Genomic DNA, 515,705 nt, shown 5'->3' with positions numbered 1-515,705 from the left:
AGAAAAAGAGATCAGATTTATGGTTACCGGAGGTGGGGGGATGGAGGAAGAGGGAATTGGATGAAGGCGGTCAAAAGGTACAAGATTTGGGCTTCCCTGGTGGTGCAGTGGTTGAGCGTCTGCCTGCCAATGCAGGGGACACGGGTTCGTGCCCCGGTCCAGGAAGATCCCGCATGCCGTGGCGCGGCTGGGCCTGTGAGCCATGGCCGCTGAGCCTGCGCGTCTGGAGCCTGTGCTCCGCAACGGGGTAGGCCGCAGCAGTGAGAGGCCCGCGTACCACACACACAAAAAAAGGTACAAGTTTCTAGTTATAAGATAAATAAGTACTAGGGATGTGATGTACAGCATAATAAGTATAATTGACACCGCTGTGTGTTACATTCTATGAAAGTAGTTAAGAGAGTAATAAATCCTTAGAGTGCTCATCACAAGGAAAAATATTTTTTTCCTTTCTCTTTCATTTTCTATCTATATGAGATGATAGATGTTCACTAAACTTATTGTGGTAATTATTTCATGATGTAAGTCAGTCAAATCTTTATAATGTACACCTTAAACTTATACAGTGCTGTATGTCAATTATACCTCAATAAAACTAGAAGGAAAAAAAATTCAATGGAATTTCTAAAGTTCCTTTAGATGGGAAAAATGCCTGGAAATAGCCAAAATGGTTTTTTTTGGGGTGAGGAGAGACAATGAGGGAAGCCAATCCATATGGCATATTTAACCATATTATGAAGTAACAGTATTAATACAAGAACAGATAGATAAATAAAAGAAAATGTAGGATCTATAATCAAATGCAAATATATATACTTTTAAAGTTAGTATATAATAAAGCTTACATTCAGATCGTCAGGGAAAGAATGGATTTATTAAATGGGATTAGGACAAATGACTAATCATTTGGGGAAAAAATGATGCTTCCTATCATGTAAATCATATACACATAAATTCCAGAAGAATTAGATATTTATAAATGAACCATAAGATAGCTATAAGAAAATAATGTCAATATTTATCTCCTGAGCTCGATAGAGCCATAACATGTGCAAAAGTAAAAGAAGAAAGTCACAGATTTGGCTACATTTAAATTTAAAACTTACATTTTGCAAACGATACCACAAATTTTAAAATAAGCAAAAATTTTGGGAAAACATTTGCAACCTGACAAAAAATTAATATTCCTAATATACAAAGACTTCTTATAAACCAAAAAGAAAAACACAAATCCTCTAACAGAAAAAATATGAGAATTGAGAAAAGACACAAATTAGAAACAGAGCTAGTCAATAAATAAATCAAAAAGATGTCCAAATTTACTAGGATTCAAAGAATTGTAAAATTAAATAATGTGATACCATTATTCAGAGGTCAGATTGGTGAAGGCTAAAAAAGGTAATAATGTGTAATGTTACTGAATATGTGAGGAAATGGGCACTTTTACAGGTTCCAGAAGGCACAGTAAATTCTGGAAGGCAATTAGTAACATATTAACCCAGATATTCATAGAGGGGTTTATTAGTTTTTTAGTGCTGCCGTAACAAAGTACCACCAACTAGGTGGCTTAAACAACAGAAATTTATTTTCTTGATTCTGGAGGCTAGAGGTCCAAGATCAAGGTATTAGAAGTGTTGCTTTCATTCTGAGGCCTCTCTCTCCTTGGCTTACAGATAACTGTCTGTAGGTCAGCAAGTGGGATAGGTAGCCTTCTAAAATAGCTTCCGATGAACCCTGCCCCCTGGGAGTCACACCCTTATGTAATCCCCTCCCCTTGAGTGTCCCCTGGACCTTGGGACTTGAGCCTAAAGAACAGGATACTGCTAAAGTGATGGATGTCACTTCTGAGATCATGGTACAAAAGACTGTGGCTTCTGTCTTGCTGGCCCTTCTTGTTCGCTTGCTCTGGGGAAGAAGAGCATCGAGTAAGGAACAGAGGGTAGCCTCGGGTCAACAGTGAGGAAGGAACTGAAGCCATCAGTCCAACAGCTCTCCAGGAACTGGATCCTGTCAACAACCACTGAGGAAGCTGAGAAACGGATCTGCCCAGTTGAACCCTGAGATGACTTTGGCTCCAGCCGATACCCTGACTGCAGCCACTTAAGAGACCCTTAAATAGAGGACCCAGCTAAGCCATGCTTGGATTCAAGACCTACGAAACTGTGAGATGATAAATGTGCGTTGTTTTGAGCCACTGAGTTTTGTGGTAAGCAACAAATAGACTAAGAAAGTAAAATAAGATTTCTGTAGAGAGACAACTAGTATAATATATCAAGTTTCACACACACACAAACACACACACACACCATGCAATACTTAATTTTAAATGGTGATATGAGGTCTATATTTACATGGCAAATTTACATGATATAGTATGTTTAAAAAAAAGTAATTACAAGACACCCTGCCTAGTAAAATCCCATTTATATATAAATACATTTGTATGCTTTAGGGCATGAGTAAAGAAGATACAACTCAAGAGATCTTAAATAATAAAGAAATGTATTGTGCAGCAGGAAGGCTAGAGGAAGGGTGGTTCAATCAATATCATGAAGGCTCTAGCTGTTTCCATGCTGTTCCTCTCCCTTAAAAGTGTGGTCTTCTGGGCTTCCCTGGTGGCACAGTGGTTGAGAATCTGCCTGCTAATGCAGGGGACACGGGTTCGAACCCTGGTCTGGGAGGATCCCACATGCCGCAGAGCAACTAGGCCCGTGAGCCACAACTACTGAGCCTGTGCGTCTGGAGCCTGTGTTCCGCAACAAGAAAGACCGCGATAGTGAGAGGCCCGTGCACCGCGATGAAGAGTGGCCCCTGCTCGCCGCAACTAGAGAAAGCCCACGCACAGAAACGAAGACCCAATACAGCAAAAATAAATAAATAAATAAAATTTTAGAAAACTGTGGTCTTCTTCCTAATATTAATCTCCTTTGGATCTGTAGTGGCTACTACTGGCAATCATGGGTACATGCATCCTCTTCATGTTTATCTCCCATTTGGGAGGGAAAGAGAGAAGGAGCTGCTTTCAGAAACTCTACCAGAAGAACGAGGAAGCCTTTTCTAGCTATCTCCAGCACACTGTTTCTAGAGACTCATTAGTGCAAGTCTTATCACATGTCCCTTCCTAACTCAAATGTTATCAAGAGGCCGGGATTACCCTTAGATCTATCAGGCTTCTCCTTACATTGGGAGGTGGGACCCTGCAATACATGGGTTTCTTGTAGGAGGAGAGGCTGCCTGCACTTTTGTTAGGGATCTTCTGGAAAGAAGAGAAGTAGGGATAGATGTGGGCAACAAATAATGAGCACTACATCATATCTGTGTGTATCTGTTGTGTATTTACTCTTACTATCTCTGGGTAGATGAGATTAAGAATGATCTCTTTTTCTTTGTATTTTTCCTTATTGAATGAATTTTTTTTTTTTTTTTTTTTTTTGGCAATTAGGTTCAGGGCCAATGAAGCCCAATGTATTTAAACAATAATCTCCTTTTTGTGAGCTGTTTATACGGGTTCTGTCTTAAACTTACATGCTTATACATTATTGGGGGTGCAGTCTCAGGAAAGCACGAGTGAAGGGAAAAGCTGAGTGAGGAAACAAAGCGGGGACAGCTAACGTAAGGGGTGTGCAAGCAAGTTGGCCACAGCTCTGCAGCACATGTAGCTGGTTGTCTGGTCTTACACAGGCCAAAGGAAACTACTGCATTCAGGACAGGTCCTCAGTGGGGAGGAAGGAGGAGCAGCCTCACAGCTGGTTCCCTCCTGTTTCCTGTCTCTCTCTGGTTGCTGCTCCACAGGGTGTGACCTCCACAACAGCTCAGGGTTGTGCACCTGACAAGTCCAGGCAGTTGCTGAGGAAGCCAGGGCCTCTGCAGGGCAGTCTCTCCTTGTCATCAGGGCTGCCCTTGGCTCCTTTGTCTGTGGGAGGGTGCAGGGCAGCAGGGAAGCCATCGCTAGAGCCACTCTGGCTGAAGTAAAGACAGAGGCCATGATCTATGATGGGAGGTGAAGCGAAGGACCATTCTGGGCCAGTTTCCTTGCAACAAACTTACTAAAACAATATCCTCCTATATCCTCCTATAAAGCCCAGTTGTTTTCCTCCCTTCCCCTGAACCTTCCTAGATGCTTTGCACTTTTCCTTGTTTCTGGTCATGTGTGTACTTATTGCATAAGACCAAATACTCCTTAAAGGAAGATGTTGTAACACACCCATCTTTGAATTCCTCTGTGCATACAGTGGGCATTCAATAAACATTTAAAAATTCTTAAATTTGCTCTGGTATGACAGCAGATGCTATAGGGACTGAAGATTGAGAAGGAATCTATAAAGTAAAAAGCCACTATGGTATAGCAAGTTATTCCTTTAAGGGAAACTTTATTTTATATTACCAAAAATAGGGGACTTCAACAAACTAATTTACAATAGTCTGTGTTTTCCTTGTTCCATGTTATTTTACTGATGGTAAATCTGGAAGCATGTAAGCATACAGTTAGAGATAGGTTAACACTGACACAGGAGTTTTTCTCTATTTTAGGAATGAGAAAAATCAAAATCCTACCTTGCAAGTGTAGAAGTAGCAACATAATTTTGTCTTAAGGTAGTATTAATCCATCACTTCATTCATTCAACACTGATTTAACATCTATGTACACAGCATTTATGTACAAGGAATAGTGTCAGGTGGTGTGAGATATAAAAGGCATGGTTGTTACATTCATGAAGTTTATAATCTGGTAGGTGACAGAAAGTGAATAGAAGTTACTGTAACACAAGTTTGGGTTAAATAAATTCCCTTAATTCTATTATTAGTTTTTTATTCTGTGTTAAGTTTAAAATGTTTGTTCACTGTGAATACCCAGTAACCAGAAAGGAAGAGCCTAAGAAAAGTAGACTATAAATATTAATTTGAAAATATTTTTCAAAGCATATATATACCCTGAAAGAGTCAGGATAGAACCATGTGGTCAACTGCCAAACAACTTTTTAATAACAACTGGAATACACAATTAAGAGTAGTTTGTTTTTTTTTTTCATTTACTTCATCTTATAATCTTTACTCAGGAACTGACACAAAACCTAACCAACAGTTCAATGCTTTTGAAAATACTACTAACTAGATGGTATTGAAGCCTATTGGATGATAACAGCTACTAATACAGAGAAACTATGGATTTATCACAGTTAGTTCACAAGCAAACACCAACAGTTGCCCAACGGGACTAATTTAAATAGTATGCTTTTCCAAAAAAATATGCTACCAAAAAAATCCTAGTACCTACAGTCCATAAAATAAAACTTTTTCAGTCCTGAAAAAGATGTTAAAATGACTTTATAGAAGAAGACTCATTGGAGAGGTTTGTGTGACTTGCCTAAAGTCACATGACTAGTTAGTTGAAGGGGTACAGATTCCCCATCACTCTAATATTCTAGATTGGGTAAAATGCACATGATACGTATTTTCAAATATAAATTTCTCAGCTTCTTTTTTATTGAAGTATAGTTGATTTACAATGTTGTGTTAGCTTCTGGTGTACAGCAAAGTGATTCACTTATATATATATTCTTTTTCATATTATTCTCCACTATGGTTTGTTACAGGATATTGAATATAGTTCTCTGTGCTATAAAGTAGGACCTTGTTATTTATCTGTTTTATATATAGTAGTTTGTATCTGCTAATCCCAAACTCCTAATTTATCCCTCCCCTACCCCCTTTCCCCTTGGTAACCATAAGTTTGTTTTCTTTGTAAGTCTGTTTTGTAAATAAGTTCATTTGTATCATATTTTAGATTCCACATGTAAGTAGTATCATATGGTATTCGTCTTCCTCTTTCTGATTTACTTCACTTAGTATGATAATCTCTAGTTGCATCCACGTTGCTGCAAATGGCATTATTTCATTCTTTTTTATATATATGTTTTATATATTATATATTATATTACATATATTATATATTTTATATATTGTATATATGTACCACATCTTTATCCACTCATCTGTCGACAGCCATTTAGGTTCTCAGCTTCTTCTAAGTTGGACAAAGCCTGATAAATCTTTTTCTAAGTATTCTAAAGTGTTTGAAATTACCATTACACATGAACAATTTTATTTGATCAATATTTAATACATTTCTATTATGTGTTGGGCACTGAGTTTATGAAGACAAAAGACAAAAGAAGTATAGTCTCTGCCTTGAGTGTGGGAAGCAAGGAAATGGAAACAGTGAGAATATCAAAGGTGAGCTGTGCTGGCCTAGGAGTGTGTATAACGTCCTGAGGCATGAGGGAAAGTCTCCAGAGAGAAAGAGCTGCATGAGAACTTAGTCTAGGAAAACTGAGAAGGTGCTTACCAGACAACAAGGGGAAAGAAAGGCACTTACAGAGGAGCTGCATGTGCAAAGCACTGAAGTTTGGAACAGCTGGGCTTACCAGAGGAGGGAGTGTGAAAGATAATGCTAGAGGGGATACAATCACTGTGCCAGATGGCCAGGCGCTTCAAATCAAGCGGCCCTAGGAGGAGTCTGAAATTAGCTGTAAGAAACAGGCAACTAACTGTTGAAGGACTTTACGAGGAGCTGCCTGCTCAGCTTTATTTTATAGAAAAATGACTTTAATGTCCATGTAAAGTGGCCTGGAGGAGCCGAGCCTGCATATTTCGACACTAGGAGAATACTTCTGGTCAGAGATGAAGGAACTTAGGAAACCAAGAAGGGGGAGGGAGATGAGCAGCACTGATTTCACCCTTTGCTTACAATAAATATAAAACTGCCAACATATTTTTAGAAGAGTAAAAACTTCCCCAACAATATTCTCTCAATGATTTCCACCCTGTTTATCATGAAGTACACTCAGGTTAAGACTCTACAGTACATACAATGGTTAAAGTAAAACTCTTGCCTACAAGCATTAACTTCTAATGTGGAATATTCTGTTAAGGTTGTTATTCTCAGAAAGAAGTTCTGATTTTTTTGTAAATAAGTGAAAAATTCTGACATTTAAATGCAATGCAGTCACACTTTTACATAAATGCCCTCCTTCATCCTATCTGTTTTTACTTCCTTCATCTGTATCACAAATGTGTACATGAGAACTTTTAAACAATAGACAACAGGTGTCTTAATCTATGGCACTTGCCACAATGTTGAATAGATGCCCAATTGATACCAACATCAAGTCTAAGATGTATTTTCAACTATCTTCTACATTGTGATGTGAATATTTAAAAAATTAAACAAAGAGCTCATCTATCTAGAATTTTCCAAGCCAAAGTTTCACAACTAAACATTCAACTGAGGGCTACACTTAAACTCAACTAACAACTATCACATTTAATGCTTATTGGGTCAACCTAGCAATTTGTTCCATTTATATTTTCACTTTGCTAAGGGACAGGGATCCAAATATTTGAACAATGAATAGGTCCAGAGAGTCCTTCTGCCCACCCAACTCTTTTTCTCCCATCAGAGTCATCAATAATCAATTGCACGGATTTAGTAATTACTCATTTACATATTTAAACTGACATTTTGAAATGACAATGAGAAGCTGACAATTAACTGTTCTCTAAGGAAATGCCCTTTCTCTCCATATGGTTTCTACTCTGGGACTAACACTTAAAGAGATTTTCAATTTACTGAACAACAGAGTCTCCCCAGCTGAGACCCCAATGGAAACTCATTTAGAATGCAAATGCCTCACCTTCTGTACCAAGAATTTAAATGCCATTCCCACTGATGCTAAGAAGCCAGTTTTAAAATGAAAATCCATCTGCACCATACACCTTAGGTAAATTAAACAGGAAATAACTTTAAGGCTTTAGGGGTTTTAATAGGTTTTCTTGTGTTAGCTGCACAGCATTTATGGTAAAACAGGCTCTCAAGTAAGGGCCACAGGTTCATTCTTTTTCCTTAGAGGCTATGTTATCTTGGCTCCCTGTCTTAAAACAGAGATATTAATTCCTGTTGCAAGAATTAAATGAGATAATATATGGACCAATTGATTGTAAACTATAAAAGCTTCCATACACATTTGCTATTATTACTTCAGATGTTCACTAACCTGCTGACTCCAAATTAAAAGACTGTAAAATAAAGGGCTGGTGGAAAAAAAAACAAAACTATCTTGAAAAATATACTTACTAAAAATGCATGTGAACAAATTGGTCTATAGATTCAACACAATCCCAATCAAATATTCCAGCTGCCTGATTTGAAGAAATTGACAAGCTGATCCTAAAATGTGTATGGGAACTCAGAGGACTAAGAATAACCAATCTTAAAAAGAGAAGAACCAAACTGGAGGATTCACACTTCTCAATTTTAAAACTTACAACAAAGCAACAGTAATCAAAATAGTGTGGTACTGGTATAAGGATAGGCATATGTACCAATGGAAAAGAACTGAGAGTCCAGAAATAAACTCTTATGTTTATGGTCAATTGATTGTTGACAAGAGTGTCATGAAAATAGGAAAGAACAGTCTTTTCAACAAATGGTGCTGGAACAAGTTGATAGCCACACGCAGAAGAATGAACTTGGACCCCTTCTTCACATCATACACAAAAATAAACTCTAAATGGATCACAAACCTAAATGTAAGAACTATATCTATGAAACTCTCAGAAGAAAACATAGGAGTGAATCTTTGTGACCTTGGATTAGGCAAAACCTTCTTGGATATGACACCAAAACACAAGCAACTAAAGGTCACATAATGCATGATTCCATTTACATGATATATCCATAATAGGCAAATAAATAGAGATAGAACGTAGATTAATGGTTACCTAGGGCTGGGGAGGTTGGGACAAAATGGGGGAGTATTGTCATCATACCAATATTAAAACTTACTAACCATGAACATGAGATGCCTTTCCTTTTATCGAATCATTTTAAACGTACTAGAGGAATGATATGGTATAGATATGTCACCAGGAAAACAGAAATAACACACCTTAATTATGGGATAATGGGTAATTTTGATTTTATTTTTATATATTTCTGTATTTTGCAAATTTTCATCAACAAAATTACCTTTTATACAACCAAAAAGAAGTTATTTTAAAGGAAAATATTATATAATAAAATATACTTACATTTAAGTATCTCATAAACATGGAAAATGCTTGAAAGATTTTTCAATCTATATGAACATACCACTGCTTATTCTTGGTCATTTATTCATCAGAATTTACTGATTGAGTGCTATATGGCAAATACTGTGCTAGATCCTGAGTGTACTGTTTTCATAAAACAGACATGATTCTGGCCCTCATGAAGGCCAATGGGAGAATGACAATAAATGGGCAAAGTAATAAATAGAAATGCAATTACAAGTTGTAAAGAGTGCTTTGGAAGAAAGCCAATGGTGGGATCTTAGTTCCGCGAACAAGGAATTGAACCCATGCTCTCAGCAGTGAAAGCGCTGAGTCCTAACCACTGGACCGCCAGGGAATTCCCTAACACTTTGATACAGTGGTCATGGAAGTCCTCTCTAAGGCAACAGCGTTTAAGCTGAGGCTTGGGGACTAGATATAAATATTAAGTGTTGGTTTTAGATATTTGTCAAAATGTTCAACAGTTTCTTAAACTGAAGGATAAAAACAAGAAGCTTTAAAATTCCAAAGGGAAATTAATTTCAACAAATAGAGTAAAACCACCATCTCCTACAACATGATATATAGGGCTCCCAAAACTCATTGTAAGGTTAATAAATGCACCAGAAGAGCCTACTGTGGTCACACTGTGCAGCCCAAATCCTGCCCTGTCCAAGCTATGGCTTGGCTCCACCTGATGGTAGTTGTCTGCTCCACCTTAAGTATCCATGGCAATGATTCTGGGTCCCTCTGGCAGGCTGGAAGTTCCAGGGCAGAAGTAGCAACTCCAGGAACCTCCAGCTAGCTAATACCCTTTTTGTCAGTTTGATGGGGAAGGCTGAGCCAAGGGGATATTTAAGACACAAAGCCCTAACTTTTACTTCCCTGTTTCCTAAAATGACATACCCTGATATTTCCCCAATGGCCTCAGTCTCTCTTCCACTCATCCTTCCTCCAAATATAACATCTCCAGCTCACTCCTGTTTGAGGATAATGGCTAGGTAAAAGGACTGGAGCCAATATAGTTGAACTTAGGTTAACATGGGGAGTTTTATTATACATATTGGTTGCTACTTGCCTACCCAATATCCATTTCCCGCTCTTAATAACAGAACTCAGCTTTTGTATAGGAGGCGATGTACCCAGTTGGATGATATACTTCCTAAAACTCTACTGAAAGTAGGTATGGTACAGTGATGTAGTCTGACCAACATGATATCAACTTAGGGATCTGGGAAAGCTGCGCTTTGATGATACAGGCAGCATTCATTTCAGCTTCCTCTTACACCTTCCCTCCCTAGAACTTGGAGATGAAGTTGGAGACAGAGCAATCATTTAGGACTGCGAGATAACCATGAGGACGAATGCTCCACGTGAAGAATGCAATGCAGAAAGACACAAGGAAGGTGGACATTGATACCATTCTGGAGCTGCTGCCTCAGCGTGGATGGCCCACCCCAAGACTTCTCGGTGTGACAGTAAACACTTATTTGACTGTGATTCTATTATATATAGACAAACTGAAATCCTAAAGGATCCAGCTATTTCTGATTACCATAAACTTGGCATCTTCAGACGAATTCAAGATTTTCAAGGTTTTAAAGCAGAAAGCCCAACTCTCATGTTTAATAAAAGAGAAAATTCACAGCATTCCACACCTTATCTCCCACTGTACAGTGGTCAGTAAAGTCATTAAATAGGGGCAGCACAAAGGAGTGACATTGGAAAGGGAGTCATTATTTTCATTAACCCCATTCCTCAAGCATACCAAATAAACATATATTCCAATAAAACTGTGCTTGCTATGTAAACACACTTCTAGACAAGTTCTCTGGTGCTTGCTCTCAATGAGATTGCCACCCCTGAACTCCTCCTATATGGAAATTCTGTCACAGCCTAAAAATAACTTCCAGGGCAACTCTGCCCACAGCTAAAGTTTTGGTTTTGGGTCCACCACTGCACATGCCTTCCAACTTTCAAGCAGATATATTAAAGTGATGTGGCTCAAGGAAGGATAACATTTTTTCCCACTTTTGCCCCAGCAGGTTTTTACCTTCATCTAAAATTCCTTCTTTAACATCATGCCCTCACAATGCTTCACCCTCCAAAACAAAGTTCTCAAACTGTGCTTAAAGAATTCATTATCCTTCAGTGCTCATATAGCCCCCATTCAAAACACTATGAGCATGTACACAGAAAGTGTAGTTCAGGGAAAGCAACATATTAATAGGATTAGTGGGAGGAAAGGGGAGAATTTTGCTAGTTTTCTATATGCACTCTTGCCCATGTGAAATTAAATTCTTTTTGCATTCTAATATGAAGAATGTAGATAATTTTTTTTATTGCAAATGAGGTAACGGCTTTTCAAGTAGGAAAACAACAACAAAAAAACCCTAAACGGGACTTCCCTGGTGACGCAGTGGCTAAGAATCCGCCTGCCAATGCAGGGGACAGGGGTTCAAGCCCTGGTCCGGGAAGATCCCACATGCCGCGGAGCAACTAAGCCCGTGAGCCACAACACTGAGCCCGAGAGCCACAACTAACGAAGCCCGTACGCCTAGAGCCCGTGCTCCGCAACAAGAGAAGCCACGGCAATGAGAAGCCCGCGCACCGCAACGAAGAGTAACCCCCGCTCTCAGCAACTAGAAACAGCCGCGCGCAGCAATGAAGACCCAACGCAGCCAAAAATAAATAAATAGTTAAAGAAACAAAACCCTATAGGATGAAATTTTTTTAACCCAGAACCAAAACAGGGAAAGACTTCCAGATAAAAATCTGTATGAGGTCAACTAGAGTTACCTGTTTTTTTCCATTTCATAACATAATTACTCCATAGTTTTCTGATATTTTTCTAATGTTTCCCAATGAAACTTCAGAAGAGTAATAAAGTTCAGCTAAGAATTATCATGATTGAGTGAAGTCCCAAATAAATAATTTTTTAACTGTCAAATTCTTTTACATGTCAAACCACCTGTTTCAGAGATTTTTTTTTTTAATTTGGGGGTGGGGAGGGATTCCCCACTCTTTTTTTCTCTAGGTAGGCAAGGACAATCAGCAGGAGGCATCCTGGAATTTTCAGAGATCTTCGGCATCACCAAGACAAAGGCTAAAGAAAGATGCAGTACACAATTCAGGCTGCCTACGCCTTTGAAGGCAATTCACATTTCGGCGCGTACAGGCTTCAGCGCCCGGTGTCGACCTTTCATATAAGCATAGGAGAAAACATTACTATTACCTTCTTCACCATCAGTGTCTGATAAGTGATAAAAATTTGGGTAGAAGTAATTATTTTGCCAAGCCCTGCCGCTTGACGTTGCAACACCACCCCTGTAGGGGAGCTGGAAGCAAGCACACCGAGGGTTAGGAGTGGTCGCGCAGAGGCACCCCGAGACCCCTCCGGAGGCTCACCTGGTTAGAGCGCGGAGCCGGGCTAGGGCGTAGGGTCTATTTCCAGCCTCACCTCTAAACCCCCAGTTTGCACCTGAGCGCTTCGTGCCCCTCAGGCTAACAGGTTTATTAAATCAGTACTGAGCGGCAAACTATGCCCATTCTTTGGACTCCGAAGTTGGGAACGCAGGGTCTCTGTGCCACACGGAAGTTTTTCACAGCTTGTTTTCATGGTCAACTCTGTCACTGAGAGCGCATCCCTATCCTGGTCCGGCCCCGGGTCTGTCCACCGAGCAACCGGACAAGATCGCTGCCCGGTGGCCCAGCATCTTGACACCCACATCTGCAGGACAGCCTCTTCTATCGGGAACAAGTGGCCATAACTCGTCTCCCCACAGGCAGCAGCGCTCCGGGCCCCGGGGGAGAACTCGCATCCGAAAGAGATGTCTCCCAATGCCCAGACAAAGACGGCGCTGGGAAAAGTTGGACCAACTGGCACCTCCAGAAGACAAGCAGAGCAGCCCCTCGGCCTCAGTGGCCGAGCTGGCGACGCGCTCTCAGAGTCGCAGGCAACTTTTCGCGTGAGCTTCTGAGCAACTTGCTGGAAGTTGGGGACGAGGGGGCAGAGGAGAGGTCAAGGGCAGCGCCGAGAGGCTGATCGCGCCCCAGCCCGTTTCGCGGACCTCCCCGAGTACCTGCTAATGTAGCCGTCGCCGTCGCCGTCGCACGTCTGGAAGAGGCGCCGCATCCTCTCCTCCTCGCCGGTGCTGGACGTGTCGCTGCTGCTGCTGCTGCTGCCGCCGCCGCCGCCGCCGCCGCTGCTGGCGCTGCTGGCGCTCCCCGCCGCCGCCGCCATCATGCGCCCGCTCCCGGCTCGGGAGGCGGAGGACGCGCGGCCGCAGGAGGAATCTGCGAGGCGCACACGCGCTCGCGGCGCCGAACCTGCCTGACGACGGAGCATGCCCAGTGGCCGCCCGGGCGCTCCAGGAGAGGGATTCCAGCTCTCCGGGTTTTGCCCGGCCTGGGGAGATGGGCGCTCTGCAATCGCGGGAGTAAGCACCTTAGGGGTGAGGGAGGAGGGGGAGGAGGCTCGTGGAGTCTGGGAACTGAGGGTGGCGACGGGGACGCGAGGGGAGGACGCCCGGGTAGGTTGTCAGCGTCGTGCATCCGGCTAAGAAGCGGGCTCTCGACACCTGCGGACGCTCCAGGCTGAGGGAGCGTGTTCTCCGGACAGAACTCTTTCCACTGCCCCAAGTCATGGATTTCTTTTTCAGGAAAAAGATAAACGCTTCCGTTTTTGCAAACTCAAAGCGGGGCTCGTGGTCCTACTCTGCTGGACTGCGCTGGATTCTGTACCCGTAACCCCAAGTAAGACCCGGAATGACTGATCTTTTATGCATTTTTAACTCCTATCAAGAAATCTAATCCTCCTTGGGCCTTCCGCACTAGACTGGGAACAGTCTGCGCGCCTACGTGGCATTGTGCACATTTGGTCCATTTCTGGAAATGGTTCACCCTCCTGACCTGGCATCACTAGAATTTGCCCCATCAGGTTTAATAACGTCAAGAGGGAACGTAATAAGTCTCATTTAATCCACACCACAGACACACCTGAAAGATGTCTCTATTATTGTCAACCCTATGATTTAGGAGGTAAAGTAACTACCTCATGGAGTTATCTTGCTGATAAAATAAGGTAGTATATAATGCACTTATGACAATGCCTGCCACCTACTAAGTGCTCAATAAACGTTAGCTCTCATTATCTCCAACTTATAAGAAAACTGAGGCACCGGAACTTGTTTAAGGTTTCAAGCTTAGTAAGTGTAAGGGCAGAGGCAAGCCCAGGCAGGCATTCTAACTCCAGAGCAGGAGCCCTTAAACATGGCAGTATCCATCTACCACAGCAGAAAAGGAACCACAATGAACCAATTTGTGGTTTAGTGAATGACTCACTATTCTGTCCCAGACTTTCTTCCAGAGGTCTATGAAATCCTGTGGAAGTTTAAAAACACATCTGTAGATTCTTTGGCACACCTCTCAACAAGAGGTGGAGTCTGTCTCCTCCCCTCCAACCTGAGTGGACCTTTGTGACTGTCTTGATTTCTGAGGCCAGATTAGAAAAGAAAATACAGATTCCATTTGGCTGTCTCACTTGGGACACGGATCTTTGAAGCCTTGAACTACCTTGAAAAATGTTTGGCTATGCTGAAGCTACCATGCTGGAGAAACCATGCGGAGAGACCATGTAAAGACAGAAAGAGATGCCCAAGGAGCCTTAGGTGTTTGAGGCTTCCCAGCCCAGGTGCTATACCTGAGTGAGTCAGTGAGTGAGGATGCTAGCCCTAGAAGCTGCAAATGCATGAGAGACCCTGAGCAATAATTGTCTAACTGAGCCCAGCCAACCCCCAGAGATATTAAAAGGATTATTGTTTTAAGTCATAAGTTTTGAGGTGATTTGTCACGTGACAAAAGATAACTAGGATACATTCATATGTTTTGAGACTGTCTGCCAAGTCATGAGGAAGGTGTCTCTGCCCTCTTCTCTCGTCTCTACCCCATCCACCTATTCCTACTTTAGTTCTTTTTAATTTTGTAAGTTCCCAGTATTTCAGAGCACTTAAAATCTTATGATGAATAGTATGCCATCTTAGAAAAGTCTTATCAATATACCCAATAATATTTGCTTAAAAGATGCTGTTAGGGCTTCCCTGGTGGCGCAGTGGTTGAGAGGCTGCCTGCCGATGCAAGGGACGCATGTTCATGCCCCGGTCCGGGAGGATCCCGCATGCCGCTGAGCGGCTGGGCCCGTGAGCCGCGGCCGCTGAGCCTGCGCGTCCGGAGCCTGTGCTCCGCGGCGGGAGGGGCCACAGCAGTGAGAGGCCCGCATACCGGGAAAAAAAAAAAAAGATGCTGTTAGCAATACAGATATTGCTGTCTACAACTGAACAAGGACTAATGCCCAAGTTTCAATAAATAAATAAATATTTTAAATCTTTATTTTTCCAATTTTTCATAAATAAGACTTTATTATTTTCTGACAATAAACAGCCAGACAGGAGTTGTTACCTTCAAGTTCTCCTAGAAAGTTGATAATTTGGGGGAAAAAAAAGAAAAAAGGCATTCTTATAAATATGCATGGAGGGTCTGGAAACCCAAAAGGTTTTCCAGGATCTGAGTAGATCTCTTCATAACCAAACTCCATTTACACAGAAAGTGGAGTGTAAACCTCAACCAATTACATCTCAAAGCAAAGAATGTTTTTCTCCTGAGAGAATATGTGCATGACAGCTCTGGGGATTTAAGTTTAAACCATCTTGAATTAAATCTGAACACATAAAAAGTGGATCTTGACAAATTTCCTAAACAACATTTGTTCATGCTTGAGTAACTCAGAAATGGCTGAACAGATAGGTTCAACCTACCAGAAAAAAAATTTGCTTCTGGGGCTTCCCTGGTGGCGCAATGGTTGGGAGTCTGCCTGACAGTGCAGGGGACACGGGTTCGAGCCCTGGTCTGGGAAGATCCCACATGCCGCGGAGCAACTGGGCCCGTGAGCCACAACTACTGAGCCTGCATGTCTGGAGCCTGTGCTCCGCAATGGGAAAGGCCACGAAAGTGAGCGGCCCGCGCACCGCGATGAAGAGTGGCCCCCGCTCGCCGCAACTAAAGAAAGCCCACACACAGAAAGGAAGACCCAACACAGCCAAATTTTTAAATAAATAAATAAATAAAAATTTCCTTCTGAGCTAATATGAAGCATATGAAATTTCAGCTGAAAAGGTTACTAGGAGAGGGAGAAATTTCTAAGACTTTGAAAATAGAGATGCCATATGATATAAGGTTGATAAATGTAAAGTAGGAGCTTGGAATGAGAGCAATACACATAACCATAAATCTAACAGTACTGGTTATGTCATAAATTCAAAGGTTTTATGCATTTATTTGCAATGTCCTTCTCAGATTCCTCTTGGTTAGAATACATATTTATGTAAAACACCAAAATACACTGTATACATTACAAGATATACTGTCTTCCATGTCTAACGTTGCCAGTTAAAACCACTAAAACAAGAGCAGCACTGTGCAAACTTGATTATCTGGTACTTGTGCTTCCAAATTCTGTTTACCTGAACTAGAACTACATGCTAGAGTTGGACTGAGGACCCCTATGGTGTCTTCTCCCGGCCCTTCTCTCTTTCAGGTGTTTTTATGAGCCCAGCTAAGTTCCCATATCCCTCAAGAAGCCTTCCTTCACCTCCCCAGGTCACACTGATCTCCCAGACCCCTCCTAGCTTGAAGCACACATTTTGACAGCAGAATTATGTAGTTTAGTGGTGACTTGCCTCCGCCACCTGGAGTATCAATTATAACAGTGAGGTAAAGTTGAGGGGGCTTGACTATCTTTCATTGAGACCTTGTCATAGATCAGTAATGGTGTTTAAATACACTAATGCTACCTAGTGGGGGAAAGTGTTTATCATTCCTATTTATGGGGCAGGGGATGGCAAGTGAGGGGAATTAAATCCAAAAAGTTTAAGTAATGTGACCAAGTAAAGGAGCTGGAATTGAACTCATATCTTCCTGTCAAGCTCATGTTCTTCATATTTACTTCACATTGTCTTAATATGAGGGCCAGTGCAATTCATGTTAGGCATTATACTTTTTTTTTTTTTTTCTTTTTTGCGGTATGCGGGCCTCTCACTGTTGTGGCCTCTCCCGTTGCGGAGCACAGGCTCCGGATGCGCAGGCCCAGCGGCCACGGCTCACGGGCCCAGCCGCTCCGCGGCACATGGGATCCTCCCAGACCGGGGCACGAACCCGTATCCCCTGCATCGGCAGGCGGACTCTCAACCACTGCGCCACCAGGGAGGCCCAGGCATTATACTTTTTGAGTGACACTGAAAAGGGATAACAATGATAAACTTTGCTATATTTGTTAGTCATATATTTATAATCATAGGAAGTTAACATGAGCTTTTACAATCTGTCCCAGGTTGGTTTTCTGGGAAGCAGACTCCAAGACAGAGTTTCACGTGCAGGATGCTTACTTGGGAGTGCCCTTGGTGCCCCAACATGTGTGGAAAGGAGGTGAAGGGAGCAGCATGGAAAGAGGGAGAAGTCACGCTATGATGTAGGCCCCAGAGCAGCCTTGTTTGACCTCACAGAAAGCTCTGGAGCTAAAATGGCCTATATTGGTTCCCTATTACTATTGTAACAGATGATCGCAAACTGACTGGCTTAAAACAGCACTAATATATTATCTTACAGTTCTGAAGGTCAGAAATTTGAAATGAGGGACTTTCCTCGTGGTCCAGCTGTTACGCCTCTGCGCTCCCAATGCAGGGGGCCTGGGTTCGATCCCTGGTGAGGGAACTAGATCCCACATGCCGCAACTAAGAGCCTGCGTGCCGTGCTGCAACTAAAAGATCCCACATGCCGCAACTAAGACCCAGCACAGCCAAATAAATAAATAAATAAATATTTTTTAAAAACAAAGAAAGAAATCTGAGGTGAGTCTCACTGAGCTAAACTCGGAGTGGCAGCAGGGCCATGTTCCTTCTGCAGGCTCTAGCAGAGAGCCCATTTGCTTGCCTTTTCCACCTTATTCTCTTTCTTCACAGCCGGCTCCTCTTATTATGTCCATCATCCACTTAGTCTTCCAAGCCAGAAACCCCAGAGGCCTTGCCTCCCTCTGCCCCTCACTTCCCACCTCCTGGGAGCCACCACATCCTGGTGAATCTACCTCCTTAATATCTCCTCATATTGGTCTCTTTTCTCCATCCCCATTACCACAGCTTTTAAAGAGGCTCCTATTATGTCTTTCAGATAATCTGGCCTTCCAACCCATTCTCAATGCTATAGCCCAAGTCCTCAGTATAAAATGAAAATGTGTTCAGGTCCCTCCAGGCTTAAACTGTAGCTCATTGACTCACCTTTGCCCTCAGGATAAAATCCTGCCTGCCAGCGAAACCTTCCAGGCCTTCCATGATCTGACCCCTTCTCTCCTGCTTCTTCCCTTGCCCCTGTGCTCCAGTGCAAGCCATGTTGACTTTTATTTTTCCTACATAAGCTATCCTCCCTTATGCTTATATGCCACTGCGGGAGTCTCATACTTTCCAACCAGAAATGAATGAAGGAGGTGGGGAGTTCATACCCCAACTCTAGCATCTTGGAAGGAACAAGACATCCAGGGACAACATGGGTAGTGGCAGTTATGAAGAGAAGAAAGCAGGCTGAGGCCTAGAGATCTGTGATTAATAAGGAAATAAGAGTAGGATTTAGAAGTTTGAGCACCTTTGTGGGTTTTTCCAAGAGGAAAAGCAAGGGAAATGTCTGGAGGAGAAAGAGAAATGTCACGACTGACAGAGCTGAGGGAACCATGAACCCCTGGGACTTCCTGATCCCCAGTAGGCATTGGGCTATGACATTTTACCTATCTTCTCAGGCCCTTTCCTCTCTAATTAACAATGAAATTAATAATGGCTAGTATTTACTGAGAATTTAATACATACCAATCATTTTTCTTAAGTGCTTTAAACAATGTCTTATTTAATTCTTACATCAACCTTAAGAGGCAGGTGGTTTTATTCCCATTTTACAGATGAGGGCACCGAAAAACATATGTCAAATGGCATGAAATAACTTTCCACAGTAGCACAGCTAGAAAAAGGAATAATTTGCTCATATATCCGCCTAGACTCAGATTTAGAGAAAGTTGACATCTCTTAGCCAGCCTATCTCTTTTATCTGTGGGTCAGGACTTTGTTTTCATGGTAGTTTTTTTTATTGTAAGATAATTATCTTATGATTTATCATAAATGTATTAAATTTTATCTCCTTTGTTTAATGATTGCCGTGTGCATACAATGAACTTTCTCCTTGAGAAAAAGTGGAGTGTGATGATTATCTTTGTTAGATTACTGTTTTCTCCTTTAAGCAGATACACAGAGTGAGAAATGGTTAATCGTGGCAGTTTGGGCTTTCTTAACTGAATTGAATCTAACGCAAGGTTAATTCAATCAACTGATTCAGTGGCCTTGTAGAGGCATGACCTTTTCCATGAGAGAACTAGAGATACAATTTATTAATGACATCACTCCAAAGCTCTATGTGTATAAATAAAAATCTTAAACGTGGAGGATACTCAAAAATGTGAGACACCATGAACCAGACTTAGTAGCATGTATTCATGCCAACGCTTTACTGGCATCAGAGCCCAATGTCACATCAAATTAATAAGATGTCATAAAAACAGAGGAGGTTTTTAGCATCTAAATGTGTACCTTTCTTCCCCCATACCAAAGATATTTAGGAGGAAATATTTTAAAAACCAATATAAATAACAAGCCTCTAACAAACACAGCACCAATCAAGAGTGTCAGATTTAAAAGTGCTGAAAAAACATCTTACATATTCTTCCCTTGAGAGTCCATCTTCTCATATGTATTTCTCATGCAACTGTTTTTCATTCCAGCATATATATTGCATCAATCTCCATGTGAACAAATCAGATAATTATATTAAAAATACACTGTAATTGATATAAATGAAGCAGAAGAATGGAAGCTGTGAGGAAGAGATATTTGAAAACAGAAGCTCATATTTTAAGAAATATGGTTTGTCTCAAAAGACCTCATTCTCTTTGTAGTTAGAAAAAATCCTTATGTTCTAGCCTGAGCAAAATTAATTTGGATGCACTTTATCGTGAGACTTGTATGTGATGTTATTTCCTTGTCATCTGGTGGTCTGGACATAACCAACTTTCTGAGACCTGGCAACTAATAATTTTTAGAAACACGTTAACTCTTTCATGTGATGGGACCCATTTTGTAACCTACTGGTGCTGTGGACAAAATGCTACTCTAGTGGCCAACAGGAACTGTTGGTCCACAATTGCCTAAATTAAGTCTCAGGAGTAGAATAATGCCCTTGCTTGATAAAAAAAACAACAACCATATAATATTTCATATTTTTTGTGTGTGAGCCTATTGAAACCCAAGGTAATAATCAGGCTGTGTCTGGTAGACAACATACTAAGAAAAAGGATGTTGGCATGGCATCTTCAGCCATCTGGGTGGCTCAATAGGGTTACTGCTCAGAGCTGACTAGAAATTGTCTGGTGGATTTAATCAAAATAGACACCAGTTCTGGATAATTCAGACCAAAAGAATAATGTGTCCTCTTACCAGAGAGTCCTGAAGAGGGAATTTGAGATCAATGTGAACCATGTCTTCAATGCTTCCCTTTGCTGTGTGAAGGTGAAGTCTTGGCCTGAGTAGGATCACTGATGGGACCATGTGAGGGGCAGTGTTTTCGCTGATGGACAATTGGGAGCCATTTGGATACTCAAATTCCTTTCCCAAAAGTAACCAGCATTAACACCCATGAAGGTTCTTTTTGGTGTTACCATCCCTGAGTGTCGCTAACAGAGAAAGTGGAAAACTTAGTGACAAAACTGAGAATTTGGATAAAATTATCCAGTCTTTGAGCTGGACTCAAATTGAGTGGTAGTGTGTCTGTCCTGTTAGAATTCTGGTCACTCAACCTAAGGGCACAAACTATTCAAATTAACAAGAAACAAAACAAAACAAAAAAACAAGTCATATGTGGTAAATAGGTGAGGGAAAGTAAGTGCATTTATTGATGTAATTAGTCAGTTTGATGGAAAGGTCAGTCAGTGAAAACAGTCGGAATAGCCTGTATGAATTGGTAAGACTTAGTTTAGCAAATATTTATTCTGCATTTCCAACCATGAGATCATGACAGTACTGATGGAATAAGATACCGTCCCTGCTTCAAATACCTCAAATATATAAATCAATACTTGCAGTTCAGTTCCATATACTGGTGATGGATGCATGAACAAGAATCAGAATTTCTATAGATTTTGAAGTAAAAAATTAGGGATGGGGAAAGAAAGAGAAGCAGGAGACGTGTTATATTTTCAGTGACAAAAAAGTGTAATTTAAAAATAAGTGACCGGGAATTCCCTGGTGGTCCAGTGGTTAGGACTCCCGGGTTCAATCCCTGTTTGGGGAACTAAGATACTGCAAAGCCATGTGGCGTGGCCAAAAATAAAAAAAAATTTTTTTAATTAAAAAAATAGGGACTTCCCTGGTGGCTCAGTGGTTAAGAATCCGTCTGCCAATGCAGGGGACACGGGTTTGATCCCTGGTCTGGGAAGATCCCACATGCCGCAGAGCAACTAAGCCCGTGTGCCACAACTTCTGAGCCTGTGCTCTAGAGCCCACGCGCCACAACTACTGAAGCCCGTGTGCCTAGAGCCCGTGCTCCGCAACAAAAGAAGCCACTGCAATGAGAAGCCTGCGCATCGCAACAAAGAGTAGCCCCCGCTCGCCACAACTAGAGAAAGCCTGCGCACACAGCAACGAAGACCCAACACAGCCAAAATATAAATAAAATAAATTAATTAATTTAAATAAAAACAAAAATAAGTGACCAAATGGCCTTAAGTTTCCCCTCAGCTTGGCAACTTTAGAAAGGCTTGCTTCTGACTCTAGGCCTTGACCTCCCTTTTCTTAGGGCAATTCTTTAGAAAACTTGTAATTGTAAATTTTTTCTCTGCCCTTTGAGATGTAAATCTTCTTAAAAGCGGCTTGCCAGTTTTACAACCCAAGACTGTAATTTCTCAAGGACCTGGGAACCATTCCTTTGAAATGTAATCATCAAGGAATATGGCACCCCCATACCCACTCTCTGTGGGAGAAGCCTAACTTCTATGGCACCAATTGGCAAACACGTGGCCTAATCACAGAGAAAACCATTTACATAATCAGGAATTACTCAATGTGCTGGACACACATGATTAGCCTCCTTCTAAAGTCCCCAAGTACTCTTCCACTAGCTCATTTTGCTCTTAAAAACCCTCCTGCCCTTTGTTTCAGTGGAGTTGAGTTAAGATTTGGTTCTGGATCCTCTCCTCAATTGCAATAGCTTTGGATTAGGTCTTCCTTGCCTGTTTAACTTTGCTGCAATTTTGCTCCGACAACACAAAGTCAACAAGTAGACAAGAAAGGAGGACCTCTCCAGGCAGAGAGCAAAGCATTGGTCAAGGCCTGGAAGCATTATATTCTGCTTCGTATATGGGGAGATCTACCCGTATTTGCTACATAAGTGAGGCTACAGTCCCTTCTGCCCACACTCCACTTTATATACACTTGTATCTGAGAATTTTCCATCTCCACCCCATCAGCAGTGCCAGGACACAGTTAGGTGCATTTCTGAGAATCCTCCTAGTATCTTCTCTCCCTCCCAGCCTGGAGGAATCTCATCCAAGACCTACATCTTCAGTCCTCTCCTATTACTATTTCCCTCTGCTCCCTCCATTCAATCCCCTAGCTGAGTGGGTTTGAATACAAACCACCCTGCCTTAGTCCTCTCCTGGGGCAAGGGGGGAGTTTGGCTAACTGTCTGAATACGGCATAAAGAAAATGGAAAACTGAGACAGAAAACATAAATTAATAACTCAACAAAATTTACCAGACCAAGTCCAACCTCCTCTGTTAAGCAGTCTTGAGTCCCAAACTGATTTAAAAGCCATACTTCTGTGGTCCCAAAGCCTCATCTACCCAGCTAATGGGGTCTCAGCTCTGGGGCACTCCTGCATTGAGTCCAGAGGTACAGAATTCTCTTCAGTCTGTTTCCTCTTCAGATCTGCGACTAGAACTCTCCAGTATTCACTCAGTCTTTTTCATCTTTCGATGAAAAGGTCCTAAGAGGTCTACTAGTGTAGTTCTGCCATTTTATACAAAGGAAACTAAGGCCCAGGGAACTGTGAGCACAAACCTACATGCATGAAGCTGGTCAATCACACAGTCTGGATTGGCACCCAGAACTCCTAACTGTCTGTTTAGGGCTTGCTGAGCCCTGTAGCCTCTACTGCACCCTGAGCTACTGAGCTCCTGTAGGCAAATTGCTAGATCCTTCTAGATTTCAGATTCCTTATCTGCAAAATGGGGTAACAGTAACTACTTTACAGGGTTATTATGAAGAGAAATGAAATGCCTAAGCACTTTGGTGCAGTCTGACAGTTTGTGTTCCATACACACTAGATCTCTAGCCAGTTCTCTTCTTTCCTTTCTCATAGCGTTTATCACACTGCGCTGATATCATTGATCTCTGTCTCTATATCAGTTCATTACAAGCTCCTTTGCTACAGGTTCCTTCAGGTATTTATTTGATTTCACCCAGTATGGTTGCCTAGTAAATGTCTGTTAAAGAAATGAGATAACAAAGTCCTTTAAAAGAGGTGTAAAAACAGCTGCAGGTTTTGTGGGCACCAAAACTGTTTATAAGTAACCCCCTGAGGGAGGAGGTAATGAGAAGGTTTAGTCCAATGTGCACTGATTTTCTGTTTGCGATGATGAAAAACTTCTGGAAATGGGTAGTGGTGATGGTTGCACAATTTGTGAATATACTTAATGCCACTGAATTGTGTATTTAAAAATGGTAAATTTTATGTTTTTTGATGTTTTTACCACAGTAACAATAACGAATCCTCCTGAGAAGTGGCATCCGTAAAGAACATTTAGAGTATTGCAGGAGAATGGAGTCTATGTTTAGACCAATTGGAGACTTGACCTGGATCTGGAAGTTACTCCCCAGCAAAAGGAGGATGGGATGTGATTCTTTCTGAGCTCTACACCTGTGGCAGGCACAGGCAGCAGCCAGAGCCATACAGACATTCCTCCTGTTGGTGTAGAGAGGAGCTGTTCCTTGGCAAGAAGTGACTGGTGGGGCATTCCCTGGCAGTCCAGTGTTTAGGACTTGGCGCTTTCACTTCCGTGGGCCTGGGTTCGATCCCTGGTCGGGGAACTAAGATCCTGTAAGCTGCGTGGCACGGCAAAAAAAGAAGAAGAAAAGAAAAAAACGAAAAAGAAAGACTGGTGGCAGCCATCTTGGGGAGAATATATTCAAGAACTTTAAATACAGTGGACAATCCCGTATTTTAAATCTGAATGTTTAGGACCTGCAGATACAGAGACTAAGAGAATTTTGTATTTTCATATTATTACAGCACTGACTCCTAGGGACTTAGACCTTCCCTTGAACCTGGACAGGTTGCTCATATGAGTCACCGGCAACCTCCCCAACATTAAACCTCATTTCTGTCTCCATCTTCTTGCTGGATGCCCGTGCCCTATCATGTCAGACCACAGCATTGTTCTCGCCTATGGAACAGTTAAGCCAGAGGGAGCTTGCAGGTAAAGAAGCCTTCCCCTATTATTAGGCAGCAAGTGATGGAAAAATCAAGATTCCTCATGTCCAGAGTGCACAGGTTAGGCAAGCAGTGCTTCTGATAGAACACGACCTTTGCCAGGCTTCTCGTCAGGGTGTGCAGCCAAGCTAGGGAGGTCCCTAAAATACTAACTCCTCTGAACAAGCCCCCTGGTCTCAAAGAGGAAGAGTTCTGACTCCTGGTTCCCTTTCTCTCCTTCTTCCCTATTTGAGGGGGGAGCAATTAGAAATCATGCAAGTAAATGTGAAATATGGAACATTTCTTTAAATTATGAATGTTTTTTGTAGTTGATTTAAAAAATCATGACTAGTCTTTTGTCGCCACCTCGTGGCAAAAATTGGGCTTTGCAATGGACATTTAATTTTCAATCCGCTCTAAATTCTAGCTTTATTTGCTGCCTACATACTGCTTGGAGACAGATAGCATATGAGAAATCTTAAATTAACTAAGGAGACTAAATATTAGAAATGCAAATATAGGGGCTATTTCAGAATGCTTTCTAAGCCCTTAAATTTCCAGGTTTACCAAAAGGACACATATGACTGAGACTTGGTTCTAAGGTTGTGATGATAATAAAAACAATCATTGTAATAATATAGCTAACATCTATTGAGTGCTTACTATGTTCCAAAAAACATTCTAATACTTTTCAGTACTACTCATTTACCCCACAGCAACTCTATGAGGTAAGTTCTCTTTTATACAATTTTTAAAAGAGAAAACCGAGATAAAGCGAGTTAAAAATTTCCCCCAAGATCAACCACCTATTAACAAGGTAAAGCCAAGATTTAAAACCCAACAGTCTAGTTCCAGAACCTTAAGTCTCCGTAGCATAGGGTCAACATGTACATTAGTACTGTGGAATCAAAATTCTCCCCACTAATCTAACGCTTGCTTATCCTTTAACTAGAACGTGGTTAAGTGTCAAATGTATGGGAAAGACAGAAGTGCCATAGGAATTCACAGATAGAACTTGACAAAAGCATTTCTCAGAGAAATTTCAGAGACAGCGGGAACTTGACTTCAAACTTTGGGGTGAAGTAGAAATGTACAGAGCAGGAAGCATGGCCCAAGTAAGAAGGGACAGCAATGGAGGAAGGGAGGGAGGGTGGGTGCCGGGAACAGAACCAGGTAAATGAAGCAGAGAACAGGAGGACTTGCAGGGGAAGAGAGGAAAGTCAGAAAGGTCAGTCTGGGCCATATTGTTCATGGAGGATCTTAACATCAGATTAAGAAGTTAGATCTTTAGCCGGGTAGTTATAGAGAATTATTGCGAGTATGGATAATATGGATTACCTTGCCTTTGTAATATTTTAAAAGCTAGATATGCCCAATGTAGAAAACTTGGAAACCAGTAAAGAGAAAGCTAAAAGACCATCTGTAACTCCATCTCTCTTTGTATTACTTGGAATATATTTCCATTCTTTATATTACACACAACCCCCTTTTTTTCCCCAATAATACTGTATTGCACTTTATGTAATAATTATACAGCATTTCAATGTTTTGGTTTTGTCTTTTATTACAGTGTATATCTATTATAAATAAACAAAATAGAAGCATAAACATTAAAAGCAAAACTAAAATTATAAGCAATTCCAAGCTCCTACTATTAACAATCACTATTATATGTGTATGCATGTATTTATCTGTGTGTGTATCCTTTTGAAAGAATATAGATCCTACTCAAAAATAGAATAATAATTCATAAACGGTTTTAGACCCTACAGTTTTCTCTTAATGTATTATGAACATGTTACTATGTTGACATATGTATTTTTACAGCAAAATTTAATGGCTGCATCCTATACAAAATAATTTACTCAATTAACCTCATACTTTTAATTGCCTCTGCATCTTTGTTGAAAATCAATTAAGCATATGTATGTGGGTCTATTGCTAGATTCTGTATTCTGTTCTACTGATGTATTTGTCTTCTTAATTCTAATATCACAACCTTGATCAGTGTAACTTTATACTAAAACTTGAAGTCAGAGAGTATAAATTAGCCAACTTTGTTCTTCTTTTTCAAAGTTGTTTTGGCTATTCTACATCCTTTGCATTTCAACATGAATTTTAGAATTAGCTGTCAACATCTACAAAGGAGGCTGCTGAGATTTTAATTGGGATTGTGTTATACCTATATATCAAATTGGGGAGAATTGATATTTTATCCATGTTTATCCATAAACATGGCATTTCTTCCCTATTCATTTAGGAGTTCTTTATTTTCTTTTTTTTAAAGATTTATTTATTTATTTATTTATTTTTGGTTGTGTCAGGTCTTAGTTGCGGCACACGGGATCTTTCGTTGTGGCACGTGGGCTCTTCATTGTGGTGCACGGGCTTCTCTCTAGTTGTGGCGTGCAGGTTTTATCTTCTCTAGTCGTGGCACACAGGCTTCAGGGCACATGGGCTCTGTAGTTGTGGTGCGTGGGTTCCAGAGCGTGTGGGCTCACTATTTATGGCACTTGGGCTTAGTTGCCCTGCACCATGTGGGATCTTAGTTCCCTGAGCAGGGATCGAACCTGTGTCCCCTGAATTGTAAGGCAGATTCTTTACCACTAGACCACCAGGGAAGTCCCAGGAGTTCTTTAATTTCTCTCATTATATTTGTAGTACACAGGTCTTCCACATTTTTTTTCTTATATTTATATCTAAATAGTTCATGTTTTATGTGATCATAAATGGTATTGTTATTTTAATTTCAATTTCCAATTGTTTGTTGCTAGTATATTGATCACACATCTTCCAACCTTGCTAAACTTACTTATTGGCTCTAGTAAATATATAGATATATAGATTCCGTAGGATTTTCTATATAGATGATCAAGTCATCTGTGATTAAAGACAATTTTACTTCTTCGTCTCCAATCACGATGTCTTTTATTTCTCTTTCTTGCCTGGTGGACTGGTGAAAACCTCCAGTACGATGTTGAATAGAAGTGGTGAGAGTAGACATCCTTGCCTGTTTCCTCATCTTAGCAGGAAGAAGTTCGCCTTTCATCATTATGTTAGCAGTACAGAGATGTCCTTTGTCAGGTTGAGGCTATTACTTCTGTTCCTAGTTTGCAGTGTTTTTATCAGGATTGAAGTTGGGTATTTGTCAAATGCTTTTTCTTCATTATTGAGATGATGATATTGTTTTCCTTTTTTAGTCTGTTAACATGGTAAGTTATATTGATTGGCTTTTCGAATGCTAAACTTACTTTGCACCCCTGAGATGAACCCCTCTTGGTAACGATGTATTATCCTTTTAATATGGTGTTAGATTTGATTTGATTCAATGTCTTCAACAGATATCTAGTCCCTGACTAATTTTCCTAAATCACTGCTTTCATGAGGTCAATATTTTCCCAGAAACTAATGATCCACAATATAATTTATTATGCTTTTAATATGGTGTTAGATTTGATTTGATCCAATGTCCAATGTCTTCAACAGATATCTAGTCCCTCACTAATTTTCCCAAATCACTGATTTTATGAGGTCAATATTTTCCCAGAAACTAATGATCCACAATATAATTTATTAAAGCATTATGGAAATTTGTCCCAAATTAGAAAGAGCCAAGATGTCCAACAAGAGAGAATTATTAAATACAATTTGGTGTATCAATAAAGTATTATGCAATCAGAAAGAACATGTTATCAAAAAAATTGATCTGAAGAAAGTATTTGCACATTATTGAATATGAAGGAAAGCATGAAACAAGCCACCTAACAGTATGTACAAATTCTATAAAAAGTAAACACTCTGACTCAGAATTTTTGCTTCTTGAAATTTACCTAAGAAAATACTAAAGAATGGGTGCAACGATTCCAAGTTCATCTTTGTCCAAGAATCGTTTTTAATAGCACAAAAATTAGAAACAACCTACAAGTCCAAAAATATGGGATTGAATTTCTGTTTGTAATCAAGATAGAGTAACAAAAGACATGCAAAGTATGTTCTCTGACCACAATGGAATTAAATTAGAAATCAATAACAGAAAGTTATCTGGACAAAACCCTACTTGGAAATTAAGTGACACACTTTTGAATAACCCATGAGTCAAAAAAGAAATCTAAAGTGAAATTAGGAAAAATTTTAACTGAATAAAAATGAAAACATAGCATAAGAAATTTTATGGTATACAGCTAAAGAAGTAATATTACCTAAAGCAGTAATATAGGGGGAATATTCTTCCTGTATATACCTATATTAAAAAAGGAGAAAGACCTTGAGTCAATGGCATCAGCTTCCACCTTAAGAAACAAGAAAAATGTCAAATTCCTTAAAAGATACAAACCACAAGCCTTATTCAAGAAGAAGTAGATAACCTGAGGAGCCCGATATCTACTGAAAATATTGAATTTGAAACTTTAAACCTTCCTGTAAAGAAAATTCCATTCTCAGATTTGGGCTGAGAGGGACTGGAAGTAGGGAGATGTATTCCATACCATTAAGATTCTAATATAATACTATAAACATGAAGTTGTGGTGGTGACAGAGGAATGAAGACGTCAGGATGGGTGGAAGAAATATTAAAACAAAAGATTCAAAAGACTTATTGACTGATGTAGGAATTCAAATTAGTTTATCTTTAAAGCAGTGGCATTTTTAGGTAAAATTGGGTCTTCACTTTTATCTTTAAAACATCTATTTTCTTAGCATTTATTCTCACTTGTCAGGCAGTAATATTTTCTAATTACTCAATAAGGGTTTCTTCATAGAAGGAAACCAGGGCAAGTGTTTCTAAAGCAATTATATCTGAGAAAGAACAGGATTCATATAACTCCACATTACCTTCGAAGAAATTCTCTTAGTCCCTTTTGAATTATATCCTTTCCACATAAAGAAATAGCAAATTTGAGAACTATCTCTATCTTATTATAACTTTATTTGTTACCCGGCAATGTGTAGAAGCAAAACCTGTTTGGTCACTTGACTAGAGAAGGAGAACTCATCCTGTCTTCCTGTCAATAAATCCCTGAGAGGACACAGCCCACCCCTGGTTCCTGCAGTGCCTCCATAGTGCCTGGAGCTGGGCAGCGGCTTGTTGGGCTTGTTCAATGGGTGGAGAAAGCCCATGTCTAAGCCTTCCACTCACATCTTTCTTTACCCACCTCCTTTCCTTTGTACTTCTCTTTCCTACCTCTCTCACCTTATAATGTTTTTTAAATTTATTTTTTATTGAAGTATAGGTGAATTACAATGTTATGCTAATTATTGCTGTACAGCAGTGACTCAGTTATATATATGTATACATTCTTTTTTTCATATTCTTTTCCATTATGGTTTATCACAGGATATTGAATATAGTTCCCTGTGCTATACAGTAGGACCTTATAATTTTTGAATGCTAAGACCTAAGAAATGTTCATTATTGTGTGCCTTGCACAATTTATCTCTTATTTTAGCAGATTATTTAGCTCTTTGCTCAAAATTTTAAAAATAAGATCTGTCATCTCATTTTAAGTTTTCTTCTGAGAACTTACCTAAAACCGTTTGCCCTGGCCGGGTTGTCACAGTCACAGCGAGGTTAAAAAATAGATGCTTGGTGTCATTGCTTTTAGGAGGCTCGATCAATGGCCAGGTACAACTCATTAGACTAAGCAACACATTTCTTCACAAACCCCCCAGAAAAATAGGAAGTACACTCTATGTTTCTCTATTGCTCATTTAATGTCGAAAAGCAATACTATGATGATCTAAACATGCTTGAAGAAAGCCCAGTTTCTGTTTACCTTTTGGTCTTCGGGAATTTTCTATTAGGTCAGTTGCATAACTACCTCAACCACAAACTCAGTTTCACAGCAGTCAAGAAGCACCAACTTTAAATTTTTCAATTTATGAATCATTTCCCTCATTCCTTAAGCTCCACTTGCAACTTTGATGGTCTTAAGCTGTTTAAATACCCTTTATGTCATGTGCATGTAATAACATCGGTAATGACTACTCACCCCAATCCTACCCAAAGCTTTAAAAACACTCTGAACTTCTCCACTACTGTCTCAACGTTCATTAATGAAATCTCTGAAGTGAACACATTGGAAGCATTTATACCATGTGATGTAAATTTCTGTTTAGTGTAAATGCTGGCAGCCCAAAACTCTCCTGATAATGTTTTTTTTTTTTCACTTTGAAATAGTTCAGTGTGTTATCTTTAAAAAAGATAGACGCGGGCTTCCCTGGTGGCACAGTGGTTGAGAGTCCGCCTGGTGATGCAGGGGACGCGGGTTCATGCCCTGGTCCGGGAAGATCCCACGTGCCGCAGAGCGGCTGGGCCCGTGAGCCATGGCCGCTGAGCCTGCACATCGGAGCCTGTGCTCTGCAACGGGAGAGGCCACAACAGTGAGAGGCCCGCGTACCGCAAAAAAAAAAAAGAAAAGAAAAAAAAGATAGATGCTTTCTTATATAAATGTAGTTCCATTATTGCTTTTAACAACATTCTTTAGAATTCCTTAATATTTCTAATTAACGTTCTGTAGTATAATGGTTTTTTAGGCATAATAAATATCATTCTATTTTCAATCTTTTTGTTAAATACTTACTGACTTGGTACCTTGGGAAAGTTACTTAAATTTTGTAAGCAGGGGTGTGTTAGAACAGGAGCCAGCTTGCAAGAGCCAATTGTTAAACTTTCAGGAATTTTGCCTAAAAGTTTTTAAACCTTTGGAGACTTGAAATCAGCCATGGTAGGAGTATTTACCACAGATGGTGTCAAATGCTACAAATGGGGGCATTTTTTTCCCCATAGAAAGCTGGTTTACCTCTAAGCCTTAGTTTCTTCATCCATAAAATGAAAAAAAAATTCCAATCTGTATTGGACACATTCAGTTGCAGTAAACAGAATCTCTCTGCTAGTTTTGTTTTGTTTTTAATTTGGCTGTGCTGCATGGCTTTCAGGATCTTAGTTCCCTGACCAGGGATTGAACCCATGCCCTTGGCAGTGAAAGCGTGGAGTCCTAACCACTGGACTGCCACGGAATTCCCTCTGCTAGTTTAAATAGAAAAGGAATTTTCCAGAGAGCACTATTGAACTGTAGGGAAGACTGATAAAATCAGTTATAGTTTGAGGTCTCAAAAATAAATCTGAGAGTCATAGCATAAAACTAGGCCACCAAGGGACCTATAGCCTCTTTCTATGTTCGGGAAGCCACCTGTCCATTTGGGAAGCTGCTGCTATGGTTACCGGTTATTTATTTATTTATTTATTTATTTATGGCTACACTGGGTCTTCATTGCTGTGCACAGGCTTTCTCTAGTTGTGGCGAGCGGGGGCTACTCTTTGTTTCAGTGCATGGTCTTCTCATTGCAGTGGCTTCTCTTGCTGCGGAGCACGGGCTCTAGGCACACAGGCTTCAGTAGTTGTGGCTCGCTGGCTCTAGAGCATAGGCTCATTAGTTTTGGTGCACGGGCTTAGTTGCTCCGTGGCATGTGGGATCTTCCGGGACCAGGGCTCGAACCTGTGTCCCCTGCATTGGCAGGATTCTTAACCACTGCGCCACCAGGGAAGCCCTGGTTACCAGTTTTAAAACTACTTTGCTTCTACCATGACCAGGAAAGCCTCTCTGATCAAGAAGCCACTGCAGGCAAAGCAGAGACTTCCACATTGCCTTTCCTGGCTCTTGCCTTCTACATGTTTCAAGAGAGCATCTGATTGGCAGAAACTAATTCATAACCACAGCTGTAGCTGCATGGGAGACTCAGATATATAGTCTTTATTTGGAGTGATCTTTTTTTTTTTTTTTTGCGGTACGTGGGCCACTCACTGTTGTGGCCTCTCCCGTTGTGGAGCACAGGCTCCGGACGCACAGGCTCAGCGGCCATGGCTCACAGGCCCAGCCGCTCCGCGGCATGTGGGATCTTCCCGGACCGGGGCACGAACCCGTGTCCCCTGTATCGGCAGGCGGACCCTCAACCACTGTGCCACCAGGGAAGCCCTGGAGTGATCTTATGTCCAAATAAAACATTGGAGGTTCTATCACCATAGATTAACAGAAAGGGGAAGAACAGCTATTGGAGAACATCTAGCAGTCTGCCATAGACCACCACTTCCATCCCTGAGATCTGTGAGCACCCTTTTTCCCAAATAGGGAAAATTCATACCTTACCTAAGAGGTATGACCTCAAAGTTCCATCTTCCAGAGACTAAACCCAGCTCAACGACCAGGATATCTGAGTGACACAAAGTTCACTCCATTAGGTCCAGATGTGGCTACCTGTGGACAGGTGATCCAGGAAGTGACTGGTGAGTTATTCCCCCATGCCCAACACACACACACACACACACACACACACACACACACACACACACCACTTCTATAGTGGAATAGGAACAGGATAACTATAACAAAAAGTTCCTTTCCAAAAAAAAAATATTGTAATGGGCAGAAATTTCAGAGATGTCTGCCCTGGCAATACACTATTATAATTTTCTGGGTTAGCCCATCCAAACCCTCTGGTTCCTCTGTCATCTCCATGACTACTGGCTTTGTTTTCTTGGAGGTCCTTCTTTGTCCATTAGCCTCCTCGATCACAGCTTCATTGGGCATTGGAGAGTCTGCCCTTCTTGGGGCTGAAAAACTTTCACATCCTGCTTTTTGCTAGTGTAGGTTTGGGTACTTAAGTTTGCATTGTACTCAGTCAGGCTTTGGCAGGCCAGGTTTATGGTTTCTCTGGTAAAGAATTTCCTCTTAACTTAATAGGCATCCGGTCTTTCTTCTGCTCAGTTGCAGCGTAAAAACTGTACCCAAAGAAATCATCTAGACATTATATATGTGTGTGTGTGTATACACACACACACATGTATATATGTATATACACATATGTGTATATACACATGTGTGTGTACATGTGTATATACACACATGCACATATATATGTATTATATATATTTATCAATCAAATACATATATATATAAAAGTCTGAGACCTTGTTTTAATTATTACCTGCTATGATCTGCACAGCCTCTTTTCAACCTAATTATGGTGTTTATGGGTTGAATTGTGTCCCCCCAAAAAAGATATGTTTGATTCTTAACTCCCAGTACCTCAGAATGTGACCTTATTTGAAGACAAGATCTTTACAGTGGTAATCAAGTTGAAATGAGATCATTAGGGTGAGCCCTAACCCAGTATGGCTGGTGTCCTTATAAAAAAAGGGGAAATTTGGATGCAGTCATGCACACAGGTACAATGTCATGTGAAGATAAAGGCAGAGATCAAGGTGATGCAGCCACAAGCCAAGGAACACCAGAGGTTGTCAGTAAACCACCAGAAGCCAGGGGAGAGCCATGGAACAGATTTTCCCTCTCAGCTCTCAGAAGAAACCACCCTCTGGACACCTTGATCTCAAACTTCTAGCCTCTAGAACTGTAAGACAATAAATTTCCATTGTTTAAGTCACCCAGTTTGCAGTGTTTTTTTATAGCAGCCCTAGCAACGAATAGAGGCAGCTTCCATAACACCCTAAAATAAGGGTCTTGAGTGGTAGGGCAACACCCTTAATCTGATCTGTTCTGCTGTACTGATTCTTCTTGCCCAGCCCAGAAGGCTTTCTAGAGATTCTTATAAATAGTTGGGGCCACTGTACTCCTTCACAGCTAACTCTTATTATCACTTCAGTGTGGAGGTACAGACACAGTGGACATTTTTTAACGCTGTGAAGCACCAAATCGTCAGGCTTACAAATATTTTAGATTCTCTGACACAGGTTGAGATTCTCTGCTACAGCTTTAGGTTCTCTATCCTTTCCTTAGGAGAGATACAGCTTGCCCTCAGTATCCTCAGGGTCTGCAGTTGAACTGGTGAATGCAGAACTCGTGGATAAGGAGGACCTACTGCTACCTGTCCTCGTCATCTGCTTCTTGGATTGCTAAGTCAAGAAAACGTACATTAATATCCTTTAGGGCATCACCCCATTTCTAAATTCCAATTTTTGTATTGGTCAACGTTCACTTGCAAAGAACAGAAGCCATTTTAACTAGTCTAATCAGAAAAAGATTTAGTACAGGTTTTATTATTGCTTAGAGAATCAGTTGGAGGGTTGAAGAAATCCTTTCTGAACAGTACAACAGTGTGGAGCCAACAATGCAGATGTCCCTACAGCTGTTGGGAAACCATCAGGATCATAAGGCAACCTTAAACTGGGGCAGGGTATTGGGAGACAGGAGCCTGCCTAGAATTGCAGAAGCAGTAAAGCATGATTTTGACATCTTTTCAGATCTCTCACGGGTACATCTTATTGGCAGGACCCAAGTCCATTCAGAGCTCTAGCTATCAGAGTGCCTGGGAAATGTCTGTTTTTCTGGACTCTGATGTGCCCAGCTAAAAATTAACAGCTCTAATTCTGTGAGAGAAAAGGAAGAGAAAAGGGGGAAGGAGATAAATAAGAAGTAGTCAGGACTTCCCTGGTGGCGCAGTGGTTGAGAGTCCGCCTGCCGATGCAGAGGACATGGGTTTGTGCCCCGGTCCGGGAAGATCCCACACGCTGCGGAGCGGCTGGGCCCGTGAGCCATGGCTGCTGAGCCTGCGCGTCTGGAGTCTGTGCCCCGCAATGGGAGAGGCCACAACAGTGAGAGGCCCGTGTACCACAAAAACAAACAAACAAAAATAATAATAATAATTCTATCAGAGTTACCTTGCTGATCATATCAGTCCACAGGTATGGACTATAGTTGGTCCTTTCTCTTCTCTCTCTGCGTGTAGAGTCCTTTCTTTTACACAAACACTCAACCTAACTTCTGGTGTTTGAGACCGGCACTTCCCTCTGCTTGGTTTCACTTTACAGTCATGTATCAATGTTCTGACCATTTGTGAACCTAAACACAACAGGAAATTTCTTTAACTTCAATAACCATCTTTACAGTGGAGATAGCAAGTTGCTACCAACTGTGCTCAGCCACACGTGAAGCAACCAGTGTGCTTTTCTGTCGGCCTCAGCTGTGGGCTGGCTTTGCCTACAGGCTCCTGATCTTCAGGTACCGTGAGTACACATGAGCTGGCATGGCCTCCCACACCCAGACAAATCCTACTGCTGTCCCTGATGGGGCATCAGCTTTCCTACTGACATCTGACCTCTGTCACTCATTAGCTATGTGATTTTAGGATAATTACGTAAACTTCCTAAGCTTCAGTTTCCTAGTAAGCAAGATGGAGATCATGATAATATCTACCTAGAGCAGTGCCTGGACTATATTAAACAGTCCATAGATTTTATCTACAAGGGTGAATTTGGTATCAGCCAGTTATATAATTTATGATGATTATAATATTGCTGGTTGGCCTTCATTTTCATCTGAATATTTTGATATATGAACAACAAGTAAAATTTGAGTTTTGTTTGCTTTTGTTCATTTTAATCATGGTCTAACATGAATATTTTCTATACACTGGTAGAGCATGTTTTACTATTCAGTTGCCCTAAATTTTCTTAAAAGTGCACTTAAAAAAAAAAAATTAGCTGGGTTTCCCTGGTGGCGCAGTGGTTGAGAGTCCGCCTGCCGATGCAGGGGACATGGGTTCGTGCCCCGGTCCGGGAAGATCCCACATGCCGCAGAGCAGCTAGGCCCGTGAGCCATGGCCGCTGAGCCTGTGCGTCCGGAGCCTGTGCTCCGCAACAGGAGAGGCCACAACAGTGAGAGGCCCGCGAACCTCCCCCACCAAAAAAAAATTAGCATAAGCTTTAAACAATAGAGCAGACAGCACAAAAGAGTAAAGCACAAAATTAAGTAACAGAAATAAATACTAAGGACAATTCAGTATTTTACCCACTGAATCTTAACATTTGCCTGTGCCTCTGGCCCACTCTCTTCTCACACAAACCTTGCTTCCTTTTCTTTTCTGGTAGTGCTTAAACACTAGTCAGACTGGTTTTATTTTATTTTATTTATTTATTTTGTAAATATTTATTTATTTATTTGGCTGCACTGGGTCTTAGTTGCAGCACATGGGCTCCTTAGTTGCAGCATGCAAACTCTGTTGTGGCATGCATGTGGGATCTTGTTCCCTGACCAATCCCCTGCATTGGGAGCGCGGAGTCTTATCCACTGTGCCACCAGGGAAGTCCCCAGACTGGTTTTAGATTTGCTATGGGACATCATCCAGAAGTCACATTCCTAGATCCCCACCTCCAAAGATTCTGATTTAGTAGTTTCAGGATAGGGCTTGAACTCTGTATTTTTAAATGCTTCCCATCCATGAGGCAGATGTATGGGAGATTTGGGGACCTCTGCTCCACACTCTAACTCGTGTTCTCTTCCAAGGACTTCCCCCCAACCCCCGCTACCATTTCTCTGTGCCCACCAGTGCCAAATCTGTGCCAGCCTCCAGCCTCTGCAGCCAGTCTTGAACACTTACAACGCTGCAAAGAAGATATTCTTCTTTTAAAGTTTTTTTTATTGAAGTATAGTTAATTTACAATGTTGTGTTTCAAGTGTACAGCAAAGTGATTCAGTTGTACATATACACATATATATATATATGTACACATTCTTTTTCAGATATTTTTCCTTATAGGTTATTACAAGATATTGAGTATAGTTCCCTGTGCTATACAGTATGTCCTTGTTGTTTACCTATTTCATCTACAGTAGTGTGTATGTCTTGTTTTCTATGTCTATGAGTCTAATTTCTGTTTTGTAAATAAGTTCATTTGTATCATTTTTTTTAGATTCCACATATAAGTGATATCATATGATATTTGTCTTTGTCTGACTTAACTTCACTTAATATGATAATCTCTAGGTCTATCCATGTTGCTGCAAATGGCATTATTTCATTCTTTCTTATGGCTGAGTAGTATTCCATTGTATATATGTACTACATCTTCTCTATCGATTCATCTGTCTATGGACATTTAGGTTGTTTCCATGTCTTGGCTATTGTGAATAGTGCCACCAGAACATTGAGTGCATGTATCTTTTCAAATTAGAGTTTTCTCCAGGTATGTACCCAGTAGTGGGACTGCAGGATCATATGCTAGCTCTATTTTTGGTTTTTTAAGGAGGCTCCATACTGTTTTCTATAGTGGCTGCACCAATTTACATTCTCAACAACAGTGTACGAGGGTTCATTTTTATCCACACCCTCTCTAGCATTTATTATTTGTAGACTTCTTAATGATGGCCATTTTTACTGGTGTGAGGTGATACCTCACAGTGGTTTTGATATGCATTTCTCTAATAATTAGTGACGTTAAGCATCTTTTCACATGCCTGTTGCCCGTCTGTATGTCTTCTTTGGAGAAATGTCTATTTAGGTCTTCTGCCCATTTTTTCATTGAGTTGGTATTTTTGTTTTTGATATTAAGCCTCATGGGCTGTTTGTATATTTTGAAAATTAATCCCTTGTCAGTAGCATCATTTGCAACTATTTTCTCCCAGTTCATAGGCTTTTTCATTTTGTTTACGGTTTCCTTTGCTGTGCAAAAGCTTTTAAGTTTAATTAAGTCCAATTTGTTTATTTTTGTTTTTATTTCCATTACTCTAGGAGACGGATCCAAAAAAATATTGCTGCTATTTATGTCAAGGAGTATTCTGCCTATGTTTTCCTTTAGGAGTTTTATAGTATCCTGTCTTACATTTAGATCCTTAATCCATTTTGAGTTTATTTTTGTGTGTGGTGTTAGAGAATGTTCTAATTTCATTCCTTTACATGTAGCTGTCCAGTTTTCCCAGCACCACTTATTGAAGAGACTGTCTTTTCTCCATTGTATATTCTTGCTTCCTTTGTCATAGATTAATTGACCAAAGGAAGAAAGTGCCGCAAGAGAAAAGGGGTCCTCTATTCCCTAAAAGCTCTTTTCATCCTAAACAAGGGAAAGTCAGCTCAAACTGATGTTAAAAAAAATTATTGGATTATATAAATAAAAGGTTCAGGATTCAATCCAGCTCTGGAATTGGTTGGGGGTCACTTTATAAACTGCCCCAGCTTCAACAGGTTTCCTACAGCAGGGATTTAATAAATACTTGTTGACTTGAATTAAGGCTATGAATTTTTCTAAGGGGTTATTATTTATTAATGTTTAATTTATTATTATTAATGTTTGCAACATGTTATTAACATTCTTCAGTATGTAATATTTGATTTTCTTTTTGATCAAAGTTTGGGGGACAGATTATTTTTTTTAATTTCAAGTAGTTGGGGATTTTTTCCATGTTTTTATTTTGCTTTTTAGTTCTAGATTTATTGCCTCCTGGCAGAAATAGTAGATATATTATTTCTGTGTTTTGGAATTTTTTCTGTTTTTCTTCTTGACAATTCCTTTTTTAGATTTGTTAATATATTCAGTCTGATTACAGTCAGGGATTGGCAGCGAAGCTATTTTTCCTCTCTAGGGTGACTTTCTATAGCTGGTCAAATACATTATATATCTCTTTTATACTTGAACTTTAGATGGAAAGCTAATTTCCATCTACTCCACCTATTCCAAACTATTTGGATAGGGGACCGGTCTGTTGCCCTATATATTACTGTTCTCTTGTGAGTATAATAATAATAATGCATACCTTATGAGGTTATCAGGATTAAATAAGTTAATACATGTAAAATGCTTAGCACTGTGCCTGGTCCATGGTCCTCAACAATAGCTTCAGATAATATTATTTAATTTTTTCTGAACCTGCAGTTTTGCTTTCAGTAGCATTCCACTTTGATAGACACAGAGGGGTTTTGAATTAGCCCAACTTCTTTCTAACCAAGAAAAACAAGGCAAAAGATGAAGAGCAAAGGGCAAAGAAACAAAACCTCCCTACAGGAGTAAGTGTGATGTATGACTTTACGCAGCAACCCCTTTCAAAAAAAAAGTCAAGTTGATTTTCTTTTAAACATATTCTACCAGGTTCTGTAAGAGAATATGCAAAGCTACTGAGCAATGTACCCAGCTCAATTCTAATAATGAGAGATACTAATCTTCTACTTTTCTGAAATGGTTAAGTGGACTTGTTCCTCTCCACCATTTAACTGTGTAAACCTTCCCGGCAGGGATTAGGGCTTTCATTTCTGGTCTCGCCCGCTGTGCACAGGTATGTGCCTGACAACCTGTGAAACACATTATGAGTTTCATGGGGGGTAAGAGCCGCAGTTTCAGAATCCAGCAGACCTGGACCAAATTCCAGTTCAGCTACTCAGAAATTACATAATCTGCCTTAACCATCTATGCCTGGGGCTCCATTCACTTGCTAGTTATTATTGGCCAATTATTGTGGTTCTTGTTGCATGTATGTACGGATAATACCTTGAGATAGTCATGGAAAAGTGCTTTGGTTAAAGTTTTACATACTTTATATCTCATTAACTCCACACAGCCCCCCAAGGTAGGTGTGTTTTACAGATGAATACATGTAAGATGATAACGGAAAAGTAATCACCAAATTATTATTCCTTTTATATGTAAACAATGAGGTAAGATTTTTAAAATCTGCCAATAATAACTAGCAAGTGGTGTTTGGTGATTCTTTTAGTGATGCTAATTAAAATTTTTATGAAGTATTGCTTATTCTCAGTGCAAGTCTATCAAAAGTGACTAATGGTGTAGCCTTGCATTCCTTCCTATTCTTGGTTCTCAAACTACATATCCTGGTATATGTAATTTGCAAACACCTGATTTTTACTATTCAGATTTGCCAAGCATCCTATCAGATGGGTGACTTCAGAGACACTGGTATAAATGTTACTCACCTTCAAACAGATGAAAACCAGAACACTTTGTGAGGCTGCTAAAGCCACCTGCGCACCCCAACTCTTCCCTACTTAAATGGTTGTCCTCTGAACTCCCATATCTGAGGGTAAACATTTGGCGAAAGATCAATTCACACTGTGGCAGTGACTTTGTTTACATGTTTTCTCTTATAGTACTCTCAGCTTTGAGTCACGGGAGGCCGCAGGAAGCCGAAGAGTCGGTCATCCTCGCACGGGTGCATTTTTTTTTTTCTCATTTCTTATTTGACTTCTGGCCTTGGGAGGGGCAATGCAGCCGCGGGATGCTAATCTTCACGGCGAATTTAAGCCAGCCTAATCCCTCACCGTCGTCATTCACTCCCTCTTCGCGTTCATATTCTCCCAGCTGGATTTACTGCCACGCGAAATTCTTTCAGAATTAATTGGCCACAGGGAACCCTTCCAGAGCCAAACCCACAGGCGACTCCACACACGCAGGTGGCCCGGAGACCGTCAACTCTCACCCGACGCGGAATCAGTCCATCTCTCGGCGACCAATCAGCGCTCCGCACGCTGCCGCGCCAGCCAATCCCTGCAAACACACGTTGCTTCTGCCAACTTTTGCCGCTACCCACCCCCGGAGGCCAGTGTTCGAGCCGGGGGAGTGGTTGCGGGGTTCGGCCCGCCTTCCCCGGAAGGCTTGATGCCTTCCAATTGGCTGCAACTGGCAGTGGCTTGGCGACCATTGGCTGCTGCCACCGGTGGCCTCGGCGGGCGGGGAAGCCGAGAGAGCTGTAGAGTTAGTATTGCAGAAAGCGTGAGTTTCCTGTCTACCTGGCACGCCTGATCTCGGTCGCACTCCTTGCTCCACCTCAAGTAGCCTTGAGTAGAAGCACGGAGGTGAGGCCGCCTGGAGGCGGGGCGACAGGGTCGTCTTCCTGGAGCTGCTCCGGGCAGTGGGCGAGGGAAGCCGTCGTGGAGGTCCAGGATGGCGGAACCGGCGTCCGGACGCGTGTGGACCTCACAGGTGAGAGAAAACTGAGGGCAAGGGTCATGCTGGTTGGATCCCAGGGCTTGCCCCTCTCCTCCTCCACCCAGTTCACCAGCGTTAGGACGCCGATTAGGCCTAAGTTACTTCATCTGTTAAATGGGGAAAGGGCGGTAATAACCTGGCTTCGGGGGGCCTGGGTGAAGATTCACTGAGATACCGTTCTGTGATGGGCACAGTGCTCCCTGGTTCTTAGTGGGTGCATAGACAACAGAAGGTCCATTCCCTCACACCAGGCTTTCACGGAGCTGTGTTGTTAAGAGGCAGTGTTTTCTGAGTGCTTACTATCTTCCAAGTTCGGTACTGAATATATTAACTCTTGTAATTCCTCAATAAATTAATGTTGCTGTTATCCCTAATTTACAATTAAGAAAGATTACCTGAGATTTTTTAGGTTCAGCAGCCAAGACAAAATACGGCAAATTCAACATGATGTCAGATTTTTAGAGTCTCTTGCAGCCTTTGATCAGCATCCAGTGTTTTACAGAATAGACCTTTAGTCTCTGGCGGCAGAGGTCCTGGGTTGGAATTCTGGCTCCATCACTTATGGGCTGTGTGATCTTGGACAAGTGACTTAACCTCCGTGTTGATACTTTTTCCCTTTCTGTAAAATAGAGACAATAATAGGATGGGCTCTTAAGGTTATTTATGAGGATTAAATGAAATAACACAATTTGAAGTGGCCAGAAAGGCTGATCACATAGTAAATGATCAATAAATGTTAGCTATTATTATTTTTTCAATAAAGGATTAGAGCATTAGGAGCTTGAACATTAACTTGGACTCAAACTTAAAGCTGTGACATTATTAGAAATTAATATTGTCTTAAGTGTTGTAAAAGTCTCATTGGTGTTGTAAAGCTTGTCCTGAAATAAGCCAAAGTGAGCACTGAATCGGAGTATCATCAGTCACATTGCAGATGAAGACTTACCCTGTTGCATTCCTGCTACAGCCAGTCTCAAAAATGAGAAACTACCATACTTGACTAATTGGAAAAGCTAAATTACTAATTCAAAATTGATTGGCAATTAAGCCTATGCTGAAATTTTTATGTTAGGTAGAAAATATAATTTAATTTACAAGACCTTGGTTTGCACATCTTGGGGAAGATCTATGGCATGTTAAATTGAAGCTCTTCACAAACATGAAACATATCAATCAGGTAATGGAAGGTAAAATGATTCTGATATGAGTTTCTTTAATACGTGAATTCTGACTCAATCATACTACATAAGTACAAACGGATTTTTATGGCATTCACATTTTATTAGAGGTTAAAATGTTTATTATATTCCATAGTTAATTAAAACCTATGGCCATTTCACTGACATTTGACAAAAATTAAAATTGTATCGGTCAAAGACTGTGGTGCTGATAGATGGCCTCAAGAAAATTTTTTAACCTGTGAAGGCTGCCCACTCAATGGTGGCAGCAACTGCCTACACTAGTAGTCACTTCAAAAACAAACATAGAAAACGTGACCAAAAAGGTTAGAGTAAGAAAGAAAAAAGGTGGACATTACTCAGCACCTGGCTATAGAATTGTCAAGAGTATATAACCCATTTATGGAGCTGTTAGATTCTGATACACTTAACTGGTACCTGTTTTCTCTGACATGTAAGTGTTGGAGAGTTTCCTGCTATAAGGTTCAGAATGGTATTTAAAACATTTCCTGACATTCTCCACAGATAGAGATTGCAATAGGGCATATTGCATGCTTTCTTTTCAATTAATGTGAGTGCCCTATTATATTAAGAGAGCACCAAGACCTTGATAACCCCAATATTGTTCCCCTATCACCACCCCACCTTGGTTCTTGAGAGAGTCTCTGTCTTGCCTGTCTAAACACAGATGATCAGTTTAGAAAGTAACTGTTATCCCCTTTTGGACTTAACCCTTGCATGGATTTTTTTCATCAAGATTAACTGCCTGGTTAAATACTTCATTGGCTAAAAGAGAGATTTCCAAGTTTATACTTACTTTATTTTCTTCCTTTCCTACCTCCTACTCCACCACCACTAGAGAGGCTCATTAATAGGAGTTTTTAACATTGGCAGGGGAGCTAACATAGTCTTAAGAGGGGTCCAGGAAAGAAGAGTAGAAATTAGGCAATGAGCTTGGCCAAAATATAAAAAGGCCCATAAGCCATACTAGGGAGTTTGGATTTTATACTAACCAGTAGGAGTGAATGATAACTAAGGTAAACACCTTAAAGTTTCAGATTCTCATCTTTATAGGTAGTTTTAATTGCTTACTTTTTGTATGCTAGATTTACCTAAAGGTAATGTTGTCTATGCTAACAGTAGCTTTCCACTTCATCTTTGATTTCTATCAAAGAGTTTTGAAAATACTCTTATCTGCTAGCCACAGGAACCTGGCATGTGACCTTTGGATTTAAAGAATGTTGTTTAATCATAATGATCCTTAGTAATGGATAAATTAAATTTCTTTTTCAAGTCCTCTCTAAGAACTTGTGTTTGTTTATAACATACCCTTAAATAAGGTCATTGTACTGGCTATCAAGTTGGCAGTCTCTTGAGTGGAAATGGGATCTATTCCTGACTGGCAGACTTTTTAAATGAGCTAATCCACTTCTTATGGGTAGGATCTATAATTATTAAATATTTCACATCACTTTCATAGATCCAAAATTCTATATTACTGACTTTTCTATATATACTTTCCCATGTTTCTGAAGGGATATGCCACCCCAAAACATGCCACTTCAGAATGAAGGTTACTTTGAGCTGAAGGCAATTAAGAAGCAGCAGACACAGAAAGAACTATTTTTCCTTCCACTATCTGCCTAAAAATGGGACATAAATATCCTTTGGTGAAGGTCTTCCCTCTTCTCTCTCCTATACCAGGAGAATAACTGCTATCACTGGAGATAGAAAGTTGACACTGAGATGGTCTACACAAACAAACTTCATTAAAATAGCCTTTACCTTTTTTTTTTTTTGCCTTTACCTTTTATTAGTGTCTTCCCATATATTTATCTTGCCATAATTTACCACCCCTAGAAGCTCAAATCCCTTTTCCCTTGTCTTGTCATTTCTCCAGAGTTTATCACCCTTTAAGATGGTGCATAAGCTCCGGGTATATAAGCTTCTCTGGGTCTCCAGTTATTTTCTATGAAAGCCTCTCTGCATAAAAAAATTAAATATTGACATCAAGTAAACTTTGCCTTTTTTTCTGTTTATCTTTTGTCAATTTAATTGAGGTCTCAGGGACAGGGCATAAGAGAATAGAGGAAAAGTGTTTTTTTTTTTCTTCCCTGAACTTCTGTATCATTTTATTTTATTTTTTTCCATTTCATATCTTTTTTCTTTATTTTTTCAGCCTTATTTGTTTGCAGTATTTACTCTTTTTTTTAACATCTTTATTGGAGTATAATTGCTTTACAATCGTGTGTTAGTTTCTGCTATAACAAAGTGAATCAGCTATACATATACATATATCCCCATATCTCTTCCCTCTTGCGTCTCCCTCCCTCCCACCCTCCCTATCCCACCCCTCTAGGTGGTCACAAAGCACCGAGCTCATCTTCCTGTGCTATGCGGCTGCTTCGCACTAGCTATCTATTTTACATTTGGTAGTGTATATATGTCCATGCCACTCTCTCACTTTGTCCCAGCTTACCCTTCCCCTCCACATGTCCTCAAGTCCATTCTCTACTACGTCTGCGTCTTTATTCCCATCTTGCCCCTAGGTTCTTCATGACCTTTTTTTTTTTTTTTTTAGATTCCATATATATGTGTTAGCATACAGTATTTGTTTTTCTCTTTCTGACTTACTTCACTCTGTATGACAGACTCTAGGTCCATCCACCTCACTACAAATAACTCAGTTTCGTTTCTTTTTATGACTGAGTGATATTCCATTGTATATATGTGCCACATCTTCTTTATCCATTCATCTGTCGATGGACACTTAGGTTGCTTCCATGTCCTGGCTATTGTAAATAGACCTGCAATGAACATTGTGGTAATGACTCTTTTAATTATGGTTTTCTCAGGGTATATGCCCAGTAGTGGGATTGCTGGGTCATATGGTAGTTCTATTTTTAGTTTTTTAAGGAACCTCCATACTGTTCTCCATAGTGGCTGTATCAATTTACCTTCCCACCAACAGTGCAAGAGGGTTCCCTTTTCTCCACACCCTCTCCAGTATTTATTGTTTGTAGATTTTTTGATGATGGCCATTCTGACCAGTATGAGATGATACCTCATTGTACTTTTGATTTGCATTTCTCTAATGATTAATGATGTTGAGCATTCATTCATGTGTTTGCTGGAAATCTGTATATCTTCTTTGGAGAAATGTCTATTTAGGTCTCTGCCCATTTTTGGATTGGGTTGTTTGTTTTTTTCATATTGAGCTGAATGAGCTGCTTGTAAATTTTGGAGATAAGTCCTTTGTCAGTTGCTTCATTTGCAAATATTTTCTCCCATTCTGAGGGTTGTCTTTTTGTCTTGTTTATGGTTTCCTTTGCTGTGCAAAAGCTTTGAAGTTTCATTAGGTCCCATTTGTTTATTTTTTTTAAATTTTTTTTAATTTTTTATTTTTTTGCTGTACGCAGGCCTCTCACTGCTGTGGCCTCTCCCGTTGCAGAGCACAGGCTCCGGACACACAGGCTCCGCGGCCATGGCTCGCGGGCCCAGCCGCTCCGCGGCATGTGGGATCTTCCGGGATCGGGGCACGAACCCGTGTCCCCTGCATCGGCAGGCGGACTCTCAACCACTGCGCCACCAGGGAAGCCCCTATTTTTGTTTTTATTTCCATTTCTCTAGGAGGTGGGTCTAAAAGGATCTTGCTGTCATTTACATCACAGAGTGTTCTGTGTATGTTTTCCTCTAAGAGTTTTATAGTGTCTGGCCTTACATTTAGGTCTTTAATTCATTTTCAGTTTATTTTTGTGTATGGTGTTAGTGAGTGTTCTAATTTCATTCTATTACATGTAGCTGTCCAGTTTTCCCAGCACCATTTATTGAAGAGGCTGTCTTTTCTCCATTGTATATTCTTGCCTCCTTTATCAAAGATAAGGTGACCATATGTGCGTGAGTTTATCTCTGGGCTTTCTATCCTGTTCCATTGATCTATCTTTCTGTTTTTGTGCCAGTACGATACTGTCTTGATTATTGTAGCTTTGTAGTATAGTCTGAAGTCAGGGAGCCTGATTCCTTCAGCTCTGTTTTTCTTTCTCAAGATTGCTTTTGCTATTCGGGGTCTTTTGTGTTTCCATACAAATTGTGAAATTTTTTGTTCTAGTTCTGTGAAAAATGCCAGTGGTAGTTTGATAGGGACAGCATTGAATCTGTAGATTGCTTTGGGTAGTAGAAAGATCCCCATAAGGTTAACAGCTGATCTTTCAGCAGAAACTGTGCTAGCCAGAAGGGAGTGGCAGGACATATTTAAAGTGATGAAAGGGAAAAACCTACAACCAAGATTACTCTACCCAGCAAGGATCTCATTCAGAGAGACAGATAGAAATAGAAAATAGAAATTTTCTATTTCTTCCTGGTTCAGTCTTGGAAGGTTGTGCATTCCTAATCACAATGTTGATTCTTCCAATCCAAGAACATGGCATATCTCTCTATCTGTTTGTATCATCTTTAATTTCTTTCATCAGTGTCTTATAATTTTTTGCATACAGGTCTTTTGTCTCCTTAGGTAGGTTTATTCCTAGGTATTTTATTCTTTTTGTTGCAGTGTAAATGGGAGTGTTTTCTTAATTTCACTTTCAGATTTTTCATCATTAGTGTATAGGAATGCAAGAGATTTCTGTGTGTTAATTTTGTATCCTGCTATTTACCAAATTCATTGATTAGCTCTCGTATTTTTCTGGTAGCATCTTTAGGATTCTCTATGTATAGTATCATGTCATCTGCAAACAGTGACAGCTTTACTTCTTTTCCGATTTGGATTCCTTTTATTTATTTTTCTTCTCTGATTGCTGTGGCTAAAACTTCCAAAACTATTTTGAATAATAGTGGTGAGAGTGGGCAACCTAGTCTTGCTCCTCATCTTAGTGGAAATACTTTCAGTTTTTCACCATTGAGGATGATGTTGGCTGTGGGTTTGTCATATATGGCCTTTATTATGTTGAGGTAAGTTCCCTCTATGCCTACTTTCTGGAGGGTTTTTATCATAAATGGGTGTTGAATTTTGTCGAAAGCTTTTTCTGCATCTATTGAGATGATCATATGGTTTTTCTCCTTCAATTTGTTAATATGGTGTATCACATTGATTGATTTGCATATATTGAAGAATCCTTGCATTCCTGGGATAAAACCCACTTGATCATGGTGTATGATCCTTTTAATGTGCTGTTGGATTCTGTTTGCTAGTATTTTGTTGAGGATTTTTGCATCTATGTTCATCAGTGATATTGGCCTGTAGTTTTCTTTCTTTGTGACATCTTTGGCTGGTTTTGGTATCAGGGTGATGGTGGCCTCGTAGAATGAATTTGTGAGTGTTCCTCCCTCTGCTATATTTTGGAAGAGTTTGAGAAGGATAGGTGTTAACTCTTCTCTAAATGTTTGATAGAATTCTCCTCTGAAGCCATCTGGTCCTGGGCTTTTGTTTATTGGAAGATGTTTAATCACAGTTTCAATTTCAGTGCTTGTGATTGGTCTGTTCATATTTTCTATTTCTTCCTGGTTCAGTCTTGGAAGGTTGTGCATTTCTAAGAATTTGTCCATTTCTTCCAGGTTGTCTATTTTATTGGCATACAGTTGCTTGTAGTAATCTCTCATGATCCTTTCTATTTCTGCAGTGTCAGTTGTTACTTCTCCTTTTTCATTCCTAATTCTATTGATTTGAGTCTTCTCCCTTTTTTTCTTGATGAGTCTGGCTAATGGTTTATCAATTTTGTTTATCTTCTCAAAGAACCAGCTTTTAGTTTTATTGATCTCTGCTATTGTTTCCTTCATTTCATTTTCATTTATTTCTGATCTGATCTTTATGATTTCTTTCCTTCAGCTAACTTTGGGTTTTCTTTGTTCTTTCTCTAATTGCTTTAACTGTAAGGTTAGGTTTTTTATTTGAGATGTTTCTTATTTCTTAAGGTAGCATTGTATTGCTATAAACTTCCCTCTTAGAACTGCTTTTGCTGCATCCCATAGGTTTTGGGTCATCGTGTTTTCATTGTTATTTGTTTCTAGGTATTTTTTGATTTCCTCTTTGATTTCTTCATTGATCTCTTGGTTATTAAGTAGTGTATTGTTTAGTCTCCATGTATTTGTATTTTTTACAGATTTTTTTCCTGTAATTGATATCTAGTCTCATAGTGTTGTGGTCAGAAAAGATTGATAAGATTTCAATTTTCTTAAATTTACCAAGGCTTGATTTGTGACCCAAGATATGATCTATAATGGAGAATGTTCCATCAGCCCTTGAGAAGAAAGTGTATTCTGTTGATTTTGGATGGAGTATCCTATAAATATCAGTTAAGTACATCTTGTTTAATGTATCATTTAAAGCTTGTGTTTACTTATTTATTTTCATTTTGGATGTCCATTGGTGAAAGTGGGGTGTTAAAGTCCCCTAATATGATTGTGTTACTGTTGATTTCCCATTTTATGGCTGTTAGTATTTGCCTTATGTATTGAGGTGCTCCCTTGTTGGGTGCATAAATATTTACAATTGTTATATCTTCTTGGATTGACCCCTTAATCATTATGTAGTGTCTTTCCTTGTCTCTTGTAATAGTCTTTGTTTTAAAGTCTATTTTGTCTGATACGAGAATTGCTACTCCAGCTTTCTTTTGATTTCTATTTGCATGGAATATCTTTTTTCATCCCCTCACTTTCAGTCTGTATGTGTCCCTAGGTCTGAAGTGGGTCTCTTGTAGACAGCATATATATGGGTCTTGTTTTTGTATCCATTCAGCCAGTCTATGTCTTTTGGTGGGAGCATTTAATCCATTTACATTTAAGGTAATTATCGATATGTATGTTCCTATTGCCATTTCCTTAATTGTTTTGGGTTTGTTATTGTAGGTCGTTTCCTTTTCTTGTGTTTCCTGCCTAGAGAAGTTCCTTTAGCATTTGTTGTAAAGCTGGCTTGGTGGTGGTGAATTCTCTTAGCTTTTGCTTGTCTGTAAAGGTTTTCATTTCTCTGTCCAATCTGAATGAGATCCTTGATGGGTAGAGTAATCTTGGTTGTAGGTTTTTCCCTTTCATCACTTTAAATATGTCCTGCCACTCCCTTCTGGCTAGCAGAGTTTCTGCTGAAAGATCAGCTGTTAACCTTATGGGGATTCTCTTGTGTGTTATTTGTTGTTTTTCCCTTGCTGCTTTTAATATTTTTTCTTTGTATTTAATTTTTGATAGTTTGATTAATATGTGTCTTGGCATGTTTCTCCTTGGATTTATCCTGTATGGGACTCTGTGTGCTTCCTGGACTTGATTCACTATTTCCTTCCGCATATTAGAGAAGTTTTGAACTATAATCTCTTCAAATATTTTCTCAGTCCCTTTCTTTTTCTCTTCTTCTTCTGGGACCCCTGTAATTCGAATGTTGGTGTGTTTAATGTTGTCCCAGAGGTCTCTGGGACTGTCCTCAATTCTTTTCTTTTTTTTTTCTTTATTCTGCTCTGCAGTAGTTATTTCCACTATTTTATATTCCAGGTCACTTATCCGTTCTTCTGCCTTGTTATTCTGCTATTGATCCCTTCTAGAGAATTTTTTTTTTTTTTTTTTTTTTTTTGCGGTACGCGGGCCTCTCACTCTTGTGGCCTCTCCCGCTGCAGAGCACAGGCTCTGGACGTGCAGGCTCAGCGGCCATGGCTCACGGGCCCAGCCGCTCTGCGGCATGTGGGATATTCCTGGACCGGGGCACGAACCCGTGTCCCCTGCATCGGCAGGCGGACTCTCAACCACTGCGCCACCAGGGGAGCCCCCTTCTAGAGAATTTTTAATTTCATTTATTGTGTTGTTCATCATTGTTTGTTTTCTCTTTAGTTCTTCTAGGTCCTTGTTAAACGTTTCTTGTAATTTCACCATTCTATCGCCAAGATTTTCGATCATCTTTACTATCATTATTCTGAATTTTTTTTCAGGTAGACTGCCTATTTCCTCTTCATTTGTTAGGTCTGTTGGGTTTTTACCTTGGTCCTTCATCTGCTGTGTTTCTCTGTCTTCTCATTTTGCTTAACTTACTGTGTTTGGGGTCTCCTTTTCGCAGGCTGCAGGTTTATAGTTCCCGTTGTTTTTGTTTTAAAATGATCACATTATAGAATCCCTCATTATATTAAGTTTATTATCTTTAAAGATTAATAATCATTTCCCTTTTAAAGTATTGTTGAACAATAACATACCTTTGGAATTATTAATGATATAGTACTTTCCTCTCTGTATAGTTAAAATTATTGCCTTAAAATTATAAACCACTTATTTATGCTGTACTGATGGTTCTAAGGTCTTCATATCACCTCCTATGTTACACAGATACCTCATTGAATCCTATGACACTTCATCAAATGAAATAAAACATTGAAGACAATAGAGTTCTTCAAACTTTTGAAATTCTTCAGAGGTCTCTAGTCCTATCCTTAAAGGATGTAAGAGGAGGTTTCCAATTGTGGTTGTCATTTGTTTGCTAGAATGAGTCCTATATCTGTTGGCTGGTAAAATGAAAATTTTCAGTGGCTGAATCTCTAAGGAATTTTAAAAGAGTTTATGCCTTGTGTGTTATTTTTGTATTTTTGAAAAAGCACTATTTTTTTTCTTTAAGTTATCTGGAATTTTATAATTTATTCTTTTGGGTTAGATTCTATTAGAAAGGGAAATAGGATTGTATTTTATTTTTTATATGAGTGATTTTAATAACTCAGCATACATGATTCTTATCCCTATGTGTTCCACACCTTGGAAGCTTTTAGAAAAAAAAATCTAGGCCAGGTCTTACCCTCAGGGATCCTGATTAGTTGATTTGGGATGGGGTCCAGGTATAGGTATCTTTTACAATTCCCCAGGTGATTCTTTTATGAAGCCATATTTGAGACCCATTGGTCTACTGCATCTAACTCTGGTGTTTGCTGATGATAATCTTAGTCTCTGTAACAGGGAAAACAAATGGAAGACCTGTCTGATGCAGCTGTTTTGGCGACTAGACTTAAAAACACTCTCATCCAATACCACAGCCTTGAAGATGAAAAGTGGCGAGTTGCTAAGAAAATGGTAAATTAATTAAATTACTTATGTATGAGGGTGTATCTTCTGTCTAATGAGCTGGTGGATGACTTTCAAAATGGTATGGAAAAATATGGACCATACTTTAGATGAATGTGTGGGATAGATAAACGTGCTAATAAAGTTGATGGTTTACTGTCTCATAAAGGAAGGAACATAGTAATCCTGCGCTGCTTTCATTAGTTCTTCAGATATTGGACACAAGAATAGACTCATGGCAACAAGATTGTAAAGAGCAGCCTCTCAAGTCAGTAAATAAAATGTGTCATTGTCAGTTTAAGGAAGTATAGTAATTGATAATTTGAAATTGTTTCAGATATTTTAACAAGTCTTTGAGAATGGCCAGTTAGTATTCTTTTTTTACCAATATGACGTACCTGAGTGTTGACAGAGCCAATCCTCGAACCCAGGACTCTTCCAGTTAAGTCCTCTGGCTATTCTGCTGTTCAGAATTTCTTGGGAAATGATCTGGAAAAAAATGTAGGGACTAATTCAAGGTAGCACTGTCATAATAGATTTGAATTGTTTAATTTTAAAAAGATGTGAGCAAGTTCAGAATGAAGTATTTAACATTTCTTTTATCTCAGTCTAAATGTGTCAGTAATGGTAAATAGATGAGATTGGAATGAGGCAAATAATAATGGCCAGTGAGATAGTGCCATCACCGAATCTTAACAGTGTTTTGGTGTCATTAGCTATTGAAAAACCTTTTGTAGGGGTTTGTAATTTAAGTAAGATGTGTACTACTTTCAGATACAGAAGAAATTCAGATATGGATTATTTTATGGTATAAATTACTTTTGCATATTTCTTTGAATATTTACTTATGTTTTATTTTCATGCAAAAGCTAATGCTGTAGAGTTTATGAAATTGTCAGTTTTATATCCAGGTTTATATCCAGATATTATACGTAATTATCAGTATACACTGTTTTTATTTTTCTAGAAAGATGTAACAATTTGGAGGAAACCTTCAGAAGAATTTAATGGATATCTGTAAGTAAATTCCTGTAGTGTTACGTAGCTCTTAGAACATTGCTAAACTTCAGATATATACACACCTACACACATGATCACTGAAAGATCATTGCCAACAAAATTTGGCTTTTGCTTTAAGATGTTAAACTTTCTGAGAAGCAAATCCTGTTATGAATTCAAAGCCTTTAAAATGTCCATATCCCTGGTGGACAGAGTTGGTGGTGAGGGGATTATAATGATATTATAATGATATCAGATAGCTGATAAAATCTTAATTTCTTACTATGGTGTATAAGACCCTTCTAATATTCTTTCTGCATTTATTCAGTGCTGTAGCATATTTTATTCTAAGAAATTTATCTTGAAGAAATCATGGGAAAATTAATAGTTATTTAAACTTGTCTCTTCCATCACAGTATTACTTAAAATATTAAAAATTACAAACAACCTGAATAATCAATTGTTTGGGAATGATTAAATTATAAAATGTGCTATTTTACAGTCTTTAAAAACATAATAAAATGCTCAAGATACAATGAAAAGTGAATAAAGCAGAATACTAAACTGTATGTAGCACAATCATGGGTTGACTTTAAATATATATTTTTTATATATTAAAATGTTTTATTTAACACAAAATATATACCTCTAGATGTCAGTTTTATGTGTGATTTTTATTTCTGTTTTTTGCATATAGTTGAACACGAATTATGCCTTTAACCAGTAAAAAAATACTGTTTTTTAAAGCCAGAGGAGATAGTTGCCATGTGAAATTGGAGCAGAATAGTCACATCCTTGGGACTCAGCACTTTTTAAAATGAAACTGTTGACTGAACTTACTATATACAGAGTATTTTGAAGTGTATTACCAAAGATAGCATTTCCAGGAAGATAAGTTGTACAGTATTTATGAGAAGGACAGGGAAACTGGAGTTGGATTAAACATTGTAAGCAAGTGTAGAAGTTAATCCTTTAGATTATCCCTGCTGGGGCTGAAAAAGTGTAAAAAGTGCCAAAGAAGCACTATGCTTGGTGATATGGAAAAACTTCATAGGGGAACTAATATTGGAGCGGAGTCTTAAAGAACGAATAGGTATTTCTTAGGGATGAAGGATAAATTCATATTCTAGGCAGAGAGAATTTCATTTACTACGTTCACACAGGTGGGAAACACTTTAAGGAGTTTATTTAGGGAAGTTGAAGTTGTGTTTGTATAGCTGGAGCATTAAGTATGGGGGTGGGGAGAGGATGTCTGAAGGATTTTTTTTTTTTTTTTTTTTTTTGCCATACGCGGACCTCTCACTGTTGTGGCCTCTCCCGCTGCGGAGCAGAGGCTGCGGATGCGCAGGCTCAGCGGCCATGGCTCACGGGCCCAGCCGCTCCGCGGCATGTGGGATCATCCCGGACCGGGGCACGAACCCGTGTCCCCTGCGTCGGCAGGCGGACTCTCAACCACTGCGCCACCAGGGAAGCCCTGAAGGATTTTTGAATTCTAAACTAAGGCATTCAGTTTTGCATTACCTACTGCTCAACCCTACCCATACATCCCAAGTCCTCAGAGGATTTTACATTTATTCTAATAACAATTGTGAAAGACAGAAATGAGCATGGAAAATTTAGAGAAGAGCTTGTATCCTGGGGGTCCATGGCTAGCTTCTTGAAATGTCCCTAAGATTGTATACAAAGTTTTGTGACAATGTGTATATTCCTGGGAAGAGATCTGTGGCTTTTTTCAGATTCTTAAAGAGTTATATGATCAGAAGAGCTAGAAACTGATGCAGTGTTGAGTTGGACACACAGTTCCCAAACTAAGTACATAGCATGGGAGTTGAAAAGGACAAATGAACTTGAAAGAGATTTATGATAGTGATGGTGGTGGTGATGATGATGATGGCGATGATAACTAACATTTATTGAAAACCAGATATTGTTCTAAGCAGTTTACGTTTGGAAAATCATCTTGATGAAACATGGTGACTTATTAGTTCTGACTATTGGAATGGGGTTAAGAGAGAAAGAAGAGTCCAAATTGAATCCTAGATTTCTAATTTGTGCCTGAAGTAATTTGTATTACCCACCTCCTACCCCCACCCTCACCCCAAGTTAGAGAACACAGGCAGAAGAGCCGACTTAGGATGGAACATAATATAAGCTTGAGCTTGAGAGATTTACAAAATGACAAAAAGGCTTCAGATATTTAAAAAGAGAAAAGAGACCCCTGAAAACAATGATGGAGTTAAAGCCCATCTATCTCTCTTTTCTTTCCTCCCCAGAGATAACTACTCTCTTGAAGTTGTGTGTATTATTCCTATTTCACACTTTGACCGTGTGTGTGTGTGTGTGTGTGTGTGTGTGTGTGTTTGTTTTAGTAATGCGCTTTAATTTTTTCTGTTCAATACTGTGTTTTCAAGAGTTACCCATGTTGTTACATGTTGATCTAGTCTTTCACTTCTGTATTCATATACCACAATGTGTTTATCTGTGTTTGCAAGTTTGCCTACTGATGAATTTTCAGGTTGTTGTGAATTCTTCTCTACAGTAAGCTTTTTGGTACATGTCTCCTTCTACACACATGTATCATTTTCTTGGGATGTGCCTGTGTCTTAGGGACATACATCATCCCACTTTACTGCATGTTGCCAAATTGCTCTCTAAAGTGGTGGTAGCACTTTGAGAGTTCTAATTCCCTTCCATTCAACACTTGTTATTAAGTTTTTAATCTCTGCCGGTTTTTCAGGGGTATGAGATGGTATCTTGCTAGTTGATTATGAGTGAAATTGAGCATCTTCTCTAAGTTTATTGACATTTCAGGTCAACCTTGTCCTTTGCTCATCTTTTGTTTGGATTGTCCTCTTCTCATTGTTTCATAGGAATTAATCATGTATCCTCTATAATAAGTATATATCTGTATATATGTGTTGCACTTATCTTCTTCTACTCTGTGGCTAGTTTTTAAAGAAATTACTTATTTTGTCATTTGTGGTATGTAAGTTTTAAATTTTAACCATCTTGTGTAATTTGTGTTTTTGTGTGTTTTATGTATTCAAGTAATCCCCCTGTATCCTGAGGTCACAAAGATGGTCACTTGTATATTTTTCTCTAAATTAAAAATTTTTACCTTTTACATAGTGGTATTTAGTCTATCTGGATTTATTTTGAATGATGTGAAGTAAGAATCCAGTTTTTATTCTCTCTGTTAGGATAACTATTGAATCCAAACAATATTTTTGAACTAGTATATCTTTTTCCTACTGGTATGTAATGCCACCTTTGAAATATGTCAAGTTCTGATATTATTCATGAGTCAATCCTGGGCATTCTATTCTTGGGTGACCTATATTTCTATTCCTAATAAAAAGGTTTCAAAAGTTAGGGTAAGAATATGCTTATACTAATAACATGTTAGAGCATAGCTGGGAAAAGAACAGCATACGAAATAAATAGAAGCATTACAGTGTTCTACAGACTGCTCTTGGCTACACCATAACATGAAGGTATTTTACTATAAGGCATAAGATAGCCTTCAGATCTCTTATTAGATTTAAGGACGTTTTAGAGTACATTCTGATGAAATAATTGACAGAACCTAATTTATCAGAAAAGTCGGGATTTACTCTTTTTAAAAAATCTTCATTAAATTTTATTTTTTTTTGATGTGAGCTCTGAACTGTGAGAGCATGCTGAAAATTTTCATTCTAATAGCATTTGACTTTAATATGTTTTCTCCAGCTTCAAAGCCCAAGGTGTTATAGACGATGTCATCAATAGTGTAATAGACCATATACGCCCAGGTCCCTGTCGCTTGGATTGGGACAGCTTAATGACCTCATTGGATATTTTGGAGTACTTTGAAGAGGTATTTGTTTAGAAATGTTGCTTCAAATTGTGTGTGTGTGTGTGTGTGTGAGTGTTTGGGTGAGTGTGTGTGTGGGGGGGTGTATGTATGCGCATGTGCACGTGAACACGTGTGTATACTTGCATTCATTATATTCATTGCTTTGAGAATAAGTAGTCATGGCAAAGATCTCACAGGGGAATCTTTGCTGCCTTTTAAAAAGCTTGAGTTTCCTCATATTAACTAAGGAGTGTTAGTCAGAACTGAGTTTGTTTTCTGCAATAGCTTTACCCTTGCTGCTTAAGAAAATCATCAGTGTCTTTAATTGTAAAACTTTAGCTGAGGTTCTGAAATCTAAAATTCTGAAAATACCACCATCATATTCAGGTTTCTAGGTAATAGTATGTAGGTTTTCCATTACTATTTAGCCAAAATCAAAGATAAAAATGCCACCTTAGGCATTAGAGAATTATGTAACCTAAGTGGCTTTCTTTCTTTGTCTGTTTTTATTAATTCATTCCTTGCCATGTTTGAATTCCTTTATTGACATATTTGGTGTCTTAGTCAAAGTACTTGTGGATTTTATCTTATACACCTACAGTCTATACTACCTGCTTCCACTTTTATCATATAGGATAAGAGGTGACTCTACTGAAACAGAGATTAGGATACTGGGTAACTTACCTCTGTGTTTTGATTGTATATCCTCTTCAAGTCCATACAGTCACCGTGAGATATAGAATAGAGATCTAAACCTGTCAGAATCACTGTAAGAAATCTTATTAATATTTATTATAACACATTTCAAGTGAGTGTTAATTTTTTACTAAAGATTAACTTATGATATATGAGTCTATGTATGTGTTTCCTATAGTACTAACAGCTGTTACCTGTTCTTTTTCAGAATTGCTGTGTGATGCGTTATACTACTGCTGGTCAGCTTTGGAATATAATTTCCCCAAGAGAGTTTGTTGACTTCTCCTATACTGTGGACTATAAAGAAGGGCTTTTATCCTGTGGTAATTGTCTTAAAACCTTTTACTTTCTCTCGGCTTGTTTTAAACTTTGTTTTCTAGGCTGGATGTTTCTTTCTACACAAGATATATTTGCAACTTTCATAGTTATTTTAAAAATTTTTATTTTATTTAATTAATTTATTTTTGGCTGCATTGGGTCTTCGTTGCTGCGCATGCACGGGCTTTCTCTAGTTGTGGCGAGCGGGGGCTGCTCTTTGCTGCGGTGCGTGGGCTTCTCATTACGGTAGCTTCTCTTATTACGGAGCTCGGGCTCTAGGCACGTGGGCTTCAGTAGTTGTGGCATGCGGGCTCAGTAGTTGTGGCTTGTGGGCTCTAGAGTACAGGCTCAGTAGTTGTGGCACATGGGCTCAGTTGCTCCGCGGCATGTGGGATCCTCCCGGACCAGGGATCGAACCTGTGTCCCTTGCATTGGCAGGCAGATTCTTAACGACTGCTGCGCCACCAGGGAAGTCCCCATAGTTATTTTATAATCACTAAGCTCTGTTTGCAAATGCTAAACCCTAGGGATTAAAATAACAATATCGAGAAGGTTTTTGCAATCTTTCTGATGAGTTTTTGTTCCCCGTTACACAGTATCCTTCAGGTCACAGCTAACAAATATGGAACGCATGACTGCCTCTAAGAAAGGGATCTAGTCGTTGGGTTTCCTTCTAAGTCACTCTCAAGAAACAGCTTCTTAGTCATATACTTAGAAAAAATAGGCTTGGTATGTGTTAGAGTACTTTTCCTTCCTTGATCTGTGTAATATTTTTCTTTTCAAAATTAAAGATACTATTAGAAGGCTCCTGCTTTCTAAAATATATCTATAGGTAAATTAATATTTTTGTATGTACGATATATTTGAGTTGGCAGTTGTAGGTACACATCTACCTGTTTAATCTGAACCAGCCAGAACCAAAATTTGATATGGTAGTGCCTGTGGGGAGCAGTGGTTGTACATAGGTTTGATTATTAGTACCTTGAGGCCTGGCTGCTACAGAGAAGATTTGTAGTTTCCAAGGAGTTACCAAGATGACATGATGCCATTTATTCTGAAGGGATTAGAACTTTCCCCATTACATATCTACCAGCCTCTGTCAGAATTCCATTTAGTAATTATCTTTTTCATTCTTCCACGGTCACTCTTGGGGCTTAATTTTCATCTACATGGATGAGAAGAAAAATATGTAAATAAGAAATCTGATAATATTTTTTAGTGAGAGTTTTAGATTAATGTCAGTCATTGCTATTAATAGTGTCATTTTAAATTGCCTTGTAGGGGTAAGTCTTGACTGGAGTGAAAAGAGATCAGAATTTGTTCGTGGATACAACCATCCCTGTGGTTGGTTTTGTGTTCCTCTTAAAGACAGTCCAAACCGGAGTCTTTTGACAGGCTATATTCAGACGGATCTGCGTGGAATGATTCCCCAGTCTGCAGTAGATACAGCCATGGCAAGCACTTTAATCAACTTCTATGGTGATTTACAAAAAGCCTTACAAAAGGCATAATATGTTTAAATTTATAGTATTATATTCCCTGAATCAACTCTCTCTCTTAGCTGCATGGCCTGTAAAAATCATCCTTTCCTGTCTTCTGCATAGCCTGTAGAAAATTTTGAGATGTTTTTGGTTTATTTTATTCCTAAAGTAAATAGCTATCTAGTGTGGGCATTTCAGTTTTCCTAAACAGTTATTTGCACATTGTTTGGTATGGTGATATGTCTAGGAATGGAGAGTATGACAGAAATCCACCAAGAAGTAGATATAGTTCTTTGACACAAATTCCTAAGAAATTGAATAGTGCCTCAGTATGAATATTTTGGCTACTTAGAAATTAGAGAAAGCCACGCTTCATGCTGGTAGGTTAAAATCACCTATTTTAGAGCTTTATGAACATTCTGTAAAAGTTTTAATTTTGGGAGGAGTTAAATATTAATGCGTCTCGTATGCTCTGAGTTCAACAATATCTTGGACTAAAGAAGAAAAGCTCTTCTCTATACTTGATAAAGATGAACTTCATTGTCAGTTGACTTGTACTACTTTACCTATTGAAAATATCAGAAATAAGAAAAGAATAGGTATCATAGTAAAATGTAACTCAGTTTTGATACCTGGATAGCATTATTTTATAGATATCTTTAAAAATATATTCATATCTTTATGGGCTTTTATTTGGGGAGTCTTAAAAGCATTTATGAATGATTAAGACAGTGTGAAAAACTGCCAGATATGTGCTGGGACACCACATTGATTGGACAGTATTCTGGGTTATGTGAAATGGGTGGTGTTATCCAATACTGACCAATAGAGAATCATCTCTCTAGAAAGTCAAATTCAGTGAATGTTTTATACATGTTTGAGTTTTAAATGTGTCACTCAACTCATAAAGTATAACTACGTCATAAGCATTCACAATTGTGATGTAACTTCAGTCTGGAACTAGAACAGATGCATTCATAGATTTATCTAAATGCCAGGATGAGTCATTTTATAACTAGAATGGACTATAATATGTCCCTCGATTCTGTGGCTGCATTAAATGAACATTCCTAAATGATTTTAACATTCCACATGGTCTTTGGCTTTTGAACTATCCACCTAGTTTACATCTAAGATGAGAACTTGAGGGAACTCAGGGTCCGTGCAAATTTTTGTCTGTATTTATATTTGTGTACATGCACACATCTTGAAATCTGTTCCAGTGTTCAATGTGAGTTATTCATGTGTTATTATTACTGTTCCCACTGTTTCATTTTCTCTTCTTTTTTTTTTTGGTTAATATGGGGTAAAGAGAGCTCTGGAAATAGTATTTATTAGATAGGCCACAAAAAGCACAAAACTGTATAGTGGTTCAATTGCATGAAGGTGTGATCTGTGTTTTACTTTCCTGTGTTTTCCTGAGTGTAAAGAAAGCATAAGTCATAGTTCTTCAGACACATTTTGCTAAAGTAGAAAAAGTAGAGCTGACTTATTTTTATTTTTTTGGTATGGAGATGATGTTCAAAAAAAGCAAAAGGTGGCAGCACCATAATATCCATAGTGAATAATCTCACAAATTTTAGATTGAAAATAGTTTGTTTCAAGGTATGATAGAAGCAATGCACAAACGATCCTATGTTCTTAACTTGAAATTTATTAATCACCAATATGTTTTTCCAAATTGACTATAATTTTTGAGCTGCTGGATTTCTCTGCTACTTTTTTTTTTTTTTTTTTTTTTTGTGGTACGAGGGCCTCTCACTGCTGTGGCCTCTCCCGTTGCGGAGCACAGGCTCTGGACGCGCAGGCTCAGCGGCCATGGCTCACGGGCCATGTGTCCTCTGCATCGGCAGGCGGACTCTCAACCACTGCGCCACCAGGGAAGCCCTCTCTGCTACTTTTTTTTTTCTTGCAATAGGGAAAGAGAAATGAGCAGTTTAGCTTTCAGTTTTGCAGGGAAATTGTTAAATGTTAATTTTGACTCAATCTATTGTCTTTTATTTGGTTTTATTAGTGTAGAGCAGGAGGTTTCTTACATTCCAGTATTCAGTCTAGCATGGCAAAATACCAGCAGATGTCCAATTATAGGGTGCCGAGATTGGGTAAGTTTGCAACAAGATGTACATTATTATAAGGGCTATTATTGCCTGAGCTGGGTGCCACTAATAAACTGTCCACTTTCAGCTACTCTGTGTTCCCTTTGTTTTTTGTAACTTATACCTCCAACTAGTGATGACATAATCCACTGTTGAATGAGGACCCATTGCAGGTAACAAGACCCTCATGGAAAAATTTTCATTGCAATGTTGAGCCATATGATGGATTGAAGAATTATATTTGAATTACCTGAAATGTATATGCAGCTTCTAGATGGCACTTTAAATCTGCTGGGCTCTAGCTGCGTACTTAAAAAAAAAAAACAACACAGCTTTATTGAGGTATAATTTCCAATGCTATACAATTTACCAGTTGTAAGTATACAATCCATTGATTTTTGAATACATTTATAGTTGTGCAGCCATCACAACAGTCCAATTTTAGAATAGTTCTATCACCCAAAAGATCCCTTTTGCGTGTTTGCTGAGTCATACATAACCAAAGTTTAGCACAGTTGCTAGTATACAGAAGATGATGGAAAAGATTAGAGCACGTTTTGTTTGGTTTTGTTTTCAAGAGTAGAGGTGTATTTGATTCTAAGCTCAGGAATCTTGTGATAATGTATTAAATATGTTATGTCAAATATCATAATGCTATGAAATTTAACAATGTGGATTGGGATTAATATTAACATGTAATAGAGTCTGCTGTTTATATAGCAGTGCTGTAGAATAGAAAAATAATGTGAGCCATATATGTAATTTAAAATTTTCTAGCAGCAGCATTAAAAAAATTAAAAGAAACAGCTGAAGTTAATTTTAATAATACAGTACATTTCACTCAGTATATCCAAAATACTATCATTTCAACATGTAATCACTGTAAAAATCTTTAAGATAGCTTACATTCTTCTTTTATACTAATTTTTTGATTTCTGGTGTATAGTTTACTAATTTGGGCTAAACACATTTCAAGTTAATTTTAATAACTTTTAATAACACACAGTTCTATATTAATCTGTATATTAATTTGTCTTTCTATAATATGAAGTAGAGAATTTCATAGAATCACTCTCTTAAATACAAAATCTTTTCTGTTCTCTGAAGCCTTCAGTGCTTGCTAAACGTGGACTCCTTAACATTAGAAATAAATCAGTTGTAATTGTCAGTAAAATAAAAATTACAGCCCCAAAAGATCTTCCTTTGAAGATAATTAACTTTTCATAGGGCAGCTGATGAAATGAAAGAATAGAATCTGCCTTGTAGTTATGTGGTTGATTATTTTCTCTGGCTTATAGCTAGTTTGTATTAGAAACACGTGTATGCAGGAAACACTTGGCATAGTAGTGTTTTCAGTACATATACCTATTTTTTTAAGGAAATTAGTTTCATACAAGAAAAAAATAATTTATCATAAGTGATACTTCTGCATGAAATATTAGTTTATATTGATAATCCTTGATTAATCCTTGAAGTTTAACACAATACTCAGCAAAAATAATTATGAGAATTTAGTGTTCTGCAGTTATGTATAATATAAACTGCCAGAGTATTAAAGACAGATTGTTAATGTTAAAAATCTCTTCATTTCACTGTTCATTGAGGTTGGATATATTTGAAACTGTAGATTTCTATATGTAAAATTATCTCCCAATAAAAAAGTCCTTTCTTACTCTCCTCCCTCTTTCTTTCCTAACTGAAGGACATTTTATCAACACTCAAGTTGAATTAAATTAACCTCTCAAGCTAAAAACTCTGTAATGGAGGTTGCCTCTGGAGAAGATAGGAAAACATTGCACAATTTAAACTCCTAATGTCTATTGAGCTTTTAGGTATGAGTAATTCCCTTTGATGTAGATAAAAGCTTTACCTGTTTATTTAAGAGCACGCTAGCATCCTTAGAATCAGTTGTTAAAATCCAGTTTCTTTTAATTAAGTGGATACTGTAGCTATCCCAAACCTATGCATAAATTAACAGAACCCAGAAAAGCTAGGGGACTTGACCAGGTGTCCATTAGACCCTGTGTTGTATAATTACTTGTCCAGTCTATCTCCCATGCCTTTCTTATTCAAATTCCAGAAGTAGGGGATGGTGGGATCTGAGCTTAGGAGAAACATTAGATTAATCCCAGAGCACAGGAAATTGGAATTATAATTTCTGTATTATTTTGTTGTTTCCGAAGATTTACATGTATGGTTAAATAAAAATTCATCTCTTGCAATTCAATAAAAGCTATACTATATATAGATTTTATTTTTAAGAAGTTTATATTTCTTTTATGGGCCAATGTGTAAAGCTGGAACCTTCATTAAACTAATAAGAGCATGCATTAATATAATAAAATGTGTATTTATTTTAAAATTTCTATGAAATATATCAGAATAAAATTTCTAGACGCTTGTGTATTGACCATTTATACTATCTAAGTTGCTTTAACCTTATCTGAATTTAAAGTATGTAGTTTAGCTTCCTGAACTCTTACAAAAGAAAAATATAAGCTGGAAAATTAAGATTAACAATGCATATGCTAATCCCTTGCCAATGTCTCATATAATATTAGCCACAATACTGCTGAATTTTGATTTGCTGTTATATAGCAAGGATGATGACATATTCTGCTCTTACCACTGTAACATATAGGTAAGGTTTATTGCATACATTTTTAAATGATTGTACTAACTTGATTAGCAATTGTAGTGATGATTTCCTTTGGAGTTAAAAAAGGTGGAAGTAATTACAAAGGAACTGTTGATCTATATTATAAGAAAGCAGTTATGGATGCTGTGGGAGATATGCAGTAGAAAATATGACTATTAAGTGGTTTAAACAAAGAGAGTCGGGGATTCCCTGGTGGTCCAGTGGTTAGGACTGATTGAACCTGCTGAGGGTTCAATCCCTGTTCGGGGCACTAAGATCCCATAAGCTGTGCAGTGTGGCCAAACAAACAAAAAACAAAAACAAAAAAACACACAAAAAACAAACCAAATAGGGAGTTATTTTCCTCATTTAATGAAAAATCTGGATGTCGGTAATTATTAGTATTAGGATGTCAGGGCCAGTGTTTCTTCAGTTCTCATATTTTCCTCAGATATGATAGGTGACCAACTAGCCCTGGAAATTACATGTGCATTCAAGTAAAGAAGAAGCAGGGGAAGGCATGGTACTACTCATCCGTCTCTTTTATCAGGAAAGTAAAAGCTTTTCCAGAGCCTCCAATAGCTTTTCTTTCTAGTAGTCTGGGTCACGTGACTACCACTAGCTGGGAAGGCAAGTATTTCCAGCCTCTTGGAGAAAGGGTTGTTAATGACTCTGGCTAACCAATCGTAGCATCTCTCAGTGGGTCACCTCTGGAAAGTGTGTATAGAGCTCCTTTCAATGTCAATAGGAAAACGACAGACTCACAAAACAGAAATGAAAATAGCAAAGTAGTCCTTCACTCCTCCATGAAACATTAGGCCCCTTCCATATGGCAGATTCTACATAGCTGTCCATCACTGAGGTAATGAGGTGATGGAGCTTCCTCGGAAGGTTGTTAATTAATGGTTGGTGTCACATGGCATCCAATGTGAATGACTTATGTCTATAGTACACCATTTCTACTCCTCTGGAGCAAAGGGTCCACTATGGATGAAGACTTCTAGACCAGGAGATGACAGAAAATTGCTGGAAAACATGAAATGCAAATGTATCCCAGGAGATAGAGGGTGGATCCATGTTACTTGTGTTAGCTGTACAGGTGATTAGTGGGGTGTAGTATTCTGCCAATAAAAATTATGGAGGAAGCATAGTGTACAAATACCAAAACTGGCTTTTTACTCATTATTTGGATGGTACCGTTCTTTTTCAGGAGCTTTACCTTCCTTCTTAGGTTTTGCTTTAGTGACATTCCTCAAGTACAAGCAGCTGGTTTTTTATTAAAGGAAGTAGTCCAGAGATTGTGCAAAACCAGGTTGAAATAAAAAGATGTTTCATATAGTCAAAAATGGACTTGCAGGAGAGGTTTTTGTTTTCCTCTAGCATTTCCCTCAATTCAGAAGTCATTGTTTAGGTGAGGATTTTGGACCTAATAGTAGTTAGTAGCAAGCTGCAATTCTGAGAGTGAAGCTCACTGACATATTATGCCTTCCCCCCAATATTTCACACAAATGTTTGCTAACTGATTGGGTGGCCAAGCTCAAGAAAGACTTTTAGTTCCTTTTACAACAATTGTTGCTAACAATCAGCTTCTTAGGAGGGAACATAAAGGTTTTTCCCTTTCATTCTCAGGTGCTGCAGGTTTGAAAGCATCATAATGAAGGGACCACTGAATATCATTTGGCCCGACAATTCCACATTAGGATTCTTTCCTTAGGATAGATTTCCCCAAACTCAGAAAAAAAGCTTTATGTACTGTTAACTGAGAAAAGAAAAAGAATTGAGAATGGATTATTATGCAGCTATCAAAATTGTTTCTGAAGATTATACAGAAAATGCCTGCTGTAGTGGTAGGTTGACATAAAAAAGTTACAATATGATTAAAGTCTGTAAGAAAAAAATAATGCTAGATTTAAAAAAAGACAATGCTTGTCTTTGGAAGGCATTCTTATGGTAATCTACTTTTCTGTATTTTCATATTTTTATAATGAAAATCAATTTTTATATGAATCACTGGATTGACTTTGTATCCAGTGAATTGACTTCTCAGTCGTGAGAGCACTGGACTAGGAGATGGGCAACCCAGATCTCTTCTCAGCCACTAACTGCGATCTTAGATAAGTCATTACCTCTCTGGGTGTTACTTCTCTTTAATAAAATGAGCTTGTTGGGTTAAATGATTACTAAGATCCCCTTTTAACTTTGTGATTTTATGACATCACTGTATAATATTAAAAATGCTATGAAACTCAAAGTATAATGTTGCCTGAGAGAATGGAAAAACAATCAAGAATGCTTCAACTTCATATTTCAGATATAAGGAAAATGTCCATTGTGTCACTCTTGAATTGTGCTAACATTTCAAATCACGGAATGCAAAGTATTGGTGGGCTATTAGATGATTTATTATCATACCATACATGCAAATTGCTTTACAAGTTTCCCAGCAGTAAGGTGTATGCTTCTTTTGGCATGCTCTGACAAATCTGAATGAACTTACACAAAGCAACATTGGCCCTCACTAAGGTCAATTTCAACAGTCTCCCAACATCCATTTTGCCTCATGTCACATATTATTCCGTTATGTTCCTGGGAAACACCAATAAATGAGCATGTTTACTCATTTACTTGGGTTGTCTAACCTGAGTCCAAGAAGAAGCCAGTTGTCTGTGGCTGTCATGTTGTCTGCCCCAGGCTTTGGGCAGCTGAGAGCCAGTGACTCTGATGTGTCCCATATGCTGGAAGCAGGGACTGTCAGTCACTGCCATTGAACAAAACGGTAGCTCAGTCAAAAGCAAATGGGCATGATTTTGATGAATTCTCTGTAAACATTCTCTATATTTACATTTATGGCCAGGTCAGACTTACATGTTTACCTAAAAAATATTGTAATATATCTTTGTATTAAGGAGTCAATAGCACCATTTCGACAGGTTTTAAAAATGAAATGTTCACAGCTCCTTTTCCAGTACTTTTCAATCAGAAATTGGGAAGGCAGCCTATAATCTTGGCAGTGTAAACTGCAATATTTACACTTTTTCTTTGTCCTCCAAATCCTACATGCAGTTGTTTTTGGCTAATGATTTGCAGTCTAAACTACTGGAGATGTAGGTTTCCTGTATAGAGTGGTATTCCATTATCTAATTCCCCAAGCTGCTGTTGAGCTGCTTATGTCCTTTTAGTCCAGAAAACTTTCGACAACGCATCAGTACAGATTTCTCCTCTAGGAAAAACTAGAAAAGACATACCAGATACTGTCACCTAAGTGTGAAAACCCTAGTAAGAAGTATTCCTTTCTCAACGCCTGCTAAGTTGTGTTTTCTGTACTCCTACAGTATCTCCACGTCTTAACTCCTCTTCCATCACTCAGATGATGGTCAACCTTTGTCCCTTCCTTCGTTTCATTTGCCCGAATAATATAGCCAGTTACTAATCACAGACATTATCTGAAACACACAAAGTGGCAACACAACTAGAGGTATATATACTGTAATGATTATGTTTTTAAAAGTTTATTGAAGATGGATGTAAAATACTGCCTGCAATGAGTGATATAAAAAGGAAATTATAGAAAGGTGTATAAAGGTGCAAAAGGGAGAGATGGGGACGAAAGGACTTCACAGGATCGGCTTGAAGTTTGGGGAAAGCAGCTCCGAAGATTTTAAATTTCATTGTCTGAGGCTTAGCACAGGTTGTCTTTTGAAGTCTAAACTTTCAGGTATAATTCTTTCTTAGATCCTGTGGGAACTGCCCTTTCAGGTCAGATAATTTAAAAGGTTAAAATAACTGTGAAAGAAGTAACCTTGACGTAGCCTCCACTGGCAAAGCTTTAGCAAGTAGTGAGGTGATTTTCTAGTCACTGGGAGTTATTCAGATACTGGAGTTTTGCCAAACTTCCTCAAATAATCACTATCTTCTCTTACTCTGCTTTGTCAGTGGAGATCTTGCCAGTGCAGTTTTTGCTTTTAGTGACTGAAACTTTATTTCAACTGGTGACTTGCAAAAATGTCTTTGATGTGTTGGGTGATTTTTATTCTGCTTGGGGACACACCAAATTAGCCACATATGTAGGAGATCACAGAGGGCTACATGCTCTGAGGAAATGCTGCACAAATGTCTACCCAGAGTAAGAAAGGGGTGAAGAAGTCTAATTCAGCTTTGCACAAGATCTGATACTCTTATGCAGACTTAGCAACACTTCCCTGCAGATTTCAGTCTTTCACACCCAGCATTGTTCCTTCAACACATTCCTCCACTCTGCAAATTTCTCAGCCAAATGTTCTGCCTTCCTCCTCCCTACCTGCAAAGGTTCTCCCCATCCTTTATATTTAGCTAATGTTCCCAGGAAGCTTCCCTTGATCATTCCAAGCAAAGGAGAGCTTTTCCTGCTTTCCATCCCTGGAGGGCTTACTGCCTGCCTAGATTTAGCACAGGCTATATATACACTTGTTTTTTCTCTCCAGCGACAAAGCTCAATCCTAGAGGGTAGCATGGGTTTAATTCAACTCTGACTCTTTCATTGTTTTTTAGTGAAAGTTTACTGAGAAAATGGGTCCCTGGCATGCGCTGCTCCTAGAAAGCTTCAGAATCACCGAATCATCTCCTTAAAGCGTGCTTGCGATGTAGACCTAATATTCCCTAAACCACAGTTTCGTTTCTTATTCTGGGAGGAAAATTAGCTACTGGCTTTGGTTTACTCATTTCTAAGGGAAGCTGGTGCCCCAGATATTGAGAGAAATTTTAAAAATAAGTTTAGTCCATTAACAACTGCCTTCAAACTCTGAGCAATCAAGAAAAATGGGTAGGTGGGAATGTGGAATCCTAATCTACATTTTACCTTTTCCCTCTTCCATTCCGGTAAAGTCTCCCTCCTACTCACATCAATGAGAAGCAGGCAGACGATTCATCTCTTTTTTTCCTGAGTTCTATAGTGTATCCAGTGGCTACATCATATTGATTGCTGCAACAGTTTAAAGAAAACAATATATTATTTAATTAGAGTCATGATATAATTTTAGGTATTCCTAATAATAAGCTGATAATAGGTTTTCTACTCAATATCTCATTTGTAACCTTTTGGCTATAGATATTCAAAGTCAAACACAAAGGTCATGAATGCCTACATTCTCAATATCTGGGCCACCTGCTTCCCTTAAGGCAAATATTGTGGAATGAATAATTTCTCTGTGACAGAAATAGTCTAAGAAAAGGGCCCCTCTTGGATTTCTAAATATGCAAGAAAAGGAAAGCATTTGCTCGAGGCCTTCTCTTTCCGAAGAAATGAAATATATAACACTCAGAAAAACACAGGGATTGGAAAGTAGCTTTCTTACATTAAAAAGTTGGCTATTTGCCTATTTCCTGAGCAATTGATAAGCAAGTCATTGTCATAGAATGCCACATAATAAAGCATGTTATTTCCTAAAAATGATTAAATGAAAATCCAATTGGTATAAATTACTTGAAAATATTCTGAAGGATTCAGAACCAAAGGGGGCTCTCATTTCTTGGCTTACTAAGTAACAGCTGCAGATTGACTTAAATGTGGGCAATATAAAATGTCATTTACATGATTTTAAATAAAAGGATCAAATTTCTAAAACATGCTTGATGTGCTAGAAATCTTTCTAATTCCTCTCTCTTAAACAAGTCAATTCATACTCTAAACTTTTCTTTTCAGGAATGATGCAATTTTGAATTTTTAGTTCTGTAGGGAAATTTTACTGTTAAGTTGTACTTCCAGCAAAATTATCGTTGAGACCATCTGCACAGAAACAAACCTCTCCTAACTTCCTAAGAAGCAAATGGGATAAGAACCCTAAGCTAAGGAGAAGAAATCTGGAGTATGGGAATCTGTATTCCTAGATGTTACCAAAAAGGCAGGGTGCCATGAAAAACCAGGGTCATCAATTTTTTTCTGTAAAAGGCTAGATAAACATTTTAGGCTTTTCTGGGCCATACAGTCTCTGTTGAAACTACTCCACTCTGTCCTAGTAGCATGAAAGCAGCCATAGCCAATGTATAAATAAATGAGCATGGTTGTATTCTGATAAAACTTTATAAAACAGGGTTCTGGTGGATTTGGTCCATGACCCATAGTTTGCCTGACTCTTGAAAACTGATCTTTGGAGATTTAACTTTATTTCCTTGGGTAGTTATATGGAAATTACTTTTTAAAAATGCACTTGTAAATTTTATGTGTATATCACAAAGACCATAGATAAAAGAATGATTGGCATTCAAATAAGAAAGAGTATAAACATTAGCCCCAACTTGTTTACTAATAATCCCTTTTGTCACCTGTCTGCTGTTCCCACTCAGTAAACTCAGAGGACATTTTAACATGTCAAAGGAAACACACAGCAACATCAGTCGGACATGGAATGCACTACTACTATTATGTTGTTTGGACCTAACTACTTAAAAATGGGCATGTTAGGTAATTCTTTTGGCTTGGTAGGTAGGGGGTCATGAAAATATTACTGAAATTAAGGGTGCATGAATATAAACATTTTGGGAACTTCTGAAATAATAATCTTGAAAATAAAAATCATACTCATGAATATGCTATTTGTATGCTACTGTATATTAGCTGCATGATAGGCTATAAAAATAGGTCAAGTTAAAAGGAGGCAGTTATGAGATGACAGTTGTCACTTTATAGTCAGTCTTACTTATATCCTTTACAAACCAGATTAACTACCATACATGTATCAAGGACTACCATACATGTATCAAGGAAAGGACAAAGAAAGGACAAACTTAGTAAATTTTTATCATCCACAACTGATTGTCAGAGTGAGGGAGTGCTTAGGGAAAACAACAGCTTTCAAAAATTCTAATATGAAGCCTGTTATATTTGAGTAGCCCAAAATAATCTTTTAAATGGAAAATAAATATTATATAATCTGACTGAAGATTAAGTATCTGTCATTTTTAACACAGTGAATCACAGAAAAGACTACACAGATATAAATATTCCATATCCATGGGTATTCCAGGTCAGTTTTCAAAATGTGCTGAAAACAACTAGTTAAGAAGAACAGTATGATTTTGCTGACTTAGCATTGCTGTTTAGAGTTTCAAACTAAATTCTGGGCCACCAAGGACTCCATATTTCTTAGACCAGTCTGGGATACTCTTTCCAGGATCTTAGAGGACTTCAAAATTCGAGAGGGCAGCTTGATGGCCATAGGGATGGAAGAAAACATTGATCTGGGATAAGTGGTAGCAAACCAAGTCATGGGAAGAGCAAATGATTTTTGAAATCTCATTTTCCATTACTGACTAATGGCACTGTACCAATATTCAAACAGTATCCTGGAAGAGGTGTTTCCCATTTGGCTCATTTGAGCTCAACCAATGTCTGATTCCTGTCAAGGACTCACATGGTCCACTCTCATGGCAAGGCTTCCTCCTTGTCCTATGTAGACCTCTGGGCCAGGTGACAGAGAAAAGACAGAATCTTGAAGGAAGTTAAAATCACACAATCAAAGCCTCTAGAGTACACCACAGAGAGTGTCTGAAAATTAGAATTTTAAACAAGCAAACATAAATTAGTCAAGTTTGTTATTGCTCTCCAAGAAAAGTATATAAATGGTTGGGCTATGTGAGCTGAGACTATATTATCTGATCTCAGGTGATATTTGAAAGTAATGATGACAAAAACTGGCCCTTAACAGATCAGGATATAGAAAGAAGAAATGCTGAGCTTGGTTACTATGGGTGGATAGCTGATATCTCTCCAGTGATCTTTTAGGTTCTTTTTCTATTTGTCAAGGAGCCAGAAACTCACCCTGAGTTGTGCCAGGGGAAGAAAAGAACTTTGAAAAAGTTTTATAGAAAATTATTGGTTACATTTCTGCTTAACATGTGGTTATGAATATTATACCAATATTGAGATTATATGTGCATAAATGTTTAAAAAAAAGTGAAGACACACACAGAGTCTAACCAGCAAGCAGTATTTAACCAGTAAATGCTCAAATGTTAGCAACGACCTTGATCAGAGACATATCTATGCTGAACATTAAGGAAATTTAAGTATGACCTAATAGGCAGTAATTACAAGGATATTACAAATCCTATTATGTAAGTAGATGTCGGAAAATTTTGCACCAGCTAAAGTAGACCTAGATAACCAGACTGAATACTCTGCAATGACAAGTAAATTACATAATGGCACTGTAATTATGTAATTGACTCTTCCCAGTATATTTATGTCAATTTATGTGGAGTCAGCCTCATCAAGAAAAACCTAGTGCTGATTCACTTTTTTGACTTGTTTTTGCATTTGCTTTGCAAAGACAATCTTAAAACAGAATAAATGATTTACTGATTTTATCCTTTGCCTTTTTTGGCATTTACTTCTTTTATTTTCTGATTTGAAATGCAACCAGATGCTTCTGTGAAACAACTGAATTATGAAACAAAATGACTTTCTCTAAATTTTCAGTCTACAGGCAATCTTCAAGCAGTTACCTTTCATGTGAAACTGGAAATAGGGATTGCTAAACATTCTAAATTACAAAACATGTTTAAAATACTATGTAATTGAGGTCACAGTAAAAGGCAAACTGTTCTTTTCTTTTAAAGTCTGCACTAAAAATGGCTATAGAACCTTGAGGATTATTCTAAAATAGCAATATGTAAGAAAATTCCAAAAAGTCTTTTGAATCCATGTAATGGCAAAGTTGATTAAACTCTTCTAAGGAAATATAAAAAATGCCAGCGGATGGTCATATTCTCATTTTAGGGATAACTGGGGTGATATCATCCTCATCATACAGTCTTTATCCTGCAAATTTGGTATATTTCAGGAGATTTCTATAAAGAAATATTGCCTGCAATACAAGGATGGTGTCCAGCCTTGTTGGTGGCCAGGCCTACAAAATCCCACTAAGATTCTGTGTGCAGTCCTTCCTGAATGAGGACACATGGTTCGCCCACAGAAGATTTTGGTATGTGAGAACATGATTGACTTCATGGCAGTACTCAGGAGATGCTAGCCTGTAGTCAAGATTCCAGGGCCCAAAGAGATGAACTGTAGCCAACAGACAACTTGCCAATGCCCAGGAAAGTTCTCTAACAGTCATGCTGGGAAACACTTCTCTTCTGAAGCACATGAATAAGTAGACGTGGCCAACAGAGTTTTTACTCATTTCAGTCTATGACATTTCTGAAACATTTTCTTTTTGGCCTCCTACCAACTCATCAGTGTGGAAAACTGAGGCAGCTCAAATCTAAGCATAGAAATTTGTGTGTCATTTTGCTTTGAAAGTGCTCTAGACCAGCGCTCTTCTAGTACCACTGTAGCCACCAGTCACATGTGGCTATTGAGCACTTGATGTACTAAAGGTGTAACATAATCCTTCTTTTGAAAACTTAGTACAAAAATAAAAAATTTAAAAGGTCTTGTTAATTTTTCATATTGATTATGTATTGGAATAATAGTATGGATATAATGGATTAAAATATAGTTAATTTTACCAGCTTTTTTTTCTTTTTAAAATGTGGCTAGGAGAAAATTTAAAATTACATATGTGGTTTGTATCATCTATATTAGGCAGCACTTGTTCTAGACAATAACTTCTACAACCATATTATTCTAATTTCTACCTTATTTATTTGTTCATGGGACAAATGAGCTCTTACGGTTTGAGAAAAACCACTGGGATTCCAATTAGACTTTTTAAATGGGAGAAATAATTCAAGATTGTCCTTCTCTATGGCAAAACAGTCTGGTTTATGCTATGTACCTGAACTTATCTAAGAACAAAAATCAATAATGTAATAACTGTCATCTCTAAAATGCAAAATGTATTGTTTGCTGAAATTCCCTTAATTATTTGCTTTGTGACTATATTGTCAATTAAAGGAAACATTATGAAATAGTTCATCAAATTAAGGTTCTATCTGCATTAGTCTACTGTTATAAATAAGTAATCTTTGGGATAGATAATATATCCCATTTTAACAAGCAATATAAATGTTTACTGTTTTTTCAAAAATGTTTATTTAACTATCCTAACTTAAATAGCATCTCTGTGAAATCTTAAGTTGAATCATTTGGCTGAAATGCCAGATTTTTGTGAAGCTTTGACTTGTTTTCCACTGAAATAACTAACTCAGTCACTTAGGCATTATCAGGACTTAATCTTTAACATACAAGTCAAAATTTAAAACTCCTGCTGATTTTTAGAGTGCAATTTATGGGTTAAAAAAGAGGAAATTACGCTCACACCCTCACAGGGAATAGGCATGTGTACTCATTTAAATGGGTAAATTCTTAAACACACACTGGCCTTGGCATTTGCAGTGCTCTTCACACTACACAGTCTGCGGGTCCAACCACTGCAGTCAGCCCTGAGTGTTGGGATTATATAACCACTGCCCTTGGAACAATATGGAGGTGGGCTGGGAGGGACAGCCTATTAGTTTTGCCACTTTCCATTAAGATTCCTTTCCCTCTCTTCTTCCCTTTTCCAATATATGGGACACTTAACATATATGCCTCACCATATACACCTGTTAAGTCTTTTTGGGAAAAGTATACCAGGCAGTTGGTCTTTTAAAATAGAAATCTTAATGCTTAGGGAAGAAGGCATTCTTAAAGGTTGAAACTAGTGAGCCCCTTATAATAGCTAAAATGGAAATTCTGAGAGAATAAAGAAGGAAGGAAACAGTAGAGAAGAAGATAAGTACTCTCTACTAATTAATAAAGATAAAATGAAACAAAAAATCTTTCTCTGAGTCCAGATGATGTGCCCTTAAGGGCTTTTTTCTCCACGTCAGTGATCTGTCAGGCCCCTATATTATGGAAGACAAGAAGTTCTACCTTATTTTCTTCTCATGAGAACAGTAGTAAAGGAAGTTTGCACTTGGAAAGCAGAATGTCTCCAAGGTCCGACAGTCCCCAGAAACCAGAGGTTTAATTTAATTTTCTAATTTAATAGTTCTGAGGAAGAGCCAAAAGAATTTAAGATCTCTATTTTTGAGGAGGATTTTTATGTGACAGTCATTTTTATCCATAATTTTGGCCTGAAAATAATCCTTTTTTAAAATTAAGGAAACCTACTAAAATATGCTGCATAATTAATTTGATAAAATGTTCATTTAAGCTCAAGCTAGAAATAAATCTGAGGTATTTGGAATTTAACTGTGATTTTTTTTTTTTTTTTTGCGGTACGCGGGCCTCTTACTGTTGTGGCCTCTCCCGTTGCGGAGCGCAGGCTCCGGATGCGCAGGCTCAGCGGCCATGGCTCACGGGCCCAGCCGCTCCGCGGCATGTGGGATCTTCCCAGACCGGGGCACGAACCCGTGTCCCCTGCATCGGCAGGCGGACTCTCAACCACTGCGCCACCAGGGAAGCCCTTAACTGTGATTTTTATAAGGGAAAAGTGTTTACATGAAAACCAAAGAAAAATATTTTGAAAAAAATCATGGTAATGTATTAGGTCTAATGTTACAGCTTCTCAAGAGTCTGATTTGAAATCAGTGTTTTTTTTCATTGTTTCTTTTTGTTTTTGTTTACTAAAGTAAATTAAAAGCTGCATTGTCCTACATTTCTGGACATGGAAACTTTCAAAAATACATTGTAAATTATGGGTGCTTCCATTCCAAGTATGAGAAAAAGATATACTAGCTTTTCATAAATATCTTTAGTCCATAAGCCGTATATCTAAATAACCATCAGTTAAAGGAAAAAAAGGACTTTTATAAAAACAAAGGTTTCCTTACTATACTAAAGTCAGTAATGGATGATCTTACAATGGGATATTATTCCCACTCTATTCAGACATTTTGGCACCAGCCTTTGGTGTAGACTTTTCTAAATATCTGAACCTTGGTAAGTATAGAGTTTATCCATAAAAGTGTTCCTATCTTTAAAATTATACAAGCTTGTGAATAAATTCAATTTTATCTGAAAAATGACAAGGAGTCAGTTTTTATTAGACTAAGTCCCAGTCTAATCTCCTTTTCTTCACTAAATTTCTTTATTCCACCCCTAAGTGTTGTCCATAAGAAGGACTTCTTGTTAGAGAGTAGGTGAAGGAAAGAATAAATTCCTCAGCGTGAGTTTGTAAAATAATTTTTTTAGGACTGTAAAATGGAAGAAATTTGTAATAGAATGTTTTTGGTTATTAGTAATATGGTGTGTATAAATAAAGACAAGATAAAAAAAACATTCTGCACAAAAGCTTTAGGGGCATATGGTTTCATAGCCCTTAAAGCATGCCTCAGTTTCTTACCATTATAAGTGGATTTTTTTTGTACATACCATACAACTATAACCTAACCATCTCCTTGTAAACAGTTTGAACACATTACTGAAAAGACTGTGAATGTCATGGGAATACATCTTGTAGCTCTACCTAGCATTAGCTGAGTAACAGTCCTTGTAAAGAAATCCAAAGGGTGTAGGCTGGCTAGGTTTTCAAAGCAAAAACAATTTGTTACTATTTACTTCAAATGTGTGCTACTGGTCCCTGAAAATGTATGTTTTTAAATGTTATGTTGTGTTTACTTGCAATTTCAAATTTAATTCATCAGTAGGTATTTGGTATCCATTACATACCATAGAAGACACTATTTTTTCATAAAGCAGTCACATGCATTGAAGTTAGGATTACCAACTGATATATATGTATTTTTTTGCACCTTAAAAACAGAATCACTATAGTGCATATCATGCTTCCACACCTTCCTTGCTGAAGGACAAAATGCATAAAGTGCCAGGGTTTGGCTCCCAGGTGGAAGGAAGCCATTTAGTACTCTGGCAGGATCACATCATTCTGCTGAGCTCCAAATTCCAGAGCAGGGTTTTCTTGCCCTTCTTTGGGGGCTGCTGCTTCCTCAACAGTCTTCAGCTTTTCCTCCACTAGGCCCTCCTCTATTTCTGGGTCAGCCTCCTTTATCCCATCCTCTAATGCCTCGGGCACCATCTTGGTGGCCTCAGCAGCATTTATTTCAGCATCTTTAACTTTCTCTATGGCCTGCACCTTCATCAGCTCAGTCTCTGCCCCCTCAACTGCCACTTGGGCCCCATCTCCTTGAATTTTCACTCCTTCTGGAATAGCTTTAACATCTTCATTGTCATCTTGTGTTGGAGATGGCTCTCGGCTGGCCTTCTGGCTCTCCTGGATGCTGCCATGGCTGCTGCTGGCGCTTCCCAACCGGGAAGAGGCCACCACGGCCTTCACTGCTGCCTGATTGGAAACAGAAAAGTGTCAGGTGTTACTTTCACTTAAAATCCCAAATCAGAGCTCAATTTCAATTTTGCATTTAAGGAGTTGGTTATTATATGTTAGTGTTTGATCTTTGAAAGTATATTATTCCAAGATTGTCTAATGAAAACTTGTTTGGAGAATGAACAGCAAAATATGTGTAATCTCAAATGAGCATATTTAATCATCTGGACAACCAAAAACCTGAGTAAATGCATTTTCCCATGGATTACCAATATTCAAAAATTGTAGATTGTGTTTCCCAAAGTATTTGTTTCATGGGACACTAGTTCCATGGATGTTAGTAGGCACTATCTAGATAAAAGAGTTCCACAGTCAACTTTGTTTGAGAAATCCTGGGTTAAGTCAAGGTTGTTTAATCTAGTGTATTTCAAATTAATATGACCATGGAACCCTTCAGGTTTATTTAGTCCATATCAGCCTGTAAGCGATTGCTGAATAGAACACTATTTTTGACCCCCCAGCTGTTCTCTGAGATCCCCTGTATGTATAGCTAGTCCTAAATTCCATTAAGTAAGAGAAAAGCACCTAATTTCTATTCCATATACATTCTATAAAAAGAGATATGTTTTGGTAGATAATTTTCCCTATCACTTGGATTATTTTAATTTTTACCAAGTATAATTATTTGCCTATGTAATAAAACATAGTTTTAAAATTTTTTTCCCAATTTTTGCATATTCAGAAAGTAGACAACTTTCTGAGTAAATGTTTCCTGAACAATGCTGTTCAAGCAGTTCAGGCTTAATTAAATGAGAAGCAATGATAATGGATTTGTTTGGTGAGAAAAGCTCAACATAACACATTTCCCTTTATTAACAATGAATTCTGGGAATTCCCTGGCGGTCCAGTGGTTAAGACTCGGCACTTTCACTAAGATCCCACAAGCCGAGTGGTGCAGTGCCCCCCACTCCAAAAAAAACCCCAAAACAAAAAACCCTACAATGAATTCTTATGAGAGGATAACAGAACTACAATTGACTTTATACCAGCACTGTTGGGATTTCAAAGCAGGATTTTTCCTGGTACCACAGGAGATGAATAATAGTATTAGATAAATAATAGTGGAATTATCTTTGATCATCAAGATATGAGAGAAATCTTTTTTTAAAAAAAATAAAACAAATAAATGCCATCTAACCTTGAGCTTGCGCCGGGCATTGAATTCTTGGAGCTTCTTTTGAGCTGTATCCATGTGTACAAAATTGGCTGCTTTACCTGTGACCCACGGGTGCTGGAGAGCTTGGAAGGTAGTCAGCCTTTTCTTAGGATCCAACACAATTAATTTTCTGACCTGAAATGATAAAGAACCATAGTCTTCTTAGGGAGATTTTTATGGTGACCTGGGCTTGCCCCTCAGCTCGTGAACTTCTAGGTCTTATTTAATTTCCTTGTCAGTACACTAAATATACATTAAACAATTTTTTTAAGTCCCCAGAGGTCACTGGAGAGATGGCTTCAGGTAGCAGTAGCTGAGGAATCTGAGAGTGGTGTGCATAGGCTACCTGAGAGCCCAAACTGGTGGACAGCTTGCCCACAGAGGTCAAAGAAACAAGTCCTGCCTTGCCTGTAGACTGGAAGTTCTTTGAATGAGAACCAGCATCTGAATAATTCTCGGCTGCACTTCACATCACTTAGAACTCAGAGCTTAAAATACACACCAATGGAGACGGAATCGTTCATGCATCCATCATTCTTTCTATGGGAATTGAATGGCAAACAATAGGGGCAGTATCATAGCCCTTATGATTATACCATAAGTCTATCATGAAGTTAATAGCTCTCTCTAATCCCTTGAGGGTACTTGAAGGAATAAGCCAAGAGCTGGGGTAAAAGCCTATTTAGAGTCAAAGAAAGGGTGTCAGTAGCTTGGGGGTATGATTTGTTTAAAGGACTGAATTCAAACCAATGGTAGCCCATTCTGGGAGGTTTACCCCTGCTTGTGAGGATGAGCAGACAATAAATTGCCAGGAAGATCAACAACCAAAATAATCCCCAGCCCTAGGCTCAGAAGGGGTGACCTGGAATGAGGCAGACTATTTGGAGTCAGGAAGCATGTTCAAGTCCTAACTTATTCAAAGTCTGTAACTACTTTTGTGACCTTAGACAAAGACCACATGTGAGTTGGGTGACTATGGACACTCTCCTGGGCCCTTTCTTACATGACCTCATTTCCACCCTAATTCCTTTGTATCAATAAATACATTCTTATAGACATATAACATTAAAAAAACCCCCAAAACTCATGTAACCCTGTCCATAACCTTATCAATTAGTAACTATTAGCTCCAATTCATAAATGAGGGATGGAAGGAAGCTCAGAAAGATTTAGTGACTTGTGTAAGGTCAGACAACTCGTAACTGGTGGGGGCTATACTCAAACTCTGGTCTTAGAGTTTGTCTCATGGCCAGTACACCATAGTGCCTCCAAGGTAGTCAGCCTCTCTGGGTTTCAGTCTGCCAATATGTAAAATGAGGGGCTTTGGATGATTTAAGGCATAAGATCTTTTCTAACTCTAATAACCTAAGAACTGAACACAGGCTAACAAAATCAGGCAGCTAGTCAAATGAAGAATGAATATCTGGTTCTCCTTTCACTTCCTTTTTGTAGCATTTGCAAAGAAATGTGTGTGGTGGGTAGAGACACTGAATTTGTAAAGGGCAGAGATGTGAGACTGCTTAGTCTTAAAATCAGAGAGGAGGTGGAGGGAGATAAAGATAATTAAGAAAAAGAATGCACAGTAGTAATACAAATTTGATAGTAGAGCTATCATCTGTTGAACACATATACTAATAATTTTATGTAAATGATGCCTAATCCTTACACCATCCCTGACAGTTAGATATTTCCCTCTCATTTTCTAATCATCTGTTTCCTCTTATCATTACCATCCTCCTCCTCATGAAAAGAATTTACTGAAAGCCAGTATGTACCAAAATTTTATATGTCATCATTAATCTTTACATTTGAAGATACTGATGCACCGAATTATTAAGAAACTTGCTGAAGATTAGAGAGATCCAGTGACCTTGCCAGGATTCAAACCCAAAGCCTTGCCATTATCCTATGGTTCCTCTTAATAGCCCAACTCCCCACTCATTGGCACCATAGCCTCTGCTCATGACAGAACAGATGCAGGTTTTGCCAATAAGTACACATTATGAGGCTCAATGATTGCTTTAGTTCTGAAGTTTTATAAATTTATTAACCAACAGGAGGTCTAGCTGAATGAAGGAACGTCACAGCTAACCCTCTTATCCATTTAATTTTTATGAGGGATAAAAAGAAATGGAAGGAGGACTAAATAATGGGGTTATTATTGAGTTAGTTGGTGGTGATTACTTATTATGTACTATATCCCTTAATTCTTCTAAAGACCTAGAGATAGGTACTGGTATCATCCCAGAGAAGAAAACTAAAGCACAGAGACGTTAGGCTAGCCCAAGGTCATACCTATAAATTATAAGAGGGGGGGTCACTTGAATCCAGGCATGTCAGACTTTAAGAATCCTTGGTCTGTTTCCTGATTCATGGTTTCATTCAACAAATATTTATTGAGCCTGTACTTTATGTCCATATGGTACTAAGATCTGGGCACACATGCTTCACCCTCTCCCCGAGCTTACAATCTAATTAAGGAACACCTTTGAGCAAGTATATAGACATGATGACCATCATGAGAAGGGAAGTCTAGGGGGCAGAGGAACAAGTGGCAGAACGAATGAACCAATTGTGAGAAGAATGGCCTGCTGAAGACGAAATCTCCCAGAGAATGCCAAATGGCAGCCACGGCTTGAAGATAAGAGTTACCCATGTAAAGACGTGTGTATGTGTATGCAGTGGTGGGGAGGAAGGAGGAAAGAATATCACAAAGCAGAAGAAAGAGCAATGGCCCATACCCAGAGCTACATTGATGAGGGACTGGAAGTCTAGTGCTCTGGAGGAAAGAGAGATCAAGGGAGAGTGATGTGAAATGAGTGGCACAAGAGAGGGTGACACTTATTTATAAAACCATTCCTCTGGATCCTGTGTGGAGAGTGTACTTGAGAAGAGCACAAGAAGAGGCAAGGAGACCAGGTAGGAGGTTGTGACCGTGAACCAGGAGAGGATGGGGCTTGGACTAGGCAGTTGTAGTGGAGGTGGAGAGAAGTGGACGGATTCAAGAGATGTTTAGGAGTGTGGGCCCTGACATGAGGGAGGAGTTGGGATGACACATTCCCATATCACACACACGGCCTCTCTTTCACAATCATGTTGGAAAATCCGTGACCTGTAGGAAATCTGTTTTCATGAAAGAACACAGATGGACAGGAGGGAAAAGAGCACTGGATAAGGGGTCTGGAAATCTGGATCCTTAGTTCCTAACAATGCCTTTCTGCTGAGAAGCTGTGTGAACTTGGACAGTCATTTCACTTCTCTGGGCCTTATCAAACTCATCTTTAAAATGCAGGGAAGATTAGATGACTCCTAAGATCCCTTGGAGATCTAACTTATGATTCAGAAGTCAGCTTTTAGTTATTTCTGCACGATTTCTCTCCAGAGGATTGATGGTAAATGTTTCAATTACACCCTAGTATCCTCTTTATTTTAGAACAGGTGGGTCATCTCCCTAGAGGGTATGTGTTTCCTGAATGCAAACAAACTTCAATGTTACCTGAAGTGAGAAGCCAAGTAAAACAAACAAAAAACCCAACAAAACGTACAGTGTAACTTGTGTAATGATAATCATGCACGATGGGATTTGTGTTACTATCAGGATATTTTAATAAGTTTGAACATTTCAAGAAGCAATGTTGTTTTATTCAAAGTAAAACTAATCTAGGTGATAGCAAGCCATTTTAAAACAGAATTCTTCTGTGTAAATTATGTTTGGATTCACTCAGCATAGCTGTCTTCATAAGCAAGGTTCTGCATTGACTAGATGGTAAAAACTCATTAATTAATATGCCATAATTTGTGATAATTCAGCTAGAGATGAATCAAACATATCTTTTTCATTATCTATAAGGAAAATGCATTCGTGTGCATTGTTTCATTAAAAATACTTTATAATTAAAAAGAAATAAGCTATTAAGAGGGGTTGATTTAAAAAATGGCACTGCCCATTAATTAGATAAAAATGAATGCAAGGGATTTTATTTCATTTTGCTTCATTTTGTTTTGGTCACACTTACCAAATCCTTGGCATTTAGAGATACTTCATCCCACCAGGGGGAGATAAAGTAATATTCACAGTTCAGAATTCTCCTAAACATGAACTGATCGCCTCTTTCATCATAGAATGGTTCAAATCCACAAAGTCTAGACGGACAAAAGATAGAGAATAAAATGTCTTTAAAAAGCCTAAGCATATTTCACCAATTTTTTGCAGAAATTCAAGACTGTCCTTTTTCACAGCTTTCTGTTATGAATGTAATCGCTCAGTTTAAGTAAGTAATCACCTTCTTACAATTCACTTTTGATTATATAAACACACAGTCATGTCTTCAGGAAGTAAGAATAGATACAAAACCAATTTAAGATTTCTACAAAAAGTTATAATCATATTAATAATTATGACACAAAACAACAATAATAGCTAACACTATTATAGGCATTATGCTATAGTGCTATTTCCATGGATTTTTTTTTTTTTTGCGATACATGGGCCTCTCACTGTTGTGGCCTCTCCCGCTGAGGAGCACAGGCTCCGGACGCGCAGGCTTAGCGGCCATGGCTCATGGGCCTAGCCGCTCCATGGCATGTGGGATCTTCCCGGACCGGGGCACGAACCCGTGTCCCCTGAATCGGCAGGCGGACTCTCAACCCCTGTGCCACCAGGGAAGCCCTCCATGGATATTTTTCCACCAGGAATTGAGAAGATAGATTGACTAGAATTCCAATTGATTACAAAACAGAAAAGTTAGGATTTTGAGAATAAAAAGGTTAAAAGGTGTTTTTTTTGTTTTTGTTTTTGTTTTTGCGGTATGTGGGCCTCTCACTGCTGTGGCCTCTCCCATTGTGGAGCACAGGCTCCGGATGCGCAGGCTCAGCGGCCATGGCTCATGGGCCCAGCCGCTCCGCGGCATGTGGGATCTTCCCGGACCGGGGCATGAACCCGTGTCCCCTGCATCGGCAGGCGGACTCTCAACCACTGCGCCACCTGGGAAGCCCGAGAAAAGTTTTTAGTTGTTTTTATTCAGCCCTTTTCACTTGAATTCTTCCATAGAGATGAATAAAATATTCGATTTCCATCCCATTCCAGTTTGGATTTCAGAGTGAACAAACACAAGAGCTAACACTATTGTCAGGGAATGGCCTTTTAAAACTTACTACAGTGAGCAGCTGCAGCCAGCAGAGGTGAGCAGCCTAGCGTTAGCTCAACCTGGTAAGTGACCCTCACTTTTGCACATCTTAAAGACATCTCACTATGTTCACCTTCATCTTCCGTCACGGGTCAGCATAAAATGTATGAGAAAAGTGGGAGAAAAGAAACAGAGAACCATCTCTGGCATCCTAAAGAGAGAGAGGAAAAGTGAGTTGCTGGTCTGGGACCACCAAGCCTCTACTTTTTATAAGTGGGTGGAGGTACTGAAATCACTAAAGACCAAAAGGGAACTATTTTTTTAAAAGTCCCTGCTAGGGCATGTGTTGCATCTGACAAGGAATGAAGGAAAAAGAATGAAAAACATTTCCCCAAATTCTTCCTTCAAACTGGCCAGGTTGCTGCTGAGAATGAAACATTCCAGTGCATCCTAATGTAGTGAGTTTCTAGGAAGAAGCAATTTCTCATGTTCTTTTGCTCAGGGAACATCCTGTTGGGAGAGTCTTTGTTTCTTTCAAATATTGTGGAGCCAGCCAGGAAAAGGCAAGGCTCAGGGAGTGCTGAGGCCTGGGCTGTGCATCCTCCCTCTCCCACTGCAGCAGTCCACGCAGAGAATACTGCTCCAGCAAAAGGAGAGAAGGGAACACAGGTCCACACGTTGCCAAGGAGGCAGTTCAGCCTCACCTGGCCCTCCTCTGCCCTCCAAAACACTAGAAAAACATAGCCTGTTGTTGGCTAGTCATGGAGAAATTGGTCAACTTTCCAGGCTTAGTTTAGGGAACTCTTAATGTTTCCCCTTCTGGAAATCTAGAGAGAAAAATGATAGTTCAGAAGGTACAGTACTCAAATGCCTTTCTTTCCTCTCAGTCATGTCAGCAAGTCTGTGCATTGGTAACATAGGTAAAAAGTTTATCTCATCAGCCTGAAATGTCAAAAATGGAAGAAATGTGACAGAGAGCAGCACGCATGTGTGCACGAGCACATAGACACACACACAGAGTAAGAAAACCCTTTAGAAATGGAAATATTTGAATGCTGACAATGACAATTTAGGAGGATATTAGGATTATAAGGCCTGAAGTGTGACTGTATTACACAGGGTAGCTCCAAGCCATTGAGCAGAACTATATTGTTGAAAGCTGAAGGAGAGAATTTGAATCTCTGATGTTATCTGATTCTGATTTTGACCTGAGAACTGTAGTAGTTAGTTGCTTTTGTCTGTGGGGACAAAGGGTTTTAGTTTAACGCTTTAAACCAAAGAGAGGGACCAGAATTCTTGTAAGAAACAAAATGGCTTTTATTTCCAGGCTTTATTTCTGTCATCCTTAGAAATAGCAAGGTCATAGCACAAAATAGCCTGGTGGAACTCTTAATAATAATAAAGGAGGTACATAAGCCCAATGGCACAATCCACTAGAGAGAATGTTCCAATGAATCTTGCGTAGTGGACTTCATCAATTTTTAATGAACTACAGATTAAATAAAAAGTCCCTAGGCTTAGGGGCTGACATAAGTTGGATCAGAACTAAAGGATATTAGGGGCTTCCCTGGTGGCACAGTGGTTAAGAATCCGCCTGCCAATGCAGGGGACACAGATTCGAGCCCTGGTCCGGGAAGATCCCACATGCCATGGAGCAACTAAGCCCGTGCGCCACAACTACTGAGCCTGTGCGCAAGAGCCTGAGAGCCACAACTACTGAGCCTGCGCTCAAGAGCCTGAGAGCCACAACTACTGAAGCCCATGTGCCTAGAGCCTGTGCTCTGCAATAAGAGAAGCCACCTCAATGAGAAGCCTGGGCACTGGAACGAAGAGTAGCCCCCGTTCGCCACAACTAGAGAAAGCCTGCGTGCAGCAACGAAGACCCAACGCAGCCAAAAATAAATAACTTTATTTTTTTAAAAAAAAGAACTAAAGGATATTAGTTGTGAGCAGCACTGTTATTTTAATTTTGGGGGCTGCTACCACTTATTCAACCAACACCTATAATTAATGGCCTTAAGTGAACTAGGGGAAAGAAACTTGAGAGATTTAAAAAATTATTTTCAGGGTTACAATAAGACGTTTCTCAAATGGCCACAATTTTTTCTCTTCATTTTCCCATGTTAGTGACCATATCATGGAGTTTTACTCATCCCATATTTCAGTTTTTCAAGGCAAATGTTACTAAATTTCCTACCTCCATCTCTGAGTTCTTACACATCCTCAATGCTTCAACCCCTCCCATCACATTTCAACACGAAACTCTAATTGGGTGGGCACATTTACATTTTAGGGGCAAATCTGGAGCATTATTTGTAGTTCGTTTTTCACTTAACATCACTAAGTATGATATGTCACCCACATAATTCAGGAGACAACATTCTTTCACAGCATAAAAGTGATCTTAAATGTAAGCTGAAGGGATTCTATGATGTGGCCTTAGGAATTCATTTTAATGAACTAATAAGCACTTGGTGGGGCAAACAAATTACCGAAAAGTTTTCACTTTCCTAAGAAAAAACATGGTTCCCTAGCTCTCCAAATTCTTCTCAAGCTTTAATACATCCTGGAAACACAGGGAATTGATCACTGAAAATATCTTTTGACATTACATAATAGCAGATGGCTATTTTATGGGCTGCTTTTAAAGATTTTTATGGTTCTTACTGACAAATATATCAATATAAACCCAGGTGAACTTAGAGTTTGCTAACTTGCTTGTGGGTTCTACCCTAGTTACCTTCTTCCTAGTCCATATTACCTAGACACTGCACTTTCTAAGATCACTATTAAATTAACCAAACCAAACCAAACCTCTTCCTACTATGGACTGAATTGTGTTCCCCCCAAATCAATATGTCGAAGCCCTAACCCCCAATGTGATGGTATTTGGAGATGGCGCCTTTGGCAGGTAACAGGGTTAGATGAGGTCATGAGGGTAGGACCTCATGATGGGACCAGTGCCCTTATAAGAAGAGACACCAGAGAGCTTGCTTCCTCTTTCTGCCTTGCGAGGATACAGTGAAAAGGCAGCTGTCTGCAAGCCAGAAGACAGCTCTCACCAGAACCTGACCTACTGGCACCCTGACCTCAGGCTTTCAACCTCCAGAACTACATTTCTGTTGTTTAAGCCACCGAGTCTATGGTATTTTTTTATAAGCGGCCTGAGCTAATTTGCTTTCTTCCCCACCCTTCAAAATCTCTTTACAGATTTGAATATTACAGGTTCCAACAATTAACTCTGCAGTATCCTCTAATTGAAAACCAAATCTACTTGGTTTGAATTAAACTTTGGAACTCACTGATATCTTGCTTTTGTAGTTGTTCTACAACAGCCTTCCTCCCCAGATACTCTTCCACTGTTCTTGATTATTTCCCTTGTATTTGTCTGCAATTCCATCATCTCTTTGGCAAACTGAAACCCCATGTTTATTAGTGGACAGGAGCTCAGGAATGGAGTTGGGGATACCAGAGAGTGAGAGATTTAGCCCATTTTTTTTTCTACCAAAGAACAGGTTTCTCTGAGTTTAGGGTATTAAACTAAAGGTCCTTGAGAACTTAACAGATATAGGAACCAAAACTGATAGCCCAAATGCATTTAAAACATTCCTGATAAGAAACATACCAGTTTGGGATTGCTTCAGAGATTAAACAGCCATTTTCCCCTTAAAAAGGAATAATTAATCATTTGGACAAGATGCACATAAATAAAATAAGTGCAAGTTTAATAGGTGGATTTGTTTCAGGCTCATTACTATCATCAAACAATGAATTGTTCCCCAAATCTGCTATACACTGCATAGCAGAATGAGACACAGCAAAGCCCTAGACAGAAGTTCTGGCCCCAAGAAAATTACAAAATAAAAAGCAATGCTCATTTTCCGAAAATTCCATCAGTAACTACACTTAGTATGTCATAGAAAACCACAAAAAGTCAAAAAGGAATCTTGTTTTTTATGAGGACTATGAGTGACTAGAAAATATTACAGCAAAGGCAAACAGTATGCTTAGAGATTGCTTTTCTTCGCTTACAAGATGTAGGTGATTATTCCTACAGACCACATGTCCACTTCAGGTCCATAGGCACAGCCTCTAAGAATTTCAGGTGCTGCAGAAAGAGTGAAAACTGTATTAAATTACAGTTTAAATTCAATATTCAAATTTTAATAACAAGCAATAGGGAAGAAATGAATTTGTCAACAGAAGCTTCAGAACAGTTTTATAACCAATCTTCTCTCCCCAAACCAAAGTATGAGTCTACAAATTCTTACGTCTATTTTAGTGGGAGACATTATAGTCTCTTCTGTGTTTGGGGTGCATAAAAATAAAGTTATTAAATGTAATATTCTACATCAGAACATCATGATACTGCTCAAATCAGATAGAGCTATATTTCTGCTACAAAGGGAGCTGTGTACATAGAAGAGAAATGAAAGTTTAGCATAGTAAGGGGAAAAAGGCACAATCATGCCGCCTGGGGTGTCCATGAATGTGTGTGTTTGACAACGTGCAGGGCAGGGACTAGGGCAGACAGTGAGGGGACTGGAAAGTCTCTAGTACTGGAAGGTTGGAACAGGAGCTAGGAGGGGCCCTGGCACATGTCTCGGTGCTGAGAACTACACATAGGTCCTCAGAGAGCAGCTGTCCCCAGTCAGTTTGGGATTATGAACTGAGAAAGGGGGCTTCCCTGTGCACAAGGAGGCTGCTCCTATCAGCCCTGCCCACCATTGTGAAAATGGAAGGTCTTCTCAGCCATTAAATGGCCTGGCCCGGTAGTATAGAATAGTGAGATCTTCCATGATTTTATTACCTTAGAGCCGTGAAAATGGAGAGTTAACTGGGTCTAACTGTTTGCACTGAGGATTAGAGGTGTTGTTTGTTTGCCTAACTAACAAAGGAAGAAAAGAAGTAAGAGCTCTACCCTCTACGTAGAAATAGGGCTCAGGTTTAGAGCCCAGAGTAGCCCCTTTCTATTTTGAACAAAAGTGCTGTCTGTAGGTGTCAGCAGGGCCCCTGAGGAAGGAGCTGATAGATGAATGCTGAGGGCTCCTTGAGGGAGGCCTTGGGGACAGGGGCACCACACTCCTCCTCCCCTCAGGGGGGCAGGAGAGCAGGATCCCTTGTCTATGCAGCCTGGGAATGTCAATATTGGTGGAGATTGTCAAAGTGAGCTCCTAAAGGAAGCTGTTCTCATGGGACTCTGAATTTAATTTACAGGAAGGAACACAGCAGATTTTCCACTGATGTCTTCCCATTCTATCCCCTTCTCTCCATTCTTTTCCAACCAGAATATTCTCTTCATATTTTATGTAGAAACTGTGTTACATAAAATATAGGAGATGAAGAGCCCGTGTAATGATTATGTGCATTCTAGCACTCTGAGAAGCAATTCAGCAAGATGCACCCATTGAGGAACTGGATCTGGGGCCAAGAAGTTTTTCTCATCTATGAGCAAATTATTCCTAGAATATTTTCCTTTTAAGAGTTAATTAACATAATTAAGAAAAATGCACGCTCAAAGCCAACACCATTCTTTCTGTCAGGTTGGCTTCCGTTTCTAGAGCCATCTGTACCCACAGACAGTTCCTTTGGGCCACAGCAGCCCCCGCACTGAACTCCTACTCGAAAATGCTTTGCTCATCATAGTGCAAAGGGAACTGAGGTTCAGCTGCCACTTTCAGAAGGGCTGCTACTGTCAGGGAGCTGAACACATGCATATTTGGCATGCACAGTTAGTACCATATGCCCTTCCCCACTCCAGGTATCCACATCCATGAAGCGTTACCAAGTCTCATACTGACATTTCAACATAAACACAGAGATATGTTGGGGACAGTCTTACATTTCCTGGGTCTTGGTTTTTACCTCTAGTAAATGAATTGAACTAGCTAACTTCCAAGTTTACTTTGAGTTTTAGCCGCTGTGATGTACATAAAGGGATAGTTATTAGAGTTTAAGCAAGAAGAGAGGACAAGCACTCCTGCTACAGAACCTGCTGAAATCCCATCCCTCCCACTGGAGTGCCTACTGTGTCTGCCGCCCTGCAGGCACCTATCCTGTCAGCTCCAGTGAAATGAAACCTCCCGTCCTGTACTGTGCAGAGGTCAGCACGCTGTCTGGAAGGTCAGGTGCTCTCTCAGGCCATCCTCCATAGCTCCCAGGCCAAGGGCCCCAAACGAAGTGAATACTATGGAACAAAAGCCTTTCTGAATCCACTTTAGAGGGCATCTGGGTTTCTTACCTGATATGGCAATATCTGATCTCCCTTCACAGCACTAGGTGCAACCTGACTCTCCAAAGGCAATTTATTTCCTTGTAAGACCTTATGCTGCAATGTGAGTAAACTGGTGGTGTGAAAAGCTAGACTTTCCATAGTGAGGTTAACTGAGACGAAGGGAATATAGAACATTTTTCCCCTCCGTAATAAATTCCTCTTAAAAAGAAATTTTTTAATGAATTTATCCTATTGAATATTTACTAATCCTAATATAAAATTTGGGTGAAACACGCCTAAATTCCTAGACACAATTAGATACCAATTCACAGTAACCTTTAAAAATTTTCACTCATTAGTTAATAAGACCTTGACTTCAGAACCAGCAGAACACACCCTTGTAATCTATCTGAACCCTTTCCAAGAGCCAAAAGCTTTTCTAGAATACATTTCAGATGCTGGCACGCCAGCGCTTCAAGTCTCCTAGGTATCAAATGTCCTTGAAGGTAATTCTACAGATTTGTGATTTTCTTAGAGTGAGAAATAGTTGACTACTTCCAATTCAGTTCAAGAAAAGGCATCAACTAGTGCAACTATTAATGCTATAAGCACTTCTGGATGTCCTTCATATATTTCCTTACCTCATTGCCAAAACAAACAAACAAACAAATGCAAAATGGGGGGATAAAACAATTCAAGGTGTAATACAGTTTTTAAAAATGTATTTTAAGTGATTTAGAATCATCTTTTCAGAAATAGTCAATAATCATTTATTGATTTTCCTGGCTGTCTTCTAAGTAGATCCAAGTTTTCTGCCACTTCCTAAAGTTATCTTATCATTTATGTTATTGCTCATTAAACACTAAATGCTACAGAACTCCCAGGACACTTCACACTCCAATATCTAACAATTGAAGGTACATATAAAGATTGGAATGAATTATGTTTTATTAAATAAAATCACTGTAACTGAAAATGGTTCTAAGATAAGAAGTATCAGGTATAGCCTGTGACACACTGATTGGTGCTAGGTTTTCCCTCTTTTCCTAAAGTCCTAGGAGAAGAACAGAGGGATAATTTAGGTCACTTTATTTTGTCAATGCCCTAGATGAGCTTTATGATCCCTTCCTACCTATGGAGTTAAAACTACAGAGTGGCATTCGTTATCAGAAGACTTTTTCAAACTACTGTTAACTGTTTTGAGACAAATCCAAGGGAGACTAAGGTGAATGAAATCAACAGGTTCACTCACTCACTCATTTAATAATTTAATTTATAATAAATTTAATAAATTAATATATCATGAACTATTTGTTAAGCACATGCTGTATGACAGATACTGTTGGGTGGTGCTGGGGAATAATGGGGAGTTACAGAGAACAAGTCTCCATCATCACGGAGCTTACAGTTTGGTGGGGGAGGTAGATGCTGATCAAGAAAACCATACGGGGACTTCCCTGGTGGTCTAGTGGTTAAGACTCGGCATTCCCAATGCAGGGGGCTGGAGTTCCACCCCTGGTCAGGGAACTAGATTCTGCAAGCTGCAACAAAGATGCCTGCGTGCCAAAACTAAGACCTGGCACAGCCAAGTAACTAACTAAATAGTTTTTTTTTAAGTATCCTTAAAAAAGAAGAAGAAGAAGAAAGAAAACCATATGAAGAAACGTAAAGTGGTAACCGGAAGTGCTTGGAGGAAGAGTGTCTCTAATAGAGGGCTGACCTGGTCAGAAAGATGGAGAAATGTGATCAGAGAAAGCAAAGTTTAAACAGATGTAAAAGATCTAGAGAAGTTAACTAGGCAAAGGGGGAGAGGTAGTGGTTGAAAGAGACAGAAGAGGGTTCCAATGGAGAAAGCACACGTAAAGAGACCTTGCGGCAAGAAGGAACAAGGGGCCCTTAGGGAACCGGGGCAGTCAGTGTGGGTGGAGCGTAGCCAGTGTGCGAGGCCCGGGTGCATCCAGCGCCTGGGAGGCAGGTCCAGGCCAGACTGCAGATTCCACTAGGTCAGGGGTTTTTTTTTGTTTGTTTGTTTTTAAATTCTCTCCTACACTTTCATTTTAACCATTCAAAACATATGGGAAATATAGCCAATATTTTATAATAACTATAAATGGAGTATAATCTGTAAAAATTTTGAATCACTATTTTGTACACCTGAAACTAATATAATATTGTCAATCAACTCTATCTCAATTGCAAAATGGAAAAAAAATCTATTTTCATCTTAAAGCCTGAATCTGACTTTACAAAACTACTCTCCCGCCCACCACAGCTGAGGGAAAAACACTGTGGAGCTTACACTGTAGAGGCTTATCTTAAATTCATAGTTTTCTGGGGGCCACAAAAATCCATGGCATCTTTAGCACAGCGTCTAGAAGTCTCTCTAAGCTTTGCCTCTGGGGAGTGAGCAGTTTGGAAGGAGGAAGGAGAGGGATTTATCTGCTAGAAGCAGAAGAGCAGTGTTTGGAAATTCTCTGCTTCTTCCTGGTTCCTAACTTGGCCTAGGAACCTGGAGGAGAATGCCTTCAGGGTAGCGTCCTATAGGTGGTAGCAAGTGCACACAGCCAGGCAGACTCCAAACTTGTGCTTTTCTTAGCATATGTACCATGTGTGGTCCTTTGTGACGGTGTCACATACACTTGGCAAGAATGAGGCACAACCTTTTTAACATTGTCAAGTGCAATTTTTGCTTTGACAACAGAGAAGACAGGCGATGTCCCAGTGCTACATGTTATAACAAAGGTATGCAATGGATCAGACTGTGATACAGTTGAGATGCTTCCAGAGGGGGTTGCCTCTGGCTAGGAGCAGCCTTGTCACTTTACTACAGTGAATCTCAGAATACTGTCAATTCTTGCATGCCATGCTGTGGAAGCTTGAGAATGACAGAGGAGGCATTTGAAGCCCCTGTCACATTAGTTATTTATAACTTGCTCGTGTAGAGCAAGAAAAAAGTTTGAAGGATGTTTTGAAACACAAGTGATAGGCTCTTTATGTTCCAATATGCACCTTTTCTATTTTCCTTGGCTCTTGATCTTTTACACAGCAAATATCAGGCAATCCAACTCTCACCTGATGTTTTTCATTTTAGCTGTTAAAAAAGTCTTCCTTGCCACATGAATTGTATGACATTTCTCTTTGTATAAATCTTATAAATGGGTGAAGAAAGAGCCTGTTTATTTTCCTCACTTTACTTTTTAATTTTTTAAAATAATACCCTGAAGAGAAAATCAAATATGTGAGAACACCTAGTGCTTTCAGAAGAGGAAAAAAGAAACACGACTTATTTTAATTACCCTGTGAAAGTTTCATTTCTATGGAATTCACTTTTCTATGATTCCATTGAGCTCTCCCATCTTGGAGTAATCACTGTTTGTTCCAAATCTTAATCATACCAAGTCTCCTGGTCACTTTAAAGCTGTGATGGATGCTGGCTGAGGGACAGCAAAGGAGTGTTAACTGTTGAAAAGCTGCCTTTCCATTTTTTGTGGGATAAGGTAGAGTATAAATAAATAAACCATATAAATAAATTAACCCAACTCATCCTAATATTAACATTATGTAAGAATCTTTTTATATGATGCAGATATAAAGATATAATATGCAGATATAAAGTAACGGACTTAGCATTCAAACTCTGTCTCATGTGTTAAGTATGGCAAATACAGTGTTTTTCTCCAAAGACGCTATACACATTACTGATAATTATCAATAATAATTCTTTTGAAACTTTTAATGTTTATTTTATGCATATCCTTCCTGTAGCAAACATTCTAAAATGGAACATTTTGTGGGTGTTCAGGGCCCAAATAATATGTTTTAAGCAAGTCTTCTACCCACTTGCTATCAATCACCTCTCCCTTTAGACCTCTTTTCCTCCCATCATTCCACCCTCACATATGTAATAATAGAGCTGAATCCTCACGGCATGTGAACTCTCCGGCACAGTTGGTTCTGTTCTTGAAGTAGTCTCTTACAATTATAAGGAAGTGGGCACAGAAAATGATTTGTGATATTGAGACCCAGAAGTTAAGGATTAACAGTACATTAAAAGATTGCCTCTCCACTAAAATGAGCAAGAGAAGTGAGGGGATGATGTTGGTGACAATCTCTTTAGACTCAATTTTATCAGCCATCTCAGGCCAAAATATACTTGGTTAACTTTGATTTAACTGAGTGGTTGTCCTAAACTTACTTTATACATATAGAATGTATACACAGATTTTGTGGTAATATTATTTAATACCATATGGGTGATGAAGAAATTTGTAGGACTCTTCCTCCCCTCTCCTTGTTGATAACCCTAAATCCCGAGAGATGAGTCAATCAGCTTTTATGACCATTTCCCAAGCTAGGGAGGCAGCCCCTTATATTGGTGACAGCTTTAGATGTTAGAACATTGTTTTGTGTGTATTGAGCCTCAAATCTGTGCTTTACAACATATATTCATGATTTCTTCTTTTTTTTTTTTTTTTTTTTTTGGCGGTACGCAGGCCTCTCAGTGTTGTGGCCTCTCCCGTTGCGGAGCACAGGCTCCGGACACGCAGGCTCAGCGGCCATGGCTCACAGGCCCAGCCGCTCCGTGGCATGTGAGATCCTCCCAGACCGGGGCACGAACCCATGTCCCCTGCATCGGCAGGCGGACTCTCAACCACTGCTCCACCAGGGAAGCCCCTATTCATGATTTCTAATTCTGTCTTGTGGAGCTTCTACTATTTGACAGTCTCAGTGATAATGTGGTTTCTTCTCTTCTCTCTGGCCTCCTAATGGTGATGTTGCCCAGGGATCAGTGGGGGTCATTTCCTTTTCTGCTTTGGTGAGGCTAGATAGTTTCATGACTTTAAATAGCATTTATATGTTGATAATGCCCACATTTATATCAACAGCCATGCCCTTGCTCCTGAATTTCAGACATATACACCCCTCTGCCCACATGTCACCTCCACTTGGATGTCTAACAGGCATCTCAAAATCAACAAGCCCCAAACCTGTTGCTTCAGAAGTCTTCTTCATCTCACTTAATGTTAGCTATATCTTTCTAGCTGGAGCTCTCTGATCCCTTCTCCGGTCGACTCTTTCCCGCCTACTGTTTCTTGCCTCTGTCCCCTCTACCTGGAATGTTCTTTCCCTAGATATCCATGTTGCTTGCTCTCTCCCTTACCTCTTTCAAGTCTTTGCTCTTATGTTCCCTTCTCAGGTGAAGCCTTCACTGATCACACCTGTTTAAATATTAACTCAGGCTCCCAGCACTTCCTATCTCCTTTCCCAACTCTATATTCTTCCATAGAAATTATAACCTCTTTTTATATAATTTACACATTTACTTTGTTTATTATTTGTCTTCTCCCACTAAAATGTACCTTTCTTTTTTTGTCTTTTTTTTATTAGTTTCTGCTTTATAACAAAGTTAATCAGTCATACATATACATCCGTTCCCACATCCCTTCCCTCATGCATCTCCCTCCCTCCCACCCTCCCCATCCCACCCCTCCAGGCGGTCACAAAGCACCGAGCTGATCTCCCCATGCTCTGCGGCTGCTTCCCACTATCTATCTACCTCACGTTTGGTAGTGTATACATGTCCATGCCTCTCTTTCGCTTTGTCACAGCTTACACTTCCCCCTCCCCATATCCTCAAGTCCATTCTCAAGTAGGTCTGTGTCTTTATTCCTGTTTTACCCCTAGGTTCTTCTGACATTTTTTTTAAATTCCATATATATGTGTTAGCATACGGTATTTGTCTTTCTCTTTCTGACTTACTTCACTCTGTATGACAGACTCCAGGTCTATCCACCTCATTACAAATAGCTCAGTTTCGTTTCTTTTTATGGCTGAGTAATATTCCATTCTATATATGTGCCACATCTTCTTTATCCATTCATCCGATGATGGACATTTAGGTTGTTTCCAGCTCCGGGCTATTGTGAATAGAGCTGCAATGCACATTTTGGTACATGTCTCTTTTTTTTTTTTTTGCGGTATGCGGGCCTCTCACTGTTGTGGCCTCCCCCGTTGCGGAGCACAGGCTCCGGACGCGCAGGCTCCGGACGCGCAGGCTCAGCGGCCATGGCTCACGGGCCCAGCCGCTCCGCGGCATATGGGATCCTCCCAGACCGGGGCACGAACCCATATCCCCTGCATCGGCAGGTGGACTCTCAACCACTTGCGCCACCAGGGAGGCCCTACATGTCTCTTTTTGAATTATGGTTTTCTCAGGGTATATGCCTAGTAGTGGGATTGCTGGGTCATATGGTAGTTCTATTTTTAGTTTTTTAAGGAACCTCCATACTGTTCTCCATAGTGGCTGTACCAATTCACATTCCCACCAGCAGTGCAAGAGTGTTCCCTTTTCTCCACACCCTCTCCAGCATTTATTGTTTCTAGATTTCTTGATGATGGCCATTCTGACTGGTGTGAGATGATATCTCATTGTAGTTTTGATTTGCATTTCTCTAATGATTAATGATGTTGAGCATTCTTTCATGTGTTTGTTGGCAGTCTGTATATCTTCTTTGGAGAAATGCCTATTTAAGTCTTCTGCCCATTTTTGGATTGGGTTGTTTGTTTTTTTGCTATTGAGCTGCATGAGCTGTTTATAAATTTTGGAGGTTAATCCTTTGTCAGTTGCTTCATTTGCAAATATTTTCTCCCATTCTGAGGGTTGTCTTTTGGTCTTGTTTATGGTTTCCTTTGCTGTGCAAAAGCTTTGAAGTTTCATTAGGTCCCATCTGTTTATCTTTGTTTTTATTTCCATTTCTCTAGGAGGTGGGTCCAAAAGGATCTTGCTGTGATTTATGTCATAGAGTGTTCTGCCTATGTTTCCCTCTAAGAGTTTGATAGTTTCTGGCCTTACATTTAGGTCTTTAATCCATTTTGAGCTTATTTTTGTGTATGGTGTTAGGAAATGATCTAATCTCATACTTTTACATGTCCCTGTCCAGTTTTCCCAGCACCACTTATTGAAGAGGCTGTCCTTTCTCCACTGTACATTCCTGCCTCCTTTATCAAAGATAAGTTGACCATATGTGCGTGGGTTTATCTCTGGGCTTCCTATCCTGTTCCATTGATCTATCTTTCTGTTTTTATGCCAGTACCACACTGTCTTGATTACTGTAGCTTTGTAGTATAGTCTGAAGTCAGGGAGCCTGATTCCTCCAGCTCCGTTTTTTGTTCTCAAGACTGCTTTGGCTATTCGGGGTCTTTGGTTTTTCCAAACAAATTTTGAAATTTTTTGTTCTAGTTCTGTGAAAAATGCCAGTGGTAGTTTGATAGGGATTGCATTGAATCTGTAGATTGCTTTGGGTAGTAGAGTCATTTTCACAATATTGATTCTTCCAATCCAGGAGCATGGTATATCTCTCCCTCTATTTGTATCATCTTTAATTTCTTTCATCAGTGTCTTATAATTTTCTGCATACAGGCCTTTTGTCTCCTTAGGTAGGTTTATTCCTAGATATTTTATTCTTTTTGTTGCAATGGTAAATGGGAGTGTTTTCTTGATTTCACTTTCAGATTTTTCATCATTAGTGTACAGGAATGCCAGAGATTTCTCTGCATTAATTTTGTATCCTGCTACTTTACCAAATTCATTGATTCGCTCTAGTAGTTTTCTGGTAGCATCTTTAGGATTCTCTATGTATAGTATCATGTCATCTGCAAACAGTGACAGCTTTACTTCTTCTTTTCCAACCTGGATTCCTTTTATTTCCTTTTCTTCTCTGATTGCTGTGGCTAGAACTTCCAAAACTAGGTTGAATAAGAGTGGTGAGAGTGGGCAGCCTTGTCTTGTTCCTGATCTTAGTGGAAATGTTTTCAGTTTTTCACCATTGAGGACAATGTTGGCTGTGGGTTTTAAAATGTACCTTTCTTAAAGAAGAAATTGTTTCACTGCTATATCGCTGCTATATCACCTAGAACAGTGCCTGGTGCATAATAGGAGTTTAATAAATATTTATTAAACGAAAAAAGAATAAAGTTCCACAGAATACCCTTTGTTTAGGTCAGTATCAGACCAATACAAAGGCCCCAAGAGACTCATTTTCCTCTAAGTTTAAAATTTCCAAGACAGCTTAAAATAAGCCTGCACTCAACCTGCAGAGTCCCTGTCCTTTGCAAGGTCAAGAACAAGATGAGCTACAACCTTTCCTCATCACTCCTGTGTCTGTCTTCAGTCCCACTTTTTCCTTTACCTGGCACTTGTTCATTTGGATCAGGCACTGCTAGCACGCCGGGGACAATCCTATGATGGCCTGGGGACATAGCATATCTCAGGGAAAACGAAGGGCTGTGCTCAGGAAGGGGAGATGGATCTGAGACCAATCTGCTTATCGTTCTTTGCTTTCTTCCTCGAGCCTTCCCTACTCCCTTCCTATTGTCAACAAGCCCCATGGGAACCCTAGTGTACACACACCAACCTGTCAAGGGGAAACTTACACATGGTGCAGATGACATTTTACTATACGTTTATTTCTTCTAGTGTTTGTTTTTTTTTAAGTTCATTGCAAAAATGAAGGCATCATTGTGGGTATTTAATTAGTTCTCAGGTGAGATAATCCCCTACTTGATTATATTATCAATGTAATTGGATACTCATTATTTCACCTTAACTATTTAGTGTTCTAGAAAGGAACGAAAACATGAAAATATTCTGAAAGCTTGTATTTTTTTTTTTTTTTTTTTTTTTTTTTTTTTCTTTTTGCGGTATGTGGGCCTCTCACTGTTGTGGCCTCTCCCGTTGCGGAGCACAGGCTCCGGATGCGCAGGCCCAGCGGCCATGGCTCACGGGCCCAGCCGCTCCGCGGCATATGGGATCCTCCCAGACCGGGGCACGAACCCGTATCCCCTGCATCGGCAGGCGGACTCTTAACCACTGCGCCACCAGGGAGGCCCTGAAAGCTTGTATTTTAGACTATTAAATTTACTTCTTTTATCTCATTTAAATTTTCTAATATTTTTCATGGTAATGTGTGTGCATGTAGATACAAATCTCTTCTGACTGTAGACTGTTGAAAAATTATAATTTTCATAGAGTGAATGTAATAGGTTATTTATTTAGAACATAGCAGTGTGGTAACAAGGAAGGATTATCCCTATAATAATGAGACCTGGCAAATGCCAAGAGGAAATAAATTCTTAACAGCTTCTGGACCCTGAAAATAGAATTTGGATAAACAGACAAGTAGGAGTATAAAATATGAACACATATAGTTTAATTAACTAAGCCTATGAATAAATTAGATAATTGGTATTAGAGAAACATTCTTTTATCTAACAACTTCCACACTGGTTTCTTTTTTACTCTAACAGCTTGTATTTCTTTTCTGTGATGGGCATGGGTAGGTCTGAACACCCACAAAATTCAAGCCTCAAATATCTGAACCAGTTAAGATATTTTGGAAGTAATATTGCATAGTTACATTGTAGCACATTTATCAGGAGCCATGGCCCAATGGATTTTTTTTATCTTGAGACCTGTTTCTTTTCCCAACAACAAGATTTTGAGAACTTCTTCAATGTTGACCCCCTCATGGACTATGTCAGAGCACTAGTCATTGATTCCATTTATCTGGATCACAAATTTTAGTTTTCTGGCTTGGAGTTTAGTTTTGACTGGGCAGATTTCCCAGGAAATAATGAGTATTTGCTTAAACACACAGCATCTGTGATATTTTTTCTTTTGAGATTCACTTATAGGAGAACTCTCTGTTATTAATAGCCTGGGGCAAAGGTTCTGTAAGTGAGACTGATTGGGTAACTTTCCTTTTTAAATTTCCTGACAAATGACAGATGGTATAACATAAATACCCACTCTCTCCAAAGATGTAATTGAAAAAACCCTTCTATTCAAAAAACTAGACAGTGTACATAAGGATAATTGACCTAGGATGTAATCGTCCTTACATCAAGCAAGGAAACACGGTCAGCACCCCCTTCTCTGTCACTGTTCCAAGTTAAATGTAAAGTCTCTGTGTAAAGTAATGCTTTCCACAGCATGACAGTGATTCTCGCCAGTTTTGCTCTTGAGTTGCATTTCCAGATCATTCTATAAATGAACAGTTTCCTCCTCACCTAAATATTCTCAGAAGGCTACATGGCAAACTGATGACAGTACTTATATGTGGTGAGGGGAGAAAGGGCTAGAATTGAGGGTGATCCTCAAAGAGGGCTTCAGCCTTGTCTATAAATGGTCTAATTGTTTATAAAACAGATGAATATAAATATTACTATATTACATTAAAAAAAATTCAAACCCTGCATCTTTCCTCCACTCTAGGTCACCTACTTCCTGTGCCCTGGTGTTACTAGGACTTCTGTTTTTCCCTAACTCAGCTTTTTCAATGCTTTCAGTGTATCCTTAAAATCCTGCCCCCTCCTTTGCTCCCACTTGGAGGTAATATTCTAGTGTATTTCCTTTGGACCAAGAGTATGTAGAATATATGTCTCTTTATATATATTATTATTTTTTTAAGTTTATTTATTTATTTTTTGGTTGCGCTGGATCTTCGGTGCTGTGTGCGGGCTTTCTCTAGTTGCATTGTTGCAGTATGTGGGCTTCTCATTGCAGTGGCTTCTCTTGCTTCAGAGCACAGGCTCTAGGTGCACGGGCTTCAGTAGTTGTGGCATGTGGGCTCAGTAGTTGTGGTGCACAGGCTCAGTAGTTGTGGCGCATGGATTTAGTTGCTCCATGGCACATGGGATCTTCCCAGACCAGGGCTCGAACCTGTGTCCCCTGCATTGGCAGGCGGATTCCTAACCACTGCACCAACAGGGAAGTCCTCCCTCTTTATATATATTATGAACTTTGCTTTTTAAATTAAATACATTGAACTTTCTTGTTTTTGATTTCTAAGCCTGCCTCAGCCTATATAATAGTAATCCACACATACGTTTAGCACTTCAGAGTCCACAAAGCACTTATATTTTCTCTCTCAATCTCCACCCCTGCCCCAGCTTCCTTGCTGCTTCCTCCTTTTTGTATAATATAGCAAATTACTACTTCCTGATGAGTCTCTACCTATAGCAGAGTGGAAGGATTATCTTGATCTTGTTCAACCACTCAATTCCCTTTTTCCCCATTACACAGCCTCAAGGGTGATATGGATATCTGCAGGGAAAAAAATAGCAAATGGAAAATAAGCCTCCATTATGAGATGGCATTATCTGTAAGATGGGCCTGTCTTATAAGATGGCAAAGACAAGAGTCTGAAATAGTATTTTTACAATAATTTTATATTAAAAAAATTAACGATTGGATTTAGGAGTAGATTGAATACATTATTCACTGAGAAGCTGTTTATGGAGTGACAGGAAAGAGCATTTACAATAGCTTTCTAATTTGTCTTCTTTTGATCTCTTTTCTCTCTCAAATCCATCTGTCATAATGTCATTATCAAGGTATTTATAAAATACAGATTTGATTTAAAAATGTAATTGCCCTGATTAAGAACCTTTGCTGGATCACTATTATCTACCAAAGCAAGTCTGAATTCCTTAGCCTAACGTACAGATTCTTTTAAAATTTGGTCCATCCTACTTTTCCAAGTCCATCTGTATTCTCTGTACCAAAGACTCTATGTTCCAGTCATGCAAAGTGACAAAGTAACAAACAGTCCCTGAACTTTTCAGATGCTACCACTCCTCTGACTTTTCTCTTCCTGTGCTTGCTGACAAACAATGCCTTGTGGCCACCTCTTCACTTGTTGAACTCCTATTAATCCTTTAGTACCCCTTCTCTGTAAAGGCCCATCTAAGAAGGATTAATTGTTCCCTCCCCTCTGCATGCTTGAGCCTTTGGCTCAGATAAATATCTAACTTATTACAACAAATTTTGATTTATGTGTACAGGTCTTTCTTCTTTTATAGCCTATGAAATCATTGAAGGGCAAGATCATACTGTGTTCACTCTTATAATCTCAATGACTAACATGGAGTCTATTAGACATTCAATGTTCATTTTATCAGTGAATGAATCATTCATTCATAGAATGACCATTCTGTACTGTTGCAAGAAAGATTTGCTCTTATCACTATTATTATTATTATTAATTTATTTATATTTTGGCTGCACGTGGGATCTTCGTTGCAGCATGAGGGCTTCTCCCTAGTTGTGGCATGCAGGTTTTCTCTCTCTAGTTGTGGTGTGCAGGTTTTCTCTCTCTAGTTGTGGTGCGCAGGCTCCAGAGTGCATGGGCTCTGTAGTTTGTGGTACACAGGCTCTCTAGTTGAGGTGCAAGGGCTCAGTAGTTGTGGCGCGGGGCTTAATTGCCCCTCGGCATGTGGGATCTTAGTTCCCCAACCAGGGATTGAACCCACATCCCCTGCATTGGAAGGCGGATTCTTTACCACTGGACCATTGGGGAAGTCCCTCTTATCACTATTATTAAAGCCACTGAAAGGACTGCTATCTCTTAGTCACAGCAGGGACCCTGAGAGATCACTAGGGTAAGTTCTCCCTGATCCTTCAATTTCAGGGCTGCTCAAGTCTCAGAGAATTTCTCCAACCTACCTACCTCCCTGGAATACTTATTGTTCAGTATTAGATAACGATTACTAAATTGTCCACCAGCTTTATTCTTGTGGGAAATCCTTAATTTGTTGTCTCATTCTTTTCTCAATCCTCTTTCAATGCTTCTGTCAATTGGTCAGCAATTAGTGGTCACAAACAGGCAACCCCATTTGACATATAGTACTAAATTCAAGGTTCTTATTTTTCTCCATACTGTTGGTGAACTGGGGGCAGGAAAGAAATTCAGGATGAGGACAAATAAGGACATATGAATTAGAGAAAGGAAAAGTTCACACGGCATCATTAGAAGGGAAGGGTGATAGGCTCTCCTCTAACAGTTCTAAGGAAAATGAAAAACAGCATGCCTATAGGGAACATACTGCAATGGTTTCCACATTAAAAAATATTTATTTACTTATTAATTTATTTGGCTGCATCAGGTCTTAGTGGCAGCACGCGGGCTCCTTTCTAGTTGTGGCGCATGGGCTCTAGAGCATGCGGGCTTAGTCGCCCTGCAGCTTGTGGGATCTTGGTTCTCAGACCAGGGAAAGTCCTCTGCATTGGAAGGCGGATTCTTAACCACTGGACTACCAGGGAAGTCCTCACATTTTTTTCTGAGAATGAAAATCTTACTCATAAGCCTGTGGTAGAGATAGTGAGTCATCTAATGCAATATTCATTCTTTGTAACAGAACTCTGGATTCATTTGGGACAGCAGCACATGCAGCCAAGGGACATATTGCCAGTTTCCCTGGCAGTGTGGAGGCTATAACTGAGTACTGGCTAATAAGATATAAGTGGAAGTGACATGTGGGGCTTCAGCAAGCCTGTTTAACAGTGAAAATGTGCACTCTTTTTAAGATTTTTTTCCTTCTGGTTGTGTAGAATGCAGATATAATGACTGATTTCAAGCAGCCATTTTGGACTGTGAGGAAACAAACATACTCAGGAATGGTAGAGTAAGACAGGAAAAGTCTGAATCCCTGACACTGAGATCCACCACACCTGCAGAGCCATAGCTGTGGAACCCATCAGGATTGCCTATCTCTAGACCTCTAGCATCAGAGAAATTAACTTCTGTCTTGTTTAAGCCATAGTTATTTTTAGTTTTCTGAATTTACTCCTAATTGATAAATTACTCCTGTCCTCAAGGATCTTAAGATCCAGAAGAAGAATATTTGGCACAATGTAAAGATTTGACAGAAAGACAGGTACACAATTCTGTGTACTTACTGGATTTATGAACAATTCAGCTGCAAGAAAGTAATCTAAAATATTATTATTTTAGACCAGGGAAACTAGTTAAAATCAAAATTATAAAATGTTTATGTGAACATGGAAACATGGAGACTGGTGTGGAAGAATGAGGCTGTTAATATTGATTACACGTTTGGATTTCACTTCTTACAATGACCAAGTAATACTTCTGAGGCTTCAAAAATTAAAATAGAGGGCTTGGGCCTCCCTGGTGGCGCAGTGGTTGGGAGTCCGCCTGCCGATGCGGGGGATGCGGGTTCGTGCCCCGGTCTGGGAGGATCCCATATGCCGCGGAGCGGCTGGGCCCGTGAGCCATGGCCGCTGGGCCTGCGCATCCGGAGCCTGTGCTCCGCGACGGGGGAGGCCGCAACAGTGAGAGGCCCGCATACCGCAAAAAGAAAAAAATAAAAAATAAAATAAAATAAAATAAAATAAAATAGAGGGCTTCCCTGGTGGTGCAGTGGTTGAGAGTCCGCCTGCCGATGCAGGGGACACGGGTTCGCGTCCCAGTCTGGGAAGATCCCACATGCCGTGGAGCGGCTGGGCCCGTGAGCCATGGCCACTGAGCCTGCGCGTCTGAAGCCTGTGCTCCGCAACGGGGGAGGCCACAGCGGTGAGAGGCCCGCGTACCGCAAAAAAAAAAAAAAAAAAAAAAAAATTAAAATAGAGAACATTTTAAACTAAAAGCAATAAATGATAAATATTTCTATGAGGGAAAACTATGTTGATTTATCTATGTTGCTTTTCTGAATAGGGAATTCTATAAATCTGTTTTTAGGACCTTGTATACCTGGATTCCCATCCCTGATCCACTACTAACTAGATGTGGAATCTTGGGGAAGTCATACTCTTTTGACCTTAGTAAAATGAGAATGTTAGTAAAGGAATATTAAAGTTTCTTTCAGCACTAAAATTCTGTGAATTTAATCATACATTTGCTTCAGTGACTATCTTACTGCAGCTCTCCAGTCTGATTTCTATGAATTCAAAAGTTGTTACAATGAGTTAGTAATGTAGTTCTTATGTGCCTATTTCTGAGGTGGGGTGACTAACAAATATAAATGCCATAGAAGAATAAGACAGATAACTCCAAATACCACCCTTCTCCTGTGTCTCCATAAAGGCCTTTCCATACGCATAACTTGGTATTTCCTAAGGTGCGATACTTTTTTGGTTTCATGTCTGTTCCCCTATAGATTGTGAACCCCTGGGGATGGGGGTGGAGGCAAGAAATGCATCTTCCTGGTGCCAAGCACTGGCCTGAAATACAGCAGGTGATTTTGCTGAAGAGATGAGTGAGTGAAGGAAGATTTGTATAAAAAGATGATGATCCTAAGAGAAAATGATAGCTAATCTTATGACTGGTAACTTGAAGTCTTGTCTCATTTCTTTGTAATCCAGATTTTCATTAATTTGTGACATATTCATTAGTCAGAAAAACTTTAGAAATTCTTGATAATTTTTGCAAGCTTTATTGGCTTTTAGGTTGTTGCCAGATTAATATAGCTATCAAGGAAAGAAGGGTGAGCTTCATGCTGGCTTGGATCAAATGCTATTGTTCTGTCTTTGGATTGTGAACTGTACTCAGGGTACCTTCAGCCCATTCTGGGAGACTGGGCAAGAGGATGCGAGGACTGTCCCACAGCTCATCTCTGGGGGACTCTGGAGGGGAAACCCCATCTAAAGCCGTTGTCCTAGTGAGGCTAGGCCAGTGCCATTCATGAGAACTAGGGGCTGCCCCGCTCTCGCTGTAGTCTTATACACCATAGGAATTAATGATATATGCTCTCCTCACACACCTTCCTGAGTAAAAGCAAATAAGTAAAGTAACAAAGGGCTCATGGCTTTAATCCCAACCACAATGCTGTTTCCCTGCCCTTTTCCCTGGTGACTGTCTTTCTATTCCTGAGTGGGTCCAAGAGTAGCTACTACCTAAAAGCAGGTACAGAACACCCAGTCCTTCCTTCTGAGGGCCCCTCTCCCCCTGCTGTCTTAACAGGGGTGCCCTAAAATCAACATCATTGAACCCCTCATGCAGAACAACAGGGGGTCTGAGTGTCATTTATATATGCCTTCCTTATGGAGACTTAAATCAAATTGTGTTTCAAATAGAGATATTAGGAGTTAAAAAAAATCAGATCATTGAATACAATAAAAGTAAAATATCAGTATTAAAGAACATACCGCAGTACCCTGGGGTTCCACATACTGTCTTCATGAGCACTTGATGTTCCACGATTTTAGAGAGTCCAAAATCAGCTGAGACAAGAAAAAAATTTAATGAAGTGAGTCTTTTCTCAGCTTTTATATGATGACAGATTATTTTTTTGTTATTCAAAGTAAAACTTATTTATTTGTTTGTACTTGACGTTGGGGTGGATATAGATAGAGGCCAGTCACCTGGGAGAGTAAACTAAAAAAACTAAATAATTCATGCCTTGCTTTAAATCGGAAAAAAAAAAATCCCATGACTCCCAAATACATGTTATGCTCTTCTCTATAATTACTAGGTTTTAGTAAATAAGCGATTTCTTCTTGAAATAATAGTTGTGGCAGATATATTTTGTCTAATATTAATTCTGAGATTTGAAACTAACTTTAAAGGACAGTATAGAATTATTGATATAATTCAGAACTTTTAATCCACTGGAAGAAATCAAAATAAAAAATTAGACTTTTGTAAATGTCAGTAAAATGAACAGAAATATCAAAGGTTTATTCTGCTTCAAAATAAATAATTTTGTTCTCTAGTATATTTGACAGATAAGAATTTACTCTTGTATGAGGAACATATAACTTTGTGCAAAAATTCTTATTTATTTCTCAGAATGGTACCTAGATAAAACATTAACAAAAGTTGCTACCATTATGGACTATTTGCTGGGCTACATCCTTCTCACCCAGGAAACATAAGCAAACAGTTCAAGGCCATTCTTCAAGAGAGGCAGGTACAGAATTGATGCCATTTTAGACTTCAAAGATAAACCCACATTTCCATGGAGGTGCTGATCCTTATCAGAAAAAGCAGCAGGAAGTCCTTCAGAAAGAAAGGCTCTCCTGTCTAAATTAGTATCTATCCATCCATTTAAAGAAATTTCTTGAAGGATAAAATCTTTGAAAGTGATGTTAAAGGAAATGGAAGCCTCCCTGCTGCCCACTGCCTTTCAGGAGTGATTATGAGAACAAGCTGGCTGCCCAGCACAACTTCAGTATTTTTTCTTTAGGTTCTTGCATTCATAAAGCACATTATGTTGTCTGAGCTCTTCCATGATATGTACAACTTAATTTTCAAAAGTGTTAACATTTATAAATGCAGTGAACTCATCAGATTAGCATTATAAAGGACAGCGCCAAAAGAGCAATGCCCTTTAGAGGATTTAGTACAGATTCTACTAAGGAGATTTCATCTAAAATAAATTTTATAATTATTTTTGCAAACAAAGATTTGCTCTGTAAGGGACATGGAAAGTAAAATTTAATACACGTTTTTCTAAAATGATGACTTAATGATCTCTTTGGGTAGATCAGAACTTCCCAAATCATCTTTGTAGTTCTTCAAAGTGCTTATTGGGGGAAAAAAACCAAACCAAGGTTTCCAGAGTCAAATAAGGTTTGGAAAAAGCCTCGCAGACACTAATTTAGATGTCAGTCTACATATTAGCATTTTTAACTTTCTCAAAAGTCCTGCAGAAATAAAAATCTTGTTTAACTGTAAGTTGGCATTTCTTAACTTGACCAAACTTAGCACCTCCACAACCCATTCCCCCCACCAAAGGGAGGGGGGAATGGTTCACTCAACTGAGGACCAGTGTTCTGTGGAGTGTACTTTGGGAAATACAGCTCTCAATTTATCTCTGTTCATATAAACAAATGATTCAGGGCCCAAATTCACTGATATGTACTAAGCTTTTTTTTTTTTTTTTTTTTTCTTTTTGCGGTATGCGGGCCTCTCACTGTCGTGGCCTCCCCCGTTGCGGAGCACAGGCTCCGGATGCGCAGGCCCAGCGGCCATGGCTCACGGGCCCAGCCGCTCCGCGGCATATGGGATCCTCCCAGACCGGGGCACGAACCCGTATCCCCTGCATCGGCAGGCGGACTCTCAACCACTGCGCCACCAGGGAGGCCCTGTACTAAGCATTTTGTGTCAAAGTTCTTCATTATCTAAAATTAAGCTCCAGGGCCTCCCTGGTGGCGCAGTGGTTGAGAGTCCGCCTGCCGATGCAGGGGATACGGGTTCGTGCCCCGGTCTGGGAGGATCCCATATGCCGCGGAGCGGCTGGGCCCGTGAGCCATGGCCGCTGGGCCTGCGCATCCGGAGCCTGTGCTCCGCAACGGGGGAGGCCACGACAGTGAGAGGCCCGCATACCGCAAAAAGAAAAATAAATAAATAAATAAAATAAATAAAATAAAATTAAGCTCCAACTAACTTGTGTAATAAGAAGTGTCATGTAATCTGTGATTTTCTACTATATAAACTTATCTACAAAATACAAGGTCACTTCCTGAAGTCCCTGTCATTTCCAAGAGCTGTGATTCCTTTGTGTGTCCAGCAATGAAGCACCACCTTCCACGCACTAATTCAGGTAAATATTCCAGGAAGGAGCACAGACTTCCAAAACAATGCATTATTCCTTTACAGACACCAATATTTGAGGAAATTGAATGGAGACAAAACTGGACAGAGCAATATTTACAAATTCCGTGGAATAAATTTCTTCTGCTTTGGGAAAAGGGATCATAAGACATCAGGAAACATACCAATTTTGAGTGGTGCATCTGGGGCTGGAGTTGCATAGAGAAGATTCTCTGGTTTGAGATCACGATGGACAATCCCATTTTCATGTAGGTACTAAACAGGGAAAATAATTAAGTAACATTCATATAATTATATTTATGGTTCCAACATTTAATCTTTCCAGAATTATAATAATTTTTACTAAGTTAAGTGATTCAACAACACACATACTATGATTTAAAAATAAACACCATAAGGGAAAATATGTTTTAAACTATATGTCATTTGAGAATAGCTTATATTTTCCTAAAAGTGAAATGCAATTTAAATTGTATAGATCCAACTGCCAGAAATAAAATATTTACTTCTCAGAGAATATTGGTTGCAGTTCTCATATGCATATTACCATATCAGCTCAAATTGGCTAATTATTATTATAATAAAGTCAAGGTGCTCTGTGTTGAAATTTGTCTGATATATTATCTGAAAAGCATAATTGCATCATCTTAGAAGTTCACAACCATAGCAAAGATTTCTTAATTATCATTTGAACAGACATTTAGATGTGAGTAATTATTATAGAGAACTACCCTTAATATGAAAAATATTGTTTAATGACAATGAATGCTCTCATAGACTCTTCTGAGGATTAGTATATCCAGCTATCAGTATAGAGTATTATACTTGAGATTATCTTAAAAATTACCTCTAACAACTCCATTCATTTTATTACATTTTAAATTACTTTGTAAATCATGTGTAATTAAACATGTAACATACTCTCATTGTGAATGTTAAAGTTCTACCTGACCCTGCTTCTCTTCCAGGGGAACCCTCAAGTCCTCTCCAAAAGCAATCATTCATCAGTTTGAAATGGTCTGAACTTTTTTCTATGCATTTACAAATATGAGTAGATGTATACAAAGAAATATTCCTGATTTTTCCATTTTCTTACATCAATGTATCATTAATAAAAGTTTTTACACTGCTCTTTTTTTCACTTAACATGTCTTTGAAATCTTCCCCACATGTCACCACAGCTTATTTTATTTAATCCTTGCATCCATTTTTTGTTTGATGTCCATCACTTTTTATTTTGCTATTCCCATTTTGATGGACATTCAAGTTTTTAAAAATTATAAATAATGCATTAATAAACCGTCAGTACTTGGATATTTGAGTATTTTTGCTGGTATTTCTCTAGGACAGATACCTGGAAGCAGGTCTGGTGGGATTAAAAGGTATATAGACTTTTAATTTTAATATATACTGAAAAATCACTTTCCTAAAAGACTCCATCAGTATTTACTCACATAAACATTGTAAGTGTATATGTTTTCCTAATATCTTTACAAAATTTATATTTTTAACTTTTGCTGAGCTGGAGTATAAAAATTATACCTTAAGTTTTGTTTAATTTGTCTTTCTCTGTTTACTGGTATAGTCTAGCTTCTTTTCATACCTTTACTGGTTTTCCTTTTCATAAAATGCCCATTCAAATCCTTTGCCTATCTTTCTGTTGGGTTAAGAGAAAAAGTTGCCAGAGTGCTGTAGTTTTTCTCCTTTCCAATCTCATAGGGGAAGGGAGGAAGTCCTTCTTTCTTTCTACTCAAGCCAAGTAAGAGGGGATAAACAGCTTCAAGGTCACTTGACATGTGTCACTTAGTGATTTGGGGAAATAAGGACTGATACCTGGCTCACTCATGAAAAACTGGAAAATGGTTGGAGCAGGTGATTGAGGAGAGAGGGTCTCAGTGTGATTCAGCTGCCCTCAAATAATAGCTGGACAAAGAAGCACATTTCTCAGGGGCCCAGTGTGGACTGTGCAGAACGGAATCAGACACTAGTCTCCCAGAAGAGGTCCCTTTGCTGGAGTGTTTCCTGCTGGGATGATGCCACCTCATCTCAGCATCACAGAAGGCAGAACATGAGGGAGGTGACAGTAGGCAGCTGAAGGGCCACTCAGATCACCTGGAGTGAGAGAACTGTCCTGCAATGAGTCTCTGTAGAGCTATCAATGGTGTCCCATAGGGAAAGAACAACAGGCATTTGTAACCTGCCACACCCAGAGATCACTGGTGCCAGCCCAGAACTGTGCCAGTCTGGTAAGACCAAGTCTTAACCCTCCATCTCCTAACCCACTCTTCATCATCGCCTTCACATCCCAACCCTAGAAGGACCACAATCAGCATCTAGCTGGTTGAAAAAGAGCAAGAAAAAAAGAAGAAACTAACAAGAATTCCTACCCCCTATGTTTATAAATTACAGATCCCAAGGTGGGGAAGGGAAGAAGTTTAAAACTGGATGAGTCTTAAATTTTGGTCTTCTCATGAAAAGATGCTCAACATTGCTAATTATTAGAAAAATGCAAATCAAAACTACAATGAGGTACCACCTCACACCAGCCAGAATGGCCATCATTTAAAAATCTACAAATAACAAATGCTGGAGAGAGTGCGGAGAGAAGGGAACCCTCCTACACTGTTGGTGGGAATGTTAAGTTGGTACAGCCACTATGGAAAACAGTATGAAGGTTCCTCAAAAAACTAAAAATAGAATTACCATATGATCCGCAATCTATTCCTGGCCATATGTCTGGACAAAACTATAATTCAAAAAGATACACGTACCCCTATGTTCACAGCAGTACTATTCACAATAGCCAAGGCATGGAAACAACCTAAAGGTCCATCGACAGAGGAATGGATAAAGAAGATGTGGTACATATATACAATGGAATACTACTTAGCCATAAAAGAGAACGAAATAATGCCATTTGCAGCAACATGGATGCAACTAGAGATTATCATACTAAGTGAAGTAATTCAGAAAGAGAAATATAAATACCATATGATATCACTTATATGTGGAATCTAAAATATGACACAAGCTAACTTATCTGTGAAACAGGAACAGACTCACAGACACAGAGAACAGACTTGTAGTTGTCAAGGCAGGGGCCGGGGAGGGATGGACTGGGACTTTCGGATTAGCAAATGAAAATTATTACATATAGAATGGATAAAAAACAAGGTCCTACTGTATAGCACAGGGAACTATATTCAATATCCTGAGATAAACAATAATGGAAAAGAATATAGAAAAGAATGCATATATATGTATAACTGAATCACTTTGCTGGACAGCAGAAACACAACACTGTAAATCAACTATACTTCAATAAAAAAAGTAAAAAGTAAAATTTTGGTCTTTTCCTTACCCAAGAGGGACTAGAAAAACTATGGGCATGGCCTGAACTTTTATTCATTGAGGAGAAGAATGGATTCACAGGGTTAATGTGTCAGGACAACAGTGAGAAAAACATAAAGTTGCTTTTGTTCATGTCTTACCAGGTCTAGCTCACTCTTTATACTAGATCATTATCAGGTAGATAATAATACCATTCATGTCCTAAGCACTTACTATATTCCAAGCACTATTATAAACACCTTAGATCTCTTAGTTTATTTAATCTTAGCAGCAGCTCTGTGATGTAAATCATATAATTCTTGTTCTGGAAGTGAGAAAATTGAGGCATAAAGAGGCTAAGAGATCTGTACAATGTCACAACTAGAGATTGTGGTGTCAAGATTCAGACCTGGGCATCTGGCAGCAGAGTCCATACCTTTGCTCATGTCATGATTCCCAAGCAGGTGCTCAAAAAATACTTATTTCTTGATTTTGTAGGGTGGGGATGAGAGGAAAATAAAAATGAAGGAGAAGAGGGGAGAATAATGGAAGAGAGGGAAGGTAATAAGAGAGTGGGAGGAGGTATGAGAGAATGATAGAGGACCACACTCAGCTGCAAATGATACCCTGGAAAAAACCCACCATATCCCTAAGGAGGAAGATAGTATATCTTGTATATGCAGTGTTTGAAAGGCAAAGATGTGAGTATCTCATATAATAGCTTTGGAGCATACCTAAGAATTGCATAGTTTGGGATCCATAGAAAATATTGATTTTCCTCCCTAATCCAACCCAATTTAGAAGCTCCACTGCTTTAGGAAGAAAATGACACTAAAAATAGCAACACAATAACAACAGCAAATGAGATGAACTGACAAGTGTTGGTTTAGCAAGTACTAATTATGTAAAGATTCTCATTAAATGTTGTTTTGGCTTTCTTAAACAGAAATGGTGGTCATGTGTTCTAAGTCCAAATCTAAAAAAAGCAAGACAAAACAAACAAAAACAAAACACCATTTGGCACTCCATAAAGGAGAACTAGACCAGATAGCAGAAGAAAAGTTTTAGAGAAAATAATAGATTATTAAAAGTCATAATATAATCATGTACACATATGGGAGGAAGCATTTAAGCGTATTTTACTGGCAAAATGGCAATTTTATTTTTGCTTAGACCCACTGACTGCCTTTCATCAATAGTTAGTACTTTTTTTTTTTTTTTTTTTTTTTGTGGTACGCGGGCCTCTCACTGTTGTGGCCTCTCCCATTGCGGAGCACAGGCTCCGGACGCACAGGCTCAGCGGCCATGGCTCACAGGCCCAGCCGCTCCGTGGCACACGGTATCTTCCCCGACCGGGGCACGAACCCATGTCCCCTGCATTGGCAGGCGGACTCTCAACCACTGCGCCACCAGGGAAGCCCAATAGTTAGTATTTTTGACTTTTACATTATCTCAAGTCAGGAAGCCAGGAAGAAGGAAAACATGGAGTATATGATCTTTTGTCTTCCCCAAGGAGATACAATCATTAGAAGCAGCAATGCTTCCAGAGCACCAGTTCTCAAACTTTTTGGTCTCAGGACTTCTAGAAAGTTAAAAAAATATATATTAAGAACCTCAAAGAGCTCTTGTTTATGTGATTTATGCCTAACTTACTGTGTAAGTAGTTAAAACTGAGAAATTTAAAAATAAAATAATGAACTCATGACGTTAACATGTACATTTTAAAACATAAATAACTATTTTCTAAGACAAAAAATTAGAGAGTACTATGCCATTATTTTTAAGTTTTACAAATTTCTTTAACGTCTGGTTTAATGGAAAACAGCTGGATTCTCATATCTGCTGCATTCTCTATTGTAAAATCACATATCATGTAGACTCTGGAAAATTCCATGGTACTTTGATAAGTAAGGAGAAATGCTTTCATATTATGATGAAATAGTTTTGACCTCACAGACCCTGAAAGGGGTCTCAGGGACCCTCCAGGAATCCCTAAAATATACTTTGAAAACTTGTCTTACAGCATCTGAATACATAAAAAGAGTAGTTTTTAAGAGCTGAATAATAGGCACACTTCCCCTTATTTTCAAAATAGGTTTTAAATAAAATACATAATCTCATCAAATGCTAATCTTATTTTGACATGTCAAGATCACTGCACATGGAGAAGTGAAGAAGAAAACGATATTAAGGGGAAAAATGTTCCTCAAAATTGGGTACTCATAGGAAAATGTGTAAAGACATTTTATATCATATGAATGATATAGAACTGATTAAGGAATATCTAATCACAGAGAAATAGACCTTATCAAAGTATTGTCATTTTAGCTACAGATTATGGGGATTCAACATAAGTAGACAAAAGGATTAGAAAAATTAAGAAATGAGATTATTGGATATTCTAGAACAAACCAAGTGTTAAAAGTAATCATAATTAAAGTAAATTGAGGACAAGCAAGGAAACAAGTTGAAAAACTAAACATCAGTTTGGGAAAAGATCTATAAAATCTTCTATATGAATCCAACAATTTAATAGGGAGAAATAATAAATAATAAATCTGACAACAATTGTAGCAGCTAATTACTAAAGTTATCTTGACTAATGGTAGCCTTTAATAAAGAAAGAGCAAACAACCAGGTGTGTATGAATTTAATTAAAACTTTGTGGAATAAAAAGAAGGAGAAGCAGGAGGAAAAGAAAGTGTCAGAGGCAGAGAAGCACAACTAATTTACTGGCTCAAGTTTTGCAAAGTGCATTCTCTTTTTAGGAAAAAAAAGCATTAAATGACAAGTATAATTCTATCTGCAGACTAATCAAGACTAATCAAGATAGGAAACAAATACTTTTTAAGGATTTTATAATAATAAATTTAACGTTTTGGTGCCAAAGGCATATCTTTGCTGAGTTCTGTTTCAATATTATGCTCTTGGTTTTGATCAAGGGTCAATATAAGAAATAAAGCAGGGCCTCCCTGGTGGCGCAGTGGTTGAGAGTCCGCCTGCCGATGCAGGGGACACGGGTTCGTGCCCCGATCCCGGAGGATCCCACATGCCGCGGAGCGGCTGGGCCCGCGAGCCATGGCCGCGGAGCCTGTGTGTTCGGAGCCTGTGCTCCGCAACGGGAGAGGCCACAACAGTGAGAGGCCTGCGTACCGCAAAAAAAAAAAAAAAAAAAAAAAAAAGAAATAAAGCATAATAAGGTTTTGTGGTATTGTTTTTGAAATGGTTATTAAGGAAAAACATTATGAGAGCTGCTCTGGGGCAATTTACCCCAAGTATACCATTTATTACCTGTGTGACCTTAAACAATTTGCCCACCCTCTAAATCTCAGTTTTCTCATCTGCAAGGTCCACTTTGCAGGCTGTAGTGAGAATCGGAGATGGGGCATGGAAGCCCTTAGTATGTAGTAGATATTCTACTTTATAAACAGTAGTTATTAGGACTCTACCATTGTTGTTTCACATCTCTTAAAAAATAAATTACATTTAGAAATCCTTTGAGATTTGGAAAACTTGCTCTTTTCTGAAGTATCAAAGGATACTTTGGTCAGAAAATACTTGCTTTTTATTTCATCACATTTTCTTCTTCTGTCTTGGCTGCCAAAAAACTCAGTGAAAAAGAGGTTTCAATTACAATAACTAGCCTAATTTGGATTATTTACTTCTCCCTCTCCCTGCTTTTTTAAAAATTCTTTTTTCCACTTTAATAGCTTTATTTTGTATGCATTTTTCATTTAATGTGCCACAACTTCTCTTCCCAAGAAGATGCAATATAAAGTACAGAGAGACAGGATGTGTTATATATTAGTCTTCTTCCCCTTCGAAACAGGTCTAAGTAAAACAAGGACTGAAATTGCTATATATGTGTTCATAGTTTATGGTAAGAATGTTTAGAAGTTAGAAAAGGAACAAAGTTTGTGTCAATTAGGATTTGAAACATTCTTACCATGTTTTTCCCAATTGTAAAACAAAGAATTTCTGTGATATACAGTATCTGTCATTGATAAAGAGCTGCATTTCACAGCCTGTTGTTTTGCTTGTGCTCCATTCTCCTGGATCTTTGGTGGTTCTTCAGGAGCTATCCCTGGATGCAGCTTTGGATCCTATCCCATGGCCCCTCCCTACTCAGAGGCATTGCCCCATCAGTACTGCCTTTTTTCCACCTCTCTCCTGCTATTCCCTCTTTCATCATAGAAATATCACCAGACTAGGCCAGCCCTCCTCATCCTCAGTACTCAACTATAATGTCAATCCTCAGAGAGGCTGTACCTGCCCTTCCAAAGTAACATGGTCTCTTATGTGCACACTCATATATCCTCTCATTGATGCTTCCTATTTTTCTTTATAGCATATCTGCTTCTTTGCAAGCTTTATGTTAAGGATGTCTCCCTCACTAGACTGAAAACTCCATAAAGACAAGGAAATTTTTACCTGGTTCCTCAGATACCGAGTTTCCTCTACAATGCCTTCACTAAACATGCACTCAATAAATACTTTTGAATGATCAATAAATAAATTTTCCTATAGACATGTATGTCATTCTACTTTTTAGTCACTAACTTGTAGTTACATATTCAAGAATGATGGTAATCTGCACCTTTTATTCATTTGCCATTATTAATGTCAGAAGTTTAAATCTTGTGCTTACACCGTAGTGATTCCACAGCAACATTGCTCCGATACATTTAGCTGAAGTAAGGCTCAGCATTTATATGTTTGTGAAACATATACCATACTTACTGGATAATAATACTTAAGTCACCTCAGAGGTGCTCAGTGAGTATCAGTTAGATAGATGAGATTTGCAGCATCACTTTGAGAAAAGCCAAAATCCAACAAGAATACTTTAACTGTAAGAGCATGCAAAAAGGGGCTTCCCTGATGGCACAGTGGTTAAGAATCTGACTGCCAATGCAGGGGACACGGGTTTGAGCCCTGGTCTGGGAAGATCCCACATGCCGCGGAGCAATGAAGCCTGTGCGCCACAACTACTGAGCCTGAGCTCTAGAACCCGCGAGCCACAACTACTGAAGCCCGCACACCCAGAGCCTGTGCTCCACAACAAGGGACGCCACCGCAATGAGAAGCCTGCGCATCACAACGAAGAGCAGCCCCCGCACCATGCAACTAAAGAAAGCCCATGAGCAGCAACGAAGACCCAATGCAACGCAGACAGAAAAAAAAAAAAAATCAGGCAAAAGGGTTTCATCTACAAAATGACATTTTGAATAATTACATTATTTTTTTTCTTCTGTACTAGCATTAAGTTGATAGTTATGGCTGAATTAATTTCTTCACATCCTTTGATGTGAAGTTGATCTGAACATTCAATACAACATAAGCTTCAGGGGAGTTTGGGGAAAGACACTTGAAAATTCACCTGTTAGTTTTCTCTTCAGTTTCCTTCATGTCTAAAACATTCATAAATTGTATGGGGCATTGTAATAAAATGGAACTGAGTTGTCCAGCCATAATAACTCATTAGCGAAGAGTGACCAAGCCAAAAGGCCTCCGCTTGTAAATGAAAGAGCCGCACTGGACTCCAGTCGTGCGCCTGAAGAGGACTGGGCCTGCTGTTGTCCCTGCAGTAAGGTTCCTATGTGAGCACCATTATTTAGATTATGGGTGTGGCTTGAAGTGTCTAGATAAAGCAAAGCTTTGCTGGAAAATGCTTGCTGGAGTGGCAATGTCATGGGGAAAGAGAGTAGGATGTTTTACAGAGAGGATAATTATGAATGTCACTGGGTAGGGAAACCTGTGGTGTCAGTTTAGAGTAGTTGATAGGTGAAGAGGTCAGGAAGAACAGTCAGACTCTAATTCTTGTTTCTGATTTTGGTACAAGTCTCCTGGTGTACAAAGTCAGAGTGGGGCAACATGGGTGCTTGCAACAGGTTGGAAATTCATTTTTCTATTTATATATGTGTATGTCATAAAAGTCTATTAAGTACATATTTCTAAGAATGGTCTATTTAGTATTGGTGGAAATATCATTTTACCTATACTATTTTCCTTAGATTCAATCCATGGGTACAAAGGGACTAACAGGTGGAGCACAGAGGGTTTAGGGCAGTGAAGATGCTCTGTATGGTGCTATAATAATGGATATGTGTCATTATACATTTGCCCAAACCCATAGAATGTAGAACACTGAGAGTGAACTGCAATGTAAACTATGGACTTTGAGTGATTATGATGTGTCAATTTAGGTTCGTCAGTTGTAACAAATGTATGATTCTGGTGGGGGATGTTGATAATGGGGAGGCTGTGCATCTGTCGGGGTAGGGAGCATATGGGAACTCTCTGTACTTGCACCTCAGTTTTGCTGTGAACCTAAACCTCCTCTAAAAAATAAAAACTTTTTAAAAAAAGTACTTCAAGTTTTGTTGATTCTTTTAGATTTTCTAAATAGACAATCATGTCCTCTATGAACAAAGACGGTTTCTTCCTTGCTTTCCAACCTACATAAGTTTTATTTCCACTTCTTGTCTTAGTGCATTAGCTAGAACTTTCAGTGCAATGCTGAAAAGGAGGGCTGAGACAGGACATCTTTGACTTGTCCCTAATCTTAGAGGGAAAGCTTTGAGTTTCTCACCATTAAGCATGATGTTATCTGTGAGTTTTCTGTAGATATTCTTTATCAAGTTGAAGAACTTCCCTTCTATTCCTAGTTTCCTGGGAGTTTTTATCAAGAATGGGTATTGGATTTTGTCAAAATTTTTTTCTGCACCTGTTAATATGATTTAGCCTGTTGATGTAATGGAGTACATTAATTGATTTTCAAATGTTGAATCAGGCTTGCATACCTAGAATAAATCCCACTTTTTCTTGGTGTATAATTCTTTTTATACATTGTTAGATTTAATTTTCTAATATTTTGTTGAGGATTTTTGCATCTACATTCATAAGAGGCATTGGTCTGCAGTTTTCTTTTCTTGTAGTGTCTTTGTCTGGTTTTGGTATTAGGGTAATGTGGGCCTCATAGAATGAGTTAGGAAGTATTTCCTTTGATTCTATCCTCTGAAAGATATTGTAGAGAATTGGTAAAAATTTCTTCCTTAAATGTTAAGTGGAATTTACCAGTGAGCCCAAATGGGCGTGGTGCTTTCTCTTTTGGAAGGTTACTAATTATTTATCCAATTTCTTTAATAGATATGGGTCCATTCAGATTGTTTACTTCTTCTTGCTTGAGTTTTGGCAAATTGTGTCTTTCAAGGAATTGGTCCTTTTCATCTAGGTTATCAATTTTGCTGTCATAGTATTTTTTAGTATCCTTTTAATGTTGATGGCTCTGTGGTGATGTCCTGATTTTCATTTCTGATATTAATAATTTGTGTCCCCAGTCTCTTATTATTTATTTATTTTTTAAAGTTATCCTGGCTAGAGGCTATTGATTTTATTACTCTTTTCAAAGAACCAGTTTTTGATTTCATTGATTTTTTTCCTACTGATTTCCTGTTTTCAATTTCATTGATTTCTGCTCTAATTCTTATTTCTTTTCTTCTTTTTACTCTAAATTAGAATACATAAAAGTAATTTGTTATGGATTTTCAAGTACTTCATATATGAATATAAGATTTTTTTTTTGGTAATTTCGGTAATTCAGGGTTTACAAATACAAAAAGTTTTATCATTCCATTAAACACATTCTTTAAATTGCTGGTATTGTCAATTCAGGTTAAATGACATTGTATTTATTTAATGTTTTTAATTGTTAAATGACATTTCTTTAGAATTCACATGATGAGGCTCAGTGTTAAAATTCCTGAAGTGATATTAAGGTAGAAATCTAATATCAAAGCCAAAATCAAATCAATGCATCTCCAGAACTTTTTTTTTAGATTCCATATATATGTGTTAGCATACAGTATTTGTTTTTCTCTTTCTGACTTACTTCACTCTGTATGACAGACTCTAGGTCCATCCACCTCACTACAAATAACTCAATTTAGTTTCTTTTTATGGCTGAGTAATATTCCATTGTATATATGTGCCACATCTTCTTTATCCATTCATCTGTTGATGGACACTTAGGTTGCTTCCATATCCTGGCTATTGTGAATAGAGCTGCAATAAACATTGTGGTACATGACTTTTTGAATTATGGTTTTCTCAGGGTATATCAATACACTGCATCTCAAAACCAAAATCAAATCAATGCATCTCAATTTCCATTCCATGAAAATTCCATGTGAATATAAATGTGGCTTCTGGTACTCATGGAGAATAGGATTGTAATCATATGCAAATATAATAAGCTATTTAATAAACTCTACAATGCAAAAAGAATCGTATTTGTACTGTGTTGGTTATATTGTCATAACAAACCATGCTAATTCCTTTTAGCCTACCCATCATTGCCGATATTTAAGAAAAGTTGGATGGGGCCTCCCTGGTGGCGCAAGTGGTTGAGAGTCCGCCTGCCAATGCAGGGGATGCGGGTTCGTGCCCCGGTCTGGGAGGATCCCATGTGCCGCGGAGCGGCTGGGCCCGTGAGCCATGGCCGCTGGGCCTGCGCATCCGGAGCCTGTGCTCCGCAACGGGAGAGGCCACAACAGTGAGAGGCCTGCATACCGCAAAAAGAAAAAAAAAAAAAAAGAAAAGTTGGATGAATGAATGAAGAAAGTTCTGAATTCAGCCAAGCTGAGCTCTCTTAGTCTATCTATTGTTTGACTTAACTTTGAGGAAAACAAGGACTGATTCTACAAAATGTCAAAGGAGGAGCAGGTAGATGCTTTCATTTTGAAAACACAGGGAGCTGCTATTTGAGAGTCAGCCTCATCATCAGCATGCCTGGTAAGACCAGTCTGAATAATCAGCCCATGAGTGCTGCACTAATATTTATGACCCCTAAAACTTGTGTAACAGGGCAACTACTTGTGAAGAAATACAATAATTACAAGGACATTGAATTTGGCTATGAAGAATTTAAGTCTCCTCTCCAATTTCTTACTATTGACTCACATCAAGGGATGTTCAACTTTTGACACTACCATCATTCTGGATATAGACAAAGTGACAGAGCTGATTGCACATGGAAGAGTTACATCTGTGGAGCTATCATTATTCCCACCTACTCTTGTCCAAAAAAGAATAAAATATGCATTTGCACATATTCCTAATTTATTTGAGACAGACTTAATTTTTTAATTATAGCATGTAAAGTGCTTCTCTCTCATTATCTCAAATAAGCAGTTTTCAAGAACTGAATCCAAGAGTAAGAAAGCAAAGGCAAACATAAACAGGCACACCTGCTGCAATGCACCTGTGTCTTTTAAAAAGGTTTTAATTCCCCCCCCCCCCACCGTTACGTGATCTTTAAAATAGATGTATCTCACTTGTCACATTTCAGTGTTAGCCCTTGAACTCCTTCCATGCTTAGGCCTCTCTGTCTGCTCATCTGTGTCTCTGGCTTTGGACACAACATCATCTATAACATAATATGGTAGAAGAAGGCAGAAGGCAGAGGGATTAAGAGCATAAACTCTGAAGTCAAGTTTTATTTTGTGTTCTAATCTTGATTCTGCCACAAACCAGCTATGTGATCTTAAAACAGTTACCTAACCTTTCTGAATCTCAGTTTCCTTATCTGTGAAATTAATGTAAAGAGATTGATAGCCTTTGAAGATTAAGTGAAATAATTTACATAAAGCTTTTAGCAAAAGCTTGGTCCACAGTAAGTGCTTGATAACACATGGTAGTGATGGCTGGTACTATTACTATTGAGATAGTTATTATTAGGTCTTAGTCACATGTGTTCAACTGTATATTCCTCTCAAGATTCTTTCTTCTTTCAGTTTTCTAGCAGAGTAGAGCACAAGCATTTAGTTCCTTCACTAAATGGCCCATTATATATAAATAGAAGGTATGATCGATGTGAATCAGTGTTAACAAGGCTCTTCCTCAGTGAAATTCCACTTACAAAAAGATGGCATTTCTGGAATTCTGCAGGATCCAGAGCCATTAAGACTTGAGTGTGGCTAAGCTTCTGTAACAATAATTTCACAGGCAAAAGTCAGGATGGTAATTTAAAAGTTAGATACTGGGGTTCTAGATAGGTTCCAACATTCAAGGGAACATTTCAAAGAATAATCACACAGATAGTCAGAACCTATGGCACATTCAACATATTATTCATAGAAACCTAAGTGTTTTAAGGTTAAATTTTGAGAAGTAGAATGCAAAGTGTATGTGTGAGAAATTGTGTTTTTCAACATGGATTTTCCTCTATATCTATCATCATGTGAAGTTCTACAAAATTAGATATCTTTTCCAAAACACAGAGAAATACGTTATGTATATTTATTTAAAATTTAAAAGACATTATATTCCATGAAATGTGCTCTCCTGCAGAGCTGGGTTAGCATTATCATTTTTGAAAGTAATGTGATTTAAGTGTCTTGAATTATTAAATGTGTTTGAAGTCCTATTATCTTTTAAAAATCAGATGATCTTGAAGTTATTTTTGTTTTACAATAAGTGCTACTGGCAAAGTTGCTTTTCATAAGAGTTTTGTGGGCAAATAAATACCTATGAATCAATAAATTAATCAATAAGAAAAAAATAAAAAGTAAAAATGAAGGATACCAGTTCTAAAATATTCCCAGCACTCAAAATGCTGGTATCCTAAACAAGTTTTTGTAAATAACTGGATTCAAGTCAATGAATATATATTGTAGCTGTTTGTGCCATGAATACAAAGGCGTATATGGGGTGTGGGGAAAGGTGGTAAAGGGCAGAGGAAAAGGATGACAGACATAGATAAATAAGTCATTATTTCTGCCTATTTCAGGAGACAGGACCATGTACAGCTAACCATAATACAGTGTGGTTAGTGCTGTATTACAGTGGTAGAAAATGCCATGAGAGTGCAGGGAAGAAAGTAGATTTGTTAAAATTCTAAATTTATATCTCTCAGGAAGAGAAAAGCACAGAAAATTATAAAAAGCCTACAAGACTGCTTAACTTAATGGACTTCTGTACAGACTGAAACTTAAAAGACCCAGAATCCCAAAGGCCAATAAGGAAGACTTGCACAGATGCCTGGCAACGTGGTCAAGCCTAGACTGGGAGTTTTAACAGCTTTGGTTCCACTGTTTGAACAACCTCTCAAAGCTTGTTTGTGCACAACTGTAAAATGGGGGAAATGCTATTGCTGCTTTCCGAATAGGAAAAGAGCTGTGAAAACTGACACTCACCTGCTTAAGTAATTGAACTTCAAGGATAAAGATGGGATTCATAGACCTCTAAGCAGAAAAAAGCAGATCATCTCTAAGAAGGGAAGTATCAAGTTGATGTCAGATTTCTGCAAGACAGCTTTCAGTGCCAGGAGATTACAGACAAATGGGTACAGACTGCTGATGTTAGGACCAAGTGTCCCACAAATGTTACAAAATGTCCTGCAAATTTAAAGTGACCATAAAAGTCATGAAAGAACTTGGGGAATATATTGTTCCTATACCCTTCTGGGAACAGAAAAAACAAACAAACCCAAAGCAAAACAAATAAACAAAAAACCCTCAGTTACTTGAATAAATCCAGCCAATTAAGAAATAAAGAGAAAAAACTGTGGTAAAGGGCTGGTAATGGGCATCAAGTCCATTTAAAGGTAGAACCCAAACAAGTAAGATGCAGATTATAAATGATGTAAACCTTACCAGTATAAAACAGAGATATGACAAGAGAGAATTTGAAGGTGGAGGTCAACGGAAGGAAGTGAATGTATATTAATTTCCTTATTTTTCCCAATGGAGAGAAAATATATAGTGCCTAAGTTTAATAAAATATAAAATAGAGGTTGTGAGAAAACCATAATTCAAAAAGAGACATGTACCAAAATGTTCATTGCAGCTCTATTCACAATAGCCCAGAGCTGGAAACAACCTAAGTGTCCATCGACAGATGAATGGATAAAGAAGATGTGGCACATATATACAATGGAATATTACTCAGCCATAAAAAGAAACGAAACTGAGCTATTTGTAATGAGGTGGATAGACCTAGAGTCTGTCATACAGAGTGAAGTAAGTCAGAAAGAGAAAGACAAATACCGTATGCTAACACATATATACGGAATTTAAAAAAAAATGTCATGAAGAACCTAGGGGTAAAACGGGAATAAAGACACAGACCTACTTGAGAATGGACTTGAGGATATGGGGAGGGGGAAGTGTAAGCTGTGACAAAGCGAAAGAGAGGCATGGACATATATACACTACCAAACGTAAGGTAGATAGATAGTGGGAAGCAGCCGCAGAGCACAGGGAGATCAGCTTGGTGCTTTGTGACCGCCTGGAGGGGTGGGATGGGGAGGGTGGGAGGGAGGGAGATGCATGAGGGAAGGGATGTGGGAACGGATGTATATGTATGACTGATTCACTTTGTTATAAAGCAGAAACTAATAAAAAAATAAAATAAAATTAAATTTAAAAAAAAATAGAGGTTGAACGATATTGTTTAAAGTTATAAAAGGAATCACCAGAGAACTAAAAATATAAAGGCACACACAAGTTCACTAACATAACAAACAATAATAATATTTCCATGTAAAGAGCTATCAAACAAACAAATGTGGATTACACTAACAAAGACGGATCAATAATAAGTGTGGGTTAAAGAGCTATTAAACTAAGAAAAGGACAAGAACAAAACAAAATGACCACAAAAGTATTTTAAGAATAATTACATGAGATTTTAAGTATATATAGAGAGAGAAAGAAAGAGAGGGAGAGAAAACATGATAGGACTTCCTAAGAAAGATATAAAAAATATAAAATATTAGAACTGATTAAAAAAACCTTACAAATTTGATCCCCTACGATAAAATTATGCAAGACAACATAAATAAAGCAAAACTAGGAGAAAACATTTACTCTACTATCCATCTGTCTATATGATATGGATTACACATAAAGATATATATAAGATTATACATATATGATCAAGATTAATATTTGAATATATAGAGAGCTCCTACATACCAAGAGAAAAACACATAAAAACACATATAAATCACTGAAAAACAGAGCAAAGAATAGAAAAAAGAATATAATGATGAGGATTGGTCAGATGCACATGCTGTTAAAGAGGAAGATTCAAACTACTAGCAATATTGTAGATTGGTAAAGCCTTGAAATTTAGCCACATCCATGAAAGAATGTAAAATGAATATATTAATTGTCTAATAGAAGCCACTTCTTGGAATGTATCTTAAGGAAATATTTTCACTTGTGCATAATATGCCTCAAGGATATTTATTACTATATTATGTATAATTTTTTAAATTGGAAAAAAGTTTAATAACCATGTAGGAACTGGATAAATTACAGAGCTCACAGTATGAAAAACCACATGGCAACTAAAAGAATGAAAAAGATCCACATGTATTAAAATATTGTAGACAGAATTATGTTCCCAAAGAAGACTCCATTCTCCAATTCTGGGACTGTGAACATGCCATGTAACATGGCAAAGAGACTTTGCATATGTGGTTAGGATTACGAATTACTGTTGCCTTAAAATACAGAGATTATCCTGGATTATCCAGATGGGCCCAATGTAACTGTATGAGCTTTTAAAAGCAGAAGAGGAAGACAGAAGAGTCAGTGAAATAGATTCAAAGCATCAGAAGGATTTGATGTGCCATTGCAGGTGAGAAGATGGAGAAGGCCAAGTATCAAGGGAACTACAAGGAACTGAATTCCTCCAAGGAACTGAATGAGCTTGGAAGCGGATTCTTCTCCAGAGCCTCCAGAGAGAAGTGCAGCCCTGATGATGCCTTAATTTTGGAATTGTGAGAATCTAGTCACGCCATGCCTAACTTTTGACCTACAAAATTGTAAGATAATATATAGTGTTATTTTAAGTGTTCAAGTTTGTGGTAATTTGTGATGCAGCAATAGAAAACTAATACATAAATGTAAAAAATTTCCAAGGCATATTGTTAAGCAAAAAAATAAGTTAGAGAGAAACATAAAAAAAACAAATGTATGTAAGTATATTGCATTTTTTTGTGTGTGTGCCAAGATGCCACACATAGCCTCAGCCACATGCCATCATTCCCTCTTTTTGATCACTGATCTGTGTTTCAGCTTGTTTTCTAAGATGTGGCAAATAGTTTCAAAAACCTCTGAAAATACTTGTTGTGGTTAATACTCCGAAGTAGCAGAATTGATTTCCTAACATAAGAAAAAAAAAAAAAAACCACCAGGAGAGAATAATAGAAGAGCATGAGAACACAAATTAAGTGCTACACATTAAAAAACAAATGAAAATACTTGTCAGTGAATGAGCCTTTGAAAGGCCTGAAAACCAATGACATTCAAGTTTAACCTTGAATGTTGAACTTTGGATTCCTAATTTACTTTCCCATAGAATCCACATTTCGAGTTGATTAGAGTGAATACATTATGTTAGAAAACAAATGCATCACACCTTGATTAGTAAGAGTTGGTTGGTCTGGGTGTAATAGGCAGAATTCTATGAATGAACCCTATGTGAACTTAGCTCTTATATTAAATGCTCTCCCTTCTGAGTGTGGGTGGAATCTACGAATAGATGAGGCAGCACTCCTAGGATTATATTAATTTACATGACAATAAGGAGGTTATTCAGATAGGTTTAATCAAATCAAATGTACCCTTGAAAAGCAGAGAGTTTTCTCTGGCTGGCAGCAGAAAAGGAAGTCAGGGATTTGAAACAATTTAGCTTTGAAGTTGGAGGGAGGCATGTGCCAAGGAATGAGGCAGTCTTTAGGAGCTGAAAGCAGTCCCTGGCTGACAAGCAGTGAGGGAACGGGGATGTTGGTCACACAACCACATGGATGTGAATTTGGCGAAGGAGCTTGGAAGCTCAATGAGTTTGGAAGCAGATTCTTCCCTAGAATTTCCAGGTAATTACCCGGACAACTAACAGCTTAGTTTCCACTTTGTGAGACACTAAGCAGAGAATCCAGTAGAGCCCCCTGGACTTAGACCTACAGATCTGAGAGATAATTAGTTGTTCTGAGTTGCTAAATTTGTGGTAATTTGTTAGAAATAGAAAATGAATACACTGGGTATTTTGCAGTTAGCAAATGGTAAACTAAAGAATATAAACTCTTGGCATGGGCTTCCCTGGTGGCGCAGTGGTTGAGAATCTGCCTGCCAATGCAGGGGACACGGGTTCGAGCCCTGGTCTGGAAAGATCCCACATGCCGCGGAGCAACTGGGCCCGTGAGCCACAACTACTGAGCCTGCGCGTCTGGAGCCTGCGCTCCGCAACAAGAGAGGCCGCGATAGTGAGAGACCTGCGCACCGCAATGAAGAGTGGCCCCCGCTCGCCGCAACTACAGAAAGCCCTCGCACAGAAACGAAGACCCAACACAGCTAAAAACAAATAAATAAATAAATATATAAACTCTTGGCACACACGTGTCATGTGCTCTCTTATTGAATGTATAGTGTTAGGGTCTAAATATATGCTCAATAAATATTTTTAGTTGTTTGGTTAGGTGGTGAGTAAATGCATGAATGAATGAATGAATGAATGAATAAATGAATGAAGCAATAAACAATCTTTGGTCAGTCAAGTCATCCAACAAATATTTATGGAATGCCCAATATACACCATGAACCATTCTGAGTGTAGGACATAATAGAAAGAGGTTCAAAACACCAGGTAATTTATATTCTAGTTTCAAACAAGAGCTCAAAATTCCCTGGACTAGAGCTTCTCATGTTGGCGAAACAGAAAGTCATTGGAATGCTGTGAATGAAGGCCCATGGAAAGAGGATCATGAGGTCAGCAGAAGGCCTTTCCAGGCAGGACTTTGAGGGCCATGCATAGAGGGTGACTGTGATGGGGAGACACTGGAGGGTTAAGGGGGGAAATGGTGTGATATGATGTATGATTTTATCTTAAAAATCAAGATGGATCCTAAACATTCAAAGAAAGTCTTTTAAATAACAAAATAAATCTGAAGAAAATTGATCACTACAGAGATGCCAATGCAATAATCTCCAACTTGCAGGTGTGCTGTATCAAAATTAGAGCTGAAAGTTATACAGTGCACCCCCTGCCTCTTATTTGCAGGGGATACATTCCAATATTCCCAGCAGATGCCTGAAACCGTAAATAGTACTGAACCCTATATATACTCTGCTTTTTCTATACATACGTATTTATGATAAAATTTAATGTACAAATTAGGCAAAGTAAGAGATTAATAACAATACCTAACAATAAAATAGGATAATTATAACAATATACTGTAATAAAAGTTATGTGAATGTGGTGTCTATCTCTCTCTCAAAATATCTTTTTTTTTTTTTTTTGGTGTGTAGAAACTCTATTCTGTTTCTTTAATCACTTTACCTCTCTCAAAATATCTTGTTGTAAAAATTTAATGCCTTTTCCATCTTAAGCATTTATCATGCACTGTGGCCATAACTTCTGCAGTTTGAGGGGTTACAGCAAAACTAGCACAGATTTCTTTTTCCTTCTTCACAATTTCATGCATAGAAGATTCATTCTTACCATAGATCTTAATAGATCTTACTAACCTCAGCACATGATTTCTTTTTTTTCTATTAACCCAAGAACTTTGAACTTTTCACTTAAAGGAGGCACTTTTTAGCTCTCTTTGGCATATCTGAATTGCCAGTAACACTATTCTTGTGCTTTAAAGGGGCATCACTAAGTAAAATAAGGGTTACCTGAATATAAGCACACAATACTGTGACAGTCGATCTGATAACCTAGATGGCAACTAAATGACCTAGTGGGATATGCTAGACAAAGGGATGATTCATATCAGGTGCGGGATGGAGCCAGACGGTGCAAAATTTCATCACGCTACTCAGAATGGCGTGCAATTTAAAACTATAAATTGTTTATTCCTGGAATTTTCCACTTAATATTATTGGTCCATGGTTGACTGCGGGTAACTGAAACTAATGAAGGCAAAACCTCAGATAAGGGGGACTAATGTACTTTTGGTTCAGCATATACTGCGACATAAAGAAAACAAAGGACAGTTAAATGTGAATCTTCCTTGTCTACATTCCAAATTATGTATATATACTATTCATTTTCTTGGTGGTCATCATTTGCCACTAAAATAATGCAACTTATACATAGCTTTTAAAACACGTGGAACATTCTATTAATAAAATCTGAGTTTTGACTATTTTTATGTGTCCTGAGCACAGATAAGTATTGATAGTTATCTATTTAATCCACCAGCTGTTTATAACATAATAGGGAGAGCCCTGACATTCCAGCAAAATTTTATGGATTGATGAAATGTAGGGAACCATTTCCTCGAAAAAAATAAGCAGAGCAGGCTCTGTAAACTTTAAGCAAAATAAATAATTGGGAGGAAACACTGAGGTCAGAAATCACAGAAGATTAATATTAAATATATGGCATGTAAAATGCATTAGAATTATTTCACACTACTTTCATGAGCCAAAAATAAAGAGGATATTGCAGAGGGGCCTTAAATTACATTTACAAAAGGCAGAAAGATAAAGTGGAACACTGGAATGAGAAAGGGTATTCTTGTCCTAGGTCAAGAAAACATTTTGAATCAGTCGTACATATACATCTGTTCCCACATCCCTTCCCTCTTGCGTCTCCCTCCCTCCCACCCTCCCTATCCCACCCTTCCAGGTGGTCATCAAGCCCCGAGCTGATCTCCCTGTGCTATGCGGCTGCTTCCCACTATCTATCTACCTTACGTTTGGTACTGTATATATATAAAGCAGAAACTAATTTTAAAAAAAAGAAGAAGAAGTGAGTGAATAAACAAACTGTAGTACAGCCATATGACAGAATATTGTTCCGTGATAAAGAGAAACGAACACAACAACATGGAAGAATCTCAAAAATATTATTATGCAGCAAAGAAGCCAAAGAATAGCACATTTGTGTATTTCTGTTTACTTGATATTCTAGAAAATGCAAAATGTAACCTACTGGGATAGAAAGCAAGTAAGCAGTTCCCTAGGGCTGGGAGTGAGATGGGGTTGACCACAAAGAGCCACAGTAACATTTTTGGGTGAGGAAATGTTCTGTATCTGGATATGGTGGTAGTTACACATTGTGGTAATTATAAATTGTCAAAATTCTTCTAATGGCATACTTAAAATAAATGTAGTTTATCATATGTAAATTATACTTCAATAAAGTTGATTGAAAAAATGGATGGCAAAGAAATCAAAAAAAAAAAAAGAAAACATTTTGAAACCTCTGGTGGTTACTGAAATTTTTCTTTAAAGTAGGCAAAAAAGTTAGTAAGAATTGTTAGTGTGTCCAACACTGCATATATTGCAATGGTGTTTCCATTTCTTTAGATCTTTGGATGGTGATGATTCTCTGGAATTTACAAAATAAAGATAGGAAGGGAGAGAAGGAAGGAGGAAGGGAGAGAGGTTGAAAGTAAGAGAGAGGGGGAGAGAGAGAGAGACAGAGAGACAGAGACAGAGAGAGAGGGAGAGAATAGACACATTAAGGGGACAGTTGCACTTAGATGCATTGGAAACTGTGTGAAAGAATTTTTTCTTTTTTGTAGTCGCAATGTATTGGCCTCCTCTGGCATTCAGTGTACTGTATTGAGGTTAGTGGTATGGACTGAATGTTTATGTCCCCCCAGAATTCATAATATATATACTATTCATTGAAGCCCTAATCCCCAATGTGATGGTATTTGGAGGTGAAGCCTTTTGAAGTAAGTAGTTTTGAGGGTGGAGACCTCGTGATGGGATTAGTGCCCTTATAAGAAGATGAAGAGACCAGAGCTGGCTCTCTCTCCTTTGTGAGGACACGGCAAGAAGACTGCAGTCTAAAACCTAGGATAGAGCCCTCACTAAGAATCTGACCATGCTGGCATTCTGTTCTGGGACTTTTAACGTCCGGAACTGTGGGAAACAAATGTTTTTTCTTTAAGCCACCCAATCTGTGGTATTCTGTTATAGCAGCCTGAACAGGTTAATATAGCCAGTGATGCTAAACACCTACAAAGAACTGCCCTGCCCAAATGAAACTAGTGTTCCTGTTGTTTCCATTGAGAAACTCTGAATCTTACCCAAAGTGAGTAAGCTGGATTTTTTGTGAGCACTCCTTATTCAGGAGCTACACACTTGAGATGGGACCAAAGATAGTGACTAAAACAAGAAAACCAAGTTAACCTTCTGCTTCCATGACTGGTGCAATCTATAGCTATGACCTAGGCCTCTACATATTTGTTAATTTGACATCTTCATTGAATTGTATCTTTCTCATTTATGAGGCAGGCAAAATACTTTGTAAAACTTTTACAGAATTTGTTCTTGAATTATTTAATAATACTAAAATCAAAAGTCCATGTTCAAAGAATGAAGTTAACAGAATATTATTATGTTGCCTGAAAGCTCTTCTTCTGACCCAGAAATAAAAAAAAATATTTCCTTGACTCTTTCAGAGGATTATTCATTTTTTCCACACTACTTCTGAATTAACCATTCCCAAAATAAAAATTCATTTTTTATGGGTCAAAGACATCATAAGAAGAAGATTGACATTCATCCTTATAATACAAAATAGGACTTCATTTCCTCAAGGCAGAGAGTACTTCAGTTTGGGGGCAGACAACTGTTACCAGAGAGCAAGGAAATAAATTTCATGGTCCCATCCCCATGCTCCAATAAATAATCAATGAAAAAACAACATAGAAATAGTTAGCTAGAATCTAACCATAGTTACTCCACCATCCTTGGAGAGAAGCACACATACAAAGAAAGGATCACTGCTCACCTTCAAGCCACAATACTTTGATATTTCCCACACAATAATTCTTTCCTAAAAGGGGATCATTGTCAAAGGAACCTTTTTAGCTTAGAGTCATTCCCTTGCAGCCCATAGGTAGAGATTGCCACACATAAACTGTATTGACGTAAAGAAGAGACTGTCCTCCTAGAGAGCCCATTGTGGGTGGTAGAATTCTTTGCTCAGCTTTTTCTGAATTTTAGCTTTTCAGAGCATTCAGGGTCAGAGGAACAGAATACATAGATGTGCAATACTGTATCACAGGAACAGAAAATAGGCCAAATTGCCAATTAGAGTAAGGTTTGTTTAAAATAGAAAAGTTATCATGATAATATGATAATATCCTTCCTCTCATGGTTGATACACACCTGCTTGGAATAAGCATTTTCAAATGTAATTAAAACTTATTACTTTACTTAAAACCATATTCCCTTATAGCTTGAATTCCCATCTTTTTTCTTTTTCTTTATTCACATTAAGTCTTTGTAGGTCACCTATAGAAACAGAAACAATGTGTGCCTTTCCTGACCTCATAAGGAAACTGCGGATAGATCTCTTACTACATTTTGTTTCTTTTGTGCTTTTTTTTTTTTTAATACTGCCGCTGTTAACTAGAAAAAATTTTCCTACCCTTACTTGAGGTTATCCAATTCTCCTGCTCCAAAGTCAAGGATTCTGTGAATCTCATTCCTTTAGCAACTGAAGCCTGACAGAACAGCTGTGAATGAACTTCTAAAGACTGTAATGCAAGGACATCAAGTAAGAATCAGGTCATATCTACACAGTAAACTCATGTGTATGACATTTCAATGGGCTTTTGCAATAGTGAAGACATTCATCTCAATCTCAAGGTGTTTCATTCTAAGAAAGATAACTTAGATGTTATTTTTTACCCTCTTTTTCTTGTTAAATCTTTCCAGGCAGAGACTGTGTCTCTTGTTTACTTTCTGTAGCTCTCCTCAGGACCTACAGTGCATGTTGTGTGTAGGGAATATGGTCATCCTGGGCTAGAGGCTTTGGTTGGTCTCTTAAAATGTTTGTTATTTTTTGATGTTGTTTTATTCATCATTTGTTCTCAGCTAGAGGAGAGGGAAAAGACAGAGTATAAAAGGAAAAAAAATGTAGGTGAAGGAAATAGGAATTGAAGAAGAAGTTCATTAGAGGAACTGTGTGACTGTATGGAAGAGAATGGAGTAAAGCCTCAGAGAGCAAGTGGGCAGAGAGGTGAGGAGAAGAGAATGCATCGTAATGTTAATAAAGGTGAGAAAGTTTGATGAGAATTTCTTATCAATCCTCTAAGTCCTCTTCTATGCATGTTCCCCACTCTAGTTTATTTCTCATAATCTCTAAGTCTTCACATATGTAACATTCATAAATATTGGCAGTGAAGGCCCAAGGGGAATCCTGGGCTTAGTTGTTAGCATATTTCATTCATAGAATCACAAACCATGTCCTTTTAGATGCTTTTCATCTCTTGACTGGACATTTTCATAACCTCTTAACTGGCTGCCCTGCTTTTGGACTTCATGCTGCCATGAAGGATGATGGTCCTGCAGCAAAAGTCCTTCAGGGTCTCCTCATCTACAGAAACATGGGAACTTCTTTCATGTAAGCTTCTCTGGACAGGATCCATACCTCTCGCTCAAACTCCAGTTCTCACCAAGTGTACTTTACTTTCTAGCAATATCCAAAGACCAGCAGTTCATGCCTTTGCATCTTTGGTCTATTATGTTCTATAAAAATTTATGGGAGAAAAGGAGTATTCCTGGTATTCCCTTTTTTTCATACTGGCTGCCTTCTAAACAGCAATTTTTCTTTTAAAACCCAACACAGACATAACATCCTCTGGCAACATTTTTCTGACTCAGTTTCATTATAGATGTTTTGAATAGGTTTCACCTTCCCTGATGTCTTTGAAGTTGCAAAATGCATCAATTGGTGCACATATGTCATCTTACAGCTATGTCCTTATGTGTCTATCTGCTCTATAAACTAATGAACTTCTTAATCTCTGTATCCAAGATTTTGGCACATACCAGAGAATCAGCTAATGGTTGAACTGAATTACTGACATCATTCAACATTTACAGAAAGAACAAGTCATTTAGAATGTAACAATTAACATGATATTTTGTATATAGTACTTGGAAAATTCCTAGATATTTACTCTAGAATTTATTGTGATTCCCTGGAATCAAAAGAGAGAAGGCCACTTAGAATTTGATAAACTTTTGATATCACTGTTGATAATGATGTACAGAAACATTTAATGAGAAAGGAACCTCCTTCCCAGGCATTATTTTTAGATCTCCAGGTTCCTAATATTGAGCTATAATTTTCAGAATGTAGATTTTTTTTTGCTCCAATTTTTTTTGATAAAATATCTATGCTATGCCTAAGCCATTCATCTATTTTATTCTATGTTTATAAATAAAAAAATTAGAACATGAACAGAACTATTTGTTCTCAATTCTCTCAATTCTTAGTAAGAATGTATAACCATTTTTACTTTTTACTGGTAAAATCATCATTATAGTGTTTTAATGCCTGAGCCTTGCATTAAAATCCACCCTCCAGAGATCAACGTTCAAATGGAAGTAACAAGAGACAAAATCTCCCCAGCAAAAAATGTAAATACCACAGGAACCGACAAACTTAAACAACAACCCCCCCACCACCATTTTTTTTCTTAGTCTCTCATTGCTTAATTAAGTCCTCAGAAGAATCTTTCTATTGACAATAAGTGGACCCAAGCAGGAACAATATTCACACAAAAAAAGAACAAGTGTCAGAAGCAAGCTTATTGTTAATGACCTTAAACCTCAGTGTCCCTTCAAATCATATTTAATCCTCATTTATCAGTATGTGGATGTGTGTTTTATGTTCAGTGAAATTCAGTTTTTAGAAATGTGAGGGACCAGAATCTTTTTATCTAGGAGTATGCCCTTCATGTTATGTTTAGATAGACGGAAAACTATACAATTTGCCCTGACCACAGAACCATTATTAGTATATACTCAAAGGTTTATTTAATAAGAAGTTCAGTATCTTTTTGCTTCAAGTAACAAGATATACAATTTAAAGTGGCAGAAATTTTGAGAAACTCATTATCATCTATAAGATATCAAGCAGGAGAATTCCAATGATGTCTACTTTTTTCTCTGCCTTCTTCAACATTGTTATGTTTCTCTTCATAATTATAAGACAGCAAAAGCAGTTCCCAGCTTCATACGCAGACTCCAATATGACAGTGAAAAAGAGAAAAGACCTTTCCTCCCCTGGTTCTCCTTTTATTAAAGGGAAATTTTTCTAATAACTCACAAGCAGACTGCCCATCAAAACTCATTGGTGAGGATCAGGTCATATGCCCTTGACTAGCTGCAAGGGAGGGTGGGAGAAGAAGTTTTAGCCTTTTCCATCTTTATAAAAGTAGATTGGTTCTGTCAACAGGAATAAGAGGTCAGGTGGACGAAGGCTTAAACGTGTCAAATAATGTAAAGTTGAATGACATATATACTGCCCATTAAACCTATAAATGTTATCAAGCACAGTACTTGGTAGTAAATATAGGTAGTAATTTTTAAAAATAAATTTATTTATTTTTGGCTGCGTTGGGTCTTCATTGCTGCGTGCAGCCTTTCTCTAGTTGTGGCGAGCGGGGGCTACTTTTCCATTGCGGGGCGCAGGCTTCTCATTGAGGTGGCTTCTCTTGTTGCGGAGCTCGGGCTCTAGGCATGGGGACTTCAGTAGCTGTGGCACATGGGCTCAGTAGTTGTGGCGCACGGGCTTAGTTGCTCCACAGCATATGGGATCTTCCCGGACCAGGGCTCAAACCCGTGTCCCCTGCATTGGCAGGTGGATTCTTAACCAATGTGCCACCAGGGAAGCCCCTAGATGGTAATTTTTTTAATGCTGCTGCACTTGTTTTGAATTCATTGACCTCTAGAACCATTTCACACACATTAGTAAAGACTATGAAGACTTTAAAGAATCTATGAATAGAAACAGAAATTTTGAGAATTGATTTTTGTTTTCAAAGAACTTCCAGTACCATTTATTAAGCTATTGTCTCTCAACTTTACATCTGCCCTTCTATAGTCTGCTTTGTGAAGTGGGGACTTGAGTTACAAGCGACACTTTTCCTCTGCTGGCTTCCTGTTTGGCTCTGCCATTAGAGGGCACTAGGAAGAGAGTGGAAGGCTTGAAGTGGATGAAGGGACTTGCTCCCCTTCTGAGTCTGTCTTTCTGCTTTTTCTTCCCATGTATCTTTGAACCACTTTTTAACCCCGCAGTGGCAGATCATTCTGATAGCAGTTGCTAATTCCAGTTTGCACTTTTCCAGTTCTCACAGAACCAATCCCAGAGTTCCTCTTCAGTAACACCAGCACTAGCTGGCCAGAACACCGTTCTCAAAGGTCTGAGTGCCCGCTGCATGGGCAATGCCTCTGACATCAGAAAAGAGACACCAGCCTAGCCAAGCAGTGAACTTTCACACAGGTCTATAGAGCACCTCCTTTAAACTTCTAAAGTTTAATAATCTCAACTTCTTTACTTGGTTTCTCCAGTCCAAGAGGAGGCTGCTTCTCGAAGCTGCTACCTCTACAGTACATTAGCTTAGTGTTCCCCTTTTGCCTTTCCAGTTCTTCACTATCTAGTCATTAGTTCTTTATCAATTGATTCTCTAATAGGCTAAATTTGTTCTTTTTTAGGGGAGATTAGAGATTTTTAAAAATTTACCAAAAGGAGCTTCGACTATTTCTGCATCCTTATAATCGCGCCCATTTCCTGTTTTTCTTTGATGTTCAGATACCATATTTTTTTCCATAACCTTAAAGGGTTAGATGCTTTTGTCTGCAACTCTTCACACCCATCACCATAATATTTAAAATGATTTGAACAGAAAAATCTGTGTTGGGATAGCAAACATATTTAATATTTTTTCAACCATTTCCTTTTATTTTATTAAGTTCAGTGTATACTCCCATATTACAAGTTTCTCCAGGCTCCAAGTTTATGGCTTTGAAATTAATACATGCCCAAGAGAACTGTGGTTAGCAAAAGAGGGGAGGCAGCATTAGGGGTGGAAAAGAGAGAAGGACAGCTATTTTTTTGAAAACAGAGGAACAGTAGGATAGCAATGATAACAAGGAAAGAACTAGAGGTGGTGGCAATAGTGAGCTGCCAGAGGAGATGAAACATTCCCTGGTAATCTCTACAAGTAAATGGAAAAGGAGGGCTTTAAGGTTTGGCCTTATGCTTTATGACATATGACACAATGACCCTTCCTGAATGTCCAGACTGACTAGACCGTTTAACTTGGGACAACCTTGAATTCATTTCAGGAAGACAGACTACTCAAGAAGGCTTAAAGATCTGCACTTAAAGACTAATTGAATGAATTCAAACGCAAAGGGGGAAACATCTTTCATATTCATTTTAAAAGCTTTCAAAAATGTTATTTAGGGGCTTCCCTGGTGGCGCAGTGGTTGAGAGTCCGCCTGCCGATGCAGGGGACACGGGTTCGTGCCCCAGTCCAGGAAGATCCCACGTGCCGCGGAGCGGCTGGGCCCGTGAGCCATGGCCGCTGAGCCTGCGCGTCCGGAGCCTGTGCTCCGCAACGGAAGAGGCCACAGCAGTGAGAGGTCCGCGTACCGCAAAAAAAAACAAAACAAACAAACAAAAAATGTTATTTAAAGCTAAAATGCAGAAGGAGCAAGATTACAGTCAAATAGTGTGAAATATTTCAGGCAAGAATAGGGATGAAGTGGGGAGGAAGAGAAGGATTACAAGATTTGTTGCTTAAGGGGTGTCATGCCTGCAACATATTTCCCAAGAAATTTTTAATCTTTAAGTTTTCTACTTCTGTGCTTTCAAAAACCAGCCTAGATACAGTCTTAAAAGTGTGCGATTCAGAGGAAATGTGAGATATATCACTGATTACTTTGAGTTCCCAACTGTCTTATTTTATAAGTATCTATAGCCATGTAGTTGACAATAAACTATTTCATAAATGTCAGCTACTTCTCACAAGTTTTAAATTGTTTGCTTTCTACCTGCGAAACACTGAGGGAAATTACTTTAATTTTTTTCTCTAAGTTAACCCTTAGGGGCAGCAATCAGAGAAACTCTGATTTTTATAAAACTTCTTTCAAAGAATGTTTGACTTGAATGCGGTAACCTGCTTCCTAAACTGGAGCTTTGTAGAGCTTTATGAGTAGGTAAAATAACACAGTTTTTGTTTTAAATTTAAGATTAGCAGTAGACTAACCAATCCATCTTTGCAGACCTGAAATAGAGTTCTAGGAACTCTAGTCCCTGTCTTCTATGTGGAGCACCTCAATCTCCAACTCTATTGGTGGCTCTTTTATCCCTCAATTGATGTAACTCCAACAGGTGGAAAATCCTGATGCTGAAAGTATCCATTTCTCATTCACTGAATGAGACTTCTCCCAGTCAGCCACCCGAGGTATCACTAAATTGAAGCATGCCCACTGTGATAAGCCAAAAGAGTCAAGAGCTGACCTAAATGGATGGAGGCAACCAGAAAAAACATATTGAAGAAGGTAAGTTTTGAATGAAAAGAAAAGAATTAAATGATAGTAAGGGAGTAGAAAAGAATCTTATGAATGGGAGCAAATTACATAGTTTTGTTTCATATGAATTGAGTAGAAAAATGATTATAAGAATGTTTCAGTAAATGTGACATCATCTAGAAAGACAAAATATAGAATAGTGGTTATTTCTATTTTGATAAATTTTCATTTATTTATTCAGCAAATATTTTTGAGCACCTACCATTGTCATTTGTCTTTTATTTTAGTACTCAGCTGTGGAGTGTATATGTATATATAGATTTATAAGATGAAATACATCTTTAAATGAATATTCGGAGTCTGAAGTTGCTTATCCTCTTTTCCCTCTTTTTTGTAGATTGCTATGATTTCCATACCTTATCTCATTCAGTCTTTTCCACAACCCTGTTAGGTTGAATATTATGCCTATTTTACATGCGGAAACTGAGGCTCAGAGGTATTTAGTGATAGACCCAAGCTCGCACATCTAGAAACGGAACCCAGCTCTGTTTGACTCCCAAAGTACTTTTTTTTAAAATTAATTAATTTATTTTTGGCTGTGTTGGGTCTTCGTTTCTGTGCGAGGGCTTTCTCTAGTTGCGGCGAGCGGGGGCCACTCTTCATCGCGGTGCGCAGGCCTCTCACTATCGCGGCCTCTCTTGTTGCGGAGCACAGGCTCCAGACGCGCAGGCTCAGTAGTTGTGGCTCACGGGCCCAGCTGCTCCGCAGCATGTGGGATCTTCCCAGACCAGGGCTCGAACCCATGTCCCCTGCATTGGTAGGCAGATTCTCAACCACTGTGCTACCAGGGAAGCCCCCAAAGTACTCTTAACTGCTATACCAGCTGCCTGACTGATTTGAGGAAAGTGATAGTGGGCCACTGCCAGCAAGTTTACTTGAACAGATAATCTATGGAACACAGTAGTGAAAAAAGAAGATTTAAAATGAATATTTAAGAAAGGCATAAAACTACCATTACTGAACTCAAAAGGGACAAAATGAAAACAGTGACTGCAAAGGAGGATTGATAGACATATACAGATGTATATTTAGAGATAGGAATTGGAAGCAACCAGAAGTGTTTTTTAAAGCCATGCTAGAAATAGTCATAGCATGACATAGGGAGTGGGATTATGTTCATGGATACTTGAAGAGAGATTCAACTGAAGTTGGGAAGGTGGATGTGAGGAGAGAAGGTGATGGAAAAGTTAAAAACGATCCCCAAGTTGGCAAGCTTAGGAAGCCAAGATGGTAAATATATTGTATCTGATGAAAAATCTGGAATGGAGTGGTTATTTTAGGTGTGGTGAAAAGATGAATTTGATATTCAAAATTCATATAATCAGGAACTGCATTGTGTATTTAAAGTAAAATTCCATGGCATCTTCTCCAGCTTTTATCCACCCCAAATTCAAACTTTTAATCCCCCACCATAGCAAAAAGATCAAAACATTTTATAGGAAAAAATAATTTGGAAAGTCTGGGTTATAAAGCCATACGAACTTGGCATTGATATCTCAATAATGGATTTTGTTAGATCACAGATCTTCTATTTCTAGCAGCCCTATGCAAAGATTGTGAAGACTGGATTTTTTTTTTCCATTCACAATTGGTACATAAGCTTGTTAGGTATCAAGAGTCCTCCGTCCCTCCCTTCTTCCTTCCTTCCTTCCTTCCTCTTTCTCTCCTTCTTGTTTTGGTTGTAGGTAAAATTCATAGGACATGTACTTGTGTCACTGTGGCTACTCAAGATATTGACTAATGATTTTAGTTATATAACTGACTCTGATTAATAGAATATATATTAATTCTGGGTATATTTTATAGATTTGTCTCTTTAACTGATCCTAATAAATATTGGGCCCCATCCTGTTTGTTCAGAGAATAATTTGTTCTGGATTTATATTCAATAAATAAATCACCAAAGTGTCCCAGGACATACTAGACACCACTAATCTATAGGAAGATTTGCACCAGTTGAGTCCGTTTTATTTAGGCAAATATTTCCTTATTAATTCAATACAAACCAACTTCTCAAAATTATATATATATATTTTTTGGTAAATGTGTGTCCATGTTTCCATCATTAACTTACAAAACTTTATTCCAGTTTAAAATGTTAACATACTTCTCCCTTAAAAAAAATAAAATTGTCAGAATTTTTCTCCTAATTTACTCATTTCTACTCTTGAAAGAAAAATTAATAATCTCTATGCTCTAAGGTCTATATTTATCTCCTTGAACATTTTTCCACTTCCTTACCAAACAACAAAAACAATAAAGAGATAAACTAAATAAATGGAAAGAGAGAGAAAAGAACAACTATAGGCACCAAAGTCTGATCTGATTCATAATAATAGAATGGAAATGATTTTTACAAACTTATGGTATTACATATGAGGACTGCATCTTTCAGAGTTTGAGTTATCAATATTTGTTCAACATTTGAGTTATCAATATTTGAGTTATCAATATTTGTTCAACATTTTCTAGTAAATATTTCATACTGTTTTTCTGTAAATTTTATGGCTTGTCACAGATATACACTTCCTAAATGATGATTCTGTAAAAGGAAGACATTACCCAGAGTTACACTATTGCTGTCACTTCATACTTACAGCAACTGCCTCCAGGATTTGTTTGACAGCATCTGCAGCATCTCGTTCACTATAATATCCCTTTTCCACAATCCTAAAAAAAAAAAACCATGAAATCCTTCTCAGACACATGCATCTGGTTGAGTAGATGTTAAAAGAAGTTAAATTAACGTTAAAGAAGATTTATCTAAACAATTGCAGCAGGCTACCATGACACGAGGGGAAAGATTTCCATAAGTTGGCACTCTACAAGTCTTTAGGTTTATTTAGGAAAATGGAAAACATTTATTTTGCCTAGGCTTGAAGTTTCCATCCTATTAAGGACAAAAAATTCTTTTTAAACTTTGTATTGCAAATCATTTTAAACATATACCAAGTAGAGAATATACCATGAACCATCCCATTTAACTGTCACACTGCTTCAGCAATTATAAATTCATGGCCAATGTTGTTTTATCTATCTAATTAATTACTTCCCCTCCTCCTTTATTATTTTAAAGCAAATATCACACATCATATAATTTCATTTATAGATATTTAAGGAGGTATCTCTAAAAATAAAGGACCTTTTAAAAATCATAACTACAATGCCATTATGTCTATAAATTACAATTCCTTAATATTATCAAATATGCAGTTTCAACTTTCTAATTGTATTGAACATGTTAAAATTTGTTTGTTTTTTTGAATCAATATCCAAATAAGGTCCATGCAATTGATTGGTTGATATGTCTTTTATTCTCTTTTTACCTGTAGCTCCTCTCTCCCATTCCCTCACTCACTCTCTCTCATCTGCTTTTCTTTTCCAAATAAATGACTTGCTCTTTTTGTATAGATTTGGGCAAGAAATTATTCTTTGAAATTAAAGTCTTTCCTTTTTAATTTCAAGAATTTTCCTGAGTTAGAATGTTTCATATTTATTTTCTTCCATTGCTTTGGTTTTCTTCTTTGGGGTATGCAATTACACACATATAAGAGGTTTTCTACTTTATGGACCCAAATAAACAAAACAAGAAATGAAAGAAGAGAAATAACAACAAATACCACAGAGATACCAAAAAAAAATCATGAGAATACCGTGAACAGTTAAATGACAACAAATTTGACAACCTAGAAGAGATAGAAAATTTTCTAGAAACATTCAACCTGTCAAGACTAAATCAGGAAGAAACAGACAATCTGAACAGACTGATCAGTAGTATTGAAATTGAATTTGTAATTAAAAAAAAAACTCCCAGCAAACATAAGTCCAGGAGCAGACAGCTTCACAGGGGAATTCTAGCAAACATATAAAAGAGAATTAATAGCTATCCTTCTAAGACTATTCCAAAAAATTTAAGAGGAGGGAAAACTCCAAAATTTATTCTCTGAGGCCACCATTACCCTGATACCAAAACGCCAAAGACAATACAAAAAAAAGAAAATTATGGGCCAATATCTCTGATGAATATAGATGCAAAAATCCTCAATGAAATATTAGCAAACCAAATTCAACAATATATAAAAAAGGATCATACACTATGATCAAGCGGGATTTATTCCAAGGATGCAAGGATAGTTCAATATTTGCATATCAATCAATGTGATGCACCACATTAACAAAAGGAAGGATAAAAATCACATGATCATCCCAATAGATGCAGAAAAAGCATTTGACAAAATTCAACATCCATTCATGATAAAAACTCTCATCAAACTGGGTATAGAAGGAACATATCTCAAAATAATAAAGGCCATTTAAGACAAACCCATAGCTAACAACATACTCAACAGTGAAAAGCTAAAAGCCTTTCCTCTAAAATCAGGAACAAGACAAGGATGTCCATGCTCTCCACTTCTATTTAACACAGTATTGTAAGTCTTAGCCACAGAAATCCAACAAGAAAAAGAAGTAAAATCATCCAAATTGGGAGGGAAGAGGTAAAACTGTAACTGTCTGCAGATGACATGATACTATAATATAGAAAATTCTAAAGTCTCTACAAAAAAACTATAAGAACTAATAAATGAATTCAGGCAAGTTGCAAGATGCAAGATTAATATACAGAAATCTATTGCTTTTCAATACACTAATAATGAACTATGAGAAAGAGAAAGGAAGAAAACAATCCTGTTTAAAATTGTGTCAAAAAGAATAAAATGCCTAGGAATAGACTTAACCAAGGAAGTGAAAGACCTATACTCTGAAAACTATGAAACACTGATGAAGGAAATTGAAGGTGGTACAAAGAAATGAAAAGACATCCCATGTTCTTGGATTGGAAGAATTAATATTGTTAAAACTTCCATACTACCCAAAGCAATCTACAGATTTAATGCAATCCCTATCAAACTACCCATGACATTTTCCACAGAACTAGAATAAATAATCCTAAAATTTATATGGAACAATAAAAACCCCCAAGTTTCTAAAGCAATCTTGAGTAAAAAGAACAAAGCTGGAGGTATCACTCTCCCTGTCTTCAGACTATACTACAAAGCTACAGTAATCAAAACAGCATGGAACTGGTACAAAAACAGAAACATAGATCAATGGAACAGAATAGAGAGCCCAGAAATAAACCTACACACTTATAGTCAATTAATATATGACAAAAGAGGCAAGAATATACAATGGAGAAAAGACAGTCCCTTCAATAAGTGGTACTGGGAAAACTGTACAGCTACTTGTAAAAGAATGAAATTAGAACATTTCTTCATGCCATATACAAAAATAAACTCAAAATGGATTAAAGACGTAAATGTAAGACCTGAAACCATAAAACTCCTAGAAGAGATTGTAAGCAGAATACTCTTTGACATAAATCATAGCAATATTTTATCAGATCTGTCTCCTAAGCAAAAGAAGTAAAAGCCAAAGTAAGAAAATGGGACCTAATTAAATTTAAAAGTTTTTGCATTGCAAAGGAAACCACTGACAAAATGAAAAGACAACCTACTGAATGGGAGAAAATGTCTGTAAATGATATGAACAATAAGGAATTAATATCTAACATATATAAAGAGCTCATACAAGTCAATATCAGAAAAACAAGCAAGCTGATTAAAAAATGGGCAGAAGACTAGAATAGACATTTACCCAAAGAAAACCTACAGATGGCCAACAGGCTCATATAAAGATGCTTAACATCACTGATCATCAGAGAAATGCAAATCAGAATCATAGTGAAATATCACTTCACACCTTTCAGAATGGCTATCATAAAAAAACCCACAAATAACAAATGTTGGCAAGGATGTGGGAAAAAGGGAACTCTTGTGCACTGTTGGTGGGAATGTAAATTGGTGCAACCATAATGGAAAACAGTAAAAAGGTTCTTCAAAAAACTGAAAATAGAAATACCATATGATCCAGCAATTTCACTCCTGGGTATATATCCAAAGAAAACGAAAACACTAATTCAAAAAGTTACATGTGGGCTTCCCTGGTGGTGCAGTGGTTGAGAGTCTGCCTGCTGATGCAGGGGACACGGGTTCGTGCCCCGGTCTGGGAAGATCCCACATGCCGCGGAGCGTCTGGGCCCGTGAGCCATGGCCGCTGAGCCTGCGCTTCCAGAGCCTGTGCTCCGCAACGGGAGAGGCAACAACGGTGAGAGGCCCACGTACCGCAAAAAAAAAAAAAAAAAAAAAAAGTTACATGCACCCCAATGTTCACAGCGAAATTATTTACAATGGCCAAGATATGGAAGGAACCTAAGTTCCCATCAACAATGAATGGATAAAGATGTGGTATATATAATAATGGAATATTACTCAGCCATTTTCATTCACAATTTGATTTTATCATCCATTCAAATAACTAAACCAATCCAAATTTAAACGACAGATGCTTTAATTGGGCTTTAGTAGCTAAAACTTCTGAGACACTATACACTTCAAGCTTCTGATGATTTATAAAATGCCTCCAGTGTACACATGTATATAGGATACTTTTATAACCTCCCTGATGAAAACCTAATATTGAAGTAGCAGCTGAACCCAGAGCCAGCACTTAGTGGTAGAGGCTGCAGGTCTCTCCTCTCCATCTTCTTTTGCACTTGGGAAGCACAGCAACATCTGGGTAGAGTTCTAGCTTTGACTTCTGTCTCCTCATCTCTTGGGGTCTATTCCTTAGCACGCTAACTATTTTTTTCTTGTTTTGCTTGTACCTTATTTTTTTGTTTGTGTTGGGCTTTTGTTTTCCCTTTGTGTGTGTGTGGTTTGCAATGATGTACTTGTCTAAACTTTGAATTGCACTTTTTTTTTTTTGCGGTACGCGGGCCTCTCACTGTTGTGGCCTCTCCCGTTGCAGAGCACAGGCTCCAGACGCGCAGGCTCAGCGGCCATGGCTCACGGACCCAGCTGCTCCGTGGCATGTGGGATCCTCCCGGACCGGGGCATGAACCCGTGTCCCCTGCATCGGCAGGCAGACTCTCAACCACTGCGCCACCAGGGAAGCCCTGAATTGCACTTTTTAATAAATATTTGTAATAATTTTTTTAAAAAAAGAATGAAATTCTGCCATTTGCAACAATGTGAATGAACCTAGAGAGAATTATGCTTTGTGAAATAAGTCAGACAGAGAAAGACAAATACTCTATGCTATCACTTATATATGAAATCTAAAAAATAAAACAAACTAATGTATATAACAAAACAGAAACAGATTCACAAAGGGAACAAACAAGTGGTTACCAGTGGGGAGAGGTGAGAAGGGAGGGGCACGATAAGGGTAAGGGATTAAGACACAAACTACTATGTATAAAACAGATAAGCAACAAGGATATATTGAACAGCACAGGTAAATATAGCCATTGTTTTGTAATAACTTTAAGTGGAGTATAATCTATAAAAATATTTAATCACTATGTTGTACACCTGAAACTAATATTGTAAAACAAGCATACTTTAAGTTTTTCTACTTTTGATTTACATTGTTCTTTTTACTATGATTTTCTTAATTTTAGCTTATTTTGCAATATTAAGTTATAATTTCATCTATTTTGTGGGCATATCCTCCCGACATGCTTTCATTGCCTAAGGGGACCCTATTCTACTCCCTATTTTCTGTCCTCTTATAATCCTTTTGTATAGTAATTAACTGAGCCACATCTCAGTTAAATTTGTTTTCTTAACCTTTTGACTGAGTGGTAGGTCACGATATCTATTCTAGTTTCATGGCTCTCAACTTTCTGGTTACTTTCATGAAGCATTCAAAAATTGGACCTCATACTTTCTGAGATCTCTTCTCTATCTGGAACATCATTCCCTTTCCTCTACCATCTCTACTCTGATTACTAAAGTCTCTTTCCAGAAGTTTCTCCTAAACACAGGTTTTTTTCCCCCCAAAGAGGCTTTAGATATTAATTTCATGAGTTCACAGGGCCTTGACTGCATTAGTCTCTTCAAACCTTACTGTGGGTGTAGCCCTCGCACTTCTCAGAAATTTGCATACCAAAAAGCCCTCAGCTTTCTTCTTATACTGGTCCATCCCGCTCCCAAAGATTTGGAGATTTTAGAGATTTGAGTGTTCTCCTATTCTTAGTTCCATCACACGCTCTGTTGCTTCCTTTGCTTCTTCTTACATAAATGCTAATACCATGTGGCTCTTGCAAATTGTCATTAGTTTGTCCTCAATCAATCATATTTTAGCTTCATGGAGATACCTTGTCATCTGGTTTTACTATAGATACTGTCAGCGAGGTTTTGGTTTTTTAGTCCTAGTTTCTCTGTCTATTCTTATGGGGATATTTGGGAAGACTGAAAGACTACTTTGTTGTGGTTTCTGTCTTCCCAGAATTTCAAGAGAAAACATATTTTTGATAGACTGTAGATCACCAACTTGCACGAGATGTTTTCAGCTGACAAAAAGTTGTGGTAAAGACATTTGAAAAGGTCAATTCAAAACATGAGACAAAACAACAAAAAACAATTCTAAAAAATTGTTGACTTTTTGTAATTTTGGATTGAAATTTTTCTTAGATGGTTAGTACCTCAAATAGTATAGTTATTTTTCAGAAAGTATCTTCTTTCTATAATGTTGCAGCAAGAAGTTTTAAGTTCTCAAAGTAGCTGGTGTTAGAAGCTGAATTTTGAAAATGTTTACAAAATAGGGCATGAACAGAACAGATAGGACAAAATAAAAAAGATGTATTACAAGAAGATACCTTAATTATCATAATTATTAAGATCCAGAAAAACTATATTGATGCAAAAATTCCAACGACTTTCTCCATTCAATTATTTTGAACATTGCCAAGAAACACAAACTCATCATATTTTTAAAGGATGAAAGATGGAATATCCCTCCTCACCTTTTTATTTATTGGATACCTGTTATGCACCAGGGTCAAATAAAATGTGAAAATAGATTAAAATATTCAGGGGGTTATTATTAATTGGTTCTTAAAATAAGTTTTCATATGATATTTCCTTAGAATACGAATTTTTCCAACTCATGATTAAGTTACATAATCTACTTACTAAAATTTTAATTGAAATGGTTTCTTGAACTATACTTTCTGAACATTGTTAAATAGAGTATGAGAGAAGGGGAAAAGAAGGACTATTGTGTCAGTGTAAGTTGAGAACTTCGGCTACCATTGCATTATCCTCTGCGTTGCTCTCTAAATGTGGATTCTGTGGTACATCCATCAGCCAACACAAATGTAATTAGTGCATCCTCTGTGTGCTGCACCTGCTTGGTTTTCTCCAGTTGTTAAAGGAAGGGAGTTGTTACAAAGATGATGGAAAAGAATGGCTGATAATTAACTTTTTTTTCCATCTCCCATTCTCCCCAGAAGGGGAGAGAATCAATTACCTCCCGTCTGCCATAAACAGTGTGGATTTTCCCATAGTCACTCTTCAAGACTAGAGCTTTACCACAACAGCTTTGTGATACCCCTCCAGGAAGTGCTACTCATGGCTTAGTTTATGCAAGAAGTACTCTTCGGGGTTGTTACAGAACCAACTTGCACAACCATGTGTGGCCTTCCTGATGGGAATCCCTCCTTGTCTGTTAAATACACATGAGTTCTTATGAGCATCCCTACCCCTTAGAAAGGAACTGCTTCAGCCACTAGAATTTCCTATCATTTGCTTTATTATGAAGCCTCAAGCTTTGACCTAAATATGATATTTATACATTTTCATTTTGATATAATTTAGGGTTAAATGCCTGTGTTCAGAACATGTCCTTGTGTGAAAGTCTAGTGACTGGCTGGATGGAGGAGTGAATTTTCTTGGGAGCTGTTTTCAGGTAGCATAGAGGTAAGGACAGTAGGTGTAAGAAGAATGGTGAAAATTTCATTAATTTTCTATAATATATATGTTAAATTAGTAATATACTTCATCTAATTAATGGAGAGGATGCATTCTAACAAATATATCCATTCATTTATTTATTCAGTAAATATTATGGAATGGCCACTATGTGCTGGGCACTCAGTAGTAAACCAGACATGGCCTCTGCACTCATGGGGTTTCTCTTGGTATGAGTAGACAGACAACAATCAACACAGTGTGCTAAACGCTGTGATAGAGATATTAGAGAATGGCCTGGGAGCTCCTAGAAAGGGCAGGCAATTTATTCTGGAGGCTATGCAGGGTGAGAAAAGGATTCCAGAGGTAGTTCAGACCTGAAGGACATACAGAAGTTTTCTAGCTATAGGGAGAGTGGGAGCTGGGGGGTAGGATAGGTGTAGGGGAGGAGTCTGGGATTGGAGAGAAGGGAAACTGTTCTAAGAGAAAGGACCAAGACTACAGTGAGGATTAGATTGTGAGGATGGGGTAATGATATTTAATCAATATTTTTAACTGTCTAATGTGAGCCAGGTACTTGCTGGATTTAATAAAGAATAAGATTTGGGTTCTGTCCCAGATGAGACCACAGATAGTAGAGAAATTACTAATAAATACATCATCATAGACGTAATATATGTTATACTAAGGTTTGTACAGCCAAGAAATTTATTAATTTTTTTGTCAGAAACATCTCTAGAGCAGACGTGTGGGGCAGAAGCACAAATGCAGGTGCCTTCCCCACATCGTCTCATGTGAACTCTGCACACCACAGTTTGGTCCTACCATCAGAACTCAACTGTTTCTCTTCCAGGCTCCTTCTGCTAAAAGGAATTTTGTTCCCAGATGATTTCTTCATCAGAGTGTCACAGGGATAGGTCTCTGAAACTCAGACATTCAATTCAAAATATTTTATAAGTTGAGCCAGGCCATCCGTGACTGACTGGGAAGAGCAATAGCAGGGAACTTCTCAAGTTGCAAATGCAGGTTTGTAACTTAGAGCTAAGATTGTAGATGAAGATATTAGTGACCAAGCAAAGGAAAGTGAAATCGTGCATCTTCTTCTCTTCATTTAGGTAGCAAGACTACAGCAGATGTGTTTGGTCGATGTCTTCTGCTGGGTACTGTGGGAAAAATTCTTAGCCTTCTCACTAGACTGTTGCTTTGGTCACCCATGGAGCCTCGCTCTAAGCCTCGCTCATAGTAGGCAGTCAATAAATATTTGTGGAATCAATACTAATTGCTAGGTGAATGGATGCCAGAAAAATTTCAGACTGTGGACATCTGGACAACTCCTTTGCCTATGTCCCTTATCATGCAGAACAAAAGCACTGGACTAGGGAAGTGATGCTCACTCGTTGCAAGCACACTGGCCATGGATCCAGAGGGAGAACCGCTGTATGTATACATGCTTCCCAAAGCAACATGCAACAGGTAGAAACGTGACTGTTATCCTTAGGAATAAACTCACAGTTACATAGTTTCTAGATATTATTGTAATAATATGGATCTTTTTAGAAACTTATTTTGAACAAAGTCAAAGTGATTCAATTCAGCAAAATAGAGTATTTGTTTCATGAGGCAACAAATAATTCCTACAAAAAATTTAGTTGAAATTTTAAAAAAAGCCAGTTAAGTTGAACCACATATACACAGTTAAGAGTTTATAGCTTTATGCAAAATATACTAGTGACTTCAATTTTTAGAAGAAACAATACGTTCAATAGGAGTTTTAGAGCTGTAAAAACAGGAGAATAATTTTGGTTGATATTTTTGTCTTTTGTATTTAAACATACTTATCGCTACATTTCTTTTCAGATTTAGTAATTTCCTTTTCATGTTTCTTACATAATAAGAAGGCAGTTAAGATGCTACCAGCGTTTTAATATCATTTTCAAAGGTCCAGGGCCATGTAGTTTTTAGCTATGCTGCACAATTTCCTGTTGCTCCATTGTAAGCTGTGCTAAAAATAAAATCTCTCCTAGGATTTTAATCACAACACTGACCCAAAAGGCTGCCCTGGTGTCCCAGTTCCTACAGGTCTCTCAGTCACTAACAGGCCTAGCTACATCTAGAGATCTGGGAAGGAATCACAATGGGGTGTGTTTCCTTCGACTCCCAGGCTGTGATTCTTTGGCCCAATAGGCGTTATCACTCCAAGACCATGCCTTTTACTTCCACTGTTTGCTACATTGGCCCACATGCTCTTGCCCACAGTTGAGACTGTTTTTCTTCTCATCATTTTAAACTTGTAGGATGAGAAAACACAGGCAATGCCTATTTCTCTCCAAGGATCTGCTTTAACATATGACTTTTGTACATTTGCTTCTGTCACCTTAATTGCTGCAAATTGAATTGAGCTCATCTCCAGCCCAGTAGTTAGCACAGACAATGCAGCTGAAGAGCTCTAATCCAATCATATCCTGAGGCCCTCAGACTTCCTGGCACAAAGATTAAGAGCCCTACTGCTCTCCCCGCCAATGGCAGCTTTTTCTTAAATGGAGATGTTATTAGATGACTGTAAGTTTATTTATTATTATTTTTTTTTCTTTTTGCGGTATGTGGGCCTCTCACTGTTGTGGCCTCTCCCGTTGCGGAGCACAGGCTCCGGATGCGCAGGCCCAGCGGCCATGGCTCACGGGCCCAGCCGCTCCGCGGCATATGGGATCCTCCCAGACCGGGGCACGAACCCGTATCCCCTGCATCTGCAGGCAGAGTCTTAACCACTTGCGCCACCAGGGAGGCCCTAGATGACTGTAAGTTTATATGAGAAAGACATTGGTCTGGTGAAAATGTGTACTGAAGGATCGAATGACACAGGGTAAAAGCCCCAAATAATATGAGTTTCAGGAACCAAGTTTTAAGGGCTGCCAGTACATCATTATGCTGCTACATACAAAACTGTATTTAAATGAATTCCGCCGTACCCTGTGTAAATCCACCACTCCTACATAAGCTTCATTCACTGCTTTTTCTTATTACATTCATGTCACCTTTGTCTGTATTGATGCTTTTTCTAAGAACTCTCCCAAAGAGTATTAAATTCATATGCTTAAAAAAAAAAAAACAGTTTCAAAGGGTACTACTAGCACCGGTTAAATTTGAGAAGCTAGGGAGAGAGTGAGGGAATTGTGGATCATTGTGGGTGCTGGACAAAGAGTTGACAGTATAGGAGAAAGAGGAGGCCAAATCAAATTGTAGACCTGGCAATGGGCCTAAGGGATTCCCAGTCCAATTCTCTCATACTGTAAATGAAAAGCCTGACCCAAAGATATATAAATTGCCCAAGAGCATAGAGTTTATTCAATCATTCATCTGACAAATATCTAAAAATTACTTGCTTTCTGTCTAGAACAGCTTCTAAGATGGACATGAAGATACTCATATCTAACCCCCTCGTCAGTGTGCTCTGCCTTGGCCATCACTTTGCCCTTCCCTCTACCCTTCACCTGCTAATTTTCTATTTCCCATTTAAGATTCGGCTCAAAAGGCTCTATTAGCTCCCTGAAGTCATTTCTGGCTTAGAAGACCCCCTTAATTTGTAACCAATGTACTGTGTTTATGCCCCAATTATAGCATTTATCTTCCCCACATGAATCCTTACAGCCAAATTTGTGACCAGTCTCTAGCAAATGCAAAGTATCTTGTGATAGGTTTTTTGTGTACTACTGATTCTTATCTTTATTTTTTTAGTCCCTTGTCATCCTTTATTTTTTAATCTTGTGATAGTGTGGTTGTCTCTATAAGCCTAGTACACTTTTTTGGAGGTGATGGGAGTATTAAAAGTAATATTTGGGTCCATATCACAGTTTACTTTCCCTCTTCTAGACCGTGAGCTACTTGAGGGTGAAGACAACGTCCTCTGGTTAACACGGTGGTGAGAAGAGAATAAAGTGGGTAGTGAATCTGAAATGGTAGAATGAGGCCAGACTATAAGGGGTTTTGTTTGCCATATTTAAAAGAATTTACTTGAACTAAAAGTAGTGAGTAGCCTTCTGGGCTGATCTGTGATCAGATGAGTGCTTTAAACATAGATGGATGGAAGAGAGTGAAACTAATGCCAGTTAGGAGTCTATTGCAATGGGAAAGAGAATGTGAAGGCTCAAAAGGACAGAAGCAATGGGAAAGGGGAGAGGGAATGGATTTGAGAGCTGCTCATAGAAAGAATTGTGGGGAGGGGGGCAGGGAGAAGTGAGAGGAAGAGGGAGAAATCAGTGATTAGCTTAGCTGTTAGGTCAGTTCACAGAAGTAGGGAGGAAAAGCAAGATTGAGAGTTGAGGGAAAGATGCTGAGTTCATTTCAGGACATACTGATTTAGAGGTGCCTATGGGACTTGTAGGTGAAAATGTCTAGCAGATTGTTGAAAATACTGTTTCCATCTCTGCTGAGACAACAGTCACCAATGTGACTGAAGCCATAGGAGAGCATCCAATTTACCTACGGAGAATGTATGAAGAACTTTAGGAAAGGCAGACATTTAAGGGATGAAAAGAGGAAGAGGAACTCAAGAAAGGGATCAAGATAAAGAAAACCAAAAAGTAAAATAAAAACCAAGGGAAAAAGATGCTGTCAAAAACTGTACTAAAGATATGGAGAGATTTAACCAACAATATAAACTAACACAGACCAGATTCTCCAAAAACAAATAGCCTCTGGCCTCGGCAGATCCTTAGTGCTTCTGGAAAGTCTTTATTCTTGTCTGTTCTCACATTTCCAAACTTTACCACTTCTTTCCTCAAGTGTTCTATTCCATTCTCTCCCAGCCATTGTTAGGAGATCAATTTCTCTTCAACAATACTGAAAGAATAGAGCCTATCAAGTCTGAGCTACTTAAACCTCTTACACTCTCCTCTCCCCCAACACAATCCCATTCCCAGTCCTAGGCAACCACTGCTTTGCTTTCTGTCTCTATAGGTTTGCCCCTTCTGGAAATTCCAGATAAATGGAGTCATAAAATATGTAGTCTTTCCTGTTTTTTTTTTTAACTTAGCATAATGTTTTTGAGGTTCATCCATGTTACAGTATATATCAAAGGAACATTCCTTTTCATTGGTGAATGATACTCCATTGTACATTTTGTTTGTTCATTTGCCTGTTTATGGACAATATAAGTTATTTCCTCTCCTAGAACACACCCTACTCTGTCTGCAGGCATCCATTTGAGCCTGCTGTGATGCCCCCATGGGACTCTGACCAGGAGTCTCATATTTTTTCCCAACATCCATGAAGGTGTACAAGGCTAACTTGTTAGTTTGTAAGTAGGCTAGAATTATATCCCAGCCCTGATATTAAGTCCTCTTTTTCAAAACTGTTGTGACTATTGTAGGTCCTTTGATTCTTCTGCAGCTTGACTATGCTTCTGAAGAAGAGGGAAACTTTTTTTTAAAACAAACCCTTTTATGTGGCTCTAGATCTTATTCCTTCAGTGTCTTCTCTGGGATGTTCCAAATAAAAGTCCCTCTCACACAGATCTCTCCTGCTTCCCCATCCTGTAGCCTCCTTCCCATCAGCAAATTAATGTGTTACCAGTGTGCCAGCTTAAAATAATAGATAAGCCTCCATTTATCCTGTGTCCCTTTCTACTACCTCACTTTTATTTTTCCCTTCAGAGCCAAGCTTCTGGGAAAAGTAGACTTTAAATCTAGTCCAAATCAAAGTATATGTTTTCTTCATATGTAGCCAGATAAAACTGCATAAGGGAAGACGTATTTAAAATATCCATGGTTGAAAAACAAGTATATATATATTAACGTTTAAGTTAAGCCAACACTTAAGCAGAACAAAATGTTACATTACTAATTTGAAGTTTTATTTTTTTATTTTTCATTTTTTTTGCTGTACGCGGGCCTCTCACTGTTGTGGCCTCCCCCATTGCGGACGCACAGGCCCAGCGGCCATGGCTCACGGGCCCAGCCTCTCCGCGGCATGTGGGATCTTCCCAGACCGGGGCACGAACCCGTATCCCCTGCATCGGCAGGTGGACTCTCAACCACTGCGCCACCAGGGAAGCCCTGAAGTTTTATTTTTAAGTATTAAGAGTACTGGCATTTGCTTACATAGCAGCAGCATGGCATGGTAGAAAAATCATATGCTTTGGAATCTAACGTACTTGAGTCCAGTTTCATTTAATTATTGTTGTTGTAATTATTAGATCCAATGTAAACCGAGTGACCTAATGGTAGTTAAAGGAACACTCTGATCCTCAGTTATCTGGTCTACAAAATGTATATATCAAGGCCTACCTTGTATATGTGTTGCTGTGAGGATTAATGAGATCATGGTTAGTAAAATGCCCTGCCACTGCCAGGACCGCAAAAGGCACTCACAAATGGCCCTCATTATAGTGACAAATTATCCTTTTAGACAATAAGATTTTATAGGTCTTCACTTTAGACAATTACATCAATGACTAATTTTTGACACAATAGTCTTCACAAATTCAGATGTGTTCTGATTTTGGTTAATGAGAATACCAACCATGACACAACTCCATGGAGACTAGAGAAAAGACCCAAGTTCCATTTCCAGAATCTTTTCCTCATGACAATGTCCTGAAAATTCCATTTACTTCCACCAAGAGTAAGAGACCCAGGAATGCTGAAGTAGAAATGACTATTAGGACTGATATACTAGGACTCTGTCAGGTAATTAATGGGGTAAATTCATAATCCCCAAACATAAGCACTACTTCCCCTGCATGTTGATGACTTGTTGTTTGGAAAGAGAATATTTTCACTTTTGGGAAATGAAAAAAGAAAGTTTGTAGTCAGACAGATGTGAGTTTCAGTCCTGACTTTATCACTTATCAATTTCTACAGTTGGTGTTCTTGAAAAAAATGGGGAAAATAATGCCTTAGAAAAACATGAAGGGTGATTGAGTGAGTTAAATTATATACAGTTTTGCATAGGACCAACCAATACATCAGGGATTCTCCATAAACACAATAAACAATAGTTTATTCCCTTGGAAATGATTTAAAAGGTGCTAACTGGATTTAATAAGAAAGACAGTGAGGCCATATGAGGAGTAAGAGTTGGACAAAAAGACACATTAGCTGCCTATTTGGGGAAGATCATTTACCTTGACTCATTCTCAGTTTCTACATCTGTATAGTGGGGACAATGCTCTTCATGTGCTTGCCGCAAAGGGTTGACATAAAAGAGGAAGACACACTAGTGTCTGTGAAAGAACTTTTAAAACCACATGTACTGAATTTTTGCTCTCAGTAATGGTGGGGTAGACAAGCGTACAGGCAAGAACAATGAAAACAAGCTAATAAAATATATTTTAAAGTATATTTGAAGACATCTCAGAGTTACCAAGGAAGTTAAGGCTTTAGGAGCCAAGATCTAGAAGAGAAGAAAAATCCAGAAAAGCAAACCTGATATCTGAGGCCTATGCTTTCCCTTTAAAAGCATTTACTGATTCTAAATCAGTAGCTGATGGGCCATCTCACAGGGTAGAGGGAACAGAAGCTGGCATTTAGGGTCTGTCTGTCAAGGAAGGGGGGCCCTGGCAAAATCCCCTGGCTTAAATTGGGACCCTTAAAGAGCAAAACCCTATGAGTAACAGTTGACAAGAAATAGATCCACCCTCAGGAAGCTCAGCTTTGAATCAGTCCACTGCCTGATTAGATTAAAGTGATCTGTTCCTTACCTTAACTGCCTGCTGGAGCAAAATAAAATCTGCTCTTTTGGAAGGCAACAAGATTTAAAGCCTCATATTCTAAAACCTTTTATACATAATGTTTAGCATTTGAACAAACATAACCTAGCAAGGAAAAACACAAGGAGAAAACAGAAAAGTAAAGACAATTAAAAATTCATAAGATCTTCTGATACTGGAGTTAGACAAAAATCAGAAAAAAAAACCTTAAAAAAATTTAATTAGAAGACCAGAAGGACACTGCTAAATTAGTTGTCTTAAAATATGGGGCCTCCCTGGTGGCGCAAGTGGTTGAGAGTCCGCCTGCCGATGCAGGGGATACGGGTTCGTGCCCCGGTCTGGGAGGATCCCATATGCCGCGGAGCGGCTGGGCCCGTGAGCCATGGCCGCTGAGCCTGCGCGTCCGGAGCCTGCGCGTCCGGAGCCTGTGCTCCGCAACGGGGGAGGCCACAACAGTGAGAGGCCCGCATACCGCAAAAAAAAAAAAAAAAATACAATCATTTTCTGGAAAAAAAATATTTGAAAATTTACTCTTTTTTTTTTTACATCTTTATTGGAGTATAATTGCTTTACAATGGTGTGTTAGTTTCTGCTTTATAACAAAGTGAATCACTTATACATATACATATGTTCCCATATCTCCTCCCTCTTGCGTCTCCCTCCCTCCCACCCTCCCTATCCCACCCATCAGGTGGTCACAAAGCACCGAGCTGATCTCCCTGTGCTATGGGGGTGCTTCCCACTAGCTATCTATTTTACGTTTGGTAGTGTATATATGTCCATGCCACTCTCTCACTTTATCACAGCTTACCCTTCCCCCTCCCCATATCCTCAAGTCCATTCTCTAGTAGGTCTGTGTCTTTACTCCCATCTTACCCCTAGGTCCTTCATGACATTTTTTTCCTTAAATTTCATATATATGTGTTAGAATACGGTATTTGTCTTTCTCTTTCTGACTACTTCACTCTGTATGACAGACTCTAGATCCATCCATCTCACTACAAATAACTCAATTTCGTTTCTTTTTATGGCTGAGTAATATTCCATTGTATATATGTACCCCATCTTCTTTATCCATTCATTGGATGATGGATACTTAGGTTGTATCCATCTCCTGGCTATTATAAATAGAGCTTCAATGAAGATTTTGGTACATGACTCTTTTTGAATTATGGTTTTCTCAGGGTATATGCCCAGTAGTGGGATTGCTGGGTCATATGGTAGTTCTATTTTTACTTTTTTAAGGAACCTCCATACTGTTCTCCATAGTGGCTGTACCAATTCACATTCCCACCAGCAGTGCAAGAGTGTACCTTCTCCACAACATCTCCAGCATTTATTGTTTCTAGATTTTTTGATGATGGCCATTCTGACTGCTGTGAGATGATATCTCATTGTAGTTTTGATTTGCATTTCTCTAATGATTAATGATGTTGAGCATTCTTTCATGTGTTTGTTGGCAATCTGTAGATCTTCTTTGAAGAAATGTCCATTTAGATCTTCTGCACATTTTTTGATTGGGTTCTTTGTTTTTTTGTTATTGAGCTGCAAGACCTGCTTGTAAATTTTGGAGATTAATCCTTTGCCAGTTGCTTCATTTGCAAATATTATCTCCCATTCTGAGGGTTGTCTTTTGGTCTTGTTTATGGTTTCCTTTGCTGTGCAAAAGCTTTGAAGTTTCATTAGGTCCCATGTGTTTATTTTTGTCTTTATTTCCATTTCTCTAGGAGGTGGGTCCAAAAGGATCTTGCTGTGATTTATGTCATAGAGTGTTCTGCCTATGTTTTCCTCAAAGAATTTGAGAGTTTCTGGCCTTACATTTAGGTCTTTAATCCATTTTGAGCTTATTTTTGCGTATGGTGTTAGGGAGTGATCTAATCTCATACTTGTACATGTCCATGTCCAGTTTTCCAAGCACCACTTATTGAAGAGGCTGTCCTTTCCCCATTGTACATTCCTGCCTCCTTTATCAAAGATAAGGTGACCATATGTGCGTGGGTTTATCTCTGGGCTTTCTATCCTGTTCCATTGATCTATCTTTCTGTTTTTGTGCCAGTACCATACTGTCTTGATTACTGTAGCTTTGTAGTATAGTCTGAGGTCTGGGAGCCTGATTCCTCCAGCTCTGTTTTTCGTTCTCAAGATTGCTTTGGCTATTCGGGGTCTTTTGTGTTTCCATACAAATTGTGAAATTTTTTGTTCTAGTTCTGTCAAAAATGCCAGTGGTAGTTTGACAGGGATTGCATTGAATCTGTAGATTGCTTTGGGTAATAGAGTCATTTTCACAATGTTGATTCTTCCAATCTAAGACCATGGTATATCTCTCCATCTATTTGTACCATCTTTAATTTCTTTCATCAGTGTCTTATAATTTTCTGCATACAGGTCTTTTGTCTCCTTAGGTAGGTTTATTCCTAGATATTTTATTCTTTTTGTTGCAATGGTAAATGGGAGTGTTTTCTTGATTTCACTTTCAAATTTTTCATCATTAGTGTATAGGAATGCCAGAAATTTCTGTGCATTAATTTTGTATCCTGCTACTTTACCAAATTCATGGATTAGCTCTAGTATTTTTCTGGTAGCATCTTTAGGATTCTCTATGTATAGTATCATGTCATCTGCAAACAGTGACAGCTTTACTTCTTTTCAGATTTGGATTCCTTTTATTTCCTTTTCTTCTCTGATTGCTGTGGTTAAAACTTCCAAAACTATGTTGAGTAAGAGAGGTGAGAGTGGGCAACCTAGTCTTGTTCCTGATCTTAGTGGGAATGGTTTCAGTTTTTCACCATTGAGGACGATGTTGGCTGTGGGTTTGTCATATATGGCCTTTATTATGTTGAGGAAAGTTCCCTCTATGCCTACTTTCTGAAGGGTTTTTATCATAAATGGGTGTTGAATTTTGTCAAAAGCTTTCTCTGCATCTATCGAGATGATCATATGTTTTTTCTCCATTCATTTGTTAATACGGTGTATCACCTTGATTGATTTGCATATATTGAAGAATCCTTGCATTCCTGGGATAAACCCCACTTGATCATGGTGTATGATCCTTTTAATGTGCTGTTGGATTCTGTTTGCTAGTATTTTTTTGAGGATTTTTGCATCTATGTTCATCAGTGATATTGGCCTGTAGTTTTCTTTCTTTGTGACATCCTTGTCTGGTTTTGGTATCAGGGTGATGGTGGCCTCGTAGAATGAGTTTGGGAGTGTTCCTCCCTCTGCTATATTTTGGAAGAGTTTGAGAAGGATAGGTGTTAGCTCTTCTCTAAATGTTTGATAGAATTCTCCTGTGAAGCCATCTGGTCCTGGGCTTTTGTTTGTTGGAAGATTTTTAATCACAGTTTCAATTTCAGTGCTTGTGATTGGTCTGTTCATATTTTCTATTTCTTCCTGATTCAGTCTTGGCAGGTTGTGCATTTCTAAGAATTTGTCCATTTCTTCCAGGTTGTCCATTTTATTGGCATAGAGTTACTTGTAGTAATCTCTCATGATCTTTTGTATTTCTTCAGTGTCAGTTGTTACCTCTCCTTTTTCATTTCTAATTCTATTGATTTGAGTCTTCTCCTTTCCTTGATGAGTCTGGCTAATGGTTTATCAATTTTGTTTATCTTCTCAAAGAACCAGCTTTTAGTTTTATTGATCTTTGCTATCGTTTCCTTCATTTCTTTTTCATTTATTTCTGATCTGATCTTTATGACTTCTTTCCTTCTGCTAAGTTTGGGGTTTTTTTGTTCTTCTTTCTCTAATTGCTTTAGGTGCAAGGTTAGGTTGTTTATTCGAGATGTTTCCTGTTTCTTAAGTTAGGATTGTATTGCTATAGACTTCCCTCTTAGAACTGCTTTTGCTGCGTCCCATAGGTTTTGGATGTCGTGTCTCCATTGTCATTTGTTTCTAGGTATTTTTTGATTTCCTCTTTGATTTCTTCAGTGATTACTTCGTTATTAATTAATGTATTGTTTAGCCTCCATGTGTTTGTATCTTTTACAGATCTTTTCCTATAATTGATATCTAGTCTTATAGCATTGTGGTCAGAAAAGATACTTGATACAATTTCAATTTTCTTAAATTTACCAAGGCTTGATTTGTGACCCAAGATATGATCTATCCTGGAGAATGCTCCATGAGCACTTGAGAAAAATGTGTATTCTGTTGTTTTTGGATGGAATGTCCTATAAATATCAATTAAGTCCATCTTGTTTAATGTATCATTTAAATCCTGTGTTTCCTTATTTATTTTCATTTTGGATGATCTGTCCATTGGTGAAAGTGGGGTGTTAAAGTTCCCTACTATGATTGTGTTACTGTCGATTTCCCCTTTTATGGCTGTTAGTATTCGCCTTATGTATTGAGGTGCTCCTATGTTGGGTGCATAAATATTTACAACTGTTATATCTTCTTCTTGGATCGATCCCTTGATCCTTACGTAGTGTCCTTCTTTGTCTCTTCTAATAGTCTTTATTTTAAAGTCTATTTTGTCTGATATGAGAATTGCTACTCCAACTTTCTTTTGGTTTCCTTTTGCATGGAATATCTTTTTCCATCCCCTCACTTTCAGTCTTTATGTGTCTCTAGGTCTGAAGTGGGTCTCTTGTAGACAGCATATATATGGGTTCTGTTTTTGTATCCATTCAGCCAATCTGTGTCTTTTGGTGGGAGCATTTAATCCATTTACATTTAAGGTAATTATCGATATGTATGTTCCTATTCCCATTTCCTTAATTGTTTTGGGTTTGTTATTGTAGGTCTTTTCCTTCTCCTGTGTTTCTTGCCTAGAGAAGTTCCTTTAGCATTTGTTGTAAAGCTGGTTTGGTGGTGCTGAACTCTCTCAGCTTTTGCTTGTCTGTAAAGGTTTTAATTTCTCCATAAAAACTGAATGAGAGGGCCTCCCTGGTGGCGCAAGTGGTTGAGAGTCCGCCTGCCGATGCAGGGGATACGGGTTCGTGCCCCGGTCTGGGAGGATCCCATATGCCGCGGAGCGGCTGGGCCCGTGAGCCATGGCCGCTGAGCCTGCGCGTCCGGAGCCTGCGCGTCCGGAGCCTGTGCTCCGCAACGGGGGAGGCCACGACAGTGGGAGGCCCGCATACCGCAAAAAAAAAAAAAAAAAAAAAAAAAAAAAAAACTGAATGAGATCCTTGCTGGGTAGAGTAATCTTGGTTGCAGGTTTTTCTCCTTCATCACTTTAAATATGTGCTGTCACTCCCTTCTGGCTTGCAGATTTTCTGCTGAAAGATCAGCTGTTAACATTATGTGGATTCCCTTGTGTGTTATTTGTTGTTTTTCCCTTGCTGCTTTTAATATGTTTTCTTTGTATTTAATTTTTGACAGTTTGAGGAACATGTGTCTTGGCGTGTTTCTCCTTGGATTTATTCTGCATGGGACTCTCTGTGCTTCCTGGACCTGATTAACTATTTCCATTCCCATATTAGGGAAGTTTTCAACTATAATCTCTTCAAATATTTTCTCAGTCCCTTTCTTTTTCTCTTCTTCTTCTGGGACCCCTATAATTTGAATGTTGGTGTGTTTAGTGTTGTCCCAGAGGTCTCTGAGACTGTCCTCAGTTCCTTTCATTCTTTTTTCTTTCCTCTGCTCTGCAGTAGTTATTTCCACTATTTTATCTTCCAGGTCACTTATCCGTTCTTCTGCCTCAGTTATTCTGCTATTGATCCCATCTAGAGTATTTTTCATTTCATTTATTGTGTTGTTCATCATTGCTTGTTTCATCTGTAGTTCTTCTAGTTCCTTGTTAAATGTTTCTTGCATTTTCTCTATTCTATTTCCAAGATTTTGGATCATCTTTACTATCATTATTCTGAATTCTTTTTCAGGTAGACTGCCTATTTCCTCTCCATTTGTTAGGTCTGGTGGGTTTTTATCTTGCTCCTTCATCTGCTGTGTGTTTTTCTGTCTTCTCATTTTGCTTATCTTACTCTGTTTGGGGTCTCCTTTTTGCAGGCTGCAGGTTCGTAGTTCCCGTTGTTTTTGGTGTCTGTCCCCAGTGGCTAAGGTTGTTTCAGTGGGTTGTGTAGGCTTCCTGGTGGAGGGGACTAGTGCCTGTGTTCTGGTGGATAACGCTGGATCTTGTCTTTCTGGTGGGCAGGTCCACATCTGGTGGTGTGTTTCGGGGTGTCTGTGGACTTATTATGCTTTTTGGCAGCCTCTCTGTTAATGGGTGGGGTTGTGTTCCTGTCTTGCTAGTTGTTTGGCATAGGGTGTCCAGCACTGTAGCTTGCTGGTCGTTGAGTGAAGCTGGGTGCTGGTGTTGAGATGGAGATCTCTGGAAGATTTTTGCCGTTTGATATTATGTGGAGCTGGGAGGTCTCTTGTGGACCAGTGTCCTGAAGTTGGCTCTCCCACCTCAGAGGCACAGCCATGACTCCTGGCTGCAGCACCAAGAGCCTTTCATCCACACGGCTCAGAATAAAAGGGAGAAAAAGTAGAAAGAAAGAAAGAAAGAAAGAGGATAAAATAAAAGATAAAATAAAGTTATTAAAATAAAAAATAATTATTAAGAAAAGCAATTTAAAAAAAACGGATGGATAGAACCCTAGGACAAATGGTGAAAGCAAAGCTATACAGACAAAATCTCACACGGAAGCATACACATACACACTCACAAAAAGATTAAAAGGGGAACAAATAATAAATCTTGCTCTCAAAGTCCACCTCCTCAATTTGGGATGATTCGTTGTCTATTCATGTATTCCACAGACGCAGGGTACATCAAGTTGATTGTGGAGATTTAATCCGCTGCTCCTGAGGCTGCTGGGAGAGATTTCCCTTTCTCTTCTTTGTTCGCACAGCTCCCAGGGTTCAGCTTTGGATTTTGCCCCGCCTCTGCGTATAGGTCGCCTGAGGGCGTCTGTTCTTCGCTCAGACAGGACGGGGTTAAAGGAGCCGCTGATTCAGGGGCTCTGGCTCACTCAGGCCGGGGGGAGGGAGGGGTGTGGATGCAGGGTGAGCCTGCAGCGGCAGAGGCCGGCGGGATGTTGCACCAGCCTGAGGCGCGCCGTGCGTTCTCCCAGGGAAGTTGTCCCTGGATCCCGGGACCCCGGCAGTGGCTGGCTGCACAGGCTCTCGGAAGGGGGGCGTGGACAGTGACCTGCGCTCGCACACAGGCTTCTTGGTGGTGGCGGCAGGAGCAGCCTTAGCGTCTCATGCCTGTCTCTGGGGTCCGCACTGTTAGCCGCAGCTGGCGCCCGTCTCTGGAGCTCCTTTAAGCAGCGCTCTGAATCCCCTCTCCTCGCACACCAGGAAACAAAGAGGCAAGAAAAAGTCTCTTGCCTCTTCGGGGGGTCCAGACTTTTCCCCGGAGTCCCTCCGGGCTAGCCGTGGTGCACTAACCCCCTGCAGGCTGTGTTCACACAGCCAACCCCAGTCCTCACCCTGCGCTCCGACCGAAGCCCGAGCCTTAGCTCCCAGCCCCGCTTGCCCCGGCGGGTGAGCAGACAAGCCTCTCGGGCTGGTGAGTGCTGGTCGGCACCAATCCTGTGTGCGGCAATCTCTCCGTTTTGCCCTCCGCACCCCTGTTGCTGTGCTCTCCTCCGCGGCTCCGAAGCTTTCCCCCTCCGCCACCCGAAGGGGCTTCCTAGTGTGTGGAAACCTTTCCTCCTTCACAGCTCCCTCCCACTGGTGCAGGTCCCGTCCCTATTCTTTTGTCTCTGTTTATTCTTTTTTCTTTTGCCCTACCCACGTACGTGGGGAGTTTCTTGCCTTTTGGGAGGTCTGAAGTCTTCTGCCAGCGTTCAGTAGGTGTTCTGTAGGAGTTGTTCCACGTGTAGATGTATTTCTGGTGTATCTGTGGGGAGGAAGGTGATCTCCACTTCTTACTCTTCTGCCATCTTCCCCCTCTCCTGAAAATTTACTCTTAAACAACCTCAGAACTTGTCCACTTAAAAAGCCCACAATTATAAGAATTGTGACTAGATTGAGAAAGACGGAACAGAAAATGTTCTGGAGGTTTTTCCATGATATCGTAATTTTGTGGAAATATTTTGGGGGGATTTTCTTGGACACAAAATATCACTGATTTTAATCCCTAAAATTGTAATCCATTGTCCTATGCAATTTACTATTCATACTCTACATGAAGCAGCAGATTCCACTTGGATTTAGCATGTTTCGGTTTTTAGGAGCACCATAGAACAGATCTTTTGTTAATAAAATACAACCATTTTGACTATAGTGGACTAACATAATTATCGCTTGATCAGTTGCTCCATTTGTTCATTCATTAGTTACTATTAGAGTCATCATTAGACCAGAAATGAATTTCTATCATTACAATTAAATATGTTTGGTTTTTGACCTAAGTACAGGAAAAAGAGACCATATTTTGATTTTTAACTCTCAAGAAAGAAAGCAATAAATGGATAATAATGCAGGATATATTTTCAGTTTGATACAAATTTAAAGATAACTGTAGAATTAAGTAACTTAATGGCAACAGATATGTGGACAACAACATTCAGGGGGAAAAAAGTCTATTATCTACGACCACTAAGAATTTATAGAGTAGTTGAGTGCTCTACTGGCTGTCTGCCATTCTTTAGATGTCCTCTGTTAAATCCAAATATTTCATCCATTTATCATTGTAAATGAAATTTATCTACAGCATTTAGTTTTTCACTCTTATCTATAGCTGAATTAACTCTATTCCATCAAAATCAACTAGACTGCAAGATGAGAGAACCAGAAAGCCTGGGGAGAAGGGAAGGAAAGAGACTCCTGATTCCAAAATGATTCAAACAGAGGTTAGACGATAAATAGTAAGTGCCGTTGGTAGATGACAACTTCATTGTGAAATTCCTGTCCCGCAATTATTTACAAAGAACAGGAGATTTTTCTCTGTTAGACCATAATTAGCAGAGAAATATGTAAGTCTTCCTTAGGAAGATCTCACGGCTCCAAACCAGCAGGATCTAACTATAATTTGACTGTGTTAATGTACCTAAAGAGTCAGCTAAAAAGGTGTTGAAAAAGGACCAATTATTGGCAAATTTAGGCAACATTCAAATAAACTAGTCCAGAAGAGTCTTGACTAAGCATATGGGATCATGACAGTTTTAGGATAAGGCTATCCTTATAGTGGATCAGAGTGTCTCAGCTTCCTTAGGATCATAGTACAGCTTCAAATTTGTTCTGAGGTTCAGAGAAGTTAAGCAAACCTCTATGTTAGTTGTTTGTTCCTTAAGTCAGGGTTTAAAACCATGAGTCCAACTGACTATGAGCCAAATACCACAAGAAGTATCAATATATGTCTAGGCTACCTATGCTTACTTCCCTCAGGTGATTCATTTATTTGTAAAGAATGAATATAGTTTAAATGCTACAATTTAAAAAATCTGATAAATTCACATAACTTGCTCTAAGGAAACTTTAATATACATCTGAACAAAATGTTGAAGATACATATGTAGCTCCAATCAAGGCCATTTTGCTCCTTCCTATCTGAAGATCCAAATCTGCACTGGGTAACATTAAAAGCAGACAGGAACTTTGAAAACCAAATACGAAGACTTTTGGAAGCTCTTAAAGAGGCAGTAAATTTAACTGGGTAGAGTAGAGGTGGGGAGGAAGGGGAGGCATGCTCTTCTCCTAACACATTCTAAACCCTTAGGTATCTTTCTCCTCAGAGTCCATTCATTGTAGCAGTTGCTCACTCACCCATTCATGCAGCAAATATTTATTGAGAATTTACTGTGCTCCAGGCACTCATGCTACATTAGCAGTTCATCAACCTCTCTCCTGTCTTCTGTCTTCAGTCCACTTCTCTCTTAACCCTTTCTTCAACCAACAAGACCTTTACACCACAGAAACTGCAGTTTCTTACCATTTCTGATATATACCTACTCAGTCTCTTTGTCTTCTTCCAATTCCATTCTTGCTTAATTACCCTGTTCAGCACAGCAAAGAGCTCCCAAGAGCCCGTCAGGGCAAAGAGGGAATTCTGAGAAGATGAGAAGGGTAGGAAAGCTATGGAAGCTTAAAGTGTGTGTCTCTTGTACAAATAGTGTGCCTATATTATGCTCTACCGGATTTCCAGAAATACTCCCTGCCATCCTCAAACCTCTGCCTTGAGTGATGAACATATGAACAGACAACTAAAATTGGCTATAATTGGATATAACAGAGCATGTTTTTCTCTGCAACTTGGAACTCTTTACACAGCCTAACAAAGAAAGTAGGCCTAGAAACAATCATTTGGAGAGAATTGATTTTTATGGCTTTTGGATCATAATAAAGAATACTATTATAAATACATGTTTAACTTTCTATAATTCTCATTGAACATTTTCTCACAAAATATTCTCATAAATCTTACTGTTTAGTTTAGATTTAGTATGACTTTAGAAATTCTGCTTTTTATCTAGAAGTAAATGTTTGCAGAAGTAAATAGTACAATGTTTCTATTTTTGTTCACTAAGCATCCCAAATTTTAGTCTACCCACATCTTATCAAATATCACTTTCTTTCCATTCTATACTCCTTTTAAGATTTATTTTAGTAGAAGTTATCAACTGGTATAATATGTCATTATGAAAAATTTCAGGAGAAATTTCCTTTTGGTTATTTTTAGTGACTGGAAGCAAAACCTTACTGTGGTCACATTGCCAGGACCTACTCACCTGTCAAACAGCTCTCCTCCTGTGACGAGTTCTAGGACCAGACTGATTTCTGTAGGGGTTTCAAATATCTCTTTAAGTTTTATCTGGGAAAAGATATTAAAAAAATCACAAATTCTTTATTTTCAACTTTCTAGGAAATAGTTAAAATTATGGCTACAACAGCACTCTCTGTAACAGCAATATGTTGAATCATGGTTAAAAAAGCTTCCTTATTCTAGTACCAGGCAATCATTTGTCACTCTCTGGTTGTTTTTATCAGTTACCTCATTTCTTCAAAGGTCCTTTTGAGTTTTTATATTTTTCATCTTGATAGTTGAAAGATACCTGCCCTAGAAATGCTTAAATTTTGCCAAATCATCCCAATTTCTGCATTTCAACAGAATTTAAAAAAAAAAACAAAAAAAACCAGAAGCAAACAAAACTTCCTAAACCATTTGAAAGCATCATGGTTGGTAGAGATGCAAATGCCTCTTTCTCCTAGAAAGGGACTTCAATTAGGGGTCTGAGACAGAACAGGACCAGGTTAAAGTCTGTCTGTAGGGAAAGGGAATCCCTTAACAGCTAAAAAGTTGCTGGTAGATGAAAGGATACTCAGAAAAGTAACAGTGATAGTGATTTGATTGACCATAACAGGGTTTTCATCACATTCAGATAATCTATCCAATTTTGGATATTTTCCTTCTGAGAATCTAGTGACCAGGACTGATCTATATTTGAGGAAAATTCCATATTGACTTCTCCTTGAAAGAAATAAGACGGATAATAATGTAAAAGTGGTGATTATATATGGTAAATGTTGTTAATTGCTTACCCAAAGCCCTTCTCCCCCTACTTTACTGCAAACAGAACCCTGATTTGTTTAGGGAAGCAAGGTACCTGGCCTTAAATTATGGATTATGTTTGGTCTAAGCCACTTATGATAACCCTACTCCCTAATTTTCCAGTCTCCATGCAGTTTAGGGTGATCTTGTGACCAGATCTTGTGGCCACAAACTGAAGAGAATTCTACTGCAGCTGGAAATTCTGGAAAAAGCCTTTACACTTCTCATCAGACTCTGCTCGTTAGCCTTTCCACTACTTTCTGTCTTGAATATAGACCTGAAGACTTGTAAACACTGTGGAGCAGCCATTTTAGGACCATGAGGGAAAAGCATGAAGGTGAAAGCCAGTGCACTGAAGATGGGCGAACCAATGGATGGAAGGTGTCTGGGTCCTGGATGGCATCACTGAGGAAATGAACGAGTGTTAACAACTGCCTGCCTTCTGATTTCTTACAACATAAGAAAAATATTTGTTTAGACCACCATATTCAAGTTTTCTGTTATTTACAGCTGAGTGCATTGCTAACTAATATACAAGTTTTAAGCACTTTGCCTTGAGCCTAAGCATTGCAGGTCATCCTTGGGAACACCATAACTTTCTCAGAGAAATGAGTGAAATATTTTACATAAGTGACTCAATTTATAGAAACAAGTTATGGCCTGGAAAATGATTTTGTTCTTTTCACTTCATTGGCTCAAGAAAGCTTTTCCCCAGCCCTTCTTTCCCTCAGTGCCTTTGTCTGGACATAGCCTAGAGCAGAGCTTGGGAGGACGTTTTATTTTCGCCATTCAAGTACATTATTTATTTGAATCTTCACATTGTCTCTGAAGCAAATACTCTCTCATAGGAGAGTGAAATGACTATGGAAAGCAATGCATTTTCTTCACAGGCATTTTCAGCAATGGCATATTAGTAAGATAGGCCCACAAAAGGAAAAAAGCCAGTGTCTTATTAGAGTGAAAAGAACTCTCCAATTTTAGTTATCCTCTTATGCATGAAAACATCAATGGTATATATTGCTGATCTGCCCATTTTGAAACTCTTTCAAGGGGTATTATTCTTAAGATTTATTCAGTTAAAAATAATTGAAAAACAGGATCAGATAAGGACAAGAGCTAGGCTAAGGTAGCTACTTACTGGAGGTGGAAGAATCCCTTTCTCATCATCAGAATGGACAGTAAAGAACAAAAATCTCATCCTATAACATTAGAGATTATTTGAAATAACAAGCTAAAAACCACTTACAATGTTTGGATGTGAGAGGCGAAGAAGAACTCCTATCTCAGTCCTTACGATTTTTTTGTCCACCTAAAAGGCAAAATGAGAGAAACTGAAAGATACTCCCACCTTAGAAATATCTTCATTGTAGCAGAGAGTCAGAAACAGCAATAACCACCTGGTTGAATCAGGTCAATGGCAGAGGTTAATTTCTAAGTGTTGCCTTCCTCCCTTTTTTGTCCAGCTGCATGTCTTTCCTCTCTGTTTCAGACATAAAGAGAACTAGTTACAAATATGGGTCACAACTTGTCAGACCGCTTGTGTGGCCACTTTGCCATAAAAAATTATCACTATCACCACTAAGGCACAACTATTTCAACCTATTTCTCCTCCTTCTCTTCCTTTCTTTTTTGGATCCTTGACCCAAACCCATTGGAGCTGTCAATCACTTTGCCTGCCTTTTTCCCACAGAAGTGAGCACATAACCCAGCCTAACCAATCAGAGTACTCTCTTCTCTGGCCAAAGTGACTTGAGTCAGGGATATCCACCAGATCCAAGTCATTACAATATGGGTCTTCCCCCCAAATTTTGCTCAAATAATCAAGAAAGAGGTATTCTCTTTTCCTCTGAAATTGTGAGAGCAAGAGTATAGAGTCTGCCACTACTAGGGACCATTTTTGATACCATATGGAGATCACTGAAAATGGAGCCAACACAGAAAAAACATTGCTAGAGATGAAGAATGAGTACTGCTGACCATGTAATCCACTGGATTCAGTTATGCATAAGCTAGTTTGCCCTTTGAGCTATCTTATTATGTGAGCTACTGAATCTCCTTTTCTACTTAAGTTATCTGGAGTTGCTTGATGCTATCAGTGATGTAAGCTGAAGGAAAATAAAGGGGTTTAAGGAAATGATAACTCGATATGAAAGCCTGGAGTAGAGATTTGGATAAAGCAGTTCCTCAGATCTATGTGTTTTCTGGGAGGGAAGAGGATCTACAACATTCATCATATTCTCCAAATGTCTGAGGCAGAGGAAAGCCTAAAAATCTGATCTATTTAAACAAGAGAAAATGTGTTCCATGGAACTGGGGAGTCAAGGATCTCTCTTGAATGTATATGTAATGAATGTATAGTACATAGTAAGGGTCTAATGTAGTTTATAATGTGCTCAGCCTCATGTTAAACAATGCTGGGCATATGAAAAAACAATCAAAATATCATCTTTTTCAGAGGAAGATTAAAATCTAATTTTGGGCATAAGACTCCTCTAGAGGATCCCATAAGAAGATAGAAAAACATAAGTTGTAAACAAGTTTTGTTTTAAAAATTCCATTGTTCAGTGCAAGATCATTTTTCTGTGAGTCAAAATACAGCTATCATTCAAATAGTGGGCTAACTCTAAAAGACTTCGAAATTATTAGCGATTAAAAGTCATGCTATTGGACTTCCCAGGTGGCGCAGTAGTTAAGAATCCACCTGCCAATGCAGGGGACATGGGTTCGATCCCTGGTCCAGTAAGATCCCACAAGTCGAGTAGCAACTAAGCCCAGGTGCCACAACTACTGAGCCCGCATGCCACAACTACTGAAGCCTGCATGCCAAGAGCCTGTGCTCCGCAACAAGAGAAGCCACCGCAATGAGAAGCCCGCGCACTGCAACAAAGAGTACTCCCTGCTCACCACAACTAGAGAATGCCCGTGCGCAGCAATGAAGACCCAACGCAGCCATAAACAAACAAACAAACAAACAAACAAACAAACAAATAAATAAATTTATTAAAAAACCAAAAACGTCACACTATGGTTAATATAAAATGAAGAAAGACTTGTTAAAGTGCACACAGGTGATGCTAGTGTGATATGTGGGCTGCTGATGGCCACTCAGTGATATCAGACAGCCCAACACATGGGATATTGACAGCATGGTCTGTGGGTAATGTAGTATTAGAGGAAAACGCTATAAAAGTTCTTGTATCTTGTTAAAAATCACATATTTCATGAAAATTTACTATTGAGCAAGAGTCATTCTACTTGTATCAAAAGGGAGAGCTCTGAGAAAGAGGGGCATTGCTAAAACAGGCAGATGACACTGACAGATCTCTTCCAAAGCGTTCTTGGCTCACACTCCATTTCACTTCTGTAGATGCTGTTGAGGAAAATTTGGATATAGATGATAATTTTAAAATTATTTAAAAATTTTAAAATTTTTTTCTAGCTTTGCTGAGGTATAATTGGTATACAAAAAACCACACGTAATTAATGTATACAATGTGGTGAGTTTGGACACGTGTATAGATTCATGTTACCATCACCAAAATCAAGGTAATAAACATATCCATCACCTCCAAAAGTTTCCTGTGTCCCTTTGTTGTGTGTGTGTATGTGGGGGGTGTGTGTATGGGGGGGTGAATAAGCACACTTAATGTGAAATCTACCCTCAACAAATTTTTAAGTGAACAATACCTTATTATTAACTCTAGGCATTATGTTGTACAGTAGATCTCTGGAACTTACTCATTCTGTATAACTGTAACGTGATACCCATTGAACAACTCTCCATCTCCTCCTCCACCTATCCCTTAGGAAGCACAATCCTACTCTCTACTTGTATGAGTCTGACTATTTTAGATGCCTCATATAAGAAGAATCATTCAGTGAATACAGATTTTTTTAAACGTTTTTATTGGAGTGTAATTGCTTTACAATGGTGGGTTAATTTCTGCTTTATAACAAAGTGAATCAGCTATACATATACATATACATATATCCCCATATCTCTTCCCTCTTGTGTCTCCCTCCCTCCCACCCTCCCTATCTCACCCCTGTAGGTGGTCACAAAACACTGAGCTGATCTCCCTGTGCTATGCGGCTGCTTCCCACTAGCTATCTATTTTATATCTGGTAGTGTATATATGTCCATGCCACTCTCTCACTTTGTCCCAGCTCACCCTTCCCCCTCCCCATATCCTCAAGTCCATTCTTTAGTAGGTCTGCATCTTTATTCCCGTCTTGCCCCTAGGTACTTCATGACCTTTTTTTTTTTTTTTTAGATTCCATATATATGTGTTAGCATACAGTATTTGTTTTTCTCTTTCTGACTTACTTCACTCTGTATGACAGACTCTAGGTCCAACCATCTCACTACAAATAACTCAGTTTCGTTTCTTTTTATGGCTGAGTAATATTCCATTGTATATATGTGCCCCATCTTCTTTATCCATTCATTTGTCGATGGACACTTAGGTTGCTTCCACATCCTGGCTAGTATAAACAGAGCTGCAATGAACATTGTGATACATGACTCTTTTTGAATTATGGTTTTCTCAGGGTATATGCCCAGTAGTGGGATTGCTGGGTCATATGGTAGTTCTATTTGTAGTTTTTTAAGGAACCTCCATATTGTTCTCCATAGTGGCTGTATAAATTTACATTTCCACCAACAGTGCAAGGGGGTTCCCTTTTCTCCACACCCTCTCTGGCATTTATTGTTTGTAGATTTTTTGATAATGGTCATTCTGACTGGTGTGAGATTATATCTCAATGTAGTTTTGATTTGCATTTCTCTAATGATTAATGATGTTGAGCATTCTTTCATGTGTTTGTTGGCAATCTGTATATTTTCTTTGGAGAACTGTCTATTTAGGTCTTCTGCACATTTTTGGATTAGTCTCTTTGTTTTTTTGATATTGAGCTGCATGAGCTGCTTGTATGTTTTGGAGATTAATCCTTTGTCAGTTGCTTCATTTGCAAATATTTTCTCCCATTCTGAGGGTTGTCTTTTGGTCTTGTTTATGGTTTCCTTTGCTGTGTAAAAGCTTTTAAGTTTCATTAGGTCCCATTTGTTTATTTTTGTTTTTATTTCCATTTCTCTAGGAGGTGGGTCAAAAAGGATCTTGCTGTGATTTACGTCATAGAGTGTTCTGCCTATGTTTTCCTCTAAGAGTTTTATAGTGTCTGGTCTTACATTTAGGTCTTTAATCCATTTTGAGTTTATTTTTGTGTATGGTGTTAGGGAGTGTTACATGTAGCTGTCCAGTTTTCCCAACAACACTTATTGAAGAGGCTGTCTTTTCTCCATTGTATATTCTTGCCTCCTTTGTCAAAGATAAGGTGACCATATATGCATGGGTTTATCTCTGAGCTTTCTATCCTGTTCCATTGATCTGTATTTGTTTTTGTGCCAGTACCATACTGTCTTGATTACTGTAGCTTTGTAGTACAGTCGGAAGTCAGGGAGCCTGATTCCTCCAGCTCCGCTTTTCTTCCTCAAGATTGCTTTGGCTATTCGGGGTCTTTTGTGTTTCCATACAAATTAGTGAATACAGATTATTTTTTATCACAATCTTCTCTTCCACAGGACAATAAGGATTTACTCACTAATACAAAATAAATATATTTTTCATTACTGCATGATGGTTAAAAAAATTTTAAGGACATGGGTGTCTCTAAATTAAGATTTGTTAATATTCAAACCTATTTTTCTCACTACACATTTAGCGTTTATGTAATATAAGGTTTTTCCCCTTGCTTTTGTATGTTTTTGATCCATATAAAATAAGTGTCAGAGAGATCCTTTAATTTTTTCATATGACATAGTAAACAAAAACTTTTTAATACAAATATGAATTTTAAGCAAATTTATTTTTTATCATGTTATGTCACACATTAAACATTGGGATGCCTTCAAAAACTAGTTCTTTGAAAGTTATCTAAATTCTGGAAATATTCATAACATACTAGATTATTTGGACTAGCAATCTTCTAATGTAGTTATTTATTTTTAATTCAGAATTAATTTTTCTTTAAAGGTAATTTTGAAAAGGGTAATTGTTTTCCCACTATACTCCAGATCAGTGGTTCTCAAAGTGTGATCAGAGGACCCTTCTGGGTCCCTAAGACTCACTCAGGGTATGTATGAGGTTCTCCCTTTTCCAACTGCACATCTGGGTAAGGCTAGATTTTTTCCTATACTTGAAAGAAAACAACGTATTGAATGCAGAAGCAGATGAGAATCCAACTGTCTTCTATTAAGCCAGATAATAAAGAGATTTACAAAACAATGCCACTCTTCTAAGTATTTTTTTATTTTGGAAAATATAATTACTTTTCACTAAGAATGTTATTTATGTTAAAATATACTGGGCTTATTACTGTTATAGTTTTAATTAATTAATAAATACTTAAAAATTCTTTAATCTCTATTACAGCAGTCCCCAACCTTTTTGGCACCAGGCACTGGATTCGTGGAAGAAAATTTTTCCATGGATGTGGGAGTGGGGAAGTGGCAGATGGTTCAGGCGGTAATGCGAGTGATGGGGAGAAGCACGTGAAACTTGTCTCGCTCACCCGCCGCTCACCTCCTGCTGTGCGGCCCCATTCCTAACAGGCCGCAGACAGGTACTGGTCTGTGGCCGTGGGGTTGGGGGCCCCTGCTCTATTATATCGAGATTCTTTCATCTCTAATATAGTAAATGTGTATAGCTATTTGGGATTCTCAGTAAGTTGGAGAGTAAAAAGGGCTCCTGAAGCTCAAAAGTTTCGGAACCACTACTCCAGAAAACTTAACATTATACATTTGAAAACAGAAAATAGAAAGAAAAGAACAAAACTGTAGTGATAATTTAAATGAAAGAAAAATGTGAATGCAGTTTCCTTCCTGCTCTGAATGCTGGAGCCCAGGTTGAATGTAGGTCATGACTTAAGTGGAGCCTGAGAAGAATTGAAGAAGAAGGAAGTTAGAGAAAAATGGGCTATTAAAAACCATCAGTCCACAGAGAGTAAACTGAGTGACAAAATCTGGACTAGAAGCCAAAGTAATGACAACCAAGGAAACCAACAGGGGATAAAGTTGAGAGGGAGAAGTGGACAAAAAAGCAGGCAGATAAATGACTGAGAGGCCAAGGACAAGACAAGGCTGAGGTCAGAAAATCCTTCCCAGAGAGATTAGCTGAGAATCATTTGTCATCTTTTTGAAACAAAGTCTAGGGGTTCCTAGGCAGCCGGACTTTGGGGGTGGTTCCTCCAAAGGTGTCATGTCTTTGAGGTCACACTGGTGTGTGTCTTGACAGCCATTTCATCTGATATCTTCTCAATATTTCTCTAGTTCCAGGAGCTATTGTTTCCTTCCTACTCCTGACTTCCCCTTCCAAATACCTGGGTAGGTCAGGATAGGGTCTGAGCACTGGCACTGCCATTCAGAATAAGTGTTGTTTTCCTAGAAAATAACTGTTAAGCAAGCCACAAGAGTCAATGGGCAGCTACCTGAACAGTCATTATTGCCACTTGAAATTAGCTTCAAGAGCTACTATAATTAGCATCTTCAGAAGCATGAACAGATGGCTTTAACAAATCAACATTACAACAATACTGAAATCCATAAAACACAACTTCACTATGTACAAAATAACTTGAAGAATGGTAGTTTTTAATTACTAACAATTTTCAGTTATAAAAATACACATTACTAACATTCTAACTTAGGTTTCCCAGAAAACTAATGTAAGGCGAGGATTAACATTCAGGTGTTTTATTTGGAATGTGCAAACCCAAAGCAGTGAGAATGAGGAAAAAGGGAAGTGCAGCAAGGTAAGAGGTGACACAGTGCAGTAAGCCCACTGGCTACACTGAGCTGTAAAGACATAGCAGGTCACATGGGTAGTTGTATCCAACTGGCACACAGTACTTCCCCAGAGGAGCTATACAAGGTCACCATGCCTTGAAGAAGTTCATGGGAAGGCAGAAAGAGAGGCAATTTACCTGCCCAGGAACCTCCTCCTGTTTCCCACTGGTGAATTTTGGCCCCGTGGTGTTAAGTTTTTCATACCTCTGGGTTGCATATGTAGTCTTTTTGGCAGTCACTTGTAATGCCATATCACTCCTCATCAGATATCATATCTCATTCAAATCTAGAAGTGGTGGAAGAGCCAGAAACTTAAGGGGTGTGTCTGGGTTGGCCTAGTTGCATGAATTGGCCAGCAGGCAATCCAGCCCTCCCTGGTCTGGAAGACAGGCAGGTGGAAGGAATCTAAGAAGGCCCATAAGAGTTCTGTCCAATCACGGTTCACTCTTGAGTTTTTAACTGTCATAGGAAAACCAGATCAACAGCAGTGGGACCACAGTTCTGCTTTTCTAATTTACTGTATTTTACTGCCCATCAGAAAGAGCTTTGTCTCCCACTTACATTCCTTGTGCCATTGTTCTAGTTGCCAATATGAAATGGATAATCATAAAGTGGCTTGGACACATGGGCTTTTTCTGTAAAGCCTTATTTTAGCTCCCCTATTTGAAATGCCCTAAATATTCAAAGAAATACATTCTTTCATCCTCATAAAATCATTTAAGAAAAAAACTAAATAATTTAATAAGAGTGATTATACAGATTTGTACAGTTTTAAACCTCCACGGAAATCAAGATTTCTTAATACTGAAAGAAATCCCAACTTTGCTGTCTGCATCCATGAGGGGAGAAAGAGAAATGGATAAGAGGTATAATTTTAGAGTAACATCAGAGAAAAAAGCTCACCATTGGAATAAAGTTGATCAAATGTGGGCCCTTCATTGAGATACACAGCAAATATACTCCTGTGCTGGGGCTGGAAAGGTTGAGGGAAGAAAATCAGGAAGAATTGAAAATATGTGAAGAAGAAAGTAATGAGGAATTAAGGGGGAAGAAAAAGGAAAACCAGTTTCTGCATGTGAGAATGATGGATAGAGACAGAGGTGGTGAATGAATTGGAAAAAAGGAGAGGGACTATAGCACTGGATTTCTGGTGGTCTTGATCCTCTTGGCTATCTCAGATGCGGTCTAGATCCGGACTCTGAAACTTCAAATACTCTTGGCAAGTTGGGGTGACCTAAACGAGTAGAGACTACTGCTGTACTTCTAGGATTCAGACAAGTAAAGCAGCATTTCCACATAAAATGCTCAGCTTCATCTCATTTTCTTTGCAGGGGGACTCCCTGGTGGTCTAGTGGTTAAGACTCCATGCTTCCACTGCAGGGGGCACGGGTTCGATCCCTGGTTGGGGAAGCTCTGCATGCCTTGAGGTGTGGTGAAAAAAAAAAAAAAGAATTCATTTTCTTTGCAGAGATTGAGACCATAAGTCTTATTTTGTCTCTCTGCTATTTCTCTGGCTTCTTAGGCTCATTTTTGGTTTTAACAATGACCAGAGAACATGATGTGAAGTACAGAACTGTGCTCCTCAAATCCTTTGTGGAAAGAGGCAAAATGTAAATTATTAATGGGTAAATAAGCAGACAAATACCTTTAAATTTTCACAATTCTTTTCTGCATAGCTTCTGCTGAATTTAGCATCCTGTTTTCTGACATATCAACAAGTACATGCTGGCACTAACATGCTTGGTGAAAAGACTTGACAACTGGAGCTTTGTTAAATTCAAGAATGACAGTTTTAGCCTACAAGGATTTGAAAGCTAGGAACTGCTATTTGAAAATGCAAAAATCAAATGTGGGACACTGAGAAAATACTGAGGTTTTCCTACCTGAGGCTAATATCTCCAACAACTACAGAATTTTAGCCAAGTCTGATTATTCCTTTATCTTCTTGACCTAACAGAAACCTGGGCATCTCATGACTACCTTACTTTCTTTAGGGTCTTCCCAAGTGGTGACTTGTTTTCATGCCAGTAGGAAAGGTACCATAGGGCCTGGAAGGAGGACAGGGTGTCCTTTTTGCTACTCATTGCTATGTTTAAACCATTTCTCCTCCCTTATGCCTCCAACAAAGAGGCCAGTTTAGCCAGAGGAAAGTGACAGAGGAGGAAAACAGTAGATGATGACAGAGTCTCCTAATGACCAGAAGCCAGGTTGAACATGGTAAGGACTTGATATTTTTGCATCAGAGAGGTCAGACACATTTGGAAGATTTTGAGAGAGGAATGACATGACCTCAGTTAATTTTTAAAGGGATACTCTCACTCTTGGGAATTCCCTGGCAGTCCAATGGTTAGGACTCTGCGCTCTCACTGCTGAGGGCCCGGATTCAATCCCTGGTTGGGGAACTAAGATCCCACAGGCCAAGCAGTGCAACCGAAAAAAAAAAAAAAAAAAAAAGGATACTCTGACTCTTGTAGGGATGAGGATGTGAGGATGATTGGAAGAGTTAAATCGGAGAGACTCAATAAGAAGTTATGGCAGTTATCCAGGTGAGAGTTGATGGTGACTTAGACCCAGGTGCTAGTGATGAAGGAGGTGAGTGAGAAGTAGATGAACATTTTTTTAAGGAAGAACCAACAGTATTTGAAGATGGACTGGTTATGGGGTATAAGAGAAAGAGAAATGCAAAGGTTGACTGCTTGTTTTTCCACCTGAGAAATGGGTAGAATAATATTGCCATTTACTGAGACGGTGAATAAATAGGTTTAGAAAGATGCTAATAATATCGTGTCCCTGTCCATTGTACTGAACTCACCTACCATTCATCCCCTTTTACTACAGCTCACTGATCATTGAATTGATCTTTCCAGAAGTCAAGATCATTTCCACTTCTGAGCCTTTCCACTTTGTACTTGATAGTTTTTTGTCTTGAATGTTCTTCTCCCAGGTATTTCCATGTGACTTTGGACTCAGTGGAGAGAAGAACGGTAGGGGTAGCTACACAGAGGAGGTGACGGTTCAGAGGTGGAGGCAGTGATGAGCAATAGACATGGTGGGGTGGGACCGACAGAAAAAGTAAACTGTAGAGAAACCAGTATTTTATTTTACATTTAACAAGACTAGTATAATGCCAATCTGGTTCTGACCAGTATGAGAAGACAGACTAATAAGCATTTCACTCAGATAAGCTTGGCTTTGAAAATTGTGAAACAGTATTCTTTGGTAGTTCCGTAATAGCCACTTCCTACTCTCTGCAGACTCTAAAACATTTGGGAGGCAAAAAGGGGAAAAGTAGAGCTTTCCAATGGAGGAGGATCCCAAGGATTGGAATCGAATTTAAGAAGACAAAAATGGCTCTCAGAAGCTCAACCCAGAAAGAAAAACACTTGTCTTTCAGAACCTGAAACCTCTGTAAATCAGGTAGGTTCAGAAGACAGCAGCTCTTCCAAAGGAGGTAACCTCTCCTCCTTCATTCTTAGAGTCTAAAGTATAAGACTTCCTGCTCACAGATGCTAGAAATTCTTTCACGGGGAACAGTCTTTTACTTTACAGTGAATGAAGGAGGCTTAAAATATTCCTGGGAGAGATAACAAGCTGAACAAAGTTTATACAAAAGATCTGGCTGATGCCAGACTTTCTCTAGAAACAGGTTTGGCTTAACAGAGGGAGAGAAAAAAGGGAAGAGAACATGATATATAAAGTATAAAGGACATTATATTTTATACACCTCTCTCTCCTATTTCTTTCATCTCTGTATCTCTCTCTGGCATTAAGAATATATGGGGGTAACCCTCATTTAATACCTCTTATCTTTAAAACGATCTCACCCCTCAGTCCCTCACCCCTCTTCCTGCTTCCAAAGCGTAGCTCTGCTCCCCTTAGCAGAAAACCTCTCCAGAGCTGCCTCTGCATTTTCTCCACTTCCTCCTCCCTTTCCTCATATATTTGTCAGTGAAATTCAATCTGGCATCATCCCAAGAACTCCTCCAAAACTGCTTTTATAGAAGAAATCAGTGGTCTCCTTGGAGGAGACTAACTACTTTTCTGACCTTATCTTACTGTGTCAGCAGCATTCGATATATTTGATCACTCCCTTCTTCACGTGAAATTGATTATACCATGTCACCATTTTGGTCTGACTTACTTTAAAGGCTGCAGAAGTATTTTAATACTTCCTAACTAGTCTCCCTGCTTTGATTCTTAGTCTTTGCAATCATTCCCTCTGCATACAGCAGACAGAGTGATGTCTTTAAAATGTAAATCAGATCCTGTCACTCTCCAACTTAAATGTTGGCATCCCATTGTTCTAAGACTAAATGCAAACTCTTTACCAAGGCCTTAAAACTCAGGATGGGTTGGCCTCACCCTTTTGAGCTAATGTCATTTTTCTCTCCCTATACAGGCCACTCAACTCCCAGACCAGGCTCCAAGGCCTTCACATTTGCCACGCCCTCTTCCACTAGACCTTCTCACTTCACTCAGAAAACAAATGAGAGGCCTTCCCAGGTCACTGCATCAAAGGTAGCTACACACACATACACAGATACGCATACCATAATCATCACTCTAATCCCTTTATAAAATTTACACAAATCTATGTTACCATTTAGTTACAAATTAATTATTTGTTTCTTCCACCAGAACATAAGCTCTATGATAGCAAGGGCTTGTCCATTTTTTACACATTAGTACCGCCAGCGTTATTTACCAACATCTGGTAATATAAATTTTTTTTTTTTTTTTTTTTTTTTTCAGTACGCAGGCCTCTCACTGCTGTGGCCTCTCCCCCGTTGCGGAGCACAGGCTCCGGACGCCCAGGCCCAGCGGCCATGGCTCACGGGCCCAGCCGCTCCACGGCATGTGGGATCCTCCCGGACCGGGGCACGAACCCGTGTCCCCCGCATCGGCAGGCGGACCCTCAACCACTGCGCCACCAGGGAAGCCCTGGTAATATAAATTTATTGAATAAATGAATGAGGGGTGGTACTAGTGTTTGAATACAAAAGGTTGGGGGCTCAAAGGAAAAAATCCCTGGTTTAACAGCTCTGGTTAGATGAGATTAGATTTGGTTAGTCACTTCTCCTGCCATTCAAATCCGTATGACATTTTTGTCATGTTATCAACACCAATGGAGTGGAGAATGCCTGTCTCACAGGCAGAGCTAAGTACCCAGATCTTCTAGAGCCTACACAGATAATAGCTTGTGATTTCTAAACTGTGAGCCACAAAGGGTCACTATACCACTTATTCAAGATTGCACTCTCCCATGGGTAAATGGGGAATGTTCCAAGAAATATAATTAACAAAAGCTCTGGTGAAGTTACTGACTTTCTAAATCCACTGCAGCAGGTACTGATATTCCTCACAGGATACAGAGCTTTCACAGCTTCTTCTTCAACCAGCACACCTTGCCTTTAATTTGTATGATACATGCTGTGTATCAAACATAACCACAGAAGAGATTAAATGAGAGTGAAATGATGAAAATTAGAAAAGAGAAGAGTGAGAACTGGAGTATACTATGCATTCCCAAAGAAGGAGAAGTGAGATCCTTAGTAAGCAGAGAAATCTAGGGATGCAACTGTGAATTTTCTGTTTTGTCTTTGTGCCAGTCAAGGGACAGTTCAAAAGAAAAGCTTTGCTGGGTTCCTATTCACATATTCCCCAATGAGGTGACTTCAATACCTGCATGGTCAAATCCATGCAAAAAAGAAATTGATATCAGGTGCTTACAAAAAATGAATATAATGTTAGCCTCCCAAACTTTCTTTTATGTTCATGTTGCCAGGGCTGGAAGAAAATAAACACATATTATAAATTTTTATAAAGGTATCAGCCACTTTTTTAAAAAAAATGTAAAATATAAAAAATAAAAGTGAGTACCATATCTACCATTGTAACATTATCATTATCATTTTGGTTTATTTCCTTTCAGTTTTTAAAACTGTGCATATTTCCTTATATATTTCAAATATGGAAATAAATTTTGTTTCTTACAGTGTTCACTGAAAATTCTATAAAGTTTTATGAATACCCAATGTTCATAAGCAGAATGTAAAAAAGAGCTTCCTAATGGCCCCGTGTCATTAGTGGCTATCCTATGGTTAGACACTTACAATTGCCTACATTTTGTTACTAATATAAATCATTCTGTAATGAACATCTTTGGTTGTACTTTTTAAAAAAATGTAATTTGAATTCTGGCCCTACCATTTAGAGCCCTTCATAAAGTTTCTTATCCTATGTGAGGATTATTTCAATTTCTTCACGGATAAAATGGGGATAATAATTGCTACCCTACCGTGTTATTATTGTAAGGATTAAATGAGAATATATATGAAATCTCCTGGCCCATGGTAGATGTTCAGTGCCTTTCCTCAAAGAATTTGTAAAAGTAAGGTAAACATTTCCTAGTCTTCTATTTCCAATTTTCTGTCTTCACATAAAAATTAATCCAACTAAAACAAAGTGTAGCAATACAAGTATTTATGAGGGTATTCTAGCCCTAGAAAGGAAAAATGCCTAATTAACATGAAAATACAGCTTTATTTATCTTTTTTCCTTAAAAGTGTGGAAGACAACTTCATTAAAATCTTAAACTATGTCCAATATAATCTTCTTGCTGAATGGTAATCAAAGAGGGGGATTGGTGCCTATTTGCAGTCAAATTTAAACACCTTCCTTCACCTTTTTTTCAAGACTGGGATGAGAGCTGTACTACTGTGGTTAAGCTCCATGGAAATTTTAAGGCCATTTCTTATGTTTATTAATTACTGTTGACCATCAGGGTCACACCTGGGTTACTACAGACCTGAGTATCAGCCAGGTCCTATAGACATTCAAGTTCTAATAGAACTGAAACAAATTCATCATTTCTTTTTCATTCTTTTTAGTTGTTTTCACATGGTCAAGGCAGTACTTTTCAAAATACTTTAAAAATTACCAAGAAAGCATGAAAACAGCAAAATTTAGCTCTCATTTTATACTGCTTTCAGCTGGACAGCAATGACTTGGTTGCAGAATTGCCAAACCATTTGAAGTGAGGGGCATATATTTTCAGAGGCCCTGAGATCTCCCTTTGATCCTAAAACTAAGTGATCATCTATGAGATACTAAACTGAGAATTTACATATTCAAGAAGCTTATGACTTTGTAACCTGTTAAATAACAAAAACAAAAAGTACTCCTGGAAATATTAGCATTTAAGTCTCATCAGTTACATCTTGGGGTTGAATCCCTTACTGAGGATAGCTTTGAATAGGGGAACACCTGGACACTCTTAGAAGCTTTAGCTCCTTGATGTTCTAAGACAATTAAGACTTTCAGATACCCTGGTTAATACTGTTCAAAAATGCTAAAAACTTCCTTAAAGAAAGGAAAAGAACAGGCTGTAGACACAAAAGGCTTTTAAATGACCCTAAAAGTGATAAAATAATGCTCTGGGGCTGGAATAGGAAAGAGATACAAGAAATCTTAATGATTTAAGATTTGAAAAAAAATTCCCTTGTTGATTTTGTTCCATGGCAGTGTCAACAACAAATTGGCACTTGTCAACTACCTCTATAAGGATTAAATCATGTGCTGCAGCAGCTGCTGATTTTCAACACCCCCTGAAAGGAGTTCAGGGTGGAGAGCAGAAATGAGAAACTCTGTGCTCTGGGAAAACTGGCAGAACAGGTCTTCAGATAGTTAGATATTTTCAGGATTCGATTATATGAGCCTAATTCTTGTATCTCTTCATATCTAGAAAAGCACTAAAATCCTTCATGGTGACCACTGCTCCTCATGACTAGCAGAAACCTTCTGAAAAAAATATGTGCTTGATTGTATATACTCTCCCTTTACCAAAATCACATATATACTGACCTTCCCCCCTACCTCTTTGGAGCAGTTTCTCAGAACTATCTGAAATGCTGTCTCCGGGGCTATAGTCCTCATTTTGCCCCAAATAAAACCTGACTCACCACTCTCACATTGTGCATTTTTTTAAAGTCGACAGCAGTAGCTGTTTCTCGTTGTATAAGTCTGGATTTGCCTTCCTTGGTGAGGAAGCATCTTAACATCTTAACCCAGAGCTTCTTTTTTTCTGAAGAGTTCAGATGTTTCCAGAAATCAATAACTAAAGCATGTCAGCTCAGTCCTTCTCAAAGTCTTTTTCTTTACAGTGATATGCATCTCCTCAATGCACTCCCAACAGCCTGTCCTTAAATCTCTTCTGGATTAAACGGCTCAGAGCATAAAAGTTCCATGTATGACTAACTGGGTAGATATGCATACATTCCATGCTGACGCCCTACCATTGTTTCCTCTCTTGATAGTTTCCAGGACTGTCAGGGCTCAGAGAGGGCAGTGGAAAGAGGCCTATGATCCATGCAATGGGCTGTTCTGGTCCTGTCTCTGAATGTCTGATCATTATTCAACCCCATGATGTGTTCCCCAGCTGTCTATAGCTGCTAATGCCCTTGCCTAACCCTGTCTCTAATGCAGTAAGCATCTGGCGATGGCTGTGATGCATGGCTGCTTTATCCTCACTGTAGAGACCATGCTCCCATGTGTTACGTAGCTGCCCTTGAACCCAGAAGCCAATGTGGTAAGAACAGAGTGAGGGAGAAACAGCTCTGAGAGAGAGCTGAATTTACACTGAATATTTACTCTAAAGAAATTCTTTTAAACTAAAAGAGACTCTTAAACTGTAAAAAACTAAGATATCTTTGACTGAAAAATTTCAGTACTTTTCCCCCCAGATATCCAGTTGGTACCAGATTCAGGAAGAATTTTAATCATCATAGAATGCAAAGAATACTTAAATTTCTTTTTTTTTTTTTTGCAGATATAAATATGGTAGGTAAATCGTGGCACTCATCCACATTCCCCTTCATAAAATATGTCAAAATTTAAAAGATGATGATAGTAATCTTGGATCCACTTTGATTTATCAATAAAAGAAATCATTCACAGCCTACAGTACTTCAGTATGTATGTCACACCTTGAAACTGATCATGACAAATATGTCCTGATGCTATGATGGAAAAACAGTTCTAAACTATTCTGATCTCAAAATTTCAAACAAAAATCCTCTCAGTGACAGTGTGGTATTCTGCGGGGGAAAAAGCATTATAGATATAACTACCCATTTGATACATTTTTCAGACTTCTGGGGTAGAGATAAGTATGAGTAACTTTGAATGTACTGAATGTATCCTGTGATACTGACACTTAGAGCAGAGAGCAAACTGGAACTCCATATACACAGCCACATGTGGGACCATCACTGCATCCTACCTACCCATAAGACAAAAGGCAAGGAGAGCCACACCCGGCAATGTTTTGTACATTACACACTCCTTGGTTATTCTTCTTTCATTTGTTAGTGGATATTGTATACTGAGATGCATTAAACTAAGGTTTTAATAACATTTGGAAAAAAATATGTTTCTTGTTTTCTCTGCACACAGGAAACTCTTGCTCACTCACAGTGTGACTTGAACTGCACTCAGCTTCTCTGTGTCTGTGTGTCAACAAAGGCTTTTTCATCCTTTATCAGATTAGCAAGGAGCAACATCTAGTTTCAGTCCCAGATCTGGGCCATGCTTATTCCTTACTTTTTTTTTTCTTTTTTTTGGTCTTTTTCTCTTTCAGGACCTAGCTGGTATCAATAGAAAGGGCTCAGATTTGGGACTCAAAAGTCCTGTGTTCAAATTCTCCATGCTATTGTGTCCTTTGGGGAAACATCCCTTCTCTAAAACTCCTTTAAGTAAAACAGTCCCATGAGGCATTGTTGCGTTAACATATGAAAGGGGCTACTACATATTGTTGAATAATTAAGTGTGGGTCCCATTCTTATTAGCATTATGCTTCTTTACTGTTAAAATTGCTGGAGTGGCATATGGTGATTTGAAAATGCTTACTTTTAAAAAAAAGCTGTTGTTAAGCTAATTCAATACTGAAAATTATTTGGATCTCTTCTAATCAATATCCTTTGCACACAGTCATTCATTTCCTCTCTTTCAGCAAATTAATGGTTTTAGAGTTCCAGGACTTGATCTTCTCTTAGCCTTCTTTCTCTCTGCTCTTCTCACATTGTCTGGATGAACACAGCTTTGATCATCATTCAACTTTGTACCATAAAGAATATAAAAATAAAAATTTGTTAAAATGTTTTTCCCTGTTAACACTAAGATTATAGCTTTTCCCATTCTCACTAAGATAGGAATCCTAAGTTTGCTTTGAGGCTGTTCTGTGTTCCTTCTCAGCTTTCCTGATTGTGGTCCATCAGGCACCACTCCCCAACTCTGATCTCCTTGGGCTCCTCTCAACTTTCCTGCTGCTCAGCACCTCTCCTTTGGTTACAAGGTCTTTCCCACTCAGTTCTCTGAGAAGTTTCTAGTTTCTTTCTTCTACTAGGGTATGGTAACATAAGCTCTTCCTAAGATTTCCTCTGGTTTGGGCTAGTTAGTCACCTCCTTTTTGCCTCCATAGGCTTCATACAAAGGGTAAAGATCACTTTAGATCCAACCACTCACTACTTGTAAAAGTACTAGAAAGTTGGGACTTCCCTGGTGGCCCAGTAGTTAAGAATCGCCTGCCGGGCCTCCCTGGTGGCGCAAGTGGTTGAGAGTCCGCCTGCCGATGCAGGGGATACGGGTTCGTGCCCCGGTCTGGGAGGATCCCATGTGCCGCGGAGCGGCTGGGCCCGTGAGCCATGGCCGCTGAGCCTGCGCGTCCGGAGCCTGCGCGTCCGGAGCCTGTGCTCCGCGACGGGGGAGGCCACAACAGTGAGAGGCCCGCATACCGAAAAAAAAAAAAAAAAAGAATCGCCTGCCAATGCAGGGGACACAGGTTCGAGCCCTGGTCCGGGGATATCCCACATGCCGTGGAGCAACTAAGCCTGTGCACCACAACTACTGAGCCTGCGCTCTAGAGCCCGTGAGCCACAGAGCCTGCACACCACAACTACTGAGGCCCGAGCGCCTAGAGCCCGTGCTCCGCAACAAGAGAAGCCACCACAATGAGAAGCCCGTGCACCACAACGAAGAGTAGCCCCCATTCACGGCAACTAGAGAAAGCCCGCGTGCAGCAACGAAGACCTAACGCAGCCAAAAATAAATAAAATTTAAAAAAGCAAGTACTAGAGGGCTGAATGTGATAACTTGAGTAGATGGTGTAACTGCAAAGTATGTTTCTTTCTGGGTAATAGCACACAGGCCAGTGCCGGTATTCTCAATCTCTCTCTCCCTATTTCCCTTGTATCAGCTTGCCTCTGAATTATGTTTATTTTTTAAAAGGCAACAAAATGCCTGTGAAAGATCAATACAATGAGAGGATAGATAAGTGAGCTGAATTGTGACAGATTCTAGCAGCGTTTCTATCAAGCAAGAAAACAAATCAAACTGCAACGACTAGTTCTCTGCAAGAATGTTCAGACTTCCAAGTGGATCTTTGAATGGTAAAGCATACAAATCAGGCCAAGATTTTAACATTCCACCCTGCTACCTCTCTTCTCTTGTACACATATACTTGTCACAAACTGAATAGAAATATCCCTATTCCTATTCCAGGAAACCTGGCTTAATAGTCCCTATGAAAATCAATAGGTTCCAACTGACAGAATGCTTGAAGAAGTTTCACTTCACTTGACACAGCTTGTTATCGTCAAGCTACTTTCCATAATGTGTTCTGAGACCTCAATTGGGCCCAAAAAGTCTATTTGAGCTAGTGATTTATTATTCTCCTCTCCATCACTGACCAAGGGCAACCCTGACTCCACTTCTAGAGCATACCCATTAGGTGTTAAAAGTAGTTATAGCAGTGTTTAATAGATGCATATCTTTAACCCAGATTGACCTAGCCATCTCTCTTACGTATATCACAGAAATTGAAAAATGAATGGCCTGTGATCAGTTTTCCATGTTCCCAAAGGTTAGATAGAAAGAGAAGATAGCAGGTAATCTTCAGTTTGCCAAGTGGTATAAATGTTATTATTTCTATTTCAGAACTGAAAAACCTGAAAACTCTTCTAATGGAGACATCCTGGAGATTCAACTACCAAGAATTTGAGGGAGGCCTGTGTACATTCTGTAATTTAATCTAGAGCAACTTTTCAAAGTCTCCTGCAGCATCATAGTTACACACTTAAAGAGCTAATTCATAAGAACATAAGGAAAAATGAATACAAATGAAAAACTAACTCATAGAATGATTAGCAAGTCACAACGTGTGGCTCTTTAACTAACTGAGAGGAGGATAAAAGGCCTCTTTTATCCTTTAGCACTTAATGGAAATTTTATAAAAGTTAGGAACATTTACTAGGTGAATGCTAATTAAATTATTCAAGAAAAGCCTTTCCAGAAATCTATAGATAACTTTACATTACAATAACTAAAATATGACAAAATTTAGACCTAAAACAGCTTCTAAACTATAGATCAAGTCAGAGTGCTCCCATGTCAAGAATCAGAATAGAGCAGTAGGGTTGAAAGTGTTCCAAATCTAGGAATCAAAGGCATCCAAGATTTGTTTAAGTATGAGGTCATATGACCAGAAATCTTTAGTGTCACATTAAATTTTATTGATAATAGTAAAATTTATACCCATTTTTAGCAGATATTTTAAAAGCAATCCCCAAATGATATAATTAGTTTATTCATACAGCAGTATTCAATATGTCTGGTGCTGCTTACTGCTTAGTTTTCAATCAAGCTAATGAAAACATGAGAATTACACAGAATGAGCTGGTACTATTATAATATAAAATATCTCTGTGGACCCATTTCAATTAATAATAAGAATAATGTTCACCATTTATTACATGCTCCCTAGGTGCTGAGAAATATTTTACATAAGTTATCTCATTTTAATTGTCACTAAAATGCCACGGGCTAGATGTTCTTAAACTCATTTCACAGATGAAGAAACTAAGACTGAGAGATTTACATAACTGTTGTAGGGTCACACAGGTAGTAAGTGGCAGAAATGATCCTGAACTCAAGTTGTCTGGCTCCACAGCCCATGATCTTACCCCACAACTACATAGCCATTCTTAAGGAGAGTCAGAAGACCTATACATTCTGAACTTATACACTGAGATTGGCTCTCAGACTCATAAATTCTGAATTTACACACTGTGATTAATTCTTAGATTCAATACTGGATATTTCATGAAAGGATTTTATAGCAATCTGAATGCAATCTTTTTCAAGAGTTGAGCCACATGGCTAGAAATGTCATCATGATTTTAGAATTCAAATATTTGTCTTCAAAATTCCAGGGACACTATAAATGATTGATTATCATAATTTTCTTAAATCTCAATCAGTTCTTGAAACTGAGCTATATTGATAGGCCTGAAGTGTGATTATTTAGACACACCCTAAGGGATGTACTCCTTAGAAAAAGAGATAATGCCTGTGACTCATTCCTGAAGTAGTGACTCCATTATCACCAAAATTCTTCAAAAGCTGTGATTCCATTTAACTCAGCAAAGGTCAGTCCAGACTGAAGGTTCCATCTGCATAATCTGTTCAAATTTTGACATTTTCTTGAATCTATTATTTTCCTTCTGTGAAATTTTAAGTTCAGCATATTAAAAAGTCACGTAACATCAATAAAAAGGTCCCATCTTGTAAATCACTTATTGTCCCACTACCCATGTCTGTCAGAATCTTTTTTTTTCTTTTCCTTTTTCTTTTTTTTTTTTTTTTAGGTTTCCCTGTTCTGAAGAGACTCATCCTAAGAGTTGTCTATCCACAGAAGGCAGCTTCACCCCATTCTTTCTCCTAGTCTTCTTTCCTACCTAGTCTTTTTTTAAAATAAATTTTATTTATTTATTTATTTATTTTTGGCTGCATTGGGTCTTCGTTGCTGCACGCGGGTTTTCTCTAGTTGCGGCGAGAGGGGGCTACTCTTCGTTGCGGTGGCTTCTCTTGTTGCAGAGCACGGGCTCTAGGTGCGCCTGCTTCAGTAGTTGTGGCTCGCGGGCTCCAGAGTGCAGGCTCAGTAGTTGTGGCACACGGGCTTAGTTGCTCCATGGCATGTGGGATCTTCCCGGACCAGGGCTCGAACCCTTGTCCCCTGCATTGGCAGGCGGATTCTTAACCACTGCGCCACCAGGGAAGCCCTGTCAGAACCTTTTAATGCCCCAAAGTTGTTCATCTGAGGACGCAGCTTAGAAAATCTTTCTACTCTACTTCAATTTCTTCTAAATATCGCATAAAATGGAGATGATGAAAGGCTCATGAGTGAAGGAAAAAAGGAAGCCTTGTTTCCTTCATCCTGCATTCGTTTTACAAAGGTCACAGTGAAAGTTTCACTGATATCTGCAAGCCAATTACATACAAGGTAATGAGGTATTTATGGGCAACAAAAAATGGCTCTGCCTGTGAATCTTTAACTGTTTTAAAATAAAAAGTTACAAAATGAGTCACCTTTCCCAGGAGGAGAGTAGGTATGGCACTCCTAGTGACTTGATGAGTTCTTTTTTTTTTTTTTTTTTTTTTTGCTGTACGCGGGCCTCTCACCGCCGTGGCCTCTCCCGTTGCGGAGCACAGGCTCCGGACACACAGGCTCCGCGGCCATGGCTCGCGGGCCCAGCCGCTCCGCGGCATGCGGGATCTTCCGGGATCGGGGCACGAACCCGTGTCCCCTGCATCGGCAGGCGGACTCTCAACCACTGCGCCACCAGGGAAGCCCGACTTGATGAGTTCTTCAGTCCAAGGATCTCTAATACTATGTGGAAAAAAATTTAAAAAAATAAACAACCAAAAGAGCCCTTCAATTCATTTTCCTCTCTTGCTTACTCTCACTGCCCTCAAAGATTTATCCTCATTAATGACTTGATGAGACAAATGGATATCGTTTCTGGAAAAGTCCAGGATTTTCAGTATAGTAAAAAGTTGGTTCAATTATCATTTTCTGTTTTCTGGCACTTCAATACATCTATAATAGAGAGTCACTGGTGTTTATCAGGACATTTAGAGACTGTAAGATCTTGTAATGCTTTCTGAATGTCCAGAGAAAAGTTATGTTGAACAGGATCTCAATGTTGAAGTTTGGTTTAACTCAAATTTTCTCATATACTGAAATTCTGAAATCCAGCATGGACACTAGTATACTGTCCTAAATTTAATAACTATTGATTTTTGCCATATTTTTTTTTTTTTTTTTTTTTTTATTTTTTTGCGGTATGCGGGCCTCTCACTGCTGTGGCCTCCCCCGTTGCGGAGCACAGGCTCCGGACGCGCAGGCTCAGCGGCCATGGCCCACAGGCCCAGCCGCCCCGCGGCATATGGGATCCTCCCAGACCGGGGCACGAACCCGTATCCCCTGCATCGGCAGGCGGACTCTCAACCACTTGCGCCACCAGGGAGGCCCTGCCATATTTTTTTTTCTCTCTCTCTCTCTATATATGTGCACACACATACACACACACACACTTTTCTTTCATTGTGAACTATCTGAAAGTAAGTTGCAGACATTAATGATGTTGATTGATATGTATTTTAATGTATTCTAATTCTAGAAATTGTAGTTGTCTATAGATAAAGAACATGGTATTATATCCACATATAAAATATATGATAATTTAAAATATTTTTATTATAATTACATGTTAAGTTCCCACAAGGATATTTTATTAGCCAAAATACCCAACTGTCTGAACATAACAAGCTACTTTATGTTTATTATCAGTATTAATTCTGTCCTGTACTCGACAACCAATGGAATGTGGATTTCTCCATAAGAGTAGATGCTTTAGTCTACCTTCCTATGGATAAATTAGAGTCTTTGTCTATCACTCAGACATATGAGTGCTTAATGGATTGTTAATGACACTCAGGGTGTTTTATAGGGGGAATAAGTCCCTTATTGCCAATGTAAACTAAATCCTTCCTAAAATATTAAGCTATGAGAAAGGAACATAATATTGCCAAAAAATAAAATTTGGGTAAACTGTCCTGAAACAGCTTTTAAACAGATCCTGGGGAAGAGGATTATTGTTATCAAATAATTAACTTGTTGAAGAGATAGGGAACTTTTCTTGGACTTAAAAACATTTATATATGAATCTAATCACCTATAAAATGGATAGGTTTTCTTATGTTTATTAGTTTCTTGAATGTGATAAAAGTTTTATTCAACTTCAGATAGATTATTGAGTGGAATATTTTGAAATTCACCTTAGAGGTCCTCTTTTATTGATAGGATTTTGGGTGGAATTGTGTTCCCCACTCCAAAATATGTTGAAGTACTAACCCCCTAGTCCTTAAAAATGTGACTTTATCTGGGAATTAGTTGTTTTAAATATAGGAAGTTAATTTAAGATGAGGTCATACTAGAGTAGGGTGGGCCCCTAATCCAATAGAACTGGTGTCCTTATATGAAGAGGGAAATGTGAACATAGACATGCAGAGAGGGAAGATGATATGAAGACATGCAGGGAGAAGACTGCCATGTGACAATGAAGACAGAGATTAGAGTGATGCAATGACAAGTCAAGGAACATCAAGCATTGCTGACGGTCACCAGAAGCTAGGAGAGAGGCATGGAACAAATTCTCCATCAGTGCCCTCAGAAGGAATTAACCTTGCCATCCCGTCCCCTTGATATCAGACTTCTAGACTTAAAAACTGTAAAAGAATAAATTTTAATTGTTCTAAGCCATCCAGTTTATGGTAGTTTATTATATCAGCCCTATGAAATTCTTACAGATAGTTGATAGATGATAGACAGACAGACAGATGTAGATAGATAATCTTTCAAACCTCTTAAGTTTGGGTCTAATCATAAAATGAGGACCCAAGGAATTATCCAATGAAGTGGTATAGTAGCCCCAAAGTTGTTAGTTGAACCACATAAAATTGTCATTTTTATAGGTCAAGAATAGTTTAATAGATGCAGTTTTATGTGGTTCAATCTAATAAATAGATTACACAGATCATTCAAGTTTTCTGAAGCTCACTTTTCCTGTCAAGAGCAGATCTTTAACTGAATTTGCTAGAAGAATACTTTGTTTCCCCTGCATCACTTTTCCTCCATAAATAGATTCTTAGTCTTAAAATAAGATCATAGGCTTCATTCATTTCATTTGGATAAGGAAGTTCTGTCTTCATGACCTATATAGAATTAAACACTGGAGGCAATTTCTCTTTGAGGTTTTTCCCGCTATTCCTCTTGTTTATACATCTCTGGGCATGGCTGATTCTAGGAGACAATGCTGGGAATTCCATCTATGTTCAAAACTGAGGTTTCTCCAGGGGATTTCTCTCATTCCATTTTGTACAACAGCAACTGTGTTTGACAACATCTACCTTACTGCATCGCTCTGCAGTTCCATCTGACACTTGGTTCCTGTCCACATTTTCTTCGTGCCTGTCTTCTGAAGAACATGTTTCCACAACAGAGGTGGAGGAGAGAAGACAGGGAGGGCAAATCAGAGCTTTACTTTCTCAATGAATAGAAGTCATGAACCCACCAAATGTCTTCACTTGTCTCTTATTCCAATTCAACCAAAGATTTTTTGACTTAAACAAATATTCTCTAAACCAGCCCCCTGTCCTTTGGGATTCTGAGCATTCACAAGTCATTTCTGAATACTCATTTTCCTAGATGTTTATACAGCTAGTGCCTTTCAAAGTTTCCTCAACTATGAAAATAAAATAACCACACACAAATTTTACTGACAATTTTTTAACCAGAAAGAAATGATACAACCAAGTCCAAAAACATCTCTTGTGTCACTACTGCTAAAGCATGCCAATATATTTTCATAAAAGGCAGATGTTTAACAGGAAGTTCTATTTCATGAAATTTTAATAATCCTTAGTTCAAATATATTTTATGACTATAAGAAATTGATTTAAGAGAAAACTCCAAAGCTTATCAATCAAAAGCTGCCTCTACATTCTGGAATCATTGGCATACGAAATAGGAAATCCAGAATAAAGACCTTATTAGGAGCAACTGCCATTTAAACTATTACCTTCTTCAGTTATACTGTTCTTGTTAGTTGAATGGCCTTAAATTCTAACAGATTGTTTGAAAATGTCATTCTACTTCTACTTGACTGAAAACATTGTGCCATTATTCTCTTCTTCATTATATGAGAGTCTAAAATTTCCCTGTGCCAGACAATACATAAACAGTTGGTGATATTAAGCTGACTTTAGAAAAAAAAATCCCTTGGCCTCAAAGAGGTATTATTTGACTTTAAAAGTTACAGTATGTCTCTCCTCAGCATATGTTACATCTGGGTTTTCAGAAATATATATATTTCACATATTTGTTCACATAAAATTTGAGAAATGAAGAATTTGCTATAAAAGAATATATTGTCCTTTTGTGGTTTTATAAGGGGAAATTACCTAAGGACAGAAAGTATAAGTAGGGCATTACAATGACAAATATTCTCTGGGGCACAGGGAGTATAAAAATGCTAGTATTACATGCTGGCATTTGTATTTTGAACTCTCACCTTAGTATTTCTTACTTATTGGAGATGAGCCTAAGTAACTTTTGCCCCCTCAGCTCACCTACAAGTTTAGGGCAAAAAAAAAAAAGCCGAAAACAAAATCCTTCCTTCTTGTTCAAATATGAACTTCTTCGATGAGCAGGTTCAGTCCCAGATACATTAGCATTTGCCTGGTTGTACTTTACTGAAGTAAACCCACCATTTGAAAATCAAGTTAGAAGCTGATGACTTCTTTAACAAATGCATCTATTTGTGTTTCATTTAGGTATTTTTAAATAGCAACCTTTTCTAGTATATTAAATTGTGATTGGAGATTATATAAATGTACATATATATCTGAAAACATGACAGGTATACAAAGCAAAGTTTACCTGGCAACTCTAAATGTCTTTCCATTTCATACTTCTCCTCCCCACAACCGTATCTAATTTGAGATCCAGTTGCTTTCAAAGAATCACAATTTCCATCAAAAAATAACCCATTTGGCTGCATAATCATGATTCAAATGAGTTAGCCGCACATAGCAGCTCTCTGGCCCTTTTGTCCTTCGAATCAGGGCTCCTGCCTTCTCCAGGTCACAGATCCTTTAGAGATGCTATTATATAATGAAATAAACTTACTGTTTTCTTTAACACTTTGAGAGCATAAGGCTTCTGGGTCCCCTTCTGTTTGCATCTGTATACAATGGATGTAGCACCCCTTGAGGGGGAAAAAGACAAAAAGAAAATGTTATGCTTTGGACAAGAAATTAAGGGGAAAGCTTGAAAATAAGTATGTCTTACAGTAATCCTCATAACTGACAAGTGTTTATAAGTTCTATTATAGGACTGGCCCAACTGTTGAGAGGATTTTTTTCTCATAACTAAAGATAGTGTGCTCAGATTTTCCTGTCTGCTCTTTTTCTCCTAGCTCAACGCTATACAAGTAACCTGCCTAAGGCTGTTGCCTTCAGTCATCTCTGGAGAAAAGTAAGCCTTATGGCTTCAGGGAGAGGGTTTAATTGCAGCACTAGGCTGTAAGGGTCAGGGAAGTCTCCACTACTGGCAAGCGTGCTGGGGACCCTTGAGAATTTACACCACTTCATTTGGCCTGGCATTCTCCGATAGCCAATATTAGTCCCATAGAGATACCGGTTCCTTCATCTTGGTGAATACTGCTACCACTTACTCACAGGTGCCTAACAAAAATGATTATGTGAAATGTCCAGGAGAAAATCCTATTAAAATGGTCAAAGATATACAGAGCAAAAGTAAATTTATCCCTCTATAAAAAACTTGGAGAAGCAGAGAAAGTTTTTTACTTTTAACGCAGAATGGTAAGAAGAAACTCAATAACTATCTTTATGTATGTGATACATGTGTGAAGTTACTAAAAAGAGAACATTAAAAAGCAGGACATTGTGGTCCTGATGCTTCCTCTCCAGTCATGAGAGCAAGAGAACAAGACAGAGATAAAAAGAGATGGAGCAGGCTTAAGTATAACCTTAGAGAACTTCAGATAAGTCTTAAAATAAGATTAGTTGAAGTAAATCTGGCATACTTTGAAGATTAGGCCAAAGGACCTCTCATGATACATTCAGTCCAGTGGTTCTGAAATTCTAAGAAAGAACAAAAGAAATAAACAAATCAAGCATATTCCTAGCTACCCACGCACATCAAATTTTTAATAGACCCAGCAAGAGTCAGGAACTGATGGTGTAAATGCTAATAGGTAAGAACAATTTCAACACATTTTTTTAAAAACTGTGGTAAGATAATAACATATACACAAAGAAATAAAGAGTTGCAACAGAATAAATGGAGGTCGGGCCTCCCTGGTGGCGCAGTGGTTGAGAGTCCGCCTGCCGATGCAGGGGACACGGGTTCGTGCCCCGATCCCGGAGGATCCCACATGCCGCGGAGCGGCTGGGCCCGCGAGCCATGGCCGCGGAGCCTGTGTGTCCGGAGCCTGTGCTCCGCAACGGGAGAGGCCACAGCAGTGAGAGGCCCGCGTACAGCAAAAAAAAAAAAAAAAAAAAAAAAAGAATAAATGGAGGTAAACATAAAATTCTATTTTCTTTACTTTTAATTGCTCTAAATTATATCTATATAAAGCAAAAATACTAATTCACTGTGTTTATGGCATATGTAAAAGTAAAATGTAGGACAACAATAGCACAAAGAATGGGAGAAGAATTTGAGAAAATACTGTTAAGTCCTTATATTACATGTTAAGTAGTATGATATTATTTAAAAGTAAACTCTGATTAATTAAAGATGTATATTGTGTAACCTAGGGCAATGAATAAAATAATCTTTAAAAGAAAAAAATCAATAATGAAGCTAAAATGGAATAATCAGAAATGAAATGCTGGGGAACAAAACAAAATAAGAGATTAAAAAATAAAACAATTAACAATATGGTGTATTTTAATCCAATCATATAAAAATTACATTAAATGTAAACTTTATAAGCATATCAATTAAAAATAAAGATCATCAGTCACATGCTACAACAGACGCCACTTAATCTTCAGTCTCAATCTGTAGCAATGACCTAAACAAATAATTCCATGTTGTTTTAAGAAAATTTTGTTTATGCTGAAAATCTACCACACTAGGGTACCCTCCAAATTTTTTGTCATATATAAACTCGTTTAGCCAATGACATGTTTCTAATACATGACTCATTACTTCAGGTTCAAGAAAAATAAAGTAAAGATGATCAGATTAGATTGAAAAAATCAAGACCAAACTATACACCATATACAATAAACCAATTTTAAATATAAAGGGTAAATAGGTTAAAAATAAAATGATTAAGATGAGAGATACTATGAAAACACTAAACAAAAGAAAGCAGGAGTAGCTATATTAATATCATGTCAAACAGACTTCAAAATAGGGATAAAGATGAACACGGCTTAATTATTATGAGGTCTATTCCACAAAATGACATAACAAATGTAAATGTGTATGCACCTAACAACAGTGCTTCAAAATACATGAAGCAAAAACTGATAAAACTAAACAGAGAAATAGACAAATCCACAAATACAGTTGGAGACAGCAACACACCCTCTCAGCAGTTAGTAGAGAAAGCAGAAAAATTACCACTGAGGATATGGAGGACATGAACAACATTATCAACTAAACTAAGTTAAATGACATTTAGAAAACACTACACAAAAACAGCAGAATACACTTTCTCTTTGAAGTTAAGAGATTCATATACTTGATTTCCTGACTTAGTATAAAGCTACAGTAATCAAGAGAGTGGTATTGAAGGAAGAATAAACATGTAGACAATGGAATGGAAAAAATAATCCAGAAATAGTTGTACACATATTTGGCTAACTGGTTTCTGACAAAGGTAAATAAATAGGCAATTTGGTGGAGAAAGGACAGTTTCATCAAGTATAAATAGTGCTGGAACAACTGGATACACATATGCAAAAAACAAAAGTAAAAACAATAAGCCTTTATCCAAGCTCACACTCTATGAAAAAATTACTCAAAATGGATCATAAATATAAATGTAAAACCTAAAATTCTAAAACATAAAAAAAGAAGAAAATTTTGTGACCTTTAGTTACACAATGATTTCTTACATACACAGCTCAAAGCACAATAATTCAAAGAACAAAAAATAAATGGGACTTCAATTAAATTAAGAATGTCTGCTTTATGAAAGACACAGACAGGGAGAAAGTTTTTATAATTACATATCTGATAAAGGACTTGTATCTAGAATTACAAACAAACTCAAAGTCTAATAATAAGAAAGTAATGCATTTTAAAGATGGGCCAAAGATTTGAATATATACTTCACCAAAGAAAATATATGGATGGCAAAAAGCACAAAGAAAGATGCCCAACATCATTAGTCATTAGGAAAATGCAAATTAAAACCACAATGAATCCCTGTAGAAATCAAAAAATACCTAGAAACAAATGACAATGAAAACACCACGACCCAAAACCTATGGGATGCAGCAAAAGCAGTTCTAAGAGGGATGTTTATAGCAATACAATCCTACCTCAAGAAGCAAGAAACATCTCAAATAAACAACTTAACCTTACACCTAAAGCAATTAGAGAAAGAAGAACAAAAACCCCACAAAGTTAGCAGAAGGAAAGAAATCATAAAGATCAGATCAGAAATAAATGAAAAAGAAATGAAGAAAACAATAGCAAAGATCAATAAAACTAAAAGCTGGTTCTTTGAGAAGATAAACAAAATTGATAAACCATCAGCCAGACTCATCAATAAAAAAAGGGAGAAGACTCAAATCAATAGAATTAGAAATGAAAAAGGAGAAGTAACAACTGACACTGCAGAAATACAAAGGATCATAAGAGATTACTACAAGCAACTATATGCCCGTAAAATGGACAACCTGGAAGAAATGAACAAATTCTTAGAAAAGCACAACCTTCCAAGATGGAACCAGGAAGAAACATAAAATATAAACAGACCAATCAAAAGCACTGAAATTGAGACTGTAATTAAAAATCTTCCAACAAACAAAAGCCCAAGACCACATGGCTTCACAGGCGAATTCTATCAAAGAGCTACACCTATCCTTCTCAAAAATCTTCCAAAATATAGAAGAGGGAGGAACACTCCCAAACTCATTCTACAAGGCCACCATCACTTGATACCAAAATGAGACTTAAGATGTCACAAAGGAAGAAAACTACAGGCCAATGTCACTGATGAACATAAATGCAAAAATCCTCAACAAAATACTAGCAAACAGAATCCAACAGCACATTAAAGGATCATACACCATGATCAAGTGGGATTTATCCTAGGAATGCAAGGATTCTTCAATATATGCAAATCAATCAATGTGATACACCATATTAACAAACTGACGGATAAAAACCATATGATAATCTCAATAGATGCAGAGAAAGCTTTCAACAAAAGTCAACACCCATTTATGATAAAAACCCTCCAGAAAGTAGGCATTCAGGGAACTTATCTCAACATAATAAAGGCCATATATGACAAACCAAAGCCAACATCATTTCAATGGTGAAAAACTGAAACCACTTCCACTAAGATCAGGAACAAGACAAGGTTGCTCAATCTCACCACTATTATTCAACATAGTTTGGGAAGTTTTAGCCACAGCAATCAGAGAAGAAAAAGAAATAAAAGGAATCCAAATCAGAAAAGAAGAACTAAAACTGTCACAGTTTGCAGATGACATGATACTATACGTAGAGAATCCTAAAGATGCTACCAGAAAACTACTCTAGCTAATCAATGAATCTGGTAAAGTAGCAGGATACAAAATTAATGCACAGAAATCTCTTGAATTCCTAAACACTAAGGATGAAAAATCTGAAAGTGAAATTAAGGAAACACTCCCATTTACCATTGCAACAAAAAGAATAAAATACTTAGGAATAAGCCTACCTAAGGAGACAAAAGACCTGTATGCAGAAAACTATAAGACACTGATGAAAGAAATTAAAGATGATATAAATAGATGGAGAAATATACCATGTTCTTGAATTGGAAGAATCAATAATGTGATATTGACTATACTACCCAAAGCAATCTACAGATTCAATGCAATCCCTATCAAGCTACCAATGGCATTTTTCAGAGAACTAGAACAAAAAATTTCACAATTTGTATGGAAACACAAAGGACCCCGAATAGCCAAAGCAATCTTGAGAAAGAAAAATGCAGCTGGAGGAATCAGGCTCCATGACTTCAGATTATACTACAAAGCTACAGTAATGAAGATAGTATGGTACTGGCAGGAAAACAGAAATATAGATCAATGGAACAGGAGAGAAAGCCCAGAGATAAACCCACGCACATGTGGTCACCTTATCTTTGACAAGGGAGGCAAGAATATGCAATGGAGAAAAGACAGCCTCTTCAATAAGTGGTGCTGGGAAAACTGGACAGCTACATGTAAAAGAATGAAATCAGAACACTCCCTAATACCAGACACAAAAATAAACTCAAAATGGATTAAAGACCTAAATGTAAGGCCAGACACTATAAAACTCTTAGAGGAAAACATAGGCAGAACACTCTATGACATAAATCACAGCAAGATCCTTTTTGACCCACCTCCTAGAGAAATGGAAATAAAAACAAAAATAAATGAATGAGACCTAATGAAACTTAAAAGCTTTTACACAGCAAAGGAAACCATAAACAAGATGAAAAGACAACACTCAGAATGGGAGAAAATATTTGTAAATGAAGCAACTGACAAAGGATTAATCTCCAAAATTTACAAGCAGCTCATGCAGTTTAATATCAAAAAAACAAACAACGCAATCCAAAAAATGGGCAGAAAAACCTAAATAGACATTTCACCAAAGAAGATATACAGAGAGCCAACAAACACATGAAAGAATGCTCAACATCTAACTAATCATTAGAGAAATGGAAATCAAAAGTACAGTGAGGTATCGCCTCACACCAGTCAGAATGGTCATCATCAAAAAATCTAGAAACAATAAATGCTGGAGAGGGTGTGGAGAAAAGGGAACCCTCTTGCACTGCTGGTGGGAATATAAATTGATACAGCCACTATGGAGAACAGTATGGAGGTTCCTTAAAAAACTAAAAATAGAACTACCATATGACTGAGCAATCCCACTACTGGGCATATACCCTGAGAAATCCATAATTCAAAAAGAGTCATGTACAACAATGTTCATTGCAGCTCTATTTAAAATTGCCAGGACATGGAAGCAACCTAAGTGTTCATTGACTGATGAATGGATAAAGAAGATGTGGCACAAATTTACAATGGAATATTACTGAGCCATAAAAAGAAATGAAATTGAGTTATTTGTAGTGAGGTGGATGGACCTAGAGTCTGTCACACAGAATGAAGTAAGTCACAAAGAGAAAAACAAATACTGTATGCTAACACATATATATGGAATCTAAAAAAAAAAAAAAGGTTATGAAGAACCTAGAGGCAGGACAGGAATAATGATGCAGACGTAGAGAATGGACTTGAGGACACGGGGAGGGGGAAGGGTAAGCTGGGACGAAGTGAGAGAGTGGCATTGACTTATATATACTACCAAATGTAAATAGATAGCTAGTGGGAAGCAGCTACATAGCACAGGGAGATCAGCTTGGTGCTTTGTGACTGCCTAGAGGGGTGGGATAGGGAGGGTGGGAGGGAGGGAGACGCAAGAGGGAAGAGATATGGGGATGTATGTATATGTATATGTATAGCTGATTCACTTTGTTATAAAGCAGAAACTAATACACCATTGTAAAGCAATTATGCTCCAATAAAGATGTTAGAAAAAAAACAAAAAACAGAAAACCACAATGAGATACAACTACACTCTTATTGGAATGTCTAAGAAAAGAGAGAGAGAGGCAATACCATGGCTGGCAAGGATGCAGAGCAACTGAAATTTATACACCGCTGGAAGGAATGCAAAATGATACAGCCACTTTGGAAAACAGCTTGGTAGTTTCTTATAAAATTAAGAATACCATACCATTGAAAGCTATGTTCACTCATAAATTTGAACGTGAATCTTTATAGCAGCTTGTCAGTAATCAGGAAACACTACAAACAACTCCCATATCCCTCAACTGAGAAATGAGTAGAATACTCATAAATAAAATGGAATGAACTAGGATACACACAATAACTTGGATGATTCTCTAACATAGTATCCTAAGTGAAAGAAGCCAGGCTCAAAAGGATGCATATTGTATGACTCCACTTATATAATATTCTTGCAAAGATAAGACTGTAGGGACAGAAAATAGATCACTGGCTAGGAAGTGGGGGAGGGACTGACTACAAGTGAGTATGGGAGAATTTCCTAGCATAATGAAATTGTTCTGTATCTTGACTGTGGTGGTTTTTACATAACTATATACATTTGTCCAAACAGGTAGAAATGTGCAATAGAATGGGTGAAATTTATAATTATATAATTTAGAGTTATACCTTAATAAAAATACAGTAAAAAACCTTTCCAAGAAAACCATATTGTTCAAAAGTAAGATTAAAAAACCACACTACCAAAATGTAGCCTATAACTTTCAACTTACTCTATTTTCATTTAATCCCAACTGGTGAAATAAAAAAAAAAAAAAAGAAAGAGAAAATAAATATAAAGGGAAGGGATTTGCAAACATTGAAGAAAACTAAAAATTTAATTTTAATTTTTATACCAATTGAAAAATTAATATTATTCAAGAATTCATGTAAAAGAAAATATATTAAATAGCATCCATTCCTTAATTTCCTTATCACAGTAAATTAACCTATCAATAATTTCAATATATAAATCATTACCATAACAACAGCTTTCAAAGAAATTTTAACAAAATACATTCTTGTCTGATCAAGCTCAAGATACAAGTATGCTAGAAATAACTGAAAGATTTTTTAATTTTTGTGTATGAAGAATCCATTAAGAATGTCCAATTTATTTTGTTAAGTAATAGTCTTGTTAATATTAATAGAACTTTTAATTTTTTCCCAGCTATACTTATAACACAGGTTTTTTCTTTTCTTTTCTTTATAATCTCACCTTTTTACTCTTCCCTTTTCTCTTTTTTCTTCTTTTAGAAAAACAAGAGTGGCTAAAGATTGGTTTAATTTTTCCCTTCAAAAGAAATCCAAGTGCATTGACATAACTGTCCACCCACTGGCTGATAGATATACAAATGTATTCAAAGGGCCAGGCAGAGGTCAATCTGCTTCGAAATGGAAGCAGGAAGTCCGAAGTCTGGATTCACATCAGTGTTTTAGGGAATTAGGATGATTGCACAGTGTTAAGACAATTTATAATCACTGGCATTCTCCTATCAAGGGAGGTTATAAATCAGAGACTGGCTTTCTGGGGGAGAACCTAGTGGGACATTTGTGACTTGGTTGAAACAATAGAGCTTGGCTTCCCTTGGCACCAAACATAAAACTTAGTTTTTGGAAATGCAAGAGAACTTCAGGTATGGAATCTCTTAAGATATAGAAGTCTGGAAGGACTATTGACTACTCTGTTGTTTGGCCCCAGTTGTATCTCTGTAATGACATGCTTCACAGCCATGTAAAATGGTCTTTGCTAAGGATATTAGGCCTCATAGGTTATTTTTTTAAATTAATTATTTTTGGCTGTGTTGGGTCTTCGTTGCTGCGCGCGGGATTTCTCTAGTTGTGGCGAATGGGGGATACCCTTCGTTGTGGTGCATGGGCTTCTCATTTCAGTGGCTTCTCTTGTTGCGGAGCACGGGCTCTAGGCATGCCAGCTTCAGTAGCTGTCGTGCACGGGCTCAGTAGTTGTGGCTCATGGGCTTAGTTGCTCCTCAGCACATGGGATCTTCCCGGACCAGGGATCGAACCCGTGTCCCCTGCATTGGCAGGTGGATTCTTAACCATTGTGCCACCAGGGAAGTCCTAGGCCTCATAAGTTATTAAAGACTTTCACCTTTTTTTTTTTTTTAATGGGAGGAGTCTTGAAATGGAACCAAAGAGTCTTGTTACCTTTTTCTGATGTTGAAGGTGCTTGGTTAAAGAATATAGTTATGTCAAAATATTAACCATTTCTAAACATTTCAATGCATTTATTTCTTGTTGTTCTGTTTGTTTTTACAGTTGATTTTTAAATTTTTTTTCCAAGGTGTGTTTGTGCATGCAAAAAAGATCCTCCTAATGTTCATTTTGAAAAGATTTAAGAGCAAAGATGTGATTTTTAAGAACTGTCAATCAGATGTTGAAAATGTGTGTGCGACTCTGTATAGCACTGTATTTCTTCCACATGATTGACTTGCTATTATTTAACAAGGCTGTTCTTTTCACTGATTTTGATTAGATGAATTATTAAAGAAGACTGGTTATAACCTCAAAATTGATTCTTCTTGGGGGTCAAAGGAGAGTCACATTCAGGAACAGGAGGCTGAAAAGTCAAAGTCTCTGAGTGTTTAATGTCAGCATACATCTGGCTCCATTCCAGCAACAGTTTTTCATTGTTTCATTCTCTATCTCCATCAGCTGCAACTCCTCAATGTTCTTCACTACTTAAGTGTTTCAAGATGTTCTTTGGTCACCAAAGATTTAAAAAAAACAAAAACTAAACCTTAAAGCAACAAAGAACGAAGAAAAAAATTGCTCAAATGATTTAATTACTGATTTGGCATTTTCAACCTACAACTTGAAGAATGGCTAACCTTTAGAATTTAGAAAGTTGCTATTAGACCTGGAGTTTTTCCAAGTCAATTAAATTTTACAATCTTAAAGTAAATCTCAAAAATATCATATCAAGGAATGATACTGAACCCCAGACCTTAAGAAGCGCTCAAGGCCCAAAGTTTTAATAAGCTTGAGTTCAGAGTCTGTCCGTAACTGCACTCCCTTCTCTGGTTCATTGACTTGCTAAATCCCACAGGGAGCAAGAGCAAGCACTCCATTTCAGTAACAGGGTCATATCACGTCCTCTTACTCGGGGAAGTATATTGACTTGTAGCTGTCTCCCTGAAAGATTCTCATTTGTCGTTTCACTCTGAGGTCAGCTTAGTCTATATCCACTGTATTTTATGTCTAATTCCTGACCTATATTCCCTTCCTCAAGACCTATACACCTATACCTATACCTATAGCTATACACCTATACCAAGACCTATACACCTATACCTATACCTATTGCCAAGTGTTTAACTTTTCAACTCTGATCACCAACTCAGATCATAAACCATTATATTCCCTACTTAGTGTGTCTCTAGTTTCCTCACTACCCTGCTTGTCTGGTTAACAATTTCTTTCAATGGTTGTCTGACAGCACCTAGCTGTGACTTTGCTCCTAGGGCCCGAATCTCTGCAAGGACTTGCTGAAACATGACACCTTTTGTTCCAAAAATTTAACAAAACCCCCGTCCTAAGGTAAACTAAGAGCTTAAGAAGCTTTAGAATCCAAATGCTGAATTTTGGCCACCGCAAAGTAAAAAACAACTTCAAATTATCAGGCTGCCTTAAGTATTTGTTCTCAATGACAAAGTGATGTGACTGTAAAAATTGTAAATATAAAAGGTCTTAATACTGTTGGCCATCAGTATCAATTATTCACTTTTTTTTTTTTTTTTTTTTTTTTTTTTGTGGTACGCGGGCCTCTCACTGTTGTGGCCTCTCCCGTTGCGGAGCACAGGCTCCGGACACGCAGGCTCAGTGGCCATGGCTCACAGGCCCAGCCGCTCCGCGGCATGTGGGATCTTCCCAGACTGGGGCACAAACCCGTGTCCCCTGCATCAGCAGGCGGACTCTCAACCACTGCGTCACCAGGGAAGCCCCAATTATTCACTTTTTATGAGGACTTTTTCTTTTCTCTTTGAATGGGTGCGTGCACATGCATGCAGCACACAAAGAATTGATTTTCCAATCAACCATTTAATGCCACGATACATTTGAGGACAGCTATGGCTCTTCTTTTTCCACATCTACCCTCCATTGCCAGTCCCATTTTCTTCTATCGCATACCATCTACTATATTTAATACATATCCATCTAATCCAACTTCCACACCTTCACTTAAGCCTGTTAACATCAAATGCAATACGTACTATTGTTTTTGTATACTATTTATCATAATTTTTTTGGCTTTATTGAGATGTAATTGAGATATTACATTGTGTAAGGTTAAGGTGTACAGCATGTTGATCTGATACAAGTACATACTGTGAAATGACTATCACAGTTGTGTTAGTTAACACTTCCATCATCACCTCACATAATTATTTCTGTGGTGAGAACATCCAAGATACATTCTTTTAGCAACTTTCAAGCATATAATACAGTATTTATTGTTAAGTATAATCACCATGCTGTACATTAGATCCCCAGAACTTATTTACCTTGTAACTGGAAGTTTGTACCCTTTGACCTACATCTCCCCGTAACCCCCATCTCCCAGCCTCTGCAACCACCATTATTTCTACGAGTTTGGTTTTTTTATATTCCACATATAAGTGGTATCACATAGTATTTGTCTTCCTCTGTTTGACATTTCACTTAGCATAATGCCCTCAAGGTCCATTCATGTTGTCACAAATGGCAGGATGTTCTTTCTCATTACTGAATTTCATACACACACACACACACACACACACACCTGTTGATGGACACTTAGGTTGTTTCCATACCTTGGCTATTGTGAATAATGCTGCAGTGAACACAGGAGTGCAGATATCTTTTTGAGATACTGGTTTAGTTTCCTTTGGATATATACCCAGAAGTGGTATTGCTGGATTATATAGTTCTATTTTTAATTTTTTGAGGATCCTCCATATTGTTTTCTATAGAGGCTGCACCAATTTACATTCCCATCAACATAAAGTTTCCCTTTTCTCCATATTCTCACCAACACTTATCTCGTCTTCTTGATGACAGCCATTCTAACAGGTGTGAGATGATATCTCATTGTGGTTTTGATTTGCATTTTCCCAGATGATTAGAGACGTTGAGCATCATTTCATGTACCTATTGGCCGTCTGGATGTCCCCTTTGGAAAAATGTCTATTTGGTTCCTCTGCCAATTTTTTTTAAAATTTATTTATTTTTGGCTGTGTTGGGTCTTCATTTTCTGGGCAAGGGCTTTCTCTAGTTGCGGCAAGTGGGGCCACTCTTCATCGCGGTGCGCGGGCCTCTCTTGTTGCGGAGCACAAGCTCCAGATGCGCAGGCTCAGTAGTTGTGGCTCATGGGCCCAGTTGCTCCGCGGCATGTGGGATCTTCCCAGACCGGGGCTCAAACTCGTGTCCCCTGCATTGGCAGGCAGATTCTCAACCACTGCGCCACCAGGGAAGCCTACCCATTTTTTAATCAGATTGTTTTTCACCTTTTAATGGCAGTATGTAGTTCATTTACATTTAATATTACTAGTGATATGATTGGGTTTAAGTCATCCACATTGCTATTTGTTTTTTGTTTCATTTGTTCTTTGTTCCTTTTTCTACATTTTACTACTGTGCTTTGGATTGAGTATTTTAGTATTTTCAGTATCTATTTTGTCACCTCTCTTGGCCTTTAAGGTATACCTCATTATTTTGTTAATGGTTGTTCTCAGGATTACAGTATATATCTTTAACTTATCATAGTCGGCCCATAGCTAATACTGTAAAATATAAGAACCTCAAAACAGTAATTCCATTAACGACCTTCCCTTCTTTCTCTATTCTTTATTGTTTTTGTATATTTTACTTCTGCAATGATTTTTATTTTGCTTCAAATGACTAGTTTTTTTTTTTTTTTTTCTTTTTGCGGTATGTGGGCCTCTCACTGTTGTGGCCTCTCCTGTTGCGGAGCACAGGCTCCGGATGCGCAGGCCCAGCGGCCATGGCTCACGGGCCCAGCCGCTCCGCGGCACATGGGATCCCCCCAGACCGGGGCACGAACCCGTATCCCCTGCATCGGCAGGCGGACTCTTAACCACTTGCGCCACCAGGGAGGCCCCAAATGACTAGTTTTTTAAAAGATATTAAGGGAAGGGTGAAAACTATTTTATATTACCTATATTCTTCTATTTCCAATCTGAATTTCTGTCTGGTATTATTTCCCTTCAGCCCAAAGAACTTCCTTTAGCATTGCTCATAATTCATGTTCACTGACAGTAGATATTCCCAGTGTTCATTTATTTTTAAATGTCTTTATTTTACTCTAATTTTTGAGAGATATTTTCACTAGATACAGAATTCTGAAGTGACAGGTTTCTTTTTTCCAGAACTTAAAAGGTGTTGTTCCATTATCTTCTACCCTGTTTTTTTTCTGATGAGGTATTAGCCGTAATTTGTATCACTGTTCTCTGTATATATCATATCATCTTCAGTTGTTTTAAAGATTTTTCCATTTATCTTTGGTTTTTGGCTTTAGACTATATACCTAGGTTTGGTTTTCTGTTCATTTATTATGGCTGCTGCTCAATGAGCTTCTTAAATCTGCAACGTTCTTCACCACATTTGATAAATGTTTGCCCATTATTTCTTTAAACATTTTTCTCCTGCCTCTGGGATGCATATTATGTGTATAATAACCTTCTGGATATTTTCCCACAAGTTATTGGGACGCTGTTCCTTTTTTACCACTTGTTTTGTTCTCTATTATTCAAATTGGATTTCTATTGATTGTCTTCAAGTTTACTGACTCTTTCTTCTGCAACCTCCAATCCACTCTTAAGCCTATGGATTTTTAATTTCATGTGATGTGCTTTTCAATTCTAAAATTTCCGTTAGGCTCTTTTTTATAGTTTGCATTTCTGTGCTGAGATACCCCATATGTTTACCCATTATGCCCAACTTGTTGTTTCACGTTCCTGACTGTATGTCCCACAGTTGCTTTATACTCCTCCTCTGCTTATTCCAACATCTGGGTCATCTCCAAGTCTGTTTTATTAACTGCTCTTCTCCCTTGATTATGGGTCTAATTTCCTGCTTTTTTGAACATCTAGTATTCTTTGATTGTGTAATAGACACTTTAAAATGATACACATTAGGTAGTCTGGATTATATTATCTTGTTTTAAAAAGAGTTGACTTTTTTTAGTGGCAGGCAGTTATACGGTTGACAAATCTTTCTGATCCTGTCAAGTTTGGTTTTATTTGTTATTAGAACAGATCAATTTGGGTTTTTCTTGGTCCATAATCATGGCCCTTGCTCAAGGGTATGATCTTTACTCATAAAGGTAAGGTACAAACTTTTTGAAGTCTCAACCAAATATCTGAGGTGCTCAGTGAAGTCTCTTCACCCTGGCTTGGCCAGAGACCCAGTGTCTTCTAAGAGTACATGCCTATCTTCCTTTTGATATCTCTGTTAGCTCTCAACCCATCCACAGGAGCACACTGCTCATGCTTACCCTCATAAAGTCTCACCATACATCATCCCCAGTTAGAGAGCCAATATGAAAATGGCACTCACCTTGTGATTTCCTTCTCTCAGGGTTCAAAGCCCTGTGCTGCCCATTATTTAATGACTGAAAACAACTGTCTCATGCATTATGTCCAAATAGTTTTTGGAAGTGTAAGTGTAGTATCTTGTACTCCATCATTTCCAGAGCAGAACTCCTCCTTACAGTCTTAATTTTTATCACCTTATTAAGTTAATATGAGACATTATTATTGCAAAGGAGAAAATATATTTATTCTTTATGCTTTTATTAATAGTACATTATAAATGTTGACAAAACTTTGATTGAAGGAAATTAGCAAATGATAAATCTATAAGGGCAGAATTAAGAAATTTCCCTTTGGCATTCCCAGCAGCTTTTTAAACATCAACAGTTTCTGTTACTGCTTCTGGAGAAAAAAGAAATTTTGAGGCATGAGATATAATTTTCTTATGTCAAAACACTGTGCCGAAGAATTTTTCCTGTTGAATAGATGATCAAACAAGCATATTTTAGGACAAAATAACTAACTCATTTTAGATCACAGGCCTTGAGACTACTCCCAATGCCACTTCTAAAAGATTTTTGTGGCTGAAAGCTGTACCAGATGGCTGATACAAACAAGGAAGAGATTTCATCTCTCCCAGCTGTGACTTACTTTGTCTCTGGCATTTAGCTATGTCTAGCATTTAATGTTATGAAAACGTAAGGATTAGAAATCAGTATGATCACTCCTTTAACAAGAGGCTTAGCAAAGGCAAGGCTGGTAGCTTCTTTAGCACACAGATACGTTTGTTTGGCCTGCACAGGGTTTTTTAAAAAATGTCGAATATCTTGCCAACACTTAAATATTGAGAGATTTTATCAAAAAATTCAGATTTCCAGTTTCTCTTGAATCTGGCAACACTACTTTTTAATTTGGGTCCAGTAGTAGTTGGTAGAGCCAGAGAAGCAACTGTCTTTTAGAAATGGCTTGTGGTCTCCTTACCTTTATACATTTATACCACCTCCCAGCTCCTATGGCATACATTTGCCTCCTTCAATCTAATAACATTCAGGAAGTAGGAATAGTTGGCAACCAAAGCAGATAAATGTCTAAAAGCTCCTTTCCAGAGATGTAGGTGGGATTATCAATTCCTAGAACTTATTCCATTTCTCCACTTTAACACTCAGTTTAGTGGTTAGAAGTGCATGATTATTATTCCATTTCACTGTATTAAAGACACCATTGATTTTAAGAGGCATCATTATGCTTTGATCACTAAAAAAAAAGAAAAGCTCCTACCATTTAACTATGATATCCCATGGACTGAAAGCTGCATCTTGATTGCAGAGATGTGAAAATGTGAAAGATTATGCATATGAATATGATTAATAAAATGCTTTCTAGTTTACAGATCAATTTCAATTTCTTCATAATTTCCATTCTCAATGCCATAACCTCTTAACTAGGCTCCAGGCCTCTAGTCTCACTCCTCTTCAGTCCTCCTCCATTCAACTAGTAGAACTATCTTTCTAGAACAGAAATCAGACCATGTCTGTCCTCTATGCTCCAGTTTTCTTAGCATGTCATGTCAAACCACACTCTATCTTGGCTTCCTCTTTTCTGGTCTCACCTTTTCTTGCCCCTGCTTTTGTTTCTAGCAATACCAAATTCACTGAGTCTTTGAGCATGCTGTCTTTTTTGTTTAAATCACCTCTTCCGAATTTTCTGGTTAATCAGATTTTAGTCATTCTTTTTCTTTTTTTTTGTGGTACGCGGGCCTCTCGCTGTTGTGGCCTCTCCCGTTGCGGAGCACAGGCTCTGGACGTGCAGGCCCAGTGGCCATGGCTCACGGGCCCAGCTGCTCTGCGGCATGTGGGATCCTCCTGGACCAGGGCACGAACCCGTGTCCCCTGCATCGGCAGGCGGACTCAACCACTGCACCACCAGGGAAACCCAGATTTTAGTCATTCTTTAATTCAGCACAGTCACAACCTCTTATGGGAGACCTTCTTTGGTACACATACCCATCCTTTTCATTCCATTCTGGGGCGATTTGAAATTAGTTTGGTCTGCTTCTGCACCTACCTACTATTTGCCTTGTGAGTTATTCACATGCATGCATGCATACCTGTCTAGACCAGAGCTTGCAAATGGCCAGTTCATAAGTTGATTCCACCCTTCACAGACACATTCTGCCTATAAAATGTTTAGACAATTTTTGTAATTAGATGTCTACATTAAAAATAGGGACTTTTCACATTTTAAGAAAACTAAGTCCCTAGAAACATGGGACTAGCATTTCTGGATAACCACAACCAGCTGAAGCTGACAGAGGCTGCCCCATCCAGAGCAGACATACTTTCTACAGTGTATCAGGGAATCCATCAGTCCCCCTGGTTTTTTAAATGTCTTTTCACTTGTTTAAAACACAGCCCTGGCCTCTATAAGCATCAGAGTTTACAACTTTGGGTGTGAACTGTGAACTCCTTGACATAAGGGTGTATCCCTTACTGATCTGTGTACCCTGGTGCCTAGCACAGAGCCTGGCATATATAGTTGGAGTTCAAAAAATATTTTATATATTGAATTGAATAACCCGATTACAACAGTCTAGCAAAGAGGCAAGGTAGGTATCATGATTCACAGTTGATAAAGATACTACAGTTTGGAAAGTCAACTCTTGCTCAAAAAGATATAGTTCATAAGAGGCAGAGCTGAGGCCAAACCCAAATCTGTATTCCATGTCTTAGGATTTCTTACAAAGACAACCAGTCTTGTGTGGTTTTCTACCTGGTGAGGTCATGAAACCTCAATATTTTTTCTATTGATAAATTAATCTCCACGTCCTCTGTATCCCCACCATTACAAAACTTATCATGCATTGCTTTGTATGACAGTTCATTGTGTATGTCTCCCCAGTGTGACTTGAGGTTGAAGAGCTGTGACCAGCCAGTGCCTTTCATGTAGTAGATCTGCAATAGTGGCTTGGAGAATTTAAAGGAATTGAATGAATAAGTCTCTATTATTTCTATCATAACAATGCCTTAAATACTATATGAAAGGAGGGAAGGAAAAAATGAAGGGAAGAAGGAAAGAAGGAAGACTCTTGTTATAAAAGAAGAAAAATAAGCATGCAAACAAGAGTTCACTTATACCTAGTTACTGTTTCCCATTTTTATCAACAGTATTTGTCATGATAAAACTGATAAATTCATATCATTTCCCATCCATTTAGGATTTAAAAGTGTTAATCACATCATTGTCATATTTACTCTTTCAGATGCTTGTATTTGTTTCCACCAGGTCATAACCACCTCTCTGTTAATGTATCACGTGTTTCTTTTATTAATGCCAAATGTTTTGTTCCATTAGTGACATTTCGTGACAATTTAAAAGTCAATCTTACAATTAGAAGTAACACTGCTCTTCTGGACAGTGTTGTCTGAGCTGAATTGAATCTGACTGATAGCAGAGCTTGATATTTCCAGTTTGTTGGGGTCCCCCCCAAAAAACCATAATGTCTTCTTCCCTCTTCCCTTTAGGTGATAAAGTTCAGATGAGAATAAAATAAGTGTCATTCACAGCTATGCTAAGGCAATTAACCCTAAAGGAGTCTTATGCTCCATAAACAGTACTAAGTAAGCTTCTCTGACTCAACCCAGAAAACAGGAACCACATTTAGGTTTTACTATCTGATAACTTCTGGGCTTGACATAGGTATGTGGGTCAGAGGAATAGTGAATTCAGCTAGCCATATACTTTGTCAACTTTAAATCCAAATATGGAAAGCTTGATCATTTTTCTTAGGGCTATTACTTAGTAAGTCATTTAGTGTCAGATAAGTATTGTACTTCCTCCTAATGCATTTACTAAATTAAGTAATATACCTGCATAAACCAACCATTACACTTTTATATTTATCTTCTTATCATAAATGGAGAGCTAGGGTTTAAAAGGATTAAGTAGCTTGTGTAAACTGAATTAAGTAGTTTAGTTCTCTCTGCATGTAGTACAAATCTGCCTTTCTTTCTTACCTACTTATCTTCATACATTCTATTAAAAGGTATCTTTTCAATACTTAAAAAATTTTTATTTATTTATTTATTTTTGGCTGCGTTGGGTCTTTGTTGCTGTGTGTGGGCTTTCTCTAGCTGCGGAGCTGGGGCTACTCTTTGTTGCAGTGCGCGGGCTTCTCATTCCGGTGGCTTCTCCTGTTGTGGAGCACAGGCTCTAGGAGCGCGGGCTTCAGTAGTTGTGGCTCACGGGCTCTAGAGCACAGGCTCAGTAGTTGTGGCACACGGGCTTAGTTGCTCCACAGCATGTGGGATCTTCCCAGACCAAGGCTCGAACCCGTGTCCCCTGCATTGGCACCAGATTCTTAACCACTGCACCACCAGGGAAGTCCCAATCCTTTCAATACTTTTTATGCTTTTTCATATATTATTCCACTAGTTTTAGGGTTCTGGGTTCTACATTTATTTAAAAGGAAAATGTAATTTTGCATTCAGACAATACAGTGCACCTTGTTCAAAAATTATTAAGTATAGAAAAATGGTGACAGCAAAGCATTAAACCAAGTGCAAAGACCCCGAACAGCCAAAACAATCTTAGGAAAGAACAAAGCTGGAAGTATCACACTCCTTGATTTCAAACTATACTACAAAGCTATAGTAATCAAAGCATGGTACTGCCATGAAAACAGACACATAGATCGATGGAACAGAATAAAGAGCCCAGAGATAAACCCACGCATTTATATCAATCTATGACAAAGGAGGCAAGAATATACAGTGGAGAAAAGACAGTCTCTTAAAAAATTTGAGTTGGGAAAACTGGACAGAGATGCAAAAGAACAAAACTGGACCACTATCTTACACTATATACAAAAATAAATTCAAAATGGACTAAAGACTTAAATGTGAGATGTGAAACCATAAAATTCCTAGAAGAAAACATAGGCAGTAAGCTCTTTGACATCGGTCTCAGTGATATTTTTTTGGATCTGCCTCCTCAAGCAAGGGCAACAAGAGCAAAAATAAAACATGGACTACCTCAAACCAAAAAGCTTTAACACAGCAAAGGAAACCAACCACAAAACGAAAAGGCAACCTACTAAATGGGAGAAGATATTTTCAAATCATATACCTGATAAGGGGTTTAATATCCATAATATATAAATAACTTATACAATTTAATGTCCAAAACCAAGCAACCTGATTAAAAAGTTAGCAGAGGGTCTGAATAGACTTATTTTCCAAAGAAGATATAAAGATGGCCAATAGGCACATGAAAAGATGATCAATGTCACTAATTATCAGGGAAATGCAAGTGAAAACCACAATGAGATATCACCTCACACCTGTCAGAATGGCTATTATCAAAAACACAACAAATAACAAGAGTTGGTGAGGATGTGGAGAAAAGGGAACCCTAGTACACGTTGGTAGGAATATAAATTTGTACACCCACTGTGAAAAACAGTATGGAGGTTCCTCAAAAAACTAAAAATAGAACCACCATATGATCTGGCAACTCCACTTCTGGGTATATATCCCCAAAAAAGAAAAAAGTAACCTGAAAACATATATACATCCCAATGTTCACTGTAGCATTATTTACAGTAGTGAAGATATGGAAGCAATCTAAGTGTCCTTCAATAGATCAATGGATAAAGAAGATATGATGTGTATATGTGTATATATATATATATGTGTGTGTGTGTATGATATGTGGTGTGTATATTCACACAATGAAATATTATTCAGCAATAAAAAAATGAAATCTTGCCACTTGTGACATGAATGGACCTAAAGCATGTTATGCTAAGTGAAATAAGTTAGATAAAGATAAAATACTGTATGATTTCACTTGCATGTGGAACCTAAAAATCAAAACAAATGAACAAACATAACAAAACAGAAACAGACTCATAGTTACAGAGAACAAGCTGGTGGTCGTCAGAGGGGAGGGTGGTTGGGGGCTGGACAAAGTCAGTGAAGAGGATTAAGAGGCACAAACTTCCAGTTACAAAATAAATAAGTCAAGGGGAGGTGATGCACAGCATAGATAATGTAGTCAATAATATTCTGATAACTTTGTATGGTGACAGATGGTAACTAGGCTTACTATGGTGATCAAATCAAAATGTATATAAATATTGAATCACTATGATGTACACCTGAAACCAATACGATATTGTTTGTCAGTTATACTTCAATAAATAAAAGGACAAAAACAAGGGTAGAGTTCTTGTGAATTGGAACCTGTGTGATTGTACAGCTCACATGTCCATGAAGGTGGCCCTCACCAGATGCAAATCATTTGGCCTCCTTGACCCTCAGATTGTTCATCTACAAATGTGGCATAATCACACCTGCCTTGTCCCCCTCATGGATGTTGTAAGGATCACATGAGATAAGTTCAAATGCTTTGTAGGCTCCAAAACACTTTAAAATATATGTTTGTTTTACAAAGTTATTGGTTGATGCACATTTTTTTTCATTTAGTTAAGAAATATTATAGAACACTTCCAACAGGCTTAAGTTTGAAACAAATGAGTATTGTTTATTTCCCTCTGAAAACACAAATTCTTTCTTAAAACAACAGGCTTTACCAAGATTTTACACCAATTATATACTTTGGGAACAATAACATATCTCTTGAAACAGGGATAGATGAATAGATGTACCTAAGCACAAATGGATTCCTTGAAACTAAATTGAGCTGTTTCAAATCACTATGTCATGGGACTCTGAAATTTTACATTCATTTTCTGACACATCCAGTCTCTTCATCAGCCAGTCCTCAGTTTTACAATTCCCCCACCCCACCCCAACCTGCCTAGTTTCTGGGTAGAAGATCTCCTAGCATGTTATCTTATCAAATGCATTAATAGGCTCTATTTATTCTTTCTTGCTGAAATAAGAATTTGTGAAGAGGGAAGCCTGAGGTCTCCTCAATTCTGAGCTCTTTGCCTTTTTGTCAGGATGTCCTATCTTGCGGGAAGACGCTTTTTTTTTCTTCTTCTTCTTTTTAAATGTCTCTTCAGTAATTTTCCTGCATTTTGCTTTTGGGTCAAAAGCAAAGGAGACAAACTTAAACTAGCTAGAAATTTCAGAATGAATTCCTATACGTTCTTGATCCTCAAAACAAAGAACACGCCAGGATCCAATGACAAAATTTACTTAATTTTTAGTGTGAAGGTAAAATATCTTCACTTTTTGTCCAGGTCTTTGTTCTTACTCGGTCTTCCAGGGAACATTTAAATAGTTATGAAACAGATTAGAATATTGCCATTCTGATCCCTGAAAATGTAATATTAATTGAAATTATAGATTCCTCGTTCCCAGTGATTTAACAACGCCACTAAAACATTGAGACACTACAGGCTCTGTACCCTTTTTTCTTGTAGTAATACAACCAAAATGTAACAAAACTATTTTTAAAACAAGTAATTTTAACAAATAATGTAGTTCTCCACTTGAACACGACCCTATCTATGACTGTAGAGGAGCCTTCTCTGTGCATCTTCATGTACTTACCTCAGGATTCATTTAGAGCTAAGGGTCTAGCCCTCAGAGCTGGAGGCAAATCAATCACTCAATTTATATCAGAGACTCAGAGTTAAAAGAAAAGCCACCTTGGTGTCCTAATCTTCAAAGAAAAAGTAAAGAAAAAGGAGGTTACAACTCAAAGTGTGTTTCCAAATGTCACATTGGGCCTCCTGGGCAAATCTGTGGTGTGGGACTAGATGGTTGAGAACAGCTAAGTGGGACAGTGGCGATCACAGAGTATCCCAAACTGAAATCACAAAGGCTGGCCACAGAAAAGGACTGAGCAGATGCTTTATCTTCCCCAGGGAACTGGTGACACCTCCTGTCTGTTCTGTGGAGTGGGGATGGCCAAGGGAGGGTGGGAAAAAGGAATTAGAGTATTAGGCCACATGCCAGGGCATTGATGCGATTAGAAATGATTGGAAATCCCTTGGGAGAATGTCAATTTCCTCTTTATTATTGGTAATGTTTGCTTAGGGTCATGAAATAATTTGAGTTGGCTTAAAATGCAACCTTTAATGGCTAAAATGTAGTGGTCTATTGTGTTTCCTGCATTAATTAGAAATGGCATCTAATTATTGCTTAATGAGCCAAACAAAATAAGTTCCTTTGCGCTCTCCTTAACTTTAATCTGAGACAGCCCAAGCTGCTTCCTGAAGAAAGCAGTAAAGCATGTATAACTTATACAGACAAACAGATTCTGTTTATGGCATTGCAGACCCTTGCAATCATTCAGGTGACGATCAAAATTATCTAGTAGCAAAAAAAAAAAAAAATTATCTAGTAGCAGAAGCTGCCACTGGCTGCAGACGTAAAAATTGAGCCCTTTCAACAAAACATTGTTGAATTTGTCTAAACATTGCCAAACAGAAAATTGTTTTTTCTAAGCTAACTTTTATTTAGCTCCCCCTATGCACTTTGAGAGAAAAGAATTAGTGAGTTTAAGAATTAGCAGAAAAGAAATAAGAATGAGGTAAGAATAAGTTTCTTCATATGTAAACAATGGAAATCATAATCCTCAACAAATAAGGTTGTCTTGAGGATTAAATTCGATATTTTATGTGAAAGATCCTAGCACAGTGCCAGGCACATAAATGGAGCTAAATGAATTTTAATTTCCTCCTTTTCCCCTTAGTGTATCTGATTTCAGAATCTCATGTGAGGACTAACCTAGTCAGATAGACACAGACTCATTAATAAATGACATTCCCTGTTCTGTTCACCACCTCAATGTTATCATTTCAAATTAACCTGAATAAATCAATACTCATTAAATTGCACAAGGCAAATAGTCCTTAAATTAAAGTAGCTCACTGTTTCTATCCCTTATCAATTGTAAAACTAATGCTAGCAAAAGTTTCTAATTACCTGGGCAAACAGTGACCTTTCCCTTTGACCACTGATTTTGTGGAAGAAATAAAACCTTTCAACTAACAGTTTTCTTCTTAAAGAAAAGTCACCCAAAAGCACATTCATTTCAAATAAGCTACGAAAGAATTTCTCAGTTGACCCAGCAATAAACAAGATAATAAAATGTTTATCAGGAAACAGTGTCTTGAACAGAAAGAGCCATGTGGAATCATGTATGTTATCCATTTGTCATATCATTCTGCTACTGCATTCTCTTATCTTTGATAAAATACTTTTTTGATATCAAATCCATCTATTTCAGAAATGATATTTCATCATCTAAATTGATGTTATTGCTTCATCGAAATGTCAAGATTGAAAAATCTCTCTCAGTTGTTTGTAGTTATTTCTGGTTTAGTTTATACACAATAAAATCTATATTGGTAAATATCAACTTTCCTCATCTGTATATTGTTCATTACAAAGATGGAAATAGTAAATTCCACATATTAAGAAGACAGTTATTTCAAGATCTCAATGGTTTTCAATCATATTCAAGAACAGAAAAGAAACACAAAATTATACTGGAGTATATCATTATATTGATAAGAATAAATTAATTAATTCATTAGCTTCTGTAGATTTTTAACTACCAGCTTTTTAAAGTTCTCAAATATGAAAATATTCTGAAAAGATGATGGACCATGTTTGTTTCTTTTTTAAATTAAAGGTACTATTAAATTTATTGGTCAATTATAAAGCAAATTTTTAGAATGTAAAATGTATACTATGGGGCAAATGAGCAGTACTTCATATTCACCAGAAGAATATAAAGCAATTTACATTCTTATAAATACATTGAAGAAGAGCAATATTTTATATTCATTAATAGGCTTCACTGTTACAAAATTGGAGTATGATATACTCTTTACTAATAAATGGATTTGCAGATTCATGATTACAAGAGTGTTAGAACAATATGACTTTCCATTACATGGATTTTGATGTGCTATTGGTTAAATCTTCTCTGGATTTGGACAAAGACAGTAAAGGTGAGTCTTCATGAGTAGTTTTAAGAGCACCAAAACCTGTCACTACCTTTCCCTCAAAATTACACAGCCTGTAACTAACCAAATCTTACTTTAAAAGAAATTCCACTCTAATTACTAGCCATATCTTATATATTAAATAGGTGCATTCCCCAAAATATCATAATTAATATTGGACTGCTTTTTCCATTAATTTCTATTACACTTTAGAGCTGTGGCTTCTATAGGAAAAAATTGCCTTAATGGGGAAAAAAGATATGCTTAAGAATTCTAATGTCCACTACAAGGAAGATTCTACTCCTATCACTTTACATGCCCACACAATTACTGCAAGAAATTTTTTTTTTCTTTTTTTTTTTTTTTTGCGGTACGCGGGCCTCTCACTGTTGTGGCCTCTCCCGTTGTGGAGCACAGGCTCCGGATGCGCAGGCTCAGCGGCCATGGCTCACAGGCCCAGCCGCTCTGCGGCATATGGGATCCTCCCGGACCGGGGCACGAACCTGTATCCCCTGCATCGGCAGGCGGACTCTCAACCACTGCACCACCAGGGAGGCCCGCAAGAAATTATTTTAAAGGACAATTTACGTCACCTCATACATCATTTCAAAGAGCATACATTAAAGTTAGGTCCCATTTCATTGGCCTCCCTCTTAACTCCACAACAGTAAAATAACCAAGTAGCATATAGCTATGTCTATATTATAGGTATTTTTTAGAAAGAAGAAATTCACTTAAAGAGGGTGTTTTGGATAGTTCCAATGGTAAAGAACAAATAGTCAACATGTACTGAGCCCTACATTCCAGGCACTGTATGGACCCCTTGCACACATGATTTCATAACAGTAACTTATTTGAAGAGATGAGACAACCAAGGTTCAGAGAAGTAAAGTAATATGACCAAGGTCACAAAGCTAACATGCAGTGGGAGGGAGGATTTGATGACTTGCATAATTGATATTTTTAAGAAAAGTTGTGTGGCTATTCATATTACTTAAGTATAAAGACAGATTAACTGATAACAGAGTTTCTAATAGATCTTTCAGTAGAAGGGTAAAACATTTCAAGTTTTAATTCTGTTAATGAAGAGATCCCATCTCTGTTCACTCACTTACTTATTCAAAAAATCCTTCCTGAGTCTCTAACTACGCACGCTGCTGGAAGACCAATTGATACAAGGAAGAAGCTCAGAAAAAGGCAACGGTAGATAAAGAAAAGTGATGGAATCAGGGAAAGCTTCATAAAGGAAGCATCATTTGACTCTCCTTAAAGGATAAGAAGAATTTAGCAGGAACAGATGAGAGCCATGGCCAGTCCATGAAAAGGAAGTGAGCAATGGCTCAGAAGCTGGGATTCAAGACACACAAAAAGAACAGTGAGAACTCTTAGGTAGGCTATTCCATTGGGTGGATGAGGGGTGGTCTAACGTGAAATAAGATGAGGTGTGAGTATGGAAAGTTTTACATGCCAAGACTGGGAAGCTGTTATCAACCCTGTAGGCAGAGGAAAGTTACTGAGGTTTCTGAGTATGGGAGTATTACGATCAGTGCTTTAAGAGGATAACGGATGCAGGATATATTGGAGGGAGAGCAAAACCCAGGAGACTTATAGCTGATTCACTTTGTTATACAGCAGAAACTTAACACACCATTGTAAAGCAATTATACTCCAATAAAGATGTTGGAGTATAAAAAAATGACACGCCCCCCAGGAGACTGTTGGAGAAGCCATCACAAAAGTGGAGGCATGCAGGAGGGCAGTGGTGGTGGGAAAGGAGAAAAGGGAAAGTTGTAGGAGAGATTTCAAAAGTCGTCTTGATGACTGAGAGTGATGGGATGGAGACAAAGACAGGTGGACAGAGAAGTCAGAGGTGATTCAGTTTGAGCCTGAGGTATTGGAAGAATGGTGAACAGAGAAGAAAGAACTGGGAGAAAGGGAGGCTGGGAATAGGGTTTTGATACCTGAAGTTTAAAACTAAAAAATCCAGTCAAGGTGTTCAGATTGGAAAGAGCTGGACATCATATGATGAGAGGTGATGGCTGAGGCCACAGAACAGGATAAGTATAAAGAGAGAAGAGGCTTAATGAATACCTCCAGATGACAGAGAGATCAAGGGTAGAAAGCAACCTTCCTCAAAGCAGCAATGTTAAAGTCGCACAATTAGACCTGTTATTAAAATTATCAATGCTAAGTAGCTGTACTTAATGCAGTGGCTCTCAACTGGGGCTGATTTTGGCCCTTCCCTAGGTGACATTTATCAATCTCTGCAGATATTTTTGTTGTCTGAGTGCAGTGGGGTTTGCTACTAACATCTTGTAAGTAGAGGACAGAGACATTGCTAAATATCCTGCAAAGCACATGGTGACATCACTCAAAAAAAAAAAATCAAAGAATTATTGGCCCAAAATGTCAATAGTGCTGAGGTTGAGAAACCCTGGCTTAAGGTGAGGCTTACCCAGTTTAGAATTGCAAATTGTTTAGGAACACAGGATATCCAGAATAGAAGGGCCATCCATCTGGTGTAGTAAAAAATCCTTCATACATAGCTTAAGTTAAAGTTAAGTTTTAAGTTTGCAAAGAAGTTAGTTTTAATCATATTTGCCCAATGATGGAAAAAAGGAATTCTATTACTAACTGAAGTCTCCAAAAAGTATACTGTAGCCAATGTTCCAAAGGTTGCCCCATTGAAGGTACCAATATGAGTTGCAGGGGCCCTCCACCAACAAACCACATGAACCAATGGGTTGTTGGCCCTCAGCTCATTCCTACACTGTGTTTTAAACTCAAAGACATCTGTGAGAGTTTCTTGGACTGTTCTAGAATATTTATAAGGCATAGCCTGAAGTATTCTATTAATCTGCAGTTGAAGTATCATCTGTTTGGGTCCTGAAATTCTGACTATCACAAGAAACTCCAGAATATCTCAAAAGGAGAACTCAAGGAAGTCTCTTTATGTCCTGACTAAGCCTGATGGGATCATGAAAAATATTAACAAATCCAGCTATCTCAGAAACAATAATAATTAACACTTAATAAGCAGTTACTCTAGGTCAGGCATTGTGCCATGTTCTTTTTCTTTTTTTAAGAACTTTATTTATTAATAAATTTATTTATTTTATTTTTGGCTGTGTTGGGTCTTCATTGCTGCACGTGGCTTTCTCTAGCTGCAGCAAGCAGGGCTACTCTTTGATGCAGTACGCGGGCTTCTCATTGCGGTGGCTTCTCTCATTGTGAAGCAGGGCTCTAGGTGCGTGGGCTTCAGTAGTTGTGGCACGTGGGCTCAGTAGTTGTGGCTCACAGACTCTAGGGTGCAGGCTCAGTAGTTGTGGCGCACAGGCTTAGTTGCTCCACGGCATGTGGGATCTTCCGGGACTAGGGCTCGGACTCATGTCCTGTGCACTGGCAGGCAGATTCTTAACCACTACGCCACCAGGGAAGTCCCTGCGCCATATTGTGAAGAATACATGTGAACATGTATTATCTCATCTAATTCTCAGAACATATGGGCATAATTCTTTTTTATGCCCTTTTACAGATGAAAAGATTGAAGCCCAGAGAAGTTACTTACTTGCTCAAGGTCATTCAATTAGCAAAAGGTAAATCTGGAACTTGATCCCAGTTCTCTCTAGCATTAAAGCCACTGCCTGTAACCACCATGACACCTGGCTTATTTGGCAATCCCTCAAACCTACATCCTCTGAGTGTCTATGAGGGGTCCTCCACTTTGGTCTTAAGGCTCTGGCACTCAGCTGCATGAGAAACATTTGTGCCATGTTGCAGGGTGCATCATCTTGCAATGAAATGGAAGTATTTCCTGGAATGAATAAGTTCTTTGTACCAAAACTTATAATTAGAAAACCAAAGAATATGCTTTGGTTTAAAAAGAAAAGGACTAACACTTCCAGAACAGAAATCCATCTCATATTTTTAGTTCTCTGACTTTTTAAAGAACGGTGTAACTTTTAATCTGGCTTTCTAAATATACCAAGAGAACTGGCAGTGAAAAAGTGCCAAAGAAACAAACAAACAAAAAAACCCCAAAAAGAACAGCAACAACACCACAAACCCACCTCACTGCTACTCAAGATTGAGAAGATGGACAAATCATCCACACTGATTCTCTACTGGAATGAGAACAAAGACAACAGCAAACACAGCTGTTTTTATATAATATTTACAATTATCAGGCCTTGAGAAACTTCTCTAGAAAAGCAGGGAATCCTTCAACTTTCCTTTGAATGACAGCTCTGCCATATGAACAGAGGGTGTGATGCTGACTCTATAAAACCTGAATATCTCCCTACACATTCTGTGGGAGTCACAGATTGTCCAGCTGGTCTCTTATCCATTATGTAGACTTTCTATTATCTCCTGAACTCCTTTTTCCTTCCAAAGAAAAAATGGGTTAACACATCACCTGCTTAGAGTTTTTCCATTCAAAACTCAATTAATCTTCAAACAGAAATCACAGAGGTACAAGGCAAGCTATATAGTATGCTAATAGCAGCACTCTCTCTCTCAGCAAGTCTTCTCCAAAGCCAGCAACTATGCAGGTGGTGGCTGCCACATGGCAGCAGGCAGCCCCCTCCATAAGCCAATTTTAGAAAATATGAGGAAGAGGAAATAGAATTTTTTTTTCTTTTTGCCTGGGACCTCATTACAACCTTATGCCAGCTAAACTGATGCCACATCTCACAATAGCAGAGGGTGTTGGGGGAAGTTGTAGAAGGGGGGATTTGAAGTTTTTCACATTCACCCAGGCAATGCTCTGATTATAGAAAGATCGATGATGGTCAGATTCTTTAATAACATTCTCTCCGCACAAAAACTTCACTATTTAAATTCAACTATATTTTAATGGCATTCCTAGGGTAGGTATGTGTGAGATCTGTCATATGCCTGTGAGAATAATGCTCACCACTGCTATGAGATGAACACAGCTAAGAGGACTCATAATACTCATCACAGCCCAGAACACTAGATAAAGCTTCCCAAATGAACACAAATAATTGTTTTGTGTGCTAGAAAAGAAAATACACTTACAATGACTTTTTGTAGTTCAATAAGTATAAAAAAAGGACTACTATGCTTTTTTTGTAATTCACTAGAATTTTCTTTAACTGAATGTGTCAGAATATATTCTTTTTTTTTTTTTTTTTTTTTTTGCAGTACACGGGCCTCTCACTGTTGTGGCCTCTCCCGCTGCGGAGCACAGGCTCTGGACGCACAAGCTCAGCGGCCATGGCTCACGGGCCCAGCCGCTCCGCGGCATATGGGATCTTCCCGAACCAGGGCACGAACCCACGTCCCCTGCATCGGCAGGCGGACTCTCAACCACTGCGCCACCCGGGAAGCCCCCAGAATATATTCTTAATCTTAAAGCTATACTGTGTTCAGTAGAATAGGGATTACTGAAACACGAAAAGTAATACCATTATTGAGAAGTTCCTACAAACTAAGTGCCAAGCTTAGCACTTACATACATACCCTCCAAGCCATCTTCCACACTACTGTCAAAGTAACCTTGGGCCTCAAAGCTGATATTGTCATTCCCTTTTTTAATAACCCCCTACTACTGATGGATGAAATCCCAATTCCTTAGCATGACATATAAGGTCATCTATCAGTTGGCTCCTGCCTACCTCTTCTGCTATTAGTGCCTTCACTTCAAGCCTTACTGAACTTCTGGCAACCCCCTGGCATCTCATTCACTAAGCAGCATAATACCATTTGTGTATATTAAAAGCCTGATTATATAGAGAACACTGAATTTTATAATGATACATTCATTTCCAAAGACATACACCAAACACATTAGAATGGATGCTTACTGGGGGTAGAGGTAGGGAGGTGGGATGGCTGGTGAAGAAGAAACAAAGAACGAAAGCCAGAGAAACCTCATACAACCTGGAATATAGCATGCCATGATTGAGGAGGATGGTTACATCAGTTCTGCACCAGTACCAATAAAGTTCAACATGCCATGTTAGGCTAAGTAACAGGTACACACCAGGGAGGATTACTCAACAAGGTGTCACCTACCTTGTACTCATTCTGTTTTTATAAATTTATTTTATTTTTTATGTATTTATTTTTGGCTGCATTGGGTCTTTGCTGCTGCGCGTGGGCTTTCTCTAGTTGCAGCAAGTGGGGTCTACTCTTTGTTGCAGTGCATGGGCTTCTCATCACGGTGGCTCTCTTGTTGCGGAGCATGGGCTCTAGGCACACGGGCTTCAGTAGTTGTGGTTGATGGGCTCTTGAGCGCAGGCTCAGTAGCTGTGGCAGGCGGGCTTAGTTGCTCCATGGCAAGTGGGATCTTCCCAGACCAGGGATCAAACCCGTGTCCCCTGCATTGGCAGGCGGATCCTTAACCACTGTGCCACCAGGGAAATCCTTTTTGTACTCATTCTTAATCTAAGAAACTTTGTCTGCTTATTTCCAAGCATTTACAAGATTGCACATTTATTTTCCCGCAAGTCAAGGCACCAGACCAATAAACATCCCTTAATCAATCTCTGTCCTCACCTCCAAATGACACTGAGATGACTACTGGTCCTAGAGATGGAATAAATCCCAAGTCTTGAGTCCTATACCCAGCTCACATTCATTTCAAACTCACTTTTTAAAAATGAGCAAAGTTAAATTTTAATGAGATGAGGGAGGTGAAAGGGTGGTGGTTGGGGTCACTCAATGCAGGGAAAGCAAACTGAAGCAGGTGAAACAACCTACATACTGTGAGAAGCATGGAGGCCACAGCAACCCTAGGGGAAGAACTACCAGACTAAGCAGACAGTAAACAGCTCAGGATCAGGGTCAACACAAGAGGGGCCAAAATGTCAAGTTCACCTCTTGGTTTGGCTTTAGCTTAAGAAGCTTCAACTTCAATGAGTCCTTAGGAGGATGGTTAAGTGCAGCAAAAAATGGCTACACATTTCCTCCAAGACTGGCCAGACCCCCCAGGGAGGGAGTGAGGTGTTGACCCCGGACCCTGAAGAGTTCTATACAGATGCATGTCTTTAATCATGCTGCCTTATTTGTCTTTCACTCAGGAGAAGTGATAAGATCATTCAGGTGGCAACTGATTTGGTGTGGATGCATACTGATAATAGAATATTCTTAAGTTGTAAAGTCCTGGAATCATTAACCTATGTACCCTCATAATGCCCTGAACCAACAGTTGTCACAACCTTGTGACACTGCATCACTCTTCTGTGTGTGCATGTTTGTCTGAACCCACAAGGCTCTAAGATCCTAAGTCCAGGGATCAAGTCATATTCATTCATGTCTCCAGCATGGATCATAGGCTGTGACACCTAGTAAGAATTTAGCACATATTTGTTATACAAAGAAGTCAATCAGTCAATGAAATTAAACAAATAAAACCACAGCATAGATAAACCCAATGTGCCAAGTGGAAGGTTAACAACATCTCAATTATTATATTTTTTATATATAATTAAACAAATGTTATTTTCAAATGATTGGATGTTTAATTTTCTTTTTCTTTTTAAATTATTAACTGGGTTTCAGTTTGAAATTATAGAAGGCATTTTTAATGAGTTCAATATCTAGGGCTAAAGCCCAGATAATTAGCTCCTTTTTCCCATTGCATAAATGATTCAAAGAGTATTTTACATAATTGACTTTTTCTAAAACCCGAGTCAACCAAACTGAACATGTCTAGATCACATAATGTTTTTCCACTGCATTAAATTTCAATTCCAGAGATGCTTTGCTGTCATTTTGAATTGATCTTCAAAGACAATGGCTCCCAAAATTGTTTTAAATTTTATCTGCAAACTTTGTGACCTATAGATAAATATCCATGTATAAATAATGATAAGCACAGGAAAAAATTATTATCTTTAAAGGGAACATTGAGTATTTCATAAAATAAAATATTCTTCTGTAATCCTTATTATCATCTCCTTTCTTATAATTCTACACATTTGGATTTTTAAGCCATAGGTTTTTAAGGTACACTTATATTTTATTAGTAAGTTTCATTTAAAAACAGTAACTGGTTTCAATACATTTATAAGGTGACTCTGGAATCCTGAAAACTTCAGGTCGTTTCCAAAAATGTTTAATTCACAACCAAGCAGTAGCTTGGAAACTGAGAGAATATAACGTATAAGTGTAAAATACTTTAACATTTCCTTTCAGTCCAAAGTCAATGGTAGTTTAAAATGGTAGTTTAAAAGATTCCAAGGCTTTATTATTTAAGAACATTCATTCTTTAGTAAGTATCCTTGCCTAATTCAAATGCCAGTTGATTAATTATACCAAAAGGTCTTCAAAATAAATGATTCTTAACTGAACAGACCTCTCTTTCTCATATGAAAACCAACTAAATTTAGTCTTTTTGCAAGTGAATTGCAGAAAGAAAAAATAAGTGATAGAGTGAATATGCAAAGAAAACTACAATAGCTTGTCCTTCAGTCCTGTCCTAAAAGTGAATCTAAATCTGTAAATGGAACCAAATTTATGTAAAGGTAAATTCTGCAGAGCCTAGTTAAAACAAGGTCCTCAAAATGTAGTGAGGAGAGGGCATAAGGAAGCTGGAAAGAATGAAATTAAGTCTCGCTGAATTGGGAGAATCCAATTCACTTACCTAAGTTATGGTCTCAAATTCAGCTATCCCTATGAAAGCTACATTTACTAAGAAAAATTCGACTTCCTATCTAGGTCCTTTCCCACACCCCATTCAAAGAAAAATGACTTTTCTTCACGGACATTCCAATCCCAGGGATGACTGGAATAAAATCAGGACTCATAGTTCCTTTAGCCAGTCCAGTAAGAGTTTCACTAATATCCGAGTAGAAATAGATCAGCAGTTACCACCAGTCACTCTGTTATTCTTATCATTTGAAGTTAGTTAAATGTACACATTTATATTCATTGTGACTGTTTTAGTGTGTAAGCATGTATGTAAATCATTCTATAGAATGAGATGAATTATTCTCAAAAAAGTCTTTTGTTGCCATTCTCCAGTAAATAATCTTTTCCATTATTGCCATGAAGAGATTTTGCCTGAGATATGAAGAAGCAAATAGACAAGCTAGCTGGTGAAGGAGGCAAGATACCTCTTACAAAAGGTATCTGAAGGGGGCTGGTTAAAAAAATAATTAGCCATAAAGCTATCAAATCCTTTTCCAGTATGTGGATTTTCATTAGGGGTCAGTTCAAATCACAAATTTGCAAACTACAAATTTTCCCAATGGTAAATAAAATTTCTTCTCTAAAATTATGGGTACTGAGTTCATGAACACAAGGACAGAGATATTTTGAATCCATTTTGGCTCTCAAGAGATTTCTTCCCCCCCAGAGAAAGTTAACTGGTAATTTTGATGCAAACACATTCAACTAAATCTAATGTAAAATGCAGTTCAAATTTTTGACAGGAGAGTTCTTAGGACATGTTAAAAGGTGATGTTAAAGTAAACTAATTTTCGCTTAATTCCAACATTTACGATCCCATATTTTTTCATAACACCTCTCTTAAGCTAACTTAAAATACGCTGCAAAAGTTTAAATGGGTCAACTCCTTAAAGTGATGCATGAAAAACTCATTTATTCAGTGAAAAAGTCAATTACATTCTTTTCTTCAGCAATTTGTCTATGACATCTACCACTACAGTATCAATGGTCAAGAAGCAGACAGTGAATTAAATATTTTAACAAAAAGGGGAAAATAAGACATTTATTTAATTTTTTTTCTTTGAGAAGAATACTTGAACAAAAAGACTATTACTGCAATGATTATTTACACTTTTCATCAATGACTTTATTTTTACTAAAACAATACATATTACTAGGTGTTTTATTCCAAAAGGAAATTAGAGAATCTCAAAATAATTCAAACAACTGGACGAAGTGAAGAGTCATACTCCCAGAAAAGGCAAACTTTCAGATTATAAAGAAGGAAAAATGCAGCCAGTCCAGATGTGCTCTTTCAGTCTTGTATTTTCCACTTGTATTAATGGTAGCAACTCTACTCTGTTTCACAAATCTTATGAGCAAAGCAGTCCCATGATTCAGACATTAGTAGACAACTGGTCTATCATTTTTATGATTTCAGCTAACTTCATCGTCTCATGCTTTGTCTCATTTCTCATTCTCTTTTTTCATTTCCTTTACACTCTAGGTGAAATGATAGATGAAAATGACAGGAGGGCAGGAGTGCAAAAAGCACCCAAGTATGAGCCCAACTCTAACTGTCTCCTGGATAGAGCTGGGGACTGCTTGCAGGCTTCCTCAACGTATGGACCCTATGAGAAGTTCAGCGTAGATGCAACTTCATAATATTGTACAAGTCAATTTGGCAACTGAGAAGAAAATCCTGCACTCTATCACATATAAGGCACATGATTAGAAGTCAAAGAAGGCTTTTAAAAATACATGTACGTGGGGAGGAATCATATTGCAGAAGTCATTTGTTTACACACTCTTGTGTTATATAGCATTTAGAACAGCATTTCCAAATAGAAGCAAAATGCTAGCTATGAATAGTGGCCATGTTTGTAATTTAACATTCCCAGTAGTTACACACAAAGAAAAAATATTAAAAGCAGCAAGGGAAAAGCAACAAATAACATATGAGGGAACCCCCATAAGGTTAACAGCTGATCTTTCAGCAGAAACTCTGTAAGCCAGAAGGGAGTGGCAGGACGTATTTAAAGTGATGAAAGGGAAAAAACCTACAACCGAGATTACTCTACCCAGCAAGGATCTCATTTTGATTCAATGGAGAAATTAAAACCTTTACAGTCAAGCAAAAGCTAAGAGAATTCAGCACCACCAAACCAGCTTTACAACAAATCCTAAAGGAACTTCTCTGGGCAGGAAACACAAGAGAAGGAAAAGACCTACAATAATAACAAACCCAAAACAATTTAAAAAATGGTAATATGAACATACATATTGATAATTACCTTAAATGTAAATGGATTAAATGCTCCAAGCAAAAGACATAGACTGGCTGAATGGATACAAAAACAAGATCCATATATATTATGTCTACAAGAGACCCACTTCAGACCTAGGGACACATATAGACTGAAAGTGAGGGGATGGGAAAAGATATTCCATGCAAAGGGAAATCAAAAGAAAGCTGGAGTAGCAATTCTTTTTTTTTTTTTTTTTTTTTTGCGGTACGTGGGCCTCTCACCATTGTGGCCTCTCCCGTTGTGGAGCACAGGCTCCAGACACGCAGGCTCAGTGTCCATGGCTCACGGGCCTAGCCACTCCACGGGATGTGGGATCTTCCTGGACCGGGGCACGAACCCATGTCCCCTGCATCGGCAGGCGGACTCTCAACCACTGCGCCACCAGGGAAGCCCTGGAGTAGCAATTCTTGTATCAGACAAAATAGACTTTAAAATAAAGACTGTTACAAGAGACAAAGAAGGACACTACACAATGATCAATGGATCAATCCAAGAAGATATAACAATTGTAAATATTTATGCACCCAACATAGGAGCACCTCAATACCTAAGGCAAATGCTACAGCCATAAAAGGGGAAATCGAGAGTAACACAGTCATAGTAGGGGACTTTAACACCCCACTTTCACCAATGGACAGATCATCCAAAATAAAAGTAAATACAGAAACACAAGCTTTAAATGATACATTAAACAAGATGGACTTAACTGATATATAAAGGACATTCCATCCAAAAACAACAGAATACACTTTCTTCTCAAGTGCTCATGAAACATTGCCAGGATAGATCACATCTTCAGTCACAAATCAAGCCTCAGAAAATTTAAGAAAACTGAAATCTTATCAAGGATCTATTCCGACCACAACACTGTGAGATTAGAAATCAATTACAGGGAAAAAAACTGTAAAAAACACAAACACATGGAGGCTAAACAATACACTAATAAATAACCAAGAGATTACTGAAGAATTCAAAGTTGAAATAAAAAAATACATAGAAACAAATGACAATGAAAACACAGTGACCCAAAACCTATGGGATGCAGCAAAAGCAGTTCTAAGAGGGAAGTTTATAGCAATACAATCCTACTTCAAGAAGCAAGAAAAATCTCAAACAAACAACCTAACCTTACACCTAAAGCAAATAAAGAAACAAGAACAAAAAAACCCCAAAGTTAGCAGAAGAAAAGAAATCATGAAGATCACATCAGAAATAAATGAAAAAGAAATGAAGGAAACAATAGCAAAGATCAATAAAACTAAGAGCTGGTTCTTTGAGAAGATAAACAAAATTGATAAACCATTAGCTAGACTTATCAAGAAATAAAGGAGAAGACTCAAGTCAACAGAATTAGAAATGAAAAAGGAGAAGTAACAACTGACACTGCAGAAATACAAAGCATCATGAGGGATTACTAGAAGAAACTATATGCCAATAAAATGGACAACCTGGAAGAAATGGACAAATTCTTAGAAAAGCATAACCTCCTGAGACTGAACCAGGAAGAAATAGAAAATATAAACAGACCAATCACAAGCACTGAAATTGAAACTGTGATTAAAAGTCTTCCAACAAACAAAAGCCCAGGACCAGATGGCTTCACAGGCGAATTCTATCAAACATTTAGAGAAGAGCTAATACCTATCCTTCTCAAACCCTTCCAAAATATAGCAGAAGGAGGAACACTCCCAAACTCATTCTACGAGGCCACCATCACCCGGACACCAAACCAGACAAAGATGTCACAAAAAAAGAACACTACAGACCAATGTCACTGATGAACATAGATGCAAAAAATCCTCAACAAAACACTAGCAAACAGAATCTGACAAGACATTAAAAGGATCATACACCATGATCAAGTGGGGTTTATCCCAGGAATGCAAGGATTCTTCAATATATGCAAAAAAATCAATGTGATACACCATATTAACAAACTGACAGATAAAAACCACATGATAATCTCAATAGATGCAGAAAAACCTTTCAACAAAATTCAACACCCATTTATGATAAAAACCCTCCAGAAGGTAGGCATAGAGGGAACTTATCTCAACATAATAAAGGCCATATTGACAAACCCACAGCCAACATCGTTCTCAATGGTGAAAAACTGAAAGCATTTCCTCTAAGATCAGGAACAGGACAAGGATACCCACTCTCACCACTATTATTCAGCATAGTTTTGGAAGTTTTACCCACAGCAATCAGAGAAGAGAAAGAAATAAAAGGAATCCAAATCGGAAAAGAAGAAGTAAAGCGGTCACTGTTTGCAGATGACATGATACTATACAAAGAGATTCCTAAAGACACTACCAGAAAACTACTAGAGCTAATCAATGAATTTGGCAAAGTAGCAGGATACAAAATTAATGCACAGAAATCTCTGGCATTCCTATACACTAATGATGAAAAGTCTGAAAGAGAAATTAAGGAAACAATCCCATTTACCACTGCAACAAAAAGAATAAAATACCTAGGAATAAACCTACCCAAGGAGACGAAAGACCTGTATGCAGAAACTATGAGACACTGATGAATGAAACTAAAGATGATACAGATGGAGAGATATACTATGTCCTTGGATTGCAAGAATCAACATTGTGAAAATGACTACACTACTCAAAGCAATTTACAAATTCAGTGCAATCCCTATCAAACTACCAATGGCATTATTCACAGCACTAGAAGAAAAAATTTTACAATTTGTATGGAAACATAAAAGACCCCGAATAGCCAAAGCAACCTTTAGAAAGAAAAACGGAGCTGGAGGAATCAGGCTCCCTGACTTCAGACTATACTACAAAGCTACAGTAATCAAGACAGTATGGTTCTGACACAAAAACAGAAATATAGGTCAATGGAACAGGATAGAAAGTCCAGAGATAAACCGATGCACATATGGTCACCTTATCTTTGATAAAGGAGGCAACAATATACAGTGGAGAAAAGACAGCCTCTTCAATAAGTGTTGCTGGGAAAACTGGAGAGCTACATGTAAAAGAATGAAATCAGAACACTTCCTAACACCATACACAAAAATAAACTCAAAATGGATTAAAGACCTAAATGTAAGTCCAGACACTATAAAGCTCTTAATGGAAAACATAGGCAGAACACTCTATGACATAAATCACAGCAAGATCCTTTTTTTTTTTTTTTTTTTTTTGCGGTATGCGGGCCTCTCACTGTTGTGGCCTCCCCCGTTGCGGAGCACAGGCTCCGGACGCGCAGGCTCAGCGGCCATGGCTCACGGGCCCAGCCGCTCCGCGGCATATGGGATCCTCCCAGACCGGGGCACGAACCCGTATCCCCTGCATCGGCAGGCGGACTCTCAACCACTTGCGCCACCAGGGAGGCCCGCAAGATCCTTTTTGACCCACCTCCTAGAGAAATGGAAATAAAAACAAAAATAAACAAATGGGACCTAATGAAACTTAAAAGCTTTTGTACAGCAAAGGGAACCATAAACAAGACGAAAAGACAACCCTCAGGATGGGAGAGAATATTTGCAGATGAAGCAACGGACAAAGGATTCATCTCCAAAATTTACAAGCAACTCATGCAGTTCAATATCAAAAAAACAAACAACCCAATCCAAAAATGGACAGAAGACCTAAATAGACAATTCTCCAAAGAAGATATACAGATTGCCAACAAACACATGAAAGGACGCTCAGCATCACTAACCATTAGAGAAATGCAAATCAAAAGTACAATGAGGTATCACCTCACACCAATCAGAATGGCCATCATCAAAAAATCTAGAAACAATAAATGCTGGAGAAGGTGTGGAGAAAAGGGAACCCTCTTGCACTGTTGGTGGGAATGTAAATTGATACAGCCACTCTGGAGAACAGTATGGAGGTTCCTTAAAAAACTACGAATAGAACTATCATATGACCCAGCAATCCCACTCCTGGGCATATACCCTGAGAAATCCATAATTCAAAAAGACACATGAACCCCAGTGTTCATTGCATCATTATTTACAATAGCCAGGACATGGAAGCAACCTAGGTGTCCATCGACAGATAAATGGATAAAGAAGATGTGGCACATATATACAATGGAATATTACTGAGCCATAAAACGAAATGAAATTGAGTTATTTGTAGTGAGGTGGATGGATCTAGAGTCTGTCATACAGAGTGAAGTCAGTCAGAAACAGAAAAAGAAATACTGTATGCTAACACATATATATGGAATCTAAAAAAAAAAAAAAGTTCTGATGAACCTAGGGGCAGGACAGGAATAAAGACGCAGAAGTAGAGAATAGTCTTGAGGACACAGGGAGGTGGAAGGGTATTCTGGGACGAATTGAGAGTGCAGCATTGACACATATACACTACCAGATGTAAAATAGAGAGCTAGTGGGAAGCAGCTACATAGCACAGGGAGATCAGCTTGGTGCTTTGTGACTGCCTAGAGGGGTGGGATAGGGAGGGCTGCAGGGAGACGCAAGACAGAAGAGATATGGGGATATATGTATATGTATAGCTGATTCACTGTGCTATAAAGCAGAAACTAACACCGCATTGTAAAGCAATTATACTCCAATAAAGATGTAAAAAAAAAAGATGTTAAAAAAAAAAGTAATAAGGGGGACTTCCCTGGTGGCACAGTGGTTAAGAATCCACCTGCCAATGCAGGGGACATGGGATCAAGCCCTTGTCCGGGAAGATCCCACATGCCACGGAGCAACTAAATCCGTGAGCCACAACTACTGAAGCCTGCACACCACAATGAAGAGTAGCTCCCACTCGTTGCAACTAGAGAAAGCCCGCACGCAGCAACGAAGACCCAACGCAGCCAAAAAATAAATAATTTTTTTAAAAAAGAAGTTAAGAGGAACAGGTAAAATTAATTTTAATAACATATTTGATATAATCAATGTATTCAAATTATGTCCAATATAAATTAATCTAAAATATTGTTATTTCAACATGTAACCAATATAAAATTATTGAGATACTTTACATTCTTTTTTGTTCTTATGCTAGGTTTTTAAAAATCTAGCATGTATTTTACACTTAAAACACATCTCAAGTCAGACCAGCCACATTTCAATTGCTAAGCAGCTACACACATGGCAGGTGGCTACTGTACTGGACACTACAGGTCTAGAACTTTAGATGCAACTCAGACTCTACTACTGTGACTACTGTCACTAAGTTTTTGCCCTTTACAATCAATTCCTTTGATTTTTTTTAGGAAACTGCAAAATTAGACATTATCACTAACTATGCCTGGAAGGCAGGTTCATTACTCACTTCATGTCTTGACTTATGCTGTTGCCCAGAACAACTTCTCATGTCCTTTCATGTTTTTAAGTTACTCCCATCCTCAAAGTCACCCCTCAGATTTCCACCTCCTCCTACCAGCCTCCCACGAACACTCCAATTGGAGTTTTCTCCCCTTCTCCCAAAGCATTTTATTCCTCTCTGCTCTCCCAGTCCTCAGTACCTCTTACCGCCTAACATGGGTGCTTGCATTCTTTAGGCACTCAATGATTTCATGTTAAATAAATGAAAAAGTCACTTGCTCATTTATTTTAGCACTTAATTCTGGACTGCCTTGTACTGTAAACATAAATAGGTATCTCCCATTCCTAAATTAAATGTTATTTTCCATAAAGCAAAGACTATATCTAAATTTCTTACCATTATCATAATCTGTCCTCTTCCAGGAGACATATGAGACATTTTATAAAATCTTAGGGAAGTATAGTAAGCCCTAAGCAAAACAGAAACTTCTCTTAAAGAGGGCAATGTATTTCCCTAAATATCCTCTAAATATACCTTTTATTCTTGTCAGGCCCCATTCATCTTCTCCTCACATTACAGTACTTTTCTTCAACTCAGTCTTGGAGCTTCCTTTTTCCTATGTTAAAACATTGCTGGTAGACAGAAATACAGGAGCCGCACAAAATGAATGATAGCAGCAAAACATGGAACTGTTTCTACCATGGGCCTAAATATCAGTTGGGGGTGATGAAAACAAATTTGGTCACAATTCTCTACACAATCAACAATATAACTTTTCTCTCCTCTTTCCAAACAATGGTACAATCACACACCTATTTCACTTAAATCCGGTCACTTATAAGGAGGAAAGGATCAATAATATTAAATGCCACTGACTAAAATTTGTTCTTTGGACCAGCTACTTAGAAAGTCAGTACTGATTTTAGTGAGAGTGGTTTTCTTGGAGTACTATAGGTCGAAAAAAGGCTATAGAGGGATGAGGATTAAATGGAAGTTTAAAAAGTCGAGACAAAGTGCCAAATATGTTTGTTTGTTTGTTTTTAAGTTGTTAAGTCTCTCTTCAGCCACCACACTTCCAAAGCTTAAGGAAATGGCACAGTGTCAAAGGGGGGCTCTAGCCCAATCTTGCCCTCCATTGAGCTCTGAACTGCATTCTGCAGCCCAGTCCTCCCACTGATTCCACGTGGATCCAGACCTTTCTGCCTATACACTTTGAACTTCATTCTCCCACTCTCATTGTGGCCTCATTTTAGATTTCTCTCTTGGCAGCATTTTCTTAGCTATAGTCTTGTTTTTTTTATCTTGACAATAATTTGCATTTTTGTAACCTGCTTATACTAACTCAGGTAACTTGGGTTAACTCTGCTTCCATTATTGGGCCTTGGGACTCCTGTCTGCTGCCCCTCATCCCACTCTGCTCTCACGGGCAATGTCCTGCCCGCATAACCAGGACTCGTGAGTATAATAAGGCAGAAGAAAAGAGAAAGAAAATGTAATTCTCTCACTGGATAGAGTATGATCATAGCTGAGTTCCCTAGCTATACTCAGAACTCTGCAAAACAGATCACAGTAATCTAAATTAAGTGTAATGTGCATTAATTATACTTCAATGAAAAGTGTACTGGTCTTACGGCAAAATATTTCCTTTTACTATTCTTGATTTTATATGGGATCCAAACTGATAATGTATGTTTATAATCTTTATTTACTTAGAACTTAGCCATAATTTTTTTTTTTTTTTTTTTGCCTTATGCGGGCCTCTCACTGTTGTGCCCTCTCCCGTTGCGGAGCACAGGCTCCAGACACGCAGGCTCAGCGGCCATGGCTCACAGGCCCAGCCGCTCCACGGCATGTGGGATCCTCCCGGACTGGGGCACGAACTTGTGTCCCCTGCATCGGCAGGCGGACTCTCAACCACTGCGCCACCAGGGAAGCCCCCAATAGCTAAACTTTTAATAATTCTCTTATGAAGAATGCAACCTGCTTTTTAAAAATGGAGGAAACACCCCCAAGTTTGGGCACATGGCATTAAAGCACCAAGGGATTCTGCCACAGGGTATATTCAGTATCACTCAGATGCTCTTCTGAGCCCCCACTGGATTCTCTCCAATACCCTAGGAATCAGCAACATGTGCACCAGTTTTTGTGTTTCTGTAGCTTAGACAGTGCTAGTATTCATATGGTCTCACCATCTTGCTTTTGTACTCGAATAATATATATCTCAATCATAACTCTGGAAACCCCAGGATGAAAATAAAAGAGGGAGAATGTGGCATTCTGAATCTTTCATTTTGTTCCTTCTAATTTAATATATCATATTAATGTTAAATTAAAAAAGAATGTAAAAAATGCACATGCTCTATGCAGCTTGTTAAAATTATGCACGTATGTATGTATAAAATAACTAGAAGGTATTGTGCAAAGCTAAATGTGATGGAATTATGGGTGTTTTTCCCCCCAAACTTACTGATTATAAGTAACATGCTTAACATCATGAGATTTGTAGTTTTAAAAGCTCACAAGTCACTTACAGTTCTTAACTTTCCTACTGTAAGAATCTAAGAGGCTACCATTTCCATTTCATTCATAACAACTGTGAGCTCTCTATGAGTATTTGTTTGAATACATTAGTGAATGAATAGGTTAGTGAATAAGTAGTTAAGTACAAACTAGTGAATAAACTTTACACCATTTTCAAGAAAGCAAATCATTTTTAAAAATTATAAGAACACAAGGATACCAAATAAAACCTAATCTTCCATAAGCATAGTATTTTCCTTCAGAAATTTAAATTTACATATAAGTTGGAGTTAAAAAGTCTAAAAACCTTGAAATGAATATTTTCCCAGGGAATTCCACTCAGCAATGAACTGAATGTGTGTGTCCGTTATCAAGGATTGGCATCTTAGTCCTCTATCTCAGAATCCAGAACAGCGTGTGGCTCATGCCACTTCTCTATACATGGTGTGGCAGGAAAGAGTAAATGTCGGTGTCAATGATGTCTCTTTCACTGCTTTTTTTTTTTTTTTTTTTTTTTGCGGTACGCGGGCCTTTCACTGTTGTGGCCTCTCCCGCTGCGGCACAGGCTCAGCAGCCATGGCTCACGGGCCCAGCCGCACCGCGGCATGTGGGACCTTCCCGGATTGGGGCACGAACCCGCGTCCCCTGCATCGGCAGGCAGACGCTCAACCACTGCACCACCAGGGAAGCCCTCTTTTACTGCCTTTTAAATGAAGAGAAATCATTGGTTATACTCCTCTGAATATCAGTTATATTGACTTCAACAAAAATCAAATCCTTGCTCTGTCAACTCTTCCAATCTAAAATTATTTTAAATATAGGAAACCTGCAGGTCATTAATGCCCAGTTTTAAAGGCAGCTGTATTGCTGCATTTAAACATTAAATTCCACAAAAAATCTATTTAGAAGAGAAACTTCAAATATATTTTAATGATCCAAATTCATGATTATCTAAAGGCTAATGAAGGACATAGGATTTTCATACTATGCTATTAAGGTGAGAAAAAAAAACATATTTTTCCAAAGCTAGATCGTTATTTGTACTGTTAAAATAATGAGGTAAGCTGTTGCTACACATGTTCTCATTTATTCACATCATATATACCTATCTTATATAGCAGTATTTTATTTCTATAATAATCTGTGGCTGATATTGTAGAGTTTGAAAACAAATTTTAGAGGAACTTAGATAAATTTACATATGATACAGATACAGAAGTTTACTGAAAGTCAACCTGTTTCACACACACTATAACCTTTGAGGGTGACATCATGGAGATAATTATGAGGAGACATTGTCTCTGGTGTTATTGTAAGACTGACTGATTGCACCCACCCAGTGTTCGCATGACCTAGGTTATGCATTTATGGTTTGATGGAAATAAAATTCACTGCAAATGTGCATTTTCTTTATTCCCCTGCCAACCACAGATTATGATGTAGGATATTAGAAACATATACCCACTGTGGCTTTTTTATCTCCTTTTCTTAAGCACCTGCAAGTTATTGTAAGACATGTTCCATTTAATGTTTATAAAATAGCATATTTTCAAGAGAAACCCAAGATTTCAAACAATTCAGAAGTATCACTTCAAAGGCAGATAAAGACAAGACCCTGGGGAAAAAAAACCCACTACGTACAAGTGTAAAAATACAGATTGATTAAAATCTTAATAGAGCCTTCAGATACTGTAAGGCACCAAGGAGATAGGTACTGCAAAGACATATGACTGAGTAGAAATTTCCACTTGCTTCGGTTAACTTTAAAGAAAAGTGATACATGCAGTGTGTCTACAGATAGCAAGAAAGAAACTGATTTTTACATAGAAAAAAATCAGTTATTTCTTAGCCCTTTGCCATTATTTCTTTAAAATATTCATTATATTTTTTCTGATCACAAATGTAATATATTTCTTATTGAATATTCAGAGAACACACAAAAGCATAAAGAAGATAATTTAAACACTGAAGATAACGATTGTTAACACAGATTTTGCACTGTCATTTTTTTGACAACATAATGAACATAGCTCCTACATTCAATCATTAAATCCAATGCATATTTACATTAGATGATTTGACATAAAGATAAGTGATTCTTTAAAAAAACTGAGCTTATTTCACTTATAATTTTCAATCTTATGTATATGCAAACCACAGGAACGTGGATTCTGAGATTCTTTCCTTAGAATTCTCCATGATAACATAAGGAGCCATGTGGCATTTTCCTAATTTAAATGACATTTGGACCATAAGCCCAAATTTCATGATAGAATCCAAATCTGCACATGTGGTTATTCAAGTTTTAGATATTTACTTTTATATAAATCTCTGAGAGAAGTGTGATTTTAGACCTTAGCGACAATAGCAGAGGACTTTTGGCACCTTACCTAATGTCTTCACAACATCTCTCCTACTTCCTACCATGGAATTTTCCTGCTGATACCACCACTGGACCCACCTGGCACCCACAGATGTGCAATCCACAAGTGTGGGCAAATTAACACTTGTTAACACTCGTCTGTGACCAATTCAAGAACCAGTGGACAAATTCTTCCTCTGTGCTCTCCCCTCATCCCTGCCTCTGATGGATAGACCTGAGAAGCTGTTTATAAGGCTTCTCAGGGGGCAGTCCCATGGAATCGAACAATCAGTTACATTTAGTGTTTGCCAGCAAAATAAAACATCTTCATATCGGCTCTCCTTCATTATCTAGCTCATCTCTCTTTTCCCTCACTCCTAATGCCTGGGATTTAATTCCCTAACTGATGGCTCATAAGGATTTGGCCTCAGGCTCTGATTTCTGGCTGGGGACTGTTTTATGGCAAGAAGGTGCAAAAGTGTTCATGATCGTGGAAAAAGGGGGCATGTTCATGGGAATCCCTTGTCTTACTTCAAAGATGAAAAGCAGGTGGCTTAATAGCACAACAAAATGGCTGCTTATTAAATTATGTTAGGTACCAGCTCAGAGAAAATTCCATGAGGTTGAGGGGCGTCTATTCTCCAAAACAAGGTTTATGTATTGAACCAATGGCATATATATGGTATGGTACTGGTCTGGAATGAACAGGTTTGGGAATTTACGGGGAGAGGTAGGATTGGCTTTTCTCACCAATACTCCCAATGACCTACTTGTGGAATTTGTATTTCCTGTCCCTACAAGTTTAGACTCTGCCAGTGTAGAATATTGAGTTCCCAGGAAGATACTGCCTCCTCAGGAGACACTGTAATGTTCCTCATGCTTGACGCTCAACAGACAAATAAATGAGTTACTGTAATATCAGAGGTAATCAAACTTGATCATCAAGAGGAACTAGAGTTAAAAAAAAAAAAGAGGAGCTAGAGTTTCTGCTACACAATGGGGGTGGTTTGCTGGGCATCTCATGGTGCATCTGTGTTAATGGTGAATAGGTAACTGCAGCAGCCAACAAAAACATGGCATCTAAAGGTTCAGATTTCTGAGAGATATGGAACTATTCACCAGGCAAGCAACCAAGATTGGCAGAATGTTCTCCAAGAGTTAAGAAAAAACCTAGAACTGATGTTGAGAGAAATTTACTCTGCATATAAACTACAGTCTTGAGATTCCCTGCAACAACGGAGGCTACTACTTGCTTCACTATCCCTCTTGCCTTAACTCTTTTAGAGATTGTGACAGGTCACTACCTTGAAGGGGCTACTGAGGAGGACTTCTTGTATTCTCAAAAAATAAAGGCCCCATATAAAAGTTGGATACTTTACCTCATACCTATGTTTCAGCCTCTCTTCTCCCACCATGAACTTTCCTATTGACACTGCACTAGCAGACCTCACTCAGTACCCACAAATGTGCAACCCAGAAGTGTGGGTTAGTTAACACTCTGTGGATAGACCTTTGACCAGCAGGAGGCAAGAGCTAGCAGATAAATATTTTCCCCTTTTCCTTCTGCAATGGAAGATCTTGAGAGGCATTTACTGCTCTTGGGGGACAATCCTCTGAGATTGAGCAATCAGTTGTACACAGCGGCAGCCTGCTCAGTATTTCATCCTTTCACCGGCCCGCCCTCTTTTTCTGCCTTACTCATCTTGTTACTTACTCCTTCTCTTTGGGATTGCACTTCCTAATAAAGTAATAGCAGATAAGCCCGCTATCCCACACTCTGCTATAAGGGGAAGGAAAACTAAGGGCTTGAAACCAAAATATATAAAGTATTTTCATAAATCAACACAAAAAAAATAGCCAACATAATAAAAACTGGCTAAAAGGTCTGAAAGGAAACTTCATAAAAGAGAAAATCTAAATAGGCAATAAATATATGAAAGAGTGCTCAACATCATTTGTAATCATAAAAATGCAAATTAAGATAATTGAGGCACTAAATCAAAATAGTGTGTTTTGGCAAACATGGGAAGCAATTTAGACTCTCATACACTATTGGTGGCCATGTCAGTAGATATAATCTCTTTGGGAAAAAACTTAGCATTATCTAATAAAGCTAAAATATGCATCCCCTATGGGCATCAGTACTACTTCTGATCACCCACCCTAGAGAAACTTATGTATACCAGGTTTCAAAACAAGATGTTCAGAGCATCATTATTTGTAATAGCCAAAACCTGGAAGCAACCCATCTGTCCATGAACAGTAGAACAGAAAAATAAATTGCAGTTTATGTTTACAGTAGAGTACTATACAGCAATGAAAATAAATAGCTACAATCATACTCCAAACACAAATAAATCTTAACAACTTAATTTGAGCAAAAGAAACAGACCAAAATAGTGTTACTGCATAATTTCATTTATATAAAGTTCAAGACAGGCAAAACTAAACTATATTATTTAGAAATGCAAACTTAGTGGTAAAATTACAAAGGAAAGCAAGGAAGTTGATTACTATAGAAAGGAAGGGAATATGATTAGGAAAAGGCAGGCAGGAGTGCTGGTAATTTTCCATTTCTTTACACCTATGGGGTGTTTTTGGCAATAAAAAGGTTAAAATGCAGTTTTTAATTTGTTTTTTATATGAGGTGCCCACTTTTTGAATATTATATCATCTCTAGCAGTCAGATAGTAAATGCTACAGATATTTGAAAGACAAACTATTATATAAGTATCTAATCCTTCCTTCCATCACTTTATAAAGTATTAAAATATAAAATAGAATACAAATACATTTTGACATTTTGACAAAATAGTCAAAACAATATAACTGTCACTGTAAATATTATACATGCTTGAAAAATATCTTTTCTTGATATTTAATAATTCTTTCAAATTAACAATATTAAAATTCAAAGCAGAATAAACGAAATCTAAATTATTCAAGATTTCGTGTAAAATATAATATGAAAGTTGCATTTTCTACTTAAGTATTAACCAAAGCTTTTTGTTGATCTCTTCTAAACTTTACTACAATCACTCAATTTCATACCAACTTTCTCTGGGACTGTGCTCCTATCCTTCCCTATCTGGCTTGACTCATTTCTCCTACCCACTTTAGTACCATCTGTCTACTCTAAACAGTATTCAGGTTTTATCCCTAGTGGCCTGTTTATACTTTTGGAAAGAAAGAAGGAAAGTGCAGTGGTCTTCTGTCTGTCGGTACCTATAGGAATCTGACGTAAAGAAAAATTTAACAGTTAAGGTTCAGTGAGACCATTCTTATCAAAAGATACTAGTATCCCCACTAATTAGCAATCTTTTAACAAAGAGGTCAAAGAAGTCATGAAATTTGATTACTGTGACTTCCAAAAAAGACTCAGGGGCACATACAAAGGCTAAATGCTTTGCTGAGAGAAGAGAAAGCAAGAGAGAGAGACAGAAAGAGAGAGAGGGAGAGAGAAAATGAATGAATGATAAGCATCAGGAAGGAGAAAATGAATGAGTGATAAGCATCAGGAAGGGATGAACTTGTCTAAAAACAGTGAAAACTTTAACTTCAAAGGGCTTCCCCTATTAAGGAATCAAAAGGTCAGGTTTAGTAGCAGTTCTCTGGTTTTTCTTTCTAATGTGCATCAATTCACAAGTTCCTAATAGGATTAGGTTAAACTTTAGTGTTCTATATTTGGATACCTGGCTATTAGAAATACTACTTAAAAAAAATAATTTATAATATTAGTGGTTAATGAAGTATTTAAAGCAGCAAAATTTTCATAAAATAAACTTTTAGATTACTGTTAGATACACAACAAATAGCATGCAATTTGGGTCCTGAGGTACTGGGTTTAAGTCCTGGCTTTGAAACTTAACAGTCTTGTGATTTTGGGAAAACTTCTTGAACATTCTGGGCTTCAAAGCCTTGTTAAATAGAATATGGAATATAAAACCTGCTATACAACTTATAAAAGTACTACCAGTGTTCATAATTATTATGCTAATTTAATTTTGTATTTAGTATTCCTATAATATGGACACATAAGCAAAAATTAGTCAACTACACATTATCAAGTAAAAATATTCTATATGGGGGCTTCCCTGGTGGCGCACTGGTTGAGAGTCCACCTGCCGATGCAGGGGACACAGGTTCGTGCCCCGGTCCAGGAAGATCCCACATGCCACGGAGCGGCTAGGCCCGTGAGCCATGGCCACTGAGCCTGGGCGTCCGGAGCCTGTTCTCCGCAACGGGAGAGGCCACAACAGTGAGAGGCCCGCCTACCACACACACAAAATTTTTTTTCTATATGGTATTGCAAGATGCCAAATGGCACAGCTATATGATCCTGGAGAATAAAGTTTTACTGCCACTGGAGCTCACTTCATCTTTATGAAGAGAAAATGCTAAGAATTACCTCAAGAGAGCTGTTATGATTATTAAATGAAATGTCAAATGCTGCTATGTACAGAACCTAGAACCATATAACTCTTAGATGTCACTATTATTGTTCTAATATGGATTTCGTTGCATCTTGCATACCACCATTTTTTCTTACAGGCATGTGTTCCCAGCCTAATAACATATATTTTATATTCTGGTCACATATCAACTCAGGCTGTAACAGATTCTGGCTAGTACATCATTCATTCCAAGCCAGCTCAATGGTAGCATCATAGCAACACTACTAACAGCAAGTCTGAGAGTGATGAAGGGTCCTCCTCATAGACTGTTGAAACTCTTCCTATTAATTTATCAGAAAAATGGATTACCAAATGGAAATGCCATCACAGGGGCACTTACATAATGATAGACCAGAGATTTACCTGCTGATGAGAAGCACTGTGTCATTTTGATCATGCTAGTCCTAATGAGGAACATAAACAACCCACCTTTAAGGTGACTACCATAAAAACAGATGACTATGTCACTTTATTCTAAGAGCACAGCAGAGTTAGAATTATGGTCATGGAAAAAAAGAAAAGATATGAGAAATTATTTACATGATAAAGCATGAATGTTGAACGCATTAAGAAACTATATCCATTGGAGCCACATGTACAGCACAGTGGGTGACATCAGTTTGCACCCACTGTGAAAATTGTAAGCATGGGAACCTCAATTTTCACAGCACTTTTAAGTGTGTTTATAAATGTCTTAGAAAAGCTAAAATGTGTCATCTTGTTAATAGCACATGACACATTATGTTATTGAACAATTAAGTTAGTGAAGTACCAAGGCATTGTGATTTTCATGAAAATCACGTTGCCAACCTGTGAATTGTGTAAACACATCAGAGACTGCGAAAAGTACAAATTCAGTAGGATTCATTAAAATGCAGAGATACACGGACAACTCAGATGTGTGTGTGTGTGTATTTCATTTTCCAAATCGTATATAAGCTGTTCATTAGTACACTTATTTCTACATATTCTGAAATATGTAGGATTTTTTTCCTTCTGGTGTACCATGATCATTTTAAGACAATTTTCATTTGTTTCAATTCCTTGCAATAGGGTTTTATTTTTATGCTCCAGCCAAAAGAACAGTATGTGATATAGCTCTTATTTTATTGACAGACATTCCATATGTATCATGTATGAAATGTTAAAAAATCAGAAAATATCCAATATTTCCAGGCTGTGTAACATATGACACAGCCTATGATTTTATGATTATAGAGTCTACTGATGTATAGTTAGGTTCCATATGTGATTTTGTGATGAAGTGAATTTGCTGTGTTTTTTGAAGATATCTTCTTCATAGCTTAAAAATTATGAAGAAATCAGAAACAAAAGAAAATGTAAACTAGATGGGCAACAAAAATCTGATTGCAGTCTTACTTATTTCCATAGGGTTCAACAATACTGGAAAGGCATTAGTATGTTTAACTTTCAAATTAGCAAAAATAAGTTCAGGAAGAAGAGGCAATAATGCCCTCAGATACTTCTCCCTTCCTTATGCTTTTGCCTGTCAGGAGGCTTTAAATCTCAAGAGTTCTCCTCCTGCAGTGCTCCAGGGAAGCACTTGCAGGACACTCTAAGTGTCCTCTTAGAATGGGGGTGGGGGCTGGGTAGGTAGAGCAGGAGGGGCTACCTCAGGCTGGGGCTCTGCCCAGATCTAGAGAGGGCTTCTGTCTGTGCCTGGTACAGAGCCTGCACATGTACGTCTCCAAATCTGAAGGGACAAGTGAGAAACAAGAAACAATTCTGAGCAAGGGCCATAATGGAGAGACTAGATAACTTTTTAGTTTCACATTAGTTCATCTTTATATTTCTCATATTATCCAATATAGTGCCTTGTAATATCAAACTACCAGTGTAAGTCTTTTGAATGAATATACTGATTAGTATCTACTTGACAAATCCATATTTAAGTTTAAAAATGTCAATGCAACATTTGAAATGTTTGTTGCCTGCAATCACCTTCTATCAATGTAAATTCTGAAAATCTTCTGGCTTACAGAGTTACAAGTGAGATATAAAGTGCAACATTTAAATAATTGATTGTGATAACAGCATGTTTAAACAGGGGAGACTATAATTTTTACTTAACAGTTATCTTGTCGTTAATTTAGTTATTTTAATCACATATTAAAGTTTAACCCGGGCTTCCCTGGTGGCACAGTGGTTGAGAGTACGCCTGCCGATGCAGGGGACACGGGTTTGTGCCCCGGTCTGGGAAGATCCCACATGCCGCGGAGCGGCTAGGCCCGTGAGCCATGGGCGCTGAGCCTGCGCGTCCGGAGCCTGTGCTCCACAACGGAAGAGAGGCCACAACAGTGAGAGGCCCACATACCGCAAAAAAAAAAAAAAAAAAAAAAAGTTTAACCATATTTGAAGTGCTTTACCTATTTTACAAAAGCATCACAAGTTACCTGTTTTAAACAGTAGACACAATTTACAAAAATAGAAATATTTTCCAACTGAAATAGAAGAGCGAGAAAAGGAAACAACCTAAATGCCCAAGAGTAGAGGGACAGATCATTAAAATATGCTATAGATTTTAAAATGGAATACTATAGCAGTTAAAAAGAATGAACTACTGTATTTCACCAATTCCAAGATGTATTTCTTCATCCTTTATTATATGAAATAGGGTTGCTATTTACAATCAATTTCATCATAAAATCTCTGTTCTCTAGACAGTAGACATGCTTCTGTTGCCACTGATTAAACATGCAAAAACATGGGTTGTTACTCCTAATAGAATGCATAAACAAGTACAATCCTGTAAAGCTGCACTCAACAAACCATTTAAAAACTACTTGAAGAATGAATATGAATCCTGATTGTTATCTGTAAACATCCCATTCACCTTCTGGACAGACCAAGAAAGTGTCAGCATCAAAACTGATATAGTGGGTATCAACAGCTTCGAAGAAAATACTGGAGATAATGATAGAGCATTCATTAAAGAAGTGCTCTTTCATCAATACTTTCAATGGCATAGGGGATGATACTATTTAGAAAAAGGCGAGTATCAGCCAATCAGTGATTCAAGAATTTAACTCTAATGTGAAGAGGTTTTAGAAATATCTTAACTAGCTAATTTTTATTTTATTTTCCTTTCTACATATCCAGAGTAGTAAGTGATAAAAATGTACATCTAAATAAGTCTAAAAAAGCTCTTTCAATATGTCAGTTTAATTGGAAAATTTTTTTCTATTTCAGTGATACAAAAATACTGATGAGTCAAATATGGTAGATCTATATGCAAATATAAGGATAGGTCTCAGAAGCATATTGTTGAAGAAAAAAAGTAGGTTGCAAAAATATAACATAGACTATGATCTTATTCACATAGATAGAACACAAAATAACCTACACATTTGCAGCCAAATATACATGCAGACCAACATATTAAAAATGAACTGAAAGAAAACACACAAAGCTAATTATAGAAGTTAATTTGGGCCAGGTGGAGGTGAAGGAATTAGAACTAGGGATAATAGAAAAATGTGATCTAACTTAATCATTCATAAAGTTCTACTTCTAAAATGGGAAATATACTCTTATATTACTGATATTTTTCAAGCACTGCATACCTAGGAAAATTGACTGAAAGTAAATATATATAGACATTAACCAGTGGTTAATTACCAGTGGTTAATGGGACTATCAGTCTTCTTTATGTTTTAGTTGGAAAGTTTTTCAATTTCCACATTAGCCTCCAAACTTCTGAAAGTAAAATAACATTAGGAAATTACACATATATTTGTATTTTAAATGTCAGATAAAATAATCAAGCATGAATTTGATTATTCAGCTTTCTATCAGAGCCATCCAGCAGTATGAGACAGTCCTGTAAGTGCAATGTCTCTTAACTCTCTCTTTGGGGAAAAAAATGCAATAAATCAAAATTTCATTGCCCTAGTTCCAGGAAATTTCTTGTCAATTTGAGATAACAGCTCTTTGTGAGAAGCAGCCATTCTTTCATCTTCTGTCTTGATGCATTTAAGTTGCAAATATGACCTTCAACCCTTATGAACTTGACTTCTCAGATGAAGTGTTTTATCTTTATTTCTCTTGATAATCTTCTCATGTTCCAAAATGATCTCTCTGAGTTATTTAATGAATAAGTTTAACCCCTTTCTCCTAAAATTTTATTCTCCTCTTCCTTATAGAGAAAGATGAATGAAGTAAAAATGTGTGTTTTAATACAGATGTGGCACAGGGAGGTGCAAGACGAAATACCTATATTTTATTATATGAACTGCATCAGTTAGGTTTGGGTTGCAGGAAAGAAAATGTATTCTAGCTCTTTTAAGCTAGAAAGTTAATACAGGAAACTAGGAGTTTGCAAAATCACTGGCAGGACCGGAGCTAGCAGGCTTTAGGCTAGGCTACTAGGAATGAGTCCCAGAACAAGATGGCAGAACTGTCCCCCATCACCATCAGGAATTTTTGGACTTCCGGATCCATGGATGCCTCTACTTTGTCTCTTGACACCTACCAAACTAGCACCTTGGCTGTAGAATGCTGTAATAGAAAAAACAAACAAATAAAACTTCTCTACAACTTACTTGCCAACATCAACAACACTGCAGAAACACTGCCCCCACTTTACTCTCTCCTTCCAGATCCTATTTAAGTATAAAAGGCAGGACCAAATCACATCCAGAAGATGTGAAGGAAGATTCCAAAAAAATCCCTGGTCTTCCCCACTATTGGTATCATAGCAACAATACAAATAATACTGATATTCTATTAATATTCTGAAGAAGTATATCCGAGCACTCTGAATTCTGCTCTGTCTTTTAATTAAAATTCTCAGAGGTCCACAGTGAGGTAATGTTCCCTCTCTAGCTTGCTTCCTTCCTGGTTTTGGTCTCTGCCAATTTGCATGTGGAGCTTACTGTGTCACAGTTACCATCTGTTTAAATAACCCACATCTCAGAGATTTACACGGCTGCACGTGTCTCAGCAAACCTTTCAGTTTGTAGATCTAGGTCAGTCAGCCTAGATTTTTAACAGAACAGTTGGCTTTCCTATAGAAATAATTGCATTTATAATTCTGGAGTGTTCATTTTCTTTGCCAAGTTCTTGATCATCTGCATATATTTTAATTCTAATAAAGCAGCATGATAGAGGGGAAGAAGCTGGGTATTAAAGACAAGACTTTTGGTAGGTCTCTTAAAATCTGGTTAATAACTAGGTTATATAACTGGCAGACTGAGTCTCAAAAAACAGTAAAAGAATTTGAACTATTGAATTATTTTTCTGTCTTTTAAGATACAATAATACTTGTGCAGTGACTTCAGAATGTTTCTTCATATCAAGCTTGTAATTTCCTGGAGCTGCAATCTCCTGATTTTTAAAACCAAGAGGTTATCACTATTACCTGACAAAATATTAGAAGAATCATTTAAAAGCTCGTTCTGTTTCAAAATGGGCCCCCTTCTGTGACAGCTGGGTAATGTCCTTATTCCATTATTAAACAACAATCAGATATATGAAAACACACATTAAAAAATTTATTTTATTGAAGTATAGTTGATTTACAATGTTGTGTTAGTTTCTGGTGTACAGCAAAGTGATTCAGTTATCTCTCTCTCTCTCTCTCTCTATATATATATATGTAATAGTTTGTATCTGCTAATCCCAAACTCCCAATCCATCCCTCCCCAATCCCTCCTCCCCCTTGGCAACCCTAAGTCTGTTCTCTATGTCTATGAGTCTGTTTCTGTTTCATAGATGAGTTCATTTGCGTTATATTTTAGATTCCAAGTATAAGTGACATCATATGGCATTGTCTTTCTCTTTCTGATTTACTTCACTTAGTATGATCATCTCTAGGTCCATCCATGGCATTATTTCATTATTTTTTATGGCTTAGGAGTATTCCATTGTATATATATACCACATCTTCTTTATCCATTCATCCATCAGTAGACATTTAGGTTGTTTCCATGTCTTGGCTATTGTGAATAGTGCTGCTAGGAACATGGGAGTGCATGTATCTTTTCGAATTATAGTTTTGTCCAGATATATGCCCAGGAGTGGGATTGCTGGATCTTATGGCAACTCTATCTTTAGTTTCTTGAGGACCCTCCATACTGTTTTCCATTGTGGCTGCACCAATTTACATCCCCACCAACAGTGTAGGAGGGTTCCCTTTTCTCCACACCCTCTCCAGCGTTTGTTATTTGTAGACTGTTTAATGATGGCCATTCTGACCAATGTGAGGTGGTACCTCACTGCAGTTTTGATTTGCATTTCTCTAATAATTAATGCTGTTGAGCATCTTTTCATGTCCCTATTGCCTATCTGTATCTTCTTTGGAAAAACGTCTATTTAGGTCTTCTGCCATTTTTTTTTTTTTTCTGGTACGTGGGCCTCTCACTGTTGCGGCCTCTCCCATTGTGGAGCACAGGCTCCGGACGCGCAGGCTCAGCGGCCATGGCTCACGAACCCAGCCGCTCCGCGGCATGTGGGATCTCCCCGGACCAGGGCACGAACCCGTGTCCCCTGCATCGGCAGGCGGACCCCCAACCACTGCGCCACCAGGGAAGCCCCTTCTGCCATTTTTTGATTGGGTTGTTCGTTTTCTTTTTTTGTTACTGAGTTGTATGAGCTGTTTGTATATTTTGGAAATTATGCTCTTGTTAGTTGCATCATTTGAAAATATTTTCTCCCATTCCACAGGTTGTCTTTTCGTTTTGTTTGTGGTTTCCTTTGCTGTGCAAAAGCTTGTAAGTTTGATTAGGTCCCATTTGTTTTTTTTTTTTTTTTTTTTTTTGGCGGTACGCAGGCCTCTCACTGTTGTGGCCTCTCCCGTTGCGGAGCACAGGCTCCGGACACACAGGCTCCGCGGCCATGGCTCGCGGGCCCAGCCGCTCCGCGGCATGTGGGATCCTCCGGGATCGGGGCACGAACCCGTGTCCCCTGCATCGGCAGGCGGACTCTCAACCACTGCGCCACCAGGGAGGCCCAGGTCCCATTTGTTTATTTTTGTTTTTATTTCTATTGCCTTGGTAGATTGACCTAAGAAAACATTGGTACGATTTATGTCAGAGCATGTTTTGCCTAAGTTCTCTTCTAGGAGTTTTACAGTGTCAAGTCATATTTAAGTCTTTAAGCCATTTTGAGTTTATTTTTGTGTATGGTATGAGGATGTGTTCTAACTTCGTTGATTTACATGCAGCTGTCCAGTTTCCCAACACCACTTGCTAAAGAGACTGTCTTTTCTCCATTGTATATTCTTGCCTCCTTTGTTGAAGATTAACTGACTGGAGGTGTGTGGGTTTATGAAAACCCTTATTTTGAAAGACATTCTTGTGCTCTTTATGAAAACTGCCTTCTAATGTTTTTGTTTACAAGCTGCACACTAAAATTGACAATTCTGTTTCTATACTGTAGGCTTTGTAACACTCCCTTCCTCTGTATGGCCACCTCCAATCCACTCACCAGTTAAATCTAGTCAGGAGTAGCTCTACCATTCATTAAATTTAGCCATTGCCAATTATCTTCAACAATTCAAATAGCATTTATGGAATGCCTAGCTAAGTGCCAGACATGGAAATAGGTACAAAGGACACAAGGATAAATACCACATAATTCTCATCCTCAGAGCACTCAAATCTATTAAAAAACACATGCACAGACACAAATACACAGTAAACATACACACACATGCACATGTTTGCATGAACACTGCAAACAAAAATACAATAATAATGAGTGCCACACATGCAGTATAAAAAATAAAGTTCTTCAGGAGCTCTTAAAGAGAAGCAGTTCATTAGCAATGGGAGTCAGAATTCACTGAATTAACCGTATTTTGACACTAAACAGAAGAGTTGTATTCTATAACCATTAATTATTTCTATCATATAAAGGAAAAAAATCACTTTCAGAGAGAATTTCCTCCCTCTGGCTCATCTGTGCTTGGTTTGTGCATCCTTCAGTGTGTAGCATCTGGCTTTATCGTAAATGGATTTGATGGCTTAGGGCAGGAGCTGATTGGCAGAGACAGCTTAAGATCTGCAGAAGTGGTACCAGTGTTGCTATGGTGACAGAGCTCCTGCTTCCAAGTGGCTCAGTCAGGGTATGTCATATTGAATTGCAGTCACTGGGCCAGGAACCCAGGTTCTTCTGAACCTTAGCCTGACGTCACTCCTTTTCCCCAGTAGTATCCATTATTCTATGCTGACTTCTCAGGTCAATATACACAATCAGTTCAAGCCTATGACTAAATTTGCTTCAAACAAAGGGAATTTAATGTGCAAACTGGATTCATCAAGTCATCTCTGAGCAAGCTCCTATGTTGCAATACCCCAGGGGGGTGCCATTCACATTAGGCCCGGGTTCCAGGGGCACCATTCACTAGAGTATTCTCTGAGGGTTCTCCTCAGAGGCTATATTGAGGTACCCTACTGTGACTGAGTTAGTGTCTTAAGGCACTTTACAGTCCTTTCTAGAACTGTCTAGGATCACTTCTTTCCTATGAAAGAAGATCTGTTATATGTATGTATATTTAAAAATTTTCTATAGTCACTTTGAAACCATCCCTTTTTTTCTCCCTCTCATTTCTTCAGAAAGGAAAAATCTGAGTGATTTTTTGCAGGAGGCAGAGACCCATTTATTATAAGATGTCTGGCAAGCCTTGGTAAGAAAATAAAACAATTATAAATTCATAGCACTTAATAAATATTTCTATATTTAGTTCTGTCAACTATCGATTCACAAAGACCTAATAGGATCTCTGTTTATAGTATTATAATGTTATACAATATATAAATTGTACATGTATTTGAATGTTACAAAAGCACATTTCTTTTAAACTGTTCATTAAAGTTTTTAGTAATTGAGAATGGCCTTTCTCAAATTATTCTGAACTATTTAAGGTTCACTGCAAAAAAACCTAACCGAATAAACAAATGTTCAATTCTCCAAATTTCTTTTTTTTAAAAAAATATTTATTTGGCTGTACCGGGTCTTACTTGCTGCGTGTGGGATCTCTGTTGCGCCGTGTGGGATCTTTTAGTTGCGGCATGCGAAATGTTAGTTGTGACATGTGGGATCTAGTTCCCTGACCAGGAATTGAACCTGGGCCCCCTGCATTGGGGGCGTGGAGTCTTAGCCACTGGACCACCAGGGAAGTCCCTCTCCAAATTTCTTACTGAAACTCATTATTGCATAAATCTGTGAAATGCAATGATTATGTGGATTTGAGTCAAGATCTTTTTCCATACAAAGTAGGTATGCCCAAGTGTCCAGTGGTATACAAGTGACTCCAAAGTTCCCAAGCATTTTCTTTATTGATCACTGTCTAAAGTGCTGTAACTATTCATATAGGAGGGAAGCAAAAGCAAAACTCTTGCCCTTGTGGACACTATCATCTCAGTTGGGAGAAATAAAGCATACAGAGGAATGACCTAAAAACATTATTACAGCTACTGAAACATAAAGTAACAGAATAACGTGAGTCTTTAAGGTCTAACACTGCAGAGCTTCACCATATACTAGCTTTCTCTCTTTCTCTGAGTAATACCACTTCCTAAAATTAAGTAATTATTACCCATAATGATCAAACATTGCCTCTGGCAGTACTGAATTAAAATTTTTTCCAGATTCACAGTTTTTATATGTATATACAGACTTAGCCTTATAAAACAATCTAAATTCTCACCAGTAAGAAGCAGTTTATAATCATTTGGTCCTCTAAGCATCAATAAAAGTAGTGACACTTTAAACTGTATGAAATGTACATGTATGTACATGCAGTGTAGAAGCTAAAGTTGAGAGACACAAAGACCTGTGTAAAACAAACTTAGAGAAGAAAAATGTGACTGAGTTTCATGACATGAAGAAAAATGTGACTGAGTTTCATGACAAGTTTCATGACAAGACAAAAATGTGACTGAGTTTCATGACAAGAAGAAAAATGTGACTGAGTTTTCATGACAATTGTGAATGTAAAAATTCACAATTTGTGGGGGTTTAAATACCTAAAAACTATATTGATTGCTAGTTAATATGGACTCTTTATCCTTTTTGGAGCTGCTGAAATTTATTCCTTACCAAAATTGAAGTCACTGTAAATCTTATTAGAGGAAACTTTGAGAGGAAGGTAAAAAGGGAAATAAAAATAAAATGGCTTCAAGTTAGCGGAAATTGTAACAGGCAACTGGCTGAGGGAAATGTTACCTCTAATCCCAGAAGATCAGTTTGCAGGGAGTCTCTATGATGTATTATGCTCCTAATGCTTTATGACATAGCATACCCACATGCCACTATTTTATTCAATGGATATTTTTTCAGCCAGTTGCTACAAGAACAATACAAGGACTTTTTCCAGCTTCTACTAGATTCCAGTTTTAGTGGTTAAAAGCCTGCAGCCTCCAAAACCATAGCTGACGCCTCTGGGATTCAAATACCACATTACTCATGGAAGTTCATGTGTTGTATCCATAAAATCCCGTTTCTCAAAGTTTATCATCCATGTGTTAAAATCTTAATGAAAATTAGATAGGAGATAATTTTCCAATAGTATATTTTGGGCTGTGTGAGCACATCTCCTGAAAATGGAGATTCAGTCAAGTGGAGATTTTCATTTAAAACAGATAATTTCAATCTAGCAAAATACTGTCTATGGCAAAGGGAATAGAAATATACATACTTAATATTAAGACCAAATTCCTTACAGCCTTTGAAGGTTAAAAGGGCCAAACTCTCGTGATTAGGAAGGACCACAAGTAAATGTTAACAGAAAGATTGCCAAAAATCTTTTTTTTTCTTTTATTAATTTGTATTGGAGTATAGTTGCTTTACAATGTTGTATTCGTTTCTGCTGTACAGCAAAGTGAATCAGTTATATGCATATCTATATCCCCTCTTTTTTAGATTTCCTTCCCCAAAATCATATTTTTAACAAAGTTTAAGTAAAGAGTCTTCTGTCTTAACATCTTTAATGTTTAGCTATGTTTATGATAGAGAAGTTATTACTATTATCTGACCCTTCATTAAGGAAGGGATGGGATCAATATGTCAGAATAAGAACTTATTGAAGCCTCCTATCCTGCTCCAAATCCATACAAATGTCAGAAATATATTTGAAAAACAAAAAATTCACAAAGCTGGTGGAAAACAAAACATGACCTAAGTGAGAAAGAAATATATAAATGACAAAATTCAGACTGCTACAAAAAAGACGGAGGAGAGCCCCAAGACAGCAACAAACTTGGGGGTGGCGGGAACAGGTACACTGCCAATTAGAGAAGTGGAGGTGGCCCAGCAGCTAAGGGTGTTTGGCTGCATCACCAATCACATGCCTCTCCATAGCCAAACCTGCCTCTACATAACCCCTAAGCCTTACTTACACCCCGAAGGAGAAACTAGGGGTGTCCAACTCCAGGGTAACTTGAGCAGGCATGTCCAGGCAGAGTCCCCAGAGACAGCCCCCAACAGCCCAGAAATGGGATACCTCATCTCCAAGCATCTTCTGCCACTTTTTCACAATCATGGGTAGGGAAGCATAAGATGCTGTAAACAGGTCTTAAACTCACAAAGGTGAAAACACAACATGGGATTACCATATGAAAGAGAGGCCCAAATAGGACACACAAAAATAACCCAGTCCATAGAAGAGAAAATAGAACAAAAAGAAGTAACACATTTAATAGAACAAATCACCCTCCATGTATATCAGACACAGAAAACCAATGAGATCTTAGAAATGAAAAAATTATTTTTTAAATTAAAAACTGAATAGATAGGCTAAGAAACAAAAGAGATGTAACTGAAGAGTGGATAGGTTCAACAGAAATAACTGCATATGTCCATAAAATACTTGTACAAGACTGTTCATAGTAGCTTTTTAAAAAATAGTCCAAATGCTCATCAATAAAAGTCTGGACAAACATATTGTAATATATTCATATAATGACATACTTCTCACAAAGGAACAAACTGTTGAGACAGACAACACCATGAAAAAAATCTCATAGACATATTGAGTGAAAGAAACCAGATACAAAAGAGTACATGCTAATTTCATTCATATAAAGTTCAAAAATGGGCAAAACTAACTTATGGTGATAGAGCTATCAAAATAATGGTTGTCTCCAGTGGAGGGTGGGGATTGCCTGTAAAGGGGCCCAGAAAGACCTTTGGGAATCATGTATTTGTTCTGTATCTTAATTAGTATTAAGCACTTGGGATCTGTACATTTTAAAGTATATAAATTCCATTTAAAAAGAGTGAGGAAGTGAGCTGGAAAATTGAGCAAAGAAAGTATACCAGAATGCAACAAAAAAGGAAAAGAAAATGAGATCTTGAAAGAAAAAAAACATAGAGACCTCAAGGATGGATATGAATCTTTAAACATTTATATAATAGTAGTTCCTGAAACAGAATAGATACAGCCAAATAGAGGAGATGCTTCAATAAGTTATAACTGAGCATTTCTCAAATCTAAATAAAGACATTAGCCCTCACAATCAAAGAGATGAGAGAGTACAGAGGACACAGATCACAGTCAGTCTGGGAACACTAAGAATAAAGGAGAAAAAAAAACTAAGCTTCCAGTATAAACACTGAAGAAAACAAAATTAATATTAGGTTTAAACAGAATTCTCAGTAATATTTGATACGAGAGGACAGTGGAAACATATCTTTAAAGTTATGAGATATACTACTTTGAACTTAAAATTTGATGCTCCTAAGCTATATAATTCATATGTGAAAGCAAAATAAGGACATTTTCAAGTATGGGAAACTCAAAGGTTATCACTCTCAGACACTGTCTAAAAGAATTACTACAGGAGATACTACAGTAAAATGAAAAATAAATATGAGAGAAAAATGGAACATGGAAGTAGTAGTGAGCAAAGAAAACAGTAAAATGTAGGATTAAGTGCAAACAAGTGTAAATTATAAATTTTTTAAATTGCAATAATAATTTGTAATTTAAATCCCAGGTGCAACCAACATGAGAAGTGTCAAGGAAAGGAAGAAAGAAAAAAATTCAAGTTTCCTTAGATTCTGGTCTTATCTGGGGAGACTATAGCTACTGAATAACTCTGGTCATTGAAGTAAAATGTGAGTTTAAATCTTTGTTAGAAATGAAGGTTTTCCCACTAGAAAGAAAGTGAGACTATAATATTCAATCATTATCAGTTCAAGTTTGGCCAGTACCAGTGCTTTGCCTGGACAATTCAGTTATTTAAAAAAAAAATCAAATTAGTTGCCAAAAATACTTTAAAATAGAAGTATTTACATAAAATCCAGATGGTTTGGCAAGTCAATTTTAAAAAAGAAGGGAGGGAGAAGAAATAAGGAATAAAAAAGGGAACATTAAAAGTAGTTGCAAGATTTATAAAAAATGATAGAAGAACACTATGAGAAGTTTTACACAATAAATCTGAAAATCTAGGCAAATAATCTCTTTAGGAAAACATTATCAAAATTGGCATAAAATAATTCAGACACATTAAAAAGTTCGAAAACAACAGAAGAGATGGAACATATTTACCCTTAAAAAGTTAGTTGTTAAAATAGTTTAATGAGTGAATTTCCATATTCCTTTGAGGAGAAAGATAATTTCCAGCTTATAACAACTGTTCTGTGGTATGGAAAAAGTGAAAAAGCTATTGTAATCATTTTATAATGCTAAAATAACTCCTATACCAAAGCCAGACAGGGCAATATGAAAACAAAAGTCAATCTTATTTACAAACATGTAGTAAAAATTCTAAATAAAAATAGTAGCAAATCAAATCAACTATACTTCAATAAAATTTTAAAAAATCCTATAAAAATAGTTGCAAATCAATTTCTTCAAGACCAAGCGTTTATTCCAAGAGTGAAATGGTGTTTCAATACTAAAAAATATATCAATGCAATTCACTATACTATAGACAAAAGGAGAAGAAAAAACCCACAGGAGGACCTCAGACAACATTATACAAAACTCCCATTTCTGATTAAAACAAAAACAAAACTCATAGAAAACTAAGAATATAAAGCAAACTAAGAAACATTCTTGACTCAATATGGAATCTACAAGAAAACAAGAATAATCACATTTACTGGTGAAAACTAAGTCCAGGAACAAGAAGCAGACTCCCCTGTGTCTTCTATTATTCAACAGCATACTGAACTTCTTCAAGGTGGCTTATAAATCAAGAAAAAAAAGAAAAGAGGGATATAATATTTAAAAGGAAATGAATTTTAAGGTGGAAACTAATAGTTTCCTATGAAATCATACTTCTTCTTTCTTAGCAAAAGATTCCAGTTTGGGGCTTCCCTGGTGGCGCAGTGGTTGAGAGTCCACCTGCTGATGCAGGAGACACGGGTTCGTGCCCCAGTCAAAGGGAAGATCCCACATGCCGCGGAGAAGCTGGGCCTGTGAGCCATGGCCATTGAGCCTGCGCGTCCGGAGCCTGTGCTCCGCAACAGGAGAGGCCACGACAGTGAGAGGCCCGCAAACAAACAAACAAACAAAATGATTCCAGTTTGCCTAACAGACAGATAAACATTGGAAAGTTACATATAGTGTTGTCAAGGATATGAGGAAGGAAATATATGCTCCCATATGGGAGGGTGTACATTGGTATAAATTTTTTGGAGGGCTATTTTCCTTGTCTATTAAAATTTTAAATATTCATACATGTTAACCCAAAGATTTTCCTTATCAGAATCCACCCTAAACACACCTATATGTATATATATACATAGAGACATATAAGAAAATATTCACTGAGACATTGTTTGTTATCGTGTAAACCTGGAAACAATTTAAATGTTCAGCAGAAAGGGAAGAGTTAAATAAACTAAACAAACTTCCATACTAGTCATTTATTCACAAATATTTGTTGAACACCAATTATGGGCCAGCTACTATAGTAGGTCTTGGGGATATATCAGTGAACTCTGAAAGTAAGTTCTACATTCTAGTGGAGGAAGACAGACAATGAAGAAATAAATCTATTTCATGCCAAGTAGTGATAGGTGTTAGAAAGAAAAAAAAAGGTTAAGGGGAGATAGACAGATGAGATAAAGAGAGAGAGAGAGAAGAGAGAGAGGAAAGAGAGAGAGAGAGAGAGAAGCTGAATGGGAGGTTGCAGGAGATGGAGAGGAACAGCAGAGTTTTGATGAGGCATGTTTGAGTGGAGACTTGAATGAAGTAAAGGAATGAAGAAAAATATCTAGGAGTGGAGCTTTTCAAGCGGGAGACATGAAAGGGATTATGTTCAGTATGTTCCAGAAACATTAAGGCATAGCCAGTGTGGCTGGAAAGGAGGCAGCAAGGAAGATAATGAGATGCGGTGGCCATACTCCTTGGATCCCATCAGGTAAGGATATAGGATTTTATTTTAAGTTGACTGAATAGCATGCAGCTATTAAAATATATGTCCTGGTACAGGGTCTGCGAGACACACAGAGTAACAAAATAGTTGTAGGATAATACATGCCTGTAACACCTTTTATATTAAAACCTACACGCACACAAGACAAAGGTAAAATGTCCTGTGTGTGTGTGTGTGTGTGTGTGTATGTATGTATATATGGACACATTTTTTTAAAAGCTGGAAGGATACATTCCAAAGAGGAAACACTGGGGACAGCTCTAGAATGGGGAAAACAGTCAACAGGGATTTTAGTAAATCTATCCATATATTTTTAATTTCTTTATGATGAGAAAGAATACATGTATTATTTGCTAAATTAAACAAGAGGGGGGAGATATGGGGATATATGTATGTGTGTAGCTGATTCACTTTGTTATAAAGCAGACTAACACACCATTGTAAAGCAATTATACTCCAGTAAAGATGTTAAAAAAAATTAGATGAAGAAAAATAATGATCATCGTTAACCATTCAGCAAACTTTGTATCCTGAAAGAATGGGTATTGTTGCTACACTCTTCTCCAGATGAGCTCTTTGAAATCTTACAAGTTAGATTGCACTCATGTACATGAGTACATGTATGAGTATGCCAATTACTCATAAAAACAAACTTTTTCTGGAAAATTCTGACTTTCATTTGTGTGTGTGTATATATGTGTGTGTATGCGTGTGTGTGTATCCTATGAAAGGTGTTATGCCATCAGCAGGAGTAGTAAGAAATATGAACTGAAGAAAGAGAAACTATAATGAAAATCATGAGTGATGACTGGTGCAAAGATAACAGTCATATAATTTATTTACATGTCAATGTGTCCAACATGACAAAAGTTTCTAGGCTTATAGAAAGGTGAGTCACAGTGAGGCACCTCTTTCCAAAGATTCCTGAGTCAGGGAAGCACAGAAATAGACCTGGTACTTGTGTACCTTCATGGAAATATAATCCTTTAGATGCATACTGATGATTAAGTTGAAACCACGGTCCCCTAAATCATACCTGAATGTATCAGAGTGAGGAAAAGTGATGTATACAATCTAACAATTAGGTGTGGAAAGCCCTAGAAACTTAATTTTCTTATTGCCAACTATTTCATAAACACTGTGCTTGGCGCAGTGAATAACAATCCGCCTGCCATTGCAGGGGACACGGGTTCGAGTCCTGGTCCAGGAAGATCCCACATGCCACAGAACAACTAAGCCCATGTGCCACAACTACTGAGCCTGTGCTCTAGAGCCAGCGAGCCACAACTACTGAAACCCACATGCCTAGAGCCCATGCTCCGCAACAAGAGAAGCCACCGCAATGAGAAGCCCACGCACTGCAAGAAAGAGCAGCTCCCGCTCGCCCCAACTAGAGAAAGCCCACATGCAGCAACAAAGACCCAACGCAGCCAAAAATAAATAATAAATAAATTAATTTTTAAAAATAAAATAAACACTGTGCATAGAGACAAAGATATACAGATAAATGACTCAAAACCTTTTTAAAACAATGGCCTCTTTAAAAGTCTTCTGTAAACTCTGTAGAGATACCCATGACTCCCTTTCTACCACAGCCACATTTCCCACTAAAGAATTTATTTTAATTCCTTCAAACTGGCACTCAGACATTTTGCAACTTTGTGGAAATACATGAATAATTTTATTTACAATATTTCCAAGTAATTAATTATCTTAATTACAAAAACTGAAATCTGTAACATTACCTAATTTCTAATTTGCAATCACTGGCATAGTGCATGACATGAATATGTTAAGTCAAGTGTTAAGTTTTATGTGAATTTAAGTAAGCTGTAGTCTCTCATGATTATGGTCCCAAAACATATTGTTCAAATCTAGATTCAAATCTAGGTTCCTGCCACTTAACAGCTGTATGTCCTTAGGAAATTTATTTAACTTCTCTCTACTTCAGTTTTCTCACCTACAAATGGAGGAGATAAAAATCTACCTCTTGGGCCTCCCTGGTGGCGCAAGTGGTTGAGAGTCCGCCTGCCGATGCAGGGGATACGGGTTCGTGCCCCGGTCTGGGAGGATCCCATATGCCGCGGAGCGGCTGGGCCCGTGAGCCATGGCCGCTGGGCCTGCGCGTCCGGAGCCTGTGCTCCGCAACGGGGGAGGCCACAACAGTGAGAGGCCCGCATACCGCATAAAAAAAAAAAAAATCTACCTCTTGAGTTATTATTATGGTAATCACTATTTTTTGTGGGAATCACAATACATTAAGTGATTACCTAATATATATGAAAATGCTTAACACCACTAATGGCATCTATACATTGGTTCCCTTCCCTATACCATAACCTAGATGAAGACTGAAAGGAAAGAAAGAAGAGAGAATGGAAGAAAGAAAGCAATAGTCATCATGAAGAGACCTCTTTAGCAGAAATAAAGCAAAGAAATCCAGAAATCATAAATTGGAACAAAAATTCTCGCCACATCTCTCAGGATATCTGACCTTTATGGTAAATTACCCATCTTTTAACTTCACTCAATAACCATAAACACACACACACAACTAGGACTGTCTTGGGGCTAGACACAATAATTAGGACTATGACCACAGGGCAGAAAAAGACATACCCTATTCCCTCTATGGGTTTATGGGTTGAGAGACACTCAGAGAAGACTTCTCAGTATATCTAAAAAGACCACTGAAGAATAGGGGGAGAGAGAGAATGTTCCATTAAGTAAGCAGTAAGGAAACCCATGGTATGTGGATGATAGTGTCCGTTTTGTTCTGTTTCTTTGCTACAGCTTCAAATACAGAGCATATATGAACTTTTATAGCACATTTAGGGAACTAGTGTCCTGGTAAGAAAACTTGGGAACTAAACATGAGAGGGTAGACTGATGATTGAGAGAGGGGAAAAGAATGAAGCAAGGACGAAGTAAAAGCCCAATCAAAATCTAAGATGTAATCTTGTCAACAATTAGGATGATTCTGCTTTTCTACGAATTTGTTTGTATAGTAACAATATACAAAAAAATAGGCACTGGGCAAAAAACACTGTAATTGAAATACTACATCATTTTACTAACCACTGAGAGATACTCCCACCTACTGCTTGCTATGATCTCACATCTCTCTAACTTCCAGCTTCTTGCTCCTCTCCTCTCACTAGCCAGTCCAATCATAGCTATTTGGTCTACTGAAGCAATGTGGCAGAGAAACTCAAATAAACCATGGTACAAGTGTAACTGGTCCATTCTGCTTCAACAACTACACAATGGTTAACATGCCTTAAAGGGCTCCTTGCACCAGACCCTTGTCAAGTGACTTAACCTCACTGCACCTCTTAATTCCTCACGTATGGTAGACACTATTTTATCTTTATCTTAACGGTGAAGAAATCGAAATGCAGAGATGTTTATTAACACGCCCAAGGTCCTTCGGTTTAAAATGTGGTACTTATGTCTCATCCAAATTCCATGGTCTTAAATACTACCCCATATGTATTCCACAGACTTTTTTTCATTCAGTAAATACTAGGTAATTACTATATGCTAAGCACTCTGCTTGGTACTCAGAAATCTAGGTTGCAGGTTGGAGAAACTAGACAACTAAATTGATGCAAACTGAGGTTTTGCCAGACTGATAAAATGAAGAATGATGAGGAATTGAGGATACTTTCAAGACGGTATGAAGGAGTGGTTCATGGAATTTAAGAGAAATGAGAAAAAAGGGGACAAGGGGAAGCTGATAGGCAAAAAAGGGAACTGAGGAGCCAAAGGCTGAAGAAGAAAGAGTATTTTAACAGTCATCATGTAAGAAAGCAGAGAAGAGAGGCTGCAGTCCAAGATTGGGATGCAGGAATTAATACTTTCAGGTGTGGAGCCATTCTGTAATTAGGTAAAGGCCACTAAGGCCAAAGAGGATGAGGAATCCAGAGGCCAGAGTGATGGCGGTCACCAGAGGGAGAAAGCAAATGTGATCTAAGCACTTAGCTGTTCAGTGTACGAGGGAGCGTGACAGTGAAGAGATGGACAGGAAGGAGAAAAGGTAGTGGATGGGATAGTGACAGCCTAAGGAGAAAGGAGCTTTACACAACCATTTACACCAGAACCTACATCTGATATTGTTTTTATCACTGTAACAGGGTTAACATTTAAAACATATTGCCTATATGTGTTTTCATTTCTCTTCCCAGGAAATCATGTTTTCCAGCAGATACTCTGACATTATAACAAAATGGAAGGGGAGGGGGCAACTCTTCCTTAGGATGCAGAAGGGTATTGCACAGGAAGCTGCTGTAAGGTTGGAGGAGGGAATGAAAGGCTGCCAGATATAGCCTACTGGACTGTGGGAGCAGAGGAGAGATACTGGCAGGACTGAAAGGCAGATGCACAGGTCCTTTACTTTCCCACTCTGGGAAGGGCAGAGCATTATGTAAACTTTCAGGTAGGTATAGGTAGCTCTAAAACACTGCAAAGTCTGGCTAGTGGCACACTTCCATGCATGCTGTCTGAGGAAGTGCTTCACATGCCCACACCCAGCATTGTATGACATATAGCAGAGCACAAGTAGCTGAAAGTGGCTCAATGGGTGAGCTGAGTTAGAGCTCCAAGACCCCCATGCTCTCTATTAGGGCATGCAGGGAATCCAGGAGAAGATGAGCTAATAGGGTTGGGTGGGACTAAATAAGCACAGTGTGCAGGGACTTTGTGAGGAAAGACAAAGAATTTGGACCAGGGGCATCGGTTGTAAGTGCTCATGTGGTACCCACATTGTAAGTCATGCAGACAGACTTCAGCAGCCACGGGTCTTGAAAGTGAACCAAACCAGTCCCTGCACAGCAAGGACCCAGGAAGGTCCAAAGGATGTGGATTGGTTATGTGACTCCCATTAGTCCCACTAAGATATCATGTAAGCCCCATTCCCTCATACAACCAGAGGCCACTTTGGAGAAGAAAAGAAGGAAAGGAAGAAATATGTAAGAGACTGAATATTCACTTGAAAAAGACTGAGCTGTCCAAAATAAGTTACTTAAGTCAGAAGATAATATGATACAATAAATTGTCAAGTTTAAGGTTTACCTTTTCCATTCTCCCCAGTCACACCCTTCACAAACCTCGCTACTCAATGCAAATCAGCTCACAAACAGGACATTAAGTACCTCCGTTTCCTTGGCAAATATGCATACAGTGTGCAAATTTACAGTTTCAACATACACAAACATTGAAAAGCAATTCTTTCAAGTTATTATTGGTACATATTAAAATAATTTTAAACTAAATTTCCCATACCTTAATTTCATCTTATTTCTTCTAGTCATATACCTCTACATCGTCAAATCAATCTTCCCTGCTTTTAGATTTTTCCTTTGCTGCTTATTATTTGTATATAATATCCTTTCTTTTTTTTTTTTTTTTTTTTTTTTTTTTTCTTTTTGCGGTATGTGGGCCTCTCACTGTTGTGGCCTCTCCCGTTGCGGAGCACAGGCTCCGGATGCGCAGGCCCAGCGGCCATGGCTCACGGGCCCAGCTGCTCCGCGGCATATGGGATCCTCCCAGACCGGGGCACGAACCCGTATCTCCTGCATCGGCAGGCGGACTCTTAACCACTGCGCCACCAGGGAGGCCCTAATATCCTTTCTTAAACGGATATAATTCAAGTTGTATATATTTAGCTTCTATAATTTTTCCTTTTAAATGAATCCCCATGTTTCCCTAATTTGATTTTTCCTGTTCTACATGTCATTTCTTTATTTTTAATACCTTTCAGGTTTAGAAGCAGCTAGAAAGGAATGCCTTGTGAGTGATGTCTCATTAAAATAGGAGCAGAAAGAAATTATCCTTGACATGCCACACATCACACATCGGCCTTCTCAGCTATTAAATCACCACATAAAGGTATACAGTATGACTTCCACTATCATTCTTATTTCCTTCATACTTAATATTCTCAGAGTTAAATTAGAGTTTCACTGCCCCAAAACCCGCTGCACAAAAGCTCAAAAGACCTTACTTTTTTCCTCATTAATTTCCTGCAAATGTTAAGATTTCCTTGTACAAAGTAACAGTAAAACTGAGTGGAGCATATATGGTAAACCTCTGTACCTTTCTCTTAATCTTGCTTTGAACCTAAAGCTGCTCTAAAAATATTGAGTCTCAAAAAAACTGAGTGGGGTCATTCATGGGCTGGTAACCCAAGGGACCCTGCTGGTGTGAAAATTCCAGCCTTCCCGTTATTCCTGTTGAAATCTGTTTCAGCTTCCCTTTTTCTCCTAAAGGATGAACACTTATATGTGTTATTCCAAAATGAATCCATTAAACTCTTTTTCTATCCTAGATCTATTACAAACACACCTCCATCTTTATGGGAACAATAATTAAGATCCTCTCAAAGTAGCTTTCAAGAAATTGGCCATTAAAATATACCTTAGCAGGAAGCAAAAAATCAGTACTATGTTCACTGGAAGAAAAGGATATAAAAGGAGAATTGCTGATCCCTAATGGACCTAATAATTTCATGAGTGTGGAAGTTCCCTTTACTACAAGAGGAGTAAAAATAATGAACTATAGAGGGCTGACCTCTAGCCTCTACCAGGTGGCTCCTCACAGTGAAATATACTGGGCCTAATGATACCACTCTACTTCTTGAGTGTGTAATTCCCACTAGGGGTCTCTTGGAATCCACTGACAACCTCAAGTATAGAGAAGGGAATACTGAGGAAAAATCATTCCTATTAATCAGTACTATTTGTTATGCAAACAAATAAATGATACTGTGATCTGTAACTTTCTAAATCAATTAGATTATGTGCACAACATAGTCATCAGTATTCTTGCTAACATTTTCTAAATCAAAAGCAATATATAAATCATACTGGTGGCAATAGTGTTAAAACTGTTATTCTGTGGATATTGTGTTTGTAATGTGGGATATTCTAATTCTATCACCCCCTGTATCCTTCAGAACCAAGATTCTCAATGTGGAAGAAAGAAAACCACATAGTCTTAAACCTGAATTATAAGTATTAACGTTAATTTATGTATATATAATGAAAAAGCCTAGAAACAATGGCAAATCCTGTCTCAACGAGCACCACTGGGCCCAAATTACAGTCTTGAAACACATTTACCACTAAAGAAAACCAGGACTTTTTGCAGAAACGGCTGATCCTCAGTCTAGGGTAGGGAAGGTATAAGGAGAGCCCAGAATATCTTAACAAAGTAGATAGCAAGGAAGCTATCAGAGACTAGTACGGTCATTTATAAAGGATTTAGGAGCCAACCTGAAGAGCATCCTACTGGCCAAAGATGTGGGAATGAAGCTAACAACTGGGCCAGTATTCAGAACTAGAAGAGAAGAGGAACTAGGCTTTGGGAAGTGTCAATATTTAATGGACAAGTAGAGAATATTCCACTAGAGAAGAAAGACTAAGAGGCAAAGAGAAAAAAAAAAACATAGAGGATGTTATATCATGGAAACTAATGGAAAAAAATGTTTCAAGGACAGAGTGGTCATCAGCATCAAATATTTTAAGAATTCAAATAAGATGAGAATTGAAACACATCCAATGGATTTAGCACTCTGACACCCTTAGCTGGGTCTGTGGTACATTGGTATATGGCTCAACTAAAATATATGAATGCGATATACAAACAAAATGTCACAGTGCTAGACATGTGATTTATACGGCAAAACATCTCTGAGACAAGTATGATTCAATCGTGTGTGTGACACGTGTGTGTTGGGGTGGGGGGAAGGAGTGAAAGATTTACAGAGAAAATTAGGCCAACTAAGCCAATCTGCTGAGAAAGCCTGATAAACAGCAAGACCGTAATTCATACAAAATAAAGACCAAACTCAAGTCTGGATGTTTCAACTCTACCAAAAGTGTGAAACATTTTCAGGATACATAGAGATACTAAACGTGCTTTTAAATACACGAGAATAGTAAAATGGACCCAAAAATCTATTCCTGATATAACCTACAGGAAGAGATAGTTCATAAGTATAAAGGTAAAAAAACTTAGGTTTGAAGAATGGAGTAACTCCAATTCAGGATAAATGTATAAAGGGAAAAGTTTCTTGTGAGTATACAATTTGTCTCCATGCGTGTGTGTGTGTGTGAATATATTTCTTTAGGAAGACTACCATCCTACCAAACCATTATTCCATCATCTCTGGACTGTCATATCACAAAAGATTGCTAATCGGTTGGTCTTCCTGCCTCCAGTTTGTCTTCATTCCAATCCATTCTTCTAAAAGATGTCTAATTTATACTGTTGTGCTAGTGGCACTCTGGCTAAGAAATCTCCAGTGGCTCCCACCACCTACCAAAGACATTTCAAAGCCTTCCAGCATAGAGGTCTATTCCAAAACTTCATGTTGATGCTGCTGCTCGTCTGAAAAACTTGTCATTTCCTTTATATGTGCCATTTCCTCCATCTGTTGAAATCATAGTGATCATTAAAATCCAAGATGAAACATATCTATTAATGGAGCGTTTCCTGCTCATCTCCTCTCTGATTACTCCCTTTTCTGGATCCTTCTATTATTTGTTCTGCCTTTTTAATGGAATTTATAAGATATAGCTTTATTTCATGTTTATCAGAATACAAAGTTTACCTCTCCCTACTAAATTTCATATTCCTTCAAGACAGGGTAAACATCTTACTCTCATGTGTATATCTCATAATAAGCAGTAAAAAGCTTGACTCTGTACCTGATGGATAAAGCCTTATTAAAGTGAATAAACAATATGTGTATAATGAGAGAAGCTAAATTTTAAGAGGTTCCTTGGAAGTAGACATAGAGTATACTTAGAGAACCAAAAGTATCTGACTACTCATGAATATTATCAATTCATCTTGATTCCCCAAAGTTAAATGTAAACCCTAAAAGACAGCTTGATAACCAGATGCCCAGATAAAGATAACAGCCAGTCAGTAAGCCACCTGATGTATGGAACCACGCAATACTCATCTTTGATTCCCAATCAATGTTGCATTGGACCTGGCAGACAGTTTGACATCAATAAGTGATATTTATTTAGAAAACTGATTAATTAACTCACTCAACTATCTACTGAGCATATCAATGTTCTAGGGGTGTTCTTGGTGCTTTGGTTACAGCAGTATGTAATTAGAGGCAAGATCCTTGCCTTCATGGGGCTTATATTCTCAAAGCACCTTGACAAGCGAAACAAAGAGATAAACAAGAAAATTTTCAGGTAACTATATGTAACAGAAAGGACAGAGTCCTGGGGATTGAGATCCAGTGGGAGAGTGGTAAGAGGTGAGAGGTTAGGTGGATGAGGTAGGCAGAGTCTAAAGTCTATTGGGTTTCGAGGGTCACAGTTTGAAATTTATTTTTAGTATACTGGGAAGCAATGGGAGAGTTTTACAGATATTAGGAAGAACGATTTGGTTTAGTTTACATTTTTAAAGGCTTACTCTGTGTAAAAAATAGATATTAGAGAGGCAATAAAAACTGCTGTAAATCCAGCTGAGATGTGAGAGGCTGGCTTGGAATTGGGTTGAGACAGATAGAGAGGGCAATGGTGATGGGGTTTGGTGAAGCAGGCTAGTGCGGGAGCAATATGGCAGGAAAGAAATGGATCAGTGAACAAATGTGGCAATACAAACGAAGATAAAAGTGAAGGAATGAATCACAGTATTTCCTAAAGAGCTCAAGTTATTCATTGTCCCCAAACAGCTTTTACTGACCACTCGACTTGAGGCAGGAGATAGATGGGCCCCTGGGGCAAACAACTGGAATTTGTTCTCTGTGGACCGATACTCCAAGACAAAAAGAGCAGGACAATTGAGGGAGAAGGCTGAGCCCTGCCCAAGAAGATAAGAGACCACATATTTCTCATTCTCAAAGTCAGGAGACCTCCCCAACTACACATGCGCAGAAAAGCTCCTTAGAGGTCAAAAAGTGAGGGGGAGCTACCCCATAGTAAGTGATGCTAACTACGCACAGACCTCTTCGGTAGAGTCCATCTTGGCTAACAGATGCGCATGCACACATGGGAGGATCCTGAGATAAACCAAATACGGACTGTGAACCAGGCAAATCAAAATAACTGGCCAAAGAAACCCAGAAGAAATGCCCTATATAAGTGATTTAAACAGCCACGAAGGCGTGACTCTCTCTCTGAGCCCACCTGTGTGTCTGTCCACACATACTGTACTCTTTTTTCCTCCTAATAAACACACTACTTGTTTCACTACTTTCCATCTTTGTGGGAATTCATTTTCTGCAAAGCCGAAGAGCCAGGGCCTTGTCACTGACCACTGGTCTAGTGGCTAGGATTCGGTGCTCTCACTGCCGATACCCAACCCCAATCTTTGGCCAGGAACCGAAACCCTGCTTCAAGCCACTGCAGGCCAAGGCCACCCGAGATCAAACTCAGTACCCTGACTGAGCTCCTATCTTTCCTTTATCTTCCCCAATTCACGCAAACTTTATATAAAATGTCAGGTCACAAATTATGATATATGTAATATAATTTAAAAATCAGTATTGCCTTGAGATCACTAACTGTATTTATGAAATTGATTTCACATAACAGGCATGGGAAACTAAGTCAAACATCGTTTCCACCAAGTGAAAAAGAAAAATCATCTGATGTAGTCAAGAATCACTCCTGAAAGTGTACCTTCTAGAAAGATGGTGATGGTGAACTATGATCTCTTTGTGTTGTCTTACTGACTGCTACCCTTTCTTTTTAACTTATAGGCCTTCTGGTTTAGTATGATTCACTTATTCTAGAAACAACCCGGCTAGGGTGCTAAATTACTATTTTCTATGCTGCAAAAAAGACTTACCCTAATGGGTACTTCCACAGGAAAGAGAAAGCAATAATACAAATCAATCAAACCAAAAATATTTGCCTGTGTGATAAATGCATTCACCGTATAATAAATAGAGAGTCAGAAGGAAGAAAAGAGTGATAATTGCAAAGCATTTATTTTGAAGTGTTTTTTCATTTCTCCTCAAAAGGACATAACCTAAGAGGGAAATTATTCACAACTGTAGCATATTATTAGGCTAAATATATATAAATTGTATTAATAATGATACCTGCCCTACTGCACAACCCATTTCACTGTTATTGATGGAATATGAAAAGCCACATGAAAGCAAGTTAAGTGGGTCATTATTTACCTTTTAGATTATGCTTATCCATCTGACCAAGATGGACTTAAAGTTGTCTGACTAAACTTTAGACAGGTTTCTTCCTGACTATAGTCTCCTGACCTCCCTTTCCTTAGAGAATTTACTTTAGAAAACTGTCATTTATAAGTTTTTCCTCTGCCCCTTTGAGATATAAATCTTCTATAACTCAGGAATGTCTTTCTTTGTCCAGGACAGGGGAACTATCCCTTTGAAATGTAACCATCAAGAAAGATAGCATCCTTATCTTCCAGTCTCTGTGTGAAGGTAGGAGCCTAACTTCCGTAAGCACTGATTAGCAGATACAGATGGCCTAATCACATTCATTGACCAATCTCCCCACTAGTGTCTTCCAGTACTTTTCCACTAGCTCAACTCAGCACTTAAAAACATTCCTGCCTTTTATTTCAGTGGAGCTGAATTCAAGCTCAACTAATACAATAATCTCTCGCCTATTACAATAATCTCTCTCCCCTATTGCAGTTGTCTTGTATAAAGTCTTCTTTGCTGGTTTAGCTGGTTGGGTGAAATTTTTCTTTAATACAACAAAGTTGCAGAAGGAAGACCTAAGTTTGGTCTTCACAGCCCATGAAGATATAGTGGTGGAGTGAGGAGCCCAGGAATCCGTGGAAGGTGCTAATAAGTGGATACAAGAATGAACCTGCAGAACTAAGACTCCTAAACTGTTAAACTATCAAGGATAAGGGCCTCTCTTTAATGCCTTAGGCTATATACCTTGAAAAAGGGAGATACATTGTTCAAGTTTTGACTCTGGACAATGGTTAAACATGTGGGGAAAAGAAATACTTTTAAGAAGGGCACAGTGCCAGTCACTCAGATTGGTACATATTCCAGTCCCAGAGAGCTTAAGCTGGTTCACAAGAGGAGAAGGTCTGTAAGGAACAGTAAGTCATGGGATAAGGCCTTATTACTGAAGGGATAAGAGGTAAATTCTGCTTGTGATCAATGCATAAATTGGAAGAGAATGCAACACAAGTGGGGGGAGCATTCCCCCCAACTTTTGCACAGTAAATGTGGGAAGCAAATAGAGTGACTCTCTCCCAGTGTTAGAAGCACAAAAAAGACCTCACTATGGTGACATGAAAGGCAGTTGCCAAAGGTAGAAGATGAAATCTCAAGGATGATCAGGTGAGGAAGATGAAGACAATTATTATTGTGATTGTTTGTGACAAAGTTGTGAGTTTTAGAACAATCAGGAAAAACTTCACCATGTATGGCAATGAAACTGTATCACAGAGAATGAACAGAGGTTCATCATATGACAAGGTCTGACAAAAGGCATTCTGAGAAGAGTGACAGTGCATTTTAGGATGGAGGTGCCAAAAATTAAGCTGGCAGCCAATTTACATATCCAAAAATGCAGGGAGAGATCAGATTGCAAAATGTCTTAAGAACCATAATTGAGATGATCAGATTTTAATTAGAAAGATATTTCCGATTTTATAAGGAGGATAAATGTTAAGGGGAAGAAATTAGGGATCAGGATACATGTTAGAGTACCAGTGAAGTAATAATCCAAGTGTGAAAGACTGAGGGCTTCAACAAAGTAGCGGCAGTAGAGATATAGGGAAGTTTCTGGACTTGAAGGATCTTCAGGGTTAGGAAGTTAGAGAGTGAACTGAGAGATAATAAGGAGTGAACAGAGCCAAGGAAGAGATTGAGATTAATCACATGGGAGCTTGGAAGTGTAAAAGCAGAAATATAGGGAGAGAAATGGGAATTTTTTAAGGGAGATAAAATATTCAGATTGGAAAATCAGGCCTACAGGTCAGAAGAGAGTTGGATGCTATAGATACATATTCAAGACAAGAATACTGAGTTAGGGCCTCCCTGGTGGCGCAAGTGGTTGGGAGTCCGCCTGCCGATGCAGGGGATACGGGTTCGTGCCCCAGTCTGGGAGGATCCCATGTGCCGCGGAGCGGCTGGGCCCGTGGGCCATGGCCGCTGAGCCTGCGCGTCCGGAGCCTGCGCGTCCGGAGCCTGTGCTCCGCAGCGGGGGAGGCCACAACAGTGAGAGGCCCGCATACCGCAAAAAAAAAAAAAAAAAAAAAAAAAAAAAGAATACTGAGTTATAACCAAAAATGTTGTCACATACAAGATCACTGAGCAAGAGCTGTAGAGGAAGACAAGAAGGCTGAGGGTGTAGCTTGGGGGAAGCCTACACTTCAGGAATAGACCAAGAAATAAACAACAGTGAAGAAGGGAGAGAAGGGCCAGTGAGGTATGAAGGAGATTTTACCAGAAGACATGGTACAAGTGGAACCAAAGGAAAATATTTCCAAAAGTTTTGATGATCAAAGCCATCAAATGCCAGAAAGAAGTCAATGAATATAAAGACAAAAATTCTGTTGAACTTGGCTAATAAAAGGAGACCTTAGTGTTTAAGTTTTAGTTGACCTAGTAGGACAGAATCAAGATTGATCTAGACAGAGAATGGGAGACCAAGATGAGGAGAAAACAAGTGGACTAACTTCTCCTTTAAAAATCTTTTCAGCTATTATTTATGATGATATCAAAAGAATTTTTTTAAAACCTCTGCAATTATTAGTTTATTAGTATCATCCAGGACTCAGATGTTCAGTATTCCTCCTGAAATTACATAAAACAAATGCAAATGGAAAGAGTCCAAGTCAAAATTATATAACAAAACAGCACTCCATCACAAAAGCGTGTAAAATTACAAGAACACTATTTTAAAACACTGGCACTTTAAGAGAACGATAATCTCAAAAACCACAAAATTGCCAAATTGTTCCCTGAACTGTTAAGCAGATAAACATATGACCCTGATGAATGAACTTGAGTTTTGTAAAGAAAAATCAACTTCAAATAAATCAGGTAATTCATAGTGAAATACAAAGTTTGTCTTCTTCCCTCATGTCTATTTCATTTATAAAGGGGCAAACCATAATATAGGAAAATATACCTGATTTAAAATGTGGTATACAATTTTAAAAGTTGGCCCAATTAATTAAAAATACCTTTAATGGAGGATCTCAAGTTTCCTAAACAATCCATATTTAGATAAATAGGAGAAGACATTTACAGCCAGCACTTTTTCTCCAGAGCCTTTGTTGGGACAAATATCAACAACAACAAAAAAAAGGTAATATGGCAGTCTTATATTTTAAGCTCATGCTTTTGGGGATACATTCTCAGCCTTAAACGTGTGAACTGCAAATATAACTGCCATTACACCGTAATGGGAGTTAAAGGATGTAGAGTCCTCATGTAAAGATTAGAACATACTCTTCTATTAGTCCTTCAAGGACAGACTTTCAAAATGTTTGATTCTAATAATCCCGTGCTGTGAGTAGATTCGTTACTCTTCACTTTGTAAATGAACCTGGGCTATGTGAAATCTGACATCAACCTATCAAGATTTGAGTTTCAGTTATGGATGAAAACTGTCTCAATTAAACTTTTATTACCCTCATCATGAGTATGCAGGGTGTGTACACAAAAGCTTTTTATCAGCTAACTATACGAAAGATGAACACTGTAATAATTCGTGTGATCCAAAATGGGCAAAAGCAAAAGACTAGCTTCCCCTTAAGAAGAAAATTTTCAGACCTATGAAAAGGACAATACTAATAAAAAAATTGTATTTACTTAGAAGCATTCAGAATGTCAACAAAACAGCTGCAACTTTTTTTCTTTTTTTTTTTTGCAATTACAGAGTGGTATTCAGTTAACAGAACAACAATTATTTCGTATAAGCTGCATCAGAGACAACTGAAGATGAAAAAACTACCATCCCCATATATAACTAATTTGTGCTGTGCACCAACAAGAACCTGCTTTAAATTTCCATGCCAATTTACAACCCCCATACTGTACCAGGCAAGGTTAGTGGCTATTGAAAATACCACCAGGACAGGGTTATCTAAAGACACATTCGGTAGTGTGTTAACTATACAAAAAAAGACACTGTACAGTTTAAAAACAAATCTTACACAGCCTTACATTTCAAGTTTTTTCTTTAAAAGGAGTGAGTTGTGTACAGGGGGGTTAAATGCTTTATACACAAGGAAAAAAAACTGCGCTAGAACCAACTTATTCATCATCATCTTCTTCTTCCTCTTCATCCTCTTCATCTTCCTCCTCCTCCTCATCCTCATCTTCCTCATCTTCCTCCTCTTCCTTCTTTTTCTTGCTTTTTTCAGCCTTGACAACTCCCTTTTTTGCTGCATCAGGCTTCCCTTTAGCTCAGTATGCAGCAATATCCTTTTCGTACTTTTCCTTCAGTTTAGCAGCCTTTTTCTCACAAGGCTGCTTGTCACTTGCAGCAGTGTTATTCCACATCTCTCCCAGTTTCTTTGCAACATCACCAATGTATAGGCCAGAATGTTCTCCTTTGATTTTTGGACGATACTCAGAACAAAACAAGAAAAAGGCCGAAGGAGGCCTCTTGGATGCATTGGGATCCTTGAACTTCTTTTTTGTTTCCCCTTTAGGAGGGATATAAGTTTTCATTTCTCTTTCAAAATGGGCCTTGTCCGCCTTTGCCATGTCTTCAAACTTTCCTTTCTCTTTAGCAGACATGGTCTTCCACCTCTCTGAGCACTTCTTAGAAAACTCTGAGAAGTTGACGGAAGCATCTAGGTGCTTCTTCTTGTGCTCCTCCCGGTAAGTTTGCACAAAGAATACATATGATGACATTGTGCCTCTCGGCTTCTTAGGATCTCCTTTGCCCATGCTTAATTATTTTTCCTCCGCGAGGCACAGAGTCACCCAGTGCCTGTCCGGCTCTCACTTGCCCCGGCGCTGTCTCTATGGAGTTCAATGTACTGCAATGGCTGTGAGAGCAGGAGCCAGCCCAAAAGAATTTATAGACAATGTACAAGGGTATGTAATTGATATGTTCTTGCAAAATGGCTTATAAGTTGAGTTACTTTCTCCTTAATTCATCTAAAGTTTTCAGGAATACTTTGTCACTTTTGATCGATCTTAAATTGGCATTGCTTCCTAACACATCAGTTTTATATTTTTCTATTTCCAGATCTGTCAATTTGTTAATGATCTGTAAAAACCCACTTTCACACCCTAAAGGAGTTCACTCTTACATGAATGTCACAGGAAATACTTTGATAACATGAACTCTCTTGAAATACTTTTTTTTTTTTTTTTTTTTTTTTTGCTGTACGCGGGCCTCTCACTGTTGTGGCCTCTCCTGTTGCGGAGCACAGGCTCCGGATGCACAGGCTCAGCGGCCACGGCTCACGGGCCCAGCCTCTCCGTGGCATGTGGGATCTTCCCAGACCCGGGCACGAACCCGTGTGCCCTTCATCGGCAGGCGGACTCTCAACCACTGCACCATCAGGGAAGCCCTGAAATACTTTTAATAAGTTTTATACAGTGGAAATTTTGTGAATCACATTTTCTTAATGGAAATCAGAACAATTAGGAGATCACACATATGGCTATGGTATATAAAAAATTACAACATCTTCTAATCACTTGGAGCAATGCATGTGGGTCACTGTAATGACCTGGTGAAGAGAATTCAGGGCAGTATACCTTTACCTATCCTCCAGAGACCACAGATCCTTGTTACTTCCAATGGATTGTCAGAAACGTGCCCATTTCTCCTTCAGTATTCTTCCCATGGATACCATGAGTACCGTAAGAACATCCTATTTGGGTACGCAGGTCAAAATCACTTTTTCTTTCTTTTCTATACTTCAGATCAAATTACACTAAGGGAATCCATTAGTTGCTGCAATTTTTCCCTGGACTGCACTCAGTTTTAAAAGAATAATTAGTCAGTATCAAAATATATATGGCTATATATGGGGTATGTGTGTGTGTTTGTGTGTGTTCTAAAGATGAGAAAACTTACTTTAAAACGAATCATTTTGCCTTTACACTATTAGCTTTAAAATTACTTAGTTCCTGCAATACTGCAAATTCCAATCCATTACCCACATATCCAAAAATACACTGGAGGAGGTTGGTATTTTAAGTGGTGTAAAACAGTGTTGTGGTAACTAGGAAATGAGCTTTTAATCAGAACACCATCAGAGACTCCAAATGATCATAAGATGATGATGCAATGAATCTATAAATGCAAAGCTTCTGAGACTACAAAGATAAATAATGGGGACTTTACAAATACAGCTTGGGGCTCTGGGGATGCAAACACACAATTCAGCTCTTGTTTTCATTCCCAAGACAGGCTGAGCTAAGGTGCTGTAGAAATTGTTACTCTAAAAGTGGGCAATAGAGGTCTTAGGGAACTTTAGATAATGGCTTTTTAAAGGCTCTGCTGCATTTACTCAAAACTCTGACCTAGCTGGAGTTGTTGGCAAAGATAAGCAGTTTGGTAAACTCTACCAAGAGATACACAGAAAATTAGAAAATCAGCTTACTCCACACAAAAATAAACTTGCTGGGCATGAGTCCAAGATTACCCACTCAGATTACAATAAAGACTGCTACAAACATTTTCTCTTTGTAAGGAGAAATATAATTGCTTGGTACTTGTAAAGAAGTTTTCTACCCACAGCTCACCAAGTGAGTAGATCCAATGCAGGTAATGAGGGCATGGGATGGGCAGACCAAAGTTATTTGTAAGACACAGGAACCAGGCCCCCTGGCCATCAAGAACAGCTCAGATAACATTCAAGTATGCTATTAGACCATCAATAAATTCAGTCAGGAATGTACTTCAGTCACACCAGGGAATTCCAGTAATCAGCCCCAATTTAGAAGACATAAAAAACTGCTCTAGGGCCTCCCTGGTGGCGCAAGTGGTTGAGAGTCCGCCTGCCGATGCAGGGGATACGGGTTCGTGCCCCGGTCTGGGAGGATCCCATATGCCGCGGAGCGGCTGGGCCCGTGAGCCATGGCCGCTGAGCCTGCGCGTCCGGAGCCTGCGCGTCCGGAGCCTGTGCTCCGCAACGGGGGAGGCCACAACAGTGAGAGGCCCGCATACCGCAAAAAAAAAAAAAAAACTGCTCTATTTTTTTTTCAAAGTTCTAAGTAAAGGCTGGACAAAGGTCAGCTTTAGGAACATTGAGACTTCATTGGATTCTTTTGCAGTCACTGAGCTCACTGCAGTGCTATTGCCACATGGTGCTTCAGGTTTCCCCCTAGCACCTGATGTGGGCCCCATCAAAGTCAACACAAGTAATTACATAGGGTATGGAAATAAGCCCCCAAGAACCAGAACCCCAGAGAAAACCAGGGAATTGAGACCAGTACGTTCATTACTCACAATTAGCTTTATTTTTACCACCATCACCCAAAGAATTGTAGATGCCAATGTTAATGCAATGCTGAGGTATTAGCAGTGACAATCCCTTGCCCTGTAGATGCTGGCGATCAAAGGTGATAAAGAGTAGATGGGATGAGCAGATGTATTTATGAGAAGGGATTTCTGAATCCTGATAGAAACTGACCTCTTGGTCCTTCAGTTTCTCTCTTAAAATGTTAATTCTACATATCTTACATGAACAGCATCTCTGCCACACTTTAAAATTTGTATTTTGATGTTAATATCATCAGTTCATGTCATCACAGAGTGAGAAGGAGTTAAATGAGGCCGACAGATCTATTCCCTGTGTTTTATCAAGGGTGTCAACCCTGCTCACAATCTAGAAAAGGATTCTGAGCAGACCTGGGATCATTTTACAGCCCACACTGCAATGGTCACATTGCAGCAAACTGCCTCCTGGAGGGTCTGCCCACAATGACCTCCTTTTGGGTCTCACATGCTCCCCACCCTAATCCTCATTTTCTGTCAGCTTCTCTTTTTGTGTCAAACTCATAAAATGAGTTAATAGGATGCAGCAACATATCTAGTTATATCCCAGGAGGCAGAACTAAAGCACTTGCCCTCAACTTCCAAAACAGACCTTTGACTATGTTTGAGAACAAAATTGGAGTCCCTTCCATCTCTATGTGCAGCAATAATCTACAGGAAGATCATTTATTCTGGGCTTCTATTTTTCATAAGCCAGATTCAATGTTCCAATCTTAAACTGACAGTTTTACCAGAGTTCTATATCTGAGCACCATAGGACTTCTGAAATGTTTTCTAGGTGAAAAGAAAATATTTATATATAACATAACAAGCAATTCATTATTTAAATAACTGACATTTATTTGAAAATTATTCAAATAATGAATTGACTTGTCATTATGTAGCTTAATGGAGTTGATAATGACAAAAGCCTTGTCTGAGATGAAGAAATATCAGTGTGCATATATATAAATTAGAATATAAAATTAGAAAAGTAAAGTGGCCATTTCTGGCACACTTATTTTTTAAAAATAAAAAATCTATAAAATCTCAATAGCTTCTTAATAGCTAAATCTTTTTAATCATCCATAAAATTAAATAAATACTATCAAGATCATTGTAGTTAAGCGTTTTAGCAAATGTGCCATGTTCATTTCTGTTCTTTTTCTTTTTCTAAAATATCATGTTTCACTCTCATCAACATTGAAGCTGTTGACTATTTTGATATGGCATTGCGTTCCCCTTTTCTGCTTCTTTTTGATGAATAGTAAATAACGGAACATAAAACATTATTGGAGGTCTCCAGGTGACAGGACTGAGAAAAGCAAATGCTGACCATCTGTTGAGGCAGAACAGCCCGGCCCTGTCCGGAATTGGAAGTGACTCACTCTCCTCCCAGGCTTCTAGGGCAAGTGGGCAGGCAGCACCTGCGGTTGGTTTGGGATATCTGCTCAAAAAAGGCACATGAGCACATGGCTCCAAGGCTGTTCCATATGCAGCTGCCAGAACCCAAAGGTGCTTCTGGAGGAAGATGAAAGGCAGGAGTGGTGGTGCAGAAGAGGCACAATGAAGTATCTCCCATGCAGAAATGAGTGTCCACCTCCACATCAGAGACTAAGACATTACCAGCGTGAATGTGTGTGTGTGTTGCTATAAACTAGTTATTTAATCAGCAAAGGCCAAATGACAAAGAAATAAGTCTCTGTAGACAAGGAAACAGGCTTAACAAAAATTAGAAAGCTAATACAAATGCAAATACAATTTACAGCCTTATATCTCTTTATACATTGTCTATGCAGAGCTCTCACAAATACAGGTAGCATCATTTGCTATTGCTAAGTAGTTGTAAGACTGGTGAAAATTTGTAGACTACTGGAATTATTTTTCTAGTCCATGCAATGCTACATTAATAACTATCATTATGTTAGGGGAAAGTTCCTTATCCAGTCCTTATTTTGAAAATCAGTAGAATCAAAGGTAAAAGAATTTCTCCAGAAAAAAAAACCAAACAAACCTGTAGCAAGTCACAAAATATTTAGTCAAAGTTTTTCTAGCAAGTTCTTTTTATAAGCATCACATCACAATTAACTTACTATTGCAACATTATTATTTTTTAGGTACTAGCCTATTGCTAAGAATGTCATTATAGATTTTTAAAATTAAGTATTATGTATACATTCTTATTGAGACCTATAAGTAAGGCTCATAGAATTTTGTTACACTAACCATTAGTGTAACCATTAGTAACCACAGTTCCCCAAAACTGTTTTCAGTTTAAAGTGGTTAAATGGAGAGCTCCAGGGAAAATATATAAGAAAATGCTGGTCTTGAATGTATCATGAAGGCCTAAATAAGGAAGTAGTCTTATTTGTGTTCTTCCACACTTACCCATACTAAACAAAAATATGTAAGAAGGCACTTACTCTTTCTGGCTTTACAATATGCCATACTATTTACAGCATGAGCCCAATATCTCTATGTACAGATGGTACTTCAGCAGCCAACGATCAGAGTCCCCACATGAATCAACTGAAGAAGCCAATACGAATGACGTTGACAAAGTTTAAAATACACCTCCAAATAGATCCATTCTTGGAAAATGTGTGACTACAGACTTGGGGAGTAATTCCCAGAGTTGTCATGAATATGATGGTTCCTTGGCATTCTACAATGATGACTATGTCTTGGCATCCCATAACTCTCTGCCCTAGCCCAGATGCTTTCTGTTATGCTAACATGAATCAAGAAGTAATACAAGCATAAAGAAAAAGAAAATGTACATATATGCAAGAGTTTGGACTCATAATTATTCCCTGCTCTCTCCCATCAAATCTGAGTTCATTAATGGCAAGGAGACATGAACACTGAAGACCTGGTGAACCCCAAACTCACTGCCACAAAGTCATATACTTACACCACACAAAATGAACTAGAAAAGTATGAGCTGCCTCAATGTACATCTGTACCAGGAAGCTTTCACTGATGAACACATATTGAAATTTCCATTCCATCACAGTTATGTATCACATTCTTACTTATTTAGATTTGATATTTAGAAGCATTTAAAGGGAAGGACAGACAAGGCAGAAAGGACAAAAATTAAAAGCAAATGGAGAATTAAAGAAAAGCACAGGGCTTCCCTGGTGGTGCAGTGGTTGAGAGTCTGCCTGCCGATGCAGGGGACATGGGTTTGTGCCCCGGTCCGAGAAGATCCCACATGCCGCGGAGTGGCTGGGCCCGTGAGCCATGGCCGCTGAGCCTGAGCGTCCGGAGCCTGTGCTCCACAATGGGAGAGGCCACAACAGTGAGAGGCCCGCGTGTCACAAAAAAATAAAAATAAAAAAAAACTAAAGAAAAGGAAAGCACAGACACCAAAAAAATCACAGATACGGCTGTAATTAATCAGCCCTGCCTTCCTTCTAGACTAGTGATGCAGTGGGCATGGCAAACACACTGAATGTGTCTTGTTAGGTAGTTCCTCTCTGTTATGGTCTTGGAGGTTTTTTTTGTTTTTGTTTTTAAATTACTACCAGTGCACTTGTATATTTCCAAGATCAACTTGGACACCCAAGCAGACAATACCTCTGCTGGACTAAATGACCCTGGAGAAAGAATTCAAAAAAGACACCTATTCCTCTGGAATGAAATGTCTTGGCCAGTGCAGAATGGACTGGATGTCACTTTTTTGGTCAAAAGCCTTTGTGCAGTGTACAAAAGATTGCTGAAGAGTAAAATATAAGCAGATTATTAACAATGCAAGAACCTTTCTTCTGGTAATAGAACCTCAGGAAAGTGCAGCTAAGAGAAGTGGAAAGTATAATATGCAGCTACCCACATTATACTTCTTAAAGATACAGAAATGTCCACCACTCTAGAAGCTCAAGTTTTATCTAAGTTCAGTAGGCAACAACAAAGAATGTCCAAGAATTTACAAAGCGAAGGTAGTTGTCGGGCTGACAAAAGTCACACTTCACTGAGGGGTGGGAAGTGCTAGACAAAGAGGATGAAAAATATGCGAAAGCTCAAGGAAAGGGCTCAGTATTGCCTGGCACAGGAATCGAAGGTCAACGTGGAAGATAAAATGGTAGTCAGGACAGAAGATAATGGTGATTGGGAATGGAAAACTGAAAGAAAAATGAAGAGAGAGATGGTAAAATGGGATCCAGGTAAGCATAGAAAGTTTGAAGAATGAAGCAGATATGAGGAAAAATAAGTGAATGTTGAAGCGATGGAGACACTATACGAAGAGGCAGCAGTATACTGGGAAATGGCATTGAGCCTTCAGTTATGTGTGCGTCATTCTAGAAATAAAGTCAGTGCGTAATGAGCCCATAGGCACTGATAATGGATAACAAAAAATAATATGGGTTATCAGCTAAAAGTCACCAATTTTGGTCTTCTGATACTACGTTGAGGCCATTATCAGAAACAAACCTGATTTTTAAGAAAAGCCTGTATAGAATATCTTCTTTCTTTAAAGAACTGCATCATGCCTTCAATCAGGTAGGACCAGCCCAAAGGACTCTCTCCCCGAGCTCTTCACAGTTCCCTGATGGTACAGTCACACTGTACCTCTGAAATGTGAAAGCACTCTGAATTGCCTGTGTCAGGTTCTGAATATCAAATTGGTGTGCTTGGCCAATTTTCTCATAATTTCATTTCATTATATCTTAGATATTTTGTCTGGGACCTAGTAAATTCGACAGGGAATTCACTTCAGAAGAGGCAATGTGGCAGTTTTAAGAAGTATAAGCTTTGGAGTCAGACAGATAACCAGACCATCCTGCACCACGGCGCTTACTGCCAGTGTGACCTGGCAGGTTATTGCTTTCCCCAGGCCTCAGTTTCCGTGGGTTAATAATGCCCACCTGGCAGGTTATTGTGAGAGTTGAGGACAATAAAGATAACATGCCCAGCTCATAGTACATACCTGTTAAAGGTCAGCTGCTATTGCTGTATGTGATTTTGTCTACTCAACAAAAGAACACATTAAATATGTTTTTATATTTTATATAAATTATATAAAAGCATATTAAAATCAGTCAACAATAAATATATTTGTAAATTTATAAAACATTAACATTAACCTTAACCCTAAAACAAAGTAACTGTTTGGGGAGATAAATAATTAGATGAAAACAATTATACACATATACAAATACCAAAAGAACTGAGTATAATGTGAATAGTGATCATTTCTGAGTAATGGGATTAAAAGTAATTTTTATTGTATGCCTTTTGTTTATCTATCATTTCCAAAACTTCTACACTCAAAACAAATTTATGTTATAATTTAGATATTTAATACATTTAAACATATTAATTTATAATAAATATAGATACTTTTATATATGTTATATATAAATATGGTAATATTTAGGTTATTCACTTTATAATCTGGGAAAAAAGGTTTTAAAGCCAGCTTTTCTTCAGTTTTCAGGTTATTGTCTCAATCAGAACAGGCAATTTCAGGACCGTCTGTCCTCAAGAAGAAGAAACCTTTTAGGGGGCTTCCCTGGTGGCACAGTGGTTGAGAGTCTGCTTGCCGATGCAGGGGACATGGGTTCGTGCCCCGGTCCAGGAAGATCCCACATGCCGTGGAGCGGCTAGGCCTGTGAGCCATGGCCGCTGAGCCTGTGCGTTCGGACCCTGTGTTCCGCAACGGGAGAGGCCACAACAGAAGAAGAAACCTTTTAAGTTTTACAAGGTTGGGCTTTACCCCAACTTCTAGACTGATGGCAGCTTTAAAGCCTCTTTTTCTTTATGACAGTGAGGAAACGAACAGGAAATTAATATGGCCACTTTTCCATGCCTACACACACAAACTGGCTTTTAAGTATTCTGGTTGAATTCAATCAAACTTGCTATTTTAAAACAATAGTTTCTTCAGATTCAACTAGTACCTTTCTAATAATATCAGACTTTAAATTTTGATTTGTTTTCCAAAAATATGTTTACTTATTCACAACATCCATGCAGACAGATTAGGGTGGCCCTCATACAGTAAGCAGCTCAGAGGATTTGGCAGGGATCCAAGATACAGCTCACATGCACAGGGACATGCAGGTGACAATCACATCTGTCTTTCATGCTCCACTGCCTTTCAGGCAAATGGATCTACCCACAACATGATTTGATTACTGGTCATAGTCTTTGGCCAGGACTTTAAGCCACATCCAGACTCTAAACCATCTCTAGACCATGTGATATTCCATGTGATAGGTTACAGGAGAGCAAATCTCAGCTCTGTTTGATCTAATAATTTGTCATCACAATAAGAATGGATTTAAGCAGAGTTAAAGGAAAATATTTTTCTCTTCTAAGAGTCAGGCACAACATATACCAAGCACCACTGAGAGTAAAGCAACATGCTGGATATTGTGAGAGGATAGTAAAGCAAAACAAAAACAAAACCAGAAACACTTTCAGGGCCTTAACATGTCCTGTTCTTTTCTTTCACTTGTTTTCTATGGATTTAAATAATCTCTTAAGTGGAACAACGTTATAGCCTGTCACATTAAAAACTAAAAGTAATAAAATGAGACACTGTGTCCAGGACATAGAACCTGCTTCATCGAACTGAATGGTTCCCCACAGTGAGAAAATCTCCAAAGGTCAGCAAACAGTTTTAAGCTATTGCAATTTAATATCTGCCAAGGGAAAGTGATGGCTCTGAGCAAATATAAAGATCATTAACCCAAGACTTAATAACCATTCATTTATCTAAAAATATTTCTCAGTCAACTATTGAATTTCCACTTTGTGAAAACACAAAGTGTGATCCCAAAGGGGCTTATAATTTAACAGAGAAAGAGGAGCACACACTAATACATTTAAAAACACAAACAACAGAAACATACAGACAAATAAAATTGCCCATAGTTACAGTAAAACCCTTTTTCTCAGTCATAATTTAATCCAGTGTTTCCCAAAATGTATTCACTAGTACAGTGAGATAGTCTTCAGGGGAACAAAAAAATGTCCCTGATCAAATAAGTCTGATAAATAGTTCAAAACCACAATGTACTTGAGCACATTAAAGAATGAAAAGTCCTAGAGCAATGTTTAATATAACATTTCTCAAATTTGTTTAAACACAGAACCCTTCTTTGACCTTACAATTATTAACACCTGTGATGGTTAGTTTTATGTGTCAACTTCATTAGGCTATAGTAGCCTGTTATTCAATTAAACACCAGTCTTGATGTTTCTGTGAAGGTATTTTGTAGATATCATTAACGTCTATAATTAGGTGACATTAAAGTATACGAGGTTACCTTCAATAATGTAGGTGGGCTTCATCCAACCAGTTGAAAGCCCTTGAGAACAAAACTGAGGTTTCCCTGAGAAAGAAGATATTCCACCTCAAGACTACAGCATCAGCTCCTGCCCAAGAGTTTCTAGTCTGCCTTCCTGCCCCACAAATTTTGGGCTTGCCAGCCTCCACATCACATAAGCCAATTCCTTGAAATAAATAAATAATATTTAACTGAGTATTTATTTATATTTTATAATATTTAAAATATTACTTAAAATAAATAATCCTTAAATAAATGTGCATTTGTGTGCATGTGTGTATTAATTACTGGTTCTGTTTCTCTGGCAGAACTCTGATGAAACATCCCAAGGAGCTAATGTTTTACATAACTTTCTTTATGGCACGCAATAAAGTCCCATCTTCTACCTCAGTAAAATTGTATCTTCCACGGCATAACTGCAATCAGATACCAGGAGCTGTATGCCTGAACCCCACTTAATTTAAGGGACATAATAAATATTGTTAGCTGATTCTCAGCATCTTTCCTACCAGCACCTACATCCACCTCCAAGTTGGAAATGCCAGAGTCCTAAAAGTAGACCCTGACTAACACTAATCAAAAACTGTAATCTCTTCCCCTTTGTCTCCATGACTTGTTCAAGTATGATGGTAATACAGGCTTAAGTCAATTAATGCACTGACACCCCTCAACCACGTTGATTGATTCTGCTTTATTAAGTGGTACAAGGAAGTAAAGATCCTTACTGTCCTGGATGATGATGGTTGGTTGCCAACATCAGGACTGAAACTGCTGCATTTTGCTAACATGAGGAAAGCTGGCATGAAGACAAGCCAACAAACTTAGGAGGGCAATGCTGAAAGAAATGAAGAAAAATAAATGTGTTCCAAGTCAAACCACATGTAAAACCTGAACAACCTCTGGACTTTACTTATTTGAGCCAATTAATCCATTTCGTTGTTTAACATAATCTGAGTTGGGTTTCTTTTGGCACTTCGATATATGCTTGCTGAATTGCACCTGCATATAACAGTATCCTAACTAATTAAAGGGAATACGGAAGAGGTAAAAACTGAGTATATAAGAATATAAAAATCTCTGTTTAAGGATAAATGGACTGGGCAGGGCAGCAGAAAAGGGAAAAAAGTTTGCTAAATGATTAGGTCAATACAAGCTTCACGCTACCCAAATGTTCTGAGCAAATATAAGAATATATATGTCTGGGTAAACCTCAAACATCAAGGCTGCTTAAACACCTTTGAAAATTTGATGAAAGCTATGGTCACTTTCCTCAGAAAAATGATTACATATGCAATATTTTGCTTTCAATTTCAGGAGTTTCATATAGTCCTAAAACATAGGCATAGAGGTCTATGGATTAAAGTTAGGAATCCCTGCTCTACATGGTGGCAGGAAAAACTGCCAACATTGATTCTTGTTATAAATAGATATTGAAGAATAGAACTAAAAATGTGGTTTGGCTGAACACAGGTTATACATTGTGAGAACCATTTGCTCCTGGGACTTGTGAGAACCATTTGTTCTGGGACTGATAACATTGTTCACATGATTATGAACACCCAATAGAATCTTATGGTAAGTTTTATTTACATCAGTAAACTTTGTCTATGAATGCTCAGCATTTCATGGCACGCAGAGCATGGTTATCTTATCACTTTTAAAAAAGTAAGGGAAAATTTATCGGCAGATTGACAGGCAGTTAAGAGGTTTTAAAAGTGAGATCAGAGAATCAATTTGGGAGGTGGAAGTCTAGTGGAACTCACCTGTCACTTTTTAATGGAATTATGAGGATAAAAACCAGATTGAAGGGGCCAAAGTAGAAGTTGTTTGAGAGAAATTTAAAAATGGCTGTGCTGACTCATGTCAGGGAAGGCATACTAAGAAAGGAAGACGAGATATAGCATTAAATATTACTAGTGTTGCATTCTTCAGCACAGGCTTAGATATAGGCATGGGAACAAAATAAGACATTGTTGCAATTTTCCCTGTTGTAGATAATGAAAATTTCTGTCGTTTCTATCAACAATAAATAAAAATAGTTTTTCTTAGTTAAAGGAATTCAAACCTAACTTGACAGCCTATCACTGTAGTCAGCAAAACTACTGGGGTTAGGAAGAAAAACCAAGAATATTTATTTAATGCAAATCAGATGCTGGCAGCATTAATTGAAATTAAGAATAAATATCCAATATATTCCTGTTATAAATGACTTTTGGAATCAGTAGCATCCCCAGCTATAAGAAAATAGCCTTGGTCTCATGACATGTGCAGGCACCATAACAATACCTCCATGTAATTTTTCCAGTTCCTAAGTAGTGCTAAATATTGGAGTAATATATTAATTCATCTTCTCAAACATTCAATTTTCCTGGACTCAGGAAGAACAAAGAAAGCCTATTTATTTATATTATAGTTTAACATAGGTAGCCGTTTTAAAGTGGATGGGGCACTTACATATTTGACTAGTTTCTTTTTTTTTTTAACATCTTTATTGGAGTATAATTGCTTTACAATGGTGTGTTAGTTTCTGCTTTATAACAAAGTGAATCAGTTATACATATACATATGTTCCCATATTGACTAGTTTCTTAATGAGTTGTGTAAGAATGAGAATCTCAGCCCCCAAAGACCATCAGGAACAGACTGCACTCTGACATGCATGCTAAGACTCTTAAACGTAATTTCAATACATTTAGGGACAGAGGTTCTTTTTACAAGGTGAATGAACACTGCCCAAAATGTGAAAGAAATTAAGTGTAAAATATCCAATGTTTAATAGTTTTGCTGCATTTTAATTTTTAAGACTACATCCTCCGCAAAAAAAAAAGCACAACATACAAAATAGAAAATAGTGCCAATTTAAAAATTATAATCTGTAAGAGCTTCTTGGAGATTAAGGAATGTTGTATTCTGAAATAACTCAGGAAAGGTCTAGGAGGAAGAGCTTGGAGTGGCTTAATTTAAGCCCTGGCTTCTTAAATGACACTCATGAGGGAAGGAAGTGTGTCACAGAGTCAAAGTACAGAAGGCCAAGGTTCTGGCCCACTTCTACTACTAACTAGCTTTGGAGAGCTGGGAAAGACATGTGCCTTCCCTTGGCTTGATTTTCTAAGGTGCTATCCAGCTCTACAGTTCTGAAAATCTAAGTAAGAATCTTAAGAATGGTGTAGATGTACACACATTTTAGTCATATGCACATTTAGTCACGATATTTTCAGTGTTTTTACAATTTGAGGCTTGACAATGCCACCAACAGTGCCCCTTTTTGAAAACAAGAGAGAACCATTATCTATGCCCCTCTCCCAGTATTTGCCTGAATCCTGCCTCATTCTCTCTGAAGCTTCAAAAGATGAAAAGAAAGAAGAGAAAAGACATGGTTGTCCTAGAAGGGAACAGGGACCACCACAGGGCTAGTAAAACTTTCAGTTATATTAACTCAATCAAAATATAACCTATATCCTTAGCAGAGCAGTAAAAAATCTTCCCTCTGCCAGAGCCTGTGCAGGCACATGGGAATGAAACTATCCTAGAAGCACCCCAATCAAGATGCAGAGGCAGGGGATCCTGCTAGCAGTACACCAGAGCTATAGAAGCAGAGTGTAAGACGGCCTTCCTCTGAGTCAGGCAAGGCTTTCCTGTGCTCACACGAAGAAGAAAAAGGTGTTGAAATAGTAGACAAGGAGTGTATGGTGTGAAGGGTGCTCACTGGGGAAAAGACAGTGGAGGTGCTGCATACTGCACACTGAAATGGGGCAGCATGACAGATCCTACATGAGGAAAAATAGCTGGTTGGGCTGGAACCCAAGGTGAGAATGCAGGCTTGGTGAAGGTAAGACAGGAAAGCAACAGGAGCTGTTTTGAAAAGACCTGCTGTTTGTGTAAAAGGGTTCCACATCCTGGATGGGGTGCAAAATGTTAAAAGATTCTAAGTAGGGGAGTGGCATAATCAAACTTGGTCTTTGAAAGGTCACCTTCCAAGCGGAGTGGGAAGTGGATGAGTAGAGACAGTATTTAAGATACCAGTGCAGTACTCTGGGAAAGAGTTCCTAATTTATAGAACTAAAAGGTCCAGGACCCCTGATTTAAAATATATTTAAGAGAGGTCACACCGAATGACTTTCATTGAATTGTGCAATATACATCATGCCAAGAACTTTATAATGTATGATCTCACTGAATCCTCATAATAAATTTATGAGATTATTATACCTCTTTTGAGACTCAGAATGGATAAGGGACTTTCCCAGGATCATATATCTGTTAAGTGAAAGAATATATCTTATTAGCAGGGGTGAAGGAAAAATCCAGAATGTCTCCCATGATCCTAGGTAGGGAGCCAAGGTAGATGGTGGTAACATTTACTGAGATGGAAAACACAAATAGAGAAGCAGGTTTGGTAATGGCTGTTGGTTGGAGGCGAGTGGAAGATGGAGTCAGTTTGAATAACCTGCATCACAGTTGCCTATATGGTCTTCCAACAGAGAGTTCAGCAGGCCATCTGAAATGAGAGCCATTCCTATTATGAATTATGCACCTACAAGACACAGAAAGAGACCAACTACTGTCTAGAGCCTATCTACCTCCATCAAAACAAAAGAGAGTTTTTGACTTCACACCTTCCCCTTAAACACACATCTCCAATACTCTCCATTGTCTAAGCACAAGATTCCAGGGACAGCTTCTACTAGATTCCAAGTTTCTCACCGTCTAGTACATTCCTAATTGCATGATGTATGCTGGCAGTATATTTTTAAAAGAATTTTGGAAAATGACTTAAGATATCCAATCATCTTATATACATATAAGAATTTATTAGTAATAAAATATCTCACAAATCTTCTCTACAGAACTACAAATAATATGTAGATATTCCTCCCTCCAAGAGGTGGAGCTTAATCACCCTCCCTCCCAAGAGTTGGTTATTTTAGCTTTAGCGACTCAGTTCCAAAGACTAGACGGTAGGGGAAGGGATAAGTAGTAACCGTACAGCAGAGAAATCTGGCAAACACCACCTTCACCAAGTGATGAAGGTTAAAATCAACAGAGATGTCAGGTGGCTTCGAGTACCCCGATAGGATGTGACAAGAAGGGCACTTCACCTCTGTGGTATTCTTTCCAAAAACTCACTACCCCAGTTAATCATGTGGAAAAATGACAGGCAAACCCAAATTAGGGGGCACTCTAAAGGACACCTGTCCAATACTCCTCAACACTGTCAAGGTCATGAAAAACAAGGAAAGACTGAGAAACTGTCACATATCAGAGAAGGCAAGGAAACATGCCAACTAAATGCAATGTGGTTGCCTGGATTAGAGCCTGGAAGAGAGGGAGGACATTAATGGGAAAGCTGATGAAATCCAAATAAAGTCTGGAGTTAATAGTAAAAAAATTTATTATTATTATTATTAAAATAAAAAGTCTCATGCAGTATGTGCACAGCTTTTTTGCTTAATAGTCACATAATTTGTCTTTTTAAAATCTCTGCAATAATCCTGTGAGAAAGGCACTAGTATTTTCATTCTACAGATGAGGAAAATGAAGCTCATTACAGTTTAAAAAATTCATTAACAATAGATAGCTAATAGGTACCAGCGTTGGAATGTATTTTTACACCACAGTTGCCACTGGGGGTTCTATTAATATCTGTTGGAGTCATGGGTTCATTTTATATGGCCTGCAGCCCTGATTTTTATTCTCAGAGTGCCTATAGCCAACTCATGTTCAGAATCTTGGAATCAGAAGACATTTCAAAAGATATCCAATCACTTAGGATTGTGATATCTAATCACCTCCTTCTTTACAGAGAGCCATTCCAGAATTAATACCCCTTAACTAAATGACAGTCAGTAAGACAGCTCCTAAGTCATCTGGTCTCTATTTTTTCCCCCTTTTTTCCTAGCCATTTGTATCTCATTAACACCTTTCTCAAAGTTTATTCATTTGTTTCTTAAGTGCTTCAAAGAAATCCCTTCACCAGAAAAGAGACTAAGACAATTAACAGCAGCTACTAAAGAAACGTATGATGAAACCAAAAGTCAAACTTTATTTTACTAGTTAGGTACCAAGTTAGAGAAATATATTCTTTATGCATGGCTAATACTGATGTCATTTTAATACAAGAAGTCTTTTTTTATGTGATATGTTTTTATCAGTGTACACAGACTACAGCCTGCTTTAAAATATTCCTAATCACATCTGGGTTTTTTTTGTTTGTTTTTTTAACATCCTTAAATGATTTCCAGGACTCTCCTATTTATTTCTGAATCACAGTCAAGTTGCAGTGATTCTGGGTCTGGTTATTTAACTTTCCAGTGCAGAATGCATTATTCTCAATAAAAAATTAATAAATATATGACAAAGTTAAAGTTGGCACAAGTAAGATCTCAAAGCTACAAAATGATTAATATTCTCTAATGTTAATGCTCTTCTTATAAGAAAAGCAAACTGTAAAAATTATACAGAAAGACCCATCTACAGCAGTTATTTTAAACTGCCCCAACTGTCCTTTTGTCTGAAGATACAGAAAACCTTAAGGTTATACCACACATTATTTTCAGTATGTGAAATACAAAAGAACAGCAGTCAGATATTTATAAATATTAACATCTTCTTTCTTGGACTGCCTCAAGCTCATGCAAAGTCATGCAGTGTTTACTCCATGCCTCTGTGTTGTCTGTTAGCTTCTCATTAACTGAGGAAACATGAACCTGATTCTTGAGAATTAACAATTTAAGATATAAAACTGACACAAACTATCAGAGAAGGCAATCTAGTGCTAAAGAAACACTGAACAAGTTAATAAATTCAAAAAGACCAAGTAAATGTTGGTAAACTGGTGCGTAACAAATCACAAGCATCACAGGTTACTCCACGTTGGAAACTGCATTTGGAACAAGCAGATGAAAGTGTGGTCAGAGACCCAGAGGAACACTGGGTTCTTGGTCCTGAGAGAGGTGCATGACTCTATGAGTTGTGCCAGAATGCAGATCCAAGTGCTGATGGAAACATATGATTCTCAAGATGGGCCAAGTTTTATTTTTTAATAGCTGAGCTTCTAGCTGGCAACAAAAAAATCCTGTGCCAGCTGCTGAGGAAATAATATGCTGGGAGCTGGCAGGCATGGGCACTTGGAAAGCCAACAGGTATGGATATGGATGCACAGTGGATACCAAGGTGGTAATGCCAGAAGGCAGCTCCTAGATAAAGCCAAGGCTGCGCTATACTGCCTGTGAAGTGGGCCTCTTGACTGCATCCCCCAACATCTGGGAGAAGAACAATGGTGGGCATCTGGGAAAGGAAAAGTACATCACTTTCCTCAAGCTCTGCTTGCCACATTAGCCTAGATTAACTCAGGTTAGTTTCTGAGACACTGCAGGCAGATTCTGAGGTTGTGACCAAAGTTAGATAGATAGTGGGGGAAGGGGTACATGGGCATCTTGGCCAGCTCAACTGCCATAGCAAAATACATTGGGGGACTTAAACAACAGATACTTATTTCTCACAGTTTTGGAGGCTGGAAGTTCAAGATCAGGGCGCCAACATGGTCGGGTTCTGGTGAGAGCTCTCTTCCTGGCTTGCAGACAGCTGACCTCTTGCTGTGTCCTCATATGGCAGAGGGAGAGAGAGTATGCTCTCCCATCTCTCTTCTTCAAAGGGCAAAGATCCCAGCATTAGGGCCCTACCCTCATGACTTCATCTAACCCTAACCACCTCTCAAAGGCCCCTTCTCCAAATACCATCACATTGGGGGTTAGGGCTTCAACATAAGAATCCATGGTGGGGACACAAGCATTCAGACCATAACAAGAGGAGATACAAGGAAAATGAAATGGACCTGGGCTCTTGTGGTACAATGGTAACAGGGAGAAGTCAGGTAGGGACAGAGAGGTGCTTGTGGGCTGAGGTGTAGCTAATTCAGAAAACAAAAAATAGCCCTAGGTGAGGAGTGACCTTCCTTCCATCCCTCAGCTCCATCTCTGCTCCCCTCTCTCCTATACACAATCTTTCTTTCACCATACTTCCCTGGCCTCTGTCATCAAAAATAGAGATGGAATAATTATTGGGCTGGCCAAAGAGATAGCTCAGGTTTTTTCCATACCATCTTACAGAAGTAAAAATGAGCAAATATAATAATGAGTACATGTCTCTAAAAAAGAGATTAGGCATTTAAAAAGTACAAAATAAGAAAAAAAATTATTCAAGGAGCCTCCAACACATTTACAAAGCCTTTGGAGCTTAGAACCCTACTTACTCCAAAAGCTGCTCTGTCTCCTGAACAGGCGGTAAAGAACTAAGGTAATCATCCAGAGAATTCAACTGGGAGAAAACAGAGATGCACAGATGGTTGTGGCTAGAGAGTACCTTCAACAAAGATGATCTAATCACAGAAGGTCACACTATTCCCAGTTCATTCAGACATGGGGGGGGCTCTTTAAGACAGAGCAGCCTGATAAAAGACCAGAGCCCCTAGCATTACAAAGGACTTTCAATTGCAGATGCCCTGCTGGTACAACTGACTCATTTACTCAACAAATATTTAATGAGTGCTCACTACACACCAGGCATTGCAATAGGTCTGGGGACACAGTAATGAGCAAAGAGACAGAGGTCCTGCCCACAGAGGCTTACATTCTAAAGAGAAGGACAAAGACATTGAATAAGTAATTTCACAGTGTGCTGGTTTAGCAGAGGATATGCGTAGGAAAAACACCCTGAAGGAAGAGAGATTTAAGAGTGTGCTCATTTTCCTGCAGTTGTTCATCTAATTCTTCTATTTATTCATTCACTCGCTATTCCACAAACACTTATTAAGCACTTATGGGGGGCAGCTAGTAAGCTGGAGAATGGGCTTAGTAGTGGGGACAAAAGATGGATAAGATTCAGGGTTCCTCTGTCTGAGGAACAGATGCTCTGGTGGTGAAGGCCACAAAGCATTTACCTGTAAGACAATAAATGTGTGACATGGTATGAGAGCCGGGAGGCAGGAGAAACCTTCGGCTTAGGAGGCAGGGTGACTCTCCTGGAGGAGTTAGAAGGAGAAAGGCGTTTCAGGCCAGGAGAGTTTCACGCACAACACCATGGAGATATGAGGACCATAAGGGGTCCCTTGAGGATGGCAGGTAGGAGAGGAGCACCGTAGTCTGACAGCCTGGTCTTGAACCCCAGCTCTGCTGCCCTCCCGAGCCGCGTGAGCTTGGACAAGCTGCTTGACCTTTCTGAGCTTCAGGCTCCTCATCTGAAAAATGATGCTCGTGTTGATCACCTCGTTGTATTATTGAAATAATTAGCAATGCACATAAAAAAAAAAAGGAAAATCAACACCAAGTTCCTGGTAAACACTCCACGGTGGTAATTAGAAGTGGTGGGGAACAAGGCTGGCAGGCAAGTTGGAGTCAGAATGCTAAAAGACCCAAGTAAGTTGGACTAAGGTTTTTTTTCCCTGTAGCTACCTAATTTGGAATCATCATCCCCTACCTCCCACCTCGTGTCCTGTCTGGGGCACGATATTAAGCTTAAGTGCCAACCATGGAGCTAAGTGTTTTTGCATATGCGATCTAATTTCATCGTCAGAGCAACGTTGTGGTGGATATACTACCACAGATCTTCACTTTAGAAATGAGGCTTAGTGAGGTCTAGTGTTATGCCCAAAGGGACCCAGCCATCAAGCAGCAATTTTATCCTTCTTGTTTTCCTGCCTGCACCCTGTACCTTCTAGCTCAGCTCCTAGCTTAGCACCTGCCTGGCTCAGCAGTTCTCCTTCATCTCCACTCTCAACTGTCCAGAGTGCTCCCCCAGCCTCAAAGCTTTCCTGAGTAGCTGCCCTGCCCAACTGTGCCCTTGGGCTGCGCGTCCCTGAGCATCACTCCCCTCCACCACCTGCCAGCTCAAGCCGGGACTGGAGCTCTGCTGCCCCCTCCTGGCCTGGGCCAGAATCTCATCTGCTCCCTGGGGCCCTCAGCTCAGCTCTGACATTCCATTTCCTCAGTACCTCAAGATTTGAAAGAAGTGTACCATTTGCTGTGAATTATCCTGACAATTTCCTCAGGTTTCCGCTCTGCTGATGTGGCATACATACACATGACAAGCTCTGTTTATTATTATGAGTTTAATTCGCTTCTAGATACAGGTTACACTCAGAACTCACAAGTTTACTTCACTGAACATTTTTATTACCTTATGTGTTCACACTGAGGGAAAAAGGAGAGGAAGCACTCAGAGTCCCATAGAAACCACTAAAAATGTTTCCACTCACACAAGAAATCTTCAGAGGCCTACTATGACTGAACACTCTAGGCCAGGCTGATTTACTGAATTATATAATTTGAATTTGGTTACATTTAATAACATAGTCTTATTTTCTCAGTGCTTGTCCTAACAGGGAGCTTTGAAAAAATAGATAAGATTCACTTGAATGAATAGGTAGCAGTGCATTTATATCCTGTTAAAGATAACACTTGGACTGACTAGTTGTCACAACTAAAGAACAATTTTGTACATCTGTGAAAGTCCCACATGGATGGTTGTCACTAAGTTAAACAGTCACTAACTATCCCTTCAAGACAGTACAAGAAGTAAGGCAGACCAAGCTGAAAAGTACAAGAGGGATTTCCCTGGTGGCGCAGTGGTTAAGAATCCACTTGCCAATGCAGGGAACACAGGTTCGATCCTTGGTCTGGGAACATCCCACATGCCGCGGAGCAACAAAGCCACAACTACTGAAGCCCATGACTAGAGCCCGTGCTCCACAACAAGAGAAGCCACCGCAATGAGAAGCCTGCACACCACAATGAAGAGTAGCCCCCTCTCGCCACAACTAGAGAAAGCCCACGTGCAGCAACAAAGACCCAATGCAGCCAAAAATTAAAAATAAATAAATTAATTAAAAAATTAAAAGTACAAGATTCTGTGCAATGCAAGCAAAAGTCCCTACTAAACAGTCCGTGAAGACTGAAAGTGGGAAGAAATCATTCAAATACTGCATTATAAGTAACAATAAATGTGTGAACATAACTACAGATTTGCTATCCCCTACTCTTCTTTGTTCTGGTTTGTAATATTAGTCAAATTCTGTCTATAATCATGACAAATCAAAGAAAGTAACACTTTTAATGAAGAATGCTACCACAAACTAGTAAAGAAAACAGTTAAGAGCATGTCATATGTATTACTTTTTTAGCAGACCATTCTAAACAGTGTTATCTCTAGTCTAGTTTTGTTTTTAAATATTTTTGCACCAAAATTTTGGTGAATTTTTCAACCATATCACCCTGAAGCATGACTTAAGAAGTAATTAACTGATGACGATGCATTTGTTAACCAAGTTAAACTCAGCATCCTGGCACTAGTGCTCACAACTCTCCAACCCCTGCTCACCAAACACTTCAGGCAAATGCAGTCACCTGCTTAAGCCAGCAGCTGACAAAATTTACCATGAAGTAAGTTAGGTATTTTGAAATTGAGGTTCTTGCCTATGAATTTTGGGTTCAACAACAACGAAAAACAAAATTCATTTAACCCTCTGCTTGACGGGCAAACTATTCCTTTTCTCTTTTTCTTTACTCTGCTATATGACTTTTTTGGTTACAATGGCAGTTACGTTCTTATCAAAATCTTTCATCGGGTAGTCTTAAAATGCATAACAAGTGCACATGTGTGCCCACTTCCCCTTTCTGCACAAAGTCACACCTTGCAATATGATTTCTTTGTTTGCATTTTGATCTATGTATTTGCTTTAAAATCATTTTCATATAGCAAAATGTTAGTATTTAAATATAAGTAAAAAACGTATTCAGTAACCACTTAGAACTACCATTCTTTGATCCAGTAATCATCAAATAAAATGTTTTGAGTACATGCTCCCAAATTGTGTATACTTATGTACCTATAAATGTAATACATACGCTATTGAACCAATATGTAATGTTCTTTTCAAAACATTTTAAAAAAGCAAAAATTAGAAAAAAAATATGTTCTTCTAGCATCCCATTGTATTATGCACACCCTGTATATGAACATCCCACTTTGGAGACCTCTGCTCTAGTTAAGATATGAGTGACTGCTTTAGTTAGCTCTAAACTCTATTCAAACTAAGAAAGAATAACTTTTCGTAAAATAAATGCTTATTTAAACAGTCTCAACTTAAAGGACCTTAATTAGTCCACCTGTCATATGTGTATGGCATATAGAAGGATTATTCAACATGCAGATAATATATCAGTAAACAGAAAAATGAATTAATTAAACTTTACTAATTAGAAGCAAATCTTTATTGATTATTTAGCATATTACTTTATAATAACTGTCACTTCAAATATAATAGAAGAATGAGCAACTTGAAATCTAATTATTATACACAAAACAAATGACCCTCCAATAGTCTTTGAATGTGAATGCTGATCATGGTATGGAAATTTAACTTAAACACCCTTCAAATAAAGCTACTTCATTTTCAAAAACATGAATGATGATTGGAGCTAGCCAACGTGCTACGTAGGTTAAGAACTGCAACTGATATAGTTTCAACAGATGTAGAAAAAGGATGAGAATGCACTTAAAGACTGTGCCCACTGGAAAAACTAATATCAGGTTGACATGTTCAAAGTAAAAGGGAGATTAAAGGTAATTCCTTGAATAAATGAAGTTTTGAGATCATTTTAACCTGAAATTCTCGTATAACTGAGGAGGAGTAGAAGTTTACCTTGACTGATCTAGGTCAGGGGTCAGCAAACCTCCGGCCAAGGGCCTAATACAGCAGTCACTTATTTTTGAACAGTCCACAACTTAAGAAGAGTTTTTACATTTTAAAATGGTTTTTAAAAATCAAAAGAATGTGATGTGAAAATTATATGAAATTGAAATTTTACTGTCATAAAGTTTAATTGGAACACAGCCATGTGCATTGGTTTCTGCGTTGTCTATGGCTGTTTTCACTCAATCATCAGAGTTGAGAGTTGCCACAGAGATCTGTGGCTCACAACACCTAAAATAGTTACTGTCTATCCCTTTACAGGCTCTTTACCCAGTGTAGGTAACTGATCTTAATCCCCTCAATCCCACACTTCCCCTTTTTATTCTAGTCTAGAGTGCCGGAGGGTTTCTTTTTTCTTTCTTTTTTTTCAACCAACATGGTAAGTTCTCTCTTACCCATCCCCCTCACTTATCTACATTGTGAGTTAGTGGCAAGTTCTGAGTCCCACATCTTTAGCCCAAGACAAAGCTGCTTCTACAGGCACCTTTTGCTCTCATAATGGTTTCTTTCTCTTTATCTATAATTTTGGTTTTCAGTTGATACAAACTTAGTCATTTTTTTTTACAGGCTTTCTTTGGTCTGATAATCAACTTACCCTCCCAACCTTATCTGTCATTACAATGTTCATGCTTTGTAAAGTCTGCAAAATAAAATGTACACCCCACATTCTTCTGCCAGGTTTTTTTTTGCCTTTTTCTTTAGAATGTATTTTCCATCTGGAATGCTCTTCACCAAAGCTCTACCTTGTTAAAATCCTGACAAAATTCAAGATCCACCCCTCCCAATGAAGACACCTCCATCTTCCCAGTCAGAATTATCACTCTGTTGTAAAGACTGCTGTAATTCTCATTATCTCCATCTGGTATTAGTTTTATTTATTTATTTATCTCATATTAGATTAATTGTTGGTGCCTTACAAGTAAACTATACATGTGGAGGCCAAGTAGTGTTCTATTTATCATATTCATTCATACTCTATCCCCCTCACCCTGCCCCCTACACCATAAATTGCCTAGCTCATAGTTATGCAAAGGATCAGACCTGTAACAGAGAGGACATTAAGTGGCATGAAGACATGGAATTAAATAACAAGGAATCAAAAAATGACAACATCATTCTCTTTTCAATTATTTTCAATCATCTGTTTACATCAAGAAGAAAACCTCAATTTGTGCCACTATGGTTCTAACTTTGCTAATCTTTGATAATCTCCCTTTTTAACAAAGAGAAAACAATTCTCAGGCTTGGAGCCTTCTGGAGGCACGCATTTCTACCTATGATTTAGTAAAAATGTTTTGTTCTTATTGCCTCTATTTATGGGATGAATACTGGTTTTCAATTTAATGAAAATAAGTATTCTCAGTAAATAAATTTAGGTTAACAAAAATGAGGTGATTTAAACAAAAATATTAAGCAACTTATAGCACAGATGGTTTGCATATACAACAGAAATCAATGGTAATACATAAAAATGTCGGAAGCATTTGGTTGTAGCAGATAATCAATAAAGCCAAATGACTTTATTCCATCAAACTCCTTGTTAACCATCTACATAACTAAAAGAAAATCATGTAAAAGACTAGCTTCAAGCTTCTGAGACAGTGGTTCTCAACAGAGGAGGAGGTGACACTTGATAATGTCTAGAGACATTTTTGGTAGTCACAATTGGTGGGGGTGGGGTGGCTGGGGGAGGATTGCTACTGGCATCTAGTGGGCAGAGGCCAGGGACACTGCTACACATCTTACAATGCACAGGACAGCCCCACATCAAAGAATTATCTGGCCCCAAATGTCTACAGTGCCAAAGTTGAGAAACTGCTCTAAGAGAAAGAGCAAGCTTTACAGGTACTACCCTTTGCCCATCGTTATAAATCATCCTCTATGCAGCACTCTGTCCCGATTTGATCTGTCACTGATAAGATTGCTGAGGAAAATCTCCCACCCAAACCTTTCATTATTTTACATCACCCACACAGCCACTGCCCTCCATTAGCAATTAGAATTTTAAAAATAGACTGCACTGAAGAGTACATGTCCTTTATATGCTAATACTATGCCATCAATATTTAGATCTAACTTCCTAATTAAACCATTGGAGTTATGAAATTTTCAGATTTTCCTGCACTATCAAATAGATTTTTAAAAATAATTAAGGTAAAGATTAATACAATTTGAGTAATACTTTGATTCTAGCTGCTATTGACTTCATGTAAAGTTATTCTTTGGCTTAAACTATATGGTTCATTGACTCAAATAATATATTTTGCAGAATAAACCTGACCTTGAAATTTTTTAAATTCAGTATTTTTTATTAGATGTTAGCTTTCATGAAAGGAAGTCTAAAGAGAACTACTTTTTAAGCTAGCAAAAAAAAAATCATTAACATAAAACAACATAACAATTAGTAGTTGAAACAGTTCGCTTGGCTACCACTCAGTACTTTATTCTCAAAAGTATTATTGCAAACACATAATCCACACAGATGTGTCTGAGGGTAAAGCGTTTACAAGAAAGGTCTTTGAAGCTATTTTGTGGTTAGTGTTTTCGTTCTCTTTCTTTCTTTTTTTTCAAGTAAAGTTCACCAGAACAACTTAGAAGCTGATAGCACCTGTGTCTTTTTTTTTTTTTCCAAATTAGGAGTTATTTTTACCCTTGCAACAGTATTTAAACATGGAAAAATAGTGCATTCTTAAAGTAATGATCCTATTATAATCTTCACTTGACTTTAAGGCTCTTTACAATGAGAGTATTTTCAAATTTAGCATTTACTATGTATTAACTTTAGTGGTTGGCATAGCTTGGAGGCATTTCATGCTTTTAAATTCAAGTTGATTTAACTCCTAATTCTGACATGCCTGTGGTAAAATGATAGCAAAGGTGAAACTGAATCCCTTTCATTTCAGAGCCACAAAGCACTCTGCCAACAGAAAAGCAGCATTATTTTCAATATCAACAAGCTACAGAGGTGGCACTTATCAATACTGCCAAGAAAGGAAACCAGTGCTGAGTGAGATTAAGATCATGGTTACACACGTCAAACAGGTCACCAGACTTCCCTTTCCTTGGGGTCCTTAGAACTGAGATCATCACATCAGGACCCACAGTGCCTGGCCCACTTTGTTATCATTCATTCATTCTCTTCAAAATCATTTGTTGAGCACCTGCTGAGTACTGAGCACTATGCCAGGCAATGAGCACACAAGAGTGAACCAGCCAAATCTACAGACCCTGCCGCCTTCCAGAACTTGTAGTCAGTGTTGGTGCGAAGAGCTTGTGCAGCCCCAGTTTCTGTTCTCCCAATTGCAATCCCACCTTGCTACTGAGTCAACTGCCTGAGGAAAGAATCAGGTGCACAGAGAACAAGAGAGGGACTGAACAGGTATCCTTTAAATTCCTAGTGAGATAAAAAAAAAACCCAACATCATCCCCAAAAGAGCTTAAGATACCAAGTGCAGTGCGTGTGGCAGGAGATCCACAGCCAGCTGTGGGGATATGCTGGATAGGCTGTGGGGCCCTAAAGGACAGTGTGAGGGAAAGACCAAGAACCCAAGAAGCACTGGCTAAGAATGGCTCAGGAACGGACTTGAACAAACGGAAGGAAGGGAAAAGGGAAAAGAGAGGGTCCGATTCCTTCCCAGCCAGGAGCACAGCTTGGAGCCCTCCTTTCAGAAAATGCACACTTTGCTGTTTCCTCACAGGAAGCATTTGCTGACCATTACCTGGGAACAAAGTTACATGTTACTGAGTGGACTACAGCTCTGCTCAGGCCTCTGGATTCCTCCACTCCACAGTGAAGGTGCTCTTGGTCCAGCCTCCTGAATTGCTCAGCCAGTCCAGAATACACTCCACTCAGCAGGCCTCGTGGAGAAACTAGAGTTTTTCCAACAGTGTTTGAAAAGGGAAACCCAATAATGTTGGAAGGAAAGACAGGGGGATTTTTCTTTACAGAGCTATGCAATCGGACACTACTCAATGTTACCAATTGGTCTTCATGGCATCTTTCGAAAGGAAGATACTCATACTCATACTTTAATCTGGCATACACAGATTTACGGCCTAAAACAGTACTTTTCAAACTGAATCACAACCTACTAGTGGGATGTGAAATCACGTAGGTTCAACCAATATTTTTAAGGAACTAGAATAAAATTAAACAGCACAGAATAGGAAATATTAGAGTACATTGCTGGTAATAAAAATAAACATTGTTTTATGAAGCTTTTTTCCCATTTTATATACACATATGACTCACTATCTAAATTTGTTTCCTGAGCAAGAACACACATAGCAAGGGATCCTATATAATTATACTTAAATTGGTTGCTATATAAGTTTTTTTTAAAAATTGTGAATCAAGTTGGGTGGTGGGCAGGTACTGAAAGTCATTAGCCTAAAGAAACTATAGTGAAATGTAATGGAAATTAAAAAAGAAAAGATTCCAAAAACTCAATTTCTATGCTGAAAAAGAGAGCAAACATTAAGTATTTCTCAAAATACTTTAATTCTGTGATCTTCACATTTTTATTCTCTTGTCCTAATTATCTTTCGTTTGCTTCCCTGAACTTGTGTGTGTGTGGGAATACATCTGATTTTGTTACAAACATTCTTTCAATCTCATACAACAGACAGAAACAAAAGGTGAGAAATAACTGAAGACAGAACATGGGTTTGGATGCACAGGGCCAAATCATCACCACAGAGCAGCCCAGGCCAAATCCTGTCCCTCTGTTTGCCAAACCACCCGGCAGAATCTGGACCAGAGGGAGGCTCCCTTCTCCCTTGGAAAAACCTTTAAAACACCAATTTCTCAAATCACTGGGCAAAGGACCAACCACTCTTTACGATTTGGAGTCCTGAACAGGATCATGGCCAATTCATTTTTTTGAGTAGAATTGAATTTGTTGTAAACTTGATTTTTGTAAACTTTTAAACAAATTTTATAAACATAGCAGTATTTTCAAATGTGTTTTTTGGGAAAATAAATTAGTTTGCCTGAAACTCTTAGATAATTCCTTTCAACACCCTTCGGCCCCTGCTTCAGCCCCTGCTTCAGCTCCTGCTTCACCCTCATCCTGAAAAAAGAAAGCTATCACATTTACCCTGGAATGAATGGCTATATGTGGATTGGTGCTGTCGGTACCATCCAGGGGATTCAAGTGGTTATAGCCTTGGGAATTTTGTTCCCTGATATCCCCAAATACATCCTCAAGCTATGTTGCCCTAATGGTCATTTGTCCAATTTTCTTGAATTCAGGAGTCACTAGCTTACAACATGTAGTTGTAATAGATTACTCTATAACTTAATCTATACTTGATCTGGAGGGAACTGTCTACATCCTGGAACTAACCACAATAGCACCACACAACACGAGGGGCATTGTTCTCTTACTCTTAATAACAACTGTGTTACTAATGAATTAAATATTTTGGCTTTAGAGTCATCACTGGCAGGCAGACTTGGCCCAAGACTGGGAGTAAAGAGAGTAAAGACTTGAAACCAATCGACTGAGCCTCAACGTTATCACTTGTGAGGAAGAAAACTTGTCACTCAGTCAATATCTACAATTATAATTCTGTTGCATTCTCTGGCTTTATAGATTCTTACTAATTATATTTGTAACAGAGTTGCTTTATGTTTTAGGTTTATTTTGTTGAAAAAAAACAACTTTGACCATGAAGTGATAATATTTCTCAAAGTCTCAACCAAATGGAGTAAGTATGCACCTCACCAATTCTGCCATCTACAGCGAACTTACCTAATATACATGAATACTGAAAAAGAGGACAGAAGTAACAATGTTAAATCTCTTCTCAAAATATTTTAATTCTGTGATTTTCATGGTAATCAAATGATTAGCTAGCAGAATGAGAGTCTTAGCAATATATAATTGATTTATATTCACGCTCCAAAATTTAGTACAAAATATAACAACCTGTTTTAAAAAGTATAATAAACTCCAAATTCCTTAGGTTTTCCCTATGAAGTCTACCATCTTGTATATATACACAATTTGTAGTTTATTCATTTTTCTACCCATTTTCCCATTCCTTACATTAAAGGAAATTTCTTGAGCTTCCTGAGGGCAAAGCTTAATCACAAAGATAACGTGTGCTGATGGTAAGTCATAGCCAATTAGGAGCATCTAAGGTAAACATTACTCAGAAAGCAGTTAGATTTGGTGTTGAGACAGTCCCTGAAGCACCATCAGGCACTTCCTCTACTAGGTGGCAGTTTCTAAAACTCACCAATTTTAAGTAGATTATCACTTTAATCAGAAGTTTACACTGTTCCACTGCAGCTCATCATACAATTATGTAGACTTCAAACCTTACAGAAGGAGATATTTCAGTTTCAGCCTACTAGGGAATGCATACTACAGCAGATCTTCAGATGAACATTGAAAAACTTGATCAGAACAGGATGTTTATGTATGCATTATTCAATGCTCAAATATTCTGAAACATTTTAAAACAGTGGCAACTCCTAAATTTTCATTCAGAAGTTTTGCTTTTCTTCCACACCTTCTGCACTCAGTGAGCCATTAATAGTAGTGGCAATTTGGAGGGGAAAAGTGGCCCCTACACAGTCCCACTAGGTACCAACATCCAGAATCCCACACTGTAGTCTCCAATGACATAAAAAAGAAAATGGCTGTTAGCTAAACTGTTTCCAGCAAAAAAAGAATGGAAAATAAAATTGCAAAGAATAGTAAGTACAGAAGCTTCAACTTGTTAAACACTGAAATTACATCTTTAGATTCCCTATAATAAAGGGCCTGGTTCTAAAATGAGTGTTGAAAAGAAGGCCCTTACCTATGGATAGCAGAAAGGAAAAAAGGAAAAAGGAAGAAAGGAAAAATATTTTTCAATGGATAAAAATATGAGTTCATATGGCATCATTCACATGGCAAAACCACTACCTGTTTGGATCTTCACAGAAGGGATGAGGAACATTTCTACAACCCCAGGGAGGTGGTTTTCTGCATACATAATTTAAACAAATCACTCCAGCACATGAAAGAAGAGCCGCAGAACTCTTCTCACTAATTACCACCCCAAGTGCTGCTTTTTCTTTAAAGCCACACTAGTTCATTATTCTGCCTTCAACTCTCTTAAATGATTCATTTCCCCTTCACTCCTGAGCAGGCTCTGCAGGGAAGCTAGTGTTTAAGTTTAATTTCTAGTGCCACTTGCTTTGAAGAGCTTGATGAGGGGAAAGAGAAAGAATCTAATTTAATAATTCTGTCATGATTTGGAGAGGCTCCCTCCGCCCCCCAACCCAAAAAATAACTAGACAAACAAGACCCTCTGGCAAGATATAATCCTGAGCAAAGACACCAGTTGGGAAAGCAGGGCCCACGTGCGGTGGGAGCTGTCACGCAAGGGAAGTGGCACGCGGTGAGGAGGAGGGAGAGTGGGAGAGAGTCGGGCTGCTGCTAGCAGCTGCACCGGCCTGGGCGCTCCCGGGGAGACCCGACTCGCACTTGCATGGTACTGAGCTCTCTCCCAGAGCGGGTAGAAACCGAAGGGCAGGGAGGCCGGCTCCCGCATCCTCGGGAGCTGTCGCTGCGAGAGGGAGACAGCCCGCTGCGCGCCGCGGGCTTCCCCAGAAGCCCGAGCCCGCACACAGGGCGCGCGGCTCCACCAGGTCCAGGGCGCCCCCCAACGCCCCAGCTCGCCACCCCGCCCCCTCCGCCTTACCGTCCCAGCTCCGACTCCACCTCGAAGAAATCGCTCAAAGCATCCCTGTTGGAGCCGTCGATCCAGTAATCCGGGATGAGGCTCCCGGCCCCCGGGGCCACACTGGCGGTGACCGAAGAGCAGGACGAGGCGGAGCACGAGGGCACCGTGACTTTGAGCATCTTCGCGGCGGGACTCCGGAAGCCGCCGCCGCGGTCGCCACCGTTGCCAGAGCGAGAAGCCCCGCCGCCAGTCACCGCCTGCGAACGCAGGAGCGAGAGGTGGCGTCCTTCAAACACACGCACACACCCACGGCCGCCTCCCCCGGCGCCGTCAGCCGCGCTCGGGCTGCGGTTCCCTTTCTGCACGCTCTAGCGGGAGGGTGGGCGGAGAAGGGGCCGAGGAACTGGGAGACGGTGTGGAGGGAGAACCCCAGTTACCGCTGGCGAGAGAGAGGAGGCGGAGGCACTGCAAAGGAGAGCGGTTCCCTCCCCCTTCGGTCCTTCCCTCCCCACCTCCCTCCACAATGCCTTTCCAACCCCCCTCCCTTTTTTTCCTTTCTCCCTCTCTGGCAGTGGCTGCGGTGGAGCCAGCTAGGGCGCCTCCGGATGCTGGAGACTGGGGAAGGCACAAGGGGCAAAGCATCATCCCACGCTACCTCCCGCTGGAATCGGGTGCCTGGAAGAGACCGAACGCACGACAATCGCTCCGAGTGTTGAGCGCCCAGCGCGCTCTGGGAGCACATGGGTCCGGGTGGCCAGCAGGATGGTGAGAAAGGGACCTGGCTGTTGCTGGCGCAACTCATCTCTCCTTGAGCGCGTCTAGGTGGCGAGCCCCTCCCACCCAGCACCAGCTAACCTGCCATCCCTTGTTCCTCCCTCTGTCAAAGGTTATATTGACGGCTGGGAAAGGTGTCCTCTGGTCGCCGATCCTCCAGGGCTCCTATGCCCAGAGCCAGTGAAAGCTGGAGGAAAGGGAAGTGCCTGGGTCCACGGTGACCTGACTCACCTTTGAATGAAGTCTTCAGTTGTAATAGGTGCTGTCGTGCTGCTGCTGGCACTGCCTCCTGTGGCACTTTTGGAGCTCCTGGAAGAGCAGGTATTTGCTATGTCCAACTGACTCCCAGCTTCTGAAGGCTAGGAACAGAAGTGACCCAGAGAATTACAGGTTTGGAAGGGCCCTATGGAAGCCAACTAGTCCAGCCCTCTGCCTTAGAGCAGGACTTGTCATCATTCATGACAGAGAAGACTGCTACATTTAAAGCTCTTTCCTCTTCCCAAGAGATGTGTCCCATCACAAGCATTCTAATGTCTGCCCATCAACCTTTAGGCTATCCTTCTAAGTATTGGTTAAATCTGTATCATTTATATTTCTACCCTTGAACTTTTTTTAGATTTCAGCAGAAATGAACAATTAGTCATTATATTCTGTAATAAATCTTTGTATATATAAAGACATTACATCATATCTCATTTCTGGCTAAATAACTTTAAGCCCTTTATTTAATCTTACTTCACAGGTATTACTTTTAGTCTTTTTTTTTCTTTTCTGACTTTCCTGCAACATGCATTAAACTCTTCTCAGTGTGTCCCCATTCCTGATTACACCAGTAAACACAGTCCAATAGTTTCCTCTATTACTGATTAATTTCTTACCCTTCAGAGCTTTTGTGTTATATTGGTGAACTACCAAAAACAAAGCAAAACCAAAAAAAGCAAAAACAAAACCCCCCAAATCTAACCAATTAATGATAGGTATTGACCCTTAGTTGATAGGAAATGAAAAATAAACTATACAGAAACTATTCTTCACAGGTAATTTTATGAAGATTAGCATATGATCAGTTTACAAATGGCCTAAAAAATAGCAAGTACATGTAGATTCATGCAGATTCAATTAATACTGAATTATATGGTGAAAGACAAAATGCTCACATGACTTGTTACTTTTCAGAGAATGAATTCACTAATCTTCACGTTAGAAAACCAAGTACACAAGCAAAGCAAGCTGATGAAGCTCTTGAAAGTAAATTCTAGTTCTTACTAAATCAGTTTCCCTTGGCACTGACTGGTGGTGGGATGGGCATGAAGTAGTGGCTAGGTCACTTTTATTTACACCTTTTTGAGGTAAGTCCTGAAGTGGCAGCACTGCATGTAGATACTTGTCTGTTGTGAGCAATTCTTTTATTCACAATTCTTTTCAACTCATGAGTTGAAAGCAAGCATATTACACTGAAAGAGACAGTAAGCCTTTTTTTCTCCTGCTATTTTAGGGAACAATAGCTAGAGAAACACCATTTCATGATACAGAGGTGATAGTAGAATTGATATTTACATTCAACATTGGTTTAGTTATTTGACACCTATGCTTTTCACAACTGACTTTTGTAAAAGTGTTATTAGCTGCAGCTTAAAAAGAGGGTATTTGGTTTCATGAATGTAGTTTATTTAAAACTGAAGATGAAAAAATTTATTTTAAAACAGATGGAACAGGAATAGAATCTATGCAATTTATTGTCACTCATTATGAAATATTACCTAAAATGACAGAAAAGAAACAGATGCATATATCCACAAAAAGAAAGAAGAAATAATATCAACTAAAACTTAAAATCTTGGAACAAATGAACAAATGGTCACTCATTCAGAAGACTGGGTAGACCTGAAACCCAGATTTGCAATGGGAGAAGCCAATATGAAGAAATATAATTCTTACCACAGAATTCCAGAAATGCTCAGGAATTAGAGTACCAGATCTTTCTAAAAGTGGAGTGAGGATAAGACATTGGTTCAGTGCTTTTTTATAAGAAGCTCTTAGGCCTCTACATTTCTTCTTCTATCATTCACAGCCAAAAAACACACTTCCTAAGCTCTTCGAAAAGAGAGCACATTTAATCTTTGGAAATTCTGAACAAAAAATGAGGTGTGTCTTAGATCACAAGGTATAGCTACAAATGTATTAAACACAGAGGGATTCATGAAACTCTATATAATAAACAATGAGACTTGCAGGTCCAACAGGCTCCCAGGATGCTGAAAAATAGGCTTGTATCTATCACCATCTCAGCCATGCAGAAATTGGAGGATTCCTCAATGAGAAAACTAAACAACCCAAGGGGAGGGGGATCTCTGGATACTGACAATTAGGATACCGCCCCCGCCAACAAAGGAACTTGGCTTTTATTAACACCATACAGTGAAGGCCATCATTGAACAGGATCAGGAACCCAAAGCTTCTAATGAGCTATTTTATGTCTCACTCAAATATAAATGGACAAGTTTCCATTCTGGTATGGCGAAGTAGCTGGTATGACTAACCTTCCTGAATATGACAATTATAATCTCTGAACTAAGTATAAAAACAGTTATTTTAATGTGCAGAAAGAACCACCAAAATCAGAAAACTGGAAATGATGCAACCCATGAAAGAAAGAACTCTTCTGAATAAGATGCACATTTATGCAACTTTTCCTCTGAGGGCTCTGCAGGCAGCAAACTCTTAGTAGCTTGAGGTGTCAGAAAACAGAATTCAAGCCTGGCAGAGAGGCTAAAAATTGAGGAGGAAATTCCAGAAAGAAGGGACCACAGTGGAAGAATCCAAAAATCTACATGTAAAATGTGCTCAAATAATAGGCTAATCTCTGAGCTACATATATGTGTGGGAAATTCTGAGGAACCCAGCAAAAAGGACAAAGCAATAACTGGAAGGTTGAAAACACTGAGAAGAAATTTTAGCTGTTCTTCACCACAGGGGGGACATGGTTTGAAATATGAGTCCCATCAAATTTAACTGTGGGTTAGAAGAAAAAAAATCTCTTCAGGAAAATGATAATGGAATCCAGAATCTCTCCAAGGAGTCACCGACAATCCAATCTACACACACACATGCACAAACACACACACACAAAGATTAGATACATGAAGTGGTAGGAAAATGTGAACCATAGTCAAAAGAAAAATCAGTCAATAGAAACCAACCCCAAGACGACTCATAGGTTGATATTCATGGACAAATTATTTTAAACTGCTATTATAAATATGTTCAAATAATTAAAGGAGAAGATAGTCATAATTAGTGTACAGATGGGTATTCCTATCAGAGATATGAAAATGATTCAAAAGAAACAATTAGAAATTTAAGAACTGAACAAGCAAACTACCTGAAATTTGGGGGAGAAAATCATTCAAAGGGTTTACAGAAGTGTGCAGATTGCAGGAGAAAGGGTGGGTGAACTTGAAAATAGAATATGGTATCCAATCTCCAAGATCATCCCCACTGATTTTCACTTCTTAGTATTCATGCTCTTCTAAGTTTACCTACCACATTAAATTACGGTTGACTTATGTGACAAATAGAATATGGTGGAAATAAAGGTGTGTGATTTCCAAGGTCATAAAAGCATTGCAGATTCTGCCCTGATCTCTTGGATTGCTTATTCTGATGGAAGCCATGACATGAGGATACTCAAGCAGCTCCATGGAGATGCTGATGGGGAGAAGAACCAGTTTGCATGAGAGTAAGCCACAATTGAAGTAGATTCCCCAACCCCAATCAAGCCTTCAAATGACTGCATCTCCAGCCAACATTTGACTATAACCTCATGAGAGACCTCAGCTGAAACCACCCAACAATTCAGAATTTCAGATGACTCAGAATTCTAAATTCATAGAAACTGTGAGAGCTAAATGATTATTGCTGCTATAAGTCACTGAATTTTGGAGTAATTTGTTATGAATCAACAGAGAACTAATAAAAACAGAAATTATCCAATCTAGAGAAAAAGAAAAAAATATTTTTAAAAAAATGAGCAATTCTCAGTGAATTTTTGGACAATATCAATTTATCTTACATGTAACTGAATTTCGAGGAGGAAAGGTGAAAGATTCGGGCAGAAAATTTATTTGAAAAAATAATAGTTGAGGGCTTCCCTGGTGGCGCAGTGGTTGAGAATCTGCCTGCTAATGCAGGGGACACGGGTTCGAGCCCTGGTCTGGGAGGATCCCACATGCCACAGAGCAACTAGGCCCGTGAGCCACAACTACTGCCTGCGCATCTGGAGCCTGTGCTCTGCAACAAGAGAGGCCGCAATAGTGAGAGGCCCACGCACCACAATGAAGAGTGGCACCCGCTTGCCACAACTAGAGAAAGCCCTCACACAGAAACAAAGACACAACACAGCAAAAATAAATAATTAATAAACTCCTACCCCCAACAGCAAAAATAATAATAATAGTTGAAATGTCCTCAAATTAGGTAAACAACATCAACTTACAGATTCAAGAATCTCAGAAACCCAAACAGAATAAATAGAAATAAAATCACACATAGGTCCATCTAAGTCAAATGCTCCCAACAATAGATTTTTTTAAAAGTTCTGAAAGCAGCCTCTTCTGAGAGAGAGAAAGAGGGGGGAGGGGGAATATATTATATATAAAGGAAAGTAATACAAATGACAGGTGATGCCTCATCAAAAATACTGTAGGACAAAAAACAATGGAATTATACCTCTAAAATTTTTTAACTTTGAAGATATTTAACTACTGAAAGAAAAAAAAACAGTAGATCCAGAATTCCATACCAAAGGAATATTTTTAGGCTGAAGGGAAATAAACAAGATGGAAACTCAGACAGACAGCCCCCCACCCAAAAAGACAGCAAAAATGGGATATATGGGTAAATAAAAAAGGCTATATTTCATATTCTTCTCTTATTTAGAAGACCACTCATGGTTTAAGGCAAAAATTATAACACTGAATTTTGTGGTTTATAATATATGTAGGGGTAAAATACAAAATACTACATATAATTCCTTCTAAATAATATTCAAGAAAAGGCAAAATGAAGTGACAGAATGTAGACTGGTGGTTCTCAGGGGCCAAGGAAGGATAGAGGATTGACTGAATATGGGTTTGGGGGGATTTGGCTGGTCACAGAAAGTTCTGTATCTTGAGTTCGATCATTGGTACATGATTTCATGCATTTGTCAAAACTCTTCAATTATACTTTTAAAAATAATGGATTTTATTGTGTGCAAATTGTATCTCAATAAAGCCAAATAAATACTGTAACAGTAGCATCAGCAATTCTTTTAGGTAAAATTAAAAGTCCATAAATATTGAAAAGGAAGACATTAAACTGTTCCCATTTATAAATGACTCGATTTTTACATAGAAAATCCTAGGATTTGACTTAGGTTCCTAATATTAATAAGTGAATTTGGCAAGGTCACAGGGTACAAGGTCAAAATAAAATAATCAACTATATTTCTACATGCTGCAGGAAACAACTAGAAATGCAATAAAAATATTTCATTCACAACAGGGGTCCTCAACCCATGGGCTGCAGACTGGTACTGGTCCGTGGCCTGTGAGGAACCAGGCCACACAGCAGGAGGTGAGAGGTGAACAAGTGAGCGAAGCTTCATCTGCTGCTCCCCACCACTTGCATTACCACCTGAACCATCCCCCCCCCACCCCTGTCCATGGAAAAATTGTCTTCCATGAAACTGGTCCCTGGTGCCAAAAAGATTGGGACCACTGATTTACAATATAATAAAACAAGCATAAAATATTACAAATCGATTCAACAGAAGGTATTCAAATCTTTTACAGTGAAAACCACCATATATTGCTAAGAGAAATAAATGGAAAGATATACCATGTTCATTGATTGAAGTTTCAGTATTGTTAACAAATCGATTTTCCCCTAATTGAGATGTAGACTAATGCTAGTAGGCTTTGTTTGGAGAAATTGAAAAGTTTATTCTAAAATGTATAAAGAAATACAAAATACCTAGAATATAAAAATAATCCTAAAAAAGAACAAAGTTGGAGGTCTCATTATATCTGATTTCAAAATATACAATAAAGCTACAGAAATAAAGACAGTGTGGCATTGGTGTAAGGAAAGAAAGAATAGGTTAATGGAAAAGAATAGAGTTTAGAAGTAAAATGATACACGTGGTCAATTAATCTTTGAAAAAAGTAACAAAGCAATTTAATGGGCAAAGAAAAGTCTTTTCAATAAATAGTACTAGAACAATTGGACAAATATATAGGTAAAAATGAACCTCAAAATTTTCCTTGTACCACAAAAATTAATTTAAGACAGATCATAAACCTATGCATATAAGCTAAAACTACAGTAGTACTTTTTTTTTTTTTTTTTTTTTTTTTTTTTGCTGTACACGGGCCTCTCACTGTTGTGGCCTCTCCCATTGTGGAGCACAGGCTCCGGATGCGCAGGCTCAGCAGCCATGGCTCACAGGCCTAGCTGTTCCACGGCATGTGGGATCTTCCTGGACTGGGGCACGAACCCGTCTCCCCTGCATCGGCAGGTGGACTCTCAACCACTGTGCCACCAGGGAAGCCCTACAGTAGTACTTTTAAAAGAAAAGACTAAATCATATCTTCAGGAATTTACAGTAGATAAAAATGTCTTAGGACAAACTGAGCTCTAAACATAAAAAAATTAAAAATTGGAATTTATCAAATTTTAAAACTTAAGTACAGCAAGAGACACAGTTAAGAAAGTAGAAACACAAGCCACAAATTGGGAGTAAATATTTTCAACAGAAATATCTGACAAAGAATATGTAACTAGAATATGTGAAGAATTCTTAGAAATCAATTTAAAAAACTAAAAAAAAAGATTTCTGGTTTCTGCTCAGGAGGTAGAGCACTACAAAAAACATTGCTTTAACCCTTATAATACAACAATTAAAAGCCAAATGCAAGATCAAGATTTCCTTGAATGCTTCAGAGAACTGGGGTCACAGGACAACCAAGTAGTTTAAAATCTAAGGAGAGACAGTGTTCACAAGGAAAGATGGCAGTTGCTTACCTGCAGCAAACACAGCCACATACCAATAAGAATTTGATATGAAGACTAACAAATTGGGGGATATTGAATGTGGCTTAACAAAAGAATGTGAGCCTGGGAGCCACATATAGAGGAAGAGTTCACACCTTCTTGCAGGCTTTTCTCCACAAACTCTACTGGGCACACAATAAAAGATGGTTGAAAGTCCTGAAAAAGCATGCTTGGTGGTGCAAACCTGGAGAAGCAGAAGAGTAGCTACTGTGCCTTCAACAAACAGTGTCACTGGCATAAGACCACAGCAGATGGGGAAAGGGAACAGGAAAAATCCCGCTACACTAAAGAGAAAGGCAGGAATATATCCTGAAAACAGAACTACAAATGGTGGAAAGGCAAGAGCTCTAAATAGGTCACATCCCCAAGATCCAGGGACACAGGGCCTACCTAAGACTAAAGATTTTTTAAAAAATTTTTATTGGAGTATAGTTGATTTACAATGTTGTGTTATTTTCTGCTGTACAGCAAAGTGAATCAGTTATACATATACATACATCCACTCTTTTTTAGATTCTTTTCCCATATAGGTCATTACAGAGTATTGAGTAGAGTTCCCTGTGCTACACAGTAGGTCCTTATTAGTTACTTATTTTATATATAGTAGTGTGTATATGTCAATCCTAATCTCCCAATTTATCCCTCCCCCCCTTTACCACTGGTAACCATAAGATTGTTTTCTACATTTGTGACTCTATAGAATCTGCATCAAAAATCGTAATGGTGAAATGCTGAGAAATTTCCTTCTGAGATCAGAAATGGTGAAAGCATGCTCTCTATCACCATTCCTATTTTTACTCAGTATTGTACAGGAGGTCTTAACCAATGTAACAAGGCAAGATTAAAAAAAAAAAACCTAAAAGAAGTATTGAAAAGAATCTGTCATTATTTACAGATGATAAAATTTCTTATTTTGAAAATCCAAAATAATCTATAAATGAATTCTTAGAAGTAGTGAGTTTATAGTCACTGAATACAAAGCCAATGTGCCAAATTCAATTCAAAAATTGTATTTCTAGGGAGGGAGGGAGACGCAAGAGGGAAGAGATATGGGAACATATGTATATGTATAACTGATTCACTTTGTTATAAAGCAGAAACTAACACACCATTGTAAAGCAATTATACTCCAATAAAGATTTAAAAAATTGTATTTCTATATATTGGCAGCAAACAACTAGAAAAGAAAAACAAATTAAACTTTACTACTCAGCAATAAAAAGAATAAACTACTAGAATACACAGAAACATGGATGAGCCTCAAAAACATTAAGCTGAATAAAAGAAGTCAGACCTCAAAGAGTATGTATTGTATGATTTCATTTATTTGGATTTCTGGAAGAAAAAAGTGAAGGTAAATGACCCACCATCAAGATATATTTTGGTGCCATTTAAGAACACTGAAGTTTCTGGAAAGAAGAACCAGGTTACCTACAAAGAAACAATAGTCAGAATTTCATCACACTTCTCATCAGTAACACTGGGTGCTGGAAGACAATGAAGCAACCACTTCAAAGTTCAAGGGAGAAACTGATTTTGAACCTATATGTTACGCCCAAGCAACTACCATTTCAAATAAATCAAAATAACATTTTCAAATATTACGGGACTAGGAAAATGTATCACCCTTTCAATTCTCTCAGATATAATCACCATAGTATTAACTGCAGTAAAACCTTTAATATGTGCAAGAAAGTGAGTGATATAGAATATGAGTGCTAACTGAAGAAAAAACTAAAGTTTTAAAAATTATTAGTGCACAATATAATAATGTGGATTAGTATAATATATTATTCTACAGAGGCAGCAGAGGAGAGAGGCTAGGATCAGAAAACACATAAAAGTACATTACTAATCCCATCCCTTCCAGGCAAATTAGAGATATTCTGATTAAATATAGACATTGATAGAAAGTTATAAGGTTAAATATACAAAAATGTAAGGATAACAATGAGAAGAATAAAAAGTGTTTATAGTTTTCAAACAACAAGGTGGGGAGAGGAAATAGGACAAAGAAAGTCTGATAGACAAAAGGCAGAGGGGTAAAAAAAAACCAAAACAGCATTACAAAATATTTTAAATGGCACTATAGTGGATGTTGTAGTGTACTGTCAAGGTCCCCCGGGGGCAACTTGCATCCAATTACTCATGTTAGACTTCTTGCCTCAGTTCAGGACAACTCTAAAGGCCCATCCCATCTCCAGAGTCCCTGTGGGATTGGCTGAAACCTCTGGGAGAAATGTACCACAGTTCAACCTCTCCTTCTGCCCAATCCTTCCCTTATTCCCTTGCAGGCATTGTTCCTGATTGCTCCCCAATAAACTTTGTGCGTACACACCTTTTGTCCTCTCTATCTCAACAAATGTTTCTAAGGGGATTTGATTTCGGACAGTTGGTGACAAGTGGTCCAAGGAAGCCGACTTTAAGGATGGAATTTTGGAGCCAAATCACTCACCAGCTGGCTAACAATAAAGACCCCATTATTGGTAGTGAATGGAGTATGGGAGCTCCTGGCATACCATGGCACCATATTATGATTACAAATTGTTTCATAACAAGTAATTCCAAAGCTTAGTGGCTTAAAATAACTATTTCTCATGGCTGTGTACTCAGTTGGGCAGCTCTTCAGCTTCAAAGAGGTCAACTGAAGTCGCAATCAACTAGGAAGTTAACTGGGCTCATTCACATGGGCTGATGCTGGCTTCAACTGCAAGATCACCTAGGACTGGTGACCAGAGTGCCTACAAGTGGGATTTTCACAGCATGGCAGCTGGGTTCCAAGAGGGAACATTCCAAGAACAAGTGTTCCAAAAAGAGAGGATGTGAAAGCTGCTAGTTCAATTAAAAGCTAGGCCAAGAGTATCACCTATACCATATTCTATTGATCAAGAAATCAGAGCTTTGGCCAGATCCATGGGGAGAGAAAAGGGGATGTATGACATTTACATGTAGGATACAGTAAAACTGGGACCATCTTAGGAAACTAGCTACCACAGAGTACAGTTGTTAAAATTTCACTAGTGATGGGTGCAATGTCTCAAATCTTTGAAAGGTTTAGGGGAAATCATAATTATAACAACAATGAAATCAGATGGATTTTGTTGAGTGAAACCAGCCACTGGAAAAAAGAAAATAAAAGGCCAAGGATGATTAATCACCAGTTTAAGGCAAAGTGAAAAAGCTGGTGGGCCTCCTTGGTAGCTTTTGAAGAGACTCTCGCCTCTGCAGCAGGACAGCGGAAAGAGCTGTGAATCAAGACTTGATTATAAAGATATCTAGTTGCATTAAAAAAAAGTGAATTCTCAATCCTGGAAAGTCTGCTATACCAAGGTAGTGCCTTTGGTAGAAGGAATGGGACCCCCAAGTCTTGGGATGGAACTATCTTGGTTGATACACTGGAGAAACTTGAAACCCCAGATTTCCCTGAACCATCTGGGCCTGTAGAAGTGGCGCACCCATCCTATTAAAGGCTGTAACACCTCCACTGCTTGGAGATGATACTGAGGCTTCAGTCTTGCAAGACAGTACCCATCCCATTCAGAATCTTTCCTCCCACTATCCTCTTAGTCTACAGGCCAATAACTAGGGTCAAGTCACAACACAACGTAACACACTAGGGAAGTGGGGCATGCTATACAAGGAAAGGGATTAAACTCTGAAGGAGATACAGGACCTAGCCAACATGTACTGGCATGAATTTGGATCCTGAGGTTCCTGAATCAAGGGAGTCAGAAAATAAAATTACAAAAGGGAGATTTTATGGGCATGGGAACTGCTCCCTTGATGCTGGATTGAAGCCCTCAAATAAAAATCTCTGCCCACATAGAAAAATCTTCATTATTCAAAAAGGAAATCAAACAGGACAAATTTTCTTACCAAATTGCAGTAGAATTAGAAACTAACAACAAAAAGTAGCAAAAGAAATCATGCATTTGGAAATGCCCTTCAGATAAAACTAAAATTCAAATTATAAATTATAATTTATATCCTTTATAATAAACAAAAGTGAAAGCACTAATTACAATAATCTGTGGAATATAGTCAACATAGTACTGAGAAATATTCATAATTTTAAATGTATGTATTAGTAAACAAAGTTTGAAAATAAGTGAGTTAAGATTAGCTAACTGGTATGCTGAACTAGCAGAAATTGATAGGATGCAAACATAATGCAAATTCATTTCGCTATCTTTTAAAATCCATTCTATAGTCTCTTTCTTTCCCTCTCCGTGGATAAAATATTGAGAAATGGTCATAGCTTTTCTGATCACTCTTAAACGGTAATAAAAAAAATCCTCCAGTCACCTTTAGTAACGGTTTTGGTCTTATTTAGATAGCTAAAATGCCCATTTTAGTGAAATAGTCTACATTGGGATTTTATTTATGTTTCACTTCTCCCTTTCCCAACTCAGGTTCATTTCAGGCTGGGACTCAGCGGGGAGTGGGGAGGGCATTGTGTGGAGACTCCTGTCCTTGCTTTGTCAACTCCTCCTCACCCACTCCCACACTTTTAGCTGTGACATTAGGACCCTCCAGAGTTGGATTGGGCAGAGTCAGAGATGGGATAAGGAGGTAAGGAGTAAGAAAAGTCTAACTTGATAGGGTGATGGGGGTTGTGATGTGGTAATATGCTCTCTGGGTTTGCTGAATCTTCATTGCTGACTTCATGAGGGTATTTTTGTGGACTTTCTAGAGATTTCTTCACTAGAAACATCAAATTGTAGCTCACTTGATGTGGGCAGAGCTCTGTCTCTGGCCTGGCCACTTAAGATTTTCCCCTCGGGTTCAGTATCTAAGGGTTACCTCTTTTTGGTCTGTTCAAAGCCAGATGGCTCTCCTGTTTATGATTCATGTCTGGTCTAGGGAAACACATGCCTCTGCTCAGCTGTCAGTGAGAAGGCACCTCTCTTTTCTCTTCCTCAGGCAGACAGCTCCAGCCACATACTTTCTGCCTTTCATTTTCTCACAAAATGTCTCTTTGCTCCCTCAAACAGTAAGGGCAAAGAAAGAAGGCAGGGATATGAAATTCTACAAGAAAGACTCTTAGAACCCATCTAACTTGTCTTGAGGTCAGAAGGAACATCCCTCCACCCACTCACCCCACACACTGAGGAGGGGAAGTATGGATAGAAAATGCCACCAAGCAACAACAGTTCCTCAAAATATCTGCTCTTCCCTGGCTCTCCTACCTCAATCCTTTTATGTCCTCAAGTTGGGTGCAGGACCAAGGGTCACAAAACTGCTTTTCAGCTACCTCTTTTGTCAGCTGTACATAGATGAACTAGACTGTCATTTTGAAATGTAGGGGGTCCTTGTCACCTATTAATTTGGCCTTTGGGTTTCAGACAAAACCGAGACAGCAAATATCTGATTACTCATCTTGCCACACACATAAACTTAAGGAACCAGAAAAGACTGACAAAATAGAACAAAAGCAAGTTAAAGAAAAGAATAAAAGCAGAAATTGATTAAATAAAATGAACATTAAGCACAATCAATAAAAGCAAAACTTTGTTCTTGGAAAATCCCATTAAATTGAACTTCTGGTAATTATAAGGAAAAAAATTAGGAAAGACACAGGTAAAGAAGATTATAGATGGAAAGGGAATATAAAATTACATTAAACAAGGTAAGAATTATAAGAAATTATTATAGTTATCCTTATGCCAAAAATTTAGAAAACCAGGTGAAGTGTATCACTTCATAGAAAAGTATATGTTATTATAATTAATTCAAGAAGTGTAGAAGTAGGAATAGAAGTTTTATTAGCAAAGAAATGACCAAGGAAATTAAAATCTACTCTTTAAAAGATCTTAGGTCCAGGAAATTTCATAGAAGGATTCCACCAAACTTCAAATAGCAGATTATTTTCCACATTATATATAAACTGTCCCAGAGTACAGATTTTTAAAGAAGTTTGGTAAATCATTCTATGAGGATAGCAAAACTCTACTATCAACAAAGGACAAAAAGTATACAAAGAGAGAAATATAACCCAATTTCTTCTCTTGAGTATGAATATTACAATCTCAAAGTAAATACAGCTGCCCCTTGAACAATGCTGGGGGTTAGGGGTGCCAACTCTTTACACAGTTGAAAATCCATGCACAGCTTATAGTCCGCCCTCCCACATATACACATAGGAAGTTCCTCTGAATCCAAGGTTCTGAATCCTTGGATTCAACCAACCTCAGATCATATAGTACTGTAATATATACTATTTAAAAAATCCATGTATAAGTGGACCTGTGCAGTTCAAACCCATGTTATTCAAGGGTCAACTGTATTAACATTCTAAACCCAGCAGAAATTAAAGGATACCATAATCAAGTAAAAGTTATTTCTGTGTTGATATTTGCAAAAATCATAGAAAATTTGCTTCTCTGGGTACACACACACACACACACACACACAAACACACAATAAATTAAGAGGCAGAAATTTCAGTACATTAAGAAATTTAGGAAATAGAGTATTTTCCATTGACCACTGATTCTATAGGCAATACAATATTACACAATATTCAGATATTTTCACACTGGTTTCAGGCTTTTGTTGATGAGAAACTGTTTCTTTTTTTCATGTATCTGAACTAATACTAACCCCATTTTTTCCCCACTTCATGTGAGGCAGATAGATCTGTATCTAATCTCTCCTAGTGCAGCTGTGATCAGCAGTGACCCTAACCAGTTATGACTATATTACCTTACTCAGACTGGTTAAATGGTCAAGTTCTTCTCTGTTCTTTGGTAGGATAAGGAGAGGAAAAAAATCTTGAAATGTCTGCATATAAAGAAGTATCTAAGCGAGGGTTTCTTTGCTTAAATATTATTCCTGGTTAAATATTAGAAAATAAGTGTATATATCATTATTAGCAAACTAAGGAAAAAATCTATTTGATTATTTTCAATGTTCTTTAATGACTTAAAAAATTAGCAAGCATAAACTAAAGAAGAAATATCCTCAATCTAATAAGGGGTGCTTATATGAAATCTACAGAAAATATAGTTCATGGCAAAATATGAGAAGCACTGTGACTACAGACACAAGAAAAGGATATATTCTATAGCAATACTCAGTGTAATGAACACATGGAGAGAAAGAAATAGGAGGCATCAATATGAGAAACGCAGAGATAAAGTTAGCACAGTTCCTCTTATGAGCACTATCCAGCGAGGAAAATAGATCTTATTAAATATAAGATACCTAGAAAATACCCTTCATTTTGAAATGTAGGAGTCCTTGTCACCTTTTATTTTGCTTTTGGCCCTTGGGTTTCAGACAAAACCAAGACAGCAAATATCTGATTTACTATTTTTCTTTTTTCTCTGAAGATGCCACAGAAGAGACAAATATATCTGAAAAAGACTATCAATGAGACAGTACTTCTAAATATGTATGAATACATACTATGAGGCCTATACTAATTAAGCTTAGAGAGATTAGGAATAGGGAAATAAAGTTGAATTGTGTACGTTAGCAGACTCACATATATGTAAGACTTTATTATTTGCTTGCCCTTTTAATCAGTGGGAAAAGATTGTGTGTTTATTAAATTGTAGGAAAGTAGCTCTCAAATAAAAAAAGTGAAGCAAGATACTATCTATGCCTCATATTATTTACTAAAACAAATTCCACGTGGCTTAAAGCACCAAACATCAAGCAAGAATATAAATGTGTTAGAGGAAAATACAGAATACTTTTAAAGCCTTGGGGTACCAAAGGTTTTCTCAAGTGAGACCCCCAACCCAGAAACCATCAAGTATATGTGACAGATTTCTCCTAAAAAATTTAAAGCTTCTGTGTAAGGGGAGAGAAACATAAACAAGTGGCAGAGATAAATTACTGTAACACATTTAGCAGACAAGGTATTAATAACCAGAATGTATAAAGACTGCTATAAGTAATTTAGGAAAAGGCAAACAATACTAAAATGAGTAAAGGATGCCAGATGGCAATTCTCACAAAGAGAAACAAAATGGCCAGTAAACATAGAGGATAGTCATTCTCACTGGTAACTCTGTGTGTGTGTGTGTGTGTGTGTGTGTGTGTGTGTGTGTTTTCACTTATCAGATGGCATAAACTGTCAAATTTGGGAAAGGTATAGTGAAACTGGTACATTTGTATGCAGTAGATAGAAGTCTTTTGGGAAGGCAATTAGGAAGTATATATTTTGAATCTTAAATTCCTTTGGGCTAGAAATTCTGCTTTTAGCAATACATTTTCAAGAGATACTTTCTCAAGTGCACAGTGATATATTCAAGGCTATTCATAACTTTACTGTATAGATTAGTGTAAAACTGGAAACACTGAAATGTCCATCAATAGAGAAGTTGTCAGTGGAATTTTATATATGGCATGTAAAAAGAATGAGTTATATATATATATACGTGTGTATAACATGAAAAATTTTCCAACCATATTATTTTTTACAAGTTCAAGTACTAGGATATGACCACTTTGTGTTAAAAATTAGGAAGCAAATATATATATATACAAAAATACATGGTAATGGTCGCAAGAATGCATATCAGACACATGACAGTGGTACCAACTCAGAAATGAAAGTAGGAGTAGCATACCACAGGGGTCATTTCAGGTTTGCTCTTAATAATGCCAAATTTAAAAAATCTTTTATAATGAAAATGTATTCATGCATTAGTGGGGTAATTAAAAAGACAAAACAATTAGAGGAATGAAATAGTAAAGAATTTCCTTTTTGGTCCCTGGCCACTTCTGTTTGTAATGGACAAATTTACCCCATTTTGGCCACTCCATTAGTTTTGGTCATTTATTAGTCATGCTTTGAGATAGGGCCAAAATTTTAATGGATACAAAGGAAAAGAAGTAGCAAATTATTCACTAAAACAATCACCTCAAAAGCCTTCACTTTAGATACACATTTACTTACCTTCCACACTTTCTCCCACTGGAATTTAGAATTTTCCTTCTTGAAACTTCTAGTTGCTAAGCAATATTTCCTCCTTCTTCTCTGATGAGCTTGGTTGCCATATTAACTTTTCATGAGCTTGATCTTCCTCTTCTTTTTTTCCTAATCACCACCCACCACACACACACACACACACACACACACACACACACACACAGAGTTTTCTAGAGCTGTTCCACACACAAGGTGTTTATTCATTCATTTGTTTTGTAAGAAATTAAAGTCTTATTTTTTATTGTTGCAAACTCATAACCAAAAGGATGAAGAGAGAATACCTCTTCCTTATTCTAAGAAGATAGCTACCCCAGAGATGGCTTTCCAAAAATTAAGACGAGGATTGGTTTGAGGGTTAGAGTTTGAGGATAGAGTCCTAAGTTTACACATTACTTTAGGGTGATGGCTTTCAGATGGTTAAGTCCTATTACAATTTCATTCAGTAAATATTTATTGGGCTACTATCATGATCCCTATAATGTACTAGATATTGAGAATGTAATAGTCAATGAAAACAGTCGCCACTCTCAAGCAGTTACATTCAGAGGATGGTATATGAATGCAATGTCCCTACCTCCAGCCTATCCAAACTCTGCTCCAGCTTCCAACTACACCTTCCCCTGAGCTTGACAATGGCTGTCAGGTGCAAAGCCTTCTGCCCTACCTGGGTTCTGAAGGGGCTACAGGATGTGTCCTCATTTGGCCAATGGAGTCTGAAGACTGGCAGTGGAGAGGCCTCAGGCAAGAAACTGAGCTCTGGGATTACTGGCGAGATTTTCGCCTTTGGAGAGCCTTGTTCCTTCTGTAGGAACTACCGGTCAACTTGGCCCTGGAATAGCTATTAGGGATACAAACATGAGTAATGCTCATGTGGGCAGAATAGCATATTCTCTTGCTGTGAACAAAGAACGCCTGGATTTAAGTCCTGACTCCATTGCTTCCTAGTAGTAAAAGCTTAGGCAAGTTTATTAACTCTTCTTTTATAAAATGGAGATAACAGTGTATAGATCAAAAGGTTGTTATAATAGGAATCCTTAATTGTTATAAAATGCTTACAACAGGACCTGAAACAATATGGTCAAAAAATGTTGCCTTTCTATCTCTTTAGCCTGACACTAATTCTGTAGCTGAGAATGGAAAGGAAAGAGGCTTCCTTAGGAAGAAGCCATGCTGGTCTATCATCAACTCACAAGAGTACATAATGCCATGTCTCCCACCATTTTCTTGATTCTACTGCTGTTTGTATACCCAACAAGTCAATTTGAGCCCTGAAGGCAATAAAAGTCAGGGTCCAAAGAGACCCATCATCAGATGGAGGAAGAACAAGCACAGCTTGTGCTTCCCAGTAAAAGGTAGCTCCTGGGATCAGAACTTCTGATGGGGACAGGCCACACATTTAACACCATTAACAACAAAAAAATAAGAGCACTTAAGGATATACTTTCTGGAAATAAGAGGTATGGTTTTTAATCTTTTGCAAAATGAAATGCATAATATGAAATGAAGAGAATGAGCCGTGCTGAGAATTGGATTACTGTCATGGAAAATCAAAGTATAGAAATGCTTCAAAAATGGAGCAAAAATTAAAAGAGATATAAATCCTGAGGGAAGAAAGAAGTGATTTGGAGAACACATGAAAGTTTAAATAAGCGAATGATAGGTGATCCAGGACAGAAAGAAACAAGGGAAGAGAAGCGATAATTAAGTACTAGAGAAAAATTCTCTGGCTTTAAGAGAGATTTGATTCCGCCGTTTAAAAGTGCTCATTGAATTTGAGCAAGACTGACTTATACAAGATAACATCTATTTAAAAAAATGGTTCTGACAAACCCAGGGGCAGGACAGGAATAAAGACGCAGATGTAGAGAATGGACTTGAGGACACTGAGGGGGGAAGGGTAAGCTGGGACGAAGTGAGAGAGTAGCATTGACATATATACACTACCAAATGTAAAATAGATAGCTAGTGGGAAGCAGCCACATAGCACAGGGAGATCAGCTTGGTGCTTTGTGACCACCTAGAGGGGTGGAATAGGGAGGGTGGGAGGGAGACCCAAGAGGGAGGGGATACGGGGATATCTGTATACATATAGCTGATTCATTTTGTTATACAGCAGAAACTAACACAACATTGTAAAGCAATTATACTCCAATAAAGATGTTTAATAAAAAGATAACATCTATGTGTATTATGATAAAATGCTTGAATCCCAAAGATAAAAAACAAAACATCATAAGCTTCTAGACAGAAAGAATTGGTTACAAAGGAAAAAAGAACAGACTGACAGCTGATTTCTTGCCTGTTATTGTGGAATCTAGATGGCATTTAAGTAACATCCACGGGCTAGTGAGAGAAAAGAACTGTGAACCAATAAGCAAGAATTCACAGAAGGTATCAGCACACATCTCATCTGAGAATACCTAATAAAGAACTTTAGCCAAATGAGTGAATCAGAACAGAAATCTTAACATAAGCAAAGGTGAAGGAGAAAAAAATGCTGATGAAAAATGATTTTTGCAATATATGGGAAAGTGACTCAAAATAATTTAGGGCTTTGAAATAAAATGACACGCTCTAAAATAATACAAAAAAACAGTTTAGAATTAAAATACAAAATAATTTCACCAAAACTTTTGTGTTGAGAATGAGGAGAAAGGAAGAGAAGCAATAGAATTCCAGTCATGGCTTGGGGAGAGTAGGGAATTAGAACACTAGTCCATCTAACGTTGGGGGAGCAGGGAGGAATCAGGTGTGCCTTGGTTGGGGGACTGTCTCCATTCAGATTGCATTCAGCTAAACAAAATGAAATCTGACTAAACAGGGCCTTGTATTTCTCATGTAACAGAAGTTGGGAGCAGGCAGTGCAGTAAAATTTCCCACCGCCAACAAGGGCCTGAACTCCTGCATTCCCACGGCCCCTATTCTTGTGGCTGTTGTCATAATGATCACAAGGTGGCTGTTCCACCTTCAGGCATGATATCTACATTTTAGGCATGAAGAATAGGAAGGGCAAAGGGCAAAAAATACATGCCGGCTGAGTATATATATATACTATTGTTCTCCCTAAAGCCCCAGCCAATAGATTTCTGCTTATATATCATTAGCCACCCCTGGCCACTCCTAGTCTAAAGAAAGCAGGGGAAATCAAGTTTGCAACACTCACTCTCCCCCAAAGAAATCTGCATTTTGATTAGTACAGAAGGAGAGAATGTTATAGGTGGGTAGGTAACTACCACTGTCCACAAAGGGAACAGTTAATATTTTGCTTTTATATCACAAGTGAGAATTTCCATTTGCAATGGGAAGGTAATCCCTAGTGCAATAGAAACATAAAGTTGAACTTTCAAATTAACAAGAGAAAAAAAGAGAATAAAGTGTAGTTTGATCATACCAGGAGAAACAGGGAAAGTAAAGAAGGAAATAATAAAATAAAAAGTAAATATTAATACTGCAGGAAGTAAATAAATTCTTACTTCACATATGAGAGAGACAAACTGTTCTAATTTTGTTTAAAAAACAAAATCCCAACCTTGAGGGCATTATGTTAAGTAAAATAAGTCAGAGAAAGACAAACACCATATGATTTCATTTATATGTGGAATCTAAACAACAACCAACTAACCAAATAAATAAACCCCAAAATGGAACTCATAGATACAGAGAACAGATTTCTGGTTGCTAAAAGCAGTGGGTAGGGGGTGGGTGAAAAGGGTGAAGGGGGTTAAAAGGTACAAACTTCCAGTTATAACATAAATGAGTTCTGCAGCTGTAATGTACAGCATGGTGACCACAGTTAACAATACTGTAATGTATATTTGAAAGTTGCTAAGAGAGTAGATCTTAAAAGTTCACATCACACACACAAAAAGAATTAGTAACTAAGTGTGCTAATGGATGTTAACTAGACTTATTGCGGTGATCATTTTGCAATATTTACAAATATCAAATCATTATGTTGTACACCTGAAAGTAATATACTGTTAAATGTCAGTTATAACTCAATAAAAAAAGAAAAACCAAAACCAAAACCCAACTATATGTTATTTGTAAGAAATATACCTAAAGCAATACATTTTAAAATGATAATAAAATGACAGAGAAATAATTACTAGGCAAATATAAATAAAAAGAATAAGAGTGAATACATATATAAAATAAGGTACAATTTAAAAATACAATCATTACTCAGCCAAAATGGCCATTATATAATAAGAAAAGGCACAATTTTTGAACACAATAGGCTACTTGTATGCATCAAAAAAACGCAGTGACTAAAAACACATGGTAATAACTGTTATAACTATAAAACTGAAAATTATACAGGGAGATTTTAATATATTACTTTAAGAATTAGGCCAATCTAATAGGAGAGAAGCTTATTTTCCAGTAGAGTTATTGGGAATGAAGGAATGGAACAGACAAGCAGACAACAATTATAGCATAGGGAAATAATTGCTATGATAGAAATGAATACAGGCTGTCCTTAACCCAATTTCCTTTCTAGTAGATGCTACACACACTAAGTAGGTTAAACAAGAATGGTGTCTGCCTTCTAGGAGTTCATGATTAGGTAAATTACATTCTGGGACATTTTTCTGTTTCTAAAGTTTTCCCTGGTTTAAAAGTGAAGATTTAATGAGTACATCATCAAAATAACCTATGATAAATATACATGATTTTGCTAAATAAAACATTTTAAAAAAAGAAAATGTGATATCTTTTTTAGATCATTGATATCATTTTATCAAATATTTTTAATGAAATAAATGTCTGGGAAAAAAATACTTATCTAATTAGTCATTATTTCTCATTTATACCTGAGTGTGTGAGAACAGTTGTCCACAGGTTCTTTAAAATAACCACTGTTCCAGGATGAGTGTTGATATGTGACATTTGCTGTTGTAAACATCTGCTTGACAGAAGTTCTGAGGGGCTCCCAAGATTGTGACTTCATCACTTAGTTCACCCACTGCTCCTTTCCTACCATGTACTTCTAATGCTCCCTTCCTCCTCCAAATTTAACCACTTTCAGTTTTTTCCTGAACTTATTCTGATACAGTTACTGTTATAGTTCTGAAGAGTACTCATTTGTGATTTGAATATGTAATAGTTACTGGAGCATATTGAGACCTTGAATATTACAGTAAAGAGAACTGTGAATTATATAATCCAGTTGAAATAGTGCCTTGGCAAAATGTCAGCTTAGAAAGATGCTTATAAAATTATACACAAAATTACTCACAAAAACCTATGTGTACAACAATTAGATACGAAATTTTAAAAATGTGTCATGTTACATGAGACTATAATTTCATCTCTGCATCTCAGATTCTGAATTTAATCCCTCTTGATTGCCTTACTTCTTACAGCTCAGTGAATGCTGATCATTAAAAATCATTTAGCTGTCTTTCAGAGCATTGCTGAAAGTTTTCATTCTTTGAGTCTGATCATGGCAAGCTGATAATTAAACATCTCTGACAGTGACTTTCACTGAAGGTTGTACCGTATCCTAGGGAGAATTCTGTAGATCTGAGGGGCCATTTTGAGTCATTGCAGTGATTGAGGAGTCCTAATTGAATTTAGTGGGTAGGGCAAGAGTTGTTAGAGGTTCTGCAATACAGGGAACATTGAAGAACTGCCTCACATGAACATAACTTTCCAATATCCCCCCAGATGCTTATGCAATTGAAAGGCCAATTTGTAACCAAATGAACTTAAAATATTTGACATATAAACACATATAAAAATTTAAAATATAATAACAAGGTATTTTCTCATGGTTTTAATATTTTTCAAGAATGCAACTAGAATGTTGACCATCATTTCAGGAAATTATTTTATGGAGAACAATGCTGTTTCTGGTTTTAAGTTGACAATACAATACACTACCGTTGACCTACATACTTATTCTTAGTTCACAGGCAAACATGTAACAGAGGAGATTGATTCTCATTCTAACAGATTTAGAGCTAAATAGTTTTAAATTAGCAGAGACATATGACACATGGGAATCTTACCAATTCATTAATAAAAGGTTTTTACACTTTTCATATTAATAACCTCCTATGTAATTTTAAATTATAGTACAGGATAAATCTAGGTAAATTACATATTAAAATTATTTCTTTGGAGTTACTTTTTACTCTTACTTTTTTCCTGTCCCCAGTCTACCACACAACCTCTCTGTGGTCCCTGGTGTTTCTACTGTTTCAGTCCACCCTCTATCCCTGGCCTCCAAAAATCCAAGACTGAAGGTAATTGCCTGATATGTTATCCCCATGTTAACTGAAGTTAGTTTACTTTTATTGTACTCAAATAAGTCTTGTCTGTTATTACTTATCCCAATGCTAGGTTACATTTTTATGTCCTCTGTATTTCTGCTCTATGATTTTCCTGTGTTCTCATACTGAAAGTGTCAGATCAACTTCTCATAAATCCAGATTTATTCCTTATGATAAAGGGCAAATATTTGGCTTCATTATGTTTTCTGCTGTTGTAAACTTAATTAATAGTTACATATTGAAAAAGTTATATTTTTATGAACGATTTTCCATTTTAAATAGAGTTAGGACATTATATTGGTCTTTCAAAAGCATATTTTTTAGGTTTTAGTATCTCTAAATTTAATTAATTTAATTAATTTCCCCATCACCTTTATTGGAGGTAATTTTCTTTTGAGCCTGAATTTCCATAGCACTATTTTAAAGCAAATATATATATACATATATATATATATGTATATATATATTGTCATCATCTTTCTACTCTGTATTATGGCTATTTATATACATGGCTTAATTTATCATACGAGTTCATAAGCTCCTTGAGGGCAGGATATTTGCTTTAATTTATTATCCCTCCACTATGTGCTTACCTTGACCAAATAAATAAATAATCTGTAATTTACTAGAAGCCTGAATTCCTGGGAATTCTGAACACAAAATAATTATTATTTTCAATATTAAAATTAGCTAACTACTCTTAAATTTAATTGGGCTTAAACTTGACATATATAACATATATGCATACTAAATAAAAACTCCAATACAAAAATATTGAAATTTAGAAGGAAAAATATTAGTGTTTCATGTACAAATATTTACATCTTTTGATAACACTTCTGCTGAAATTTAAGTATGGTGCAAATTTCTGAAGGATGTTTCCAATAAAAAGAGAAAGAGTCCTATTAATATCACTGTGGAAAGATCACATGGTTCAACAGAGAAATGGACATTTCACAAAGGAAGATGCTATATGGATTAATGGGTAGGTGGAAACATCTAGTCTAGTTCTTTCTTTAGCACAATGCTGTAACAAATTGTACTTGAATGCAGAAGCATTTATTAGAGCAAATTCTCTTTCCAGAATGTCAAGGATTTTGTGTACTTCTAATTCCTTTCTGTCTTAAGCTTCTGAGCCTCATAAAATAAAAATTACTTTTAGGATAAAAAGCAATTAAAATCAGACCCTCAGGTTATATCTCACAAGTTTATAGTGGACCAGCCTTGGAAGAGTATAACCAGAGAGACAGTGAATGGGGAACAACCAGTGGCAGCCATGTCAGTAACAGCCTCAGGCCTTGCCAAACCCACTCTGAAGTACCACACACAGATTCTGTAAGGTAGGGCACAGTCAGTACTAACGACTAAGAGGATTGTCCCAATACTTTTAACAGAGAAAGTGTACAGCTTGCCAAAAAGGATGAAAATCTAACAGAAAGCTTTAGTAATTAGGTCTTTATGTCTTAATGAAAACTCATACTAAAAAAATTTAGTCATTTCATGTTTTAAATTTTTATTATGTTGTACATTATTTAAAATGTACATTTCTCTCCCAATGCCCCCAGAATAGGATTGCAAGTCAAGATTTTTTCTATTTTGGATATTTTACTGCTATCTACATTAATAAACCTTTAAAATTTGTACACTTTTTTTTATTAGTCTCTGCTTTACAACAAAGTGAATCAGTCATACATATACATCTGTTTCCACATCCCCTCCCTCCTGAGTCTCCCTCCCTCCCTCCCTCCCCATCCCACCCCTCCAGGCGGCCACAAAGCACCGAGCCGATCCCCCTGCGCCACGCGGCCACCCCCCACCATCCATCCACCCCACGCCCGGCAGTGTATACACGTCCATGCCTCTCCCCTGCCCCGTCACAGCCCACCCCCCCACATATCCCCAAGCCCACCCCCAGTAGGTCTGTGTCTCTATTCCTGTTTTACCCTTAAGTTCTTCATGACATTTTTTTTCCTTAAATTCCATATATATGTGTTAGCATACAGTATTTGTCTTTCTCTTTCTGACTTACTTCACTCTGTATGACAGACTCCAGGTCTATCCACCTCATTACAAATAGCTCAGTTTCGTTTCTTTTTATGGCTGAGTAATATTCCATTCTATATATGTGCCACATCTTCTTTATCCATTCATCCGATGATGGACACCTGGGTTGTTTCCATCTCCGGGCTATTGTGAATAGAGCTGCAATGAACATTTTGGTACATGTCTCTTTTTGAATTATGGTTTTCTCAGGGTATATGCCTAGTAGTGGGATTGCTGGGTCATATGGTAGTTCTATTTTTAGTTTTTTAAGGAACCTCCAAACTGTTCTCCATAGCGGCTGTACCAATTCACATTCCAACCAGCAGTGCAAGAGTGTTCCCTTTTCTCCACACCCTATCCAGCATTTATTGTTTCTAGATTTCTTGATGATGGCCATTCTGACTGGTGTGAGATGATATCTCATTGTAGTTTTGATTTGCATTTCTCTAATGATTAATGATGTTGAGCATTCTTTCATGTGTTTGTTGGCAGTCTGTATATCTTCTTTGGAGAAATGCCTATTTCAGTCTTCTGCCCATTTTTGGATTGGGTTGTTTGTTGTTTTGCTATTGAGCTGCATGAGCTGCTTATAAATTTTGGAGATTAATCCTTTGTCAGTTGCTTCATTTGCAAATATTTTCTCCCATTCTGAGGGTTGTCTTTTGGTCTTGTTTATGGTTTCCTTTGCTGTGCAAAAGCTTTGAAGTTTCATTAGGTCCCATTTGTTTATCTTTGTTTTTATTTCCATTTCTCTAGGAGGTGGGTCCAAAAGGATCTTGCTGTGATTTATGTCATAGAGTGTTCTGCCTATGTTTTCCTCTAAGAGTTTGATAGTTTCTGGCCTTACATTTAGGTCTTTAATCCATTTTGAGCTTATTTTTGTGTATGGTGTTTGGGAATGATCTAATCTCATACTTTTACATGTCCCTGTCCAGTTTTCCCAGCACCACTTATTGAAGAGGCTGTCCTTTCCCCACTGTACATTCCTGCCTCCTTTATCAAAGATAAGTTGACCATATGTGTGTGGGTTTATCTCTGGGCTTTCTACACTGTTCCATTGATCTATCTTTCTGTTTTTGTGCCAGTACCATACTGTCTTGATTACTGTAGCTTTGTAGTATAGTCTGAAGTCAGGGAGCCTGATTCCTCCAGCTCCGTTTTTCGTTCTGAAGATGGCTTTGGCTATTCGGGGTCTTTTGTGTTTCCAAACAAATTTTGAAATTTTTTGTTCTAGTTCTGTGAAAAATGCCAGCGGTAGTTTGATAGGGATTGCATTGAATCTGTAGATTGCTTTGGGTAGTAGAGTCATTTTCACAATATTGATTCTTCCAATCCAGGAGCATGGTATATCTCTCCCTCTATTTGTATCATCTTTAATTTCTTTCATCAGTGTCTTATAATTTTCTGCATACAGGTCTTTTGTCTCCTTAGGTAGGTTTATTCCTAGATATTTTATTCTTTTTGTTGCAGTGGTAAATGGGAGTGTTTTCTTGATTTCACTTTCAGATTTTTCATCATTAGTGTACAGGAATGCCAGAGATTTCTGTGCATTAATTTTGTATCCTGCTACTTTACCAAATTCATAGATTAGCTCTAGTAGTCTTCTGGTAGCATCTTTAGGATTCTCTATGTATAGTATCATGTCATCTGCAAACAGTGACAGCTTTACTTCTTCTTTTCCAATTTGGATTCCTTTTATTTCCTTTTCTTCTCTGATTGCTGTGGCTAAAACTTCCAAAACTAAGTTGAATAAGAGTGGTGAGAGTGGGCAGCCTTGTCTTGTTCCTGATCTTAGTGGAAATGGTTTCAGTTTTTCACCATTGAGGACGACGTTGGCTGTGGGTTTGTCATATATGGCCTTTATTATGTTGAGGAAAGTTCCCTCTATGCCTACTTTCTGCAGCATTTTTTTCATAAATGGGTGTTGAATTTTGTCAAAAGCTTTCTCTGCATCTATTGAGATGATCATATGGTTTTTCTTCTTCAATTTGTTAATATGGTGAATCACATTGATTGATTTGCTTATATTGAAGAATCCTTGCATTCCTGGAATAAACCCCACTTGATCATGGTGTATGATCCTTTTAATGTGCTGTTGGATTCTGTTTGCTAGTATTTTGTTGAGGATTTTTGCATCTATGTTCATCAGTGATATTGGCCTGTAGTTTTCTTTCTTTGTGACATCCTTGCCTGGTTTTGGTATCAAGGTGATGGTGGCCTCGTAGAATGAGTTTGGGAGTGCTCCTCCCTCTGCTATATTTTGGAAGAGTTCCAGAAGGATAGGTGTTAGCTCTTCTCTAAATGTTTGATAGAATTCACCTGTGAAGCCATCTGGACCTGGGCTTTTGTTTGTTGGAAGATTTTTAATCACAGTTTCAATTTCAGTGCTTGTGATTGGTCTGTTCATATTTTCTATTTCTTCCTGATTCAGTCTTGGCAGGTTGTGCATTTCTAAGATTTTGTCCATTTCTTCCAGGTTGTCCATTTTATTGGCATAGAGTTGCTTGTAGTAATCTCTCATGATCTTTTGTATTTCTGAAGTGTCAGTTGTTACTTCTCCTTTTTCATTTCTAATTCTATTGATTTGAGTCTTCTCCCTTTTTTTCTTGATGAGTCTGGCTAATGGTTTATGAATTTTGTTTATCTTCTCAAATAACCAGCTTTTAGTTTTATTGATCTTTGCTATCGTTTCCTTCATTTCTTTTTCATTTATTTCTGATCTGATCTTTATGATTTCTTTCCTTCTGCTAACTTTGGGGGTTTTTTGTTCTTCTTTGTCTAATTGCTTTAGGTGTAGGGTCAGGTTGTTTACTCGAGATGTTTCCTGTTTCTTAAGGTGGGATTGTATTGCTATAAACTTCCCCCTTAGAACTGCTTTTGCTGTGTCCCATAGGATTTGGGTCATCGTATCTCCATTGTCATTTGTTTCTAGGTATTTTTTTTTTTTTTTTTCTTTTTGCGGTATGCGGGCCTCTCACTGTTGTGGCCTCTCCCGTTGCGGAGCACAGGCTCCGGATGCGCAGGCCCAGCGGCCATGGCTCACGGGCCCAGCCGCTCCGCGGCATATGGGATCCTCCCAGACCGGGGCACGAACCCGTATCCCCTGCATCGGCAGGCGGACTCTTAACCACTGCGCCACCAGGGAGGCCCTCTAGGTATTTTTTTTTATTTCCTCTTTGATTTCTTCAGTGATCACTTCGTTATTGAGTAGTGTATTGTTTAGCCTCCATGTGTTTGTATCTTTTACAGATCTTTTCCTGTAATTGATGTCTAGTCTCATAGCATTGTGGTCGGAAAAGATACTTGATACAATTTCAATTTTCTTAAATTTACCAAGGCTTGATTTGTGACCCAAGATATGATCTATCCTGGAGAATGTTCCATGAGCACTTGAGAAAAATGTGTATTCTGTCCTTTTTGGATGCAATGTCCTATAAATATCAATTAAGTCCATCTTTTTTAATGTATCATTTAAAGCTTGTGTTTCCTTATTTATTTTCATTTTGGATGATCTGTCCATTGGTGAAAGTGGGGTGTTAAAGTCCCCTACTATGAGTGTGTTACTGTCAATTTCCCCTTTTATGGCTGTTAGTATTTGCCTTATGTATTGAGGTGCTCCTATGTTGGGTGCATAAATATTTACAATTGTTATATCTTCTTCTTGGATCAATCCCTTGGTCATTATGTAGTGTCCTTCTTTGTCTCTTCTAATAGCCTTTATTTTAAAGTCTATTTTGTCTGATATAAGAATTGCTACTCCAGCTTTCTTTTGATTTCCATTTGCATGAATATCTTTTTCCATCCCCTCACTTTCAATCTGTATGTGTCTCTAGGTTTGAAGTGGGTCTCTTGTAGACAGCATATATATGGGTCTTGTTTTTGTATCCATTCAGCCACTCTGTGTCTTTTGGTGGGAGCATTTAGTCCATTTATATTTAAGGTAATTATTGATATGTATGTTCCTATTCCCATTTCCTTAATTGTTTTGGGTCCGTTATTGTAGGTATTTTCCTTCTGTTGTGTTTCTTGCCTAGAGAAGTTCCTTTAGCATTTGTCGTAAAGCTGGTTTGGTGGTGCTGAACTCTCTCAGCTTTTGCTTGTCTGTAAATGTTTTAATTTCTCCATCAAATATGAATGAGATCCTTGCTGGGTAGAGTAATCTTGGTTGCAGGTTTTTCTCCTTCATCACTTTAATTATGTCCTGCCACTCCCTTCTGGCTTGTAGAGTTTCTGCTGAGAGATCAGCTGTTATCCTGATGGGGATTCCCTTGTGTGTTATTTGTTGTTTTTCCCTTGCTGCTTTTAATATGATTTCTTTGTGTTTAATTTTTGACAGTTTGATTAATATGTGTCTTGGCGTATTTCTCCTTGGATTTATTCTGTATGGGACTCTCTGTGCCTCCTGGACTTGATTAACTATTTCCTTTCCTATATTAGGGAAGTTTTCAACTATAATCTCTTCAAATATTTTCTCAGTCCCTTTCTTTTTCTCTTCTTCTTCTGGAACCCCTGTAATTCGAATGTTGGTGCGTTTAATGTTGTCCCAGAGGTCTCTGAGACTGTCCTCTGTTCTTTTCATTCTTTTTTCTTTATTTTGTTCTGCATCAATTATTTCCACTATTTTATCTTCCACCTCACTTATCCGTTCTTCTGCCTCAGTTATTCTGCTATTGATCCCATCTAGAGTATCTTTCATTTCATTTATTGTGTTTTTAATCAATGCTTGATTCATCTTTAGTTCTTCTAGGTCCTTGTTAACTGTTTCTTGCATTTTGTCTATTCTATTTCCAAGATTTTGGATCATGGAAATAGAATCTTCGATCATCTTTATTATCATTATTCTGAATTCTTTTTCAGGTAGACTGCCTATTACCTCTTCATTTGTTAGGTCTGGTAGGTTTTTATCTTGCTCCTTCACCTGCTGTGTGTTTTCCTGTCTTCTCATTTTGCTTATCTTCCTGTGTTTTGGGTCTCCTTTTTGCAGGCTGCAGATTCGTAGTTCCCGTTGATTTTGGTGTCTGTCCCCAGTGGCTAAGGTTGTTTCAGTAGGTTGTGTAGGCTTCCTGGTAGGGGGGACTAGTGCCTGTGTTCTGGTGGTTGAGGCTCGATCTTGTCTTTCTGGTGGGCAGGTCCATGTCTGGTGGTGTGTTTTGGGGTGCCTGTGGCCTTTTTTTCCTTTGGCTTAGTCGAGTTTCACTTGCTCACAGGATGCCACAGACAGAGGCCTCGCACCCGGCACTCTAAAATTTGTACACCTTTTCCTTGACTTATTAAATAATAAATGTATCAGTCAGGATCCATTTATGAAAACAGAACTACACAGTCATTTTAACAGAGTAAATTTAATTTAAGGAATTGGCTAAAGAGTTATTGGACGACTGAAACGTAAAAGGAAGCACTGAAGTAACAGATTAAAGGAATTCAAGAAAGCAGCTTCTACCATTAGACCTGGAGGAACAAAGAGAAAGGATGAGGTTATTAGAACTGACCAGCTGGTGTTGGTATCCCAGGAGCTTCAGAAGAGAGACCTGCAGAGTTGGGACTCAGAAGTCTAAGGAAGGGCCACTGATGGGGCAGCTGCAAGCTGGTGCCAATATCTCTGAGGAGGCAAATGAAACTGTTCTGGGAGCATGGGAAACAAACTGTTGCTGCCATGACACTGACATGAACAGGAAGCAAAAGCAGAAGGAGCAAGTCCCCTTTCCTGCCTCTAGTTTTTCCTTCTGCCTCTTGTGCCCCCAATTTGACAGGGAGCCAGATGGCAAAGAAAAATGTGGCTTGCAAAGTTTTAGCCCAAGAATCATACAAAAGAGTAGAGAAGGTTGGGCTTGAAGCTAAGAGATAAAAGCTAATAATCAAAAAGTATCAGTAATTATACTTTTACATCTTAATGGACATGCATACCTGAAAAATTTAATCATTTAATGTTTTAATTCTTCATTATTTCTGCATTATACCAAATGCAATCCCCCAAAAAGATTAGAATTGCAATTAAACTTTTTCATTAATATCACATTAATGAATTTATAAAATGTGATACTTTTTCTTTGCCTTGTAATAAATAATGGATTACCTGTGTCATAACTTTAAGTTGACAATGACACCCTGAACTATCTTTTGGTTTATGACACTGTGTTAGAATTTCTTGATTAAATTACAACCCTGTAACCAATCTCTATATATTAATTAATCTCTAGATTCTTCTTCAAATACTAGTACTAGTTATAAAAGGAATACTATAAAAATTATAACATGAAATAACATAATTTGGGATCAATTAGGAAGTGTTATTTATAAATAAAAATATACAAATGTTTTATTTCCCAGTTTGACTTTCACATCTATACATAATGGTTATTTCTGTCAAGCTTCATACTTTGAAATAAATAGTAAGAGTATGACCTACCATTCTCACAATTCTCTCTCCAAATATAGCTATGTCCTAAGTTGTGGTTTGTAATGTATATTAGGTGTATAGCCTAATCCATAAATGATGGAATAACAGAGCCTCAGAGCTGGAGGGGACCTTAGTAACAATGATCTAATATAATTTTAAAAATCTCTTCATAATGCAATAAAATTTATTAAGTATTTGCTCTTCCTATGCACAATGCTATGTGGTTTATAGGCACTACCTCATTTAATCCTCACCACAACAGAATAAGTGAATATAGTAAGGTTGCTGGATACAAGATCAATGTACAAAAATTAATTATATTTCAATATATTAGCAACAAAAATATAAAATGAAATAGCATCATTTACAATCTTATCAAAACTCACCAAATACTTAGAAATATATTTAGCATATAGTGGGTGAAATTCTATGCTCAAAAATACAAAACATTACTGAAAGAAATTAAGAAATACATAAAATGGAGTGATAAACCATGCACATGAATTAGAAAACTACATAGTGAAAAGATGTAAATGTTGATTCTTCTCAACTATCTATAAATTCAGTTCAGACCCAGTCAAAAACTCAACAGGTTATCTTTCTTTGTTTTTGTTTTTTGCAAAAAATTGACAAGCTGACTTCAAAATCTATACAGAAATGCAAAGAGCTAGAAATAGTCAAAGCTATTAGGGAAGAATGAAGCTGGAAAAATTACAAAAAGAGATATCAATATGTATTAAAAGGTATATTACTTTAAAAATGTGGTATCTGGACAAAAATAAGCAAATTGACTAGAGGAATATAAAAGAGAGTGAAAAAACATAATTTCTGGCAAAGATGGCATTACTGTCTTTTCAATAAATAACACTAGTCAATAAGATATCCATATTTTTTTAAAAAGATATATCTTGACCCCTACCTCACATTGTACACAAGAATCAATTTCAGGTGGATTGCACATTTACAAGTAAAAGGCAACAAAACAAAGCTTTTAGAGAAAAACATAGGAAATATCTTTAAGATTGTGAAGTAAGCAAATATTTCTTAAAGTGGGGCAAAAGCAAAAAAATTGATATATTAAACTATATTAAGATATATGACTTCTTGATGACTTCTGTCTATAAAATACTATTAAGAGACTAAAAAAGCAAGCTATGGTGTGGAGACAGCATATATATAAAACAGCTCATATCCAGGAATATAAACTCCTACAAATCAATAAGCAAATGCAGTCAACCAAATAGAAATATGCACAAAATACAAACAGACACTTACACAAAGTACTAAAGGAGCAGTAAACTAACTGTGCAGTTAGAAATGAAGCAGATGGTTTTCCTTGTGGGAATTGTGACTGGAAGGAATTACGAGGGGGAGCTTGTGGGGTACTAGTAAACTTCTATTCTTTGAAATAAGTACCATCACACAGGTGTGTTAAACTTGTGAAAATTCAGTGATCTGTATATCTATGATGTTTTCACTATATATGTTATACTTTAATTAAAATTTAAAACACATATATCCTTAGACCTAACAATTCCTTTAATTCCATAAAAAACAAATGACATGCAGGTAGGAGTTATGTACAAAATGTTTATTGTAATATCACTCCAAGTGTCAAGAAAATTGGAAGCCACTTGAATTTTAATTAATAGATGAAGGGCAAAATGTGTTGTGCTTCATTCACCATAGAATAATTTGGCAATTAAAAAGAATATTATTGGATTTCTACCAGCTGACTCAGAGGGATTTGTATTGTGTGTTATTAAGTGAGAAAATCCATAGAGAAATATATAAATTATTATTTCACATTTATAAAATGAATTATCCATGTGTGTATTTTTGTGCCTGCAAGGGTGCGCTGATATCAGCATACTGATAATATTGGTTACTTGGGGTGGGTGGGTGCTATAAAGAAAAAAGGAGGACAAGAGAGTTTCACAGAGACACACACATATTCACAAAACTGCATTTTGAAAAAGAGGTTCAGTGTTAATAAAGAAAGAGTCTTATATGCTCTGCTTTCATGCATGGGCTGTTGTACATGGGCATAAATAGATAAATAAAGATTGGTCTTTTGAATGTTAATCTCTCCAGGTTATGGGATTTCATGTGAATTTTTAAACTTTATTTTTCATGCACATATGCATTGTTTGAATTTTTACAATGTGTATGTGTTAATTATACGATCAATTCTACTATTTATAAAAATAAATCAGTGATAGGTGAAGAAATTGGTACTTATGAGAAATTTTAAATAAATATTGATAAAAAGGCTACTGAGTAATTTCGGAAGGTATTTAAAAACAAGGTGCTACTAAAATACAATTCTGTATTTAATGTTAAGTTTTATATTGATAAGAAAGGAATGTAATTTTTGATTAATTTGAGACTTTAAAAATTAGATTTATATTACAAATGTATTAGTAAATATTAAAAGAATAAAAATAAAGCATATAACTTTCAAATCTATAGAGGAGGAAAAAGTGGAGTAATAAAAACTCAATTACTCAAATACAAGGCAACAAAGAAAAAAGAAAAAAAAGTCATGGTAAATAGGAAGCAGTTAGGATTCTAGACACGAAGAACATAAAAATTATGAAAAACAAAAGCACTTGAGGGTAAAAAGTGTAACCTTAAAGAAATATGCTTAGTGACTTCCCTGGTGGTCCAGTGGTTAAGACTCCATGCTCCCAATGCAGGGGGCCTGGGTTCAATCCCTGGTCGGGAACTAAGATCGCACATACTGTAACTAAGCCTGTGCACTGCAACTACTGAGCCACTGCACTCTAGAGCCTGTGTGCCACAACTACAGAAGCCGCACACTACAACTAGAGAAGCCTGAGCGCTGCAACTAGAGAAGCCTGTGTGCCACAATGAAGACCCAGTGCAGCCAAAATAAAATAAACAAAATTTTTAAAAAGCCATTTAGTCAATACATATTTTTTAAAAAAGAAAGAAATATGCCTAATGAGAAAAGTATCCATGGATTTTAAGGAGAAAACAACAATGAATACTCTCCTCAGATAACTATGCCATTCATTCATTCATTCATTCACTCACTGTTCTATGCATACAATAAAACTTTGCTAAGCACCTATTATGTCCTAGGGACTAAACTAGGTCCTGGAGTTACAACCCTAAATATGAAACAAAACCGAATTAAACCACGCAATTGGGTTATACAGACTGTAGTGAGAGAAACTTCAAACATCTGAGTCTTCTTTTTGACTAGGTGCTCTTAAAACAACCTAAAATCATGCAGTGAGAACACCGACTGACAAAACATTTACTATAGTTCTGGAACTGCTAGCTGATGCAATTAGATACCAGAAAGACAAATATATCAATATAAGCAATGGAAAGGAGAAAGAAAATATATTTTTTGTAGATGATAAAGTTGTATATCTGAAAACTAAAAAAGGGAGTCTAATAATCTAGGTGGCTGCAAAACTAATACTGGAAAACCACTAGCCTTTTCATAAACAACCAACAGCCCATTATAAAATATAATAGAAAAAATCTAGTTACAATAAGTAACAAACTTTAAAAGTGTATAAAATCTGTAAGAACAAAACTATAAAGCCTACTGAAAAATATAAGAGATACTTTGATAAATAGAAACATATACCTGTTCTTGGTTAAGGAGAGTAAAAATTATATGAAGGTGTCTTCTTAAATTAGCTTATAAATTTAACACATTCACAACAGTGCCGAGTATCCTCTAAGAACTACATAAGTGCCAGATAGATAACATACAAATGGATTTTTTATGATGGCAGTAGAAAGAGACAAGTTTCTTAGTTTATATGAAAAAAATAAACTAAAACAATTCTGAAAAAGACGGTACAGTAATTAAAAGTTTGATGCTAGCATACCTTGAATAAACTAAGCAAAGAATCTAGAAATAGACCCAAATATCTATGGGAATGTAGCATATGATAAATGTGGTACTTTGAATCAGTGAGGAAATTTGGGTTACTTAAGAGATGAGAATGACCATCAGTAATGAATTAGGTTGTTATAAGCTGATCTAAGTAATTGGGGTATGTACAGCTCAGTCTGGGTATATAATAGTAGCTACTAAAAACCAGTGAGGAGATGGATGTAGTCAGATATTCCTTGGTTAGAAACAAAGCAAAGACTTCCAAAACTATGTTGAATAAACCTGGCGAGAGTGGACATCCTTGTTGTGTTCCTATCTTAAAGGAAATGCTTTTAGCTTTTCACCATTGAGTGTGATGTTAGCTGTAGGTTTGTCGTATATGGCCTTTATTATGTAGAGGTGTGCTCCCTCTATGCCCACTTTCTGGAAAGTTTTCATCATAAATGTGTGCTGAATTTTGTCAAAAGATTTTTCTGCATCTATCTATTGAGATGATCATACGGTTTTTATTCTTCAGTCTGTTGATGTGGTGTATCACACTGATTGATTTGCAGATTGAAAAATACTTGCATCCCTGGGATAAATCCCACTTGATCATGGTGTATGATCCTTTCAGTGTATTGTTGGATTCTGTTTGCTAGGATTTTGTTGAGGATCTTTGCATCTATGTTCATCAGTGATATTGGCCAGTAATTTTCTTTTTTTGTGGTATCTTTGTCTGGTTTTGGTATCAGGGTGATGGTGGCCTCATAGAATGAGTTTGGGAATTTTCCTTCCTCTGAAATTTTTTGGAACAGTTTTAGAAGGATAGGTGTTAGCTCTTCTCTAAATGTTTGATAGAATTCACCTGTGAAGCCATCAGGTCCTAGACTTTTCTTTGTTGGGAGTTTCTTACCCTTTTTTTCTTGATGAGTCTGGCTAAACGTTTATCAATTTTATCTCCTCAAAGAACCAGCTTTTAGTTTCACTGATTTTTCCTATTGTTTTCTTTCTTTCTATTTCATTTATTTTTGCTTTGATTTTTATGATTTCTTTCCTTCTACTAACTTTGGGTTTTGTTTATTCTTCTTTCTCTAGTTGCTTTAGGTGTAAGTTTAGGCTGTTTATTTGAGATTCTTCTTGTTTCTTGAGGTAGGATTGAATTGCTATAAACTTTCCTCTTCGAACTGCTTTTGCTGCATCCCATAGGATTTGGGTCATTATGTTTTCGTTGTTACAGACCAATATCACTGATGAACACAGACACAAAAATCCTCAACAAAATACTGGCAAACAGAATCCAACAACACATTAAAAGGATCATACACCATGATCAAGTGGGATTTACCCAGGGATGCAAGGATTCTTCAATATCCACAAATCAATCAGTGTGATACACCACATCAACAAATTGAAGAATAAAAACTATATGATCATCTCAATAGATGCAGAAAAAGCTTTTGACAAAATTCAGCACACATTTATGATAAAAACTCTCCAGAAAGTGGGCAAAGAGGGAACCTACCTCAACATGATAAAGGCCATATATGACAAACCCACAGCAAACATCATTCTCAATGGTGAAAAACTGAAAGCATTTCCTCTAAGATAAGGAACAAGACAAGGATGTCCACTCTCACCACTATTATTCAACATAGTTTTGGAAGTCCTAGCTACAGCAATCAGAGGGAAAAAAAAAGGAAATAAAAGGAATCCAAGTTGGAAAAGAAGAAGTTAAACTGTCACTGTTTGCATATGACATGATTCTATACATAGAAAATCCTAGAAATGCCACCAGAAAACTACTAGAGCTCATCAATGAATTTGGTAAAGTTGCTAGTTTCATAATTAATACACAGAAATCTGTTGCATTTCTATACACTAACAACAAAACATTGGAAAGAGAAGTTCAAGGACAATCCCATTAACGATTGCATCAAAAAGAATAAAATACCTAGGAATAAACCTACCTAAGTAGACAAAAGACCTGTACTCAGAAAACTATAAGACACTGGTGAAAGAAACTGAAGAAGACACAAACAAATGGAAAGCTATACCATGTTCATGGATTGGAAGAATCAACATTGTCAAAATGACTGTACTATCCAAGGTAATCTACAGATTCAGTGCAATCCCTATCAAATTACCAATGGTATTTTTCACAGAACTAGAACAAAAATTCTCAATATTTGTATAGAGACACAAAAGACCCCAAATAGCCAAAGCAACCTTGAGAAAGAAAAATGGAGCTGGAGGAATCAGGCTCCCTGACTTCAGACTAGACTACAAAGCTACAGTCTTCAAGACAGTATGGTACTGTACAAAAACAGAAATATAGATCAATGGAACAGGATAGAAAGCCCAGAAATAAACCCATGCACCTATGGTCAATTATTCTACCACAAAGGAGGAAAGACTACACAATGGTGGACAGTCTCTTCACAAATGGTGCTGGGAAAACTGGACAGCTACATGTAAAAAAAATGAGATTAGATTATTCTTTAACACTATACACAAAAATAAGCTCAAAATGGATTAAGGACCTAAATGCGAGACTGGACACTATAAAACTCCTAGAGGAAAACATAGGCAGCACACTCTCTTGACATAAATTGCAGCAAAATCTTTTTCAATCCATCTCCCAGAATAATGGAAACAAAAACAAAAATAAACAAATGGGACCTAATTAAACTCAAAAGCTTTGCACAGCAAAGGAAACCATAAACAAAATGAAAAGACAACCCACAGATTAGGAGAAAATATTTGAAAATGATGTGACTGACAAGGGATTAGTCCCCAAAATTTACAAACAGCTCATGAGGCTTCATAACACCAAAACAAACAACCCAATCAAAAAATAGGCAGAAGACCTAAACAGACATTTCTCCAAAGAAGACATACAGATGGCTAACAAACATATGAAAAGATGCTTAACATCACTAATTATTAGAGAAATGCAAATCAAAACTACACTGAGATATCACTTCACACCAGACAAAATAGCTATCATCAAAAAATCCACAAACAATAAATGCTGGAGAGGGTGTGGAGAGAAGGGAACCCTCGTACACTGTTGGTGGGAATGTAAATTGGTACAGCCACTATGGAGAACAGTATGGAGGTTCCTTAAAAAACTAAAAATAGAGCTACCATATGACCCTGCAATCTCACTCCTGGGCATATATCTGGAGAAAAACATGGTCTGAAAGGATACATGCGCCCCAGTGTTCATTGCAACACTGTTTACAGTAGCCAAGACATGGAAGCAAACTAAATGTCCATAGACAGAGGAATGGATAAAGAAGATGTGGTACATATATACAATGGAATATTACTCAGCCATTAAAAATAATGAAATAATGCCATTTGCGGTATCATGGATGGACCTAGAGCTTGTCATACTGAGTGAAGTAAGTCAGACAGAGAAAGAGAAATATTGTATGATATCCCTTATCTAAAATAAGGAATCTAAAAAGAAATGATACAAACGAACTTATTTACAAAACAGAAACAGACTCACAGACTTAGAGAATGAACTTACGATCACCAGAGGGTAAGGGTGGGGGGAAGGGATAGTTACGGAGTTTGGGATCAACAGGTACACCCTGCTATATTTAAAATGGATAACCAACAAGGAAATATTGTATAGCACAGGGAACCCTGCTCAATGTTATGTGGCAGCCTGGATGGGAGGGGAGTCTGCGGGAGAATGGATGCATATATATGTATGGCTAAGTCACTTTGCTGTGTACCTGAAACTATCACAACATTGTTAATTGGCTATACCCCAATATAAAATAAAAAGTTTTTTAAAAAAGAAAGCAAGCTTACAGACAGACACACACACACACACACCCCACGGTTTAAATAAATGATTGAGGTGCTCTAATCTTTCCTGAGGCCCACCACCTTGGATAAAAGATTCACATGAGGAAGACCTGACAGTATTCCTGAGGAAGGATAATCAGCATCATACAATGACTGGATTCAAAACTATTTAGAGATTCAAGACTCAAGCTCTATCCCTAAAAGTATGAAGTAGAAACTGGAGGGGGGGGACAGGAAAAGTTCCCCCTATGCTTTTTGAGTTCTTTTGGTGGGCCTAATAATTAAATTGACACAAGACAGATAAACAGAAAAAAACTGAATTTGTATGTACAGAGTTCTAATAGAAATAGGATGTAAAGAAATAACCAAAGCAGGCAGCTTTAATAGTTTTTAGGCAAAGAAACAATACATTTGTGAAGAATTGACAAAACACAGAAAGTTGGGTTTGGGTACTAATTAGTGAAGAATCTAAGCAGTTTGTTTACACAGCCTCTTCTGCTCTGATTTCCCTACCTCTGGATGTCTCTCTCTCTGGTGCAGGGAGAGTACCTTTTACATGGGAGATTTATTTCCTGCCTCCAGGGAGACAGAGAGTTGGGTCAAAGTGTTCTTGCACTGGTTGTTTCCTAAGTCACTTTAAAGCAAAATAATCAGTACGTCTCTCTGACATCTTTTGGGGCAGTCTGCCCTGAGCCCCAACAGACCTCAATGGATTTTCAAACTCTGTTCACTCATGATTAGAACATCTCCAAAATTTTTTGACCCATCCATAAATCTTAAATACCTTCAATTTTGACAATGGGCTTCTGTATCTAATTTTCATCAAGTTAGTGAACAGGTAACAATTTTCAATAGAAAAACTTAAAAGAATAGAAAAACAATTTCTGACATTCAGTATGCTAATTAGAAAAGCATGGCTTGGTGGTGATGGGTATAACAGAAGAGCCTGTAGTTGCTTCTCAGGAGTACAGGCTCTCTGACACAATACTAGCTAACCTGCATTACAGCTCAACCTAAGTAACACACATAAATACCACAATATAAATACTAAAGAATTTTCAAAGTAAACTGTAGACATTGTGACAGTTGGATTCATATGTCACTATCTATACCAAACTACATCACAAGCAGAGAATTTTTTATATGTAAAATAAGGCAGATGAGGGTACAAAAAAGAAAATATGAGAAACATTCTAAATTCTCCCTTTCTCTCTCTCTCTCCGCAATCTCAGAAGCAATTAAGATAGATTTTGACCCCCTAAAAATATTTCACATAAACAAGTTCAAATGATAAATAAAAATAAGGAAAGAGTATTTGCAACAAAAAGATGACAAGAACTAACACCGTTAACATAATAAACTTGTATAAGTCAACCACCCAATGGGCAAAGAATATGAAAAGACAAATCATAGAAAGTAAAATTTAAACAACACATGAAAAGATGATGAACCTTATTTATAATAAGAGAAACACAAAATAAAACCAAATGAGATTCCGGTTTTTGATCACGTAAGAAAATATTTAAAAATTTGAATGGGGGGTATAAGGAAACCAGAGTATGTTGTCACAAATGTCAAGATATCATTGTCTTTTTTTTGACTGAGTAATATTCCATTGTATATATATACCACATCTTCTTTATCCATTCATCTGTTGAGGGACACTTAGACTGCTTCCATATCTTGACTATTGTAAATAATGCTCCAATGAACATAGTGGTGGGTGCATATATCTTTTCAATTTTGTTTTTTCTTTGGAAAAATACCCAGAAATGGAATTCCTGGATCATATGGCAGTTCTATTTTTAATTTTTTGAGGAACCTCCATACCGTTTTCCACAGTGGCTGCACCAATTTACATTCCCACCAACAGTGTATGAGGGTTCCCTTTTCTCCACATCCTCACCAACCCGTTTTTTGTTGTGCTTTTGATAACAGCCATTCTGACAGGTGTGAGGTAATATCTCATTGTGCTTTTGATTTGTGTTTCCCTGATGATTAGTGATGTTGAGCATCTTTTCATGCGTTTTTTAGCCCATCTGTATGTCTTCTTTGGAAGAAAATGTCTATTAAGGTCCTCTACTACATTGTTTATAGTAACATAAAAGTGAAAAACACTTAAACTTTCATCCATAGGGTTTATGTTGAATGCTGCTACGACCATAGAATGGCAGTTACAGCTGTTAAACAGTGTAAATATTCCTAAATATCGACTCTCCTCTGTACATTGTTAAGTAAAAAGGAAGACTCAAAAACATGTACAATATTCAAACATTTGAGAAAAATTTAAAACTTAGTATCTGCATACATATGCTGGCATAGGATACAACATATTTGGAATGATTCGCAATATATTGGCTTTGCCCCAGTGTTTGCCTATGGGGAGAGGCAAAAGAGGTCGGCAATAAGCACAGATTTACTTTTACTGTGTACCTTTGTCCTTAAATTTTTTTTTTACTGTATATTAAGTAATGCCCCTTCAAAGGAGGGAGGGAGAGGAAAAAGGAAGGAAGGGAAGGAGAAATAGAAGGAAAGGTGTTGATTTTAGATTTTTATCAGGAGTCAACATGAAGATTTTTTAAATTTTCTGATAGCTGGAATATTTATTCTTCCAGCATTGCTCATGGCATCTTTTTTGGATTGAGTAGTAATATGAAAATATGGCCAGCTCTTTTATTTTTAAAGTCAAATAGGACTCTCCCTGTGAGTCAATAAATGTAATCAAAATATGTATAAGATTGGTCTATTTATGATCAATTTGTTTCTCTTACTTTCTGTGTTGATTGGAGACCAATGTACAGCCCATTGCAATGAACATACATAGGACTTCTATATACAAAGTGCATCAATCCATTGATTTTGAGGAAAGGAAAAGCTACTCATTTCATGAACAACTTCTTATGAGTAGAAAGTAGTTCCTGGAATGGAATGTTTACACTATTTTTCTGGAAAAAACAGGTAGTGAGAGTGCTGGGAATTTAGGATAGCATGCTACATATCATCATGAAATGAAATTTATTTTCCATGATACAAAACGACAGCAAATTGCTCTGTTACCATGTTCTGTTTCTTTCTGGATAAGATTTAGTCTTATTTCAAATTTAAGCAAGTTGCTTATATTGAGAATAAGTGGATTAAAATAGATAACGAGAACTGAAGAGAAAAACTTGCACCTCCTGTCAGATCCAAACAATTCTATTAGTGCAGAACATAGTCTGATGGAAGATTCTCTATCAATGCGACCTTTAAAAAAATCTCCTTCTCTTGTTGGACCTATATTTAGAAATGTACAATTAACATAATAATGATCTAATGAGAACCTGTGATGGTTCACCATGGGCTGGAGCTCTAACTATACAAAAATGAATAAGTCATAGGTATTCTCTCAGGGGATGTTCAAATTAGTCAAAGCAATAGATGAGTAAAATAACAATTACAATACTATGGGAATGTTTCTAGCTGAAGAAGGTGTCAAAATACATGCATTTATCTTCACTCCTAATTGAAACCCTAATAAAATGACAGTAAAGAACAAAGGAAAATTTAAATTAAAAAATTTAAAGGGATAAACCTACATAGGAAAGTAGAACAGAAGAAATTATGGCAATAAAATTTATAAAGATGAAACCCAGATGGATGAGCAATGAGTAACTCTGCAAACCTGAAGTATCATAAATTTAAGATTATTCCAAAAGTTACCATGTTGTTCAACAGTGTCAGAACTCCCTGTTCAATCTGTTAAGACTGAAATGTTGAAAAGCTGACAAGATACAGGCAACTCATATTCCCCAGTAGAGACACTTCTTTTGACATTTAGCTTAATTTTTTTCAAGTGAGAAGTATTAATTCCATTAAAATATTTCAATGTTTGCATATACCTTTTCTGGTTGGGTGGGTACATATTTATGTGCGAAGACTAGCATAATAATTGACAGCAAGAGACATTTACAGGACTTCATTCCTAGGTTTGTTAATATCTTTGCCTACTGCCAGAATCAGGGCATATATTTTATAAACTGTATTTTAAATGAATCTTGAAGAACCTTAAAGATTCAACAATACCTCATCTGCTCACAGCACTCAGAACTAATGGTGGAAATAGGTCAAAATGGGATTGTGAAAAGTGAACTCACCACAGTCGTAGAGAAATCAGACATACTATCCATGGCTCATATGAGTATGAAATTGTCTCTCTGGAAAAATGTTCATAAACAGGCCCATGAGGCTTCTGGTTATATAAAATGATGGGTCTCGTTGGAATTAGCCCATGCCATGGATAGATGCACAGGAAATGGAACAGAGAAGAAAAAGTTCCTACATTCCAAGTTTGACTGTTCCTTGTCTGTAGTCTGTAGCTGTAAATAAGTTGCCACAAAACTGGTTTAAACAAGCTGCAGCCAATCAATCAATCAGAGCTCCGGTTCAGTACGCCCTCTCTGAAAATCAGCCAATCCCTAAAGTCAATGCTAAACATGATCCAATTCTTAAAAATCTATCACTTCTGAAAATAAGCCAATCCCTACCCTTCATGTTGTCCCAAATTCTTTAAAGTAGGCTTTTTGTTTTGTTCAGAAAGACTTTGTCCTAAAAACATATTTCTATCTTCTTCAACAGGTAATAAATTTACCCTAGTTTCAGATATATTAGTGGTGATCTGTTCCTGTTGAAAGAACAGAGTAGAAAGTTCAAAAATAGAGCAAAATTCACACTTAATAAACAATATGTCATAAAGTTGTATATCAAAGCCAAAAAAGTTGGACTTTTTAATACATGATGTTTGAATAACTAGAAGCCATATAGAAAAAAATAAAACCAGATCTATGTCACCAACTAAACATGAGTAAATCTAAATGAGTCAAATATATAAATATAAAACATAAAAATAAAAGTACAAGAAAGAATTCCTTCATAACCTTGGACATAGAAAAGCCTTTCTAAGACTCAACATTCAGAAGCCATAAAAGAACAACTAAATTAAAAAGAAACAACCTCCTGACTGGCAAATATATACAATAAGTAAAACTCTAAACAAATGACACACTGGGAATAAGTATTTGCAATTCATATCATAAAAGGCAATCTCTCTAATTATAAATATTTATCAAATATAAACAAGAAAAATTAGACAAATTTATAGAAAAATAGGTAAAAGACAACACCAGAGAGTTCATGAAAATAAATATAAATTATTATACAATGGACATATATACACTACCAAACGTAAAATAGCTAGCTAGTGGGAAGCAGCTGCATAGCACGGGGAGATCAGCTTGGTGCTTTGTGACCACCTAGAGGGGTGGGATAGGGAGGGTGGGAGAGAGGGAGATGCAAGAGGGAAGAGATATGGGAACATATGTGTAGGTATAACTGATTCACTTTGTTATAAAGCAGAAACTAACACACCATTGTAAAGCAATTATACTCCAATAAAGATGTTAAAAAAAAAAGAACTAAGAACATTTGGCCCAATTTACAATCTGAAAAAAAATTATTATACATATGAAATTGTTAAACTGACTCATAAATGGAAAAATGTACATGAAACTGCACTAAAATATCACTTATTTATTATATTGTTAAAAATCCAAACTTTACAACGCATTCTTTTGGCAAAGTTATAGGTAAAGTCATTCTATTTCTTAGGAGCAACAAACTGTATAACCTATCTTAAAAGAAATCTAATAATATTTGTCAAAATTACAAATGCATTTACCCTTTGACCTAATAGTCACACTTCTGGGAACTTATACTGCAATTAAACCAATACATACACCAAATAAAGTTTGTATAAGGTTCTTCATTGGAACACTGTTATAATAAAAAAAGATAGGAAACAACCCAAGTATTCTTCAGGAGGGGACTGGTTAAATAAACTACAACACATTCATATAAAAAAAATACTACTCAGGGCTTCCCTGGTGGTGCAGTGGTTAAGAGTCCGCCTGCCGATGCAGGGGACACGGGTTCGTGCCCCGGTCCGGGAGGATCCCACATGCCGCAGAGCGGCTGGGCCCATGAGCCATGGCTACTGAGCCTGCGTGTCTGGAGCCTGTGCTCCACAATGGGAGAGGCCACAGCAGTGAGAGGCCCACATACCGCAAAAAAAAAAAAAAAAAAAAAAAAAAAAAAATACTACTCAATACTATATCATTGTTCAGGTGAAAAGATCTCAAGGCTATATTATTAGCTTTTCTTTAAAAAAGCAATATTCAGGGTACATATTATACTAACATTTATACTGAAAGGGAGGAAATAAAAATCACATTTATATATTTGCTTTTGTTCGCATTATAAAAAGCACAGGAAAGATAACACAAGAAAGTAGTAAGATGGAGGAGAGGCGAAGTGTGAACATGAATGTGGGCTGGAAAGGAAGCAATAATTTTCACCATATACTTTTTTGTATTATTTTGATTTTGAACTATGTGAATATTCAAAAAGTATTCAATGTTTAAAAAATTCAGAAAACTATGGGCTTGTGCCTAGTTTTATTATTATACCTCTTTTTATTGATGCTCCACACTATAATAAAAATATACAAAACATTGTTTGGGCTGTCAAAAAAATATGCACAATGCTTACATTTCAAAAGTTGGATCTAATGACATACATCTCAGGACACTGATGGAAAAGCCCCTATGATGCTAAGGCCTCACATCTGAGAAAGTACTTGGAAGAGTTGGAGGCTTGTGCTGTAGAAACCTCATATGATTGATACTTTTCCTTTTCACATCAGTAAGACAGTATAGAGATATCTGTCTTCTTTTAGTAACTGACATACTTGGATTAATGCTCTATGTCAACAGTGGCACTGTGTTCCTAAAGTAAGCACTTGTAGCTATTCCTTAGCCCATGCTAAAACTGTGACCTTCGTAGATCCTAAAGCCACTTTGATTCTGGGGAAACTTACAGTTTTAGAAAACATGACAGTCTCAAAGGCACCCATTTTATTTGCAGAAACCATGCTTACCCATGATTGCCATGAGACTGACTGGGCTTATGCTACATAAATTATCTTGCCCCCAGTAAGTGTCATCTTCCCTAAATGAAAGAACTGCCATATTTGTAATTGAAGCACATTAACATGGAGGATGTAATGATCCCTGTATATGTGGTTGGAAGCCTTTTGAGACAGATAAAGAATCTTAAACTTTTAGAACGTGACTGCTTTCCCAAACCTGCCCATAACTGAAATGGTGGTCATCAAAACTAGGTTGCCAAAAACTTGCATGGGAATTTCCAGGAAGAGTTTATACTCTTAATAGCAGAGATTTCTGTGCGTACATGCCTAAAAATTCAAAATTTACCCCTGATATACTGAGCTACACACAAAAGAAAACAAAAATATAGCCAAATTATATCAGTATGAGAACTGGGACCTATTTATATGGACTGATAGCCTTTCAAGGAATTAAGGGATAAAAATTATATATTTTACTAATTTATTTAGTTACAGTGAAAATACCTAAAAAAGGTTTCATAAGTTGTAATCTTAAGGAAGTACCCATGAGCCTTTTTCACCTGAAGCATGTAGTGCATACTTTGTATGGTATTTAGAAGTCTGAGAAATGAAATCTGAAGAATAAGAAGTAAGGAATCTCATGCTAGAGAGCATTTCCAGTGTGCCACACAGAGAGGGGAAATCCAAAGAGACCTTGGCAGTCTTGCTGAGTTGAGGAGATAGGGTTGGAAATTCAAAGGCTAAAGGCAGCTAGAATTTGGGTGGGGGGATAGACAGAAAGGAGCTTCATAGCGAGAGACCTCTAAGATCTCCAAAGGCGTTCCCTTGAGTCTTTGGCTGAGTATTGATCAGTGCATGCATGTGGGGAAACTACCCAAGTGTGAAGAAAGAACTATTGGAACAAAGTAGGCAAAATAATTTCCATTGCTAAAAAAGGTCTGGAGTTTCTACCAGACAGGATGGAAAGATTTCCTAACGCATGTGTCAGTGGGTAGAGTCATCAACTTTACCACTTTAGTAGTGAGGTTAAATTAGCCCTAGACTAATCTTGCTCTGGACCCAGTCTAATAAAGCTTTAAAGCAACTCAAAAGAAGCCAACTCTTTCCAAGTAACTTAACTGTGACCCAGATCAAAGCTCAAAAATATTTAAAGATATAAATTTTAAAAATTCCATCAGCCAACAATGTAAAATTGAAAATGTCTGGCATCCCATCTAAAATTATCAGGAATGAATAGAAAAAGCCCTTCCAGGACTGGTCCTCGCATGCCTGCTGCTGGGCGCCAGAAAAAGCCCGGTCAGGGCTGGCCCTCGTGTGCCTACCACTGGGCACCAGAAAGGGCCCTCACTAGGACTGTATGACTTGCACCTGTGGCCGCTGGCTTCCCTGATCATCTGGCACCAGAAGGGCTTCCACAATCCAAGTAGTCATACTACCTCCATGCCCTGCTCTCACCGTGGCAGACCCAAGTGTTCCAGGGCAGCCTCAGGACCAGATTCCTGTGGTTGGCCCACATGCAGAGGTGGGGATAAAACCAAAGCTGAACGGGGCAACTAAGGAAGAGGATCGAAAATCTTTCCATCAGCTGCACAAGCTGCATTTTAAATCCCTGCAATAAGCTAGGTAGACCCTGCGTCTATAGAATACCTGAGTAGACAATGAGTGTTCCCGCAAATGAAAATGGTCCAGCTCTGGCAGCTGTGGACTTTGGGGGCAGCACATGTGGGAGGTGGGTTAGATCAGAGTCTGAGGGGTCTCCACAGGGCCCAGAGCAGGTCCAGAGACCAGCCCAGAGGCAGTGGGGGGCCTCCTGGCAAGGTGGAGGTGGGCTGCATCTCACAGCAGGGGCCAGGATACTGACAGCTGAGTCCCCAAGAAAACATTATTATTATTATTACTTTTATTATGTTTGGATTCATTCTGTTGTTGGTTCTGGTTTTTCTGTCATTGTTTTATTATTATTATTATTATTATTATTATTATTATTATTATTATTATTATTACAGTATGCGGGCCTCTCACTGTTGTGGCCTCGCCCGTTGCGGAGCACAGGTTCCAGATGCGCGGGCCCAGTGGCCATGGCCCACGGGCCCAGCCGCTCCACGGCATGTGGGAACCTCCCGGACTGGGCATGAACCCGCGTCCCCTGCATTGGCAGGCGGACTCTCAACCACTGCACCACCAGGGAAGCCCCATATTATTATTTTTTTTTATTTAGTCTTTTGGGATCTTGTTTTTTAACCTATTTCTTATTTTATTTCTTATTTTTATTTTTTTATGTATTTCTATTTTTACATTGCTTTCCTGTTGTTCTGTGTTCTTTTCCCATTTTTTCTTTTCTTCTTTTTCTGTAATATATTTTTCATTTTTTTATATTTCTATTTGTACCTTGCCATTCTGTTGTTCTGTGTTTTTTTCCTTTTTTTTTTTTTGTAATCATTTTTGTCAGTTTGTTTTGTTTCTTTGCTTTATTCTTCAGTTGGCACTTTGTTTTTTGGTTTTGTGGTTTTTTTCCTTTGTTTTGTTCTTTTTTTGGCTGGGTTGGATCTTGATTGCTGCCTGCAGGCTTTCTCTAGTTGCAGTGAGTGGTGGCTACTCTTCGTTGCGGTGTGCGGGCTGCTCACTGTGGTGGCTTCTCTTGTTGTGGAGCACGGGCTCTAGGTGAGCGGGCTTCAGTAGCTGCAGCATGTGGGCCCTAGGGCACAGGCTCAGTAGTTGTGGTACATGGACTTAGTCACTCCATGGCATGTGGGATCTTCCTGGACCAGGGATCAAACCCATGTCCCCTGCATTGGCAGGTGGATTATTAACCACTGCACCACCAGGGAAGTCGGTGAAGTGGAAGATATTTTTTAAAGTACATACTTTAAAACTACTAGAAATGAAAAATAAAATACCTGAAATAAAAATTTCACTGGATAGAATTAATAAGATTAGACATGGAAGAATTAAAGTACAGCTAAAATGCATCAATTTTTCAAGAGGCCATAATAATCCTAAATGTGTGTGCACCTAATACAAGAAGCAAAAACAGATGAAACTGGAAAAAGAAATAGACAAACCCACAATAGTTAGAGATTTTAACACCCTCCTCTCAATAATTTATGAACAAGAAGAAAACATCAGTATGGAAAAAGAGTATTTGAAAAACATTATCAAGCAACATCAACTAACTGAAAAACAAAACATCTAAAATCAAGGGTAGAACAAAACAAATGGGACCTAATCAAATTTAAAAGCTTTTGCCCAGCAAAGGAAGTCATCAACAAAACAAAAAGGCAACCTGGGTGCGAGAAAATATTTTCAATGTCCAATAAGGGGCTAATATCCAAAATAAGAACTCATACAACTCAATATCAAAAAAATCAACAACTCCATTAAAAATAGGCAGAGGACCTGAATAGCTATTTTTCCGAAGAAGTCATACATATGGCCAACAGGCACCTGAAAGGATACTCTATATCACTAATTATCAGTGAAATGCAAATCAAAACAACAATATCACCTCACAGCTGCGAGAATGGCTATTATCAAAAAGACAAGAAATAACAAGTGTTGGCAAGGATATGGAGAAAAGGAAACCCTAGTACACTGTTAGTAGGAATGTAAATTGGTTCAGCCACTATGGAAAACAGTATAGAGGTTCCTCAAAAAATTAAAATATAACTACCATATGATCCAGCAATTCCACTCCTGAGTATTTATCCAAAGAAATGAAAATGCTAATTTGAAAGGTGTATGTACCCCAATGTTCATAGAATTATTTACAATAATCAAGATATGGAAGAAACCTAAGTGTCCATCAACAGATGAATGGCTAAAGAAGATATTATGTGTATGTGTGTATATACACACATATATATGTATATACACACACACATACACACACATAATGGAATATTAGCCATTAAAAATAATGAAATTTTGCCATTTGCAACAATATGAATGGACCTGGAGGGTATTACGCTTAGTGAAATAAGTCAGACAGAGAAAGACAAATACTGTATGTTTTTACTCCTATCTAGAATATAAAAATTAAGACAAATGAACAAATATAACAAAACAGAAATAGATTCACATATACAAAGAACAAACCAGTGGTTACCAGAGGAGAGAGGGGTGGAGGGAGAAGCCAAATAGGTGAAGGGGATTAAGAGGTACGAACAACCAGGTAGAAAATACATAAATTACAAGGATGTAATATACAGCCCAGGGAATATGGTCAATATTTTACAACAACTTTGTATATAGTATAAGCTAGAAAAATATCAAATTGCTATGTTGTACACCTGAAAGTAACATAATATTGTAAATCAACTATACTTCAATAAAATAAAAAATTTTTTTATAAAAAAGAGAGAAAAAAAAGGGAAAAAGAAATCCCAGTGGGGAAAGGGGCCTGGCAATTCCAAATATGCCAGTATTTGTGGAGACTTTCTTTCTCATTCTAAATAAATATTCACTTTTACACCTTAAAAAAAAAGAGTGGAATAAAGACATTTTCAGACTTTCAAGGTCTCACAGGAATATCTCCATACTCACTCTTTCTTAGGAAGCTTTGAAAGGAGATGTTCATTAAAAGAAAATAAACTAAGAAAGTAGAAAACATGGGATACATAAAATAGAGAATCCAATACAATGAGAGGGAAAGGGAATCCACAGAATGATGGTGAACCTAGAGTGACAGCTGACCCCCTGGCTGAGAGAGAAATCATTTCAGATTTTGGCCAGAGCATAGTGGGCTCTAGGAGAGGGGAGTAAAAGGAGATGAAATTCACAGAAATGTCTATTAAGTTTAAATTGTTGACAGAAATTTTTCTTAAGGTAGGTAAAGAGTGTACAGATGATTTAATGATAGCTACATAGAAAGCTAAGGAGACAAGAAAATAAAATATTTATTATCTTCTCCAAGGAAAACAAAAAGTTATACAAGAAATGTATTCATAGTACACTATATTGCTCAACTGTGAGCCATATATTACCACTGTGTTATATCTGTATCAGAAGGATTGTGGAAGGTAGGTGTGTGTGTGTGTGTGTGTGTGTGTGTGTGTGTGTGTGCATGTGTATCTTTGTTTGGTGGGCTGTGGAGAGAGCAGGAAAAAAAATTAAATTCTTATTTTGCACAGAGAGAAGACTGAAAAATTAAGAAACAGCAGTATAAGCAGTAAAATCTTGTCATTTGGAGATATGAGTTAGAATTAAAAGAGGAAGCCATAAGAGCTGAAAATAGTTGAATTTAGACAGTAGGATGTTATTTCTCAAACTTGTGAAACTATTTGTTTAAATCATATGTTTGTATAACCTTGATGAAATTTTAAAAAATAAATACATAGTATTTGCGATGTTCCATGAAAAAGAGGAGCGCAGTAGTTCAGCAAGGAGTTGGGGTAGAGTTCAGGGAAGTCTCCTCAGAGAAAATCATTCTTTACATACTTTACCTCATTATAAAGATAAACTGGAGTTAATTACAAGGTTGAGGAACAGAAAGTCCTCTTGGGTAGAGGAGAAAACCTGAGCAACAGCTGAGTGGCATTCACAGACAGGCTTCATTGTGGGATCCCAGGTAGTTATTGGGTTGGAGCATGGAATGTGGTAGGAGAGGGGACTGCTGAGGAATGGGCTTGGCTGGGTCAGAGAGTGCTCAAATCATGAAGGACCCTGTATTCTCAGAAAGGTATTGACAGAACGGATTTGCATTCTGAGGTAAGAATGATCTTTCAAATGGGGGATGTGTTGGAAAATGAAAGTACTGTGGACAAGCAGGTCATTTCGGAGGCTGGTGAAAAAATTTAGGCAAGAAGCAGAAGTCATGGAAATGGAGAGTAAACACACCTGACACATTTTAAAGAGTTAGAAACGATAGGACCTGGGGATGGAGAAGTCACAGATGAATTTCAGGTTTCTGTCTGGGCTGCTGGGAGAATTTACTGGGAAAGGAATAAAAGAGAGGGGCACGTGTTCATTGGGACTGTCATAGACTGAAAGTGTCTCCTTAAAATTCATACATTGAAACCCTAGCCCTCAATGTAATGGTATTAGGAGGTAGGGCCTTTGGGAGATAATTAGGATAATTAGATAATTAGATGAGGTCATAAGGGTAGAGCCATCGTAAATGGGACTAGTGCCCCTATAAGAGTCCCAAGACAGCTTGTTTCTCTCTGCTCTCTGCCATGTGAGAATACAATAAGAAGACAGCTATCTACAAGCCAGGAAGCAGGCTCTCACCAGACACTGGATCTGCTGGTACCTTATCTTGGTCTTCCCTGCCTCGAGAACTGTGAGAAATAAATATTTGTTGTTTAAGCTACCCAGTCTATGGTGATCTGTTATAGCAGCCTGAACTAAGACAGGAAATGATGCGTGCTATTTTGTATTTGTGTTTATAGGATGTTAGGTATCTAGGCAGTGGACAAAAGGTTCAAAAGAAAAAGGTGTGGACTGAAGACATAGTTATCGGATCCCTGAGCCAAAGTGAGATCTTCTAAGGCAAGCATATAGAGTTATAAGAATTCCTAGGAAAGAACCCCAAAACAAAACACACCAACATTTGTGGGGGGCATTTATAGAAAAGAGACTAAAATTAATAGAGAAGGGATGACCTGAGAGGCTGAAAGAAAGCCTGGGAAGAGCAGTGTTTCAGAAATCAAGGGAATAGTTTCAAGAAAGAGGAAGTAGTGGACTGTGGCAAAAGAAGACAAGGACCAAAAAACTCTTTCTTGGATTTCACAATAACAAAATAAAGGTGCCTTTGGTGAAGACAGCCACTACGTTGTAGCAATTGCAGCAGAATCTCTGTGTAAATGGAGGGAGGGCACTCTCCATTTGACTGGACACGGTCCACGGAGAGCCAGGTTATTCTTACCTTTCTGACAGTTGATTTTGAGCTAGGATTAGTTACATAATAATTTTTTCTTTTAATACTCAAAGATTAAGGTTAGAATAAGGATTAAGGTTGCCTGAAGTTAAATGACAGAGCTGGGATTATTTAAATTAGGCTTTCTAGACCCTGTACTCTTAACCACCACATTTTTTAGGACACCACATAGTTCCTGTGTTCATATGATCTACACCTCCTCAAACAAGACACGGAGGGAATCTCAAGAAATGTCTTAAATCATTCAATTGTGTAATGTTCAAGTTGAAGGGAACTAACTCAACTTGGTCATGTATGCATGCTCAATTGAACCAGGGAGCTATTTTGCCCAAATAGAGCACAAACCAGGGAGCTATTTTGCCCAAAACCACAGAGCTACTAATCCTGAGGCTTGAGAGTATACGTCCTACTCCCTGCTCCCAGTCAGTTCAACATATTTCTCAAACAACTACACTCAAAACAGTCCAATGTGTAGGACACACAGCTTTTCCTGTTTGAATGAGCCAGATCATTCCAACTAATCAGATATATTACCCAATCCTGTTTTAACACAACGTACATCCCAAAGTTCAGAAATAAAATTACTTTGATCTGAAATAACTGCTTGGACCCTATACATCTCCAACTCAGGCTCTCCTATGAAGAAAGACAAAGATCCTAAAATACTATGCCAACTTTCCTTACTTGTTTAAAGCCAAAAAGGTTAGCCGAGGATAGAGTTGGGGATTATATCATAAAAGAGGACAATTCTTTTAGTTCTGGAAATTATGCAAGGCAGCCTAGGCTAATGAGAAGATAAATCTGCATCTGGAACTAGGTAAGAATACACTTTCTGACATTTTTCCTTCTTTCCCTTCATCATTTCCTTCCTTCTGCTCCTGCCTCTTTTCTTTCTCTTTCCTCTGAGCTCTCCTTTCCTTCTCAGTCCTTTTCTCTTCTCACCCTCCATCCCTTTTATTCATCTTTTCCTTCCTTCTATTTCTCATTATCTTCTTAATTCTTATCAAACATAAGTATACTGTGTGGTTTTTTAACAACACTGAATTATGATCCTGAATGTCATCAGCAATATTGTCAGCAATGACCCAATCCAGAAAAACAACAAAAAACAAAAAACAGACCATCAGTCTTACCTGGAGATTGTAGCACTGAGATACGAAGGGTTAAAGTCCCTGTTGGTGTCAACTTATTTCCCTAGGTTGTCCACTTGCATATTGGTTTTTAAATAAATTCACATTATTATAAGATTTTTTTTGCCTATTATGTTGATGAGTTTTACAGAGTCTATGCTTTGATTCTGCCAGGAAATTTAGTAGATAAACTTAATAAGTTCTTAAACAGGATGGAAACAAATTACCAGGCATGTGTTTCTACCTTCAAAAATGCTTTCCAATTGTCTTTAGATAATGAAAATAAACACTAGAAAGAACTGGAAGGCCCATAAAGTTTTAGGGACAGACAAGAGTAAGAAACCATTTTTCAGTAAAGTCTCAAGACACAGAAATGTTTAAGCAAAGAAAAGAACTGAAGTATGAACTAAAGAGACTCAAAACAGCAATATAGTTCTAGGTACCATCCATGGAGGCTGCCACATGTTCTAACTCCACTCCAAGGCTAAGAGAACAAAACTAATGGGTTGGGAGTGGGAAGGCAGAGGGAGCATTAAAAATTGTGTGACAGGTGTGCAGCAAGAATTCTCTTGAAGGTGGTTCTGTGGACTGAAGTCCACCCCCACCTCACTGATGGGACAGGAAGCAGTCTAAATTATAATAATGGGTACCAATTCAGCTCCCTGGGGCATAAGTCCAGATCCACATTTAAGCATTATATCCTAAGAATAACATTCTCATTTCCACATAAGAGAAGCAGTGATTAGGTGAATTCAGCCCAGAAATTCACAGACACAGGGTAGCAATGGCAGAAATTAAAGGTTTTAAACAATTCTCTACCCCAAGAAACAAGACAAATCTCAAGTAAACAATCTAACCTTACACCTAAAGGAACTAGAGAAAGAAGAACAAACAAAACCCAAAGTTAGCAGAAGGAAAGAAATCATAAAGATCAGATCAGAAATAGATGAAATAGAAACAAAGAAAACAATAGCAAAGATCAATAAAACTAAAAGCTGGTTCTTTGAGAAGATAAACAAAATTGATAAACCATTAGCCAGACTCATCAAGAAAAAGAGGGAGAGGACTCAAATCAATAAAATTAGAAATGAAAAAGGAGAAGTTACAACAGACACCGCAGAAATACAAAGCATCCCAAGAGACTACTACAAGCAACTCTATGCCAATAAAATGGACAATCTGGAAGAAATGGACAAATTCTTAGAAAGGTACAACCTTCCAAGACTGAACCAGGAAGAAACAGAAAATATGAACAGACCAATCACAAGTACTGAAATTGAAACTGTGATTAAAAATCTTCCAACAAACGAAAGTCCAGGACCAGATGGCTTCACAGGAGAATTCTATCAAACATTTAGAGAAGAGCTAACACCTATCCTTCTCAAACTCTTCAAAAATTGGAAAGGAAGGAACACTCCCAAACTCATTCTATTAGGCCACCATCAGCCTGATACCAAAACCAGACAAAGATACTACAAAACAAGAAAATTACAGACCAATATGACTGATGAATATAGATGCAAAAATCCTCAACAAAATACTAGCAAACAGAATCCAACAACACATTAAAAGGATCATACACCATGATCAAGTGGGATTTATTCCAGGGATGCAAGGATTCATCAATATACGCAAATCAATCAATGTGATACACCATATTAACAAATTGAAGGATAAAAACCATATGATCATCTCAAAGGATGCAGAAAAAGCTTTTGACAAAATTCAACACCCATTTATGATAAAAACTCTCCAGAAAGTGGGCATAGAGGGAACCTACCTCAACATAATAAAGGCCATATATGACAAATCCACAGCAAACATCATTCTCAATGGTGAAAAACTGAAAGCATTTCCTCTAAGATCAGGAATGAGACAAGGATGTCCACTCTCATCACTATTATTCAACATAGTTTGGAAGTCCTAGCCATGGCAATCAGAGAAGAAAAAGAAATAAAAGGAATACAAATTGGAAAAGAAGAAGTAAAACCGTCACTGTTTGCAGATGACATGATACTATACTATATACATATATACTATAGAGAATCCTAAAAATGCCACCAGAAAACTACTAGAGCTAATCAATGAATTTGGTAAAGTTGCGGGATACAAAATTAATGCACAGAAATCTCTTGCATTCCTATACACTAATGTTGAAAACTCTAAAAGAGAAATTATGGAAACACTCCCATTTACCATTGCAACAAAAAGAATAAAATACCTAGGAATAAACCTACCTAGGGAAACAAAAGACCTGTATGCAGAAAAATATAAGATGCTGATGAAAGAAATTAAAGATGATACCGACAGATGGACAGATATACCATGCTCTTGGATTGGAAGAATACTGTGTAAATGACTATACTACACAAGGCAATTTACAGATTCAATGCAATCCCTATCAAATTACCAATGGTATTTTTTACAGAACTAGAACAAATCATCTTAAAATTTGTATGGAGACACAAAAGACCCTGAATAGACAAAGCAGTCTTGAGGGGAAAAAATGGAGTTGGAAGAGTCAGACTCCCTGACTTCAGACTATACTACAAAGCTACAGTAGTCAAGACAATACGGTACTGGCACAAAAACAGAAATATAGATCAATGGAACAAGATAAAAAGCCCAGAGATAAACCCAAGCACCTATGGTCAACTAATCTTTGACAAAGGAGGCAAAGACATATAATGGAGAAAAGACAGTCTCTTCAATAAGTGGTGCTGGGAAAACTGGACAGCTACATGTAAAAGAATGAAATTAGAACACTTCCTAACACCATACACAAAAATAAACTCAAAATGGATTCGAGACCTAAATGTAAGACCAGACACTATAAAACTCTTAGAGGAAAACATAGGAAGAACACTCTTTGACATAAATCACAGCAAGATCTTTTCTGATCCACCTCCTAGAGTAATGGAAATAAAAACAAAAATAAACAAATGGGACCTAATGAAACTTCAAAGCTTTTGCACAGCAAAGGAAACCATAAACAAGATGAAAAGACAACCCTCAGAATGGGAGAAAATATTCGCAAATGAATCAACGGACAAAGGATTAATCTCCAAAATATATAAACAGCTCATGCAGCTCAATATTAAAGAAACAAACAACTCAATCCAAAAACAGGCAGAAGACCTAAATAGACATTTCTCCAAAGAAGACATACAGATGGCCAAGAAGCCCATGAAAAGCTGCTCAACATCACTAATTATTTGAGAAATGCAAATCAAAACTACAATGAGTATCACCTCACACCAGTTAGAATGGGCATCATCAGAAAATCTACAAACAACAAATGCTGGAGAGGGTGTGGAGAAAAGGGAACCCTCTTGCACTGTTGGTGGGAATGTAAATTGATACAGCCACTATGGAGAACAGTATGGAGGTTCCTTAAAAAGCTAAAAATAGAATTACCATATGATCCAGCAATCCCACTACTGGGCCTATACCCAGAGAAAACCATAATTCAAAAAGACACATGCACCCCAATGTTCATTGCAGCACTGTTTACAATAGCCAGGTCATGGAAGCAACCTAAATGCCCATCGACAGACGAATGGATAAAGATGTGGTACATATATACAATGGAATATTACTCAGCCATAAAAAGGAACAAAACTGAGTCATTTGTTGAGTCGTGGATGGACCTGGAGACTGTCATACAGAGTGAAGTAAGTCAGAAAGAGAAAAACAAATATCGTATATTAATGCATGTATGTGGAACCTAGAAAAATGGTACAGATGAACTGGTCTGCAGGGCAGAAGTTGAGACACTGATGTAGAGAACAAACGTATGGACACCAAGCGGGGAAAACCATGGTGGGGTGGGGATGGTGGTACACTGAATTGGGCGATTGGGATTGACATGTTTACACTGATGTGTATAAAACTGATGACTAATAAGAACCTACAGTATAAAAAACAAACAAACAACAACAACAAAAAACAACTAATACGAAACTTTCTTTGGGTTATTTGTATGGAAATATGTTAATATAAATGTTTTAGACATTACCTGAAATTTCTAAAAATCTTATATGTTCTGGTATAATGTTATAAGTCATAATTCTAGTTATTACTTTAAAATGTATATCTCAGAAATAACTAAATTTCCTTGTCAATTGCATTATTATGAACTTTCATCAAATCTTTAACTGTGGTCATTTTTAAGTCTTTTGTCAATTACAGACATTTCTGGGTGTACTCTGATGCTTTCGCAAAAATGTTCCCATAAAAGGGTTTCATCTTCAAGGAATTCATGGAAAAGACTCTGACAAGTACAGGTTTCTGGTAACTGACTATACTGCTGAACTGAATGAATAAGCATTTTCAGAACTCTAATGGAAAACTGATGAATTCATAAAAGTACTAACAAAAGATCAAGATGAGAAAAAAAATTAATTACATGGGACTGAGTGAACTGATGAGGATGACTATAATTTTTGTGACTTTCTGTTTGAATAAAAAAAAAATCCCACAAGGACTCAGAGGCCAAAAATATACAAATCAATTTTCACTGCAAAGTAAAGGAACTGTTACAGTGGAGGATTACTGGACTGAATGTCAATATTATGACATAGTATGAGTGTGTTTCATGTTTGGTAATTGCAATCATTGTTGCTTTTGTTGTGGTCATCCATTTACAATCCTTGTTGTCAGTTTATTTACCTCTTGTAAAAATAAAATACAGTGTGTGTGTGTGAGTTGTGAAAAAATATATATATCCAAAAAACAAAACAAAACAAAACAAAAACAAACAAAAAAGAGATATTAAATGTTGTGAGGATATAGAAAAATTCGAACCCTCATACACTGCTAGTGGAAATGTAAAATGGTGCAGCCACTTTGGAAAACAGGTGGACAGTTCTTCACAAAGTTACATATAAAGTTACCACAGATCCAGAAATTCCACTTCCAGGTATAAATACAAGAGGGTTGAAAACATGTCTACACAAAAACTTGTACCTGAGTGTTCATAACAGCATTATTAGTAATAGCCCAAAAGTGGGAAAGAACCCAAATAACTATCACTTGATAAACAAAATATGGCATATCCATACAATGGAATATTATTCAGCAATAAAAAGGAATGAAGAAATGATTCATGTTACAAGATGGAAGAATCTTGAAAACATTATGCCAAGTCACAGAAGTCAGTCGCAAAAACCACATACAATATAATTCCATTTATATGAAATATCCAGAGTAGGCAAATCCATAGAGACATAAAGTAGATTAGTATTTGCCTAGGCAATTTTATTTTGGGATAGTTCATTGCTAACGTATAAACAAAAAATTTTTGGTTTTGATTTTTGTATATTGATCTTGTATCCTGCAACTTTGCTGCACTTTTTTTGTTTGTTAGTATTTTAGTGGATTTCTTAGGATTTTCTTGAATACAAGAACATTTCATCTGCAATATAGTTTCACTTCCTCCTTTTCAAAAAAAAAAATTCTCTCTAGTTGCAGGAGAGTATAGTTGGACCTCATCCATGTCCTACGGTTTTTTAGTTCATTCAGTCAATCATTCCAAACCAAAACTTATTTAAAGAACCCCTAGACTCAAAACTAAGACTGCCTTATTGAGTAAATAAACATATACATAAACCCCCAAAATGATTGTTTTTTTTAAGTGAAAACTGAAAAGGATGGCTGAATAACTTAGAAAGGACCAGTAATGGGAATGAGAAACAGAGAGGTCAATGTCCATTTAAGTTCTTGGGAAAAGGCGATACAAGAGAATTAGAATAAAGAAAGAAGTGGGGGAGCATAAAGAATAGATTTTTAGGGGGCTTCCCTGGTAGCGCAGTGGTTGAGAGTCCACCTGCCGATGCAGGGGACACAGGTTCATGCCCCGGTCCGGGAAGATCCCACATGCCACGGAGCAGCTGGGCCCGTGAGCCATGGCCACTGAGCTTGCGCGTCCGGAGCCTGTGGTCCACAACGGGAGAGGCCACAACAGTGAGAGGCACGCGTACCGCAAAGAAAAAAAAAAAAAGAATAGATTTTTAAAAATAATCATAATGCCACAATACTACTGTTAAGACTTCTGGTTTTGATGGAATAATCAGCAATCTGCTATCTCTATTTAAATCTGTGTCCTTCTACTCAGAAGAAGAGTTTATCTTAACTGTTAACCCAGAGACAAATACAAAAAATACCAAATCTGAAATTATAAGATATATAACTTATTCCCATGGGAATAGTTAACCTATGGTACCCTTAACTGACAGGGAAAATAAATTTTAAATCGTGTTTGAAATTTGCTTCATTAGGTAATTTGCAACATTAGCAGCTTAGCCTTTCTTCTGCACTTCCCATCACTTAATCACTGCTGAAAGTACATGCCCCACTTCTCTTGTGATCTAAATCAATGTTCGTGCAATTTTATAAAACTACCAGCCTTGTATTACTGAAAACAAAACCTAGAACATTTTCTAAATCATTTCCGGGTTTGCCTGCCTGAACATGGTAAGGCTTTTTGTAATCAACCACAATTTACATCTCAGGACCTATGTTATGCACATGCGTATTTTTCTAGAGAAATTTCGATACTCTAGAAAAAAAAATGCTTTCCTTCTTAGATAATATTCTGAAATACATTCACCAGACTTTTAAAAAGAAAAGAACAAATCACAAATTTGCATTTTAAAAAAGACGTATGGCCACAGCTCTTAATTCTAAGCAAGATTTTTTTTAAGAAAAAAAAAGGAATTTATTGTAATGATACTACACCGATCTAAGAATCTCAGAATTAGATGGAGAAGGTGGCTTATAGGCTATGCAGACAGGAGCAATACTTAAAATAATTAGGCAGAAGTAAGCTGCTTAAGATATTAATGCCATTATTCTTGTCACAAACACTAAGTACTTCAGCTTGCACTGCCAACATCACCAGCACTGGGTGCTGGACACTGCCCTGGCACCACTGCATGGCTGCCCTGGACACTCCATCTCACTGGAATCATCACTGCTGCCAGTCTTACTAGCTAGCAGCTTACAGATTGGTTGGATGCATTTGACTGGCAGAGCTAGGTCACATGCTCACATTCTTGCTACAGGAAGGCTGGGAAAGAAGTACCTGGCAACTTCAACCTCTATATTCGAAGGTAGATTCTCCTCATACCAAAATTAATCAGGTAAGAAATTCCTCAAACACAGGAAGAGCGCTTAGATGCTGGGCAGGCTAAAAAAATGATACCCAAAAGCTATGAATGTGCTCCTATATTTGTGCTCAGTTATTCTAGACCTCCTTCACCGGCTCCTTTTCCAAAAGCTGGTGCTTCCTTCTCTGCATTTTCTCATCTGCACACACTCTCTTGAGATCTCTTCTATCTCATAGTTTCACGGCTCCTAACTGTACATCTTTAGCCACATTCACATTCTCATTGTGGCAAAGACTGCTTACTGTCCGCCAAAATCCATTACCCATTTCTTCTGGAGAAAGAGAATTTTAGCTTGGCATGAAGCTTCCCAGACATACAAAATTTCCTAGTCTTTCTTGAAGTTAGTTTTGACTACACTGCTAATTTCTCTTTAAAGGGATGTGAACAAATGTGATGTGTCCCACTTCCAGCTGTGAGGCTTAAGACGTTCAAATCTGTTTCCTCCATATTTCATCTTCCTTCCCTTTTGCAACATCTGGAACCTGTGGCAACCCCACCTAAACTGTGTAGATGATGATGAGAAGCAGCCTAGGAACCTGGGTCGTTGAGAAGCAGAGCTACCCATCAACATGAAGTGCTGAACTTGGACTGATATATGAGACAGAAATAAAGGTCTATCATTTGTAAGCCACAAAGTTTTTTTGGGAGGGGTAGTTTTTTTAATAGATTCTTAGCCTTATGCTAACTTATATACATACACATGCACACATGCATGTATATGTGTGCACATGTGCGCACATGCACACACACACACACACACAAGTTTACCAACTCTTTTAGTGAAATTAACACCTATCCAAATACCAATGTTAGAAATCTTGGGGTTGGCCTAGATTCCTCCTTCTCTTTTCCCCCTAATTCAACAGATTACTAAATTATTTATACTTCATTAATCTATCTCTTTCTCTAAACCTAAAGCTACCTCAGTCTGGTTTCTTGGTTTCTCTCTCTTGACGTGAGTTCATTGCTCTATTAGTCAGCTCAGGCTGCCATAACAAAATACCACAGACCTGGTGGCTTAAACGACAGAAATTTATTTTCTCACAGTTCTGGGGGCTATAAGTCCCCCTTGCTCCTTCTTATCACTTCTTGGCCTAAACCTCTGCAGCTAAGGCCCACACAAGTTTCAGTAGAAACCATGACATTTAAATCAGAACAACTTAATTTCCTTGAGGAGAGTTTTCTGAGCACTGAAGCCAGTGCCCTGAGAAAATGCTAATGGAAAAGATCATTACAGAATCCTAAAGCATTAGGCTTCCTGCCCTGGTTACAGCAAAGATATTCATGTCTCTTTACATGAGACAGCCACTCCTAGGAATGGTCCTGTAGTTGGGATAAAAAGCAAGAGGAAAACAAAATTCAGATCAATTTTCTTGGGTTCTCCACGTTTCCCCTCATTTTAAATTGGGCATATGTCCAGATGAAATAAAACTTCAGTGTGCTGCTTCCTTGCTTTTGGTATACAAGTTTCAACCTCTGACCCAGAACACAGAAACAACAGAAAATTCTCATACCATGCTTCTGGTTGAGTGGAATCATCCTATGTAAAATACTAAGTAATGCAGCTCCCAGGGGGTTGACTGATTTCTCTGATCTTACAAGGTTATCACCATTGAATTATGGCTGAACTTCTTCATGAAGGTCATGGTGGTTATCAAATTATGGAAAATAATAGACAATAATGTCTCATGTGGCCACACTGATCCAACTGTCTCATTTTAGTTAAATTATTAACTTTTGATCTTTTTTAATCTATAAAAATAGCAACTTTATAGGCTTCAACCTAATATAAGTAAGAAAGCTAAAGTCTATAACAAATTGAGTAACTTCTCCAAGGTCACCCTATTTAGTTGGACAGGGGTAGGACTGTTATTAGAATCTAGTCTTCACTTGCCAATCCCTACAATGATTCCCTTTAAACTCTGCTTCATCTTACCATTAACCAACATTTTAAGGAGGTTAGATGGAAAGAGCAGAAAATTTGGAGTTCAGGATAAGTTTAGAATGCGGTGTTCCAAGTCATTTAAGCTCAGTGAGTCACTGGTTTTATACCTATAGAATGGAAATAATAAGTCTGGATTCATAAGGATGCTGTGTGTAAGCATCTCGATTACAGTAGGCACTAAATAAATATAAATTATATTTACATAAATCAAAAAGCTATGGTTTCTATTTTGCCAACAATGTAATGGCCAATTGCTAATCACCAAATATTTGGGAGTAATGGATAGGAAGATTAAAAAAATCCGAACCTTCCTTTCTACTCCTTCCCTCCCAATCTGGGCGGACACACACACACACACACACACACACACACACACACACACACCTACACACCTACCATTAAGCACTCCACCCCACATCTACTGCTTCCCCAGCCTGGGAGGCCCTTGTTTGGTTACTTTTGGGGATGTAAAGCATTGTATATTGAGATCTCTTTCTTGTTAAAACAGCCTTATCTGGGAGGGGTTTTGCATTTGTCCTTTTATGCAGTTTAATTTATTGGATCACTTGGCAATCAACTCACTCAGAAAGTTAGTCCAATCATACTGGAGTCTTGAAGGGAATATGAGAGATCTATACACAAATAATCACTATAGGATATTTGTACCATCAATCATAGAGTTCAAATAATGGAGAAATTGAGTACAACTGGAGGTATCAAGGAAAGTTTCATGGAAGAAAGTTTGTGACCAAAATCTTAAAAGATAGCATCAGGTCATGCAAATATACAAACAGTAAAACAAGGTAAAAGGTAATAAGACTTCAGAGATTTTTGAGGAAATGCTTATCAGTTAGGACTTGCAAATAACAGAAAACAACTTTGCTTACTTAAGCAAAAAGAGAGTATATTAGAGGGATAACAAGTACTTACAGAACAGACAAGAAGCTGGAGAACCAAGTTTGGATGCAAGAGAGGAATTAGCACAGGTATAAAAGCAGCTCTGGTTGTGTAGACAGCATTTATCTTTTCTGTCTGTGTATCTCTTTGTAAGTCCAGGGAGCAATTAACCAGCTGGCTAGTTTGGGTCAAGTGCACAGAGAATAAAATTCCTAATTTACAGCCCCACCAAGGCTGTAGAGGATAAATAATTCCTCCAAAGGAAGTCAGGTGGCTCCCAGGAAGAAGAATGGATATTGAACAGCCACGTGAACCAATACATGTCCACTCTAGAGTAGAACACAGGACAAGTTGGTTTGGCGGGATGGGTAAGAAATAATTTATGGAAGAATTTTTTGTACCAGGTACTATGCTAGTTCACACTTTATATCATTTAATTCTCATAACAAGCCTGTAAATCAAATATTATTTTCCCCACTTCTAGCTGAAAAAACTATAGCCAGGTTAAGGAAACTGCTCCAGATCATAACCCAATAAGCACATGGGCTGGGACTTGAGATCAGGTCTGTAGCCTCTATATTTGTGCTGTCTTGAGTTGAAATATAAGGCAAGGTGTGGGGTGCTGTGAGCCTCTAGGAAGAGCAGGCCTGTTTAGATGCCATCGCAGGAGGCCTGGCAGAATGATGGGTCCTGCAAAAGGAAACTAGGACAGCAAACATGTACCAAGACAGAACTAGCTGCCTGCGGTTGAGTCCTCTTCTGGGGAGTCACAGAGGAAAGGTGGGAGCTATAGAAACCTCCTATGTGGGCCAGTGATCAGTCTTTGATTTGTCTTTAAAAATAAATAATAAAACAAACAAAAATACACCTGACCTCCAGTTTGGCAGGATAAGAGAAGGGCAAGAGGCAGAAATAAAGGTGGAAAAGGGTCACAGAGCATGAATGAAGCTGAGGATCTGAGTTGGCCCAGTGTCTGGGGTGTCTATAATTCTCAGGGATAGGCAGACACTTTGTCTTCCAATAATTTATTACTGAAAAATGCTTGTTGAGTACATGCTCTAGAGACTACAGTGAAAAAGAAAGAGACTGCTGTAAGTTGAGGTTTGAGAAATAGGCAGGAAATCAAGTTGGTAGAACATGGGAAGGAGGTCTGATGTAATTAATTATAAGTCCAATGGGAGGCTACTGAAGGACTTCAATTAGGAGAGTGACATGATCCCACTTCATCAAAATTACCCTGGTTGCTGGGTGGCAAATAGACTAAATGGAAAAGAATGACAGCAGGATATCCAGTTATTCCTACTTAGTCACTTCCTGAGTGAAAGAGAAAGGCTTCCTTAATGGAACTCTGTCCCTGTGATATTAGCCTTTCCTGGTGTTCAGGGCAGAATTGTGCAGTGAGCTTTCTGGCCCTAGTACCCTGCTCTCTCTTTGTTGATGTCCTTCTTCCCTCTTCAGTCCCCGTTTGTATCTATAAATCAGGGGCCGTCACCTTCTTCATTTCTGCTTCCCACTTAATTGCCAGACTAGGAAGGCACTGCTAAACCAATGACTGCAATGATTTCAGTAGGTGACGCTTCCCCTCTGGGACAGATGTTCACATTGTAATAGGTGCAGTCCATTGAACCAACAAGAGCATTAATGTTGAACTTTCAGGCTTCAATAACTGAGTGGGGCTATTAAGATATTTGGGCTGGGAATTTGTCTTAACACCACTCAAATCCATCACCAAGTATGAAATTTCTATGACTGTATTTGGCCACAAATGAAAGGTTATTTTTGATATTGAAAATCCTCTTTTCATGACACAGGCAAAACCAATGGTGCTGAAGGTTAGCACAGGGATTGGTCCATCATGCATGCACTGCACAACAAACAAAGCAAGTCATCAGTCCCACCCCCATTCCCCCATATGGGACCTCAATTCAGTGCCTAAAACTGAACTTGGCATCAACCTCACACTCTCCATTGAAGTATTTAACATCTGGATTAGTCATAAGCTGTAGTCATCCTATCCCATTCACGACCTTGACATTTATGATTTGTGGTATAAATAACCTATCCTCTCAAGCTGCTGATTTTGCAGCATGAAGGGGCTTCCCACACTATAGCACTCCTCTTTGTCATTTGTCATATGTGGATATGGAGGGATCAGTGCAAGTGAAATAATGATATCAAGTACTTATATTACATGCTTTCAATACACACTTGTTGGAGGAGTCTAAAAGTGAGAACACGTGTATATTCCAGGCTCACGTCCTCCAGGAAGTTCGCACAGGCCCTCCCAGTCTTACTTAGATGTATCTCTTCAGGTTCTCGAGTCAGATCATCTGAGTTCAGATCCTGGTTCTCCCTTTACTGGGTGGGAGACCTTGAGCAAGTTATGTCAACTTTCTGCACCTTAGTTTCCTCATCTACTCGTGGACACATTACTAACACCTACTTCATACCTACCTTGTAAGGAATTTATGAGGACTAACACCTACTTCATACCTACCTCTTAAGAAACACTGAGCACAATGCCTAGCACATAGTAAGTACTCACTAAACATGAGGGATTATGAATTAATATTACTAGCATATCAGAGAATTTATTATTTTACACCACTATTCTACAATCATGATGTATGTCGTTGAGCTACCAGACTAGAAGCTCCTTTGGAGATGGGATTCATGACTCATTTAACTTTACACCTTCAGTGGAATAGCTGGCACATGGTAGGTATTTAGCAAATGACTGCTCAATGACTGAATGAATTTTCTGGACTTGGTGCTAGTACCTGTCTGTTTAAAGAGTCATATTATCTAAGTGGTTTAAAATTTTTGGAGGTTTCATGGGACTAGAAAGGCAGAAATGTGTAGAGTGTCAGAATGATCATTAGAGGGTGTCCAGCAGTGGGATCTGAACAGTGCAAGCCTTCATGCTGTGCTCTTAGGCTTCTGAGAGCTTTCACATACAGTATATCTTGTACTTCACAGTACAACCCTAAGATATAACATTTCCAGATAATAAACAAGAAAATAGAGGTGGAACCAGCAAATTTGCTTGAAGGCATTCAGCTCAGAAGGGGAGCAGATATAAATGAGGGTAAGTGCAGTGGTTAGAACTCCAAACAGTTTGGTTCCACCGCTTACCAGCTGAGTGACCTTCAGTAAGTTACTGAAATACTCTCGTATGTCAGTTGCCTCATATGTAGAAATAAAAATGAGACTATTCTCTCATAGGTTGTTTTGAAAAGTAACTGAGGAAAAGATTATATTCACACTCCCTGTCCTCTGTAACTCATCTTTCTACTACAGGCTACTGAGCTCACAGGCAGCACCACACTTGGCACTTTGGACCCCAATGAACCTATCGTCTTTGAGATATACCCAAGGCCTCAGCCCTTGATCTTTCCCTCCATGACATGGGTCAATTCCAAAATTTTCTTGGGTCCCTTTTACACAAAGAATATTCATTGGAAAAGGACTAACAAACTAACAGCAATGTTGAATAAAACTCAAAGTATGATTTTCATGAGTTTATTTTTTAAAATATTTCTGTCTGCAGTGATGAGCTGTGCCCATCATGGTGGGTATGCAGACACTGCAGCTTTTCTAAAATGAAGAGCAAGAGCCTTCCTGGTCCCACAGATTACATCCAGTAGGTGACAACCTGCTCTGTAATAGGGTGAGGCTGGCCCTTTTAAGCAACTGATTGCAACATAGAGTAATGGAAGCCATAGGCCAATGGCAGGTGTTTTCATTTTGGCTGCACAACAGAATCACTTGGGAAACTTTTTAAATATTTGATGCTTAGGTCACACCCCAGACCAATTAAACCTCAATCTCTTGGGATAAGGCCCAGGCATCAGTAATTTTTTTAACTGCCCTGATGATTACTATGTACAGCCAAGATTGAAAACTTCTGGCTGAAAGCTTTGGGGCCACAGCAGTAAAACTCAATCAGTTTTCTGCTGGTTCTGCTACAAGATATTTTGTTTATCTGGAAAATTTTGCTCATCTATAATAATAATTATATATTATATAATTCATATAAATCACTGGCATTGCCTTGAATATTGCTTTCTTATAGCACTAATTACCACTAATTAAAAGATGAGTATATTCAACTGAATTCTGATGCTTATATTACCATTCAAACATATATTTCTCATTGTAAGTAAAATCAACTAGTAGAAAGTCAAACTAACATAATTGATGACAGAAAATATTGATTCCTTTTTCAATGCTCAAACTTAAGGGATTTCTGGTCAGGAATGTTCACCAGTTAGTGTCGCCATCTACTGGCAAAGTGTGATATTGCGCCTCATTCCTTGCATCCGGAGGAAATTCACTCTTAACAAGCACATATGCTATCCTTCACAAAGAACCAATGTAAAGTAAGAAGGCCTCTGCCCAGAAGGGCCTTGTGATTTACTTAAGCCATGTTTTTTTATGGCTCCATACATAGATTCAACTACCCTCCAAGTAGTCTTGGTTTTTTTACATAGAGGCTAGTGCTAGCAACTAAAATCTGATGCTGCACCTCTATGTGAAAGTTGGTGATGGATCAAATTCTGCTTCAATACCAAAAAAATATTTATGGAGAAAACTTTAAAGTCTTCTTGTGGATTAAACTAAAATATCAAAGAGTTACAGATCTAGAATATATTATATTAGGAGGCCCTCCTGATTAAAAAAATTTTTTTAACATTTTTATTGGAGTATAATTGCTTTACAGTGTTGTGCTAGTTTCTGTTGTATATCAAAGTGAATCAGATGTATGCATACATATATTCCCATATCCCCTCCCTCTTGCATCTCCCTCCCACCCTCCTTATCCCACCCCTCTAGGTGGTCGGAAAGCACCAAGCTGATCTCCCAGTGCTATGCAGCTGCTTCCTACTAGCTATTTTACATTTGGTAGTGTATATATGTCCATGCCACTCTCTCACTTCATCCCAGCTTACCCTTCCCCCTCCCCGTGTCCTCAAGTCCATGCTCTATGTCTGTGTCTTTATTCCTGTCCTGTCCCTAAGTTCATCAGAACCATTTTTTTTTCTAGAGTCCATATATAAGTGTTAGCATACAGTATTGGTTTTTCTCTTTCTGACTTACCTCACTCTGTATGACAGACTCTAGGTTCATCCACCTCACTACAAATAGCTCAATTTCATTTCTTTTTATGGCTGAGTAATATTCCATCATATATATGTGTCACACCTTCGTTATCCATTCATCTGTCGATGGACACTTAGTTTGTTTCCATGTCCTGGCTATTGTAAATAGAGCTGCAATGAACATTGTGGTACATGACCCTTTTTAAATTATGGTTTTCTCAGGGTATATGCCCAGTAGTGGGATTGCTGAGTTATATGGTAGTTCTATTTTTAGCTTTTTAAGGAACCTCCATACTGTTCTCCATAGTGGCTCTATCAATTTACATTCCCAACAACAGTGCAAGAGGGTTCCCTTTTCTCCACACCCTTTCCAGCATTTACTGTTTGTAGATTTTTTTTGATGATGGCCATTCTGACCAGTGTGAGGTGATACCTCATTGTAGTTTTGATTTGCATTTCTCTAATGATTAGTGATGTTGAGCATCTTTTCATGTGTTTGTTGGCAATCTGTAGATCTTCTTTAGAGAAAAGTCTATTTAGGTCTTCTGCCCATTTTTGGATTGGGTTGTTTGTTTTTTGGATATTGAGCTGCAAGAGCTGCTTGTATATTTGGGAGCTTAATCCTTTGTCAGTTGCTTCATTTGCAAATATTTTCTCCCATTCTGATGGTTGTCTTTTCATCTCGTTTATGGCTTCCTTTGCTGTGCAAAAGCTTTTAAGTGTCATTAGGTTCCATTTGTTTATTTTTGTTTTTATTTCCATTTCTCTAGGAGGTGGGTCAAAAAGTATCTTGCTGTTATTTATGTCATAGAGTGTTCTTACTGTGTTTTCCTCTAAGAGTTTTATAATGTCCAGTCTTGCATTTAGGTCTTTAATCCGTTTTGAGTTTATTTTTGTGTATGGTGTTAGGGAGTGTTCTAATTTCATTCTTTTACATGTAGCTGTCCAGTTTTCCCAGCACCACTTATTGAAAAGACTGTCTTTTTTCCATTGTATATTCTTGCCTTCTTTGTAATAGATTAGTTGACCATAGGTGCATGGGTTTATCACTGGGCTTTCTATCCTGTTCCACTGATCTATGTTTCTGGTTTTGTGCCAGTACATACTGTCCTGATGACTGTGGCTTTCTAGTATAGTCTGAAGTCATACAGCTTGATTCCTCCAGCTCCATTTTCCTTTCTCAAGATTCCTTTAGTTATTTGGGGTCTTCTGTGTCTCCTAACAAATTTTAAGATTTTTTTGTTCTAATTCTGTGAAAAATGCCGTTGGTAATCTGATAGGGATTACACTGAATCTGTAGATTGCTTTGGGTAGTATAGTCATTTTCACAATGTTGATTCTTCCAATCCAAGCACATGGTATATCTCTCCATGTGTTTGTGTCATCTTTGAGTTCTTTCAACAGTGTCTTATAGTTTTCTGAGTACAGGCCTTTTGTCTCCTTAGGCAGGTTTATTCCTAGGTATTTTATTCTTTTTGTTGCAATGGTAAATGGGATTGTTTCCTTAATTTCTCTTTCTGATCTTTCACTGTTAGTGTATAGGAATGTAAGAGATTTCTGTGCATTCATTTTGTATCCTACAACTTTACCAAATTCGTTGATGAGCTCTAGTAGTTTTCTGGTGGCATCTTAGGATTTTCTATGTATAGTATCATGTCACCTGCAAACAGTGACAGTGTAACTACTTTTCCAACTTGGATTCCTTTTATTTCTTTTTCTTTTCTGATTGGACTAGGACTTCCAAAACTATGTTGAATAACAGTGGTGAGAGTGGGCAACCTTCTCTTGTTCCTGATCTTAGAGGAAATGCTTTCAGTTTTTCACCATTGAGAATGATGTTTGCTGTGGTTTTTTCATATATGGCCTTTATTACATTGAGGTAGGTTCCCTCTATGCCCACTTTCTAGAGTTTTTATCATAAATGAATTTTGTCAAAAGCTTTTTCTGCATCTATTGAGATGATCATATGGTTTTTATCCTTCAATTTGTTAATATGGTGTATTACATTGATTGATTTGGGTACACTGAAGAATCCTTGCATCCCTGGGATAAATACCACTTAATCATGGTGTATGATCCTTTTAATGTGCCGTTGGATTCTGTTTGCTAGTATTTTGTTGAGGATTTTTGCATATGTGTTCATCAGTGATATTGGTCTGTAATTTTCTTTTTTGTGATATCTTTGTCTGGTTTTGGTTATCAGGGTGATGGTGGCCTCACAGAATAAGCCTGGGAGTGTTCCTTCCTCTGCAATTTTTTCGAAGAGTTTGAGAAGGATGGGTGTTAGCTTTTCTCTGAATGTTTGACATAATTCACCTGTGAAGCCATCTGGTCCTGGACTTTTGCTTGTTGGAAGATTTTAAATTATGGTTTCAATTTCATTACTTGTGACTGGTCTGTTTATATTTTCTATTTCTTCTTGATTCAGTCTTGGAAGGTTGTACCTTTCTAAAAATTTGTCCATTTCTTCCAGGTTGTCCATTTTATTGGCATATAGTTGCCTGTCGTAGTCTCTTATGATCCTTTGTATTTCCGTGGTGTCAGTTGTAATTTCTCCTTTTTCATTTCTAATTTTATTGAAATGAATCTTCTCTCTTTGTTTCTTGATGAGTCTGGCTAAAGGTTTATCAATTTTGCTTATCTTAAAGAACCAGCTCTTAGTTTCATTGATTTTTGCTATTGCTTTCTTTGTTTCTATTTCATTTATTTCTATTTTTAGTTTTATTTATTTATTTTTTTTGTGGTACGTGGGCCTCTCACTGTCGCGGCCTCTCCCATTGAGGAGCACAGGCTCCGGACGCGCAGGCCCAGCGGCCATGGCCCACGGGCGCAGCCGCTCCGCGGCATGTGGGATCCCCCCAGACCGGGGCACGAACCCGTGTCCCCTGCATCGGCAGGCAGGCTCTCAACCACTGCGCCACCAGGGAAGCCCTCTACTTTGATTTTTATGATTTCTTTCTTTCCACTAATTTTGGGTTTTGTTTGTTCTTCTTTCTCTAGCTGCTTTAGGTGTAAGTTTAGGTTGTTTATTTGAGATTTTTCTTGTTTCTTGAGGTAGGATTGAATTGTTATCAACTTCCCTTTTAGAGCTACTTTTGCTGCATCCCATAGGTTTTGGGTCACCGTGTTTTCATTGTCATTTGTTTCTATGTATTTTTTGATTTCCGCTTTGATTTCTTCAGTAATCTCTTGGTTATTTATTAGTGTATTGTTTAGCCTCCATGTGTTTGTGTTTTTTACAGGGTTTTTTTTTTCTGTAATTGATTTCTAATCTCATAGCATTGTGGTCAGAATAGATGCTTGATAGGATTTCAGTTTTCTTAAATTTTCCGAGGCTTGATTTGTGTACCAAGATGTGATCTATCCTGGAGAATGTTCCATGTGCACTTGAGAAGGAAGTGTATTCTGCTGCTTTTGGATGGAATGTCCTATAAATATCAATTAAGTCTATCTGGTCTACTGTGTCATTTAAAGCTTGTGTTTCCTTATTTATTTTCTGTCTGGATGATCTGTCCAATGGTGTAAGTGGATTGTTAAAGTCCCCCAGTATCATTGTGTTACTGTCAATTCCCCCTTTCATGGCTGTTAGCATTTGCCTTATGTATTGAGGGGTTCCTATGTTCGGTGCATAAATATTTACAATTGTGGGCTTCCCTGGTGGTGCAGTGGTTGAGAGTCCGCCTGCCGATGCAGGGGATGCAGGTTCATGCCCCGGTCTGGGAGGATCCCACGTGCTGCGGAGCGGCTGGGCCTGTGGGCCATGGCTGCTGGGCCTGTGCGTCCGGAGCCTGTGCTCTGCAGCGGGAGAGGCCACGGCATTGGGAGGCCCGCATACCGCAAAAAAAAAAAAAAAAATACAATTGTTACATCTTCTTCTTGGATTGATCCCTTGATCGTTATGTAGTGTCCTTCTTTGTCTCTTGTAATAGTCTTTATTTTAAAGTCTATTTTGCCTAATATGAGAATTGCTACTCCAGTTTTCTTTTTCTTTTTTTTTTTTGCGGTACGCGGGCCTCTCACTGCTGTGGCCTCTCCCGTTGCAGAGCACAGGCTCCGGACACACAGGCCCAGCGGCCATGGCTCATGGGCCCCGCCACTCTGCGGCATGTGGGATCCTCCCGGACCGGGGAACAAACCTGTGTCCCCTGCATCGGCAGGTGGACCCTCAACCACTGCGCCACCAGGGAAGCCCTCCAACTTTCTTTTGATTTCCATTTGCATGGAATATCTTTTTCCATCCCCTCACTTTCAGTCTGTATGTGGCCCTAGGTCTGAAGTGGGTCTCTTGTAGACAGCATATATACAGGTCTTGTTTTTTTAATCCATTCAGCCAGTCTGTGTCTTTTGGTTGGAGCATTTAAACCATTTACATTTAAGGTAATTATTGATATATATGTGCCTATTACCATTTTCTTAATTGTTTTGCATTTGCTTTTGTGGGTCTTTTTCTCCTCTTGTGTTTCCCACCTAGAGAAATTCCTTTAGCATTTGTTGTAAAGCTGGTTTGCTGGTGGTGAATTCTCTTAACTTTTGCTTGTCTGTAAAGCTTTTGATTTCTGTGTCAAATCTGAATGAGATCCTTGCTGGATAGAGTAATCTTGGTTGTAGGGTTTTCCCTTTCATCACTTTAAATATATCCTGCCACTCCCTTCTGGCCTGCCAAGTTTCTGCTGAAAAATCAGCTGATAACCTTATGGGAATTCCCTTGTATGTTATTTTTTGCTTTTCCCTTGCTGCTTTTAATATTTTTTCTTTGAATTTAATTTTTGTTTGTTTGATTAATATGTGTCTCAGCATGTTTCTCCTTGGGTTTATCCTGTATCGGACCCTCTCCACTTTCTGGACTTGGGTGGCTGTTTCCTTTCCCATGTTAGGGAAGTTTTCAACTATAATCTCTTCAAATATATTCTCAGACCCTTTCTCTTTTTCCTTTTCTTTTGGGATCCCTATAATTTGAATGCTGGTGTATTTAATGTTGTCCCAGAGGTCTCTGAGACTGTCCTCATTTCTTTTCATCATCCATTTCTTTTTGATCTCATTCTATATGACAAAATTTAATATCCTCAAATAAAGGGGAAAACTCACATTACAGCTGGCATTGTTTATCTTTACAATGCTCCTTTCTACATTGTGGTATGAAAAGGGGGAAATGTCTAGCTTTGAATTTAGCTTAATGCAGCTCACTGAAATAAGTATATAAAACAATTTTAACAGAAGCCTAGCATATAGAACATATATTAACATATCTATACCTTTATTTGCCTTCTCAGACATATTTCACTATGCAATAATTCTCTTATTTTCAAACAGGCAACACTGAATTTCTCTATGTATTTCCTTGTAAATCTGTACCAATTTTATACACAATTGGCTGTAGTCCAACTTTCTCAACTGTATTCTATGAAAGGTACAGGAAGGTCTTGGATGAAATATAACTCAACTTTTACAATTTAGTAAATTGTTAAGAGTTATTTAAGACCTTCTTCACTGTTTTGAATCATAGTACAATTTCTGATTGTATCCCTGCTATCATTTCCTGATCCCATAAAAAGAAACAATGGAATAGCCAAGCTATTTCATCTTTACATAGATACCAGGTTATTACTGCTCCCTCAGCATTATTTTTTCCTACAAATAATTGTAATTCTCAGAGTTACTAGGACTAGGCAGTTGACAGAACACATTTCACTACAAAATGGCATAGGACAGTTTTATGTCCTAGTTCCATTTATCTTTAGTGAAAATGATCAGATACTCTTTTGGATGAACCAGCTCCATAGCTTCCAGCCATGGCTAAGAGGTATACAAATGCTCTGTTCTATGTTTATGTCATAGAAAGCAGGTGTGGTTTCAAGAATAAACACAAACTTTCTGGTCAATTGTTGTTGTAAGAGCTAAATGTTAATGATTCACAATAAAACCATGATTTATATCAGATACTCCTTAGTATTCATATGGGCAATAAAAGTAGAGGCTAACATCCAGGTGAACTACATGCTATGGTCCAGGCAGTAAAGAGTTCTATTAAAACAGGTCAATTAATTTAGCAATCTGAGGCACATTTTGCAATTTACTCATCTAAAGGTAAAGATTTCTGTCCAAAGTCAATCACTATATATATGCTGTCCTAGTCAATCTGGGTTGCTATTAATAGAGTATCATAGACAGGGTGGCTTAAACAACAGACATTTATTCCCCATAATTCTAGAGGCTGGGAAGTCCAAGGTAGAGCCCGTAGATCTGATATCTGGTGAAGGTCCTCTTCCTGTTTTACAGATAGCTGTCTGCCTTCTCCTTGTATCCTCCATGGCAGAGAGCCGAGAGGAAACTAGCTCTCTCATGTCTCTTCTTATAAGGGCACTAATCCCATTATGAGGGTTCTACTGCTATGACCTAATTATTTCCTAAAGGTTCCATCTCCTAATACCATCACATTGGGGGGTGGTTAGGATTTCAACACATGAATTGGGGAATACACAAACATTCAGTCCATAACAGATGCTGTAGGGCATGGATTAGTTTTAGGAATGTTGTTTGTGGTGGTGAAGGTGCCCAGTTAGTGACAACTGCCTTCAGCTGGCCATGTTCCAGGCCAGAGTGTTTTCTTCTCTTCTTTATTGAATGAGTGCTTGTTTTTTCAGGATTTTTGGTGTCCTGATAAAGAACAACTCTTAAGAAAAAAGTATCCACACTTGCACATAAGGCAAAAAGATTACTTCATGCCTTTTGAAAGCCATACTAGAGCACTGTCTAAGAAGCCATGTTGTCTAACAAGGGTCATCTGATGATATAAGGGAAGATGACTCGGACATATTATTTACTTTTGATTAAGGCCCTGATTCTGTAAAGCTATTTATTTACTTGGAGAACATAAGTACATTTTTTTTTTGTCCAGTAGAGATGCAAGTAATTTCTTTTCAGAAGAAAAGATATCCCAAAGTTTGAAATGTACTGCTCTACAGAACAGTAACTAGTTTTGTATCTGAGGAATTGATCTTAGCTGTCTTTTACTTTCTTTCAGTCTTTTATATCCTCTTTGAACCAGCTTTACTTTCCTGATATTTCCATCATTAATGAGTGAAATATATCTTTCACATATGCTCATCATATATCTGTATGAGTTACATGTTTTAAAATTTTATCACACTCCTCTTCCCCACCCTACTGCAAATTAGCAAACAGATAAAAGTTTAGCAAAGCTGATATACTTAAAGATAATATACTCAAAATATGTACTTTCTTTACTAGAAAATTTGACTGTAGAACATGGCTTTAGAGCTGGAGCCAAATAGTTCTGTCATATTTCACTCTAATTTAACTCACTTGTTCATGCATTTCCTGGCAGAACTGGCAGAACTCTGGCAGAACTCTCACTGTCTCCACTCTCCAACGGCAGGCCACTTTTACCCTGTGGCAGACTGTAGACAATAACATTCTCTAAAGGAAGAGGAATGGAAAGAAGAGCTGAGCTGAATGTGCACAATTTCTCCTCCCATATCCATCAACCAGATAAGTCACTCATCCTTCCCTGGGGAGGAGTTAATGAGTAGGAGGGAAGAGGCCAGAATGAAGATTAAATGTTAGATCCCTGCTGCCACAATTCAGCACGTCTGATTATCCTACCCCCCAGTCTGGAGAAAAGCACAAGCCAAGTCTTTGCCATAATAAATCTAGTGTTTGCGACGTACGTGTTTAGCATCTTAACTACATACCAAGCAATAACACAGAATGCTTTTATATTGGGCCCTTATAAGAGATATCAATCAGTTCAAATAATGTCAAAATAAGTAAGTTTTATTCAACTTTAACTTCTCGCAAAGCTCAGAGTTGGTATACAAGCATGTGTTAAATGAACAAATGACTGAACAAATGAGGTGTAGGTTCGATTTCAGCAGATCAGGGGAAGTTGAAATTTTGCCTAAAAGCAAAATTGAGAGTCTATTCAAACAGCAAAGCACATGTCTGTACCATGCAGCTAATGAAGTAGTTCCTTGAAAGAATGGTGGCTAAATCATCTTGGGGGTAAAAATAACATCTGAAGTATACTGATTTGGTCCTTCCTTGTGCCTCTGAATTGCATCCAAATTATCCCAAATCAATCAGAATCAGCATCATTAAGGTCCTTCAATAAAGGAGATACCACATATTCCCATGGAAGAGAATTCCATGTCCCTCAAATCTTACAGCTAAGAATATTTAGAAGTCCATTTGAAATCCTCTCTGCTCTAAAACAAACTCAATCCTATTTTTTCTTCAGAAAAGGAATGAACTTTTGTTAGAGAAACCTCCTCTTTGCAAAATATATGCCCGCCTTTCACAGTTTTGCATGAAATCTACTCCAGTTAATCTGAATCCTTTTTTTTTTTTTTTTTTTTTTGCTGTACGCGGGCCTCTCACTGTTGGGGCCTCTCCCGTTGCGGAGCACAGGCTCCGGACACGCAGGCTCAGCGGCCATGGCTCACGGGCCCAGCCGCTCCGCGGCATGTGGGATCTTCCCGGACCGGGGCACGAACCCGTGTCCCCTGCATCGGCAGGCGGGCTCTCAACCACTGCACCACCAGGGAATCCCAAAACAAGATGATTTATTTGGAGTAATCAAGTGAGGTAAATAATTATAAACTCTGAGGTGAGCGTCTTTCTAAACCTCCTCAGAAACCTGCATGACACATATGTAAAATGATGACTCTGATTTCCTTTTGAGAAAAACACTTCCTCAGAAACATAACTGAGTCTTTAGTAAGCTATTCCATCATTTTATCGGGCTACTTGCTTCTGGAGTATCACAGTTACTACAGAAAATATCAAAATATTTGTAAGCATTAGGGAAGAATAAGAGAGCCAATCATTTGGATTCTTAATTACTACTTAGGTTCCCCACGCCTTTTTAACTTTAGAAGTTTATGACTCTTGACTGCATGGCAGTACTGAGATATAGTCCTTTTGAAGTATTGGGAGGGAGAAAGGGTGGGGTTGGGGTGGGTGGGGAGGGGTTGCTTACCTAACAGATCCTTGGTGCTGCAAGGGCAGAGAAATATATCACCATCACATTAGGTGACTGTCAGAGGAGAAAGTGGGACATGTTAGCAGATTCAAGATACCTTTAAAATGATAGATTGACAGATTCCGAGACTGCATTATCTATTAGCTTCTGTCAAGGATTTTATACATGTGAGACCTGAGGTCTCTGACAGAATATGATGATTCTAGCGTCCTCCACACTGATATCAATCGATAAAATACATAAAAAGCATTATGATGCATCACTCTGGATGAATAAAATAGCTAAAATAATGTTCAAGGGCTACTGCATCTACACCTAGACAAGAACTGCCCTGGGCTTAATCCATTTGGCTAATTAGTACGCTGGGCTCTTCTATCCAGACAACATATGTAAATTTTGGTCAGCTGCACAACTTGAGAGCAATGACTCTGAGTGGGTAAAAGTGAAAGTATTTGTGTCCCATGTGAATATCACCAAAGGGCATCCACTACAGAGGGAGCTTTCAATAATCAAGTGGACAAGACACATACTGTGGATGTCAGTTGGCCTCTTTCCCCAGCCACCCTAGTGCTTGTTTAAAGTGCCCACGTTACAAAATGGCCATGGAGGCAGGGATGAAAGCAATGCATAGGCTTTAAAACATGCATAGGCTGATATGACTACTGCTACTGTTGAGTGCTTTGCTTTTGCACAGCAGAGACTAATGCTGAGCCCTTAATATGCTTGTACTTCCTGAGAGAACGAGCCAGCCATACAGTGGCAGGTTAATTATATTGTATTTCTTCCATCACGGAGGGGACAACAATTTGTCCTCACTACAATAGACTCATATTCCAGATACGCATTTGTGTTCCTTGCTTTTAATACTTCTGCCAGCACCACCATGTATGAACTTACAGAGTGCCTTTGTCACCGCCATGGCATTCCCAAAATATTTTTTCAGGTCAAGAAACTCATGCCATGGCAAAAGTACACCAAAGGGCTCATGCTTATGAAATTCACTGATCTTACCATGACCCTGAAACTTCAGAAGAATGTGACCTGATAGACTATTGGAATAGTTTAGTGAAGACTCAGTTATGAGGCTAGTTGAGAGACAATGCCCTAAAATAGGACCGATATTATCTTGCAGAAGGCAGTGTATGTTTTGATTCTACAACCAATATATGGTGCTGATTCTCCCATAATCAAAATGTCTGAATCTGAGAACTAAGTGGTTGTGAAAAAGTGGGAGTGACTGACCTATTACAATGAATAACTCTCTCTCAGAGTGCTTGGTTCCCTTCCCCTCAACTTTCAGCATTTCTGGTTTAGAAGTCTTGGTTCCTAAGGGAAGAATGCTTCCACCAGGGAACAAATCAAACTGAATTGGAAGCTGAGACTCTACTTACCTTCTAGGCTCCTTGTGCCACTGAACAAACAGGCAAAAGGAGACAAAGGAGAGGGTCTACTGTCTGGGTGATTTTTCCTGATTATCACAGGGAAATTACATTGCTACTATTTCCCTGGGGGTAGGGAAGACTGGGATTCTCTCCAGAGTCCTGTCAGGCTCCACCAATAAGAGGCTGCTGAAGGAAGACTACAAGACGAGAAGCTGGAGTTGGAAGAAGAGACATTCTCTTTCTTGTTTGCTTTCTGCTCTAGTCAGCAGACCTCTAGCAACACTCTTTGAACCAGAAGCAGCAGTTTATTCCAGAAGCAATGGCTGATTCCTGGTTGCAGTTTTTCCAGACTACTAGGGCCTCACAACCTCACAGTATTCACTCAGAGGCACCAGCACCAGTTGGCCAAAGCAGCCTCCTTAGAGATCTGTTCTATCTCCTTTTGCCACCTCCTCCAAGTTCCTGAGGCACAAGTAACCAGCCAGGCTGCACCACTGTCCTCAGCATTCTGAGTTACAGATCCAGGGCACCAGTAGTATTTGGACAGGATGCATGCCTCAGAGATCCTACTAATCCCTGCTACTCGAGGCTCCTTCTCCAAGCTTCTAAATTTTAACAATTCCAACCTTTCCTCCCTGTTTCTCTGATCCTACAAATGGATAGTTTCTGAATAGACTCTGACTGAACTGCTTGTCAGTAGTCACTCCTTTAGTATAAACAGACCTAAGGAAGCATCTAATAATGAACAGTATTTTCTAAAGTCTGTTTTCATCAAAACCTTTCAGATATTAAGTGTCAACCTTTGCATCAGATCCCCATGCTGTATGCTTTTTCATACTTTTCATATATAATTTTCATTGCTGGGAAAAAATGAACTAAGTTAGTTAAAAATATGTGTTCATGTGTTTAAATTAAACAGTATTTTTAGAAATAAGTAGACAATCTGAGGATAAAGTCCTGCACAAAATAAAGAAACAAGGGGAAAAAAAGTCAAGGACTGATAAAATACAGACAGATAAACTAGAGTTGACAACTGATGTCTACAAGGCACAATGGAAGGAAAATCTCTGGTTCTTTGCATGTGGCAAAAGTGTAATGTCGTTGGCCTACAATGAATAGAATATCAAGAATAAGTAAGGATAACTCCAAGGAAAGACAGTGCAGATGTCAACAAAGACTAAGATACCAGACCATCCAATACATTATAAAGACATGGTGTACAAAGAGGCAGATGTACACAGCTATCTTGGACCTCGGGTACAAAGACCACCTCAAGGGAAGCATTAGGTAGGCATCTGGGTGAAATCAGAAGGAACAAAGGAAGAGGGGTTTACAATTGTGAGAAAATTTATATATCTAGTCCTGTATGTTTGAGAACTTTTGGGGCATTGCAGACCTGCTGTTTCTCTCTCTGGAAAAAGGTGGAGGCTCACTCAGTGATGCCATTGTGACTCAGACAGGGATTGGGAACATGTATTAACCTATTTCTCAGACTGCTCCCCAAACTAGGAGGGCTAGACCTCTCAGAGGCCAGAATAGAATAGGGAATCAACTCTCAAAATAACCTTATGAGGTAGAATTATTTTTATCCTCTCTTTACAGACGAGGAAATTGAGAGTCAAAGAAGCTAAGATCTCCTAGCTGGCAAGTGGCAGAGCTCTGCTTAGAAGCCAGGTGCTTCTGACTCCAAAGGCTTCTAATGTCATACTTTGTGCCCGACTGTAAGTTCGAAGTGGAGACAGTTTAGTGACTGCAGAATGGCCCAAATATGCTATTTGGGCATAAGGATTATTTTTTGCTAAAGACTCGAAAAGCAGTAGGTGTGAGAAAGGTGCTTTGACCTCAGCTTTTATTCTTGAAAACAGAAGAGAAAACTCCTATGTGAAAGATGTCCTCCCTGTACTGGGGGAAAGAAACATGATCACCAGAGACCGGGAGTCAAGGCTGAGAGAAATCTGTATAAGCGCACCTTGTTAAAATACTTCTCATCTTCCTTTAGCCTCCCCATATATTTAGCTACTTTCCCACAATTGCCTCTCTTCGTTCAACCTAGTATAAAAGCATTTAGGTTTTGTCACTTCTTTGGGTCTTCATTTCCTTATGAGGATTCCCATGGCACATGAATCTTATAAGGAATAAATCTGTATGCTTTTCTCCTGTTAATTGGTTTGTGCCAATTTAGTTCTCCAGCCCTGCCAGAAACCCTGAGAGTGGAGTACTAACTACAACTGGCAATTCAGTTTTCCACAGCCAACAACTTTCTGGTCACTGAAAAAGTGCCAAATGATAAGGGGTTTTTAAGCAGGCACTTTTGTGGCCGCTGTTTTTGAAGGAAGGAGAAGGAAGAGATATGTTTTTAAGTTGCTATAATTAGGCTTAATGAGAAAAACATGGATTACTCTATATTCTATGTTATTTACATTTGTCTTCTTTAAAAACATAGCATTTCATTTAAAAACATAGCATTAGTTAACTGTTCCTGGAAAGTGGCGTGACATGTTTTCTCTCCTTAAAACATTTCTCTTTTTGTCACTTCTTCTTAATGGAAAGTAAAATTTATAGATATGTCTTTATTTTTAAAAGTAAACATTCTTTTTTCTGAATGTAGCATATTTTCATGCAGATGATACTGAGATGGCTTTCAGTTCAATATAAACCCCTGGAAAATGTTCTAAAATCTTCCCTAGCATCTTCTTTCTGATATTAAGTTACTTAACATTTTTAGTTGAGAGAAAGATAGAATCAGCTGTTTGCCATCCCTTGATTGAAAGGTCCTTTCGGTCCTTAATATTCACAAGGTATTGCTGCTTACAGATGAGGTGCTGAGAAGACTGACTCATCAGCACTTTGACCACACATCCTGGACTAGACCTGAGTAAGACTGCTTTAGTTAGTGCTGAATGAACATGGGACTCTGGGAATCAGCAGAGGGCACTCTGATCCAGTCAAGGTGGGGCGATGCTATCATGGGTCTATGCATATGCCCCAAACTCATCAAAACATACACATTACATGCAATTTTTTTTTTTGCGTTACGCGGGCCTCTCACTGTTGTGGCCTCTCCCCTTGCGGAGCACAGGCTCCGGACGCACAGGCTCAGCGGCCATGGCTCACAGGCCCAGCCGCTCCGCGGCATGTGGGATCTTCCCGGACCGGGGCACAAACCCGTGTCCCCTGCATCGGCAGGCGGACTCTCAACCGCTGCGCCACCAGGGAAGCCCTACATGCAATTTTTATATCAATTATACTTCAAAAAAAAAAACAAACCACAACTATGTGAGCAGCTACTATGCTCATAATGACTTAGCAGAGTGAGGACCTGAGGGGGGTGGGGCAGCTGAGAGCAACGAGACCACTCAGCACCACCCCTTGAGTTGAAAGGAAGTCTGGAATTTAGGCTGCTATTAAAAAGCAAATTTACACAGAAGAATACTGTCAGACCTTGTCACAAATGTCACCTTTGGCTTTAAATCTTCCCTTCTAGATTGTTTTCTAAGAGCCACATTGCTGCCAATTCCAGAAGTGTTGTGTTCATCACTCATAGCTACTCAGAAATGGTAAGCCAGGCTCGCAAGGCAGAATAAGCGGGACTATTTGGACCATTTTCATCCCTTAATATCCATTCCCTTTCATTTCATACTAAAATATTTGACCACTGTTAAACTATACACCAAATTTCATTTAAATCATATTTAACTCATAACTCAGTAAGAATAATCTCCAGTAGACAATGAATGATGTCGTTTTTGTTTGGTTTTGGTTATTATGAACCAAAGACAGTGCCTATTGCCAATGTAACAGCAATGTCTGCCATTTCTTCCCTTCTAATAGCACCCCAATTTCATGTTTAGATAGTGCCCGTTGCTCTCTTTCCCAGCCCTTGGGGATAAATCATGTTTGGTCTAAGTTAATCATTTCTCTTTATCAGTGATTGGCCAAGTGGTAGTCATGTAAGCCAGTTCTGTCCAGTGATACTCAGGGAGAATCTGTTTGGATGGTGATTAGGGGTCTTTCCTATTAAAAGAACAAAGCCTCAAAAGAATAAATAATTTTGCTGATCTCCCTTTTTTCATGCTTGGGAAGGTTTGATAGGTCTGATGTCTACAGTTATTGGCAGCCATCCTGAGAGCACAAAATGACAGATATGAGGAACTATGTTACTGTCATAAAAATGAAGCAGGGGGGCCTCCCTGGTGGCGCAAGTGGTTGAGAGTCCGCCTGCCGATGCAGGGGATAGGGGTTCGTGCCCCGGTCTGGGAGGATCCCATATGCCGCGGAGCGGCTGGGCCCGTGAGCCATGGCCGCTGAGCCTGCGCGTCCGGAGCCTGCGCGTCCGGAGCCTGTGCTCCGCAACGGGGGAGGCCACAACAGTGAGAGGCCCGCATACCGCAAAAAAAAAAAAAAAAAAAAAAAAGAAGCAGGGAAAGCAAGAAAACAAAACAAAGCAACACAAAAAACCCCAAAACAAACAAAACCCTATGCCCTTTACAGCATCATTGAATAATTGAACCAATGTGAAAAACTACCTACCTCTAGACTTATTGATGTATGAGAAAAATAAGTCCCCATTTGTTCTAATCATGGTTAGTTGGGATTTTCTGTTACTTAATCTTCAAATCATTTATAACTGATAGAGAATTGTTTCTCCATTTAAGGGAAAGGGTGTGTTTTTATTTGTATGAAAGATAGTATTTTATTATTGTTGCTGCTGTTATTGTTGCTGGGAGGAAGGGTGTGTGTTGGACAGCCAAGGGAAGAACTATGGGGATATCTATCCTACTTTTTCACTCCTAATACCTCCTGAACATTCTTCCCACTTAAAGTCCCTGGATCCCCAATACAGAATCCAGAACCTCACTCTCTTGGCCTCCCTTGTGGCTTGGATACAGGCATGAGCCTTAGACTGTTCCAATTGGTTGTGTCCACATAATATGAATTGTAAGTCATTGCCATGGAGGGGGTACTGTACAGAATCTGTTCCAGTGAGAGTGGTGGCCAAGATCCCCAGCGTTCAGAGGTACCAGAGACACCCAGCACCCAGGGCTGGCCATGCAAGTGACTTGGGGTGATCTGGACATCGTTCTTAACTACAAAGGCCACAAAAGATTTGGAAAGATTCCTAATGTTCTTTTTTTTAAATTAATTTTTATTGTAGTTATTTTACCCTAATGTTCTTTAACCTTTTTTTCTGCTGAAAATAGCTAAAATTGATTCTAAACACCTGGATTGATACATTTCATTATCTTAACAATTTTAGCACTCTTGATTTGTCACTTCATTGTCTTAGCCTAAAGTTTGCCATCTAGTCCTCACTGAACTCAACAGACCACTGATTCCAACTAAATCTGACGTTGAATGGGATCTCAAAACCTGAGAGCTGCCCTGGCCCCACTGGCTCTCTCAGAGAATCTAAGAGCAGTACTGATTCATATTCCATACCTTGGAACATCAGGTTTTAAGGCATTTTCAGATATGAGCATAAGGTATTGCATAGTATATGCTAGCACCTCTTGGTGAGGTTATGTATTTCTTTAGCCAATTAATAAGGGCAGTAATTCTCAGCGTTTTTGGTCTCAGGACTTCTTTACTCTTAAATCTTATTAAGGGCCCCACCAAGCTTTAGTTATATAGATTATATCTATTAATATTTCCTGTATTTGAAATGCCGAGATCAGAAAGAGGCAACTAACTTCTGAGTCTTATTACTAAAATGGTTTTTCGTAATATTTTGCTGACCCCCTGAAAGGATTTCAGGAACGCCCAGGCAACTGTATCATGCTATGAAAACCATGGAATTAGGTATTAATTGTACACCTGCTGTGTGCACAACACTGAAATGGACTTTATACCAAATTTGGAAGTTCAGCTGAAGGTGACAGCACAAACAGAGGCAGATCTACGAGAACATGGCTGCTATGTTAACAGAAGAGGAGGAAACCAACCAGGCAGAGCACTTTGAAGATAACGGAAAACAATGAGAGACACTTTCCCATATGATCTAAATTTACCCTAAGTATCTCTGGGCAATGCTCTTTGTTCAGGGGTTTTGCTACATAAGAACTATAAGAAAAAGGCCTTTTGTTTCAAATAAAGAATAATTTTTTAAGGCTTAGTATTTTTTAAAGATAAACTTGGTTTCAAGCGATACAAGGTGTGGTATATTTGTTGTGAGACTGTCATTTCCCAGCAGGAAGGAGAATGGTAATTTCCTTCTGTGGGCTCTGGTAAAGGGTAAAGAGATAAGCTAATGTGATACTGTGTCTCTATTAGCCATTTAGTGCATGAGGAACCAAGTGGGTTATTTCTTTCTGCTTACTGCTGAAGAACAGTGAAACTCTCAGCCCCAATATTCCTCAAGCTTTCTGGGAAACTTCAGGCACGCACCACACCATTTATTTAGGTGTGGATCTCTTTTGCCAGTTGTCCTTCCCACCACTTCCTGGAAGAACTCCAGGCTCAGCCTAGCGCCAGGTGAGTCATGGCCACTTCCATGGGTCTCCTACATCCCAGCTCATGTCAGCCAAGTGCCAAGAGAAGATGGGAACTGGAGAGTATCACCTCCTCTCAAAGAGCCAATGCTAGGGACTTGCATCCCCAAGCGAGTGTCATCAGCTCAAGTTTGAAGGTCTGGGTGAAGGTCCAGTAATTAGGGCAGCAAGCACAGTTGTAGCTCCAGTGGTGCTTTCCAGGAGGAAATGCAATTCTGGCCAGCCACATAGAATATATGTGCATAACAGGATGTATGTACATTTGGGTGGATGGATGTTAAGCTATATACATAAACAAATTTTATTTGAAAAACTAAATGAAAAGAGTAAAAAATAAAGTAAAATAGAGTAAAAGAAACGAAACAAACACCTAAATATAAAGAGTACTGAAATGTAAGCATACAACACCCAGAATCAATATTTTATCCGATTTTGTCTAATTTTAAGTAAAAATACATAAAATATTGCAGAAAAGTTCGTTTCCTTTGTACTTAGTTCAAGGACCATTGGTCTCCACACTCCCCCAGAGGTAACAAATAGCATGTAGCCACCCCTGACTTTCCACTGCCTTTTTCATCTCCCCTTGGTCTCTGAATTCTTGTCTCTCTCTACTACACCACTCCCCTGGCCACCCACCTCTCTTTTTTTTTTAAGTTTTTTTTTTTTTTTTTTTTTTTTTTTTTTTCCCGGTACGCGGGCCTCTCACTGCCGTGGCCTCTCCCGCCACGGAGCACAGGCTCCGGACGTGCAGGCCCAGCGGCCCTGGCCCACGGACCCAGCCTCTCCGAGGCATGGGGGATCTTCCCAGACCGGGACACAAATCCGCGTCCCCCGAACCCGCAGGGGGGGACTCTCAACCACCACGCCACCAGGGAAGCCCCACCCACCTCTCTCTGAGCTCTCCTGACAGTTGTCCTCTTCACCACGCAGCCTGCCCAGGCTCACAGAGGCAGATGCTCTCCTCCTGTGTGGCTCACCTCTTGGAGTTTGGGGTCAAGTTGCCTTATTTGCGTCGGTATCTCCAACACCTTGTCCAACCCCACACAGGATTGTGAATGAACCACTGAGGAAAGGGAATGGGATGGATTGAGGGAAGCACACGGTGCCCACGTATACCAATTATTTCCTCACCTGTTAACAGTCCCCGCCCTTCACCTCACCTTGTCACCGCAGCAACAGGCATCCTGCCTGCACCTTCCCTTCGGGTCATACTGTGTCCGGTGTGCCAAGAGCGAGCACTGGCACCCAGCCGCCTGGGGAGTGGCCCTCAGATCCATGAGCCCAGTCTAACAAGTGGGGCCGGGCCGATGCCTCGCTTCCGCTTCCTCAAATCTGGCCGACTGGTACCAACCTGTTGTCTCCAGAAAACGGAGAGGTGGCGTCTTCTGAGAAAAAACGTAGGTTTTTTTTCCCCCTTAATTGTTTACTCTCATTATATGCATTGCTTTTCTAAGTTATAACCAAATCCTTTGTTAAAAAAGAACCGCAGCGAAACAGCAAGCAGACGTTTCCTCACGTCGTCCTCTCTCTCACGTAGGTATCTCGCACGCTTAGAAGCTGCTTGAGACCTTCTGTCGTCAGACACGCACGCACGCACGCACGCACGCACGCACGCACGCACGCACACGGGGCCCGCGCTTTGTAACAAACTCCGGGCAGTCGCTGGTTTTGCGAAGCGTAGAGGCTTAGAAACGATCTCTTTTGTCTTTGCGCTAAAAGAGAGCAAAGGAAAATGGCCAACCAAGAGCTTTTGAAAGAATGGTGAGTTAAAACTCAGCTTCACAAGGACCAGAGTCCTTGTATGTTTTGTTTTCTGAAGTATTTCAAGAGCATAAAACAGCACCTGAGACAGAGTAGGTGCTAAGTGAGTTGCATTTGATGAGGCAGAATGAGTAAGTCAGTGACTGAAGGAAGGAGCGAAACACTGTGTTGGGTGGGGAGGCTGTCACCTTTTCGTATGTTATACTGCCTAAGAGACTCAATCAACAGGGCAAGGTGAATCCAGGCCGGAAAATCCTCGCACCTGCCACTAATTCGGCCACTGTGCTTGCACAATATTTACTCTAGACAGCAGGGTGCGACCAGGAGTGAGGAAACAAAGCCAGAGTTATGGGACAGAGGCCAGACTGGGAAAGTTCGGGTAGGGAAAAAGAGCCAAAATAAGTTGGAACTGGTTAGTCAGAGACAGTGGAAAAAATTAAAATGGTAACAAAACCTTTGATTTGAAATATACATTCCTGGCTGTAATAGAAAATAAATGATATTGCTAAAAATTATTTGTCTAGGATTTGTGCCATTCTTATTTTTTCCCATGAACATTAAATCATTGTTATCTGCATGTCTGTGTAGATAAATCACTTTTTAAAAAATGGAGATGAAAACTAATGAATATTTTATGTACTCCTTTAGAGATATTTAGTAGAATTCAGCTGTAATTGGAAATTAGCATAATTGGAATTGGAAATTCAGCCTACAGTACAGACACTGAAAAACATCCCACAGAATTCTGAATTTCATCCTAAACCGTCATGCCACTGGATTTGGGGGATGGGGAAACAAATTAACCAAATAAAAAGTATCTCAGTGTCTTTCACATTAGTTTAGGCTCTTTTGAATACACATTTTGTGAAATTTTATTTTCAAATTATCCACTAAGGCTTGCTTTCTTCTCAGTGGTTCAATCCACTCCCTTCTCCTTTCCAAGATGGCATGTGGATAAAAGCCTTCTGTGTTGCCAGATCCTCTCCTCCTCCCTCCACCCACCACTGTCATCCCATTTAGCCTGTGCCTTAAGTCGCAGCTAGGCTTCCAGCTGCACCCTGGGCTAGGATGGTGGTTACACTCTGCTATGGGGTCATGGCTCACTGTGTCACAGTGGCTCTGCAGCCAGCCTGTGGACACTATACTCTCAGCTCTCCCTCGTTCCTCTCGTGAACAGGTGGAAAGTTCAGAGCTCTCCAAATGTCACCCACAGTCATGGAAAACTGTGATCTATTACAGGCCTCTCTCCCTCTGCCTAAATATATCACCATACAGTCACCCTTAACTATGGTTCAAAGTTTAAGTAGGCTCATTGAAATTCTATTTCAGGATTTGTTAGATAATCACTTTCTAATTAGTTTAAGTGGAAAATATGTAAATTCAGGGCTGCTGGCAGCTGTATTTTTTCCAGTTTTGAACGCTTATATTCCCAGCACAAATAAGATGCTGGCACATACTAAGTTCTCAATAAATATCTGATGAATCAGGGAATGAAGAGAGATCTTAACTGAACAGTTAACCATAATGAGAATAAAAAGGAGAGATGGAGAAAGGGACTAATTCGTATGGAACCCATGGATCCATCAATAGGTAAAGCCAATTTTTATCCCAGGACTTTGCAGATACTCATGTATTTGAGTTAGGTTTTGGTCACTTGCAACCTAGTAATTAATAAAAAGGCATAATCCTAATATAATTTACACTAATAAATTTGAAAATCTAGATTAAAGTCATGATTTGTAAGGAAAATATAGTTTACCAACATTGGCTTGAGAAGAGACAGGAAGTCCAATTAGTTCAGTAACCACAGAAAAAATTAAGTAGGTAAAAATCACCATATAATAAAGACTTTATGCAAGGCTTTTTTCCCTTTTGACTATCCAAGTTTAAAAAAATATATCAAGGATAGCTGAATTCCATGAAGCAAACAAGTGCACCAGTTTCATCTCACTTATAAAAAGTTCTATTCCAGAAATAAAAATGACTCAGTGTTAGAAATCTTTGAATAAAATTCACCAGTTACAACAATTAAAGATATTGATTTTCCAATATATGCTGAAAAAAATCACTTGATAAAATTCTATACCTCTAGTTTAAATTTTTTAAAGTAGCAAATTAATAATAAAGTAGAACTTAACCAAGGATATCTACCAGAAATTCAGAGCATACATTATCCTTAATGATGGAACACTAAAAGCATTTCCACTCAAGTCAGTAACAACACAAAAATCTCTGCTAAGCACTGCTAGTATCCAACATTCTGTGCCAGATTGCTAAAGCAATCCTAACTAAAAACAAGTGAAATATGAATACTGGGTAGAAGATAAAGGCAAATCAATTGAAGAAGATGGGATTCTCTTGGATTTTCTAAGACTATACTGACAAACTTTTTTTTTTTTTTTTTTTTTGCGGTACGTGTGCCTCTCACTGTTGTGGCCTTTCCCGTTGCGGAGCACAGGCTCCGGATGCGCAGGCTCAGTAGTTGTGGCACACGGGCCTAGCCGCTCCGCGGCATGTGGGATCTTCCTGGACCGGGGCACGAACCCATGTCCCCTGCATCGGCAGGCAGACTCTCAACCACCGTGCCACCAGGGAAGCCCTATACTGACAAACTTTTAAGAGTTCTGCAGTGTCATAAAAGATCAACACATAAAAAGCAAATTGCTTTTACCATGACAGCAATAACCAATTATAAAATATATTAGGAAAAGTATATTTCACTATAACAACAAAAATAAAATCCCCAGAAAAGAATCTGTCAAAAAAATGTATGATTATATAAAGAAATCTTATGAAATCAAGAGAAGCCCACTCCTGCTTTAATGAAGATATAGAGTTTTCTCAAAAAGAAATACTATTGTATGGTTGACCCTTGAACATGGGTTTGAACTGTGTGGGTTCACTTATACATGTTTTTTTTTCAATAGTATATACTACAGTACTACAAAATCTGCAGTTAGTTGAATCCACAATGCAGAACCACAGATACGGAGAAACCACAGGTATGGAGAGCCAACTATAAATTATGCTCAAATTTTGACTGCATGGAAGGTTGGCACCTGTAACCCCGCCTGTTTAAGGGTCAACTGTAATTCTTTTCAAATCAATACTATAAATTTACTGCAACTAAAATTAAAACTTCAAAAAGATATGCTCACCAATAGCCAAAAATTTTGAAAAACATTAGGAATGCTTTACCCCCATCTCTGAAAACATACCAGAAACTATAAGCAATGCATTATTTATTAGGAATATCAAATACCTTAATTAGAGAATTTAACACATAATAAAACAGCATCCCAAATCAGTAAAAATGAACTTCAAATGGTTTTTGGACTTTTGAATAAGTGTAGCTCTGTTCCTTGCACTCTTCACAGAAATCAATTCCAGATGGAGATCTGGATGCATACATAATTATCTTAAAAGAAAATACAGAATATGCTCTATATTTTGAAATAAAAATCATAAAAATACTTACCAACTTTACTATATATAAAACATCTCTTTAAAAGAGACACCAAAAGTAAAGCTAAAGACTTAAGTGACCAACTGGGAGAAAACATTGCAGCAGTCATAAAAGACTAGTATCTATCCAAACTATATGAAAAACTCCTAACAAATCCATGAGATAAAGACATTCAACAGAAAAATGAGCAGTGTTGGCAAAAGGCAATTCACATGTCTAAAATATATGAAAAGATGCCCATCTTCACTAATGTCAGATTTTTTTTTAATATAAACAATAAAAATGGTAATTTTTTACCGATTAATTTAAAAATTTTTAAAAATCTAAATCAAATGTCCTTAGGGATATGGGGAGCAGGTGCTCATTCCTTGCTGAGGAGAAGCTGTAAATTGCTACCAGTCATTTTGGAAGCCAAATGAAGTATCTCTTTAAAACTGCCTAACTCTGGCCCAGCAATTCAAAGCTTAGGCATACACTAGAGAAATCCCTATATGCACATAGTCATACAGGATGACATTCTTTCAGCATTGTTTATAAATAAAAAAACGAAAGGGAAACTACCCTAGTGTCCATTATAGACTAAATAGCTTGTGGGACACTATACAAATGTAAACAGGTGAGATTAGGTGAGATTATACTTAAGAAATCACATAGAAAAGTTGCAGAATGATATACATATATTTATGTAAAAACTGAAGCTATACATTTTATTTCCTATAGCTATACATAACATGTATATACATTCACAGAAAAAGGTCTAGATGGAAAATTAACAACTGTTACTTCTAGGGAAGGTATTGGGATTGAAGGTGACTATAAAAAATAGACTTGTCTTGGATGGTTTTACAAGTATAATGTAATCATATACTACATTTGTAATTTAAAATGTAAAGAAAAAGCAATATGCACAGAATGATACATTTTAAGAAAAAATATACACAAAAAATTATCCTTTGTATTTTTCTCCCTCCCTTCCTCGATGGCAAACATACAGGAAAGGTTTTAGAAGATTACCTGCCAAAATGATGCTTTAATACTATCTAAAGCTATCTCCAATAAAAACAATACACTCAACTCCTCTATTCTCACCTGAAAAAGAAAGCTCAGTTCAAGATTTGTCACAGCAATACAATTTCAGTTTAGAACTCTTGTTTTAGATATTTACAGTCTTCACATAGTACATAATTGTATACTGAAATTTTGCCATATCTTTAGAATATAGTATTTGGGGCAAGGGGAAATACAGTTTTTAAAGTTACAACTTAAATCATTATTAACATTTAAGTCGATGATTTTATTAAGTTTATATACATTTCTAAAAGAACAAAGTACCAAACCAGATTGGCTTATTTCCTCAGCCATTTACTAATTCTACCTTTCACCATTAAACAAAAACACTTTATTAAAGTTATCATTGATCATCTCCTTGTGAAGACTATTCCTTCTGGAGATTATTCTGTAAAGCTACATCCTAATTAGAATAAAATAGTATTGGTGTTCAAATACAAAGAGCTGAATTTTACGAATGACACTACTTTTGAGTGTAAAAACTAACAAGTTTTTAGAACAGTGTGCTTTTGAGAATTGCTTATTTTTAATTCACATATTGAAATCTTGAACCACAAAAAAAATGACGATGAGAAAAAAAAGTACCAGAACTATCTGGTTTCACAATGGTTATGACAGAAAAGTACAGTCAGCAGTTTCTTCCCAAATGAAAAGGTCATCAGTGGGGAAGAAAAACCTTTGAAGGATATCTTCAATGGAATTCTGAATTTCTCTCACCTATCCTAGGTATCTGTTCAACTGCCTCCTATAGCAAGTTGCCTTGTGAAAGTGCCTCTCATATAAAAGAATAAGTTCCTTTAGAAAGGCTACAATGTAGAGAAGACTAACTAGGCCAGTGTTAGAAAATCTGGATCTGTTTCTGAGATCCTGAGCAGACCTCAGCAGTTTCCTCTTCTGCAATGCAAGAGGGCTGCACTGTCTGACACACCTTCCGGCTCTAACTATGTTTTCATCAAAGGCCACCAAGGAAGGAAACATGCCTTTTTACCTTATAACATGAAGGCATTTTCATAACTGTTTTATGTATTGGTTTTCAGTTTAGTTCAGCATTATTCTACATTAAACACCCAGCATACCTCATATGTTACAAATATTCAAAAAACATGAGCTTGGTGATGACAATTCAAAAGAAGTCATACCCAAGTAACTGATGTGAAGAGACTCAGAAAATAAATCATTTGAGAATATTCTTTATGTCTTTAAAACAAAAAATAGGTATAATTTTATTTCAAGAAAGTATTTAGCATTTAGAGTGGAGAATGATGGATTAGTTGGTAGTGCTGGCATTTATTTTCTTTTCACACTGACACTTGGATAACAAGGTTGTAAATTAAACTCGATCTCTTTAATATAAAAGTCTTTATTTAGTCACCTAAGTTTATTTTTACAACAAAGCACTTTTAATGTAATTTAAAACACACATGCTTTGATTGAAGAGTGATTGTAAATGGATCCAGTTTTCTTCCAACTGTGATGACAACTTAGTCATTTCCTCTAGAAGTACTGGCTCTGAAGGAAGCATTTTAAGGTGTAACTGAAAAGAAAAACGATAGTTGAACATTTAATTTAAGAAAATTAAAATTTTGTTTATTCTGGATTTAACTGTTTTACCAAGGAAGCTCAGAAGGTACTATTCTTAATTTTTTTTCTTAAATGCTGGTTTATTACCATCTCCCATCTCCCTCTCCTCTATTATGAGTTCCTTTATGGTACTGTCACTCTTTTAATAGAATTCAAGTGGTCATCACTCTCCTCCACATAAGGACAGTCCTGATACAGATCCAGAAACAAGGTCCCAGTTCTAACACTAAATCTGTATTTCTGTGCTTCTTTTAAGTTTCTCCTTTCATAGTAACCCATTGTTGATGAATGACCTATGGGCCCTTTGCTTTATTTTCTAAAGATTTAAGTAAACTTATATTCAGGAAGGTAAATTTGGGAAAGAATATAGAAACAATTTATGGCATTTCTATTTTTTTATTCTACATACTACTTTTCAAATAATTTAAAATAATTGGATCAAGTGAAAAGTTGTTTTAGATATTTATGGGATAAATGAAGAATCTTATCTGCTATTACTGAAAATCAGCATCATCTACCTCCTTCAATACATTATACTACTGAGATAAACATGAGTTCTCTATTATATTAGTCATAAAAGCAACTGTCATTGTCAAATCATTTGAAACTCCTTCAACCAGGATAGAAGTAAATATTTTGATTTCAACAGTAGAAAAAACAAAACAAAAAATAAACATAAAACCTGAGTCTCTTCATGATCATTAAAAAAAACCCTGCCAAAATGTAACTACATTAAAAAGTTAAGTTTAGTATACTGATCAAATGGATGACACACAAAAGTCAGGGGGTTGAGTCAAAATTGTGTTAAAAAACAAAAGCCAACAAAAAACAATTACAAGCTGCTGCACTATCCAGCCATCCAGTATGGTAGTCACTAGACACAGGAAGCTATTTAAATTAACTAAATTTCTATAAAGTGAAAAATTCAGTTTCTCAGTCCATTAGCCACAATTCAAGTGCTCAGTAGCCACACACGGTAAGTGTGGCTATGGAACATTTCCATCTTTGCAGCAAGTTCTGTCAGACAGCACTACTCTAGAGGAGGGCAAGCTGCGAAGTACTGTTTTATATATTAGACTTACCTTTAAAAACAACGCAAGGTATGCCTGGGCTAACTCAAAGTCACGCTTTTTGTCCAACATCATCCCGATCATTTTCAAGAAGCTCTTCATAACTTCTACAGAACCACCACCATCAGGAGACAAACTTCGCAGCTCTGTTTCAATTCCTGACGGGCCTAATTCTTTCAGAAGGTTAAGAGCAGCTTCATCTACATTAAGTTTTAATAAGAATCCAGTTATTATCTACAGTCATTTCTTTTAGGAAACTAGTTTACATTTCAAACCCAACATATACTTAAATTGCACAAGAAATTACTTCTATGGCTTAATTTTTTTTTTTTTTTTTTTTTTTTCCTGGTACGCAGGCCTCTCACTGTTGTGGCCTCTCCCGTTGCGGAGCACAGGCTCCGGACGCGCAGGCTCAGCGGCCATGGCTCACGGGCCCAGCCTCTCCGCAGCATGCAGGATCCTCCCGGACCGGGGCACGAACCCGTGTCCCCTGCATCGGCAGGCGGACTCTCAACAACTGCGCCACCAGGGAAGCCCTATGGCTTAATTTTTGTTTTGCATTTTCAGTAATTTAAGCTTTTTTCCTATTAAGGCTGTTAAAATCTAATTAATACCTAGCAACAGACATTTTAATATGCTCATGAATCAGTCAGAACAAATCCAAATGTAAGAAGGCTATAGAGGTATACGCCAAGTTATTAATAGTATTTGCCACTGGGAACAAGATGAAGTGAGGGAATTTATTTATTTTTCTTTCTATTGTTATAAAAATTATAAAAATACCACATGATTATTAAGAAACATTAACACTACAGAAATGTGTGTGGGGAAAGACTCCACCTTAATCTTACCCACCCCAAATCTACTTCTTTTCCCTAGAAGTAAGCACTCTTGTTTCATAAGCATCCTACGAAAACATATTCTATACACTTATAACTTTTATACGAGGTATTTGATATTACAATGGCAATGACTATGCTTTTAGCTTTCTGAAAAGGAACACCACCAATGACAAAAGTCTAATACGTTTTATTTTCTGTTTTTCAGTATATATTAAATAGTAGTGCTTTTTTTCTTTGTTCCCCCGTAAATATAACAAGTTACTCCCTGTTTAATCCTGCTATTCTTTAGCCATCAGTACCATTCTTTGACTTTTGCCAATGTGCACACGAGTGACAGTGGTATGAAAACAAAGCATTTGGATCAGAAAACAAGAGGATAAGTCAAACAGGAGAATGTGATTTTTGTTAATTGCTTACAGCTCTTACTATCATTATTAGCTACAGTCTGTAGCTTTCCAAGTTTAAATCTATTAAAACACTCAATAAATTTTAAAATTACCTTTTTATGTGATAATTTGGTAATATCTGAAATTATCTAAGACAAAAGCCTCTGCTGTATTGCAAACTGTATTGCAAACTGTATTTGTAAGTAAAAACAAAAGCAAAAAAAAAAATCCAATTTTCCATAAAGAATGAAAGGTTCTCAAAAGATTATTATAATCTCAATATCATCTGAGTTTAATGTCACTCATTTAATATAACACAAAGCTAAAACTACTTAAGATTAAAACCAAAATTTCAGTCCTTCTGGTTTTTACTTTCAGCTACTGAGAAATCTAATATTTCACTCAATTTTCTTCATATAAAGTAAAATAAACTGAAATACTTGGTACAATATTTTATAATTTAACTTACATTTATTATTTACCAGTCCTTCCTCAAGTTTCAAGCAGAAATCTGATTTTTGAGCCAAAATTCCAAGATTTACCACTTTAGACTTAAACAAAAACAAAAACACATTATTCAAAAACCATAAATGTAACAAAAAATTTATAGTTTATAATTAAAAGCTATCAGTAATTTACTCTGTGTCTGTAAAACTGGGTCTTGGTTAAAACTACAAATGTAAAACACAAAATACGCACCCCATATACTTAGAATGCTCCCTCCAATTTGCTTCTTACCTGTTGAGGATCACTATTTTGTTCAGGTGCAGCATATCTGGGTACAAGGCCAGGAACTGTTGGAATAAAAAACGGTGCTGATTTGGGTACTTTCGGTGGTTCCTTTGGTTTATTCTTTTTCTAATTAAGAGAAAATGAGAAAAGGAAAAAAGACTAGTAAGTAATTAAGTATTTAATTCCCACTTAATTTTTAAAAAGTCCAAAAAGTAAAGAAAGGAATGAAACTTTTTCAGACTAGGATGCTAAAATAAAATCCCAACCAACCAAAACCACAGATATCCGTAAACTGGGATTCCCAGTGCAAACCTCCAGTATTCTTGCTGATAAGGCAGAAGGAAAATGACAGGGTTCAGGAGAAGCTCTAAGGCAAAAACAGCGCATTTTCCTGAAACATGAATATTTACGTGAAAAAGTAACAAGTAATTTTGAACTTCTTTTATACTGAAATACCACCTTTTCTGCAAAATGGGCTAGAAAGCAAAATTTACATAAATGCTCAACAGTTTTTCAAATATCTTTTCTCCAAAAGAAATTTGGAGCCAGAGTTAGACTCCACCATTAGAAGTAATTTGGTGAAATTTTTTTGTGAAGCATGGCCCTCATTCTTCTATTTTGTTGGAATTTTTATTTTTCCTTAGTACTTTGTGCTTTTAAAAAGAGAATACTGTTGCTCATTTATAAAATATTTCAAGTGTTAGCAAAATTCTATCATGAAAACCTCCCTTGGAATTCCCACTGACAGAATTCAGTTTTGGTGACTACATTGTTACAGATCACCATCTCAGGAGCATATGGTAAACTGCCTAATAAAGGAGTCGCACAATTTTACCTTACACTATTCCTCTTCCATTCTTTAGGAACCCTGGGGAGTTGCTTTTTGAAAGAAAGCCAGGGATACTTGTGGCCTCCTGGAGGCACAGCATAAAAGAAAGTTGTTACATGAAAGCCAGACAAGCACTGCCACTAGCAATGAAAGCACAGCCCTTCTTTGTGATGGTAGAAAGTGTAGTAAAAGTCACAGTTACTCTTCTAACTCATTGTTCTTGAGTTAGAAGGCAGACAGTCACTGAGTTGTAAATAAAAACAAAGGGCTTTGGAGAAGTTCCACAGGGCTGTGGAGATCACCTAATTTCATAAAGAAAACCTAACGCAGAAAAGTTACCCACGGGACAAAAATAAAAATTCTAACCTCTTTCATTCAGAAGGAAATAAAAATATTGAAGGTGTTAGCATATTTCTTTCATAAAAAGCATTCACTCAGGTTTCTGTATGTTTTTATGCAGAACAAACTATATCTGAGCAAGAAGCAGTGGCCCCCAAATTTAGCTCAATTAATTGGACATTACTCTAATTGCTCCCTTTACACTCAGCCACTTGTACTTTTTAATGTATTGCTTTTAAAGCTATTCCATAAAGTAGTCCCTTTACGGTTGACAAACTAGACAACATAATGGAGAGATTTCATAATTATGTGCCTGGACAACATACGTTTATGCTGATGCCCAATCTTTCAAAAAGTGAGCAAGTAAAAAGAAGCACTTTTAAATTCTGTGAGTCAAATTAACATGTGAAAACCTCTCTCTTTTCTTACCCAAGACACACACAACTTTTCTTGTGTTGTTATTAGTTACAAAAATACTTGCTGCACCTTGTCATAGTTATGTCAGTGTTCCTTACACTTTTTTTAATGCCAGCCCTTAATGTGACTTAGTACACACATAACCTCTGGTGACTGTATGCATTTCATAAAACAATACTTACCCTAATTATCAGAGGATAGTCTCTGAAATTTTCTACTCTAGTCTATACCTTTCAATTGCTTTTGCTACTCACAAATAGGGGTCATGAAACATGCTTTTAAAAAATTAATTTATGCCATAATTGTCCATTTTTAATGTAAAATTGTAAACTCCTCAAGGACAAAGGGCCTAAGTTTTTTTCCACTGCTGTCTCAGGACACTACCCAGTACCTAGTTCATATTAAATTATGTGCCTGAACCCAACAGCAAATCTTCTTATAGCTGTCAGAGCAGGGTGTGGTATGATAAAGGGTGACTGAAGCTTACTTTTAAAAAGACCAGTGAAAGTATTCTAATCCCCAAAATGTCTAGGAATAGAAACATCACACATTATGGCAATTTTTTTTTTCTTATTTCAGAAGTTAAAAAAGTAATTTATTAGGCTGGGCTTAAAACATCCAATTTCTAATAGCTCTGTAGTTGCAGGCTATACTTTTGCTATATCCAAAGGTCCTTGATTGCCCTCAAAGTTGATATATATAGAGAGAGAAAATCTTGCGATAATCATACTAGATTAAACAGCATTTAACCAAACGGTATTCTCTTTACTACCTTAGGCATCACCTGCTCCTCCTAAAGCCCTCAAAGTAAGGGAAGCTATCTCTACTAAAGAAAATACTTTTGGAATGTGTCTTTAGGGGCCAATATTAAGTGTACTATAGTATTACCTTAATAACATCAAGATTAAGAAGATTTTTCCACCGGGATTCAGGAAGGAGTGACAGAGTCACCAGCTGCTCATTCAACTGTTCTGGGGAGTCATACTCTATCATTTCATCACTTGGTTCTATGGTTTCTTCTGATAATTCTACATCTTAAAACAAAAAATTTTCAGGTAAAACAAATTAATGCTGGATGAGATTTTTATCATATAAAAGCAAATTAGTTCCATTAGTATTTCATAACATGTTCACTCAATATAGCCTTGTAAAATCTTTCTATTTATTTAATTCATCTTATTTTCTCATATTAACTACAGTTCCCATCACCAGACTCAAAACATTTCTCCACTGGTATACTATTTGATATCAATACCACATCAATTATACCTTTGCATAAATTCATGAAGTCATTCAAAATATTTCATATAAGCTAAAAATACTTTGATTGAATGCATTAAATTTTGCCTTCAGTAGCAATATCCTGCACGTTAGGTTTATTATATTACACTTCAAAAACTACTTTACTATTTTGTGAGTACCTTGGGTTTGACAAGTACCAGGAAGCATCACTACTGAAGGAACATAATCTGTGGGAAGTGGCCGTAATGAAACAACTGAATACAGGGAAATATTGGACCTGAGAAACAAAAACATAAGCAATATTGTAAAACATAAAAATATGTTCAAGGAAACTTCAATTACTGGTAATAATCTCCACAATCTTGAACTTGGCTATAAATTCTGATCACTTGTAAGTTAAAAAAAGATCTCAAAAATAGTATTAATTTGAAAATGCTGATTCATATCATAGATGTCATCACAAGAAAGATGTGCATACACATTATTAATGGAGTCTTTATTTCTAATGTAGCACAAAAAACTATTGGGGTGGCCAAAAGCTTCGTTCGTTTTCTCCCCTAAGATGGCTCTAGAAACACTTAGTTGTCTTCAGCTTCATTGGAAACAATTTTGTTAGATTGTATGTGACAGCTGTCATATCAGCGTGCATTTAAAAAAAGACTTAGCAAATTGGTGAATTTTCGTGTAGCCATTTTAATATTGAAAATGGAAGAAAAAAAGCAACATTTTTGGCATATTATGCTTTATTATTTCAAGAAAGGTAAAAATGCAACCAAAATGCAAAAAAAGATTTGCACAGTGTATGGAGAAGGTGCCTTGACTGATAGAACGTGTCAAAAGTGGTTTGCGAAGTTCTGTGCTGGAGATTTCTTGCTGGACGATGCCCCACTGTCAGGTGGACCAGTTAAAGTTGATAGCGATCAAATAGAGACATTAATTGAGGACAGTCAACGTTATACTAAGCAGGAGATGGCCAACATACTCAAAATGTCCAAATCAAGCGTTGAAAATCATTTTCACCAGCTTGGTTATGTTAATTGCTTTGATGTTTCTGTTCCATGTAAGTGAAGCGAAAAAAACCTTGATCGTATTTCCGCATGCGATTCTCTACTTAAACATAAAACATTTTAAAAGCATTCCGTTTTTAAAACAAATTGTGACGGGCGATGAAAAGTGGAAGTGTACAATAATGTGGAACGGAAGAGATCGTGGGGCAAGTGAAATGAACCACCACCAACCACACCAAAGGCCGGTCTTCATCCAAAGGTGATGTTGTATATATGGTGGGAATGGAAGGGAGTCCTCTATTATGAGCTCCTTCCAGGAAACCAAACAATTGATTCCAACAAGTACTGCTCCCAGTTAGACCAACTGAAAGCAGCACTTGACGAAAAGCATCCAGAATTAGTCAACAGAAAACACATAATCTTCCATCAGGATAATGCAAGACCGCATTTGTTTCTTTGATGACCAGCAAAAACTGTTACAGCTTGGCTGAGAAGTTCTGATTCATCCGCCGTATTCACCAGACAATGCACCTTTGGAGTTCCATTTATTTCGGTCTTTACAAAATTCTCTTAATGGAAAAAATTTCAATTCCTTGAAAGACTGAAAAGGCACCTGGAACAATTCTTTGCTCAAAAAGATAAAAAGCTTTGGGAAGGTGGAATTAGGAAGCTGCCTGAAAAATGGCAGAAGGTAGTGGAACAAAAGGGTGAATACATTGTTCAATAAAGTTCCTGGTAAAAAATGAAAAATGTGTCTTTTATTTTTACGTAAAAACTGAAGGCACTTTTGGCCAACCCAATATTTATTTGAGAGATCAGTAATGGCTAATACTTTTATAAGGTAACGTAACATCCATATATTTATATTGCTTTGACAAATGGCAACCTTCATATAAGGAAATTATAAATGAAGTAAAGATGGACTGAGAGAATTAAGTCAGAGAGAGAATATGCTGATCAGATTCTTGGGGGGTTGCTGAACAGTCATGGATTTCTCCTTTCTAGAATGGTCCTCTAAGTGCTACCTGACCCTGCACCATGGCCTTGGATGACTAATCAAGATGTGGATACCTGTCCCAAAGTGGGCTAATCAGATTCTGTCTCCCAAACATAATGAATCTGGAATGGAAAATAAAAATTGGAAATATCAGATTCTGAGTTAATAGCTGAACTATATGCTCTTGCTGCTGAGGTACCACAGCTACCATTCTTCTCTTGTCTTGATTGTTCAAGCCTCAAAGATTCCAGGAGATACTCCATTTTGCTTATTAAGATGGCCAGAATCTATTTCTATTATATAGTGAATTTACTTTCATATCCTAAAAAGCCAATTAGAAAATCTTGTAATTAGAAAAGGAATTCATTTTTTCCTCTTCCTCAATAATAAGAGTTAAAAGAATTAGGCATCTAAACTCAGAAAACAAACGAAAAATTTTCTAAACCCAGATAATGGATCATTTATTTTGAACTCTTCTATGTTCATCACCATTAGAAGACCACCATAAAGATCTGTACATGGCTATGAAAAGTTATGCAACTAAAATGAATCTTAGAAAGCATTCTGCCCACACTTATGCCTTAATTTATAGATAAAGGAGTCTGAAGTTCAGAAGTGACTAGCCAAGGTCATAAAGGGGTATTGAGGCTGTGGCAGGAAGACCAGCCTGGCTGGGGATATCCCTTTTCTAAGATTTTTAAACTCACTTATCCTTTCCGCAAATAAAAGCCAAATAGTATAACAGATAAAAATCAATCATGTGGTTTAGAATACACACTTGAGCAAAGCTATCTAAATTATCAAGCAGATGTTGACTTAGTCATAGACTTAGGGTGAACTATGTGACATTTCCATTTTATAAGTTAAAAAAAACCCTAAAGGGCAATGTTAGAAACTATGATTGTCTGACAATATCATCTTCCTTTTCCTTCTTACCCCAAAGAGAACTGTATACAAGAACTTACCATAGATAAATTCCAAGGTGGTCTACATGGGAAGTGGCCAGAAAGTCTCCAGTAGGGGACATAGTAACATTAAGAGGAGCTGAGTCCAACAAAAAGCTGTCTATAAGGCTATAGAAAGAATCAAGATGTTAAAATATTTGAACTCTACCAAAAAGAATATAATTCACAAAATACATTTTTGCTAAAAAAACAAAGGGTAAAAGATGCAGAAATTTTTTCTTTTTTAAATCACCAACACCAGAAAGTCATCACTAACAAAGAGCTTTGTTAACTAAGTTACTATGTGAAAATAATCTCCTTAATGAGAAAGATCCAGAGCAGAGCACTAAATAGACCAGTTAACTGGAGAAAGAGTTTCAACAACAAGGAGAATACAGGAGGAAATGCTGTTTTTCTGGAATGCCATTTTGGCAGACTTGGAAACAATTCTAAAGATGTCACACATTTAAAATAGATTATCAGTACTCTCCTGTATTTGTTATTTCAGTGAAAATAATAAAAGGTGTAGGCAATAGAAGAAAGTAATAAAATCGTTATAAATAATAAGAGAATGGTAGTAGAAAAAAATTTGAGCAATTCTGTTTTTCAAATAGGTAACCATGCTATCTATGAAACATGAAAATTCAGTCTATAGAGCATAACCATAAAGCAGCTTATAGAAACTAGTCTCACAGCTTCAAAAAGCTGTGAGCAGGGGTTGAAATTGGGGAGGAAAAGGGAGCAATCACACTCAAGAAGACGACTCAGAACAGTTTCTCAGAAAACAGTGTGTGAGGTGAGCCTTACAAATGGACAGGAATTCAATGGATGTTGATGGTAAAGAAAGCATCTTCTGGGTGAGGGAAATGTGGAGGGCAAGGTGAGGGAAAACAGTGTCTAGCGAGGAGTGCAGTCTTGAATACCAAACATCTGAGTTTATTTTTGTCTTTTAATAAATGGAAGGTCACTACAGGCTTTTGAGCAGATAGTGCTGCAATCTTCACTTTCTGCTAGCAGAATGCAGAATATATCTGAACAGAAAGAACAGTGAGATTAAGGTAGTAGTCATCTAACAAGCAGTGAAGATTTGAACTAGGATGGTGTAAGCAGGAAGTTTAACGAGGTGAATTTAAGGAGCAAAAGAAAGGCCTAACACATTGGCATCTTGCAGAAGAGGCTTCTTAGGCTGGTTAAGAGTGTGAATACCTTGTATCTTTAAGAGGAGTATACTGGTTTTAATCAGGGCTGTTTTAAAAACTACTCACTGAAGCCAATACATTATCCATGAGACGGCATGGCAAGATGACTGAAGCTCAGAATCTACATTAAATAAACCAAATTATTTCAAGAAAGCAAATGACAGGTTGACACTTTTTTTAGTGCTGCATGCTAGGAAGTATCCTGAGCACTTGTGCCTACTAATTTAATCCTCACAACCCTATGAGGCAGATCCATCCTAACTATACACAGTAGAAAAATGAGGCCCAGTAAGATTTAAAAACTTGCTCAAGGTAGAAAGTAACTAAGCCATATCTGTCACCAAGCAGTCTGCACACTTAATCACTATAAGCTCAGTAAAACCATTACGGAAACTAAAGGTACAACAGTTTGATAGCACACACACCCAAAAGATGCCTACACTGGTGATTCATGAAGCACACTCTGAGCAGCTCAAAATGAAGACTTTCCAGTGGAAGCATTAAATGACTTATCCATGATAAAATCTCTCTCAATGTGTGCACATAGTGATTAACAATGTGAAACTTAACTATTGAATGCAAGGTAGAAGGACAAGACTAAATTTTGGAGCACTACAAACAAACCAAAGTGTGCTCAGGACAATGACTGATGTTTAATTTTCACTTATGGGGAAAAAAGGTGAGTAGTAATCTGGCTGCTCAACCCTTCTGTGGAAACTCACAAGAACAGCTGCTCTTGGGAATCAAAGGAATTGGGGAGAAGGACGTTTGCTAAACACTTATTATATACCAGAGACTGTAAAATTATTTGTTAATTCATTTAATGCAAACAACCTAGAGCAGAAACTTTATCTCCATGTACACTGATGATTAAACCTAAACTCAGCAATTTCAGATCTTACCATTTCTTCTTTGTCTTAATATTTGTTCACTACAAGTGTAAGTGTGTGAGGGGTGAAACTCCCTAACATGGTTCAGAATCTATCTGTTAAAAAGAGAAATCTACTGCTTGAGCAAATTTATTTTACTTGATACTATAATTGCTTTGGCAAATTCTTTGTGCAATGTGACTTCCACAGCTGTTGTGTGTGGGTAGGCTGGCCTTCCATTATGTAAAAACATCAAACTGAGGAAGGTCGTTTCCACATCCATAGCATATTTTACATGGCCAAATTAGTTCATAAAGCTTAAGTCTACAGGCTTAATCCCAGACCTAACTACCATATAGTCTCCTGCTAATCCTACAAAATGAAGTCTCAGGTAAATTATGTTTTTTGAGAGAAAAACTGAAAAAAAATTCCCATTTTAAGGGATCAGATTTTCAAGTACAGAGCTCCTCATAAACAGAGGTAACATTAACCCACTTCTGATTATATTCTAAACAAATGCAGAGAATGTCTAGATGTTCAATCTCCAAAGTGATGGAATCACCTTACAAAGGAAACTTTAATGAATAGAATAAAGGGATAGTTTTGCCTCAGTGAGAAATGCAAAACAATATTCTACTGCAATTATTGTCATGTAATGCTCCTCAGAAAGCAAGGTCAGTGGGATGAGACAGAAAAAAAATGCAAAATTCTATTAAAACTATTTAATTTTATATTTTTCTCACCCCCAAGAGTTCAACCTAAACTTCTAGGAGATTAAAAGCAACCAGAAGTTACAGGTAGTAGTGGTAGGGGATGACAGATTAATTTCAGGGATAAAAAATTTCAACTCTGGGGACTTCCCTGGTAGTGCAGTGGTTAAGAATCTGCCTGCCAATGCAGGGGACACGGGTTTCAATCCCTGATCCAGGAAGATCCCACATGCCACAGAGCAACTAAGCCCATGCACCACAACTGCTAAGCCTGTGCTAAAGCGGTATTTTATCAAAATAAAATAATAAAAAAATAAATAAATTTAAAAAAAAAGAAATTAAAAAAAATTTCAACTCTGCTTCTCTGAGAATCCTACAAACACAAGAAAATTTTCAGCACTTAAACAAAAAAACCTTTACAGTAAACAGTTCAGTACCTATGCAATTTGTTTTAATAATTAATTTTTTTGGCTGCATTGGGTCTTCGTTGCTGCATGCAGGCTTTCTCTAGTTGCGGCAAGCGGGGGCTACTCTTTGTTGCTGTGCGCAGGCTTCTCATTGCTGTGGCTTCTCTTGTTGTGGAGCATGGGCTCTAGGCACACGGGCTTCAGTAGCTGTGGGGCGTGAGCCAGTAGTTGTGGCTCACGGGCTCCACAGCACAGGCTCAGCAGTTGTGGTGCGTGGGCTTAGCTGTTCCGCGGCATGTGGTATCTTTCTGGACCAGGGCTTGAACCCGTGTCCCTTGCATTGGCAGGTGGACTCTTAATCACTGCACCACCAAGTAAGTCCCTGCAATTTGTTTTAGATAGGCACAATTCCAGATGGATACATCTGTATGTTACCACACACACCAAAGGTATACTCATATGTATCACTTTTTAGCCTTCATAATGAGTATATTCATTCTTTACATATTTAACATGTTATGTAAATGATAAAACTGCTTACTGAAGAAAAAACTAGGACTCTCCAAAGGTTGCCATACTAATTATGTTTAAAAAAAATAGGAGAAATCAAAAAACCCAACAGAGGACTTCCCTGGTGGTCCAGTGGGTAAGACACTGTGTTCCCCATGCAGGGGGCCTGGGTTTGATCCCTGGTCGGGGAACTAGATCCTGCATGCATGCTGCAACTAAGAGTCCGCATGCCGCAACTAAGAAGTCCATATGCCTCAGTGAAGATCCCGTGTGCTGCAACTACGACCCAGCACAGACAAAATAAAAAAATAAATATTAAAACAAAAACAAAAAACCCCAACAGTTACTTATGGTTGTATGATGAAATACTGATCCTTACTTCCTTACTATCTTCTACATCAAGAAAACCAAATCATCCTTAGAACATATGACACAACCCAGGCAAGGCTGATATCACAACTATTGGGAAGTGTCTTTCCCCTATGCTTATTACAGCAAAATCTCATTAACAAACTATGTTGCCTTGGGCAAATCACTTAAATTCTCTCTGAGCCTCTGTTTCCTCATCTGTAAAAGAGGACTAAAAAACAGTACCTATACCTAATAGGATATGAGAAAAGATGAAAAATAAAAGCATATAAAGTGCCTGGCAGCTCATGGTAAATGTTAGCTTGGCTGCAGTTAGGCAGCAGCAGTTTTATGATACTGCTTTTCAACCTTTCTCATTTGCTCCACTTCAAATCTTAACCAAAAAAGTAGTTTTTTCTTTATTAAAAATACACTTTGGTCCAATCATTATATTTTCTTTTAACAATCCCTATGTGACTCACTTCTTGCTCTGGTGTTTCTCCCAGCTTAATGCTTCTGTATTCACTTAAAATCGCCTGTGTTCACCGAAAAATAAGATACCAGAGTTGAAAATCTATCAGATTTGAATCTGTTCATCTTTTTACTAAAATAAGAAATTCAGCAAAAAAGGCTAATGCTGAGTCAAAGACTGAGTCAAAGGCTTTGAACGCTACTTTCAGATCCTAATTCTTCCATTCCATAAAAACCTTACCACTTAAAAAAAATATTTTGCCAATGTAGTACTACTGAACATTAACCTGTCTCTCCCATCTAACGTGAACTTAAACTACTAAAAAGGAAAATGAAAAGGGCATTGTGTCAACTCTATTTTCTGTACAACTTTCCTACTGTAAAGTCATTCAAATTATAGTGTTCACTTTTAGATAGAAGCAAAAGTCCAAGAAGCAAAAGACTAATCAATATTTCTAATGGTACCTTTAGAAAAAAGTTTTTTTTTTTAATTAAGAAAGTACCAACTTGAGGTGAACATTTTGAAGCTGAAGGACACAGGCAACTAATTATATTTTGCTTTACTCTATTTTAAGTACAAAAGAGACACACCTGTGGACCAAATTCCCTAGTTATTAGAGTTGGACCCATTAGTGACACTCTTGCTGTGCATATTTCCAAATCCAGTATGTATGCTGTATAGACAGCTCTGCCTCATTCCTTTATCAAACTTAAAGGGAAATAAGTACATCAGGGTTTTTCCTTTCTAAAGGTCAAATTGCTTTCAGGTATGAGCTTATCTAATTCCTGAGAAAGAAGAGGAGAATTGGACAAAACTTAGTTTAGGAATATTTCAAAAGATTGAAAAGCACTAGCTTCCTTCTCATCTTTCTCATGTATCTCTTTCCTTATGGTATGTTTCTTTTCCCATCACTCCTTTCAAACTCAATCTAGGCAATTCTAGGTTAAGTGATATGATTTCAAATTGTATCTATTCCTACATAATTTTTAACAACAAAGTACTCTCTCTCTCAAATTACTGAACAGAATTAATGTTTTTTCTTCAAGTGCTGTTTTAGTAGCAAGTTTTAATCTATGACAGATTTCTGAACACTGTTGGGTTTTACCCAAATCTTAAAACACACGTCTTCATTACTTTAAGGTATCTAAATGTCTTTTGTCAAGAATTATGTTAGAGACAGAAAATATATAATACACACAAAGCAAAGTGTTCTGATCTCTTAACTAAATTCAGTATCAACAACAACAACAATAAAAACAAAAAAATACTCAAAATAAAAGTTTGTATTCCTAAAGTATGGTCTCTACTTTGGAGTATCAAAAAGGCCAAATGTGCTTTCTTAAGGTTTATGCAACTCACTTCTATATCTCAATTTTGCAGGAATAGAGAACCTGAGAGGTTGGATTTTTCTATTATCTTTTATGGCACTAATCTCTGCTGTTTGAGATCAAAAACACTCCAAGGATAAAATATAGTCAGGTTAGAAAAATCCCCAAACATATTCACATTCAAAAAGTACATAATCCATTAACAACAGGTAAAAGTCACATGTAATGACAATGAATGAGAAAACCTCTGATAAGGTTAGAGATTTAAAAACTCACCACCCAGATGGAAGGTCCCAAGTTCTAATAGAGCAATCCATTGAAGCACTTATTAACCAACGACCATCAGGACTGAAAGCCTTTAAATTAAAAAAAAAAAAAAAAAAAAGAATGCATATATAAATATATGTGTGCGTATGTATATGTATGTATTTCTGTATGTATGTTTGTGTCTATATTTAACAGCTTAAAGAATACAAGAAATGAAAAGATAATGCATGCTTCATTAAAAAATGTTTGAAGTATAAAACTTACATCTTATTACATAAAATACCATCTTATATACCACCTATTTGGATACAGCTAAGGACTAAGCTTTTACATGAATTATAAAAAGTTTTAAAAATGAACAGTTTCGGGCTTCCCTGGTGGCGCAGTGGTTGAGAGTCCGCCTGCCGATGCAGGGGACATGGGTTCGTGCCCCGGTCCGGGAAGATCCCACATGCTGTGGAGCGGCTGGGTCTGTGAGCCATGGCCGCTGAGCCTGCGCGTCCGGAGCCTGTGCTCCACAACGGGAGAGGCCACAACAGTGAGAGGCCCGCGTACCACAAAAAAAAAAAAAAAAAGAACAGTTTCACCCAATTTTCAATTTCTACTCCATAATCTCCTATATTTATAGACAGTTAACAAACTGTTTGACTACTAATTGTTTTTAACATAAAACTGCTGTTCTGAGAACATTCTATTAGAAATATTTTGTGAGCCTAATTTCAATAATAAAATATCTGTGAAAGCAACAAAAGCTCCATTTCCTTGAAAAGGTTCTATATATTAGAATGGCTTTCTAAGAATGATTTTGAAGAATGCAAATTCTCTTAATATAGTGAAGTTACTAAAGAAGTCCTTCTGCTTGTACTTATAGATTCAGTTAAAAGTGTTTTCTTCCTTAATGATGTTTTATTTCCAAAGTATAAATTAAAACCACAAAAATCAGATTTTCAAAATAAATTTAAATAATAAACTACTTATGCCACCATGAAGAAGTTATATCTTCTCTGTAGATAAAAATGGAAAAATAATAGCTCTCTGCCTGCAGCACATGAGCTTTAAACCAAGTCAAATGTAAAAGAAGACCCAAAAGGAAAAACTTTAATGTTTATAATGGTAGTAGATTGTTCATCCAGGAGTGTAAACACACCATAGGGATTATGACCATCCATATTAGCAAATAAGAGTGGGATAAGTGAACTCCAACTTGGTCATGGGGCTGCGATGATACTGTGGAAACTCTAACCTTAAGGTGCAGAGAACTCAATTTACAGAAGGAAAGTGCAGATAATAAAGTATAGGAAAATGACTTTGATAGGTGAAGTCATGTATAAATGCTCATAGGTTTAACGGAACAGGAGTAATTTGTTATTGACTAGGGGAAACTCCAGACATATAACTCGAAAGTAAAGTTTGAAAAGGAAAGAAATAGGAAGAGCAAGATGGCATTGACAGATGTTTTCAAAAATGCAATTTCATCAAAATTACTCCACTCCCACCATTTCTATAGATGCTGTCACAACAAATTCTGTTGATGGGTAGTTCTGCCAATCTTTTATCTGCAGAATAACACAATTGCCCGACCATTAACCCCCCACCCCTGATTTTTAAGGAAATGGGGATAAACATTGCAAATTCAGATTTTTGGTGTGAGAACTGATAAGTAAAAGTAGCTGTTGGAAGTGTCACTATGTAGGATTTTATTTTATTTTATTTTTTCTGTTTCAAGTAAATAAAGGTATCTGCAGTTGATGCAAAGTCTTCAACTTACATTTTTTCAACGAGTACTTATTACCATATTTCTCACTATAACAACATAATAGTAAGTTAAAACACATTTTTATTAATTAAACTCTTTTGAAGTTAAGATATATAAACTGTAGAAATAACACTAAACTAGAATGAACCAAGAATCAGATATTCCAGGTCTCCTATTAATTCATTATGAATGTAGAAAAACAGAAATGAGTTCTCTCAACTTAGTTTAGTATTAAGTCAAAAATGATACACTTATGTTTCAATGATTCACTCTCCAAAGTATATTCTGGCCTTGTTTAAAGAGAAAAAAATCAACTCTGGGATTTATACTTTAATGGCATTAACTTCCTGAGAAATATTAAAATATTAAACTTCTTTTAATTCTAAATTTTCCTTAAAAATCTTTTTTGAAAATTAGTCTCCTAATTATTTATTTTGAACATCTCCTCATATGATGAGTTTAATGCTATTAAAAGATAAATTTCAATTATCTGAACTTTTTAAACCTAAACAGAAATAGAAATGAATCAAGTTTTATTTAAACATATAAAGTTTGTTTTACCATGTCATTTATTTGGCCTTGGTGTCCAGAAAACTCTCTGACAATCTTCCTAGTTTCTATGTCCAAAACAGTAATGGAGAAGTCATCCAAGGCGAGTCCCAGAATGCCACTAGCAAGATAAATGCAACAGTTTTAATGAACAAACAAACAAATAAAACCCTTGAACTAAAATCTCAGTCATTTAAATTTTGTTAATCAAGTATACTTTGGGAGAAATTAAGCAAAATGCTGTCCTTTTATATGAAAAGTCTGGTTTTTCCCACTTGGTAAATTACCTATAGTTGACCACTTTACATGAGGGTTAGGGCGCCACCCCTCTGCAGACAAAAATCTGCACATAACTTTACAGCTGGGGGACTTCCCTGGTGGCACAGTAGTTAAGAATCTGCCTGCCAATGCAGGGGACACGGGTTCCATCCCTGGTCTGGGAATATCCCACATGCCATGGAGCAACTAAGCCTGTGCGCCACAACTACTGAGCCTGCACTCTAGAGCCCGCGAGCCACAACTACTGATGCCCATGCATCTAGAGCCCCTGCTCCGCAACAAAAGAAGCCACCACACTGAGAAGCCCACGCACTGAAACGAAGAGTAGCCCCAGCTTGCCGCAACTAGAAAAAGCCTGTGTGCAGCAACGAAGACCCACTGCAGCCAAAAATAAATTTTTTTAAAAAAGATATTAACTTTACAGTTGGCCCTCCATGTCCATGGTTCTGCATCTGTGGACTCAACCAACAGTGGATCATGTAGTGCTACAGTGAGTACTTAGTGAAAGAAAGTTGTGTATAAGTGCACCTGCACAGTTCAAACCTGTGTTGTTCAAAGGTCTACTGTACTTAAATTAAGAACTAAAAACATCAAGAAGAAAGTCCATTATCTTTAAAAGAAAAACTTTACCTGTCTCTATGTAGCAGCATCATATTTGGAGATGAATCAAGGCTCACAGAATGAATTAAAACTTTATTTTTAAAGTTCCAGAACTTGAGTACTCCTTCACTACCAGTTGTAATTGTCAACTGGTTTAATCCATCCACTGCAACACCTCTAACAGATCCTTTATGGGCTTTAAAGCATATGTTAAAAGAAAAAAGAAATAAGAATTGCAACTGACTCTCTGAACACTACATAAACAGTGATTCCTTTATTTAAATATCTAAGTTCCCACTATTTAATGCCCCTAAAATCTTTAAATTAATATGGATTTTAGGGAGCAGAGAGAAGATTATTATACCACTTGAGTAATAACAAAATCCATCAGGTTGATGCCATGAAGGTTTAAAAAAATAGTTAAGATTTTCTGCTTAATTAATGCAAGGAGAAGAAAAAAAGAACCTTTAATTTCTATAATATCCACTTTCCCCTAATACAACTATGACTTCATTCTCTTTATTTCAACATGGTGTTTCAAATAGATATAATGGCAGTATCTGCCACATACGGCTGATGATAACCCATATACAACTTTAGCAAAATGACTGGCACTCAAGAATTTAATAAATGCCAGCGACAGTTATTAGCCTTTTATCTATCTATATTACTTTTTTTTAAAAAATAAGAAAAAGAAAAATAAATTCAATACCTTGATCCTTGCCAAAACTTCCTCGGTGTATACCCGACTGCATGTTATATACATCTACATTTCCTGATGAGAGACCAATCACAGCAAAGTTTCCACAAGAAGTTATATCTGCTGCCTTAAAGGAAAAAAAATTAACACAATGACACAGAAAATAGCTAACATTTTTATTGTACTGTATGGTTTCCAAAGTATTTTTTTTAATCTACTAATTATCTCATTTAAAAAAATGATAGGGCCTCCCTGGTGGCGCAGTGGTTGAGAGTCCGCCTGCCGATGCAGGGGATACGGGTTCGTGCCCCGATCTGGGAGGATCCCATATGCCGCGGAGCGGCTGGGCCCGTGAGCCATGGCCGCTGGGCCTGCGCATCCGGAGCCTGTGCTCCGCAACGGGAGAGGCCACGACAGTGAGAGGCCCGCATACCGCAAAAAGAAATAAAAATAAAAAAATAAAAAAAAAATAAAAAAATGATAAATGAATTGCTTTGTTAATTTTCTTAAACATAATGTAATTATATTTGGGTGTATTAGAAATATCTGTTTGATTCTATCTCCATTCTCTAAGAAGTATGGGGAAATCCATACTTCCAAGACAGCAAAACATAACCAAAGTTAACTCAATTGAAATTCACTCAGGAGAATGGTATATCAACTGGTCTTCAATTTTTAATTTATTCACAATGGTACTAAAGTCAAAGCACTCCACTGCCTAATTTCTCATTACCTTACTTTTGTAATTGCTTTTATAGCAAATATAAAACTGGAACCATATCAGTTGGGATGTCCAATGAAAAAGCCCAAAATATTTTAATTACAACATATTAGGAAGGAAATACATGAGATACTGCATGGAAAACACTTAGTTTATAAGCAGTTTCTGTAAAATAAACTCATATTTTAATACTTAAAGTAGCAATATTATATTAAAAAGATGTCTTTTTTTCTGTTAAAAGCATGAGACTGGCTATGTGGTGGGTCATGCTCAGAGAAATCCTTCATTGCCACTGCATCAGTCAGATGTCACCCACCCAAGAGTTAATTCAAAAGACTGTTGAATTTATGCCTAAAGAAATAGATGACTTCTAAGACCTAAAGGAAAATATTCAACAGAGGATATTTAACTGTGCAAAGCAGCATAAGATTGATACACCACTGAGTCAATATACCTTTACACAGCATCCACAGAAGTATGCTCCACTTACATCTATATTTTTCTAGACAATTGTAGCTTATTACTTAGAAAAAGTTTTAGATAGGAAATTATGGACTAACCTTATAAAGCATTCTATCTTCTCAAATAGAACACTAACATAATTTTACCTATTCTGAACAACTCATAAATGTTTATTCTATGTTATATATTTATGCTCTCAGGAACTAATAAAGATACTAGGCTATAACATACAATAATGGTCCCTGATGGCCCTGCTATACAGTAGTCCCCCTTATCTGCAGGGAATATGTTCCAAGACCCCCAGTGGATGCCTGAAACAGTAGATAGCACCAAACCCTACATATACTATGTTTTTTCCTGTACTAATGGGCAGGTAGTGTATAGAGCATGGACACGTTAGATAAAAAGATGATTCACGACAGAGAGGGACAGTGCTACTCAGATGGCATGCAATTTAAAACTTACAAATTGTGTACTTCTGGAATTTTCTATTTAATATTTTCAGATCAAAGTTGACTGCAGATAACTGAAACCATGGAAAATGAAACCATGGATAAGGGGGGACTGCTGTACTTTCTGGAACTTGCATTTATTTTAATAGGATTTATTGTTGTTAATGGGACTGCTTCTGGAAGTCTCCTTTTACTTATTTATTCATTCTAACCTATTGTTGAAGACAGCACAAGCAAAGCAAAAATGAATAAGCTAAGAAGGTTACCTCTGATTGACAAATTATACTCTAGTACATGGGTTCTCTGATAAATACTTACTGGTTTACTACTTATGGGCTCCTGGCTTTGTTCCAGATAGCTGACTCCAACCCAGCACCAGTTAAGTATCATTGTGTGTGTGTGTGTGTGTGTGTGTGTACACACACACACACACACACACACACAGTTTTATGAGTGATCATTACAGGCTATGAGTTAAGAACATAGGTTCTAGAAGGAGTGGTCCTAGGTTCAAATCCCAGCTCTTCCATTTACTAGTTTTAATGATCTCAGGCATATTACTCATTACAGTAAGCCTCAGCCTCAGTTTTACTGCCTATAAAAAGAGGCTAACAATACTCCATATCATAGGACTGTTGTGAAAATAATATAAAATAATATTGCTATGTGCTAAGCAGAGAGCCTAGAACAAAGTAAGCACACAAAAAATGTTAGCTGTAATTATTATTACCACTACTATTACAATAGCTACTCAAAACTTTGCAGGTAAACTTAAGAAGTTTAAGATAGACTCTCTATGGCTTAGAGATAAAAGCTTAAGAGTGAGGGGCTTCCCTGGTGGTGCAGTGGTTGAGAGTCCGCCTGCCGATGCAGGGGACACGGGTTCGTGCCCCGGTAGGGGAAGATCCCACATGCCGCGGAGCGGCTGGGCCCGTGAGCCATGGCCGCTGAGCCTGCGCGTCCGGAGCCTGTGCTCCGCAACGGGAGAGGCCACAACAGTGAGAGGCCCGCGTATCGCAAAAACAAAGAAACAAACAAACAAAAACAAACAAACAAAAGCTTAAGAGTGGATTTTTGTACTATGGAGAACAGAGCATACATACTGACAAAAAAAATTTGTACAAAATAGGATCAAATGTGGTTATACTTTAAATATGCATTTTCAAAAGCAGAGGCATCTAACTAATAGAGCTAATAGATAAGTTCAGCAAGGTTGTAAAAGACACAAGATCAATGTGCAAAAATCAATTATATTTCCATACATTAGCAATGAACAATCCGAAATGAAATTAAGGAAAGAATTCTATTTATAGCAGTGTTGAAAAGAATACAATTCTAGGAAAAATTACCCAAAGAAGTATGAGGCTTGTATACTGACAACTACAAAACACTGCTAACAGAAATTAAAAATCTAATTAAGTAGAAAGACATCCCATGTTTATGGACCAGGAGTAATATTACAATGGTTAACACTCCTCAAACTGAGGTGTGGAATCAACAAGATCCCTATCAAAATCCTAACTGCCTTCTTTGCAAAAATTGGCAAGCTGATGCTAAAATTCATATGGAAATGCAATAGACCAGAATAGCCAAAGCAATCTTGAAAAAAGAACTTGGAAGATTCACTCATCCTGATTTCAAAAAACTTACTAGAAAGGTACCATAATCAAGACAGTGTGGTACTGGCATAAAAAAAGACATACAGAACAATTAAAGAAAACTGAGAATCCAGAAGAAACCCCTCCCATTCATGTCAAACAATTTTTGGCAAGGGTACCCAGGCCATTCAATGGGGAAAGAACAGTGTTTTGGGCAAATGATGCTGACATAACTAGATATCCAAATGTAAAGAATGAACTTGGATGCCTACATGACATCATACACAAAAATTAACTCAAAAGGATTACAGATCTAAATTTAAGAGCTAACATTATGAAACTCTCAGATGAAATCACAGGAGTCAATTTTTCATGGCCTTGAGTTATGCAATATTTTTCAAAAAACCACAAGGAAAAAAAAAAAAGGTTGGACTTCAAAATTAAAACCCCTTAAGCTGAAATGACACCAACATGAAAAGGAAATGACACCCCACAGAATGGGAGAAAATATTTGCAAATGACATATGTGATAAGGGACCTGTATCCAGAATATATAAAGAGCTATTTCAACTCAAGGGGAAAAAGATAAATAACCCTATTAAACAATGGCAAAGAATTTGAACAGACATTTCTCCAAAGATGTAGAAATGGCCAATAAGCACATGAAAAGATGCTCAACATTGTTAAGTCATTGGGGAAATGAAAATCAGAAACCACAGTGATATACTACTTCATACACACTAGGACAGCAATAATCAAAAGAACAGATAAGCACAAGTGTTGGCTAGGACATACAGAAATTGGAATCCTTATACATTGCTGGTGGGAATATAAACTTGTGCAGCCACTTTGGAAAACAGGTTGGCAGTTCCTCAAAAACATTAGTTCCATTATGACCTAACAATTCCACTCCTAGATGTAAATATAGAGAAACAGAAACATATGTCCACACAAAAACTTGTGCACTGATGTCCACAGAAGCATTATTTATAATAGTCAAAAACTAGAAACAACACAAATGTCTATCAATTATCAATGGCTAAACAAAATTTCAAAAGTTGAAAATGAAATATTATTCAGCAATAAAAGGAATAAAGTATTGATACATGCTACAACATGGATGAACCTTAAAAACATTAACCTTAAAAATGCTAACTGAAAGAAGCCAGTCACAGAGACCATATGTTGTATGATTCTATCTGTGTGAAATGCCCAGAACAGGCAAATCTATAGACAGAAAGTAGGTTGTGGTTGCCTAGGTTGGGGAGATGGCGAAGGGGAAAAGTGAGAGGATGGAGCTTATTGCTAATGGGTGCAGGGTTTCTTTCTGAGGTGATGAGAATGCTCTAAAATTAGACTGATTAGATTTTGGTGATAACTGCACAACTCTATGAATACACTAAAACCCATTAAATTGTACACTTTAAATGAGTGAATTTTATGGTGTGAATTATATATCAGTAAAACTTTTTTTGAAAAAGCAGAGGCAAAAATTCTGCAAACCAAATTTGACATCATTTCTTTATACCTTAAAACCTGAACCCAATAGAAGACTTACATTATTATCAAAAGAAAACAAAATAAAATTTTAATAGAGGAGTAAGAAGTTGTAAGGTAACAGTGGCATTTAAAAACCATATTTAAAAAAGGCTTAAGACAGTACTCAATCAGACAAATATAAGAAATGAAGGATTTAAATAACTTCTACATCTTTAACTCATTAAAGATTTAGCTGAATCTTACTCCTTACACTGAAAGAAAGAAAAGGAAGGAAGAAACCTTAAAATTCACATTCATCGAATATAGTACTATATACTCAACATAATTCAGGTATGAAAGTATATTGATAAATGCTGAAACCCCCCTCAAAGTGTATCCTGAGTAATCCTATATTAATCAGAAAATTTAAATAACCAATATACAACATCTAATTAAGCAAAACTTAACTTAAACTTAAAATAATTCTCTCCAAGCTGGAAAACTTAACACTATTAGGAAAAAATTTCAAAATGTTAAACTATGTTCTTTGTTCTTTCAATGAATATTATCATTAATAAACTTGAGTATAATAAGATAACCACAAGACAGTTTTACAGGAGAAAATGCCCTTAAAAACAAGTTCACTTACTGTTGCAGTTATGTCATCTTTCTTCAGCTCTTTTGGCTTGAGAAAGTAAGCACCTATTGTAGATCTTTGATAGTTCCAGGTTGAGCAAGATAGCTTACCTTGATGGCAAGCAATGATACCATCCCAGTCACTTTCACGAGCTTCCTCTAAAACATAATTAAAATCATAAATCAAATTGCTTTTCATTCCCTCACTCATTCATTCACGAATCTTATTTATTAAGCATTTAATATTCTATGTCGTAATTAGGCACTAGGGACAGGATGGTAAACAGGTAATTTCTGAGAGCAATGAGCTTCCAATCTAACAAGAGGTTCTGATTAGAAGAAATTACAATAAAGTAAGATGGTGTCTTGTAAGAGCACTCAGGGAGTTTACTAAGAGATCAGGGGAGAGTAATAAATGGCTCCTTGAAAGAAGAGGGGTGGGAGGAGGACAAGGCCACTAGGTCACATTACCAAGGGTCTTGAAAGCCATGTGAAGGAGAGGAGGTTGCACCCAAAAGGTGATAAGGAGCCATGAACGATTTTTAAGCATATAAATGACATGATTCAGATCTTTTAGAAAGACCACTCAGGCTCTAAGATAGAAAATAAACAGGAGGGGGGTTAAAGTTAAAAAAAATTATCAGTCATCAGGTTGTTATAAATAACCTTGAAATGGAAGTGGTGCCTATACAATTATTTCTATGATAGTTTTCACGCAACAATCTTATCACCTATCTACATTTTTCTTAAAATCACTTCTTCAAATGATGCACTGCTCAAATGACACAATATACTAAGACCTCAGTGTGTTCAGATCTTTATTAAATTAGCCAGAGCTCTATGTTCTCAGTTCTCACCTTTTTACATTAGTGACTTTCTTATACCAGGCATACAATAGAATAAATAGAAGAGCTACAAAATGAAATAGCAAATATTGTTTATTAATAGCTTACAGAGAACAAAGCCTAAATTATTAGATAACAAGTTCAAATTATAAATAACTCATTTTCAGTCTTCACACAAGACTAGCATGCACTTGGGATGCATCCTGGATTCTTATTAATATTTGCTGAAACATTTATTAAAATGGGAGAAATAAAGAAATATATTTTGAGTTACCCTCTGAATGCTTATTAATATTTGTAAAAACATTTATTAAAATGGAGGAAATAAAGAAATACATAGGAGGAAATAAATGACAGAGCAGAACTCGAAACACAGTATGAAGTTTCTTACCAGCTGCAAACTTTGTGATGGGTGGAAGTCTCACTGACATGGCATTCTGAAGTCCTTTACGTTTGACTCTCTTTTTATTTATTAATCCTGTGGTTAGGGGAGAAGGGAACAGAACTATGAATCCTTCTTAATGAAAAATGTTTATATAAAAAAAGCTATTCATTGTCATGTAACTATAAACTTCAAGATATTCCCATTTAAGTCAGGTGCAAAATAAAGATGATGCTATTACCACTATTATCAGTAGTATTAACAATGACAGAAATATAAATGAACAGACTGCAGTCACAATATTAGCAAAAAAAAAAATATTAGCAAATTATATTAAAATATATAAAATACCACTGAATAATCTTAAATATGTAGGACCAATTGGAGGAAAACTAAAAAAACTTCACTGAGGAACATTAAAGACAACTTGAATGAGGATATATCATATTCCTAGATGTGACGATTCTTAAAAATATCAAATCTCTCCAATTTGATTCTAAGAAGAATTATTTTGGATATTGATTTAAAAATGATCCTGAAATTCATCTGGAAGTATATACATGCATGAATAGCCAGGATATTAGCTTACAAAGAAGAGTAATTATAAATAAAACTGAACATTTTTGTTTAATAAACAAACTCTTTCAAATAACAGAAACCATGGGAAAGGATACAGAATAAAAGAGCCCTTTTTGCAAAAAGATGGGCTGCTTCTTACTTTGATGCTTTCTCTAAGCTTCCTTCCATCTTTAAAATGTTATAGTCTGCAGATGGCTCAAGTTAGATCATCAATGCCTTTTCGGTGGCAGCAGTATGTATTTACCACTTAAGATGTTTCTTACCACCTAAGATATCTACCTCTTCAATAACCTTACAGTAGCACCTCAATCACTTCTATAGCAACATCGATCTTAAGTATCTTACTACTACTCTTTCATACAAAGGATTTTTATTTCATCTGAAGAAATTATCAATGAAACCTCCTCTGATTATCTCACAGAATCTTGAAATGATTTTGTACATGTGTGACCAACAGCTTTTTTTCCATCTTGCAAATGACGTACCATGTCCCAAGCTCTTGTTAAATTTTTCATGTATTGTGGAAAATGACTGAAGAGTTCCATCCTGACCTGTTGATATACAGAGAAAATGCCTAATCAAGCTTCATCGAAACAATGGACCATTTAAATCACACCTCTTATAATATTAGATTCTACAAAAAGCTTGAAGTTAGTTTGTAGCACTTTAAAAGGTGAGCTGATTGCAACTACCTAATTTATCATATTCAACTGCATACAGAATGCCATTTAGTAAGAACAAAGGATAAAATGAGGTGCTAATAATTACCAGTAGATTATTTGTATAGGCAAGGGCCACATTTCTGGAATTTGCCCTTTCTGTCTCTGAGGATTAGTAAATAGAATGACACTCCAAATAAAAGTAATAGCAGCTACAGTGTTCCCTGAAGTATTCAAAAACAATCACCTCATTTTACCCAGATTTCCAAGTCACTCAAAGGGACATTTGAATCTAAAAATGTGTAAATACCAAATAAATACTAAATACCTAATAAATATTAAACACTCTGCTCTCATTACTTGCTGAAATAAATTAATGCACAAAGCAGAAACTCACTTGCGCTAAGAATTTGTTGTCCGTTTTGTCCATAATACCTTATTTTGGTAAGAGGAGCACTATGTCCCATTCTGAATCTCAAAAGCCGGCCTTCACCTGTGGGACCATCAAATATCCATATCTGCCAAGAAATAAAAAAGTAAGGTTCTTCCACAATGTTTTAAGTGATCTGCAAGCAGTCAAATCATCTCCTATACAAATGTGGCACTGGGTAGTGCATGCAGACCACTGACCCTGGAGTGGGGGCTGGGGAAAAGCTAAGCTGTAACTCTCTCACTTCGCTAAAAGCATGTAACCTGCTGTGCGTTCTATTTCATCTGTATCAATATCTTATCCCATATTCCCTTCATCTGCTAGGTTCCAGGCTGATACAGTACAGCAGGCTTATAATAACCCAAAGGGTAGGACACATGAGCCAAGAAAGATAATAAGAATCATAGTACCCTGAGAGCATTGTCAGCACCATTTGTGACAAGAAGTGGTTCTCTATGGAGAAATGTCAGTCCGGCAATTGCTGTAGAATGTGCATTTCTCATTTGATTGATTAACTTTTTGTCTTCTAGATCCCAGAGTCCGATATGGCCACATGGGCTTCCAGCTGCCATTACTGGATGACCATCTGTTGTTAAAATAGAATACATAAAGAAAAACATGCAACATAAAACAATTAAACTTAAGAATTTCTCTCTCCATCCTTTTAATCCATAAATATAAAGTAAAAAAAAAGACTACACACCAATAATCTATCAATATTCCTTTGGCTCTTTATATTCCAGTATTTCATTCATTTCTATTAGATTAAATTATAAGAAAATATTAAGAAAATTTCTTTGAGCTTCAAACTACTGCATTCCAAGTGTTCTTAATTTTCATCAATAAACAAATTAAGGACTTCCCTGGTGGCACAGTGGTTAAGAATCCACCTGCCAACGCAGGGGACACGGGTTTGAGCCCTGGTCCGGGAAGATCCCACAGGCTGCAGAGCAACTAAGCCCGTGCGCCTAGAGCCTGTGCTCCGCAATAAGAGAAGCCACCCCAATGAGAAGCCCTTGCACCTCCGCGAAGAGTAGCCCCCATTCGCCGCAACCAGAGAAAGCCCCTGCAAGGCAACGAAGACCCACCGCAGCCAAAAAAAAAAAAAAAAAAAAAAAAAGTTAAGTTACCTGTGCGAAATGAAATCGAAGTAATAGGTCCCCAGTCTTGACGAAACTTCATTAATGTTTCATCAAACTTAATGTTGTGAATGATAATCTGACCTGACATAAGACCAACAGCGACAACATCCACAGCTGGTGCCTGAAAATTAAATTACTCAACTTTTTATTTTCTTAATCAAATTAAATTAATAGCTCTAATAATACTGATGATTACATCATTACTTACGTATTATCAAATTAATAGCTTTAATAATACTGATGAGTACATCATCACTTATGTTATCAAAGAAATAATGGAATATCTAATCTAATAGTCTATGATTATAATCTTCATTTTATAAATGGTCTTACATACAGACTCCATAAATTTCTTTATTTTAGCACACAAGGTCAATGTCCAATACCATTACAAAATGGAATCAGGCTAAACATGTTATTAATTTGCCATCAAGTAACTACTACGCATGAGACCCTGTGTAGAAGCTGGGTATACTAGAACAAGTATGATGTCTTGCCCTCAAAGGACCTAATCATTTGATACCTTTGGGGTCATCTGGGTAGGTAAAAGCAGAGTAAGGCTGACGGTAGTGTGAGAGAATAAAGGAATGTATATAAACTGGGCAGGTATAAGCAACTGATATTTAAAAGACAAGGGTAAGGGCCTCCCTGGTGGCGCAAGTGGTTGAGAGTCCGCCTGCCGATGCAGGGGATACGGGTTCGTGCCCCGGTCTGGGAGGATCCCATATGCCGCGGAGCGGCTGGGCCCGTGAGCCATGGCCGCTGAGCCTGCGCGTCCGGAGCCTGCGCGTCCGGAGCCTGTGCTCCGCAACGGGGGAGGCCACAACAGTGAGAGGCCCGCATACCGCAAAAAAAAAAAAAAAAAAAAAAAAAATAAAAGACAAGGGTACATGGCTGTATATGTGTCCAAAATAGATATAAGATTCTCTGCAGACATACAGTCAATTCATTCATACATGTCCTATAGACTCATAAAAACAAAAAGCAGTTATTTCTGAAAGAGTCAAGCATTTAATGAATTATTAAGATTTGGGCCCCAATTATCTCAAGCTACAAATCTCAACATCCTGTTTCTCTGAATGACCTAAAATCTCCCTTGCTTCACTGAAAAACTCATCTCCGCTCTTTACAAGGCACTGGACTACATGCTTACAAAATGATTGGTAAACATGGTTCCATAGCAACCACAGATTTAGAGGCTAATTCCAGGCAAAAAGGTTTCCACAAACGTTTATAGACAAAGGCGCTATTTTCAATTACATTTCCAAAACACTATTTTTTACGGTAATATTTGTAAAGATATACTAGTCTATATATTATTTTGTCTTTAGGTCCAAAAATATGGTTGGCCCCTGAACATGAAAGATGCTACTACTATGAGCTTCATTTCTTCTTTCACTTAACAGAAAAATACTAACCTGCTGAAGCGCTGTCACTCCAACTTTCCATCCCGCAAATGTATATAGAAGTTTACTACAACAAGAAAAATAGTTGAAAGCTATTTTTGGGGTGGGGGGAGAAAAACAAAATCAACTACATATTAAAAAATGAAATAATAACAGGTGATATTTATTAAGTTCTTACTCTGCCCCACACTATTCTAAGTATATATATTAAAACAATTCCATGAGGTAGATATCACCATTTTCCAGATAAAGAAACTAAGAAACTTAATTATGTGAAAAAAATCAAGCGAAGATCACATGGCTAAAATTGACAGAGCCCAGAGAGACCAACTCCAGATCCTAAGCTGCTAAGAACTATTCTACTATGCAACATCTTTAAGAAATTAAATAGAAAGAAAAAAAATACATGAGTAACCATGTTATATGACAGATACAATTTAAAATAAAATCTTAGGATATTGGCAGATCTCATTTTTCACTGCAACGTGTTCCTAGAAACATATCACAAAAGGGAATATGTTATGATTACAATACTCCTTGTATGTTACATGACTGTTATACGACAATAGTGACGCTGCTCTAAATTTCAGAATCAAGCCATAAATGATAAAGAATCCATAGAGCAGAGATATACAAAACTGTTATAATGACAAAGTACTTAAGCATATGTTAAATTTTTTAAGGGGCACAGATTAGATCACTCAATGATTATCCAAGGGATACTTAATGTACAATAAAGAGTGTAAACATCACATAAAGAAACTAAAGAGATAACCTTATGGCACAGAATATTTCAGTCATTATCCCTCAGCCTAGTGCAGAGTAGGTAGTCAATGATATTTATTAAATTGAACAGAAACACTGAATTAGAACTAGGATAAACATTAAACCTCTGAAAATCTTATTTCCCTTTTCGAATTTATAAGGGCTTTGGAAAGAACAATTTGGATGGTCAAATATTTTTGTTTGCCCTTTTAATCCTACAGAAAGAAAAGTGAGCTGCCACTTTTTTCTCTGGATAAACGTTCAAATAACAGGCAGAGGTATCCAAAATCATTTATCTAGCCCCCAAGCTATACCAATAATATTAAGTAGATATCCGTCATGTCTGTGGTTGATGATCAATGTACTTTTACCCTGAAAACCATTCCTAAATGCTAGCACTAAATTAACACTGATTTGCTTTGCCATCTTACCTTTCTTAGTTTACTGAGAACTAAAAGCTGCCCAGTGACAATCTCATAATTATCTTCTGATCCTGTGTACTACAGCCTTCTTTACAGCTTTATGAATTCTTTAGTGACTAAGGCCGTTAGTATATACTTTTCATCGAGGATTTATGCAGCTGCCTACCATGTTCCAAGACCATATCCGAGCTTTGGCATATGTGATGCCGTGAGTAATAACTCCAAAAACAGGTATATTTACTGAAAGCCCTCCAAATAAACATATAAAGGCAAGGAGAACTGAGAGACTTAAGTATGCATCAGGGAGTAGTGATGAGGATTAGGTAGGAATCACTTATGTTCTAAATATTGTGCTTACTTGGATTTTACATTCCACAACTGGAGGCTTCCTTGTTCACTGCCAAGAAGTATTTTATTCAAGTAGGTACTTGGATGCAAAATTGCAGAAATTTTAAATACTGATTTATCAAATGACAACTGCAGGTATTCTTCTACGAAAGTAAAAGTTATAAACAATATGTAATTTTTTAATAAAATAGTTTAAAATATTTTTCATATACCCATATATTTAGCACTTAAAATCCACCATATCAATGATTTATGTACTAATATAAATCAAAGACATATGCTAACCTATAAACATTCCCTGAGAAATTAAACAAATGTGATGAGGGTCAACTTGCAAATTTAACTCTGACTGTCAAGAATTTTGTAAAAGTTCTAATATCAATACTATTTAAAATTTCACTCACTGACAAATTGGTTTACAGGAATGAAAACAAGGGTTCAAAAAAAAATGACGCTAGGGATCAGACTTAGTATTTTTATAGTTTGATCAAGAGGCAGCAAATGTTCCAAGTGAAGTGCATGCACTGAGCTGAGCTATTCTAGGGAGTGAAGGGCCAAATATCTAGAGAGCTTGACTGGCTCCTCAAACATGTAAAAAGTCAGAGGCAAACTTCAGTGAAAGGAGCAGTGCTTCTCACATTTCCACAGGAGAACCTCTAGCAGAGGAGAACTTATAGTCCTGAGGAGTAGAAAATGGCACAGCCAGCTGCCTCTTGCTGCAAGATCAAAACATTTTTTGAAATGCCACATATGTTTAAAATTCCTATGTGTGAACTTTCTTTTCTACTTCACAGTTCATCCACAATGAAAATTTTTCATTAAATTTCCTAATAAATTTGAATATCAGAGAAGGTACATTTCTTTTAATCTTCAGTTTCACATACTATCTGGCTGCTACACACTCCCAGGGGTATGTGTACCCCAGTTTAAGGAGAATAGACTAACAGGTGAGAATTACACAAATTTTACTTAAATACTATTTTAAAAGATTCTTGCCTCTGTTCGTAACTAACAGGTTTACTTAAGATCACTACAGACAACTCCCTGAAGACACTGTGCTGCAGCAACAGCAACAAAAAGCTGGACATAAGGATCAACAGAAAGATAGCCTACTGAACTCTAAGAATCAGGTTCTCTAATTTTATAAAAGGCCTTTTAACATCCATCTGCACAGGTTCTACTTTTGGAATTCTGTTCCCTCCATCTGAGCAAAGACAAAACAAACAGTGACTAATCTGAACAAGAACATGGAATGACTCCCAGGAGGGCAATCTCTCTAGGATTTTTACTAAAAATAAACACATTACATCAAAAAATGAGTTAATCAAGAGGTAACAAAAGCTAAAAATGTAACAGATTAAAAAACTTAAAAGCTTTAATTCATGACAGACCCCACAGTCTTTTACATGAAGAAAGCTGGGGATATTCTGGTGAGTTCCTAACCTTTGAACATAACATGGTCCTATAAACATAGCTGTGACACTGTTTAAGAATATCACAGTTAAAGGACACTGACTCATATTCTTAGAAAAAGGATGTATATTTTTCTTCAGATTACTGGATCTTCAAGTTTACTATTATAATTTCACTTACTGAAAGCTGAAAATACAAACCAAGTATTACTCAGATGTGAACATACAGTAAAATTCACCCCACAGAGAAAATAATATAACATGTCATTAAACTTGGAGAACTGCTATACTAATACTGAACTAGTATTAGTTCAGAAAAACACATTAAGCAGGTTACAAACAGCTCAACTAGCTGACTAAAATTATTGATACTTACCCATTTTTTACTTAGAACCTTTTTCCTTACACGTGTTAAAGATTCTTAAAATTTTTTTTACTGCTTTACTCCTCTGGTATAGAAGTTATGCTTACATAGATACTTAATTTTAGCTACACACATACTATCCCAAGATAAAGCAATAAATTGGTTCTTACCTTCTGAATATATGTGCCAAATAATAAGAATACTGTCAGTATCAACAGAAATAATGTGATCCCCAAAGGGTTGCAAAAGATGGATTTCTGCCTTATGACCCTTAAAGGTATGTACTACCTACAATGTCAAAGTTCAAAAGAATTTCATATTATTATTCATTCATCATGTATTATTATTCATATTAACCAAAAAACAGGCTAATCCTAAAGATGCTCATGTTAAGAAATGTGGTCCAACTTTTGATTACCCAAGGTTAGATTAACAAATAGTAAGGAATCAGGCATTTTTACCTGCTCCCCCAGCCAGTCCAATAAGGAAACATGAACTAGGAACACAGAAATGAGATCTCTGAGGCTCAGCTTCTCAACCGAGCTTAGGAAGCATGCACACAGCTGGGTCCCTCACCCCATCCAATCAGCGCAACTCCATGCATCCTAGAAAAGTGGTATGCTCTAGAAGGCTGACCTCTACAGCCATCACCAGCTGGCTTCCACATGAGACAAGGGAGATATAGGATACTCCTTCCATATAGCTTTCTGTCTTGACATAGACACCCTTACCCTTACAGCAGCAGCCGCATCCTCAATAACTACAGTCCCTTCCCCCATGGTTTCAGTTCCCACCAGGCTCCAGAAACACTATTTCTTCTCCTTGTCCCTTTGGCCCCAGGGATGGTAACCACTTCCTACAGTTGACAGTCTCTGATACCTTTCTACCCCTACTTTCTATGTTTATCTCCCAGGGAAAACTACAAACTGCAATATTTTGCAAAAAAAAAAAAAAGGACATTTTTCCTGACTCTCTAAAAATCAAAAAAACTCCCATTAAAGAACTTTACAGGTAAGTTGCCTTCCTCTGCCATAGGTAGTGATGATGGAAAACGCTGGGAACAAACATCATCAGTCCAAGTTAAACTTTGAAAAGCACAGTGATTCTATCACTTGGCTATCTAGGCATCCCCATGGCCACTTTCCCTTTTCATTCTGGACCACTAGAGCCGGTTCGCCTCTCAAGTCAGTTGTTCCAGGACAAACTTAGAAATGAATGAGTAGATTAAGACAAGAAAAGATCCTTCCTTAGTAGAGAAAACAGAGAATCTAGCTTTCTCTATATAGGCAACAAGCACTTGGTTCTTAGAAAATGAGTCATGGGCTGTGTTGTTCATAATGAAAAAGTCAATCCACATAAAGCAGTAGTGCAAATACGAATCTCTTAGGAAAACATTTTCAAACTACTCTTAACTAAATCCTACCCCAACCAAATAAATAAAGTAGAAAACTCCAGAGACAGGACCTGGCTGGACACAAAAATGTTGTACGAGCTGCGCAAATAATTCTAACATTGATCCTTGGCAAAGAAAACTGAACTAAAGCACCAGTTTTAACTAATTTTGAGAATTTGATGAAATCAACTTTCTCTTCCTCCAGAAAAGTGAATATACATTAAAAAAAATGTCCAGAGTGTCCCAGACGAAGAATAACAACATTAAAGTTCCCTCAACTACCATGACAATCAACTATTGACTGCAAAAGACAAACAAATTAAAATAGTTCAGTGATACAAACCTCTTTATTACGGGCAAATGCAGAGAAAACATTCCCATAAGCAGCAAAAACTAGCCTCCCATCAGCTGCCATACAGCAGATATCCTGTGGAAGGGAGTTACCTAGGAAAAAGGAAATATAAGAAGGATTTTTAAGATCTTGGAACAAATAGAAACCTCAAGTATATGTATAACATTTTTCCTGACTATAATTTAAAAAATATGTATGTATGAGAATCAGAGTATAAAATTTAGACTTCAATGTTATTTTAGACATCTAATAGTAACTATCACACTAAAAATATGACATCACCTTGACCTTCCCTAGAGAATTAATGTCTGGTATTTGCAGACATAAAAACATAATCCTAAAGAAATGAGAAGAAGCTTTTGAGGTTATTTGGAAAAAAAAAATCCTCACTAAATACACAAAACTCTGGCAGATGGTCACCTAGCCTTCATGTGAATGCCTTCAGGAACATCAAGTTCCTAATAACTGCAGGAAAATTTTAAAAGTAAATCAAAACCTAGAACTCTAACTCTACCCTTTAGAGTAACCTAAAGAAAACTCCATATGATATTCTACATGCTGAACTTTCAAGTGAATAATATGGTTTCCACTCAGTCTTCTCCAAGATAAATATGCCTATCACCTCCAGCCATTTCTTATGATAGGATTTCTTGATTCCTCTCTCACTACCATGGTCACACTGGCCTTTTCTTTTTATTTCCTATTTTGGGGCGGGAGGCTTAAAATATAGAGAATCGTTTTAAGTATCTTTCATGCTGATATTCTGCTTTGGGATTTCATTTCCAAAATACTGTTTTTATTGGTTTACCATTCGCTTTAGTATTTGACTTAGGTTTTAGTGCCCTTCTACTGCCTTCTATAATTTTAAAAATGTAAGTTTATCAGACATGTACACTGGATTCCTTATAGCTCTGTTTCTCTTACAAAGCTCATATTTGATGGTGAAACTAGAATCTCTCAGCCCTGGCAAGCTCTTTATTCTATTAGAGTTTTCAAAAAAAAAAAAATTCCTTCCATTTGGAAAAAAATATCAAAATGTGGAAAAAGGGAAAACTCTTTCTTACAATAGAATGATAGAATCAGAAAATCACTCTGATAATCATCCTAATAATAACTGATTCAGGCAAGAATCATCACTAAATGATAAAACTAGCAGTAGCTGAAACTTTGTAGAGTAAAAGGACACTTACAAGGTCTCAATGTATCTTACCACTTATTACATTTATTAGTTACAAAAGATAAAACTTTAAAATGGAGCTGCCTGATAAATGTCACCTTAACCAAATGATCAAAGTTTTCACTGCCAGGAATAAGACTAACCAATAGCATGTGCCTCCTGATATGGTTCATTGAGAATTCAGCATCATTTCTGTTATTATTGCCATACTGCATAACCTGAATTTAATCATCAGGAAGCATTAGAAAAAGTCAAATTGAAGAATATTCTAAAAAAGAACTAGCCTATACTCTTCAAAAAATGAATGTTGTAAAACACAAAGAAAGTCTGATGAATTAGTCTAGATTAAAGAAGACCAAAGAGACATGACAACTGAAGGCAACACACGATCCTGTCCTGGACTTTTTGTTGTTGTTATGTAAGTTTACTATAAATACACGCTGGAGTCCTTGTTCTGCAAGTCTTAAATTATGTCAAAATTATAAAAAATTTAAGATATTAAACATTCACAAATTCAGGATAAAGTCTATACTTACTTACTGCAACCAGACTAAGTTTCTGAACCTGTCTTAAAAAAAAAAAGAGAAATGATTAAATTTTTACTAACAAAAACAACTATAATAATCTAACATTTGAAGATTAAGATCTAACCTCATACATAAATTTGCTATTCTGTCCTTCCTTAAAAAGACACTTAACTGACCCTAATTTTCATTATTAGGAAAGTTTATATTTTATACTATTTCATCAGTGATGGAAGGGTAGGTGTCACACATCGTTTTCTATATGGGTCATGTAGTAAATATTTTAATGCTTTGCATGCTGTGTGGTTTTTGTTGCAATTACTCAACTGATAATGTACCACGAAAGCAGCGATATATGACACAAAAACAAACGTGCATGGCTGTATTCCAATAAATTTGACTTATGGATATAGACTATAATTTTCAAAATTTTCATATGCCATGAAATATTATTCTCCTTTGGATTATTTCCCAATCATTTAAAAACGTCAAAACCATTCATCTCAGAAGCACAGAGCTCAGAGGAGTATAAGGAGAAATTCATACCCTAGAGATGTATAAGACTGAAAGAGTCCTTGAAGCTAAATTAAATAATCTGTTTCTTAATGAAGAGTAGATGGATGTCTCCATCCCACGTCAAAATTTGATTATACTGCATCCTACTATGCAAATTTTACTTGGAGATTATGCTATATTAGAATAAACACAAACATACACAGAAAAATAAATAAATAAAAACGTCATGGGTCATACAAAAATAAACTGTTGGCAGAACTGGCTTGCAGGCTGCAGTTTGTGGGCCCCAATTTATGGTTACTGATCCAGCTATGTGACTTTGAGAAAGTTACTCACGGAAGTTTAGAGAAATTAGCTTGCTATCAAATGTGGACTGTCCCCTACATCATAATTAATCGCACCCCCTCCAGTTATCCCAATGTTTTTAAGCCTGCATTTCTTACCCAGCTCTTGTCGCGAATTGCACAATACAATAGCTTGCAAGTCTTTCTAATTAAGAAGGTGGTGGCGCCAGGGACTTTTAAAAATCACATTTACATCTTCAAGAGAACTTCAACAAATATTTACAGAGCAAATACATTGCTATTGAACTGAAATGTTCTCTAGTACCTCCCCCTAGACAGACTGCCTCCGAAACTCTTCCCAAGCAAACTTTAAGGGCTAAATCAACACGTGGATGTAATGCGGTGGCGAAAGCCCTTGGTAGGTGACGGAGGAGAGCGGGATTGCCACAGAGTTGGGGACCGGGGAGGGTGAGTCCTGGGAAGCGGGCGAAAGAAGTCACTCACGTCATAGGTGTGGAAGCTTTTGCCCACGCACGTCGTCACACAGAATCGGCGCTTCAGCGCACTGAACCGCACCACGTGTGGAATGTCGTTGCTGAAAAGCCCCAAAGCCCGGAACCCCGCGAAAAGGGCGCTGGCAGTGCGGTCTCCTGCGCCCCTCTCCATTGCTGCCGCGGCGGTACGGTTTCCTCTGGGCCCCAGTCCCGGTGGAAACCGCGCAACGAGGCCCGTCTGCGCTTCTCGTGGCACAATAGTTTGCCGGGTTCCCAAACGCTTCCGGTCCCCGCTGCCAATCGCGTGAGCGGAGACTGTCCTCAGTGCATTTGAAAAAGAGCTCCCTGCGTAGCTCGAAGTGGAGGCGCGACTTCAGTTCCGCCGTCCACAGTCTTCAGCAGTTTAATGGTACTCCCAGCTCTCCCCGGCCTGGAAGACACTCGAGTCACTTTTCAGCGGGACCTTAGGGGAGGGGAAAGACTGGGGAAGTAAGCACGAGGGCCAGGAGGGTGAAGGGGAAACCGAAGTCTTAACTCTCAGATGGAGTCAGGTTAAACGTGTGAAACGATGAGACTGTCAAGAAAATTTGAACACTGAGTGGATATTTGACGATTAAGACATTATTGTTTAAATATGTGATAGTAGTATTGTGATTATGTTTTTAAAGGTCCTTATCTTTTGGAGATATGTATTTATGGATGAAATTATGTATCTGGGGATTTGTTTTCAAAATAATTGGGAATGAGGTACATGGTTTAGATGACATAAGATTGGTAATTATTTAATCTGGGGAATGAGTATGTGAGAGTTCATAATACTGTCCTTCTGCTTCCTTTTAAAATCAAAATTTCCCATAATAAAATATTTTTGTTTGCTTTTTACTGAGTTTGTTTAAAGTAAAATATAAATTGGAATATTAATGGATTATTAATTTTTACCTGTGAGTCATGGAAATATGTACAAATGTTTTAAATTACTAGATAAACATTAAGAGTTTTCTAAGTTTTGTATAATGCACATATTATTTTTATAATCACAAAGACTTCTGTCTATATTGACAGTTTGGGGAGAAAATTGAAAAAGTTTCCTGTTCAGGACTTTACAGTTCACAAAGCCTTTGATGACACCCATTATCTTAATATAATCCTCAAATTAAGACTGTGAGGTGTTTAGGGCAAAAATTATATTGTTGTTTTACAAATGAGGAAATCGATTCTTTGGGATTAAATGATTTGTTCAGTTCCAAGATTATTTAGTGCCAAAATTCAGACTAGCACAAGGTTTAGAAAAGGATAAGGAGAGATCACTGAGGGGCAGCTGGAGGGTGGGAGAAATCACTCAGCAATCTGATTTTCAAGATCACATGATGGGCCACACAATGGGTGTGTGTTCGCATTAGATAAGAAACCTGAGGTTCCCAGAGATTACCTGACTTGTCCAGGGTCACTTAATTAATGGTAGTGTAGCAATTTGAATGTAGGCCTATCTGACAATTAGATTTATGTTCTTTGACCTACATCTGGACAATGAGACAAAAGTTTAAAAATTAGAACTGTCATGGAAAGTCTAGTCATATGGTAGCAGTAGACGTGCATGTTAGCGGTTTTGCTGTGATCTTTTAAAGGGACCATGTTATGGGCTGATTGTGAGTTTTCCAGTTTTAGCAGTTGGTCAAAGTACATTTCTCCCCATCGGTTGCCTCCCTGAGTTTCTTGCTATTCAGCTGCCAGCAAAGTGTTTGAATGTGTAGTGGGAGAGAAGGACCTAGCTACTGCTCTTTTTACTTAGAGATGCCCCTAAGGATGGTAGTCCCAAGTTAGAATAAAAGAAAAGGTAGGGAATTCCCTGGCGGTCCAGTGGTTAGGACTCCAGGCTTCCACTGCAGGGGGCCCGAGTTCGATACCTGGTAGGGGAACTAAGATCCTGCAAGCCACGTGGTGGATGTAGTCGATCACTGACAAATGATCATTTTCAATTTGATTCAATGCATTGGGACTTCAGAATATTCAGGTAAATTAAAAGTATAGCTATGTCATGTTGTCATTTCTAACTTTTAAAAAAGGGTTAAATATGACTTTTCTGATTAGTTTATATAATAAAGCCCATTTCTTTTTTGTTACTGGTATTGTGATTACCAGCCTCCAAGATGCCCTCAATGACTCTTACCTCCTGGTATTCACGCCCTTGTGTAGTCCCCTCTCACACTGAATAGGGTTGACCTGTAACAGGGCTAGGTCATAAAAAACATTGAAGCTTTTGACTTGCTCCTTCTTGGGTCATTTGCTCTGCAGAAACTCAACAGCCATATCGGGAAGATACTCAAGCAGTCCTATGGAGTGTTTCACATGACAGGGAACTGAGGGCCTGCTGCCAGCCACCAGCACTACCTCACTAGACATGTGAGTAAAGCATCTTGAAAGCATATTCTCCAGGCCCAGTAAAGCCTTCAGATGACTGCAGCCATGCAGACATCTTGACTACAACTTCATGAAAGACGCTAAGCCAGAATCACTCTCTTAAGCCACTCCTGAATTCCTGAGTCTCAACTGTTTAACATAATAAATGTTAATTGCTGTTTTAGGCCACTAAATTTGGGGGTAATTTGTTACACATTAATATATAACCAGTATATTTATACTTACCTTGCTAATCAAATTTAGAAATGCGTATAGTTCATTTCATTGTATTGGCAGAAGCATGTCAGAAACCCAAGGAGGTTTCAAGATATTGCTTGTCCACCCCCTTATTTCACAGATGAGTGAACTACTGAGGACTACAATTAGGTGATACAAGAGCAGGCACCATATATCAGTACTCCTTATTCTCAATCTAAGACTTTCTACCTTGGGGAGTTGTTCATTCTGGCTGCCCCAATTTTTCCTCTGCTGGTGGAAAATGTACACAAACATGTCTGTTGCTGGTTGAGCAGAACCACTAAAATACACGTTGCCCTGAGGTATTGTTAACCAGGGTAGAAATAAGAGATTTGCTGAATATGTCACATCTATTTGTTCTACAAGTAAGCATGTACATTTTACTAAAATCTTGTAATGGCAATTCTGATCTAGAATTTGGAGACTATAGGAAATGTTTGTTTTAGTCAGCTTCCTTGAGAAATGTCACTTACATGTGGCAGCATAGAGAAACCTCTTTAGCAACAAACCGTTTCTTTTCAACTCTTTTCATGTAAATCCTTTTTTTTAATGTATCAAATACTACTCTCTGCTTCCAAGGTAATACAGAATTTAAGTTAATCTGTGTCACAGTTTTGCCCGTGGCCAGATCTAGATTGGCTGCTCCTCTAATCATCTTCTTTAATAATGCTGCAATAGCCACAGAGCCAGTCCTGAGAATTATTAATGTTGCTGCTTTTATGAAAGTGTAACATGGAAATGGATGTTGGATCCCTTTCCCAAAACTCAGAACAAGATTTTACCTGATTAAACAACAGCAAATGAATCAGTTCTTTTTTTTTTTTTTTTTTTTTGTGGTACGCGGGCCTCTTACTGTTGTGGCCTCTCCCGTTGCGGAGCACAGGCTCCGGACGCGCAGGCTCAGCGGCCATGACTCACGGGCCCAGCCGCTCCGCGGCATGTGGGATCTTCCCGGACCAGGGCACAAACCTGTGTCCCCTGCTTTGGCAGGCGGACTCTCAACCACTGCGCCACCAGGGAAGCCCTGAATCAGTTCTTTGATAGTGCCTATGGTAACACTTAGCCTGAAAGAAGAGTCAATTCTCTGGAAAGCGTATGCTTAGGATTTGCCATCAGTATAAGTATCCACATAACATTATCCTCTTCCATAGTCAGGCTGGAGCAGTTCTCTTTATTTTAAATATCCTTTTACTTCTTTTTTCAGTCATAGTGGGAACTCAAAGCTGAAGTTCTCCATAGCCATGAGCTAGGATTAGAGGACACATGGGCTATCAGCATCAGATGACAATATTGTAGAAATAACCTTCAATGTTCTTCTGTTCTCTTGAGGACTTTTCTGACCCAAGTGCCAGAAATCCAGGCCCCACAATGATTTGTAAAATGTTGCCTTCCCGAACGGCATTGCCTTTCATGTAACAGCTTTTCCTAAATATTCCATGAAGTCTTTTCCCTGAATAGAATATCTGGTATGAGACTAGACCCATGTAGGCCCACTGACAGTAAGGTCACTGTCTTTCTTTTATCCTCATTTAAAAAAAATATCCTATGCTACATTGATAGTAATAGAGACTTTTCTTCTCCATTCATTATCAGACCTTCCTGACACTAAGAGACTAAGAGAACTGGAAGAAAAAAAAGAAAAGAAAAGGAAAGAACAAATGGAAGAAATTAACCAGCAGTTACCATAGAGGTTCTTAACTTGCAATGGATCTTCATCATATAATTATCTAGAGGGCAGTGTGAGCATGGTTTGTTGTCAATATGATTTGAGCAGATTTTAGGTACATAATAAACACAAAATGAGGATATTATGATTAGAGGTGTCCACCAACCTGGAGAATTGGTAAGAATTGTGAGTGCATAATTCCCCATGCTTATCTTATTGGTACAGAATTAGCATCCACCGGTGCAAAAATGGTCTCCTCAGAAGCAATACCCTGCCAATCAAAGACCTCTCCAAGACTAGAAATTTGAAAGGAATAATGGATTCTTGTGGTTCTTTTTCTTACCTTTTAAAATTTATCCTGCTATAAATCTCAGAAGGCCATATAAAACTATATTCATGGGTCAGTTTAGAATTCTAAATAACTGAGTACATGGCTGAATGTCTGACTAAATTATTGTCTCTGGTGGTGGTCAGTATGTGAAAGAATCACTGAGGCCCTACCACCCAGTATTCAGATTCAGAAGGAGAGGGGTGGACTACAGGTATCTGCATTTAACAAGCTTCCCAAGTGATTCTGATACCAGTAGTCCACAAGCCACTTTGAAACCTACTGACTGTTGAGGAAATGGCTGGTAAGAAAACAGTGATGCTGTTGGATACTGGCAATGCATGAGATCATGGAATGTGTGCTTCCAGTACTTGTTATCAAGGCTTCAAACTCTCTGGCACCAGTTGAGAAAGGGCTTTGCTGAAATTACATGGTCTTGCATGATGGAAAACCTCAGTCATATATGGTCCTGAATCTCATTACATTCACCCTGAATTCTTCAAGGAAGTTCCAAGGAGAGGAAAAACGGAATCTCATTAAGAATTATTTGCAGCCCTTTAAGAATAATGCGACTATTATTCTACTCTTCTAGAGACTAAAGTTTATTTTCTAGAGAAGTGAACCCTAAGTAATCCAGATTTGGACAGCAGGCACGGAAGGACGTTGCACCTGAGACTGGCAGATGAAGTGAACATCTCACACTGACCAGTGGGTCTCCCTATTTCTTCCACACCATGCTCCCAGAAAGCCAACCTTCAGGCCTGTATACACCTAGAAGATTTCAGGAAAACTCAGGAAAACTGAACAGTTCCAAAGAAAAGACCTACAGATGCTTCCGTTTGGTGATCTCATGCTGAAAATGCCTGTCACCTAAATAACCTACATTTTATTCAGGAAGTATTTATACAACATCTAATGAATGCCAGGCACTTCTAGATGCTTCTGATATCACCATAATCAAATCAGATATACAAGACTTGTTTCAGACATACACATAATCGAAACATACAAAAACTTGTCCTCATGAAGTTTGTCTTCTATGAAAGAGAGATAGACAATAAAGAAGAAGTAAATAATAACTTTGAAGGATGTTGATAAGTGTTCTGGGGGAAAAAAAGCATAGAGAGGGATAGATAGTGTCAGAGTTACAATTTTAAAGACTTTGCCAGGTAAATTCTCATAGAAAAGGTAATGTTTGAACAATATATTGGATAAAATATATTTTTTATATCCTACATACATTATAAATACATAAGATACAAAAAATATATTAAACTCATATAACTAAATATTGACAATATTATTTAATATTTACATAGCATATGTATTTTCAAATACTATTAATAAAACAAATGTCCATATAATCACCATTCACATAAAGTAATTAAACATTGATAGTAACTTAGAAGTTTCCCAAGTAACTTTTCAACATTACATACCCAATTCTCCCTAATCATAAATAATCGTTACTAATTCTGTGATAACCATTCTTTTGCTTTTTAATTTATTCGTATACCATAATTTATTTAATCAGGTCTTATTGTACAACATTTAGCTATTTATAATTTTTACTATTACAAATTGGATCCCTGGATTGTAATTCTGGTTAAGCTACTGTTTCTCTGGGTAACTATTACTTTCCAATTTTCCTGTGAATCAGATGCTTGCCCACCACACATCAAGAAATTAGCAAAAAAGCAATAAATGAACAAATGTATGAGTGTGTGAATGAGTAAATAAATGAGTAAAACAGGTTATATTCTCAAATATGTCACACGATGTCTAGTCCTTAAACAAAGCAAAACAAGAGAGGACAGCTCTATTCCAAAAAGCTTGGATGGAGAGGCTAAGGTGAAAAATCAGAACGCTATAGGAGAGGTTATCTTTTAACATAAAGCTTTTATCAAAATATTTCAAAAATAAGAAATTGACTTTCCTAAGAAAACTCTTGTTTGGCCCCTACCCATCCTCCTTCATTCCCCTCATACCCTTTATTTCTGTATTGGTTGGAAATGTTTGGGTTGGACGCACAACAAAACAAGAAAACTGGAAAACAAAATGATCTGCCTAGTCTATGGGGGGAAAAAGGAATGGGAGCAATATGGGATTACGTATAGTACTAAAGGAAAATTTAGAGAATGGTGCTTCAAAAAGGACAGCAGCCAGACCAGTTCCTATTTTTTATTTTTAAATTTTTCTTTCTTTATTTTTGCTATCCTTGCCCCTGCCATCTTGAGTCTACTCCTTTGGGATCAGGGAAGGAAGAGGATGTGAAGAAAATATCCTATTTAGATGGTACTCTTGGTAGTACTTTCTTCACTGTGAAATATCCTCTGTCTCATGCAGCTTGACCAACTCTTGATCCCTTTCAAGAGCCCAGTAATTACAGGCTATTCTGACTAATCTCCCTCCCTCAGATTTCTCCTAATGAGAGGTAGGCATTATTTTCTATGCACTCTGCTTTATCTGGAAAGGTACATAAGAGGATCTTCCAAGAACTGTCTTATATTTCATTTAGATGGGCATGGATTTGAGCCTACAAGATTATGCAATTCAGCAAACTTGGAGTAAGTCATCAATTTCACATGCTTGTACATACCCCTAGTCTCTATAACTGTTTTGTTTTTGGAGCCACATACTTAGCTTGAGAATTGGAAGTGTTGGGAAACTCACTTCCCTCCTTCTTGGTGAGATTGGTGAGAAAACCATAGCTCTCTCTACATCTACAGATTCTCTTCAAAGAACCCTCTAATTACTATCTAGCTTTCTCTTACTTTGGCTGTGATCCAGTTATAGTCACTAGATCAGACTGGCAATATCTTAAGCAAGTCCTAAATGAATGTCTTGCAAGTTTTCTTTAGAAGCTTCATGGGCAGAGGAGAGTTATTTATCATTTATTGTTCTCAGCTTTGAGACTTTAGAAAAAGTTTCACCCTGTAGTAGATCGTTTCCAAAAATGATCATGACGTTATTACCCATCCCACATGCCTGTAATACAGTGTGATCTTGACATTACTACCATAGACTCTTGAGATCTCTATCTTCTCCTCTTGAACCTGGGTGGATCTTTGACTGCTTCAAACAATAAAGTATAGTAAGCATGCTACTATGTGACTCTCAAGACTAGATCATATGGGATTGACATATATACACTAATATGTATAAAATAGACAACTAATAAGAACCTGCTGTATAAAAAATTAAATAAAATTCAAATCGAAATAAATAAATAAATATTACAAAACAAAACAAAACAAAAGACTAGATCATAAAAATCCCTGGCATTGCCACCTTGCTCTCTGGGAATGCTCACTCTTGGAGTCAGCCTCCATTCAGAGAAAAAGCCCAAAATAGTTCATGCGGAGAAACCACATGGAGAGGCCATGTGCAGTATTTCAGCCTATCACCCAGCTGTGGTCTCAGCTGACAGTCAGCATGAACCATCAGGCATGAGAGTATGGGCTAGAATGTTTCAGCTCATAGCTGTCAAGTCACTCCCAGATTTCAATTCTCTCAACTGACACTCCATCTCAGCTGTGCCCTTTCTGAATTCTAGACCCAGAGAATCTATAGCACAATACAATGTTTATTTTAGGTCACTAAATTTTGAGTGGTTTATTTCACAGCAATAGTAACTTGAACACATTAAATACCTTGTTATAATAGTTATGTGATTACTTAAGCTCTTTTCTCTGCATAGTGTCCTCAAAGCTCTCTGGATAGCAAACATTCTCCCTTTTATTACCAGCCCAGTTCAAGTTCTGCCTCCTCTGCAAACCCTTCTCTGACTTTTTCAGTCCATAAGGACCTCTCTTTTCTCTGAATTCCTAAGTATCACTTCACTTAGTGCTTGTTTTCTATGGCAGACACATACTTCTTTTCATTCTTAATTAACAGAATCCCCACTATGTTCACATAGCAGAGGGCCTCATGGTTCACTAAGGGTTAATCCCCTCCCCTGAGTAGGTGAATATTAATTAGTCTAATATAATTATGGTAATTAATATTTTTCTCACCAGAGATTAGTTTAAGCAAAGGCTTGAGACAATACTGGCCAATTATATATATATATATTTATTTATTTATTTATTATTAGTTTCTGCTTTATAACAAAGTGAATCAGTCATGCATATACATCTGTTCCCACATCCCTTCCCTCTTGCGTCTCCCTCCCTCCCACCCTCCCTATCCCACCCCTCCAGGCGGTCACAAAGCACCGAGCTGATCTCCCTGTGCTATGCGGCTGCTTCCCACTAGCTATCTACCTTACGTTTGGTAGTGTATGTATGTCCATGCCACTCTCTCGCTTTGTTACAGCTTGCCCTTCCCCCTCCCCATATCCTCAAGTCCATTCTCAGTAGGTCTGTGTCTTTATTCCCGTTTTACACCTAGGTTCTTCATGACATGTTTTTTCTTAAATTCCATATATATGTGTTAGCATACAGTATTTGTCTTTCTCTTTCTGACTTACTTCACTCTGTATGACAGACTCTAGGTCTATCCACCTCATTACAAATAGCTCAGTTTCATTTCTTTTTATGGCTGAGTAATATTCCATTGTATATATGTGCCACATCTTCTTTATCCATTCATCCGATGATGGACACTTAGGTTGTTTCCATCTCCGGGCTATTGTGAATAGAGCTGCAATGAACATTTTGGTACATGTCTCTTTTTGAATTATGGTTTTCTCAGGGTATATGTCTAGTAGTGGGATTGCTGGGTCATATGGTAGTTCTATTTTTAGTTTTTTAAGGACCCTCCATACTGTTCTCCATAGTGGCTGTACCAATTCACATTTCCACCAGCAGTGCAAGAGTGTTCCCTTTTCTCCACACCCTCTCCAGCATTTATTGTTTCTAGATTTCTTGATGATGGCCATTCTGACTGGTGTGAGATGATATCTCATTGTAGTTTTGATTTGCATTTCTCTAATGATTAATGATGTTGAGCATTCTTTCATGTGTTTGTTGGCAGTCTGTATATCTTCTTTGGAGAAATACCTATTTAAGTCTTCTGCCCATTTTTGGATTGGGTTGTTTGTTTTTTTGCTATTGAGCTGCATGAGCTGCTTATAAATTTTGGAGATTAATCCTTTGTCAGTTGCTTCATTTGCAAATATTTTCTCCCATTCTGAGGGTTGTCTTTTGGTCTTGTTTATGGTTTCCTTTGCTGTGCAAAAGCTTTGAAGTTTCATTAGGTCCCATTTGTTTATCTTTGTTTTTATTTCCATTTCTCTAGGAGGTGGGTCCAAAAGGATCTTGCTGTGATTTATGTCATAGAGTGTTCTGCCTATGTTTTCCTCTAAGAGTTTGATAGTTTCTGGCCTTACATTTAGGTCTTTAATCCATTTTGAGCTTATTTTTGTGTATGGTGTTAGAGAATGATTTAATCTCATACTTTTACATGTCCCTGTCCAGTTTTTCCAGCACCACTTATTGAAGAGGCTGTCCTTTCTCCACTGTACATTCCTGCCTCCTTTATCAAAGATAAGTTGACCATATGTGCGTGGGATTATCTCTGGGCTTTCTATCCTGTTCCATTGATCTATCTTTCTGTTTTTATGCCAGTACCACACTGTCTTGATTACTGTACCTTTGTAGTATAGTCTGAAGTCAGGGAGCCTGATTCCTCCAGCTCTGGTTTTCGTTCTGAAGATGGCTTTGGCTATTCGGGGTCTTTTGTGTTTCCAAACAAATTTTGAAACTTTTTGTTCTAGTTCTGTGAAAAAATGCCAGTGGTAGTTTGATAGGGATTGCATTGAATCTGTAGATTGCTTTGGGTAGTAGAGTCATTTTCACAATATTGATTCTTCCAATCCAGGAGCATGGTATATCTCTCCATCTATTTCTATCATCTTTAATTTCTTTCATCAGTGTCTTATAATTTTCTGCATACAGGTCTTTTGTCTCCTTAGGTAGGTTTATTCCTAGATATTTTATTCTTTTTGTTGCAGTGGTAAATGGGAGTGTTTTCTTGATTTCACTTTCAGATTTTTCATCATTAGTGTACAGGAATGCCAGAGATTTCTCTGCATTAATTTTGTATCCTGCTACTTTACCAAATTCATTGATTAGCTCTAGTAGTTTTCTGGTAGCATCTTTAGGATTCTCTATGTATAGTATCATGTCATCTACAAACAGTGACAGCTTTACGTCTTCTTTTCCAATTTGGATTCCTTTTATTTCCTTTTCTTCTCTGATTGCTGTGGCTAGAACTTCCAAAACTAGGTTGAATAAGAGTGGTGAGAGTGGGCAGCCTTGTCTTGTTCCTGATCTTAGTGGAAATGGTTTCAGTTTTTCACCATTGTGGACGATATTGGCTGTGGGTTTGTCATATATGGCCTTTATTATGTTGAGGAAAGTTCCCTCTATGCCTACTTTCTGCAGGGTTTTTATCATAAATGGGTGTTGAATTTTGTCAAAAGCTTTCTCTGCATCTATTGAGATGATCATATGGTTTTTCTTCTTCAATTTGTTAATATGGTGAATCACATTGATTGATTTGCTTATATTGAAGAATCCTTGCATTCCTGGAATAAACCCCACTTGATCATGGTGTATGATCCTTTTAATGTCCTGTTGGATTCTGTTTGCTAGTATTTTGTTGAGGATTTTTGCATCTATGTTCATCAGTGATATTGGCCTGTAGTTTTCTTTCTTTGTGACATCCTTGCCTGGTTTTGGTATCAAGGTGATGGTGGCCTCGTAGAATGAGTTTGGGAGTGCTCCTCCCTCTGCTATATTTTGGAAGAGTTCCAGAAGGATAGGTGTTAGCTCTTCTCTAAATGTTTGATAGAATTCACCTGTGAAGCCATCTGGTCCTGGGCTTTTGTTTATTGGAAGATTTTTAATCACAGTTTCAATTTCAGTGCTTGTGATTGGTCTATTCATATTTTCTATTTCTTCCTGATTCAGTCTTGGCAGGTTGTGCATTTCTAAGAATTTGTCCATTTCTTCCAGGTTGTCCATTTTATTGGCATAGAGTTTCTTGTAGTAATCTCTCATGATCTTTTGTATTTCTGCAGTGTCAGTTGTTACTTCTCCTTTTTCATTTCTAATTCTGTTGATTTGAGTCTTCTCCCTTTTTTTCTTGATGAGTCTGGCTAATGGTTTATCAATTTTGTTTATCTTCTCAAATAACCAGCTTTTCGTTTTATTGATCTTTGCTATCGTTTCCTTCATTTCTTTTTCATTTATTTCTGATCTGATCTTTATGATTTCTTTCCTTTTGCTAACTTTGGGGGTTTTTTGTTCTTCTTTCTCTAATTGCTTTAGGTGCAGGGTCAGGTTGTTTACTGAGATGTTTCCTGTTTCTTAAGGTGATATTGTATTGCTATAAACTTCCCCCTTAGAGCTGCTTTTGCTGCGTCCCATAGGTTTTGGGTCGTCGTGTCTCCATTGTCATTTGTTTCTAGGTATTTTTTAATTTCCTCTTTGATTTCTTCAGTGATCACTTCGTTATTGAGTAGTGTATTGTTTAGCCTCCATGTGTTTGTATCTTTTACAGATCTTTTCCTGTAATTGATGTCTAGTCTCATAGCATTGTGGTCGGAAAAGATACTTGATACAATTTCAATTTTCTTAAATTTACCAAGGCTTGATTTGTGACCCAAGATATGATCTATCCTGGAGAATGTTCCATGAGCACTTGAGAAAAATGTGTATTCTGTTGTTTTGGGATGGAATGTCCTGTAAATATCAATTAAGTCCATCTTGTTTAATGTATCATTTAAAGCTTTTGTTTCCTTATTTATTTTCATTTTGGATGATCTGTCCATTGGTGAAAGTGGGGTGTTAAAGTCCCCTACTATGAGTGTGTTATTGTCGATTTCCCCTTTTATGGCTGTTAGTATTTCTGGCCAATTAGATTTTAAAGGAAGTCTTTTGGGAGGTTTTGGGAAAAGGTCTGTCTGTTTAAACAAAAAGGTGGGAGGACATAATTGAAAACAGCTTTCTTCTGCTTAAAGTTATTGCATCTGCATATAAAACCTAAAAATTCTGCAATCGCCTTACAACCATGTGGAGAAAATCCTGAGGAAAAGGCAACATGATGAGAAAACAGAGCAGAAAGACAAAAGGAATCTGAGTCTTTGATGATATATTTGAACTACTAAGTCACCAAACCCTGAAACCATCTTTTCTCTCATATTATTATATGACATAGTACATTTTTCTCATTATTTAAGCCAGCTGAATGGAAGTTCTCTATTACACACAGAGATGGATTCTCTTTTCTGCTGAAAGTTCTAGAGTACTCAATTAAATGTGGCTTAAACAATAAAGCTATTTATTATCTCATGTTTCAAGGAATTTAGAGGTAGTATGGTCCCAGAGTTGGTTCACTAACTCACAATATCATCACAGACCAAGATACTTTCCAACTTAATACTTTGCCATTGTCAGTAAGTCAGTGATAATCTTCCCTTCATGGTCACAAGGTGGATGTAGTCATTGTAAGCACAATATGCAGAAACAAAATATCCAGTTAAGAAGAATAAGGCAGAGACCTTCAAGATGGCAGAGGAGTAAGACGTGGAGATCACCTTCCTCCCCACAAATACATTAAAAATACATCTACATGTGGAACAACTCTTACAGAACACCTAGTGAACACTGGCAGAAGATCTCAGACTTCCCAAAAGACAAGAAACTCCCCACGTACCTGGGTAGGGCAAAAGGATAAACAAAAAACAGAGACAAAAGAATAGGGACGGGACCTCCACCTCTGGAGGCAGCTGTGGACAAGGAAAAATTTCCACACACTAGGAAGCCCCTTCACTGGCGGAGACGGGGGTGTGGGGTGAGGGGTGGGGGGAAGCTTCAGAACCACGGAGGAGAGCGCAGCAACAGGGGTGTGAAGGGCAAAGTAGAGAGCTTCCCGCAGAGAGGATCGGTGCTGACCAGCATTCACCAGCCCAAGAGGCTTGTCTGCTCACCCGCCGGGACAGGTGGGGGCTGGGAGCTGAGGCTTGGGATTCGGAGGTCAGATCCCAGGGAGAGGACTGGGGTTGGCTGCGTGAACACAGCCTGAAGGGGCCTAGTGCGCCACAGCTAGGCGGGAGGGAGTCTGGGGAAAGTCTAGAGCTGCCTAAGAGGCAAGAAACAATTGTTTTGGGGTGTGCGAGGAAAGGAGAGTCAGAGCATTGCCGAAATGAGCTCCAGAGATGGGCGTGAGCCATGGCTATCAGCACGGACACCAGAGACAGACATGAAATGCTAAGGCTGCTGCTGCAGCCATCAAGAAGCCTGTGTGCAAGCACAGCTCACTATCCACACCTCCCCTCCTGGGAGCCTGTGCAGCCCGCCACTGCCAGGGTCCCGTGATCCAGAGACAACTTCCCCGGGAGAACAGGCGGTGTGCCTCAGGCTGGTGGAAATGTCACGCTGGGCCTCTGCCGCCGCAGGCTCACCCCATATCCATACCCCTCCCTTCCCCCAGGCTGAGAGAGCCAGAGCCCCGGAATCAGCTGCTCCTTTAACCCTGTCCTGTCTGGGCAAAGAACAGATGCCAGAGGGTGACCTACACACAGAGGCGGGGCCAAATCCAAAGCTGAATCCCAGGAGCTCTGCGAACAAAGAAGAGAAAGGGAAATCTCTCCATACAGCCTCAGGAGCAGCGGATTAAATCTCCACAATCAACTTGATGTACCCTGCATCTGTGGAATACCTGAATAGACAATGAATCATCCCAAATTGAGGAGGTGGACTTTGGGAGCAACTGTAGACTTGGGGTTTGCTTTCTGCACCTGATTTGTTTCTGGTTTTATGTTCATCTTAGTTTAGTATTAAGAGCTTATTATCATTGGTAGATTTGTTTATTGATTTGGTGCTCTCTTCCTTTTTTTTAATATATATATATTTTCCTTCCTTTTTCTCTTTTTGTGAGTGTGTATGTGTATGCTTCTTTGTGTGATTTTGTCTATATAGGTTTGCTTTTACCATTTGCCTTAGGGTTCTCTCTGTCCATTTTTTTTCTCTTTTTTAGTATAGTTTTTAGCACTTGTTATCATTGGTGGATTTGTTTAATGGTTTGGTTGCCCTCTTTCTTTTTTTATTACATTTTTATTTCTTTATTACTTTTTAATTTTAATAATTTTTATTTGAAAATAACTTTATTTTATTTTTTTCTTTCTTCCTTTTTTTCCTCCCTTTTCTTCTGAGCTGTGTAGCTGATAGGATCTTGGTGCTCTGCCCGAGTGTCAGTCCTGAGCCTCTGAGGTGGGAGAGCTGAGTTTAGGACACTGGACTACAACAGACCTCCCGACCCCACATAATATCAATCAGCAAGAGCTCTCCCAGAGATCTCCATCTCAACGCTGAGATCCAGCTCCACTCAACGACCAAAAAGCTCCAGTGCTTGACACCCCATGCTAAACAACTAGCAAGACAGGAATACAACCCAACCCATTAGCAGAGAGGCTGCCTAAAATCATAAAAATTGCACAGACTCCCCAAAACACACCACCAGACACAGTCCTAGCTACCAGAAAGACAACACCCAGCCTCACCCACCAGAACACAGGCACAAGAACACAGGCACCAGAACACAGGCACCAGTCCCCCAACCAGGAAGCCTACACAACCCACTGAACCAACCTTACCCACTGGGGGCAGACACCAAAAACAAGAGGAACTACGAACCTGCAGTCTTCGAAAATGAGACTCCAAACACAGTAAGTTAAGCAAAATGAGAAGACAGAGAAATATACAGCAGATGAAGGAGAAAGGTAAAAACCCACCAGACCAAACAACTGAAGAGGAAATAGTCAGTCTAACTGAAAAAGAATTCAGAGTAATGATAGGAAAGATGACCCAACATCTTGGAAATAGAATGGAGAAAATACAAGAAATGTTTAACAAGGACCTAGAAGAACTAAAGAGCAAACAAACAATGATGAACAACACAATAAATGAAATTTAAAATTCTCCAGAAGGAATCAATAGCAGAATAACTGAGGCAGAAGAACGGATAAGTGACCTGAAAGATAAAATAGCGGAAATAACTACCGCAGAGCAGAATAAAGAAAAAAGAATGAAAGGAATTGAGGACAGTCTCAGAGACCTCTGGGACAACATTAAACACAACAACATTCGGATTATAGGGGTCCCAGAAGAAGAAGAGAAAAAGAAAGGGACTGAGAAAATATTTGAAGAGATTATAGTTGAAAATTTCCCTAATACGGGAAACGAAATAGTTAATCAAGTCCAGGAAGCACAGAGAGTCCCATACAGGATAAAGCCAAGGAGAAACAGGCCAAGACACATATTAATCAAATTATCAAAATTAAATACAAAGAAAAGATGTTAAAAGCAGCAAAGGAAAAGCAACAAAAAACATAGAAGGGAATCCCTATAAGGTTAACAGCTAATCTTTCAGCCGAAACTCTGCAAGCCAGAAGGGAGCGGCAGGACATATTTAAAGTGATGAAAGGCAACAACCTACAACAAAGAATACTCTACCCAGCAAGGATCTTATTCAGATTTGACAGAGAAATTAAAATCTTTACAGACAAGCAAAATCTAAGAGAAATCACCACAAAACCAGCTTTACAACAAATGCTAAAAGAACTTCTCTAGGCAGGAAACACAAGAGAAGGAAAAGACCTACAATAACAAACCCAAAACAATTAAGAAAATCGTAATAAGAACATACATATAGATAGTTACCTTAAATGTAAATAGATTAAATGCTCCAACCAAAAGACATAGACTGGCTGAATGGACACAAAAACAAGACATGTATATATGCCATCTATAAGAGACCCACTTCAAACATAGGACACATACAGACTGAAAGTGAGGGGATAGAAAAAAATATCCATGCAAATGAAAATCAAATGAAAACTGGAGTAGCAATTCTCATATCACACAAAATAGACTTTAAAATAAAACTATTACAAGAGACAAAGAAGGACACTACATAACGATCAAGGGATCAATCCAAGAAGAAAATATAACAATTGTAAATACTTATGCACCCAACATAGGAGCACCTCAATACATAAGGCAAATGCTAACAGCCATAAAAGGGAAAATCAACAGTAACACAATAATAGTAGGGAACTTTAACACCCCACTTTCACCAATGGACAGATCATCCAAAATGAAAATAACAAAACACAAGCTTTAAATGACACATTAAAAAAGATGGACTTAATTGATATTTATAGGACATTCCATCCAAAACAACAGAATACACGTTCTTTTCTGTACTCAAGGAGCATTATCCAGGATAGATTATATCCTGGGCCACAAATCAAGGCTTGGTAAATTTAAGAAAATTGAAATCATATCAAATATCTTTTCCATTGACAATGCTATCAGGCTAGATATCAATTACATGAAAAAATCTGTAAAAAATATAAACACATGGAGGCTAAACAATATGCTACTAAATAACCAAGAGATCACTGAAGAAATCAAAGAGGAATTCAAAAAATACCTAGAAACAAATGACAATGAAAACATGATGGCCCAAAACCTATGGGGTGAAGCAAAAGCAGTTCTAAGAAGGAAGTTTATAGCAATACAATCCTACCTCAAGAAACAAGAAACATCTCAAAGAAACAACCTAACCTTAGACCGAAAGCAATTAGAGAAAGAAGAACGAAAAAACCCCAAAGTTAGCAGAAGGAAGGAAATCATAAAGATCGGAAGTAAATGAAAAAGAAATGAAGGAAATGATAGCGAAGATCAATAAAACTAAAAGCTAGTTATTTGAGAAGATAAACAAAATTGATAAACCATTAGCCAACTCATCAAGAAAAAAAGGAAGACTCAAATCAGTAGAATTAGATATGAAAAGGGAGAAGTAACAACTGACACTGCAGAAATACAAAAGATCATGAGAGATTACTACAAGCAACTCTATGCCAGTAAAATGGACAACCTGGAAGAAATGGAGAAATTCTTAGAAAAGCACAACCTTCCAAGACTGAACCAGGAAGAAACAGAAAATATAAACAGACCAATCACAAGCACTGAAATTGAAACTGTGATTAAAAATCTTCCAATAAACAAAAGCCCAGGACCAGATGGCTTCACAGGCAAATTCTATCAAATGTTTAGAGAAGAGCTAACACCTATCCTTCTCGAACTCTTCCAAAATATAGTAGAGGGAGGAACTCTCCCAAACTCATTCTATGAGGCCACCATCACCCTGATACCAAAACCAGATAAAGATACCACAAAAAAAGAAAACTACAGGCCTATATCACTGATGAACATAGATGCAAAACTCCTCAACAAAATATTAGCAAACAGAATCTGACAGCACATTAAACGGATCATACACCATGAACAAGTGGGGTTTATCCCAGGAATGCAAGGATTCTTCAATATACGCAAATCAATCAATGTGATACACCATATTAATAAATTGAAGGCTAAAAACCATATGATCATCTCAATAGATGCAGAAAAAGCTTTTGACAGAATTCAACACTGATTTATGATAAAAACCCTCCAGAAAGTAGGCAAAGAGGGAACTTACCTCAACATAATAAAGGCCATATAGGACAAACCCACAGCCAACATCGTCCTCAATGGTGAAAAACTGAAACCATTTCCACTAAGATCAGGAACAAGACAAGGTTGCCCACACTTACCACTATTATTCAACAGAGTTTTGGAAGTTTTAGCCACAGCCATCAGAGAACAATAAGAAATAAAAGGAATCCAAATCAGAAAAGTGGTAAAACTGTCATTGTTTGCAGGTGACATGATACTATACATAGAGAATCCTAGAGATGCAACCAGAAAACTACTAGAGCTAATCAATGAATTTGGTAAAGTAGCAGGATACAAAATTAATGCACAGAAATCTCTTGCATTCCTATACACTAATGATGAAATATCTGAAAGAGAAATTAAGGAAACACTCCCATTAATATTGCAACAAAAAGAATAAAATACCTAGGAATAAAACTACCTAAGGAGATAAAAGAAATCTATAAAACACTGATGAAAGGAATTAAGGAATTAAAAGTGATACAAATAGATGGAGAGATATACCATGTTCTTGGATTGGAAGAATCAATATTGTGAAGATGACTATACTACCCAAAGCAATCTACAGATTCAATGCAATCCCTATCAAACTACCAGTGGCATTTTTCACAGAACTAGAACAAAAAATTGCACAGTTTGTATGGAGACAATAAAGACCCCAAATAGCCAAAGCAATCTTGAGAAAGAAAAACGGAGCTGGGGGAGTCACGCTCCCTGACTTCAGACTATACTACAAAGCTACAGTAATCAAGAGAGTATGGTACTGGCAGAAAAACAGAAATATAGATCAATGGAACAGGATAGAAAGCCCAGAGATAAACTGATGCACATATGGTCACCTTATCTTTGATAAAAGAGCAAGAATATACAATGGAGAAAAGACAGCCTCTTCAATAAGTGGTGCTGGGAAAACTGGATAGCTACATGTGAAAGAATGAAATTAGAACACTTCCTAATACCATACACAAAAATAAACTCCAAATGGATTAAAGACCGAAATGTAAGGCCATACACTATAAAACTCTTAGAGGAAAACATCGGCAGAAAGCTTTATGACATAAATCACAGCAGGATCCTTTTTGACCCATCTTGTAGAGAAATGGAAATAAAAACAAAAATAAACAAATGGAACCTAATGAAACTTAAAACCTTTTGCACAGCAAAGGAAACCATAAACAAGACCAAAAGACAACCCTCAGAATGGGAGAAAATATTTGCAAATGAAGCAACTGACAAAGGATTAATCTTCAAAATATACAAGCAGCTCTTGCTGCTCAATATCCGAAAAGCAAACAACCCAATCCAAAAACAGGCAGAAGACCTAAATAGACATTTCTCTAAAGAAGATATACAGTTTGCCAACAAACACATGACAAGATGCTCAACATCACTAATCATTAGAGAAATGCAAATCAAAGCTACAATGAGGTATCATCTCACAACACTCAGAATGGCCATCATCAAAAACTCTACAAACAATAAATGCTGGAGAGGGTGTGGAGAAAAGGGAACCCTCTTGCACTGTTGGTGGAAATGTAAATTGATACAGCCACTATGGAGAGCAGTATGGAGGTCCCTTAAAAAACTGAAAATAGGGCTTCCCTTGTGGCACGGTTGTTGAGAGTCTGCCTGCCGATGCAGGGGACACGGGTTCGTGACCCGGTCCAGGAAGATCCCACATGCCGCGGAGCAGCTGGGCCCGTGAGCCATGGCTGCTGAGTCTGCGCATCCGGAGCCTGTGCTCTGCAACGGGAGAGGCCACAACAGTGAGAAAAAAAAAACACCTGAAAATAGAACTACCATATGATCCAGGAGTCCCACTACTGGGTATATACCCTGAGAAAACCATAATTCAAAAAGAGTCATGTACCACAATGTTCATTGCAGCTCTATTTACAATAGCCAGGACATGGAAGCAACCTAAGTGTCCATCAACAGATAAATGGATAAAGAAGATGCATCACATATAAACAATGGAATATTACTCAGCCATAAAAAGAAACGAAATTGCATTATGTGTAATGAAGTGGATGGACCTAGAGTCTCTCATACAGAGTGAACTAAGTCAGAAAGAGGAAAACAAACACTGTATGCTAACATATATCTACATGGAATCTAAAAAGAAAAAAGTGGTTCTGAAGAACCTAAGGTCAGGACAGGAATAAAGATGCAGACATAGAGAATGGACTTGAGGATAGGGAGGGGGAAGGGTAAGCTGGGATGAAGTGAGAGCATTGCATTCACATATATACACTACCAAATGTAAAATAGATAGCTAGTGGGAAGCAGCCGCATAACCCAGGGAGATCACAGGGAGATCAGCTCAGGGCTTTGTGACCACCTAGAAGGGTGGGATACAGAGGGTGGGAGGGAGATGCAAGGGGGAGGGGATTTGGGGATATATGTATATGTATAGCTGATTCACTTTATTATACAGCAGAAACTAACACAACATTGTAAAGCAATTATTCTCCAATAAAGATGTTAAAAAAAATATAACTCCCAGCATACGTGTTTAAAAAAAAGAAATTCCACTTTTGTAGAGCAGGGGTTGGCAAATTTGTATAAAGGGCCAGTGAGTAAATATTTTAGATTTGTCATATGATCTCTATTGTATATACTCAGCTCAGTCATTGTAGCCAAAAGCAGCCACAGTAAAATGTAAATAAATGCGTATAACTGTGTTTCAATAAAACATTATTTATAGACAAGGAAAAAATAAAAAAGAAGAAGAAAAAGAATAAGGAAGGAAAGCTCTTCCAGAAGCCCCACAGCAGACTTACCTCAGGTCCCTTTGACCAAAACTACAGTCTACACTCACTTTTTAGTGACAGGGGAGGCTGAGAAAACAACTGTTTGGCATTTTTCAACATTGCTAGAGGGAGGTGGTCCCTGTCACCACCTACAGCAGCAACCTTGAAGCATAAGTAGATCATTTCCTTGTACTTTGGCATATTCCAGTCCAAAGAGCCTAAAAATTTCCAACTTAGCGATGCTGTTCATAATAGGTAAACATGAAAGTCGAGTTCTTTATGTTTTTTACAGGACAAGATCTTAGCAGAAGAGTTCTTTGTTCTGTTTTTTCCTACTCTCTCCTCTCAGGAAATTAAAACTAAAATGACATATAGTACTTTAACAACAATACTAATTTAAAATCCCACTAAACTTTCAATGTCTTCTTCTATCAAAAACTGTAATGAATATTAGTTGACTTTCCTTCCTGGTATCTCCCACCCCTCTTTTATGAACATGGCACCAATCAGAATTACAGGTTATTTGCAAAAATTATAATCGTAGAATTGACAACAATATCTAAAATCTTACAAGAACCCTCAGACCAAAAACCACTTCCAAAATCAGAGTTATAGTAACAGACAGAAAAGAAATTGATAAAATTTGTGATTATTTAAGTCCAAATGTTTCTTAGGAAAACAAGATTATTTTTGTGGAAATTTGCAATATGATGTTTTATCAAATCAGATTCTTCGGGATAGTTTATGATCAAGGGTGATCTCTCTTTCTCTGTGGGTGCAGAAGTGAAAGAGCTCCTTCATCTTTTTCTAAAACTCCTTTTGATAATATAAAAATCTGATTTTAAGGCCAGACTCTGAGATTTCATTGGTCAGCATTAGCAGCACAGAGATATTTTATATAGCTTAATTTCATTTGCAGAAATGAAGAGTTGAATATGATTTATCTTTTCCCTTTTCCTCTTTCTAGTAAAAAAAAAGTTACATTGGGGCTTCCCTGGTGGCGCAGTGGTTGAGAGTCCCCCTGCCGACGCAGGGGACACAGGTTGGTGCCCCGGTCCGGGAAGATCCCGCATGCCGCGGAGCGGCTGGGCCCATGAGCCATGGCTGCTGAGCCTGCACGTCCGGAGCCTGTGCTCCGCAATGGGAGAGGCCACAACAGTGAGAGGTGAATGTACCAAAAAAAAAAAAAAAAAAAGGTACATTAATACTACCTGTGGAAAAATGAATAATGCTTTCCAGTTGGCATTCTTTTTCACACCAAACACTTAATAAAGAACAAGACATTATTTTATTTTGCAGATGTGGGGTTGAGTTCTGACACAGTACCAAGAAAGCATCATTACCTACTAAAGCAAAAATATTCATAACCCCAAATTTCATTTGCAGTGTTAGTCTTCATTCACTGGCACTAATAATCAGTTTAAACTGTAGGCTTGAGATAACTACAAGAAAAATGTTAAGCACTGTCAGCTCTACATCTTTTTATTTTTTAAATAAATTTATTTTATTTACTTTGGCTGTGTTGGGTCTTCATTAATGCACACGGGCTTTCTCTAGTTGTGGCGAGTGGGGACTTCTCTTCGTTGTGGTGCGTGGACTTCTCATTGCAGTGGCTTCTCTTGTTGCGGAGGACGGGCTCTAGGCACGCGGGCTTCAGTAGTTGTGGCTCACGGGCTTAACTGCTCCACAGCATGTGGGATCTTCCCAGACTAAGGCTTGAACCCATGTCCCCTGCACTGGCAGGTGGATTCTTAACCACTGTGCCACCAGGGAAGTCCCTCTGTATCTTAATTTAAATAAAAATTCTTCTTCTCTATAGGAAGAAGAACTTTGCATTTTAAAAAACTCTTCATACCATGGCCACCTAAACAACTTTCTGTGTTTTTTCCTTTCTGCCAGTTTTGAAAAAAAATTAAATAACAACATAATACCTAAAATTGGGGATAGACTGTAGTCTCAATACTTACAGTAATCACTTAAAGTAATTACATTCAAATTTGTAGTACCATAATTTCTCAATTCTAAGTTGCTAATTTTTCTGCATTTTAATTTTTTTGAGCTTGTGATATATTGTACAATTCATTAGGTTAATGTAGATTTACATTGTTGTGTTTAAGATGATGGTATTTTCTTCTCTGTTCTTTTCTTTTTTAATTTACTTGAAAGGCTGTAAGTGGATGTTGGACCTTGCAAGGAATTGAGGATGTCAAATGATAACTACCCAGTCAAGTTTGGCACTTGGTATTTTGAATATTCAAAATGACACACCCATCCTACCCTTTGACTTTATAAGTAGTTTCTATAAAATGCCTTGGTTCTCAGTCCAGAGATATTTTAGGAGAATTTCTCATCAAAAGATTAAAAACACGAGATACATTATTCTTCTAATTTCCCTTTTCTCTGGAATATAGGAGTAGGAAAAGATGAAACATGAATAAATAAACATACAGGAAGATATTAGCAGACCAAACATGCTTTTATGACAGTTGCTGTGAATGTGCTCAACTGTGCAGGTAAAAGACAGTAATAATAAACTTAATTTGGGTCAAAGGCCAAACCCCAACTATTAATAATTAACTGTAGACAGACTATATACAAATACCACAGGCAAATATAAATTACAGTTTACGGTAGAAAATAGCAAAACAAATAAAAAGAGAAATTTAATATTCACCAAAGCTACAGCTTAGAGTGAAGATTTAATCTCCATAAACCTTTATGTGTTCAGTGACAGCATAAAAATAAATAAAAAGGTGATACATGTTCATGAGGAAACTGATGAGCATAATTATCATGAAAAGTTTTAGCATTTGATTTTGTATTTTAAAGAAGATAAGCAAGAATTTGGAGAATTTTAATGAAAATATTGGCTTAATATAGTTATCATATGTTACACACAGAATACATATTTGTTAAATGCCCTTAAACATTCACAAAAATTAATTAAGTAGAGGGTGATAAGAAAAATCTTAATACATTTCCAAAGGTTTCAGGAAATCATAGCAAAAACAAAAAAACTTACATATATTTCATGATCAAGTTCAGAGTGAAATCTTATGGAGGAGATAAGATTTTGTTGGCATTCAGATAAACTGCAGCTTTCAACATTAAGTAACAACAACTACACACTCAGAAAAAACAAAAACAAACAAAAAAATCTTTACTCAACTAGTTCACACAAAGGGTAATAAAGAGGTAAGGTAGACTTTGAGGTTGGTTGACCCACCCTTTCAATTATGCATTTAAAACCTCAGGTTCTTCGCATCTTATATCTCTGCCATTCACACTATCTCAAAGCAGGTCTTAGGATAATTGCCAATTATAATTGCTGTGGCATATTTATTTGTTCATATCCTGTAAGAAGGGGTAGCCTATCATCCTATTGTCCTTAAAAGTGAAGAAACATTTTTCAGAGCTCTCAGAAAAACTTAACACTTATTGTTCATCATGAAAAGTGGGATATGCTTATCCCTTAACAAAACTGAACTGGGAGAATTCCATATGCTTCTTTGATTTTAGCTTGGTTACCTCCATCAACTCCAAACGAGAATATTGGGGCCCACCTACTGGCTTGGATTAATCAATATTCACCCCCAAATCTGGGATCAATCCTTAAACCCTGTGTTGGATGGGGAAAATGGATGCCTAGTTAAGAAGTGGTATAATGCATGTTGAGAAGTCAATTACAACATCTATTAGGTAAGGGGCACAATTCCTACTTGGTAGAAGTTATTTCTTATTTAGAAATCTCAAGTTTCAGTCTCAGGTAATGAAAAGTGCACACTTTGGAATCAGCTACATACTGCACTTACTAGTTGTGCTACATTGGGTGTTTTACTCCCTAAGTCTTTTCTTGCATCTATAAAATGGGGATAGTGGCTAGCTAACAGGATTGTTGCAAAGATTTAATAAGATGGCGGAAGAAAAGTAAATGATAAATCTACTCAATAAGAGCTGTTTCATTTATGGTAATCCTTGTCTTCAATAATGGCAGAAAATGAGCACAAAGATACTCCCAACTCTTGCTGTTTAAACAGAAGCTAACATGTAGAAATCAACAATTAAGGCTATCCAATGTTAAATTCATTTCTATTTAATAGACAATATCATGATTTTAACATGAAAGAATGTATAAGAAGTACAGGGGAAATAGTCAAAGAGAGAAAACCAAAGTGCTAAGGAAGAAAGAGGAAGTTCTAAAAGGACATTCTGAAGACCTTTTTAATTACTTTGGCTGCTTTTAAGATTTTCTGGTTTTAAGCAATTTGATTATGATGAATTTTAGAGTAGTCTTCTTTGGGGATTTTTTTTGTGCCTTATTGAGTTTTTGGAGCTGTGGGTTTATAGCTTTATCAAATTTGGAAATTTCCATTGTTTCTTTCTGTATATTTTTTTGCACCTGTACAGTTCACTCCTTAAGAGAATCTGATTATACCTATATTAGGCACTTGCAGTTGTTTTACAGCTCACTGATGGTCTCTTCATTTCTAAATTATTTTTTCTATCTGTGTTTTACTTTGGATAGTCTCCACTGACATGTCTTCAAGTTGACTGATCTTTTCTTCTGCAATATCTAATCTACCATTAATGCCATCACTGTATTTTTCATCTCACACATTGCAGTTTTCATCTCTAGAAGTTGAACTCGGGTCTTCTTTATATCTTCATCATCTCTATTTAAATTTTTGGACCTAGTGAAAATAGTTACAAAAAATTGCTTTAATGTCCTTGCCTGCTAATTTTAACTTCTATGTTAGTTATGTTTTTCATTTTTCCTTTTCATCATTTCCCTACTTCCTCATGTCTTATAAATTGCATGCCAAACATTGTGAATTTTGCCTTGTTGGACCTTTTTTATTCCTATAAATATTCTTGAGGTTTGTTATGGAATGCAGCTAAGTTACTTGGACTCTGTTTGATCTTTTCAAGTCTTGCTTTTAAGATTTGTTAGGTGGGATCACTGCAGCACTTAGGCTTGGGCTAATTATTCTCCATTCATGAGATAAGACTCTTCCGAGCACCCTACCCAATGCCTGATGAATTGAGATTTTTCTGTCTGGCTGGTGGGAATAGGAATCTTTCTGGCCCTGAGTGAGAACTGGGCACTATTCTCTGATTTTTCAGAAGATTCTTTGCCCAGTCTTGCACAGTTTTCTCACAGTGCCCATGAGGACACACGTGCTGGTCAGTACTCTGCTGAATACTCTAGGGATGCCCTGGAGCAGGGGTCCCCAACCCCCGGGCCGCAGACTGGTACCGGTCCGCAGCCTGTTGGGAACCGGGCTGCACGGCAAGAGGTGAGCGGCGGGCGAGAGAAGCTTGGTCTGCCGCTCCCCAGCACTCGCATTACTGCCTAAACCACCCCACACACCCCCGGAAAAACTGTGTTCCACGAAACCAGTCTATGGTGCCAAAAAGATTGGGGACCGCTGCCCTAGAGTATTCAGCAGGTCTTCAGGTTTCCTCCACTGTGTACCTCTCTCTCCCTTGGTACTCTGTTGTATGAACTCTACTGCCTTGGTCTCTCTGGACTCTCAGCCTGTCTCCTCAACTCAGGACGCCTGCTGGCTCTGCCTGAGTCCCCTCCCTGAGCCATGGTCAGGAAACTCAAGCCAGTAAGCTGGGATAACTGTAAGGCTCACCTCATTTGTTTCCCTTCTTTCAGCATTATTGTCCTTTATTACTTGATATCCAGTGTTTTGAAAACCACTGCTCTATATATTTTGTATGTGTATTTTTCCTTGGGGTGTGTGTGTGTATTGGGTTGGGGGAGGTTGTTTCAGGCAGGAAGGTAAATCCAGACCCTGTTATTCCATCTTAGCCAGAAACAAAAATCTTCAAACAAAAATTTTAAGTACAAAATTGCCAAGCTGTCAACAATTGTGTGATTAAACTTTCCAACCTTCTTTCCACTACTACAAAGCAGTCTTAGAAAATTAAAAACTAAAAGGAGATTTACCAGACTCTGTAACAACCCTTATTTCTCATCTTTATAATGAAACAGGTATTTAAACAGCTAAATTTAAAACATTTTTCTTACTATTTGCCAAGGGCTTTATATTTATTGTGTATTTTAATTCTCATAATAATCCTATAATGTAGGCAACATCATCCTTCTTTTAGAGGTGTAGAATCTGAGACTCAAGAAATTTAATTAGCCATTATCCTTAGGTTTAGGCATAAATAATTTTACATAATAGCAATCAGTGAAACTTTATTAGTTGATATTCTATAAACAACGGATGTCAAAAAACATAGCTGTATTCAAAAAGTATAATGCCAGGTAGAACAAAAACATTTGAAAAAAGTTAAAACTTTTGAATAATGGAAAGGAACAGTAAAAAACCCAAATCAGCTCAATATTATTCTCTGGTATAATTCTCAGACAGTTGGTTTGTAAGGTTTAGAAAGAAATACAACTGAAATATTAAAAAATAAAAACTTTAATTTTTTGGATAAGTTTATTTGATTTACAGATTTGAGGGATGATAGAGACTTAATATATTTTTAAATCAGTAAAGCATTTGAGAAATTTCCCCTGACCTTTACTTTGATATGACTATAATAAGAAAATGGAGATTCAGTTCTACACAGTTAAAGGAACTTTTTTAAAACGAAGAACATACACAAATGACTTTAACTGCCTATTGAGATGCCTATTTTGAAGGTTAGGCATCAAAAAAAATTCAAGAAAAGGATGACTGGAAAGTATCCTGAAACCACCTATCCCCAAGTATTCTCTCTACAGGTAGGGTCAACAGGCACAATGCAGAAAGGGAGTGGTCAGTGGCTCCAAGGATGAGGGGAGGGAAAGAACTGTAGAAAAGTGATGCCCCTCAGAAAAGTATGTATGTGAAAATTGTCTACTACATTAAAAAGATCATTTATACGGAATGAATTTGAGAATTATTTTATTAAGAAAAATATAGTGTCATTAACAAAGCAATATGTACATTGAAAAAACTGCTTATAAAATAAATTAAAGATACATTCCATAAATTTAAAAATATATATATTTAAGCTCTAACAAAGGCACTTCTTCAGGATTGGCTTGCATGCACCACTCTTGTCTGTTAGATAATTTTTAAAATTTGGCTTAGAATACTTTCACAATATTTTCCTTGGAAATTATTTCAAATTGCTTCATTATATGTACAACTTTTGTGCATTCTTTTTGTTTTAATTCTCTTCTTTTGTAAATTTTTGGTATAAAAAGACAAGAAGTGTCAGTACACATGGAAGAAATGTCTCCCTTTTAAACAGAGGTTTACATGCTATAGTGTTCAACTTTTTTCCTTGAAAAAGTTCTCCTTCTACTACACTTTTAGATTCTTTCTTTGAGCAGGGGTCATGTAGTTCCAGCTGAGAATTACTGCCACAAATTCAGTGGCTCAGGCATGAATGCTAAAAAAAAGTCTCCTCCGACATCCGAAGGACAGTACATCCCCCACATTATAAACCTACGTTAAACAATAAAAGCTTATAAAAATAAGCTAAGAAACCCTTTTATAATTAAAAAAAAACTATTGGTGGTCTTTTAAATGTCACAGTTAGAGTTAACAGTTCCATCTACCTAATAAAGTGATTAACTTTGTTGCTGTGAAGTGTGATTTTACCGAAGGTTTACTTTGTTTCTATGAAATGCGACTGAAACGTCTCCACAGTTCTATCAAATATGAGACTTGTTCTAGGCATTTATCTGTTTTGACTTCTCTTTTCCTTCTTTTCTTCATTGTCTTGGTATTATTTATCTGTGGAATAGGAGAAGCAATAGTCAAAATTGATTGTCACTATCTTTGAGTGGCTGGTTATTGTCTTCTTTATGCAAATCTATCTCTCAGTCTGTCCCCCAAGACACCTACACACTGCTCCTATGTGCTTTCTCCAGAAGAATGCACTCCTGTCTCTCCACCCACGTACTTCAAGGCCAAGCACCACCTCCTTCACAAGGCCTCTGCTAATTGCCCAGACATTTCTTTTGGAAATTCTTCTAGTGCTTCAGAGTGTTTTTCACTTAACTTGGCTCTCAATTACCTATGGTTTTATCATGGGTATTCCCCATAGCACTGAGCACAATGCCTTATAGATAGGAAACACTGACTATTTATTGGATGATTAAATTGATAAATAGCTGATAAGTTCATGATCTCCCTGACAAGATCATAAATTCCTCAAGAAAAGGAGTCATCTCATGCCTCTTTATAGATACAGTTCAGTAGACCTATTATTTGTACCCAAAGTGCTCCCACTTTCTGTCCCTCCCAACCTCCTAGATGTGCTACAGACACCTGAAGCCTTATTCTGAAGAGGAGTCTAACTGTCAAAAAAAGATTGCAATCATCTGATATATTCCTTCACCTGAATTACTCTCGAGTAGTGACTGACTGGGCCTCCTAGACACACAGTATTCAGACCAATAAAGTTCACCAGGTTACAAAGCATGGTTACAAAGGCTTACCATCTACAATCTGCTAAATCATAATTAAATATTATTGGTTTTAGGCTCTCTCCCTTTGGGCTTGGGAGAGGGCTGAAATAAATCACTCCAGACCCCTTTTTCACATGTTGTCCAAACTTATCTAGCCTGTCCTCTATGCTCTTATATGGATGAACATCACTGTGGCCATCTGTAGATTTGCCAGTCTCCTTAAGAGAAGATATAGAGCCAAACAGGCTTTTCACATGGCTGCCTGGTATTGAAGATCCAACTCAAGCTAAGTCTAGAACCCTATGGCTTCAATCTTCAGTCCCTAAAAAACTAACAGCCTTGGTCACCCACTCAGTGTGCAGACTGATAAAGTCCACTGGTTAATAGGCCGCAGTCATACAAATCTGCACTGTCTCTTTTTGTCTTTTTAAAAATTGTCACCAGGAAGATAAACTCCCTGCTTTACTTGCCTGCTGAAATAAATATTTATTGAGAACTTGTTACGTACCAGGCACCATTCCAAGTGCTTTTACATATATTGACTCATTTAATCCTCATAAACACTCTGTATGGGACTTGCTAATATGATCCTCATTTTACAGATGAAACTGAGCACACAGAGGCTAAGTAATTTATCCAAATTTTCACAGAAGTTATGGGGCTAGGATTCAAAATCAGGCAAGACTGTGCCCAGACTTCCTGCCCCTAGCTCTGCACTTTTTCCATATTTAAAGTTACACATTCATTCAAATGCATGTAACTGCATATGCAAAAGATCCATTATGTAAAGAGAGAGCAATAGCACCCATACAAGCAATTAAGCAAACATGGGGTAGAGATTTAATTTATAATTTAACATTTAAAGAAAGACATATACAATTATTAAATGATAAGCCCAAGCAATGCTGCTCACACTTTGGAATGGATAAGAATCTCATAAAGAGCCCATACACGGGGACTGTGATTTTGAAGGTCTAGCCTGGGTCCCTGGGAATTGGCTTTTGGATAACCACTCTTCCATGCTCCAGAAGCCAGGACATTCTGATGTAGGAAGCTCAGTGATCATACTTTGAAATACTGGCCTACGGTTTAAAACACAATTCTGCCAAAAGAATCAGAACCCTAGAAACAGGTAGTTTTCAATCCAGTTGTCAACGTGGGACTAACCGACAATCTACAGGTTTTACCCGCTCATTTGCCCTTCGAAAGACAGAACCTAAATAAAAATCACAACTCTGCACGGAAGCCCTACTTGAATTCAAGGTTAGCTCCAAGATATTAAAATGCGACCTTCGGATGCATCGGTTTACCTGAATTCCGGAGTAGCCTGAGCACTCGAGGGAGAGCGTAGCATTAGTTTGCTTGGCGAAGGTTTCCTTGGCGAGTGAGGCGCAGCCGTAGATGAGTTTGAAGGTGAAGTGCTCGATTTTAATGAGGCAATCCGGCTGCTCGCAGGCGGCAAAATTTACGAGAAAGGAAGAAAACGCCAGGGAGGAAAAAAAAAGAGTTGATAAGACGTGAGTGAAAGGGGCAGCGGGGGCGGGGGGAGGAGAGAGGAGCGGGAGACACTATAAAGGCGATTCTAGCAGGAGGAAAGAGGTCTCGTGTGAGCAGAGGAGAAAGAGCCCAAGGAAGGCGAAGGAAGGAGAGGTATTAGATTGCAGAGTGCGCTTAAGGAGAAAGGACTCGCGCCGCGCTCGCTCCGCCCACGTCTCGAGGTCCGAGGGGCAGCGCTGAGAGCGGAGGCTCGCACCCCGCAAGGGGTGCCCCTGACGTCGTTCCCTGGTCCCCGTTCCCAATTTGCCTTTCCTCCCTATGGGTAGGAGGAGCCTCTCCCGGAATCCCGCTCAGATCCGACAGACTTCCTCACCCTATATTGGAACAGAAGTGGCGTCCCGAGCTGGGCACCGGCGCAGAGGTTTCCCGCAGCCCAGACGTCCCGATACTGGGTCAGCGTCACCTGGGAGCCCAGCCACCACCTGGGGTTCTACCCACCACAGGATACCTCCTCCCCGGGATGCCTGGCGTCTCTCTCTGGAGAAAGCCAGAAGCACTAACCACTTACTCACCGCGTCTTCACAGTAGACGAACTTGTTAAACCTGATACTCTTCGTCTGGAAGAAAGAAAAAAATAGCATACGACAAAGAGGGTCAAGACTTAAATTCACGGGAGTAATCATCGCCCCACCCCCTTCCATTGTTCCCAGGTTTTAAAGATGCTCTGAAAGCAGTTTCCATTTAGGCACTTGTTTCCTTTGCATCTGTTTCTGTGTTTGACAAGGTAGTGAAACATATGGGGTCTTCAGATAGTGCCTGCTAGTGTTTGAAACTGGATATTGAATGATCCTGTCCTAGAGGGAGATCTTCATGAGTTCACACATACATGCTCTATCCAGAAACTAGAATAATCAGGAAAATGATTAGTACTGTATATTAAACAACCTGAAGTACCTTTATCTCACAATGGCATCCTAAAGCATCTAGAAAGACCTGAAGCGCACATTCTACCAGGCTATCCTCACTGGGTAGGGCTTAGCTCACAAGAATTCCCTCCTCTCTTTCTCTTTCTTTCTCAAGCCCTTAATCACTGTCTTCCCCCCCCCCCCAACTAGTGAGGAGGATTTAACAGAGAGTAGACAACCTTGTTGGACACCTATCAATATCTGCTCGTCATCAGCATCTGCACATTAATTAGTGTGCCAATTTCTAGGTAGTCAGTTTTGAAGCCAATATATTTCAGTATCACTTGTAAATTTTTTTTTGACAAAATGCTGGGCCATGATTATTTTCCAAATTGTTTTTCTTTCCTTGAAAGTTAAATTTTAGTGTGTGTGTGCCTACTCTTACAATAAAAATACATTTCAAAAAAGTTTCTTCACTTACCCCATTTATATATATATTCAGTTCTGGATGAATGACGTCCTGGTAAATATCTTTAATCTTCTTAAAGTCACAGTCAGTAAAATTGTAGGTTAGCACAAGCTCTACCAGTTGCAAGATGAAGATCTTCCTGAAAAAAACTGAACAAATAATAAGGTATCAGGCAATGTACCTGGAAACTCAATCCCACCCCAGTTTCACACTAAACTCTTTCCACCAACACTGAATTGCTTCTAGAGCTGCAGGGCCTGCCTTAGGGGTAGGTGCCCAGGCACCACTTGTTGCCTCTCATTCCCAGTGCACACGAAGCCCATATTCACCCATACTGTTGCCTTAGGTTGGAGCCTCCCTGATGCTCTAGAGCTTTCTGGCCCCACATATATAACACCTAAACGCCTACGGGCTCTTTTCTCCTAGGCCAATGATTTTCCTTGTTATCATTCTCTTCCTTTATAGAATTCTAAATTGATGACATGAAAGAAAAAAACAACCTAGCCAAATCTATAGAATTTTGACATTAGTAAAATCATCAGGAATTTTTCTCACCTTCCTCCTTTTGCCTTTGCCCTAAACCTTTGATATGTGCCTGAATGTGCTTTAAGAAAGAGATAACCACATCTTTCTCCTACAGGGCTCGTTCTAAGACCAAACCCCTTTCTTGGGAAAAACACCCCAAACAGTAACCCCTGGAAAAACTAGGTACCGCTGCTCCTGTATGCTGTACACTCTGAGCATTTCCTTTGGCCTCCTCCAACTAGTGCTTTTCTTTCTCTGTGGCTACTGAGAAAACGCATGTACTCACTTAATGGGATACTTTGGAGGGTGGGTGCAGCTTCAGGCTTGGACCGCACTTCCAGATAAAGGCATTAAATATGCATTAGTGACTAGAACCATAGGGGCAGGGACGGTAAGAAACTGAAATGAATGGGAAAAGATCTGATGGGCCTCACCCTGAAAAATCTTATTTTCCAAAGCACTTACGAACTTCGTGAAAGTGCTACTCTTGGGTGACTGGGGGCACCTTAGGGGTTGCAGTCCCTCTAGCAAGTTCTGTAGGTGTCAAGAACTTTTAAACCCACAAAAGTCCACGGTCCTGTCACCTTCACAGCCCCGCTCTTCAGGGCTGCGTTTAGGAATCGGAACTCTAGAACTCCAGGATCCCGGCCGACCGCACGGCGCAGTACTCAGCGGAGCACGCGGGGCAGGGTGCTGTCCAGCGCGCAGCTCGCCCGGAGGCTCGCACAATTCGTGCGCCCGGCGCCCCGGCGCTTAGCCTTAGCCCTACGCTGCGTAGCCTCGACAATTTCGGTCAGCTGGGGCCTGAGCTCTGGCACCTGTTTTAGGGACGGGAGAAGCAAAGAGATGGCGGGCTTGGATTTGCCCTCGCAAACTCGTGTGAATCCAGAAAAGGGAGTTTAAACGCAGCGAAGTGAGTTAGGGAGAGCGCCCTAGAGGATGCCTAGCCGCCTTCTGTGCTCTGACAGCGCCAACAGGGAGTTGAAGGGAAGGAAGACCCAAGCCGACGGGGCTGCTGGGGGATGAACCCCTCTCCGGACGAGATTGGCCAGCGCTGCCCCGGGCTCTCCTGACACCCAACTCCCCTCTTTCCCCCCTTCCATCCCCCAATCCCCTTGCGTGTCAGAGCCTGCAGAGTCCAGGTCCTTGGGAAGTTCCTAGGAGTCATCTCCGGAGCCGCCGAGACAGGGCGCCCCACGTGAGTACTAGCAAATGTCACAGGCCACGCCGAGCCTGGGAACATCGGGGTGGCGAGCGAAGCAGGATAAGTACGGAATCGGGGTGGTGGGTGGGGTGAGGACGCGAGCCAGAAGTGAACCTTTTTTTTTTTTTTAATAGAAGGCGCTCCACAGCTGTACCAGTACAGCTGGACCCAATTCGCTCGTTAATGCCTGGGGGTAAAGGTTGTGGCGCTCATAGGAGTGTAAGACAGCCGCTGATTCACCGCTGACTTCAAAGATGGGCTTTTCTGGAACCCTTCAAGTCTAGGATTTAATGTCGTGGCAGTATCCTTTGAAGAGAATTCCTCTGCCTCTCTCTCCCCGCATCACCAACTTTTCAGGGTCTTGTGGGATGATGCCAAAGCCTGATTCATCTGCTGTGACATGAGAGGTGTTTCTGATCGGCAGGCGGTAGGCGGACAGGATCTTGAGACGCAGATTTCTTCACTGGGTTGGGATATGCTGAGGGGGCAGGGGCAGAGGAAAGCAGCTTTTGCCCAGGTTCCACTTGCATTCTTCTAGGGCAGGGGTCCCCAACGCCCCTGGCCATGGCTGGTAGCGGTCCATGGTCTGTTAGGAACCCGCTGCTTAGCAGGAGGTGAGTGGTGGTCGGGGGAGCGAAGCTTCAACTGTATTTACAGCTGCCCGCCCCCCCCCGTCACATTATGGCCTGAGCTCTGCCTCGTGTCAGCATTATGGTGAGTTGTATAATTATTGCATTATATATTACAATGTAATAATAGAAATAAAGTGCACAATAAATGTAATGCGCTTGAATCGTCCTGAAACCATCCCCTCCCCCAATCTGTGGAAAAATTGTTGTTCCACGAAACCAGTCCCTGGTGCCAAAATAGTGGGGACTGCTGTTCTACGGTGTAACCGAGCTGCCTCCTTTCCTTTGTTTCTTCCTTTAAAACTGCGTCTATGGCGGTTTTTGTTGAGATAGGGCAGACAGTGTTCCCCTCCCTCCTCAGACATCCTGGAAGATGTCTCTTTGCCTGTTAAACGCTGCAAAACACTTGTGCCTGGGGACCCCAATTTCCTTATCTATTATTATGTGGCCTCTTAGATCACTTCAATCATATCACTTTTCTGCTCAAAAACTCTTGGTAAACCCTGGTTGCCTTGACATTTACAATCATCCTTCCCCACCTGGCTCCAAGCTGTCTTTCCAGCCTTGTCTCCTTTATTCTCCTAGGCTTCTGCCAAATAGCAGCTGAAGGTAATATGCTCTAAAGGTGTCCTTAGCTTTTTTCTTCCCAGCCTCACATCCTCAGGTGTAGGCATTCTCCTATTATTCAATGCTCATTTCACTGGACATCTCCAAAAGTGGTCTCTTACCTGGATGTGACCTCACTTTCGTTTAAGCCATATTTATTTTGGGCTTCCCTCTTAAGACCTTCACTTATTATATAATATATCAATAATGTCTTTCAACCTTATATTTTTACTAGACTGTGCATTCCTTAGAAGCAGGGAAAGTTTTATAATAATTGATTTGTTCCATATCAATTTAATTTTTCCAAAAACATTTGAAGTGGATTGCTGTAAACACATTGGTACTAGAAGGTAAAAAAAAACAGTCAAGATAAGACAAAGGAAAGGTACCAAGAAATAAGGAAGGTGAGGATCATGTACAGGGAAAGCCATAGAAGAATATTATTAAGAAATGAAGAATTAAGACAAGTTCAAAAGTGAATTCTGATCTTCCAAACAACCATTGCAAAGGAGAGAACATAATGGACTCTACAAGTTCATTAGGGGAAGCCAATTTTTCTTATGCCTATTATCATCATAGTTAGCACTGTAGGGCTCAGCTTATGTGCTACGTAATATATACTCAAATTCTCAGTAAGTTGAAGTATATATTAATCTTCTTTTAAGATCATTGTCAGGAAGCAAATCATTTCCTATTGAAAGAAGCTCTCTATAAAGATTTCTCTTTATAACTTTTTGCTACTGTACTCCTAGAATCCACTTAGGCCTTGCCTGGGGCAACCATTCAGGTAAGGGCATCTCTGAAAATTCCTAGCAGGCTGAAGAGCGTATTCTCTCTTTCCATTTGGTCAGATGCTAAAGATGTGAACAGTAGCTTCATGTATAGTTTGGGAAATCCTAGGTTAGGTCAAGAATGGTATCTTCCATGTGGTAGGAAGATGATATGATTTGTAGCACTCTGTGATTACTCGGAGAACTTAGGTAATACTCTTACCCATGAGATGGGCCAGAAAATGACCCAGAACCCAGCTCTCTTTTCTCCTACCCTCACTAAAAAGGTGTCATTTATTTATTTCCTTAATATTTTTATTTCATACTTTATTAATAGTTCCCTTTCTTTTTCATTCCCTTATTTTTTCCCTCCCATCTTTTAAATTTACTTCTTTCAACTATCCAGAGTATTTAAAGTAGCTAGTCCTCATGGGAAATTCAGTTTGTGTTTGAAGTAGATCCAAGTTGTTAGGAAAAAAGGGTGTTATTTTTTTTTACCTTATTAAATGATAGTGTCATTGGACTTTAAAAAATGGAAGCGTTATCAGATAGGTTATTGATGAAATGGGAGAGATCTCCCTCTATGGAGTAAGAAAAGTGGATAACACCAAACTTGGTAATATTTTAAGATGTGTGACCATGGACTTTCCCCAGCAGATGGGTATTCTTTTGGGCCTGGAAGTAAAGTGAATTACTCCAGATTCTCCAGGATGCTGGTCATATAATTACTCCTCCCCTTGGTTTTCATATACTCATGCAGAAAGGAAGGGCCACACTTTGCAGTGGTGAACATTCTTTCTTTCTTGATACTCTACCTTCATTGTTCATCAGCATAGTATAGTATTTATGTAATGTGAAGTATGTAATGTCAATTTATGATTTGTGATAACTGCAGCATATATCCATTTTGTCCATTAATTTTGCATTATATACTTGTACTCAAGCAGCTTTGCTGTCGGTCTGAATCATTGACTGGTATCACCAAACTCCATACTTCCTCTAAGATCCTTTGGGGATATTTGTAGACCAGAAAGTGACGTGAGGGAGTTTCCTGTGACAAATGCAAAAAACATCCCTTTTATCTTGTTTTATTCCCAGGCTGGTTATACATGCATAATGAGAAATGTTGCCAGATATTTTTATATTAGGGAGTGAAGAAGTCTAAATATATGCATGAAAACCTAGTGCTTGTGCTCATTCCTCTGGAGAGAAACAGTGTAAACCTCATCCAATTGGAGTTAAAAGATCTTGCTTACTTTACTGTTTTCTACACTCTAATAGGAAATGAACAAGGAGAAGATTATTCAAGAAGAAGGTAGAAGTTGAACTTTCTTAGAATGCTTCAAAAATGCTGTCGAAGAGGTCAGAGCTGAAGGATAGTTCCAGTGTTGGATACCTTTGCAAGGCTATTTACTAGGCTGGATATCTTCTCTTTTCCCCTCCAGATATATTCTTCACCCTTCCCTATCCTGCTTTGTACATCAGGGAAGCTGACCCATAGGACTGTATCAACAGGCTCCCTTGACTTCTGGCTGGGTTCAGCCAATGGGAGATATTGACAAGAGATCGGAGGGTAGGAGGACAGTGAAGGTGGCATTTTAATTCACTCACTTTATCCCTGTTAGCTCCTCATAGATGGGATGCTTTTCTCTCCTGAGGGCCTCAGATTGTGTTAGTTGACTTTTTCATCTTTCTACCTTTCAGGTTCTGGTAACCATGCCCTCCCTCTCTCTGTCTCTTTAGATCTAGGGGTGATAATAGCTCTTATTCTTGTTAGCCTGGAGGTACTGCTCTATTTGAAATGTTACGATTTGGCTGGGCTAGACCCAGTTTATACCCATTGTCTTGGCATAATTAATTAATAAATCTTCCTCATACCCTCAAAAGTGGCACAATTTAAATGATAAATTATATGATTATCAATTTCCCTATAGTTCCTTTGTTAAACTCTCCTACAATTGCCTAGTTTAAATGTGCCATTTGTTTCCTATGGGCCCCCTGATGGAAATAGTTACCTACAGTCATCACCAGTATATCATCACTTGAAGCCATCAACTAACATTCCTTTCCTCACCTTTTGTGTCTACCTTGTGGCATCATACTAGTTTTACAACTTTTGCCCAGGAAATCGTGGCTCTTGATATGTAATTAACTTTTTCCCTAAAATTTAGACTTTTTCCTGCTCTTAACTGTGAAAGATGAGTTATAAGAAATTCTGCAATTTTCCTTTTTTTTTTTCAAATGACATATCGGGCTTCCCTGGTGGCGCAGTGGTTGAGAGTCTGCCTGCCGATGCAGTGGACTCGGGTTCGTGTCCCGGTCCGGGAAGATCCCACATGCTGCGGAGCGGCTAGGCCCGTGAGCCATGGCCACTGGGCCTGCGCTGTCTGGAGGCTGTACTCCGCAACGGGAGAGGCCACAACAGTGAGAGGCCCGCTTACCGCAAAAAAAAAAAAAAACAAAAAAAACAAACAAAAAAAAACAAATGACATATCTTTCTGGTAATATCACCAGCCAGGATTTGTAAGAAAGCTACCCATCTACTGATTCTCTTGTGTAATTTGCTTTATAGTTGAGCCCTTACTGTTTATGTATAAAAGGGTTTTAAGGGCTTCCCTGGTGGTGCAGTGGTTGAGAGTCCGCCTGCCGATGCAGGGGACACGGGTTCGTGCCCCAGTCTGGGAAGATCCCACATGCCGCGGAGCGGCTGGGCCCGTGAGCCATGGCTGCTGAGCCTGCGCGTCCGGAGCCTGTGCTTCGCAACGGGAGAGGCCACAACAATGAGAGGCCCACATACCGCAAAAAAAAAACACACACACAAAAAAAAGGGTTTTAAGAAAAGTTACCATTATGTGAGTCAAGTGGTATGTGAGTCAAGTGGTATGTGAGTCAGGTGGTAGCCATTAGCTTATTTCTTATCTGGTATGTTGGAGGCCGTCCAAAGGTCTCCCCTATATTGAATCCCACTACACCCAGTAATGATATCCGGGTTAAGCAATCACCCTAAATATTTTCTCTCTTAAACATAATAAACTCCTAACAACCATTTTATGATTGTGCCTCATTAAGGCCTACTTTCTTTCCATAACGCCAGTTGGGGTTTCTGAGAAGGGGCTGCCAAGAATTCTAGAATACCAGACTCGTGGTGAGGGCTGAGGGAGGAAAACAAAGAAAAGGAGAAGGAGACTGGAAAGTTGAAGGTGATAAATGGACAGCAAATAAATATGGAGTCTAAGAATATGACCTGGGGCCTGTCGTCAGGTGGGACTATCACCTAGAAAAAATACTGGCAGTTTAGAGCAGGTGGTCAGCAAACTACAGCCTGTAGGCTGAATCCTATCCACCTGCTTATTTTTGCAAAGAAAGTTTATTGGAGCACAGCAACGCCCATTTGTTTACAGCATTGTCTCTGCCTGCTTCTGCTCTGCAAAGACAGAGTTAAATAGTTGAGACAGAAACCATCTGGCCTGCAATATAATATTTGCAGTTACAAATAATTAATTATTTGTAACTAATTAATTAATTTAGTAATTAATTACCAAATTACTATTTGGTATCTGGCCTTTTACAGATGTTTGCAGACTTCTGGTTTAGAGAATTATTCCACTTAGCCTTTTAATAGGTTTGGTTGTTCACTTTCTATGGTGTTTACCATCCTTTTATGAAAAAGAAGATCATCAACAGTGTGTGAGGATCCTGTGGCCCCAAACCAGTAATTTCTCCATGACTTATAGTCTTTTTTTTTTTTTGCGGTACGCGGGCCTCTCACTGTTGTGGCCTCTCACGGGCCCAGCCGCTCCACGGCATGTGGGATCTTCCCGGACCAGGGCACGAACCTGTGTCCCCCGCATCGGCAGGCGGACTCTCAACCACTGTGCCACCAGCGAAGCCCTTATAGTCTTTTAATCAAGGGAATTTTCCCCCTTTGGTTCTGACTTCTTACCCTTGTTCCTCAAAATTTGTACTGTGAACTTTTTTTTTTTTTTTTTGCGGTATGCGGGCCTCTCACTGTTGTGGCCTCTCTCGTTGTGGAGCACAGGCTCTGGCCGCGCAGGCTTAGCGGCCATGGCTCACGGGCCCAGCCGCTCCGCGGCATGTGGGATCTTCCTGGACCGGGGCACGAACCCGTGTCCCCTGCATCGGCAGGCAGACTCTCAACCACTGCGCCACCAGAGAAGCCCTGTACTGTGAACTTTTAATTCACAACAAGTACCTAGGAATATTGGTTATACTCCCAAGTTCCTAAGTCCTTTCTCATGTACTTGTAACAGTTTTAAAAGTTCCAATCTCTTTTAGAAAACAGTTGTTCCAAAAATACATTTGAAAACAAGAGATGGAGTCTATAAACACGATATACAATAAGTACTTCATTCTTTGTTATTTTACAAAACCAGGAAACAACCTGGATAACTCCATATCTCAGAGAATATAGACTACTCTCACCTGTTTGAAAGGAGATTTATAGAATTGTATTGTGATTGTTACTCCTATTAGAAGAATGTGCCAGTGTACAACTTCATTGTAATTTAATTCAATGAAGAATACTTGCTTTTCCTTGAAACCCCCAAACTTTTCTGATATTGAATTATTTCCCATTTATACTCATATTTTTATAAAGTGAGTCAGAGTTTTTTTTTTAATGGTGACTTTTCTTTTCTTCAAGAGATTTCTTCTAGAGGACAGTAGTTTTTGAATAATGTTGATAATTTCAGACCTATGCATTTGAATTCATAGTATCATGCTTATATCTGCATTCAACTTAGGGCCTAGCACATTGACTCATTATATCTTCATGTAACTCAATTCTATTTCATATTTATTAAGCAACTACTAGTTGCACTGAAGTAAATCCAAAGATTCAGGTAATGCCCTATGGTATTCTGTTTTATAAACAAATGATTTTATTTATTTATTTTTGTTTGTTTTTAAATTTTATTTATTTATTTTTGGCTGCATTGGGTCTTTGTTGCTGCATGGGGGCTTTCTCTAGTTGTGGCGAGCAGGGGCTACTGTTTGTTGCAGTGTGTGGGTTTCTCATTGCGGTGGCTTCTCTTGCTGCAGAGCACAGGCTCTAGGTGTGCAGGCTTCAGCAGTTGCAGCATGTGGGCTCAGTAGTTGTGGCTCGTGGGCTCTAGAGCGCAGGCTCAGTAGTTGTGGCACACAGGCTTAGTTGCTCCGTGGCATGTGGGATCTTCCTGGACCAGGGATCGAACCCATGTCCCCTGCATTGGCAGGGGGATTCTTAACCACTGTGCCACCAGGGAAGTCTGTAATTAAATGATTTTTTAAAGAAACATGAGATATAATAATTAAAACAATATAGTGGGTCAATGAATAGTCACTTAGTTCAAGAATCAGGAGATGAGGGCATATGATCCTTACTTTGACTCAGGGCAATTTGCTTACACATTCTCTTTTCTCTTTATGCCTCACTGGGATGATTTAAAGAGGAGTTAATATATACAAAAGCCCTTGAATATTTGGGGAGAGGCCCAGTTGTGCATTTTATGAGTTAAAGTGCAAAAACAATGAGCACACAAGTCTCTTCTTCAGGTAGATTGTGCACCACTAGGTGTCTCAGTGGGAGTGTGCAGCCTCACCTGCACCTGAGAAACAGGGATCCCGAGCACTTATATAACGAGCAGTCATGGCCATTTATCTCTTTTGGCAAAGGGCTGGGAGTGACAATCTTCAGGAGTCATTATTTTTCAATTACAGAGTGAGGCTAAGTATCTGTTTTCCTCTGCTTAGGCTTCAATAACAGAATAGCATAAACTGGGTGGCTTAAACAAGAGACACTTATTTCTCACAGTTCTGAAGGCTGGGGAGTTCATGATCAAGGTGCTGGCAGATTGGTTTCTGGTAAGAGCTCTCTTCCTGGCTTTCAGACATCTGCATCCTCATATGGCAAAGAGACAGAGAGATCATCTCTCTGGTGTCTCTTCTTATAAGAACACTAATCCCATTATGAGGGATCCACACATATGACCTAATTACCTGCCAAAGACCCCATCTCCAAAGACCATCACTTTGGGGATTAGGGCTTCAACATCTGAATTTTTTTGTCTGTGGTTGGGGGTAGGGGACACAAACATTCACTCTATAACATGCATATCTATCTGACAAGTTGTAGAAAACAAGCATTCCTTAGTTGGAAACTAGGGTCTAGATCCTCGAGGCCAGGAACTTCTACTTCTTTTCAGTCTCCATGGTAGATAAAAAATACACATTTATTGATGACTGATAAAAAAAAAGTACTAGATGAAATCATTAGACATAATACTCAAATCGTCTTTATGTTCCATATTTTAGGAAATGGGAACTATTTTAAAGATACAGAAATTGTAGAGAATAACAAAACATCCATATCCCTGCTAATCAACTCTAACAGTTTTAACATTTTGCCATATTTGTTTCAGATTTTTTGAAAAAGAAATACAACATTACAGATGCAATGCACTAGGATTAGCTAATCATATTATATCAATGTTAAATTTTCTCATTTTGATCATTATACCATTGTTACTATTTAAGGGTAAAGGAGCACTATGTGTGCAACCTACTCTCAAATAATTCAGAAAAAAAGTGTGTGTGTGTGTGTGTGTGTGTGTGTGTGTGTGTGTGTGTGTAGGGAAAGAGAGAAAAAAGAATAAGAGAATAAGAGAGGGTAGAGATGAAAAAATAGACAAAGTGAGGGAAAGGATATATGAGAGTTCTTTGTTCTAGTCTTGTACTGTTTCCTAAATTTCAAATTATATCAAAATGAAAACCTGCCAAATAATTACAGATACATTTGAAGCCTCTGTGTATCATTCCATAATTCCTATAATTAGTATTCCTTTCCCAAAGTAATTATTACTATGAATTTGGCATTTATCATTCCCATGCATAGCTTTGTAATTTTTTAAACAATATATATGTTCAAAAACAATTTAGTTTCTAAAAACTTTATATGAATACTATTCTTTATATATTCTTCTAGAGACATTAGATACATATGTATATATGTACATATGTTTATACATACCAGCAAAATGTTATATGTATCTGTTTATTTCTATTTTCACAGAAATGGTAACAGTGTAATACACTATTATGAGCCCTCCGTTCTTCAAATAATAATATGCCTTAGACACTGTTTCCAGTTATTTCATAAAGAGTATTTCTAGAATTTTTGTTGTTTCACAGTACTCCATTTGTATGAAAACATCAAGATTTATTTAAAGTTTCCTGTTTTTATGAAATTATTTCCAATCTGCTATATGAAATAATGCTTCAGTGAGTAACTGTGCATTCATCAGTTAGCACATTTTACCCATGTGTGAATTATCTGTAAGATAAGTTCCTACAAGTAAAATTGCTGTCAAAAGGTATATTCATTTATAATTTGGGTAGATATTATCTATCTATCTATCTACATCATCTATTATCTATCTACAGAGTTACCAATAATATAGTATCACATCAGTAACATATGAGAACGTTGGTTCCCTGTCAACATAGGATGTTATGAAAATTACTTATTTTGCCAAGTTGATGGGTGAAAAATTATTTTTCTTTGTGGTTGCTTTAAAGTTTATTGTAAAAATCTCTAGTTTATGTAGGTTTAAGGGTCATTTATATTTCCTTTTTTATGTGAGCTGTGTGCTTAAATGCTTTGTCTGATTTTCTAAATTGTTGTTGGTAATTTTCTTATTAATTTGAGAGAGAGCTTTATAAATTAAGGGAAATTATCCCTTTGTCATATAAATTGCAAATATTACCTTTAGGTTTGTGATTTGTCTTTGATTCTGCCTATAGTGGTTTCTGCTGTGCAGGTTTATTTTTTAAAATCTAATTGAATTAATCAGTATTTTTTCTCATGTCTTCTTTTGTGTCATAGCTGGAAAGCCCTTACCCATTCTGGGTTGAAAACAAGGAAACTATTTTTGTTCACACTAGTACTATCATGGTTTCAATTTTTACATTTAAATCATTGATCTCTCTGGAATTTACTCTGGGTTAGGTGTAAGACAGGTATCTACCTTTTTATCTTAAACAGATGGTTATCTGAATATTAACTTTTGAATAATTCATTTCCTTCCATTGATTGTAAAAGATACCTTGTCATATACCTAGATGCATATGTGCCAATATAAAACCATAGTTTTATATTATTATAGTTTTATATTAAAATTTACTCCTGATAATATTTTTTGCTCTGAAATCTACTTTGTCTAATATTAATAGAGCCATCCCAGCTTTTGATTAATGAAAGCATGGTATATCTTTATCCACATTTTTATTTTTAACCTATTTACATCTTACCTTTTTTTTTTTTTTTTTTTTTTTTTTTTTTGCTGTACGTGGGCCCCTCACTGCTGTGGCCTCTCCCGTTGCAGAGCACAGGCTCCGGACGCACAGACTCAGCGGCCATTGCTCACGGGCCCAGCCGCTCCGCGGGATGTGGGATCCTCCCGGACCGGGGCACGAACCCGTGTCCCCTGCATCGGCAGGCGGACTCTCAACCACTGCGCCACCAGGGAAACCCTACATCTTACCTTTAAAGTTGGTTTCTTGTAGCTCTTGTTCTTTTTATATAATCTGACAATCACTTGCCGTTTAATCTGAATACCCATTGGTAGATGCAAACTATTACATTCAGAATGGATAAACGACAAAGTCCTACAGTATAGCACAGGAAATTATCAATATATCCAATCTCCTGGGATAAACCGTAATAGAAAAGAAAATTTAAAAAGGAATGTATATATGGGTAAAACTGAGTCACTTTGCTGTACAGCAGAGATTGGCACAGCATAGTAAATCAACTATACTTCAATTAAAAAAAACTTCATAAAAGAAAGAAAAGGCATCCAAATTAGAAAGGAAGAAGTAAAATTGTCTCTATTTGCAGATGACATGATATTATATATAGAAAACAGTAAAGACTCCACCAAAAAACCGTTAGAATTAATAAATTCAGTAAAGTTGCAAGATACAAAGTCGATATATGAAAATCAGTTGCACTTCTATACATTAACAGTGAACTATCAGAAAGAGAAATTAAGAAAACAATCCCATTTATAGTAGCATGGCAAAGAATAAAATCTTCAACACTGCTTCTAAGTTATTTGGTTACGATATGTGCCTTAATGTAGTTTTCATCATGGTTCTTGTGCTTGGGTTTTGTTGAATTTGAATCTGTGAGTTTGTAATTTTCATCAAATTTGGAAAATGGCCATTATTTCTTCAAATATTTTTGTTTGTTCCTCCTTCTTTGGGAGCACCAATTACATATCTGTTGAGCCACTTGAAGTTGTCCTGAGGTTCAGTGATTTCTTATGCATTTTTAAAAACATTTTCTATGTGTTTCATTTTGGATTGTTTCTATTGGCATATCCTCAAGTTAATATTTTTTTCTCCTGCCGAGTCTAATGTGCTGTTAATGCCATTAAATGTATTTTTAATTTTAGCTGTTGCATATTTTTTGTTTCTAGAAATTCGATTTGGAATTGTTTTTATATCCTATGCTTCTATTTAGCAAACTCAATTTTCCTCTATCTTACTAAACATATCGAATACAGTTCTATTAACTAATGTCCTTTCTAATAATTCCATTATCTCTGTTATTTCTGGATCTATTTCTATTGATTGATTTTTTTCTACTCATTATTGTTGGCATTTTCTTCTTTCTTGTACTCCTAGTAATTTTGATTGGATCAGTGATATTGTGGATTTTACCTTGTTAAAAGTTGGATTTTTAAAATTAATATTTTATGCTGTGATCTGTGACATAATTAATAGGAAAGCTTTATTCTTTTGAGCCCTGAATTTAAGCTTTGTTAAGCAGAATCAGAGCTGTCTAGAGCTAATTTTTCCCTGGGACAATGACTGCAACTTTCTGAGTATTTGATGACCTATGAATTATGAGTTTTTCCATTTTGTTCACATATTATTCCTGGCCCTGTGTGAACCCTAGGGATTATTCCCACTGCTCCTTTGGATGGTTCTTTTCCTGGCATCTGGTATAATCCTTCCATGCATTTGCCAATCAATCAGTTCTCAGCTGAAGGCTCCAGAGGAACCCACATAGTGCCATATAAAGAAAACATGCTCAGAGTTACACAACCTTGCATTCTAATTCCAGCTTTGCCAGTTGCTACCTGTGTAATTTTGGTAAACTTACTTAAATTTTCTTTGCTCATGTTCTCATTTGTAAAATGGGAATAATAATAACTTTGTGAAAAATGGGAATAATCAAGTAATAATGACTGTGCAGGATGGCTGAGAGAATAAGTGTTGCTTGGGTCTAGCACAGTTCCTGGCACATGGTAAGTTTTAAATGCCACTGTAAAAGTAAATCGAGATAGTGAATAATGTCAATAAAATGTAGTTAAATAAAGTAAAGCACACTGTTCAAAACTTGGAAAAAAGATTTGTCAGAGATAGTCTGTATTTGATTATAACAGGATTATAGCTTTCCGATTCAGCTTCTTGTTAAAGATGTGCAAAAGAGATAAAAGTAAAAGAAAATCACTTTTTCACTTTGAAGATTCATTGAATCTTAGTGCAACTTCTCATTTTACCTTGAGTAAATGTAATTTTTTCTTTTGTATTTTTTATAACAAATTCAATATTTTATATGTATATATAGAAGATTAAATTACTTACTGTTGACACAAGTTGCCAATGGCAGAACTAAAACTAGAATTCAGGTATTTTTCTGCATCTCCAGGCAGCCTTACTGGAGGAAGTAGGAATATTTTTTGTTTAAAGATATCTGAATAATTTTTTCTTAAATCATCCATCTTAATATTAATTTTCCAAAAGGATTAGATTGGTTTTATGTTGCTTTGGTCATTGCAACTTTTCTTGGTTACCTTGCCATATTTGAAATCAGAAATTTGATTTTATTGCTGCTTTATTATCTTGTTCTATTTAATGAAACAGGAGGGAAGGGGACAGGGCACAACCTTTGAAAGAATGACATAGCCCGAGGACATGACATAAACTGATTAGAACCAAATGGGTCCAAGATGTCAAGTAGACTTCCACTAGACGTTGAGCCTCAGTATACGCTCACTGTAACACATCAGTAAGTTAACTGACATACCCACAGGTGCCATGACATTCCAAGGCCGACCATAAGGATCAAAAAGTGATCGGTGACCCAATTCCTGGAAATCCCCACCCCTTCCTGAAATAGCTGGAATACTCCTCCCACTCATTAGCCTATGAAATTACCCACCCCTATAAAAACTGACAACCCCGTACCCTGGTGCCTTTCTCTTCTTCTGAGATGGCCCACACTCTGTCTGTGGAGCGTGTTTCTCTAAATAAATCCACTTCTTACCTATCACTTTGTCTCTCACTGAATTCTTTCTGGGATGAAACATCAAGAACCTGAGCTTCATTAAGTCCTAGAACCAGGTGTGTGATCTCAGTTGGAAGACTGTGGGTTTTGGCCTTGTTTGAGTCCTGGCCATGTGGGTTCAAGTCCCAATCTGAGTTTTGCCTGGGTTCGAGTCCCAGGATGTGGGTTCAAGTCCCAATCTGAGATGCATGGTTGTAATATTTGGAATCAGAAATTTGATCTTATTGCTGCTTTATTATCTTGTTCTATTTGATTATAAAGTTTCTTCTCTCAATTCAGTTTGTTTTTCATTCCAACATTGACTGTTAAACCATTGTTGTTTGTTCTGTTCCCATGTTTCTGTTCTTCTCTTGCTTTGCTTTATTTCATTTCACTTCAGTCCAAATGTTGGCTGATGTTGTTTGTTTTCACTGCTTCAGTGTTGTGTAGAGAGTAATAGGACAGCCTTGTGTTTGAAGAGGATCTGTTGGTATGTTGTCACTCTGGCTTTGGACTGCTCTAGTCCCTTTTGCCTCATCTGCCTTATCTCCTTCCATCTACGGTCACTTCATTACAGTCATCCTTTCCTTGTCTCTGCCTCCTCCCATAGGATTCCAATGGCCATCTGCTGCCAAAAAGTCAGTGGTGGGTGGAAAGGGAGTAGCGATGGCAAGTTGCTGTTAAAACTGACTATCTTTCCAAAATCTGCTTTTCCTTTCTTGAAATGTACATTGTCTTCGTGCAATTTTTTTAACTTTAAGATTGACTTGGCCAACATTAGATTTGTATTTTACAAAATTCACATTGGCTTGAACCATATTCCTTTCCCATTTGCTTTTTTTTTTTTTTTTTTCCTGCGGGCCTCCCACCGCTGCGGCCTCTCCTGCTGTGGAGCACAGGTTCCGGACGTGCAGGCCCAGTGGCCATGGCCCATGGGCCCAGCCGCTCCATGGCACGTGGGATCCTCCCGGACCGGGACACAAACCCGTGTCCCCTGCATCGGCAGGCGAACTCCCAACCACTGTGCCACCAGGGAAGCCCTGCCATTTGCTTTTTACTGTTTAAATTCCACATCTACTTTCTTCTGTTCTTTGCTTTTGCTAACATTTCTCTTTTTGATTTTGCTGCTTTCCTAGGCCAGCTTTTGCTCTGTGGTCCAGCTTGGTGTTAATCTTCATTTTATTTTCACTCCTATTTAGTAGTACGGAATTGTACAGAATTATAAATGAATTATTAAGCTGGTGTCTATTGGAATGTTAGCAGCTATTCCATTTTATTCATTAATGACCAGATTCTGGCTCAGATGCATTTGCTTCAAATCAATGATTTTTATTAAGTACCTTCTAAGTTTTTCATTTTACTGAGTACTACTAATATTAAGGTATCTTTAAGAAGTTTGCAGTCTTTTAGAAGTGTGCACAGGACATCAATATATAATGAAGCACTGGAGATACTAGTATGAGTTAATATGATCAGGTACAGGAAAAAATGAAGAACAGTGTGGACTGGAATTATTCATGAAAAAAACACTTCTGATAGTGGTGGAATAGTAGGATTGGAGGAATTAGTTTTACTGGATGCAAGGTCATCATAATGGAATCTGACATAAACTAGTTCACAAAAAACTTAGAAGATATTGATTTTAAAAGACACTCATCTAATGGAAAAGAATATTTAAAAAAAGAATGTATATATGTGTAAAACTGAGTCACTTTGCTGTACAGCAGAGATTGACACAACATTGTAAATCAACTATACTTCAATAAAAAAGATACTTATCTTTCAGATGATTTTTAAGTTCTCACTATGATTCACTTAGGTATCATTTCATTAAATCCTATTTGTGGATATAATGGAGACTTCCAGCCGTCCTCTAAAACTTGTTCTTCTCTTCTTGATGTTAATGAAATTGGGACTGGAAAGTGACTATCCAGCTAGAGGCTGCATTTGCTAGCTCTCCTAGTAGCTGGGGATGTTATGCTCTATTACATGAGAAGAAAATAAATTCTTTACTCTTTAAGTGACTGATCTCTGGTTCAGCATTTGATCTACCCTAATTAACATAATAGCATTCTACCAGAACACAGTACAAGCATAGAATAAATCCTGTACCAAGTAAGACTGCCATATGTGTTGATATAATTTGGTAAGATGTATTCTGTTTGGAGAATTGTCAACTTCAACTTAAACTGTTTCTTTCAAGTCTCATGGCTACCATCTACAACTCAGTCAACTCAACACATCCAAGGAAGCCAATATAACTTTCCTCCTCAGCTTCAACTCTTGCTTCCTATCAATTTTGCTTTCTATTACTTTTCTCTGAGCCACATTATTCATCACAAAATATTTAAGAAGAGGTAATAGTTCTGACCAATATCTTAAACTGTGCTTGTACTGAATGACTGAGTCTGTCTCTTGTAATTTCAACATTGGCTCCAGTCCAGACTTTCTTTGGAGCAGTTGCAGACACCAATATATAAGTATGTTCTTTAAACTGCATCAGTCCTGAGGTCCTGTAGCCATCCTACACAATCTCAGGACCACTTTTCTTTTTTTTCTTTTCTTTTTTTTTTTTTTTTTTTGCGGTACGTGGACCTCTCACTGCTGTGGCCTCTCCTGCTGCGGAGCGCAGGCTCCGGACGCGCAGGCTCAGCGGCCACGGCTCACGGGCCCCACCGCTCCGCGGCATGTGAGATCCTCCTGGACCTGGGCACGAACCCACGTCCCCTGCATCGGCAGGCAGACTCTCAACCACTGCGCCACCAGGGAAGCCCCCAGGACGACTTTTGAGTCCATCAGTATAAATTGTGTGGTCAACTGAAATACAACTGCAGGAGATTTATTTCAAAGGCTGTAACTGGTTATTCTGCTGTTTCCACAGAGGATGATTAGTAAAAGTAGAGAAAAAAGTAAAATTGAAAAACCAGTAAATTCTGTGACTTGATAGCCCCTAGGCAAAGATTTGCTGGGAACGGAAGTTGACAGTGATAATTAAGGAGAGATGAGAAGCTTTAGGGTGATTTCATGGACATCTCCCATCCCCGAGATACCTAGGGGCATTTTTGAAGATATCTCATTTTCCTATGTTTCAAATTTCTTTACATAAATTTAATAGATTGTGTATAAGATATCTTTTAGATTTCAGATTCTGTGTTTCTATAGTTTTTTTTCTACACAAGTGTTCAAATGGACTAGAGAAAAGGGGAAAAACATCAAACTTATACTGGTTTGTTTATATTGGTTACTAGCCAATTGTTTTATTGATTAGTAATAATTGTTTTATTAGAATTGACCAATTGTCAACAGGTAATTTTGGAGAGAGTAGTCAGATAGTCAGAGGTAGAGTACCTGTCTATCTATTTGCCTATCTACTTATATAACATTTATTATGTGCCAGACAGTGCTTTAATCACTTTATAAACATGAGCTCACTTAGTATCATGACAATCCTATCAAGTAGATACTATTATTTCCCCACTTTATAGATGAGAAACTGGGGCATAGGAAGATAAAGTCATTTTCCAAAAGTTACACAGCTAGTACCAGGTGGATTGGAACTCAAGCAGTCTGGCCCCAGAGTCAGTGATTTTAAATACAATATTATATTGGTATAAAAAAATAGGAAAGAAAAAAAATCCAAGAAGCCTCCATTTGATAAAGGACAAGGGACAGAAATATCCACTTGCTTCCCATCTTCATCCTTTAAAGTGCACACATGCACACAAATATGATTCAGAATAAAGTAGTGTATACTAGAATTTTTTTAAAACATCTTTATTGGAGTATAATTGCTTTACAATGGTATGTTAGTTTCTGCTTTATAACAAAGTGAATAAGTTATATATATACATATGTTCCCATATCTCTTCCCTCTTGCAACTCCCTCCCTCCCACCCTCCCTATCCCACCCCTCTAGGTGGTCACAAAGCACCGAGCTGATCTCCCTGTGCTATGTGGCTGCTTCCCACTAGCTATTTTACGTTTGGTAGTGTAGATATGTCCATGCCACTCTCTCACTTTGTCACAGCTTACCCTTCCCCCTCCCCATATCCTCAAGTCCATTCTCTAGTAGGTCTGTCTTTACTCCCATCTTACCCCTAGGTTCTTCATGACCTTTTTTTCCCCCCTTAGATTCCATATATATGTGTTGGCATACAGTATATGTTTTTCTCTTTCTGACTTACCTCACTCTGTATGACAGACTGTAGGTCCAACCACCTCACTACAAATATATCAATTTTGTTTCTTTTTATGGCTGAGTAATATTCCATTGTATATATGTGCCACATCTTCTTTATCCATTCATCTGATGCTGGACACTTAGGTTGCTTCCATGTCCTGGCTATTCTAAATAGAGCTGCAATGAACATTTTGGTGCATGACTCTCTTGGAATTATGGTCTTCTCAGGGTATATGTCCAGTAGTGGGATTGCTGGGTCATATGGTAGTTCTATTTTTAGTTTTTTAAGGAACCTCCATACTGTTCTCCATAGTGGCTGTATCAATTTACATTCCCACCAACAGTGCAAGAGGGTTCCCTTTTTTCCACACCCTCTCCAGCATTTATTGTTTCTAGATTTTTTGATGATGGCCATTCTGACCAGTGTGAGATAATATCTCATTGTAGTTTTGATTTGCATTTCTCTAATGATTAATGATGTTGAGCATTCTTTCATGTGTTTGTTGGCAATCTGTATATCTTCTTTGGAGAAATGTCTATTTAGGTCTTCTGCCCATTTTTGGATTGGGTTGTTTGTTTTTTTGTTATTGAGCTGCATAAGCTGCTTGTACATCTTGGAGATTAATCCTTTGTCCATTGCTTCATTTGCAAATATTTTCTCCCATTCTGAGGGTTGTCTTTTGGTCTTGTTTATGGTTTCCTTTGCTGTGCAAAAGGTTTTAAGTTTCATTAGGTCCCATTTGTTTATTTTTGCTTTTATTTCCATTTCTCTAGGAGGTGGGTCAAAAAGGATCAAGTGGGGTTTATTCCAGGAATGCAAGGATTGTTCAATATATGCAAATCAATCAATGTGATACACCATATTAACAAACTGAAGAATAAAAACCATATGATCATCTCAATAGATGCAGAGAAAGCTTTCAACAAAATTCAACACCCATTTATGATAAAAACCCTGCAGAAAGTAGGCATAGAGGGAACTTTCCTCAACATAATAAAGGCCATATATGACAAACCCACAGCCAACATCGTCCTCAATGGTGAAAAACTGAAACCATTTCCGCTAAGATCAGGAGCAAGACAAGGTTGCCCACTCTCACCACTCTTATTCAACATAGTTTTGGAAGTTTTAGCCACAGCAATCAGAGAAGAAAAAGAAATAAAAGGAATCCAAATCGGAGAAGAAAAAGTAAAACTGTCACTGTTTGCAGATGACATAATACTACACATAGAGAATCCTAAAGATGCTACCAGAAAACTACTAGAGCTAATCTATGAATTTGGTAAAGTAGCAGGATACAAAATTAATGCACAGAAATCTCTGGCATTCCTATACAGTAATGATGAAAAATCTGAAAGTGAAATTAAGAAAACACTCTCATTTACCACTGCAACAAAAAGAATAAAATATCTAGGAATAAACCTACCTAAGGAGACAAAAGACCTGTATGCAGAAAATTATAAGACACTGATGAAAGAAATTAAAGATAATACAAATAGATGGAGAGATATACCATGTTCTTGGATTGGAAGAATCAACATTGTGAAAATGACTCTACTACCCAAAGCAATCTATGGATTCAATGCAATCCCTATCAAACTACCACTGGTATTTTTCACAGAACTAGAACAAAAAATTTCACAATTTGTATGGAAACACAAAAGACCCCGAATAGCCAAAGCCATCTTGAGAATTAAAAACAGAACTGGAGGAATCAGGCTCCCTGACTTCAGACTATACTACAAAGCTATAGTAATCAAGACAGTATGGTACTGGCACAAAAACAGAAAGATAGATCAATGGAACAGAATAGAAAGCCCAGAGATAAACCCATGCACATATGGTCACCTTATCTTTGATAAAGGAGGCAAGAATATACAGTGGAGGAAAGACAGCCTCTTCAGTAAGTGGTGCTGGGAAAACTGGACAGGTACACGTAAAAGTATGAAATTAGAACACTCCCTAACACCATACACAAAAATAAACTCCAAATGGATTAAAGACCTAAATGTAAGGCCAGAAACTATCAAACTCTTAGAGGAAAACATAGGCAGAACACTCTATTACATAAACCACAGCAAGATCCTTTTTGACCCACCTCCTAGAGAAATGGAAATATACTAGAATTTATAGTGTTCTTTGTGCCTGGAATGGTGTTATGATCATCACATATGCTGTCCATTTTAATATTCACAACTGTTTCAGGAGGTGGTGCTATTAGATTGAACCATACAAAATTGCCCACCTTCAATCATTCTGACTTACAAAAATGACAGTATCATAAGGTTCAACCTATTATTGTTACTCTTAACTACTGAAAGAGCAGACGCTTAGCATGGTTATGCTTCTTTTCCAAGGTTACATAGATTGTGGGTGATGGCACTGGTAGCTTTAAATAAAGTTTGTTGGAATCCAGACCTTATGCTTTTAACCAAAATGCTATCCTGCTTCTGCATATGCTATTCTGTACAACTTTTCACTATATGCCTATATATACTATTCTTCTCTTCCTTATGTCCACACAAGTGTTTGCACATACTCAGAATGGGACTGCTTGCTCTGGTTTCTTAAAGTGAAGATCACTCTAGGGCCTTCCTACTCAAAGTACAGCCTGTGGGTACAGCATTGAACAACTGGATAGAAATGCAGAATCTCAGGCCACACCCAGGACCTCTGAATCAGAAACCTCACTTTAACAAAATCTCCATAAGTGTATATAAAAGTTTGATAAGTGTGGCTAGGACATTCTAAAAGTCTGTCTGAAAGTGTAAACCACTGGAAGCTCTTACCTGGTGAGAAAGGACAATATAACATTCCTTAAATGGAAAAAATGGAGGTGAAATGTACCCTATCTAATATAGATAATTCTTATGCATTCAGATAGGTGGGACTGATGAGGAATTTTGCAACGTGTTCAGAAAATTCAGATGTTGTAATCCTGGAGGACAGAGATAAATGAGGTCATAAGGTCTTATCCAATTGGCCAACCCTATTGGGCTTCTTAATTCTTCTGTCACTCATGTTGACCTTCTATTTACTCTGTCCCCACCTTATGAAAACTGAGCTCCATTCCTAAAAGTGCTGGCAAAATTTCATCTTCCTATTTTTGTGGGGTTTAAAAAACAACATGCTGAAAACTGTGTAAATAAAGAGCTTACTCTAATCCAAGGGTATTTACCCAGCTCTGATTCACATCCTATTAACTCTAGGGAAAGCCTTCATCCAGGCTGATAGAGAACTCACAAGAAAAAGTTATTGAATTAGGTAGAACATGAATCAGGCCTCAGGAAATCCCAGGAGCTAGAATCAAGAGTTTTGAGAGAACCCAGCTAGGATTTTGGTCTGAGCAGGTACCAAGGATAATGAAAATGGCCAAGGAGATGAGAAATATGCTGAGTCAATAGGTCAGACCTGTGTAATGTGCTGGTGTAGTCAAATCCCCCACCCACCCCCTAGTTTAATAAAACTGTGAGTTGCTACTTCATAGGTAATAGGAGGAAAGAGAAGGTAATGAATAACCATTAAGCAACTCTGCTTCTATCTGGTTTAGGCAAAGGAAGTTTACAGGTTAGAAAATATTAAGCCAATGCATATATACTTTTCTTAATTTTAATCAGTTTTGTATATTTTTGTACATTAATGAAAGTAATTATTATGGTTTCAAATGGGAATTATTAGCACCTATTTAAAAATTCCAGTGGTACAAAATGGTATTCAGAGAAAGTTTCCCACTTTCAGAGAAAGTTTCTTCTTTTAAGGGACTATCAATATTACCCTTTCCTTGTGATTTTTTCCCCAAAGAGATTCATTTCAAAATGTTTTACACAATGATAGCCTATTATATTGTTTTGCACTCTAATCTTTTTGCTAAACAGTATATCCTGGAGATTGTTCCACATCAATACCTATAAAACTGCCTCATTATTTTTAGTAGCTTTGTAGTGGTCTATTGGATGTTTGGATGTTATTATGATTTCCTTAACCAATCCTATATTGATGGACATTTAAGTTGTTTTCACACTTTGCTTTGACATGTCTGAGTGCATGAGAAAGATAACAGTTAAGGGTAGAGACTCATGAGATGATCTACTTGAGTTCAAATCCCAGCTCTGTCAATTTTAGTTAGTGGGAAAGTGACCACACTCTGTGTCTTCTGACACAAGTTAAGCAGTATGCAAGGGTGAGCTACTTTTACTTGAGTTAATGTATCTGTAGGATCAATTTCCAGAAGTGGAATTGCTATGTCTTTGAGTGTATGCATTCAAAATCATGATAGACATTGTCAAGGTGCCCTTCATAGCTGTTTTGTTTACAACTTAAACAAAGAATAATTGTACCTTTTCCTCCATATTTTCTCCAACATTGAGTATGTTGGTAAACAAACTTTTAATTTTTTTTTTTAATTTTATTTATTTATTTATCTACCTTTGGCTGCGTTGGGTCTTCGTTGCTGCGTGCGGGCTTTCTCTAGTTGCAGTGAGCGGGGGCCACTCTTTGCTGCGGTGCACGGGCTTCTCATTGCAGTGGCTTCTCTCATTGTGGAGCACGGGCTCTAGGCACGCGGGCTTCAGTAGTTGTGGCTCACGGGCTCTAGAGCACAGGCTCAGTAGTTGTGGCACACACGCTTAGTTGCTCCGCAGCATGTGGGATCTTCCCGGACCAGGGATCGAACCCGTGTCCCCTGCATTGGCAGGCGGATTCTCAACCACTGCGCCACCGGGGAAGCCCAACTTTTAATTTTTTTTCTTCTGTTTATTAACCAGTTAAAATGTTAACCACTAGTAAAGCTTGGAGAGAATTGAAGGAGAACCCAAAGTTGAAGAATAGGATTAAAATAAGATGTTTTCCATTTTTTTCTAGGGTATATTTTATCATTGCAGAAGGAGTTAAATATAATTCAATTTTCATCAACCTAACGCTATCAAACTCCAGTAAAGCTTCAAAATCCATGTCTTAGGAGGCAAACCAGCTTGTTCTTCTCCCATGTTTCTGTTCTCTCCTTACTTGCACATTAGACTGTATTTCCCAGTTGCCTTGTGTTTAGGAGAGTCCATGTGCCTAGTCTGTGGCAAAGTAAAGTAGGAGAAAACTTTGCACCTACTGCCAATCCTAGTCCCTAAAATATCTTGTATTATCTTCTATTTGCTCTTTCTTTGCTCATGGGGCAGCCAGATGCAGAGGATCCTGGCAGTTCTCAAAGGCCCTAGGGAATGGTGGAGCCACCAGATGGAAGGAGCCTAGGTTCCTGTATGACTGTGTGGAGGAGAGCACACTCCACAATCCCCACTGACTATCATGAGAGTGTGATATTAGTGAGAGAAAAAAAAATGTGTTCTGTAAAGCCACTATTTTGGGGGTGTTTGTTTTAGTAGTTTAGCCTACTCCAGTGTTTCTTGACATTATTTTTATTATTACCTCTCAAAGTAGAATTGTTAGACTTTTTTTTATAATTGCCCCCTTCATGAAATTTTAATACCACAGGTATAGTGTATTTCTGTTTATGTGATGTATGTACATCTGTGTCTGTGCTTTTTCAATAGAAAGGGTAAGATCATTTTGCTCCCCATCCACTCACTAAGAACCAATGTTTGTTCCAGTGGGGGTCCTATTGCTCCCATTGGTAGTGCATAGTCTATCCTGACTAATACACTTTATTTTTTTGTTTGTTTGTTTTTTTTGTTTTTGGGGTACACGGGCCTCTCACTGTTGTGGCCTCTCCCATTGCAGAGCACAGGCTCCGGACGCACAGGCTCAGCGGCCATGGCTCACGGGCCCAGCCGCTCTGCGGCACGTGGGATCCTCCCGGACTGAGGCACGAACCCGTGTCCCCTGCATCGGCAGGCGGACTCTCAACCACTGCGCCACCGGGGAAGCCCCTGACTAATACACTTTGAAACACTTTGAAGAACACCTTTAAATTTTTCTTGGGGTAGTTCAAGACTGTACTACTGGGAAGTAAAGAAGGAAAAAGATTGGCTGAGCTTCCAGGAGTTCTTCTCACTCTGAGTTTCTGTTTGACGTTCATAATCTTCATAAATGCCATGATTTTGCATGTTAGTCACTGTTAGGAATTCTGACAGGACATGTGCTTTATATTCACTCATTACAATGCATTGAGGTGAAGAGGAAGTGGGGAGAGTGACCTAGACTATTATGCATTATAGTCATTTTAATGTGACCAGATAGCATAATTATCAACATATCAATTACCGTCACACTCCAGTGCCTTGTGAGAGTGAGCTGAGGAAGGATAAGAAGGCCCAGGACCCACTGAGTGATTAAGATGAAGCTGCTTGGTAACTTGTTCATAAGATTCTATATTTGAAAGCACACTGTCCTCTTTACTTTCTCAGTAAATAAGCATCTCAGAAACTTCTTACAGGGGGTAGGAAGGAATAGAGACAGACACAAGAGCTCTTTTTCTGTGGACCATTCACTTTATGTGGTAAACACAAGCATACATCCTTGTCAACACTTGTTATTTTCCTTCTTTCTTTTTAAATAATACTTCCTCCCTCCCTCCCTTCTTTCCTTCCTTCCTTTTTTTCTTTTTTTGATAGTAGCCATCCTAGTGGGTATAGGTGTTATCTCATTGTGGTTTTGATTTCCATTTCCTTAATGATTAATGATAGTGAGCATCTTTTCATATGCTTGTTGGCCATTTGTATGTCTTCTTTGGTGAAATGTTTATTCAAGTCCTTGGCCCATTTTTTTTTATTGCCCCAAGGTCTGGTTCCTTTATTCTTTTTTTCTTTCAGCTTCATTGAAGTATAATTGGTATAAAATTTTGAGATATTTACAGGGTACATAGTGTTGATTTGACACACATATACATTGTGAAAGGATTTCTCCCATCTAGTTAATTAATGCATACATCACCTCACAATATTTCTTCCCGTTTTTGGGCAAGAACAGTTAAATTCTACTTTCTTAGCAAATTTCAGTTATACAATACAGTGTTATCAATTATAGTCACCATGTTTTACATTAGATTCTCAGACCTTATTTATTTTGTAGTTGAAAGTTTATACCTTTTCACCAACCTCTCTCTATTTTCCCCATCCCCCAACCCCTTGTTGAGTGTAGGAGTTTATTACATATTCTGGAATATTAATCCCTTATCAGATATATGATTTGCAAATATTTTTGCCCATTCTTTGGTTTGCCTTTTCACTCTGTTGATTGTTGCCGTTAATATACTATTTCACTATTAAAATTCCATTTTCTCTAACTATGAGGTTTTCATGTGTATATTGGCTATTTATATTTCTGTGAACTGCCTGTATATGTCCTTTGCCTATTTTTCTGTTAGTAATTTGTGTTTTCTTATTGAATTAAACTGCCTTTTCTTCTGCTTATAACTTAAAAATAGTTTTCATTTGCTGTATGTCTTTTAAATTTGTTAATTGAATTTAGTGTATAAATATTGTTTTTAAAAAGTTTTCCATATTCAAATTTAATAATCTTTTATTCCATGACTTAGAAAAGCTAGAAGCCTTGTTTAGCTAAGGTTGTATATATATATATGCAAATTATATACATACATAAACACACAAACCTACCCATTATTTTCTAGCACTTTTGTAGTTTTAGTTTAAATTTTTGGGAGGTTGGCATCAGTTTATTTTTCCAGTTTGCTATCCAGCTGACCTTATACTCTTTATTAAATAATCTCATTTACTGCTACAAATCTGAAATGTCACCTCTGTTATGTATTAAATAATCACATTATTTTCTAGATTTTCTTAGTCATAATATTAAAAAAATTAAATTATAAAAATTTCTGGATTATCTATCTATCTAGTATTTTCTAAAATACAGAGTATCTGTGGAAGAATACACAACAAACTAGTAACTGCAGTGACTCTTGCAAGGGGAACAGGAAATAGGGTAACTGGAGGGAATTGAAAAGAGAAGAAACTGACTTTCTACTGTGTACTCCTATGTATATTTTGAGTCCAATACTATTTGCAAGTGTAAACCTATACAAAAATAAATAAATACATTTAAATGGTACATAAACATCAAACACTACCTTGTCTCTCCCCTCGTCACCCCTCCCTGCTCACAAGAATGTTCTCGTACCCTTTAATCACCATCATTGACCAGAAGATGCAGAAAAGTGCAGGACCACTTAAGATCTCTACTGCCTTCCTCTTTTTTTTTCATAGTCATCTTTTTAAAATATAAGTTTATTTATTTATTTATTTATTGGCTGCATTGGGTCTTCGTTTCTGCACGCGAGCTTTCTCTAGTTGCGGCAAGCGGAGCTACTCTTCGTTGCAGTGCGCAGGCTTCTCATTGCGGTGGCTTCTCTTGCTGCGGAGCATGGGCTCTAGGCGTGCAGGCTCCAGTAGTTGTGGCATGCAGGCTCAGTAGTTATGGTTCATGGGCTCTAGAGCTCAGGCTCAGTAGTTGTGGCGCACAGGTTTAGTTGCTCTGTGGCATGTGGGATCTTCCCAGACCAGGGCTTGAACCCGTGTCCCCTGCATTGGCAGGCGGATTATTAACCACTGTGCCACCAGGGAAACCCCCTAACTCTTGATGTGAAGAAAGTGTGGAGTTTGCCCTGGGAAGTAAGTAGAGCTCCAGAGAGGAGAGGGTAATGAAGGTCATGGGCAGGATGCTAACAGGATGTAAATCTCCTGGGACTGCAGGATTCTCTGGTAGGAGATCCAGGGAGAGCTTTTGAGACTCACATGATTATTATTTTTATCATCTCCAATGATAAAACTCTAAGCTGTATTTCATAAGTGTATTCTGTGTAATATCAATCTGTCAAAGTACTCTTGTGGTCAATCTTGTTTCCCCCCTTGTGTTTTCCCCGCTGTGGTCAATGGAGTTTGAGAAACCAGTAGTGTCTCCTCTTTGGAGGATGATGATACACCCTAACATTTTAAATGTCTGAAAAATTTTGCAATTAGAGAAACCTCTAATTTTTGTTTAAACTAGAATCTCTAAACTTATTTGACCACAGAATCATTCTCACCCACCCATCTCTCCAATCTGGTCATGACCAACTGTGGCAGTGTAAAGTGGGAGCAATGTAAATTTTAACAACCAAAAGAAAGAGACAAATGTTGAAACAGCAGAAAAGAAATGCCAATCTGAATTTGTGTAAGGCTAAATTTTTAGAAGACTATTTAGGCATTTTGATTATAATAAATAAGGGCTGGATTATAAATAATTCAGCAAATAAAAATATTGCTAATAAATGAGTGCATTTGGAACTTGAAAAACAGTCCTCTGCTGCAGGATGCACAACACCAATCATCATGTTTTTTACTCTTCACATGTTTAGCAGTTCCTAAGATGGCCAAAGTGGTCATCAGTTCAGACCCTTTCTGAATTAGCCAAGTCTGAATTAGGCACATCTAAACCAGTGACATCTGCCTAAGTTTGCAAGTTCTGTAATAAGGATACAAACTCCATTTTCTGATTTTTTTTTCTAGAATGTCTAAAGCAATGGTTGAAAATGGTAGATCTAAAGGGTAGGCTGGGAGAGTGTGAGAAGCAGGGAGGAGAGAGGACGAGATACCTTAAGTATCTCTTGTACACCAGACATACTCTTCCTTGCCTCCATTTTTGAGTAGTAATCCAAATTCTGGGTAGTCAGGATCAGTTGCCCCAGCCAGCAGAGTAACTCCTTTCCTTGCCTGTTGATTCAGAAGCATGAGGAGCCCAGAGTGGCCAAGTAGTAGTCTTACTTCCAGTTCAATGGAATCACTGCTGTGTCTCCTGGCAGAAGTATTCCTTCCTTTGGAATTAAGACCTCTAGGCCAGAATAGCATAAGATTACAGGAACAGAAAGAAAAAAAAATTTGCTAGTGGGTGTCTAGGGGTAATATTGAGTGATGCCGCTCCCATTTGCACCCCTTCATTCCTGGCCCTATGAATCCTGGCTCTGGGAGGAATAGCACCATATATCAGATGCTGATTCAGAGCATGTGCTGCCTTCTGGAGAACCTTACCCCCACTTTGCAAGGAATTGCCACTTACCTGGTGCTGTAACTGAGTCTTCAAAGAGCCATCGCAGCATTCTATTAAGCCAGCTGTTTCAGAGTGGTGGAGAACATGGTAAGACCAATGTATTCCATGAGCATGGGCCCATTGCCACACTTCTACACTGAAGTGAGTTCCTTGATCAGAAACAGTGCTGTGTGGAATACCATGACAATGGATAAGACAAAGGCATTCTATAAGTCCACAGATGGTAGTTTTGGCAGAAGCATTGTGTGCAGGGAAGGTAAATCCATTAAAATCTAGAAAACGAGATTTAGAGAGCATGAATTTGTCGATGTTTATTTATTATTGGACAAAGGTAAGAGAGGATTGGGTCTGGCACAAATGAGCAGTTTGATCAATAAAAATCAATGAGGTACAGCAGGCTCTACTGCAACCTAGATGAACTCTGAGTCAAGACTTGTGACTCTTTTCCAGGTACTTTTGTTTGACAGGATTTTTGATCCTAGGAAGGGAATAACTTACATATAGAACAAGAGTAGTCTGTCTTGGTATTTTTCTCATTTTAGATTAATTTGTTGGCAGTATAGAAGTAATTTTTGAAGCATAGGAACACATTTTACAGGGTCTGAACATCATTGAGGCAAAATTAATGTGTTTAATTCATGTTATCATCACAGCAGAATTAGAAAATACAATTCTGCAAAAGGAAAATATATTAAATGAAAGTAATATCATTCGGATGACCATTGTTAACATTTCAGGTTCAAGTAGATTATCATTTAATTGACTTTTTCTTAGCTGAAGATCCATTGAATGAGATTATTGGTGCTCCCTATTCCTTCTAAATAGTATAACGTTGGTTGCCACTGTGTGCTGGACAAGGGCGATTGGCAGACTTCTGATACTTTTCCCTCCAGCTGAGCCCTGTCCTCATTGGGAATCATCAGTTGTGTTCGTACCAAATTCTTATTTATGTAACTATGTAATTAAATGTTATGTAAAAGATGAGCAAAAAAATGTCAATTCTATGAAAACTAGATTGAACACTTTGAGAGAATTTGATTAATAGTGATATTCATGAAATGAATAATTTGGTATGAGCAAAACAGCTATAAAAGATAAAAGAGTAAAATAAAAATCGAAAAAGATTTTACACTCAGATTTCCTTACAACATGTAGTTTTGTTTGATTTTTGTAAAAATGAAATCACATCATATATAATCTTTGGAGACTTTTTTTTCACTTAGCAGTTTATGAGGTTCTGTAATTATAGTTGATTCTATAGTTATAGCTTACTCATTTTCACTGCTACATAGTGTCCAATGACATATTCATAATGTAACAAAATTTATTAATCTATTTTTCTGTTGATAGACACTTCATTTGCTTTAGTATTTACTTCTATAACTATGCTACAATAAACATTTCTGTGATGGATTGTAATTAATAGTTCTTTCAGCAAATTTCTGTGAGAGATAAACTCTTTCACATGAAATGTTTAATATATATTTATTTTCCATTGACTGAGAATAATAGTTTATTCAGAAAAACAACTTTAGGTTGACAGTTTTTATGAACTCTTCATTTTGAATATATATGAGTAATTTCCTTCTAAATTCTTTCATTGGTGATGACATGTCTGCTCTGAGTATAAGTCATACCATTGTGAGTAAGCTCTCTTCTTCTTTGGTAGCCTTTATGGTTTTCTAGTATGCACTTTCATTGTGAATATTCATATCCTTGTGGAACATTCTCAGCACTATTTTTTTGAATATTGTTGCTTTGTCATATTCCTTCTGTTCTTTTGGAATGCTTATTAAAATATGTTCAAAATATTTTTCACTCAACTATTTTAAGTGCTTTTTCATAACTTTTAATCTCTTTATCTCTGTGATGTTTCCTTTGTGAATTCGTTATTACTGTAATCTATTTTGATGTTTCCCTCTTTGATGTCTATTTAGAATTTGGTTCATGTTCTATTTTCTTTTTAAAAAAAGATTTATTTATTATTTATTGTTTTATTTATTATTTTTAGCTCCTCTGGGTCTTAGTTGCAGCATGCAGGATCTTCATTGAGGCATGCAGGCTTCTCTCTAGTTGTGGCTCATATACTCCAGGGTGCCTGGGCTCTGAGTTTGCAGCATGTGGGCTCTCTAGTTGATGTGTGCAAGCTCAGTAGTTGTGGCATGCAGGCTTCGTTGCCCCATGGCATCTGGGATCTTAGTTCCCTGACAGGGGATAGAACCCACATCCCTGCCATTGTAAGGCGGATTCTTTACCACTGGACCACCAGGAAAGTCCCTCATGTTCTATTTTCAATTGATAACTATATTTAGGTCAATTTTCAGATTTCATAGTAGTTCATTTCTTATATTCTCCTTCATTTCCCTTTATTTTTTCTCCCCAAGGACAAAAAACACTTATTTTAAAGTTATTTTCAGATTGCTTTATTTTCTTTTAATTGGAATTCATTAATCTACTAATTTGTTTTCTTGTCTTTCTTTATGAATTTTCTTCATGTGCAATGGAAAAGTAATATGCAGGCTCATCTTTTTTTTTTTTTTTTCTTGCGGTATGCGGGCCTCTCACTGTTGTGGCCTCTCCCATTGCGGAGCACACGCTCCGGACACGCAGGCTCAGCGGCCATGGCTCACAGGCCCAGCCGCTCCGCGGCATGTGGGATCTTCCCGGACTGGGGCATGAACTTGTGTCCCCTGCATCGGCAGGCATACTCCCAACCACTGCCCCACCAGGGAAGCCCTGCAGGCTCATCTTGATTAAGACATTTTTCTTTTATTTTTCCTTCATATTGAATATTGAAGCTTTCATTCCCAAATGAGGTCATATTCAAGGCTTGAGGATTCTATCCCCTTTTAGATTAAGACTAGTTTTATTCAGTTCATGGCTAGCAGAAGGTCTCTGCTTTCTCCTACTTCCCTTATTAAAAAGCTATATATGTGTATAAAATATGCAGTAGCCTACATGGTGGTAATAGCTTTTCCTTATGTTTTATTTTTTTCTTAAATGTCTCTCTTTGCACACAGGAGAGCCCTAACCTGTTTCCAGTTACCAAGCATTGAGCCTAATGCTGGTCCCTGAGCCTACATGGGTCACTTTGAGTTTTCATTTCCCACAGGAATGTCATTTCAATTGTCTCCTCCTGCTTACTACTTATTACTGTCCTACTTACTACTTTGGTATTTAGTTCTGTTTCTGGACTATGGTGACATTTTACCTTTTTAACAAAATTGTTAAGGCTATGTCTTTTTTTATTATATTTTAAAATATTTTATCAGTTATTGTTTGGAGCAGGAAGACTTTGTGTGTGTGTGTGTGTGTGTGTGTGTGTGTGTGTGTGTGTGTGTGTGAAAAGTGCCCACACAGCTTCATCTTACCTGGGAGTTGCTTCCTAATAATTTCATAGATTTTCTTATATATAAAGATAGTAACCCTTTTGCTACCAGTTTGTTGTTTTACTCAGTTTCTCATATTCTTTTGTATATTATATTTTTAAATTAATTTTTTATTGAAGTATAGTTGATTTACAATGTTGCATTAACCACTGCTGTACAGCAAAGTGATTCAGTTATACATATATATATATATATATTTGTTTTTTACTATATTTTTTCCATTATGATTAATCATAGGAAATTGAATATAGGTCTCTTTGCTATACAGTAGGACCTTGCTGTTTATCCATTCTATATATAAAAGTTTACATCTCCTAACCTCAACCTCCCACTCCATCCCTCCCCCAACCTCCTTCCCGCCGGCAACCACCAGTCTGTTCTCAATGTCCGTGATTCTGTTTCTGTTTCATAGATACGTTCATTTGTGTCATATTTTAGATTCCACATATAAGTGATATCATATGGTATTTGTCTTTATTTTCTGACTTATTTCACTTAGTATGATAACCTCTAATTGCCTTGTATATTTGATTACAGATGTTTTAAACTTTACAGTTTCTCTCTTCTCTTTGGTATCACACTTATGAAATATTGATCTATATTTTGTTCTAGTACTTTTATCATTCTTAATTTTCCAAAGTATTTAGATACTCAATTTTCCTAAAATATATTTTTGAGATAGAAATAGTACTATTTTTCCCTGAATAATTAGTATATTATTTACTATACATCTCACATATGTTAAACAACTCATCATATCAACTGACTTGTAATATCTGATAATATTATACATTCTGGTTTATAGCAGTTGATTCTTTATATTATTTTCTGTTTAACTCTGCTGGTTCCAGCAGCATTCATTGCTTTGTATGAATTTTAACATGAAGGCGCTGCCTTAGTAAGTTGCAGACACGTGGGTGGGAGAGAACAAACTGTGGACCCTGGTGGAGATTTCTAAGGTGTCACCTTCTGAGACCCAGCTTGTATAGCCAACTGCACCCACATTTTACTACACACACTTCCACAAATTTCCACTTTACACTACTGTAATAAATTATGAGAACTAGCTTATGCAAAATGGTAAGTTATAGCAGAAAGACTGATAGGCAGACCTCACTCCACTGCTTACTACTGATGTGACCTCCGTGATCCTGCCTTTCCTCATCTCTAAAATAGGGATTATGTACTAACTGTACAAGGATTTTGTGACAATTCTACACAATGGATAGAAGCATCAACTACATTTCCCATTCCATGACATAAATATTTAATAGATGGTAATTATTACATGCAGAAAATTTTCTACTGGAAACCAGTGATAAAATGGCGCATTCGGGACTCCAGATGAATATTCCTCTGGGTTGATTGCCCATACTAAAAAACCCCATCAAAAACAACAAAAATTAATTAGTGAGATTATGAGAGATTTACAGAGGATATGGCCCATTGAAAATTATTTCCAGCCATTGCTAAATATCATTTTCATAATTAACTGATTTTCTAAGTGAGTTCCATATGTGGGCATGTGATTACTGAGACATGTGCCATTTGAGTTGTTACCTAGGAAAAGAGGAATGATTCAATGGAGGAATTTCTATCCTAAATCTGAGCTTTTTCTGAAACTTAATTTCTGAAACATAAAAGTGAAAGAAAAAAAATAATTTTAAAGCAATAGGTTGATGAAAGATATTCACATCAAACTAATATAAATGGTAAGAGACACTTCATAAGTTTATTCTTCCATAGCTTGAGCTGTATTTTTTAAAAAGCAGGGTTTTACCCTTTTTGAATGGATTGGAAAAGTAAAGAGTCATCTGGGGAAATACAAAAGAGAAAAGCATTAGGCACTAGGATACTACAAGGGACTTTTCTTATTTATTTACAATAACATTTCAAGAGTGTTAAAAATCTAATCTCAAAGGTAATATATGTTAATTGCAAGAAAATTTAAAGATAGATAAGTGTAAAGAAGAAAAATCACTCATAAACCCACATGACATAAACATTTTCAGCCATTTTTTTAAGGATAAGAATGAATAAATATGGAGTCATACTAGCCAAACTATTTGGTAATAATATACCTGTAATATTTTTCAATCTTATTTTATATTTTTCTATGATGTGATTTTACTGGTTGCATAATAACCCATATACAGCCTACAGACTTTTAATTTTTAGATATTCCCCTATTGTAGAACATTTAGGTTGCTTCCAGTATTTTACTATGATGTGTGATACTGCATTAGAGTCACTTATGTGGAGCTTAGGTTCTAAAGTCAGCATGTAAGACAAACTCTTAGGCAAAATTATATCTGAAATTCTCTTAAGCAGTTGCCATGTGCAATGTCACCTCAAGTGACACTGATGTTCCATCTATTTGTAAGTCTATCTTGGCTACATTTTCTCTAGAATTTCAGTATTTTTGATTGTAGGCAACAGAAACTGCTCTGGCATTTTTAAGCAACAGGGTTATTCATCAGAAGATTATGGTTTATTATACTTTATTGGGAATCAATGGATAACTCTATTTGGAAAATGGGCAAAAACCAAGAGGTCTTTGGGGACTAGGCTGCAAGAATAGTATGGTCCATTCTTCAATGCTCTAGTACAGTGGATTAGGCCTTCAAATAGTCATTCCATCCCTGCATACTTTTATTATGATGAAAAGTTCCGATTGGTCAAGCTCAGGTTATGTGCTCACTGCTTAGTTGTGCCAAGAGGCAGACAAAGAAATAATTTGACTCTCTTGGCTTTTGTGGTAGGAGATGCCATGAGAAACAAGAATTAGCAATTACCCTCCTATGAGAACCTTAATCATGGGGAAATTCCATCTAAAGAGAAATCAGGATACTAGCAAGGGATAGGAGAGAAGTTGGATACAAAGAAGCCGAGAAACAACAAATATTGCCAGTTCAGCCTAAAAAAATCAGGTTGTTTTCCAGTTAAATACCAAATAGAGAAGTTGGCTAGGGTTTAGGGGCCATGTTGTATGAACTAGAATAACATTCAGCAAAATGAGAGTTCCATGTTGAGAGAAACATTTTGAAACCAACTGAGGGAAACAGGTTCATAGCTCTCATGTTGTGCTTACTCTGCAGCTTAGGCTTATGGTATGACTGACATAATCTTCACCTGTGTTATTTAAATTATTATTATAATTATTATTTTTTCAGAGAATTTAATGGATGAATTATATAAATTAACTGTGTATATTGCTGGAACTCAAATGTATAAACAACAACTAAAATCCTTTCTGACATAAGCAATTTTAGGATATACATTTCTGGGAGAATTTCCAGTTCCCCAGGTTCCTAACTGCATAGAAATTGTTTCTTCACTGAATCCCTGGATAGTCTTTAGTCAATCTTTGATCTCAAAGAAATTGATATAATACCTTGTGTGCATTTTTCTTGGGAGACATTCAAATGCTGTCATCAAAAGTTCATTGGGTACCATGACCCAAACAAAATTAAGAACCATCTTTACATCACTCTCCTAATATCCAAAATAAGAATTAAATCATTCAAATAGAAGAGAAGCCACAGGAGATAAGAGGCTTACAATATTTCTGTTAAGCTGGGGAATCCTAGGGAAAGAGTAGTCTGTAGGAAAATCCTGGCCAAAATATCATTTGGCAGCCTCCTTTCCAGTAGCCAATCCTGGACAGCTGCATTATGTCATTTCAATGGATCAGATTAAAGTAATGTAATGGATATCTAGGGACATATGAGCATTGCTATGAGACTATGAACTCTTTTTAAAGAGTTCATTCTCCTGGGAATGGTGCCTCCTTTTCCTGTGATTCACACATCATGCAGAAGCCCCTGGCTCCCTGGACTTCCTATTTGCTATTCTTGATATAAAATCTTATTTGCTAATCTTGATAGAAATTCTTACTATCAAAGAAATGTATGGGGCATTGGAGGTTCTCTCTCACTCTCTTTTTTTTTTTCCTTTTACTCTGTGTAGAAATCGACTCCATATGATATCTCTTCCAATCTGAGCCCTCCCAGTGACGGTTCCTCTCTTCATGGATTAGGGTTTTCGTTTTAAACACTCATTCTAACAGGCCATTTAAAATAAAATTTTGCCTTACTTTTTCAATAGGGGTAGTTTCCCTATAATTTTCTTATTGAAATAGTAGAGAGTCTCAATAAGGTGTGCAAAGATTTGTCATTTTCTAGCATTTTACAGCTTTTCATAACCTCATAATCTTCACTTCATTTGGTCTCTCCTGCTTTCCTGATAAGGTCATGTCTACTGACCCTGAATTTCATTATGGACTTTACTCTCCACTTCAATATATCATTTTCTTTTTTAATATACTTTTATTTTTTCCTCCAGATTCAGAGGAAGGATTCACTTCCCTGAAATAAACTACTCTGTGTCCCAGATCTTGTTGTGACTCCCAATAAAATCTTAGGCTCAAACTCATGTCATTCTCATCCTTGCCTCTTCCTCCTTACTGGTCCTTCTCCTGTGCCTTCTCCTGTGCCTGCTTTTTGTAAAACATTTTCTCTGACTTTCATTTCACAACCAAACTTTTGAATTAAAAGCTCACATCTTCCACATTTTCACCACTTATTCTCTTTTTAAACTGCTGTAATCTCACTTCTATCTCAAAACTGTTTCCTTGACAGTCAACAGTGAACCAGTAACTAAATTCAGGGACTGTTCTTGGCTTGAACTTCTTGGAGGCTTGAGCTGGAGATCATGTTCTCCTTGAAACTGCAGATCTGTATCATTTGTTAATCTATTCCCAATATTTTTAAGTGTTTTACATATAATAACTCATCTCGTCATCACCACACTCTATGAGGTGGTATCATGATTACCCCCATTCTACCGATGAGGAAAGTGAGGGCCAGAGAAGATAAGGATTTGTCTTAAAGTCCTGTTCTTTGCTTTCTCATTTCTACTTATTTTTCTGGCTTCTGCTTTGCTGTCTTCCTTTCCACCACTTTCCTGTGAGCACTCCATTCCTCACAACAGCTATTTGACCTCATTTTCTCTCTCTACTCACTTGCCTTCAATAAAATGGTCCTGTTTTATTAATAAGATTATCTTCTTTTTGAGGATCCATTCTTACTACTCTTGTAACATAGTTTGTTCATTCTGGATTCGAAGTTCTGCTTTATTTGATAGCCCACATCTAACTGGTCATTTCCTTTCTCTATTGAATTTATACCCACCTTTTAAAATCCAGTCTTTTCTGATCTCCCCTTTCTTTTTTGGATTCCTATAACTTTTATTGTCCTGAACAATCAGCTTGGTAATAAATGATCTATTGCCTTATGTATTTGTTTCTTAAATGCGTGTGTTGCTTTTCAGCTGTATAGAAAATTCTTGGAGAAATGGGGCTCTGCCTTTTAATTACTTTATATTTTCTTTCTGTTTTTAGTATTTAGCATCTAACATAGTGGTGACTACATGATAGATAGTTTATCAGCTAAGTTCTTTGGCTCCAAACAAGAGAAAACAACTGTGGCTAATAAAAGCAAAATCAAAATTGTGATAAAGATTTGGGGATCTCTTGGAGTTGATGGGAGCTAACGCAGCAGTGGTCCTCCAGTCAATGATCAGAATGTTGCTGCTGCTCAGGATGGGGCTCCAACCACTTTCAGTCTCTTAGACTCTCTGCTGAAGATGGAAATGAGAGGAAAGAGCATCTGAAAGACCTAGCTGAGATCTCATGCTATTCCACTGAGGAGGGGAAATGTTACTAATTAAAGTCTAGCCAAGCTATATTAGATAGGAAAGGGATAATCCCTAACCCCCCAAATCACATTGCTATTAGGAAAGGAAAACTTATATTGGGAAACAACACCACCCCCAAAAGTTTATAATAGATACTGAATAAACATTCACTCATTGAATGAATGAGTTAATAACCTTGTGACATTAACACCATGTTTAGTTTTAGTTTTGCAAAACTAGCATGGCATATTTACACTTATTGTTTGTGATTAGAGCTGAGTCAGCATGTATGTGACAATAGGGGGTGCAGAAATTCAGGGGCAGAGAGCCATGCAGGTCAAGCATGTTGTAAGGATAAATTTAGAAACTCCAAAGAAAGCAGTTCCTCATTTGGATATTTAGATTCTAGGCTGTTTGCTAAGAGATAAGACAGAATATTTGGTCATATGTTGTTTGAATTACACTTCAGCTCCACCTAAAATTTAGGAAGAAGAGGGCTTCCCTGGTGGTGCAGTGGTTGAGGGCCCACCTGCCAATGCAGGGGACACGGGTTCGTGCCCCGGTCCGGGAGGATCCCGCATGCCGCGGAGCGGTTGGGCCCATGGGCCATGGTCGCTGGGGCTGCGCGTCCGGAGCCTGTGCTCCGCGGCGGGAGGGGCCACAGCAGTGAGAGGCCCGCGTACTGCAAAAAAAAAAAAAAAAAATTTAGGAAGAAGAGACTGAATAATATAGAAATTGGTTTCAAGGTCAGCATGATAAGTTGAAAGGAGTTCTAGCTCTGTTCTTTCAAGCAATTCTCTTCACTGTTAACCAGACCACTTCACCCCTTTGCTTTTCTGATTCCTCATAAGTAAAAGAAGGGATTTAAACAGATCAAAATTAAAGTCCCACCAGTTAAAAAGCCTACCTTTTCTCATTCATATTTGATGTAGTTTTAAGGTGGTCCATGATTAATTATCACTTGCAGGAACATGATGGAATGAATACCTTCATTGGTTGCTTATCTAGAAACACCAGATGACTCTGCAAATACATTCCTCATCGACTTATCCACATAGTCCTGAGATGCTCATATGAATTTGTGCCTTTCTCTGCATTTGGCCAGACTCTTTCTTGGCCCCCAGTCATGCTGATCTTTGAACAGTATAAGTCCATTCCTTTTGCTTGTCAACTGTGATCTTCAGCAGTGACAAAACCTAGAGTTCTCTCCAGATTTGTGACGAAGCCTTCATGGCCTCATCTAGGATAGATTTCTGCCCCTTCTCTGATGGTACTTCTATTAAAATTCTATTTTCCAGCTCTTTGGGCCCAAATCTTTAGACCTGGTTGTTAGACACTCTCCTCTTCATTTAAAGAGATGTAGCTGATCGTTACATGATTTCATAAATATATATTATGCTGGAATTAGTGCCTACATGTGTGCCCTCTATATGGGACTTACCTTTATGGAATGACCTTAGGGAGGTTGGCCCTGACTAAGCATTCACATCAAGGGTTTTTAAAGTTCAAAAACTCTCTCATAGTTTACAGCTTCACCCAGATTAGATGATGATATATAATCAAAGTCAGGTATATAGATGAGATTCTTGTCCTATGGACAAAGCCATGCAGTGTAGGTAAAATTTCACAAAGGTACATAATGTTACAAAGAATGAACTATTAAAATGAAGTGATTTTAGTGTCCTTGTAGTGAGTAACAAAGCTTTATGGATATCGTACTTCCTCCCTTCCCCATTTCTAAACTCCTGCTATCACATGTAATTATGCAGGTTTTGCGCTGCACCTCCCTAGGGGCTACCATTCATGTTGTAATCTAAGTAAATGGTGCTACCTGGGTTTATAAAGTGCACAACCTGAGACTCACATGTTGCCCCCGCTCCCCACACCTACATAAACACAAGAAACTCCAGCCATTTATAAAACCTTGAATGTACCAAGTAATCTTTCAGTATCTTTTCACGTGTGGTTACTTTTGCTTTGTGTCTTTCCATGCTTCATCCTTCTGCCATGCCCCCTCTCTTTCTTTAAGATACATTTTGAATTCTATAATTCATCAAACTAAGAATGACAATTGTAATGTAAATATTATGTATTCATGTCACTTTAAAAAATTCTGTATTACTGTTATATTTACCATACTCTATTGCACTTATCTGCTTTTCCTACTAGAGTTTGAGGTTCTTGGATATTGAGGACCATAACTTACATTTCTTTGCAAGCTTACCTGTGATCATGGTGCCTGACACACAAGTAGGCATATCATAAAATTTTCTCACTAACTGGTTCAACAAATGTAAGATGAATACGTTTTCAAATCTCTGATATTTTTTAAAGAAATTTTTCTTTTTCTTAAATTTATTTATTTATTTTTGGCTGCATTGGGTCTTTGTTGCTGCGTGCAGGCTTTCTCTAGTTGCAGAGAGTGGGGGCTACTCTTCGTTGCGGTGCACGGGCTTCTCTTGTTGCAGAGCACGGGCTATAGGCATGCAGGCTTCAGTAGTTGCAGCACTCAGACTCAGTAGTTGTGGCTTGTGGGCTCTAGAGCTCAGGCTCAGTAGTTGTGGTGCATGGGCTTAATTGCTCCACAGCATGTGGGATCTTACCAGACCAGGGATCGAACCCGTGTCCCCTGCATTGGCAGGCGGATTCTTAACCACTGCACCACCAGGGAAGTCCCCAGATCTCTGTTTTTATAATAGCCACTGTAGTACAAGTCCCAGGTTAGAGAGGACAGTGGGGCAAGGAATGCAACAGTTTAGCTGTTTGCTTGGCTTTTGTCCTGTGTAGTGATTTGTTTTGTTTGTTTTATATTAACCTTTTTAATGTAAAAGAATAAAGGTGATTTATACATATACATAAATTATATATAGTAGGATTAAAAAATACTGGTGGGGCTTCCCTGGTGGTGCAGTGGTTGAGGGTCCACCTGCCAATGCAGGGGACACGGGTTCGTGCTCTGGTCCGGGAAGATCCCACATGCCACGGAACGGCTGGGCCTGTGAGCCATGGCCACTGAGCCTGCGTGTCCGGAGCCTGTGCTCCACAACGGGAGAGGCCACAACAGTGAGAGGCCCGCATACGGCAAAAAAAAAAAAAAAAACTAGTGAATAAATATTAGTGAAGGTAAAATCAAGATAGGAAATGTACCAGGGATACAGTTAATTAAAAAGTCGATACCACAAAGATGCTACATATATGATAGGAAGTGAGGTACAAAAGTGGTTCTGAGCTTCCCTCTAACAAAACAAAGAGAGCAACAAGCCCAGAAGCAAAATTTATAGTGTTCATGGGCTAAACACAAATCATGTACTGAGAAGACCACTTTTATTTGGCTTTTGGACAATGTCATACTTGAGGACGTTTCTACCGTGAGTCTTCCGCAGTAAGCCAAGTGGTATCATGGGCAAATTCTCAACAAAACACTATGATAAGAGAATTAATTTTGTTACTTTTCATTATTCCTCAAAATAACTAGATAACATGAAGTGAACTTATAATACAGAAAGAATTATTTTTAAGTAGCTAAAGCAATGTGTTATAGATATAGCTCTTTAATGCTATTGCTGGATGCAAGACAAAATCTAGTACACCTGGAGGAGTGTATAAATTATACATTAGGGCTTTCCTGGTGGTGCAGTGGTTGAGAGTCCACCTGCCGATGCAGGGGACACGGGTTCGTGCCCTGGTCCAGGAAGATCCCACATGCCGCGGAGCGGCTGGGCCCGTGAGCCATGGCCGCTGAGCCTGCGCATCCGGAGCCTGTGCCCCACAATGGGAGAGGCCACAACAGTGAGAGGCCCGTGTACCAAAAAAAAAAAGCATATTTTAGGCAATCACCCAATAATATTATGGCTCACAACCAAGCAGATAGTAAAAATTGTCCATTAAGGTTGATTTTCACATTGTATTATCAATGGAAAAGAATATAAGGTAGATATGCTTTTGTCAAAAATCAGAGGCATACTTATGTAATTTATTCTAAGATATATGTCTGAGTGGATGGTCATCCCATCACCACTTGGAGATTGGCCAAGGATTAAACTAGGTTCTGAGTCTACTCTAGCATTTTGGAGAGTGGCTGCCAATAGTTTCCTGATTTTTATCCCAGGAACAGTTAAAATAATTTTAGCTGTTAAATTTTCAAAAGGGAACTTAGAAAATACTTTACATGGTAATAAGTAATTGAACAAAGTGGCTAACTTTAGTTATTATAATTTCTTGGTGATCCTTTCAAGTTGATTTAGATTTAAAATGTACCTTTCATTTCTAAATCAGTTGACCTGCCATATTATATTGTTGGACATATACCTACTATTTGTTGGAAGCTATCCACCAAAAATACTAATTTTGACTTTGCTGAACCTGGCTTTAAGGCTGTTTTGTTTCTGTTGTCTTTATTGTAGCAATTAAGTGGTAAAATCTAATGTGAGGTTATTCCTACCTAGTTCAAACAATAAATCCATGTCCTTAGCGTGTAGGATCCTATTCTATTCTCTATAGCAGGTGGTAGGGAGACTATAGACAAATCATCAGAAAGTATTATTAAGCCAATAAGGTACCAATTAAAAATAAAGGAGATTCCAGTATAATATTGTAGACTGAGCACAGACATTTGTCTCCCCTGTCTATTAGGATCCTTACAACAAGAAATACAAATTGGGGAATAAAAACTCCTCATAACTATTGTTCCAGGAAAAATTTGGAGTTATGACCAATTTCCTTCTCCTTCCTACCAAAAAGTTAGGGAATGAATACTGATCTTAATGAAATGCTTGGGGGCCAGGTGGCAGACTTCTAGGGGAAATTTTCTTTTAAAATTTCTTATAACTCAGAACTTCCCTAAACACCCGGGTGGCTGATGTTTATAGGAGCTGTTTAAAAAATAAAGTATTTCTTCTTGTTTACAAAAGCTACTTGCAGAAGTTCAGCTTTGTCAACTAGTAGGCTAGATGAGTTTCCTTTATTTAAACAAAGAAGGTGGTATATATTGCAGAACACTTGTAACTGCATGGGATATATAAATTCATGGCATACAAAACCTGCATTTATCTATCTGAGGTTAACACTATACATTCCAAAAGAGAGTGCTTGGTTTAAGGTGTAATCTGTTGAGTGATGTTCTCCAGTAGTATGTAGCAATAAAGTCCTTGCTTATGGAGACTATCTTCTGTTCTAATAGGTAGTGAAAAACATGAGAGCAGAAGATATCAATAAGTAAGACATTTCAACAAATCTGAAAGGAGGTATTTGGAGAGAAGTTGATGGATGAAACAAAGCAAAAAGGGTCACTGCACAGAATATATTCTAGAAGTTGTGTTGAGGACATAGGAGGTGATTGTATTAGTGGAAGTCACACAGAGTTTGTGCTGAGAGTTAGCAAGTCCTATGGGTGCAGTTGGTGGGAGATAGAGCTGAAACTAGGGGAATTGCTTCCAAGTCTCTCTGTGAAACAGAGGAAAGCCACATCAGCTACACAGAATAATATCTGTATTCTTTGTTTAAAAAATATTTTGAATTGTGATAAAATACACATAGCATAAAATTTACCATTTTGACCATTTTAAAGTGTACTGTTCAGTGATATTAAGTACATTCACATTGCTATGCAAGAATCACCACCATCCACCTCCAGAACACTTCAGCCTTTAACACTGAAGCTCTGTACCCATTAAACAGAATCTCCCCATTCTTCTCTCCCCGCAGTTCTTGGTAACCACTATTCTGATTTTTGTATCTATGCATTTGAATACTCTAGGTACCCTATATATGTAGATTCATGCATTATTTGTCTTTTAGTGACTGGCTTATTTCACTTAAAACAATGTCCTGAAGGTTCACCCATGTGTAGCATGTGTTAAAATTTCCTTGCTTTTTAAGGCAGAAAAATATTCCATTGTATGTATATACCACATTTTGTTCATTCATTTATCTGTCCTGGGACACTTGGATCGCTTCCAACTTTTGGCTGTTGTAAATAATGCTGCTATCATCACGGGTATACAAATATCTGTTTGAAACCCTGCTTTCAATCCTTTTGGGAATAGACTCAGAAGAGGAACTGATGAATAATATGGTAATTCTATTCTTAATATTTTGAGGAACCACCATACTATTTTCTACAGCAACTGCACCATTTTATATATCTACCAACAGTTCACAGGGGTTCCAATTTCTCTACACCCTTGCTAGCACTTGTTATTTTCTGTTTTTGGTTTTGTTTTTTTGTTTTTTTGATAATAGCCATACCAAAGCGTGTGAGGTAGTATTTCATTATGGTATTGATTTGCATTTCCATAAAGATTAGGGACGTCAAGGAATATTTTTATGTGCTTATTGGCCATTTATATATTTTCTTTGGAGAAATGTCTATTAAAGTCATTTTTCCAGTTTTTAATCAGGTTGCTTTTGAGTTATAGGAGTTTTTTTACCTCTTCTGGTTAGTAAAACTCTATCAGATACATGATTTGCAAATGTTTTCTCCTATTCCATGAGTTGCCATTTTATTTTGTTAACTTTGTCCTTTGATGCAAAGAAGTTTTTAATTTTGATGTAGTCCAGTTCATCTATTTTTTTCTTTTGTTGCCTGAGCTTTTGGTATTATATCCAAGAAATCATTTTTAAACTGTATTCTTCATTTTTAATGACTAAACAAAGAAAAGATATTCACAGTTTAATGCAAACTCTTCCAGACAGTAGCAAAAAGGAAGTACTTCCAAGCTGCTTACATGAGGCTTGAATAATCCTGATACCAAAATAAGATAAGGACATTATGAAAAAGGAAAATTATATAGGTCTGTTTCACTTATTACTATAAATACAAAGAAATTATTTACAAATAAAATCCAATAGTGTTTAAAACAGATATACACTTTAGCCAATTTGGGTTTATCCCAGTGTATAAGGAAGGTTTAATATCAGAAAAATCCATAAATATAGATAACCCCTTAATAGATTAAATGAGAAAAATTCATGGAATCAGCTCAAAAAATTCAGAGGAAACATTTGATAACATACCGATTCATTATTTTTTATTTTTTTAATGTCTGAAACATTTATATTAACATATTTCCATACAAATAACCCAAAGAAAGTTTAGTATTACTTGCTTTTGTTTGTTTGTTTGTTTATACTGCAGGTTCTTACTAGTCATCCATTTTATACACATCAGTGTATACATGTCAATCCCAATCACCCAATTCAACACACCACCATCCCCATCCCACCGCGGTTTTCCCCCCTTGGTGTCCATATGTTTGTTCTCTACATCTGTGTCTCAACTTCTGCCCTGCAAACCAGTTCATCTGTACCATTTTTCTAGGTTCCACGTACATGCGTTAATATACGATATTTGTTTTTCTCTTTCTGACTTACTTCACTCTGTATGACAGTCTCTAGATCCATCCACATCTCAACAAATGACTCAATTTCATTCCATTTTATGGCTGAGTAATATTCCATTATATATATGTACCACATCTTCTTTATCCATTCATCTGTCAATGGGCATTTAGGTTGCTTCCATGACCTGGCTACTGTAAATAGTGCTGCAATGAACATTGGGGTGCATGTGTCTTTTTGAATTATGGTTTTCTCTGGGTATATGCCTAGTAGTGGGATTGCTGGATCATATGGTAATTCGATTTTTAGTTTTTTTAGGAACCTTAATTCTGTTCTCCATAGTGGCTGTATCAATTTACATTCCCACCAACAGTGCAAGAGGGTTCCCTTTTCTCTACACCCTCTCCAACATTTGTTGTTTGTAGACTTTCTGATAAGCCCATTCTAACTGGTGTGAGGTGATACCTCATTGTATTTTGATTTGCATTTCTCTAATAATTAGTGATGTTGAGCAGCTTTTCATGTGCTTCTTGGCCATCTGTATGTCTTCTTTGGAGAAATGTCTATTTAGGTCTTCTGCCAATTTTTGGATTGGGTTGTTTGTTTCTTTAATATTGAGCTGCATGACCTGTTTATATATTTTGGAGATTAGTCCTTTGTCCATTGATTCATTTGCAAATATTTTCTCCCATTCTGAGGGTTGTCTTTTCGTCTTGTTTATGGTTTCCTTTGCTGTGCAAAATCTTTGAAGTCTCATTAGGTTCCATTTGTTTATTTTTCTTTTTATTTCCATTACTCTAGGAGGTGCATCAAAAAAGATCTTGCTGTGATTTATGTCAAAGAGTGTTCTTCCTATGTTATCCTCTGAGAGTTTTATAGTGTCTGATCTTATATTTAGGTCTCGAATCCATTTTGAGTTTATTTTTGTGTATGGTGTTAGGGAGAGTTCTAATTTCATTCTTTTACATGTAGCTGTCCTGTTTTCCAAGCACCACTTATTGAAGAGACTGTCTTTTCTCCATTGTATATCTTTGCCTCCTTTGTCAAAGATTAGTTGACCATAGGTGCGTGGGTTTATCTCTGGGCTTTCTCTCTTGTTCCATTGATCTATGTTTTTGTTTTTGTGCCAGTACCATATTGTCTTGATTACTGTAGCTTTGTAGTATAGTCTGAAGTCAAGGAGTCTGATTCCTCCAGCTCCGTTTTTTCCCCTCAAGACTGCTTTGGCTATTTGGGGCCTTTCGTGTCTCCATACAAATTTTAAGATGATTTGTTCTAGTTCCGTAAAAAATGCCATCGGTAACTTGATAGGGATTGCATTGAATCTGTAGATTGCTTTGGGTAGTAGAGTCATTTTCACAATATTGATTCTTCCAATCCAAGAATATGGTATATCTCTCCATCTGTTTGTATCATCTTTAATTTCTTTCATCAGTGTCTTATAGTTTTCTGCATACAGGTCTTTTGTCTCCCTGCGTAGGTTTATTCCTAGGTATTTTATTCTTTTTGTTGCAATTGTAAA

General features: G+C 38.0%; 4 protein-coding genes across 6 annotated transcripts; 1 reads left to right on the top strand and 3 right to left on the bottom strand.

The window, feature by feature from the left end:
- Positions 1–41,162: 41,162 nt before the first annotated feature.
- STARD4 (StAR related lipid transfer domain containing 4) lies at positions 41,163–61,831 on the top strand. 3 transcript variants are annotated; one of them, XM_060091847.1, is made up of 7 exons: positions 41,350–41,411; positions 48,777–48,882; positions 51,503–51,616; positions 52,575–52,624; positions 56,336–56,462; positions 57,346–57,460; positions 58,737–61,831. In XM_060091847.1, the coding sequence occupies exons 3-7, from the start codon at positions 51,512–51,514 to the stop codon at positions 58,964–58,966; spliced, it is 627 nt and encodes a 208-aa protein (XP_059947830.1). In that variant the 5' UTR covers positions 41,350–41,411; positions 48,777–48,882; positions 51,503–51,511; the 3' UTR covers positions 58,967–61,831. The 3 variants fall into 3 exon arrangements, with proteins under 3 accessions (XP_059947829.1, XP_059947830.1, XP_059947831.1); XM_060091846.1 differs by lacking the exon at positions 48,777–48,882 and having other exon boundaries at positions 41,163–41,411; XM_060091848.1 differs by lacking the exons at positions 41,350–41,411; positions 48,777–48,882; positions 56,336–56,462 and having other exon boundaries at positions 51,583–51,616.
- Positions 61,832–76,434: 14,603 nt separating this feature from the next.
- On the bottom strand, positions 76,435–304,808 carry CAMK4 (calcium/calmodulin dependent protein kinase IV). The gene is made up of 11 exons (XM_060091843.1): positions 304,633–304,808; positions 193,368–193,446; positions 167,687–167,749; positions 165,620–165,702; positions 140,072–140,144; positions 107,934–108,024; positions 105,360–105,434; positions 87,232–87,307; positions 82,090–82,216; positions 78,056–78,208; positions 76,435–76,875 (listed from the first exon to the last, which is right to left on the bottom strand). Exons 1-11 carry the CDS (start codon positions 304,791–304,793, stop codon positions 76,435–76,437), a joined length of 1,422 nt encoding a protein of 473 aa, XP_059947826.1. The 5' UTR covers positions 304,794–304,808.
- LOC132485334 (high mobility group protein B1-like) lies at positions 273,696–274,451 on the bottom strand. Its single transcript, XM_060091842.1, is given in 1 exon segment — positions 273,696–274,451. A coding segment is annotated over 1 exon segment (642 nt). The 5' UTR covers positions 274,338–274,451.
- A 93,621-nt stretch (positions 304,809–398,429) lies between the features above and the next one.
- Positions 398,430–436,587, bottom strand: WDR36 (WD repeat domain 36). The gene is made up of 23 exons (XM_060091841.1): positions 436,318–436,587; positions 435,026–435,053; positions 433,304–433,404; positions 431,738–431,855; positions 429,802–429,934; positions 428,269–428,323; positions 426,839–426,971; positions 426,119–426,294; positions 425,676–425,796; positions 425,105–425,170; positions 424,050–424,136; positions 422,827–422,972; positions 417,478–417,592; positions 416,796–416,961; positions 415,899–416,007; positions 413,591–413,670; positions 407,493–407,600; positions 404,703–404,800; positions 404,170–404,315; positions 401,703–401,822; positions 401,434–401,515; positions 399,749–399,936; positions 398,430–398,619 (listed from the first exon to the last, which is right to left on the bottom strand). Exons 1-23 carry the CDS (start codon positions 436,477–436,479, stop codon positions 398,470–398,472), a joined length of 2,688 nt encoding a protein of 895 aa, XP_059947824.1. The 5' UTR covers positions 436,480–436,587; the 3' UTR covers positions 398,430–398,469.
- Between the last annotated feature and the right edge of the window lie 79,118 nt (positions 436,588–515,705).

The sequence above is a fragment of the Mesoplodon densirostris genome, chromosome 3 (assembly GCF_025265405.1).
Source record: "Mesoplodon densirostris isolate mMesDen1 chromosome 3, mMesDen1 primary haplotype, whole genome shotgun sequence".
NCBI classification, from domain to species: domain Eukaryota; kingdom Metazoa; phylum Chordata; class Mammalia; order Artiodactyla; family Ziphiidae; genus Mesoplodon; species Mesoplodon densirostris.
The sequence above is the reverse complement of the archived record's forward strand: the minus strand, read 5'-3'. Positions and strand labels throughout refer to the sequence as shown.

Bases quoted from the DNA above. Each gene is read 5' to 3' on its own strand.
- CAMK4 (XM_060091843.1), bottom strand. From the start codon at position 304,793: ATGCTCAAAGTCACGGTGCCCTCGTGCTCCGCCTCGTCCTGCTCTTCG. The intron at 193,447-304,632 runs GTAAGGCGGAGG...TTCCCCCTCAAG, and splicing joins GTGGAGTCGGAGCTGGGACG to GGGTGCTACATCCATTGTAT. The intron at 105,435-107,933 runs GTATGTTTCCTG...TTCTTGTCTCAG, and splicing joins AGATGCACCACTCAAAATTG to CTGATTTTGGACTCTCTAAA.
- WDR36 (XM_060091841.1), bottom strand. From the start codon at position 436,479: ATGGAGAGGGGCGCAGGAGACCGCACTGCCAGCGCCCTTTTCGCGGGG. The intron at 433,405-435,025 runs GTAAGTATAGAC...CCTTTTTCCTAG, and splicing joins ACTTAGTCTGGTTGCAGTAA to GTAACTCCCTTCCACAGGAT. The intron at 429,935-431,737 runs GTAAGAACCAAT...TTACTTTCGTAG, and splicing joins TTGGCACATATATTCAGAAG to AAGAATACCTGCAGTTGTCA.
- STARD4 (XM_060091846.1), top strand. From the start codon at position 41,373: ATGGCGGAACCGGCGTCCGGACGCGTGTGGACCTCACAG. The intron at 51,617-52,574 runs GTAAATTAATTA...TTATTTTTCTAG, and splicing joins GGCGAGTTGCTAAGAAAATG to AAAGATGTAACAATTTGGAG. The intron at 57,461-58,736 runs GTAATTGTCTTA...ATTGCCTTGTAG, and splicing joins AGAAGGGCTTTTATCCTGTG to GGGTAAGTCTTGACTGGAGT.